The following is a 576,716-nucleotide window of genomic DNA, read 5'->3' on the forward strand; positions in this document are numbered from 1 at the left end:
TATGATGGCTTGCTCATGTTTGTATTTTATGTTCATTTTATCATCCACAGTCAGTTCTTGGTAGGTCTTATTCTTGTATGATAGGCCAAGACTATTCTTAATAATAAATGTTAGCTATATAATTATCTTATGTAGTCTTTACCTAGCAAGCATAAGCACTGAGTGGGGTAAAATGTAGTACATTGGCTCTGAGAAGTAGAATTTCTGATCATGTGACCCCATACATATTTTTTTTTTGAGCCACTTTCCTAGCAGGGACTCCCTTTGTAGATCTTCGTACCAGGCAAATATATTTTCATTTTTGAACATAAAAAGTGTCTAGTTCACATTTGGTTATTTCAAACTAGTGTCCTTTTGCATGTGTTCAGTTATAGAAAACCAACTTATGAGAATTATGAACTGCATGCCCGAAGCCACATGGGACAGAAAAGGCCTTCGGAAATCAGCGTTCATGTTGGAATAGATGACACCTCAAGAAATTCTCCTAAACTGGGTTTGCTGGACCGGATTGTTAATTACAGCAGAGCCTCCATAAATTCACTACTGTCTGATAAACGGTCCCTAAACAGCATTGGTACCAGTGAACCTGACAAGCATTCACTTCTGGTGGGAGACTGCAGGGAAGATGATGACACCACATTGTAACAGGCCACAGAGAGTGCTACTAGCCGATGTTGTTATGCACTGACACAGCATTAGTGATGTTACCTTAACTTTTCAAAATATTGTGGAAGGATTTTATATTGGTCTCATGCCCTGATGTTAAGGATTCTATTTGCATTGCATTTGTCTAATGGCAAAAATATATTTTTTCAGAGTGTTAGCTCTGAACCTAGCTTTATTTAAAATGAATCTCCAGCCCTTTTTGTTTTCACTAGTAACAGATAACAAGCCCTACAGTAACAGTAACAGTAACAGTAACAAGCCCTACAATTGAAGATTACTGAATTGCTGCTAAAGTGATAATTTTTTTTTATTTGACCAAAAAGAAAAGGCTCAAGAAAAAGGATAATTTAAAAGTTTCAAGATCTGAGAGCATGATCTTGAGGACATTCTTGAGTTCTCATCCCTGTCAGGTTGGGGAACAATGGCTTTTAAAACACTGTAAAGCATCTGGGTTTAGAAGGAAAACAGTTAGAAACTGTTTAAAAATAGATGTGCCTTATTTATTACAGGCTTTCTTCCCCCTTATTCTCCTTGCATCTTTGTCTTTGCAGTTGCCCTAGTTTGTTTTTTTGTTGTTCTTTCAGCTGAGCTAAGTGTAGGTGATTGATTGATAAAAATAACTGACAACTTTTCCAGTATCTTTTTCCTTTATCTTATAGCCCAAAAAGACCATAAGGATCCATAGGGTCCCTTGCTTCCTATCCTTTCCATTGTTGTAAAAAAATAGATCAGATTCTTCATTCAGTGACTCTCTAGCTCTGTACAGGCTTTTAATTCACTCCTGATGAGTTCCACTCTAAATTGTTCTTAGTCTATCAGCCTCAGTCAGAAGCCTAAAATGTTGAGCCTCTTCTACAATTAACTTTTTAAAAGATTAACACTACCATCTTTGACATATACGGGTCATGTGAAATTACCTAGATTCACTAAATTTGTCCTTTTTTGGGAGAGAATACAAGATGGTAGCTGGTATATATAATTTAATAGATTTTAAATATATTTTAGTATTTTAGATGACCTCTCAAAATGACTTTAAAATAATGCTATTACACAAAGCTGCATTTACCAAAAAAACATAATAAATTTGTAATATAGAAATGAGAATTTCCCTAGGTTGTGATACCTTTTAGCCAAGTCTATACTTTTCTCTAGTTTAAAACATTTGCACTTGCTAGTAAGTGTGGTTTGCAAATTCAGGGGCTGTTTTCAGTGCCATACACATTTAGAAATTCCACTTTGAGTGCCTAGGACTTAATACACTGATCAGAGATCTAGTACTTGTATCACTATTTAAATTCCTCATTTATTGCAAGATGGATTTCAGATGCAGATTATGGAAGTGAAAATAAATAAATAAGTTCCTAATACTTTGTTCCCATTGCCATACGTAAAGCTGTTGGAACAATGCCTAGCACATGGGATTTGTATTCAGTAAATGTTATTTCTTTTCTCCCCTTGAGGTCAGTAATAAATAATTAATAATAATTTTCTTAGGGCAGAATCTAAAATCAGGTGGGATTGGGGAATGGGTTTCTTCCTCTCCTACTTCCTTTCTCTCTTCTCCTTTCATACACACACAAAAAGTTTATAACATTATTCCACCCTGTCTTTTCAGATTTGGAAAAAATCTCATTTTTATCTCAACTATCTTTCTTTTTCTTTTCAAATTTTTATTTAAATTCCAGTTAGGTAACAACAATGCAATATTGGTTTCAGGAGTAGAATTCAGTGATTCATCCTTTAAATGCAACACCCAGTTATCTCAAGTATCTTAAAGAGAGAATTGAAACTATTGAGAAAGGTGCTATTAATCTAGAAAGGCAAACCCATTTTAATGAAATATGAATGAGTTTGTATATCTAGACTCTTTTTTAGACCAATGCCTATGCCATCTTCCATGCTTCCACTTTGAATTTTAATATTTGTTTTTTATTTTAATTCTAGTGGTCTGTGATACCACAATTTGTTTCTTCTAGAAGAAACAGCCAATATGATAAATGTAAAATAGACTTTTGGAAAAAGAAGCACCTTTCTCTCTTTCTCCCTTATTCTTTTCTGTGTCTCTGAAACACTGAAACATAGACAGTTACTACTTTTATTATTATGTGTGTTTTTGAGTTGTCCTTTTGTCCCCCGCTTACCAAAGGACCCACATGACCTAGGACAGCAAGAAGAGCAACCTATAGTCTGGGAAAAATCAAGAATTTAATTTCACCTCTTACTATCAGAACAGAAAACATGTTGTTTAGAAAGAATCCTGTTTTAAGTGTCTGTAGTATCTTTGAATTCCCTACCATAAGTCTCTTTTGTAATCCTGAACTCCTATTAGCTTCATAGAGCAGCTGTATTCACAGGAGAGATGATCTAGGGACAGGATCAAAAGCATTGCCTTCAGTTAGTAACTAGCTTTAAGTAACCAGTTACTTGTGAGAACAAATGTTATAAATGTAGATGTGTGTATGTGTTTCTCTGTTTATATACACACATACATATGTATGCACATATTTACCATATAGAGGAAAATGGATTTATATTTGAATTTGATGTTTGAATATTTGAAATTCCTTATATGTTGTTCCTTTATCACTCTTCTGTATTCACTCAGCACCCATGCCCTCAGTCTGAAGATAACAAGGATGTTTTGATATCCAGTGCTGGTTCTGATTCAACTATGGGGCACCTTTTATCTTAAATATCCAAAGATGCCTTTTGAATTTCAAAGGTTAAAAACACAGCTAGAATATTTAATGTTATAGTCTAAAGAAGTATGGTGGTCAGTGGTGAAAATAGAAATGATATTTTTCCTAGTTTAGTATCAGCATTTTAGAGTGTTAAATTTGATGCCTTGTGAACAAAAAATTTTATACTGTGCTTTAACTTTTTAAAAGCTTGTTTTTTCAGATGCATTCTTTGTTCAGAATGCTTAAAATAGCACTGTAGACAGGATGTTTCCAAAAATTTAAGTGTGCGTATCTTTTATGTACACAGCTTAAAATCAAGAATACATGTTTTTTGAGAATTTTTCTCCATTACTTGTGAATCTTGCTTTAAAATTATTTTTTCCTGATATTTATTTTACTCTATTTTGTTACTTTCTTTGGGTGAGGCATCTGGTTATTGGTTATTTTAATAAGAATAAAAACATTCCTGCAATCACTCCCTTTGGATTTTTGGTTTATTTCTTTTCTATATTTAAAATATTTAATCAAATATAAACAATATAGATTCATGCCAAATCATTAGCTGTTTTTAGACTGTTTCTGTAGTCCCTCTGAAAATTTATCTGGTATGAATAACCAGATAAAGCACAAAAGCATGAACTCTTGTTCTTCAGTTAAAGAGCTTCTATAATAGCATTGATAATAGATGCCTTTTGTAGCCAAAACCAGGCGTCTCAACCTTATGTTTTCAGTTAAATGTTTAACTGAACATTGTTAAACATTGTTTGGTACCCAAAACAGCAGTGGACAGTGTTGTGCAATAATCATCTGTCATCAAGATATTCAGTAGTTTGTTTTTCCATAAGCATGTAATTGATCATATTTCTGCCAAGGATGTGCCTTCAAATTTGTAATTATAGTATTGTAGAAAAATGTCTTTTTGTCAGTGTCTCTTTTGTTAAACCATCCAATCTTCTGCCAGCAGTTCCAAACTACCCTGTGTTTTTACTTAATTTTTTGACTCTTAATCAGTGATGGGGCAGGATTGGAGGCAAGACTACCCATTTGCTAAGAGAGGGAGGGAAGAAAAGTCTGTTTTCCTTTAGTGCCATTCCACCTGCTGTATCATTTCATGAGGATGAAAAACAAAGGAATGTAATTGTCCTCATTTCCTTTGTAGTCGTTAATACATTCTTGATAGATCGTCTACCCCAGATGAGCTTAATAGAGGCAAGAGGTTTCCTTGCATTTGGGTGGCCCTATACAGTGTTTGAGGATCCTACCCAAAATATATTCCCATACCAAACACTTTTGTGGGTTAAGGAAAGAGTTTTAAACTTATTGTAAGGAAAAACTCCTTTTTATTTCTCTCCCCCAATCTTGAGAGTATTCAGTTTGGTGAGATAAGATTGGAAATAGAAACATAAGATTAAAATCTCTGAACTGTCCCCTTAGCTGGTTGGCCTTCCTCTTCTATTGGTGTCTTAACACTAACCTCCAAGAAGGATGTATAGTTATAGCAGCATCAGAGGTGAGGTCTCAAAACTTTTCAGATAATAAAGCAAAGCAAAATACCAGAAAACCTTCCTGTTGGGGAATGCTTGTTATGTTAAGGCATTAAAGGCCCTCCTAAAATTCAGAGACAAGAGGGGTAGAGCTGTATCTGTCACAAATTTTACCTAAGGACAGCGAACCTTACTTGCTTAATAGCTTCCTCTTCGTAGATGTGACCACTACTTGTGGAGATGAATTACAAGTGAGGGATGAAAGGCAAGACGCAAGGACAAAGTTTAAGTGAAGATGCTGCTATAAATAGGATCTCATACAATTTAAGAAATCTGAGAGCCCTTTACAGTCTCCTCTCTAGAAAAATTTGAAATAGGCTGTGTAGTCTTTCACATAATGTACCTATTGCCCTCAAGTGGCCCCCAGCTTTTCATTGTTAGCACCCTGCCCCACGCTCTCAGACCTGTTGATAAACTGAAGGGCTGTCATTACTTCAACATTACTTGCTTCATTCACCTCACCCAATCAAAACTTTTTATTTCTTCATCGCAGTGTTTATCACCAAGTAATAGGGGAAAAACCGAGATTAACTCCATCCGTCCTGAAATGCCAATGACCTTTAAATATGGCCAGAAGTATTTGCAATTATTTGGAAAGAATATTTTTAATCCAAATAACTTAATTGAAAAACATCTGGCTTTGTGGAAGAGGTTGTTTTGGGGAAAGTAGATAGACCCCAGGATCAACTTTCCTCAGCTCTTCTTGCTTCTTGCAGCTTTTTACCTTACACTTTTCCATCCACCATTTATTTAACATCACATCCCCATTGTGATGGGAAGAGCACTGAATTTGGAGCCCACAGGACCTATTTGCAAAATCCCAGTTCTGCCACTTACCACCTGGGTGACTGTTAGTTTCCTCTTGTTGCTGTAACAAATTACAGCAAACTTGGTGTCTTTTTAAAAAATGTTTTAGATAACATTTACTCATTTTTGAGAGAGAGAGACAGAGTGCGAGCAGGTGAGGGCAGAGAGAGGGAGACAGAATCCAAAGCAGGCTCCAGGCTCTGAGCTGTCAGAGCCCGACACAGGGCTCGAACTCACGAACCATGAGACCTGACCTGAGCCGAAGTTGGCCACTCAACTGACTGAGCCACCCAGGCACCCCTAAAGTAATCTGATTTTCTCAGAAGTAATCACTTGGAGTCAGGAAATGTAATCATTTGAGACTAAGAAGAAAAGTTAAGGTACTTAAAAGCAGTTTCTATCTCCAAGAGCTCTATTTATCGAGTGTCTTTAACCAATGATTTTAAGTTGATGTTAGACCACTAAAAGATTTACTTGATGTTTATTTTTGCCTTTTCTGAAGCATATATGCTTCTCCTTATCTCTTAGGGTATGATACACTGATTCTCCACATTTACATGTTACTCAGTGAACAAATACATAAGAAAGTATGATACACTCCTATAATTTATACCAGTGTAGTATTTCCATGGGCTTTGAAGGTGCTGTAGTCCTTCCTTATATTTGCCCTTAAAATGAACCCTCAGGTTCCCCCAAGGTTTTGGCTTTATTTGTCTGTCTTTGAAACTACATTTTCTTTTGTTGCCGTCATATCTGCTTATGTTGTGTTTTTTATACCTTCCACCTCTCTAAAAGTCATTACCTGAGCCTTTGTTATCACTTTTGACTGTGCTGCATTTAGCTACATTTCTAAGTTTCTGATTCTTGCAAGTTTGTGGAAGCAAAGGATTCTTTAACCCGCATCAGCCTTGACCTAAGTGTACCACTTTAGGGGGGCCTGGATAGCTCTGTTGGTTAAGCATATAATCTTGATTTCAGCTCAGTTCATGCTCTCATGGTTCATGAGTTCGAGCCCTGTGTTAGGCTCTGCACGGGGATTCTCTGTCTCCCTCTGTCTGTGTCCCTCCCCTGCTTGCTCTCTCTCTCAAAAAAAAAAAAATTAAAAAAAATAAGTGTACCACTTTACTTAAAGTTCATGATCTGGAGCTCCTGGTCTAGCAAGCTATGAAAATGCCAATAAATGTTTTAAAATAAAGCTTATATTTATTTTTTAATGTTTTTTTTTTGAAGTTTATTTATTTTGAAAGAGAGAGAGCAGGTGGGGAGGAGCAGAGAGACAGGCAGAGAGATAATTCCAAGCAGGTTGTGCAACGTCAGTGCAGAGCCTGATGCAGGGCTCGAACTCATGAACCCATGAGGTCAGGACCTGAGCTGAAGCCAAGAGTCAGAGCGTAACTGATTGAGCCACCCAGGTGCTCCTGAAGCTTTTATTTAAACATCTATTTTGTTCAACCTTGAAGTTTTACTAATAAGCTAAAGAACAAATGGCCAATGCCAATGAATATTTGGGCTTCGATGTAGCAATGACAGCAGGTAGCCAGTGCCAGAAACAGAAGACTGGCCCAGCAGATGGAGAATAGCCCCTCTGCGCAGGCAGCATTAAAACTTAAGCAAAGGGGCGCCTGGGTGACTCAGTCTGCTAAGCGTCCAACTTCAGCTCAGGTCATGATCTTGCAGTTCATGAGTTTGAGCCCCTTGTCGGGCTCTGTGCTGACAGCTCAGAGCCTGGAGCCTGCTTTGGATTCTGTGTCTCTCTCTGTCTCTGCCCCTCTTCCACTCATGTGCTCTCGCTCTCTTTCCTCTCTCAAAAATAAATGAACATTTAAAAAGTTAAAAAAAAAAAAAACTTAAGCAGAAGACCTTAAACCAGCATCTGGATAAAAGTAATATCCAGGCATGGTTAGGTCGACATATAGGGGCCTTGGCCAGGGGAGGAATTGGAGAACAAAGCCTGCCCATAATCCAGAGAGGCATACCCAGAGGAGGACTAGGTGGGGGACTTGCCACAGAACCCTGCTTAGTGGGAGGGTGGGGGATGTCGCTCTGAGGTTAAGACCTGCTCCAGGTGGGTGAGCTGTAGCTCCCCAAATGGGTTTAAGAAGATGTGGTGTTCGAGGTCGTGGAAGTCCTGGGAGAGGAGGCCTAGGGCATGGAGCTATGGGTCATGGTGAAATTGGTTATAGAGGTCAGGGTATGATGGGTTGGGGAAGAGGGAGCTTTGAATGCTGAGGTGGAGGCTGTGGGCCAGGGAGAGGTACCCTCACTCACCCTGTACTGACCTAGGAGCAGCTGGACAACCAGTGGGATACATACATGTTGAAAATGAAAGGACACCTGGATGCCAAGTTGGATGCCTACATGGCACAAAAAGATCCCCAAACCAATGACTGAAACCTGCCCACCCTCCTGGGAGAGACTCTTGTTCAAAAGTCACCACATGTGTAAGTAACTTTGAGATAACAGATGGAGAAGAAACCTGATTGATGATAGAAGGACTTACTACAATAGGCTATGGACTTACTTTCTCCAATTTGTGCCTTTAGGGTGTTCCTTTTACTTTTTTGATACTGTGTTGTATGAAACCATTTTTTGCTCTGACTTAGGTTTTCTTGTGTTTGGTTTTTTTTTCCCTCATTGCTCTGACTTTTCTTTGAATGTGAATGTGGTATCCTTTTGGCTAGGACACCCTCTTCCCATCTCTGCCTGCCTTCACCTGTCATATGCTTTGATGTTCTAACATTTCCTCTCTTCATTTCTGTGTCCCCATGAAAATGCCCCAGAAGGAGCCGATCAGTGTTCTTTCTTAATGGCTAGGTTTCTGAGAAACGGTTCTGTTCTACATCATCTTTAATAACCTCTTAGAAATGTTTAGAAAATCTGGAGCTCAAAAATGAATTCTCCACATTGGTATTTTAGTGTAGTAAATTGGGAGCACTGACATAGCTGCAGGGCCACGTAACAAGTTATATGAGGTAGTACCTCTGATTTGATTAAAGCTACTTCCGTGTACATTGACACCATGTAATGATTGTGCTGGTTCGGGTATGTACATGTTCTACCCTGGAATGAGATGTATAAACTTTCCTCTTGGCTTTGTATCATGTCCAGAGAGTTACTGTTGAGATGGCTTACACCTACACTAGAGAGTAAATAGCCATTTGGTTTGGCAGATGCTTCAGAAGAGAAGGGGATAGAATGTTGGCAGGTATCTGATGGGAGTGGTCAGAAGATACCCATGCTGAAATGCTGTTATCCTTATGTTTATTCCAAACCAATCTTGGGATTCTCCATTCATTGGCTTTGTTTGACCCTCTTTTTTTTTTTCTTTTTTTTTTTTTTTTAATATATGAAATTTACTGTCAAATTGGTTTCCATACAACACCCAGTGCTCATCCCAAAAGGTGCCCTCCTCAATACCCATCACCCACCCTGCCCTCCCTCCCACCCCCCATCAACCCTCAGTTTGTTCTCAGTTTTTAACAGTCTCTTATGCTTTGGCTCTCTCCCACTCTAACCTCTTTTTTTTTTTTTTTTTTTTTCTTTCCTTCCCCTCCCCCATGGGTTTCTGTTATGTTTCTCAGGATCCACATAAGAGTGAAACCATATGGTATCTGTCTTTCTCTGTATGGCTTATTTCACTTAGCATCACACTCTCCAGTTCCATCCATGTTGCTACAAAAGGCCATATTTCATTTTTTCTCATTGCCACGTAGTATTCCATTGTGTATATAAACCACAATTTCTTTATCCATTCATCAGTTGATGGACATTTAGGCTCTTTCCATAATTTGGCTATTGTTGAGAGTGCCGCTATAAACATTGGGGTACAGGTGCCCCTATGCATCAGTACTCCTGTATCCCTTGGATAAATTCCTAGCAGTGCTATTGCTGGGTCATAGGGTAGGTCTATTTTTAATTTTCTGAGGAACCTCCACACTGCTTTCCAGAGCGGCTGCACCAATTTGCATTCCCACCAACAGTGCAAGAGGTTTGACCCTCTTTTTATTTCCCTTGAGGTTTAATTAAGTTCAACCATACTCTGTCAACTGTTCAGTTTTCAGTGGAATCTTGTATTTCTGGTTCATTATAATAAGAAATCATTCTCAAAACAACAACAAACCCCATACTTTGACCCTGTTCTTTAAAGACCATGTGGTGACACCTTCACTGTCTGTGAATTTTGTGGGAGAGAAGTCAAGACTTGGCCATCTGCTTTGCCCATCCCTGTTACTAGGAGAAGTTATCACAGTACCATAAGCAAATCAATCCTAAATCTGTTTCTCCTTCCTCCCTACCTCCTCCCTCCAGGTATTTCTCCAGTAGCACTGACTGGGAAATTGGATGGCTTCATGTCAGACTCAGAAGAAATGTGAGATAGTTGTGAATTGATTTAAGAAAAGAATCTGAAAAAAATATAATTCCTTTTTTAATTGTAGGGAGATGATAAAGTACATAAAAGTAAATGTTACTTCCTTGTAGAATTATATTTCATTGGTCTAGGCTGTGTTTGGTTGGAGGAGCTTGTGTAAATCAGAATGTCCAGATCAACATTATGGTATATTTGCTCACAAAAATAGCACTTAATGGCACCATGAATTTATCCCATAAATTACTTGTATGATGAGATAGAGTATGTCTTTGATCTTGTCCTTCTTGCTGCTCAGTTGGGAGAACTGATCACAAATGGTTACTGGAAAGAAATATGTAAAGAAGCCATCTCTGAATAGCAAGGAAGTGGAGGATGTCTTGCTGTTTTAGGAGTGGTGTCAATTGGTGTGACATTTCATTTAAAATTTTTTTGTGGTTTTCTAAATTGTCCCAGTTAAAAAGTTTTTCACAAAGGTATAGGCCTCAGAACATATGCAGTGTTCAGAAGAGCTGGCAGTGGCTTGAGCAAGACAGATCCAGGATCTCAAGGAGGAGGAGACACTAGTCCAACCCACCAGCAGAATTAGTTTGGATCAAGAGAAACCACTCAGGTGCCTAAGTGAACAGATATACCATCACAGCTCTGTTCTTTATTGGACGGGTGACCTTGGACTACTTATTTAATTATTCAGTGTCTTGGGTGCCTGGGTGGCACAGTCAGTTAAGCATCTGACTCTTGGTTTCGGCTCAGATCATAAACTCACAGTCATCAGATGGAGCCCCATGTCGGGCTCCATACTGTGCATGGAGCCTGCTTAAGACTCTCTCTCCCCAGGAGGAGTTAAGATGGCAGAGAAACAGGGGAACCTGGGGCTTTCCTCATCTTTTAAACACAGCTGTATTGAGGTCAGATTACTTGGAACACCCAGGAAATTGATCTGTGGAGTGACAGATCTCCACAGTTGGAGGGAGACAGCTTGGCAGGTGTGAGGTGCATGGTTGTGAATTGGGGGAGAGAAAAATGGCTGCACTGTGGAGGGGAGGGAACTCTTTCCATGGAGAGACAAAAGGGAGACAGAGAGGGGTTGAGATCGTGTGGCATTGAGTTAGCACAAGAGGAAAACCTTTCTGGACCACGGACTGGGGAGAGAGAAGTACTGAGTGTACCAGTTCTTTTTTTGCAAACAGCTTTTGGAGCTCGGACTCTGAGGTTTTGGAAGTGCATAACTTTTTCTGGAGTGGAGCTCTTCTGTGCACTCCTGGGGAGGAGGGAGCTGGCCCCAGAATGCATAATGTGGTTTAGCAATCTTCAGGGTGCACTGAGACAGAACAGTCCCCTTCCTTGAGTACTTGTGGAAGAGGGTTTATTGCCTCCCCAAGGACAAAAGACCCTGAAGGTGCCAGCCAAAGGCCTTTCATCAGCAGGGTGAAGTTCTACTCTAGAGGAGGGCAGTGGATCATGCAGTGCCAGGCCCTTTTAAGACTTTGGGTTTTGAGTCCCAGCTGTGGGCCAAAGAAAAACCACAAGAGAGTTTGGTGCAGGGCGAGCTGACTTCCCTTGCTATTCTATGGGGGCTTCTTGACAGCAGGGGTTGAGATCCCCATTCTGGGGATAAGAGATTGGGGTGGCTCCTTTCCCCTCCCTCCACACCAACAGTGTAGGACTTCAGAGTGCAACACAGCAGCCCCCAGTGGAGGTGGGACCTGCTTGCAACAAATTCTGCCCCACCATGCCTGGCAGCTGCTTATTTACTGGGCCAAGACTGATTCTGAGCCAACACAGCTGGCCTCTCTTCCATGAGGCCAGCACGGTCACCACCACCTAGGCACCAACAGACAAGTCTTTTTTTCTAACTCCTGCTTCTTTTTTCTTTTGGAATCAAGCTCATAGTTCCTTATTATTATTTATTTTTTATTTCCTTTTCTCTTTTTTGGGGATCAGACTTTTTTATTACTTTCTTTTTCCTTCTTTATTCTATTCTTCTGCTCCCCCCCATTTTCCTTTGTTTATCTTTGAAATCATATTTATAGTTTTTGATTCTCTGTTTGGTTTCCTTTGTTCTCTTTATTTATCTACTTTATTAGTATCAGGCTCCCCCTTTTTTTCCCCAGAGTTACATCAACAAAATAAATCAAATCACACCTAGTCAAAAGTCCAAACACTACACCACTGCAAGCAAAGAGGAGCTCTAGAGGACTGACCAGCGGGAAAGAGAAGCCACACACAACAGTAGAATGCATACAACATTCACCAGAGACGCTTCCTGAAGTGCCAAGCCCTGGACAGTGTATGACTCCTTTCTAATATAGTAGTACTGTCAGGTACAGGAAACATAACAACTTTTAAAACACACAAAAGACAGAAACTTAGCCAAAATTACAAGATGGAGGAATTCTCCCCAAGAGAAAGGTAAAGAAGAAATCACAGCCAGGAATTTGCTCAAAACAGATATAAGCAATATATCTGAATGAGAATTTAGAACAACAGCCATAAGACCATTAGCTGCACTTGAAAAAAGTGTAGGGGCACCTGGGTGGCTCAGTTGGTTAAGCATCCAACTTCAGTTCAGGTCATAATATCACAGTTCCTGGGTTTGAGCCCCATCTGTGCTGACAGCTCAGAGCCCAGAGCCTGCTTCAGATTCTGGGTCTCCCTCTCTCTCTGCCCCTCCCTGCTCATGCTCTTTCTCTCTCTCTCTCTCTCTCAAAAATAAATTAAAAAAAAAAGAAAAAAGCATAGAAAACATCAGAGAAACCCTTGCTGCAGAGATCAAAGACCTAAGAACTAGTCAGGATGAGTTAAAAAATGCTATAACTGAGATGCAAAATAAACTAGATATAGTGACAGTGAGGATTGAAGAAGCAGAGGAGAGAATAGGTGAAATAGAAGATAAAATTATGGAAAATAAAGCTGAAAAAAACAGGGAAAGGAAATTACTAGATCACACAGGGGATAATTAGAGAACTAAGTGATTTTACAAAATAAAACAATATCTATATCATTGGAGCCCCAAAAGATGAAGAGCAAGAAAAAGGGGCAGAAGGTTTATTTGAACAAACTATAGCTGAGAAATTCCCTAATCTGGGGAAGGAAACAGGCATCTAAGTCCAAGAATCACAGAGAATTCCCCTCAAAATCAACAAAAACAGACCAACACCATGACATATCATAGTGAAACTTGCAAAATACAAGGATAAAGAGAGAATTCTGAATGCAGCCAGGGACCAAAGGTCCTTAACCTACAAGTGTAGACACATAAGGTTAGTAGCAGACCTGTCCACTGAAACTTGGCAGGCCAGAAAGGAATGGCAGGAAATATTCAATGTGCTGAATAGGAAAAATATGCAGCCGAAAATCCTTTAACCAGTGAGACTGTCATCCAGAATAGGACAGGTAAAGAATTTCCCAAACAAGAACTAAAGGAGTTCATGACCACTAAACCAGCCTTGCAAGAAATTTTAAGGTGGCTCTCTGAGTGGAGGAAAAATAAGAAGACCAAAGCAGCAAAGACTACACAGGACCATCACCAGAAACACCAAATTTACAGATAACACAATGGCACTAAATTCATATCTTTGAATAATCACTCTTAATGTAAATGGACTAAATGCCCCAATTAAAAAAGATAGGATATTAGAATGGATAAAAAAAAGATCCATCCATATACTAGCTACAAGAGACTCATTTTAGACATGACATTTGTACATTGAAAGTGAGGGGATGGAGAACCATCTATCATGCTAGTGGAGGTCAAAAGAAAGCCAGAGTAGCCAAACTTAAATCAGACTAACTAGATTTTAAAACAAAGACTGTAACAAGAGATAAATAAGGGCATTATATAATACTTTACGGGTCTATCCAAGAAGAAGATCTAATAATTGTAAATATTTATTCCCCCAACTTGGAGGCACCCAAGTATATAAATCAATTAATCACAAACATAAAAAAAACTCATTGATAATAATACCAATATAGTAGCAGATTTTAATACCTCACTTACAACAATGGACAGATCATCTAAGCAGAAAATCAACAAGGAAACAATGGCTTTGAAAGACACACTGGACCAGATGGACTTAACAGATATATTCAGAAATTTTCATTCTAAAGCAGCAGAATACACATATTTGCAGATCACAACACTATGAAACTTGAAATCAATTATAGGAAAAAATTTGGAAATACCTCAAATACATGGAGGTTAAAGAAAAGCCTATAGAATGAAAAGGTTAACCAGGAAACTAAAGAAGAAATTTAAAAATACATGGAAGCAAATGAAAATGAAAACATGACAGTCCAAACCCTTTGGGATGCATCAAAAACAGTCCTAAGAGGAAAGTACATTGCAATTCAGGCCTATCTCAAGAGCAAGAAAGGTCCCAAATACACAACCTGACTTTACACCTAGAGAAGGATCAACAAATAAAGCCCAAAGCCAGCAGAAGAAGGGAAATTATAAAGATTAGAGCAGAAATAAATGATATAGAAACAAACAAAAAAACCCACAGTAGATCAATGAAAGTAAAAGCTGATTTTTGAAAGAATAAACAAAACTGGTAACCCCCTAGCCAGACCTCTGAAAAAGAAAAGAGAGAGGACCCAAATACATGAAATCATCAATGAAAGAGGTGAGATCACAACCAACATCACAGAAATACCACATGCTAGAAATGTTAGAACTGATCCATCCATTCAGCAAAGTCTCAGGATATAAAATCAATGTACAGAAATCTCTTGCATTTCTATACACCAATAATGGAACAGGAGATAGAGAATTCAAGGAATTGATCCCATTTACAATTGCACCAAAACCCATAAGATACCTAGGAATAAACCTAACCAAAGAGGTAAAAAATAAATGTATGCTGAAAACTATAGAAAGCTTATGAAAGAAATTGAAGAAGACACAACAATTGGGAAAACATTCTATGCTCATGGATTGGAAGAAAAAATATTGTTAAAATGTTGATACTACCCAAAGCAATCTACACATTCAATGCAATCCCTATCAAAATAACACCAGCATTCTTCACAGAGCTAGAACAAACAATCCTAAAATTTGTATGAATCCACAGAAGACTTCAAATAGCTGAAGAAATGTTGAGAAAGAAAACCAAAGCTGGAGGCATCAAAATTCCGGACTTTGAGCTGTATTACAAAGCTGTAATCATCAAGACAGTATAGTACTGGTAGAAAAACAGGCACATATATCAATGGAATAAAATAGAGAACCCAGAAATGGACTCACAAACATATGGCCAGCTAATCTTCAACAAAACAGGAAAGAATATCCTGTGGAAATATGACATTCTCTTCAGCAAATGTTGCTGGGAAAATTAGTGACATGCAGAAGAATGAACCTGGACCACTTTCTTACACCATACACAAAAATAAAGTCAACATGGGTGAAAGACCTAAATGTGAGACAGGAAACCATTAAAATCCTAGAGGAGAACACAGACAGAAACCTCTTTGACTTTGGCCTCAGCAACTTACTAGACATGCCTCTGGAGACAAGGGAAGTAAAAGCAAAAGTGAACTATTGGGACCTCATCAGGATAAAAAAGCTTCTGTGCAGTGAAGGAAACCATCAGCAAAACTAAAAGGCAACCGACAGAATGGGAGAAGATATTTGCAAATGATATATCAGATAAACGGTTAGTATCCAACATCTGTAAAGAATTTATCAAACTCAACACCCAAAAAACAATCCAATGAAGAAATGGGCAGAAGACATGAATAGGCACTTTTTCAAAGAAGACATCCAGATGGCTAACAGACACATGACAAGATTCTCAACATCACTCATCATAAGAGAAATACAAATCAAAACCACAATGAGATACCACCTTATGCCTGTCAGAATGGCTAAAGTTAACAACTCAGGGGCACCTGGGTGGCTCGTTTGGTTAAGCATTCGACTCTTGGTTTTGACTCAGGTCATGATCTCATGGCTTGTGATTTCAAGCCCTGTGTTGGGCTCTATACTCACAACATACAGCTTTCCTGGGATTCTCTCTCCCCTATCTCTCTGGCCCTCCTCTGCTTATTCTCTCTCTCAAATAAAATAAACTTTAAAAATTGTAAAATTAACAACTCAGGAAACAACAGATGTTGGCGAGGATGTGAAGAAAGAGAACTGTTGGTGGAAATGCAAACTGGTGCAGCCACCCTGGAAAACAGTATGGATGTTACTCAAAAAGTTAAAAATAGAACTACCCTATGCCCAGCAATTACACTACTAGGTATTTATCCAAAGGATACAAAAATGCTGATTCGAAGGGGCACATGCATCTCAATGTTTAGAGCAGTGCTATTAACAATAGCCATATTATGGAAGAAGCCCAAATGTCCACACACACACACACACACACACACACACTGGAATATTACTTGGCATACACACACACACACACACACACACACACACACACACACACTGGAATATTACTTGGCAATTAAAAAGAACTAAATCTTGCCATTTGCAACAACGTGGGTAGAGCTAGAGTGTATTATGCTAAGTGAAATAAGTCAGTCAGAGAAAGGGAAATTTATGATTTCACTCATATGATACATGGAATTTAGTAAACAAAACAGATGAACTTAGGAGAAGGGAAGCAAAAATAAAATAAAATAGAAACAGAGAGGGAGACAAGCCTTAAAGGACTCTTTTACTTAAAAAAAATTTAAAAATGTTTACTTTTGAGAGAGAGAGAGCATGCAAGCAGGGGAGGGGCAGAAAGAGGGAGACACAGAATCTGAAGCAGGCTCCAGTCTCTGAGCTGTCAGCACAGAGCCTGACGCAGTGCTCAAACCCGTGAACCACGAGATCACGACCTGAGTTGAGGTGAGACGCTCAACCGACTGAGCCACCCAGGTGCACCAAGAGACTCTTAAATATAGAGAACAAACTGAGGGTTGCTGGAGGGGAGGTGGGTGGGGGGATGGGTTAAATGGGTGATGGTCATTAAGGAGGGCACTTGTTTGGATGGGTGTTGTAAGTGATGAATCACTGAATTCTACTCCTGAAACCAATACTAACTACTCTATATGTTAACTAACTTGAATTTAAATTTAAAAAATACACAGAAAAAAATTATTTGGTGTCTCAGTATCCTCATCTAAAAACTGGGGCAATAATAGTATTTACCTCATAGTTATTTGTTATTGCATAAATATGTTTTAAGCACTTATTGCAGTGTTTGCCCCACAAATGCTCTTTATTTTTGCCATTAGCTATTGTTATTGTTATAAAACAAGTGAGGGTACACGGTATGAATGAGAGTATTAAAAAAGCCAAAAGACAGTCTCCATACCCCCCATCCCAGAAGGCATTGTCACAAACCTCAGGAATTCTGCTAGAGAATGTCTTCTCATCCACACACACATGCATAAACACTTTGTCCAGGGATATCCCAACCCCTCCCCATTATGAAGCTATTGAGAAATATATTATACTACTTTTATCTCTTTCTGAGATACAGCTCTACTGAAACCCTTAGTACTTAAAAGGAAAGTGCACTGGACTATCAAACAGGGTGGATCCCCAAGTTTCTGGAGAGCAACACATATAGTAGACGGCAATCTTGGCCCTGGATACTCTAGAGATGTGTGAAGGAGAGAGTACTAAGTTTAAACTACCAAGACCTCACTAGAAATTCCTCAGTTCTGCCAAAATCTGGCCCTATAAATGGGCTTTTGTGGTATTTCCTTTTCCCATCCTCTTGTAATCATTTTGAATCAGTTCTTAATAGTGTAGCAGCCTCATGATTCAATCTCTTCACAAGCTTCTCTTGGCCACCATTCGGGGAAAGAAACAAATTCTGCACCCCAAACCAAAGAAAATGCAAGACAACATGGAAATCCCTTCAAGCAGGCAACCAAGTTTTTGGTAGAAAGGAGTCACAGAGGAAGGAAGCAGGGTCAGACAGCCTGACCACAAGGCTCAAACACAACTGGGACCTAGATGAAGATGAAACATGCCAGTTCCAGGATGGAAAGAGGGGAAGAGAGACTTTGCCTTACCAAGCCACATGTACCATTCCAGGCATGTTGGCTGGAACTGCTCCCAACACAGGGCTTGAACCTTCTGAGTAACCCAAGAAGCTCCCAGGGAACAAGAAATCTGGAAGACCTTGTGATGGACAGAAGCTGAAATCTCACTAAAAACTTGCTTGTTTCACAACACACACCAGGCAATATTTGGGCACTTTTTTTTTTGATTTATTTATTTTTGAGTGACAGATCATGAACAGAGGATGGGCAGAGAGAGATGGATAACCAGATTCTGAAGCAGGCTCCAGGCTCTGAGCTGTCAGCACAGAGCCTGACATGGGGCTAGAACCCACAAACTGTGAGATCATGACCTGAGTCGAAGTCAGATGCTAACCAACTGAGCCACCCAGGAACCCCAAGATTTTGGCACTTCTGAGGAAACTTGATCAGTTCCCCACCCCCCACACACATACACACTAAAAAAGATGAGATTTGAAGAGAAAGAAAATGCATTTTGCTTTTCGTCACACGTCTTATGAGCTCAGAGCAATCATCTAGAGATTTTGAAGTTTCCCAAGACAGAAGTTTATAATTTTAAAGAAAATCTGTTACAGATAGGTGAGCAACAGGAACATGTACTAAGAGCTTCTCACAATTATTTTGGGGTTTTTTTGACCCTTGATTGCATCCCAGCAATAGACAAGGAATTATGGGAAGAAATAATTTCCCAGAATAATACCAAGAGATATATGGCTTTACTAGAGACTGAGGGATTAAATTTTTTTTCTTCAAAGTAACTCATGCAGAAATTCCACCGTAAATAGTGGTATTACATGGAGGAGGTATAGCATTTCTTTTCATATTATCCAACAAGCCTTGTTCCCTACTGCTTACACCTTTCCACCTATATATTCAATGACTTAAGCAGCTGTTAAGAATTTGGGATCCAAAGAGACATCTGTACCCTTATGTTCATTTCACAATTATTTACAGTATCTAAGACATGAAAACTTCTTAAGTGTCCATTGACAGATGAACAGATAAGGAAAACGTGGTATATATACAATGGAATATTATTCAGCCATAAAAACTAAGGAAATCCTGTCTGCCATTTGCAACAACATGGATGAACCTTGAGGGCATTATGCTAAGTGAAATAAGTCAGACAGAGAGACAAATACTGTATGATCTCACTTATATGTGGGATCTAAAAAAAATCAAACTCATAGAAACAGAAATCAGATTTGTGGTTGCTACAGGTCAGGGTGGGGAGGGGGACGTGGGTGTAGAGGTTCAAAAGGTACAAACTTCCAGTTGTAAGATAAATAAGTTCTGGGGATGCAGGGTACTACAGGATCACTATAGCTAACCATACTTTGTATATTGGTAAGTTGCTAAGAGAGAAATCTTAAAAGATTTCATCAAAAGGAAATAAGTTTTGTAACTATGTGAGGAGATGGATGTTAACTAAACTTTTTGTGGTAATCATTTCACAGTATATACATTACCAAATCATTGTGTTGTATACCTTAAACTTACATCATGTTATCTGTCAATTATCTCAATAAAACTGGGGGAAAAAGAATATGGGCTCCCTATGTATATCCTAAGCTAGGTGGTGCTGTAATATGCTGTGCAAATTATCACAGTGCCTTAAAAAATGTACTTCCTTTCTCAGTCTAGTAAACTCTCTAAAATATCAAAATAGCATATGCAAATTTACAGTTAATTTTCATTTTGACCACTGCAGTATTTCTTGATTATGTTTCACCACACCTAAGAAGTGCCAGGAATGAGCAGTAGGAAGGAAGGAGTAGAACTATATAGATAGAATTCTGGACCCGCATTACCCACAGTCCAAACAGTAGCCTTTGGGGAACAGGCCTCAAAGTCTGACTTATGCTGAGGTCGTAAGGGCACTGGATTTGAGATCAAGAGGCCTGGATTTTTTTGTTTTGTTTTGTTTTGTTTTGTTTTGTTTTGTTTTGTTTGTTTGTTTTAGAAATAGACAAGGATTTTATTTTTATTTTTTTTCAGTAAGTAAATATATTTATTTATTTATTTATTTACTTACTTATTTTTTTTCAATATATGAAATTTATTGTCAAGAGGCCTGGATTTCAATCTCAATTTTACATACCACTTACTAGCTGAGTGCAAAGTCATGCTACTTCTCTGGGCCTCCTTTCCACTTGTGTAAAACAGAGAGTTATGGAACAGGATGGTAAATTGTAATGTGCTAAACAATTTTTTTAATGTTTATTTATTTCTGAGAGAGAGACAGAGCACAAATGGGGAAGAGGCAGAGAGAAAGAGGGAGACACAGAATCTGAAGCAGGCTCCAGGCTCTGAGCTGTCTGCACAGAGCCAGACGCGGGGCTCAAGCTCACAAACCATGAGATCATGACCTGAGCCAAAGTCTGACAGTTAACCGACTGAGCCACCCAGGGGCCCCTAAACAATTATGAGGTATCTTTTCTGGACATCAAGTCCCAAAGACCCCTCAGACGAGAGCATACACTGTGAATCACCTTTTCTCTCCCTTCCCCAGCTGAATTTTCAAATAATAGCACTGTCAAGAAACTTCCACGGGTAGAAGTGGAAGCATCCATTCTTCCTGATTTCACAAAGAAAACTTAGAATAACAACAACAATAAGTTATGTACAGTTTGATCTGTGACAAGTTTTCAACTGAGACTGTTAGAGTGCCTTTTTGCAGAGGGTGTGGATGTCATTTGAAGGAGTGTCATACTCTCAGGTGTTATGTGAGTCATGAAACCCTGTTTTCTAAAAACCCTCCCCGGAACTTTCTCTCACATTTTTGGCGGTAAAGTCTTTTAGTCTATGCCCTTTTGTACAAGCTCAGGAATGCCTTTGAAGGACATGGGGGTAAAAGCAAAGGGTCATCAGCCTTGAAAAAAGAAGCTCAAAAATTCTCTTGAAGCACGATAACCCTTGTAAATATGGCTTCTGTTCTCAGAGCTAAGCTTATCTCCTGCTGGAAAATTGTTTTATTTGGGTGCTGACATATCTGCATGGAGACTGAAGTCCCACAGGTGCACTCTGGATTAGGTAGGCCCCAGCAAAATAGTGAGGTCACAGACTGCTGTTCCCTGCTGGGCCAGCCATGCCCTTCAGGAGCCAGGAATTGTTGAAAAAATTTATATTATGCTGGAGGTGGCTTGAGGTGTGTTTATGTCTGTCACCCTTGGTGACTTTGAGGGGACTGTGACTGATAGTTTTCTGTAGTGGTAAACAGGGTAAATATTGAATTGATAACTGAGAGTTTGGCCTAGTTCCCTCAGCAGTTATTCAGTGGAGGGGAAAACTGAGGAAGAGGTCATGGGAATTGTTGGACATCAAGGCCAAATTCAGACAGGCTATTACGGTTGTTCAGAGTGTGGTCCCTGGACCAGTAGCATCAACATCACCTGGGAGCTGAGGAAATTCAAATTCTTCGGCCCTTCTCCAGACCAAATGAATCTAAAATTCTGGAGGTGGGGCCCAGTAATCTGTTTTTAAAAGCCTTCTGGGTGATTCTAATTCATGCTTAAGCTTGAGAACTACTGAGTTAAGAGCTTCTCAACCCTACCTGTACACCTAAGGAATTTGTTTAAAACACAGAATCTTTAGAGGGGCCCAGGAAATCCCTGTTTTTAATCCATAGGTGATTCTATTGTTAATGAAGGACTGAGAACCACAAGTGCATTCTTTCCTTATGGAGAAGTTACTCACACTACACTGAGTTTTTGCCATGGGACTTCTAGCCCTTTGTCTGTATTACATATTGGAGTTTTAGGATTAGATGACAGTTCCTGGCTCAGGGACTGTCCCTGATGGAATTGAGGTCTAGGCAGAGAGTGATGCCTGTGTTTCTTGGTAGGTAAGCTAGAATGTCTCTGCCTATTAGTCCCTCTTTCTCTTCTCCCTTGAAGATATAGAAGAAGCAATTAGCTTCTTAGATAGAGGTATGGAAATAGAGGCTCTTGGAGAAAGAGTGAAGAGGGACAGTGGTTGCTAAAATGTGTCCATTAATAGATGACTGATATCTTCCACAAATGGATAAAGAAGTGATATCTATATCTATATATCTATATCTATTATATATTGTATATCTATATCTATAGCTATAGCTAGACCTATAGATATAGCTGTAGATATATAATATATATTTATATCTATATTATAGATATAAATAGATATATAGATAAATAGATATATAATATTATACATATCTATAGATATAGATATATAATATATAATTTATATAGATATAGATATATAGATATATAGACACTTAATGGACACTTGGCCTGCCTCCACAATTTGGCTATAGTAAATTATGCTGTAATAAACATGGGGGTGCATATATCCTTTTGAATTAGTGTTTGGATAAATACCCAGTAGTGTGATTGCTGGATCATTGGTTAGTTCTATTTTTAAGTTTTTGAGGAAATTCCATACTGTTTCCCAGAGTGGCTGTACCAGTTTGCATTTCAACTAATAGCGTAGAAGGGTTCCTATTTCCCCACATCCTCACCAACACCTGTTGTTTCTTGTGTTGTTGATTTTTAGCCATTCTGAGAGGTGTGAGGTGATATCTCATTATAGTTTTGATTTGCATGTCCCTGATGGTAAGTGATGATGAACATCTTTTCATGTGTCTGTTGTCCATCTGTATATTTTCTTTGGAAAAATGTTCCTGTCTTCTGCCCATTTTTTTAGCTGGATTATTCAGTTTTTGGGTGTTGAGGATTTTTTTGTACACATAACATTACAAACACCTGTAATTTAATTAAATAAGATATTAGTTCAAGAACACATAACATACAGTGTAGTTTCAATGAATTAAGCACAGAGCTACTCAAATATGCACCTACACTTATGTTTAGAAACACTTATATCTTAATGAAAGATGATGAAGAACACATTATACACATTGTAGTTTCAGTGAGTTAAGTATAAGGCTGTTTTGGGTGTTGAGTTTTTTTTATGTTTATTTATTTTTGAGAGAGAAGGAGAGTGCAAGTCAGGGAGGTGCAGAGAGAGAGGAAGACACAGAAGCTAAAACAGGCTCCAGGCTCTGAGCTGTCAGCACAGAGCCTGACGCAGGGCTCGAACTCATGAACCACAAGATCATGACCTGAGCCGAAGTTGGAGCTTAACCAACTGAGCCACCCAGGCACCTCTTGGGTGTTACATTTTCTAAGTTCTTTATATATTTTGGATACTAACCCTTTACTGGATATGTCATTTGAAAATCTTCTCCCATTCTGTAGGTTGTCGTATAGTTTTGTTGACTGTTTTCTTTCCCAAGCAGAAGACTTATTTTGATATAGTCCCCATAGTTTATTTTGCTTTTGTTTCCCTTGCCTCAGGAGACATATCTAGAAAAATAATGCTATGGCTAATGTCAGAGAGGTTACTGTCTGTGTTCTCTTCTAGGATTTTTATGGTTTCAGGTCTCACATTTAGGTCTTTCATCCATTTTGAATTTATTTTTTTGTATGGTATAAGAAAGTGGTCCAATTTCATTCTTTTGTATGTTGCTGTCCAGTTTTCCCAACACCATTTGTTGAAGAGACTGTCCTTTTCCTAATATATATTCTTTCCTGCTTTATTAAGGATTAATTGATCATATAGTTGTGGGTTTATTTCTGGATTTTCTATTCTGTTCCACTGATCTATGTGTCTATTTTTGTGCCAGTACCATACTATTTTGATTACTACAGCTTTGTAATACCTGGATGCCTGGGATTGTAATGCTTTTCTTTTCTTTTTCAAGATTGATTTGGCTATTTGGAGTCCTTGTGGTTCCATACAAATTTTAGGATTGTTTGTTCTAGCTCTGTGAAGAATGCTAGTGGTATTTCGATAAGTATTGCATTAAATCTGTAAATTGATTTGGGTAGTATAGACATTTTAACAATACTTGTTCTTCCATTCCATGATTATGGAATGTCTTTCCATTTCTTTGTATCTTCTTTCGTCAGTGTTTTTCAGTTTTCAGAGTATAGATCTTTTGTTGCCTCTTTAGTTAGGTTTATTCCTAGTTATCTTATTATTTTTGGTGCAATTGTAAATGGGATTGTTTTCTTAATTTCTCTTTCTCTGCTTCATTATTGGTGTATATAAATGCGATATATTTCTGTACATTGATTTAGTATCCTGAAACTTTACTGAATTTTTTTTATCAAGTCTAGCAGTTTTTTGGTGGAGTCTTTCAAGTTTTCAATATATAATCACATCATCTGCAAATAGTGAAAGTTTTACCTCTTCCTTGTTGATTTGGAGCCTTTTATTTCTTTTTTTGTCTCATTGCTGTGCCTATTCTAGTATTATGTTGAATAAAGTGGTGATAATGGACACCCTTGTCTTGTTCCTGATCTATGGGGAAATTTTTCAGTTTTATTCTATTGAGGATGCTAGCTGTGGGTTTTCCATATATGGCCTTTCTTATTTTGAGGTATATTCCCTCTAAACTTACTTTGTTGAGGTTTTTTTTTTTTTTATCATGAAAGGATGTTGTACTTTGTCAAATGCTTTTTCTGCATCCATTGAAATTATCTTATGGTATTTATCCTTTCTCTTACTGATGTGATGTATGATGTTGATTGATTTGTCAATACTGAACCACTCTTACAATACAGAAATAAATCCCACTTGATTGTGTGAATGATTTTTTTAAGTTATTGTTGAATTTGGCTTGCTGGTATTTTGTTGAGGATTTTTGCATCTATGTTCATCAGGGATATTGGCCTGTAGTTCTCTTTTTTCATGGTGTCTTATCCGGTTTTGGTATCGGGGTACTGCTGGTCTCATGGAATGAATTTGGAAGTTTTCCTTCCTTTTCTATTTTTTTGAATAGTTTGAGAAGAATAGGTATTAGCTCTTCTTTATGTTTGCTAAAATTTATCTGTGAATCTGTCTGATCCTGGACTTCTGTTTGTTGAGAGTTTTTGATTGCCAATTCAATTTCTGCTAATTGGTCTGTTCAAATTTTCTATTACTTCCTGTTTATTTTTAGTAGTTTATATGTTTCTAGGAATTTATCCATTTCTTATAGATTGTCCAATTTGTTGGCATATAGTTATTCATAATATTCTCTTACAATTGTTTATATTTCTGTGGTGTTGTTTGTTATTTCTTCTCTCTCATTTGTGATTTTATTTATTTGAGTCCTTTCTCTCTTTTTGATAAGTCTGGCCAGAGGCTTGTCAATTTTAATGAAGTTTTTCAAAGAACCCATTCCTGGTATCATTAATCTGTTCTCTTCTTTTAGTTTCTATATCATTTATTTCTACTTTAATATTTATTATTTCCTTCCTTCTGCTGTTTTTAGGATTTATTTGTTGTTCTTTTTCTAGATTCTTTAGGTATTAAGGTTAGGTTGTTTGAGATTTTTCTTGCTTCTTGAGGTAGACTGTAATGGTATAAACTTCCTTCTTATGACCACTTTTGCTGCATCCCAAAAGTTTTGGATGATTGTGTTTTCATTATCATTTGTTTCCATGTAATTTTTTATTTCTTCTTTTACTTCCCAGTTGACTCACTCATTATTTAGTAGCATGTGGTTTAACCTCCATGTATTTGTGTTCTTTCCAACTTTTTTCTTTTTAAAAAAATTTTTAACATTTATTCATTTTTGAGAGAAAGAGACAGCATGAGCGAGAGGGAGCAGAGAGAGAGAGAGAGGGGAGACACAGAATCAGAAGCATGCTCCAGGCCCTGAGCTGTCAGTCCCTATGCGGGGCTTGAACTCATGAGCCATGAGATCATTACCTAAGCCGAAGCTGGACCTGCTGGACCTGACCAAGCCACCTAGGCTCCCCTTTCCAACTTATTCCTTGTGGTAGACTTCTAGTTTCTTAGTGTTGTGGTAAGAAAAGATGCATGGTATGACTTCAATCTTCTTGAATTTGTTGAGGCTTGTTTTGTGGGCTAATATGTGATCTAGTCTTGAAAATATTCCATGTGCACTTGAAAAGAATGTGTATTCTGCTGTTTTAGGATGGAATGTTCTCAATACATTAGTTAAATCCATCTGTTCCAGTGTATCATTCAAAGCCATTGTTTCCTTGCTGTTTAGATGATCTGTCCATTGATGTACATGGGGTGTTACAGTCCCCACTATTATTGTATTATTATTGATTAGTTTTTTATGTTTGTTATTAACTGTTCTATGTATTTGGGTGCTCCTATGTTGAATGCATAAACATTCACAATTGTTGTATCTTCTTTTTTTTTTTTCAACGTTTTTTATTTATTTATTTATTTATTTTTTGGGACAGAGAGAGACAGAGCATGAACGGGGGAGGGGCAGAGAGAGAGGGAGACACAGAATCGGAAACAGACTCCAGGCTTCAAGCCATCAGCCCAGAGCCTGACGGGGGGCTCGAACTCACGGACCGCGAGATCGTGACCTGGCTGAAGTCGGACGCTTAACCGACTGCGCCACCCAGGCGCCCCACAATTGTTGTATCTTCTTCTTGGACTGTCTCCTTTAGGATTAGATAGTGTCTTTCTTTGTCGTTTGTTACAGTCTTTGTTCTAAAGTCTATTTTGTCCAGTATATGTATTGCTACTCTCCTTTCTTTTGACACCCAGTTGCATGATAGTTGTTTCTCCATCTAGTCACTTTCTTTTTTTAAAAAAAGTTTATTTTGTATTTTGAGACTGAGAGAGAGTGCGAGTGGGGGAGGGGCAGAGACAGAGGAAGAGAGAAGGAATCCAAAGCAGGCTCCACCACTCTCAGCACAGAGCCCAACACAGGGCTTTATCTCATGAACCATGCAAAATCATGACCTGAGCCAAAATAAAGATCCAGATGCTTAACTGACTGAGCCACCCAGGTGCCCCTCCATCTCATCACTTTAAATCTGCAGATGTCTTTATGTCTAAAATGAGTCTCTTGTAGGCATCATATAGATAAGTCTTCATTTTTAATCCATTCTGTCACCCTATGTCTTTTTTTATTACAGCATTTAGTCCATTTATCCCCAGAGTAATTATTGATAGATATGTAATTATTTTCTTTTTTTTAAATATGAAATTTATTGTCAAATTGGTTTCCATACAACACCCAGTGCTCATCCCAAAATGTGCCCTCCTCAATACCCATCACCCACCCTCCCCTCCCTCCCACCCCCCATCAACCCTCAGTTTATTCTCAGTTTTTAAGAGTCTCTTATGTTTTGGTTCCCTCCCTCTCTAACTTTTTTCCCCTTTCCCTCCCCCATGGCCTTCTGTTAAGTTTCTCAGGATCCACATAAGAGTGAAAACATATGGTGTCTATTTTTCTCTGTATGACTTATTTCACTTAGCATAACACTCTCTAGTTCCATCCACATTGCTATAAAAGGCCATATTTCATTCTTTCTCATTGCCATGTAGTATGACCCAGCAATAGCACTGCTGAGAATTTACCCAAGGGATACAGGAGTGCTGATGCATAGGGGCACTTGTACCACAATGGATATGTAATTATTTTCATTTTATTTTTTGTTTTGTGGTTGTTTCTGAAGATTTTCCTTGATCCTTTCTTGTCTTTCTCTCTTTCATGTTTTGCTAATTTTCATTAGTGATATATTTGGATTTTTTCTCTTTATTCTTCTCATGTTTATTAGTGGTTTTTGATGTATGGTTACCATTAAGTTTGTATATAAACTCTTCTGCATATAGCAGTCTATATTAAGTTGGTGTTCATTTAAGTTTGAGTCCATTCTTTACTCCACTCTTCCTCCTGTTTTACGAATATATTGTTATATTTTACATCCTTTTATTTTGTGAGTCCCTTCACTAACTTTTTACAGAAATATTTATTTTTACGGCTTTTGTGTTTCCTACCTTTATACTGTCACTTTTGGTCTCTCCTTTCCACTCAAACAGTCTTGTGTTTTCATTTTCATTGGCTTCCATGTATTTTTCAATTTCTTCTTTAATGTCTTGGTTAACCTATTCATTCTTCAGCAGTATATTCTTTAATCTTCATGTATTTGGGTGCTTTCCAAATTTTTTCTTGTGGTTGACTTCCAGTTTCATAGCATTGTGGTCGAAAAATATGCATGGTATGATCTCAGACTTTTTGTATTTGTTGAGGACTGATTTTAGATCCAGTATGTTATCTATTCTGGAGAATGTTCCGCGTGCACTCAAAAAGAATGTATATGAAGTTGCTTTAGGATGAAATGTTCTAAATATACCTGTTAAGTCTATCTGGTCCAGTGTGTCATTCAAAGTCATTGTTTCCTTGTTTGTTTTCTGCTTAAGTCAATTGTCCATTGTTGTAAGTGGGGGTCTTAAAGTCCCCTACTGTATTATTATCAATGAGTTTATGTTTGTTATTAATTGATTTTTATATTTGGGTGCTCCAACCTGGGGGCATAAACACTTAAAATTATAAGATCTTGATGGATAGACCCCTTAATTATGATATAATACCATTCTTCAAAATGTTACAGTCTGTTTTAAAATCTAGTTTGTCTGATATAAGTATGGCTACTCTGGCTTTCTTTTGACGCCCATTAGCATGATAGATGATTCTCCATCCCTTTACTTTTGATCTGCAGGTGTCTTTAGGTCTAAAATGAGTCTTGTGTAGGCAGCATATAGATGGATCTTTTTTTTTTTTATCCATTTTGATACCTTTTGTCTTTTGATTGGAGCATTTAGTCCATTTACATTCAGAGTGATTATTGAAAGATATGAATTTACTGACATTGTATTGCCTGTAGATTTGGTGTTTCTGGTGATGTTCTCTGGTCCTTTCTAGCCTTTGTTGCTTTGGGTCTTTTTTCCTCCATCAAAGAGTACCCCCTTAAAATTTCTTGTGGAGCTGGTTCTGTGGTCACAAACTTCTTTAGTTTTTGTTTGGCAAACTCTATCTCTCCTTCTATTTTGAATGACAGTCTTGCTGGATAGAGCATTCTTGGGTACGTATTTTTTTTCCCAATCAACACGTTGAATATATCTTGCCACTCATTTCTGGCTTGCCAAGTTCCTGTGGACAGCTCTGCTACCAATCTGATCTGTCTTCTCTTGTAGGTTAAGGACTTTTTTTCCCTTGCTACTTTCAGGATTCATTCCTTGTCTATGTATTTTGTGAATTGACTATGATATGTCTTAGCGATGGCCGACTTTTATTGAATTTAATTTCTCTTTGCTTCTTGGATTTTGATGTCTGTGTTCTTCTCCAGATTAGGGAAGTTTTCATCTATAATTTGTTCACATACACCTATGCCCCGTTTTCCCTCTCCTCATTTTCTGTGATTCCTATGATATGAATATTATTATGGTTTAATAAATCTCTGAATTCCCTAAGTCTGCTTTCATAATCCCTGACCTTTGTTTTCCTCTTTTTTTCAGCTTCATTATTTTCCATAATTTTATCTTCTATATTGCTAACTCATTCCTCTGACTCATCCACCCTCATTTCTATGACCTACATTTGGATTTACATCTCAGTTATAGCATTTTTAATTTTGGCCTGGCTAGATTTTAGTTCTTTTACCTCTGCAGAAAGGGATTCTCTGGTGTCTCATATGCTTTTTTCAAGCCCAGCTAGTATCCTTATAATCATTGTTTTAAATTCTCGTTCTGGGGCGCCTGGGTGGCTCAGTCAGTTAGGCGTCCAACTTCAGCTCAGGTCATGATCTCACAGTCCATGAGTTCAAACCCCACACCAGGCTCTGTGCTGTAAGTTCAGAGCCTGGATCTTGCTTCGGATTCTGTGTCTCCCTCTCTCTCTTCCCATCCCCCACTTATGCTCTGTTTCTATAAAAAATGAATAAATGTTAAAAAAATTAAATTCTAGTTATGACATCTTACTTATATCTGCATTTATGAAATCCCTGGCCATCATTTCTTCCTCTTCTTTCTTTTGAGCTAAATTCCTCCATGTTGTCATTCTGGAAGAAGCAAAAACAGTAATAATAATAGAATGAAATAAAAATTTTTTAAATTGAAAAATCAAATGAAGGAAGCTAGGTCCTATGTGTGTGTTGGTCTCCTTGTTAAGATAAGTTCAATAGAAAAAGGGAAAAGAGAAAAGGAGAAAAAATTAAAAATTAAGAAAATAAAAAAGTAATAAAATAAAATAAAATAAAATGAAATAAAATATTTTTCTCTTTCTGTATCCAAGAAACAAAAGAAAAACAACAACAATATCAACAACAAAAACAGAAGCAACAACATTAACACAATTGAGCAAACAAAAAGCCCCAAATGAAGCTAAATCCAGTTTCCTCTAGAGCTGAAAATTTGCAGTTGTATATGGTCAGTAGACTAAGTTTGTGGAAGGGATTGTGTTGGTCTTCTAGTTGAGGCGCCTGCTGCTCTGGTACTCAGGCTGAGTTGCCCTAGTGGAGATATGTTTGGAGGGCACAGGGAAGTAAAGCTTGATGTAATGGCTCTGTTCCCCACATGTTGGCTCTATTTGGCTCACTGGGGTCAATCAGTGTTGGTGGGCTAATGGTGAAAGTGACTTCACCCTGCTCTCTAGTCTCCAGAGCTGGAAGTTCTCAGCCTCACAGATGCACACTCAGTCACCTCTCCTGTGTCCCCTGCTTCCATCAGCTCTCTGCCTTCTGCCTGTGTTTGAGCTCTCTGCTTATCAGGCAGCACCTCACTCCAGAGTTTTATCTCAGGAACAGCTGTGTTTCAAACCCCACACTTCAGAGATCCCCATGGTTCAGACCCACAGTGATCTTCAGAGGGATGGTCTGACTGCACTGTGGCCAGCTTGTCCTAGGAAATGGTTGTGCCACCATGTAGTGGCAGTGGCTCAGAGTCTATGGTAAATCACAACACACAGCCAATGCCAGGTTTGCTGCCCTCAGTCAATGTCTTTTTTCCTATATGGGTGAATGTGCTTGATGCTGCCTGCTGGGTCTTTTGCCAATGGAAAAGCTGTATTGCCTCTACCAAACGCAATCCAAGCAGAGGAACCACTTCTCCCCAAGCAAAACAGGATCCTCACACCAGGCTGCCTGCTCCTGGGGCTCCCTACTTCCATTCCAGAACACCACCAGAGGCTAACCTCTGAAATTTCAGACTCTGTACTCCTCTGTTATTAAAAAAACTGGTGGAACACTCTACTGTCCCCTTCATGCATGGTTTTGGGGGACAGTTTTCTTATACAGTCCCCTGTGCATGTTTATACTCTTTCTCTCTAGCTGCTTTCAGGAGGAGTGCTTTCTTGTGCAAACCCATTGCACTGCTCCCTTTCCCCCTCTGCATTTCTCCTATCTGTAAAACAGTTCCCTCCCCTCTGCGACTCCACAGCTCTTTTGTCTCCCAGTTCACCACTCTGCACCATGTACCTCTGTGTTCTGTTAATCCTCAAATCAATTTCTTAGGTGATCAAAATGGTTTGATGTTGATCTAGCTGTGTTCCACTTTTTGTAATTATTAAACACATTTTTAAATATGAAATTTATTGTCAAATTGGTTTCCATACACTACCCAGTGCTCATCCCAACAGGTGCCCTCCTCAATACGCATGACCCACCCTTCCCTCCCTCACACCCCCCATCCACCCTCAGTTTGTTCTCAGTTTTTAAGTCTCTTATGTTTTAGATCCCTCCCTCTCTAACCGTTTTTTTTTTCCTGCCACTCCCCCATTGTCTTCAGTTAAGTTTCTCAGGATCCACATAAAAGTGAAAACATATGGGGTCTGTATTTCTCTGTATGACTTAATTCACTTACCATAACACTCTCCAGTTCCATCCACTTTGCTACAAAAGGCCATATTTCATTTTTTCTCATTGCCACGTAGTATTCCATTGTGTTTATAAACCACAATTTCTTTATCCATTCATCAGTTGATGAACATTTAGGATCTTTCCATAATTTGGCTATTGTTGAAAGTGCTGCTATAAACATTGGGGTGCAAGTGCCCCTATGCATCAGCACTCCTGAATTCCTTGGGTAAATTCCTAGCAGTGCTATTGCTGGGTCATAGGGTAGGTCTATCTTCAATTTTTTGAGGAACCTCCACACTGTTTTCCAGAGTGGCTGCACCAGTTTGCATTCCCACCAACAGTGCAAGAGGGTTACCGTTTCTCCACATCCTCGCCAGCATCTATCATCTCCTGATTTGTTCATTTTAGCCACTCTGGCTGGTGTGAGGTGGTATCTGAGTGTGGTTTTGATTTGTATTTCCCTGATTAGGAGCGATGTTGAGCCTCTTTTCATGTGCCTGTTGGCCATCTGGATATCTTCTTTAGAAAAGTGTCTATTCATGTCTTCTGCCCATTTCTTCACTGGATTATTTGTTTTTCGGGTGTGGAGTTTGGTGAGTTCCTTATAGATTTTGGATACTAGCCCTTTGTCTGATATGTCATTTGCAAATATCTTTTCCCATTCCGTTGGTTGTCTTTTAGTTTTGTTGATTGTTTCCTTTGCTGTGCAGAAGCTTTTTCTCTTCATGAGGTCCCAATAGTTCACTTTTGCTTTTTAATTTTTTTAATTTTTATTTATTTTTAACTTTCTTTTACATTTTTTAAAATTTACATCCAAATTAGTTAGCATATAGTGAAGCAATGATTTCAGGAGTAGATTCCCTAATGCCCCTTACCCATTTAGCCCATCCCCCCTCCTGAAAACCCTCCAGCAAAACTGTTTCATTTTTGCTTTTAATTCCCTTGCTTTCGAGATGTGTCAAGTAAGAAATTGCTGCTGCTGAGGTCAGAGAGGTTTTTTCCTGCTTTCTCCTCTAGGGTTTTGATGATTTGCTGTCTCACATTCAGGTCCTTTATCCATTTTGAGTATATTTTTGTGAATGGTGTAAGTGGTCTAGTTTCAGTCTTCTGCATGTTAGTGTCCAGTTCTCGCAGCACCATTTGTTAAAGAGACGGTCTTTTTTCCATTGGATATTCTTTCCTGCTTTGTCAAAGATTAGTTGGCCATACTTTTGTGGGTCTAGTTCTGGGGTTTCTATTCTATTCCATTGGTCTATGTGTCTGTTTTTGTGCCAATACCATGCTGTCTTGATGATGACAGCTTTGTAGTAGAGGCTAAAGTCTGGGATTGTGATGCCTCCTGCTTTGATCTTCTTCTTTAAAATTACTTTGGCTATTCAGGGTCTTCTGTGGTTCCATACAAATTTTAGGATTGCTTGTTCTAGTTTCAAGAAGAATGCTGATGCAATTTTGATTGAGATTGCATTGAATGTGTAGGTAGCTTTGGGTAGTATTGACATTTTAACAATATTGATTCTTCCAACCCATGAGCATGGAATGTTTTTCCATTTCTTTATGTTTTCTTCAATTTCCTTCATAAGCTTTCAATAGTTTTTAGCACACAGATCTTTTACATCTTTGGTTAGGTTTATTCCTAGGTATTTTATACTTCTTGTTCCAATTGTGAATGGGATCAGTTTTTTATTTGTCTTTCTGTTGCTTCATTGTTAGTGTATAAGAATGGAACTGATTTCTGTACATTGATTTTGTGTCCTGCGACGTTGCTGAATTCATGTATCAGTTCTAGCAGACTTTTGGTGGAGTCTATCGGGTTTTCCATGTATATCATGTCATCTGCAAAAAGTGAAAGCTTGACATCATCACTGAAAATTTTGATGCCTTTGATTTCCTTTTGTTGTCTTATTGCTGATGCTAGCACTTCCAACACTATGTTAAACAACAGCGGTGAGAGTAGACATCCCTGTCGTGTTCCTGATCTCAGGGGGAAAGCTCTCAGTTTTTCCCCGTTGAGGATGATGTTAGCTGTGGGCTTTTCATAAATGGCTTTGATGATGTTTAAGTATGTTCCTTCTATCCCAACTTTCCTGAGGGTTTTCATCAAGAAAGGATGCTGTGTTTTGTCAAATGCTTTTTCTGCACGGATTGACAGGACCATATGGTTCTTATCTTTTCTTTTATTAATGTGATGTATCACGTTGATTGATTTGTGAATGTTAAACCAGCCCTGCAGCCCAGGAATGAATCCCACTTGATCATGGTGAATAATTCTTTTTATATGCTGTTGAATTCTATTTGCTAGTATCTTATTGACAATTTTTGCATAGATATTCATCAGGGATATTGGCCTGTAGTTCTCTTTTTTTACTGGGTCTCTGGTTTAGGAATCAAAGTAATGCTGGCTTCATAGACTGAGTCTGGAAGTTTTCCTTCCCTTTCTATTTTTTGGAATCGCTTGAGAATGAAAGGTATTATCTCTGCTTTAAATGTCTGATAGAATTTCCCTGGGAAGCCATCTGGTCCTGGACTCTTATTTGTTGGGAGATTTTTGATAACTGATTCAATTTCTTTGCTAGTTATAGCTCTGTTCAAGCTTTCTATTTCTTCCTGTTTGATTTTGGAAGTGTGTGGGTGTTTAGGAATTTGTCCATTTCTTCCAGGTTGTCCAGTTTGTTGGCATATAATTTTTCATAGTATTCCCTGATAATTGCTTGTATTTCTTAGGGATTGGTTGTCATAATTCTATTTTCATTCATGATTTTATCTATTTGGGTCATCTCCCTTTTCTTTTTGAGAAGCCTGGCTAGAGGTTTATCAATTTTGTTTATTTTTTCAAAAAACCAACTCTTGGTTTCATTGATTTGCTCTACAGTTTTGTTAGATTCTGTATTGTTTATTTCTGCTCTGATCTTTGTCATTTCTTTTCTTCTGCTGGGTTTGGGGTGTCTTTGCTGTTCTGTTTCTATTTACTTTAGGTGTGCTGTTGGATTTTGTATTTGATTTTTTTCTTGTTTCTTTTGTAAGGCCTGGATTGCAATGTATTTTCCTCTCAGGACTGCCTTCGCTGCATCCCAAAGCATTTGGATTGTTGTCTTTTCATTTTCATTTGTTTCCATATATTTCTTAATTTCTTCTCTAATTGCCTGGTTGACCCATTCATTCTTTAGTAGGGTGTTCTTTAACCTCCATGCTTTTGGAGGTTTTTCCAGACTTTTTCTGTGGTTGATTTCAAGTCATAGCATTGTGGTCTGAAAGTGTGCAAGATAAGATCTCAACTCTTTTATACTTATGAAGGGCTGTTTTGTGACCCAGTATGTGACCTATCTTGGAGAATATTCCATGTGCACTCAAGAAGAAAGTATATTCTGTTGCTTTGGGATGCAGAGATGTAAATATATCTGTCAAGTCCATCTGATCCAATGTATCACTCAGGGCCCTTGTTTCTTTATTGATCCTGTGTCTAGATGATCTATCCATTGTTGTAAGTGGAGTATTAAAGTCCCCTGCAATTACCACTTTCTTATCAATAAGGTTGCTTGTGTTTGTGATTGTTGTATATATTTGGGGGCTCCCATATTCTGCGCATAGAAATTTATAATTGTTAGCTCTTCCTGATGGATAGACCCTGTAATTATTATATAATGCCTTTCTACATCTCTTGTTACAACCTTTAATTTAAAGTCTAGTTTGTCTGATATAAGTATGGCTACTCCAGCTTTCTTTTGACTTCCAGTAGCATGATAGGAAGTTCTCCATCCCCTCACTTTCAATCTGAAGGTGTCCTCAGGTCTAAAATGAGTCTCTTGTAGACAACAAATAGAGGGGTCTTGTTTTTTTATCTATTCTGACACCCTATGTCTTTTGGTTGGAGCATTTAGTCCATTTACATTCAGTGTTATTATTGAAAGATATGGGGTTTAGAGTCATTGTGATGTCTGTAGGTGTCATGCTTGTAGTGATGTCTCTGGTACTTTGTGGTCCTTGCAACATTTCACTCACAGAATCCCCCTTAGGATCTCTTTTTAGGGCTGGTTTAGTGGTGATGAATTCCTTCAGTTTTTGTTTTTTGGGAAAACCTTTATCTCTCCTTCTATTATGAATGACAGCCTTGCTGGATAAAGGATTCTTGGCTGCATATTTTTTCTGTTCATCACATTGAAGATTTCCTGCCACTCTTTTCTGGCCTGCCAAATTTCAGTAGGTAGGTCAGCTACTACCCTTATGTGTTTACCTTTGTAAGTTAGGGCCTGTTTATTCCCTAGCTGCTTTCAGAATTCTCTCTTTGTCCTTGTATTTTGCCAGTTTCACTATGATATGTCGTGCAGAAGATCAATTCAAGTTATGTCTGAAGGGAGTTCTGTGTGCCTCTTGGATTTCAATGCCTGTTTCCTTCCCCAGATCAGGGAAGTTCGCAGCTATAATTTTTTCAAGTACACCTTCAACCCCTTTCTCTCTCTCTTCTTCTTCTTCTTCTGGAATTACTATGATATGGATATTGCTCCGTTTGATTGCATCACTTAGTGCTCTAATTCTCCCCTCATACTCCTGGATTTTTAAAATCTTTTTCTCAGCTTCCTCTTCTTCCATATTTTATGTTCTAATTCACCTATTCTCTTCTGCCTCTTCAATCCATGCTATGGCTGCCTCCATTTTATTTTGCACCTCATTTATAGCATTTTTTAGTTTCTCATGACTATTTCTTAGTCCCTTGGTTTCTGTAGCAATAGATTCTCTGCTGTCCTCTATGCTTTATTCAAGCCCAGCGATTAATTTTATGACTATTATTCTAAATTCTTGTTCCATTATATTGCTTAAATTGGTTTTGATCAATTCATTAGCTGTCGCTATTTTCTGGAATTTCTTTTGAGAAGAATTCTTCCATTTTTTCATTTTGGATAGTTCCTGGGGGTGTAGCCAAACTTCAGAGCACTTCCCCTGTGCTGTCTGGAGTAACTTGCATTGGTGGGAGTGGCCACAGTCAGACCTGATGTCTGTTCCCAGCCCACCACTGGGGCCACAGCCAGACTTGTGTGTACCATATCTTCCCCTTTCCCAGGGGCAGGACTCTGTGGAGTGGTGTGGCCCCTGTCTGGGCTACTTGCACACTGCCAGGTTTGTGGTGCTCTTTTGATGGGATCTGGCATATTAGCCGGGGTGGATCCGCAAGGTGCACAGTGGTGGGAGCGGCAGGCCCAGCTCGCTTTGCCTTTGGTGGTCCGCTGCGGGTGGGGCCCTGTGGCACTGGGAGGGAGGCCGACCTGTTCGGAGCGATGGATACACAGAAGCACAGCGTTGGGCATTTGCACAGTGCAAGCAACTTCTGTGTTGGGAACTGGTTCCCTTTGGGATTTTGGCTGGAGGATGGGAGAGGGAGATGGCGCTTGCCATCGCCTTTTTTCCCCTGGAGCTGAGCTCTGTCTTCCAGAGCTCAACACCTCTCCCTCCCAGTGTCTTCTCACCCTCCTGCTCTCTGAGCAGAGCTGTTGACTTATAACATTCCAGATGTTAAGTCCCGCTGGCTGTCAGAACTCACATAGTCTGGCCCCTCCACTTTTGCAAGCCAGATTCGGGGATCTGCCTTGCCAGGTGGGCTGCCCCTCTGCCGCCCTGGCTCCCTCTCATCAGTCTGTGTAGCATGCACTGCCTCTCCGCCCTTCCTACCCTCTTCCGTGGGCCTTTTGTCTACACTTGCCTCCGGAGAGTCCATTCTGCTAGTCTTCTGGCAGTTTTCTGGGTTATTTAGGCAGATGTGGGTGGAATCTAAGTGATCAGAAGGACGAGGTGAGCCCAGCGTCCTCCTACGCTGCCATCTTCAGAACTTCCCTGCTAACCACATTTTTAAAAAATATTTTTGTCTGGTGTTCTCTAAACCATAAACCATAAGCTAGCAGTAGATTTTTACTGTAAATGTTTAATCCATAAATATACTGACATTTAATTAAAAAAAATGATTGTCTTCCCTTTTGGAAAAAGTTCCTAAACTCTTCGTCAATGTATATTTTGCTGAGAATATGATCAGAAACAGCATTAAATATCTGAAGTCACGAGGCAATGATATTGTTAAGAATTATCCCTTTGGTTCTTTTTATTGTTCTTATCCTCAAGTAATAACTATATTAAGACCTTTATATGGGATAGCCATAAATCTAGCAAAATAACATCATTACTAGTGGGATTTTCATTGCCTTTTTTACCAGGTATGGGACTAGAACATAAATGAACAACCGGCGAAAGGAGAAAGCAACTTGAAATCAGGAAACTTGGGTTCTTCTTATGGCTTTTCTTTTGAAAAGTTACGTCACCTCTCTAAGCATATTATTTCTTTTTAAAAAAATTTTTAACATTATTTTCGAGAGACAGAGAGAGGCAGAGCATGAGCAGGGGAGGGAGAGAGAGAAAGAGGGAGACACAGAATCTGAAGCAGTCTCCAGGCTCTGAGCTGTTTGTTAGCACAGAGTCCGACGTGGGGCTCAAACTCATGAACTGCAAGACCAAGACCTGAGCTGAAGTCAAACGCTCAACCGACTGAGCCACCCAGTCGCCCAAGTGTACCCTTTTATCCCCTCACTGGGATTCTTTTCCTCCCCCTCCCTCTCTACTGTCTAGTATCATCAAACTCTCTATGGACATTTTAGAGATTTTCTGTCTTGAAGGCTACAAGAGAAACTGGTAATAGAGGTTACCTCTGGTGAGGAGGACCAGAATACTGGGGTAAGAGGGAGACTTATGTTTTTACTCTGTATCTTTTTGTGCAGTTTCAATTTTTATTCATCTGCATGTACTACCTAATGGAAAAAAATTAAAACAAAACTTCAAAATATTTTTTTTCAGCAAAGAATTGTTATTCAGTCAGTCCCTGGCATATAACATTTTGGAGGAAAATGATCTAGGTTGAAGTGATGTAGATCAAACCTTATTTTCTTTTAAAAACAGTTTTAGAAATAATGGATTACATTCTAAAGTGAAAGCCTAATGCCAATTTTAAAAATTAGAATGACTGCAAACATAATATTTCATAAAATGTTAAATGCTATGCTTATAGACTAAACTTTATAAATATGGTAAAAATACATCTTGAATTTTTAAAGCTAGTTCCAATGAAAAATATTCTACTCCCTATGTAAGACAAATGTTTCCCAACATGTCCTTATTTTTGGTTCAGGAAATATGATCAGCATAGATAAAATTTTTCTAAAATGTATATAAATTAGGGTCACCTAGGTGGCTCAGTTGGTTAAGCATCTGACTCTTGATTTCAGCTCAGGTGATGATCTCATGGTTCATGGGACTTAGCCCCACGTCAGGCTCCATGCTTACAGGGAAGAGCCTGGTTGGGATTCTGTCTCTCCTCTCTCTCTGCCTCTCTGCCTGCTCACGCTGTCTCTCTCTCTCTCAAAATAAAATAAAAACTTAAAAAAAATAAAAAAAATAAAACGTATATAGATTAAGTAGAGCAGCACAGTAGTGATATTGAAAGAGTGGACCCGGCACAAAAACAGACACATAGACCAATGAAATAGAATAGAAACCCCAGAACTAGACCCACAAACGTATGGGCAACTAATCTTTGACAAAGCAGGAAAAAACATCCAATGGAGAAGAGACAGTCTCTTTCACAAATGGTGCTGGGAGAACTGGACAGCAACATGCAGAAGGTTGAAACTAGACCACTTTCTCACACCATTCACAAAAATAAACTCAAAATGGATAAAGGACCTGAATGTGAGACAGGAAACCATTAAAACCCTAGAGGAGAAAGCAGGAAAAGACCTCTCTGACCTCAGCCGTAGCAATTTCTTACTTGACACATCCACAAAGGCAAGGGAATTAAAAGCAAAAATGAATTACTGGGACCTTATGAAGATAAAAAGCTTCTGCACAGCAAAGGAAACAACCAACAAAACTAAAAGGCAACCAATGGAATGGGAAAAGATATTTGCAAATGACATATTGGACAAAGGGCTAGTTTCCAAAATCTATAAAGAGCTCACCAAACTCCACACCCAAAAAACAAATAACCCAGTGAAGAAATGGGCAGAAAACATGAATAGACACTTCTCTAAAGAAGACATCCAGATGGCCAACAGGCACATGAAAAGATGCTCAACGTCGCTCCTTATCAGGGAAATACAAATCAAAACCACACTCAGAGATCACCTCACGCCAGTCAGAGTGGTCAAAATGAACAAATCAGGAGACTATAGATGCTGGTGAGGATGTGGAGAAACGGGAACCCTCTTGCACTGTTGGTGGGAATGCAAATTGGTGCAGCCACTCTGGAAAGCAGTGTGGAGGTTCCTCAGAAAATTAAAAATAGACCTACCCTATGACCCAGCAATAGCACTGCTAGGAATTTACCCAAGGGATACAGGAGTACTGATGCATAGGAGCACTTGTACCCCAATGTTTATAGCAGCAATCTCAACAATATCCAAATTATGGAAAGAGCCTAAATATCCATCAACTGATGAATGGATAAAGAAATTGTGGTTTATATACACAATGGAGTGCTACAGGGCAGTGAGAAAGAACGAAATATGGCCCTTTGTAGCAACGTGGATCGAACTGGAGAGTGTGATGCTAAGTGAAATAAGCCATACAGAGAAAGACAGATACCATATGTTTTCACTCTTATGTGGATCCTGAGAAACTTAACAGAATCCCATGGGGGAGGGGAAGGAAAAAAAGAAAGAGGTTAGAGTGGGAGAGAGCCAAAGCATAAGAGACTGTTAAAAACTGAGAACAAACTGAGGGTTGATGGGGGGTGGGAGGGAGGGAGGGTAGGTGATGGGTATTGAGGAGGGCACCTTTTGGGATGAGCACTGGGTGTTGTATGGAAACCAATTTGACAATAAATTTCATATATTGAAAAAAATCAATAAATAAATAAATAAAAGAAAGAGCGGACCTACGCCAGCTGACTCCATCTTGTTCTGTGTCCTCCACCTTCAGTGACTATGTCCCCGACATGCCCCTTTCTGGGAAAATCGCAGAAACGTCAGACCACGCCTCCTCCCCTTGAGTAACCTCCCGCTCACCCGTTCAAACTTCCCGATCAAAACACGCCCGGCCACCTGCGTAATGGGACTCTGACCCTTCCCCAACCAATCGGCCGAGGCCACGACCCTTCCCTAGCCAATCGGCTGAGGCCACAGCCACTACCTCACCAACTGCCCCTAGACCCCTATAAAATGTTTCTGCTTTTGAAACTCGCTCTCTCTCCCTGGCATCTCACCGCTGCGTTGGTGCAGGTAGGGGATTGAGCTCGAGCTAGCTCTTTGCTTTTGCATCAGACTAGGCTCCCTGGTGGTCTTTGGGGATCATGAATTCTGGGCATAACAATATCATAACATCGCATTAAATAGGATGCAGATGTCTAGTCTGCTATAGAAAGTAATTTCCTCATAATCCTTGCCTTATTCTGAATGTCATAAGAGAAGAGTTTGGTTTTCTGACCTGTTCCAGCCCTTTTAAAAGCTTTTTATTGGGGGAGGGAGCCAAGATGGCAGAACAGCATGGAAGTTTTTGTGTGTCTGGCATCCATGAAATACAGCCAGACCAACACTAAACCATCCTGCACACCTAGAAAACTGATTTGATGATTAACACAACAATCTGCACAACCTGAACCACATAATTCAGCAGGTACACAGTGCAGAGAGGTGAACTTGGGGAGCGAGAAGCTGTGGTGGGCAGGGAGACACTTTTGTGGGTGGAGAGAGGATGGAGGGGGGGCTGGGGAGAATATGGGAAAAGCACCCCTCTCCAAATGCAGCTGGAGAGAAAATGGAAAATTGGAAACAGCCACAGGGACTAAACTCAAAAGGGAGAAAGGAGAAAGGACAGGGTTTAAATTCCATTAAGACTATAAACAAGGGGAGCACAGAGTCTGCAACTCCACAGCTCGATAACTGGCAGTGCTCTGGTGGAAAGAGAAAATCCCCAGGAATAGAGTGGGGTCCAAGAAGGTCTTTGGGCCACATGGGGAAAAGCGGTTCCACTGCTGGAGGGACATTTGGTAGAGACTGTTGAGGCCCCCTGGTCCCAGGATTCCCCAGAGTACACCCACATTCGGTGGTGCTAGAACAAGGTCATTAAGGGTGAAGCCTGGTGCCAGATGTGTGTTGTGATCTTCCATAATCCCTGAAACACTGCTGCTACACTATCTCACGAACTTTTTCTGGGGCAGGCTGGCACCTGGCCTAGTCTCGGGGCACTGACTGACCGCAGTGCAAGCGGTCCTGGGTGCAGCCATTTGGCCATTGCTTGATGAGACCCTTCTGCAGAGGGCAGGATGGGTCAAAGCCACGCTTATTCAGAAGTAAGGGGCTGGGGAAACAATCCCGAGACTAAATTCGGGAGCGAGGTACTTCCTGGGGCTTGGACACGGATAGTGAAAAAGTGGGGAGTGGATGAAAGCTGAAGACAGAGGATGGGTGCACAATTACTGATCGTGGAGAACAGAGTTCCAATACTAGAGACTGGGTAGCTGGCTGATGCCACTTTCACTGCTCCTGCACATGTGCATACCCACCAAGGAGCACCACAATACACGCCAGTAGGCTAGCAGCGCCATCTAGTGGAGAACAGAGCCATTACAGTAAGCGCCACCCAACTGGGCCAACCTTGCTCTTCAAGAACACAAGTCTCACCATCTGCTTAGTTTATGGACTATAACGTGCTTCATAGTCTGACTTCTAGGGGAAAATGAAGTCATTTCAGTCTTATTTCAATCCGTTAGGAGGTCCATCTATTCAATTTAGTTTTTTTTCTCTTTTTCACTTTTCTTTTTCTTCAATACAGAAAAGAAAAAAAATCATTTTTATTTTCAATTTTTATTAAAAAATATTTTTCTTTAATTTTTTACTATTTTTTTACTTTTATGTAATTTTTTTCAAATTCTCTTTTAATTCCATCATTTTATTTTAGTCTACTACAGTGTATTCACTTTTTCAAATTTTCAAACAATTCTTTTTTTTCTGTTTTCTATTTTTCATTTCATTTCTTTTCTTTGAATACAGAAAGAGAAAATTCATTTTTATTTTTAATTTTTATTAAAAATATTTTTCTTTAAGTTTTTCTACTATATTCTTTACTTTTGTGTAAAATTTTCATTCTATTTTAGTTCCATCATTTCATTTTAGTCTAGTTCAGTGTAGACACTTGAAAACGTAGACATTTTCAAATTCTCAAATGATTACCTTCCCCCCTCTTTTCTCTAATCTATAAAACCATGTTCAACACCCAGACCAAAACACACCTAGGATCTAGCATCATGTATTCTACTTTTTTGGGTGTGTGTTTTGATTTTTTAATTTTAATATGTTTTAATGTTAATTTTTGTAATTTTAATGTTTCTACCTCATTAGTTCATTTTCTCCCTTCAAAATGATGAAACAAAGGAATTCACGTCAAAAGAAAGAGCATGAAAAAACGACAGCCAGGGATTTAACCAACGCAGAATCAAGCAAGATGTCTGAACCAGAATTTAAAGTCACGATAATAAGAATACTGGTTGGAGTCGAAAATAGACTAGAATCCCTTTCTGTGGAGATAAAAGAAATAAAAACTACTCAGGATGAAATAAAAAATGCTATAACTGAGCTGCAATCATGTATGAATGACGTGGCGGCAAGGAAGGATGAGGCAGAACAGAGAATCAGTAATATTGAGGACGAACTTATGCAGAATAATGAAGCAGAAACAAAGAGGGAGATTAAGGCAAAAGAGCACGATTTAAGAATTACAGAAATCAGTGACTCATTAAAAAGGAACAACGTCAGAATCATAGGGATGCAAGAAGAGGAAGAGAGAGAAATAGGGGGAGAAGGGCTATGTGAACATACCATAGCAGAGAACTTTCCTAACCAGGGGAACATCAAAATCCAGGAAGCACAGAGGACTCCCATTAGATTCAACAAAACCGACCATCAAAAAGGCACATCATAGTCAAATTCACAAAATACTCAGACAAGGAGAGAATCATGAAAGCAGCAAGGGGAAAAAAAAGTCCCTAACCTACAAGGGAATACAGATCAGGTTTGCAGCAGACCTATCCACAGAAACTTGGCAGGCCGGAAAGGAGTGGTAGTATATATTCACTGTGCTGAATCAGAAAAATGTGCAGCCAAGAATTCTTTATCCAGCAAGGCTGTCATTCAAAATAGAAGGACAGATAAAAAGTTTCCCAGAAAAACAAATTTAAAGGAGTTTGTGACCACTAAACCAGCCCTGCAAGAAATTTTAAGGGGGGACTCTCTGAGGGGAGAAAAGACGAAAAAATATATCTATAAATAAATAAATATCATAAGCAACAAAAATTAGAAAGGACCAGAGAACACCACCAGAAACTCCAACCCTACAAGCAACTTAATGGCAATAAATTCATATCTTTCAGTACTCACTCTAAACGTCAATGGACTCAAAAGACATAGGGTAACAGAATGGATAGAAAACAAGACCCATCTATATACTGTTTACAAGAGACCCACTTTAGACCTAAAGAGACCTTCAGATTGAAAGTAAGGGGATGGAGAACCATCTATCATGCTAATGGTCAACAAAAGAAAGCCAGAGTAGCCATACTTATATCACACAATCTACACTTTAAAATAAAGACTGAATCAAGAGATGCAGAAGGGCATTATATCATAATCAAGGGGTCTTTCCACCAAGAAGACCTAACAATTGTAAACATTTATGTGCCAAATGTGGCAGCACCCAAATATATAAATCAATTAATCACAAACATAAAGAAACTCATCGATAGTAATACCATAATAGTAGGAGACTTCAACACCCCACTCACAGCAATGGACAGATCATCTAATCAAAAAATCAACAAGGAAACAATGGCTTTGAATGACACACTGGACCAGATGGGCTTAACAGATATATTCAGAACATTTCATCCTAAAGCAGCAGAATAAGCATTCTTCTCCAGTGCACATGGAACATTCTCCAGAATAGACCACATACTGGGACACAAATCAGCCCTCAACAAATACAAAAAGATTGAGATCATACCGTGCATATTTTCAGATCACAACACTATGAAACTCAAAATCAGCCACAAGAAAAAAATGTAGAAAGGTAACAAATACTTGGAGACTGAAGAACATCCTACTGAAGAATGAATGCGCTAGCCAAGAAGTTAAAGAGGAAATTAAAGAGTTCATGGAAGCCAATGAAAATGATAACACCACAACCCAAAACCTCCGGGATGCAGGAAAGGTGGTCATAAGAGGAAAGTGTATAGCAATCCAGGCCTTTCTAAAGAAGGAAGAAAGATCTCAGATACACAACCTAACCATACGCCTTAAAGAGCTGGAAAAAGGACAGCAAATAAAATCTAAAACCAGCAGAAGACAGGAAATAATAAACATTAGAGCAGAAATTAATGCCATTGAAACAAAAAAAACCCCACAAAAACAAAAACAAAACAAAAGAAAAACCCAGTACAACAGATATATGAAACCAGAAGCTGGTTATTTGAAAGATTAACAAAATTGATAAACCACTAGCCAGTTTGATCAAAAACTAACAGGAAACGACCCAAATATATAAAATCAAGAATGAAAGAGGAGAGATCACAACCAACACAGCAGAAACAAAAACGATAATAAGAGAATATTATAAGCAATTATATGCCAATAAGATGGGCAATCTGGAAGAAATGGACAAATTCCTAGAATCATATACACTACCAAAACTGAAACAGGAAGAAATAGAACATTTGAACAGACCCATAACCGGTAAGGAAATCGAATTAGTAATCAAAATCTGCCAAAAAAACAAGACTCCAGGGCCAGATGTCTTTCAAGGCAAATTGTACCAAACATTTAGGGAAGATTTAACACCTATTCTCTTGAAGCTGTTCCAAAAAAATAGAAATGGAAGGAAAACTTCCAAACACTTTCTATAAAGCCAGCATTCCCTTGATTCCAAAACCAGATAGAGATGCCACTAAAAAGGAGAACTATAGACCAATTCCCTGATGAAAATGGATGCAAAAATCCTCAACAAGATATTAGCCAACCAGATCCAACTAAAAATTAAAAAAAATTATTCACCACAACCAAGCGGGATTTATACCTGGGATGCAGGGCTGGTTCAATATCTGCAAAACAACCAATGTGATTCATCACATCAATAAAAGAAAGGACAAGAACCATATGATCCTCTCAATAGATGCAGAGAAAGTATTTGACAAAATACAGCATCCTTTCTTGATAAAAACCCTCAAGAAAGTAGGGATAGAAGGAGCATATCTCGAGATCATAAAAGCCATGTATGAACGCCCCAACACTAATATCATCCTCAATGGGGAAAAACTGAGAGCTTTCCCCCTAAGGTCAGGAACAAGACAGGGATGTCCACTCTCGCCACTGTTATTCAACATAGCATTGGAAGTCTTAGCTCTGCAATCAGACAACAAAAAGAAAAGGCATCCATATCAGCCAAGAGGAGGTCAAACTTTCACTCTTCGCAGATGGCATGATACTGTATATGGAAAACCTAAAGATTCCACCAAAAAACTGCTAGAACTGATCTAAGAATTCAGCAAAGTTGCAGGATATAAAATCAATGCACAGAAATCGTTTGAATTCCTATACACCAACAATGAAGCGACAGAAAGAGACATCAAGGAATCAATCCTATTTACAAGTGCACCAAAAACTATAAAATACTTAGTAATAAATCTAACCAAAGAGGTGAAAAATCTATACACTGTAAACTATAGAAAGCTTGTGAAAGAAATTGAGGAAGACACAAAAAATGGAAAAAGACTCCATGCTCCTCGATAGGAAGAACAAATATTGGTAAAATGTCAATACTATCCAAAACAATCTACATATTCAATGCAATCCCTATCAAAATAATACCAGCATTCTTTACAGAGGTAGAACAAATAATCCTAAAATTTGTATGGAACCAGAAAAGACCCCGAATAGCCAATGCAATCTTGAAAAAGAAAACCAAAGCAGGAGGCATCACAATCCCGGACCTCGAGCTATACTGCAAGGCTGTAATCATCAAAACAGCATGGTACTGGCACAAGAACCGACCCTCAGATCAACGGAACAGAAAAATGGGCCCACAAACGTATGGCCAACTAATCTTTGACAAAGCAGGAAAGAATAGGCAATGGAGTAAAGACAGTCTCTTGAGCAAGTGGTGCTGGGAAAAGTGGACAGCAACATGCAGAAGAATGAACCTGGGCCACTTTCTTACACCATACAAAAAAACAAACTGAAAATGGATGAAAGAACTCAACGTAAGGCAGGAAGCCATCAAAATCCTTGAGGAGAAAACAGGCAAAAACCTCTTTGATCTTGGCCGCAGCAACTTCTTACTCGACACGTCCCTCGAGGCAAGGGAAACAAAAGCATAAATGAGTTACTGGGACCTCATCAAAATAAAAAGCTTCTGCACAGTGAAGGAAACAATCAGCAACCCTAGGACACAACCTACAGAATGGGAGAAGATATTTGCAAACGACATATCGGACAAAGGGTTAGTATCAAAAATCTATAAAGAACTTATCAAACTCAACACCCAAAAAACAAAGAATCCAGTGAAGAAATGGGCAAAAGACATGAATAGACACTTCCCCAAAGAAGACATCCAGATGGCCAACCGACACATGAAAAAATGCTCCACATCACTCATCATCAGGGAAATACAAATCAAAACCACAATGAGATACCACCTCACACCTGTCAGAATGGCTAACATTAACAACTCAGGTAACAACAGATGTTGACGAGGATGTGGAGAAAGAGGATTTCTTTTGCATTGTTGGTGGGAATGCAAGCTGGTGTAGCCACTCTGGAAGACAGTATGGAGGTTCCTCAAAAATTAAAATTAGAACTACCCTATGACCTAGCAATTGCACTACTGTTATGTATCCAAGGGATACATGTGCGCTGTTTCAAAGGGACACATGCACCCCAATGTCTATAGCAGCAGTATTAATAATAGCCAAAGTATAGAAAAAGCCCCAATTTCCATCGATGGATGAATGGATAAAGAAAATGTGATATAGATATATACAATGGAGTGTTATTCGGCAATCAAAAAGAATGAAATCTTGCTATTTGAAACTACGTGGATGGAACTGAAGGGCATTATGCTAAGTGAAATTAGTCAGAGAAAGACAAAAATCATATGACTTTAGTCATATGAGGACTTTCAGAGATAAAACAGATGAACATAAAGGAAAGGAAACAAAAATAATGTAAAAACGGGGGGGGGAAACAAAAGAGACTCATACATATGGAGAACAAACTTAGAGTTACTGGACGGGTTGTGGGAGGGGGGATGGGCTAAATGGGTAAGGGGCATTAAGGAATCAACTCCTATAATCATTGTTGCACTATATGCTAACTAACTTGGATGTAAATTATAAAAAATATTCTTAAAGCCTTTTTTTAAAATGAAATTTATTGTCAAATTGGTTTCCATAAAACACCCAATGCTCATCCCAAAAGATGCCCTCTTCAATGCCCATCACCTACCCCCCCCTCCCACCCCCAATCAACCCCCAGTTTGTTCTCACTTTTTAAGAGTCTCTTATGCTTTGGCTCTCTCCCACTCTAACCTCTTTTTTTTTCCTCCCCCGCCCCCCCCGCCATGGGTTTCCGTTAAGTTTCTCAGGATCCACATAAGAGTGAAAACATATGGTATCTGTCTTTCTCTGTATGGCTTATTTCACTTAGCATCACACTCTCCAGTTCGATCCACGTTGCTACAAAGGGCCATATTTCATTCTTTCTCATTGCCACATAGTACTCCATTGTGTATATAAACCACAATTTCTTTATCCATTCATCAGTTGATGGACATTTAGGCTCTTTCCATAATTTGGATATTGTTGAGAGTGCCGCTATAAACATTGGGGTACAAGTGCCCCTATGCATCAGCACTCCTGTATCCCTTGGGTAAATTCCTAGCAGTGTTATTGCTGGGTCATAGGGTAGGTCTATTTTTAATTTTTTGAGGAACCTCCACACTGTTTTCCAGAGTGGCTGCACCAGTTTGCATTCCCACCAACAGTGCAAGAGGGTTCCCGTTTCTCCACATCCTCGCCAGCATCTATAGTCTCTTGATTTGTTCATTTTGGCCACTCTGACTGGCGTGAGGTGATCTCTGAGTGTGGTTTTGATTTGTATTTCCCTGATGAGGAGCGATGTTGAGCCTCTTTTCGTGTGCCTGTTGGCCATCTGGATGTCTTCTTTAGAGAAGTGTCTATTCATGTTTTCTGCCCATTTCTTCACTGGATTTTTTTTGGGGGGGTGTGCAGTTTGGTGAGCTCTTTATAGACTTTTGGATACTAGCCCTTTGTCCGATATGTCATTTGCAAATATCTTTTCCCATTCCGTTGGTTGCCTTTTAGTTTTGTTGATTGTTTCCTTTGCTGTGCAGAAGCTTTTTCTCTTCATGAGGTCCCAATAGTTCATTTTTGCTTTTAATTCCCTTGCCTTTGGTGATGTGTCAAGTAAGAAATTTCTGCTGCAGAGGTCAGAGAGGTTTTTTCCTGCTTTCTCCTCTAGGCTTTTCATGGTTTCCTGTCTCACATTCAGGTCCTTTATCCATTTTGAGTTTATTTTTGTGAATGGTGTGAGAAAGTGGTCTAGTTTCATTCTTCTGCATGTTGCTGTCCAGTTCTCTCAGCACCATTTGTTAAAGAAACTTTCTTTTTTCCATTGGATATTCTTTCCTGCTTTGTCAAAGATTAGTTGCCCATACGTTTGTGGGTCTAGTTCTGGGGTTTCTATTCTATTCCATTGGTCTATGTGTCTGTTTTTGTGCCAATACCATGCTGTCTTGATGATTACAGCTTTGTAGTAGAGGCTAAAGTCTGGGATGGTGATTCCTCCTGCTTTGGTCTTCTTCTTCAAAATTACTTTGGCTATTCAGGGCCTTTCGTGGTTCCATATGAATTTTAGGATTGCTTGTTCTAGCTTCGAGAAGAATGCTGGTGCAATTTTGCTTGGGATTGCATTGAATGTGTAGATAGCTTTGGGTAGTATTGACATTTTAACAATATTGATTCTTCCAACCCATGAGCACGGAATGTTTTTCCATTTCTTTATGTTTTCTTCAATTTCCTTCATAAGCTTTCTATAGTTTTCAGCATATAGATCTTGTACATCTTTGGTTAGATTTATTCCTAGGTATTTTATGCTTCTTGGTGCAATTGTGAATGGGATCAGTTTCTTTATTTGTCTTTCTGTTGCTTCATTGTTAGTGTATAAGAATGGAACTGATCTCTGTACATTGATTTTGTATCCTGCGACGTTGCTGAATTCATGTATCAGTTCTAGCAGACTTTTGGTGGAGTCTATCGGGTTTTCCATGTATATCATGTCATCTGCAAAAGGTGAAAGCTTGACTTCATCTTTGCCAATTTTGATGCCTTTGATTTCCTTTTGTTGTCCGATTGCTGATGCGAGCACTTCCAACAGTATGTTAAACAACAGCGGTGAGAGTAGACATCCCTGTCGTGTTCCTGATCTCAGGGAGAAAGCTCTCAGTTTTTCCCCATTGAGGATGATATTAGCTGTGGGCTTTTCAGAAATGGCTTTTATGATGTTTAACTATGTTCCTTCTATCCCGACTTTCTCGAGGGTTTTTATTAAGAAAGGATGCTGAATTTTGTCAAATGCTTTTTATGCATCGATTGACAGGATCATATGGTTCTTTTCTTTTATTAATGTGATGTATCACGTTGATTGATTTGTGAATGTTGAACCAGCCCTGCAGCCCAGGAATGAATCCCACTTGATCATGGTCAATAATTCTTTTTATAAGCTGTTGAATTCGATTTGCTAGTATCCTATTGAGAATTTTTGCATCCATATTCATCAGGGATATTGGCCTGTAGTTCTCTTTTTTTTTTTTACTGGGTCTCTGTCTGGTTTAGGAATCAAAGTAATACTGGCTTCATAGAATGAGTCTGGAAGTTTTCCCTCCCTTTCTATATTTTGGAATAGCTTGAGAAGGATAGGTATTATCTCTGCTTTAAATGTCTGATAGAATTCCCCTGGGAAGCCATCTGGTCCTGGACTCTTATTTTTTGGGAGATTTTTGATAACTGATTCAATTTCTTTGCTGGTTATGTGTCTGTTCAAGCTATTTCCTCCTGTTTGATTTTGGAAGTGTGTGGGTGTTTAGGAATGTGTCCATTTCTTCCAGGTTGTCCAGTTTGTTGGCATATAATTTTTCATAGTATTCCCTGATAATTGCTTGTATTTCTGAGGGATTGGTTGTAATCATTCCATTTTCATTCATGATTTGTATATTTGGGTCATCTCCCTTTTCTTTTTGAGAAGCCTGGCTAGAGGTTTATCAATTTTGTTTATTTTTTCAAAAAACCAAGTCTTGGTTTCATTGATCTGCTCTACAGTTTTTTTTAGATTCTATATTGTTTATTTCTGCTCTGATCTTTATTATTTCATTTTTTCTGCTGGGTTTGGGGTGTCATTGCTGTTCTGCTTCTATTTCCTTTAGGTGTGCTGTTAGATTTTGTATTTGGGATTTTTCTTGTTTCTTGAGATAGGCCTGGATTGCAATGTATTTTCCTCTCAGGCCTGCCTTCGCTGCATCCCAAAGCGTTTGGATAGTTGTCTTCTCATTTTGGTTTGTTTCCATATATTTTTTAATTTCTTCTCTAATTGCTTGGTTGACCCATGCATTCTTTAGTAGGGTATTCTTTAACCTCCATGCTTTTGGAGGTTTTCCAGACTTTTTCCTGGGGTTGATTTCAAGCTTCATAGCATTGTGGTCTGAAAGTGTGCATGGTATGATCTCAATTATTCTAAACTTATAAAGGGCTGTTTTGTGTCCCAATATGTGATCTATCTTGGAGAATGTTCCATGTGCACTTGAGAAGAAAGTATATTTTGTTGCTTTGGGATGCAGAGTTCTAAATATATCTGTCAAGTCCATCTGATCCAATGCATCATTCAGAGCCCTTGTTTCTTTATTGACCATGTGTCTAGATGCTCTATCCATTGTTGTAAGTGGGGTATTAAAGTCCCCTGCAATTACCACATTCTTATCAATAAGGTTGCTTATGTTTGTGAGTGATTGTTTTATATATTTGGGGGCTCCCGTATTCAGCACATAGACATTTATAATTGTTAGTTCTTTTTGATGGATAGACGCTGTAATTATTATATAATGCCCTTCTTCGTCTCTTGTTACAGCCTTTAATTTAAAGTCTAGTTCGTCTGATATAAATATGGCTACTCCAGCTTTCTTTTGACTTCCAGTAGCATGATAAATAGTTCTCCATCCCCTCAGTTTCAATCTGAAAGGGTCCTCAGGTCTAAAATGAGTCGCTTGTAGACAGCAAATAGATGGGTCTTGTTTTTTTTATCCATTCTGATACCCTGTGTCTTTTGGTTGGCGCATTTAGTCCATTTACATTCAGTGTTATTATAGAAAGATACGGGTTTAGAGTCATTGTGGTGTCTGTAGGTTTCACGCTTGTACCGATGTCTCTGGTACTTTGTCTGACAGGATCCCCCTTAGGATCTCTTGTAGGGCTGGTTTAGTGGTGATGAATTCCTTCAGTTTTTGTTTGTTTGGGAAGACCTTTATCTCTCCTATTCTAAATGACAGATTAGCTGGATAGAGGATTCTCAGCTGCATATTTTTTTTCTGTTCATCACATTGAAGATTTCCTGCCATTCCTTTCTGGCCTGCCAAGTTTCAGTTTAGAGATCTGTCACTAGTCTTATTGGTCTCACTTTATATGTTAGAGCACGTTTATCCCTAGCTGCTTTCAAGATTGTCTCTTCATCCTTGTATTTTGCCAGTTTCACTATGTTATGTCATGCAGAAGATCGATTCAAGTTACGTCTGAAGGGAGTTCTCTGTGCCTCTTAGATTTCAATGCCTTTTGCCTTCCCCAGATCAGGGAATTTCTAAGCTATTATTTCTTCAAGTACACATTCAGTACCTTTCCCTCTCTCTTCCTCCTCTGGAATACCAATTATGCGTAGATTATTTCTCTTTAGTGCATCACTGAGTTCTCTAATTTTCCCCTCATACTCCTGGATTTTTTTAATCTCTCTTTTTCTCAGCTTCTTCTTTTTCCATAATTTTATCTTCTAGTTCACCTATTTTCTACTCTGCCTCTTCAATCCGAGCTGTGGTCGTCTCCATTTTATTTTGTAGCTCATTAATAGCCTTTTTTTAGCTCCTCCTGGCTGTTCCTTAGTCCCTTGATTTGTGTAACAATAGATTCTCTGCTGTCCTTTATACTGTTTTCAAGCCCAGCGATTAGTTTTATGACTATTATTCTAAATTCACTTTCTGTTACATTGTTTAAATCCTTTTTGATCAGTTCGTTAGCTGTCGTTATTTCCTGGAGGTTTTTTTGAGGGGAATTCTTCAGTTTTGTCATTTTGGAGAGTCCCTTGAGTGGTGTGGAACTGCAGGGCACTTCCCCTGTGCTGTCTCGAATAACTTGCGTTGGTGGGCAGGGCCGCAGTCAGACCTGATGTCTGCCCCCAGCCGACCGCTGGGGCCACAGTCAGAGTGGTGTGTACCTTCTCTTCCCCTCTCCTAGGGGCGGGATTCACTGTGAGGTGGCGTGGCCCATCTGGGCTACTTGCACAGTGCCAGGCTTGTGGTGCTGGGGATCTGGCTAATGTCAGGCTAATGCCAAGACATATTGTAGTTAAATTAGCAATATATAGAGATAAGGAAAAAAATCCTAAAGCAGCAAGAAAAAAAAGCCCCTAACTGACAAGGAAAGAGAAATAAGGTTAGCAGCAGGCCTCTCTACAGAAAGTTGGCACACCAGAAGCGAGTAGAATGATTTTTCAATGGGCTGAATGAGAAAAATATGCAGCCAAGAATACTCTATCCGTCAAGGCTGTCATTGTCCTTAAGAATAGAAGGAGAGGGGCACCTGGGTGGCTCAGTAGGTGAAATGTCTGACTTTGGCTCAGGTCATGATCTCACGGTTCATGAGTTTGAGCCCTACGTTGGGCTCTGTGCTGACAGCTCAGAGCCAGGAGGCTGCTTTGGATTCTGTGACACCCTCTCTCTCTGCCCCACCCCCGCTTGTGCTCTCTCTCTCTGTCTCTCAAATGAATAAACGTTAAAAAAGTTAAAAAAGAATAGAAAGAGAGGTAAAGAGTTTCCCTGACAACAAACAAACAACTAAAAGAGTTCGTAACCACTAAACCAGCTCTGCAAGAAATATTAAAGGGGACTCTCTGAGTGGGAAAGAAAAACCAAAAGCAACCAAGACTAGAAAGGAACAGAGAAAATATCCAGAAACAATGGCAAAACAAGTAATAAAATGGCACTACATTTATATCTATCAATAATCACTCTGAATGTAAGTGAACTAAATGCTCCAATCAAAAGACATACAGTATCAGAGTGGATAAAAAAACAAGACCCATCTCTATGCTGCCTACAAGAGGTATATTTTAGACTTAAAGACAATGGTAGATTGAAAGCCAGGGTATGGAGAACTATTTTTCATGGACATCAAAAGAGCCAGAGTATCCATATGTATATCAGACAAACTAGATTTTAAACCAAAGACTGTAACAGGAGACAAAGAAGTGCACTATATCATAATAAAGGGAACTATCCAACTATCCCCCACAATTCTGTTACAACAATGAACAGATGATCTAAACAAAAATCAACAAGGAAACGGTGGCTTTGAATGACACGCTGAGCCAGATGACCTTAACAGATATATTCAGAACATTTCATCCTAAAGCAGCAGAATATATATTCTCTTTGAGTGCACATAGAACAGTCTTCAGAATAGATAAGATAGTGGGTCACAAATCAGGCCTTAATAAATACACAAAGATTGATATCCTACCATGATATTTTCCAGCCACAATGCTATGAAACTTGAAGTCAACCACAAGAAAAAAATTGGAAAGACCACAAATACATGGAGGTTAAAGAACATCCTGCTGAATAATGAATGGGTTAACCAGAAAATTAAGGAAGAAATAAAAAAATACCTGGAAACAAATGAAAATAAAAACACGATCATCCAATACCTCAGGATGTACCAAAGCGGTCATAAGAAGGAAGTATATAGCAGTTAAGCCTATCTCAAGAAGGAAGAAGAAAAATCTCAAATATACAGCCTAACCTTACACCTAAAGGAGTTAGAAAAAGAACAACAAATGAAGCCTAAAGCCAGTGAAAGAAGGGAAATAATAAAGTTTAGAGAAGAAACAGATGATATAGAAATGAACAAAGAAACAGAACAGATCAATGAAAGCAGCAGCTTGTTCTCTGAAAGAATTAACAAAATGATAAATCCCTAGCCATACTTATAAAAAAGGAAAAAGAAATTACCTAAATAAATAAAATCATGAATGAGAGTGTAGAGATCACAATCAACACCACAGAAATACAATTATAAGAGAATATTATGAAAAATTATATTCCAACAAGTTGGGCAATCTGGGAGAAATGGACAAATTCCTAGAAACATATAAATTATCAAAACTAAAACAAGAAGAAATAGAAAATTTGAACAGATCAATAACCAGCAAAGAAATTGAATCAGTAAACAAAAATCTCCCAATAAACAAATCCCAGGGCCAGAAGGCTTCACAGGCAAATTCGGCAAAATATTGGAAGAAGATTTAAAACCTATTCTTCTCAAGCTGATCTAAAAAATAGAAATGGAAGGAAACTCCCAACTCATTCTATGAGGCCAGCATTAACTTGATTCCAAAACCAGACAAAGACCCACTAAAGAGAATTACGGGCCAATATCCCTGGTGAACATGGATGCAAAAATCCTCAATAAGGTACTAGAAAATTGAATTCAACAGTATATTTAAAGAATCATTCACCATATTCAAATGGGATTTATTCCTGGGCTGCAAGGGTGGTTCGATATTCATAAATCAATCAATGTGATACACCACATTAATAAAAGAAAGGATAAGAACCCTATTATCCTCTCAATAAGATGCAGAAAAAGCATTTGACAACATACATCATTCATGATAAAGCCCTCAACAAAGTAGGGATAGACAGACCATCCCTCAACATCATAAAGGCCATATGTGAAAGGCGCACAACTAATATCATCCTCATTGGGGAAAAACTGAGAGGTTTTTCTCTATGCTCAGAAACAAGACAGGGATGTCCACTTCACCTTTTATTTAACACAGTACTGGAAGTCCTAGCTTCAGCAATCAGATATCACAAAGAAGTAAAAGGCATCCAAATCAGCAAGGAAGAAGTCAAAATTTCACTATTCGCAGATGACATGATACTCTATATAGAAAACTTAAAGACTCCACCAAAAAATTGCTAGAACTGATACATGAATTCAGTAAAATCACAAGATACAAAATCAATGTACAGAAATATGTTGCATTTCTATACACCAATAATGAAGCAGCAGAAAGAGAAATCAAGGAATAGGTCCCATTTACAATTGCATCAAATACCATGATACCTAGGAATAAACCTAACCAGGGAGGAAAAAATCTGTACTCTGAAATCTATAGAACATTTACAAAAGAAATTAAAGCTGGCACAAAGAAATGGAAAAGCATTCCATGTTTATGGATTGGAAGAATAAATATTGTTAAAATGTGTACACTACCCTAAGCAATCTATACACTTAATGCAATCTCTATAAAAATTCCACAAACATTTTTCACAGAGCTAGAACAAGCAATGCTAAAATTTGTATGGAGCCACAACAGACCCTGAAGAGCCAAAGGAATGTTGAAAAGGAAAAGCAAAGCTGGAGGCATCACAATTTTGGACATCAAGTTATATTACAAAGCTGTAATGAACAAGACAGTATGGTATTGGCATAGAGACATACATATAGATCAATAGAACAGAATAGAAAACCCATAAATAGACCCACCATTACATGGTCAACTAGTCTTTGACAAAGTATGAAGGGATATCCAATGGAAAAGAAGACCATCTCTTCAACAAATATTGTTGGGAAACCTGGAGAGCAACATGCACAAGAATGAAACTGGACCACTTTCTTATACCATACACAAAAATAAGTTCAAAATGGATGAAAGGCCTAAATGTGAAAGAGGAAACGATCGAAATCTAGAGGAGAACACAGGCAGCAACCTCATTGACATTGGCCATAGCAACTTCTTACTAAATACATCTCCTGAGGCAAGCAAAACAAAAGCAAAAATGAGCCATTGGGACTTCATCAAGATAAAAAGCTTCTGCACAGCAGAGGAAACAATCAACAAAACTAAAAGGCAACCTTCAGAATAGGAGAAGATATTTGGAAACGGCATATCTGATTAAGGATCAGTATCCAAATTCTATAAGGAGCTTATCAAACTCAACAACAAAAAATCAAACAATCCTGTAAAGAAATGGGCAAAAGATATGACTAGAAATTTTTCCAAAGAAGACGAAGAATACGTGCAGACTGCTAACAGACACATGAAAAGATGCTCAACATCACTTATCATCAGGCAAATACAAATTAAAACTACAATAAGACATCACCTCACACCTGTGAGAATGAGTAAAATTAAGAATGCAGGAAACAGATTTTGGCGAGGATGCAGAGATAGAGGAACCCTCTTACACTGTTGGTGGGAATGCAAACTGGTGCGTCCACTCCGGAAAACAGAGTAGAGGTTCCTCAAAAAGTTAAAAATAGAACTACCCTGTGATCCAGCAATTGCAGTACTAAGTAATTACCCAAAAGATATAAAAATACTAATATGAAGGGATACTAATACTAATACTAATATGCTCGTTGATGTTATAGCAGCATTGTAAACAATAGCTAAATTATGGAAAGAGCCCAAATGTCCATCAGTTGGTGAATGGCTGAAGAAGTGGTATATATACACAATGGAATATTATTCAGCCATAAAAAGTATGAAATCTTGCCATTTACAATGACGTGGATAGATCTAGAGTGTATTATGCTAAGTGAAATAAGTCAGTCAGAGAAAGACAAATACCATATGATTTCACTCATATGTGAAATTTAAGAAACAAAACAGATGAACTTAGGGGGGAAAAGAGAGAGGCAAACCATAAGAGAGACTCTTAACTATAAAGAACAAACACCGTTTTGAGGGGTAGGTGGGTGGGGTGGTGGGCTAAATGGGTGGCACTTGTGATGAATACTGGATGTTATAAATGATGAATCACTATATTCTACTCCTGAAACTAATATTACACTGTATGTTTACTAACTAGAATTTAAATAAAAACTTGAAAAAAATTAATAAAGTTGTAGATATATTACTTTAAAAAATTAAAAAATAAAGTTGTAGATTTGTTACCTTAAAAAAATTAAAAAAGTGAAAAAAAAGAAAAATGGAGAAAGGATATAAATATGCAGGTCACTGAAAGAAAATCCCAAATGGCTACCAAATGTACTAAAAGATTCTCAAAAGCACAAATAGTCAGAAATATGTCAATAAGAGACTATGAGTGATCACTTTAAAGTTTATTTAATTTGAAAAACGGAGTATGCATACAAGCAGGGGAGAGAGAGAGAGAGAGACAGAGACAGAGAGACACAGAGAGAGTATCCCAAGTAGGCTCAACGGTTTCAGTGCAGAGTCCAATGCAGGGTTTGATCTCATGAACTGTGAGATCATAACCTGAGCTGAAATCAAGAGTTGGTTGCTTAACAGACCAAGCCACCCAGGCACCCCAAGAGATCACTTTAATACCACTAGAATTGCAAAAATGACAAAAGTGGATAATAGGAAGGGTTACTAATGTTGTAACTAGATGGGCCTTCTTGTGTACTATTCTTGAGAGTCTTAATGTTATAGACTTCCATAAGTGGCTTACTTGTAAAAGTTTTTCAATGTCATATTTTGTGATTCTATTCACAGATCCCTAAATATATCTTTTTGTGTGAATATGACAACATACACAAAGGAAGGAAAACAACCTAAGAGAAACAACAAGAGAAAGAAACAACCTGTTTCTCTCCTTCTTCTGTGTCTGCCAGTGATCTTGAGACAAAAAGTATAAGACTCATATAAAGATGCTAATGTTGGCCTAGAGTTAAGGCAAAAAAGGGTGGGGGGAATAACATTTTATTGAGTTCCATCATATAGTAGGCACCAAGATGGGCACTTCAAGTTGTCTGACTGAATGTATTCTATGTTATGAAGAAGTAGGTATTATTATCCTATTGTATGGATAAGGAAATAGGTTCAGAAAGGTTAAATAACTTGTCAAAGGACACAGATTGAAGCCCAAGTCTGTCTGGGCTGGTGTTTTTTCACTATGTTACCATGGGTCACTGTGGGAACAGGTTGAAACTGGGAAGCAAGGCTGGAGAAACTTTGTGCAGCAAACATCAGAAAGTAGACTGACAGACCTGAGTTTTTTGTAGTTGTATTTTTTCTGTGTACCAGGAATGCCATACACTGATACGGGGTTTAATTGCCTAAGAGATGTAAATGCAAATTGTGGTGAAATGAGTTGCTTTAAAGCAAGGACTCTGTATTCATTTACGTTAAGGATGAGATGACCTGTAAACCTTGTTTTTTTTTTTTTTTTTTTTTTTGCCCCTACCATGTATCTTTTAACTGGACTAAGACCCTAGACCCCCCCCCCAATTCATTTCCAGTGGTGTAATTTCAGGAATCACCCCAAACAGCAAGAGAGGTACTTTATTGTGCAAGGATGAGAGGAAGGTTGGGGAGCTTCTTTATTTTAATTAAATCAAATTTGTATTTGCTGCTTCTGCTTCTATGTGCTAACATGGAAGAAACAACACTGGTCTTTGCTGATACACATAGAGGTTGCTTTGGAAATGGATTTGTTTTGAAAGTTAACTTTAGGACAAATTGTTTTTCGTTTTCTTGAAGTGGCTATGAAATATTTATTAAGACAAATTTAAACTAAACACCATTTTCTTTTTTCGTTGCAGCAAAGTCAAAATGGAAGGACCATTTCTTAAAAAATGAGCATCACACGTGTAAAGGAATTTTGTGTATAATAGTAACTCCGATGCCTGGTGCTGACAAGATGGACTTAGAGAACCTCCTCCCTTCTCAACAGCTCTGCCTCACTTTAATTGGGCTTTCCTGACTGTCTTTGGCAGAGACAAAGTGTTCAGTAAATGTACACAGTATGAATTGAACATTCAACATGTGTTCTACATTTTGAAGGAAATTACCACCTTAACAGATGCCATTTGTGATATCTCTGGGTACACTACTCACCTCAGCTGGACACAGAACCAAATTCAGGTTCTTCCTCCATATTGCTTCACTACTTTGTCTGCTCTGGTAGACTTGCAACTGGAATGGAATTCCATTTGGAAGATTGATGAGAAGGCCTTTTGAGGACTTGAAATCCTGACCCGTTGAGTTTAGTAGAAAATAAGATTCAAAGTGTGAACAACTCCTTTGAGGAACTCTCCAACTTGTAGACTTTGTTCCTAGGATACAATCAGATTACCCATATTTACAAAAATGCCTTTGTACCTTTTGTCAAATTAAGATATTTAAGCTTATCTCAAAACTTTATTACTGATTTTCTCAATATTCTTAAAGCAGTCCAGTATCTTCCACACCTGGAATACTACGATATTACTAACAACAGCATCATCTTTTTGGACCACAGTCCCAGGCCACTGGTGTCCCTGACCCATCTGAGCCTGTAGGGGAACAAGCTAAGGGAACTAAATTTCTTTTCTCTGTCACTGCCTAATATGACCACTATGGATGTCTCTCAGAATAGCCATCAAGTCATCTGGAATGTGGATGTGGAAAGTCTACCCCAAATGAAGATCTTGAATCTGAGTGGAACATTGGTGAAACTGGAGATGCTTCCGGCCAAACACCTACAGAATCTAAGGAAAATCACCTTAACCAGGAGTTTAGGGGTGGTCACTTAAACTTGAACACAGTGTATCACCTCATCTGAATCTTACCCATATTAGAGATTTTTTTTTCAGAAAAATGCTACCAACACAGTGTGCATAGAGTGTCTTGCCAACTGTACCAGGTTTTTGTCAATTGACCTGAGCCAAAGCAGTGATCTGGCTCACCCCAGTGACAGTGAGTTTGATGCTACGCCCAACCTCCAAAGGCTGAATCTAAACAAGTGCCAACCATCTTTTGTCAGTAACAGGACCTAGAGTACCCCTCAGAACTTGAAATCCATAGACTTGAGCCAAAGAAGTTTAAAAGATTTCCAGATTTTGCATTTTCACCCTTGAGGTACCTACAATCTCTCTTTTTCTCTAGAAATCCCATCACAGAACTCAATAAGGTGGTCTTCTATGGGCTATAGTCATTGAAGGAACTCAACTTGGCTGAATGCTGAATAGTGAAAATTGACAGATACTCCTTTGCTTAGTTTCCAAACTTAGAGAGTTTAGACCTTGGAGGCAACAATATTCATACTCTGGAGCACAGACCCTTCAGTTTCTGAAGAAACTCCACGTTCTTATTCTCTCCCTAAACTGCCTGAAAGCTATAGAGAAGAATGCATTTTCTGCCATCACTTACCTCTGTAAACTTGAAGGGGCATACAATGTCTTGTCAAGTTTTCAGGCAGGCCTTTTCTTGGGCCTTGAAAATCTAGAATTTTTGAATCCCAGTCTTAATAAAATTACATATGAAACCACTGTGACTGCCATTTCCTCATTTATCAACCTCAAGTCTTTGAAACAACTCAACTTAGAAAGACAAGTACATGGGATTCAGGTTGTTCCAACCAACTTTTTCCCAAGGGCTAAATGCCTTACAGGAGCTACTCCTAGGAAAAAAATTATGGTTATTTCTAGACTACCTCCAATTTGACTTCCTGACCAATTTCACAAAGGTGGATATCTCAGGAGCAAAAGCCAGAGACCAAAATCTCTGTTTACATAATTTTTTTTTATTCTTAATACTAAAAAAGACTGAAAATGCTGTGCCTGGAAAATAACTTAGAGTCATTTACTTCTGGCATGTTCTCTGGCTTGGAAAGCTTTCAAGTCTTCTCTTTAAGATTTAACAACCTTAAAGTCATTAATCAATGTCATCTGGAGAATCTGAAGTCTCTTGATGTGCTTTGATCTCTATGAGAACAAATTTCAGTGCAACTGTAACAATGTGTGGTTAAAGAACTGATCAATAAACACAGCAAATGTCCATATCCCATACTTCTGAAGTTACCCCTGTTAGCAGCCAAATACCCAGAATCTCTTGATAATTTTTGATAATGCTATGTCTAATTTTGACCGAGAAAGTGTTTACCTCTTCTGTTCCTTCAGTCTGGTCCTCACACCAGACTGGTCTTCTCTTGGTCCAGTGCCAATATGACTTCATGTCTATGGTATGGGGTCTACCTGTTTCAAGCCTGGCACCTGATCAAGTGGCATAGGACATTTGGGCTCTTTCCATACTTTGGCTATTGTCAATACTGCTGTTATAAACATTGGAGTGTATGTGCCCCTTTGAAACAACATACCTGTATCCCCTGGATAAATATGTAGTAGTGCAATTGCTGGCTTGTAGGATAGTTCTATTTTTTATTTTTGAGGAACCTTCATACTGTTTTCCAGAGTGGCTGCACCAGTTTGCATTCCCACCAGCAGTGCAAAAGAGATCCTCTTTCTCCACATCCCTGCCAACATCTGTTGTTACCCGAGTTGTTAATGTTAGCCATTCTGGCAGGTGTGAGGTGGTATCTCATTGTGGTTTTGATTTGTATTTCCCTGATGATGAGTGATGTTGAGTATTTTTTCAGGTGCCATTTGACCATCTGGAGGTCTTCTTTGGAGAAGTGTCTGTTCATGTCTTTTGCCCATTTCTACACTGGATTATTTGTTTTTTGGGGGTTGAGTTTGATAAGGTCTTTATAGATTTTGGATACTAACCCTTTATCTGTCCCATTCTGTCAGTTGCCTTTTAGTTTTTCTGATTGTTTTATTCTCTGTGCAGAAGCTTTTTATTTTGATGAGGTCTCAATAGTTCATTTTTGCTTTTATTTCCCTTGCCTCCAGGGATGTGTTGAGTAAGAAGTTGCTGCGGCCAAGATCAAAGCGGTTTTTGCTTGTGTTCTCCTCAAGGATTTTGATGGCCTCCTGTTTACATTGAGGCTTTTCATCCATTTTGCGTTTATTTTTGTGTATGGTGTAAGAAAGTGGTGCAGATTCATTCTTCTGCATGTCACTGTCTAGTTTTCCCAGCACCACTTGCTGAAGAGATTGTCTTTACTCCATTGGATATTCTTCCCTGCTTTGTCAAAGATTAGTTGGCCATATGTTTGTGGGTCCATTTCTGGGTTCTCTCTTCTGTTCCATTGATCTGAGAGTCTGTTCTTATGCCAGTACCATACTATCTTGATGGTTACTGCTTTGTAATACAGCTTGAAGTCCATCAGATCTTTTTAATAAATTTAGTTTAATCTATTTCTACCTTTACTGGCAAAGGAAAAGTACTCTTTTTCTCATATATTTTTTTTTCTGTTCCAATTTAAACCTCTTATTACTTTAGATTAGTTGACAGGGAAATTAGCTATGTAATCATTTCCAAATATATTTTTTATTTATTTTTATTTATTTTTTTATTTTATTATTATTTTTTTATTTTTTTATTTTTTAATATATGAAATTTACTGTCAAATTGGTTTCCATACAACACCCAGTGCTCATCCCAAAAGGTGCTCTCCTCAATACCCATCACCCACCCTGCCCTCCCTCCCACCCCCCATCAACCCTCAGTTTGTTCTCAGTTTTTAAGAGTCTCTTATGCTTTGGCTCTCTCCCACTCTAACCTCTTTTTTTTTTCTCCTTCCCCTCCCCCATGGGTTTCTGTTACGTTTCTCAGGATCCACATAAGAGTGAAACCATATGGTATCTGTCTTTCTCTGTATGGCTTATTTCACTTAGCATCACACTCTCCAGTTCCATCCACGTTGCTACAAAAGGCCATATTTCATTTTTTCTCATTGCCACGTAGTATTCCATTGTGTATATAAACCACAATTTCTTTATCCATTCATCAGTTGATGGACATTTCGGCTCTTTCCATAATTTAGCTATTGTTGAGAGTGCTGCTATAAACATTGGGGTACAAATGCCCCTATGCATCAGTACTCCTGTATCCCTTGGATAAATTCCTAGCAGTGCTATTGCTGGGTCATAGGGTAGGTCTATTTTTAATTTTCTGAGGAACCTCCACACTGCTTTCCAGAGCGGCTGCACCAATTTGCATTCCCACCAACAGTGCAAGAGGGTTCCTGTTTCTCCACATCCTCTCCAGCATCTATAGTCTCCTGATTTGTTCATTTTGGCCACTCTGACTGGCGTGAGGTGGTATCTGAGTGTGGTTTTGATTTGTATTTCCCTGATAAGGAGCGACGTTGAACATCTTTTCATGTGCCTGTTGGCCATCTGGATGTCTTCTTTAGAGAAGTGTCTATTCATGTTTTCTGCCCATTTCTTCACTGGGTTATCCAAATATATTTTTTAAAACATTACAGTCCCAAATGGCTTCATTTGAAAATTCCTATAATTCTAGCAATTTGTTATAGGAAATTAATTTCCCTATATCCCATCTAGGTAAGTATTTGACACATGTAAATACATAATGCAAACTTTTATATAATGTGTATGCTTTGAATTGCTTCTCTGATCCCTTCCAAAACTAAAACAACCGGATTGACAGAAACACCATTTTATCTGTGATGGTGCTGGTATTTGTTTTTAATACCAAGACAATACTATTTCTTTTATTAGATGACCACAGAGACTGCAAAAAGAATTTTGTTCAAAGAACTAATCATACTCTTAATTAATTAATATTCTGTGGGAAAATAACCACTGGTTTCCTATTTGGAGACTTAAGTTGTGAGAGTCAAAGCCCACTCACTTGGCTGGTAGTCACAATCAGGGCCAGCTTCATAGGTGTGTGACTAGTGCAGTCACACAGGGACTCACACTAAGAAGGTTCCTGTTCTTGGTTTAATGCTCTGCCACCTGAGCCTTGAAACGTTGAAGAATTTTTGGATAAGTGGCCCTGCATTTTCATTTTACATTGGGCCCTGAAATTTATGTTGCTGGTCCTAAATACACAGAAGAACACTGCTGTTCATCTGGTTTCCTAGAGAGGTGTATAAAATTTAGTCTGTTCCAGTATGACTGCCTCATTATTTCAAAAACAAAACCAGTTCAAATTATCACCTTTTGTGCCAAGAAACACTATACACATATGGATCTAAGTGCATTTTCCTACAAGGTCGCAGCTATCATACTCTTTGTGGAATTGTGCCCCTCACATTACACAATATAGTTTCAAGGAATCCTATACTTGCCATTGACTGGCATGCTGTCCAAAGATCTTAGTCTTCTATCATTTTCACTTATTAATTACATGGAAGGATAATTTATGGAGATGTTTTTGTTCTGTTTTTCCTGCTGTGAAAGAATCAGGAAGAATGAGAACTATAGGTCCCCCTATCCAAAGGGAACATGTTCCTATGCCTACTGAAATTATGTGGAAACAACCTTTCCACGTTTTAGTTTGTTTAGATCATGCCAGGTATGTAGGGGGAGAGTAAAGTGGGATGGAACAGGGAATAGAGTGGTGGCTGAAGCAGACAGAGAAGTGAATATTACCCAAGACCAGAAAAAGAACAAAGGTCCCACCTTGAGTGGTGGAATCCAAGACCCACTCCATCTCCGGGAAGGTGATAGGACTTCAAAAGGGAATGGCTGTGTCCAATTTCAGCAAAAACACAGTGCCAAGCATAGCCCGGAGGCCAAAGAGCCCTCAGACATCAGGGATACAGCTTTAATGAGTATAAAAGTGATAATTGATGTGGACCAAAGACTGGAGAAACTGCCCCAACATTTTTTTTCTCAGGATGCAAAAATGAGTCAGTTTTTTTAAAGAGTCAGTTTTATTTTTCACTCCTGAACACTTCTTTTCTACAAAAGTCCTCTACAATTTTTTTCTTTATGCAAGAATAGGAGGTGTTAGTGGGTGAGATTGAGGAGCCCATAATGCCTGTGATAGAATTTTCCACCAGTCTAGCATAAGAAGGCCTAGAAATCAGTTATCATTTGATTTAAAGAAAATTAAGTAATGTGATATTTCTTTCATGTCCCATGTGACAGTTGCAAATTATCTCCTACAACAATGTAATATTTAGTATACAAAAATACACCTGCTGACTCACAATTTCCCATAAAAATGTCCTTAGATTTTTTGCTAACAGTTTAACAAAAGTCCAATCCAAAACATTCCAACCTCTCCTCACACAGAGAGCCATTTATGTTGCAGAGAGGCCTGGCCCACTGAGGTAAACATTTGGTTACCTTAACTCCTAAAAATTCTTCCCTTTGGAGCCTTTTCTTTAACAAACTCTTCCTAGAGTTTTAGGGATAAGGGGAAGATTGGAGAAGGAAGCCAAGGGCAAAGGACCAAGCCCTTATGGAGAGGAGATCAAATAAGGACAATGTTGGTTCCCTACTATTCACACTACAGGATGATCTTTAGGTCACTATAGTTCCTCTTCTTCAAGGACTTTGTAGCACTTTTCCCTAATACCATAGCCATGGCCCCCATGCTGAGTTTCGCTTCTAATAGGCATTGCCTGCTACAGGACACTGGTGTGTCTGGTGCCTGTGTCTTGGGCTCTGACTTAGAGGAAAAAGTTGACTTTTGAATCTTATGCCCTAAAAAAGAATGCACCAGATTTTTAACATTTTTCTTCTGCTTTTATTGACCCTGTATGAGGTTTTTCTGTTCTTACAGGTTTTTAGAAGGAGTACAGTTCAATCTTGATAGGAACTGATTTGGATAAACTAGCTGAGCAATGTTCTCAGGCACATGTGAGGGCCCTCCTGTTCACCAGACTTTCAGGTGACTTGTCTCCCAAGCCTTCCTCTTTTTAAAAAATTCATTTATCTAGAGAGAGAGTGTATGAGCAGGGGAGGGTCAGAGAGAGGGGAAGAGAGAGAATCCCAATCAGGCTCCACATTATCAGTGCAGAGCCCAACAACAGGACTCAATCTCACAAACCATGAGATCATGAACCAAGCCAAAGTCAAGAGTCAGGTGCTTAATTGACTGAGCCACACAGGTGCTCCTCCCAAGCCTTCCTCTTAATAAAATAGATTAATAGTGGGGACACTAGTCCTGACATTTCCTCAAGTAGCTCCATTCACTCTTCAAGTTGCATGATGGACATTAACCAAATGATCCTGGGTCTCATGGTCATGAGTAGCCCATGCCTCTTTCCCTTCAGTCACTCTTTTAGCCTATACACACCTTGGGCAACATTGGAATTGTGGTCACAAAGACTTCTAGACGCTCAGCCACAGTTAGCTGCGTGTTGTATTTCTCCACAGATATTTTGTCTCTTGCATTTCTAATATGACCCCAGAAGAGTAGCCTCTCATGAGCACTGTCTTTCCAGGTAATAAATATCTGCCTCTTCACAAGTTTCCTGAGTTGGTGATAGATGAGTAACTTATAGTTTTGGATCTGTTCCAGGAAGATCAAGATGATAACATCCTCATGCTCATAAAACATCTCGATGTTGGCCAGTTATATTTCAAGTCGACACTATTCACTGTGCAGGTAATGGTCATTGACCACACACAAAGTCTTCCAGCTAGTGTTGATGGCATTGTGGATGTTCTCAAAGATTTCTATACCTGTTTCAAAGTGCCAGTGGTGAATACAGAGCTTAAAGGTGGGCTAGCTACCTCCTTCTAGGGCTAGAACAACTTCTTCATCTAGCCCTTCATATACCTACCAGTCAGCAGTGGCTATGAAAGAGACAAATCCATGATATATGAACTCGGTCCTATGCCACTTGATCAGGTGCCAGGCTTGAAACAGGTAGACCCCATACCATAGACATGAAGTCATATTGGCACTGGACCAAGAGAAGACCAGTCTGGTGTGAGGACCAGACTGAAGGAACAGAAGAGGTAAACACTTTCTCGGTCAAAATTAGACATAGCATTATCAAAAATTATCAAGAGATTCTGGGTATTTGGCTGCTAACAGGGGTAACTTCAGAAGTATGGGATATGGACATTTGCTGTGTTTATTGATCAGTTCTTTAACCACACATTGTTACAGTTGCACTGAAATTTGTTCTCATAGAGATCAAAGCACATCAAGAGACTTCAGATTCTCCAGATGACATTGATTAATGACTTTAAGGTTGTTAAATCTTAAAGAGAAGACTTGAAAGCTTTCCAAGCCAGAGAACATGCCAGAAGTAAATGACTCTAAGTTATTTTCCAGGCACAGCATTTTCAGTCTTTTTTAGTATTAAGAATAAAAAAAAATTATGTAAACAGAGATTTTGGTCTCTGGCTTTTGCTCCTGAGATATCCACCTTTGTGAAATTGGTCAGGAAGTCAAATTGGAGGTAGTCTAGAAATAACCATAATTTTTTTCCTAGGAGTAGCTCCTGTAAGGCATTTAGCCCTTGGGAAAAAGTTGGTTGGAACAACCTGAATCCCATGTACTTGTCTTTCTAAGTTGAGTTGTTTCAAAGACTTGAGGTTGATAAATGAGGAAATGGCAGTCACAGTGGTTTCATATGTAATTTTATTAAGACTGGGATTCAAAAATTCTAGATTTTCAAGGCCCAAGAAAAGGCCTGCCTGAAAACTTGACAAGACATTGTATGCCCCTTCAAGTTTACAGAGGTAAGTGATGGCAGAAAATGCATTCTTCTCTATAGCTTTCAGGCAGTTTAGGGAGAGAATAAGAACGTGGAGTTTCTTCAGAAACTGAAGGGTCTGTGCTCCAGAGTATGAATATTGTTGCCTCCAAGGTCTAAACTCTCTAAGTTTGGAAACTAAGCAAAGGAGTATCTGTCAATTTTCACTATTCAGCATTCAGCCAAGTTGAGTTCCTTCAATGACTATAGCCCATAGAAGACCACCTTATTGAGTTCTGTGATGGGATTTCTAGAGAAAAAGAGAGATTGTAGGTACCTCAAGGGTGAAAATGCAAAATCTGGAAATCTTTTAAACTTCTTTGGCTCAAGTCTATGGATTTCAAGTTCTGAGGGGTACTCTAGGTCCTGTTACTGACAAAAGATGGTTGGCACTTGTTTAGATTCAGCCTTTGGAGGTTGGGCGTAGCATCAAACTCACTGTCACTGGGGTGAGCCAGATCACTGCTTTGGCTCAGGTCAATTGACAAAAACCTGGTACAGTTGGCAAGACACTCTATGCACACTGTGTTGGTAGCATTTTTCTGAAAAAAAAATCTCTAATATGGGTAAGATTCAGATGAGGTGATACACTGTGTTCAAGTTTAAGTGACCACCCCTAAACTCCTGGTTAAGGTGATTTTCCTTAGATTCTGTAGGTGTTTGGCCGGAAGCATCTCCAGTTTCACCAATGTTCCACTCAGATTCAAGATCTTCATTTGGGGTAGACTTTCCACATCCACATTCCAGATGACTTGATGGCTATTCTGAGAGACATCCATAGTGGTCATATTAGGCAGTGACAGAGAAAAGAAATTTAGTTCCCTTAGCTTGTTCCCCTACAGGCTCAGATGGGTCAGGGACACCAGTGGCCTGGGACTGTGGTCCAAAAAGATGATGCTGTTGTTAGTAATATCGTAGTATTCCAGGTGTGGAAGATACTGGACTGCTTTAAGAATATTGAGAAAATCAGTAATAAAGTTTTGAGATAAGCTTAAATATCTTAATTTGACAAAAGGTACAAAGGCATTTTTGTAAATATGGGTAATCTGATTGTATCCTAGGAACAAAGTCTACAAGTTGGAGAGTTCCTCAAAGGAGTTGTTCACACTTTGAATCTTATTTTCTACTAAACTCAACGGGTCAGGATTTCAAGTCCTCAAAAGGCCTTCTCATCAATCTTCCAAATGGAATTCCATTCCAGTTGCAAGTCTACCAGAGCAGACAAAGTAGTGAAGCAATATGGAGGAAGAACCTGAATTTGGTTCTGTGTCCAGCTGAGGTGAGTAGTGTACCCAGAGATATCACAAATGGCATCTGTTAAGGTGGTAATTTCCTTCAAAATGTAGAACACATGTTGAATGTTCAATTCATACTGTGTACATTTACTGAACACTTTGTCTCTGCCAAAGACAGTCAGGAAAGCCCAATTAAAGTGAGGCAGAGCTGTTGAGAAGGGAGGAGGTTCTCTAAGTCCATCTTGTCAGCACCAGGCATCGGAGTTACTATTATACACAAAATTCCTTTACACGTGTGATGCTCATTTTTTAAGAAATGGTCCTTCCATTTTGACTTTGCTGCAACGAAAAAAGAAAATGGTGTTTAGTTTAAATTTGTCTTAATAAATATTTCATAGCCACTTCAAGAAAACGAAAAACAATTTGTCCTAAAGTTAACTTTCAAAACAAATCCATTTCCAAAGCAACCTCTATGTGTATCAGCAAAGACCAGTGTTGTTTCTTCCATGTTAGCACATAGAAGCAGAAGCAGCAAATACAAATTTGATTTAATTAAAATAAAGAAGCTCCCCAACCTTCCTCTCATCCTTGCACAATAAAGTACCTCTCTTGCTGTTTGGGGTGATTCCTGAAATTACACCACTGGAAATGAATTGGGGGGGGGGGTCTAGGGTCTTAGTCCAGTTAAAAGATACATGGTAGGGGCAAAAAAAAAAAAAAAAAAAAAAACAAGGTTTACAGGTCATCTCATCCTTAACGTAAATGAATACAGAGTCCTTGCTTTAAAGCAACTCATTTCACCACAATTTGCATTTACATCTCTTAGGCAATTAAACCCCGTATCAGTGTATGGCATTCCTGGTACACAGAAAAAATACAACTACAAAAAACTCAGGTCTGTCAGTCTACTTTCTGATGTTTGCTGCACAAAGTTTCTCCAGCCTTGCTTCCCAGTTTCAACCTGTTCCCACAGTGACCCATGGTAACATAGTGAAAAAACACCAGCCCAGACAGACTTGGGCTTCAATCTGTGTCCTTTGACAAGTTATTTAACCTTTCTGAACCTATTTCCTTATCCATACAATAGGATAATAATACCTACTTCTTCATAACATAGAATACATTCAGTCAGACAACTTGAAGTGCCCATCTTGGTGCCTACTATATGATGGAACTCAATAAAATGTTATTCCCCCCACCCTTTTTTGCCTTAACTCTAGGCCAACATTAGCATCTTTATATGAGTCTTATACTTTTTGTCTCAAGATCACTGGCAGACACAGAAGAAGGAGAGAAACAGGTTGTTTCTTTCTCTTGTTGTTTCTCTTAGGTTGTTTTCCTTCCTTTGTGTATGTTGTCATATTCACACAAAAAGATATATTTAGGGATCTGTGAATAGAATCACAAAATATGACATTGAAAAACTTTTACAAGTAAGCCACTTATGGAAGTCTATAACATTAAGACTCTCAAGAATAGTACACAAGAAGGCCCATCTAGTTACAACATTAGTAACCCTTCCTATTATCCACTTTTGTCATTTTTGCAATTCTAGTGGTATTAAAGTGATCTCTTGGGGTGCCTGGGTGGCTTGGTCTGTTAAGCAACCAACTCTTGATTTCAGCTCAGGTTATGATCTCACAGTTCATGAGATCAAACCCTGCATTGGACTCTGCACTGAAACCGTTGAGCCTACTTGGGATACTCTCTCTGTGTCTCTCTGTCTCTGTCTCTCTCTCTCTCTCTCCCCTGCTTGTATGCATACTCCGTTTTTCAAATTAAATAAACTTTAAAGTGATCACTCATAGTCTCTTATTGACATATTTCTGACTATTTGTGCTTTTGAGAATCTTTTAGTACATTTGGTAGCCATTTGGGATTTTCTTTCAGTGACCTGCATATTTATATCCTTTCTCCATTTTTCTTTTTTTTCACTTTTTTAATTTTTTTAAGGTAACAAATCTACAACTTTATTTTTTAATTTTTTAAAGTAATATATCTACAACTTTATTAATTTTTTTCAAGTTTTTATTTAAATTCTAGTTAGTAAACATACAGTGTAATATTAGTTTCAGGAGTAGAATATAGTGATTCATCATTTATAACATCCAGTATTCATCACAAGTGCCACCCATTTAGCCCACCACCCCACCCACCTACCCCTCAAAACGGTGTTTGTTCTTTATAGTTAAGAGTCTCTCTTATGGTTTGCCTCTCTCTTTTCCCCCCTAAGTTCATCTGTTTTGTTTCTTAAATTTCACATATGAGTGAAATCATATGGTATTTGTCTTTCTCTGACTGACTTATTTCACTTAGCATAATACACTCTAGATCTATCCACGTCATTGTAAATGGCAAGATTTCATACTTTTTATGGCTGAATAATATTCCATTGTGTATATATACCACTTCTTCAGCCATTCACCAACTGATGGACATTTGGGCTCTTTCCATAATTTAGCTATTGTTTACAATGCTGCTATAACATCAACGAGCATATTAGTATTAGTATTAGTATCCCTTCATATTAGTATTTTTATATCTTTTGGGTAATTACTTAGTACTGCAATTGCTGGATCACAGGGTAGTTCTATTTTTAACTTTTTGAGGAACCTCTACTCTGTTTTCCGGAGTGGACGCACCAGTTTGCATTCCCACCAACAGTGTAAGAGGGTTCCTCTATCTCTGCATCCTCGCCAAAATCTGTTTCCTGCATTCTTAATTTTACTCATTCTCACAGGTGTGAGGTGATGTCTTATTGTAGTTTTAATTTGTATTTGCCTGATGATAAGTGATGTTGAGCATCTTTTCATGTGTCTGTTAGCAGTCTGCACGTATTCTTCGTCTTCTTTGGAAAAATTTCTAGTCATATCTTTTGCCCATTTCTTTACAGGATTGTTTGATTTTTTGTTGTTGAGTTTGATAAGCTCCTTATAGAATTTGGATACTGATCCTTAATCAGATATGCCGTTTCCAAATATCTTCTCCTATTCTGAAGGTTGCCTTTTAGTTTTGTTGATTGTTTCCTCTGCTGTGCAGAAGCTTTTTATCTTGATGAAGTCCCAATGGCTCATTTTTGCTTTTGTTTTGCTTGCCTCAGGAGATGTATTTAGTAAGAAGTTGCTATGGCCAATGTCAATGAGGTTGCTGCCTGTGTTCTCCTCTAGATTTCGATCGTTTCCTCTTTCACATTTAGGCCTTTCATCCATTTTGAACTTATTTTTGTGTATGGTATAAGAAAGTGGTCCAGTTTCATTCTTGTGCATGTTGCTCTCCAGGTTTCCCAACAATATTTGTTGAAGAGATGGTCTTCTTTTCCATTGGATATCCCTTCATACTTTGTCAAAGACTAGTTGACCATGTAATGGTGGGTCTATTTATGGGTTTTCTATTCTGTTCTATTGATCTATATGTATGTCTCTATGCCAATACCATACTGTCTTGTTCATTACAGCTTTGTAATATAACTTGATGTCCAAAATTGTGATGCCTCCAGCTTTGCTTTTCCTTTTCAACATTCCTTTGGCTCTTCAGGGTCTGTTGTGGCTCCATACAAATTTTAGCATTGCTTGTTCTAGCTCTGTGAAAAATGTTTGTGGAATTTTTATAGAGATTGCATTAAGTGTATAGATTGCTTAGGGTAGTGTACACATTTTAACAATATTTATTCTTCCAATCCATAAACATGGAATGCTTTTCCATTTCTTTGTGCCAGCTTTAATTTCTTTTGTAAATGTTCTATAGATTTCAGAGTACAGATTTTTTCCTCCCTGGTTAGGTTTATTCCTAGGTATCATGGTATTTGATGCAATTGTAAATGGGACCTATTCCTTGATTTCTCTTTCTGCTGCTTCATTATTGGTGTATAGAAATGCAACATATTTCTGTACATTGATTTTGTATCTTGTGATTTTACTGAATTCATGTATCAGTTCTAGCAATTTTTTGGTGGAGTCTTTAAGTTTTCTATATAGAGTATCATGTCATCTGCGAATAGTGAAATTTTGACTTCTTCCTTGCTGATTTGGATGCCTTTTACTTCTTTGTGATATCTGATTGCTGAAGCTAGGACTTCCAGTACTGTGTTAAATAAAAGGTGAAGTGGACATCCCTGTCTTGTTTCTGAGCATAGAGAAAAACCTCTCAGTTTTTCCCCAATGAGGATGATATTAGTTGTGCGCCTTTCACATATGGCCTTTATGATGTTGAGGGATGGTCTGTCTATCCCTACTTTGTTGAGGGCTTTATCATGAATGATGTATGTTGTCAAATGCTTTTTCTGCATCTTATTGAGAGGATAATAGGGTTCTTATCCTTTCTTTTATTAATGTGGTGTATCACATTGATTGATTTATGAATATCGAACCACCCTTGCAGCCCAGGAATAAATCCCATTTGAATATGGTGAATGATTCTTTAAATATACTGTTGAATTCAATTTTCTAGTACCTTATTGAGGATTTTTGCATCCATGTTCACCAGGGATATTGGCCCGTAATTCTCTTTAGTGGGTCTTTGTCTGGTTTTGGAATCAAGTTAATGCTGGCCTCATAGAATGAGTTGGGAGTTTCCTTCCATTTCTATTTTTTAGATCAGCTTGAGAAGAATAGGTTTTAAATCTTCTTCCAATATTTTGCCGAATTTGCCTGTGAAGCCTTCTGGCCCTGGGATTTGTTTATTGGGAGATTTTTGTTTACTGATTCAATTTCTTTGCTGGTTATTGATCTGTTCAAATTTTCTATTTCTTCTTGTTTTAGTTTTGATAATTTATATGTTTCTAGGAATTTGTCCATTTCTCCCAGATTGCCCAACTTGTTGGAATATAATTTTTCATAATATTCTCTTATAATTGTATTTCTGTGGTGTTGATTGTGATCTCTACACTCTCATTCATGATTTTATTTATTTAGGTAATTTCTTTTTCCTTTTTTATAAGTATGGCTAGGGATTTATCATTTTGTTAATTCTTTCAGAGAACAAGCTGCTGCTTTCATTGATCTGTTCTGTTTCTTTGTTCATTTCTATATCATCTGTTTCTTCTCTAAACTTTATTATTTCCCTTCTTTCACTGGCTTTAGGCTTCATTTGTTGTTCTTTTTCTAACTCCTTTAGGTGTAAGGTTAGGCTGTATATTTGAGATTTTTCTTCTTCCTTCTTGAGATAGGCTTAACTGCTATATACTTCCTTCTTATGACCGCTTTGGTACATCCTGAGGTATTGGATGATCGTGTTTTTATTTTCATTTGTTTCCAGGTATTTTTTTATTTCTTCCTTAATTTTCTGGTTAACCCATTCATTATTCAGCAGGATGTTCTTTAACCTCCATGTATTTGTGGTCTTTCCAATTTTTTTCTTGTGGTTGACTTCAAGTTTCATAGCATTGTGGCTGGAAAATATCATGGTAGGATATCAATCTTTGTGTATTTATTAAGGCCTGATTTGTGACCCACTATCTTATCTATTCTGAAGACTGTTCTATGTGCACTCAAAGAGAATATATATTCTGCTGCTTTAGGATGAAATGTTCTGAATATATCTGTTAAGGTCATCTGGCTCAGCGTGTCATTCAAAGCCACCGTTTCCTTGTTGATTTTTGTTTAGATCATCTGTTCATTGTTGTAACAGAATTGTGGGGGATAGTTGGATAGTTCCCTTTATTATGATATAGTGCACTTCTTTGTCTCCTGTTACAGTCTTTGGTTTAAAATCTAGTTTGTCTGATATACATATGGATACTCTGGCTCTTTTGATGTCCATGAAAAATAGTTCTCCATACCCTGGCTTTCAATCTACCATTGTCTTTAAGTCTAAAATATACCTCTTGTAGGCAGCATAGAGATGGGTCTTGTTTTTTTATCCACTCTGATACTGTATGTCTTTTGATTGGAGCATTTAGTTCACTTACATTCAGAGTGATTATTGATAGATATAAATGTAGTGCCATTTTATTACTTGTTTTGCCATTGTTTCTGGATATTTTCTCTGTTCCTTTCTAGTCTTGGTTGCTTTTGGTTTTTCTTTCCCACTCAGAGAGTCCCCTTTAATATTTCTTGCAGAGCTGGTTTAGTGGTTACGAACTCTTTTAGTTGTTTGTTTGTTGTCAGGGAAACTCTTTACCTCTCTTTCTATTCTTTTTTAACTTTTTTAACGTTTATTCATTTGAGAGACAGAGAGAGAGAGCACAAGCGGGGGTGGGGCAGAGAGAGAGGGTGTCACAGAATCCAAAGCAGCCTCCTGGCTCTGAGCTGTCAGCACAGAGCCCAACGTAGGGCTCAAACTCATGAACCGTGAGATCATGACCTGAGCCAAAGTCAGACATTTCACCTACTGAGCCACCCAGGTGCCCCTCTCCTTCTATTCTTAAGGACAATGACAGCCTTGACGGATAGAGTATTCTTGGCTGCATATTTTTCTCATTCAGCCCATTGAAAAATCATTCTACTCGCTTCTGGTGTGCCAACTTTCTGTAGAGAGGCCTGCTGCTAACCTTATTTCTCTTTCCTTGTCAGTTAGGGGCTTTTTTTTCTTGCTGCTTTAGGATTTTTTTCCTTATCTCTATATATTGCTAATTTAACTACAATATGTCTTGGCATTAGCCTGACATTAGCCAGATCCCCAGCACCACAAGCCTGGCACTGTGCAAGTAGCCCAGATGGGCCACGCCACCTCACAGTGAATCCCGCCCCTAGGAGAGGGGAAGAGAAGGTACACACCACTCTGACTGTGGCCCCAGCGGTCGGCTGGGGGCAGACATCAGGTCTGACTGCGGCCCTGCCCACCAACGCAAGTTATTCGAGACAGCACAGGGGAAGTGCCCTGCAGTTCCACACCACTCAAGGGACTCTCCAAAATGACAAAACTGAAGAATTCCCCTCAAAAAAACCTCCAGGAAATAACGACAGCTAACGAACTGATCAAAAAGGATTTAAACAATGTAACAGAAAGTGAATTTAGAATAATAGTCATAAAACTAATCGCTGGGCTTGAAAACAGTATAAAGGACAGCAGAGAATCTATTGTTACACAAATCAAGGGACTAAGGAACAGCCAGGAGGAGCTAAAAAAAGGCTATTAATGAGCTACAAAATAAAATGGAGACGACCACAGCTCGGATTGAAGAGGCAGAGTAGAAAATAGGTGAACTAGAAGATAAAATTATGGAAAAAGAAGAAGCTGAGAAAAAGAGAGATTAAAAAAATCCAGGAGTATGAGGGGAAAATTAGAGAACTCAGTGATGCACTAAAGAGAAATAATCTACGCATAATTGGTATTCCAGAGGAGGAAGAGAGAGGGAAAGGTACTGAATGTGTACTTGAAGAAATAATAGCTTAGAAATTCCCTGATCTGGGGAAGGCAAAAGGCATTGAAATCTAAGAGGCACAGAGAACTCCCTTCAGACGTAACTTGAATCGATCTTCTGCATGACATAACATAGTGAAACTGGCAAAATACAAGGATGAAGAGACAATCTTGAAAGCAGCTAGGGATAAACGTGCTCTAACATATAAAGTGAGACCAATAAGACTAGTGACAGATCTCTAAACTGAAACTTGGCAGGCCAGAAAGGAATGGCAGGAAATCTTCAATGTGATGAACAGAAAAAAAATATGCAGCTGAGAATCCTCTATCCAGCTAATCTGTCATTTAGAATAGGAGAGATAAAGGTCTTCCCAAACAAACAAAAACTGAAGGAATTCATCACCACTAAACCAGCCCTACAAGAGATCCTAAGGGGGATCCTGTCAGACAAAGTACCAGAGACATCGGTACAAGCGTGAAACCTACAGACACCACAATGACTCTAAACCCGTATCTTTCTATAATAACACTGAATGTAAATGGACTAAATGCGCCAACCAAAAGACACAGGGTATCAGAATGGATAAAAAAAACAAGACCCATCTATTTGCTGTCTACAAGCGACTCATTTTAGACCTGAGGACCCTTTCAGATTGAAACTGAGGGGATGGAGAACTATTTATCATGCTACTGGAAGTCAAAAGAAAGCTGGAGTAGCCATATTTATATCAGACGAACTAGACTTTAAATTAAAGGCTGTAACAAGAGACGAAGAAGGGCATTATATAATAATTACAGCGTCTATCCATCAAAAAGAACTAACAATTATAAATGTCTATGTGCTGAATACGGGAGCCCCCAAATATATAAAACAATCACTCACAAACATAAGCAACCTTATTGATAAGAATGTGGTAATTGCAGGGGACTTTAATACCCCACTTACAACAATGGATAGAGCATCTAGACACATGGTCAATAAAGAAACAAGGGCTCTGAATGATGCATTGGATCAGATGGACTTGACAGATATATTTAGAACTCTGCATCCCAAAGCAACAAAATATACTTTCTTCTCAAGTGCACATGGAACATTCTCCAAGATAGATCACATATTGGGACACAAAACAGCCCTTTATAAGTTTAGAATAATTGAGATCATACCATGCACACTTTCAGACCACAATGCTATGAAGCTTGAAATCAACCCCAGGAAAAAGTCTGGAAAACCTCCAAAAGCATGGAGGTTAAAGAATACCCTACTAAAGAATGCATGGGTCAACCAAGCAATTAGAGAAGAAATTAAAAAATATATGGAAACAAACCAAAATGAGAAGACAACTATCCAAACGCTTTGGGATGCAGCGAAGGCAGGCCTGAGAGGAAAATACATTGCAATCCAGGCCTATCTCAAGAAACAAGAAAAATCCCAAATACAAAATCTAACAGCACACCTAAAGGAAATAGAAGCAGAACAGCAATGACACCCCAAACCCAGCAGAAAAAATGAAATAATAAAGATCAGAGCAGAAATAAACAATATAGAATCTAAAAAAAACTGTAGAGCAGATCAATGAAACCAAGACTTGGTTTTTTGAAAAAATAAACAAAATTGATAAACCTCTAGCCAGGCTTCTCAAAAAGAAAAGGGAGATGACCCAAATATACAAATCATGAATGAAAATGGAATGATTACAACCAATCCCTCAGAAATACAAGCAATTATCAGGGAATACTATGAAAAATTATATGCCAACAAACTGGACAACCTGGAAGAAATGGACACATTCCTAAACACCCACACACTTCCAAAATCAAACAGGAGGAAATAGCTTGAACAGACACATAACCAGCAAAGAAATTGAATCAGTTATCAAAAATCTCCCAAAAAATAAGAGTCCAGGACCAGATGGCTTCCCAGGGGAATTCTATCAGACATTTAAAGCAGAGATAATACCTATCCTTCTCAAGCTATTCCAAAATATAGAAAGGGAGGGAAAACTTCCAGACTCATTCTATGAAGCCAGTATTACTTTGATTCCTAAACCAGACAGAGACCCAGTAAAAAAAAAAAAGAGAACTACAGGCCAATATCCCTGATGAATATGGATGCAAAAATTCTCAATAGGATACTAGCAAATCGAATTCAACAGCTTATAAAAAGAATTATTGACCATGATCAAGTGGGATTCATTCCTGGGCTGCAGGGCTGGTTCAACATTCACAAATCAATCAACGTGATACATCACATTAATAAAAGAAAAGAACCATATGATCCTGTCAATCGATGCATAAAAAGCATTTGACAAAATTCAGCATCCTTTCTTAATAAAAACCCTCGAGAAAGTCGGGATAGAAGGAACATAGTTAAACATCATAAAAGCCATTTCTGAAAAGCCCACAGCTAATATCATCCTCAATGGGGAAAAACTGAGAGCTTTCTCCCTGAGATCAGGAACACGACAGGGATGTCTACTCTCACCGCTGTTGTTTAACATACTGTTGGAAGTGCTCGCATCAGCAATCGGACAACAAAAGGAAATCAAAGGCATCAAAATTGGCAAAGATGAAGTCAAGCTTTCACCTTTTGCAGATGACATGATATACATGGAAAACCCGATAGACTCCACCAAAAGTCTGCTAGAACTGATACATGAATTCAGCAACGTCGCAGGATACAAAATCAATGTACAGAGATCAGTTCCATTCTTATACACTAACAATGAAGCAACAGAAAGACAAATAAAGAAACTGATCCCATTCACAATTGCACCAAGAAGCATAAAATACCTAGGAATAAATCTAACCAAAGATGTACAAGATCTATATGCTGAAAACTATAGAAAGCTTATGAAGGAAATTGAAGAAAACATAAAGAAATGGAAAAACATTCCGTGCTCATGGGTTGGAAGAATCAATATTGTTAAAATGTCAATACTACCCAAAGCTATCTACACATTCAATGCAATCCCAAGCAAAATTGCACCAGCATTCTTCTCGAAGCTAGAACAAGCAATCCTAAAATTCATATGGAACCACGAAAGGCCCTGAATAGCCAAAGTAATTTTGAAGAAGAAGACCAAAGCAGGAGGAATCACCATCCCAGACTTTAGCCTCTACTACAAAGCTGTAATCATCAAGACAGCATGGTATTGGCACAAAAACAGACACATAGACCAATGGAATAGAATAGAAACCCCAGAACTAGACCCACAAACGTATGGGCAACTAATCTTTGACAAAGCAGGAAAGAATATCCAATGGAAAAAAGAAAGTTTCTTTAACAAATGGTGCTGAGAGAACTGGACAGCAACATGCAGAAGAATGAAACTAGACCACTTTCTCACACCATTCACAAAAATAAACTCAAAATGGATAAAGGACCTGAATGTGAGACAGGAAACCATGAAAAGCCTAGAGGAGAAAGCAGGAAAAAACCTCTCTGACCTCTGCAGCAGAAATTTCTTACTTGACACATCACCAAAGGCAAGGGAATTAAAAGCAAAAATGAACTATTGGGACCTCATGAAGAGAAAAAGCTTCTGCACAGCAAAGGAAACAATCAACAAAACTAAAAGGCAACCAACGGAATGGGAAAAGATATTTGCAAATGACATATCGGACAAAGGGCTAGTATCCAAAAGTCTATAAAGAGCTCACCAAACTGCACACCCCCCCAAAAAAAAATCCAGTGAAGAAATGGGCAGAAAACATGAATAGACACTTCTCTAAAGAAGACATCCAGATGGCCAACAGGCACACGAAAAGAGGCTCAACATCGCTCCTCATCAGGGAAATACAAATCAAAACCACACTCAGAGATCACCTCACGCCAGTCAGAGTGGCCAAAATGAACAAATCAAGAGACTATAGATGCTGGCGAGGATGTGGAGAAACGGGAACCCTCTTGCACTGTTGGTGGGAATGCAAACTGGTGCAGCCACTCTGGAAAACAGTGTGGAGGTTCCTCAAAAAATTAAAAATAGACCTACCCTATGACCCAGCAATAACACTGCTAGGAATTTACCCAAGGGATACAGGAGTGCTGATGCATAGGGGCACTTGTACCCCAATGTTTATAGCGGCACTCTCAACAATATCCAAATTATGGAAAGAGCCTAAATGTCCATCAACTGATGAATGGATAAAGAAATTGTGGTTTATATACACAATGGAGTACTATGTGGCAATGAGAAAGAATGAAATATGGCCCTTTGTAGCAACGTGGATCGAACTGGAGAGTGTGATGCTAAGTGAAATAAGCCATACAGAGAAAGACAGATACCATATGTTTTCACTCTTATGTGGATCCTGAGAAACTTAACGGAAACCCATGGCGGGGGGGGCGGGGGAGGAAAAAAAAAGAGGTTAGAGTGGGAGAGAGCCAAAGCATAAGAGACTCTTAAAAAGTGAGAACAAACTGGGGGTTGATTGGGGGTGGGAGGGGGGGGTAGGTGATGGGCATTGAAGAGGGCATCTTTTGGGATGAGCATTGGGTGTTTTATGGAAACCAATTTGACAATAAATTTCATTTTAAAAAAAGGCTTTAAGAATATTTTTTATAATTTACATCCAAGTTAGTTAGCATATAGTGCAACAATGATTATAGGAGTTGATTCCTTAATGCCCCTTACCCATTTAGCCCATCCCCCCTCCCACAACCCGTCCAGTAACTCTAAGTTTGTTCTCCATATGTATGAGTCTCTTTTGTTTCCCCCCCCCGTTTTTACATTATTTTTGTTTCCTTTCCTTTATGTTCATCTGTTTTATCTCTGAAAGTCCTCATATGACTAAAGTCATATGATTTTTGTCTTTCTCTGACTAATTTCACTTAGCATAATGCCCTTCAGTTCCATCCACGTAGTTTCAAATAGCAAGATTTCATTCTTTTTGATTGCCGAATAACACTCCATTGTATATATCTATATCACATTTTCTTTATCCATTCATCCATCGATGGAAATTGGGGCTTTTTCTATACTTTGGCTATTATTAATACTGCTGCTATAGACATTGGGGTGCATGTGTCCCTTTGAAACAGCGCACATGTATCCCTTGGATACATAACAGTAGTGCAATTGCTAGGTCATAGGGTAGTTCTAATTTTAATTTTTGAGGAACCTCCATACTGTCTTCCAGAGTGGCTACACCAGCTTGCATTCCCACCAACAATGCAAAAGAAATCCTCTTTCTCCACATCCTCGTCAACATCTGTTGTTACCTGAGTTGTTAATGTTAGCCATTCTGACAGGTGTGAGGTGGTATCTCATTGTGGTTTTGATTTGTATTTCCCTGATGATGAGTGATGTGGAGCATTTTTTCATGTGTCGGTTGGCCATCTGGATGTCTTCTTTGGGGAAGTGTCTATTCATGTCTTTTGCCCATTTCTTCACTGGATTCTTTGTTTTTTGGGTGTTGAGTTTGATAAGTTCTTTATAGATTTTTGATACTAACCCTTTGTCCGATATGTCGTTTGCAAATATCTTCTCCCATTCTGTAGGTTGTGTCCTAGGGTTGCTGATTGTTTCCTTCACTGTGCAGAAGCTTTTTATTTTGATGAGGTCCCAGTAACTCATTTATGCTTTTGTTTCCCTTGCCTCGAGGGACGTGTCGAGTAAGAAGTTGCTGCGGCCAAGATCAAAGAGGTTTTTGCCTGTTTTCTCCTCAAGGATTTTGATGGCTTCCTGCCTTACGTTGAGTTCTTTCATCCATTTTCAGTTTGTTTTTTTGTATGGTGTAAGAAAGTGGCCCAGGTTCATTCTTCTGCATGTTGCTGTCCACTTTTCCCAGCACCACTTGCTCAAGAGACTGTCTTTACTCCATTGCCTATTCTTTCCTGCTTTGTCAAAGATTAGTTGGCCATACGTTTGTGGGCCCATTTTTCTGTTCCGTTGATCTGAGGGTCGGTTCTTGTGCCAGTACCATGCTGTTTTGATGATTACAGCCTTGCAGTATAGCTCGAGGTCCGGGATTGTGATGCCTCCTGCTTTGGTTTTCTTTTTCAAGATTGCATTGGCTATTCGGGGTCTTTTCTGGTTCCATACAAATTTTAGGATTATTTGTTCTACCTCTGTAAAGAATGCTGGTATTATTTTGATAGGGATTGCATTGAATATGTAGATTGTTTTGGATAGTATTGACATTTTACCAATATTTGTTCTTCCTATCGAGGAGCATGGAGTCTTTTTCCATTTTTTGTGTCTTCCTCAATTTCTTTCACAAGCTTTCTATAGTTTACAGTGTATAGATTTTTCACCTCTTTGGTTAGATTTATTACTAAGTATTTTATAGTTTTTGGTGCACTTGTAAATAGGATTGATTCCTTGATGTCTCTTTCTGTCGCTTCATTGTTGGTGTATAGGAATTCAAACGATTTCTGTGCATTGATTTTATATCCTGCAACTTTGCTGAATTCTTAGATCAGTTCTAGCAGTTTTTTGGTGGAATCTTTAGGTTTTCCATATACAGTATCATGCCATCTGCGAAGAGTGAAAGTTTGACCTCCTCTTGGCTGATATGGATGCCTTTTCTTTTTGTTGTCTGATTGCAGAGCTAAGACTTCCAATGCTATGTTGAATAACAGTGGCGAGAGTGGACATCCCTGTCTTGTTCCTGACCTTAGGGGGAAAGCTCTCAGTTTTTCCCCATTGAGGATGATATTAGTGTTGGGGCGTTCATACATGGCTTTTATGATCTCGAGATATGCTCCTTCTATCCCTACTTTCTTGAGGGTTTTTATCAAGAAAGGATGCTGTATTTTGTCAAATACTTTCTCTGCATCTATTGAGAGGATCATATGGTTCTTGTCCTTTCTTTTATTGATGTGATGAATCACATTGGTTGTTTTGCAGATATTGAACCAGCCCTGCATCCCAGGTATAAATCCCGCTTGGTTGTGGTGAATAATTTTTTTTAATTTTTAGTTGGATCTGGTTGGCTAATATCTTGTTGAGGATTTTTGCATCCATTTTCATCAGGGAATTGGTCTATAGTTCTCCTTTTTAGTGGCATCTCTATCTGGTTTTGGAATCAAGGGAATGCTGGCTTTATAGAAAGTGTTTGGAAGTTTTCCTTCCATTTCTATTTTTTTGGAACAGCTTCAAGAGAATAGGTGTTAAATCTTCCCTAAATGTTTGGTACAATTTGCCTTGAAAGACATCTGGCCCTGGAGTCTTGTTTTTTTGGCAGATTTTGATTACTAATTCGATTTCCTTACCGGTTATGGGTCTGTTCAAATGTTCTATTTCTTCCTGTTTCAGTTTTGGTAGTGTATATGATTCTAGGAATTTGTCCATTTCTTCCAGATTGCCCATCTTATTGGCATATAATTGCTTATAATATTCTCTTATTATCGTTTTTGTTTCTGCTGTGTTGGTTGTGATCTCTCCTCTTTCATTCTTGATTTTATATATTTGGGTCGTTTCCTGTTAGTTTTTGATCAAACTGGCTAGTGGTTTATCAATTTTGTTAATCTTTCAAATAACCAGCTTCTGGTTTCATATATCTGTTGTACTGGGTTTTTCTTTTGTTTTGTTTTTGTTTTTGTGGGGTTTTTTTTGTTTCAATGGCATTAATTTCTGCTCTAATGTTTATTATTTCCTGTCTTCTGCTGGTTTTAGATTTTATTTGCTGTCCTTTTTCCAGCTCTTTAAGGCGTATGGTTAGGTTGTGTATCTGAGATCTTTCTTCCTTCTTTAGAAAGGCCTGGATTGCTATACACTTTCCTCTTATGACCACCTTTCCTGCATCCCGGAGGTTTTGGGTTGTGGTGTTATCATTTTCATTGGCTTCCATGAACTCTTTAATTTCCTCTTTAACTTCTTGGCTAGCGCATTCATTCTTCAGTAGGATGTTCTTCAGTCTCCAAGTATTTGTTACCTTTCTACATTTTTTTCTTGTGGCTGATTTTGAGTTTCATAGTGTTGTGATCTGAAAATATGCACGGTATGATCTCAATCTTTTTGTATTTGTTGAGGGCTGATTTGTGTCCCAGTATGTGGTCTATTCTGGAGAATGTTCCATGTGCACTGGAGAAGAATGCTTATTCTGCTGCTTTAGGATGAAATGTTCTGAATATATCTGTTAAGCCCATCTGGTCCAGTGTGTCATTCAAAGCCATTGTTTCCTTGTTGATTTTTTGATTAGATGATCTGTCCATTGCTGTGAGTGGGGTGTTGAAGTCTCCTACTATTATGGTATTACTATCGATGAGTTTCTTTATGTTTGTGATTAATTGATTTATATATTTGGGTGCTGCCACATTTGGCACATAAATGTTTACAATTGTTAGGTCTTCTTGGTGGAAAGACCCCTTGATTATGATATAATGCCCTTCTGCATCTCTTGATTCAGTCTTTATTTTAAAGTGTAGATTGTGTGATATAAGTATGGCTACTCTGGCTTTCTTTTGTTGACCATTAGCATGATAGATGGTTCTCCATCCCCTTACTTTCAATCTGAAGGTCTCTTTAGGTCTAAAGTGGGTCTCTTGTAAACAGTATATAGATGGGTCTTGTTTTCTATCCATTCTGTTACCCTATGTCTTTTGAGTCCATTGACGTTTAGAGTGAGTACTGAAAGATATGAATTTATTGCCATTAAGTTGCTTGTAGGGTTGGAGTTTCTGGTGGTGTTCTCTGGTCCTTTCTAATTTTTGTTGCTTATGATATTTATTTATTTATAGATATATTTTTTCGTCTTTTCTCCCCTCAGAGAGTCCCCCCTTAAAATTTCTTGCAGGGCTGGTTTAGTGGTCACAAACTCCTTTAAATTTGTTTTTCTGGGAAACTTTTTATCTGTCCTTCTATTTTGAATGACAGCCTTGCTGGATAAAGAATTCTTGGCTGCACATTTTTCTGATTCAGCACAGTGAATATATACTACCACTCCTTTCCGGCCTGCCAAGTTTCTGTGGATAGGTCTGCTGCAAACCTGATCTGTATTCCCTTGTAGGTTAGGGACTTTTTTTTCCCCTTGCTGCTTTCATGATTCTCTCCTTGCCTGAGTATTTTGTGAATTTGACTATGATGTGCCTTTTTGATGGTCGGTTTTGTTGAATCTAATGGGAGTCCTCTGTGCTTCCTGGATTTTGATGTCTGCATCTTTCCTCAGGTCAGGATAGTTTTTCATTATGATTTGCTCACATAACCCTTCTCCCCCTATTTCCCTGTCTTCCTCTTCTTGGACCCCTATGATTCTGACGTTATTCCTTTTTAATGAGTCACTGATTTCTGTAATTCTTAAATCGTGCTCTTTTGCCTTAATCTCCCTCTTTGTTTCTGTTTCATTATTTTCCATAAGTTTGTCCTCAATATCGCTGATTCTTTGTTCTGCTTCATTCATCCTTGCCACCATGGCATCCAGTGGAGATTGCAGCTCAGTTATAGCATTTTTTATTTCATCCCGACTAGCTTTTACTTCTTTTATCTCCACAGAGAGGAATTCTAATCTGTTTTCAACTCCAGCTTGTATTCTTATTATTGTGATTCTAAATTCTGGTTCAGACATCTTGCCTGTATCTGTGTTGGTTAAGTCCCTGGCTGTTGTGTTTTTGTGCTCTTTCTTTTGGGGTGAATTCCTTCATTTTGTCATTTAGAAAGGCGAAAAGGAATTAATGAGGTAAAAATGTTAAAATTTAAAAAAATGTTAAAATTAAAAAAAATTAAAGACAAATACACACACACAAAATCGAATAAATGATGCTAGATCCTAGGTGGGTTTTGGTCTGGATGTTGAATGGGTGTTGACAGATTAGCGAAAAAAAAGGGGAAAGAAAGAAAAAAAGGAAATTGTTTCAAAATTTGGAAAACAATGAATACACGGAATTAGACTAAAATGAAACGATGGAAAAAAATAGAATTTGAAAAAATTTACACAAAAGTAAAAAAATATAGTAGAAAAAATAAAGAAAAATATTTTGAATAAAAATTGAAAAGAAAAATGAATTTTTTCTCTTTCTGTATTCAAGAAAAAAAGAGACGAAGAGAAAAAAGAAAAAAAAGAAATTTGAATAGATGGACTGGCGAACAGACTGAAATATGACTGAAATTACTTTGTTTTCCCCTAGTAGTGAAACTATGAATCACTTTATAGTCCATAAAGTAAGCAGACGGAGAGACTTGTGTTCTTGAAGAGCCAGGTTCAGCCTAGTTGGGCGGAGCTTACTGTAATGGCTCCATTCTCCACTAGATGGCACTGCTTAGCTTACTGGGGTGGATTTTTGTGATGCTTGTAGGTGCATATGAACATGTGTGGGAGCGGTGAAAATCTACCAGCTACCCAGTCTCTAGTATCAGAACTCTGTTCTTCCCAATCAGCAATTGTGCACCCATCATTTGTCTTCGGCTTCTGTCCACTCCCCACTTTTAACACAGCTTGTGACCAAGCCCCAAGCAGCACCCCACTCCTGAGTTTTGTCTCAGATGTGGCTGTTTTTCCCAGCCCCTTATATCTGAGGGACTGCGGCTTTGTCCTGCTGTGCTCCTCTGCAGGAAGGTCTTACTGAGCAATGGCAGGGTGCTGACCACACCCAGGAATGTTTGTGGGACCGTGCTGCTGCTGATGCCCAGAGACTGTGGCTGGGTGCCAGCCCACCCCAGAAGAAGTTCTCGACATAGTGCAGCAGCAGCAGCAGCAGCAGCAGCAGCGTTTCAGGGATTATGGAAAATCACAACACACATCTGGCACCAGGCTTCACCCTTAATGACCTTGTTCTAGCACCAGCGAATGTGGTTGTTCTCTTGGGTCCACTGGGGTCTTGCCTTTGAGGGACCCACACAGCCTCTACCAGATGTCCTCCCAGCAGGGGAACTGGCTCTCCCTCTGTGGTGGTAAGACCTCCAGACTCCACTCTGCTCCTGGGGATTTGGCCTTCCCACCAGAGCACCACCAGGTATTGACCTCTGGAGTTTCAATCTCTGCACCCCCACTCTTTATAGAGTCTTAATAGAATTTAAACCATCTTCTTTCTCCTTTCTCCTTTCTCCCTTTTTAGTTCAGTCCCTGCAGGTGTTTCCACTTTTCCACTTTCTCTCGAGCTGCTTTTGGGGGCGGTGCTTTTCCCATACTCTCACCCCATCCCCGTCCTCTCTCCACACACAAAAGCAGCTCCCGGCCCTCCATGGCTTCTCTCTCCCTCATTTCACCTCTCCATGCCATGTACCTGCTTAGTTCTGTGGTTCAGGTTGTGCATATTGTTGTGTTAATCCTCAGATCAGTTTTCTAGGTGTACAGGATGGTTTAGTGTTGGTCTGGCTATATTTCATGGACGTGAGACACACAAAAAACTTCCATGCTGTTCTGCCATTTGGTTCCTCCCCCATTAAATTTTTTTTAAAGTTTATTTATCTTTGAGAGAGAGAGGAACAGAGCATGAGTGGGGGAGGGGCAGAGAGAGAGAGGGAGACACAGAATCTGAAGCAGGTTCCAGGCTCTGAGCTGTCAGCACAGAACCTGACACGGGGCTCAAACTCATGAACTGTGAGATCATGACCTGAGCTGAAGTCGGATGCTTAACCAACTGAACCACATAGGTGCCCAGATTAAAGTCATCTTTGATTTTTCTATACTGTACCTTCAGCAGGAATTTAAGCCTATGATAGATGGCCTATTGCATCCTAAAGTATTTAGAAAGAATGAAGATAAAGCTATTATGGATTATGGTACTTCTAAATCCAGTCCTAACATTTTTGTAGTTTTCAAATAAAGTTCTCAATAGAATCTTTCTAAATTGAAAATTATTAAATAAAATGACATGGACAGGATTGTAACTGTGGAAAACTGGGTAAAAGATGTTAAAAAGCATTTAGTGAAAAGTTACAACTCTTAGTCTCAGTGGCACAGCTGCTGTGTGGGCTATAATTATAGATAAGTTATGGCCCCTAGCTTAATGGAGTTTGCAATCTAATTAGGAGAAAACATATTTATGTAAAAAGATAATTAAAATGCTAGGCAATGTGTGGTTAAAGTGTCAAATGAGTGATACAAACAAGAAATGCTAAATTAATTAGAGAAGGCAAAGATGGCTAGAATCCAAGTAGTAGTAAAGTGGCAATTAATATCACATGACCAAGGTATGAGGTTTTACTCCACCTCTTAGGAACTGTAACCCTATTACTCAACCTATCTAAATCTCAGTTTTCCATTCTGTAAAATCAGGAAAATTGTAATAGCTTTTTCTAGGCTGGTTTAAGGGTTAAATGAAATAATGTATAGAAGGGCTTAGCAGGATGCTTCGCCCACAGATGTCAGCTAAGAAATTCACTTTCTTTATGATTGAAGGACCTGCGGTAGAAAGAGCAATGGGTGTCTGAGAATGGGCCTTTAGTGAAGAGAAGCAGCTAGAAATATAGAGGCCACCAGCTTTGACAACTTCACCATTTGATAAAAGGCATCCCTAAAGGGAGACCTGGGCTGTTTTTCCCAAAGGTTACAGCTTGGGTGGTACTTCAAGCTTTGTCGAGTTATGAAAGACAGATTTTCATTTCATTGCTTACCACCACCTGATATGCCAAACCTAATTTCCATAATCTAAACTACCTGTGGTTGTCCAAGGTCCAAGCCAGAAGCTTTTTAGGTCCAGAAAGATTTGGGGTTAGTGGGATGGAGTGATAAAAAGAAAGTTGATATCCAAGAAGGAGAGAGTAAAGTAAAAGAACCAGTTTCCTTGCTCTCTCCTGCACAGCATTGTCACTTGGTGATTATTTAATGAGTCACAATATCACCCCCTTCCCCACCCCACCACTCCCAAAGGTCCTGTCTTAATGTGCAGCCCAGTGCTGAGAGAACAGAATAACACACCTTATTCACTCCTGTGGCTGCTGTAACAAATTACTACAAAAATGGTGCCTTACACCAACAGAAATTTATTCTTTCACAGTTCTGGTAGTCAGAAGTCGAAAATAAGGTGTGGGCAGGGCATGACCACTCCAGAAGCTTTAGGGGAGAATCTGTTCCTTGCCTTCTCCAAATTCTGGTGGCTGATGGTCACTGTTTCTGAGTTTGTGGCCACATTGCCCCAATCTGTGCCTCCCTCTTTACATGACCTTCTCTTCCATGTGTCTGATCTTCTCCCTCTCTTTTACAGGGACACTCATAATGGCATTTAGGGCCCACTTGGAAAATTCAAGATTTTCTCTTCATTTTAAGATGTTTAATTCAATTGGAATTCAAAGATTCTTTTCCAAATAGGGTAACATGCATTGCTTCCAAGGATTTGATGTGGATATCTTTGAGGACCATTTTTTTTTGGCCTACCACTTACATCTCTTCTTTATTATCTTTTAGCTCACTGGTAATTAACATCTAAGATCTATTTGCTGGCTGGTGGTTAGAAAGCATCAAAGAGGACCTGGGCACACGGGTATAAAAGAGATAATATATAGCAAGGGCAAGAAAGGGCTGGTGAGCCAAGACTTAACTTTTGTTTGTTTTTAATAAACTGAATGTAAGTGGTTCTCACCCTCCAAATCTATATAAATAAGGAAATGGGAATTCTCGAACACTGCTGGTGAGACTGATAGAGATGGTAAAATATTTTTGGAGAACAATTCTACATATGTATCATATACTTCTACACATTAATTTTACCTCTAAGAATACATTTTTTTAAACCACTTTATTGACGAATGATTGACATATAAAAAGCTATACAGATTTAATGTGCATAACTTGGAGAGTTTAAGATGCAGTTTTTTTAAAATTTACATCCAAGTTAGTTAGCACATAGTGCAGCAATGATTTTAGGAGTAGATTCCTTAATGCCCCTTACCCATTCAGCCCATCCCCCCCACAACCCCTCCAGCATGGCACCCCTCTGTTCGTTCCCATATTTATGAGTCTCTTACGTTTTGTCTCCTTCCCTGTTTTTATATTATTTTTGCTTCCCTTCCCTTATGTTCATCTCTTTTGTATCTTAAAGTCCTCATATGAGTGAAGTCATATATTTGTCTTTCTCTGACTAATTTTGCTTAGCATAATACCCTCTAGTTCCATCCATGTAGTTGCAAATGGCAAGATTTCATTCTTTTTGATTGCCGAGTGATACTCCATTGTATATATATATCACATCCTCTTTATTCATTCATCCATCCATATACATTTGGGCTCTTTCCATACTTTGGCTATTGTTGATAGTGCTGCTATAAACATTGGGGTGCATGTGTGCATTTGAAACAACATGTCTGTATCCCTTGGATAAATACCTAGTAGTGCAATTGCTGGGTCATAGGGTAGTTCTATTTTTATTTTTTTGAGTAACCTCCATACTGTTTTCCAGAGTGGTTGCACCAGTTTGCATTCCCACCAGCAGTGCATAAGAGATCCTCTTTCTCCATGCTAGGAATCTATTTTAAGGAGACAATCAGAATATAGGAAGTTTTATGCACAAAGATATTCCTTACGTCCTTTTTTTATGGTACTCTTTAGTGTTGAAGACAACTCAAATGTTTGCTTTTATGGAACCCTCTTACTTTGTTGGTGGGAATGGAAACTGGTGCAGCCACTCTGGAAAGCAGTATGGAGTTTCCTCAGAAAGTTAAAAATAGGTGGCAACTGGGTGGTTCAGTCAGTTACGTGTCCAACTTTTGATTTTGGCTCAAGTCATGATCTCGTGGTTATGAGATTGAGACCCACCTTGGGCTCTGTACTAGGTGTGGAGCCTGCTTAAGATTCTCTCTCCCTCTTCCTCTGCCCCTGCCCTGTTCATGCTTGCTCTCTCACTCTCTCAAAAAAAAAGAGAAAAAAAATTAAAAATAGAAATATCCTATAACCCCGAAATTGCACAACTAGGTATTTACACGAAAGATACCAAAATATTGATTTGGAGGGGCACGTGCACCCTGATGTTTATAGTAGCATTATCAACAATAGCCAAATTATGGAAAAAGCTGAAATGTACATCAACTGACGAATGATGTTTGGGTTAAGAAGATGTGTTATACACACACACACAGACACACACACACACAGTGAAATATTACTCAGCCATCAAAAAGAATGAAATCTTCCCATTTGCAATGACATGGGTGGAGCTAGAGTGTCTTATCCTAAGTGAAATAAGTCAGCCAGAGAAAGACAAATACTATATGATTTCACTTATATGTGGAATTTAAGAAACAGAATAGATGAACATAGAGGAAGGGAAAAAAAGAAGAAAGCAAGCCATTAAAGGTTTTTAACTATAGAGAACATACTGAGAGGTGCTGGAGGGGAGATGGGTGGGGGATGGGCTAAATGGGTGATAGGTAATAAGGAAGACACTTGTGTTGAGCACTGGGTGTTATATATAAGTGATGAATCACTAAATTCTACTCCTGAAACCAATATTACACTATGTTAACTAACTAGAATTTATTTTAAAAAATGAAAAAAAAGAACCAAATGTTTACCTTTAAAGAGTAATAGTTGAGTGACTTATGGCTCATCTAGTTTGGAATATTTTATAGTCATGACAAAGCATGTTTATGAAGAGTAGGATTTATATATATACACATTGTGCAAATATTAATTATAGATTGTTTCAAGATTTAAAAAATACATATAAATCTAACTTATTTATACTCATTAATAATACTGAACTCCCAGAAATTTTGCATAAATATTTATAGGCATAACAACTTTTTAAAAAACATAAACATTATATCTTTTTTTTAATCTTTGTATTCACCTAGCTCAGTAAAAGCTTGCCTCTTGAAGCTAAATATTTTTCCTTCTACATTCAGTTCAACTTTTGTTCCCAAGAAGTTATGCTTAAAGATTTGTAGCTATACAATGAATCTATGATACATCCTGAAATACTATAGGAACTGCAGCTATAAACTGAGTAAATGTGGGTGAATGGCTTTGTCCCTAAAGGCTGTAAGGAACGTTGACAGAACCTAAGAGTGGCAACACTGCTATTGGTCCTGGAACTCATGGTACTTGGATTTTAGTGTGGATGCAGTTAAGACTTCTTTTTTTAAAAATTATTTTTATTTTTTAAAAATTTTACTTATTTAAAGTAAAATGCCTAACATGGGGCTCAATCTCCTGCCTGGCATGGGGCTCAAACTCATGACACCAAGATCAAGACTTGCTTGCTCTACCGACTGAGCCATCCAGGAACCCCCCAGATGATACTTCTTAATAGAACATTTTGTTCATTAGTCTAAAGTGCTTAAAGTCAATTCATGGTGGAAACGTCATTTAAAGGTCAATATAGAAAGCTGTTCTTATGTTGATATTTAAAACTATATGTGGGATTATTTATTTTGTCTTGATCCCAATGCAACATTGTGTTGCATAGTTGCTGGTTTTGTCTATGTATTTGTGATGTCCTCATGAATATAATTCCTGGAAAGCACTTTATTAAAGCTATTTAAAAATATTTGACATACTTTCAGAAATAACGCTATATAAATGGATTAAATATTTAAATGTAGGGTTAAATAGGTGGTGGGCATTAAGGAGTTCACTTGACATGATGAACACTGGGTGATGTATGGAAGTGAATCACTGTATTGTACACCTGAAAATAACATTACACTGCATGTTAATTGGAATTAAAATAAAAACTTAAAAATAAAGATTTAAATGTAAAACAAATAAAAGTACTAGAAGAAAAATAGCTAGATATTAATATTTTCTTGGAGAGGGTTGGTAAAGGCCTTTCTAAGCATAAGATAAATCAGAAATCATAAAAGAAAAGACATAAAATGTAAAATTTCTATATGTCAAAACAACAACCCACCATAAAACTAAATTAAAAGACAAAAATGCTATAAATGAGATGCAAAATAAACTAGATCCAGTGACAGTGAGGATGGAAGAAGCAGAGGAAAGAATAGTGGAAATAGAAGATTTTATGGAAAATGATGAAGCTGAAAAAAAAAGAAGAAAAGGAAATTACTAGATCAGAAGGGGAGAATTAGGGACCTAAGTGATTCAATGAAATTAAATAATATCTGTATCATAGAAGTTCCAGAAGAAGAATAGAGAGAGAAGGGGGGAAGAAGGTTTATTTGAACAAATTATAGCTGAGAACTTTCATAATCTGGGGAAGGAAAGAAGCATCCAAATCCAAGAGGTACAGAAAAGTCCCTTCAAAATCAACAAAAACAGGTCAACACCATGACATATCACAGTGAAACTGGAAAAATATAAACATAAGGAGAGAATTCTGAAAGCAGCTGGGGACAAACAGGCCTTAACCTACAAAGGTAGATACATAAGGGTAGTAGCAGACCTGTCCACTGAAACTTGGCAAGCCAGAAGGGAGTGGCAAGAAATATTCAATGTGCTGAATAGGAAAAATATGCAGCCAAGAATCCTTTATCCAGCAGGTCTGTCATTCAAAATAGGAGAGATAAAGGCTTTCCCAGACAAACAAAAACTAAAGGAGGTCATGACCACTAAACCAGCTTTGCATGAGATTCTAAGGGGAACTCTGTGAGTGGAAAACAGCAAAGACTACAGACCAGAGACATCACTACAAACATGAAATCTACAGATAACACAATAACATTAAATCCATATCTTTCAATAATCACTCTGAATGTAAAAGGACTAAATGTCCCAATCAAAAGACATAGGGTTCAGAATGGATAAAAGAAAGAAAACAAGATCCATCTATACTAGAGACTAATTTTAGACATGAGGACATTTGTACGCTGAAAGTAAGGGGAGGAGAACCATCTATCATGCTCCTGGAAGTCAAAAGAAAGCCAGAGTAACCATACTTATATCAGACAAAATAGATTTTAAAACAAAAGCTGTAACAAGAGATGAAGAAAGGCATTATATCATAAGTAAGGGGACTATCCATCAAGAATAGCTAATAATTATAAATGTTTATGTCCCCAACGTTAAACACCTAAATATATAAATCAACTAAACACAAACATAAGTAAATGTATAGATAATAATATCATGATTGTAGGGGACATTAATACTCTACTTACAAGAATGGACAGATCATCTAGGCAGAAAATTAATAACGAGAAAATGGTTCTGAAGGACACATTGGAGCAGATGGGCTTAGCTGTTATATTCAGAACGTTTCATCCAAAAGCAGCAGAATACACATTCTTCTAGAGTGCACATTGAACATTCTCTAAAATAGATCACATACTGAATCACAAAACAGCCATCAACAAATATAAAGGATTGAGATTATATCATGCATATTTTCAGATCACAGTGCTATGAAACTTGAAATCAACCACAAGAAAAAATTTGGGAAACCCACAAATAAATGGAGATGAAAGAACATCCTACTAAAGAATGAATGGGTCAATAAGGAAATTAAAGAAGAAATTAAAAAATATATGGAAGCAAACTAAAATGAAAACATGACAATCCAAACCATTTGGGATGCAGTAAAGGCAGTCCTAAGAGGAAAATACATTGCAAATTCAGGCCTATCTCAAGAAGCAAGAAACGTCCCAAATATATAACTTAACCTCACACCTAAAGGAACTATGAAAGCAGCAGCAAAGAAAGATGAAAGCCAGCAGAAGAGACATAATAAAGATTAAAGCAGAAATAAACAATATAGAATAAAAAAAATCCCAGTAGAACAGATGAATGAATCTAAGAACTGGTTCTTTGAAACAATAAACAAAATTGATAAACCCCTAGCCAGACTTCTCAAAAAGGAAAGAGAGAGGACCCAAATAGATAAAATCACAAATGAAAGAGGAGATATCACAAACAACACCACAGAAATACAAACAATTATTAGAGAATACTAAGAAAAACTATATGCCAACAAACTGGACAATCTGGAAGAAGTGGACAAATTTCTAAACACTCACACACTACCAAAACTCAAATGGGAAGAAATAGAAAATTTGAACAGATCCATAACCAGTGAAGAAATTGAATATGTTATCAAAAATATCCCAACAAATAAGAGTCCTGGACCAGATGGCTTCCCAGGGTAATTCTACCAGACGTTTAAAGCAAAGTTAATACCTATACTTCTCATGCTGTTAAAAAAAAAAAAAAGAGAGAGAAGGGAAAATTCCAGATGCATCCTATGAAGGCAACATTACCTTGATTCCAAAACCAGATAAAGATCCCACTAAAAATGAGAATTACAGGCCAATATCCCTGATGAACATGGATGCAAAAATTCTCAAGATACTAGAAAATCAAATTCAACAATATATTAGCATAATTATTCATCATGATCAAGTGGGATTCATTCCTGGGCTGCAGGGCTGGTTCAATATTTGCAAATCAATCAATGTGATACAACACATTAATAGAAGGAAGGATACCAACCATAGGATCCTGTCAATAGATGCAGAAAAAACATTTGACAAAATACTCAACTTTTCTTGATAAAAACCCTCAAGAAAGTCGAAATAGACAGAACATACCTTAACGTCATAAAAGCCATACATAAAAGGCTCACAGCTAATATAATCTTCAAAGGGGAAAAACTGAGAGCTTTCCCCTGTGAGATCAGGAACACAACAGGGATGTCCACTCTCACCACTGTTGTTTAACATAGTGTTGGAAGTCCTAGCCCCAGCAATCAGATAACAAAACGAAATAAAATGTATCCAAATTGGCAAAGAAGAAGTCAAACTCTCCCTCTTCGTGGATGACATGACATTGTACATAGAAAACCCGAAAGATTCCACCCAAAACTGCTAGAGCCGATACATGAGTTCAGCAAAGTCACAGGATATGAAATCAATGTACAGAAATCTGTTACATTACTTTTTTCTTAATATTTATTCATTTTTGACAGACAGAGAGCATCAGTGAGGGAGAGGTAGAGAGAGAGGGAGACACAGAATCTGAAGCAGGTTTCAGGTTCTGAGCTGTCAGCACAGAGCCTGACATGGGGCTCAAACTCACGGACTGTGAGATCATGACCTGAGCGAAAGTTGGATGCTTAACCAACTGAGCCACCAATGCGCCCCCTGTTGCATTTCTATAGACCAATAATGAAGCAACAGAAAGAGATAACAAGGAATTGATCCTATTTACAATTGCACCAAGAACCAAGAAGTACCTAGGAATAAACCTAACCAAAGAGTTAAAAGATCTGTATGCTACAAAGCTGTAATCATCAAGACAGTATGGTACTGGCACAAGAACAGAAACTCAGATCAATGGAACAGAATAGAGAACCCAGAAATGGACCCACAAACGTATGGCCAACTAATCTTTGACAAAGCAAGAAAGAATATCCAATTGGAATAAAGACAGTCTCTTCAGCAAGTGGTGCTGGGAAAACTGGACAAAGACATGCAGAAGAATGAACCTGGACCACTTTCTTACACCATACACAAAAATAAACGCAAAATGGATGAAAGACCTCAATGTAAGACAGGAAGCCATGAAAATCCTTGAGGAGAAAGTAGGCAAAAACTGCTTTGATTATGGCCGCAGCAACTTCTTACTCAACACATCTGGGGAGGCAAGGGAAACAAAAGCAAAAATGAACTCCTGGGACCTCATCAAAATAAAAACCTTCTGCACAGTGAGGGAAACAATCAGTAAAACTAAGAGGCAACTGACAGAATGGGAGAAGATATTTGCAAATAACATATCAGATAAAGGGTTAGTATCCAAAATCTATAAAGAACTTATCAAACTCAACACCCAAAAAACAAAGAATCCAGTGAAGAAATGGGCAAAAGAATAGACGCTTCTCCAAAGAAGACATCCATGTGGCCAACCGACACGTGAAAAAATGCTCCACATCACTCATCATCAGGGAAATACAAATCAAAACCACAATGAGATACCACCTCACACCTGTCAGAATGGCTAACATTAACAACTCAGGCAACAACAGATGTTGGCAAGGATGTGGAGAAAGAGGGTCTCTTTTGCATTGTAGGCGGGAATGCAAGCTGGTGCAGCCACTCTGGAAAACAGTATGGAGTTTCCTCAAAAAACTAAAAATAGAACTACCCTATGACCCAGCAATTGCATTACTAGGCATTTAACCACAGGGTAAAGGTGTGCTGTTTCAAAGGGACACATGCACCCCAATGTTTTTAGCAGCACTACCAACAGGAGCCAAAGTATGGAAAGAGCCCAAATCCATCCATCGATGGATGAATGGATAAAGAAGACGTGGTATATATATATATATATATATATATATATATATATATATATACACACAATGGAGTATTACTTGGCAATCAAAAAGAATGAAATCTTGCCATTTGCAACTACATGGATGGAACTAGAGGGTATTTTGCTAAGTAAAATTAGAGAAAGACAAATATCATATGACTTCACTAATATGAGGACTTTAAGATACAAAAGAGATGAACATAAGGGAAAGGAAGCAAAAATAACATAAAAACAGGGGAGGAGACAAAACAGAAGAGACTCATAAATATTGGGTTGTGTGAGGTGGGATGGGCTAAATGGGTAAGGGGCACTAAGGAATCTACTCCCGAAATCATTGTTGCACTATATGCTAACTAATTTGATGTAAATTAAAAAAAATAAAATTAAAAAAATATATATAGATTGGAAACAAATATAAAAAAAAGATCTGTACGCTGAAAACTATAGAAAGCTTATGAAAGAAATTGAAGATGACACAAAGAAATGGGAAAACATTCCATGCTCATGGATTGGAAGAACATATTTTGTTAAAATGTCGATAATACCTAAAGAATCTACACATTGAATGCAATCCCAGTCAAAATAGCAGCGGCATTCTTCACAAACAATCCTACAATTAGTATGGAACCACAAAAGACCCCAAATAGCCACAGGAATGTTGAAAAAGAAAACCAAAGCTGGAGGCATCACAATATCTGACTATAGCCTGTATTAAAAAGCTGTAATCATCAATACAGCATGGTATGGGCACAGAAACAGACACATAGATCAATGAAATAGAATAGAGAGCCCAGAAATGGACTCAGAAATGTATGGTCAACTAACCTTCGACCAAGCAGGGAAGAGTATCCAGTGGAAAAATGACAGTCTCCTCAGTGAATGGTGCTGGGAAAATTAGATAGCAACATGCAGAAGAATGAACCTGGACCCCTTTTTACACCATACATAAAAATAAACTCAAAATGGATGAAAGACATAAATGTGAGACAGGAAACCATCAAAATCCTAGAGGAGAACACAGGCAGCAACCTCTTTAACTTTGGCCTTAGCAACTTCCTACTAGACATGTCTCTGGAGGCAAGGGAAATAAAAGCAAAAGTGAACTATTGGAATCTCATCAGGATTAAAAAACTGCTTTGCAGTGAAGAAAACAATCAACAAAACTAAAAGGCAACTGACAGAATGGGAGAAGGTATTTGCAAATGACCTATCAGGTAAAAGGTTAGTATCCAAGATCTATAAAGAAATTATCAAACTCAACACCCAAAAACCAAATTCTCCAATGAAGAAATGGGCAGAAGACATGAATAGACATTTTTCCAAAGAAGACACCTAGATGGCAAATAGACAAATGAAAAGATGCTCAACATCACTCATCATCAGGGAAATACAAATAAAAACCACACTGAGATACCACCTCATACCGGTCAGAGTGGCTTAAATTAACAGAGGATGTGAGTTGGCAAGGATGCAAAGAAAGGGGAACCTTTTTGTACTGTTGGTGGGAATACAAACTGATACAGTCACTCTGGAAAACAGTGTGGAGTTTCCTCAAAATATTAAATTACCCTATGACCCATAGGGTTGTTTCACTATATGCTAACCCATAGAATATGCCCATATTCCAGACCCATAGAATTACCCTAAGACCCAGCAATTGCACTACTAGGAATTTATCCAAAGGATTCAGGAGTGCTGATTCGAAGGGGCACATATACTCCAATGTTTATAGCAGCACTATCAAAAATAGCTAAATTATGGAAAGAGCCCAAATGTCCCTCAACTAATGAATCGATAAAGAAAATGTGCTATATAAACGCAATGGAATATTATTCAGCAATGAAAACTAATGAAATCTTGCCATTTGCAACAATGTGGATGGAACTGGAGGGTATTATGCTAAGTGAAATAAGTCAGTCAGGGGAAGAATCTGTCTATGTTTTCAGTTATTTGTGGAATTTGAGAAACTTAACAGATGACCATAGGGGAAGGGAAGGAAAAATAAGATACAAACAGAGAAGGAAGCAAACCATAAGGGACTCTTAAATACAGAGAACAAACTGAGGGTTGTTGGGGATGGGAGGTTGGAGGGGTAGGGAAAATGGGTGATGGGCATTGAGGAGGACACTTGTTTGGATGAGCACTGGGTGCTGTATGTAAGTGATGAATTACGGGAATCTACTCCTGAAGCCAAGACTACAGTGTATGTAGTAAATAAAAAAAAAAAAAAAGAAAAAGAAAAAGAAAAAGAAAAAGAAAAAGAATCATATGTTCACAATTCCTTCAGCATACATTGTACTTTCTGAAAGACATGCTTTTGCTGCCTCTAGAATGGAGGCAGACTATAAGTAAACACATTTTGAAAAAAATTGGAAAGAAAAATACAAGTACCATAGTAGAAAAAATGGACAGAAAATGTGAAAAGGCTAGTGATAAATCCAAAAGTACAATTGGTTAATAAGCATATGAAAAGGTGTTGAAACTCTAACATTCATATAAATAGAAACTAAAATAATAATGAGATTCCATTTTTTGACTAAACATTGGCAAATATAAAAAGGTATAGTTACCAGTTATTGGTGAGGATTTGACAAAATTGTTACTCTTATACATTCTTCTTAGGGGTCCTAGTGATATATTTTCCCTTTATAGAAGGCAATTTTCAATCTCATTTCTAAGAGAGGTGCACATTAAAACTGCAAGAAGATATAATTTTTACATTGCTAATGAGCAAATATTTAGAAAAGCTTGATGATACATTGTTTGGGTGGGGAAATGGATATGTTGTGGATGACAGTGTAAATTGATAGAACTTATTTGGAGGGAAAATTGTTATATGTATTCATAGTTTAAACCTAAATATTTTGACCCAGAATAGGTAGGCATTTATTTATCCTGCAGATATACTCCCTCCCACTTCTTAAGACATTTATAGAAGGGTATTTATTGCAGCATTGTTTTTAGTAGCAGAAATTTGGAAACAAGGGTCCTTCAGTATGGGAGTGGTTGAATATATTTTATACATTTAAATAATTCAGTCACTGAGAAAAATGAAGCTTCAAACCTAACACAGCCTTGTGGATCCCCAAGCAAGCTCTTCTGTAGACTTCTGGTACTGACCCATAGTTTCCTTTCCTGACTTTCCTCTCAAATATGAAAGACAGCAGTTAATATTGTTCATCTTATACAAATAACTTCATTTACATATATATAATGTTGGGTAGTTTTTTGCATCACCTTTTGAAAATGCAAAATTATGACCCCTTGCAATTAACTGTGCTACCAAGTTGAAAGAGATATGCTCATAGTTTAAAATTTTTATTTTATTGTTTTATACATAATAGAAAAGATACCATTTAAACCATTTCTAAGTGCACTGCTCAGTGGCATTAAGTACATTCACACTGTTGTGCAAACATCATCACCATCCATCTTCAGAACTTTTAATTATCCCAAACTGAAACGTTGTACTCTTTAAACAATAATTCCCCATTCCTTCTCTCCCAGCTCATGGTAACCACTGTTCTGCTTTCAATCTTATGAATTTGACTACTCTATGTATTTCATGTAAGTAGAATCATATCATATTAGCTCTTTATGTCTGTTTCACTTAGCGCAATGTCTTCAATGTTCATTATTCATTTTTAATATAGAAAATTGAAGAAAAATACGACATGAAAATCTTTCCAAGACATTTTGAGTAAAAAATGAAAAACAAAAAAACAATGTATATGCTATCATTTATGTGATAAACAAAGAGGCATTTAGAAGGTATGGGGTGAGGGACACCTGGGTGGCTCATTCAGTTAAGTGCCTGACTCTTGATTTTGACTCAGATGATGATCTCACCATTGTGAGATGGAGCCCCGCATCAGGCTCCACTCTGGGTGTGGAGCCTGCTTGGGATTCTCCCTCTCCCTCTCCCTCTTCCCCTCCCCTGCTTGCCTGCAAACACTCTCTGTCTCTCAAACAAACAAAAAAAAGATTAAAGGAAAATATTCAAACTGCAAAATAGAGCAATAAAAAAAGAAGGTATGGGATGAAGGGAAAACTTATTTTTCATTGCATATCCTTTTTTTATGATCTGAATTTTGATCAATATATGTATGTATGTATGTATGTATTGCATGTATGTATGTATTTTCTATTAAATATTTCTTCAATGCCCATACTCTTTGACCTAGCATTTTGACTGCCAGGAATTTATAGTGAGGAAATAACTGGACAAATACTTAAAGATATAAAAGCTATTCGGGGGGATTTTTATAGTAATGGTTGAAAACAAGGAAACCATAATAATGTCTAGCAACAGGATACTGATAAATTATGATATGTACATAAAATGAAATGCTATGCAGGCCTCATAAATGACAGTATAAATTTATGTATTTGTTGAAATGGAAAAATGTCACAATGCATTGTAAAGTGAAGAAACTAAGTTATAAAACAGTATGCCTAGGATAATACTGTTTTTATACATATGCATTTGTATGTTTATATTTACATGGGAAAATACATTAAGATATATAACAGAATATTAACAGTGACTACCATTGGATTATGAAATTTGGAGTGGTTTAAAATTTTTTCTTAAGGGGCACCTGGGTGGCTCAGTCAGTAAAGCATTTGACTCTTGATTTTGGTTCAGGTCATGATCTTGCGGTTCATGGGCTGTGCTGACAGCACGGAGCCTACTTGGGATTCTCTCTCTCCCTTCTTTTGCCCTCCTCCGCTTGTGCTCTTTCTCTCAAAGTAAATGAATTAACTTTAATATTTTTTTCTTATAATATATCTGTATTTTCTAATTTTTCCTGAATTAGTATTGTTTGTATATATGCATGCATGTATGTGCATGTGAGTGCCTGTGTGTATGCATATATACAAGATGATCACAACTAAAAAAATTAAAATCCTAAGCACTGGAAATACACCAAAATGATAATGGTGGTGGTTATCTTTGTGAAGTGGGGCTGGTTTGCGGCAAGTTTATTCATTTTACTTTATGTGTTTTCTAACTTTTCTATAATGAATATGTATTATTTTGTGATATTTTACAAAAGAGATGTTGGAATATGGTGTTGAGGCTCAGTTTTCATTTCATTCACTCCTGTATTGCTTAAATTTGTTGAAGCAAGCACATATTATTTTTAATGAAAAACAAATATTAACAAATGTATTTCAGATAAATATTCATTTTATTTCATTTTTATATTTTCTAACGTTTTATTTTATTTTTTTAAATTTACATCCAAATTAGTTAGCATATAGTGCAACAATGATTTCATGAGTAGTTTCCTTAGTGCCCCTTACCCATTTAGCCCATTCCCCCTCCCACACCCCCTACAGCAAACCTCAGTTTGTTCTCCATATTTATGGGTCTCTTCTGTTTTGTCCCCCTCACTGTTTTTATATTATTTTTGTTTCTCTTCCCTTATGTTCATTTCTTTTGTCTTTTAAAAAAATTTTTTTTGCTTTAACTTTATTTTTTATTTTTTAAACTTTACATTCAAATTAGACAGTATATAGTGAAGCAATGATTTCGGTAGATTCCTTAATGCCCCCTACCCATTTAACCCATCCTCCCTCCCACAACCCCTCCAGCAACCCTCAGTTTTTTCTTCATATTTATGAGTCTCTCCTGTTTTGTCTCCTCCCCTGTTTTTATATTATTTTTGCTTCCCTTCCCTTATGTTCATCGGTTTTGTCTCTTAAAGTCCTCATATGAGTGAAGTCATATGATTTTTGTCTTTCTCTGACTGACTAATTTCACTTAGCATAATACCCTCCAGTTCCATCCACGTAGTTGCAAATGGCAAGATTTCATTCTTTTTGATTGCTGAGTAATACTCCATTGTATATATATACCACTTCTTCTTTATCCATTCATCCATCAATGGACATTTGGGCTCTTTCCATACTTTGGCTATTGTTGATAGTGCTGCTATCAACATGGAGGTGCATGTGTCCTTTCGAAATAGCATACCTGTATCCCTTGGATAAATGCCTAGTAGTACAATTGCTGGGTCGTAGGGTAGTTCTATTTTTAGTTTTTTGCGAAACCTCCTATGGTTTTCCAGAGTGGCTGCACAAGCTTGCATTCCCACCAAAGTGCAAAAGAGATCCTCTTTCTCCGCATCCTCACCAACATCTGTTGCCTGAGTTGTTAATGTTAGCCATTCTGACAGGTGTAAGGTGGTATCTCATTGTGGTTTTGATTTGCATTTCCCTGATGATGAGTGACATTGAGCACTTTTTCATGTGTCGGTTGGCCACATGGATGTCTTCTTTGGGGAAGTGTGTATTCATGTTTTTTGCCCATTTCTTCACTGGATTATTTGTTTTTTGGGTGTTGAGTTGGTAAGTTCTTTGTAGATTTTGGATACTAACCCTTTATCTGATATGTTGTGTGAAAATATCTTCTCCCATTCTGTCGGTTGCCTTTTAGTTTTGCTGATTGTTTCCTTCACTGTGCAGAAGCTTTTTATTTTGATGAGGTCCCAGGAGTTCATTTTTGCTTTTGTTTCCCTTGCCTCCAGAGACGTGTTGAGTAAGAAATTGCTTCGGGCAAGATCAAAGAGGTTTTTGCCTGCTTTCTCCTCGAGGATTTTGATGGCTTCCTGTCTTACATGTAGGTCTTTCATCAACTTTGAGTTTATTTTTGTGTATGTTGTAAGAAAGTGTTCCTGGTTCATTCTTCTGCATGTCGCTGTCCAGTTTTCCCAGCACTACTTGCTGAAGAGACTGTCTTTATTCCATTGGATATTCTTTCCCGCTTTGTCAAAGATTAATTGGCCATACGTTTGTGGGTCCATTGCTGGGTTCTTTATTCTGTTCCATTGATCTGAGTTTCTGTTCTTGTGCCAGTACCATACTGTCTTGATGATTATGGCTTTGTAGTATAGCTTGAAGTCTGGGATTGTGATGCCTCTTGCTTTGGTTTTCTTCTTCAAGATTGCTTTGGCTATTCGGGGTCTTTTCTGGTTCCATGCAAATTTTAGGATTATTTGTTCTAGCTCTGTGAAGAACGCTGGTGTTCCCTTGATAGGGATCGCATTGAATATGTAGATTGCTTTGGGTAGTATTGAAATTTTACCAGTATTTGCTCTTCCTATCAAGGAGACTGGAATCTTTTTCCATTTCTTTGCGTCTCCTTCAATTTATTTCATAAGCTTTCTATAGTTCTCAGTGTATAGATTTTTTACCTCTTTGGTTAGATTTATTCCTAGGTATTTTATGGTTTTTGGTGCAACTGTAAATGGGATCGATTCCTTGATTTCTCTTTCTGTCACTTAATTGTTGGTGTATAGGAATGCAACCGATTTCTGTGCATTGATATTACATCCTGCAACTTTGCTGAATTCATGGATCAGTTCTAGCAGTTTTTTGGTGGAATCTTTTGGGTTTTCCATATAGAGTATCATGTCATCTGCAAAGAGTGAAAGTTTGACCTCCTCCTGGCCGATATGGATGCCTTTTATTTCTTTGTGTTGTCTGATTGCAGAGGCTAAGACTTCCAATACTATGTTGAATAACAGTGGTTAGAGTGGACATCCCTGTCTTGTTCCTGACCTTAGGGGGAAAGTTTTCAGTTTTTCCCACTTGAGGATGATATTAGCGTTGGGTTGCTCATATATGGCTTTTATCATCTCGAGGTATGATCCTTCCATCCCTACTTTCTTGAGGGTTTTTATCAAGAAAGGATGCTGTATTTTGTCAAATGCTTTCTCTGCATCTATTGAGAGGATCATATGGTTCTTGTCCTTTCTTTTATTGATGTGATGAATCACGTTAATTGTTTTGTGAATATTGAACCAGCCCTGCATCCCATGTATAAATCCCACTTGGTCATGGTGAATAACTTTTTTAATGTATTGTTGAATCCTTTTGGCTAATATCTTGTTGAGGATTTTTGCATCCCTGTTCATCAGGGAAATTGGTCTATAGTTCTCCTTTTTAGTTGGCTCTCTGTCTGGTTTTGGAATCAGGGTATTGCTGGATTCATAGAAAGTGTTTGGAGGTTTTCCTTCCATTTCTATTTTTGGAACAGTTTCCAGAGAATAGGTGTTAACTCTTCCTTAAATTTTTGGTAGAATTCCCCTGGGAAGCCATCTGGCCCTGGACTCGGTTTTTGTCAGATTTTTGATTACTAATTCGATTTCCTTACTGGTTATGGGTCTGTTCAAATGTTCTATTTCTTCCTGTTTCAGTTTTGGTAGTGTGTATGTTTCTATGGATTTGTCCATTTCTTCCAGATTACCCATTTTATTGGCATATAATTACTCATAATATTCTCTTATTATGTTTTTATTTCTGTTGTGTTGGTTGTGATCTCTTCTCTGTCATTCTTGATTTTATTTATTTGGTCACTTCCTTTTTGTTTTTGATCAAACTGGCTAGTGGTTTATCAATTTTGTTAATTCTTTCAAAGAACCAGCTTCTGGTTTCATTGATTTGTTCTACTATTTTTTAGTTTCGATAGCATTAATTTATGCTCTAATCTTTATTATTTCCTGTCTTCTGCTGATTTTGGGTTTTATTTGCTGTTCTTTTTCCAGCTCCTTAAGGTGTAAGGTTAGGTTGTGTGGCCGAAATCTTTCTTCCTTCTTTAGGAAGGCCTGGATTGCTATATACTTTCCTCTTATGACTGCCTTTGCTGCGTTCCAGAGGTTTTGGGTTGTGGTGCTATCATTTTCATTGACTTCCATATACATTTTAATTTCTTCTTCAACTGCTTGGTTAGCCCATTCATTCTTTAGTAGGATGTTCTTCAGTTTCCAAGTATTTGTTACCTTTTCAAATTTTTTCTTGTGGTTGATTTCGCGTTTCATAGCATTGTGGTCTGAAAATACGCATGTTATGATCTTGATCTTTTTGTACTTACTTAGGGCTGATTTGTGTCCCAGTATATGGTCTATTCTGGAGAACGTTCCATGTGTACTGGAGAAAAATGTATATTCTACTTCTTTAGGATGACATGTTCTGAATATATCTGTTAAGTCCATCTGGTCCAGTGTGTCATTCAAAGCTGTTGTTTCCTTGTTGATTTTTTTATTACATGATCTGTCTATTGCTGTGAGTGGGGTGTTGAAGCCTCCTACTATTATGGTATTACTATCGATGAGTTTATGTTTGTGATTAATTGATTTATATATTTGGGTGCTATCACATTTGGCACATAAATGTTTACAATTGTTAGGTCTTCTTGGTGGATAGACCCCTTGATTATGATATAATGCCCTTCTGCATCTCTTGATACAGTCTTTATTTTAAAGTCTAGATTGTCTGATATAAGTATGGCTACTCTGGCTTTCTTTTGTTTACCATTAGCATGATAGATGGTTCTTCTTCCCCATATTTTCAATCTGAAGGTTTCCTTAGGTCTAAAGTGGGACTCTTGTAAACAGCATATAGATGGATCTCATTTTCTTATCCATTCTGTTACCCTATGTCTTTTGATTGGAGCATTGAGTCCATTGACGTTTAGAGTGAGTACTGAAAGATATGAAATTATTGCCATTATGATGATTGTAGAGTTGGAGTTTCTGGTGGTGTTCTCTGGTCCTTTCTAATCTTTGTGGCTTTTGGTATTTATATATATTTGGTATATATATATGTGTGTGTATATATATATATATATATATATATACATATTTATATTCATCTTTTCTCCCCTCAGAGAGTCCCCCTTAAAATTTCTTGCAGGGCTGGTTTAGTGGTCACAAACTCCTTTAATTTTTGTTTGTCTCAGAAACTTTTTATCTTTCATTCTATTTTGAATGATAACCTTGCTGGATAAAGAATTCTTGGCTGCATATTTTTCTGATTCAGCACAGTGAATATATCCTGCCACTCCTTTCTGGCCTGCCAAGTTTCTGTGGATAGGTCTGCTGCAAACGTAATTTGTCCCCCCTTGTAATTTAGGGACTTTTTTTCCTTTGCTGCTTTCATCATTCTCTCCTTGCTTGAGTTTTTTGTGAATTTGACTACGATATGCCTTGTTGATGGTCGGTTTTTGTTGAATGTAATGGGGGTCCTCTGTGCTTCCTGGGTTTTGATGTCTGTGTCTTTCCCCAGGTTAGGAAAGTTTTCTGTTATAATTTGCTCACATAACCCTTTTACCCCTATTTCTCTCTTCCTCTTCTGGGACCACTATGATTCTGATGTTCCATTTTAATGAATCACTGATTTCTCCAATTATTAAATCGTGGTCTTTTGCCTTAATCTCCCTGTTTTTCTCTGCTTCATTATTCTCTAAAATTTGTCCTCTATATTGCTGATTCTTTGTTCTGCCTTGTCCATCCTTGCCGCCACTGCATCCATCTGTGATTGCAGCTCAGTTATAGCATTTTTTAATTTCATTCTGGCTATTTTTTACTTCTTTTATCTTTTCAGAAAGGGATTCTAATCTATTTTCAACTCCAGCTAGAATTCTTATTATCGTGATTGTAAATTCTGGTTTGGACAGAATCTTGCTTGTGACTGTGTTGGTCAAATTCCTGGCTGTCATTTCTTCATGCTCTTTTTTTTGGGTGAATTCCTTCGTTTTGTCATTTTGAAAGGAGAAAAATAATTAATGAGGTAGAAAAATTGAAATTAAAAAAATTAAAGTTAAAACAATTAAAATTAAAAAATTAAAAACACACCCACACAAAAATCGAACAGATGATGCCAGATCCTAGGTGTCTTTTGGTCTGGGGGTTGAAAGTGTTTTGACAGATTAGATAAAAAAAGGGGGGAGAAAAAAAAGGAAATTGTTTGAGAATTTGAAAAAATGAATACACTGAAGTACACTAAAATGAGATGATGGGGGTAAAATAGAATTTGAAAAAATATACACAAAAGTAAAGAATATAGTAGAAAAAATTAAAGAAAAATATTTTGAATAAAAACTAAAAATAAATATGAATTTTTTCATTTTCTGAATTTAAGAAAAAAGAAAAGAAACAAAAAAGAGATAAAAGATTACAAAAGGAAAAGAGAAGAAAATAATCATTTGAAAATTTGAAAAAGTGAATACACTTTAGTAGACTAAAATAAAATAATGGAAGTAAAATTATTTTTGAACAAATTTACATAAAAGCCAAAAAATATAGTAATGAAAATCAAATAAGAATATTTTAAATAGAAACTGAAAGTAAAAATGAAGTTTTTCTCTTTCTGCATTCAAGAAAAGAAACGAAAAATTAAAAATGAAAAAGAAAGAAAAAAAGGAAATTGTTTGAAAATTAGTAAAGGTGAATACACTGAAGTAGACTAAAATAAAATGATGGAAGTAAAGTTGAATTTGAAAAAATTTACACAAAAGTAAAATACATAGTAATAAAAATTAAAGAAAGATACTTTAATAAAAATTGAAAATAAAAATGAAGTTTTCTCTTTCTGTAGTCAAGAAAAAGAAAAGAATTGTAAAAGAGAAAAAGAAAAAAAAAAAAAGAAAGAAAATTGAGTAGATGAACCTGCTAACAGATTGAAGTAGGACTGAAATTGCTCTATTCTCCTCTAGAAGTCAGTCTACCTAGTGCTTTTTTGTCCATAAACTAAGCCGGCGGTGAGACGTGTGTTCTTGAAGAGCAAGGTTGGCTCAGTTGGGCGGGACTCAGTGTAACGGCTCTGCTCTCCAGTAGATTGGGCTGCTAGCTTGCTGGAGTGTATTGTTGTGGTGCTTGTAGGTGTGTATGCACATGCGCAGGAGCAGTGAAAATGGTGGCACCCAGCTACCCAGTCTGTTGTCCTGGATCAGCAATCACGCACCCATCCCCTGTCTTCAGCTCTTGTCCACTGTCCGCTTTTTCACTCTCCATGAGCAGGCCCCAGGCAGTACCTCTCTCCTGAGTGTTGTTCCAGATGCGTCTGTTTTCCTGGCCCCTTATTTCTGAAGGTCCGTGGCCTTGACCCGTTCTTCCCCTCTACGGGAGCGTCTCACTGAGCAATGGCCGAATGAGCAATGGCTGAATACCGACTGCACACAGGAACTCCCGCTGGACCCTGGCGCTGCCAGTGCCCTGAGACTGTAGCCAGGTGCTAGCCCGCCCCAGAGAAAGTTCGCAAGACAGAGTGACAGCAGTGCCTCAGGGACCATGGAAAATCACAACACACATCTGGCACCAGGCTTCACCCTTAATGACCTTGTTCCAGCACCAGAGAATGTGGCCGCCTTGCAGAGTCTGCTGGGACCAGGTGGCTTCAGCAGTGTCTACCAAATGTCCTTCCGGCAGTGGAACCGCTTTTCCCTGTGTGGCCTGAGAACCTCCTGGACCCCACTCTGTTCCTGAGGATTCGCCCATCCCACCAGAGCACCACCAGGTATCGAGCTACATAGTTGAAGCCTTTGTGCTCCCCTTGTTTACAGTCTTAATGGAATTTAAACCCTCTCCTTTCTCCTTTCTCCTTTATCCCTTTTTAGTTCTGTCCCTGTGGCTATTTCCAACTTCCACTTTCTCTCCAGCTGCTTTTGGGGAGGGATATTTTTCCCATATTCTCCCCGCCTTCCCAGTCTCTGTCCTCTCTCCATCTGCAAAAGTGGTTTCCTAACTTTTGTGGCTTCTTGCTCCCCAAATTAATCTCTCCATGCCATGTACCTGCTGAATTCTGTGGTTCAGGTTGTGCAGATTGTTGTGTTAATCCTCCAATCAGTTTTCTAGGTGTGTAGGATGGTTTAGTGTTGGTCTGGCTGTATTTCATGGACGCTAGACACACAAAAAACTTCCATGCTGTTCCGCTATCTTGGCTCCTCCCCCCATCTCTTTTGTCTCTTAAAGTCCTCATATGAGTGAAGTCATATAATGTTTGTCTTTCTCTGACTAATTTCACTTAACATAATACTATCCACTTCCATTCACATATTTGCAAATGGCAAGATTTCATTCTTTTTGATTGCCGAGTAATACTCCATTGTGTGTGTGTGTGTATATATATATATATATATATATATACCACATTTTCTTTATCCACTCATCCATCAATGGACATTTGGGCTCTTTCCATACTTTGGCTATTGTTGATAGTGCTGCTATAAAATGGGGGTGCATGTGTCCCTTTGAAACAGTACACCTGTATCCATTGGATAAATGCCTAGTAGTGCAATTGCTGGGTCATAGGGTAGTTCTATTTTTAGTTTTTTGAGGAACCCCCATACTGTTTTCCAGAGTGGCTGCACCAGATTGCATTCCCACCAACAATGAAAAAGCACCAGCTTGCATTCCCACCAACAATACAAAAGAGATCCTCTTTCTCCACATCCTTTTCAACATCTGTTGTTGTCTGAGTTGTTAATGTTAGCAATTCTGACAGGTGTGAGGTGGTATCTTATTGTGGTTTTGATTTGTATTTCCCTGATGATGAGTGACGTTGAGCATTGTTCCATGTGTCTGTTGGCCATCTGGATGTCTTCTTTGGGGAAGTGTCTATTCATGTCTTTTGCCCCTTTCTTCACTGGATTATTTGTTTTTTGGGTGTTGAGTTTGATATGTTCTTTATAGCTTTTGGTAACTAACACTTTATCTGGTATGTCATTTGCAAATATCTTCTCCCATTCTGTCAGTTGCCTTTTAGTTTTACTGATTGTTTCCTTCACTGTGCAGAAGGTTTTTATTTTGATGAGGTCCCAGGAGTTCATTTTTGCTTTTGTTTCCCTTGTCTCCAGAGATAAGTTGAGTAAGAAGTTCTTGCGGCCAAGATCGAAGTGGTTTTCCCTTCTTTCTCCTTGAGGATTTTGATAGCTTCCTGTCTTATATTTAGGTCTTTCATCCATTTTGCGTTTATTTTTGTGTATGGTGTAAGAAAGTGGTCCAAGTTCATTCTTCTGCATGTCGCTGTCCAGTTTTCCCAGCACCATTGTTGAAGAGACTGTCTTTATTCCATTGGCTATTCTTTCCTGCTTTGTCAAAGATTAGTTGGCCATACTTTTGTGGGTTCATTTCCGAGTTCTCTATTCTGTTTCACTGATCTGAGTGTCTGTTCTGGTGCCAATACCATACTGTCTTGATGATTACAGCTTTGTAGTATAGTGTGAAGTCTGGGATTGTGATGCCTCCTGCTTTTGTTTTCTTTTTGAAGATTTCTTTGGGTATTTGGGGAAAACATTTATTGTAAATAAAAGGTAAATTATTCACACAAAACCCACACACAAATGTTTGTAGCAACCTTATTCACAGTTGCTAAAATTTGGAAGCACATAATTTTCTTTAATAAATGAATGAATAATTACACAGTTTTACATCTAGACATTGAAATATTATTCAGCGCCAAAAAGAATTGAGCTATCAAGCCATGAAGACTTATGGTAGAACCTTACTAAGTGAAGGAAGCCAGTGTGAACAGGCTACATATAGTCTGGTTCCAACCCTTTGACATTCTGGAAAAAGTAAAACTATGGTATGGTGACAGAAAATGATCAGTGATTGTCAGTAGTTAGAAGGGAGTGAGGGATGAATTGGCAGAGCACAGATTTTTAGGTTAGTAAGACTCTTTTGTACAATATTACAATTGAAGATACTTAGAGGTTTGTGAAAATCCATAGAATGTACAACCCCAGGGCTAACCTGTAATGTAAACTATAGACTTTTGTTAACAGTGACGTGGAAAGATATGGTTTTAGAGTCATTGTGATGTCTGTAGGTTTCATTCTTGTAGTGATGTCTCTGGTAGTTTGTGGTCCTTGCAACATTTCACTCACTGAATCCCCCTTAGGATCTCTTCTATGGTTGGTTTATTGGTGATGAATTCCTTCAGTTTTTGTTTGGGAAAACCTTTATCTCTCCTTCTATTCTGAATGACAGACTTGCTGGATAAAGGATTCTCAGCTGCATATTTTTTTCTGTTCATCACATTGAAGATTTCCTGCCATTCTTTTCTGGCCTGCCAAGTTTCAGTAGATAGGTCTGCCACTACTCTTATGTGTCTACCTTTGTAAGTTAGAGCCTGTTTATCCCTAGCTTCTTTCAGAATTTTCTCTTTATCCTTGTATTTTGCTAGTTTTACTATGATATGTCATGCATAAGGTTGATTCAAGTTACGTCTGAAGGTAGTTCTGTGTGCCTCTTGGATTTCAATGCCTTTTTCCTTCCCCAGATGAGGGAAATTCTCAGCTATGATTTGTTCAAGTATACCTTCAGCCCCTTTCTCTCTCTCTTCTTCTTCTGGAATTCCTATGATACGGATATTGTTCCCTTTGATTGCATCACTTAGTGCTATAATTCTTCCCTCATACTCCTGAATTTTTTTTATCTCTCTTTTTCTCAGCTTGCTCTTTTGCCATAATTTTATCTTCTAATTCACCTATTCTCTCCTCTGCCTCTTCAATATGTGCTATGGACGCCTCCATTGTATTTTGTAGCAACGTGGATGGAACTGGAGAGTGTTATGCTAAGTGAAATAAGTCATGCACAGAATGACAGATGCCATATGTTTTCACTTTTATGTGGATCCTGAGAAACTTAACAGAAGACCATGGGGGAGAGGAAGGGGAAAGAAAAGTTAGAGTGGGAGAGAGCCAAATCATAAGAGACTTTTAAAAACTGAGAATAAACTGAGGGTTGATGGGGAGTGGGAGGGAGGGGAGGGTGGGTAATGGGCATTGAGGAGGGCACCTGTTGGGATGAGCAATGGGTGTTGTATGGAAACCAATTTGACAATAAATTTCTTATTAAAAAATACCTTTTTAAATGGGGGAAAAAACCAGTGATGTATTCAATAATGGTTCACCAAATTTAACAAATGTACCATACTAATGCAAGATGGTAGTAATACAACATTTTATGCGGGGGTGGAGTTTGAAGAGGGAGTATATGGGAACTTTCTGTAATTACTGCTCAGTTTGCCAGTATACCTAAAAGTACTCTAGGGGTGACTGGGAGGCTCAGTTGGTTAAGCAACTGACTCTTGATTTTGGCTCAGGTCATGTGATGGAGCCCTACATTGGGCTCTGCAATGAGAGTGGAGCCTGCTTGAGATTCTCTCTCTCTCTTCCTCTACTATTTGTGCTCTTCCTCTCTTCCTAAAAACAAACAAACAAATAAATATATTCTAAAAAATAAAGTCTTTTCATTTTTTAAAGTGGTAAAGTATAATGAAGAAAATCATGGAGAAGTTCCCAAATGGCAGAACTGACCTTCCCTCCTATTTCTGTGGAGCTCCAGGTATAACACCCGTGTCCAGTGTCTTCCACAGGCATTTTTTTGTAGGGTGTGCTGTGCATGTCCTTTGCAATTTAGGAGACTGCCTCCTTTAAATTTCAGCGAGTTTCATACACAAGCAAAGGTGGAAATACCTCAGAATAAGCAAAAATGATAGAGTTTCCCAAGTGTTTCCTTTCATTAAACAAGTATAAACATATGAGATGAATAACTGTGACATTAACTTTAAAACAATTTTTAAGAGGGGGGCACCTGAGTGGCTCAGTTGGTTAAGCATCCAACTTTGAGTCAGGTCATGATCCAATTGTGGGCTCTCTCCCTCAAAAATTAATTTTTATTAATTTTATTTTATATTTTAAAAAAGAAAGGTTGGGGAATGGTGTTGAAGCTCAGCTTTCACTTTTTATTTCATTCTCTCCTGTAGTGTTTTAATTTGTTTAAACTTTCATTTTACATAAAAGGTTCACACAAATTCTGCACAAAAATGTTTGTAGCAAATTTAAATAATTTTTCTTTTCCTTTTAAAAAATTTTAAAAAATGTTTATTTATTTTTGACACAGAGAGAGACAGAGCATGAGAGGGGGAGGGGCAGACAGAGAGGGAGACACAGAATCCGAAGCAGGCTCCAGGCTCTGATTTGTTAGCACAGAGTCCGATGAGGGGCTCGAACTCACAACCACAAGATCATGACCTGAGTCGAAGTTGGAAGTTTAACCAACTGAGCCACCCAGGAGCTCCAATAATTTATATTTTCAAGGGAGAGAGAGCAAGCATGAGCAAGGGAGGTATGGAGAGAGAGGAGACAGAGAATTTGAATCACGCTCCAACCTGTCAACACAAAGCTTGATGTGGGGCTCAAACCCACAAACTGTGAGATCATGACCTGTGACAAAGTTGGACACTCAACTGACTGAGCCACCCAGGTGCCCCTGCCATTAATATTTTTATAAGTAGACTACTGTGGGACTATAACCAATGGGAATGTGATAGAGATGCTGTGAGGATTGTTCAAATGACAACAAAGGAATTAGAATATTGTACAAATTTATTTGATAAAGCAGTGATAGGGTGTGAGAGAACTGAAGGAAATTCTACTGTGGATAAAATATTACAAACAGCATTGCATTCTCTATAGAAATTATTCACTAAAAGAAGAGTTAATTAATGTGGAAACCTTCATCATTGCCTTGTATTTTTTAAATACGAAATTTATTGTCAAATTGGTTTCCATACAACACCCATTGCTCATCCCAACAGGTGCCCTCCTCAATACCCATCACCCACTCTCCTCTCCCTCCCACCCCCCATCAACCCTCAGTTTGTTCTCAGTTTTTAAGAGTCTCTTATGGTTTGGCTCCCTCCCTCTCTAACCTTATTTTCTCCCCTACCCCATGGTCTTCTGTTAAGTTTCTCAGGATCCACATAAAAGTGAAAACATATGGTATCTGTCTTTCTCTGTATGACTTATTTCACTCAGCATAACACTCTCCAGTTTCATCCACTTTGCTACAAAAGGCCATATTTCATTCTTTCTCATTGCCACATAGTATTCCATTGTGTATATAAACCACAATTTCTTTATCCATTCATCAATTGATGGACATTTAGGCTCTTTCCATAATTTGGCTATTGTTGAATATGCTGCTATAAACATTGGGGTACAAATGCCCCTGTGCATCAGCACTCCTGTATCCCTTGGGTAAATTGCTAGCAGTGCTATTGCTGGGTCATAGGGTAGATCTATTTTTAATTTTTTGAGGAACCTCCACACTGTTTTCCAGAGCAGATGCACCCGTTTGCATTCCCACCAACAGTGCAAGAGGGTTCCCGTTTCTCCACATCCTTGCCAGCATCTATAGTCTCCTGATTTGTTCATTTTAGCCACTCTGACTGGTGTGAGGTGGTATCTGAGTGTGGTTTTGATTTCTATTTGCCTGATGAGGAGCGACGTTTAGCATCTTTTCATGTGCGTGTTGGCCATCTGGATGTCTTCTTTAGAGATGTGCCTATTCATGTTTTCTGCCCATTTCTTCAGTGCATTATTTCTTTTTCGGGTGTGGAGTTTGGTGAGCTCTTTATAGATTTTGGATACTAGTCCATTGTCCAATATGTCATTTGCAAATATCTTTTCCCATTCCGTTGGTTGCCTTTTAGTTTTGTTGATTGTTTCCTTTGCTGTGCAGAAGCTTTTTATCTTCATGAGGTCCCAATAGTTCATTTTTGCTTTTAATTCCCTTGCCTTTGGGGATGTGTCAAGTAAGAAATTGCTGCTGCTGAGGTCAGAGAGGTTTTTCCCTGCTTTCTCCTCTAGGGTTTTGATGGTTTCCTGTCTCACATTAGGTTCTTTATCCATTTTGAGTTTATTTTCATGAATGGTGTAAGAAAGTGGTATAATTTCATCCTTCTGCATGTTGCTGTCCAGTTCTCCCAGCACCATTTGTTAAAGAGACTGTCTTTTTTCCATTGGATGTTCTTTCCTGCTTTGTCAAAGATGAGTTGGCCATACGTTTGTGGGTCTAGTTCTGGGGTTTCTATTCTATTCCTTTCGTCTATGTATCTGTTTTTGTGCCAATCCCATGCTGTCTTGATGATTACAGCTTTGTAGTGGAGGCTAAAGTCTGTGATTGTGATGCCTCCTGCTTTGGTCCTCTTCAAAATTACTTTGGCTATTCGGGGCCTTTTGTGGTTCCATATGAATTTTAGAATTGCTTGTTCAGGCTTCGAGAAGAATGCTGGTGCAATTTTGATTGGGATTGCATTGAATGTGTAGATAGCTTTGGGTAGTATTGACATTTTGACAATATTTATTCTTCCAATCCATGAGCACGGAATGTCTTTCCATTTCTTTGTGTATTCTTCAATTTCCTTCATAAGATTTCTATAGTTTTCAGCATACAGATCTTTTACATCTTTGGTTAGATTTATTCCTAGGTATTTTATGCTTCTTGGTGCAATTGTGAGTGGGATCAGTTTCTTTATTTGTCTTTCTGTTCCTTCATTATTAGTGTATAAGAATAGAACTGATTTCTGTACATTGATTTTGTATCCTGCGACTTTTCTGAATTCATGTATCAGTTCTAGCAGACTTTTGGTGGAGTCTATAGGGTTTTCCATGTATAATATCATGTCATCTGCAAAAAGTGGAAGTTTGACTTCATCTCTGCCAATTTTGATGCCTTTGATTTCCTTTTGATGTCTGCTGATGCTAGAACTTCCAACACTACGTTAAACAACAGCGGTGAGAGTGGATATTCCTGTCGTGTTCCTGATCTCAGGGAGAAAGCTCTCAGTTTTTCCCCATTGAGGATGATGTTAGCTGTGGGCTTTTCATAAATGGCTTTGATGATGTTTAAGTATGTTCCTTCTATCCTGACTTTCTCGAAGGTTTTTTTAAGAAAGGATGATGAATTTTGTCAAATGCTTTTTCTGCATCCATTGACAGGATCATATGGTTCTTTTCTTTTCTTTTATTAATGTCATGTATCACATTGGTTGATTTCCAAATGTTGAACCAGCCCTGGAGCCCAGGAATGTATCCCACTTGATCATGGTGAATAGTTCTTTTTATATGCCGTTGAATTAGATTTTCTAGTATCTTATTGAGAATTTTTGCATCCATATTCATCAGCGATGTTGGCCTGTAGTTCTCTTTTTTTTCTAGGTTTCTGTGTGGTTTGGGAATCAAAGTAATGCTGGCTTCATAGAATGAATCTGGATGTTTACCTTCCCTTTCTATTTTTTTGGAACAGCTTGGGAAGGATAGGTATTATCTCTGCTTTAAATGTCTGGTAGGATTCCACTGGGAAGCTATCTGGTCCTGGACTCTTAATTTGTTGGGAGATTTTTGATAACTGATTCAATTTCTTCGCTGGTTATGGGTCTGTTCAAGTTGTCTATTTCTTCCTGTTAGAGTCTTGGAAGTGTGTGGGTGCTGAAGAATTTGTCCATTTCTTCCAGGTTGTCCAGTTTGTTGGCATATAATTTTTCATAGTATTCCCTGATAATTGCTTGCATTTCTGAGGGATTGGCTGTAATAAGTCCATTTTCATTTATGATTTTATCTATTTGGGTCATCTACCCACTCCCCCCCTTTTTTTGAGAAGCCTGGCTAGATAGAGGTTTATCCATTTGGTTTATTTTTTCAAAAAAACAACTCTTGGTTTCATAGATCTGCTCTACAGTTTTTTTAGATTCTATATTGTTTATTTCTGTTCTGATCTTTATTATTTCTCTTTTTCTGCTGGGTTTGGGGTGTCTTTGCTGTTCCACTTCTATTTCCCTTAGGTGTGCTTTTAGATTTTGTATTTGGGATTGTATTTGGGATTTTTCTTCTTTCTTGAGATAGGCCTGGATTGAATGTATTTTCCTCTCAGGTCTGCCTTCGCTGCATCCCAAAGCATTTGGATTGTTGTCTTTTCATTTTCATTTGTTTCCATATATTTCTTAATTTCTTCTCTAATTGCCTGGTTGACCCATTCATTCTTTAGTAGGGTGTTCTTTAACCTCCATGCTTTTGGAGATTTTCCAGACTTTTTCTTGTGGTTGATTTCAAGTTTCATAGCATTGTGGTCTGAAAGTGTGCATGGTGTGATCTCAATTCTTTTATACTTATGAAGGGCTGTTTTGTGACCAGCTATGTGATCTATCTTGAAGAATGTTCCATGTGCATTTGAGAAGAATTATATTCTGTTGCTTTGGCATGCAGAGTTCTAAATATATCTGTCAAGTCCATGTGATCCAATGTATCATACAGGGACCTTGTTTCTTTATTGATCCTGTGTCTAGATGATCTATCCATTTGCTGTAAGTGGAGTATTAAAGTCCCCTGCAATTACCACCTTCTTATCAATAAAGTTGCTTGTGTTTGTGATTAATTTTTTTATATATTTGGAGGCTCCCGTATTCCATTGTTGCCTTATTTTAAGAAATTTCCACAGCTACCTCAACCTTCATCAACTACTACCCTGATCAGTCAGCTGCCATCAATATTGAGGCAAGACACTCCACCAGCAAAGTACAACTTTCTGAAAGCTCAGATGATGGTTTGCATTTTTTAGCAATAAAGTATTTTTAAATTAATGTATATACATTGTTTTTGGGCATAATGCTATTGTACACTTAACAGACTTCAGTGTAATATAAACAATTTTTATATGCAATGGAAAAACAAAATTTATATCACTCACTTTATTACAATATTTGCTTTATTGGCGGTGGTCTGAAAGTGAACTTGTAATCTCTCCGATTTATGCTTATAAATATTCTCATTTCCTCCCTTTCTTACACAATAGGTAGTATATTACTATATGCTAGTCTGCATCTTGCTTTCTTCACCTAAATGCATCCTTAAAGACATATAAGTGCTTACAGAGTTCCCTCATTCTTTCTTACAGCTTTATGTAGTACAATATTTAGTTACATAAATATACTATAATTTATCTAGTCCTTATTCATAGACACTTGGGAATTTTTCCTGTACTTCACTATTACAAACAATGAGAAAGTGTACACACATTAAACCATAAGTGCAGATATGTTTTTACTGTTTTTTAAAAAGAGACAACATGCCCAAAATAGAGTCACTTTTGCTAAACCCCACATAAGCAAATCAAGACTTAATACTTAACCTAAGTTCAGTTTCAGTCTCTCCAAATAATGTAACCTATAACCACTTAATCTGGAATTATCTGGTCAGCACTAGTGAGGTAATCTACTTGATAGACTCCTGTCCCCCATAGGAAAGTGACCTTGCCTGAATTAACCCACTCTTTTCCAGTAAATTCCCTTTTCTGTACTCTTCTGCATATAAAAGACTTTCATTCTGTACAGCTCTTCAGATCTCCTTTCTATATGCTACATGGGATGCTTCTTGATTCATGAATCATTAAATAAAGTCAGTATCTTTAAATTTACTCAGCTCAATTTTGTTTTTTATCACAGTGAATAAATTTGCAGGAGTGTTACTGTTGGGTCAAAGGGTAAATGCATTAAATTTTTATTCCACTTAGACTTTAACCTATCATATGGTGTATGGAAGAGATTGAACTTTATCTTTTGTTATATAGTTACTAAGTTGTCTCAACACCATTTAAAAAATAAAGTTCATCCTTACTCCACTGATTTGATTTTATATTGATTTTCTGTATGGATTTGTCTCTTTTATACACTTTCTCTTTTGTCCATTGGTGTGTCTACTCATGTTCCACTGACTCAGTGTGTACTTTTTAAAATTTTGTAAGTTTGGCTCAGCATTAGGGATGGTATAGGTACTGTAACAAAGAGACTCGGGATTGTACACAGGTAGTTTAAACAAGATATAAGTTGGTTTCTCTCTTGAATTAACACTGTAAAGGTAAGTGGTACAAAGCTGATAAGGAAGGTCTGCCATGTCTTAGTTCAAGGTAGCTGCTCCAGCTTTTGCTATTTCCTAGTTAGCAGGAGGGGCAAAAGGTCTAGAGGAAAACATAAACTTTCTGTTTTAGGGTCACATCAATTGTCCAAAACTTGGTCACTTGGCCACTCCAGGTTGCAAGGGAGAGGGAGAAATGTAGTTTTTTGCTGGATAGCAATCTGCCTGGTTAAAACTTAAGAGTTCTATTAGTAAAGAAGGGGCAAATGATTTCTGCTACAAAGGTGGCCTGATGCTAAGGACCCAAATGTAGAAGGTATTGGGCACTATAACCTAAAAATTGGCATAAACTCTTTCCTCCAGGATTTTATAATAGGAAGACTGGTACAAAGGTATCTAGAGTTCATCTAGGTGTTACCTTCTTGTTCTTATAATTTTGGGGTGTGTGTGTTTTTTTTCTCGGAATTTTATTTACTATTTGTTAGAAGTCTCTTTCTCTCCAACTGTCTCTCTCTGCATGTTGCCTTATGTATACTTTTGGCTTGTTCTTTTCTCATTGTTTTACTCATATTTCAGTGGAGATACCAATTTTTGAAGCAACTCTTGGGGCTTGTTAATGAATTAATTGGCAAAAAGAAGCCTCTAAGAAAACAAAAATCAGGGGCTTTTTATACCTTCTACATCTCTTCCCTAGTTATCCCACTTGAATGTGATAAAGAATAGTTTAATACTAATTCGAAGGGATACATGCACCCCAATGTTTACAGCAGCATTAGCAACAATAGCTGAATTATGGAAAGAGCCCAAATGTCTATTGACTGGCGAATGGATAAAGAAGTATTGGCGCTTCTGGGTGGGTCACTTGGTTAAGTGTCCAACTTAGGGTCAATTCATGATCTTGTAATTCGTAAGTTTGAGCCCCGCATCTGTGCTCTCAACACAGAGCCTACTTCCGATCCTCTGTCTTCCTCTCTCTCTGCCTCTCCCCCACTTGCTTGATCATTCTCTTTCAAAAATAAACAAACGCTAAAAGAAAAGAAGCTATGAGGAAGAGTTAAGATGGCGGAGTAGTAGGGGCACCCTATGCTTTCCTCCAACCCTGAACACAGCTAGATAAATATCAAATCATTCTGAACACCCAAGAAATCGATCTGAGGACTGAGAGAACAAACTGCACATCTAGAGGGAGAAAAACAGCCCACTGTGGAAGGTAGGAGCTGCGGAGATTTGATTTAAGGGAGGAAAGAATTGCGTGGGCTGAGGAGGGGAGGGAGCCCTGATCGCAGAGTAGAGGGAGAGTGAGAAAGAGAGATGAAGAGATAAAGCGAGAAAGCACTGGGCAGGGATTGCATGAGAAAAGCTCTTCTCCAAAACCATTGACTGGGAAAAGAAGAGGAGCTGATTATTGCAAGTTTTTACAAGCAGAGGAGCTCAAAGTCTGAAGTTTTAGAACTCAGCACCATTGCCAGGGTCATGCCTGGAGGGTTTAGCAGCGGGGAAGGAGGGTAGCAGTCCTGGAGCAGACAGCATGCTCTGAGGATTCTCTGGGTTGCACCAGGAGAAACAGTTCCCCTTGCAGTGCATTTGGGAGAGGTGGCACTGCCTCTCGGAGGACAAAAGAGACAGCAGGCGGTGCCATTGAGCAGCTCCGTTATTTAGCATAGCAGCAGAGACACCTGCTGAAAGCAGCTAGCCTGGAAGCCAGGTTTTGGCTCCACTTTGCCATAGGCTCTGAGCCCCTGCACAGTCATGCAACTCCTTTTCTGGGACAGAATGGCAACAGCCACAGCTGAGACCCTCCTGCAGAGGATTAGCAGGGGCCCAAGCCGCACCAGGCCCCTAAATTTGGAGGTTTTGAGACCCAGCCGTGCACCTGAGATAAAACGTGGGAGTGCTATGTCACCAGGCAGGCAGACCACCCCAACACAGACAGGGTGAGAGCAGGTTTCTGACAGAAGCCTGGAATACAAGCAGGGAGATTCGCTCCTCTGTGAGGGCTTCCTGAATGGTGGCAGGTGTGAATTCCACTCTCAGGGTGAGAGAGCCAGGTGACACTATTTCCCCCCCTGCCCATCAGCATGGACAGAATTCAGTGACCAGCACAGTGCCCCCTAGTGGAGGCTGGAGCCACTTACACCAAGCAACACCAAACCACACCCTGCAGGTGCATCTTTACTGGGGCAAGTCAGCCTGAGAACCAGCACAACAGGTCCCTCCCCAGAAGACCAGCACAAACTCCTGCAAGCACCCCTCCCCAGAAGACCAGCACAAACTCCTGCAAGCCCTAGTGGAAACAGGATCAGGCTTATTAACAAGAAGGCCAAAGCACACCTAGTTTAAAATGCCACACACTAGACAAGGTCTAAACACTCCTCACTTTAGGCAAGGAGAAACTCTACAGAGGACTGACCTGAGGGAAAGATCAGCCAAAATACAATAGCAAAACACACACTCTGAAACACTTCCTCAAGCACCAGACCCTGGCCAGTATAGGACCTTTTATTAATGTAGCCATTACTCTCAGGAGCAGGAAATATAACAAATTTTCATAACACACACAAAAAACAGTGACCTAGACAAAATGTCAAGATGGAGGAATTGAGCCCAAAAGAAAGAACATGGATAGGTCACACCCAGGGATCTAATCAAAACAGATATGAGTAATATGGCTGAACCAGAATTTAAAACAACAATCATAAGGATACTAGCTGGGTTTGAGAAAAGCATACAAGACACTAGAGAATCTCTTACTGCAGAGATAAAAGAGCTAAAAACTAGTCAGGCTGAAATAAAAATGGTATAACCGAGATGCAAATCCAACTGTATGTAAAGACAATGAGGATAGATGTAGTGGAGGAATGAATCAGTGATATTGAAGGCAAAATTATGGAAAATAGTGAAGCTGAAAAGAAGGGGCAAAGAAAAGTGCTGGATCACAAATGTAGACTTTGAGAACTCATTTACTTCATAAAGCATAATAATATTCATATCATAGGAGTCCCAGAAAAAGAAGAGGGGGGAGAAAGGGCAGAAGGTTTATTTGAAGAAATTTATAGCTGAAAACTTCCCTAATCTGAGGAAGGAAACAGACATCAAATTCCAGAAGGCACAAAGAGCTCTCATTAAATTCAATAAAACCCAGCCAAAACAAAGACATATTGCAGTAAAAATTTTAAAATATAGAGATAAGGAAAGAATCCTGAAAGTGGTAAGGGAAAAGAAATCCTTAACCTACAAGGGAAAACAAATCATGTTCACAGTAGATCTCTCCATAGTACCCTGGCAGCCCAGAAAGGAATGCCATGATAGATTCAATGTGCTGAATAGGAAAACTATGCAACCAAGAATACTCTACCCAGCAAGACTGTCGTTCAGAATAGAAAGAGAGATAAAATTTCCCAAACAAAAACTAAAGGAGTTAATGACCACTAAACCAGCCCTGCAAGAAATATTAAAGGGGATTCTTTGAGTGGGAAAGAAAAACCAAAAGCAACAAAGACTAGAAAGGAACAGAGAAAATCTCCAGAATCAGCGACTTTACAGGTGATACAATGGCACTAAATTCTTATCTATCAATAATTACAATGAATGTAAATTGACTAAATGCTCAAATCAAAAGGCATAGGGTATCAGAATCAATAAAAAAAAAAAACAAGACCCATCTATATGATGCTCACAGGACACTCATTTTAGACTTAAAGACACCTCCAGACCGAAAGTAAGGAGATGGAGAACAACCTGTTGTGCTAATGGGCATCAAAAGAAAGCTGGAGTAGCCTTACTTATATCAGACAATCTAGATATTAAACCAAAGACTAACAAGAGATGAAGTAGGGCACTATATCAGAATAAAGAAGATTATCCAACAAGAAGGTCTAACAATTGTAAATATATAGGTCCCCCATTTGAGAGAAGCCAACTATATAAATCAATTAATAAAAAAACATTGATAATAATGTAAAAATAGTATGGGATGTTAACACCCTGCTTACATCAATGGACAGATCACCTAAGCAAAATCAATAAGGAAAAAATGGCTTTGAATGACACACTGGACCAATGGACTTAACAGATATATTCAGAACATTTTATCCTAAAGTAGCAGAATACAGTCTTTTCTAGTGCACATGGAACATTCTCCTGAATAGATCACATACTAGGTCACAAATCAGTCCTGAAAAAGTACAGAAAGATCAAGACCATACCATGCATATCTTCAGACCACAATGGTATGATTCTTGAAGTCAACCACAAGAAAAAATTTGGGGATACCACAAACACATGGAGCTTAAAGAGCATCCTTCTAAAGAATGAATGGATTAACCAGTAAATTAAAGAAGAAATAAAAAAATACATGAAAGCAAATGGAAATGAATACATGACAGTCCAAAACTTTTGGGATGTAGCAAAGGAGGTCTTAAGAGGCAAGGATATAGCAATATAGGCTCAACTCAAGGAACAAGAAAATCTCAAAAACACCTCCTAACCTTACACCTAAAGAAGCTAGAAAGGGAGAGCTGGGAAGATGGCGGTGTAGGAGGACGCTGGGCTCACATCGTGCTGCTGATTGCTTAGATTCCACCCACATCTGCCTAAATAACCCAGAAAACTGTCCGAAGACTGGCAGAACAGACTCTCTGGAGCCAAGTGTAGACAAGAGGTCCATGGAAGAGGATAGGAAGGGCAGAGAGGTGGTGTGTACTACACAGACTGGCATGAGGGAGCCAGGGCGGTGGAGGGGCAGCCTGCCGGGCAAGGCAGAGCCCCTGAAGATTGGGTTGCAAAAGCAGAGGGGCTGGACTGCCTGAGTTCTGAAAACCAGTGGGACTTAACATCTGGAATGTTAAAAAGCCAACAGCTCTGCTCTCAGAGAGCGGGGAGGGTGTGAGGACGCTAGGAGGGAGAGTTGTTGAGCCCCAGAAGGACAGAGCTCGGCAGGGGAACAAAGGTGCTGGCAAGCGCCATTTACCTCTCCCACCCCCCGCCGAAATTCCAAAGGGAACCAGTTCCCATCACCAAACTTGCTTGCACCGAGCAAACACCCAATGCTGTGCTTCTGTAGATCCATCCCTCTGAGGGGCCTGCCTCCCTCCCAGTGCTGCAGGGCCCCTCCTGCAGGGGACCATCAATGGCAAAGCTAGCTAAGCCTGCCCCTCCCGCCCCTGTGCACCTTGCAGATCATCCCCGGCTAATACGCCCTGGGCGGCAGATCTCATCAAAGCAGCACCACAAGCCTGGCAGTGTGCAAGTAGCCCAGACAGGGGCCACACCACTCCACAGTGAGTCCTGACCCTGGGAGAGGGGAAGATAAGGTACACACCAGTCTGACTGTGGACCCAGCAGTGGGCTGGGGACAGACATCGGGTCTGACTGCAGCCCTGCCCACCAACACGTTTCTCCGGACAGCACAAGGGAAGTGCCCTGCAGTTTGGAGCTACCACAGGGACTAGCCAAAATGACAAAACGGAAGAATTCTCCTCAAAAGACACTCCAGGAAGTAGCGACAGCTAACGAATTGATCAAAACAGATTTAAACAATAAAATGGAACAAGAATTTAGAACAATAGCCATAAAATTAATTGCTGGGCTAGAAAAAAGCATAGAGGACAGCAGAGAATCTACTACAAAGATCAAGGGACTAAGAAACAGTCATGAGAAACTAAAAAATTCTATAAATGAGGTGCAAAATAAAATGGAGGCGGCCGTAGCACGGATTGAAGAGGCAGAGGAGAGAATAGGTGAATTAGAGGATCAAATTATGGAAAAAGAGGAACCTGAGAAAAAGAGAGATAAAAAAAAATCCAAGAGTATGAGGGGAGGATTAGAGCACTAAGTGATACAATCAAACGGAACAATATCCATATCGTAGGAATTCCAGAAGAAGAAGAAGAGAGAGAAAGGGGCTGAAGGTGTACTTGAACAAATCATAGCTGAGCACTTCCCTGATCTGGGGAAGGAAACAGGCATTGAAATCCAAGAGGCACACAGAACTCCCTTCAGACGTAGCTTGAATCGATGTTCTGCACGACATATCATAGTGAAACTGGCAAGATACAAGGGCAAAGAGAGAATTCTGAAAGCAGCTAGGGAATAAACAGGCCCTAACTTACAAAGGTAGACACATAAGGGTAGTAGCAGACCTGTCTACTGAAACTTGGCAGGCCAGAGAGGAATGGCAGGAAATCCTCAATGTGATGAACAGATAAAATATGCAGCCAAGAATCCTTTATCCAGCAAGTCTGTCATTCAGAATAGAAGGAGAGATAAAGGTTTTCCCAAACAAACAGAAACTGAAGGAATTCATCACCACTAAACCAGCCCTACAAGAGATCCTAAGGGGGATTCTGTGAGTGAAATGTTGCAAGGACCACAAAGTACCAGAGACATCACTACAAGCATGAAACCTACAGACATCACAAGGACTCTAAACCCATATCTTTCAAAAATAACACTGAATGTAAATGGACTAAATGCTCCAACCAAGAGACATAGGGTATCAGAATGGATAAAAACAAAGACCCATCTATTTGCTGTCTAAAAGAGACTCATTTTAGACCTGAAGACACCTTCAGATTGAAAGTGAGGGGATGGAGAACAATCTATCATGCTACTGGAAGTCAAAAGAAAGCTGGAGTAGCCATACTTATATCAGACAAACTAGACTTTAAGTTAAAGGCTGTAACAAGAGATGAAGAAGGGCATTATATAATAATTACAGGCACTATCCATCAGGAAGAGCTAACAATTATAAATGTCTATGCACCGAATATGAGAGCCCCCAAATATATAAAACAATTAATCACAAATACAAGCAACCTTATTGATAAGAATGTGGTAACTGCAGGGGACTTTAACACTCCACTTACAACGATGGATAGATCATCTAGACACAGGATCAATAAAGAAACAAGGGCCCTGAATGATACATTGGATCACATGGACTTGACAGATATTTTTACAACTCTGCATCCCAAAGCAACATAATATACTGTCTTCTCAAGTGCACATGGAACATTCTCCAAGATAGATAACATACTGGGTCACAAAACAGCCCTTCATAAGTATAAAAGAATTGAGATCATAGCATGCACACTTTCAGACCACAATGCTATGAAACTTGAAATAAACCACAGGAAAAAGTCTGGAAAACTTTCAAAAGCATGGAGGTTAAAGAACACCCTACTTGGGGCACCTGGGTGGCTCAGTTGGTTGAGCATCCGACTTGAGCTCAAGTGGTGATCTCACGGTCTGTGAGTTCGAGCCCTGTGTCTGGCTCTGTGCTGACAGCTCAGAGCCTGGAGCCTGCTTTGGATTGTGTGTCTCCCTCTCTCTCTGCCCCTCCACCACTCATGCTCTGTCTCTCTCTGTCTCAGCAATAAACATTTAAAAAATAAAAATAAAGAACCCCCTACTAAGAAATGAATGGGTCAACCAGGCAATTAGAGAAGAAATTAAAAAATATATGGAAACAAACGAAAATGAAAATACAACAATCCAGATGCTTTGGGATGCAGCGAAGGCAGTCCTGAGAGGAAAATACATTGTAATCCAGGCCTATCTCAAGAAACAAGAAAAATCCCAAATACAAAATCTAACAGCACACCTAAAGGAAATAGAAGCAGAACAGTAAAGACATTTTTCATGTATCTGTGATAATTCAGTCCCTGGCTGTTGTTTCTTCCTGCTCTTTCTCTTGGGGCGAATTACTTTGTTTCATCATTTTGAAGGAAGAAAAGGAATTAATAAGGTGAAAAAAAACAAAATTAAAGTTAAACAATTAAAAACAACACACATGCACACACATCAAATAAATGATGCTAGATCCTAGGTGTGTTTTGGTATGGTTATTGAAAGGAGTTTCAAAGATTAGAGGAAAAAGGAAAAAAGAAAAACAAAAAAAAAGGAAAAAAAGAAAGAAAAGAAAAAAAGGAAAACATTTGAAATTGGAGATAATATATTCTATGAATCAGAATAGAATGAAATGATGGAAGTAAAATAGAATTTGAAAAACTACAAAAATGTGAATAGTACAGTAAAAAATTAAAGAAAAATATTTTTAATAAAAATTGAAAATAAAAAATTTTTCTCTTTCTATATTCAACAAAAAGAAATGAAATGACAAAGAAAAAAGATAATTGAATAAGTGGAACAGAGAGCAGAGTGAAATACAACTGAAATTACATAATTTTCCTCTAGAAGTCAAACTATGAAGCACTTTATTGTCCGTAAAGTAAGCAAGCAGAGATATTTGTGGTGTTCCTGAAGGACGAGGTTTGCCCAGTTGGGCAGGGCTTAGTGTAACGGCTCCATTCTCCACTAGATGGCACTGCTTAGCTTACTGGGGTGGATTGTTGTGGTGCTTGTAGATGTGTATGCACATGTGCGAGAAGGGTGAAAATAGTATTACCCAGCTACCCAGTCTCTAGTATTGGAACTCTGCTCTCCTGGACCAGCAATCGTGCACCTGTCCTTTGTCTCTGGTTTCCATCCACTCCCTGCTTTTACAGTGTCTGTGACCAGGTTGTCAGGTTGTCAGGTGGCACCTCCCTCCTGAGTTTCATCTCAGATGCAGCTGTGTTTCCCGAACTCTCACTTCTGAGGGTTTGCAGCTTTGACCTACTCAGATCCTCTGGATGAGTATCTCACTGACAATGGCATGGTGCTGGCTACACCCAGGGATGTTTGCGAGACCATGCTGCTGTCGATGCCCAGAGACTGTGGCTGGACGCCAGCCTGCCCCGGATAAAGTTCACGTGATCATGTAGCAGCAGTGTTTCAGGTATTATGGAAAATCACAACGCACTTCTGGCACCAGGCTTCCCACTTAAAATCCTTGTTCCAGCAGCAGTGAATGTGATTGTTCTCTGGGGTCTGCTGGGACTGGATGGCCACACAGCCTCTACCAAATGTCCTTCTAGAAGAGGATCCACTTCTCCCCGTGTGGTCCGAGGATCTCCCAGACCCCACTCTGCTCCTAGGGATTCGGACTTCCTACCAGAGCACCGCCAGGTATCGAGCTGCTGAGTTGCAGCCTTTGCACTCCCCTTGTTTGCAGTCTTAATGGAATTTAAACCCTCTCCTTTATCCTTTCTCCCTTTTTAGTTTAGTCCCTGCGGTTGTTTCCAATTTTCCACTTTCTCTCCAGATGTTCTTGGGGGGTGCTTTTCCTGTACTCTCCCCCCATCTCTGTCCTGTCTCCACAAGCAAATACAGCTCCCTGCCCTCTGCAGCTTCTCTCTCCCCCAGTTCACCTCTCCACGCAGTGTACCTGCTGAGTTCTGTGGTTCAGTTTGTGCAGATTGTTGTTTTAATCTTCAAATCAGTTTTCTAGGTGTGCAGGATGGTTTAGTATTGATCTGGCTGTATTTCATGGATGTGAGACACAAAAAAACTTCCATGCTGTTCTGCCATCTTGGCTCCTGATCCTAATGTTTATTTATTTTTTGGGAGAAAGAGAGAGAGAGAGCGTGAGCATGAGCAGGGGAGGGGCAAAGAGGGAAACACAGAATCCAAAGCAGGTTCCAGGTTCTGAGCTGCCAGCACAGAGCCCAACGTGGAGCTTGAACTCACAAACTGCGAGATCGTGACCTGAGCTGAAGTTGGACACTTAACTGACTGAGCCACCCAGTCACCCTAATGGTTTTTTTTTGAAATGAACATGTATTTGCAGCAAATGTCAAGGGTGTTACAGGAAGTAATGGAGAATGTTTTTAAGTAAAACTTTTTTTTAATATAATTTATTGCCAAGTTAGCTAACATACAGTGTATACAGTGTACTCTTAGTTTTGGGGGTAGAGTCCCGTGATTCATTGCTTACATACAACCCCCAGTGCTCATCCCAACAAGTGCCCTCCTCAATACCCATCACCCATTTCCTCCTCTCCCCTACCCCCTCCATCAACCCTCAGTTTGTTCTCTGTATTTAAGAGTCTCTTATGGGTTTGCCTCCCTTTCTGTTTGAAACTATTTTTCCCCTTCCCTTCCCTCATGGTCTTCTGTTAAGTTTCACAAATTCTACATATGAGTGAAAACATATGATATCTGTCTTTCTCTGACTGACTTATTTCTCTTAGCATAATACCCTCCAGTTCCATCCATGTTGTTGGAAATGGCAGAATTTCATTCTTTCTCATTGCCAAGTAGTATCCCATTATGTATATAAACCACATCTTCTTTATTGATTCATCAGTTGATGGACATTTGGGCTCTTTCCATGATTTGGCTATTGTTGAAAGTTCTGCTATAAACATTGGGGTTAGTATCCATTATTTTTTTAATTTTTATTTATTTAGTTTGAGAGAGAGTTTGGGGGAGAGGGGAAGAGAGAGGGAGAGAGAGAATCCCAAGCAGTCTCTGCACTGTCAACACTGAGCCTGATGCAGGACTTGATCCCACGAACTGGGAGATCATGACTTGAGCTGAAATCAAGAGTCAGACACCCAACCAACTGAGTCACCCAGATGCCCCTTCATTATTGAATATTCAAATAGAAGCTAGATGTTAAAACTTTTTAAAATTCATTTTTGAGAGAGACAGAGACAGTGTGAGTGGGGGAGAGGCAGAGAAAGAATCCCAAGCAGGCTCCACACCGTCAGCACAGAGCGTGATGTAGGGCTCAAACTCATGAAGCCATGAGATCATGACCTGACCTGAAACCCAAGAGTTGGACGCTTAACTGACTGAGCCACCCTAGCACCCATCTAGCACCCATCTGAAGCTAGATGTTTAAAAGGCATTTTTATAGTATAGGAGGTAGGAGTTTGGACCTGTGGGACCTTCAAATTGCTATCAACTGTGAAATTTCTATAATTACATGAAAATGTAAGCATAGAAAAGGCATGGGTAGAAGTCTAGAAAGTGGCCATTGTGGCTGAAATCTGTCTTTAATATTCCTCAGAGTTGTTATGTTTATCTCTTCATGGGTTGAGGATTGTGTGCATGTCCTATCATTAGGTCTACGCCTCAGCAAAATTAAGACCCAAGTATAGTGTGTGTTGTGGTTTTAATATATGTCCACAAATTCCTCTATTTTTCTTCCTTCAAGAGGTTAAACCCATCTACCCTACCCCCAAGTATGGGCTGGACTTAGTGGTTACTTCTAATGAATAGAATATGGTTGAAATGATGGTGTGTGACTTCTGAGACTAGGTCACAAAAGGCATGATGGCTTCTTTCTTGTTCTCTCTTTAATCATTCATTCTGGGGGAAGCTAGTTGCCATGTCATTAGGATACTCAAACATCACTATGGAGAGGCACATGTGGTGAGAAGCTGAGGCTTCCTGCCAACAACCATGTGAGTGCACCATCTTAGAAGTGGATCCTCCAGTCCTAGTTAAGTGTTCAGATAACAGCAATGTCATGAGCGACCCAGAGTAAGGACCACCCAGCTAAGCTGTTCTTGAATTCATGACCCACGGAAACTGAGCTATTTTTTTGGTGTTGTTTTAAGTTTCTGAGTCTGGGGGCAAATAGCAATAGATAAATAATATACTTTGTAATTTATTTTTGTTTGACAGAGAGAGAGAGCATGAGCAGGGGAGAGGGTCAGAGGGAAAAAGCAGGCTCCATGCAGCACAGAGCCCAACATGGGGCTTGATCCCACAAGCCTGGGATCATGACCTGAGCTGAAGTCAAGAGTCGAATGCTCAATTGACTGAGCCACTCAAGCAACACTACTTTTAAATTTTTGATTGTGTATAAAAAATGTAGTAATAATTTGGGGCTCTTGATAAAGTTATCTTCAGAAAAGTGTTTTATATTTGTTTCTTCCTAGTAGATTACTAACCTAGAGGTATTACAAATTCCAGGTCACTTTATTCAATCATGGATTGGGATAATAAGAAGCTGGGCTTTATGTGAGAGCTGATCTATTTCTTATTCATCTTTATTCCTAAGGGGTTGTCCTTCAAGTTTGCAACCCAAAGTCTGTGGGTTTTATCAAAGCCTCCTTTCCTTGGTAGTCCTGGAAGTCTAATTTTTCCTCTTTAGCCCCCTGAATCTAACCAAAATTATGCTAGATCTTTCCTCTGCCTCTTCTGGAATTGGTAGATGTCCTTATGGGGAAAAGTATCCCCCAATATGGACTTAACTTCTCTGGGTTTCATTTTCCTCTTAAATCCTGGCTTCAAAATTCTTCCCTAAGCTTCAATGACCTTGGTAGTTCTCTAATACCTTCAATAGATGCTTTTGAAAAATTTCCAGCTTTTCTACTATTTCTCAATGGGAAGATTAGTTCCAATGAGCTCGTCCAAGATTACCCCAGTAGCATAGGTGAAAGTCTCCCAAGGATGAACTTTTAAATATTTAAATTTGGGGGCATCTAGGTGGCTCAGTTGGTTAAGTGTCTGGCTTTTGGTTTTAGCTCAGGTCATGATCTCACAGTTTGCTAGTTCAGGCCCTGCATCGAGCTCTGCACTGTCAGTGTGAATCTGCTTGGGATGCTCTGTCTCTCTCTCTCTCTCTCTCTCTCTGCCCTCCCCTTCTTGCTTGCACAAGTGCTCTCTCTCTTAAAATAAATTTAAAAAGTAAAATAGAAATGTAAACTTGATCATATCACTCTTGCTTGAATCCCTTCAATAGTGTAGAAAGGTATTTTCAGCTGCAAGCAACAGCATACTCGATGAAATGGGGCTTAAAATTTAGGGTTTGTTAATTTCAACAATAAGAAATTGTAATAGTGATGCAGGCAGGCTGGGTCCTCAGACCCAAAGAGGTCCCACAGGACCAGCCAAGAGGGTCCTTGGCTTTGCTCAGGATAGAAATCAAAAGTAAGCCAGCAGGAAGTGAGAGCAGAGTTCATTTAAGATAGAGCAGATACAGACAACGCATCTGGGAGACTTGGAAAGTAATGGAGCATGAGTCTCATCTTTGTTTGTGGTCTGGGGTTTTTAGTGGGGATGATGGTCTGGTGTAAGTGTCCTCCCAGGTATCCAGGAACTGGTCGAACAAGGATAAGTGCTCAGGTGTCCTCCACAAGTCACTTATACCCTGGAGTCTTGGTGTCAAGGTGTTTGGAGTCACTGGTCTTGGATAATGTTCATGAAGACCTCATCTGGTCACTCCTTAGATGTTATCCATTGTGCTGAAAGACTCCAAAGAAATCATTAACTCCTTGATCTTTACAAGGAGGACATACATCAAGGCATGCATGAGGCAGGGGTGTAGGTTCTAGCAAGACTAAAAGCAGGAGGGGTGCCTGAGTGGCTCAGTCAGTTGTGTCCAACTCTTGATTTTGGTTTGGGCCCTGATCCCAGGGTTTTGGGATCGAGGCCCACATCAGGTTCTGTGTTGAGCCTGGAGCCTGCTTGGGATTCTCTCTTTTTCTCCTTCTGACCCTCTCCCCTGTTTGCATGTTCTCTCTCTCTCTAAACAATAAAAAAATTAAAAATAATAAAAGAAGAAAAAAATAGCAAAGAAAAAATAGATTTTTTTATGGGGTCCCTTCCGTTTCCCTGTCTCATTAGGGCAGTGCCATGGTTGGTTAATTCAGTAGGTCATGGATGTCATCAAGGACTCAGTCTGAGTAATAAAATACCTCAAAATTTAGTACCTCAACACAACAAACATTATTTTACAATTTTGGTGTGTCATGAAATTGGAAACAGCTAAGCTGGGTGGTCCTGGTTCAAGGTCTTTCATGAGACTGCAGTAAGGATGTTGGCCAGAGCTGCAGGCATCTGAAGGCTTGAGTGGGCCTGCAAGATTCATTTCCAAGATGGCTTATTCACATTGCTACTGGAAGGAAGCCTTAGTTCTTTGTTGGTTATTGAGAAGAGGCATCAGTTCATAACCATGTGGGCCTCTCCATCAGGCTGTTTGAATGTCCCCGTGACATGGCAGCTGGTTTCCCCAGAGTGAATGATCTAGGAGAGAGTAAGAATAAATCCACAATGTCTTTTAAGACCTAGTCTTGGAAGTCACACAGTCATTTCTATCACATTTTGTTTATAACCAGGGTGCAGGAGTACAAGAGCACCTGGATCTGAGGGTCCTAAATATATGAGGTTCAGCCACTCACCGCTGACAAAATCCAAAGGTAGAGAGATGAGTAGTGGTGAAACAAGAAAGGGATTTACTTCAGTGAAACCAACACTGGGAAGACAGTGGACTAATGTCTCAAAGACTGTCTCTAAAGTACTGAAAATACTCCTTGGTTTATACAAGGAAATGAGGGACAAAGGTCAGTGGGTACATGCTAGTGGGCAGTAAAGGTCAGGTCAATCATTGCCTTTGGGTCAATTACATGGGGTCTTGCTGACTCAGGGCAGTCTTTATTGCTTGAGGGGGTATTTTCAGTTATCATCAGGGGATGCTTTGCCCACAGGATCTTTTGCCTAAATTAAGAGATAAACTGGAAGGAAGAACTTAATCAATTATAAAGCACACTGAGGTCAAAATGAAGGTACTTGAAGTCTTCTTTCATGTTCATCAGAAGTGAGTCAGTAAGTATAGCCCACATTCAGGGATAGGGAATCAGGCTCTGCCTTTTTAAAAGAAAAGTATCAAATAATTTGTGGACATATTTTAAAACCACCATGAATTGCAAACATAATGTTCTCATAGGACAGCATCCCAAGCAAGAATTTGGGAGTAGGGGGGAAAAAAAGGTTTGCTTCTCTAGGTGCTCTCTCTTTCATCAGAAAGCAAAGCCCTTCCCAGAAAGTGTCAGTTGACTTCTTAGATATCATTTGCCTAAATTCAATAAGTGCCCATTCCCAGACCAGTTCATGATAAAGGGGAATGGGATTACCACGCTTAGATTTATCCCCAGAGGCTGTGAGATAAACCTACCTTCCTTGAGTATTTGTCTTGAGCCCAATAATCAAATTAGGTTTCTATTAGCAAGGAAGATGGTAGCTATGGAATGGCTGCTGGGTAAGCAACAGTGACTTTGACAAATGGATTCTCATTACTCTTAGGATGAAAATTGCATGTTTATCATGGTTATAAGACCCAAAGGATCTGGTCCCTGCTTACTTGCCTAGTCAGTATAATTTTAGATCTTTTTTTCCAGAAACATTGGACTTTTTGTGTTTTCTCAGACTCCTTTCCACCTTAGAATCTTTGCATCTCTGATGGTGCTTCAGATATATAGTGGATAAAGCCTCCTGATCTTGTCACTGGCTAGACCCGGAGACCTGACCTTTACCGTTTACCTGCTTGTACCCACTGAACTTTGCCTTACACTTTTCCTTAAGCTCTTCTTTCTAGCTTATCTCATAACTCAGGCAAAAGACCCAACGGGCATAGCATCCTGTGATGAAAACCAAAACTACCCTTCAAGCAATAGCTACTGCTTGGACAATGAGTTCTGGCAAGCCCCTATCACCCAGACCATTTCAATCTTAACCCCCAACTCATGCCTTCTCAGAAGGACCATGGAATGACTGACAGTCCCCTTTACCTCCTTATTATACTAAAATCTCTACCCAAGATGGAGCAGAAGCTTCATTTACAAATAAAATTTACTTTGTGTGACAACTTCACCTGGTGTAGTTTCCATCTGTGACTCATCAAGGAGCGAACTCATGTTATTTTGGTTACAATCTTTACAAATTTCAATGTTCTCATCTGCAAAATACAGATGATAGTACCTACTTCACGAAGCTGTTGTGAGAAGTAATGAGTCATATATGTTCAGTCCTTAGCACATGACTGGAATACAGTAAGTACTCATTAATTGGGAAGTGTTGTTAAGTTCAGGCTGTCAGATTTTATGCTTGTTTTGCTTTCCTTGCTGACACCCTTGGTTACTATTCTATCTTATCCAGAAGGAATTGCTTCCCACTACCACAGTAACCCAGGGGGAATGAAGTAACTGCTAAATGTACACAGAGCTGATCATGGAGAGGCCAGGAGTTCCAACTGGGTGTCAAATGTAGGCTCATTTGGAAGCAATTCCACAGAGGTTTCCCAAATATACATTGATAGGATTGAAAGAAAGTAATATTATGTTTATTTTATGACTTTAAATTTGTATCTCAGTACCAATACATCATAAATTATTATTTCCTACTGTAGCCAAACCAATGTGAGTTCCTCCTTGGTGAGTCAGAAACTGTATCAGGTTGAGTTGTTGCACGGAGAAAACTTTATTTGCAGCAAATAAGAAGAACATGGGGAATAACTTCCAAAGCCATGACTCTGAGCAAGGGTGAGTTTATTTAGGGTTATTTATTTAGGGTTAGGATGACTATTTAGATAGGGAAGCCTTGTCATCATATGTAGAAATGGGCACAAGGTTGCCCATGTGTCTTAAGGAAACATGCCTATACACACATTGTATGTTATGTAAATGAGGCTTATGCTCCTCCTTGGATGGAGATTTTAGTACTATAATGAGGTAAAGGTAGTTGTCAGTCATCCATGGTCCATCTGTGTAGGTGTGAGTCAGAGGGGTGATGCTCAAATTTGTCTGGGTGGTCTAGGCCAGCTGGAGGTCTTGTCAAGGCAGTTGCTATTGCTGGAGGTTCAGTTTCACTTTCCATTTGCCAGAGTTAAGAGATAAGCTGGCAAGAAGAGCTTAAGGAAACATATGGGACAAAGGCCCATGAGTACAAGCAGGTGGGCAGCAAAGGTCAGGTCTTGGGGTCTAGCTGGTGACACTTCATTTTACCTCGACCTTGAGTACCATATGTGGAAAACTTATGTTTCTGACTCAGATTACTTCATTCTATGACCTGAAACTGGGTTTCCCTCTTGGAGGGTGTCAAGCCAAAAGACACAACCAAGCCAAAGAATAGGAAAAACAAGAGTTTCACTTGCAACAAGTAAAGGAGTACACTGGGGATATTTCCCAAAGCAGTGTCTCCGTAAGAACAAAACTGGGGAAGTTTTAAGCTAAGGGTTCATGCATATTCATGAAAGGGCTTATGCAATGGGGAATTCAGCAAGCAATTTGGGAGCAAAAGTCATGTCAAGGTGACAGAGTCCAGGTCAAAGTTATGAGGGCCAGCAAGGATCAGTATCATCAATTCTCTGGCTTTTCTTGGTCAGTATTTGACTGCTCAAAAAGGATTTAGATCATTTAAAGATAAGTCAAGAATGTTTGTCAGGTAGGGGTGCCTGGGTGGCTCAGTTGGTGAAGCATCCGACTTTGGCTCAGGTCATGATTTCACAGTGGGTTCCAGCCCCGCATGGGGCTCTGTGTTGACAGCTAGGACCCTGGAGCCTGGAGCCTGCTTCAGATTCTGTGTCCCCTGCTCTTCTTGCCCCTCCCTTGCTCACACTCTGTCTCTCTCTTCTTCAAAAATAAATAAATATTAAAAAAATAAAAAAAAGAATGTATGTCAGCAATCTTTACTTTTGAATCAGCACTGGGAGTTTTACCAGTGATTTATTGTCCTGGATATGATTAGGTTATCTCCTGGCCTGGTAGTGGCTTGTCTTTACGTTCTTTCACATAAAAGAAGGACAGGGGCCTAAAATGACTTTTCTTACGTCAAGAAAGCTATTAAGACAGGGAAACTGAAAGACTCCATAAAAATCTACTTTTGTTCCTTTTTCTGCATCTATTCTTGCAACCTCACCCCACTTTGCACAAACCTTGTAATGCAAATCATGTTTGTCCACCTTTAAAGGGACAGGAAATTAATGATTTCTCTAGAATAGGTAACATCTGAGGAAGGACCAGGTGAGAATGAAAGGAAGAAATTATTATATGCATAGTCCAAACCACTAGCGCTAGATATCTAGATACTAAGGCCCCTTGACTCCAAGGAATAACACCTGGACCCCGGTCTTTGTTCTAACCGGTTCTTGCTTCCTGGATGTCTGAGGGGGACACGTACAGCAGACAATCACCCTCAATGAAACCCCCCAGGAACCGAAAAAGAACAAAGATGAGAGTCACGCTACTTTCTTTTCCAAGTCTCCCAGATGCTTCGACTGTATCTGCTTTTTATCTTTAATGAACTCTGCTCTCACTTCCGGCTGGGCTGGTGGGCGTTTGATTTCCATCCTGCCCAAAGCTAAGGATTCTCATGGCTGGTCCTGCAGGAGTCCTTCTGGGTCCTCTGGCCCAGTCTGTAGGCATCACTACATCTGGTCTTTCTTTTCCCCAGGACCCCTAACTCTTTCTGCTTACAAATCCAGCCAATTCTGCAAGCATGTTGGACATGGAGTACCTATTTCCTAGCAATGGTGTCTGTATTACAGTATCATTATGTTACAGGAGGGTGGGAGAGACGCTAGTCCTTGTCTCACGGAGTCGAAGAATGAATCTCCAGAACAACAGTGAGCAAAACGATAAGGTTTACTGAGGGAAAGTATAAAGCTCTCCAGGGTGAGAAGGGTCACAATTGGGTAGCCGCTGAAGATTTTTGCCCCTGCCTTTTTAATCGGGACCTTATCATGAAGTTTGTCAGACTCCACGCATAGCACTTAGCCCAGGCAGGTCCTGAATACATTCATCTTACCCCTTTTTTTTTTTTTTTTTTTTTTTTTTTTTTTTTTTTTACCATTCTCTGCTGCTGCTTCTTCAGCCTCCCACTTGTGCTGCTTCCTACCTCCCTGAAGGTCCTTCATCTCTCCCTGCCTAATGTTAACCCTCTCCCTATTCAGATATATGGACTCTACATCTGGACTGCCTAGGTTTGAATCCACTATTTGCAAGATCTGAAACCCTAGGAAAGTTACTAAACCTCCTTCTGCATCATTTACTTCATCTGTAAAATGAGGAAGGCAATACCTACTTCCGAGTTTTGTAACCATTATTAGTTAATATATGAAAAATGCTATCTGTTTGCCATTAGCATCAATTGTGTCAAAACCGGAACAAAGACATTGCATTTTTAATTATAAAAAAGGGGAAGCTCGGGGCACCTAGGCCATTCCCGAATTCTGAGAGGTCTCAATTATTAAGGTCAATCAGCAGCCTTACTTAGAATTCCGTTTTAGGCAGCCAGGAAACCAGATTAGTTTTCCAAAAGGAAGTGCCCTTTGCATCTATACTGGTAGGGCTGCCAAGAATTCCGTGGGGTGGGGGGCGGCGCTTTTCCCCGGGCTGTCTGGGGTTTGCTGGGCGCTGCAGTTGCTCCGGGTGGGGCAGCTGCAGGGCCCGGGCGGAGGCCTTGAGCCTGTTACTTTCGCCACGTCCGCCTGGAGCACCACACAGTACCCTTTCCCTCCCGCTGCCGACCGCGCGGCACCGCCTCCTGCTCCCGCCCTCAAATCACGAAGGTCTCCAGCGGCCTGCTGCGTGCTGGACGTGACAAATTAAAACCGCACGTCCCACCAGTGTCCTCGCAGACGGACAGCGCCTCAGAGCAATGGCAGGGCGTCGGCGCCTTCTAGCCGCGGCCAATAGTGGCTGCTATGCGCAGCGCGCGGGAGGGGAAAGGGAGGACTGGTAGGCGGGGCGGTGTGGCCTGAACCGCTCTCTGCATTCCGCACGCTACTAGAACATACGTCGGCCGCTTTCTTCTCCGCTGTTTAAGCCTTCAGCCTTGCTGCCGTTGAATTGCCAAGATGTCGCTTTCTAATAAGCTGACTCTGGACAAGCTGAACGTGAAGGCGAAGCGGGTCATCATGAGGTAATTCTGCACATCTGCTCATGCTCCCTCAAGGGCTCTGCTGCCGCGTCTCTGGCCACAGCCAGCTTGCTTCCTTTTCTGCCCTTTTCTGCCTTTTCTTGCTTTAGTCCTTGGCCCGGCCCCGTGGGTTCTAGCCCTGCAGAGTGAGGCTGCCCACCATTGTGGCTGAGGCTTTGCTCCAGTTTTACGGTTTCTAATCACTTGCTCCACCCGAGAAAGGGAGCCGTTTTTGCCCTTTGGAGGTGGCTCCGCCGAGGAAGGGCTCATTTCCGGGACCCATTTTGCCCTCCTTCCTATTCCTGAGATGAGGTTCCATCGTCTCCAGCTCCCAGCCGGCGAGGTGAGATGTAATGCTTAGCCTGCAAATCCCTAGGCCCCAAGAAGGGGACCTTGAAAGGTCATTTGGTTAGTTTCCCTTCCCCCACCGCCCTAGACCATCCCAGATAAATAAGAAAAGGCCCACAATCCAAAGGTCACTGCACAAAAGGAAAAATTTCCCTGAAGAGGTTATTTAGATGTTCAGGAGTAACACCCCCTAAAGCATTGGGGATGGGAGGGTGGAGTGGGGTGGGGTTCACAGAAGGAGGCCCTACAGAGCTTATGTAACAGGCCTCTCTACATGCCACCGTTGGACTACAGGCCATGCATGGGGTTTACATCAGAATTGTGACACATGCTGGGTGATGGTAGAGCAGGGTGTGGTTGCTCATTCTTTTTTTCCAACCTCACCTCACAGGTGGCTAGAGAAACAGGATATTAGAAGTGACGATGACTACCCAGGCACTTAGGGGTCTTTTACTCTGCACATGTGGAACCCTGGTCACTTAACCAACATGGCTTCTCCCTTGTATGCCCAAATTGTATGGTGCATGGAACTTTTGCGTTTATCCTTTTTGTAACCTACGGTATATTTGCATGCCAGGAGCAAAGTGCAGGAGGACAGTTAGGTATGTAACTGCTGGACTTGACTGTTGATATACCTTGATAGGATCCAAGGATGGTGCATTTTGGGAGTCACAGGGCTTGCATTGATAGCGTTGTGCAGTCTTGTCCTTTTTGGGAAGTGGTTGATTGATGGACAGGCATGTGAATGGCGTGATCCCACCCCTTTCCCAATTTGGGCTGGTTCAGGTGAGGGCATCTTTTGGATATTAACAGACACATTAGGCAGTAGAGAATCTCCCTTTACCCTAGGCTTAAATATAGGAGGGCACTATGAATTTCATAACTCTGGGCACCATAAAACTTGATGCAGCTCTCCCTTTTTCTCTAATTTCATTATGGCCACTATTAGTTTGCAAGTGGCCTTCTCTGTCTTGTTGTGGAAATAGAAAAACAGTATCTTAGGGCCATGAAAAACAGCTGGCATCCACATTTTCCCAAATGATCTAGGCATTTGCACTCTGGACAAAGTAGGAATCAAAGCCATCCTGGTATTAAAAATGGGCCCTTTCTACCCTTCTGATGATCTTAAGGAAAGGGAATAGATTCTATAAAAATCGGCCAAGTGGATGTTGGCATGCAACCGGATCGTAGGTTTTAATTATTGCCTCTCATCTTCACTGGGCTCAAGGCTGACCTTTCGAGATAACATACACCAGCTGGAAGACAAGGGGTGGGGCGTCACGCTTGCTGGTCACCTTCCTGCAATTGCAGTCTTGGGCTTTATTTTCTCTCCTCAGGGAAACTGGTTTGAGGAATTAACTGGACTGTTGGAGAGTGAGACTTTAGGAGGTGCTTATCTTTTCTCCCTCCGGACCCAACATGAAATAACTTGCTGTTCAAGGACTCAAAGTTTCACTTAACACAGATTAACCCTGAGCCTTGAAATGATTGGCTAGTCCTGTTTTGCTGATGGAAAATTACCTGTCCAAGGTCACTGAACTAGCAAATTGGTGGCAGAGCTGGGACTAGAATTTGGGTCTCTTTGGCTGCCAGCCAGATCCTGTGAATACTCACCATTGTAAACAAGGACAGGTTAAAGACTGTCTGTGAAGGTTGCAATCCATATTCTTCCCCCCCCCCCCCACCCAGGATAAATTCTAATTATTTGGCCTGAGGACAAGAAGTTACTTTGTTCTCTATTAATGTATCTCTTTTGAATGGAGTCACATTTTGTAGGACTACTTTTTGGAAGAGCCTAGGCCAGCTATGCCTTGTCAGCTCAAATTTCTTCTTGTTTCGGTGCCTTTATGTGGTGGTTGCTGGCAGTGATTCAGAAATGGGGCCTCCTGAGTGTGGCTTCCCTTGCCTCCTCTCTTTGTCCTGCAAAAGAAAACTCTGATGTTTGCTGAGTCTTCTGGCTCCTGCTTTGAATTGCCCGGGGAAACTGACTGATTTGTTGGGGAACTTCAGATAGCCAGAAACCTGACTGGGTAATTACCAGGTTCCACCTCCATTTTTTTGGTCTCCAGTTGACTCTATAGCCTTTTGAGTAAACTTCCTGCTTGTTTTTGCAATGTCACTTCCTTTCTTCCTATCAAAGATTGCCAGTCTTACTCCTTTGCTGACTTGTGAAGCACTTCCCTTTTACCTGCTCCCTCCACCCCTGTTTTGTTTTAAACCTGTGTTTCTTGAACCTGTTGTAACTTGTTAAGCAACAGCTTTGATGTAGTGGAAAAAGAAATGGAGAGGAAAAACTGAGCAGAGAAAAAGTCTTCAAGATGCTCATAATACCCCAATTTTCCAGTCAGAGGGTATTTCCAGTGAAGCAAGAGTGGGCATGGTACTCTTGAGAGCTTTTAGTGGGCCTGGAGCCCTGAAATTGCAGGTGTTAGAGACTTGATATCTTACTTTAAATCAATATTTTTGACATTTTATTTTTAAATACTTACAGATTCACAGAAGGTTGCAAAAATAGTACAAAGAAGTCTTTGTTCACCCAATTTCCCCCAGTGGATACATCTTACAAAATTCTGGTACAATATCAAAAGTAGGAGGTTGACATTGGAATAAAGTGTATAGTTCTTTGCTGTGTTATCACACAAAGGTTGTGTGTAACTCCTACCACAGTCAAATTACAAAACTGTCTTGTTTGGTCACCACCAAGCCCTCCCTCATTCTACCCCTTCAGAGTCATGCACCTTCCCCCCACTCCCTCCATTCCAACGCCTGGTAACTACTGATCTGTTCCCTGTCCCTAAAATTTTATCATTTCAACAATGTTACATAAGTGGAATTACACAGTATATAACCTTTTGGTATTGGCTTTTTTTTTCACTCAGCTTAATACCCTCTATTTATCCAAGTTGTTGCATGTATCAGTAGTTCATTCTTTATATTGCTGAGTAGTATTTTATGGTATGGATGTTGCACAGTTTGTTTAGCCATTCACCCCTTGAAGGACATCTGGCTTTTTTTCAGTTTGGGGCTATTACAAATAAAGCTGCTGTGAACATTGAATATTCATGCACAAGTCTTGGTGTGGACATAGGCTGTCATTTCTCTTGGGTAAACACCTAGGAGTGGAATCACTGGGTCGTATGCCTAACCGTTTGAGGAGTTCCCAGGAAGGTTTCCAAAGCAAGCACACTATTTTACATTCCCATCAGCAGTGTATGAGCGATAAGTTTTTCTGCATCCTCACCAGCATTTGGTGTTACTGTTTTTTATTTCAACCATTCTGATAGTTGTGTAGTGATATCTGAGTTCACGCCTGAGGCTAAGTTCAGGAGTGTTTCAGGGAAGTGGAAATGGAAGGGCTGCCGATTTTACATAGAAGAAGTGGAATGTGTAGGTAAGAGTAATTTCTGTGGTGGAGTCCTCAGAAAGAAGCTAAAATCAGAGCTGTTGTTGAGATTCTAGGAGATGATGAAAGGAGGTAATCCACAGGCAATGAGAAGGGAGAAGTCCAGTTCTCATCAGTAAGGTGTGCCATGGCAGCTTGGATAGATGACACAGATTCTTGAGTTTTTCTGCCCAAAGAATTTCCTCCCTGTAAGGGAGGGAATAGGGAGCACTGCAAAGGTTGGCTTAGGGCTCAGCCTGTTGCCATTAGTGCTTTTGACCACAGGCCTTTCTGGGAGCCTGTAAGAAGGAAAATGACACAGGCAATGGGATACTCTGTCTTCTTTGGAATGTACTTTAAGGCTGGCAGGGGCCTTGTTCAGGATATTTAGAGAAGATGCTTGGAATCATAATCAAGTAGGCCGAAACTGAGTAGAGTGTATTTCTGAGCAGAGGCATACTGCTTTTATTTTTGAAGACTTTTAATTAAAATGTTTGAACATAGAATTATTCCTTCAACCCACCTTTGGAATGGCTGCTCTTCAGTGATGTAGATTGGAGTACTGTCCTAGGGGATATAGGAAATTGGTGGTCTTCTTAATAGGTCTAGGATTTTGTAATTGTCTGCCAGGCCTCAAGCATGGCAGCGGTCTTCTCCACTAGGTCATACCTTCCCTGCAGTGTGTGACTTGCTAGCTGTTTTTGTAATGGTTGAAGAAACATTAACATACATAATAATAGCTGCCATTTGTATGGCACTTACCATGTACCAGGTACTCTTCTAAGCCCTTTACAGATCACTAACTCATGTAATTCTCACAATAACCAAGAGGTAGATACTATCATTCCTCTTCTATAGATGAGAAAGAAAGAAATTTAAGGAAGATTTTGCAGGCAACACTTAGACCCTACAATCAGCTATACCATGTAGTTGTTTTCAGTCAGATTGAATTAGGCCTGACGTTCCAAGGAGTTCAGAAGAAGAGGGGAGGAATTATTGGTTCTTAAAAAATGAATAGTAAAGCAGTAATCTCTGTTGGGTGACAAAGGAGAGAAATTATTTGCTTGTGCCATCTTGATCACTTCTCTTCCAATTGCCTATTTGTCAGGTAGGCAGGGTCACATGTTCCACCCTCTCCTATCAGGTTTTTTGAAAGAAGGTATCTTATTTTTATTGTGTGTTTTGCTTGAAGAATCCTGTGAACTCGGTCTTCAACACTGAGTTTTTTCTGGTCGCAAGGCCCCAGGCTTTCTCCAAAAAGAATGATACTCAATTGATGTGTTTTATTTTTCCAGTTACTTTTTTCTTTTTAGTGATGTTAGTTACCTTCACTAGGACCCAGAAATAATACCAAAGGAATCAGAATCAAGATGTATTCCTTAATTACCCCTTACCTATCCAGCTGCCATTTATTATTAGCTACTATCATGCTAGGTCCACATAAAAATCTTTTTAGATGGAACTGGTTTTAGCTTCCCAGGACTTCAGGGCTAGTTCCTGTGATTTCAGTTAGGTTTGATTTTTATTTTTAAAAATTCCTTTTTTAGAGTATGAGATATATACCTAAAAGGACACAAATCATAAGCTCAAAGGCTTATCACAAAACGAACACATTTGTTTAATCACCCTGGTCAAGAAATACACTGTAACCCCAGAAGCACCCTCTGGTGTCTTATCACAGGCCCTACTCCCACCTTCCTCTCCATGGCTAACCACTGTCTTGACTTCTAATGGCACATTATTTTGAAGGTGGATTTTGAACTCCCACTTTATTTAACTGGTTCACTAAAAGTGCCTCTCCTAATCTTTGCGGGAACAACAAATCGAATGGATCATGGCTCTAAACCTGAAATTTTGTTTCTTTTTTAGAGTGGACTTCAATGTTCCAATGAAGAACAACCAGATAACAAACAACCAGAGGTAAGGTCTCTGCTAAACCTTGAGCTTGGTTTAAGATGTGTGTGTGTCCATGGCTAAATAAGATGAAATGGTTTTCTTTTCTTATTGTAGAACTATGGTAAGTTAAGCCATATATTCTTGGCTTTCCACAAACCCACTCTCTGGTCTGTTTTATTATAAAAATGTAAAAATTGGGATAAGTCATCTTAAGAAAGTGATTTTTTTAATCTCCCCATGTTTTGAAAATTTGAAGGATTTGGGGTTATGCATTTTTAAAAAATAACAAAAGTCGAAGGTTACTTGGCTTCCCTTGGAAAATAAAAACTGTGCAAGATGATTTTTTAACACTAGTAATATTTAAGCTTACGTGTATTTTTCCACATGGCCCAGATACAATCAGTTTTTGAGAATTTTGATGTAAAGGAAAAGACTTCCGAAGTAATATTTTCAGTTAGTTTAGGCTGTTCTAAATATCCTGGCTCCAAAATCAGGAGCAGAAATTTTATATGATAGTATTGCTCTTAATGTTTTTATTTATTTTGAGGGAGAGTGAGACCTTGTGAATGCAGGAGAGGCAGACAGAGAGAGAGAGAGGGAGGGAGGGAGGGAGGGGGAGAGAGAGAGAGAGAAAGAGAGAAAGAATCCTAAGCAGGCTCCATGCTGACAGCACAGAGCCCAACACTGGGCTTCATCCCGCAAACTGTGAGATCATGACCTGAGCAGAAATCAAGAGTTGGACGCTTGACCAACTGAGCCACCCAGGCATCCCCCCCTTTTTTTAAAGTAATTTTGGGGTGCCTGGGTGGCTCAGTCGGTTGAGTGTCCGACTTCAGCTCAGGTCACGATCTCGGGGTCTGTGAGTTCGAGCCCCACGTCGGGCTCTGGGCTGATGGCCCAGAGCCTGGAGCCTGCTTCCGATTCTGTGTCTCCCTCTCTCTCTGCTCCTCCCCCGTTCATGCTCTGTCTCTCTCTGTCTCAAAAATGAATAAACGTTAAAAAAAAAAATTTAAAGTAATTTTTAATTTTAAATGAAGGGTTTGAGCTGGAAAGGTGTTTTCCAATGATCTAGAGCAGTGTTGTCTAATAGAAATCTGAGCCAGATATAAAGTTTTCCAATTGCTCCATTAAAAATGTAAAAAGAAACCAGTGAACTTAATTTTAAATAACATATTTTATTTAATCCAGTAAGTCCAAAATAATGATCTCAATATGTAATCAATAAAAATTAAAGGGACATTGATCATTTTTGGTAGTAAGTCTCCAAGATGCAACATGTATTTTAATAGCACTTCTCAATCTGGACTAGTCGCATCTCTAGTATTTAAGAGGCACATGAGGCTAATGGTTACCTATTAGACAGTACAGGTCTAGACCCAAAACATTTTCAGATATTGGCCCCAGAGTAGAGTCTGGCATTCTACCAAGTACATCCCTGCTGCACCATAGTGGAAGGTCTTTGTTTTATACAAGGCAGCTCTGACCTTTCTTGATTTTCATTTTCTGCAGCACACAGAAAAGATAGGAAACAAGCTTATCAAGGTATTTCATGAATAAAAGGCAGATAAACATGTCTGCGTACATTTTTTCATTTTCAGAAAATGTGTTGAGTTCACAAACTGAAGCATTAGAAATAATAGAACTTGCCAATAAGGGATAGCCTTGAAGATTAATTTGTTTTTTTGGGCAAACTTTGTGCCTAATGAAGGTTTCTTCTTTATTTGGTATTAGTGAGTTTTTATATATGTCAAATAGCATAATACATTTTAGAAACATAACTTGGCTTTTTATTCCATTCTCTGCTGCAATGTCACCTTATCAGAGACTTTCCCTGGCCACCCTGTCTAAAATCCCCTCCACTACTATTCCCCAATCATTGTCTCCCTACCTTTATTTTTTATGCAGCTCTTATTACCACCTGATACACACACATGCACACACATACACATATTTATATATATACGCACACATATATATAATATATATATGTATATATTATATATATACATGTATATACATATATACACATATATACTTTATATATATACATATATTTATTGTCTCTCCATTAGAATTTCACTTCAGTGAGAGCAGAGACTGTTTTTATTCACTGTTATATTCTCATAATCTAGAAAGGTAACTGGTATAAGAAGAATTCAATAAATATTTGTTGAATAAATGAATGATTTTCTTCATTATTAATTTTAATTTCTGAAAGACTGGCAAAAATGTAAAGCTTGTATTAAATCTTTAAAAAAATTTGACATGTTTAAAGGGAGTTTAATAACTTTTTGGTTAAACTATAGATAATGTGATACATTATTTAAACTATGTTCTATGTAATGTATTTTTTCCTACAAAAAAAGTGCCTTAGGATCTGTAATGAGTGCAAAGAAGTTACTACATATTTTTATTTTTAATTGTTATTTATTTATTTATTTATTTACTTATTTTTTAATATGAAATTTATTGTCAAATTGGTTTCTGTACAACACCCAGTGCTCATCCCAACAGGTGCCCTCCTCAAGAAGTTACTACATATTTTAAAATTTTCCTCAAATTTCTTTTAATGGTGCTAAGATTTGGGAATTTTATTTTTTTTGTTTTTTTTTTAATTAAAAAAATGTTTATTTATTTTTGAAAGAGAGAGAGAGCGTGAGCGGTGGGGTGGGGGCAGAGAGAGAGGGAGACACAGCACAGAATCCAAAGCAGGCTCCCGGCTCCCAGCTGTCATCACAGAGTCTGATGCGAAGCTTGAACTCCCCAACTGCAAGATCATGACCTGAGCCAAAGTCAGACACTTAACCGACTGAGCCACCCAGGTGCCCCAAGATTTGGGAATTTTAGATTTCTTCCTCAGTCACATAAGAGGGATGTTTCAGGGGTCCCTAAGACCACCCCCATATTTGGTGACTCACTAAAAGGACTCACAAGCTTAGCATATAGTTCTCACTGCTAAGGTTTATTATTATAGTGAAAGGATGCATGACAATATCAGCAAGGGGAAAAGACAGATAAAATCTGGAGAAATCCATGCAGGGGCTTCCAGTGCTCTTTCCCTCCAGCAGTGGAAAATGCAGTAGTTGTATGTGTTGTTTCTGCCCAGAAAAGCCCATTAGAGACTCAGCCCCCAAGATTTTTATTGGGAGCTGGTCATATGAGTGCCCACTGCCTAACAACCAACAAAATTCCAGACTCTTAGAGGAAAGCAGGTGTTCAGCATAAATCACCTAGTTTGTACACTCTAGGAGCAGTGAACAGCCCATGTCAGAGAACCAAGGGACCACTTTGAAAGCCAGGTTCTCAGACACTGGCCAGGGGCCAACTTTGCAAGCAAGTCTTTCTAAAGATAGCAGCCTCAAGCCTGCTATATTAAATCTTTTCTGCCTAAGGGGCAAAACAGGATCAGATGGAACAATCCTAGTGGAAGGTTAGCATCATAATTGATTTCTTTCCCTGAACATGAACATGAGGACCATCACTGAGTTGCCAACAGATTTGAAGGAATTTAAGAGAAGAAAAAGGGCTTTATATTTTATGAGACCATAAATAAAATAGTTCCCACTAATTCCTAGGAGTAACCTTGCTCTACCGCCTGTCTGTTTTTGGTTACAGAATCAAGGCTGCCATCCCAAGCATCAAATTCTGCTTGGACAATGGAGCTAAGTCAGTTGTTCTTATGAGCCATCTGGGCCGGCCTGATGGTGTCCCCATGCCTGACAAGTACTCTTTGGAGCCAGTTGCGGTAGAACTCAAATCTCTGCTTGGCAGGTAAGTGCCAGGGTCTGGAGCTGGTGGACTCTGACAGGAGATGTTGTGAAGCATGTTGTTACTGTTTCTTTCAGACTGCTCAAGTGTCTCCATCTTGTGCTCTCCCCAGGGATGTTTTATTCATAAAGGACTGTGTGGGCCCAGAAGTGGAGAAAGCTTGTGCTGACCCAGCTGCTGGGTCTGTCATCCTGTTGGAGAACCTTCGCTTTCATGTGGAAGAAGAAGGGAAGGGAAAAGATGTTTCTGGGAATAAGGTAGGACCTGGGACTTTGACATTACTGGGGGTGAGGAGGGCTGAGTCTGTAGAAGACTGAAGAATAGAGGTAGTTCATGTTTATTTTTTCCTTACACACCTTTTTATTGAAGTTTAACACACACCTATATATATATATATATGTATATGTATATGTATGTATATATACACATATATACACACACATAAATGCATAGCTTGATGAATTACCACAGAGTACACACGCCTGTGTAACCACCACCTATGTCAAGGAATAGAATATCGGCTATACTTGGGTATGAGTATTCAGTGGACATGCTTTTGCAGTTGTTCCTTTGGTACCCACTTGGCCTATGATAACATGAGAAATCTGACATTATGTGATAATCCTACTTGGGCTATGATTCCCAAGTGCTGAGAGCAGACATTCACAGGCAGTTGAGGGGGTGGGTGTCTATGCTCTACCAGGTGTTCCTCCAACAGAGCCAGTATTAGATTCTTTTAAGACTGGGACAGTTTTTCTTTTAAGCAATAGGCCCTAATGTGTTATGGAAGGACAATGAATGTTCTTATTTAGAAGGGGAATTAACTTAATGGTTGAGCTTAGTACTCTTAAAACCATAAATTAAATGTGATATAATTGGGATTTTCTTATAAAAGAATTATGTGAGCAGAAAAAGTACTTTCCTAAGTCAAGTGGAAAGGGACTATTTGGGAAAATTTGTTGTAATTGGGTAAATGATGTTCATGATGACAGTGCCTTGGATTTAAGGCATTTTTTTTTATGCAGTGTAAACCATTTTTTTAAATTCTCTTTAAGATAAGTACAGGTATTATCATCATTTCATAAAGAAATTTAAGTCTCAGAAAGGCACTCATTTTACTAAAGTTAAAGGCAGTGGTGCTGTTGCTGGGCTTTATATCTAGCTTAGTCCTTTAGATCAGCAAACTTTTTCTATAAAGGGCCAGATGATAAGGCTTTGTAAGCTGTACAGTCATGACTGTATATGATCCTGTTGGAGTTACTCAACTCTGGTGTTGTGCAAAAACGACCATAGTTAAAAACCACCCAAAACAAACAAAAAAAGAGCAACTGTAGATAATCCACAAGATAGATTACTATGACCTGACAACCATAATTCAAATATTAAATGAAAAGCTGGTTCTTTGAGGATGATTTAGAATTTGCCTATTGGTAGAAGAGAAGCTGAAGTCATCCTTTAGAACTTTCCACTCTTAAGGTGTTTAGTGTCTTGGGGAACAAGATTCTTTGAGGCTAGTATCTCAATCTCCTGTTGTACTTCTGGTGTTTCTTTTTAAATTTTTTTAACATTTTATTTATTTTTATTTTTTGAGAGAGACAGAGTGCGAGCAGGGGAGGGACAGAGAGGGAGACACAGAATCCAAAGCAGGCTCCAGGCTTTGAGCTGTCTGCACAGAATCTGATGCAGGGCTGGAACCCATGAATGTGAGATCATGACCTGAGCCAAAGTTGGATGCTCAACTGACTGAGCCACCCAGACACCCCTCTGGTGTTTCTTAAGGTCATCGGAGTACCAGCTTTCAAGCAGTTTCTTTTCTTAGCAACTCAGGCCTTATCCTGCCTTTGGCATGGTCTTGGTACAGTAGTAGGAGTCAAATGCTGACCTCAAATTTTGTGCCCTTTTAGAGTGAGAATCACTTGCACAGACTCTAGGACTTCGAAGTGGTAGCAAATAGAGGGAAAACCTGTTATTCAGGGAGTGATGAACTAACTGTGCTAGACTATGACATTTTTAGTTAATTAACTTTGCATTTAAACACACATTAGTGTCAAGTGTCCAGTGGCTTTGATGCTCGAAATTTCAAGACCCAGTAGTAAGTTCAAAATAGATAAAAACAACAACAAAGCAGGGACATAAGAGTTTTCCTTCTTCCAGTGTACCCACATTGGTCTTTTAGGAACATTTTATTTATTGGCAGATAAAAAATGAGAAATGGGTTCTGAATATTGTTAATTTCTATAGTGCCTTTTTCATGAAGAGCTTCAATTTGCCCCCTTTTTCCTTAAACAGTTCTTAAAGGGGTTATCATGTCTTTAATAGATGAGAAGATGTCGGGGACAGAGATCAACTTGCCAAAGGTTTTCACAGTGAATTAGTGTTAGAGTTGGGCCTAGAACCCAGGTGTCCTGCCATTTGGGCAGTGTTTTCATTACTACACGAATAATCTTCCAGTCACCAAGGGCAGGTGATATTCCATTCTAGAAAGATTATGTGGGTTCTGCAGTCTTTAATTTTAGCATTTAGGGCCCCTGCATTCTTTGGGTCATTAGAGGAAAGCCCCTGTTCTTTGTGTAGCCTCCTTCACTTTGAAACACAGGGGAGTGGGATTGGCAATGGCTAAAATAAACATCTGTGCTGTATATTCTTCAGTGCCACGTTCCCCCATGCGTTTTTCTTGGTCTCTTTCTGGAGATCTTTGTCCATCCTTCCATCCTGCTTTAGGTCCCTTTTTTTTGGGTGGGGGGATCCCTGGATCCCCCTTTCTCTTAAAAATGTCTCTCTCAAAAGTGAGACTTTTTTTTGAGAGAGAGAGAGGGTGTAAGTGAGTGATGGGCAGAGAGGGAGAGGAAGGGAGGAAGGGAGAGAGAGAGAGAAAGAGAGAGAAGCAGGGCTCACCTGATACAGGGCTCGAACTCACAAATCATGAGATCATGACCTGAGCTGAAGTCAGATGCTTAACGACTGAGCCACCCATGATGCCGAGGTGACATTTCAAAGCCATGTTTTACTTCTAATTTTGCTTCTCTTTTTGGTAGAAGTATATTTCTTGTTTTCTTAGATGCCTAACTTCTAGGGAAGATTCTATAAAATACAGCCTTTTAATATATATAAAATATTTCTGAGGTCCTTTTCTGTTGCCATGTGTCCACCTGCCTTCTCTGTCCCAGGCTCATGAAGAATATGTGTGAGGGCCTCTCCCTTTGCAAAAAGGCCGTGGTATCTAGAAGCCTGCGTCAAGTATAATCCTGACTTTTACAAGGATATGTTAAAATGAGGATATGAGTCAAGCTAAGGAAAGGGAAAGATAATCAGAATCTTGTCCTAGGAGTTGGGGAGAGGTCAGTGGGATGTAATTAGCTTTGTGTGACTAGAAGTTAAGCCATGGTTCAGGAATCTTAAGTTTTCAATTTGAGGCAAGATGATGGAGAGCAGAATGTAGAAGTGACCAAAAGACCTGGAGTATTTGGAAAAAGAAATATATCCTATTGCTTGTTGTGAAAATTGCTGTCCCACCAACTCTGGGTCTTTAGAGATGTTCAAAAGGACTCTTGGTATGAAATGCTTTTACAGTTGTCTTAGGAGCAATCAACATTTTCTGTTTGTTTTTGTATTTTTGTTGTTGCAGGTTAAAGCTGAGCCAGCCAAAATAGAAGCCTTCCGAGCTTCACTTTCCAAGCTAGGAGATGTCTATGTCAATGATGCTTTCGGCACTGCTCACCGAGCCCACAGGTACTAAGAGTCTTATTTGATGTTGAACTGGGAACAGTAATCCTCTCTTTACTGGAATAGCCCAAGTTCTGGGTTGTTTTTGGAGATTTCTGTGAGTGATGTATTATATAGAACATGATCCTTTCACCCTCTGTTTCTAATTGGAGCTTCCAATTAGAGTGTGGTTCTTTTTTTAAAAAAATTTAAATGTTTATTTAATTTTGAGAGAGAGAGAAAGAGAGACAGCGCAAGTAGGGGACGGGCAGAGAGAAACGGAGACACAGAATCTGAAACAGGCTCCGGGCTCTGAACTAGTAGCACAGAGCCCGAAGCTGGGCTTGAACTCACAAACTGTGAGATCATGACCTGAGCCGAATTCAGATACCCAACTGACTGAACTACACAGGTGCCCCTAGACTGTGGTTCTTGTTGAATATCCTTGGTTATTATTTTATTGAGGAAATAAAAGTGAAACATGTTGAGAATTATGGAGCTTTTTGTCAAGCTTTAGGAAGAGGTTGCTCTTAGGATATTTCAGGTAGAGTCCTCCCTGTGTTAAAATTGTAAGATCAGAGTCTTTTAAAAGTTGTTTATTTATTTATTTTTGAGAGGGTGAGCACAAGTGGGGGAGGGGCAGAGAGAGAGAGAGGGAGATACAGAATCCGAAGCAGGCTCCAGGCTCTGAGCTGTCAACGCAGAGCCTGGCTTGAACCCATGAACTATGAGATCATGAGCTGAGCCGAAGTTGAACGCTTAACCAACTGAGCCACCCAAGTGCCCCTATAAGATCAGGGTCTTATGCTGTTATTAGGAAGCAATTGAAGAATTTTCTCCTGTTGTCACCAATTGGCTGATTTGCTTATTATGGTTAAACCCTTGACTTGAAGACTATTAATTGGGTATCTTAAATTCTACTTAAGGTCATTGCTTTTTACTTGCTCCCTTTGGCCCTGCTCTATTAATCAAAAACCTTATGTGTTTTAATTGCAGTTTAAGATTGAAAACTGTGAAAGTATTTCAACGATAAGGAGATGGCCTCTAGAATTGGGAGAATTGGTAAGGGATTGACCAAAATTTAAATATCTCTGTTCTTTTCTAGCTCCATGGTGGGAGTCAATCTGCCACAGAAGGCTGGAGGTTTCTTGATGAAGAAGGAGCTGAACTACTTTGCCAAGGCCTTGGAGAGCCCAGAGCGACCCTTCCTGGCCATTCTGGGCGGGTATCAAGAACCTTTCTGAGATCATGTTTTAAATAGTATATTTGCCTGATAGTAGGCCATGACTTGGGTGGTTTTTTGTCAGAAAGCACAATCAAAGTGGGTAACTGAGGAGAATTTAATAAAGGGACTATCTATCTACCACGGTGTAGGTAGGGTTCAGGGAAACCCCAAAAGGACAGTACAGTAATCTGGGGCTAGACACAGCCATCACAGTCCCTAGGCCTGAAGGGACAAAGAGAAGAAGTGGTTATCAGAATCCAGAGAGGGTAGTTGTGTGGAGAGGGCCCTCTGATGGAAACTGTAGCCTTGGTCAGGGGACATTGGGATAGCCAGGGAAATAAATACTTTCATCTCCCTTCAGTCTTCTGATGTTCCCTCTCCCACTTCCAATTGGCTGCAACCCAACTGGAAGCCAGAGAGCCCCTTGATGCAGTCCATGCAGGTCAGCCTCCTGGGACAAAACAGGGCCCAGAAGGAGAGCAAGTGGTTTTGGAGGGAAGAATGGGAAAAATTTACCATAGTTGCTCATCTTACTATTTTTGAAGCCTTTGAGCCTTTCACATACATATAGTATGGCAAGAATAACCATGAAAATCCCCTCATATGTATTTAATTTATCCTTTGGAACTCATTTCCCCTAATTATATACCTTTTCATATTTTCCCTTATGGGGAAAGGTACCACGTAGATAATGATATTCTAATGGCTTAGTTAGAAGTAGAAATTTCAGAATTGCAAAGGTTAAGAGGCTAGGAAGATAGATTTTAGGTGATAGAGTGGGCACAGGGACCTAGTGTACTGCTTGGATAAGATAACTTCCTGTCACTTGGCATGGCTATCTAGGTAGCACCCTTGTTATGGCTGGATGCCACTGACCCTTCTGTGAGCATGTTTTCTTTTTTCCATGGGATTGAACACACTCAGCATTTTCCTATGAAAGCTGACTCTGGAGTTCGGTGTCAATTTCAGGTAGCATAGTTGCTCTTCAGGCTTCATGAGCCCAGTTTCAGGGTCCTAAAAATAATTCAGGTGGGTACGGGTTGTCATCTGTGTCCTAGAAGTATTGCCCCTCTTGTGCACTGAGTTATAAAGGTCACACTCTTATCTTTGCTGCTCTGGAGATTAGGATTTGAGCTTCTCTTCTTCATCCTTCTGTAGTCCTGTAATATGGTAATGAGTGCCACCTAGTTGTTATGGTTAGGTTTTAGGCTGACCCTGAAATCGCTGTTTTGGGGAAAGTTGATGTGGAGGGTCTTTTTTCGCCACCTTTCTTCCAGTGTAGTCTTAGACCATTCGCAGTTTGGGGGAAATTTTACATTTTATTTAAAAAACATTGTGGAAGCACCAAACATGTACAGAAGTTGAGAGAACAGTGTAATCAGCCCCCAGGTACCTAATACCTTGCTTCAACAATTACTGACATTTTTGTCAGGAGTACAGCATTTTCAAGCAAATCTTAGACATATAATTTCACTTAATAGCTCAGTATGTATCTCATAACTGATCAGGAGATTTCTTTTTCAGTAACCACCATGTTATACTTAATACAATTTAACAGTTTTCTTGCTGTCATCTAATATCAAGTTTGTATTCAGAAGTTCTTTGTCATCTCAGAAATTATCTTTTTACAGTTGGTTTGGTTGAATAAGGATCCAGATGAAGTCCATGCCTTGAGTTTGGTTGTTAGGCATATTTTATTCTGTAGTAGTCTTCTTTTCCTTATTGTTTTCATTCCATTGATTTGTTGAAGAAGCTGGGCACTTGAGCTGTAGCATATCCATCCCACATTCTTCAGAAGAGATTGAGTCTCTTTCCTTTTCTCCCTCTTATTTATTTTCTCTCTCTTGTGCTCTTGCTCTGTGTGTGGGGATAGTAGTTAATCCATGTTTAACCCTTGGTGGTGACCAGTCTTTACAAGGGAGATAAACAGTCTCTTGCCATTCAGTACCCCATGTCACTGTTGTTTTGAACCTCCCTCTCACAAATCATAGCATAGGGCCTTTCACAGGGTAGGCATCATCTTGTTTATTGAATGAAGAGGGAAACAGGCCCAAGGGGATCTCTTGTTTGTTTCAATGGAATTTATATATATAGGAGTGTTTATGTTTAGTTTTTTTTTTCTCTCTCAGGGAGCTGAAAGGTAGGTCTGTATTTATTGTCTTATTTACTTATACTAGAAGCTCTGAAGGTGTAGAGGTCTTTGGTTTTTGCCCACTGATATTTCTCAAAGACCTAGAACACTGTTTGGCACAGAGAAGGTGCTTGATAGATGTGTTGAGTTAAGTGGTCCAGTAGAATCATAAATGCCATAAACCACATGTCCCACCAACTGAACATAGATCTAAGAGTGTGGATACCTGTTTTTGCTCGGTATATAGTTGTTTGGTATATGATCTGATCCCTTCTGTAGGGTTGGGACAGTTTTGAGTGGGCTCAGGGATCCCACAGTTAGCAGTCTTGCTGAAGTATAATTAATTAGCTGTCTTGACTTCTGGTTTTTGTGGGTAGAAGGCAAACTAGACCTGTTTGGGTCTCATGGTTTCTTTAGACAGTAGGTCTTTTTCTTTTTTCTTTTCTTTTCTTTTCTTTTCTTTTCTTTTCTTTTCTTTTCTTTTCTTTTCTTTTCTTTTCTTTTCTTTTCTTTTCTTTTCTTTTCTTTTCTCTTTTTGTTCTGCCAGAGTGTGAATGGGGGAGGGGCAGAGGGATAAAGAAGCTTAAGCAGGGTTCATGCCCAGGCCCAGCATAAAGCCTGATGTGGGGCTCGATCCCAAGACTGAGATCATGAACTGAGCCAAACTCAACTGTCAGATGCTCAACCGACTGAGCTACCCAGGCGCCCCAATAGTAGGTATTCTACATCCTTTATGTTGTAGAAGTTTTCTTAGAAATAGATTGGCCTTTTGGGTTGAAGAAACATAGGGCAAAGTTAGCTAATACTCTTTTTCTTCTTCCAAGTTTTTATTTAAATTCCAGTTAGTTAACATACACTGTAATATTAGTTTCAAGTGTAGAATTTAGTGGTTCATCACTTATATAGAACACCTAGAGCTCATCACAAGTGCCCTTCTTAATACCCATCACCCATTTAACCCATTCTCCCCACATACCTCCCCTTTCCAGCAACCCTCTGTTTCTTCTCTATAGTTAAGAGTCTGTTTTTTGGTTTGCCTCTCTTTTTTCTTCCCCCATGTTCATCTGTTTTGTTTCTTAAATTCCACACATGAGTGAAACTGTATGGTATTTGTCTTTCTCTGACTTACTTATTTTGCTTAGCATGATACTTTCTAGTTCCATCCACATCATTACAAATGGCAAGATTTCATTTTTTTATGGCTGAGTAATATTCCATTGTATGTATATACCACATCTTTATCCATTCATCAGTCCATGGACGTTGGGCTCTTTCCCTAATTTGGCTATTGTTGATAATGCTGCTATAAACATCGGGGTGAATGGATCCCTTCAAATTAGTACTTTTGTATCCTTTGGGTAAATACCTAGTAGTGCAATTGCTGCTGGGTTGTAGGGTAGTTGTATTTTTAACTTTTTGAGGAACCTCCATACTATTTTCCAGAGTAGTTAGCCAATAATTTTGTCACTTGGAGGATATTTCCTTGTTCCTATGCCTTGGTATAAAAACTCAGGCACTATTTAATACCACTTCCTTAGTCCATCTGTTCTTTTGGTGATGTTCTTGCTTTCCCTTCTAGAGCTAAAGTTGCAGACAAGATCCAGCTGATCAATAATATGCTGGACAAAGTCAATGAGATGATTATTGGTGGTGGAATGGCTTTTACCTTCCTTAAGGTGCTCAACAACATGGAGGTAGGAAACCAATGCTAAGTGGATGTGAAATCGCTCTCCATGAGAAATAGCAGGTTATGTAAATTTAAAAAGCAAACCAGCTTCTGACATGAGCCCTAACAAAACTTCCATTTTTATTTATTTTGAAAGTTGTTTTTCTTTTGTCCTGGAATTGTTTCTTTATATTGTATTGTACCTTATTCCTATGCTTTGTGAGGTAATCATGTTCTTAGTGCAGAGGCTGATCTTCATCTTGGCTCCTGTGTATAGATTGGCACTTCTCTGTTTGATGAAGAGGGAGCCAAGATCGTCAAAGATCTGATGTCCAAAGCTGAGAAGAATGGTGTGAAAATTACTTTGCCTGTTGACTTTGTCACTGCTGAAAAGTTTGATGAGAATGCCAAGACTGGGCAAGCCACTGTGGCCTCTGGCATACCTGCTGGCTGGATGGTGAGTCATTTGGGTGGTTGGTAATATGAGTGAACAAAAACATTTTGATTTCATTCATTCATTCATTCATTCATACATTCACTCACTTCTTCACTCATTTATTCAACCAACCAGCAAACATTTTAAAAGAAGCTCTACAGGAAATCTCTGTCAGAGAGGGCTCCAAGTGTAGCAGTGAGACCCTCCTCAAGAGAGAATCCATGGGGGGGAAAGCAATGGTATGATTGCTGCTGTCTTCATCAGTAATGTGGGGGCAAAACCATGTTTTGTTTCCTCGTTTATTTAAGGTTTATTAAGTACTTGACTATGTGCTGAGGATGGTGCTATGTACTATCATGATTTGGACTGTTCTGGATTATGTTGTTACCTAGAAACCTATATAAAAATCTTATATGAAAACATTAAGATAGAATTATACTGATTATAAAGAGGAAAAAAGGTGTGTGTACATTAAAGACTAAATAGTTGATTGTAGTGTTCTGTACATATCATTTTTTAGAGAGAATGTGAACAGGGGAGAGGGGCAGAGGGAGAGAAAAAGAGAATCTTACGCAGGCTCCACACAGCCCATGGCTGGACTTGGGGCTTGATCCCATAACCCGGGGATTTTAACTGCTGAGCCAGAATCAAGAGTTGGATGCTCAACCAACTGAGCCACCCAGGCACTCCTCCACATATTATCATTTTAATAGCTGTATAAAATCATATGTTGACAAACTAGTTTGCTTACTCATTTTCCTTTTGTTAAGCATGTGGATATTATTTATTTCATTGTTTCTCAAAGTGTGGTTCCAAGAATAGCAGCATCAGCAACATTTTGGAACTTGTTAAAAAAATGCAAGTTTCAGAGCCCTACCCCCGATTTACTGAATCAGAAACTCTGGGAGTTGGGCCCAGCAATTTTTGCTGGAACAAGCCCTCCTTGTGATTCCAATGCATGCCAAAGTTTGAGAACCACTGAATCTAGATAAGCATTTCTCAACCTTGGCACTATTGACATCTCAGGTAGTTTTCGTTGTGGGGGCTGTCCTGCACATTGCAGGATGTTGAGCAGCATCCCTGACTTTTACTCGCTAGATGTCAGTAGAATCTCCCCCTTCTTCCCAAGTTGTGACAACCAAATGTTTTCATACATTGCTACATGACCCCTGGGGATGGGCAGAATTGACCCTGGTTGAAAACTACTGATTTAGTTCTTCACAGTCATAAATAATGTGGTTAAGAATGTTTTTTTTTTAAATCAAATAACCTGAGGTTTTCCCTTGCATTTGATCTTCCATAAAGGGCATGAGCAGGTTTATAATTTTAAAGACTGAAGGGTATCTTTTGGTTCTACAAAAAACTCTTGTGTTCTGCCTTGAGTTCAGGTCTTGGTGGAGGTGGTATTTATTTCTGTAAGTAGCTTTTCTTGGTAGCTCATCTTCTTTAACTCTGCCTCCTAGGGCTTGGATTGTGGTCCTGAGAGCAGCAAGAAGTATGCTGAGGCAGTTGCTCGGGCTAAGCAGATTGTGTGGAATGGCCCTGTGGGCGTATTTGAATGGGAAGCTTTTGCCCAAGGAACCAAAGCCCTCATGGATGAGGTGGTGAAAGCCACTTCCAGGGGCTGCATCACCATCATAGGTAAAGGATCCTCTACAAAGTTAATGCCAGTGTGATCTGACTGGATTCTGATCAGCAGGAAGTAGAAGGGAAATGATTAACTTTTAGTGAGCTTCTTGCTGCCAGTTGAATCTTGAGAGCTGAACGGGTGTGTATAATCCATGGAGGAACATCTTAATGAGATGGAGTTGGGGGTTCGTCAGCTATCTTTGGGCTTATGAGCATACTGCCTTATAGTTTGGTGCCAATACTTTTAATTTTTTTTCTTTTCTCTCCTTTTAACTTGGCTTTCATTCAACAGGTGGTGGAGACACTGCCACTTGCTGTGCCAAATGGAACACAGAGGATAAAGTCAGCCATGTGAGCACTGGGGGTGGTGCCAGTTTAGAGCTCCTGGAAGGTGAGATTCTTCTGTTTCTAGGCTTGTTTGGGGGAAGGTGGGGGGTTATGTGGTGAGAGGTGGGTAGAATGGAGTGGAGCTAGTAGGTAGTGTTGTCATTACTGTTCATTATTAGCTGGACAGTACAAATGGAGGAACTTCAAATAAGGCTCCTAGCATCCATTTTGGGTTGGGAGGGGCAGAGAGGAAGACTTATTCCAGAGAGGTTACACTCTAGTAGACCTGGGATCCAAAATGTAAAAGTTAACCAACTCTTGGTCGTAGATCTATCCTAAGGAAGAGCAGACATGTTATTGGGACATGTTGGGAAGATAGGAAGCATATCTGGCTTCATGGTCCTATAGTAATGCTGTCTGTGTGTGTGTGCTTTCTCAAAAACAGGTAAAATCCTTCCTGGGGTGGATGCTCTCAGCAGTGTTTAGTACTTTCCTGCCTTTTGGTTCCTGTGCACAGCCCCTAAGTCAACTTAGCACTTGTTGCATCTCTACTTGGCATTAGCTAAAATCTTCCCCCATGTCAAGATTCAGCTAGTGGCCAAGAGATGTAACGCTAGGAACCCTTAAAACAGTTGCACGGCATCTCAGCTCTTCTTTACTGCACCCTGGATTTGCCTACATTCTTCAAGATACCATTTGAATTTCTTAGTGACTAAACCATTGTGCATTCTAGATTGCATATATTTATATTTTGCCTGTTAAAAGAAAATGAGCTGTGTTAGCTTCTTTTTGAAGTAGCTTATTCTGATTAACTTTGTCATTGTTTCACCGCTCAGAATGGAAATAAGATGATACTCTAATGGTAGGTAGGGAGACAAAGTTGGTGATCTATTCAATAAATAATAAAAGTATCCATTGAAATGGGATTATTTTTTTCCTGTCATACTTTGTTAGGTTGAGAACAGAATCTTGAGGGAAGAGATCAAATCAGCTACATTGTGAATGCAAGAGACGGGGCAGCAGTGGTGGGGGAGGGTAGGGGAGATTAGATAAATGTGTACTTTTAAAAAATGTTTATTTTTGGGAGAGTCGGGGAAGGGAAGAGTGAAAGGGGGAAAGAGGATCTGAAGCAGGCTCTGAGCTGACAGCAGAGAGCCTGATGTGGGTCTCAAACTCATGAACCATGAGATCATGACCTGAGCCAAAGTTGGCTGCTTAACTGAGTGAGCCACCTAGGTGCCCCATAAGTGTGTACTTATTTTATTGAATCCCTACTTTATGGCAGATAATGTGATAGGTGGTTTATTTTTTTGTTTGTGTTTTAAAGACAGTGAATGGGCAGGGGAGGGGCAAAGGGAGAGGGAGAGAATCTTAAGCAGGCTCCATGCCCAGTGCAGAGCCTGATGTGGGGTTTGATCTCAGTGAGATCATGACCTGAGCTGAAATCAGGAGTCAGACACCTAACTGACTGAGCTACCCAGGCACCCTGGTGCTTTATTTTAGATTTTATTTTTATCTGTTACACATGACCATAATTTAAAAACGTCAAGGCTTATGACAACAAAATAGGCTTCAGCCCATTCCTCCCATTTGTGATTTCCATCCCCCAGAGATGACTGCTTTCAACACTTAGCTTTTTTCTGGTACTTACCTCCATGTTTCTGTAACATACTTAATATTATTAATCTCTTGATTTTTATGAAACGATATGTATTAATGCCATGCATGGGAAGATTTAGCATTCTTATAGTCTCTGTTCCACATATACTTCCCTTCTTAATTTGCCCAGTATAGTTTTGTTATAATCCTAGATTACATCAGTAGTCTACATTGTGATTATAAATAGTATTCACAGCTGAGCTATGTCATATGGTATGATTATATAATGTACCTTTTTATTTTCTTTGGGGTTAATAAGTTTTGAAAGTTTACTTTTTTTCTATGTACCTATCGCTGATTCATACCCAGTGTATTCAAACATGTGAGACAAGTCTGTTCATTTTCATTAGCGATATGCCTCCTGGAGTCCTCTGCTTCCACTCCAGTTTACCCTGGCTGCCTTCTAGGTTTGCTATATAGCTGTTGTTCTGGGATTTCTTTTTCTAGAAGAAATCCCTTTGGGGTAACCCTGTTGGGGATTCCTTTTACCTCCTGTGTTGGGCCTCCCTTTTCCTGGGTTCCTTTTCCCCCTTTTTTCTTGCTTGACTCTTTTTGTGAAACACAGAACTCTACTAGCTTCCTGAGGAGTACCTGGGACTCAGAGTTTTTGAGACCTTTTATGTCTGAAAATGTCTTTATTCAACCCCTAATACTTGCCTGTTTGGCTATATGTAGAATCAGTGTACATATCAGTTTCCCAGATTTCAAGGCTTTGCTTCATTGTCATTGCTTAAAATCTAATGACATTCTGCACTTGATCTTAGCAAAAAGGCTGAGAAGTGATTCTAATGACATTCTGATTCATGTATTATCCTTGTAACTTTCCCTTCCTTTTTCTTTCCTGTCATTTTAATGGAGTTTTGGGAGTGAACAGAGGTAAACATGAGATTTCAAAAGTCTGCAGGGCATTTTACATTTTACATACTAGATGTGTATTTCACCTTTCTTAAGAAACAAGATCTTGGACAGGATCACAAAGCTAGTATGTAACAGCAGGGATTCAAGTCCAGGTTTGTTGGACTCCAAAGGCTGCTTTTTCATTGTGCCTTACTCCCTGAAATGATGCTTCTAGCCTAGGACTATTTAACTCTAGAGAGAAGAGCAAAAGAAAATTTTGGTGGTTGCTTTTAAACAAAACCATTTTGAAGGCTTGAATTTTTAAAAAATTCATTTGAATTTTAATTAATATTGTCCCCATAGTTGTAGTAAATTTTAAAATGCACCATGTTTCTGCATACCTCTAATGGTACACTATATCCTGGTGTGAGAAGCAGGAATTCTAAGCTGATCTTTTTGTAGAGGTGGCCCAGAGGTGCTATTCATAGATCCAGCAAATTAATGTTACAGCTGGGCTAGACTTCCCCCCGCTACTGATTACCTTCCTGCAACATTTTATTATTTCATATGTCCAGAGGAATTGCAACATTTTATTTCATATGTACAGAGGAATTAAAAGAATTGTATAAACACCTGTAAACCTAGCACTTGGATTCTACAACTGTCAATTCATCCATCCACCAACCTGGATTGTACCTTTTAAGTACTTTCTACTAGACTCTGCTTCCAGGATCATTCTCCATTTATTTGGTCATTAATCCAGAGAATGAATGGGGAAACACAAATAGCAAAATATTTGAGTACCTGCTATATGCTTAGGACATAATGGAGGGAATATAAGATAGCATTTATGTCCTGAAGAAATTCACCACCTAGTTGAGAAAGGTAATATGTAACAACTTGTGAGCACATAAACTACAATAGTAGTACAAGGATGTGCTTCCTGATTTAATACAGAATTATGAATTATTGATAAAATATTGCAAAGTTTTAGCATGTGTCACAAATTCAGTTTTAACCTCCATATGATAGATGTATATGCCTGTATAGAGATTATGATCTTTGTGTCATCAACTAATTCAGTCTCTTAAACTCCGTGTTTCCTACTTTCCTTGTTTTCTTTATGTCCAAAACCTCCCTCTAGCACATGATACAAAAGTCAAAAAGGGGTATACAATGAGAAGACACCTTCCTACCTCAGTCCCCCAGCTACCAGTTACCCTCTTTAGAAACAGCTACTGTCAGACTGGTTTCATTCATTCTAGAGCTACTTAATGTATATAAAAAGCATATCCCATGTATGTATACACATATAAATTAAAATATATATGGTAGCCTACTATACACACTGTTTTGAATGTGCTGTTCTGATTAGTGTTGTCTTTCCTAACTCTTGAGTACTTTCACTCTGGACTCCTTGGGACCAGTGTGCATTATGTTTTCTATTTTCCCCACATACTGGCTGTACTCCTATATTCATACTCAGATCAAAAACACTTGTTTCCCACTTGTAAAAGGAAGAACTTGGGACAACAATGTCCTCACCACATTTACCTTCAGTAACTCTTAAAAAATTCCACCTAGAAGCTGGAGGACAAGAGCTGCCTTAAGTCATTTTAGAAGCTATATTGGGTGGATGCAATTATAGGGAAGGGAGATCTGCAAGATAAAGCAGTCTGCATTTGAAAGAGCAATGCACCCCCTGGCTGACCTAGCAAGTGATGAACACTCCAACTGCAGCTTCAATTATATGTACAAATTCCTACCAAAGACAGCATGATATGTTTTTAACAGACTTAAGCCCATATTCATTTTTGTTTTGCTTCACTATGAGTCACATGCTGATTCCAAATAAAAGCAAGAAATTCCCTGATTTATAATTAAGTCACCCATTAAATCTTAATTGCTTCTTGGACCTCAGAATTACTGGGTCTTGTTCATCTTCCTTGAATCCCTTAAATCAAAAATGAAAGAAATGGTTAAGTTCAGTTTTTATTAATAATCTTGGAACAAATACATTAACAATTCCTTAGAGTTATAAACCATTTTACAATTTTCAAAGAACTTTCACATACACCAATTAAACCCTCACAACATCCCTGTGAGGTAGGCAGGGTCGGTGTTATTCTATTACAGGAATAATAATTCCTATTATCCTAGTTCAGTATACTAGCCTAGAGAACTAGGCTCAGAGGTGAAGTAAGATCACATAGTTAGTAAATGATGGAGCCAGGACTAGACCCTAGGCCTTCTGACATGCTGCCTCCCTGAGAACATTCAAGTAATGATATCCTATGCTATATAATGAACATTTCTCTCCTATGATGTTGATCAGATCTGTTTTTATAAATTTGATATCACCTTTTTCCTAATATCCAAAAACACGCAGACTGTGATGAGACATGTCTTCTCTGTTACTGGACTATTTCTCTTCAATTTATCTAGCACCATCCTAACATGAAACTTTCTTGTGTTTGAAGTTTTGAGGATCCTTGGCTACAAGTTCTAAATTATGATATGATATGAAAATTTATTTTAGAAAATTCTGCAAAAGTATTCCAATGTTGAATATGTCAAACTTAAAAACAACAAACCTATTTAATATTTTTGAAAGCTTTGCAATCTTTCCCACTAAGATGTTTAAATGTGTATAAATGGAAAATAAGAGAAAAGTGTTCAGCAACATTACAACATTACTGGGAAACCTACTGGTACACTTAGGTGCCAGTCACATTACACTGATTTGCTTTTATTGTTGGCCTTCTAGAGGAAGGAAAACCATTAGAGAATTTTCAGGTTTGATCCCATCTCATATATGATAACCTCAGCAACAAGCTAGAAAAATGAATTATACCAATAGAAGGGTTCAAGCAGTAGTAATTATAGCATATATGTATGTGATGAAAAGGAAGAAAACTTGCTCTTCAGTGGTTTTTGCCTAAGTCCAGTGTAAATATACTTCTCAAGGCAGATTTTAAAGCTACAGCATCTTCTATGTTAAATTTAGAATTGTGAAATATGGTGGAGTTATCGACTTGGAATATAAGATCGAAATTGTAGCTGACCCCAAAACTACCTGTTAAAAGCAGAATAAAGCTCAAGGAGCATAAAAGGCAAGGTGTAAAACTCAACCGTTCTGGTATGGAGAGTAAAACAGCAAGGCAAACCTTCGGGTTAAAGTGAACCACAGAATATCAGGCATGTAAAAGCAGGTTTTAAAAATAGGAAAATGACACTGAACTGTATTATCAGGAACTACACTTTTAAAATTCCAGTTTTGGCCTTCTAAGAGCACTGGGAGAAACTTAAGCCTATGGGGAAGAGGCAGTACAGAAAATGAATGGGATCTAGAAACGGGGTTGAGGTGGGAGGTTAGAGAACACCAAGAAACAAATACACTTAAAATGGATTTAGAATCCCTTTAAATCCATCTTTTCCAAAAAAATCTTCCTAAATTTAGAGATTTGGTTAAAAAAAGTTGGTGAAAACCAAAGTTGTGACTATTTTACCTTGAAAAGAAAGTAGTATTTAAATGTAGATAGAAATGATGCTGTTAAAGATTAGTCTACTGATCAGGCTGTAGCAATTGAAACTTAAGTGCTGCTGTCAGTGAAACATGGCAGAAAACTGCTTCCAAATAAAAAAGTCATGATAGAATTTAACATTAATGAATTAATGTATTAAGAAACAAATACTTTTTTACTTGGAGCCTAATGAAAAAACACTGGTATGCTTAAGACATCTAACAGTTTAAGCCAATGTGAAAAATACTGCAGCTACATTTAAGTTTTCTGAGATAAAACTTGAGAAGATAAAGAATGTTCTAGTTCAGTATACTGGGCTCCAAACCAACTACACGTTTGAAATACATCTTGATTGTATTCCTTACATAGTATCATTGTCATCATCTTCTTCATGTTTTCTCTTCAATGGGTTTGATTCGTTGGCCGTGTTCTGTGATGAAACCATGTTGGTGGTAATAAGAATATTTTTGGGCCCAATTATTGAAGGATTAATCAGAACATTTTGAACTGCAGTCGTTGCAGGAACTATAAACAGGAGAAAACACCTTCAAACTGAATTACCCCAAATCAGAAACATAGTAAAAAGTATTCAACAAATCTAAATTATAATTCTAACAACAATTTTAATAGCATGAATAGCAACTACATCATAGAAGAAACTAGGGTATTTATACTGCATTAGGAGTTGAATAAAATTTTTTAATACTTTACAGTATTTAAACTAGTATCTAGTACAACATTAAAGTTCTGGTTTTTTTTAAACTTAACTACCTAAAATTTTAGTTAATACTTAGCCATGGGAAGCAGTGTGCTGGATTCATCATGGAACATATTAAAGGCACATGTTCAAGGTCAGGAATCACATTCCCCTTATAAGCCAGTATTTTATATAAGTAGTTCACTATGTACATTTAGGTTTCAGAAGATGTTCAATTGAAATATATGCAGTAATAAATTAGGCTATAACAGAATTCTACTTATATATTATTCCAACTTTATATGGATCCTTCCATAAAGTGAGTAAAAGTACAATTTTTATTTGTTGTACACTGTTATATTATTTTTTTGAGCTTTAACCCTAAGTGCTTTTCCCTGAAGATGCGTTAGATTTGTGGACCCTAACTTATTTTAGTTGTGTTCTTTGAGAATTTGATGATCATGCTGAATACTCTCCATTCCCAAAACATTACATATTTGTAAAATTTCATACAATTTTAGTGGGGTCATAGACCCTTCTGAAGAACACTAATTTGCAGCATTACTGCCACCTTCCTGGTATGTTAAAACAACTTAACTCTTGCTATAAGAATACAAATTACTCTATAATCACAAATTATTCACAAATTTTAAGATTCAGAAAAAATAAAAGAACCACTTTCAATGCCACCCTCCCCATCATGTTACCTGGTTTGACAGGTGTGGACTGAGAAGGTGGAATCTGCACTGTAAATCTTTGGCTTGTCACTGACACTGGAGGTGCAACTTTACTTGGGACAGAAGCTGTTTGTGGGGTTGCTGTAGTTGTAATTAACAGACCATGTTAGTTAGGTGACTTCATTACACAGGTTCATATTCTGCACTCCTTAGCTTATAAGAAACTACCTTCAAAGCACAAGGAACTAATGAATGGTGAGAAAAAAATCAGAAATAAGCAAAGTACAAACTCAACGGTTTAAATGCTAAAAGTTCAGGACAGTATAGTAGTAAAGAATGTACTGTGGAGCCTACCTACTTGAGTTTGAATTCAGGCTTTATCACCTACTAGATGAGTGTCCTTGGGCAAGTTATTTAATCTTTTAATACTTTAGTTTTCTCACCTGTCAAATGGAGATAACTATCACTTACATAAGATTCTTGTGAAAGTTAAAATAATCCATGTATAGCTCTTCAAACCACCTGGCACTGAATTTTAGCTACGTGAGGTTGTGAAACTGAGTGTCCAAATAAACCAGCAGAATAGACCCAAGTTTTCTATTAATTACCTTAGGTAGCACTTTTAATCTGTCACTTACTGGGAATTAGAAGATGTCTACTATGCCTATGAAGGTAAATCAACATGCATCTAACAAAAGCCTATCAAATACACCTCTTAGGGTCCCCAGGTGGGTACAAAAGTCATATTCCTATTCTATATCCAAGTACTTTTTTTGAACAGAAAGGGATTGTGGAGATAACCTAGTCCAAACCCCCCTCAACTCTACCAGTTATTCCAAGGTACAACTCAAATACCACCCTATTTTATAAAATTTCCTTGATTTGCTCAGAAGTCAATGCCTGCCTCTGAAATTGCCTTGTCATAGGAACCTTTATTAGTATCTTCTCTTGTTCACTAAATTACAAGCCTGGCTAACACTTTTTATCTTTAAGAACATATGGTCTTTGTGCCTTACTCCTAATAGGCACTCAACAATTTTTGTTTAATGAATAAATTTTGCAAGACTCAAAGATGTATACTGACATCATAGCTCTCTTAAAAAATACATTTATGGAAACATGTGTGTTCCTAGTTTTTCCTTTGGGGATGCAGGTTTTCCATACATCCCTTTCTCCTGGAACCAGCAGTCTGCCCAGGGAAGAGTTGCTGAAAAAACTACAACTACCCTCTCCAGAAACAAAGGAGAAGAAAGCCTAAATGGGGGAAGAAAGCCTAAATAGGGGAAGAGAGTTCAAAGGTACACAGGAATCTGGCCCTAATGCTTTCTCTCCCAAACTGAGAAGGTGAGGCCTTACTCTAATGTATCTTCATTCCTAGGCAAGTTTTCTGTTGTATTAAGGATCAGTTCAAAGAATTTGGTGAAGCTTAATGAAACAGTATGTGTTTTATTTTGTCAAGAAATTCACAATAGGTAGATGTTTTCTTGGCCATTATCATAACGATTTAACATTTAAGGAAGTATGGAGTTTAGGTTTTAAAATTGAACAGAGTAGATGCTTAGATCTTGGATGCTTTATAGAATTCCATTTTTTCAAAGTTCAAAACCTGTATTTTAATACTAGATTTTAGCAGTTCCCTCATTTTAGATTTTCAAAATCTCTAAAACATGTATAATAAATGTCTAAAAATCACAACTGATAACTAAAATTGGTTAACTGGCCAACACGTGCAGTGGATTACCACAGCCCAGAGTTTTTAAAAAATTGGTATTCACTAAAGTAATATGAATCCACAGATACACAGTATATGACCTAAAAGTTACACAAATTATATATGCGAATTTCTGCCCACAAAGGTCACATGCAGGTAACTGGAAGTGTACAACTAATACTATACCCGGTTGATTTAAAAATGTTTAAATGAGAATATGAAGAGATTGTCTACACACTGCATAAATCAAATGCTGCTTACATTAGAGCTATATGACATCTATAGGACTCAAGTTATAAAACATAAGAGCCAAGAAATCAGTACTGGTCAAAGAGGATTATTTCTGAAAATACTTTGATTATGAAAGAAATCCAGCAGGAATGTAGGACCAAAAAAAAAATCAGGAACTCTAAATCTATTTATGTTTCTCTTATTACCTAAGCAACAACATTAAAAAGAAACCTAATGGTTTCTAAATACCATTCTCCACCAAAAGGAACTAGGGCTCTTTAGAGAAATGGCTGGTTGTAGAACTAGAGTAAGGGAAAATATAAGATGAACTTAGATCATCTTGTGCCAAAAAGCAATAAAGGCTCAAAGAATGATGGGGACCTGTCACGACACAGGAGACACCCTGAAGGGACAACACAGGACAATCAGTACTACTTCTGAAAAGATTAGTATTAAAAACAGTGAGTTTTTATTTGATATGCTTTTTGTACACTTTAAATTTCTTTGGGTTGCATTCTCTTGCCAGTTGGGTTGCATTCTCTTGCCAGTTCAGAACATACTCTGAAAGTTCTTTAATTTCTGAAAATAAGTAGGCTACTGCCATGAGTTGTGTTTGGCAACTTGATTTGTATAGAAGGCAGAGAACACAGCTTAAACTGTTTTTGGTATCCCAGTTTATTCCAACAACGCTGGGTAATGTCTAATTCTATACTCATTTGGGATCAGATACTCCTTGTGGCTTTCTCATTTTGAAATCTGATAAGATATATGTTTATAGTTTTACTAGAGGATAAGTAAATGTATCAATGGCAATACATATTGGGAATTTCTGACTCAGCTTTTGACTTGAATTATAATTTAAAATTAAGTGCCAAGGAACTTCTTTACCAGTCAGAAAAACCATTTCCCTCTCTCACTTACCTATAGTAGGAGTGGAAGGTCTGCTACTAACAGCACCAACACTTAACCGTGGAACTAGTCTTCCTTGGTTAGGTCCCTAGGGGATTTCAAAAACAAATTAGTTTTAATGTTGTTTAGATCTGACCCCTAAACTTACCAAGAATGAAATTAGGATTGCTGATGTGACTTATTAATGGATAAACCTATGGCAAGAATGTCGTTTTTGTTTCATCAGTGTTCTAAATCCAACATTGAAACTAGTCTTCACAAACATATATATAACATGAATATAATGCATATGCATATGGACATGGATATGAACACACACATAGAAAATTCTATATAGTGTTTAAGGTAGAGTCTTATTTGGGGATAACAGCTAACATCCTTATGACTTTTAATCTTAACTAGTCAATATCTTAACCTAAAAAGAAAGAAACTCTCTTCTAGCAGAATTTCAGACAACAAAGGCAGGTAGCTGAATGTGGGGAGAAGTTTCTCAGTAGTGGGAGAGCCTTAGGTCATATTTCAGAAAATAAGTCCAATTCCTGATGGTATATCATTTACTCTGTTATCAGGTATCACAAAAAACTGATAAACAGTGGAAATAAATGGAGGCATGAGACCTGGGAATAAGTCCCAGCTTTGCTACTAACTCCACAGATGAATCGAGGCTGTTTCCTGTTGTGAAAATTAAGTGTTTGGTTAGATGAACATTGAAGTTCTTTTTAGCTCTAAAAATTTTGTATTTTAATGTAGTAGTTAATTGCAGACATGGTATTTTCAATGCTATAAATTTTAAAAATCCTAGTAAATTATCTTAGTCTTTACTAATCTATCTATAGGAATGTGCTTTTTACAAATTGCCCTAACACATCTCATCTTTTTAAAAAACTAATTTGACTAAAAATTCTTACCTTTTTAATTAAGGACTTCAGCCTATAGTTTGGAGCTGTTAAGCAGTATCTGTCGGGTGGCAGTCTGGGTCCTGCATATGGCTTAATCAGTGGTAAAGGGGTTTGATTTTTCTGCCTTGCAATATCCAGTAAAAACTAAAAAAAAATCCTTATTAGAACTACAATTTAAAAATTTTTAAGTAAAATGAACTTCAAATAACTTTGCTCACATCTCTTGGAGGAGGAGAAGTAAAAGACTGATCAGCCCGACACTGGATTGCCAGTCTCACATCATCTGCATCAACATTAGGTTTCTTAGCATGGCTTGAATAAATTTTCGCATCATCCAGAATTGTAGTCACATATCCTTTAAGAACAAAACATTATTTTCTTAAACCTATGAAAACAGCCTAATATTTATGGCCATTTTTCTTAATGGAAGGTTCTACTAGTAGAAAATTTATGAATTTTGGTTCTAATATCTAATTGTCTGATCTACATGATCAACTAAAAATTTTTTTATTAAGCTTATTTGAGAGAGACAGCGAGGTGAGCAGGGGAGGGCAGAGAGGGGAGAGAGATAATCTCAAGCAGACTCTGTGCGGTCACAGCAGAACCCAACAAGGGGCTCAATCTCTCAAACCAGGAGGGAGATCATGACCTGAACTAAGATCAAGAGTCAGAAGCTTAATGACTGAATTACCCAGGCTCCCCCCTATATGATCAATTTTAAATAGATATCACAGTATAAATACTACTGTCCCCTAGCTTGAGCTCCTTTTTTCTGCTTTAGCCAAGTTCTATGATACTTATTAACTGTTAAAGCAATTTAGTTGAAAATGTTCTTACAATAAAACAATCTTTTCAGATTCACAAGTTAGGCAAATTTTTGGTGTTTTGTTAACTTACGGAATGCAAATTCCAACATTTGATTTATAACCCTTGGTTCATACTCCGTAATTCCCATATCCTTCAGGATTTGTGCCATCACCTGTAGATTCGAATAAAAACGCCAGATGTATGATGTAGGTACTAGAAATCAAGACTGGGCCGAAGGTAGTATTTGTATTTATGATACAAGGTCCCCCTTTCTCTGGGCTCCAAACTTGTACTCATATCCTTTTCTTCTCAAGTGTGTATCAGAATCACGCCCAAACCCGTTGAAACCTCTGCTGAAAACTTTTTTTTTTTTTTTTTTTTTTTGGCGGGGGTGGGGGCGGGGGCAAAGAGAAGAAAAAGACCCGGGATGCCTTTCACCCTAGGAAAGGCAGGGGTGGCTACAGCTGGTTGTCATTTTCTTCTGTGACGATGGGGGAAGAACGCTGGACGCGAGAATCCCGGCTGGCCAACCTGGCGAGACCACAAAGAGTCTGGGGCCCAAGGCCCAGTAGACAAAGCCGGGTGGTTGGACTGCGCACTTCGGCGGGCCGCAAGCCTCCCTCTAGCAGGGCCGCGGGGGTTGCGGGAGAAGCGCCCCAAGGTCCAGACGGGCAGCCCCTTATCCCACTCCTGGCTGCTCCGGCTGGGCTGAAGCCGCACGCGAGCCCAGCCTCAGGCCCTCCGCCGGGGCCTGCCTCCCTAGACGCTGGCCGCGCGGAGCTTCATGCCCCGCCTCTCATCCTTTGCACTTACCAAGGCATCTCTCGGAGCGTTCTTGGGAGGCGCCATCTTGCTCGACTCCATGTTATCCTGCCGCCTGTCATCCGAGGAGAGAGGGCTGATCGCAGACTCCTCGCTCAGACTCCACCCCTGCGGGGTGCGGAAGGCGGGGTTACAACTCCGGCCCAGCCGGCTGCGGCTTTTCTACTGCTACTCCACGCGGTGGAGGCTGAGGGCAGCTGGGCTAGCGGAGCCGGCAGGCCGCGGAGGATTGGCAGAGACGAGTAAGCCTTCCCCGGGGAACCCTCGGCCAACGCTTGGAAGAACCAAGACACTCGTCTTTCTAGAGCCGTTCTCCTGTAAAATGTACCAAACGGGTAACCCTTGTCTATGCTGGGACCCCCTCTTCACACTTTCCCTGCTGCCACTCTGGCCCTTCCATCTCCCTGTAATGCCTGCACAGGCCCTGCCTCCACGTGCCCTTATGGGGTGCCTGTGTAAATAACGCCCAGTTAAAATTTCAGATCAACAACAAATACGTTTTCAGCCAAAGTATATCCCAAACACTACATAGGCTATATTTATGTAAAAAATTATTTGTGGTTGATCTCACATTTAAATTTAGCTCGGCGTTCTGTATTTTCATTTGTTAAATCTGGCAACAGCAGGCCTTTGGCCAACTGTCGTCAAGCTCAACGCCTTGTCATCCTCACCCATTTCATACTGATGAAAAGCTAAAGCCTTTGTGGGCCTGCAAGATTCCCCACCCTGCTGAGCCTCTCCAGCCTTGTCCCTTGTCCTTGAGTAGTTTTCTCCCCTCTCCAGTCTCCACAGAATAACCTGACTTTCAAAAAAAACCCCATGCATCAGTTAACCATCTCTAGCTTAAAGTGTCCCTGAGAGAACTCTTTCCTATTGTCTACAATCCACCACCGTGTTCTTTATCCCACGAAAAGGCACTCTGAGCTACCGAGGCCAGTAACAGCAGTCAGCCATGTTACGCACCCTCCCCACAATCCACAATCTATAACAAGTCTTATCAGGGCCACTTCCCAAAGTCGGACCATGTCTGTGTCTCCACATCCTCATCCAGTGCTAACCACGCTAACAGTCCAAACCAACAGCTGTACTCACCAAGACTACAGAAAAAGGTCCTGAAAATAGGGCTACCCTACCTTCTTCACACAACCAAACAGATCTCTCAGTCATACATCACATAACTGTATTCCTTTCTTTAAAGCCCTCTAATGGCTTCCTTCACAAAACAAATTCTTACTGATTTCTGGGGGTTAGCAGGCCCTTCAGTTTTGGACACCAGCTCACCTCATCAGGCTCCTCTGAATCAGTCATCGACCAGTCAGCCATCTTGAATATGAGGCAGGTCCCCCAAGAATCACGTGTTTTTAACACACCGTTTCCAGGGGGAACACTGATCCCTGTGGTCCCACAAGCACCTTTCTCAGCTGACCATGGACGATCACTATATAAGACTAATAGTGATTTTCTCACTTTGGAATAGGTAGTAGATACACAAGGTGCAAAATTTTAAAAATACATTTACAAAAATAAGAAAAAGAAACTTTATGGTTTCTTCTAGCTACTAATTTATCTTTCACAGGAGGCACCACTGTTTACCAGTTTCTTGTCTATGTAATTTACAAACACCAACTTTTTAATTTTTTTGTTTCTCCATCGAATGGTACCATGAAGTTGGGGTGATGAAACTTCAGGGCGCCAACACAGGACACAGCCATACAAGATGAAAAGACTCATGAAAGGCCTATAATATATAATAAATAACTGTGCACATGTGTTATTGCTTTAATATAAAATATGAAAATAGATGTTTATTTAAAATTGCTTTTCTGTATTTTCTGTTACATACATGCTATTATTTAAACAAGACAATAGGACTAATTAAGAGTGGCAATTAGTATTAATAGTAGGACTAATTAAATACTTTGTGTGAGAAAATATAATATTTTTCATATTTCTGTCCCGTTACAGCAATTTATTTTAATTCTTGGATATTTAAATTTTATAAGTTGTAGTATATATTCTTAGTTTACATAAATATAAGACATTTAAAAAAGAGAATGTGAATACATTATGACAAGTTAAACATATCTTCTATTGCTTATATTTAGTAAAAATAACAATGAAATGTTTTTCTTGGCCCCATGTTACAGTGGGATAATTTTGCTCTTTCTGTTTCTTATCGAATAATACTTCTCTGAACTGCCTGCAGCCATCCTTCTTTTCTTTTATGTAGTGGTAAAACTGAAGATAGTCTAACATAATATTCACTTTTATATGAATTTTTGGTCTTATCAAGTCCACGTTAGACTGATTCTTGGTGTCAGTCCAGTGTGGTGACATCAACCTAAATGTCCTTTCAAAAAAAGTGTTTGAGTATGTAATATTCCTAAGTATTACTTGCTAGGAATATCAGGTTTTTATATTTGTAGGAATTAGTTCTAAGCTCTCTAGAAATGTCTATTCACTTAGTACTGGAGGTTTTGTCTTGGTAGGGCAGTTATTTGTCAGTTAGATAGGCACTTTGCATCTATACATTCATCCTTTTTTATTTCAACTTTTTATTTATTAATTTTTCTTTTTTTCTTTTTGCTTACTTTAAATTCAAGTTAGTTAACATACAGTGTAGTCTTGCCTTTAGGAGTGGAATGCAGTGATTCATCTCTTACATGCAACAACCAGTGCTCAATCCCAAAAAGTGTCCTCCTTAATGTCCACCCCCATTTAGCCCATCCCCCCACCCACCTCCCCTGCAGCAACCCTCAGCTTGTTCTCTGTGTTTACGAGTCTCTTATGGTTTGCTTCCCTCTGTTTTTATCGTATTTTTCCTTCCCTTCCCCTATGTTCATCTGTTGTGTTTCTCAAATTCCACATATGAGTGAAATCATATATTTGTCTTTCTCTGACTGACTTATTGTGCTTAGCATAATACACTCTAGTTCCATCTACGTTGTTGCAAATGGCAAGATTTTATTCTTTTTGACTGCCAAGTAATATTCCATTGTGTGTGTGTGTGTGTGTGTGTGTGTGTGTGTGTGTGTATACATACCACATCATCTTTATCCATTCATCAGTCGATGGACATTTGGGCTCTTTCCATAATTTGGCTATTGTTGATAGTGCTGTTATAAACATTGGGGTGCATATGCCCCTTTGAATCAGCACTCCTGTACTCCTGTATCCTTTGGATAAATTCTTAGTAGTGCTATTACTGGGTTGTAGGGTAGTTCTATTTTGAATTTTTTGAGGAACTTCCATACTGTTTTCCAGAGTGGCTGCACCAGTTTGCATTCCCACCAGCAGTGCAAAAGAGATCCTCTTTCTCCACATTGTTGCCAAAATCTGTTGTTTTCTGAGTTGTTCGTTTTAGCCATTGTGAAAGGTGTGAGGGTAGTATCTCATTGTGGTTTTGATTTGTATTTCCCTGATGATGAGTGATGAGCATCTTTTTTTGTGTCTATGAGCCATCTGGATGTCTTGTTTGGAAAAGTGTCTATTCATGTCTTCTGCCCATTTTTTCACTGGATTATTTTTCAGGTGTTGCGTTTGGTAAGTTCTTTATAGATTTTGAATACTAACCCTTTATCTGAAATGTCATTTGCAAATATCTTCTCCCATTCCATCAGTTGCCTTTTGGTTTTGCTGATTATTTCCTTTGCAGTACAGAAGCTTTTCATCTTGATGAATTGCAGTCGTTCATTTTTGCTTTTATTTCCCTTGCCTCTAGAGACATGTCAAGTAAGAAGTTGCTGTGGCCGAGGTCAAAGAGGTTTCTGCCTGTTTTCTCCTCTAGGAGTTTGATGGTTTCCTGTCTCACATTTAGGTTTTTCATCCACTTTGAATTTGTTTTTGTGTATGATGTAATAAAGGGGTCCAGTTTCATTCTTCTGTGTGTTGCTGTCCAGTTCTCCCAGCACCATTTGCTGAAGAGAGTGTCTTTTTTTCCATTGGATACTCTTTCCTGCTTTGTCAAAGATTAGTTGGTCATATATTTGTGGGCCCATTTCTGGGTTCTCTATTCTATTCCATTGATCTAGGTGTCTGTTTTTGTGTCAATACCGTACTGTCTTGATGATTACAGCTTTGTAATACACCTTGATGATTACAGCTTTGTAATACACCTTAATGTCCAGAACTTTGATGCCTCCAGCTTTGATTTTCTTTTTCAGGATTGCTTTGGCTATTCAGGGTCTTTTCTGGTTCCATATAAATTTTAGGATTGTTTGTTCTAGCTCTGTGGGGGATCCTGGTGTTATTTTGGTAGGGATTGCATTGAGTGTGTAGATTGCTTTGGGTATTATCGACATTTAACAATTTTTGTTCTTCCAATCATGAGCATGGAATGTTTTTCCATTTCTTTGTATCTTCTTCAATTGCTTTCATAAGATTTCTGTAGTTTTCAGCATACAGATCTTTTACGTCTTTGGTTAGGTTTATTCCTCGGTATCTTATTGATTTTGGTGCAATTGTAAATGGGACCAATCTGTGATATCTCTTTCTGCTGCTTCATTATTGGTGTATAGAAATGCAACTGCTTCATTAATGGTGTATAGAAATGCAACTGATTTCTGTACATTGATTTTGTATCCTGTGACTTTGCTGAATTCATGTATCAGCTCTAACAGTTTTTTTTTGTGGAGTCTTTCAGGTTTTCCATGAAGAGTGTCATGTCATCTGTGAAGAGTGAAAGTTTGAATTATTTCTTGCTGATCTGTATGCCTTTTATTTCTTTTTGTTTTATGATTGCTGAGGCTAGGACTTCCAGTATATGTTGAACAACAGTGGCGAGAGTGGACATCTCAGTTGTGTTCCTGACCTTAGGGGGAAAGCTCTCATTTTTTCCTCATTGAGGATGATATTAGCTGTGGGCCTTTCATATATGGCTTTTATAATGTTAAGATACATTCCTTATATTCCTCTTTCTTGAAGGTTTTTATCATGAAAGGATGCTGTATTCTGTCAAACACTTTTTATGCATCTCTTGAAATAATCATATGGTTCCTATCCTTTCTTTTATTAATGTGGTGTATCACATTGATTGTTTTGCAAATATTAAACCTGCCTTGCAGCTTAGGAATAAATCCCACTTGATCATGGTGAATAATTCTTTTAATGTACTGTTGGGTTTGATTTGCTAGTATCTTATTGAGAAATTTTGCATCCAGGTTCATCAGGGATATTGGCCTGTAATTCTCCTTTTTAGTGGGGTCTTTGGCTTTAGATGCATGGTCATGTTGGCTTTGTAGACTGAGTTTGGAAGCTTTCCTTCAATTTCTATTTTTTGGAACAGTTTGAGGAAAATAGGATTAACTCTTCTTGAAATGTCTGGTAGAATTCCCCTGGGAAGCCATTTGGCCCAGGACTCTTGTTTGCTGGGAGGTTTTGATAACCAACTCAATTCCTTTGCTGGTTATGGGTCTGTTCAAGTTTTCTATTTCTTCCTGTTTGAGTTTTGGTAGTGTGTGAGTGTCTAGGAATTTGACCATTCCTCCCAGATTGTCCAGTTTGTTGGCATATAATTTTTCATCGTATTCACTTATAATTGTATTTCTGTGGTGTTGGTTGTCATCTCTCCTCTTTCCTTCGTGATTTTATCCATTTGGGTTCTCTCTTCTTTTTGAGAAGTCTGGCTAAGGGTTTATCAATTTTGTTTATTCTTTCAAAAAACCAGCCCTTAGTTTCATTGATCTGTTCTACTGTTTTTTTTAATTTTTTTTTTTTTTACTTTTTTAGATTCTATATTGTTTCTGCTCTAATCTTTATAAATTTCCTTCTTCTGCTGGCTTTGTGCTTTATTTGCTGCTTCTTTCCAGATTTTTTAAGTATAAGGTTAGGTTTTGTATTAGGGACCTTTCTCATTTCTTGAGATAGGCCTGAATTACAATATATATTCCTCTTAGGACTGCCTTTGCTGCACACCAAAGGACTTGGACTCTTGTGTTTTCATTTTAATTTGTTTCCATGTATTTTTTTATTTCTTCTTTAATTTTTTGGTTGATCCATTCATTCTTTAGTAAGATGTTATTTAACTTTCACGTATCTGAGGGCTTTCCAAATTTTTTCTTGTGGTTCATTTCAAGATTCATAATGTTGTGATCTGAAAATATGCATGGTATGATCTCAATATTTTTTTACCTGTTGAGGGATGATCTGTGACCCAATATGTGATCTATTCTGGAGAATATTCCATGTGCACTTGAGAAGAATATGTATTCTGCTACTTTAGGATGAAATGTTGTGGGGTGCCTGGGTGGCGCAGTCGGTTAAGCGTCCGACTTCAGCCAGGTCACGATCTCGCGGTCCGTGAGTTCGAGCCCCGCGTCGGGCTCTGGGCTGATGGCTCAGAGTCTGGAGCCTGATTCCGATTCTGTGTCTCCCTCTCTCTCTGCCCCTCCCCCGTTCATGCTCTGTCTCTCTCTGTCCCAAAAATAAATAAAAAAAAAACGTTGAAAAAAAAAAATTAAAAAAAAAAAAAAAAAGAAATGTTGTGTGTGTGTGTGTGTGTGTGTGTGTGTGTGTGTGTGTGTGTATTAAGTCCACCTGGTCTAGCGTGTCATTTAGAGCCATTGTTTCTTTGTTGATTTTCTATGTAGATGATCTGTCCATTGCTATAAGTGGAGTATTTTTTAATATGAAATTTATTGTCAAATTGGTTTCCATATAACACCCAGTGCTCATCCCAACAGATGCCCTCTTCAACACCTATCACCCACCATCTACTTCCTCCCATCCCCCATCAACCCTCAGTTTGTTCTCAGTTTTTAAGAGTCTGTTTTGGCTCCCTCCCTTTCTAACCTTTTTTTTCCTTCCCCTCCCCCATGGTCTTCTGTTAAGTTTCTCAGGATCCACAACAGAGTGAAAACATATGGTATCTGTCTTACTCTGTATGACTTATTTCACTTAGCATAACACTCTCCAGTTCCATCCACGTTGCTACAAAAGGCCACATTTCATTCTTTCTCATTGCCACGTAGTATTCCATTGTGTATATAAACCACAATTTCTTTATCCATTCATCAATTGATGGACATTTAGACTCTTTCCATGATTTGGCTATTGTTGAGAGTGCTGCTCTAAACATTGGGGTACAAGTGCCCCTATGCATCAGCACTCCTGTATCCTTTGGATAAATTCCTAGTAGTGCTATTGCTAGGTTGTAGGGTAGTTCTATTTTGAATTTTTTGAGGAACCTCCACACTGTTTTCCAGAGTGGTTGCACCAGTTTGCATTCCATCTCACAGTGCAAGAAAGTTCACATTTCTCCACATCCTCACCAACATCTGTTGTTTCCTGAGTTGTTAATTTTAGCCACTCTGACCAGTGTGAGGTGGCATCTCAATGTGGTTTTGATTTGTATTTCCCTGAAGATGAGTGATGTTGAGCATCTTTTCATGTGTCTGTTGGCTATCTGGGTGTCTTCTTTGGGGAAGTGTCTATTCATGTCTTCTGCCCATTTCTTCACTGGAGTATTTGTTTTTTGGGTGTTGAACTTGGTAAGTTCTTTGTAGATTTTGGATACTAACCCTTTATATGAAATGTCATTTGCAGACATCTTTTCCCATTCTGTCGGTTGCTTTTAGTTTTGTTGATTGTTTCCTTTGCAGTGCAGAAGCTTTTTATCTTGATGAGGTCCCAATAGTTCATTTTTGCTTTTATTTCACTTGCTTTCAGAGATGTGTCAAGTAAGAAGTTGCTGTGGCTGAGGTCAAAGAGGTTGTTGCCTGTTTTCTCATCTAGGGTTTTGATGGTTTCCTGTCTCACATTTAGGTATTTCATCCATTTTGAATTTATTTTTGTGTATGGTGTAAGAAAGTGGTCCAGGTTTATACTTCTGCATGTTGCTGTCCAGTTCTCCCAGCACCATTTGCTAAAGAGACTTTTTCTCCATTGGATATTCTTTCCTGCTTTGTCAAAGATTATATGGCCATACATTTGTGGGTCCATTTCTGGGTTCTCTATTCTATTCCATTGGTCTATATGTCTGTTTTTTGTGCCAGTACCTACTGTCTTGATGATTACAACTTTGTAGTAGAGGCTAAAGTCTGGGATTGTGATGTTTCCCGCTTTGGTTTTCTTTTTCAACATTACTTAGGCTCTTTGGGGGTCTTTTGTGGTTCCATCTAAATTTTAGGATCATTTGCTCTAGCTTTGAGAACAATGTCGGTGCAATTTTGATTGGGATTGCATTGAATGTGTACATTGCTTTGGGTAGTATTGACATGTTAACGATATTTGTTCTTCCAATCCATAAGCATGGAATATTTTTCCATTTCTTTGTGTCTTCCTCAATTTTGTAAATTTTCTATAGTTTTCAGCATACAGAACTTTTACATCCTTGGTTAGGTTTTGTCCTAGGTATTTTATGTTTTTCGGTGCAATTGTAAATGGTATTGATTTCTTTATTTCTCTTCCTGTTGCTTCATTATTGGTGTATAGAAATGCAACCAAGTTCTGTACATTGATTTTTGTATCCTGCAACTTTGCTGAATTCATGTATCAGTTCTCATAGATTTTTGGTGGAGTTTTTCAGGTTTTCCATGTAGAGTATCATGTCATCTATGAAAAGTGAATGTTTGACTTCTCCTTTACCAATTTGGATGCCTTTTATATCATTTTGTTGTCTGATTGCTGATCACTGACTTCCAACACTATGTTAAACAACAGTGGTGAGAGTGGACATCCCTGTCATATTCCTGATCTCAGGGGGAAAGCTCTCAGTTTTCCCCCATTGAGGATGATATTAGCTGTGGGATTTTCATATATGGCTTTTATGATGTTAAGATATGTTTCTTCTATCCCGAGTTTCATGAGGGTTTTTATTAAGAAAGTATGCTGTATTTTGTCAAATGCTTTTTCTGCATCTTTGATGAGATCATATGGTTCTTATCATTTCTTCTATTAATGTAATGTATCACATTGATTGATTTGTGAATATCGAACCAGTCTTGCATCCCAGGAATGAATCCCACTTGATCATGGTGAACAATTCTTTTAACATACTATTCAATTTAATTTGCTAGCATCTTGTTGAGAATTCTTGCATCCATGTTTGTCAGGGGGGCCTGTACACTTTTTTAGTAGTGTCTTTATCTGGTTTTGATATCAGGGTAATGCTGGTCTCATAGAATGAATTTCAAAGTTTTCCTTCCCTTTTCATTTTTTGTAATAGTTTGAGAAGAATAGGCATTAACTATTCTTTAAATGTTTGGTAGAACTCCACTGGGAAGCCATCTGGCCTTAGACTTTTGTTTGTTGGGGGTTTTTGACTACTGATTCAATTTCTTTGCTGGGCATTAGTCTCTTAAAATTTTCCATTTCTTCATGTTTCAGTTTGGTAGTTTATGTTTCTAGGAATTTGTCCATTTCTTCCAGACTGCCCAATTTATTGGCATATAAGTTTTCATAATATTCTTTTATAATTGTTTGTATTTCTGTGGTGTTTATTGTTGTTTCTCCTCTTTAATTTGTGATTTTATTTAGTTGAGTCCTTTCTCTTTTTTTCTCTTTTCTTTTTTCAGAGAGAGAGAGAGAGCGAGAGCGAGCAAGCACAAGAGGGTAAGAGGGGCAGAGGGTGAGAGAGAATTTTAGGCATGATGTGGGGCTCGATCCCATGACCCTGGGATCATGACCTGAGCTGAAATCAAGAGTCGAATGCTCATCTTACTGAGCCACCCAGGTGCCCCTCTGTTTTTTTCTTGATACATCTGGCTAGAGCTTTATCAATTTTATTGTGTTTTTCAAAGAACCAACTCCTGGTTTCATTGATCTGTTGTATTTTTAGTTTCTGTATTCTGCTCTAATCTTTATTATTTCCTTCCTTTGCTGCTTTTAGGATTTCTTTCTTACTCTTTTTCTAGCTCCTTTCAGTGCAAGGTTAGGTTATTTATTTGATGTTTTTCTTGCTTCCTGAAGTAGGCCTGTAATGCTATAAACTTCTCTCTTATGGCCACTTTTCTACATCCCCCAAAGTTTTTGGACCATTGTGTTTTCATTTTCATTTGTTTCCATGTATTCTTTTACTTCTTTTATTTCCTTGTTGACCCATTCATTGTTTAGTAACATGTTATTTAACCTCTATGTATTTGTGGTCTTTCCAGACTTTTTTTCTTATGGTCAGCTTCTAGTTTCATAGCGTTGTGGTAGGAAAGGTGTATGGTACGACTTTAATCTTCTCGAATTTGTTGAGGCTTTTTTTGTGGCTAATATATGACTTATTCTGGTGAATGTTCCATGTATACTTGAAAAGAATGTGTATTCTGCTGTTTTAGGATGGAATGTTCTGAATTTTCTGTTAAGTCCATCTGGTCCAGTGTGTCATTGAAAGCCATTGTCCCCTTGTTGATTTTCTGTTTGGATGATCTGTCCATCGATGTAAGTGGGGTTTTAAAGTCCACTACTATTATGGTATTGCTGTTGTATAGTTCCTTTATGTTTGTTATTAACTATTGTATGTATTGGGGTGCTGCTGTATGTATGTATGTTGAGTGCATAAATATTTAAAATTGTTAGATCTTCTTGTTGGATTGTCCCCTTTATTATGATATAGTGCCCTTCTTTGTCTTCTTTAATAGTCTTTTTAAAAAATTCTATTTATTTGTATTTTTTATTCATTAATTTTTTTTGAGAGAGAGAGAACACACAATTGGGGGGACAGAGGCAGAGGGGGAGAGACTCTCTAGCAGGCTCCATGCTCAGTGTGGAACCTGATGTGGGGCTTGATCCCATGACCCTAGGATCTTGACCTGAGCCAAAACCAAGAGTTGTACACTCAATGGGCTGAGCCACCCAGGCGGTCCCAACAGTCTTTGTTTTAAAGTCTAGTTTGTCTGATATAAGTATGGCAACTCTGGCTTTCTTTTGACATCCATTTGTATGATAGATGTTTCTCCATCCCACTTTCAGTCTGCACTGAAGTTTCTCCACTTTCAGTCTGCAGATGACTTTAGTTCTAAAATGATTCCCTTGTAGGCAGCATGTAGATGGGTCTTGTTTTGTTTTGTCCATTTTGTCACCCTATGTCTTTTTTTTAAAACATTTTTTACTTGAAGTATATTTTAGAATACATAGTTCTAGAAGATATATGTAAAGCATCCCATCCAAGAAAAATAGAACATACATTTTCTTCAAGTACACACAGAAGATTCTCTTGGTTAAATCACATAAAATATATATATATATATATATATATATATATATATATATGACAAGTGTTGCAAATTTAAGAAGACCGAAATCATACCAAGTATATTTTCCAACCACAATGGTACAAAACTAAAGATCAACAATCAGACAATGCTGGAAAATCTATAATGTAAATATTAAATATTTAATATGTAAATATTGCACATCATACTACTGCAAAAGCAGTGGGCCAAATAAGAAATCAAACAGCAAATCAAAATATGTCTCAAAACAAACGAAAATCAATATTCCAAAATTTAAGGGATGCAGTTAGAGTGAAATTTATGCTTTTATAAATGCTTGTATTAAGAAAAATAGTTCCAGTAAACAACTTAACATTATACCAGAAGGAACTAGAAAAAGAAAAAAAGCTGAAATTTAGCAGAGGAAGGAAATAACAATGAAAAATCAGAAATAAGTAAAACAGAGACCAAAATAAACAATGTAACATTGAAAATAATGACTCGTTAAAAAAAAATACACAAAATTGGGGGTGCTTTAACGACATTCACTAGAAAGCAAAAGATGACTCAAAGACCAAAATAAGAAATGGAAGAGAAAACAATATAACAGATAACTACAGAAATACATAGTTATAATAGATTACTATAGTCATATACTAACAAGTCATGTAACTTAGAAAAAGCCAACAGATAATTCCTAGAAATGCACAAGTCACCAAGATTAGATCATGAATCTTGAGTCCAAGAAGTAGGAAATCTTTTTAGACCAATAGCAAGAATGAAGATTGAATTAGGAATCAAAAATCTGCCAGCACAGAAAAACCCAAGAACATATGGCTTCATTGAATAAATTATTCATGAATAAATTATTCATTTATTATTCATTTTGTGGTTGTTTTTGAAGATTAAAATTGTCTGAACCTTTTTATCTTTCATGGTTTGTTGATTTTCTTTTTTTTAATTTTTTTTTTTTTTTTAGCATTTATTCATTTTTGAGAGTGAGAGAGACAGAGCATGAGCGGGGGAGGGGCAGAGAGAGAGGGAGACATAGAATCTGAAGTAGGCTCCAGGCTCTGAGCTGTCAGCACAGGGCCCAACGCGGGGCTTGAACTCACAGACGGCGAGATCATGACCTGAGCCACCCAGGCACCCCTAGTTTGTTGATTTTCTTTGTGATATATTTGGATTTCTTTCTCTGGATTTATTTGCATATTCATTCATGGTTTTTGATATATGGTTACCACTATTAAGTTTGTATATAACCTCTTCTGCATATAGCAGTGTATGTGTTAAGTTGATGGTCATTTAAGTTTGAACTCGTTCTTTACTCCTCTCCTCACGATTTAGGTATATGTTGTTCTATTTTACATGCTTTTATTTTGTGAGTTCTTTGACTGATTTTTTAAAGAAATATTCATGGAGCACTTGGGTGGCCAAGTTGGTTAAGGGTCCTACTTCACTCAGGTCATGATCTTGCAGTTCGTGAGTTTGAGCCCTGTGTTGGGCTCTGTGCTGACAGCTCAGAGCCTAGAGCCTATTTCGGATTCTATGTCTCCCCCTCTCTCTCTCTGCCCCTCCCCCACTTGCACTCTGTCTCTGTCTCTCTCAAAAATAAATGATATTTTAAAAAATTAAAAAAAAAGAAAAAAAGAAATCTTCATTTTCACTGCCTTTGTGTTTGCTACCTTTATACTGTTAGTTTTGGTTTCTTCTTTCCAAAGAGTCCCCTTTAATATTTCCTGCAGGACTATTTGTGGTCATGAACTTTTTTAGTTTTTGTTTGTCTGAGAAACTATCTATTTTGAATGATAGCCTTTCTGGATATTCTTGGCTGCAGATTTGTCCCACTCAGAACTTTGAATATATCATATCACTCCCTTCTGATTTGGAAATTTTATTCTGAGAAATCCCTTTATAGCCTTTTAGGTTTTCTTCTGTACCTCACTGTCTTCTTTCTCTTCCTGCTTTTAAAATTTTTTCTTTATCACTATATTTTGCTACTTCATTACAATATGTCTTGCTGTGGATCTGCTTTTGTTCATTTTGATGAGAGTTCTCTGTGCCTCCTGGATCTGGATAACTGTTTCTTTTCCCAGATTAGGGAAGTTTTCAGTTATTATTTCTTCAAATAAATTTTCTTCCCCCTTTTTCTTTCTTCTTCTGGGACTCCTATAATACGAATGCTCTTATATTTCATGGAGTCATTGAGTTCCCTAAGTCATTTATTCATTCATTCATTCATTCATTCATTCAATCCGAGTTGGTTAGCATATAGTGCAATAATGATTCCAGGAGTAGATTCCAGTGACTCATCTCCTGTGTATAACATCCAGTGCTCATCCCAACAAGTGTCTTCCTGAATGCCCCTTATCCATTTAGCCTATTCCCTATCCACAATCCCTCCAGCAACTCTGTTTGTTCTCTGTATTTAAGATTCTTTTATGTTTTGCCACCCTCCTTGTTTTTATATTATTTTTGCTTCCCTTCCCTTATGTTCATCTGTTTTGTATCTTAAAGTCCTCATATGAGTGACATCATATGATATTTGTCTTCTCTAACTAATTTCACTTAGCATAATACCCTCTAGTTCCATCCACGTAGTTACAAATGTCAAGACTTCATTCTTTTTGATTGCCGAGTAATATTCCATTATATATATATATATATATATATATATATATATATATATATATACACACACACACACCACATATTCTTTATCCATTCATCTGTTGCTGGACATTTGGGCTCTTTCCGTACTTTGGCTATTGTTGATAGCACTGCTATAAACATTGGGGTGCATGTACCCCTTCAAAATAGCACACTTGTATCCCTTGGATATATACCTAGTGGTGCAATTGCTGGGTTGTGGGAGTAGTTCTATTTTTAACTTTTTGAAGAACCTACATACTGTTTTCCAGAGTGGCTACCATTTTGCATTCCTTCCCACCAGCAGTGCAAAATAGATACTCTTTTCCTCATCCTCGCCAACATCTGTTGTTTCCTGAGTTGTTAATTTTAGCTATCCTGACTGGTGTGAGGTGGTATCTCATTGTGGTTTTAATTTGTATTTCCCTGATGATGAGAGTGATGTTGAGTATTTTTTCATGTTTGTTAGCCATCTGGATGTCTTCTTTGGAAAAGTGTCTATTTATTTCTTTTGCCCATTTCTTCCCTGGATTGTTTTTTGGATGTTGAGTTTGATAAGTTTTTTATAGATTTTGGATACTAACCCTTTATCATGTATGTCGTTTACAATTATCTTTTCCTATTCCGTTGGTTGCCTTTTAGTTTTGCTGATCGTTTCCTTCGCTGTGCAGAAGCATCTTATCTTGATGAGGTCCCAATAGTTCATTTTTGCTTTTAATTCCCTTCCCTATGGAGATGTGTTGAGTAAGAAGTTGCTGTGTCCTAGGTAAAGGAAGTTTTTGTCTTCTAGGATTTTGATGACTTCCTGTCTTACATTTAGGTCTTTCATCCATTTTGAGTTTATTTTTGTGTATGGTGTAAGAAAGTGGTCCAGGTTCATTTTTCTGCATGTTGCTCTCCAGTTTTTCCAACACCATGTGCTGAAGAGACTGTCTTTATTCAATTGGATATTCTTTCCTACTTTGTCAAAGATTAGTTAGCCATAGATTTTTGGGTTCTCTATTCCTTAACAATTGAGGAAATAATTGTGTTTTTTTGTTCAGCTTGATTACTTTCCATTACTCTCCTAGATCACGAATTTCCTTACTGTTTCTTGCATCCTGCTGTTCATTCCATCAAGTGTATTTCTCGTTTTGCTTCTTTAGCCCTGTATCTCTGCTATGTTATTCTTTATCTCAGTATTAAGTGTCTCCCTCATGTTTTCCACTCTTTTCTCAAGTGCAGTGAGTATTCTTTTTTTAATATGAAATTTATTGTCAAATTGGTTTCCATACAACACCCAGTGCTCATCCCAAAAGGTGCCCTTCTCAGTACTCATCACCCACCCTCCCCTCCCTCCCACCCCCCATCAACCCTCAGTTTGTTCTCAGTTTTTAAGAGTCTCTTATGCTTTGGCTCTCTCCCTCTCTAACCTCTTTTGTTTTTCTTCCCCTCCCCTGTATACTTCTGTTAAGTTTCTTAGGATCCACATAAGAGTGAAAACATACGGCATCTGTCTTTCTCTGTATGACTTATTTCACTTAACATAACACTCTCCAGTTCCATTCACTTTGATACAAAAGGCCATATTTCATTCTTTCTCATTGCCATGTAATATTCCATTGAGTATATAAACCACAATTTCTTTATCCATTCATCAGTTGATGGACATTTAGGCTTTTTCCATAATTTGGCTGTTGTTGAGAGTGCTGCTATAAACATTGGGGTACAAGTGCCCCTATGCATCAGCACTCCTGTATCCCTTGGGTAACTTCCTAGCAGTGCTACTGTTGGGTCATAGGGTAGGTCTGTTTTTAATTTTTTGAGGAACCTCCACACTGTTTTCCAGAGCGGCTGCACCAGTCTGCATTCCCACCAATAGTGCAAGAGGGTTCCCGTTTCTCCACATCCTTGCCAGCATCTATAGTCTCCTGATTTGTTCATTTAGAATACATAGTCTCCTGATTAGAATACATAGTCTCTGAGTGTTGTTTTGATTTGTATTTCCCTGATGAGGAGCAATGTTGAGCATCTTTTCATGTGGCTGTTGGCCTACTGGATGTCTTCTTTAGAGAAGTGTCTATTCATGTTTTCTGCCCATTTCTTCACTGGATTGTTTGTTTTTTGGGTGTGTAGTTTGGTGAGCACTTTGTAGATTTTGGATACTAGCCCTTTGTCCGATATGTCATTTGCAAATATCTTTTCCCATTCCGTTGGTTGCCTTTTAGTTCTGTTGATTGTTTCCTTTGCTGTGCAGAAGCTTTTTCTCTTCATGAGGTCCCAATAGTTCAGTTTTGCTTTTAATTCCCTTGCCTTTGGGGATGTGTCAAGTAAGAAATTGCTGCAGCTGAGATCAGTGAGGTTTTTTTTTCCTGCTTTCTCCTCTAGGGTTTTGATGGTTTCCTGTCTCACATTCAGGTCCTTTATCCATTTTGAGTTTGTTTTTGAGAATGGTGTAAGAAAGTGGTCTAGTTTAAACCTTCTGCATGTTGCTGTCCAGTTTTCCCAGCACCATTTGTTAAAGAGACTTTTTTTTTCCATTGGATATTCTTTCCTGCTTTGTCAAAGATTAGTTGGCCATACTTTTGTGGGTCTACTTCTGGGGTTTCTATTCTACTCCACTGGTATATGTGTCTGTTTTTGTGCCAATACCATGCTGTCTTGATGATGACAGCTTTGTAGTAGAGGCTAAAGTCTGGGATTGTGATGCCTCCTGCTTTGGTCTTCTTCAATATTACTTTGGCTATTCGGGGCCTTTTGTGGTTCCATACAAATTTTAGGATTGCTTGTTCTAGCTTTGAGAAAAATGCTGGTGCAATTTTGCTTGGGATTGCATTGAATGTGTAGATTGCTTTGGGTAGTATTGGCATTTTAACAATATTGGTTCTTCCAACCCATGAGCACGGATTGTTTTTCCATTTCTTTATATCTTCTTCAATTTCCTTCATAAGCTTTCTATAGTTTTCAGCTTTTGTATCTTTTACATCTTTGGTTAGGTTTTTTCCTAGGTATTTTATGCTTGGTGCAATTGTGAATGGGATCAGTTTCTGTATTTGTCTTTCTGCTGCTTCATTGTTAGTGTATAAGAATGGAATTGATTTCTGTACATTGATTTTGTATCCTGCGATGTTGCTGAATTCATGTATCAGTTCTAGCAGACTTTTGGTGGAGTCTATCAGGTTTTCCATGTATAATATCATGTCATCTGCAAAAAGTGAAAGCTTGATTTCATCTCTGCCAATTTTGATGCCTTTGGTTTCCTTTTGTTGTCTGATTGCTGATGCTAGAACTTCCAACACTATGTTAAACAACAGCGGTGAGAGTGGACACCCCTGTCGTGTTCCTGATCTCAGGGGGAAAGCTCTCAGTTTTTCCCCATTGAGGATGATATTAGCTGTGGACTTTTCATAAATGGCTTTGATGATGTTTAAGTATGTTCCTTCTATCCCGACTTTCTCAAGGGTTTTTATTAAGAAAGGATGCTGAATTTTGTCAAATGCTTTTTCTGCATGGATTGACAGGATCATATGGTTCTTTTCTTTTCTTCTATTAATGTGATGTATCACATTGATTGATTTCCGAATGTTGAACCAGGCCTGCAGCCCAGGAATGAATCCCACTTGATCACGATGAACAATTCTTTTTATATGCTCCTGAATTCGATTTGCTAGTATGTGGTTGAGAATTTTTGCATCCATATTCATCAGGGATATTGGCCTGTAGTTCTCTGTTTTTTGCTGGTTTTCTGTCTGATTTGGGAATCAAAGTAATGCTGGCTTCATAGAATGAGTCTGGAAGTTTTCCTTCCCTTTCTATTTCTTGGAATAGCTTGAGAAGGATAGGAATTATTTCTGCTTTAAATGTCTGGTAGAATTCCCCTGGGAAGCCATCTGGTCCTGGACTCTTATTTGTTGGAAGATTTTTGATAACTGATTCAACTTCTTCCTCGTTTTGGGCTGTTCAAGTTTTCTATTTCTTCCTGTTTAAGTTTTGGGAGTGTGTGGGTGTTTAGGAATTTGTCCATTTCTTCCAGGTTGTCCAGTTTGTTGGCATATAATTTTTCATAGTATTCCCTGATAATTGCTTGTATTTCTAGGGATTGGTTGTAATCATTCCATTTTAATTCATGATTTTGTCTATTTGGGTCATGTCCCTTTTCTTTTTGAGAAGCCTGACTAGAGGTTTATCAATTTTGTTTATTTTTTCAAAAAACCAACTCTTGCTTTCATTGATCTGCTCTACAGTTTTTTTAGATTCTATATTGTTTATTTCTGCTCTGATCTTTATTATTTCTCTTCTGCTGGGTTTGAGGTGTCTTTGATGTTCTGCTTCTATTTCCTTTAGGTGTGCTGTTAGATTTTGTATTTGGGATTTTTCTTGTTTCTTGAGATAGGCCTGGATTGCAATGTATCTTCCTCTCAGGACTGCCTTTGCTGCATCCCAAAGCGTTTGGATTGTTGTCTTTTCATTTTCATTTGTGTCCATATATTTTTAAATTTCTTCTCTAGTTGCCTGGTTGACCCATGCATTCTTTAGTAGGGTGTTCTTTAACCCCCATGCTTTTGGAGGTTTTCCAGACTTTTTCCTGTGGTTGATTTCAAGCTTCACAGCATTGTGGTCTGAAAGTGTGCATGGTATGATCTCAATTCTTGTATACTTATGAAGGGCTGTTTTGTGACCCACTATGTGATCTATCTTGGAGAATGTTCCATATGCACTCGAGAAGAAAGTATATTCTGTTGCTTTGGGATGCAGAGTTCTAAATATATCTGTCAAGTCCATCTGATCCAATGTATCATTCAGGGCCCTTATTTCTTTATTCATCCTGTGTCTAAATGATCTATCCATTGTTGTAATTGGGGTATTAAAGTCCCCTGCAATTACCACTTTATTATCAATAAGGTTGCTTATGTTTGTGATTGTTTTATATATTTGAGGGCTCCCGTATTTGGCGCATAGACACTTATAATTGTTAACTCTTCCTGATGGATAGACCCTATAATTATTATATAATGCCCTTCTTCATGTCTCGTTACAGCCTTTAAAGTCTAGTTTGTCTGATATAAGTATGGCTACTCCAGCTTTCTTTTGACTTCCAGTAGCATGATAGATAGTTCTCCATCCCCTCACTTTCAATCTGAAGGTGTCCTCGGGTCTAACATGAGTCTCTCGTAGACAGCAAATAGATGGGTCTTGTTTTTTTTTTATCCATTCTGATACCCTATGTCTTTTGGTTGGAGCATTTAGTCCATTTACATTCAGTGTTATTTTTGAAAGATATGGATTTAGAGTCATTGTAATGTCTGTAGGTTTCATGCTTGTAGTGATGTCTCTGGTACCTTGTCTCACAGGATCCTCCTTAGGATCTCTTGTAGGGCTGGTTTAGTGGTGACAAATTCCTTCAGTTTTCGTTTGTTTGGGATGACTTTTATCTCTCCTTCTATTATGAATGACAGCCTTGCTGGATAAAGGATTCTCGCCTGCATATTTTTTCTGTTCATCACATTGAAGATTTCCTGCCATTCCTTTCTGGCCTGCCACATTTCAGCAGATAAATCCGTCACTAGTCTTATGGGTCTCCCTTTATAAGTCAGAGCCTGTTTATCCCTAGCTGCTTTCAGAATTTTCTCTTTATCCTTGTATTTTGCCAGTTTCACTATGATATGTCGTGCAGAAGATCGATTCAAGTTATGTCTGAAGGGAGTTCTCTGTGCCTCTTGGATTTCAATGCCTTTTTCCTTCCCCAGTTCAGGGAAGTTCTTAGCTATGATTTCTTCAAGTACACCTTCAGTACCTTCCCCTCTCTCTTCCTCCTATGGAATCCCAATTATGCGTATGTTATTACGTTTAATTGTGTCACTTAGTTCTCTAATTCTCCCCTCATACTCCTGGATTTTTTTTATCTCTCTTTTTCTCAGCTTCCTCTTTTTCCATAATTTTATCTTCTAGTTCACCTCTTCTCTCCTCTGCCTCTTCAATCCAAGGTGTGGTCGCCTCCATTTTATTTTGCAGCTTATTTATAGCATGTTTTATTTCCTCCTGACTGTTTCTTAGTCCCTTGATCTCTGTAGTAATACATTCTCTGCTGTCCTCTATACTTTTTTCAAGCCAAGTGATTAATTTTATGACTATTATTTAAATTCATTTTCTGTTACATTGCTTAAATCATTTTTGATAAGTTCGTTAGCTGTCGCTACTTCCTAGAGTTTGTTTTGAGGAGAATTCTTCCGTTTCCTCATTTTTGATAGTTCCTGGAGTGGTGCAGAACTGCAGGGCTCTTCCTCTGTGCTGTCTAGAGTAACTTGCATTGGTGGGTGGGGCCGCAGTCAGACCTGATGTCTGCCCCCAGCCCACCGCTGGGGCCACTGGTGTGTACCTTATCTTCCCCTCTCCCAGGGGCAGGACTCACTGTGGAGTGGTGTGGCCCGTGTCTGGGCTACTTGAACACTGCCAGGCTTGTGGTGCTGCTTTGATGGGGTCTGGCATATTAGCTGGGGTGGATCCACAGGGTGCACAGGGGTGGGAGGGGCAGACTCAGCTTGCTTTGCCTTTGGTGGTCCGCTTCAGGAGTGGCCCTGTGGCACCGGGAGGGAGGCACACCCATCAGAGGGATAGATCCACAGAAGCACAGCGTTGGATGTTTGTGTGGTGCAAACAAGTTTCGGTTCCCTTTGGGATTTTGGCTGGGTGATGGGCGAGGGAGATGGCACTGGCGAGCGCCTTTGTTCCCCGCTGAACTGAGCTCTGGCCTCCGGGGCTCAACAATTCTTCTTCCCGTTGTCCTCTCGCCCTCCTGCTCTGTGAGCAGAACTTTTGGCTTATAACATTCCAGATGTTAAGTCCTGCTGGCTGTCAGAACACACTCTGTCCAGCCCCTCCGCTTTTGTAAGCCAGACTAGGGGGCTCTGCCTTGCCCGGGGGGCTGCCCCTCCACTGCCCCGGCTCCCTCCCACCAGTCCATGTAGCACACACTTCCTCTACCCCCTTCCTACCCTCTTCTGTGGTCCTCTCGTCTACGCTTGGCTCCGGAGAGTCCGTTCTGCTAGTCTTCTGGTGGTTTTCTTGGTTATTTAGGCAGATGTGGGTGGATCTAAGTGGTCAGCAGGACGAGGTGAGCCCAGCGTCCTCCTATGCTGCCATCTTCCTCCAGTACCCAGTGAGTATTCTTAACATCATTACTTTACATTCTCTAGTCAGGCATGTGACTTATGTCTTTTTCATTCAGATCACTGACCGTGGTCTTTTCCTTTTCTTTCATTTGGGATACATTTCTCTGTCTTCTCATTTTGTCTAAGTCTCTGTGCCTGTTTCTCTGTGTTAGGAAAGTAAACTATATCTCTTGTTCTTGGAGGGTAATGGCCTTATGAATAGGTCCTGTGAGCCCTACTGTGTAGTATCCCCTAATCCCCAGGGCCTTCAGTGTTTGGGAGTGTCTCTAATGGGTACTGCATGCGCTCTGCTGTTTTGTCTTTTATACTTCAGGCCAGTCATCTGTAGAGGCTTTCTTTGCCTATTGTGGACAGTGTTTGGTCTCTGTCCTGCATGTGGCACATTTTAACTAGGTGAACTCTGGTCTGTTTATTAAATAAGATCTGTTGCCACTGCCACTGGTATTGAGGCTCTGCAAAACTCCCATGTTGGGAGATGTGGTGTGAGCAGTGGTTTAGGCTTGTCTTCCGGGGGATGTGGCCTACTGTGCTGGGACTGAGGGAAGTGTGACTGGATGGGGGTGTTCCATGTGAACGTGGAGGGTGGGGCTTGGTGTAAATTAGTGAGTGTTGGTGCTACCCTGGTTCCTGCAGGTGTCCCTATGCTTATGCTGAGGGCAGGTAAAGGGAAATGATGCCTATCAGTTTCCTAGAGGGGTCTCTCCATGAGAAGTGTCTGGGATGGGCTCTGAGATGAGTGAATAAACTCCCCACTGTGTGGCACAGGCACTCTTCAGATTGCTGTTTCCTCATTGTGTATCAGCAGGTTGTTTGCCTGCCTTTTTTTTTTTTTCCTTCCCAGAGCAGCACACTCCCCTCTGGGGTCTATTCTAGCCAAGCCCATCAACCTTTAACACTCCAGGCTTTAAGCCCTGTTGGTTGCAAGAAACCACAAAATTTAGTCCCTCTCACTTTCCAAGCCAATTGCTATGGGGATTCATTTTCCCCATGAGCTATCTTGTGTGCTAGTCTGTCCCTCACCAAAAGAAATCATTTTAATATGCTGTGTACAAGTGTGGGTCATTATATGTATGTTTAATCCTTCTGATTAGAGGGTAACCACCACTGCATGTATTTTAAAGAGTTTAGAATAGGTTTAGAATAGTATAAAATGGCTCCCCACTTTCCAACTTCTACTCCCAAAGTGCCCTAAGTTTACCTACTGTCAAAGTATTTATCAGGGCACAAGCGAAACAGCTAAATACATTACTTTGAAAAAATTACAGTACAGATCATTGGTAGATATGTTTTTATTATTTCATATGATTGTAAGTTGACATATAGAATTGATTTTCCCACTTTTTTCTAAATAAAATTCCAAAATGCTGTTATCCTCTCATAATTCTAAAAAAAATTGCAAAATATTAATTAGAAAAATTAAGGCTGGAAATGGTTTTCATGAGAAATTCTAGATAGTTTTACATAATAGTGGAACTGTTTTTATTGCTAACATTCTCAAGTTTAAAATAGACCCATTTCCTAATAAAATCTCTTATATTGTCACAATGAATTTCTTGAGTATAAAGCAGTTCTTTTGCTGTTAGGTGAATGTTCACAAGGATTTCTACCAAGTGAGATTTACTTTAAGTAAGAATTGAGATGTATCTAGAAATTTCTATATTTGATGTAATTTGTTTTAGAACTTCCTAAAAAGGTAAAGTGCATAAAAATTAGTTGATTAGAAAATATTGAATTACAACAGCACACAAAATAGCAACTAGTGCAAATCCTATCACAAGGATTAGAATAAATGTATCATCACTCATCTCCATTCTGGGCTTTTCTTCTTTCTCTTCACTAGGGCTGTTTCCCCCCTTTCCATCACTGCCTTTTCCAGGCCCTGGATGTTGCTTATGTGTGGAGAAAAGAGTGCTGGGGCTATATGGTCCCCAGAACTCTTGTATCCCATCAGAAGTGTGGTATTGGCGTCCAGCACAGACCTTGAAGCGATAATGTGAATTTGTGACAAATTTGGAAAAGGAGAATGAAGTGTTTGGTCCTTTGTAAATCTAAAGAAAATTGAGACAAAGTGAAAATTATATTGTTTTGCCAATAATATGGTATAGTTTTTGACAAGAAAAATATGAATTAAACCATTCATCTCATAAATATGTTCACAGCAAAAATAAAACAAAATTACTCTTACAGTCTATAATATCATGAGGACTCAGTACTGCTCACGCAATTTTGTCCAGTGTAAGAAATAACAAAGACTTATAATTGTTAAATTTTAATTTCATTTGGTTTCAAAGGAGTTGTGCATGTGGTCAGTGAAACCTAGAAATATCAAATCATTGTCTTGATATGTTAATTAAGTGAATAAGCAAATTGTTCCAAAATAAGTAATCTATAGATAAAACTTTAGGGAAAAGGTAGGTCTTTTGGATAAGATTTCATTACTTTAAATGTTCTAAAAGGATATCTTATTCCACAACAAGAGCTCAATCCCAAGTGGGATATAAAATTATAAAATTTTAAAGACTAAATTTGCAAGAATTTACCAGGTCAGTTCCTTTATCAGTGATGATTTGAAGGTTGTAAACAATTGGATCTCCTTTTATTGGCTCCAAAGGCTCCCATTTGACCTCACAGGTATTACTATTCACATGCTGTAGTTTAGGTGCTAGGAAAAGAGAATTTTAGTTTAGAGGTTTTAATTTTTCCTAGGTGACCTTGAAGATGTTGAAATCTGATACAATTTCCCATGATCATTAAAAGGCAGTCTGTATAGGCTTAATCTAAGAAATATATATAGTCCTTATTGTAAAGTCTTTTGCAGTACCATTAGAAATCTTAATGATTGTAATAAACATTTTAACTTAAAACTATCAATTAATAATCTGTGTTGTGACTGGAGTCCCAGGAAGGAATGGCTGTGAGTGGGGCTGGAAATCAGCTTTGCCTAAAATCAGAAGTGATTTTAAAAGAAGAAAATGAGACTTTTAGGGAAGATGGTGGCATAGGAGTATTCTGGGATCACCTCATCCTGCTGATCACTTAGATTCCACCCACATCTGCCTAAATAACCCAGAAAACCGCCAGAAGACTAGCAGAATGGATTCTCAGGAGTCAAGCATAGACAAGAGGCCTGCAGAAGAGGCTGAAATCCCAAAGAGAACCAGTTCCCGACAATGAACTTGCTTGCACCATGCAAACACCCAATGCTGTGCTTCTGTGGATCCATCCCTCCAACAAGTCTGCCTCCCTCCTGGTGCTGCAGGGCCCCTCCCACAGGGACCACCAACTGCAATGCGAGCTGAGCCTACCCCTCCTGTCCCTGTGCACCTTACAGATCCACCCCGGCTAATATACCAGATCCCATCAAAACAGCACCACAAGCCTGGCAATGTGCAAGTAGCCCAGACAGGGGCTACACCACTCCACAGTGAGTCCTGACCCTGGGAGAGGGGAAGATAAGATACATACCAGTCTGACTGTGGCCCCAGTGGTGAGCTGGGGATAGACATCAGGTCTGACTGCAGCCCCGCCCACCAACACAAGTTATTCCAGACAGCACAGGGAAGTGCCCTGCAGTTTGGCGTCACCCCAGGACTACCCAAAATGACAAAACAGAAGAATTCTCCTCAAAAGAAACTCCAGGAAGTAGCGACAGCTAACAAATTGATCAAAAACGAGTTAAACAATATAGTGGAACAAGAATTTATAATAATAGTCATAAAATTAATAGCTGGGCTTGAAAAAAGCATAGAGTACAGCAGAGAATCTATTACTACAGAGATCAAGGGACTAAGATATAGTCATGAGGAACTAAAAAAATGCTATAAATGAGGTATAAAATAAAATGGAGGCAGTCATAGCACGGATTCAAGAGGCAGAGGAAAGAATAGGCGAATTAGAAGAAAAATTGTGGTAAAAGAGGAACCTGAGAAAAAGAGAGATAAAAAAATCCAGGAGTATGAGGTGGAATTAGAGAACTAAGTAATGCAATCAAACAGAACAATATCCGTATAATAGGAATTCCAGAAAAGGAAGAGAGAGGGAAAGGGGTTGAAGGTGTACTTGAACAAATCATAGCTGAGAACGTCCCTGATCTGGAGAAGGAAACAGGCATTGATTTCCAAGAGGCACACAAGACTCCCTTCAGAAATAACTTGAATTGATCTTATGCACGATATATCATAGTGAAACTGGCAAAATACAAGCATAAAGAGAAAATTCTGAAAGCAGCTAGGGATAAACAGGCTCTGACTTATAAAGGGTGACCCATAAGACTACTGGCAGACCTATCTACTGAAACTTGGCAGGCCAGAAAGGAATGGCAGGAAATCTTCAATGTGATGAAAAGGAAAAATATGAGCCAAGAATCCTTTACCAGCAAGGCTGTCATTCATAATAGGAGAGATAAAGGTCATCCCAAACAACCAAAACTGAAGGAATTCATCACCACTAAACCAGCTCTACAAGAGATCCTAAGGGGGATTCTGTGAGTGAAATGTTGCAAGGACCACAAAGTACCAGAGACATCACTACAAGCATGAAAAATACAGACATCACAAGGACTCTAAACCCGTACCTTTCAAAAATAACACTGAATGTAAATGGACTAAATGCTCCAACCAAAAGACATAGGGTATCAGGATGGATAAAAAAAACAAGACCCATATATTTGCTGTCTACGAGACACTCATTTTAGACCTCAGGACACCTTCAGATTGAAAATGAGGGGATGGAGAACTATCTATCATGCTACTGGAAGTCAAAAGAAAGCTGGAGTAGCCATACTTATATCAGACAAACTAGACTTTAAATTAAAGGCTGTAACAAGTGATGAAGAAGGGCATTATATAATAATTACAGGCACTATCCATCAGGAAGAGCTAACAATTATAAGTGTCTATGCGCCAAATACTGGAGCCCTCAAATATATAAAACAATCGCAAACATAAGCAACCTTATTGACAAGAATGTGGTAACTGCAGGGGACTTTAATATCCCACTTACAACAATGGATAGATCATCTAGACACAGGATCAATAAAGAATCAAGGGCCCTGAATGATACATTGGATCACATGGACTTGACAGATATTTTTACAACTCTGCATCCCAAAGCAACAGAATATACGTTCTTCTCCAGTGCACGTGGAACATTCTCCAAGATAGATCACATAGTGGATCACAAAACAGCCCTTCATAAGTATAAAAGAATTGAGATCATACCATGCACACTTTCAGACCACAATGGTATGAAGCTTGAAATCAACCACAGGAAAAAGTCTGGAAAACCTCCAAAAGCATGGAGGTTAAAGAACACCTTACTAAAGCCCTTGTCTGAGCTATGAAGTTAAAGGTCTCATTCCTGCAACTACATATTTTTGCAGTGTTCAGGTAATCCTAACAGTTATTTCAATGTAAACAAGAGAACAGTTATTAACCTATGCTACCCACATCCATAATACTGGCACCATTTCCTGTGTAGTGAATAGAAGGGAGTCACAGAATTCCAAATGTTAAATATTCCTCATGTTCAGCAACATCATTCTGAGCTTCTTCATCTGGCATTTAAAGCCCCCCCATAATCTGGAACCTACTTTTATTCCAACTTGATCTGCCATTATGTTTTCTACAGTTCTGTTTCCCAAATTACCTTGAACTTAACAATCACCTGAAATGCTTGTTTAAAATAGATTCCTACACTTCCACTCAGACCTACTGAATCAAAATTTCTAATCCAGTGACTTGTTAATCCATAAAATTAAAAAGCACTGTAAGTGATAATTATCATTAATTAGGAAAAATGTCAGAAACCATTTCAAACAAACAAGTCTATTCTACCACCACCCCAAGTATGCCTTGTACATTTGCTCATACCTTGTTTTTTGCCTGTCTTGTCCCATAAAACCAAGCTTTTGCATGAATGCTTCCCTGAAAACCGTAGCTAGAAGTGATTTCTTTCTCCTGTGAATTACCATAATTGTAAGACTCATAACTTTAAGATTAGGGGAGACAATCCAAATTTATAATGATCTCATATATTGTCCCTATCAACTTAAGTCATCAAATCCTAGGAGCCCTAATACTAAGAATCTAAGCTCCATCTCCCAAATTGTCTTCAGCACTGGAAGTAATTTTAAAAATCCGTTGTTAACTTTTTGGGTGTCTATATTTTTTGTTGGAAAAATGCTCTTACAATATATATTTATTAGTGAGGAGGCCACTGTGGTTGTCCAAAGGATGGGTGAATTTATGAATATTAAGGATGCTACAATGGGAATTCCGGGACATTAATGGATTTGAAACATATTAGAGAGGTAAAAATCAACGGAATAGGATCCTGCCAAGACAGAGTGTCCCCATACCTCCCAGACCCTCCCTTTTGTAACTAAAAAAATCTGAACATAACACAACAAACAGCACAAGAAGACTCCGAATGGTGGAAAGAAAGAAAAATGTAGAAAGGCAAAGATCCTAAGACCTCATAACTTGAGAAAGAATACAGTAGTGAGCCCCCTGCTAGACTTATCACCTCACACATGTCCCAGAAAGGGTATGGGAGAAGCCTCCAACTCAAAATTGCAAACAGGAACAGACAGGAAAAAAACCTCCAGAAAAAGCCTGCTTTCCCTCAACAAAGTGACTAGGAAAATGCTAGCCTAATCACAGAAAATCTCTTAAGTAATTCCCACCTTACTCCAGCCAAAAATCAATTGAAAAAGCACACACACTCCTGTCCTTCTTCACCCTTGAAGTTTCAACAGGCATAGTGGGAAGCTGACCATCCAACCCACCCCAGAAACAACAAGGAACATGCTCCAATTTCCCTACCAAGTGGTTTCAGTTTCAGCAGGGCCAAGCATGGAATTGATCTTTCATTCCTTGCATATCAAAAGCAGGCAGTGCTCTGCTCCCATTCCCTTGTCAACTGGTGTCAGTAATGGCCAAGTAGGGATCTTAAGATCTTCCATACCTCTCTGATGGAAGCAGGAGGCAGCAATATAATCCCCTTGAAGGGTTAGTATTGGCAAACTGAACCTCCGCCACCCTCAACCAGCAGCAATAGACTGACCAAGACTGATATAATTCAGGCTAGTCAGCACTCTACTTTCTTCCTACTCCTGTGTCAATAAGGCCTAGTGAGAAGTTTAACCTAAATTTCCACCTACCAGCACTAAGACTGAATAACAATCTGGGAAATAGAGCTAGTCAACACTCATATTCCTCCTTCACCTGCTATCATCAGGGTGTGCTGGAGAGCTCGGCCTTTATCTCTACTCAGCATCAAAGATGCAAATCTAGGTGGTGAGAGGCTATATTACTTGGCACCCCACTCCCCCATTCCCTTCCCATGGTGTCATTTAGACCCTACTGGGAACTGAGACCCTACTGGGAACTGAGTTTCCACCTCCACCCTACAGGAACACAGAGATGTTAGTCAGATCTCCATTTCCCCCTTCGTGGTATCATCAGGAACCTGTGGGGGGGCTGAGCTTAGTCCACACTCAGAGACAGTAATACAGTGCAAATAGTTGCTCTACTTCTGTTAGAAAGGTGTCAAAAAGGTGTAGATAGGAGAGGAATTTCCACCTTACCCAACTTTGCACTATACTTCTAAGGGATACTGCTTACTATGATAATGATTAAATATAACCCAAACTCTTATAATATAATATTAAAAATGTCTAGAATAATCATTTGTTATAATGAGGACCAGGGAAATCAGAACCTGAATGATGAAAACAATCAAAAACAATTAATTCATCTGTGATGAATCAGTAATTTGAATTATCTGATAAGGATTTAAGTAACCATCAAAAAATGCTTCAACAAGCAATTATGAGATACCTTGTAATAAATTAAAAAAATATTAAAAATCTCAACAAAGAAATAAAATCTATAAAAGAGATAAAAAATTATACAAAAACCAAATGGAAATTATAGAACTGAAATATATAATAACAAAAATAAAAACCTTACTGTATGGGTTCAAAAGTAGAATGGAGATGACAGAAGATAGAATCTGTGAACTTGAAGGCAGATTAATAAAATCTTGAATACATAAAAGATTTTAAAGGAAAAAATTGAACAAGATTTCAGGGACATATGAAAAAATAACAAAAGAGATAATAGTCATATCATTAAACTCCCAGAAGGAGAGAAGAGAAAGAGTGTGAACTAAAAAATTGTCCAAAGAAATAATGAAAAATTCCCAATTTGGGGAAAAACATAAGCCAAAATATTAAAAAAAACAGAATATCTAAAATAGGATAAATGTGAAGAAATCCACACCACCAAAACAATTCATAATTAAACTTCTGAAAAAAAAAAAACAAAGAAAAAATCTTGAAAGCACACAGAAATGGTGCATTACTTATAGGTGAAAATCAATTCAAATGACAAATATATCTCTTTTGAAACCATTTTAATAAGTTGCATAACATTTTTCAAGTACTGAAAGAAAACTGTCAACTACACACTATATTTGGCAAAAAAATATCCTTCAGGAATGAAAAGAATGTAAAGACACTCTCAGATAAAGAAAAACTAAGAATTTGTTGCCAGTAACACTCCCAATTAAAATTGGTTACAAAAAGCACTCTTCAAAAAAAAAAGGAAATGATAACAAAAGAAGGCTTAGAACTTCAGAAAAGCAATGACATTGGGATTCTGGTCCAAGTTGGTGACACAAAGGGCTCCTGAAATCATCTCCTCCCACAGATACACTGAAACCACAGTTACATATACAATTTCCTCTGAAAGCAATCCAGAAAATAGCTGAGTGACTCATAAACACCAGGCAAATGAGAGAAAAACCACATCAAAATTGGTAAGAAAGGCTGAGATACACTCTCGGTATAAACTCCACACCCAGCACAGCAACATACAATGGGGGAGGAAACACAACTGCCAACATCTCCGTGAGGAATCAAGATTTTGGACCCAACATCTAGTATGCCAGGTTTGAAAACTTGCACCTAACAGACAGGGCTCTAAAACGACCTATCCTGAAAGCCAATGGGGGCATGCATCCATGAGACCCACAACACTAACCAAACAAAGAAGCAGTCTTAATTGGCTTGTTAGGACTCACACTGGCTATTCCCTCAGGTCTCAGTGCAGAGGTAGTAGAAACACCCATCTCCCAGCCTTTCCCTGAAAAAGGGCCTAATTGAATAGTTTTAAGGCTGTAACCTGAGGGTCAGGCTCCTAATTTAGCACACATCTAAGGGATGACTGAAATCTCCCTCTGCCACACTCCGGGTCACCAGTATCTCCTTGAAAGGAGCTTGTGCACATGTATGGCACCCCAGCATTTTGGTTGCAACCCAGAGGATGCAACTATTGATTTCCTGGCTTTCGTGACCAGTGAAACTTGCACCTGTAGGTTTCAGAATACTGTATCAAACAAAGAAACAGTTCTTGACTGGCTATAACCCAAGATCTCAGTACAGAGGCACAAGTTAGAAATACTCATCTCCCAGTCTTTCCCTGAAAGAGACTGTTTTGCCTATCATAGAAGCTATAGCTGAGGGTCCAGCTTCCAATAAGCTCAAATTAAGTGCCAACCGGTATCCATCCCTTTCGGACACTGACAGATATTGGCAACAACTTCAACTACTGGAACCACTAAGAACAAAGATGCTAGCTTGCAAAATCACTAAGGTTTGAGAGAAAACTAAGAGCTAGGACGAGGCCAAATGATAATGTTCATACCCTACACAAGGCTACTCCTTCAAGATTGTGGGAGAAGTAGATGTTTTATATAATGCACAGAAAGTCAGGTAAAATGAGGAAACAATATGTTCCAAACAAAATAATAAGACAAAACTCCAGAAACAGCTTTTAATTAAATGGAGACAAGAGATTTACCTGATAAAGAGTTCAAAACAGTGGTCATAAAGATGCCCTCTAGATCAGGAGAACAGTGCATGGATAAAGTGAAAATTTCAACAAAGAGATAGAAAGTTAAAAAGTACCAAGGAGATATCACATAGGTGAAGAATATAAAAACTGACATGAAAAATTCAATAAAAGTGCTGAACAGCAGACAAGATCAAGTGTTAGAAAGGATCAGCAAATCTGAAGACAGGGCAGTGGAACTCATCCACCATAGGAGCAAAAATATGAAAAAGACAGGACTTATGGGATACCATAAAGCAAATAAATATATGCATAATAGAGATCCCAAAAGGAAAACAGAAAGGAGAAGAAAGTTTAGTCAAAGAAACAGTAGCTAAAAACGCTATAAACTGGGGAGGAAACAGCCATCCAGATCCAAGAAGCCCAGAAAGTCCAACTAAGATAATCCAAAAAAGACCCATATCCAGACACATAATTAAATTGTAAAAAGTTAAAGACAAGGAAAAAATCTTAAAAAGAGCAAAAGAAAAACAACTTGTTACATGCAAGAGAACCCCCCCATAAAAGTATCAGCAGATTTTTCAGCAGAAACTTTGCAAGACAGAAGGGAGTGGCATGATATATTCATAGAGCTGAAAGAAAAAACTTCAAACCAGGAATACTCTACCCAGAAAAGTTGTTCTTCAGAATTAGAAAGATCAAGTATTTCCCAGACAATCAAACCTGAAGGAGTTCATTACCAACAGACTGGTCCTGCAAAAAATGTTAAAGGGACTTTTAAAACTGAATGAAAGGACACTAACTAGCAATAGGAAAACATGAAACTATAAATCTCACTGGTTAAGGTAATTATATAGTTAAATTCTGAATACTATAATGTAATGGTGGTGGGTAAGACATGTATAAATCTATTATGAATGTTAAAAGATGAAAGTACTAAAAACAGTTACAATAATTTAATGGATACATAAAATTAAAAGATTTAAATTGTGCCATCAAAGACATAAAATGGGGGGGGGGGTACAGCAAAAATACATATCTTTAGTACACATTTAAATTTAAGTTGCTGTCAGCTTAAAATAAACTGTTATAAATATGCTTTGTATAAGCCTGGAGGTAATCACAAAGTAAGAACCTATAATAGATACACAGGAGATAAAGAGAATAATCTAAGGATATGACTGTAGAAAATTATCAAATCACAAAGAAATCAAGAGAAGAAAAAAGAAACAAGAGAATTCTGGCAAAACAGCCAGAGAACAATGAACAAAATGGCAGTAGTAAGCCCAAACCTATAAATAATTACTTTAAATGTAAATGGATTCAATTCTACAATCAAAAGGCACAGAGTGTTTGATAAAATAAGGCCCAGCTATATAATGTCTATAAGTGATTTGCTTCAGCTTTAAAGACACACACAAACTGAAGGTGAAGGGATGGGAAAAGATATTCCATGCAAAAGGAAATCAAAAGAAGGCAGGGGTAGATATACATATATTAGACAAAATAGACTTTCAGCCAATTGTCGATAAGAGACAGATAAGGTTACTATACAGTGAAAAAATGGCTCAATCCATTACAATATCATTTGTAAATATTAATGAACCCAACACAAAGCATCTAAATATATAAGGCAAATACTAACGGACCTAAGGGAGAAATAAACAACAATGCAATAATAGTAGAAAACTTTAATATTCCATTTTCAACAATGGATAGATTGCCCAAACATAAAATTAGTAAGGAAACATGGGACTTAACCTGCATGTTAGACCAGATGGACTTAACAGACATTTATAAAACATTCTATATAACAGTGGCATACACATTCTTCTCAAGCACATATGGAATACTCTCAAGGATAGATCATATGTTATGTTGCAAAAAAAGCCTTAATAAATTTAAGAAGATTGAAATGATATCAAGTATCTTTTCCAACCACAGTGGTATGGAACTAGAAATTAATTACAAGAAGAAAATTGGAAAATTCACAAATATGTGGAGATTAAACCACATACCACTGAATAGCCAATAGGTCAAAGAAGAAATAAAAAGAGAAATAAAAAAATATCTTGAGACAAATGAAAATGTAAATACAACATACAAAAACTTAATAGGATGCAGCAAAAGCTCTAAGAGAGAACTTCATAGTGATAAATGCCTACAATAAAGAAAAAGAAAGAGCTCAAATAAACGAAATTTACACCTTAAAGAAAACAAACTAAACAAACTAAAAAAAGAAAACAAACTAAGCCTAGTATAATAATGAAATCACAAAAATGAACTAACAGTAAACTAGTAAAAGAAATGAAATAACAAATATCAGAGCGGAAATGAATAGAGACTAAAAAGAAAATAGAAATCAACAAAACTAAGACTTGGATGTTTTTCTTAAAGATAAACAAAATAGACAAACATTTATCTAAACTTACCAAGAAAATAAGAATAAGGATTCAAATAAACAAAACTAGAAATGAAAGAGGAGACTTTACAACAGATCCCATAGAAATACAAAGCATCATAAGAGTTTACTATGAATAATTATATGCCAAGTTGAAAAACGTAGAAGAAATAGATATGTTCCTGGAAACATACAATCTACTCCAACTGAATCATGAATAAATAGATAATATGAACAGATCAATAATGAATAAGGAAATTGAATCAATAATAAAAAAACCTCCCAATAAAGAAAAGTCCAGGACCTGACAGCATTACTAGTGAATTATACCAAACACTTAAAGAACTAATAGCAATTCTCAAACTCTTTCAAAAAATAGGAGAGAATACTTCAAAACTCATTTTATGAGGTCAGCAGTATGATACTATACCAGACAAAAACAGTACAAGAAAATTACAGGCCAATATCCCTGAGAAACATAGATGCAAAAAATCCTCAAAATAGTAGCAAACCAAATTCAACAATACATTAAATGTATAATGCACTATGACCAAGTAGAATTTATTCCAGGAATTCAAGGATGGTTCAACATCTGCAAATCAATCAATGTGATATACCACATTAATGAAATTAGGGATAAAGTCATATGATCAAAAAAATCATATGATCCTCTCAATAGATGTAGAAAAAGCATTTGACAAAATTATACATCCATTCAAAATAAAAAATACTTTCAACAAACTGCTTAGGGAGGAAATATACCCCAACGTAATAAGGCCAGATAAGACAACCTCACAGCTAACATTATTCTCAATGGTACAAAGCTGAAAATTTTTCCACCAAGATCAGTTACAAGACAAGGATGCCAACTCTTGTCACTTTTTAGTCAGCATAGTCCAAGGAGTACTAGCCAGAGAAATTGGGGAAGAAAAGGAAAAGGCATCCAAATCGTAAAGAAAGAAGTAAAACCATCCCTATTTTCAGATGATACATTATATGGAGAACACCAAAAAGGACTCCACCAAAAAATTGCTAGAAATCATAATTGAATCCAGTAAAGTTACAGCATACAAAATGAATATACAAAAATAGATTGTGTTTCTATACACTAATAACAAACAATATGAAAGAGGGAGTAAGAAGACAATCCCATTTATGATTGTATCAAAAAGAATAAAATACTTAGGAATAAATTTAGCCAACGTGAAAGATTTACTGAAACTATATAAGACATTGTTGAAAGAAACTGAAGAAGACACAATTAAATGGAGAGATATTCTGTACTCATGGATTAGAAGAGTTAACATTGTTAAAATATCCATAACTATCACAGAATCTATAGATTCAATGCAACCCCTATGAAAATTCTAGTGACATTTTTCACATCAATAAAGTGAACAATTCTAAAATTTCTATGGAACCACAAAAGACTCCAAATAGCCAAAGAAATCCTGACAAAGAACAAAGGAGAGGCATCATACTTCCTCCTATCAAACTATATTACAAAGCTATAGTAATCTAAACAGTATGGTTTTAGCATAGAAACAGATACATAAATCAATGGAACAGAATAAAGACCCGAGAAATAAACAGCATATGTGGCCAGTTAATTTATGTCAAAGGAGCCAGGAATATATAAGAGGAAATGGGTTATCTCCTCTAAATGGTAAATTGGGCAGCCATGTGCAAAAGAATGAAACTGAACCACTATCTTACATCATACACAAAAATCAGTAAAAAATGAGTTAATGGCTTCAACATAAGAAATGAAACTATAAAAATCCTAGGAGAAAACATAAGGGGTAGGCCTCTTGACATTAGTTGTGGCAATGATATTTTGGATTTGACACCAAAAGCAAAGGAACCAAAAACAAAAATAAATAAGTGGGACTACATCAAACTAAAATCCTTCAGCACAGAAAAGTAAACATCAAAAAAGTTAGAAGGCAACCTATAGAATGGGAGAAAATATTTGCAAATCATATATCTGATAAAGGGTTACTATCATAAACATATGAGGAACTCATACAATTCAATAGCAAAAAAACTAATAATTCAATTTAAAACTTAGTAGAGTAAAAGAATAGACATCTTTCCAAAGACAATATACAAATGCCCAACAGGTACATGAAAAGATGATCAACATGACTAAACATCAGAGAAATACAAACAAAAACTACATGCGATATTAACTCACACCTGTCAGAATGGCAGTCATCACCCTTTTTTTTTTATTTTAATTCCAATATACCTAACATACAGTGTTATATTAGTTTCAGCTGTACAATATAATAATTCAACAATTCCATACATCACCCAGTACTCATCACAACAAGTGTATTCTTTAATCCCCATCATCTATTTAACTCATCCTCCCACCCCCTTCCCATCTGGTAATGAAAAGTTTGCTCTCTATAGTTATAGTCTATTAGTTTCTCTCTCTCTCATTTTTTCCTCTCATTTTTTCCCTTAAATTCTACATATGCATGACATAAATCATGTCATATTTGTCTTTCTCTCACGGACTTATTTCACTTAGCATTATACTCTCTAGCTCCATCCATGTCACTGCAAATGGCAAGATTTCATTCTTTTTTTCCTGGCTGAATAATGAGCCTATACATATACATATATACCACATCTTTTTTTAATGTTTGTTTATTTTGAGAGAGATAGAGTGCAAGTGGGGGAGGGGCAGAGAGAGAGAGGGAAACAGAATCCCAAACAGGATCTGCACTGCCAGCTCAGAGGCCAATGTGGGGCTCCAACTCACAAACTACGAGATCATGACCTGAGCCAAAATCAAGAGTAGGACACTGAACCAACAGAGCCACCAAGGCACCCCATACATACCACATCTTTACCATTCATCTATTGGTGGATACATGGGCTGCTTACATAATTTGGCTATTTTAAATAATACCGCAGTACACAAAGGGGTGCATGTATCACTTTGAATTAGTGTTTTTGTCTTTTGGGGGTAAATACCCAGTAGTGTGATTACTGGACTGTAGGGAAGTTCTATTTTTAACATTATGAGGAACCTCCATACTACTTTTCACCGTGACTACACCAGTTTGCATTCCCACCAGCAGTGCTAGCAGGTTCCATTTTCTCCACATCCTAGCCAATGTTTGTTGTTTATGATTTTAATCATTCTGACAGGTGTGAGGTGATATCTCACTGTAGTTTTTTTCATCACTGAAGTTTTGACTTGCATTTCCCTGATGTCTAGTAATGTTGAACATCTTTTTGTGTGTCTGTAATACATTTGAACGTCTTTTTTGCAGAAATGTCTGTTCATATCTTCTTTCCATTTTTTACATGTTTATTTTGAGAGAGTGTGTGTGCAAGCAGGGAAAGAGCAAAGAGGGAGGGAGAGAGAGAAACCCAAGAAGACTCCACACTGCAGGGAGCCCAATGCAGGGCTCAATCTCACAAACCATGAGATCATGACCTGAGTTGAAATCAAGAGTTGGACACTTAGCCAACTGAGGCACCCAGGTGCCCCTCCACTTCCACTCTTAATTTGATTATTTGATTTTGGGGCATGGAGCTGTACCAGTTCTTTATATATTTTGGATACTAACCCTTTTCCAGATATATCATTTGAAAATATCTTCTCCTATTCAGTAGGTTGACTTTTAGTTTTATGGACTGTATCTTTCATATACAGAAGGGTGTTAGTTTGCTGTAGTTCCACGAATTTATTTTTGTATTTATTTCCCTTGCCTCAGGAGATATATCCAGAAAAATTATTTGATGGCCAATATTAAAGACATTTATGCCTATGCCTCCTTCTAGGATTTTTACGGTTTCAGGTCTCATATCTAGGTCTTTAATCCGTTTTTAGTTTATTTTTGTGTATGGTGTTAGAAAGTGGTCCAGTTTCACTGTTTTGTATGTAGCTGTTCAGTGTTCCCAACACCATTTGTTGAAGAGATTGTCTTTTTTCCCATTGAATATTCTTTCCTGCTTTGTTAAAGATGGATCATACAATTGTGGTTTCATTTCTGAGTTTTCCTTTCTGTTGCATTGGTCTGTGAGTCTATTTTTGTGCCAGTACCATACTGTTTTGATTACTATACCTTTGTAATATAACTTGAAGCCCGGAGTTGTGATGCCTCCAGCTATGCTTTTTTTTGTCTCTCCAAAATTGCTTTGGCTATTCGGGATCTTTTGTGATACCATAAAAATTTTAGGATAGTTTATTCTAGTTATGTGAAAAATGCCCTTGGTAGTTTGAAAGGGATTGCATTAAATCTGTAGATTGCTTTGGGTAGCATAGACATTATAATAATATTTGTTCTTCCAGTCCATGAGCATAGAATGTCTTTCCATTCCTTTGTGACATCCTCAAATTCTTTCAACAATTTTTTATAGTCTTCAGAGTTCAGCTCCCTCATACCTTTCATTAGGTTCATTTCTAGGTATCTTATTTTTTTGTTGTAATTGTAAATTGGATTGTTTGCTCCATCTTTTTCTACTGCTTTATTACTGGTGTATAGAATACAGCAGATTTCTGTACATTCATTTTGTATCCTACAAATGGGAGTCTTTTGGGTTTTCAATATATAGTATGATGTCATGTGCAAATGGTGAAATTTTTACTTCTTCCTTACCAATCTGTATGCCATTTATTTTTGTTGTTATTGTCTGATTGCTGTGCCTAGGACTTCCAGTAGTATGTTGAATTAAAGTGCTGAGAGTGGACATCCTTGTCTTTTTCCTGATCTTAGGGGAAAAGCTCTGAATTTTTCCCCAGTGAGTATGATGCTAGCTGTGTGTTTTTCATATATGACCTTTATTATGTTGAGGTATATTTCCTCTAAACCTACTTGCTTGAGGGTTTTTATCATTAATGAATGATGTACTTTGTGAAATGCTTTTTCTTCCTCCATTAAAATGATCATGTGTTTTTAATATTTTCTCTTATTGATGTGATGTATTACATTGATTAATTTGCGAATACCGAACCACCCTTGCATCCCGAGAATAAATCCCACTTGATTGTGGTGAATGATTTTTAAATGTATTGTTAGATTCAGTTTGCTAGTATTTTGTTGAGAATCTTTGCATCTATGTACATCAGAGATACTGGCCCGTAGCTCATTCTGTGCTGTCTTTATCTGGTTTTGGCAGGTGATAGTGGCCTCATAGAATGAATTTGGAAGCTTTCCTTCTTCTACTCTTTGGAATAGTTTGAGAAGAATAGGTATTAACTTTTCCCTAAATGTTTGCTATAATTCATTTATGAAGCCATCTCGTCTTGGACTTTTCTTTGTTGGGGTTTTTTTGATTATTGCTGTTAATTGTTCTGTGCAAATTTTCTATTTCTTCCTGCTTCAGTTTTTGTAGGTTATATATTTCTAGGAACTTATCCATTTCTTCTAGGTTGACCAAGTTGTTGACATATAGCTTTTCATCATATTCATTGGTGTTGGTTATTTCTCCTCTTTCATTTGTGATTTTAAGTTCTCTCTCTCTTCTCTCTCTCTCTCTCTCTCTCTCTCTCTCTCTCTCTCAATAAGTCTGACTAGAAATTTACTGATTTTGTTGATCATTTCAAAGAACCAGCTCCTGATTTTATTGATCTGTTCTATTTTTTTACTTTATATATCATTTATTTCTACATTGATCTTTATTATTTCCTTCCTTCTGCTGTTTTGAGTTTTGTTTGTTCTTCTTTTCTAGCTCCTTTAACAGTAAGTTTAGGTTGTTTGAGATTTTTCTTGATTTCTGAGTGGGAAGGAAAGACAAAAAGTGACAAACACTAGAAAAGAACAGAGAAAATCTCTAGAAACGATAAAACCAGTAATAAAATGGCACTAAATACGTATCTATCAATAATTATGCTAAATGTAAATGGACTGAACACTCTACTCAAAAGATATAGGGTGTCATAATGGATAAAAAACAAGACCCATCTATATGCTGCCTACAAGTGACTCAGTTTAGACCTACAGACACCTGCAGATTGAAAGTGAGGGGTGGAGAAACATTTATCATGCAAATGGACATCAAAAGAAAGCTAGAGCAGTAATACTTATATCAGACAAACTATACTTTAAACCAAAGATAGTAACAAGAGATAAGGAAGGGCACTATATCATAATAAAGGGGGTTATCCAATAAGAAGATCTAACATTTGTAAATATTTATGCCAACAGCTTGGGAGCACCCAAATATATAAAATAGCTAATAACAAACATGAAGGAACTCAGGAACTCATTGGTAACATACAATAATAGTAGGGGACATTAACACCCTACTTACATCATTGGACAGATTATCTAAACAGAAAATCAACAAGGAAACAATGGCTTTGAATGACACAGTGGACCAGATTGACTTAACAGATATATTCAGAACATTACATCCTAAAGCAGCAGAATACACATTGTTCTCAAGTGCACATGGAATATTTTCCAGAATAGAATACATACTAGGTCACAAATAAGGCTTCAACCATTACAAAACATTTGAGATCATACCATGCATATTTCCAACCACAACACTATGAAACTTGAAGTCAACAACAAGAAAAAATTTGGAAAGACCACAAATACATGGAGGTTAAAGAACATGCTACTAAAGAATGAAGGAGTCAACCAGTAAACCAAAGAAGAAATTTTAAAGATACATGGGAACAAATTAAAACGAAAACACAATGATCCAAAACCGTTGGGATGCGGCAAAAGTAGTCACAAGAGGGATATATAGCAATACAGGCCAACCTCAAGAACCAAGAAACATCTCAAATAAACAACCTAACCTTACACCCAAAGGTGCTAGAAAAATAACATAAACAAAGCCTAAAGCCAGATGAATAAGTGAAATAACAAATATTAGAGTAAAAATAAATGTTATAGAAACAAATAAAAAAAAAACAGAACAGATCAATGAAACCAGGAGCTGGTTCTTTGAAAAATTTAATAAAATTGATTAAGCCCTAGCCAACCGTATCAAAAAGAAAAAAGACCATGGGGCGCCTGGGTGGCTCAGTCGGTTAAGCGTCCGACTTCGGCTCAGGTCATGATCTCACGGTCCGTGAGTTCGAGCCCCGCATCGGGCTCTGTGCTGACAGCTCAGAGCCTGGAGCCTGCTTCAGATTCTGTGTCTCCCTCTGTCTCTCACCCTCCCCCGTTCATGCTCTGTCTCTCTCTGTCTCAAAAATAAATAAACATTAAAAAAAAAGTTTTAAAAAAAAGAAAAAAAGACCATAATCAATAAAATCACCAATGAGAAAGGAAAAATAACCAACACCACAGAACTACAAACAATTATAAGAGAATATAATGAAAAATTCTATGCCAACAAATTGGACAACCTGCACAAAATGGATAAATTCCTAGAAACACATAAGCTACCAAAACTGAAACAGAAATAAATAAAAAACTTGAACATATCAATACCCAGCAATGAAAGTGAATCAGTAATCAAAAAACTCCCAACAAACAAAACTCCAAGACCAGGTGTCTTCACAGGGGAATTCTACCAGACATTTAAAGAACAGTTCATATCTATTATTCGCAAACTATTCTAAAAATAATAGAAATTGAAGGAAAACCTCCAAACTCATACTATGAGGCCAGCATTATCCTGATGCCAAAACCCTACAGGGATTCCACTAAAAAAGCAAACTACAAGCCAATATCCCTTATGAACATGGATGTACAAATTCTTAACAAAATACTAGCATATTGAACCCAACAGTACATTAAAAGATCATTCACCATGATCAAGTGTGATTTATTGCTGACTTTGAAGGGTGGTTCAATATTCACAAATCACTTAACGTGATACACCACATTAATAAAAAAAACGGGATAAGAACCATATGAACAATTGATTCAGGAAAAGCATTTGACAAAGTACAGCATCAATTCTTCTTTTTTTTTTTTTAGTTTTTTTAAGTTTATTTATTTTGAGAGAGAGAGAGAGAGTGCAAACAGGGGAGGGGCAGAAAGAGAAGGGGATACAGAGTCTGAAGCAGGTTCCGGGCTCTGAGCTGTCAGCACAGAGCCCGATGCAGGGCTTGAACTCATGAACCATGAGATCATTACCTGAGCCAAAGTCAAACACTTAACCGACTAAGTCACTCAGGTGCCTCGTATCCATTCTTGCTTAAAAAAAAAAAAAAAAGGAAAAAAAAACTTCAACAAAGTAGGGATAGATGGAACATACCTCAACAAAATAAAGGCCATATATTAAAAAACTCATAGCTAGTATCATCTTCAATGGGGAACAACTGAGAGCTTTTCTTCCATGGTCAGGAACAAAACAGGGTGTCCACTCTCACCACTTTTATCTAACATAGTACTGGAAGTCCTAGCCTCAGCGATCAGACAACACAAAGAAACAAAAAGCATCTAAATTGGCAAGGAAGAAGTCAAACTTTCAGTATTTGCAGATGACATGATACTATATATAGAAAACTCAAAAGACTCCACAAAAATATTGCTAGAACTGATATAGGAAACTCAGCCAAAATGAAATGGACATCTGAATATCCCTATACCATTAAAGAAGTTGAATTCATAACTAAAAAGCCCCTGAAAGAGAAATCTGCAGGTCGAGATAGTTTCACTGGAGAATTCCACAAAGTCTTTAAAGAAAAAGTAACACCAATTTAAAATAATATTTTCCAGAAAATAAAAGATGAGAGAGTTACCAATTCCTTTTATGAGGAAAGTATCACCCTAAAACCAAAATCAAAGAGTGTAGAAAAAAACCCAAAAACCAATAACTCATTTAGATGCAAAAAACCCTCAACAAAATAATGGCATATCAAATCCAGCACTGTACAAAAAGAATTATACACCAAGACCAAGTGGGATTTATTTCAGGTATGCAACCCTAGTTTGAAATTGAAAAACCAATGTAACTTTTTATACAAACAGGGTGGAGATGAAAAATCATATGATCATATTAATTGACACAGAAAACACATTTAACAAAATCCAACACCCATTAGTGATGAAAAAATCTCATAAAGTTAGGAATAGATGGGGACTTCCTCAACTTATACAGAGCATCTACAAAAAAACCTACAGCTAACATCATATGTACCAGTGATTTCCTCCAAAAACAAAGCAAAGATGTCAGCTCTAATCAGTCTTAATCTTAATTCAGCCATTGCAATAAGGTGAGTAAAGGAAATAAAAGGCACCCATGTTAGAAAGGAAGAAATAAAACTACTTATTTTACAGATAATATGATTATCTACATAGACCACCACCCGGAATGTACAAAAATCTCCTAGAACTAATATGTGAGGTCAGCAAGGTTGCAGGACACAAGATCAACACCCCAAAATAACCCACATTTCTATTTACTAACAACAAACATGTATAAACAGACATTTAAAACACAATACCATTATACTCTTTAGCTCCATCCATGTCATTGCAAATTGCTAGAGAGTATAATGCTAAGTGAAACAAGTTAGTTAAAAAAATACCATATGTTTTCCTTCATATGTAGCATTTAAGAAATAAAATAAATGAGCAAAGGAAAAAAAAGAGAGAAAAACAAAGAAGCAGACTCTTAACTATGGAAAACAAAACTTATGCTTACCAGAGGGGAGGGGATGGGTTTATGGGTTAAATAGGTGATGAGGACTGAGGAGTGCACTTTTTGTGACGAGCACCAGGTGATGTATGGAATTGTTGAATCACTATATTGTGCACTTGAAACTATTATAACACTGTATGTTAACTGTACTGGAATTTGAAATAAGAATAAATAAATACATACATACATCATATATACATATATAAATACATAAATAAAGTATGTATTTAAAAACACAGTACCACTTACCATCACTTCTAAGAAAATATTTAGGTATAAATCCAACAAAACATATACTGTACATGTATGCTGAAAATTGCATAATGCTAATTAATCACGAAAGACCTAAATAACTAAAGAGACATACCATGTTCATAGATGGGAAGACTAAATATAGTAGAGATGTCAGTTTTCCCCAAGAAGATTTATAAGTTTAATGTAATTTCTATGGAAATCTCAGCAAGTTTATTTATAGATATATGCAATCTCATTCTAACTTTCATTTGGAAAGTCACCAGACCTAGAAAAATCAATCTTGAAAGAGAAAAAGAAGGCGGACAAAACCACTCTACTTAATGTTAAAGCTTACTATTTAACTACAGTAATCAAGACAGTGTAGTATTAGTGGAGGGAAAGATACGTAAGTCAATGAAACAGAATAGAGGACACAGAGAGAGGAAGTATGGAAGATGGCAGCGTAGGAGGACACTGGGCTCACCTCGTCCTGCTGACTGCTGAGATTCCACCCACATCGACCTAAATAACCCAGGAAACCACCGGCAGACTAGCAGAATGTACTCTCTGGAGCCAAGCATAAACAAGAGGCCCACGGAAGAGGGTAGGAAGGGTAGAGAGGCAGTGCGTGCTACACGGACTGGCGGGAGGGAGCCAGGGCAGTGGAGGGGCAGTGTGCCGGGCAAGGCAGGGCCCCCGAAGTCTGGCTTCCAAAAGCAGAGGGGCCGGACTTGTGTGAGTTCTGACAGCCAGCAGGACTTAACATCTGGAATGTTAAAAGTCGACAACTCTGTTCTCAGAGAGCAGTGAGGGTGAGAGGATGCTGGGAGGGAGAGTTGTTGAGCCCAGGAAGACAGAGTTCAGCTTGGCGGGGGAACAAAGGCGTTGGCAGGCGCCATTCCCTCTCCCATTCCCCAGCCGAAATTCCAAAGGGAACTAGTTCCTGTCACTGAACTTGCTTGCACCATGCACATGCCCAATGCTGTGCTTCTGTGGATCCACCCCTCCAACAGCCCTGCCTACTCCTGGTGCTGCAGGGCCCCTCCACAGGGGACCACCAATGGCAAAGCTAGCTAAGCCTACCCCTCCCGCCCCTGTGCACCTTGCAGATCATCCCCGGCTAATACGCCCTGGGCGGCAGATCTCACCAAAGCAGCACCACAAGCCTGGCAGTGTGCAAGTAGCCCAGACAGGGGCCACACCACTCCACAGTGAGTCCTGACCCTGGGAGAGGGGAAGATAAGGTACACACCAGTCTGACTGTGGACCCAGCAGTGGGCTGGGGACAGACATCGGGTCTGACTGCAGCCCTGCCCACCAACACGTTTCTCTGGACAGCACAAGGGAAGTGCCCTGCAGTTTGGAGCTACCACAGGGACTAGCCAAAATGACAAAACGGAAGAATTCTCCTCAAAAGACACTCCAGGAAGTAGCGACAGCTAACGAATTGATCAAAACAGATTTAAACAATAAAATGGAACAAGAATTTAGAACAATAGCCATAAAATTAATTGCTGGGCTAGAAAAAAGCATAGAGGACAGCAGAGAATCTACTACAAAGATCAAGGGACTAAGAAACAGTCATGAGAAACTAAAAAATTCTATAAATGAGGTGCAAAATAAAATGGAGGCGGCCGTAGCACGGATTGAAGAGGCAGAGGAGAGAATAGGTGAATTAGAGGATCAAATTATGGAAAAAGAGGAACCTGAGAAAAAGAGAGATAAAAAAAAATCCAAGAGTATGAGGGGAGAATTAGAGCACTAAGTGATACAATCAAACGGAACAATATCCATATCGTAGGAATTCCAGAAGAAGAAGAAGAGAGAGAAAGGGGCTGAAGGTGTACTTGAACAAATCATAGCTGAGAACTTCCCTGATCTGGGGAAGGAAACAGGCATTGAAATCCAAGAGGCACACAGAACTCCCTTCAGACGTAGCTTGAATCGATGTTCTGCACGACATATCATAGTGAAACTGGCAAGATACAAGGGCAAAGAGAGAATTCTGAAAGCAGCTAGGGAATAAACAGGCCCTAACTTACAAAGGTAGACACATAAGGGTAGTAGCAGACCTGTCTACTGAAACTTGGCAGGCCAGAGAGGAATGGCAGGAAATCCTCAATGTGATGAACAGATAAAATATGCAGCCAAGAATCCTTTATCCAGCAAGTCTGTCATTCAGAATAGAAGGAGAGATAAAGGTTTTCCCAAACAAACAGAAACTGAAGGAATTCATCACCACTAAACCAGCCCTACAAGAGATCCTAAGGGGGATTCTGTGAGTGAAATGTTGCAAGGACCACAAAGTACCAGAGACATCACTACAAGCATGAAACCTACAGACATCACAAGGACTCTAAACCCATATCTTTCAAAAATAACACTGAATGTAAATGGACTAAATGCTCCAACCAAGAGACATAGGGTATCAGAATGGATAAAAACAAAGACCCATCTATTTGCTGTCTACAAGAGACTCATTTTAGACCTCAGGACACCTTCAGATTGAAAGTGAGGGGATGGAGAACTGTCTATCATGCTACTGGAAGTCAAAGGAAAGCTGGAGTAGCCATACTTATATCAGACAAACTAAATTAAAGGCTGTAACAAGAGGTGAAGAAGGGCATTATATAATAATTACAGGCACTATCCATCAGGAAGAGCTAACAATTATAAGTGTCTATGTGCCAAATACTGGAGCCCTCAAATATATAAAACAATCGCAAACATAAGCAACCTTATTGATAAGAATGTGGTAACTGCAGGGGACTTTAATACCCCACTTACAACGATGGATAGATCATCTAGGCACAGGATCAATAAAGAAACAAGGGCCCTGAATGATACATTGGATCACATGGACTTGACAGATATATTTAGAATTCTGCATCTCAAGGCAACAGAATATACTTTCTTCTCGAGTGCATGTGGAACATTCTCCAAGATAGATCACATAGTGGGTCACAAAACAGCCCTTCATAAGTATAAAAGAATTGAGATCATACCATGCACACTTTCAGACCACAATGCTATGAAGCTTGAAAATCAACCACAGGAAAAAGTCTGGAAAACCTCCAAAAGCATGGAGGTTAAAGAACACCCTACTAAAGAATGCATGGGTCAACCAGGCAACTAGAGAAGAAATTTAAAAATATATGGACACAAATGAAAATGAAAAGACAACAATCCAAACGCTTTGGGATGCAGCGAAGGCAGGCCTGAGAGGAAAATACATTGCAATCCAGGCCTATCTCAAGAAACAAGAAAAATCCCAAATACAAAATCTAACAGCACACCTAGAGGAAAGAGAAGTGGAACAGCAAAGACACCCCAAACCCAGCAGAAGAAGAGAAATAATAAAGATCAGAGCAGAAATAAACAATATGGAATCTAAAAAAACTGTAGAGCAGATCAATGAAAGCAAGAGTTGGTTTTTTGAAAAAATAAACCAAATGGATAAACCTCTAGCCAGGCTACTCAAAAAGAAAAGGGAGATAACCGAAATAGATAAAATCATGAATGAAAATGGAATTATTACAACCAATCCCTCAGAAATACAAGCAATTATCAGGGAATACTATAGAAAATTATATGCCAACAAACTGGACAACCTGGAAGTAATGGACAAATTCCTCAGCACCCACACACTTCCAAAACTTAAACAGGAAGAAATAGAAAACTTGAACAGACCCATAACCAGCGAAGAAATTGAATCAGTCATCAAAAATCTCCCAACAAATGAGTCCAGGACCAGATGGCTTCCCAGGGGAATTCTACCAGACATTTAAAGCAGGGATAATACCTATCCTTCCCAAGCTGTTCCAAAAAATAGAAAGGGAAGGAAAACTTCCAGACTCATTCTATGAAGCCAGCATTACTTTGATTCCCAAACCAGACAGAAAACCAGCAAAAAACAGAGAACTACAGGCCAATATCCCTGATGAATATGGATGCAAAAATTCTCAACCACATACTAGCAAATCGAATTCAGGAGCATATAAAAAGAATTGTTCATCATGATCAAGTGGGATTCATTCCTGGGCTGCAGGCCTGGTTCAACATTTGGAAATCAATCAATGTGATACATCACATTAATAGAAGAAAAGAAAAGAACCATATGATCCTGTCAATCCATGCAGAAAAAGCATTTGACAAAATTCAGCATCCTTTCTTAATAAAAACCCTTGAGAAAGTCGGGATAGAAGGAACATACTTAAACATCATCAAAGCCATTTATGAAAAGTCCACAGCTAATATCATCCTCAATGGGGAAAAACTGAGAGCTTTCCCCCTGAGATCAGGAACACGACAGGGGTGTCCACTCTCACCGCTGTTGTTTAACATAGTGTTGGAAGTTCTAGCATCAGCAATCAGACAACAAAAGGAAACCAAAGGCATCAAAATTGGCAGAGATGAAATCAAGCTTTCACTTTTTGCAGATGACATGATATTATACATGGAAAACCCTATAGACTCCACCAAAAGTCTGCTAGAACTGATACATGAATTCAGCAACGTCGCAGGATACAAAATCAATGTACAGAGATCAGTTGCATTCTTATACACTAATAATGAAGCAGCAGAAAGACAAATAAAGAAACTGATCCCATTCACAATTGCACCAAGAAGCATAAAATACCTAGGAACAAACCTAACCAAAGATATAAAACATCTGTATGCTGAAAACTATAGAAAGCTTATGAAGGAAATTGAAGAATACACAAAGAAATGGAAAACCAATCCGTGCTCATGGATTGGAAGAATAAATATTGTCAAAATGTCAATACTACTCAAATCTATCTACACATTCAATGCAATCCCAAGCAAAAGTGCACCAGCATTCTTCTCGAAGCTAGAACAAGCAATCCTAAAATTTATATGGAACCACAAAAGACCCCGAATAGCCAAAGTAATATTGAAGAAGACCAAAGCAGGAGGCATCACAATCCCAGACTTTAGCCTCTACTACAAAGCTGTAATCATCAAGACAGCATGGTATTGGCACAAAAACAGACACATAGACCAATAGAACAGAATAGAGATTCCAGAATTGGACCCACAAACATATGGGCACCTAATCTTTGACAAAGCAGGAAAGAACATCCAATGGAAAAAAGACAGTCTTTTTAACACATGGTGCTGGGAGAACTCGACAGAAATATGCAGAAGAATGAAACTAGACCACTTTCTTACACCATTCCCCAAAATAAACTCAAAATGGATAAAGGACCTGAATGTGAGACAGGAAACCATCAAAACCCTAGAGGAGAAAGCAGGAAAAAACCTCTCTGACCTCAGCAGCAGCAGCAGCAGCAGCAGCAGCAGCAGCAGCAACTTCTTGCTTGATACATCTCCAAAGGCAAGGGAATTAAGAGCAAAAACGAACTATTGCAAACTCATGAAGATAAAAAGCTTCTGCACTACAATAGAAACAATCAACAAAACTAAAAGCAACCGACAGAATGGGAAAAGATATTTGCAAATGACATATCGTACAAAGGGCTGGTATCCAAAACCTATAAATAGCTCACCAAACTGCACACCCGAAAAACAAATAATCCAGTGAAGAAATGGGCAGAAAACATGAATAGACACTTCTCTAAAGAAGACATCCAGATGGCCAACACGCACATGAAAAGATGCTCAACGTCATTCCTCATCAGGGAACTATAAATCAAAACCACACTCAGATACCACCTCATGCCAGTCAGAGTGGCTAAAATGAACAAATCAGGAGGCTCTAGATGCTGGCCAGGATGTGGAGAAACGGGAACCCTCTTGCACTGTTGGTGGGAATGCAAACTGGTGCAGCTGCTCTGGAAAACAGTGTGGAGGTTCCTCAAAAATTAAAAATAGGCCTACCCTACGACCCAGCAACTGCACTGCTAGGAATTTGCCCAAGGGATACAGGAGTGCTGATGCATAGGGGCTCTTGTACCCCAATGTTTAGAGCAGCACTTTCAACAATAGCCAAAGTATGGAAAGAGCCTAAAGGTCCATCAACTGATGAATGGATAAAGAAATTGTGGTTTATATACACAATGGAACACTACGTGGCAATGAGAAAGAATGAAATATGGCCTTTTGTAGCAACGTGGATGGAACTGGAGAGTGTTATGCTAAGTGAAATCAGTCATACAGAGAAAGATACCATATGTTTTCACTCTGTTGTGGATCCTGAGAAACTTAACAGAAGACCATGGGGGAGGGGAAGGGAAAAAAAAAGGTTAGAGAGGGAGAGAGCCAAAGCATAAGAGACTCTTAAAAACTGAGAACAAACTGAGGGTTAATGGGCGGTGGTAGGGAGTGGAGGGTGGGTGATGGGTATTGAGAAGGGCACCGGTTGGGATGAGCACTGGGTGTTGTATGGAAAGCAATTTGACAATAAATTTCATATGAAAAAAATAAATGAAGAAAAAAAAATAATGCCTGTTTTGCTTTTTCGTAAGATCTTATTACAAATTTTATTGCTATTGTTTTATCCCTACTGCTATAATATTTTGTATTGTACTTATATCGTACATCATACATTTGGAAGCATTTCACATACGTTAAAAATTTTATTTCAGGTTCACAGTAACTGTGTGAAGAAAGGAGGGAAAGATCTTTATTTCATATTATTAGCCTCTCTACGTTTCAGGAAAATGGGGCTTAAATATGTCAGTAGAGAGCAAGGCAGTATTGTGATCTAAGTCATGTTTAATTCCAATATGTTCCAGTTAGCTTTTCACTGAGAACAAACTACTTCATAATAGTGATTTGACTCATGCGTGGAAAGATCGAAACAACTGAAATTTACATATGAGAAGGAAAAAACTCAAAGCTCGAGGTTTCATGAGTGTAAATTGGCCTTCTTATGTATTATAGAAAGCAGTTTATTTCATTGTTCAAACAAGGAGATTAAATTCAGAGTTTCAGAAATTACCAAATATATACTAATTATGACGTATGAAATTACAAATTTGTAATAAATATGTACAAATATGTACTATTTACTAAATCCATTGTTCAGCTTTACTTAGTATAATTATACCTATCAGGTGATTTTTTTATGTATTAATCCATATCAGAAAATGTGAGATATAGCAAGGAATGGATACCATGATAAAGTGGAAGGAGAACTGTGATGGGGATCAGGAGCCTACAGTTCCTATTTTGACTCTGTTACTGGCTCATAGTGTTCTTTAGTTAGGTTACTTACCATTTGGGGACTTTGCTTGTTTCTATTAAAAAATGGCTGTGGTGATAGATTGATTGCCTGGATTAGTTTATTTCAAAGATCGTTTAAAAAATATTTTCAAGGGCAGAGTAGTAGGACCTAGGCTTGTTTTGTCCAATGAAAACAACTGGATAACTATCAAATCATCCATAACCCAGAAATGAACCCGAAGACTGACAGAAAATACTCTACAGCTAAACGGAGGGAAAAGCCACAGCAAAGAATGTAGGATGTGTGGAGACATGGTTTAGGGGAGATATGGATCACTAGTACTACATCAGGGAGGGAACTGTGGTTGCAAAGGGTGACAAAGAGAGAAGCACACAAGGAGACACACAAAGAGAATGGTTCCCCAAAGCTGTTGGAGTGAAAAATGAGAGAGTTTGAATTTCTTGCAAGTAAGTGAGTTCCTTCAACCAGTGGTGCTTAAAGCCTGTAATTTTTGTTTTTTAAAAATTTTTAATATTTATTTTTGAGAGACAGAGCATTCAAGCAGGGGAGGGGCAGAGAGAGAGAGAGGGAGACACAAAATTTGAAGCAGGCTCCAGACTCTGAGCTGTCAGCACAGAGTCCAACGTGGGGCTCAAACCCACGAACTGTGAGATCATGACCTTGAGCCAAAGTTGGACGCTCACCCAACTGAGCCACCCAGGTGCCCCTTAAAGCCTAGAGTTTTTAGGGTCAGTGGGCTTGGCTGGGATAGAGCCCTGGGGGCACTGTCCTGGTCCTGGAGAGATGGCAGGCAAACAACCCAGGGGCATACAGCAAGGAAACAGGGATATGAAGAATGTCTAGGCACATGGAAGGGAGATTATTCACTCTTCTTGGAGTGCTTCCCTGAGAGGCAGTCATTTATGGAGATGCCTCTGTGAACAAAGCAGCTGGATGGCATGAAGTTTCCCTCCCTGTCACTAAGCATAAACACAGAGCCACCTGCAGGAAGCAGCCCAGCATCTACACTGGTTGCGTAACTTGCTTACACCAAGCCCCATGCCCTTGTGCTCTGCAGGTTCTTCCCTTTTCAGCCAAGCTTGTTTCAGTCCCAGTGTGATGGGCCCTTCCCTTATAAGACCAGCAGAAACCCTTGCCCACACCACATCATCCAATCAGAGAGTTCTGCAAGGCACTCAGTTTTAGTAGAAGTAGTATCAGGTCTCATTTTTCAAGCAGACCAGAGCACATCTAGCTAACTCTCACCATATTCAGGCTAGAGCCAAAAACTGCCCAGGCCAGGCAAGGGGGGACTGTGCAGATGACTTGTCTGAGGGATAAAGCAGCCAAAACACAAAAGCAGAGCACACACCAGAGACACTCCCTGACTTTCCAGATCTTGGACACCACATGAGCTCTTCTTCATAAAACCATTATATCCAGGAGCAGGAACATAACTGGCTTTTCTAACACAGAGAAGGCAGAGACTTAGACAAAATGCCAAGATAGAGGAGTTTATCCCAAATGAAAGAAAAAGATAAGGCCATGGGAGAGATTAAGTGAAGTAGATAAAAGTAATGTGCCTGATGGAGAATTTAATGCAATAATCATAAGGGCACTCACTGGGCTTGAGAAAACACTCGAAAACATCAGAGAGACCCTTACCACAGTGATAAAAGAGTTTAAAAAGAATCAGAAATGTAAAATCCAATAAATGAGATTGGAAATAGGTTAAAAGCAATGAACAGCAGGCTGTAAGAAGCATAGGAATGAATTAATGACATAGAGGAAAAAGTAATGGAAAATAATGAAACTGAACAAAAGAGAGAAAGAATTATGGAACATGAGAATAGGCTTAGGGAAATCACTTATTCCATCAAATGTAGTAACATTCATATTATAGGAGTCCCAGAAGAAGAAGAGAGAAAAAGGGGCAGAAAATTTATGTGAGGAAATAATAGATTGTTTATGTGAGGAAATAATAGATTACTTCCCTAATCTGGGGAAGGAAACAGATCGAGGAGGCACAGGGAACTCCCATCAAAAAGGAAAAAAAAAGCAAGTCAACAACAAGAGATATTGTAATTTGCAAAATATAGTGATAAAAAAATCTTAAAAGCAACAAGACAAAAGAAATCCTTAATGTACTATGGAAGATCCATATGGCTAGCTGGAGATTTATCAACAGAAACTTGACAAGCAAGAATGGAGTGGTATGGTATATTCAAAGTACTGAATGGGAAAAATCTGCAGGCAGGAATACTCCATCAAGAAAACCTATCATACAGAATAGAAGGAGAGAGAAAGAGTTTCCCAGACAAAACTAAAAGGGTTTGTGACCACTACACCAGTTCTGAAAGAAATATTGTAGGGGACTCTTTGGGTGGAAAGGAAAGACTAAAAGTAACAAAGACAGTAAAGGATCAGAGAAAATCTCTAGAAACAATGGCAAAACAAGTAATAAAATGGCAATAAATACATATCTATCGATAATTAATTTGAATGTGAATGAATTAAATACTCCAATCAAAAGACATGTGAGAATGGATAAAAAAAACAAGACCCATCTATATACCGCCTATAAGAGACTCACTTTAGACCTAAACTCACATGTAGATTGAAAGTGAGGGGATGGAAAAACATTTATCATGCAAATGGATGTCAAAGGAAAGCCAGAGTTGCAATAATTATATTGCACAAATTAGACATTAAAACGAAGACTGTAACAAGAGATAAAGAAGGACACTATATCATAATAAAGAAGACAATCCAACAAGAAGATCTAACAATTGTAAATATTTATGTCCCTAACTTTGAAAAACCCAAATATATACAACAATAACAAACAGGAAGGAACTCATTGATAATAATACAACAATAGTAGGGGGCTTAAACACTTACATCAGTGGACAGATCATCTATGCAGAAAATCAACAAGGAAACAATGGCTTTGAATGACACATTGGACCAGATGTTCTTAACAGATATATTCAGAACATTCCATCCTAAAGCAGCAAAATACACATTCTTTTCAAGTTCCCATGGGACATTAGTCAGAATAAATCAGATACCAGGTCACAAAAAAGGCTTCAACAGATACAAAAAGATTGATATCATACTATGTGTATTTTCTGACCACAACACTAAGAAACTTGAATTCAACCAGAAGAAAAGATTTGGAAAGGCCACAGATACACAGAGGTTAAACAACATGCTACAAAACAATGGATGGGTCAACCGGGAAATAAAAAAGGAGGTAAAAGAATAGATGGAAGAAAATTAAAATGAAAATGAAAACAAAATGGTCCAATACTTTTGGGATGCAGCAACAGTGGTCCTAAGAGGGAAGTATATAGAAATATATGCAGACCTTAAGAATCAAGAAAAATCTCAAATCAACAACCTAACTTTACACTTAAAGGAACTAGAAAAAGAACATCACACAAAGCCTAAACAGAAGGAATATTAGAGCAAAAATAAATGATATAGAAACTAAAAAAAACAACAACAACAACAAACACACAAAACACTATAGAACAGATCAATGAAACCAGGGGCTCGTTCTTTGAAAAGGTTAATAAAATCAACAAACTCATAGCCAGACTTATCAAAAAGAAAAGAGAAAAGACACAAACAAATAAAATCAGAAATGTGAGAAGAGAAATATCCAACACCACAAAAGTATAAACAATTGCAAGAGAATATTATGAAAAACTATATGGCAATACATTGGACAACCTGGAAGAAATGGATAATTTCCTAGAAACACATAAAGTACCACAACTGAAACAGGAAGAAATTAAAAAAAAACTTCAACAGACTAATAACCAGCAATGAAATTGAATCAGTAGTCAAAAAATAGCCTACAAATATATATCCAGGCCAGATGGCTTCACAGGCGAATTCTACCAAACATTTAGAGAAGAGTTAATACCTTTTATCAAACCATTCCAAAAAACAGAGAAGAAAGGAAAATTCCAAACTCATTCCATGAGGCCAGCAGTGCCCTGATACCAAAACCAGATAAAGACTCCATTAAAAAAAGAGAAATACAGGCCAATATCCCTGATGAACATGGATGAAAAAATTCTCAATAAAATACTAACAAACCAAGTGCAACAGCACATTAAAAGAGTCATTCACCCTGATCAAGTGGGATTTATTCCTGGGCTGCAAGGGTGGTTCAGTATTCACAAATCAATCATTGTGATACACCACATTAATGAAAGAAAGGATAAGAACCACATGTTTATTTCAAGAGATGTAGAAAAAGCATTTGGCAAAGTACAACATCCATTTATGATGAAATCCCTTAAGAATGATGGGTATTGAGGAGGGAACCTGTTGGAATGAGCACTGGGTGTTGTATGAAAACCAATTTGACAATAAATTTCATATTTAAAAAAAAGAATGTAGGATTAAAGGGAACATACCTCAACATAATAAAGACTATATATATATATATATATATATATATATATATATATATGTATATATCACAGCTAATATCATCCACAATGGGGAAAACCTGAGAGTTTTTTGTCTATGGTCAGGAATAAGACAGGGATATCCACTCTCACCGCTGTTATTTAACAGAGTACTGGAAGTCCCATCCTCAGCAATAAGAGAACAAAAAGAAACAAAATCAATCCATATCAGCAAGGAAGAAGTCAGACTTTCATTCTTTGCAGGTGACATGATATTGTATATAGAAAATCCAAAAGAATCCACCAAAAAATTGCTAGAACTGATACATGAATTCAGAGAAGTCACAGGGTACAAATTTGATGTACAGAGATCTTTTGTACTTCTATACACCAATAATGAAGCAGTGAAAAGAGAAAGTAAGTAATCAATCTGATTTACGATTGCACTGGAAACAATAAGATACCTAGGAATAAAACTAGCTAAAGAGATGAAAGACCTGTACTCTGAGAACTGTAAAATGGTGATGAAAGAAATTGAAGATGACACAAAGAAATGGAAAGACATTCAATGCTCATGGATTGGAAGAACAAATATTGTTAAAATGTGTATTCTACCCAAAGCAATCTACACATTTAATGCAATCCCTACAAAAATACCACCAGCATTTTTCACAGAGCTATAACAAACAATCCTAAAATTTGTATGGAGCCACAGAAGATGCCAAATAACCAAAGCAAACTTGAAAAGCAAAGCAAAGCCAGAGGCATCACAATTCCAGACTTAAAGTGATATTACAAAGTGTTAGTGATCAAAACAGTATGGTACTGGCACAAAAATAGACATGGATCAAGGGAACAGAATAGAAAACCATGAAATAACTCCACAACTGTATGGTCAATTAATCTTTGACAAAGCAGGAAAGAATATCTAGTGGGAAAAAGTCTCTTCAACAAATAGTGTTGGGAAATTGGACAGCAACATGTGAAATTTATGTTTGTGTATGGACCACTGTCTTACACCATACACAAACATAAATTCAAAATGGATGAAAGGCCTAAATGTGATACAGGAAACTATAAAAATCCTAGAAGATAACACAGGCAGTAACCTCTTTGACATCAGCTGCAGCAACTTATTTCTAGGTATGTCTCTTGAAGTAAGTGAAACAAAATTAAAAATAAACTATTGGGACTTCATCAAGATAAAAAGCTTGTGCACAGCAAAGGGAACAATCAATAAAACTAAAAGGAAACTTGCTGAAAAGGAGAAGATATCTGCAAATGACATATTTGACAAAGGGTTAGTATCAAAATATACAAATACCTTATAAAACTCAACATATAAGAAAAAGTATAATGGGCAGAAGACATGAATGGACATTTTTTCCAAAGAAGACAGTCATATGGCCAACAGGCACATGAAAAGATGCTCATCACTCATCATCAGTGAAATACAAATCAAAACTACAATGAGATACCACCTCACACCTGACACAATAGCTAAAATCAACAACACGAGCAACAACTGGTGTTGGCAAGAATGTGGAGAAAGGGGAACCCTCTTACACGGTAAGTGGGAATAAAAACTGGTGTAGCTACTTTGGAAAACAGTATTGAGGTTCTTCAAAAGTTAAAAATAGAACTGCCCTATGATTCAGCAATTGCACTACTAGGTATTTGTCCAAAGGATACAAAAATACAGGTTCTCAGGGGTGCATGCACCCCGATGTTTATAGCAGCATTATCAAGAATAGCCAAACTATTGAAGGAGCCCAAATTTCCATTAACTGGTGAATGAATAGCAAAGAAGTGGTATGTATTTACAATGGAATATTACTCAGCCACAAAATGGAATGAAATCTTGCCATTTGCAAGGATGTGGATGGAACTAGAGAGGATTATCCTAAGGGAAATAAGTTGCCAGAGAAAGACAAATACCATATGATTTCACTCATGTGGTGAATATTAGAAACAAAACATATGAGCAAAGGGGAGACAAGTGTGAGAATTAAATGACGAAAGAGACTCTTAACTATAGAGAACAAACTAATGGTTACCAGAGGGGTGGTGGGTGTGGATATGGGTTAAATAGGAGAGGGGATTAAGGAGTACACTTGTGATGAGCTCTGGGTGTTGAAATCACTATATTGTAGACCTGAAACTAGTAGTATACTATGCATTTACTAACAAATTTAAGTAAAATCCTCAAAAAGTAAAATAAGATTTTCAGTCTTATTAAATTCTGAATTGCCCCTTGAGCCCATAATTAAGTAGCACAGTCTTTTGCTATTTTTGAACATTTAAAATAAACCTTACTGCAGAATTTTATATATGAACTATTGGAGCTCCTATTAATACAACCTTCATTGTCTGGCTTATAATACTTACCTTTAAGTGTGGCTGGTGGAGTTTTGGTTGTAGTGAAAGTGTAGATACCAGACAGTGGTCCCTCACCAGCTTCATTGCATGTTTGTATTTTAAATTTGTATTGAGTATATTCACTCAGTCTGTTCACTTTGTGAGTCTGACAAGGTCCATGGTAAATGATAGAAAATCTGGGAGTGGGAAACAAGATGGGAGAAGCAATATTATTAATCAACAGTTATTCAAGTACACATAACTCTATTTATCTGACTTGAAACTGGTACCTCAGTAAGGCCTAAATAAATCAACTTGAAGCCAGGTATGTACAACATAAAAGGAAAAAAAAATCAGGTTGTACGTATCATAATGGCAAGGTGTTGGCTTTCATATTCCTTTGGTAACTTCTATTCCCCGGTATTAATGTATGTTTTATAAAGGAAGAAGTGTTTTGGAAGAGGCAAAAATAGAGAGCTAAATTATCAGTAGGAATTTAAGAAAGTATGCTTAACATAATAATATACTGATTTCACATCTATCAGTTCATTGAAACCACTTTGGATTATAGGTTTGATAGGAAATTTTAAAATTTTAGAAATCTTAAAACATTTTTATTGTAATACATGTTTAATAGTACAAATAGCTTACCTGCCAGATCGATCTCCTATTAACAAATTGTAGCTTATAAGGTTGGAAATTAATCCTTTGCTTGAAGAGTTACCCCATTTCAGTTTGAGGCTCTGGTGTCCATAGACCACACAATCAACATGTGGAGGATCAAGTGGTAGTGGCTTGGTTTTGGTTCTTATTGATTGGCTAAAAGGGCTTAGTCCATAATGATTGATGGCTTGAATTCTGATTCTAGTGGTAAGAAGAAAAAACATTAAACTTTATTAATTTGGGTTTAGAAAGGAAAATAAGTTTCTACATTTAAGCTATGCCTCTGGCAACCCCATGAAAGAACATTGACCATCATATTATACTAATAATTAGAGACAAATTTGTGAAGCCAAAATCTTGAATTTGCATAATCACTATTGACAATTTTTGATGAGGAGACACTGGATTTTAGTAACGTCAAATTTTTCTGAACCAGTAAAATTCTCTTTCAAAAAATATGTAGACTATATAAAACATAGAGATGTAGACTTGTTTAAAATTCTCAAAAAACTTTTTGTCCACCCAAAGTAAGATATAAGCAACTTACATGTATGTGGTATCAGGCTGTAGGTTTTTCAGAAGACATTCTGTTACTCTATCAACAGTCTGAATTTTTCTGTCTCCGTATTCAATGTTATATCCAGTGACTGGAGAGCCATGGCAATCTGGTTCCTCCCATTTAATAGCAATGCAAGATGATGCAAATTTGGCAGGAACTTTGTTTTCAACTTCATGTAGCATTGGTACTACTGCTGGTACAGTTGCTGGTGTGGTTACTCTGCCAGTTCCTCCAAACAGTCCAACTCCAGCTATGTTTACAGCCTGAAGAAGTATACTCTGTTAGAGCTTCATTGTTACATTGTTTTGTGCATAAAGACAAGGCAATTTTTTCATTTTTAATAAATTTTATTTTATTTTTTTAAATATACAAAGTAGTTTATTTTTAATTCTTTTCATATGAAATTTATTGTCAAATTGCTTTCCATACAACACCCAGTGCTCATCCCAACCGGTGCCCTTCTCAATACCCATCACCCACCCTCCACTCCCTACCACCGCCCATTAACCCTCAGTTTGTTCTCAGTTTTTAAGAGTCTCTTATGCTTTGGCTCTCTCCCTCTCTAACCTTTTTTTTTCCCTTCCCCTCCCCCATGGTCTTCTGTTAAGTTTCTCAGGATCCACAACAGAGTGAAAACATATGGTATCTTTCTCTGTATGACTGATTTCACTTAGCATAACACTCTCCAGTTCCATCCACGTTGCTACAAAAGGCCATATTTCATTCTTTCTCATTGCCACGTAGTGTTCCATTGTGTATATAAACCACAATTTCTTTATCCATTCATCAGTTGATGGACCTTTAGGCTCTTTCCATACTTTGGCTATTGTTGAAAGTGCTGCTCTAAACATTGGGGTACAAGAGCCCCTATGCATCAGCACTCCTGTATCCCTTGGGCAAATTCCTAGCAGTGCAGTTGCTGGGTCGTAGGGTAGGCCTATTTTTAATTTTTGAGGAACCTCCACACTGTTTTCCAGAGCAGCTGCACCAGTTTGCATTCCCACCAACAGTGCAAGAGGGTTCCCGTTTCTCCACATCCTGGCCAGCATCTAGAGCCTCCTGATTTGTTCATTTTAGCCACTCTGACTGGCATGAGGTGGTATCTGAGTGTGGTTTTGATTTATAGTTCCCTGATGAGGAATGACGTTGAGCATCTTTTCATGTGCGTGTTGGCCATCTGGATGTCTTCTTTAGAGAAGTGTCTATTCATGTTTTCTGCCCATTTCTTCACTGGATTATTTGTTTTTCGGGTGTGCAGTTTGGTGAGCTATTTATAGGTTTTGGATACCAGCCCTTTGTACGATATGTCATTTGCAAATATCTTTTCCCATTCTGTCGGTTGCTTTTAGTTTTGTTGATTGTTTCTATTGTAGTGCAGAAGCTTTTTATCTTCATGAGTTTGCAATAGTTCGTTTTTGCTCTTAATTCCCTTGCCTTTGGAGATGTATCAAGCAAGAAGTTGCTGCTGCTGCTGCTGCTGCTGCTGCTGCTGCTGCTGCTGAGGTCAGAGAGGTTTTTTCCTGCTTTCTCCTCTAGGGTTTTGATGGTTTCCTGTCTCACATTCAGGTCCTTTATCCATTTTGAGTTTATTTTGGGGAATGGTGTAAGAAAGTGGTCTAGTTTCATTCTTCTGCATATTTCTGTCGAGTTCTCCCAGCACCATGTGTTAAAAAGACTGTCTTTTTTCCATTGGATGTTCTTTCCTGCTTTGTCAAAGATTAGGTGCCCATATGTTTGTGGGTCCAATTCTGGAATCTCTATTCTGTTCTATTGGTCTATGTGTCTGTTTTTGTGCCAATACCATGCTGTCTTGATGATTACAGCTTTGTAGTAGAGGCTAAAGTCTGGGATTGTGATGCCTCCTGCTTTGGTCTTCTTCAATATTACTTTGGCTATTCGGGGTCTTTTGTGGTTCCATATAAATTTTAGGATTGCTTGTTCTAGCTTCGAGAAGAATGCTGGTGCACTTTTGCTTGGGATTGCATTGAATGTGTAGATAGATTTGAGTAGTATTGACATTTTGACAATATTTATTCTTCCAATCCATGAGCACGGATTGGTTTTCCATTTCTTTGTGTATTCTTCAATTTCCTTCATAAGCTTTCTATAGTTTTCAGCATACAGATGTTTTATATCTTTGGTTAGGTTTGTTCCTAGGTATTTTATGCTTCTTGGTGCAATTGTGAATGGGATCAGTTTCTTTATTTGTCTTTCTGCTGCTTCATTATTAGTGTATAAGAATGCAACTGATCTCTGTACATTGATTTTGTATCCTGCGACGTTGCTGAATTCATGTATCAGTTCTAGCAGACTTTTGGTGGAGTCTATAGGGTTTTCCATGTATAATATCATGTCATCTGCAAAAAGTGAAAGCTTGATTTCATCTCTGCCAATTTTGATGCCTTTGGTTTCCTTTTGTTGTCTGATTGCTGATGCTAGAACTTCCAACACTATGTTAAACAACAGCGGTGAGAGTGGACACCCCTGTCGTGTTCCTGATCTCAGGGGGAAAGCTCTCAGTTTTTCCCCATTGAGGATGATATTAGCTGTGGACTTTTCATAAATGGCTTTGATGATGTTTAAGTATGTTCCTTCTATCCCGACTTTCTCAAGGGTTTTTATTAAGAAAGGATGCTGAATTTTGTCAAATGCTTTTTCTGCATGGATTGACAGGATCATATGGTTCTTTTCTTTTCTTCTATTAATGTGATGTATCACATTGATTGATTTCCAAATGTTGAACCAGGCCTGCAGCCCAGGAATGAATCCCACTTGATCATGATGAACAATTCTTTTTATATGCTCCTGAATTCGATTTGCTAGTATGTGGTTGAGAATTTTTGCATCCATATTCATCAGGGATATTGGCCTGTAGTTCTCTGTTTTTTGCTGGTTTTCTGTCTGGTTTGGGAATCAAAGTAATGCTGGCTTCATAGAATGAGTCTGGAAGTTTTCCTTCCCTTTCTATTTTTTGGAACAGCTTGGGAAGGATAGGTATTATCCCTGCTTTAAATGTCTGGTAGAATTCCCCTGGGAAGCCATCTGGTCCTGGACTCATTTGTTGGGAGATTTTTGATGACTGATTCAATTTCTTCGCTGGTTATGGGTCTGTTCAAGTTTTCTATTTCTTCCTGTTTAAGTTTTGGAAGTGTGTGGGTGCTGAGGAATTTGTCCATTACTTCCAGGTTGTCCAGTTTGTTGGCATATAATTTTCTATAGTATTCCCTGATAATTGCTTGTATTTCTGAGGGATTGGTTGTAATAATTCCATTTTCATTCATGATTTTATCTATTTCGGTTATCTCCCTTTTCTTTTTGAGTAGCCTGGCTAGAGGTTTATCCATTTGGTTTATTTTTTCAAAAAACCAACTCTTGCTTTCATTGATCTGCTCTACAGTTTTTTTAGATTCCATATTGTTTATTTCTGCTCTGATCTTTATTATTTCTCTTCTTCTGCTGGGTTTGGGGTGTCTTTGCTGTTCCACTTCTCTTTCCTCTAGGTGTGCTGTTAGATTTTGTATTTGGGATTTTTCTTGTTTCTTGAGATAGGCCTGGATTGCAATGTATTTTCCTCTCAGGCCTGCCTTCGCTGCATCCCAAAGCGTTTGGATTGTTGTCTTTTCATTTTCATTTGTGTCCATATATTTTTAAATTTCTTCTCTAGTTGCCTGGTTGACCCATGCATTCTTTAGTAGGGTGTTCTTTAACCTCCATGCTTTTGGAGGTTTTCCAGACTTTTTCCTGTGGTTGATTTTCAAGCTTCATAGCATTGTGGTCTGAAAGTGTGCATGGTATGATCTCAATTCTTTTATACTTATGAAGGGCTGTTTTGTGACCCACTATGTGATCTATCTTGGAGAATGTTCCACATGCACTCGAGAAGAAAGTATATTCTGTTGCCTTGAGATGCAGAATTCTAAATATATCTGTCAAGTCCATGTGATCCAATGTATCATTCAGGGCCCTTGTTTCTTTATTGATCCTGTGCCTAGATGATCTATCCATCGTTGTAAGTGGGGTATTAAAGTCCCCTGCAGTTACCACATTCTTATCAATAAGGTTGCTTATGTTTGCGATTGTTTTATATATTTGAGGGCTCCAGTATTTGGCACATAGACACTTATAATTGTTAGCTCTTCCTGATGGATAGTGCCTGTAATTATTATATAATGCCCTTCTTCACCTCTTGTTACAGCCTTTAATTTAGTTTGTCTGATATAAGTATGGCTACTCCAGCTTTCCTTTGACTTCCAGTAGCATGATAGACAGTTCTCCATCCCCTCACTTTCAATCTGAAGGTGTCCTGAGGTCTAAAATGAGTCTCTTGTAGACAGCAAATAGATGGGTCTTTGTTTTTATCCATTCTGATACCCTATGTCTCTTGGTTGGAGCATTTAGTCCATTTACATTCAGTGTTATTTTTGAAAGATATGGGTTTAGAGTCCTTGTGATGTCTGTAGGTTTCATGCTTGTAGTGATGTCTCTGGTACTTTGTGGTCCTTGCAACATTTCACTCACAGAATCCCCCTTAGGATCTCTTGTAGGGCTGGTTTAGTGGTGATGAATTCCTTCAGTTTCTGTTTGTTTGGGAAAACCTTTATCTCTCCTTCTATTCTGAATGACAGACTTGCTGGATAAAGGATTCTTGGCTGCATATTTTATCTGTTCATCACATTGAGGATTTCCTGCCATTCCTCTCTGGCCTGCCAAGTTTCAGTAGACAGGTCTGCTACTACCCTTATGTGTCTACCTTTGTAAGTTAGGGCCTGTTTATTCCCTAGCTGCTTTCAGAATTCTCTCTTTGCCCTTGTATCTTGCCAGTTTCACTATGATATGTCGTGCAGAACATCGATTCAAGCTACGTCTGAAGGGAGTTCTGTGTGCCTCTTGGATTTCAATGCCTGTTTCCTTCCCCAGATCAGGGAAGTTCTCAGCTATGATTTGTTCAAGTACACCTTCAGCCCCTTTCTCTCTCTTCTTCTTCTTCTGGAATTCCTACGATATGGATATTGTTCCGTTTGATTGTATCACTTAGTGCTCTAATTCTCCCCTCATACTCTTGGATTTTTTTTTATCTCTCTTTTTCTCAGGTTCCTCTTTTTCCATAATTTGATCCTCTAATTCACCTATTCTCTCCTCTGCCTCTTCAATCCGTGCTACGGCCGCCTCCATTTTATTTTGCACCTCATTTATAGAATTTTTTAGTTTCTCATGACTGTTTCTTAGTCCCTTGATCTTTGTAGTAGATTCTCTGCTGTCCTCTATGCTTTTTTCTAGCCCAGCAATTAATTTTATGGCTATTGTTCTAAATTCTTGTTCCATTTTATTGTTTAAATCTGTTTTGATCAATTCGTTAGCTGTCGCTACTTCCTGGAGTGTCTTTTGAGGAGAATTCTTCCGTTTTGTCATTTTGGCTAGTCCCTGTGGTAGCTCCAAACTGCAGGGCACTTCCCTTGTGCTGTCCAGAGAAACGTGTTGGTGGGCAGGGCTGCAGTCAGACCCGATGTCTGTCCCCAGCCCACTGCTGGGTCCACAGTCAGACTGGTGTGTACCTTATCTTCCCCTCTCCCAGGGTCAGGACTCACTGTGGAGTGGTGTGGCCCCTGTCTGGGCTACTTGCACACTGCCAGGCTTGTGGTGCTGCTTTGGTGAGATCTGCCGCCCAGGGCGTATTAGCCGGGGATGATCTGCAAGGTGCACAGGGGCGGGAGGGGTAGGCTTAGCTAGCTTTGCCATTGGTGGTCCCCTGTGGAGGGGCCCTGCAGCACCAGGAGTAGGCAGGGCTGTTGGAGGGGTGGATCCACAGAAGCACAGCATTGGGCATGTGCATGGTGCAAGCAAGTTCAGTGACAGGAACTAGTTCCCTTTGGAATTTCGGCTGGGGAATGGGAGAGGGAATGGCGCCTGCCAACGCCTTTGTTCCCCCGCCAAGCTGAACTCTGTCTTCCTGGGCTCAACAACTCTCCCTCCCAGCATCCTCTCACCCTCACTGCTCTCTGAGAACAGAGTTGTCGACTTTTAACATTCCAGATGTTAAGTCCTGCTGGCTGTCAGAACTCACACAAGTCCGGCCCCTCTGCTTTTGGAAGCCAGACTTCGGGGGCCCTGCCTTGCCCGGCACACTGCCCCTCCACTGCCCTGGCTCCCTCCCGCCAGTCCGTGTAGCACGCACTGCCTCTCTACCCTTCCTACCCTCTTCCGTGGGCCTCTTGTTTATGCTTGGCTCCAGAGAGTACATTCTGCTAGTCTGCCGGTGGTTTCCTGGGTTATTTAGGTCGATGTGGGTGGAATCTCAGCAGTCAGCAGGACGAGGTGAGCCCAGTGTCCTCCTACGCTGCCATCTTCCATACTTCCTCTCTCTGTGTCCTCTATTCTGTTTCATTGACTTACGTATCTTTCCCTCCACTAATACTACACTGTCTTGATTACTGTAGTTAAATAGTAAGCTTTAACATTAAGTAGAGTGGTTTTGTCCGCCTTCTTTTTCTCTTTCAAGATTGATTTTTCTAGGTCTGGTGACTTTCCAAATGAAAGTTAGAATGAGATTGCATATATCTATAAATAAACTTGCTGAGATTTCCATAGAAATTACATTAAACTTATAAATCTTCTTGGGGAAAACTGACATCTCTACTATATTTAGTCTTCCCATCTATGAACATGGTATGTCTCTTTAGTTATTTAGGTCTTTCGTGATTAATTAGCATTATGCAATTTTCAGCATACATGTACAGTATATGTTTTGTTGGATTTATACCTAAATATTTTCTTAGAAGTGATGGTAAGTGGTACTGTGTTTTTAAATACATACTTTATTTATGTATTTATATATGTATATATGATGTATGTATGTATTTATTTATTCTTATTTCAAATTCCAGTACAGTTAACATACAGTGTTATAATAGTTTCAAGTGCACAATATAGTGATTCAACAATTCCATACATCACCTGGTGCTCGTCACAAAAAGTGCACTCCTCAGTCCTCATCACCTATTTAACCCATAAACCCATCCCCTCCCCTCTGGTAAGCATAAGTTTTGTTTTCCATAGTTAAGAGTCTGCTTCTTTGTTTTTCTCTCTTTTTTTTCCTTTGCTCATTTATTTTATTTCTTAAATGCTACATATGAAGGAAAACATATGGTATTTTTTTAACTAACTTGTTTCACTTAGCATTATACTCTCTAGCAATTTGCAATGACATGGATGGAGCTAAAGAGTATAATGGTATTGTGTTTTAAATGTCTGTTTATACATGTTTGTTGTTAGTAAATAGAAATGTGGGTTATTTTGGGGTGTTGATCTTGTGTCCTGCAACCTTGCTGACCTCACATATTAGTTCTAGGAGATTTTTGTACATTCCGGGTGGTGGTCTATGTAGATAATCATATTATCTGTAAAATAAGTAGTTTTATTTCTTCCTTTCTAACATGGGTGCCTTTTATTTCCTTTACTCACCTTATTGCAATGGCTGAATTAAGATTAAGACTGATTAGAGCTGACATCTTTGCTTTGTTTTTGGAGGAAATCACTGGTACATATGATGTTAGCTGTAGGTTTTTTTGTAGATGCTCTGTATAAGTTGAGGAAGTCCCCATCTATTCCTAACTTTATGAGATTTTTTCATCACTAATGGGTGTTGGATTTTGTTAAATGTGTTTTCTGTGTCAATTAATATGATCATATGATTTTTCATCTCCACCCTGTTTGTATAAAAAGTTACATTGGTTTTTCAATTTCAAACTAGGGTTGCATACCTGAAATAAATCCCACTTGGTCTTGGTGTATAATTCTTTTTGTACAGTGCTGGATTTGATATGCCATTATTTTGTTGAGGGTTTTTTGCATCTAAATGAGTTATTGGTTTTTGGGTTTTTTTCTACACTCTTTGATTTTGGTTTTAGGGTGATACTTTCCTCATAAAAGGAATTGGTAACTCTCTCATCTTTTATTTTCTGGAAAATATTATTTTAAATTGGTGTTACTTTTTCTTTAAAGACTTTGTGGAATTCTCCAGTGAAACTATCTCGACCTGCAGATTTCTCTTTCAGGGGCTTTTTAGTTATGAATTCAACTTCTTTAATGGTATAGGGATATTCAGATGTCCATTTCATTTTGGCTGAGTTTCCTATATCAGTTCTAGCAATATTTTTGTGGAGTCTTTTGAGTTTTCTATATATAGTATCATGTCATCTGCAAATACTGAAAGTTTGACTTCTTCCTTGCCAATTTAGATGCTTTTTGTTTCTTTGTGTTGTCTGATCGCTGAGGCTAGGACTTCCAGTACTATGTTAGATAAAAGTGGTGAGAGTGGACACCCTGTTTTGTTCCTGACCATGGAAGAAAAGCTCTCAGTTGTTCCCCATTGAAGATGATACTAGCTATGAGTTTTTTAATATATGGCCTTTATTTTGTTGAGGTATGTTCCATCTATCCCTACTTTGTTGAAGTTTTTTTTTCCTTTTTTTTTTTTTTTTAAGCAAGAATGGATACGAGGCACCTGAGTGACTTAGTCGGTTAAGTGTTTGACTTTGGCTCAGGTAATGATCTCATGGTTCATGAGTTCAAGCCCTGCATCGGGCTCTGTGCTGACAGCTCAGAGCCCGGAACCTGCTTCAGACTCTGTATCCCCTTCTCTTTCTGCCCCTCCCCTGTTTGCACTCTCTCTCTCTCTCTCAAAATAAATAAACTTAAAAAAACTAAAAAAAAAAAAAGAAGAATTGATGCTGTACTTTGTCAAATGCTTTTCCTGAATCAATTGTTCATATGGTTCTTATCCCGTTTTTTTTATTAATGTGGTGTATCACGTTAAGTGATTTGTGAATATTGAACCACCCTTCAAAGTCAGCAATAAATCACACTTGATCATGGTGAATGATCTTTTAATGTACTGTTGGGTTCAATATGCTAGTATTTTGTTAAGAATTTGTACATCCATGTTCATAAGGGATATTGGCTTGTAGTTTGCTTTTTTAGTGGAATCCCTGTAGGGTTTTGGCATCAGGATAATGCTGGCCTCATAGTATGAGTTTGGAGGTTTTCCTTCAATTTCTATTATTTTTAGAATAGTTTGCGAATAATAGATATGAACTGTTCTTTAAATGTCTGGTAGAATTCCCCTGTGAAGACACCTGGTCTTGGAGTTTTGTTTGTTGGGAGTTTTTTGATTACTGATTCACTTTCATTGCTGGGTATTGATATGTTCAAGTTTTTTATTTATTTCTGTTTCAGTTTTGGTAGCTTATGTGTTTCTAGGAATTTATCCATTTTGTGCAGGTTGTCCAATTTGTTGGCATAGAATTTTTCATTATATTCTCTTATAATTGTTTGTAGTTCTGTGGTGTTGGTTATTTTTCCTTTCTCATTGGTGATTTTATTGATTATGGTCTTTTTTTCTTTTTTTTAAAACTTTTTTTTTAATGTTTATTTATTTTTGAGACAGAGAGAGACAGAGCATGAACGGGGGAGGGTGAGAGACAGAGGGAGACACAGAATCTGAAGCAGGCTCCAGGCTCTGAGCTGTCAGCACAGAGCCCGATGCGGGGCTCGAACTCACGGACCGTGAGATCATGACCTGAGCCGAAGTCGGACGCTTAACCGACTGAGCCACCCAGGCGCCCCATGGTCTTTTTTCTTTTTGATACGGTTGGCTAGGGCTTAATCAATTTTATTAAATTTTTCAAAGAACCAGCTCCTGGTTTCATTGATCTGTTCTGTTTTTTTTTTATTTGTTTCTATAACATTTATTTTTACTCTAATATTTGTTATTTCACTTATTCATCTGGCTTTAGGCTTTGTTTATGTTATTTTTCTAGCACCTTTGGGTGTAAGGTTAGGTTGTTTATTTGAGATGTTTCTTGGTTCTTGAGGTTGGCCTGTATTGCTATATATCCCTCTTGTGACTACTTTTGCCGCATCCCAACGGTTTTGGATCATTGTGTTTTCGTTTTAATTTGTTCCCATGTATCTTTAAAATTTCTTCTTTGGTTTACTGGTTGACTCCTTCATTCTTTAGTAGCATGTTCTTTAACCTCCATGTATTTGTGGTCTTTCCAAATTTTTTCTTGTTGTTGACTTCAAGTTTCATAGTGTTGTGGTTGGAAATATGCATGGTATGATCTCAAATGTTTTGTAATGGTTGAAGCCTTATTTGTGACCTAGTATGTATTCTATTCTGGAAAATATTCCATGTGCACTTGAGAACAATGTGTATTCTGCTGCTTTAGGATGTAATGTTCTGAATATATCTGTTAAGTCAATCTGGTCCACTGTGTCATTCAAAGCCATTGTTTCCTTGTTGATTTTCTGTTTAGATAATCTGTCCAATGATGTAAGTAGGGTGTTAATGTCCCCTACTATTATTGTATGTTACCAATGAGTTCCTGAGTTCCTTCATGTTTGTTATTAGCTATTTTATATATTTGGGTGCTCCCAAGCTGTTGGCATAAATATTTACAAATGTTAGATCTTCTTATTGGATAACCCCCTTTATTATGATATAGTGCCCTTCCTTATCTCTTGTTACTATCTTTGGTTTAAAGTATAGTTTGTCTGATATAAGTATTACTGCTCTAGCTTTCTTTTGATGTCCATTTGCATGATAAATGTTTCTCCACCCCTCACTTTCAATCTGCAGGTGTCTGTAGGTCTAAACTGAGTCACTTGTAGGCAGCATATAGATGGGTCTTGTTTTTTATCCATTATGACACCCTATATCTTTTGAGTAGAGTGTTCAGTCCATTTACATTTAGCATAATTATTGATAGATACGTATTTAGTGCCATTTTATTACTGGTTTTATCGTTTCTAGAGATTTTCTCTGTTCTTTTCTAGTGTTTGTCACTTTTTGTCTTTCCTTCCCACTCAGAAATCAAGAAAAATCTCAAACAACCTAAACTTACTGTTAAAGGAGCTAGAAAAGAAGAACAAACAAAACTCAAAACAGCAGAAGGAAGGAAATAATAAAGATCAATGTAGAAATAAATGATATATAAAGTAAAAAAATAGAACAGATCAATAAAATCAGGAGCTGGTTCTTTGAAATGATCAACAAAATCAGTAAATTTCTAGTCAGACTTATTGAGAGAGAGAGAGAGAGAGAGAGAGAGAGAGAGAAGAGAGAGAGAACTTAAAATCACAAATGAAAGAGGAGAAATAACCAACACCAATGAATATGATGAAAAGCTATATGTCAACAACTTGGTCAACCTAGAAGAAATGGATAAGTTCCTAGAAATATATAACCTACAAAAACTGAAGCAGGAAGAAATAGAAAATTTGCACAGAACAATTAACAGCAATAATCAAAAAAACCCCAACAAAGAAAAGTCCAAGACGAGATGGCTTCATAAATGAATTATAGCAAACATTTAGGGAAAAGTTAATACCTATTCTTCTCAAACTATTCCAAAGAGTAGAAGAAGGAAAGCTTCCAAATTCATTCTATGAGGCCACTATCACCTGCCAAAACCAGATAAAGACAGCACAGAATGAGCTACGGGCCAGTATCTCTGATGTACATAGATGCAAAGATTCTCAACAAAATACTAGCAAACTGAATCTAACAATACATTTAAAAATCATTCACCACAATCAAGTGGGATTTATTCTCGGGATGCAAGGGTGGTTCGGTATTCGCAAATTAATCAATGTAATACATCACATCAATAAGAGAAAATATTAAAAACACATGATCATTTTAATGGAGGAAGAAAAAGCATTTCACAAAGTACATCATTCATTAATGATAAAAACCCTCAAGCAAGTAGGTTTAGAGGAAATATACCTCAACATAATAAAGGTCATATATGAAAAACACACAGCTAGCATCATACTCACTGGGGAAAAATTCAGAGCTTTTCCCCTAAGATCAGGAAAAAGACAAGGATGTCCACTCTCAGCACTTTAATTCAACATACTACTGGAAGTCCTAGGCACAGCAATCAGACAATAACAACAAAAATAAATGGCATACAGATTGGTAAGGAAGAAGTAAAAATTTCACCATTTGCACATGACATCATACTATATATTGAAAACCCAAAAGACTCCCATTTGTAGGATACAAAATGAATGTACAGAAATCTGCTGTATTCTATACACCAGTAATAAAGCAGTAGAAAAAGATGGAGCAAACAATCCAATTTACAATTACAACAAAAAAATAAGATACCTAGAAATGAACCTAATGAAAGGTATGAGGGAGCTGAACTCTGAAGACTATAAAAAATTGTTGAAAGAATTTGAGGATGTCACAAAGGAATGGAAAGACATTCTATGCTCATGGACTGGAAGAACAAATATTATTATAATGTCTATGCTACCCAAAGCAATCTACAGATTTAATGCAATCCCTTTCAAACTACCAAGGGCATTTTTCACATAACTAGAATAAACTATCCTAAAATTTTTATGGTATCACAAAAGATCCCGAATAGCCAAAGCAATTTTGGAGAGACAAAAAAAAGCATAGCTGGAGGCATCACAACTCCGGGCTTCAAGTTATATTACAAAGGTATAGTAATCAAAACAGTATGGTACTGGCACAAAAATAGACTCACAGACCAATGCAACAGAAAGGAAAACTCAGAAATGAAACCACAATTGTATGATCCATCTTTAACAAAGCAGGAAAGAATATTCAATGGGAAAAAAGACAATCTCTTCAACAAATGGTGTTGGGAACACTGAACAGCTACATACAAAACAGTGAAACTGGACCACTTTCTAACACCATACACAAAAATAAACTAAAAACGGATTAAAGACCTAGATATGAGACCTGAAACCGTAAAAATCCTAGAAGGAGGCATAGGCATAAATGTCTTTAATATTGGCCATCAAATAATTTTTCTGGATATATCTCCTGAGGCAAGGGAAATAAATACAAAAATAAATTCGTGGAACTACAGCAAACTAACACCCTTCTGTATATGAAAGATACAGTCCATAAAACTAAAAGTCAACCTACTGAATAGGAGAAGATATTTTCAAATGATATATCTGGAAAAGGGTTAGTATCCAAAATATATAAAGAACTGGTACAGCTCCATGCCCCAAAATCAAATAATCAAATTAAGAGTGGAAGTGGAGGGGCACCTGGGTGCCTCAGTTGGCTAAGTGTCCAACTCTTGATTTCAACTCAGGTCATGATCTCATGGTTTGTGAGATTGAGCCCTGCATTGGGCTCCCTGCAGTGTGGAGTCTTCTTGGGTTTCTCTCTCTCCCTCCCTCTTTGCTCTTTCCCTGCTTGCACACACACTCTCTCAAAATAAACATGTAAAAAATGGAAAGAAGATATGAACAGACATTTCTGCAAAAAAGACGTTCAAATGTATTACAGACACACAAAAAGATGTTCAACATTACTAGACATCAGGGAAATGCAAGTCAAAACTTCAGTGATGAAAAAAACTACAGTGAGATATCACCTCACACCTGTCAGAATGATTAAAATCATAAACAACAAACATTGGCTAGGATGTGGAGAAAATGGAACCTGCTAGCACTGCTGGTGGGAATGCAAACTGGTGTAGTCACGGTGAAAAGTAGTATGGAGGTTCCTCATAATGTTAAAAATAGAACTTCCCTACAGTCCAGTAATCACACTACTGGGTATTTACCCCCAAAAGACAAAAACACTAATTCAAAGTGATACATGCACCCCTTTGTGTACTGCGGTATTATTTAAAATAGCCAAATTATGTAAGCAGCCCATGTATCCACCAATAGATGAATGGTAAAGATGTGGTATGTATGGGGTGCCTTGGTGGCTCTGTTGGTTCAGTGTCCTACTCTTGATTTTGGCTCAGGTCATGATCTCGTAGTTTGTGAGTTGGAGCCCCACATTGGCCTCTGAGCTGGCAGTGCAGATCCTGTTTGGGATTCTGTTTCCCTCTCTCTCTCTGCCCCTCCCCCACTTGCACTCTATCTCTCTCAAAATAAACAAACATTAAAAAAAGATGTGGTATATATGTATATGTATAGGCTCATTATTCAGCCAGGAAAAAAAGAATGAAATCTTGCCATTTGCAGTGACATGGATGGAGCTAGAGAGTATAATGCTAAGTGAAATAAGTCCGTGAGAGAAAGACAAATATGACATGATTTATGTCATGCATATGTAGAATTTAAGGGAAAAAATGAGAGGAAAAAATGAGAGAGAGAGAAACTAATAGACTATAACTATAGAGAGCAAACTTTTCATTACCAGATGGGAAGGGGGTGGGAGGATGAGTTAAATAGATGATGGGGATTAAAGAATACACTTGTTGTGATGAGTACTGGGTGATGTATGGAATTGTTGAATTATTATATTGTACAGCTGAAACTAATATAACACTGTATGTTAGGTATATTGGAATTAAAATAAAAAAAAAAAGGGTGATGACTGCCATTCTGACAGGTGTGAGTTAATATCGCATGTAGTTTTTGTTTGTATTTCTCTGATGTTTAGTCATGTTGATCATCTTTTCATGTACCTGTTGGGCATTTGTATATTGTCTTTGGAAAGATGTCTATTCTTTTACTCTACTAAGTTTTAAATTGAATTATTAGTTTTTTTGCTATTGAATTGTATGAGTTCCTCATATGTTTATGATAGTAACCCTTTATCAGATATATGATTTGCAAATATTTTCTCCCATTCTATAGGTTGCCTTCTAACTTTTTTGATGTTTACTTTTCTGTGCTGAAGGATTTTAGTTTGATGTAGTCCCACTTATTTATTTTTGTTTTTGGTTCCTTTGCTTTTGGTGTCAAATCCAAAATATCATTGCCACAACTAATGTCAAGAGGCCTACCCCTTATGTTTTCTCCTAGGATTTTTATAGTTTCATTTCTTATGTTGAAGCCATTAACTCATTTTTTACTGATTTTTGTGTATGATGTAAGATAGTGGTTCAGTTTCATTCTTTTGCACATGGCTGCCCAATTTACCATTTAGAGGAGATAACCCATTTCCTCTTATATATTCCTGGCTCCTTTGACATAAATTAACTGGCCACATATGCTGTTTATTTCTCGGGTCTTTATTCTGTTCCATTGATTTATGTATCTGTTTCTATGCTAAAACCATACTGTTTAGATTACTATAGCTTTGTAATATAGTTTGATAGGAGGAAGTATGATGCCTCTCCTTTGTTCTTTGTCAGGATTTCTTTGGCTATTTGGAGTCTTTTGTGGTTCCATAGAAATTTTAGAATTGTTCACTTTATTGATGTGAAAAATGTCACTAGAATTTTCATAGGGGTTGCATTGAATCTATAGATTCTGTGATAGTTATGGATATTTTAACAATGTTAACTCTTCTAATCCATGAGTACAGAATATCTCTCCATTTAATTGTGTCTTCTTCAGTTTCTTTCAACAATGTCTTATATAGTTTCAGTAAATCTTTCACGTTGGCTAAATTTATTCCTAAGTATTTTATTCTTTTTGATACAATCATAAATGGGATTGTCTTCTTACTCCCTCTTTCATATTGTTTGTTATTAGTGTATAGAAACACAATCTATTTTTGTATATTCATTTTGTATGCTGTAACTTTACTGGATTCAATTATGATTTCTAGCAATTTTTTGGTGGAGTCCTTTTTGGTGTTCTCCATATAATGTATCATCTGAAAATAGGGATGGTTTTACTTCTTTCTTTACGATTTGGATGCCTTTTCCTTTTCTTCCCCAATTTCTCTGGCTAGTACTCCTTGGACTATGCTGACTAAAAAGTGACAAGAGTTGGCATCCTTGTCTTGTAACTGATCTTGGTGGAAAAATTTTCAGCTTTGTACCATTGAGAATAATGTTAGCTGTGAGGTTGTCTTATCTGGCCTTATTACGTTGGGGTATATTTCCTCCCTAAGCAGTTTGTTGAAAGTATTTTTTATTTTGAATGGATGTATAATTTTGTCAAATGCTTTTTCTACATCTATTGAGAGGATCATATGATTTTTTTGATCATATGACTTTATCCCTAATTTCATTAATGTGGTATATCACATTGATTGATTTGCAGATGTTGAACCATCCTTGAATTCCTGGAATAAATTCTACTTGGTCATAGTGCATTATACATTTAATGTATTGTTGAATTTGGTTTGCTACTATTTTGAGGATTTTTTGCATCTATGTTTCTCAGGGATATTGGCCTGTAATTTTCTTGTACTGTTTTTGTCTGGTATAGTATCATACTGCTGACCTCATAAAATGAGTTTTGAAGTATTCTCTCCTATTTTTTGAAAGAGTTTGAGAATTGCTATTAGTTCTTTAAGTGTTTGGTATAATTCACTAGTAATGCTGTCAGGTCCTGGACTTTTCTTTATTGGGAGGTTTTTTTATTATTGATTCAATTTCCTTATTCATTATTGATCTGTTCATATTATCTATTTATTCATGATTCAGTTGGAGTAGATTGTATGTTTCCAGGAACATATCTATTTCTTCTACGTTTTTCAACTTGGCATATAATTATTCATAGTAAACTCTTATGATGCTTTGTATTTCTATGGGATCTGTTGTAAAGTCTCCTCTTTCATTTCTAGTTTTGTTTATTTGAATCCTTATTCTTATTTTCTTGGTAAGTTTAGATAAATGTTTGTCTATTTTGTTTATCTTTAAGAAAAACATCCAAGTCTTAGTTTTGTTGATTTCTATTTTCTTTTTAGTCTCTATTCATTTCCGCTCTGATATTTGTTATTTCATTTCTTTTACTAGTTTACTGTTAGTTCATTTTTGTGATTTCATTATTATACTAGGCTTAGTTTGTTTTCTTTTTTTAGTTTGTTTAGTTTGTTTTCTTTAAGGTGTAAATTTCGTTTATTTGAGCTCTTTCTTTTTCTTTATTGTAGGCATTTATCACTATGAAGTTCTCTCTTAGAGCTTTTGCTGCATCCTATTAAGTTTTTGTATGTTGTATTTACATTTTCATTTGTCTCAAGATATTTTTTTATTTCTCTTTTTATTTCTTCTTTGACCTATTGGCTATTCAGTGGTATGTGGTTTAATCTCCACATATTTGTGAATTTTCCAATTTTCTTCTTGTAATTAATTTCTAGTTCCATACCACTGTGGTTGGAAAAGATACTTGATATCATTTCAATCTTCTTAAATTTATTAAGGCTTTTTTTGCAACATAACATATGATCTATCCTTGAGAGTATTCCATATGTGCTTGAGAAGAATGTGTATGCCACTGTTATATAGAATGTTTTATAAATGTCTGTTAAGTCCATCTGGTCTAACATGCAGGTTAAGTCCCATGTTTCCTTACTAATTTTATGTTTGGGCAATCTATCCATTGTTGAAAATGGAATATTAAAGTTTTCTACTATTATTGCATTGTTGTTTATTTCTCCCTTAGGTCCGTTAGTATTTGCCTTATATATTTAGATGCTTTGTGTTGGGTTCATTAATATTTACAAATGATATTGTAATGGATTGAGCCATTTTTTCACTGTATAGTAACCTTATCTGTCTCTTATCGACAATTGGCTGAAAGTCTATTTTGTCTAATATATGTATATCTACCCCTGCCTTCTTTTGATTTCCTTTTGCATGGAATATCTTTTCCCATCCCTTCACCTTCAGTTTGTGTGTGTCTTTAAAGCTGAAGCAAATCACTTATAGACATTATATAGCTGGGCCTTATTTTATCAAACACTCTGTGCCTTTTGATTGTAGAATTGAATCCATTTACATTTAAAGTAATTATTTATAGGTTTGGGCTTACTACTGCCATTTTGTTCATTGTTCTCTGGCTGTTTTGCCAGAATTCTCTTGTTTCTTTTTTCTTCTCTTGATTTCTTTGTGATTTGATAATTTTCTACAGTCATATCCTTAGATTATTCTCTTTATCTCCTGTGTATCTATTATAGGTTCTTACTTTGTGATTACCTCCAGGCTTATACAAAGCATATTTATAACAGTTTATTTTAAGCTGACAGCAACTTAAATTTAAATGTGTACTAAAGATATGTATTTTTGCTGTACCCCCCCCCCCATTTTATGTCTTTGATGGCACAATTTAAATCTTTTAATTTTATGTATCCATTAAATTATTGTAACTGTTTTTAGTACTTTCATCTTTTAACATTCATAATAGATTTATACATGTCTTACCCACCACCATTACATTATAGTATTCAGAATTTAACTATATAATTACCTTAACCAGTGAGATTTATAGTTTCATGTTTTCCTATTGCTAGTTAGTGTCCTTTCATTCAGTTTTAAAAGTCCCTTTAACATTTTTTGCAGGACCAGTCTGTTGGTAATGAACTCCTTCAGGTTTGATTGTCTGGGAAATACTTGATCTTTCTAATTCTGAAGAACAACTTTTCTGGGTAGAGTATTCCTGGTTTGAAGTTTTTTCTTTCAGCTCTATGAATATATCATGCCACTCCCTTCTGTCTTGCAAAGTTTCTGCTGAAAAATCTGCTGATACTTTTATGGGGGGGTTCTCTTGCATGTAACAAGTTGTTTTTCTTTTGCTCTTTTTAAGATTTTTTCCTTGTCTTTAACTTTTTACAATTTAATTATGTGTCTGGATATGGGTCTTTTTTGGATTATCTTAGTTGGACTTTCTGGGCTTCTTGGATCTGGATGGCTGTTTCCTCCCCAGTTTATAGCGTTTTTAGCTACTGTTTCTTTGACTAAACTTTCTTCTCCTTTCTGTTTTCCTTTTGGGATCTCTATTATGCATATATTTATTTGCTTTATGGTATCCCATAAGTCCTGTCTTTTTCATATTTTTGCTCCTATGGTGGATGAGTTCCACTGCCCTGTCTTCAGATTTGCTGATCCTTTCTAACACTTGATCTTGTCTGCTGTTCAGCACTTTTATTGAATTTTTCATGTCAGTTTTTATATTCTTCACCTATGTGATATCTCCTTGGTACTTTTTAACTTTCTATCTCTTTGTTGAAATTTTCACTTTATCCATGCACTGTTCTCCTGATCTAGAGGGCATCTTTATGACCACTGTTTTGAACTCTTTATCAGGTAAATCTCTTGTCTCCATTTAATTAAAAGCTGTTTCTGGAGTTTTGTCTTATTATTTTGTTTGGAACATATTGTTTCCTCATTTTACCTGACTTTCTGTGCATTATATAAAACATCTACTTCTCCCACAATCTTGAAGGAGTAGCCTTGTGTAGGGTATGAACATTATCATTTGGCCTCGTCCTAGCTCTTAGTTTTCTCTCAAACCTTAGTGATTTTGCAAGCTAGCATCTTTGTTCTTAGTGGTTCCAGTAGTTGAAGTTGTTGCCAATATCTGTCAGTGTCCGAAAGGGATGGATACCGGTTGGCACTTAATTTGAGCTTATTGGAAGCTGGACCCTCAGCTATAGCTTCTATGATAGGCAAAACAGTCTCTTTCAGGGAAAGACTGGGAGATGAGTATTTCTAACTTGTGCCTCTGTACTGAGATCTTGGGTTATAGCCAGTCAAGAACTGTTTCTTTGTTTGATACAGTATTCTGAAACCTACAGGTGCAAGTTTCACTGGTCACGAAAGCCAGGAAATCAATAGTTGCATCCTCTGGGTTGCAACCAAAATGCTGGGGTGCCATACATGTGCACAAGCTCCTTTCAAGGAGATACTGGTGACCCGGAGTGTGGCAGAGGGAGATTTCAGTCATCCCTTAGATGTGTGCTAAATTAGGAGCCTGACCCTCAGGTTACAGCCTTAAAACTATTCAATTAGGCCCTTTTTCAGGGAAAGGCTGGGAGATGGGTGTTTCTACTACCTCTGCACTGAGACCTGAGGGAATAGCCAGTGTGAGTCCTAACAAGCCAATTAAGACTGCTTCTTTGTTTGGTTAGTGTTGTGGGTCTCATGGATGCATGCCCCCATTGGCTTTCAGGATAGGTCGTTTTAGAGCCCTGTCTGTTAGGTGCAAGTTTTCAAACCTGGCATACTAGATGTTGGGTCCAAAATCTTGATTCCTCACGGAGATGTTGGCAGTTGTGTTTCCTCCCCCATTGTATGTTGCTGTGCTGGGTGTGGAGTTTATACCGAGAGTGTATCTCAGCCTTTCTTACCAATTTTGATGTGGTTTTTCTCTCATTTGCCTGGTGTTTATGAGTCACTCAGCTATTTTCTGGATTGCTTTCAGAGGAAATTGTATATGTAACTGTGGTTTCAGTGTATCTGTGGGAGGAGATGATTTCAGGAGCCCTTTGTGTCACCAACTTGGACCAGAATCCCAATGTCATTGCTTTTCTGAAGTTCTAAGCCTTCTTTTGTTATCATTTCCTTTTTTTTTTGAAGAGTGCTTTTTGTAACCAATTTTAATTGGGAGTGTTACTGGCAACAAATTCTTAGTTTTTCTTTATCTGAGAGTGTCTTTACATTCTTTTCATTCCTGAAGGATATTTTTTTGCCAAATATAGTGTGTAGTTGACAGTTTTCTTTCAGTACTTGAAAAATGTTATGCAACTTATTAAAATGGTTTCAAAAGAGATATATTTGTCATTTGAATTGATTTTCACCTATAAGTAATGCACCATTTCTGTGTGCTTTCAAGATTTTTTCTTTGTTTTTTTTTTTTCAGAAGTTTAATTATGAATTGTTTTGGTGGTGTGGATTTCTTCACATTTATCCTATTTTAGATATTCTGTTTTTTTTAATATTTTGGCTTATGTTTTTCCCCAAATTGGGAATTTTTCATTATTTCTTTGGACAATTTTTTAGTTCACACTCTTTCTCTTCTCTCCTTCTGGGAGTTTAATGATATGACTATTATCTCTTTTGTTATTTTTTCATATGTCCCTGAAATCTTGTTCAATTTTTTCCTTTAAAATCTTTTATGTATTCAAGATTTTATTAATCTGCCTTCAAGTTCACAGATTCTATCTTCTGTCATCTCCATTCTACTTTTGAACCCATACAGTAAGGTTTTTATTTTTGTTATTATATATTTCAGTTCTATAATTTCCATTTGGTTTTTGTATAATTTTTTATCTCTTTTATAGATTTTATTTCTTTGTTGAGATTTTTAATATTTTTTTAATTTATTACAAGGTATCTCATAATTGCTTGTTGAAGCATTTTTTGATGGTTACTTAAATCCTTATCAGATAATTCAAATTACTGATTCATCACAGATGAATTAATTGTTTTTGATTGTTTTCATCATTCAGGTTCTGATTTCCCTGGTCCTCATTATAACAAATGATTATTCTAGACATTTTTAATATTATATTATAAGAGTTTGGGTTATATTTAATCATTATCATAGTAAGCAGTATCCCTTAGAAGTATAGTGCAAAGTTGGGTAAGGTGGAAATTCCTCTCCTATCTACACCTTTTTGACACCTTTCTAACAGAAGTAGAGCAACTATTTGCACTGTATTACTGTCTCTGAGTGTGGACTAAGCTCAGCCCCCCCACAGGTTCCTGATGATACCACGAAGGGGGAAATGGAGATCTGACTAACATCTCTGTGTTCCTGTAGGGTGGAGGTGGAAACTCAGTTCCCAGTAGGGTCTCAGTTCCCAGTAGGGTCTAAATGACACCATGGGAAGGGAATGGGGGAGTGGGGTGCCAAGTAATATAGCCTCTCACCACCTAGATTTGCATCTTTGATGCTGAGTAGAGATAAAGGCCGAGCTCTCCAGCACACCCTGATGATAGCAGGTGAAGGAGGAATATGAGTGTTGACTAGCTCTATTTCCCAGATTGTTATTCAGTCTTAGTGCTGGTAGGTGGAAATTTAGGTTAAACTTCTCACTAGGCCTTATTGACACAGGAGTAGGAAGAAAGTAGAGTGCTGACTAGCCTGAATTATATCAGTCTTGGTCAGTCTATTGCTGCTGGTTGAGGGTGGCGGAGGTTCAGTTTGCCAATACTAACCCTTCAAGGGGATTATATTGCTGCCTCCTGCTTCCATCAGAGAGGTATGGAAGATCTTAAGATCCCTACTTGGCCATTACTGACACCAGTTGACAAGGGAATGGGAGCAGAGCACTGCCTGCTTTTGATATGCAAGGAATGAAAGATCAATTCCATGCTTGGCCCTGCTGAAACTGAAACCACTTGGTAGGGAAATTGGAGCATGTTCCTTGTTGTTTCTGGGGTGGGTTGGATGGTCAGCTTCCCACTATGCCTGTTGAAACTTCAAGGGTGAAGAAGGACAGGAGTGTGTGTGCTTTTTCAATTGATTTTTGGCTGGAGTAAGGTGGGAATTACTTAAGAGATTTTCTGTGATTAGGCTAGCATTTTCCTAGTCACTTTGTTGAGGGAAAGCAGGCTTTTTCTGGAGGTTTTTTTCCTGTCTGTTCCTGTTTGCAATTTTGAGTTGGAGGCTTCTCCCATACCCTTTCTGGGACATGTGTGAGGTGATAAGTCTAGCAGGGGGCTCACTACTGTATTCTTTCTCAAGTTATGAGGTCTTAGGATCTTTGCCTTTCTACATTTTTCTTTCTTTCCACCATTCGGAGTCTTCTTGTGCTGTTTGTTGTGTTATGTTCAGATTTTTTTAGTTACAAAAGGGAGGGTCTGGGAGGTATGGGGACACTCTGTCTTGGCAGGATCCTATTCCGTTGATTTTTACCTCTCTAATATGTTTCAAATCCATTAATGTCCCGGAATTCCCATTGTAGCATCCTTAATATTCATAAATTCACCCATCCTTTGGACAACCACAGTGGCCTCCTCACTAATAAATATATATTGTAAGAGCATTTTTCCAACAAAAAATATAGACACCCAAAAAGTTAACAACGGATTTTTAAAATTACTTCCAGTGCTGAAGACAATTTGGGAGATGGAGCTTAGATTCTTAGTATTAGGGCTCCTAGGATTTGATGACTTAAGTTGATAGGGACAATATATGAGATCATTATAAATTTGGATTGTCTCCCCTAATCTTAAAGTTATGAGTCTTACAATTATGGTAATTCACAGGAGAAAGAAATCACTTCTAGCTACGGTTTTCAGGGAAGCATTCATGCAAAAGCTTGGTTTTATGGGACAAGACAGGCAAAAAACAAGGTATGAGCAAATGTACAAGGCATACTTGGGGTGGTGGTAGAATAGACTTGTTTGTTTGAAATGGTTTCTGACATTTTTCCTAATTAATGATAATTATCACTTACAGTGCTTTTTAATTTTATGGATTAACAAGTCACTGGATTAGAAATTTTGATTCAGTAGGTCTGAGTGGAAGTGTAGGAATCTATTTTAAACAAGCATTTCAGGTGATTGTTAAGTTCAAGGTAATTTGGGAAACAGAACTGTAGAAAACATAATGGCAGATCAAGTTGGAATAAAAGTAGGTTCCAGATTATGGGGGGGCTTTAAATGCCAGATGAAGAAGCTCAGAATGATGTTGCTGAACATGAGGAATATTTAACATTTGGAATTCTGTGACTCCCTTCTATTCACTACACAGGAAATGGTGCCAGTATTATGGATGTGGGTAGCATAGGTTAATAACTGTTCTCTTGTTTACATTGAAATAACTGTTAGGATTACCTGAACTCTGCAAAAATATGTAGTTGCAGGAATGAGACCTTTAACTTCATAGCTCAGACAAGGGCCAGTATATATCAAGTGCATCGATTCTTCAGCTTTTCCCCACTCTAGTCTGTAATCTGTGATTTTGGCACCATTACATACAGGAATCTAAAAGATTCAACAAAAACAGAAATTGATTTTTTTCTATAAATTGTCACTATACTAGATACTGTGGAGAATTACAATATGATCTTTTGATGTCAAAACTCATAATATATTAAATGGTATGAGATATAGACAAGAATAGAAATAATTAAACATAAGACAGAGCACTGTAATTGACATTAAAAGTCTCAAAATTAAGAGAAAAGATTGGCTAATTGCACATATTTGATAAATTCCTGTTTGTAATTTTAATATTATTCTCAAATAGCTTACTTAAAAAAGAGCATTCTTAGATATATTAATGTTGCTTAACATTACTATTGATTATAGTGGGATAAAACACAAATTCCAGTAGTCTCTGGATTTTGTACAGTGCTGTAATTAGACCTATCATTTATTATTATCAGATTAAAAGCTTTTGTGTCAATACTAGAAACCCTCTCCTAGAGTCTGGGAAAAATGGAAGAAAAATTCAAAGTTGCCTAGGTGGCTTAATAATTAGGCCGACTTTTTTCAGCTTGCTTAAATGGGAATGTATTCACATGAATGCAAAACATTTTTAATTAATTATTTTTAATTTTCAAGTTAGTTAACATACAGTGTAGTCTTGGTTCTGGAGTAGAATCCAGCGATTCATCACTTACATATAACACCCAGTGCTCATTCCAACAAGTGCCCTCCTTAATGCCCATCACCCATTTTCCCCACCCCGCCACCCCCCACTCCCATCAACCCTTAGTTTGTTCTCTGTATTTAAGTGTCTCTTGGGGCGCCTGGGTGGCTCAGGTGGTTAAGTTTCCAACTTTGGCTCAGGTCATGATCTCGCAGTTTGTGAGTTTGAGCTATGCATCGGGCTCTGTAGCACAGAGCCTGGAGCCTGCTTCAGATTCTGTGTCTCCTCCTCTCTCTTCCCCTCCCATGCTCATGCTCTGTCTCTGTCTCTCAGTAATAAATAAAGATTTAAAAAATTTTTAAGAGTCTCTTATGGTGATGCAAAACATTTTTTTAAGCTTCATTATCTCATAGCCACATTTTAATGTGTCATATTGTAGAGTTACATGCAAACAAACATGACCAGAGATTTCCCAATGAAGTTAAAAAAAAATAATAGATTCTATAAATTTATTTATTTATTTTATTATAAATTCATTTAATTTTATTACCTCATATTTTGGTTTTAAGAATTAAATTAGTTTCCTATTAATAGTCTATTTGGTTTTCCAAATTAATAATCTCCATAAAAATAGGATCTGGAAAGCAAGATTACTATAATCTTAGCATTTCTAATAGTACTAGTATCAGGTTTTATGTGTGTTCTAGAATCATGATCCAAGCCTTATGGGACCTTAATCTAAACTCTGACTCCTTAGGGAGTTGTGTACTTTCAAAAACATACTAAAGCAATTGCTGCGCTCTTATGGAACAAAATTAAAAAAAATAAGTTGAGAACATACCTCCCAGCTAACAGCAATGCAGGTTGGACCCTTGCAGGTTACCATAGGTGTACCACATTGAGAAGGAGGGCTTGGGACTGGTGCACTTTCACACTTCATTGAATGAAATCCAGACTACAAATAAACACAAACAAATAAGAAAACACAAAAATGATTGTGCAGGTATAGTTACTCCCTATCTTGACAGGAAGTAGAAGCATATATTCATCCAGAGAGAAATGAACTATGAATGGGACAACTGAACAATATAATTTCCCCAGCACTATTCACTGCTTTTAACCAGAAACTGGATTCTTCAGAAATTAATTTACTCACTGTGCATCTCACTTTGGAGCCAGGGTGCCTTCGTTTGTCATCTTGGATACCTTCTGCCTTTTTGACATTTGCAAATGCTTCCAAGTTTCCATTAGTGGGAGGATTGTCTACAAAAATGTACAAAATAAACTTAAAAAATTGCAAATAATTTTAAGGGTGTTAAAATAACACAAAATAATTTTAGAAGACACAATGTCAAAGCACATAATAAAGTAACAGAAAATACAAATTATATTAGTTTGTGTCAATTAACTTTTAAATTTAATTTAAAGACACTTAAAAAGTTTAAAAATCCATTAAAAAATGGATTTACTTAGAGGGTATTATGCTAAGTGATGTGAGTCATACAGAGAGACCATATTATTTCATACCATATGATTTCACTTATATGTGGAATTTAAAAATGAACAAACAAAAAACCAGACTCTTAAATACAAAGGACAAACTGGTGATTACCAGAGGAGAGGTGGGTGGGGGGATGGGAAAATATATAAAAGGGATTAAGAGGTATAAACTAACAGTTATAACATAAGTAAGTAAGGGGCGCGTGGATGGCTCAGTTGGGTGAGTGTCTGACTTCGGCTCAGGTCATGATCTCATGGTCTGTGGGTTCGAGCCCCGCGTCAGGCTCTGTGCTGACAGCTCAGAGCCTGGAGCCTGGAGCCTGCTTCTGATCCTGTCTCCCTCTCTCTGCCCCTCTCCCACTCTCACTTTGTCTCACTCTGTCTCTCAAAAATAAATAAATATAAAAATAAAAATAAATAAAGTAAGTAATGGAGATGAAAAGTACAGCATAGGGAATATATATAATCAATAATATTGACACATGGTATGTATACTTATTGTGGTGAGCACTGATATATAGAATCTTTGAATCAATATGTTGTACACCTGAAACTAATATAACATTGAATATTAATTATACTCCAGAAATTTTTGTGATTTCAATTACAAAGAAACAGTTTTCTAAATATTCTAAATATTCAATTTTGTAGTTGAAAAACCTACTTGCTCTGCTTTAATAACATTAATTTTAATTTTTTAATGTTTATTTTTTAGAGAGAGAACAAGTGAGTCAGGGAGGGGCAGAGAGAGAGGGAGACAAAGAATCCAAAGCAGGCTTTAGGCTCTGAGCTGTCAGCACAGATCCCGACACTGGGCCCAAACTCATGGACCCTGAGATCATGACCTGAGCTGAAGTTGGATGCTTGACTGAGCCACCCAGTTGCCCCTTAATAACATTAATTAATTAAAATCAGAGGTTACAAAACAAGTAATTTAGGTAAAGTCATTCAAATCCTACAAGAAGACTCACCACATTTGATGTTGTTTTCTCTGGTCTTTGCCGCACCATTCAAGGGTGGAGGATGGCAAGATGCAGGAGAAAGATTAGGTGTTTGAATAGTCAATATATCTGAAGGCTAAGAGAGGTACAAAATACCTTATGATTATATTAAATTCAAGTTCAGTTTTTAAAACAATTTTTAAAACACAAATCCTTAATTTAAAAACTTCTCTCTCTGTTTCCTCACCTGGCTTTGACCTATAGGTGAAGTACAAAAGACTCTCAGTTTATATGTAGTACCAGGTTGCAGGTGATCATATAGAAATTCCTTTGTGGTTCCATTGTAGATTATCTTCCAGGAATTCACTGAAGGGATGAAAGCAAATTTATCCAATTTATTTATAGGTAGCTTATAAATCTATGGGCCCCATTATTATCTCATGTATATGCCAAGAAATAGGCATTTTGGAAATTAACTGTGGTCCAGTTCCTATTTACAATAGGTCCAGTTACCTACTTACAATAATTATATTCCTTATAGAACTAGACATAAAATAATAAAAGATCAGTAAGTAAACATAATTTGTCACTAAAAAATGGAGAAATCTAAGTAGGTCCTGGGGTTTAGTTAATAGCATTGTACCAATGCCAATTTCCTGGTTTTGATAATTGCACTATGGTTATGTAAGAAATTAATTTTAGGAGAAGCTGAATGAAGGTTATATATGGGAATTCTCTATACTATTTTGGCAACTTCTAGGTAAGTATAAACTATTTCAAAATAAAAACTTAAAAAAAATCATGATATGGGGTGCCTGGGTGGCTCAGTCAGTTAAACATCTGACTTCAGCTCAGGTCATGATCTCCCAGTCTCTGAGTTCGAACCCCGCGTTGGTCTCTGCACTGACAGCTCAGAACCTGGAGCCTGCTTCGGATTCTGTGTCTCGCTCTCTCTCTGCCCCTTCCCTGCTCACACTCTGTCTCTCTTTCAGGAAATTAATAAACATAAAAAAACTTAAAAAAAATCATGATGCATAGTTGTTGTGATGAGCACCCAGTGTTGTATGGAAGTATTGAATATTGTACACCTGAAACTAATATTACATTGGATGTTAACTGAGTGGAATTTAAATAAAAACTTAAAAAACCCCTGTAATTTAACTTTGAAAAAAATCATAATGTCTTACCATTTGAATTTTCACTAACTTCTAAACTGTAACTTGAAATGTATGTCCCACCATTATCTTGTGGTGGTTCTAGAAAGAGAAGTAAAATTAAAATTATTCTTGAATAAACTTAAAAGTCTTTCACTGGAAATTTATAAATTAATTTTTTATGGAGAAAAAATATAAACATGACACAATAGAATATTAATATTGGACATCAAACATTTAAAGTGAGATTTTAAAGTTCTTTGGAAAAGACTAAAATACTAAGTATTTGTACCTTGAATTTGATTTTTCCAGTTTAGAGGCAAAATAATTTATAAAAATATTTTTCTTGTCAAGTTGACATTTATCATTGATGTATTGTTTTAATTGTGGCCTCTAAATTAGATATACTCTTACTTGGAATAACTATAGTTGTTAAGGACTCATAAAAATTTAATGATTTGTTCATGTGTGAATTAATGAGATAGCAATAGAGAACTCAACAGAGAACTGGAAAAACATCACTTATAACTAATTTATATGGTGAAATACTTCCTATGTAAATAATTAAGAGAATATTTTATAAAGCTGAGGGCAATTAGGGAAGATTTCTTCTCAGTAGTTAATATTAAGACAGAGTACATTTTAAATACAAAAACATTACCCCATCCAATTTTTACTCTGTGTGCATAGATCTTTCCCTTTATATATGGTTTTTTAGGGGATCCAGGCTTATCTGGACAAGTAGTGTATTTTACTTCTCCACTGGGGTTACTCCTTCCTTCCAAAGTGTAGGCAAAAATCTGTTTGAGTAAAAGAGAATACCTTGGTTGACCACTGGAAATAAATGTCTGATTTGAAAGTGTGCATAATTTGCAAATAATATTATAAAGCAAGTTATTTGACGAAAAATTTCTGAGAACTAAATGCAAAATAACATTTAATTTCAACCAAAAAAGACATTTCTTTTTATCTCCAGTGATGAGTATAATTTAATATTAAAATACGATACAAATTTAGAAATTATAGCTACATACCCTAAATTTGTATGTAGTACTTCTCTGAAGATTTCTTATAGTGCATGAGAGGTCTTCTCCATTATATTTAGGTTTAAAACCCAAGCCCTGGAAATGAAAGACAATAAACTTAGGAATCAGGCAGGCCTGGGTTCAAGTTCCAGCTTCAACCTATTTTCCATCTGGGTGGTCCTGAGCAAGTCCCTTAGTCTCTCTGAACCTTAGTTTCTCTTAAAAAAAAGGAGATACTTTAACTTGTTTTTCATTTTATTTATTTTATATAGAGAGAGTTAGTGGGGGAGAGGGGCAGAGGGAGAGAGAGAGAGAGAGAATCTCAAGCAGGCTCCGCATGGAGCCGGATGCAGGGCTCGAACCCACATCATGACCTGAACCAAAGCCAAGTTGGATGCTCAACTGACTGAGCCACCTAGGCACCCTGATACTTTCTACTTTAAAGGGCTCATTTTCTTTTTTCAGGATATAATGAGATAATGTATATGAAGGCGCTTAGCATATTAATCATATAGAACTCTTCTTAATGTTAGTCTCTTCAAAATCAGGAGACTATAGATGCTGGAGAGGATGTGGAGAAACAGGAACCCTCTTGCACTGTTGGTGGGAATGCAAATTGGTGCAGCCGCTCTGGAAAGCAGTGTGGAGGTTCCTCAGAAAATTAAAAATAGACCTACCCTATGACCCAGCAATAGCACTGCTAGGAATTTATCCAAGGGATACAGGAGTACTGATGCATAGGGGCACCTGTACCCCAATGTTTATAGCGGCACTCTCAACAATAGCCAAATTATGGAAAGAGCCTAAATGTCCATCAACTGATGAATGGATAAAGAAATTGTGGTTTATATACACAATGGAATACTACGTGGCAATGAGAAAAAATGAAATATGGCCTTTTGTAGCAACATGGATGGACCTGGAGAGTGTGATGCTAAGTGAAATAAGCCATACAGAGAAAGACAGATACCATATGGTTTCACTCTTATGTGGATCCTGAGAAACATAACAGAAGCCCATGGGGGAGGGGAAGGAAAGAAAAAAAAAAAAAGAGGTTAGAGTGGGAGAGAGCCAAAGCATAAGAGACTGTTAAAAACTGAGAACAAACTGAGGGTTGATGGGGGGTGGGAGGGAGGGCAGGGTGGGAGGGAGGGCAGGGTGGGTGATGGGTATTGAGGAGGGCACCTTTTGGGATGAGCACTGGGTGTTGTATGGAAACCAATTTGACAGTAAATTTCATATATTAAAAAAAAAAAAAAGAATAAACTATATATTCATTAAAAAAAAATAAAATAAAAAAAAATGTTAGTCTCTTCATTTAAAATGTAAAATATATGTAATATAAAATTTACAGCTGCTTTTTAACTTGACTAGCTCATTTAGTATAGACTTGAAAGTTCAGAATGTAATGAAACAGTTTGCCCACCCACATCAGGAATCCAGGGCGATGAAGAAAAGGGTTTGCCCAGGTAGAAGTATGCAGAAGATCTCTGTGACCATGCAAGGTCATCTGGGATAGGCCCAAAATTGAAGAACTAACACATTTCACTGAGTATCTACTGTGTTGGTATGGGTGCTGCTGCTTTTAGCTAATTTTCAGGGAAAATCTCCCTGCGCTGGTTTGCCTAACCTTGGCTCTGCATTGGTCCCATCCAGAATACAGAGACTCAGGAATCATACAGTTTGATTGAGTAGAAATTAACTTAATCATAGGAGAAAAAAGGAGAGGAAAACCAAGAAACAGACTCTTAACTATAGAGAATAAACTGATTGTTAGTAGACATGGATGGAACTACAGAGTATAGTGCTAAGCAAAATAACTCAGAGAAAGACAAATACCATATGATTCACTCATATGTGATATTAAGAAACAAAACAAACCAAGGGAAAAAATAAGAGACAGAGACAAAGCAAGAAACAGACTCTTAATTACAAAGAACAAACTGATGATTACCAGAGGAGAGGTGGGTAGGAGGATGGTTTAAATAAGTGATAAGGATTAAGGAATGCACTTATTGTGATGAGTACTGGGAGTTGTATGTAAGTGTTGAGTCACTAAATTGTATACCTGAAACTAATATTTCACTGTATATTAACTAACTGGAGTTTAAATAAAAACTTAAAAAAATAAATTAGCTTAAATCTAAGGTTTTTTAGTATAAAATGCATATAAATTGTACCTAAAACTGAAGTTTAAGATTAAAACATGTGGAAAGAAAACTTACAGATCCTTCTTCCTCCATTTCTAGTACATAAGTAAGACTGTCATTTGGGTTTGTGTTAGATGGAGCACACCATTCTAGTGTCAAATTACAGATTCCTGCTTCTTTTAGCTTAGGAGGTAAAGGTGTTGGAGGCATAGTTCCTGATGTATGGAAAACTGCTATTTCACTGAAATCACTGAAAAATAAATTAATGTGGAAAAATTATTTTCAGGTTCTTATTGAAGTGCAGACTTTTAAATATTGCAATAATTCAATGTACCTCAAGCCAAAGTTATTTTTGGCAGCTATTCTGAATGAATATTTTGTAGAAGCATTTAGTTTAAGGATTTTGTACTGTTTCATGGTACCCGTATAGCAACTTTTGAAGTCTTCACCTTTGCCCTTAATCATAGACGCAAAATATTAGAATATTATAAAATGTTGCAAATATAAAAATTTACCATAACATTAATAACCATTTATAAAGAAGTGCTTTTCCAAAATAAAACAGTTTACCTCATCCCATTCCAAAAGGAAGCCATTTATTTTGGAACCATTATCATTGGAACCCTAAATATATCAAAAAGATAAAATTATGATGGGATGTTTTTACACAGTAGATATATATATACACATACACACACTATATAATTAAGGTGATTGAAATTACTGTAAAATTAAACTTGCTTACATTTTGTTTTTAAAGCAATCCAGATTTTAAAGTTAAAATGCACTTTTTTTTTACAGTCTATAAGGCATGCTCAAATTCTAGGTCTTGTGTTTTCTAAGTTTTATGTGACAAAGGAAGTTAGTATTTAAATAAGTTAAGAGGTAGATTTATTGGTAACTACAATTATAAGTAAGTTTAGGTTGTAGTGGAGCTCCATTGGCGCAATTGGTTAGCATGTGGTACTTATAAATAAATTTAGGTTGTCGAAATTGACACTTCAACTTTTACTAATTGAAATTCTGATTGACATTTCTCAATTTACTTGATGCTTGATATAGATTGAAGAGAAAGACGATTATGGAAAAGGGAAAGTGCTAGGGAAATAGATCAAGTGGGGCATGCATAATTTCATATTTAAAATTCAGGACAAAGTAGAAAGAATGTATTTAAATAAAAAGTGGAGGAGACTTTGGCGGTAGAATACTTACTTTCCACTGTAAATTCAGGCTGCTCTTGGATCGGTTAATTAGTTTGGGTGCAGGTGGAGGGTCTGGTTCACAACCTGGAGTTGTGAAGCTAACCAGTTCAGACACAGTTCTGTGTGCTGAGCCTCTTATGGTTGTGATTCTAAAAATGTAATGATAGTTGTAAGCTTTCAGATATTTATCCTAACGTAGTAAATTGGGTACTTCAGTTTCCAGATATACCTTAGGAGATAATTATAAAACATTTTCTAATAGAGCAAACTTGGATTGTTACAGATAATGGTTCCCAAATCACCCTCTCACCAGTTCTAAATGACAAAAAGTAAACTAATGTTGGATTTTCGGGGGGCTGTTCTGAAGCTTGAAGGAAAGGCCATTCTCCTGGCAGTAGCAAGCCTGACTGCAGAAATCATAAGTAGTAAATTGATACAGACTGGGGAGTCTTCCTGGCTACAGGGTGGGTGGAGATTGTGCAGGATGGAGTTCTTACCTTACAAAATAGGCCATGGATGGTTGTAGATCAAGTAGAGTAAATGTAACTCCATCACCACTGTGAACATAATCTTTGTTTATAAATGATCTCACACATATTTAATAGCTAATTAACAGTTGTAATCTTATATATTCAAGTGATAAAGAAGCACAATTTTTCTTGAAGTTTAGATAAATTTAGCCCATTTTATATGAATGCAAAAAAGTGATACTAATACTTCAAATTTTTCATTTGCATGCTAAATTAATATGGCTTTAAGAAATGAAATTTTATAATTTTACCACTACAACTTCTTCACACTGTAATAATATGGATTTATCTTTAATTAGCTTATTTTAAATAGTGTTGATATGAAAAGCCTCAAGGACACTGTGCATTGTGCAATTTATTCATTCAGTTACACAGGGAAATCTTTCTGGGGGGGGACCTATTTGCTACAGTGGATAAAGTGTCTGTGCTTTCACACCTATGTCTTTCTGAAACAGTCATAAGTACGTAGGTGTACTCTACCAACTCAAAGAGTTCCTTCAGGCTCTAACCCCAGAAGTAGCCTCTAAAAAGTGCTAAAAGATTATTATTTTTAAGCAAAGACTGATACTTCTAAGCAAAGGCCACTCAAGGTTGTAGGGTGATTAGAATATTTTTATAAAAAACAGACTTTTATGAAATACATAACACCGAAAAAGACCACCATGTAACCTCATGCAAAACTTAATTTCATAAATAGCTATTAATCACATTTTACATCTTCCCATCCCTCTACCCAATGTGGAAGACTGTGTATTATAATTCTTAAATTTAAAATTTCTACCTGATAATTATAAAGGAAGTAAAACTTTTCATTATAACTACACTTAAATTTTCACTTTGAGTCTCTGTGTAAAGATGACAAATTTTAGCAAATGAAGTTTAAGATGTGTTATGATTTTTAAAGTGCTGTACAGACAGCTCCAGATCTCTGACATATATTGCATGATTGTTTGGTGGGCAAGAGAATTTCTCCTTCTTCCTCACTTGTGATTCCCTTCTACTGTGTCTCTCAGTTTGTTCTTTTTCAGACTGCATGTCCTGATTCAGTTGAGAAGCTGTTTGTTAAGAGTGGTTGGGTATAATTTTGCTGTGTCCTCCACTCTATCCTCCCTAGTCCTGGTTCTATCTTCTGAGCACATTCCTAAGCTTATACTGCTACTGTCATAGCTCCACCTTATAACTAGCTTCTGTAATGAATATTTGAAGAAAGCCCAAGTCATAAATCCCATTGCAATGCAAATACCTCATTTGTGTCACCAAAGGCCAACCATAAAGTGAATTTTTTTCCTAAAATGACCTAAGTGAAAAAAGAGAAGGGAGAATTGGAGGGAACATTTTCTCCCTGGACTATAAACTTGTTAAATAGGAAAGTTGTAAAATGAAGAGAATTGACCAGTTGAAATTTAAGGTCCTTCTCAGCACTAACATGCTTACAATTCATTGAATTTCATGGATTTTGACCTGGCAACCTCCCACCACGTGTAAAACTATTTTAGTAGAAAATTGCTTTTAAAGCTTGGGAAAATGTTCAGAAAAAATCTTTAGAACTCAGTCTAGGTATAAGCTGAGGTCTATACATTTAGATAGAATATTTGAATTTAATTATGAGAAATGAGAGATGATTAAAAAGAAAGAGACTTACATATATAGATTTTTATAGTTTCCATTTTTACCACTGTTAGATATTGCCAGTTCAAATGTCACAGGAGATTTGGTGTGATTACACTTCTTAGAACCATGTAGTTTCCATGAAATAACAGCAGATCTTGTTTGAATATCAGAAACCTAAAATAAATAACAAAAATTCAAGTGGGACATTTAAAAAATATAATCTGTAACTTATGATATATCTTTCCTTACATCTTTTTGATGCTAAGAATATTGTTCTCCTCATATTAGGTGCTTAAATACTGTGATTAAACAATGCCATTAATATTATCTTTAATAATGCCATTCTGAATCTTTATGTATAGCTAAAGGAGATTATGAAATTTTAACCAGGTCAAGGCTTCAAATTAAAACTTTACTAGAGAAAAATATCAGTGAACTTGCACATTTTAGAGTGAAAAGGTAAATTAAAAGGAATGCTTAAAGTTTCAGTTTAGTTACTTACTATAGGTTTCTCAATGCTGAAACAGCATGACTTTCCACGTTCTGTTATGCATTCTAAAAGAAAACACCCCAAAATAAAATATTACATTGGCAAAAACAAGAGAAAGAAGTTAGATATCTATCATCCAACTACAAATACATCATCACCAGGGGAACCACTAAACACCTGGTAGCAATTTACATTAAAGTTTTAAAAGAAGAGAGCAGTGTAAAGTGTATATTATTAAACAAACTCCAACAAAAGACAGAGTTCCCAATTTAAATGAAATAATGTGAATTACAACTATAAAATAATCTGCAATGTTTCACTGGAAGGCAACTAGAAAAAAATTATGTGGTGTGCATATAAGATACATGACACATTTTGCATGAGGATAGTCATTTCTCCATGATTTAAAAAGGAATCTCAACTGTGGTTTCATTAAGAATTTAGATTTAGGGATACAAAGAAGACAAGAGGAAATGAAAATAGAGAATGGCACCTAAATATTTAAGACGTGCTGAGATTCCTAAACATTAGGATGTTTATTCATTGGCAACAAAATTAAACTCTTGACCTTACCTTTTTCTGCAGCATTTGATGATGCTTTGTTTTGTTTTCCATCTGGTTTCTGCTTGATGTCTCTACTTCTTGTAGCACTCCATTTCTTTCCATGGCTAGTCTCAACATGAGCACTGACGGTGTTGGAATTGCTGGCAGCATTGGAAGCAGTGAGATCACTGTCAATGGCCGAAGTGCTGGGAGCACTTTCAGAGTTGGGAGTGCTGGGAACACTTTTAGAGATGGGAGTGCTGGGAGCACTTTCAGAGATGGGAGTGTTAGAAGCATGGCCAGAAATGGAAGGGCTTGGAGTGCTGTCAATAGGTGATGGTTTGGGAGTGCTGTCAGAAGTGGAAGCCGTGGGGACATAATTAGTGCTGGAAGGGTTTGGAACACTATCAATTGTGGAAGGAAGAGCACTGTCTGTAGTGGGAGTACTAGGGACATGGTCAGTGGAAGAATTGCTAGGAGTATTATCAGCAATGTTAGTGCTTGGAGGGTTGTCAACAGTGTAAGCACTGAGAGTATTGTCAGCCGTGTAGGTGTTCTGAGCATTGTTTACAGTGTACATACTTGGACCATTGTCCACAGTGAAAGTGCTTGAAGTGTTGTCTACAGTGTAGGCACTTGATGTATTGTCAACAGTGTAGGTTTGTGTAGTATTTTCCACAGCGTAGGTGCTTAAGGTATTGTCAACAGTGTAGGTACTTGGAGCATAGTCCACAGTGTAAGTGCTTGGAGTAGGAGGAATACTGGAGAAATCATTGGTTTTGTTCACAAGCAAAGAGGTGTTGTTAACCATATAGCTATTGTGTACGCCACCTTGACATTCTCCCAGATTTTTCTTCATATGTTCTTCCATTTTAGCAGCCCTTTCATCAAACTGGTTATAATTTGCTCTTCCATGGGAATAAGTTTCTAAAAGAGACAATGGACTACTGCTTAATAATTATAATTACCTATCTCAGGGTCTTTTTAATATATTCCTCAAACCAGCAAAAAAACACTGATAAGCCATGTTTAGCTTTTCAAATTTTCCCTATTTTCCTGTAATACATATATTAGGTATGTGTGTGTGTGTTTCTATAATGTTTTGATATGTACAGAAAGAAAACATGAGCAAATACAGATAGTGTTTTCCCAGGGAATATCTCCACTTCCAAATTTTAAGGTTCTAAGATGATTGTAATGTTGACCCTTCAGTGTCTTTTTTATTCCCACTGCATGAAATTAATAATCAAAACATTCTTTTATAAATTTCCAGTATGATTATATTGACCCAATTAGTAAAAATAAATATCATAAATCACGTGTTATATCAAAGTACAAAAAATTTATAGAAAATTATGTTTATGAGCATTTTATCTAAGATAGAAACCAGTACTTATTTTTATCAATCTAATATACATGCATGAAATGCAATCATTCCCAAAACTTTCCCAAAGCTGTTAATTTTAACAAACTCAAAATATTTCCTGTTTAAGAAAATTATATACTACCTTGTTGCTCGTGGTATATAACTGTTGCTGGTGGTGGTAGCAGTGGTGGTGGCAGCTGCTGTGGCATAGGCTCTTTGATGTAAGGTGGTGGAAATTCCCCTTGAGTTGGGGGATGCATAAGTTGAGCACCTTGTGGATATATAGGAGAGGATGGTGTAATGAAGTGTGGTACTTGTTGTATAGGAGCAGGCATGGTTGTGTGATAGTCAGATGTCTGAGGCACAATGATAATTTTGCGAATACCATTTTCTTCCACCACCTAAGTTGGAAGACAGAACCATATAAACATATTGGAATTAATAAAAGTTGGCATTTTTCTACTAAGTGTTAGATTTATATCCTGTGGTCTTAATTTAGAAAACCTAAGGGATCAAAAAGTAATAATGAAGTGAAACTATATCAAGCAGAAGATAATTCTTTCTTGTCTCCACAACCATAGCTTTCAAAAAGGTAATTTTTTGACAATAGATAATATATTGACATGGTTTAAAACCGTAAAGTATAAAAAACTATATATGAATAAATTCCCTCCTAAACCTTATCTACTCCCCCAATAGATAATGATTGTTCTTAGTTTCTTATGAATCCTTCCAGAATTTGTCTATACAAGCAAGAATACAGGTTGTTATTTTCCTCCTTTTTATGGCATAAGAGGTAGCATAATTTGCACTATTACCATCTGTACATTGCTTTTTACACTTAGCAATATATTCTAAAGATCTTTTTATATCAGTACATTGCTTTTTACACTTAGCAATATATCTTAAAGATCTTTCTATATCAGTACATAGAACTTCTCCACATTTTTTCACAGCTACATAGTACTCCATTATGTGGATGTCCTCCATTATACACAGTTCTCCATTAACAAGCACGAGTTGTTTCCAACCTTCTGAGATTATAAAGAATATTGTAATGAATAGTCTTGTACATTTATTATTCCAAATTTATAAAAAAAAATCTGTAGGATAAATTCCTCAAAATGGAATTGCTAGGTGAAAAAGTATATGCATTTGTATTTTTGTTAGGTATTGTTGAAATAGATAATTCCATTTAGAATCAAACCATATTGGGGGGTTCCGGAAGATGGCGGCGTAGGAGGACGCTGGGCTCACCGCGCGTCCTGCTGATCACTTAGATTCCACCTACACCTGCCTAAAGAACCCAGAAAACTGCCAGAGGATTAGCAGAACGGAGTCTCTGGAGCCAAGAGCAGACGAGAGACCCACGGAAGAGGGTAGGAAGGGCAGCGAGGCGGAGCGCGCTCCAAGGACTGGCGGGAGGGAGCCGGGATGGAGGGGCGGCTCGCCGGCCAAGCAGAGCCCCCGAGTCTGGCTGGCAAAAGTGGGGGGGCCGGACGGACTGTGTTCCGACAGCAAGCGCGACTCAGCGTCTGGGAGGTCATAAGTTAACAGCTCTGCTCAGAAAGCGGGAAGGCTGGAGGACAAAGGGAGGGAGAGCTGCTGAGCCCCCGGACGGCAGAGCTCAGCTTGGCGGGGAACAAAGGCGCTCACCAGCGCCATCTCCCCTGCCCACCCCCCAGCCAAAATCCCAAAGGGAACCAGTTCCTGCCAGGGAACTTGCTCGCTCCGCGCAAACACCCAACTCTGTGCTTCTGCGGAGCCAAACCTCCGGCAGCGGATCTGACTCCCTCCCGCTGCCACAGGGCCCCTCCTGAAGTGGATCACCTAAGGAGAAGCGAGCTAAGCCTGCCCCTCCAGCCCCCGTGCACCTTGCCTGCCCACCCCAGCTAATACACCAGATCCCCAGCAACACAAGCCTGGCAGTGTGCAAGTATCCCAGACGGGCCCAGCCACCCCACAGTGAATCCCGCCCCTAGGAGAGGGGAAGAGAAGGCACACACCAGTCTGACTGTGGCCCCAGCAGTGGGCTGGGGGCAGACATCAGGTCGGACTGCGGCCCCGCCCACCAACTCCAGTTATACACCACAGCACAGGGGAAGTGCTCTGCAGGTCCTCACCACTCCAGGGACTATCCAAAATGACCAAACGGAAGAATTCCCCTCAGAAGAATCTCCAGGAAATAACAACAGCTAATGAACTGATCAAAAAGGATTTAAATAATATAACAGAAAGTGAATTTAGAATAATAGTCATAAAATTAATCGCTGGGCTTGAAAACAGTATACAGGACAGCAGAGAATCTCTTGCCACAGAGATCAAGGGACTAAGGAACAGTCACGAGGAGCTGAAAAACGCTTTAAACAAAATGCAAAACAAAATGGAAACCACGACGGCTCGGCTTGAAGAGGCAGAGGAGAGAATAGGTGAACTAGAAGATAAAGTTATGGAGAAAGAGGAAGCTGAAAGAAAGAGAGATAAAAAAATCCAGGAGTATGAGGGGAAAATTAGAGAACTAAGTGATACACTAAAAAGAAATAATATACGCATAATTGGTATCCCAGAGGAGGAAGAGAGAGGGAAAGGTGCTGAAGGGGTACTTGAAGAAATAATAACTGAGAACTTCCCTGAACTGGGGAAGGAAAAAGGCATTGAAATCCAAGAGGCACAGAGAACTCCCTTCAGACGTAACTTGAATCGATCTTCTGCACGACATATCATAGTGAAACTGGCAAAATACAAGGATAAAGAGAAAATTCTGAAAGCAGCAAGGGATAAACGTGCCCTCACATATAAAGGGAGACCTATAAGACTCGTGACTGATCTCTCCTTTGAAACTTGGAAGGCCAGAAAGGTTTGGCACGATATCTACAGTGTGCTAAACAGAAAAAATATGCAGCCGAGAATCCTTTATCCAGCAAGTCTGTCATTTAGAATAGAAGGAGAGATAAAGGTCTTCCCAAACAAACAAAAACTGAAGGAATTTGTCACCACGAAACCAGCCCTACAAGAGATCCTAAGGGGGATCCTGTGAGACAAAGTACCAGAGACATCACTGCAAGCATAAAACATACAGACATCACAATGACTCTAAACCCATATCTTTCTTTCTTTTTTTTTTATTTATTTTTTTTATTTTTATATTCGACTATTTTTTTTTCTTTTTATTTTTTTTATTTTTTTTTTATTTTTTATTTTTTAATATATGAAATTTACTGTCAAATTGGTTTCCATACAACACCCAGTGCTCATCCCAAAAGGTGCCCTCCTCAATACCCATCACCCACCCTGCCCTCCCTCCCACCCTGCCCTCCCTCCCACCCCCCATCAACCCTCAGTTTGTTCTCAGTTTTTAACAGTCTCTTATGCTTTGGCTCTCTCCCACTCTAACCTCTTTTTTTTTTTTTTCCCTCCCCCATGGGTTTCTGTTATGTTTCTCAGAATCCACATAAGAGTGAAACCATATGGTATCTGTCTTTCTCTGTATGGCTTATTTCACTTAGCATCACACTCTCCAGTTCCATCCATGTTGCTACAAAAGGCCATGTGTCATTTTTTCTCATTGCCACGTAGTACTCCATTGTGTATATAAACCACAATTTCTTTATCCATTCATCAGTTGATGGACATTTAGGCTCTTTCCATAATTTGGCTATTGTTGAGAGTGCTGCTATAAACATTGGGGTACAGGTGCCCCTATGCATCAGTACTCCTGTATCCCTTGGATAAATTCCTAGCAGTGCTATTGCTGGGTCATAGGGTAGGTCTATTTTTAATTTTCTGAGGAACCTCCACACTGCTTTCCAGAGCGGCTGCACCAATTTGCATTCCCACCAACAGTGCAAGAGGGTTCCTGTTTCTCCACATCCTCTCCAGCATCTATAGTCTCCTGATTTCTTCATTTTGGCCACTCTGACTGGCGTGAGGTGGTATCTGAGTGTGGTTTTGATTTGTATTTCCCTGATAAGGAGCGACGTTGAACATCTTTTCATGTGCCTGTTGGCCATCCGGATGTCTTCTTTAGAGAAGTGTCTATTCATGTTTTCTGCCCATTTCTTCACTGGGTTATTTGTTTTTCTGGTGTGGAGTTTGATGAGCTCTTTATAGATTTTGGATACTAGCCCTTTGTCCGATGTGTCATTTGCAAATATCTTTTCCCATTCCGTTGGTTGCCTTTTAGTTTTGTTGGTTGTTTCCTTTGCTGTGCAGAAGCTTTTTATCTTCATAAGGTCCCAGTAATTCACTTTTGCTTTTAATTCCCTTGCCTTTGGGGATGTGCCGAGTAAGAGATTGCTACGGCTGAGGTCAGAGAGGTCTTTTCTTGCTTTCTCCTCTAAGGTTTTGATGGTTTCCTGTCTCACATTCAGGTCCTTTATCCATTTTGAGTTTATTTTTGTGAATGGTGTGAGAAAGTGGTCTAGTTTCAACCTTCTGCATGTTGCTGTCCAATTCTCCCAGCACCATTTGTTAAAGAGACTGTCTTTTTTCCATTGGATGTTCTTTCCTGCTTTGTCAAAGATGAGTTGGCCATACGTTTGTGGGTCTAGTTCTGGGGTTTCTATTCTATTCCATTGGTCTATGTGTCTGTTTTTATGCCAATACCATGCTGTCTTGATGATGACAGCTTTGTAGTAGAGGCTAAAGTCTGGGATTGTGATGCCTCCTGCTTTGGTCTTCTTCTTCAAAATTACTTTGGCTATTCGGGGCCTTTTGTGGTTCCATATGAATTTTAGGATTGCTTGTTCTAGTTTTGAGAAGAATGCTGGTGCAATTTTGATTGGGATTGCATTGAATGTGTAGATAGCTTTGGGTAGTATTGACATTTTGACAATATTTATTCTTCCAATCCATGAGCAGGGAATGTCTTTCCATTTCTTTATATCTTCTTCAATTACCTGCATAAGCTTTCGATAGTTTTCAGCATACAGATCTTTTACATCTTTGGTTAGATTTATTCCTAGGTATTTTATGCTTCTTGGTGCAATTGTGAATGGGATCAGTTTCTTCATTTGTCTTTCTGTTGCTTCATTGTTAGTGTATAAGAATGCAACTGGTTTCTGCACATTGATTTTGTATCCTGCAACTTTGCTGAAAGAGAGATAAAAAAATCCAGGAGTATGAGGGGAAAATTAGAGAACTAAGTGATACACTAAAAAAAAATAATATACGCATAATTGGTATCCCAGAGGAGGAAGAGAGAGGGAAAGGTGCTGAAGGGGTACTTGAACAAATTATAGCTGAGAACTTCCCTGAACTGGGGAAGGAAAAAGGCATTGAAATCCAAGAGGCACAGAGAACTCCCTTCAGACGTAACTTGAATCGATCTTCTGCACGACATATCATAGTGAAACTGGCAAAATACAAGGATAAAGAGAGAATTCTGAAAGCAGCAAGGGATAAACGTGCCCTCACATATAAAGGGAGACCTATAAGACTCGTGACTGATCTCTCCTTTGAAACTTGGCAGGCCAGAAAGGCTTGGCACGATATCTACAGTGTGCTAAACAGAAAAAATATGCAGCCGAGAATCCTTTATCCAGCAAGTCTGTCATTTAGAATAGAAGGAGAGATAAAGGTCTTCCCAAACAAACAAAAACTGAAGGAATTTGTCACCACGAAACCAGCCCTACAAGAGATCCTAAGGGGGATCCTGTGAGACAAAGTACCAGAGACATCACTACAAGCATAAAACATACAGACATCACAATGACTCTAAACCCATATCTTTCTATAATAACACTGAATGTAAATGGATTAAATGCACCAACTAAAAGACATAGGGTATCAGAATGGATACAAAAACAAGACCCATCTATTTGCTGTCTACAAGAGACTCATTTTAGATCTGAGGACACCTTTAGATTGAGAGTGAGGGGATGGAGAACTATTTATCATGCTCCTGGAAGCCAAAAGAAAGCTGGAGTAGCCATACTTATATCAGACAAACTAGACTTTAAATTAAAGGCTGTAACAAGAGATGAAGAAGGGCATTATATAATAATCACAGGGTCTATCCACCAGGAAGAGCTAACTATTATAAATGTCTATGCGCCAAATACCCGAGCCCCAGATATATAAAACAATTACTCATAAACATAAGCAACCTTATGGATAAGAATGTGGTCATTGCAGGGGACTTTAACACCCCACTTACAGAAATGGATAGATCATCTAGACACACAGTCAATAAAGAAACAAGGGCCCTGAATGACACATTGGGTCAGATGGACTTGACAGATATATTTAGAACTCTGCACCCCAAAGCAACAGAATATACTTTCTTCTCGAGTGCACATGGAACATTCTCCAAGATAGATCATATACTGGGTCACAAAACAGCCCTTCATAAGTTTACAAGAATTGAAATTATACCATGCATACTTTCAGACCACAATGCTATGAAGCTTGAAATCAACCACAGGAAAAAGTCTGGAAAACCTCCAAAAGCATGGAGGTTAAAGAACACCCTACTAACGAATGAGTGGGTCAACCAGGCAATTAGAGAAGAAATTAAAATATATATGGAAACAAACGAAAATGAAAATACAACAATCCAAACGCTTTGGGATGCAGCGAAGGCAGTCCTGAGAGGAAAACACATTGCAATCCAGGCCTATCTCAAGAAACAAGAAAAATCCCAAATACAAAATCTAACAGCACACCTAAAGGAAATAGAAGCAGAACAGCAAAGGCAGCCTAAACCCAGCAGAAGAAGAGAAATCATAAAGATCAGAGCAGAAATAAACAATATAGAATCTAAAAAAACTGTAGAGCAGATCAACGAAACCAAGAGTTGGTTTTTTGAAAAAATAAACAAAATTGACAAACCTCTAGCCAGGCTTCTCAAAAAGAAAAGGGAGATGACCCAAATAGATAAAATCATGAATGAAAATGGAATGATTACAACCAATCCCTCAGAGATACAAACAATTATCAGGGAATACTATGAAAAATTATATGCCAACAAATTGGACAACCTGGAAGAAATGGACAAATTTCTAAACACCCACACTCTTCCAAAACTCAATCAGGAGGAAATAGAAAGCTTGAACAGACCCATAACCAGCGAAGAAATTGAATCGGTTATCAAAAATCTCCCAACAAATAAGAGTCCAGGACCAGATGGCTTCCCAGGGGAGTTCTACCAGACGTTTAAAGCAGAGATAATACCTATCCTTCTCAAGCTATTCCAAGAAATAGAAAGGGAAGGAAAACTTCCAGACTCATTCTATGAAGCCAGTATTACTTTGATTCCTAAACCAGACAGAGACCCAGTAAAAAAAGAGAACTACAGGCCAATATCCCTGATGAATATGGATGCAAAAATTCTTAATAAGATGCTAGCAAATCGAATTCAACAGCATATAAAAAGAATTATTCACCATGATCAAGTGGGATTCATTCCTGGGATGCAGGGCTGGTTCAACATTCGCAAATCAGTCAACGTGATACATCACATTAACAAAAAAAAAAGAGAAGAACCATATGATCCTGTCAATCGATGCAGAAAAGGCCTTTGACAAAATCCAGCACCCTTTCTTTATAAAATCCCTTGAGAAAGTCGGGATAGAAGGAACATACTTAAAGATCATAAAGGCCATTTATGAAAAGCCCACAGCTAACATCATCCTCAACGGGAAAAAACTGAGAGCTTTTTCCCTGAGATCAGGAACACGACAGGGATGCCCACTCTCACCGCTGTTGTTTAATATAGTGCTGGAAGTTCTAGCATCAGCAATCAGACAACAAAAGGAAATCAAAGGCATCAAAATTGGCAAAGATGAAGTCAAGCTTTCGCTTTTTGCAGATGACATGATATTATACATGGAAAATCCGATAGACTCCACCAAAAGTCTGCTAGAACTGATACATGAATTCAGCAAAGTTGCAGGATACAAAATCAATGTGCAGAAATCAGTTGCATTCTTATACACTAACAATGAAGCAACAGAAAGACAAATGAAGAAAATGATCCCATTCACAATTGCACCAAGAAGCATGAAATACCTAGGAATAAATCTAACCAAAGATGTAAAAGATCTGTATGCTGAAAACTATCGAAAGCTTATGCAGGTAATTGAAGAAGATATAAAGAAATGGAAAGACATTCCCTCCTCATGGATTGGAAGAATAAATATTGTCAAAATGTCAATACTACCCAAAGCTATCTACACATTCAATGCAATCCCAATCAAAATTGCACCAGCATTCTTCTCAAAACTAGAACAAGCAATCCTAAAATTCATATGGAACCACAAAAGGCCCCGAATAGCCAAAGTAATTTTGAAGAAGAAGACCAAAGCGGGAGGCATCACAATCCCAGACTTTAGCCTCTACTACAAAGCTGTAATCATCAAGACAGCATGGTATTGGCACAAAAACAGACACATAGACCAATGGAATAGAATAGAAAACCCAGAACTAGACCCACAAACGTATGGCCAACTCATCTTTGACAAAGCAGGAAAGAACATCCAATGGAAAAAAGACAGTCTCTTTAACAAATGGTGCTGGGAGAATTGGACAGCAACATGCAGAAGGTTGAAACTAGACCACTTTCTCACACCATTCACAAAAATAAACTCAAAATGGATAAAGGATCTGAATGTGAGACAGGAAACCATCAAAACCTTAGAGGAGAAAGCAGGAAAAGACCTCTCTGACCTCAGCCGTAGCAATCTCTTACTCGGCACATCCCCAAAGGCAAGGGAATTAAAAGCAAAAGTGAATTACTGGGACCTTATGAAGATAAAAAGCTTCTGCACAGCAAAGGAAACAACCAACAAAACTAAAAGGCAACCAACGGAATGGGAAAAGATATTTGCAAATGACACATCAGACAAAGGGCTAGTATCCAAAATCTATAAAGAGCTCATCAAACTCCACACCCGAAAAACAAATAACCCAGTGAAGAAATGGGCAGAAAACATGAATAGACACTTCTCTAAAGAAGACATCTGGATGGCCAACAGGCACATGAAAAGATGTTCAACGTCGCTCCTTATCAGGGAAATACAAATCAAAACCACACTCAGATACCACCTCACGCCAGTCAGAGTGGCCAAAATGAACAAATCAGGAGACTATAGATGCTGGAGAGGATGTGGAGAAATGGGAACCCTCTTGCACTGTTGGTGGGAATGCAAATTGGTGCAGCCGCTCTGGAAAGCAGTGTGGAGGTTCCTCAGAAAATTAAAAATAGACCTACCCTATGACCCAGCAATAGCACTGCTAGGAATTTATCCAAGGGATACAGGAGTACTGATGCATAGGGGCACTTGTACCCCAATGTTTATAGCAGCACTCTCAACAATAGCCAAATTATGGAAAGAGCCGAAATGTCCATCAACTGATGAATGGATAAAGAAATTGTGGTTTATATACACAATGGAATACTACGTGGCAATGAGAAAAAATGAAATATGGCCTTTTGTAGCAACGTGGATGGAACTGGAGAGTGTGATGCTAAGTGAAATAAGCCATACAGAGAAAGACAGATACCATGTGGTTTCACTCTTATGTGGATCCTGAGAAACTTAACAGAAACCTATGGGGGTGGGGAAGGAAAAAAAAAAAAAAGAGGTTAGAGTGGGAGAAAGCCAAAGCATAACAGACTGTTAAAAACTAAGAGCAAACCGAGGGTTGATCGGGGGTGGGAGGGAGGGCAGGGTGGGTGATGGGTATTGAGGAGGGCACCTTTTGGGATGAGCACTGGGTGTTGTATGGAAACCAATTTGACAGTAAATTTCATATATTAAAAAAAAAAGATGACTATTTAAATAACAAAAAAAAATAGAATCAAACCATATTGACTTAAGCATGTTTTTGATTTCCACAGCTGTGCAAAAGAAACAGACACATTCTCAATTATAAACTTCTGAGGCCATGGAGTATCTTGTTAATATCTATAGAAGCCAAACATCCTTTTCTATTTAAGTGTTTAGTAAATATTTGAGGAATTTACAGAAAGTGTCCTTTGTTGTCTAGCATCTGTGAATGAAATACTACTGAACTGAAAATACAGATTTTAGGGACTAAAGCCTACATACTATCAGAAGCCATTACTGCAGCAATTGTAATAGATAATTAAGATTGGTTAAGGTACTCAGAAACAAAAACCAATAGAGGATAAATAAATGTGAAAAGATATAAATTCGGTAGATGAATAAGGAATTATTTACAAGACAATCTAAGGGAGATTTGGTTAAGCATCACTGCAATTGCTTTTTAGCAACGATGATAACAATACAATGAACAACTAACTAGTATTCCAGAAGTTCTCTTATCATATAGTGACACAAAAATAACTGTTGAATGATGCCTTAGTACTAAATATTAAATTAAAACATACTAGTTTACCTGAGACATGTAACCAGGAGGAAGATATATTGGTGGCAAAGTGCCACTTGGTGACATTAGAGGTACATCAGCGGGTCCTAAAAGAGAATTATTATTAATAAATTCTTTAATAACTTTAAACAAAGTCCATTTAACTTTTCACAGTGAAAACCAGCTGCAAACTTTAACAACAGCCAGCCATTTTGAAAGTGCAATTTGTTTACTTGCAAATGAGACTAGGTATGAATGTAGATGAATCAATGCAAATTCATCCAAATGATGGAAAATAAAGCACATAATGTGGATTGGGTAAAATTTGAAATTATTATAATTAATGTTTAGTTTAAATAATATATGTGGCTTTCAAGTCATAGGATGGCAATTTATTTTTAATAATGGGGAAAATAATAAATATTAGTTTGCAATAAACTTTATATAGCAGCCATGTGGAATCCATTGCTAAATGAGAATGTTTAGAAAATTTTTTGAGACATAACTCTAAAGCACTTCAGGATACAAAATAATGGCATAAGAACAGAAACAGTCATCACAATTTGAAATAATACTAAATCTTGTAGTACATAAATATTAATTTCATATTGCTGTGGAATCAATTCTATATGTATATTTATACATATATAGCAAATTAATATGCATATATAAATAATTTACCCCCTTATTGTATATTGTTATATTTTGCATATCTAGTATAGTGCTGGAACATGATAGGCACTAAAGAAATATTTGAATGTATGAATGAATCAGCTCTCCGAAGGCCTCATAATCACCTCCAATAAGAGCATAGTCTAAAACTATCGGTGGCCATCAATATATTCCAAATGTGAAATTTTTCAAATGGAATTCTTGACTTAATCTTCAATTTAAAAAAGTATCTTACATGAAGATTTCTAGTAAGACTAGCTCTGTTTGTTCTATTGATACTATGCTCCTGTGAGGACTATATAAATTTAAGAGCATTCCAGGGTCCCTGGGTGGCTCAGTCGGTTAAGCATCCGACTTCAGCTCAGGTCATGATCTCATGGTCCATGAGTTAGAGCCCCACGTCGAGGTCTGTGCTGACAGCTTAGAGCCTGGAGCCTGCTTCAGATTCTGTGTCCCCCTCTCTCTGCACCTCCCCTGCTTGCACTCTGCCTCTCTCTCTCAAAAATAAATACACATTAAATTTAAGAGCATTCCATCTGGCTCCAACAGGAAAGGATGCTAATTACTAGTAATCTATTTGCTTTTAAGTAACACAAACCTGATTATACTTTTACTGACCTTGGATATTCTGAATATTCCCATCATCAGACTTGAGGGTGAGGGTTTCCCCAGGGTTAACTTGCACCAATATAATCTAGAAATAAACCATTCTTTGATGACATACTTTTCTGTTAATCTATGAAAAATCATTATTGTAATTCTTAAAAGTTTTTATCTAAATTGCAGTTAGTTAACATAAAGTGTAATATTAGTTTTAGCTGTACAATTTAGTTATTCAACACTTGCATACAACACCTAGTGCTAATCACAAGAGTGTACTCCTTAATCCTCATCACCTATTTAACCCATCTCCCCAGACTCCTCCCCTGTGCTAATCACTAGTTGGTTCTCTACAGTTAAGAGTCTATTTCTTGGTTTCTCTCTCTCTTTTTCTTTGCTCATTTGTTTTGTTTCTTAAATTCCATATATGAGTGAAATAATATGGTATTTGTCTTTCTCTGATTGACTTATTTCACCTTAGCATAATGCTCTCTAGCTCTACCCATGCCATTGCAAATGGAAAAACTTCATTATTTTTTATAGCTGAATAATATTCCATCATATAGATATACCACATCTTATTTATCCATTCATCAGTCAGTGGACATTTGGACTGTTTCCATGATTTGGGTATTGTAGATAATGCTGCTATAAACATCGGAATGCACATATATCTTCAAATTAGTATTTTTATATCCTTTGGATAAATACCTAGCAATGTAATTTGTGGATCATAATGTAGTTCTTTTTTTTTAACTTTTTGAGGAACAAGACAGGGATATCCATTCTCACCATTCTTTTTTAACCCTAGCCTTGGAAATCCTAGCCACAGCAATAAGACAACAGAAAGAAATAAAAGGCATCCAAATCAGCAAAGAAGAATTCAATTTCTTCTTTTTGTAGATGACATGATATTCTATGTAGAAAACCCCCCAAAAATCCATCAAAAAATTCCTAGAACTCATACGCAAATTTAGTAAAGTCACACAATACAAAATCACATCAAAATACAGAAATCTGTTGCACTTCTATACATCAGTAATGAAGCAACAGAAAGAGAAATCAAGGAATCAATCACATTACAATTGCACAAAAAAACCGGAAGATACCTAGGAATAAGCCTAACCAAAGAGGTAAATGACTTGTGGTCTGAACTCTATAAAACTCTGATGAAAGAAACTGAAGATGGCACAAAGAAATGGAAAAACATTCCATGTTCATGGATTGGAAGAACAAATTTGTGTAAATGACTATACTACCCAAAGCAATCTACACATTTAATTCAATCCCTATCAAAATACCAACAGCATTTTTCACAGAGCTAGAACAAACAATCCTAAATTTGTATGAAACCAGAAAAGACCCTGAGAAGCCAAAGCAACATTGAAAAAGAAAAGCAAAGCTGGAGGCATCACGATTCCAGACTTCAAGTTCTATTACAAAATTAGTGATCAGGACAGTATGGTACTGGCACAGAAACAGTCACATAGATCAATAGAACAGAATAGAAAGCCCAGAAAGAAACCTACATCTATATTGTCAATTAATCCTTGGTGAAGCAGGAAAGAATATCCAATGCAAAAATGGCTCTTCAACAAATGGTGTTGGGAAAACTAGACAGCAACGTGCAAAAGAATGAAACTGGACCACTTTCTTACACTGTACACACACATAAATTCAAAATGGATGAAAGACCTAAATGTGATGAAGCCATCAAAATCCTAGAGAGTAATATGGACAGCAATCTTTTTGACATTAGCCACGCAGCAACTTACTTGATATATCTCCTGAGGCAAGGGAAACAAAAGCAAAAATAAACTATTGGGGCCTCATGAAGATAAAAAGCTTCTGTACAGCAAAGGAAACAATCAACAGAACTAAAAGACAACCTATGGAATGGCAGAAGATATTTGCAAATGACGTATCTGATCAAGGGTTAGTATCCAAAATGTATAAAGAACTTATAAAACTCAACACTCAAAAAACAAATAATTCAGTTAAAAAATTGACAGGAAAAGACATATCATATGTTTTCACTCATATGTGGATCTTGAGAAACTTAACAGAAGACCATGGGGGAAGGGAAGGGGAAAAAATAGTTACAAACAGAGAGGGAGGGAGGCAAACCATAAAGAGACTCTTAAATACAGAGAACAAACTGAGGGTTCATGGGGGTGGGGAGAGGGGAAAGCAGGTGATGGGCACTGGGGAGGGCACTTGTTAGAATGAGCACTGGGTGTTGTATGTAAGCCAGTTTGACAATAAATTATATTTAAAAAATGGGCAGGAGACATGAATAGATATTTTTCCAAAGAAGACATCTAGATTGCCAACAGACACATGAAAAGATGCTCAACGTCATTCATCATCAGGGAAATACAAATCAAAACTGTAATGAGTTATCACCTCACACCTGTTAGAATGGCTAAAATTAACAACACACAAAAAAAACAGGTGTTGGTGAGGATGTGGAGAAAGTGTAACTCTCTTCCACTGTTGGTGGGAATGCAAACTGGTGCAGCCACTCTGGAAAACAGTATGGAGGTTCGTTATTTTCATTTTGAGAAATATTCAGACTCACTAATTATTGAAGTTTTGAAATGCTCAAGAAGAAGAGTACAATTGGATCAATGGGGACTTAGGAGAAATTCAATATCCCTAAGTAATGGGTCCTTTCCCACCCAAGTGAAACTTAATAAAGTCATAGAAAATAGGTGCATTGACATGGAAAGACCAACACCCACTCTCCAGTAAAAAACCCTGCAAAAAAAGAAAAACAGAAAACAAAATTTGTCTGATGGTAAAATTCAGACATACTTGTTGTATCCAGTATTGTGGACAAGAAGTCCATCTTGTATATCTCTTGGGATGAGTCATCATTTGTGAATAATTTGTAGTATACTGTGTTCCAACAGTCGTGTCCAGATGATAATTCTCCATCTAGTAAAAAAGGACTTTTAATTTCAATATGGTCATTTTTATCTCAGTTCCTTTTGATACGGTGATGTCAAGCCAATGTATAAGCCAGAAGTACAATTATTTACTTTTTTTGAACTCCAAAGAAAAGTTAAGTGATCTTTTCACATTGTGTATGTAGATAAGACTTTTCTTGAATAGATTTTAAAAAATTATTTTATATTTTATTTTAGAGGGAGGGAGAGAGTGAGTCCCAAGCAGGCGCCACACCCAGGGAGGAGCCCAGTGCAGGGTTTGATCCCACGACCTCAGGATTGTGACATGAGCTGAAATCAAGAGTCAGAAGCTCAAGTGACTCAGCCACCCACGTGCCCCTTGAATAGGTTGCTTTAAATGAATAAATGTTAGGGGCCCCTGGGTGGCTCAGTGGGCTAAGTGCCTGATTTCAGCTCATGATATTGCAGTTCATGGTTCTGAGCCCTATGTCGGGCTCTGTGCTGACAGCTCAGGGCCTGGAGCCTGCTTCAGATTCTTGTCTCCTTCTTTCTCTGCCCCTCTCCCACTCACGCTCTGTCTCTGTCTCTCTCTTTAAAAAATAAACATTAAAAAAATTTAAGTGAATAATTGTCAAATGTAAACCACACTCTTTCTTTCTTGAAACCAGTCCTGTAGGTAGAAGTCATTGCAGCTCAAAATATAACTTTTAAATATTAGAAAGTTGAACTCACAGCTGTGAATGAGTATGAAAAAAGTTTAGTCTGCTTGGGAGTCATGTTTTTAAATTTCTTAAAATATTTATTCATTTTGAGAGAGAGAGACACACAGACCGTGGGTGGGGGGAGTGGCAGAGAGAGAGGAAGACACAGAAACCAAAGCAGGCTCCAGGTTCTGAGCTGTCAGTACAGAGCCCGATGTGGGTCTCGAACCCGTGAACCGCAATATCATGACCTGAGCTGAAGTCGGATGCTTAACCGACTGAGCCACCCAGGTGCCCTAGAGTCATATTTTTAAACTATTCTTCAGAAGATACTGTCTGTGGATAGTATAAACTTTCAACACCAGGAGTTTTGAGCTGATCAAGGGAGACTGAAAAAACAGCTAAAGCAACCTAAAAAGAGGTTATATGTGGCCTAAGGTAATGTTAAATGTCTCTAAAAGGATTTTAAAGGGTCTACAAGTAAGATTAATCAATGTTGGTGAAAAGACTGGAAACTTGTGAACTAAATGACCAAACATAAAAATGACACACTTTTTCTAAATAAAAGCCAATACTGGATTCAAGAAAAAATTGTCCAGTTATAATGAAAAATTAAGCAAAACTATCCTGACCTGTTGCATGGAGTCTCCATTGATAACTGGAACTATAGGAGGTATTTCAGTAAGAGTAGGTGCAAGTCCATGTTCAGCCATGTCTAAAAAGATTGACTTTTACAGTAAGTGATGTTTCTAAAAGTGAAAGATTAAACAAATTAAGTCAAAGTAGTGATTTTAAATGACAAAACCTGATGAAATAGTCCTTGGCAAAGCCATTTTAGATAACTTTTCTCTCCGAAAATGTTTACTTAACTGATATTGTTTTATGGAAACATTTCAAAATAATCATTGATTTTCACAAATAAAAATATATGAAATATAGAGTGCACAGATTTGTTCACTCTTCACTCATGAAAACAAGTGAAGATAGCTCTATTTCACAGTGTGAAGAATGGTCTAGTTAAACAAGTCATTCGTCATTTGATCGACTCAGATCAAGTTTGGTTAATTTCCAATCTATGATGTTAACGGTCAAATAAGACTATATGGATTAGAAGACTGTAAGAATTAACTAGATCCTATTAAAAAGGATAGGAACATAGCTATTTACCTTAACTTAGATACTAAAACCAAATATCTTAAGCATAATGTAAAGCTTCAAACCCAAACCTTTAAACTTAAAATACTTTCCAGATTCAAATACTTCATGTGTAGATGGCTACAAGTGATAAAATATAGTAGATTAGTCCAGATTCTTGATTCCATAAACCCTTGGACAAAAATCAGAAAGAAAAATATGATTCTTTTGAAGGTGGAGAAAGAGGCTACTCAAGAGAGAACCTCTTGGAGCTAGGCAAGTCTTCCAAATGAAGTGTACTGTTGTGTTTCACAAATCCTTGGTAACACTGATGTAAAAGAATGTTCACTATGTCATAATTCTAGTCACTACTTACATCATTTCCTTACCAAGTTTTTTATACAGTATTAGGATACTTTTTGCTTGGAAATACAACTTTTTATAAATGAGAGACTCTTAATTTTTTTTGAAAGGAAAAGTGTTGGGATTCATAAAGAATCATGGGGCATATCCAGCAGGAAAATGTGTATGTCCTTCTAGGATATGGATGTAGGGAATAGCTATGGACTTAATGTTCTTTTGAAATTACTCAACAGTGGAAAGCACTTTAGGCTAACTTAAATCTCTCTTGTATTACCACAAAATTTGTTTCACTTATGGCAAAAGTCACTGTTCTCCAGCTCATTCTAATGACTTGACTGATCAAGATTTGAAACAACTCACAATGACATTTTTAAAATAGAGACTATGGCAACAAACTCTTTGCATGTGTATGTGTATATATACCCTCCCATCCCTTAACCTATTCATTTTCATCAGAATTTCCAATAATTGGTGCACATGATATGTCATATTAATAGAGTTTGCTGCTTCATCTCTTTATCTTTTCTATAGTTGGGCACCAAAAGATCTAGAATTAATTTAATCATTGATTCAATCTTGGGTGACATCCATACATCAACAGATTCAAAATGGACAGTCTGAGGTAGATAACTATACTTGAGTAAAAATTGAGAAGGAAGTTTTAATTGTTTTGAAACTAAAATTAGTTGGTATATTCCTTAACATATAAATGTTTTATAAATTCCTATTAACAAGTTAACATTATATATAATTAAGTGTCCAATTTAGAGAAATTGTTTTTAGTATTTAAGTTTTACAGGTTAAATGATGTTGGTTTAAAATCTTTTTAAAGTATATTATTTATTGTCAGAGAGATCAAGCTAGTGGGTGAGTGGCAGACAGAGAGGGAGAAAGAAAATCCCAAGCAGGCTCTGCCCTGACAGTGTGGAGCCTGTTGCCAGGCTCAAACTCATGAACTGTGAGATCATGGCCTGAGTTGAAACAAAGAGTCAGATGCTTAACCAACTGAGCCACCCAGGCACCCCAAATGATGTTTATTATATGAGGAATCAAATTTTGTTTTAACACTTGGATAACATTTTATTCCATCCCTTTATATTTTCATTACTTTATCATTTTAAGGGTTAAATGCTAAATTCATGTTTAGATCTTTAATTTCTACCAATGTTATAAAAAATTATTTTATAAGATCAAAATTTAAGGTAACAATGATATCACAATTAGTTTTTCATGAGGATACATTTATCCTTTTTAGTATATATAATATATTGAATAATCAAAATTCAGAACTATAGAACTTTGTCATTTTTATAGACATATCAGTATTATTAAAGAAAAAGTTGGGAGCTAAGATGGCAGAGTAGTAAGGAGACCCTAGGCATGTCTCATCCCTCAAACAAATTAGATCAACATGAAACCATTTTGAACACCTAGGAAATCAATCTGAGGATTAACAGAACAATCTGTATAATTTGAGGGAGAGAATGTAGCAGGTACGTTGTGTGGACAGGTGAATTGGGGGAGAGAAGAGCTGTGACTCCACAGAGGGAAGGGAGACCTTTTCATGGAGAGGAGAAAGAGAGAGCAGGGGAGAGAGCAACATATTGGGTTTGCACAAGAAAGCACCCTGAAAGCAAGTAGAGAGAAAATGAAAACACATGTAGGGGACTACACAAGAAAACTGTTCCCAAAAGACAGGGCTTCAATACTGCCAGTTTTTTATAAACAGCGGAGCACAGAGTCTGAAGTTTCAGAGATCAGTGCCTGGTGGTGTTCTGATGAGGATGTAGGGCAGAATCCTGGGAGCGAAGAGTGTGGTCTGAGGATTCCCTACGTCACATTTGGAGGTGGTTCCCCTGCGTGGAATGCATTTGGTAGAGGTGATATGGCCTCTCCATGGGCAAAAGACCCAGCAGGTAACATCAGGCTGCCCCATTCACCTGAATAGGAACAAGGACAGAGGCTAAGGGCAGAAAACACTGGCACCAGCTGTGTGTTGTGATTTACCATCAACTCTGAGCTGCTGTCACTGCACGGGTGCACAACCATTTCCTGTGACAAGCCAGCCTCAACCACAGTGCTGCGAGACTGCCTCGTCCCCAACAAGATCACTGAGTATCCAAACCTCAGAAGTCTCTGAAGGGTGGGGTTTTGAAACACTGCTGCACCTGAGATAAAACTCTAGAGGGAGACGCTGCCTGGTAGGTGGACAGCTCTGAGCTGATGGAAGTGGGAGACACAGGAGGGTTGACTGATCCTGTGTGAGTGTGAGAACATCCAGCTCTGGAGAATAGAGAGCAGGGCAAGGCCATTTTCACCATTAGCCCAACAAGGATTGACCCCAGTGATCTAAACAATGCCACCAAGTGTAGCCGTTACAACAAGTCCTGCTCCCTGCACCCTAAAGGCACATCTCCACTAGGGTAAATTGACTGGAAAACCAGAGCAGCAAGCTCTTACCCAGAAGACCAGCACAAATCCCTTCTACGTGCTTAGTCTACTATACATAGTGCTACAAAGTTTCAGCTCTAGGAAAAACTGGATCTAGGTTCATATGTGTTTTTTTCTTTGTTCATTTGTTAATTTTGTTGTTGCTTCTGTTTTTGTTTATGTTGTTGTCATTGTTGTTTTCGTTTGTTTCTTGGATACAGAAAGACCAAATTTTTAATTTAATTTTATTATTTTATGATATTTTTATTTTTAATTTTTTTAATTTTTAATTTTTCTCTCCTTTTCTCTTTCTCTTTTTTTCTATCAAGTTTCATTTAGCAAGTAGACCAAAACACATGTAGGATATAGCTTCCTTTATTTGATTTAAAAAATTGTTATTATTTTTTTTTATTTAAATCCAAGTTGGTTAACATATAGTGTAATGGTTTCAGGGATAGAATTTAGTGATTCACCACTTACATATAACACCCAGTGCTCTTCCCAACAAGTGGCCTCCTTAATGCCCATCACCTATTTAGCTCATCCCCTGACCAAACACCCTGCCAGCAACCCTCAGTTTATTTTCTGTATTTAGAGTGTTTTATGATTTCTATATCTCTCTCTGGTTTTATCTTATTTTTGCTTCTCTTCCCACATGTTCACCTGTTTTGTTTCTTAAATTCCATATATGAGTTAAATAATATGATATTTGTCTTTCTCTGGCTTATTTTGCCTACCATAATAAACTCTAGTTCCATCCAAGTTGTTGCAAATGTCAGCATTTCATTCTTTTTGATTGCCAAGTAATATTCTAATATATATATATTCTTCTTTATCCATTCATCAGTTGGACATTTGGGTTCTTTCCATACTTTGGCTATTGTTGATTGTGCTGCTACAAACATTGGGGTGGATGTGCCCCTTTGAATCAGCATATTTGTATCTGTGGATAAATACCTTGATAATACCCAGATAAATTTCTGGGTCATAGGGTAGTTGTATTTTTAATTTTTTGAGGAACCTCCACACTGTATTCCAGAGTGGCTGCACAAGTTTGCATTCCCACCATCACTGCAAAAGTGTACCTCTTTCTCCACATCCTTACCAACATCTGCCATTGCCTGAGTTGTTAATTTTAGCTATTCTGACAGGTGTGAGGTGGTATCTCATTGGGGTTTTGATTTGTATTTTCCTGATTATGCGTGATGTTGAGCATCTTTCCATGTGTTTGTTAGCCATCTGGATGTCTTCTTTAGAAAAGTGTCTACCAGGAGGAGCCAAGATGGCAGAACAGCATGGAAGTTTTTTGTGTGTCTTGCATCTGTGAAATACAGCCAGACCAACACTAAACCATCCTACATACCTAGAAAACCGATTGGAAGATTAGCACAACAATCTGCACAACCTGAACACAGAATTCAGCAGGTATGCGACACGAAGAGCTGAACTTGGGGAGCAAGAAGCCCTGAAAGGTAGGGAACTGCTTTTGTGGGCAGAGAGAGGATGGAGACTGGGGAGGGGCAGAACATACGGGAAAAGCACCCCTCCCCAAAAGCAGCTGGAGAGAAAGTGGAAAATTGGAAACAGCTGCAGGGACTAAACTAAAAAGGGAAAAAGGAGAAAGGAGAGGGTTTAAATTCCATTAAGACTGTAAACAAGGGGAGTGCAAAGGCTGCAACTCCGCAGCACGAGAACTGGTGGTGCTCTGGTTGGAAAGGTGAAGCCCCAGGAACAGAGTGGGGTCCGGGAGGTTCTCAGTCCACACGGGGAAAAGCGGTTCCACTGCTGGAAGGACATTTGGTAGAGACTGTTGAAGCCATCTGGTCCCAGCAGACCCCGGAAGGCAGCCACATTTGCTGGTGCTGAGGCAAGGTTGTTGAGGGTGAAGCCTGGTGTCAGATGTGTGTTGTGATTTTCCATGGTCCCTGAAACGCTGAGGCTACACTGTCTCGTGATTATTTTCGGAGGTGGGCTGGCACCTGGATGCAGTCTCAGGGCACCAACAAGAGCAGGATCCAGCAGGTGTTCCTGGGTGCAGCTGACATTTGGCCATTGCTCATTTGGCCATCGCTCGGTGAGACCCTCCTACAGAGGGGTGGAGCGGGTGAAAGCCGCAGTCCTTCGGAAGTAAGAGGCCAGGGAAAACAGCCGCATCTGAGACAAAACTTGGGAGAGAGGTGCTGCCTGGGATCTGGTCACGGATAGTGGAAAAGCGGGGAGTGGACGAGAGCTGAAGACAGAGGACAGGTGAGCGATTGCTGATCTGGGACAACAGACTGGGTGGCTGGGTGGCGCCATTTTCACTGCTCCCGTGCATACGCACTGATGAGCACCACAACAATCCACCCCAGTAGGCTAGCAGTGCCATCTAGGGGAGAGCGGAGCTGTTACACCGATCCCTGCCCAACTCAGCCAACTTCGCTCTTCAAGAACACAAACCTCACTGCCGGCTTAATTTATGCACTATAAAGAGCTACATGGACTGACCTCTAGGGGAAAACAAAGCAATTGCAGTCCTACTTCAATCTGTTAGCAGGTTCATCTATTCAATTTTTTTTTCTTTCTCCTTTTTCTCTTTTACAATTCTTTTCTTTTTCTTGAATACAGAAAGAGAAAAAACTCATTTTTATTTTCAATTTTTATTAAACATATCTGTCTTTAATTTTTATTACTATTTTTTTACTTTTGTGTAAATTTTTCAAATTCTACTTTACTTCCATCACTTTATTTTAGTCTACTTCAGTGTACTCACCTTTTCAAATTTTCAAACAATTTCCTTTTTTGTCTTTTTCTTTACCCTCTTTTTCATTTCTTTTCTTTTTCTTGAATGCAGAAAGAGAAAAACTTCATTTTACTTTCAATTTCTTTTAAAATATTTTTATTTAATTTTTATTACTATATTTTTTGCTTTTATGTAAATTTTTTCAAATTCTATCTTGCTCCCATCATTTTATTTCAGTCTACTACAGTGTATTCACTTTATCAAATTTTCAAACGATTTCTTTTCTTTTGTCTTTTTCTTTTATCTCTTTTTATCTTTTTTCTCTTTTTCATTTCTTTTCTTTTTTCTTAAATAAAAAAAATTAAAAATTCATATTTCTTTTTAATTTTTATTAAAAATATTTTTCTATAATTTTTCTACTATATTCTCTACTTTTGTGTATTTTAGTCTACGTTAGTGTATTCATTTTTTCAAATTCTCAAGCGATTTCTTTTTTTTGTTCTCTCTCCCCCCCTTTTTTTTGTTTGTTTCTCTAATCTGTCAAACCACTTTCTACACCCAGACCAAAACACACTTAATATCTAGCATCATCTATTCGACTTTGTGTGGGTGTGTTTTTAATTTTTAATTTTAATATTTTTTTAATTTTAATTTTTTTAATTTCAATTTTCCTACCTCATTAATTCCTTTTCCTCCTTCAAAATGACAAAACGAAGGAATTCACCCCAAAAGAAAGAGCACGAAGAAACGACAGCCAGGGATTTAACCAACACACACACGAGCAAGATGTCTGAACCAGAATTTAGAATCACGATAATAAGAGTACTAGCTGGAGTCAAAAATAGACTAGAATCCCTTTCTGCAGAGATAAAAGAAGTAAAAAATAGCCAGAATGAAATTAAAAATGCTATAACTGAGCTGCAATCATGGATGGATGCAGCGCTGGCAAGGATGGATGAGGGAGAACAGAGAATCAGTGATATAGAGGACAAACTTATAGAGAATAATGAAGCAGAAAAAAAGAGGAAGATTAAGGCAAAAGAGCATTATTTAAGAATCAGAGGAATCAGTGACTCATTAAAAAGGAACAATATCCGAATTATAGGGGTCCCAGAGGAGGAAGAGAGAGAAATAGGGGTAGAAGGGTTATGTGAGCAAATCATAATGGAAAACTTTCCTAACCTGAGGAAAGAGACAGACATCAAAATCCAGGAAGCACAGAGGACTCCCAGTAGATTCAACAAAAACTGACCATCAACAAGGCATATCATAGTCAAATTCACAAAAAACTCAGGCAAGGAGAGAATCAAGAAAGCAGCAAGGGAAAAAAGTCCCTAACCCAATGGTCTTCAAGGGAAGACAGATCAGGTTTGCAGCAGACCTAGCCACAGAAACCTGGCAGGCCAGAAAGGAGTGGCAGGATATATTCAGTGTGCTGAATCAGAAAAATATGCAGCCAAGAATTATTTATCCAGCAAGGCTGTCATTCAAAATAGAAGGAGAGATAAAAAGTTTCCCAGACAAACAAAAATTAAAGGAGATGTGACCACTAAACTAGCCCTGCAAGAAATATTAAGGGGGACTCTCTGAGGGGACAAAAGATGAAAAAAAAAATGTATGTAATAAATGCCAAAAGCAACAAAGATTAGAAAGGACCAGAGAACACCACCAGAAACTCCAACACTACAAGCATCATAATGGCAATAAATTGATATCTTTCAGTACTCACTCTAAATGTCAATGGACTCAATGCTCCAATCAAAAGACATAGGGTAACAGAATGGGTAAGAAAACAAGACCCATCTATATGCTGTTTACAAGAGACCCAAATTAGACCTTTATAAAGACACCTACAGATTGAAAATAAGGGGATGGAGAACCATCTATCATGCTAATGGTCAACAAAAGAAAGCCAGAGTAGCCATACTTATATCACACAATCTACATTTTAAAATAAAGACTGTATCAAGAGATGCAGAAGGGCATTATATCATAATCAAGGGATCTATAGACCAAGAAGACCTAACAATTGTAAACATTTATGCACCAAATGTGATAGAACCCAAATATATAAATCAAGTAATCACAAACATCAAGAAACCCATCGATAGTAATACCATAATAGTAGGAGACGTCAACACCCCACTCACAGCAATGGACAGATCATCTAATCAAAAAACCAACAAGGAAACAATGGCTTTGAAAGACACACTGGACCAGATGGACTTAACAGATATATTCAGAACATTTCATACTAAAGCAGCAGAATATACATTCTTCTCCAGTGCACATAGAACATTCTCCAAAATAGACCATATACTGGGACACAAATAAGCTCTAAGTAAGTACAAAAAGATCGAGATCATACTGTGTGCATTTTCAGACCACAATGCTATGAAACTCAAAACCAACCACAAGAAAAAATTTGGAAAGGTAACAAATACTTGGAAACTGAAGAACATCCTACTAAAGAGTGAATAGGCTAACCAAGCAGTTTAAGAAGAAATTAAAAAGTATATGGAAGTCAATGAAAATGATAGCACCACAACCCAAAACCTCTGGGACGCACCAAAGGCGGTCATAAGAAGAAAGTATCTAGAAATCCAGGACTTCCTAAAGAAGGAAGAAAGATCTCAGATACACAACCTAACCTTACACCTTAAGGAGCTGGTAAAAGAACAGCAAATAAAACCCAAAACCAGCAGAAGACAGGAAATAATAAAGTTTAGAGCAGAAATTAATGCTATCAAAATCAAAAGAAACAAACAAACAAAAAACAAACAAACAAAAAAACCAGTAGAACAGATCAATGAAACCAGAAGCTGGTTCTTCGAAAGAATTAACAAAATTGATAAACCACTAGCCAGTTTGATCAAAAGCAAAAAGGAAAGGACCCAAATAAATAAAATCAAGAATGAAGGAGGAGAGATCACAACAAACACAACAGAAATAAAAACAATAATAAGAGAATATTATGAGTAATTATATGCCAATAAAATGGGCAATCTGGAAGAAATGGACAAATCCATAGAAACGTATACACTACCAAAACTGAAATAGGAAGAAATAGAACATTTGAACGGCCCCATAACCAGAAAGGTAATCAAATTAGTAATCAAAAATCTACCAAAAAACAAGAGTCCAGGGCCAGATGGCTTTCTAGGGGAATTCTACCAAACATTTAAGGAAGAGTTAACACCTATTCTCTTGAAACTGTTCCAAAAAATAGAAATGGAAGGAAAACTTCCAAACTCTTTCTATGACGCCAGCATTACCTTGATTCCAAAACCAGACAGAGACCACACTAAAAAGGAGAACTATAGACCAATTTCCCTGATGTACATGAATGCAAAAATCGTCAACAAGATATTAGCCAACCGGATCCAACAATTCATTAAAAAAGTTATTCACCATGACCAAGCGGGATTTATACCTGGGATGGAGGGCTGGTTCAATTTCCGCAAAACAATTAACGTTATTCATCACATCAATAAAAGAAAGGATAAGAACCATATGATCCTCTCAATAGATGCAGAGGAAGCATTTGACAAAATAAATTGGGGGCATAAATATTTACAATTTTTAGATCTTGGTGGGTAGACCTCTTAATTATGATATAATGCCCTTCTTCACCTCTTGTTACAGTCTTTGTTTTAAAATCTAGTTTGTTTGATATAAGTATTGCTACTCCTGCTTTCTTTTGATGACCATTAGCATGACAGATGGTTCTCCATACCCTTACTTTCAATCTGCACATGTCTTTAGGTCTAAAATGAGTCTCTTGTAAGCAGCATATAGATGGGTCTTTTTATTCTTATCCATTCTGATACCTTATGTCTTTTGATTGGAGCATTTAGTCCATTTGTATTTAGAGTAATTATTGATAGATATGAATTTAGTGCCATTGTGTTGCCTGTAAGGTTGGTGTTTCTAGTGATGTTCTCTGGTTCTTTCTAGTATTTCTTGCTTTTGGTCTTTTTTATTTTGTTTTCTCTTTTCTGCACTCAAAGAGTCCCCCTTAAAATTTCTTGCAGGGGTGGTTTAGTGGTCACAGACTCCTTTAGTTTTTGTTTGTCTGGGAAACTCTTTATCTCTCCTTCTATTTTCAATGACAGCCTTGCTGGGTAAATAATTCTTAACTGTATATTTTTCCAACGCAGCATGTTGAATATATCCTGGCACTCCTTTATGGCCTGCCACGTTTCTGTGGACAGATATGCCGTGAACCTCATCTCTTTTCCTTTTTAGGTTAAGGACTATTTTTCCCTTGCTGCTTTCATAATTCTTTCCTTGACAGTGTATTTGGTGAATTTGATTATGATATGCCTTCGTGATGGTCAGATTTTGTTGAATCAAATGGGAGTTCTCTGTGTTTCTTGGATTTGATGTCTGTGTCCTTCCCCAGATTAGGAAAGTTTTCCACTATAATTTGCTCACATAATCCTTCTGTCCCTTTTCTCTCTCTTCATCTTCTGGGATTTCTATGATTTGGATGTTATTTCTTTTTAATAAGTCACTGAGTAATCTAAGTCTTTTGTCATGATCTTTTGCCTTTGTTTCCCTCTTTTTTTTCTGCTTTATAATTTTACATAATTTTATCTTGTATATTGCTGATTAGCTTCTCTAATCTGTTCATCCTTGCCATTGTGGCATCCATTTGAGATTGCTTCTTGGTTATAGCAATTTTAATTTTGGCCTGACTGGATTTTATTTATTTTATTTCCCAAGAAAGGAATTCTTGGTGACTTATATGATTTTTTCAACCCCAGCTAGTATTCTTATTATCATGGTTTTAAATTCTATTTAATATGTCTTACTTACATCTGTGTTGATTAAGGCTCTGGCTGTCATTTATTTCTGTTCTTTTAGGGTGAATTCTTTCATTTTGTTATTTTTGAAGAAGAAAAAATTAGTAAAATAAAAATTAAGAATTAAAAAAATTAAAAACAAAGCAGAAAATCAAATAAAGGGAGCTAGACCTCAGGTGTGTTTTGGTTTGCTTGTTGAATGAAGCTTGGCAGAATAGAGAAAAAGGAAAAGGAAAGAATAAAATGGTAGGGAATTTTTAAAAATTAAAAAATATATATAATAAAATAGAATAAAAGAAAGAAAGTAAAATCAAATAAAAATTTAAAAATAAAGTGAAAAACAGGGGTACCTTGGTGGCTCAGTCAGTTAAGTGCCCAACTTCAGCTCAGGTCATGATCTTACAGTCCGTGAATTCAAGCCCTGCATCGGGCTCTGTACTGACAACTCAGAGCCTGGAGCCTGCTTTGGATTCTGTGTTTTCCTGTGTCTCTGCCCCTCCCCTGCTCATGCTCTGTCTCACTCTGTCTCTCAAAAATGAATAAACTTAAAAAAAATTAAAAATAAAGTAAAAAAACATTTTACTCTTTCTGTAAATTTCTCTTTATGTAATAAAGAAAGAAAGAAAAGAAAGAAAAAAGAAAATAATTTAATGAAAAGCAGAAGCAAAGAAAATGAACAAACAAATGATCCAGAAAACAGAATGAAACCCGAATGAAGTTACATCCAGTTTCCCGAAGAACTGAAACTATGAAGCATTCTATAGTCCGTACACTAAGGAGGTGGAGTGACATGTACTGGTCTTCTGTGCATTGTACTTGGAGGGTGTAGTTGGGTAGGGCTTGGTGTATGGCTCTGTTCTCCACTATTTGGCGCTACTTAGCTTACGGGGGTGGATCAGTGTGTGTGCGCACATGGGAGAGGTGGAATTGCCTTCACCCAGCTTCCTTGTCTCTGGCGCAGGAACTTCCGTCTGTCAGAGACCCAGTGATCAAGCACTCCTCCTTTGTCTCAGGCCTCTGTCCACTCCCTGCCTTTACCTGGTTCATGTCCAAACTGCCTGTAAGGTGGCACCTCCCTCCCATTTTATCTCAGATGGGGTTATATTTCAAAACTGTACACTTCAGAGACCCCTGTGGCTTGGAGGCATGCCAACTCTCTGGGGGAGGGTCTCACTGAGCAATTGTGGGTGCTGGCTTGCCCCAGAAAATATTCATGTGATCATGCATGGCAGAGGTTCAGAGATTATGCCAAATCACAACACAGACGACACAAAGTTTTGCTGCACTCTAGCGTCTTTGTCCCAATACTAGCAAATGTGGCTGCTCTCTGGGGTCCAATGAGACCCTTGCCTGCTGGGAGTCTGTATTGCTTCTACCAAATGCACCCTAAGCAAGGAAATCTTTTCTCCTCATATGGCACAAGGACCCCTCCAACTGCACTGCCTGCTTCTGGGGATTCACCCTGCTTCCTCACCAAAGCACCTCCAGACACTGAGCTCTGAACCTTCAGACTCTGTGCTCCACTCTTTATACAATACAGATAGTATTGAAAGACTCTCTTTTCTACCTGTCAATGGTTTGGGGAACAAATTTCTTGTTCAGTCCCTTCCGAGGGTTTTCATTCTTTCTCCCTCTTTCTCTACAGCAACTTTCAAGAGGAGTGCTTTTCTTGCACAATCCCCTCCACCACTGTGCACCACATGCCTGCCAAGTTCTGTGGCTCAAGTTATGCAGATTGTTGCGTTAATCCTCAGATCAGTTTCCTAGGTGTTCAAAATGGTTTGGTGTTGGTCTAGCTGGAGTAATTCACCTCAGTAGAGAGAACAGGAAGAAGTGACGGCTGACATTTAATTAATGTAGATATAAGTAAGATGTCTGAACTTGAATTTAAAATAATGATTATAAGGATACTAGCTTGGCTAGAAAAAAAGATAGAAGACACCAGAGAACCCCTTTCTGCAGACCCAAATTAAAAATGCTATAACCACAATGCAAACCCAAATGGAGGCCATAAAAATGAGGATGGACGAGGCAGAGGAGTGAATTAGTGATATTGAAGATAAAATTATGGAAAATAATGCAGCTGAAAAGAAGAGGTAAACAAAGGTCAGGGATCATGAAGGCAGGCCTCGGGAACTCGACAACTTATTAAAACATAATAACATTCATATCATAATAGTCCTGGAAGATGAAGACAAAGAAAAGGGAGCAGAAGGATTATGTAAGCAAATTATAGTTGAAAAGTTTCCTAATCTGGGGAAGAACACAGACATCAAAATACACAAGCACAGAGAACTCCCATTAAATTTAACAAAAGCTGGCCATCACCAGAATTATAATAATCAGTTTCACAAAATATACAGACAAGGAAATAATCCTGAAAGCAGTAAGGGAAAAAGCCCTTTACTTACAATGGAAGACAGATAAATTTTGCAGCAGATTTGTCCGCAGGAACTTGGCAGGCCCAAAAGGAGTGGCAGGACATATTTAACAGGCTGAATGGGAAATATATGCAGCCAAGAATACTCTATCCAGCAAGGCTGTCATTCAATACAGAAGGAGAGGTAAAATTTTTCTCAAACAAAAACTAATGGAGTTTGTGACCACTAAGCCAACCCTGGAAGAAATTTTAAGGGGAACTCTTTGAGTGGAGAAAAAGAAGACTAAAAGAAATAAAGACTAGAAAGGACCAGAGAGCATCACCCAGGAACACCAACTCTACAGGTAACACAATGTCACTAAATTCATACCTTTCAAAATCACTCTGAATATAAATGGACTAAATGCTTCAGTTAAAAGACATAGGGTATCAGAAGGGATAAAAAAAGACAAGATCCATGTACATGCTGCCTATGAGACACATATTTTAGACCTAAAGATACCTACAGGTTGAATGTGGGGGGATGGAGAACCATCTATCATGCTAATGAACATAAAAAGAAAGCTGGAGTAGCAATACTTATCTCAGACAAACAGATTTTAAAACAAAGACTGTAACAAGAGATGAAGAAGGGCATTATATAATAATTAAGGCATCTATCCATCAAGATGACCTAACAATTTCAAGTATTTATGTCCCCAACTTGGAACACCTGAATATATAAATCAATAATCACAAACACAAACATATATAAATTATCATTGGTAATAATACAATAATTGTAGAGGACTTTAAAACCCTTATTACAACAATGGGTAGATCATCTACACAGAAAATCAACAAGAAAAAAAATGGCTTTGAATGGCACTGCACCAGATGGACTTAACATATATTCAGAACATGTCATCCAAAGCAGTGAAATACACATTCTTTTCGAATGCACATGGAACATTCTCCAAAACAGGTCACATACTGGGTCCCAAATCAGGCCTCACAAAATACAAAAAGACCAGGATTGTACCATGCATATTTTCCAAACACAATGCTTGGTTAACCACAAGAAAAAATGTGGAAAGCCATCAAATACATAGCTGTTAAAGAACATCCTACTAAAGAATGAATCAATAAACTACTAAATTGAAGCAATTTTTAAAAATACATGGAAGCAAATGAAAATGAAAATGTGACATGACCTTTGGGATGCAGTCCTAAGAGGCAAGTATATTGCAGGTCTGCCCTATCTTAAGAAGCCAGAAAGGTCCCAAATACACAACCTAACGTTACATCTAAAGAAGCTTTACAAGGAACAACAAATAAAGCCTAAAGTCATCAGAAGGGAAATAATAAGTATTAGACCAGAAATAAATGATATAGAAACAACAACACAAACCCTGTAGAACAGATCAACAAAACTAAGGGATGGTTCCCTGAAAGAATTAAAAAAATTGATAAACCTCTAGCCAGACTTATCAAAAAGAAAGGAGAAATGACCCAAATATATAAAATCATGAATGAGAGAGGAGAGATCACAACCAATAGCACAGAAATATAAACAATTATAAGGGAATACTATGAAAAAGTATATCCTAATAGACTGGGAAATCTGGAAGAAAGGGACAAATTCCTAGAAACTCACAATCTATCAAAACTGAAACAGGAAAAAATAGAAAATTTGAACAAACCTATAACTAGCAAAGAATTTGAAGTAGTAATGAAAAATCTCCCAACAAACAAGTGTCCTGGGCCCGATGGCTTTCCAGGGGAATTCTACCAGATACCTGAAGAAGAGTTAGTACCTACTCTTTTGAAACTGTTCCAAACATAGAAATGAAAGGAAAACTTTCAATTCCATTCAACAAAGCCAGAATGGCCTTGATTCCAAAACTAGACAAAAACCCCACTAAAAAGGAGAATTACAGGCCAATATTCCTGATTAACATGGATGCAAAAATTCTCAATAAGATACTAGTAAATCAAATTCAACAGTATATTTAAGGAATTATTTACCATGTTCAAATGGGTTTTATTCTGGGCTGCAGGGATGGTTGAATATTCACAAATCAATGTGATACATCACATTAAAAAAGAAAGGCTAAGAACCATACAATTCTCTCAATGGATGGAGAAAAAACATTTGAAAAATACAACATCCATTACTTTTTGAGGTTTATCTAGTTTGAGAGAGAGAGACAGAGAGCAATTGAGCATGAGTTGGGGAGGGGCAGAGGGAAAGGGAGAGAGAGAGAATCCCAAGCAGGCTCTGCACTTTCAGCTTGGAGACTGATGCAGGGCTTGAACCCACGAACTGTGAGATCATGACCTGAGCCAAAATCAAGACCTGGACACTCCAACACCCAGGTGCCCCTAAAATACAACATCCTTTCTTGGTAAAAATCCTCAACAAAATAGGGATAGATGGAACATATCTCAATGTCATAAAGACCATATACAAAAGACACAGAGCTAATATAATTCTCAATGGGGAAGAATGGAGAGAGTTTCCCCCATGGTCTGGGACAAGACAAGGATGTCCCCTCTCACCATTACTATTTAACATAGTACCAGAAGTCTTAGCCTCAACAATCCTGTAACAAAAAAATAAAAGGCATCCAAATCAGCAAGGAAGAAATCAAACTTTCACTATTAACAGACGACATGACACACTATGTAGAAAACCCGAAAGACTACACCAAAAATTTCTAGAACTCATACATGAATTCAGAAAAGTTGTAGGATATAAAATCAATGTACAGAAATATGTTGCATTTTTATACTCCAACAACAAAGCAGCAGAAAAAGAAATCAAGGAATAAATCCCAAATTGCACCAAAAACAATAAGATACTCAAGAATAAACCTAACTAAAGAGGTAAAAGACATTTTCTCTGAAAGCTATAAAATACTTATGAAAGAAATTGAGGAGGGCACAAAGAAATGAAAAACATTCTGTGCTCATGGATTGGAAGAACAAACATTGTTAAAATGTCTATGTTACCCAAATCAATCTACACATTTAATGCAATCCCTATCAAAATAACACCAGCAGTTTTTGCAATTCCTGTCAAAATAACACCAGCAATTTTTGCAGAGCTCAAACAAATAATGCCAAAATTTGTATGTGACCACAAAAGACCCCAAATAGTCAAAGCAATCCTGAAAAAGAAAACCAAAGCTGGAGACATCACGATTCATGCTTTCAAGCTATTGCAAAGCTGTAGCCATCAAGATAGTATGGTACTGGCACAAAAACAGACACATTGTTCAATGGAACAGAATAGAAAACTCAGAAATGGACCCACAGCTATATGGTTAACTCATCTTTGACAAAGCAGGAGAGAATATCCAATGGAAAAAAGACAGTCTCTTCAACAAATGGTGCTGGAAACCACAAAAATCCTAGGGGAGTACAGGCAACAACCTCTTTGACCTCATCAGTAACCACTGCTTATTAGACATGTCTCTGGTGGTAAGGGAAACAAAAGCAAAACTGAACTATTTGGATTTCATCAAGATAAAATCTTCTTCACAATGAAGGAACCAATCAACAAAACTAAAAGGTAGCCTAGGGATTGAGAGAAGATATTTGCAAATGACACATCTGATGAATGATTAATACCAAAAATCTATAAAGAACTTATCAAACTCAATACGTGAAAAACAAATAATTCATTTAAGAAATCAGCAGAACACATGAACAGACATTTTTTAAATAAAGACATCCAGATTGCTAACACACACATGAACATATGCTCAACATCACTCATCATCACTGAAATACAAATCAAAACCACGGTGAGATACCACCTGATAGCTGTCAGAATGGCTAAAATTAACAACACAAGAAACAATAGGTCGTGGTGAGGATGCATGAAGAAAAAGCGGAACACTTGCATTGTTGGTGAGAATGCAAACTGGTACAGCCCCTCGGGAGAATAGAATGGAGTTCCTCAAGAAACTAAAAATAGAACTACCCTATGTTCTAGCAATTGCACTATTAGATATTTTTCCAAAGTATACAAAAATACAGGTTCAAAGTGTACATGCTCCCCAGTGTTTATAGCAGCATTATCAGAATAGCTAAACTATAGAGAGAGCCCAAAGGTCCATCGACTGATGAATGGATAAAGAAGATGTGTTGTACATATACAATGGAATATTACTCAGCTGTTAAAAAGTATGAAATCTTGCCATTTATAATGACATGAATGGAGCTAAAAAGTATTATGATAAGCCAACTAAGTCAGTCAGAGAAAGACAAATACCATGTGATTTCACTCATATGTGGAATTTAAGAAACAAAACAGATGCACATATGGGAAGGTGGGGGAAGAGAAGAAAGGGAAGACAGTCTCTTCCCTTACAAGAGACATTTAATGATAGAGAACAAACTGGGTTGACAGGGGGAGGTGGGTGGGAGATAGTCTATATGGGTGATGGGTACTGAGGAGGGCACTTGTGATGAGCACTGGGTGTGGTATGTGAGTGATGAATTACTGAATCCTATTCCTGAAACTAATATTGCACTATATGCTAATTAAAATTTAAATAAAATTTAGAAAAGAAAAAAACAAAAGAAAAAGTGGTGTATATACACAATCAAATATTATTCAGCCATAAACATGAAGGAAATCTGCCATTTGGACCTTGAGGACATTATGTTAAGTGAAATATGTCAGACAGAAAAATATAAATACTATGTGATCTCAAAGGTGGAATCTAAAGAGCTGAATTCATAAAAACAGATTAGGGAGCACCTGGGTGGCTCAGTTGGTTAAACATCCAGCTCTTGATTTTGGCTCAGGTCATGATCTCATGGTTTGTGGGATTGAGCCCTGTGTAGAGCTTTGCACTGATAACACAGAGCCTGCTTGGGATTCTCTCTCCCTCTCTCTCTGGACCTCCCCTGCTCATGCTGTCTTTCTTTTTTTCTCAGAATAAATAAACTTTAAAATAAAAACAGAGAGTAGATTGGTGGTTGCCAGGTGCTGCTAGGTGGGGGAACTGGGGACATGTTGGTCAAAGAGTAAAAGTCCCACCTATTAAATGAATAAATTATGGGGATCTAATGTATAGCATTGCAACTATAGTTAATAATACTGTATTATATACATGAAAGTTGCTAAGAAAGTAAACCTTAAATGTTCTTACCACACAAAAAAGTAATTATGTGAGTAGATGAATATATTAACCTTATTATGGTAATCATTCCACAATATATGTGTATCAAGTTATGCTGTACACCATTAACCTATACACTGTTATGGGCCAGTTATATCTCAATAAAGCCAAAATGATAAATTTTGAATAAATGATGAAACTTTTATTGAAAAATGTCCTATTCTAGTAGTCAATCATTTAAAAATATTCCTATTTACACACTGTTTGTGGGGGAGCTGTGTGGGTCAGTTGGTTAAGTGTCTGACTCTTGACTTCAGCTCAGGTCATGATCTCATGGATTCATGAGATGGAGCCCTGAGTTGGTCTCTGTGCTGACAGTGCAGAGCTTGCGTGGGATTCTCTCCTTCTCTCTCTGCCCCTCCCCCACTTTCACTCTTTCTCTCTCTCTCTCTCTCTCAAAATAAATAAATAAACTTAAAAAATTCCTTAAACTTTCGATAGCAAATATTTAATTTTCAAAGAATGGAGGACAATAATAAAGAATCATTTCTAAAGCCTCTGATTTATTGATATCTAAGATACACAGGTGTGTGTTTCAGAGTTAAAAATTAAAAATTGCCACTCTGGAGATAAAAGTATGTCCAAAAAGCCATTTAGCATATGTATTATGCTTTTTAAAAATTTGTAGGTGATTCATTTCAGAAGAGTCTATTTTATTTAAATAAAGAAGTAAAAAGTAAAATTTGGAACTATTATCTATCAGAATTACATTCTAAATAAAATTTCTCATGAATAAAATGATTGGATCAAGATCCTGGAAATGGGCTGTGAAGGATGGGAATGATGCAAAATTATCAATATTTCTAGCTTTTCACTAAGATAGCACAAAGAGGCCAGTCAACATCAGAGATGGTAATGATTCAAAATTATCAGTATTTCTAGCTTTTCAGTAAATAAAGGAGCACAAAGAGGTCACTCAATGTCAGATGATGTAGTCAGAGTTTACCTCCATGCTCCTTCCAACCTAATCCCTCTTTCAAAAGACCAGTTTAATTCTGAGGCTAAGGCTAGAGTCTACATCTACTGTAAGGTAACTTCTAATTACGTTGGACAGTCAAATTTAATCATCTTTAAACTCACAGGGATATAGGCAAAAGATTTTTTTTCAATATATGAAGTTTATTGTCAAATTGGTTTCCATACAACACCCAGTGCTCATCCCAAAAGGTGCCCTCCTCATTACCCATCACCCACCCCGCCCTCCCTCCCATCCCCCCATCAACCCTCAGTTTGTTCTCAGTTTTTAAGAGTCTCTTATGCTTTGGCTCTCTTCCACTCTAACCTCTTTTTTTTTCCCTTCCCCTCCCCCATGGGTTTCTGTTAAGTTTCTCAGGATCCACATAAGAGTGAAACCATATGGTATCTTTCTCTTTATGGCTTATTTCACTTAGCATCACACTCTCCAGTTCCATCCACGTTGCTACAAAAGGCCATATTTCATTTTTTCTCATTGCCACGTAGTATTCCATTGTGTATATAAACCACAATTTCTTTATCCATTCATCAGTTGATGGACATTTCGGCTCTTTCCATAATTTGGCTATTGTTGAGAGTGCTGCTATAAACATTGGGATACAAGTGCCCCTATGCATCAGCACTCCTGTATCCCTTGGGTAAATTCCTAGCAGTGCTATTGCTGGGTCATAGGGTAGATCTATTTTTAATTTTTTGAGGAATCTCCACACTGTTTTCCAGAGCAGCTGCACCAGTTTGTATTTCCACCAACAGTGCAAGAGGATTCCCGTTTCTCCACATCCTTGCCAGCATCTATAGTCTCCTGATTTGTTCATTTTAGCCACTCTGACGCCACCTCATTTTGGCGTGAGGTGATATCTGAGTATGGTTTTGATTTGTATTTCCCTGATGAGGAGCGACGTTGAACATCTTTTCATGTGCCTGTTGGCCATCTGGATGTCTTCTTTAGAGAAGTGTCTATTCATGTTTTCTGCCCATTTCTTCACTGGGTTATTTGTTTTTCGGATGTGGAGTTTGGTGAGCTCTTTATAGATTTTGGATACTAGCCCTTTGTCTGATATGTCATTTGCAAATATCTTTTCCCATTTTGTTGGTTGCCTTTTAGTTTTGTTGGTTGTTTCCTTTGCTGTGCAGAAGCTTTTTATCTTCATAAGGTCCCAGTAGTTCATTTTTGCTTTTAATTCCCTTGCCTTTGGGGATGTGTCAAGTAAGAAATTGCTACGGCTGAGGTCAGAGAGGTCTTTTCCTGCTTTCTCCTCTAGGGTTTTGATGGTTTCCTGTCTCACATTCAGGTCCTTTATCCATTTTGAGTTTATTTTTGTGAATGGTGTGAGAAAGTGGTCTAGTTTCAATCTTCTGCATGTTGCTGTCCAGGTGTCCCAGCACGATTTGTGAAAGAGACTGTCTTTTTTCCATTGGATATTCTTTCCTTGCTTTGTCAAAGATTAGTTGGCCATACGTTTGTGGGTCTAGTTCTGGGGTTTCTGTTCTATTCCATTGGTCTATGTGTCTGTTTTTGTGCCAATACCATGCTGTCTTGATGATGACAGCTTTGTAGTAGAGGCTAAAGTCTGGGATTGTGATGCCTCCTGCTTTGGTCTTCTTCAAAATTACTTTGGCTACTCGGGGCGTTTTGTGGTTCCATATGAATTTTAGGATTGCTTGTTCTAGTTTCGAGAAGAATGCTGGTGCAATTTTGATTGGGATTGCAATGAATGTGTAGATAGCTTTGGGTAGTATTGACATTTTGACAATATTTATTCTTCCATAGGCAAAGGATTTAATCAAAGAAAGCTAACAATAGTAGTATTAGTAATAATAATAATAATGATGTTAATGATAATAATAAACACATTGCTCTCTTACCATGTGCCAGGCACCATTCTAAGCATTATGCATGCATTAGCTCATTTAATCCTCACAATAAGCCTATGAGGTAGGCATATTATTATTTTGTTATTATATATTGAGCATCTATTATGTGATTGGTTTGTGTTTTGTATTGTGTGGGATACAAAAGAAAGATACTGTGCATTTCCTTACCTCAAAAGTAAGTTTTTCTTTTGTGAAAGGGCATTCAGAAATAAAAAAAAATTAAGACAATACAGTGTAGTCATTTCCTGAGTTCTCTTTCCTGTCCTGTGTATATCCCTCCAGCTTAACTCTGGGCCTCATATCGTCTGGTGACCAAAATAGATAATTGACTTAAGGTCATTTTCTTTCCAATTCATCCCCTAACCTAATTCACCCTTTAGCTTATAGTTTTGCTACTTAGTTAATTCTATGCAGACAAGATTTTTCTCAAATAATGTCTTATTTCTTTTATGCTACAAATCTTGCACAGTTCCCATAGAAAATTCCTCTATAATTTGTGAGCCTGAGGGGGTAAAAAGCCTTATTATAATCAATTAGTATAAAGTAGTTTTGGTAATAAATCTAAAATAAAGTGTTAAGTTCAGAAGTGAAATTATATATGGCCAATAAATGCTATCCACCCACCTCCCCAAAAGGTTCTTAAGCATTCCCAGGTCTCCAGCTACTACTTTTTACTGTCCTTTATTCTCTTTCCCCTCTCAAGTATCAGTATCCAATTTTAAATAAGAAAAGATTTTAATGTACTTTGTGGTTTCTGTGTTTTAGTTACTAACACTGTAAGACTACTATGTTACTATTTCTTGTCATTGATATATAGCATTTCAGCTACATGATGTGTTGAATAAGATTTGCAGTGCTGGTCTTGAACTCTAACGACCATTTTATAACATTATTTGGCAAAATGCATAAAGGATCCAGATTAATAAGCCTACACATTTTAAAAATGAAATTGTTTATAAAACGAGAGTCATGTGTATAAAACAACATGCTCAACCAAATATAATAAAAAAATTAAAATACATGATATAGACAGTCAGTTCCAGAATTAGCCAGGAAAGGGAGAGATCAATGTTGTTTGAAATTATCACAGACAAATAGGACTTAGAGTGATCTGAGAAATATATATTTATAATAACTAATCTAAAAGGCCTTTGTTACCTTATAAATGTTTGATCACATTTAGATATAAAATTTATATATAATAATATATAAATAATATGGAAAACATAAATAAAAAATAATATATATAATTTGGATAGAAAAACTATATACAGGGCACCTGGGTAGCTGAGTCGGTTCACTGTCTGACTTTGGCTCAGGTCATGATCAAGCCCCACATCGGGGTCACTGCTGTCAGCCTGTTCAGTGCAGAGCCTGCTTCAGATCCTCTGTCCCCATCTCTCGGCCCCTCCCTCACTTGTGCTGTTCCAAAAAATAAATATTTCTTTTAAAAAGAAAAAATATATACATATATAGACTATACAAGGCAAAATAAATGATGATATATAGAAATATAAAACAGAATAATCTTTTATGTATTGAAGTCAGGGAATGCACGTAAGAGCTCTTCAAATTTTCAACTCTCTTTGTTATATAGAATAATTGCTATAGTATTTAACTTTGAAATTTCCTTTTATAAAGTTGGGGGCCTATTAATAACTGTGTTTCTGCTTCAATAGTGCTGCTCTCCTTTATTTTTAAAAAATTATTTATTATTATTTTAATGTTTATTTACTTTTGAGAGAGAGAGAGAGAGAGAGAGTGAGCGGGTGAGGGGCAGAGAGAGGGAAACAAAGAATCCAAAGCAGACTGCAGACTCTGAGCTGTCAACACAGAGCTGGACGTGGGCTTGAACCCCCAAACCATGAGATAATGACCTGAGCCAAAATTGGATGCCCAACTGACTGAGCCACCCAGGCACTCCATGCTGCTCTCCTTTAAATAAGGACCTCTGAGAGAATGAACTTATTCTTACTTAAGTACCCACCACAGCCTTCACTGGAATTTAGAGTAGTCCTGGAAGAATGTGGAAGATCAATGGCATAGTACCTAACCAGATACAGGCCAACATATACACATAGACACACTATGCATATATATACATATATATCACTTATTATGAACCAATGCATTTTTGAAACTACTAAGTTTTAGAAATATTTAGATTGGGATTTGACTGATAAACTCAAAATTTTGAAGGAAAAATAATCATCTCTTAGAAAAAAATTACATATAAATGTTCTTATTTCTTGTGCCATCTTCTCACTCTAAAGCCATAGAATAGGCAGGTTGAATAAAATATATCCTAAGAAAAATTAATATAGATAATTAAGATGAAAATTATAAAAGGTCAATATCTTTGAGATGTTTTCCTGAAAATTGACACAGGAAGTATTATTGGAGAGTAAAATGTAAAAGAATTCACACAATCAATAGTAGTTTAACTTTTCAGTGGCTACATGCAATAATAAAGAATGTATTTTTTGGACTCTGAGCACACTATGCTAAGTGAGATAACCATAAGTCAGAGATAAGAATGACAAATACTGTATGATATTACTCATATGTATAGTATAAATAAGACAAGCTCATAAAAACAGAGTAAAATGATGGAGGGACAGTACAAATGATGTTTAAGGTACAAACTTACAAAATAAGTAAATAAGTCCTAGAGATCTAGTGCACAGCATGGTGAATATAGACAACAATACTCTATAATAATCAAACTTGCTAGAAGACAGAGGATCTGAAGTGGGCTCCACTCTGACAGCAAAGAGCCTGATGCAGGGCTTGAACTCACTGTGAGATCATGACCTGAACTGACGTTGGATGCTCCACCAACTGAGCCACCCAGGCGCCCCAAGTATAATTTTTTTAAAAATGCTATATAAAATTTAAGTATTTTTGGAGGACTTCTATAAATCAGGCAATGTTAAACCAAAACAGACAAAGAGCTCTTTTTTTTTTTTACATTTTTAAATATTTTTGACAGAGAGACAGAGTGTGAGCAGGGGAGGAACAGAGAGAGAGGGAGACACAGAATCCCAAGCAGACTCCAGCCCCTGAGCTGTCAGCACAGAGCCCGACATGGGGCTCGAACTCACGAACCGTGAGATCATGACCTGATCCGAATTCGGACGCTTAACTGACTGAGCCACCCAGGCACCCCACAAAGAGCTCTTGACCAAACTGTATTACACATCAATGAAATATGCAGAGAAATAACACATTGTTTGAGATTCAAAAATGATTCCAAGTTTCAATAAAACAAGCATACTTAAAGATTAATTTCAAAAGTTAGAACTTCATTGTATAGTTCTCTTTCACTTTTTGAGGACACTAAAGTTGGCTGTCAGAAACCTGAAATCTAGAAGAGGGTTTTCACCACAACTCTATGGTGCTAGCACCCTAATTTTGGACTTCCCATCCTCCAAAACTTTGGATGAGATATTTCAGGAGAACCAGATGTGTTATGTTGATAGCAAGATACAGAAGACAGCTGTTGGAGATGATAATCATAAAAGCATCTCTGAGAAGGATTTAAACATGTGTTTTCAAGGGTTACTATTCCACATAGCTCAGACACCAGCAGCCATGATATCCTTGAAAATATGCTGCTGAGAAAGGAGCTAAGATGGTGGAGTAGGAGGAGGCCCCTAGGCTTGTTTTGCCTCTCAAACACAACTAGGTAAATATCAGATCATTCTGAATACCCAAGAAATTAACCTCAGGACTGACAGAATAAACTGCACAACTAGAAGGTGAGAAGAGGTCACATTGTGGAAGGTAGGAGGTGCAGAGACATCATTTGGGGGAGAAAAAGATCACAGGTGCTGTAGAAGGGAGGGATCCCTGGTCATGGGGAGAGAGACAGAGAGAGAGAGAGAGAGCATAGGAGATCAGACAAGGAAAACACTTCCCGAGAGCCATTGATGGGGAAAACAAGAGGGTCTGATTTTTGTGAGTTTTTGCAAACAGTGGGGCTCAAAGACTGGAGCTTTAGAGGTCCCTGGAATGGTTGGTGTGGAGCCCTGAGGGTGGTGCAGTGTTCCTGTGATGAAGAAGGATAGATATCCAAGGGGCAGAAGGCACCATCTGAGGATCCTCTGGGGTGCGCTGGGAGAGAAAATTCCTTCTTGGAGTGAATCTGTGAGAGTTGGCATTGCCACTCAGGGGACAAAAGAGCATGTGGATGTTATTATCTCCCCCTGCTCCTCAGCATAGGTGAATAGACACCTACAGGGTGTGGCTAATGTGGACACTGACTCTTTGCTGTGTTTTGCTCTAAACACCAGCCCCCACCCCCCTGCGCTTTGATGTGACTGCTCTTCTGGGACATATCTGCATCAGTCCCAGCACAGCGAGACCCTCCTCCAGAAGGCCAGCGTGGGTCTGCACCATTCCAGGTCCCTAAAATTTGGAGTTTTAAAACTCAGCTGGCCTGCCTGGGATAGAACACAGGTGCACTGCACTGCCAGACAGACAGATGTCCTGGACAGAGACAGGGTGAAGGCAGGATTCTGAGGGACACCTGAGACATATGAGGTGAGATTTTTCACTCTTTTGTGAGGGCTTTCTGGTCAGCAGCAGGTGCAAAATACCCTTTCTGGGGATGAGGGACGGGGCTGGCATCATTTCCCTCCCCCCACTCCTTAGCATAAAATAACTTCAGTAAGCAGCATAGCACCAAAAGTAGCTACATAAATTGCTTACACCAAGCAGGTGCTGCTTTTCTTGAGCAACTGTGCCTGAGAACCAGAGCAGTGGTCACCTCCCACAGAAAACCAGCACAAATCCCCACACATACCATATCTACTGACCATAGAGTGATGTAAAGCTTAAGTTCTAGTGAAAATATCAGGTCTCTTTTCATAAGTAGATCAGAACACACCTAGCTGAAGCCCACCATATTCTGTACAAAGTCCAAACACTACCCACTGCAGGCAAGGAGAAATTGAGGGAAAAAGCAGCCAAAAGTGCACACAACATACACCAGAGTGCATGCAGCAGCAGAGTGCACACAACATACACCAGAAACCCTTCTTAAAGTCCAGGTTCTGCACAGTATATGACCTCCTCTACATAAAGCCATTGCTCTCAGGAACAGGAAACATAACAGGCTTTCCTAACACACAGAAGACAGAGACCTACACATAATGTCAAGAAGGAGGAATTCATCCCAAAAGAAAGAACAAGAAAAGGTCACTGCCAGGGATCTAATCCAAACAGATATAAGTAATATACCTGATCCAGAATTTAAAACAACAATCATAAAGATACAATCTGGGCTTGAGAAAAGCATAGAAGACACCAGGGAGTCCCTTACCACAGAGATAAAAGACCTAAAAACTACTCAGGCAGAAATGAAAAAAAAATGCAATAACCAAAATTCAAAACCAACTGGATGTAATGACAGGGATAAGAAGCAGATGAAAGAATAAATGATATATATTGAGAATAATGGAAAATAATGAAGCTTAGAATAAAGAATATGCAACACAAGAATAGACTTGGAAACTCATTGACTCCATAAAGTGTAATAACATTCGTGATATAGGAGTCCCAGAAAAAAAAAGAGAGGGAAAAGGGAGCAGAAGGTTTATTTGAGGAAATAACAACTGAAACCTTTCCTAATCTGTAGAAGGAAACACACATCAAGATCCAGGAGGCACAGAGAACTTGAATAAAAATTAACAAAACCCAGACAACACCAAGACATGCTGTAGTTAAACTTGCAAAATATAGACACAAAAACTTTTAAAAGCAGCAAGACAAAAAATGTCCCTAACCTACAAGGGAAGATCAAGAAGGTTAGCAGCATATATCTTCACAGAAACTTGGCAGGCAAGAAGGTAGTGGTATAATATATTCAAAGTGCTGAATAGGAAAAAAATGCAGCCAAGAATACTCTATCCAGCAAGGCTGTCATTCAGAATAGAAGGAGAGATAGAGTTTCTCAGACAAACAAAAACTAAATGAGTTTGTGACCACTAAACCTGCCTTGAAAGAAATACTAAAGGGGTGTCTTTGAGCGGGAAATAAAAATCAAAAGCAACAAAGACTAGAAAGGAACAGAGAAAATCTCCAGAAACAATGACTTTACAGGTAATACAATGACACAAAATTCATACCTATCAATAATCACTCTGAATAGAAATGGACTAAATGCTCCAATCAGAAGACATAGGGTGTCAGAATAGAATAAAAAAGACACAAACATGTGCTGCCTACAAGAGACTCATTCCAGACCTAAAGACAACTGTATATTGAAAGTGAGGGGATGAAAAACCATTTATCATGCTAACAGATGTAAAAAGAAAGCTGGAGTAGCAAAGCTTTTATCAGACAACCAAGATTTTAAACCAAGACTGTAACAAGAGATGAAGGGCACTATATCATAATAAGGGGTGTATCTAACCAAAAGTTCTCACACGTATAAATATTTATGTCCCCAACTTGGAACAATCCAAACATAGAAATCAATCAATAACAAACATATAAAGAAACTCATTTTAATAATACAATAAATAGGGGACTTTAACACCCCACTTACACCAATGGACAGATAATCTAAGCAGAAAATCAACAAGGAAATGATGGCTTTGAATAACACACTGGACCAGATGGACTTAACAGATATATTCAGAACATTTCGTCCTAAAGCAGCGGAATAGACATTCTTTTCAAGTGCATATGGGACATTCTCCAGGATTGATCACATACTGGGTCACAAATCAGGCCTCAAGAAGTACAAAATATTTGAGATCATACCATACATATTTTCTGAGCACAAAGCTATGAAACTTGAAGTCAACCACAAGAAAAAAATTGGAAAACCCTCGAATACATAGAAGTTAAAGAACATCCTACTAAACAATGAATTGGTAAATTTTGAAATCAAAGAAGAAATTTTAAAAAATACATGGAAAGAAGTGATAATGAAAACATGATGGTCCAAAACATTTGGAATTCAGCAAAAGTGGTCATGCATGGGAAGTATATAGTCCACCTCAAGAAGCAAAAAAAAACCCTCGAATACGCAACCCAAAATTACACCTAGAGAAGCTAGAAAAAGAACAAAAAATGAAGCCTAAATCCAGCACAAGAAGGGAAATAATAAAGACTAGATCAGAAATAAATCGTATAGAAACAACAACAACAACAACAACAAAAACAAAACAGTAGAATAGATCAATGAAACTAGGAGCTTGTTCTTTGAAAGAATCAATAAAATTGATAAACTTTAGCCAAACTTATCAAAAAGAAAACAGAAAGGAATGGAATAAATAAAATCACAAATGGGAGAGCAGAAACAAGAAGGAACACCACAGAAATACAATTATAAGAGAATATTATGAAAAATTATATGCCAACAAATTGGACAACCTGGAAGAAATGGATAAATTCCTATAAACATATAAACTACCAAAACTGAAACAGGAAGAAATAGAAAACTTGAACAGATCAATAACCAGCAAAGGAATTGAATAACTAATAAAAAATCTCCCATCAAACAAAAGTCCTGGACCAGATGGCTTCACAGGCAAATTCTACCAAACATTTAAAGAAGAGTAAAATACGTATTATTCTCAAACTATTCCAAAAAATAGAAATGGAAGGAAAGTTTCCAAACTCATTCTATGAAGCCAGCATTACCTTGATTCCAAAACCAGAAAAGTACCCCACTGAAAAGGAGAATTATAAGTCAATATCCCTGATGAACAGGGATGCAAAAATTCTCAGTAAGATACCAGCAAATCAAATCCAACAGTATATTGAAATAATCATTCACCACAATCAAATGTGATTTATTCCTCTGTTGCAAGGGTGGCTCAATATTCACAAATCACTCAACGTGATAACCACATTAGTAAAAGAAAGGAAAAGAATAATAGGATTGTGTCAATAGATGAAGAAAAAGTATTTGACAAAGTACAGCCTCCATTCTTGGTAAAAGCCCTCAACAAAGTAGGGATAAAGGGAATATACTTCAACATAATAAAGGCCATATATAAAAGACCCATAGCTCATATAATTATCAATAGGGACAAACTGAGACCTTTTCCTCTATGGTCAGGAACAAGAGAGGGATGTCTGCTCTCAACATTGCTATGTCACATAGTACTGGAAGACTTAGCCTCAGCATTCAGACAACAAAAGGAAATAAAAGGCATCTAAATCAGCAAGGAGGATATCAAAATTTCACTATTCGTAGATGACATGATATTCTATGTTCAAAACCCAAAGGAATCCACAAAAAATTGCTAGAATTGATACATGAATTCAGTAAAGTTTCAGGATATAAAATCAATGTACAGAAATCTGTTGCATTTCTATACACCAGTAATGAAGGAGCAGAAAGAGAAATAAAGGAATAAATCTCATTCACAATTGCACCAAAAATGATAAGACACCTAGGAATAAGCCTAACCAAAGAGGTAAAAGATTTGTGCACTGAAAGCTATACACAAATATAAAATAAACTGAAGATGACACAAAAAAATGAACAAACATTCTATGCTCATGGATTTGAAGAATACTGTTAAAATGTCTATACTACCCAAAGAAATCTACAGATTTAATGCAATCCCTATCAAAATACTACCAGAATTTATCACAGAGTTATAACAAACAATCCTAAGACTTGTATGGAACCACAAAAGACACCAAATAGCCAATGCAATCTTGAAAAAGAAAAGCAAAGCTGGAAGCATCATAATTCCAGACATCAAGTTATACTACAATGCTGGGCTGATCAAAACAGTAGGGTACCAGCACAAAAACAAATAGATCAATGGAACAGAGTATAAAACCCAGAAATGAACCTACAACTATAAGGCCAACTAATTTTTGATAAAGTAGGAATGAATATCCAATGCAAAAAAGTCTCTTCAACAAATGGTGTTGGGAGAACTGGACAACTACATGAAGAAGAATGAAACTGGACCACTTTATTACACACAAAAATAAATTCAAAATGGATGAGAGATCTAAATTTCAGACAGGAAACCATCAAAATACTAGAGGAGAACACAGGCAGTAACCTCTTTGACATTGGCCATAGCAACTTCTTACTAGATACATCTCCAGAGGCAAGGGAAGCAAAAGCAAAAATGAACTATTGGGACTTTATCAAGATAAAAAGCTTCTGCACACAGAAGGAAACAATCAACAAAACCTTTGAAATGGGTTATTTCAAAATATATATCAGATAATCAGATATCAGATAATATATAAGATTGCAAAAAATATATCAGATAAAGGGTTATTATCAAAAAATCTATAAGGAACTTACCAAACTCAACACCCAAAAAGAAATAATCCTGTGAAAAAGTGGCAGAAGACATGAATAGACACTTATCCAAAGAAGACATCCAGATAGCAAAGAGACACATGAAAAATGCTCAACATCTCTCATCATCAGGGAAACACAAATAAAAACTACAATGAGTTATCACTCCACACCTTTCAGAATGGCTACAATTAACATCAGAGGAAAAACAGATGTTGGGAAGAATGCAGAGATAGGGGAATCCTCTTCCACTGTTGGTGGGAATGCAAACTGGTGCAGCCACTCTGGAGAACAGTTTAGAGGTTCTTCAAAAGGTTAAAAATAGAACTACCCTACAATCTAGCTATTGCACCAATAGGTATTTACCTAAAGTTTACAAAAATACTGATTCAAACGGGACACCTACTCCTAGACGTTTATACCAGCCTTATCAACAATAGTGAAAATATAGAAGGAGTCCAAATGTCCATGGACTGATGAATGGATAAAGAAGATGTGGTACACACACACACACACACACACACACACACACACAGTGGACTATTACTCAGCCATCAAAGAGAATGAAACGTTGCATTTTCAATGACATGGATGGAGTTAGAATGTACTAAGTGAAATAACTCACTCAGAGAAAGACAAATACCATATGATTTCACTCATACGTGGAATTTAAAAATGAAACAGATGAACATAGGAGGAAAAAGAGATAGTCAAACCATAAAACAGGCTGTTAATTATAGAGAACAAAATGAGGGCTGCTGGAGGGGAGGTGGGCCGAAGGATGGGTTAAATGGGTGCTGGGTGTTAAGGTGGCCATCTGTTGTGATGAGCACTAGGTATTACATGTAAGTGATGAATCACTAAATTCTACTCCTGAAACTAATATTACAGTATATATTAACTAAGTGGCATTTAAATAAAAAGTTGAAACAACCCAAAAATACAATAAATGAACTTCACTATAGAAAGACAAAGATGAGAAGGAATGAATACCTTTGGAGCTTAAAATCATGAAGACATGGGAAAATACACAAGATACACTATTACATAACATGATGAAATATAAAACTATATATAGCATACATATAAGTATGGCCAATATGTTTATGCACATATATACATATATGCATAGAGAATAGATTATGCAGAAATATAGTAGGATTTTACCATTGATTATTTCTGATTGGGTAGGATTACAGGTGGCATGAATTTTTTAATGTTTATTTATTTATTTTTGTGTGTAAGAGAAAGAGCACGTGCATGAGTGGGGGAGGGGCAGAGAGATAGGGAGAGAGAATCCCAAGCAGGCTCTGGGCTGTGATGTCAATGGAAAGACCAATGTAGGGCTCGATCCCATGAACCATGAGATCATGGCCTGAGCCAAAATCAAGTGTTGGGCACTTAACCAATTGAACGACCCAGGATCCCCAACAGGTTGCATATTTTTAAAAATGAACTTTCTGTTTTTAAAATTTTCTAAATTAGTCTATTTATCTTTAAATTTAAAACACAAGTTATTTCACATAAGAGGAAATTAGAAGGTAAACCTAGGACAAATTTGCGTCTGTACACCTAATACTGGAATAACATAGTCAAGATCCTCCTCTCCTGAACTTGAAGCCTGAAGAAATTGTTTTAAAGAAAAATAAAAAAGAACTACAAGGGCACATCATCTAAATAATGTTTTCAGCTGATATTATGCATAGAATTTATAATAGCATGTATGTATTGTATATAAATATATTTGAAAAGGGACTAGATAAAATTCCAAAATGATCAATTAATATTGGGTTATTAGCAGAAATTGAGGATGTATCAGATACATACCCACTCTTCTGGGGCTATCATATAAGGTAGTTAGTATCACCTCTTCCTTTTGTTGATCCAAACTACCTCATGAGGGATAGAGCATATTTGAGTAAAATTATCATAAATAGTACTGCTTTTCCAAAACAGGCACTGACAATTAATCCTTCTATGGTTGCAAATGAAGGACATGGCCTTACAGCTGCAGCTTCTGGCACAAACACCTCTTCTAGTAGCCCAAAAGATCATCTTCCTAGATCAGCATAATTTTTGAAAAAAATTTTTTTAATAAAAAATGTTGGTTTGGCCACACAGTTAACTGGTGTATATTAGTTATACATCACCAAAGGGTCAACCAACTAGGTATGGAGAAAATGAAAAAACCACCAGAATACATCAAACAGAAATTACAGTGTGTTTTCCCCATAATTTTGATGTTTTCTAATCCAGCTCCTAGTTTTGAATGATTAAAAATCCATGGGGCGCCTGGGTGGCGCAGTCGGTTAAGCGTCCGACTTCAGCCAGGTCACGATCTCGTGGTCCGTGCGTTCGAGCCCCGCGTCAGGCTCTGGGCTGATGGCTCGGAGCCTGGAGCCTGTTTCCGATTCTGTGTCTCCCTCTCTCTCTGCCCCTCCCCCGTTCATGCTCTGTCTCTCTCTGTCCCAAAAATAAATAAAAAACGTTGAAAAAAAAATTAAAAAAAAATCCATTTAGATATACAAGTCTTTTAAACAACTTTTAGATATACAAGTCTACTAAATAAGTTTTTGTTGGCTTTCACAAAAAAAAGAAGAAGGTAGTTAAGTTCCTCATGACGTGTTTTTTGGTGTTACCACAAGTCATGGACTATAGGAATGGAAGGATTCATTTGAACTAATGTGGCATTTCTCCATAAAGAAATACTTAAAAGTTTTTCTTTTTTAACAAATTCCCCCAAGAAAAGCCAGAGCTACAAATATCAGTCATAATTTAAAAGTTATGTTTAGTTCTGGCAAAGGCATGTGGGATTGTATGTTGTATATGTTATTATTCATAGACAGAATATTGAGTTTCTATTTAAATACTCTGGTCTTTTACCTTGTTATGAAATCAATGATATTTTTGGTGAAATAATTTTAAATTTTTTAACGTTTATTTTTGAGACAGAGATACAGAGAATGAACAGGGGGAGGGTCAGAGAGAGAGAGGGAGACACAGACTCTGAAATAGGCTCCAGGCTCTGAGCTGTCAGCACAGAGCCCGACATGGGGCTCGAATTCATGGACCACGAAATCATGACCTGAGCCCAAGTCAGATGCTTAACAGACTGAGCCACCCAGGTGCTCCTTGGTGAAATAATTTTAAAGATTGAAGATGTTACAAGCTATTATGTCAGATTAATATATCAGCATTCTTTATGCTTGTGCCATACAATCCTATTTAAAACTATTTTAATCTCCCAGAAATTATATCTTAATAAAATGAGCAATCTGGAAGAAATGGACAAATTCCTAGAAACGTATACACTACCAAAACTGAAACAGGAAGAAATAGAAAATTTGAACAGACCCATAACCAGCAAGGAAATCAAATTAGTAATAAAAAATCTGCCAAAACACAACAGTCCAGGGCCAGATGGCTTTCCAGGGGAATTCTACCAAACATTTAAGGAAGAGTTAACACCTATTCTCTTGAAACTGTTCCAAAAAAATAGAAATGAAAGGAAAACTTCCAAACTCTTTCTATGAAGCTAGCATTACCTTGATTCCAAAACCAGAGACACCACTAAAAAGGAGAACTATAGACCAATTTCCCTGATGAACATGGATGCAAAAATCCTCAACAAGATATTAGCCAACTGGATTCCACAATACATTAAAAAAATTATTCACCACGACCAAGCAGGATTTATACCTGGGATACAGGGCTGGTTCAATATCTGCAAAACAATTAACGTGATTCATCACATCAATAAAAGAAAGGACAAGAACCATATGATCCTCTCAATAGATGCAGAGAAAGCATTTGACAAAATAGAGCTTCCTTTCTTGATAAAAACCCTCAACAAAGTAGGGATAGAAGGAGCATACCTCGAGATATAAAAGCCATGTAAGAACGACCCAACGCTAATATCATCCTCAATGGGGAAAAACTGAGAGCTTTCCCCCTAAGGTCAGGAACAAGACAGGGAAGTCCACTCTCACCACTGTTTTTCAACACAATATTGGAAGTCTTAGCATCTGCAATCAGACAACACAAAGGAATAAAAGGCATCCAAATTGGCCAGGAGGAGATCAAACTTTCACTCTTCCCAGATGACATGATACTCTATATAGAACACCAAAAATATTCCACCAAAAAACTGTAAGAATTGATTCACGAATTCAGCAAAGTTGCAGGATATAATATTAATGCACAGAAATCGGTTGCATTCCTATACACCAACAATGAAGCGACAGAAAGAGAAATCAAGGAATTGATCCCATTTACAGTTGCACCAAAAACCATAAAATCCCTAGGAATAAATCTAACCAAAGAGGTGAAAAATCTATACACTGAAAACTATAGAAAGCTTATGGAAGAAATTGAAGAAGACACAAAGAAATGGAAAAAGATTCCATGCTCCTGGATAGGAAGAAAAATATTGTTAAAATATCGATACTACCCAAAGCAATCTTACTATTCAATGCAATCCCTATCAAAGTAACACCAGCATTCTTTACAGAGCTAGAACAAATAATCCTAAAATTTGTATGGAACCAGAAAAGACCCCGAATAGCCAAAGCAATATTGAAGAAGAAAACCAAAGCAGGAGGCATCACAATCCCAGACTTCAAGCTATACTACAAAGCTGTAATCATCAAGACAGTATGGTACTATCTTGGAACAAGAACAGACACTCAGATCAATGGAACAGAATAGAGAACCCAGAAATGGATGCAAAAACGTATGGGCAACTAATCTTCGACAAAGCAGGAAAGAATAGCCAATGGAATAAAGACAGTCTCTTCAGCAAGTGGTGCTGGGAAAAGTGAACAGCGACATGCAGAAGAATGAACCTGGACCACTTTTTTTACAACATACACAAAAATAAACTCAAAATAGATGAAAGACCTCAATGTAAGGAAGCCATCAAAATCCTCGGGGAGGAAGCAGGCAAAAACCTCTTTGATGTTGGTTGCAGCAACTTCTTACTCAACACATCTCTGGAGGCAAGGGAAACAAAAACAAAAATGAACTCCTGGGACCTCATCAAAATAAAAATCTTCTGCACAGCGAAGGAAACAATCAGCAACACTAAAAAGGCAACGGACAGAATGGGAGAAGATATTTGCAAATGACATATCAGATAAAGGGTTAGTATCCAAAATCTATAAAGAACTCACCAAACTCAACACTCAAAAAACAAAGAATCCAGTGAAGAAATGGGCAAAAGACATGAACAGACACTTCTCCAAAGAAGACATCCAGATGGCCAACCGACACATGAAAAAATGCTCCACATCACTCATCATCAGGGAAATACAAATCAAAACCACAATGAGATACCACCTCATACCTGTCAGATGGCTAACATTAACAACTCAGGCAACAACAGATGTTGGCAAGGATGCAGAGAAAGAGGGTCTCTTTTGCATTGTTGGTGGGAATGTAAGCTGGTGCAGCCACTCTGGAAAACAGTATGGAGGTTCTTCAAAAAACTAAAAATGGAGCTACCCTATGACCTAGCAATTGCACCACTAGGCATTTATCCACGAGATACAGGTGTGCTGTTTCAAGGAACACATGCACCCTCATGTTTATAGCAGCACTATTGACAATAGCCAAAGTATGGAAAGAGCCCAAATGTCCATCAATGGATGAATGGATAAAGTAGATGTGGTATATATATACAATGGAGTATTAGTCAACAATCAAAAAGAATGAAATCTTGCCATTTGCAACTACATGGATGGAACTGGAGGGTATTATGCTAAGTGAAATTAGTCAGAGAAAGACAAAAATCATATGACTTCACTCATATGAGGACTTTAAGAGACAAAACCGATGAACATAAGGGAAGGGAAACAAAAATAATATAAAAACAGGGAGGGGGACAAAACAAAGGAGACTCATAAATATGGAGAAAAAACTGAGGATTACTGGAGGGGTTGTGGGAGGGGGGATGGGCTAAATGGGTAAGGGGCACTAAGGAATCTACTCCTGAAATCCTTGTTGAACTATATGCTAACTCATTTGGATGTAAATTTAAAAAAATTAAAAACAAAATTAAAAAAATAAATTTATTTTACTCTCCCAAAACAATTAATTTTCTGTGTTGAATGGAATACAATTTCTGTAATAGAGAAATAAGATATTATATAAAAGGTTTGTTTTATTTTATATTTATATTTATATTTATTTTTAAAAATATAATTTATTTTCAAATTGACTAACATACAGGGTGTAAAGTATGCTCTTGGGTTTTGGGGTAGATTCCTGTGGTTCATCACTTACATGCAGCACACAGTGCTCATCCCAACAAGTGCCCTCCTCAGTGCGCATCATCCATTTCCCCCTCTGCAACACCTCCCCATCAGCCCTCAGCTTGTTCTCTGTATTTAAGAGTCTTTTTATGGTTTGCCTCACTCTCTCTCTGTAAGTATTTTTCCCCCTCTCCTCCTCCATGGTTTTATGTTAAGTTTCTCATAATCTACATATGCATGAAAAAACATATGATATCTGTCTTTCTCTGATTGACTTATTTCACTTAGCATAATACCTTCAAGTTCCATAGATGTCCCTGCAAATGGCATGATTTCATTCTTTCTCATTGTCAAGTACTATTCCATTGTATATATAAACCACATCTGATTTATCCATTCGTCAGTTGATGAACATGTAGGCTCTTTCCATAATTTGGCTATTGTTGAATTTGTCCATGCTAAAATTTAAGTTTGTGAAATGAGTGAAATATACATTTTTTTTGCTTAATATATTTCTGTCTTACTCTTTAATGTTCAGCACAATTTGATTTGTAATGATAACTTGAGAACATAAACTTAATAGCCTTTCTAAAATGAAAGCATAAGTGATATTTAAAATAAATCTTATAGTGAAAGCACTGCTATAAGCATTGAGGTACATGTGCCCCTTTAATTTGAGAAAGGCTGTTAACAGAAATATATCATATATATTATATCAAGCAAAAATTTTTATATTTCAGTCATTTCAAAAATTTAAATTTTAGCATGGGAAAATTATTTTTAATTGTTGAAAGATGTAAGCAAAAAAAAAGCTTACCTTCCTTTAGAAAAAAGCAAGTCAAGAAATTAACCAAGTGAGTATGATGGGATTGTGGGGTGATGGTGGGTTTCAGTGCTAATGGGTAAGAAAGAATTCTTGAAGATGTCTTTGGTGCAAAAGAGTGATTTTATTAAAGCACAGGGACAGGACCCATAGGCAGAAATAGCTGAACTGGGTTTGTGGCGAGTAACTGATTATATACCTTCAGGTTGGGAGGGAGTTAGGGATACAGTAAGTCTCTAAGGAATTTTGGAAACAAGGTTTCTAGGACCTTGAGGGCATAGGTATTGTTATGAAAACACCACTTACTACCTGTTAGTAAAACCTCAGTCATGAGAAACTTCAGGTGTATATCAGGTGGCCCTAAGCTTTGAGTCTGATTGCCAGCATATACCTTGGGGGAGTTGAGATAAAGGAAGTTTCTAAAGGAATTTTTATATGTTAAAGTAGACTTACAGGATCCTGAGGGGTCAGGATAATGTTAAGCCAAGATTTCCTTTTGCTCCTCACAAAATGTTATCATTGAAGCAGCTGAGCTGCTAGAGGGAGATCACTCTGCCTGTTTCAAGGACTTGTCAATGGGCTTTAGGCGGTAAGGGAATTTAATTTTTCATTTTTCTTAGTTTCACACATCACCATGGCAAGCATTTAAACCTCTTGTTCTTGGGTAGCTAAGAGTGTCTGAGGAATATCACACATATTCCACTTGGCTAGGGGGTGCTAGCTTGTACTTTGCCCTCAACTTCCATTATGCTCCTTCTTCAAGTATATTTGATAAGTTTAAACTTACTGTTATTTTCTTTTTAGAGTATTTAATTCACTAAGTAACATAATTAAAACAGAATGAGAATTTACGAAAATTTTTATTTTCAGTTAGAGATGAAAATATTGGTATTAGTGCCAAACTCTAAAACTAAGTCATAGAAAAACAAAAAGAAGTAAAACCCAACACAACAGACACGTTGTGTTAAGATTTTAGAGACTTTGAAAGCTGGCAAGTTCAAGTGACTATTATAAACCTTCTTTTCTTCAAACATTTCGTATTGCATTAGGAACGGCTACTTCAATTTATAGCAAAGTTGAAATAATAGAAAGGAGGTTGAAAGTCAAATTTCTTTGCTAATTTAATTCCACTAGAAGAAAGCACAAGGAATTTTGCCTAGAGCTTAAAACTGGATTTGGAGACCTAGAATGTCAGGTTTGTACTAATGAGCAGAGAAACTTAAATTTCGACCTGGAAGTGATTTTACAAAAAGCACTTCAAGGGTTTAATGAAAGTAGTGCTGCAGAAACATAATTACTCTTCTAAAATCTGGCACTCAGCAGTGATGAGGTACATTGACCCACCTTGATCTGGCAAGATTTCACCACAGACTTGCTCTATGATAGACACAAAAACAGATGGAAAATACATGCTTTGCTACTTCTGTTATTCAGTTTCTATTTAGTGTTGAATGAAAAATTATTAAGAACTTTTCAAATATGTCACTTATTTTTGAGCTTGAAAAGCAGTAAAAAAGCCTTAAATTTTGTTAATGAGAATTATTTAAAAGTATTCTTCGTATATAAACTAGCTGTATCTTTAATCTGACTCCCTCCCTGAATATTTTATTTCTTTATCTTTCATTAAAACAATTTATATTATCATTTCTGGAGAAAAATATTTTTTAAAAGTTTCCAAGAATTAGAGTTTAGTTTTCTTTTCTTTGCAAAAAAAATTTTTTTAAGTAACAAAATACATTAAATAATTGTGGTCATCACTTACAAAAATAAAACATGAAAGCTCTTTAGTATTTTTGTTACCCACTCCTTAGGACACAGATGACACTTCAAAAATTGTATTTCACTTTATTCATTATGCTTTCAACCTTTTGATAAAGCAGGGAAGGTCAAAAGAGGAGCAATGTGTTCAAAAGTGGGTCAGGGCCTGGTGAGGGCAGGTGGTGTGGGGTTGGTAGTGGTGCATGGCGACTGGAAGTGGGAAAGAGTTGATTTCTCCCTGAAAAGTGCTGTAAATTATGAATGAATGCTGCTTATGGTCCTTGATTCCTTTGAATATTTGTGAAAATAATGATAAAATAATTTCTTTCCTAAATGAATTCAGCATCAGCAAAACTCCCTGAAAACAGTTAATTTGTCCTATTGCCAGGAATTGCTTACTTAGGGACAAATTTAGGAAAGAAAAAACTTGCAAGTATACTACCAAGTGAAACCCATACGATTTGATTCAAAGGATTTCACAAGGCACCCATTCAAGTAAGTCTTTAATAATAATAATAATAATAATAATAGAAAAGCAAGGGAATTATCGCCTAGTTTTCTTTTTAGCTTTAGAAAAGTCAACAATTCGGGGAAGATGGCGGTGTAGGAGGACACTGGGCCCACCTCAACCTGCGGATCATTTAGATTCCACCCACACCTGCCTAAATAACCCAGAAAACCACCAGAAGACAAGCAGAACAGATTATCCGGAGCCAAGTGTAGACGAGAGGCCCACAGAAGAGGGTAGGAAGGGCAGAGAGGTGGTGCGTGCTACACGGACTGGCGGGAGGGAGCCTGGGTGGAGGGGCAGCCAGTCGGCAAAGCAGAGCCCCCCGAGTCTTGTTTGCAAAAGTGGAGGGGCCGGACAGAGTGCGTTCTGACAGCAAGTGGGATTTAACATCTGGAAGGTTATAAGTTAACAGCTCTGCTTGGAGAGCAGGAGGGCTGGAGGACAACGGGAGGGAGAGTTGTTGAGCTCCGGACAACAGAGCACAGCTTGGCAGGGAACAAAGACGCTCGCCAGTGCCATCTCCCTCACCCATCCCCCAGCCAAAATCCCAAAGGGAACCAGTTCCTGTCAGGGAACTTGCTTGCACCGCACAAACACCCAACGTTGTGCTTCTGCGGAGCCAAACCTCTGGTGGCAGGTCTGACTCCCTCCCGGTGCCACAGGGCCCCTTTGAAGTGGATCACCAAAGGAAAAGCGAGCTGAGCCTGCCCCTCCTGCCCCTGTGAACGTTGCCGATCCACCCCACCTAATACACCAGATCCCCAGCACCACAAGCCTGGCAGTGTGCAAGTAGCCCAGACGGGCCATGCCACCCCACAGTGAATCCCGCCCCTAGGAGAGGGGAAGAGAAGGCACACACCAGTCTGACTCTGGCCCCAGCGGTGGGCTGGGGGCAGACATCAGGTCTGAATGCGGCCCCGCCCACCAATGCAAGTTATTCAAGACAGCACAGGGGAAGTGCCCCACAATTCAGCACCACTCCAGGGACTATCCAAAATGACCAAACGGAAGAATTCCCATCAAAAAAACCTCCAGGAAATAACGACAGCTAACGAACTGATCAAAAAGGATTTAAACAATATAACAGAAAGTGAATTTAGAATAACAGTCATAAAATTAATCGCTGGGCTTGAAAACAATATAAAGGACAGCAGAGAATCTCTTGCTACAGAGATCAAGGGACTAAGAAACAGCCAGGAGGAGCTAAAAAATGCTACCAATGAGCTGCAAAATAAAATGGAGACGACCACAGCTCAGATTGAAGAGGCAGAGGAGAGAATAGGTGAACTACAAGATAAAATTATGGAAAACAAGAAGCTGAGAAAAAGAGAGATAAAAAAATCCAGGAGTATGAGGGGAAAATTAGAGAACTAAATGATGCACTAAAGAGAAATAATGTACACATAATTGGTATCCCAGAAGAGGAAGAGAGAGGGAAAGGTGCTGAAGGGGTACTTGAAGAAATAATAGCTGAGAACTTCCCTGAACTGGGGAAGGAAAAAGCATTGAAATCCAAGAGGCACAGAGAACTCCATTCAGACGTAACTTGAATCAATCTTCTGAACAACATATCATAGTGAAACTGGCAAAATTCAAGGATAAAGAGAAAATTCTGAAAGCAACTAGGTATAAACGTGCTCTAACATATAAAGGAGACTGATAAGACTCGTGACAGATCTCTCTACTGAAACTTGGCAGGCCAGAAAGGAATGGCAGGAAATCTTCAGTGTGATGAACAGAAAAAAATATGCAGCAGAGAATCCTCTATCCAGCAAATCTGTCATTTAGAATAGAAGGAGAGATAAATGTCTTCCTAAACAAACAAAAACTGAAGGAATTCATCACCACTAAACCAGCCCTACAAGAGACCCTAAGGGGGATCCTGTGAGACAAAGTACCAGAGACATCGCTACAAGCATGAAACCTACAGACATCACAATGACTCTAAACCCATATTTTTCTATAATAACATTGAATGTAAATGGCCTAAATGGACCAACCAAAAGACACAGGGCATCAGAATGGATAAAAAAACAAGACCCATCTATTTGCTGTCTACAAGAGACTCATTTTAGACCTGAGGACACTTTCAGTTTGAAAGTGAAGGGATGGAGATCTATCATGCTACTGGAAGTCAAAAGAAACCTGGAGCAGCCATACTTATATCAGACAAACTAGACTTTAAATTAAATGCTGTAACAAGAGATGAAGAAGGGCATTATATAATAATTACAGGGTCTTTCCATCAAGAAGAACTAACAATTATAACTGTCTATGTGACGAATACGGGAGCCCCCAAATATATAAAACAATTACTCACAAACATAAGCAACCTTATTGACAAGAATGTGGTAAATGCGGGGGACTTTAATACCCCACTAACAACAATGGATAGATCATCTAGACACATGGTCAATAAAGAAACAAGGGCCGTGAATAATACATTGGATCAGATGGACTTGACAGATATATTTAGAACTCTGCATCCCAAAGCAACAGAATATACTTTCTTTTCGAGTGCACATGGAACATTCTCCAAGATAGATCACATACTGGGACACAAAACAGCCCTTCGTAAGTATAAAAGAATTGAGATCATACCATGCATACTTTCGGACCACAATGATCTGAAGCTTGAAATCAACCACAGGAAAAAGTCTGGAAAACCTCCAAAAGCATGGAGGTTAAAGAACACCCTACTAAAGAATGAATGGATCAACCAGGAAATTAGAGAAGAAATAAAAAAATATATGGAAACAAACGAAAATGAGAAGACAACAATCCAAATGCTTTGGAATGCAGCGAAGGCAGTCCTGAGAGGAAAACACATTGCAATCCAGGCCTATGTGAAGAAACAGGAAAAATCCCAAATACAAAATCTAACAGCACACCTAAAGGAAATAGAAGCAGAACAGCAAAGGCAGCCTAATCCCAGCAGAAAAAAAGAAATAATGAAGATCAGAGCAGAAATAAACAATATAGAATCTAAAAAAAACTCTAGAGCAGTTCAATGAAACCAAGAGTAGGTTTTCTGAAAAAATAAACAAAATTGATAAACCTCTAGCCAGGCTTCTCAAAAAGAAAAGGGAGATGACCCAAATAGATAAAATCATGAATGAAAATAGAATTATTACAACCAATCCCTCAGAAATACAAGCAATTATCAGGGAATACTATGAAAAATTGTATGCCAACAAACTGGACAACCTGGAAGAAATGGACAAATTCCTCAGCATTCACACACTTCCAAAACTCAAACTGGAAGAAATAGACAGCTTGAACAGACCCATAACCAGCAATGAAATTGAATCAGTTATCAAAAATCTCCCAACAAATAAGAGTCCAGGACCAGATGGCTTCCCAGGGGAATTCTACCAGACATTTAAAGCAGAGATAATACCTATCCTTCTCAAGGTATTCCAAAAAATAGAAAGGGAAGGAAAACTTCCAGACTCATTCTATGAAGCCAGTATTACTTTGATTCCTAAACGAGACAGAGATCAAGTAAAAAAAAAGAGTACTACAGGCCAATATCCCTGATGAATATGGATGCAAAAATTCTCAATAAGATACTAGCAAATCGAATTCAACTGCTTATAAAAAGAATTATTCACCATGATCAAGTGGGACTCATTCCTGGGATGCAGGGCTGGTTGAAACAATCAACGTGATACATCCCATTAATAAAAGAAAAGGTAAGAACCACATGATCTTGTCAATCGATGCAGAAAAAGCATTTGACAAAATTCATCATCCTTTATAAAAACCGTCAAGAGAGTGGGGATAGAAGGAACATACTTAAACATCATCAAAGCCATTTATGAAAAGCCCACAGCTAATATCATCCTCAATGGGAAAAAACTGAGAGCTTTCCCCCGAGATCAGGAACACAACAGGGGTGTCCACTCTCACCGCTGTTGTTGAACATAGTGTTGGAAGTGCTAGCATCAACAATCAGACAACAAAAGGAAATCAAAGGCATCAAAATTGGCAAACATGAAGTTAAGCTTTCACTTTTTGCAGATGACATGATATTATACATGGAAAATCCGATAGACTCCACCAAAAGTCTACTAGAACAGATACATGAATTCAGCAAGGTTGCAGGACACAAAATCAATGTACAGAAATCAGTTGCATTCTTATACACTAACAATGAAGCGACAGAAAGACAAATAAAGAAATTGATCCCATGCACAACTGCACCAAGAAGCATAAAATACCTAGGAATAAATCTAACCAAAGATGTAAAAGATCTGTATGCTGAAAACTATAGAAAGCTTATGAAGGAAATTGAAGAAGATATAAAGAAATGGGAAAACATTCCATGCTCATGGGTTGGAAGAATAAATATTGTCAAAATCTCAATACTACCAAAGCTATCTACACATTCATTGCAATCCCAATAAAAAGTGCACCAGCATTCTTCTCGAAACTAGAACAAGCAATCCTAAAATTCATATGGAACCACAAAAGGCCCCGAATAGCCAAAGTAATTTTGAAGAAGAAGACCAAAGCAGGAGGCATCACAATCACAGACTTTAGCCTCTACTACAAAGCTGTCATCATCAAGACAGCATGGTATTGGCACAAAAACAGACACATAGACCAATGGAATAGAATAGAAACGCCAGAACTAGACCCACAAAAGTATGGCCAACTAATCTTTGACAAAGTAGGAAAGAATATAGAATGGAAAAAGTCTCTTTAACAAATCGTGCTGGGAAAACTGGACAGCATGCAGAAAAATGAAACTAAACCACTTTCTTACACCATTCACAAAAACAAACTCAAAATGGATGAAGGACCTGAATGTGAGACAGGAAACCATCCAAACCCTAGAGAAGAAAGCAGGAAAAGACCTCTCTGACCTCAGCTGCAGCAATTTCTTACTTGACACATCCCCAAAGGCAAGGGAATTAAAAGCAAAAATGAACTATTGGGACCTCATGAAGATAAAAACCTTCTGCACTGCAAAGGAAACAATCAACAGAACTAAAAGGCAACCAACGGAATGTGAAAAGATATTTGCAAATGACATATTGGACAAAGGGCTAGTATCCAAAATGTATAAAGAGCTCACCAAACTCCACACCTGAAAAAACAAATAACCCAGTAAAGAAATGGGCAGAAAACATGAATAGACACTTCTCTAAAGAAGACATCCACATGGCCAACAGGCACATGAAAAGATGCTCAACATTGCTCCTCATCAGGGAAATACAAATCAAAACCACACTCAGATATCACCTCATGCCAGTCAGAGTAGCTAAAAGGAACAAATCAGGAGACTATAGATGCTGGAGAGGATGTGGAGAAACAGGAACCCTCTTGCACTGTTGGTGGGAATGCAGACTGGTGCAGCCACTCTGGAAAACAGTGTGGAGGTACCTCAAAAAATTAAAAATAGACCTATTCTATGACCCAGCAGTAGCACTGCTAGGAATTTACCCAAGGGATAGAGGAGTGCTGATGCATAGGGGCAGTTGTACCCCAATGTTTAGAGCAGCACTCTCAACAATAGCCAAATTGTGGAAAGAGCCTAAATGTCCATCAACTGATGAATGGATAAAGAAATTGTGGTTTATATACACAATGGAGTACTACATGGCAATGAGAAAGAATGAAATATGGCCCTTTGTAGCAACGTGGATGGAACTGGAGCATGTGATGCTAAGTGAAGTAATCTATACAGAGTAAGACAGATACCGTATATTTTCATTCTTGTGTGGATCCTGAGAAACTTAACAGAAACCCATGGGAGAGGGGAAGGAAAAAAAAGAGGTTAGAGTGGGAGAGAGCCAAAGCATAAGAGACTTTTAAAAACTGAGAACAAACTGAGGGTTGATTGGGGGTGGGGGTGGGGTAGGTGATGGGCATTGAAAAGGGCATCTTTTGGGATGAGCATTGGTGCTGTATGGAAACCAATTTAACAATAAATTTCATATATTAAAAAATAATAATAAAAAGATAGAATCCCACAATACATTAAAGAATCATTCACTGTGGAAAATCAGGATTTATTTCAGAAATGCAATCATGATTTAATATCGCAAATTAATCCATGTGATATATCAAAATAAAGGGAAGATTATAAGCTATATGATCATCTCAATAGAGGCAGAATAAAACATTAACAAAACACAGCATTTATTCATTAAAAACTCTTAAAATTAATTCAAAGGAACATGTCTCAATAAAATATAGGCCACATAACAAAAAAGAAAAAAGAAAAGTCAACAATTCACAGAAACGACAGGTATGCTGAAGGTGCAATGCAAAGATAAAAAAAAAAGCCCAATAATTTCCAAACAAATCAACGTTTCCACCCTAAGCCACAAGTACTGATTAAGTAGTTAAATGGGGAAAAAAAAAAAACAAACAACCTGTTCTGGGCAATGCTTCAGTCTACATTCCTCATGTAGACTTTTGTCCCTTCAGTGCAATAAGCACCTGGTTCACTTACCAGTCAATATCTATAGTAAAGGGGAAAAAGCAAGATTGAAATCAACACTGGACAGAAATAGACAAGACTTGCCTGAAAACTGTCCTCCTACCTTAGAAGCTCTGTAAGTAACTGTACAAAAAACTATAGTTGTTGCAAAGTCCAAGAATATAGAGGGGGAAAAAATAACTCTTCAAAAGCAGGTCACTGTCCAGGTATTTCCTAGTCAGGACAGTGTGTTCCAAATAGGAAAAGACACCAAACTACGTTGACTTGTTCAAGATTAGGAAAGATAAAAGACCGGGCTGGAAAAATCGGTCACAAATACAAAGAACAGGGGTGAAGTGAAGCTGAAAGAAGAAAGAGAGGAGTGGACAAGACTTACGTAGCCCCAGCGCTGGACCCGCGGCGTTGGCTTGGGGCTAGGGGGTGAGGGGGCGGATTAAAGGTCCTTCCAAGTGGCACCCAATGGCTAGCGAGGAAATGCACCTTTTATACGGTCCCAGTCTAAATGAGGCTCCAGATGTAAAAGGAGGCCTAGGTCTCTGGTCGCACTTCCCCCACCTTGGACTCTCTTCCTTCCAAAAATATCCCCTCACCTCCTCCAGCTGTCTCTAGCAGCCTTGTACTATAATTCTATTGATCAGCATCCCAGCAACAAGCAAACTCAGCTTCAGGTCTGGTGGTGGCCCCGCCTGCCTCATGCTACTTGGCGTGTTCCATCTGGTCACTACATCGTCCGTGCCATTTCCCAATGCACAAGTCCCTGTGCAGAAGTACATGCAGAAGGCTGTTCACGCCCCCTTGCCATTTCTGAGCACGCCAACAGCTCTTGGGGGCAGAAGAAAAGCAGAAGGAGCTACAGCAGCGGCTGTTAGCCCAAATACTGGAAGAGGAGGGGCAAGAAAGAAAAAGCAAGAGGAAGGGAAAAAGAACAGTGGATGCCATTGCCTCACGCCTGGCCCAGCCCTGAGTGAACATGGGCTAGTCACTTGGTCCCGGGTGGTGGGGGTGGGGGTGGAGAAGGATGTGGTGGTGGCTCCTCTCCTGCCTCCCCTCCCAGGGTGCTGAAAGTGATCCCATTCTTTCCCATGTTTCCAGTCTCTGTGCTTTAAACATTTAAGTGTTCCCCAAACTCCTGGACATCACCTTTATGATGTGCATGCAACAAGTTACCTCTGGAAGAACTGGGGAGATGGATGGAGCTGCTCCAAGACCTTAAACTCTGGGGTCAGCGATGGGCAGGGAACAACCTCAGCATGGCACACCCCTGCTTCTGAGCTCTGGGAAGGGCAAAATAAGGCCACACAGGTATGAGGTTGAATGACAGGGGATCCTTGAAAAGCATTGCCCACAGGGGAAGGTTATATAACTGATGGAACTTTTTCTGTGGGCCCCTTTAGCCTTTTCACCTTCTTCTCTAGTCCTCTTAGCCAAGGAATTAGGAATGATGTGGAGAGGCCCCTTTTCGTATGTGTTAGAGTTCTGAGTCTACTGGGATGTGGCAGGTCCTCCCAGGTCCTTTTAAGATATGTCCTGCACAACTGCCAGTCACTGCGCCCTCGTCCTTTGAAAGAAAGACATCAGAGGACATTGACTCAAAGTGTGCTTCCCCAAGCCTGAGAAGGGAGAGCTACTGTTCCGAAGTTCTTTTACAGGAGGACCTTTACCTCATTGTATTCTAGGCTATTCTATTCACTCGTTTGCACAATCATGGACTCACCAAACTTTTCTTCTGTTCTTTTGAGAGTAGCACTCCCAATCTGCACCCTGGCAGATTTATTGTGTGAATTCTGCTTCTTAAGAGTCTGTAGCAGCTGTAGCCTGGCATGAAAGAAGAAATTGCTGAATGATAGGATTGGACACAAATGTTGGCTAACAAAAGGATTTGTGAGACCACAGGACAGGGACACTTAAAAAAATACTACAACTCACAATGAACAGTGTGGCCAAGCTCCCTTTTCCCTCCCAATCCTCCATCCTCTCCAATAAGTTGATTTGAAATACTTCCCAGCCTGGTTGAGGCCTGACTTTAAGAGTTGTAGGGTTGCTAATTGAATGCTCTTATTAATTTAATAGTTTTTTTGGAAGATTTTTTTCTAGGTGAAGAGTTTTCTAGGTGAAGAAATCTATCGTTCCCAAATATTTATAGTTTTGTACCTTTCTTTCTTTCTGATATATTTATATAATTAATTTCTCATCTTATTGAAATGCTTAGAAGAGAATTTCTAGGAAAAAGTATTAAATAATGAGGGAAGCAATAGGGTTTCTCTTTTTTTCCCCTGAATTTTTCAGGGAATACCTTTAGGATTAGGGGAAGCACTATATGTTGATCTGAAATCAGATCATATTACTTATAATGGGAAGAAAATAAAATTATTCTTTAAATTTTTGTTTTTATGATTTTCTTCTTTTTTATACTGATTGATGTTTAATTTGACCAAATGCCTTCTTGTTTACTATTGAATTGTTTGCCTGATTTACCTTAGAAAGCTATCTATTAATATATTTTCAAATATTGAAAAAAAAAGTTGTAGAGTTGTTAATGTTTGACAAGAGACAAATGCCCATAGCTGAGTTTGGGGAATGGTGATTCTCAAAGGGGAATTTCAGTCAATTCAATTAAATCCAACTGCTTTTATTGAGAATTTACTGCTGCTGGCATGAGAGAGATAGATAGAGATAGAGATAGAGATAGAGATAGAGATAGAGATAGAGATAGAGATAGAGATAGAGATAGAGATAGATAGAGAGATGTTTGTAGGGGAGGTTAGATGCTTCCCAACTGCCTAAACAGAGGCAACCTCATGAAAAAGTTTGGGAGGTTGAATCTGAAGACATCAACCAAGCAGGAATGGCTGTGGTGAATGAAGCTGGGGGCTGCCTGTCCCAAACAGACAAAGGTGAAAGTAGTGTGAAGAGACACTGCAGGCAGAGCCAAGCACAAAGTGAGCTCACAGGTAGAGTCCCTGGCTAGAGTTGTGGGAATTGGGAAGAGGGAGCAAACAAGCAAATTCAGGAAACCCCAAGACATTTTGCTGAAGGAGCCATCCTATCTCATCCAGAGAAGAAACAAAGAAGGTCTGGAAGAGACTTGAGAAGGAGAACAAATTAAAAAAGGAAGAATATTGACAGATCTAGTTATAACTTATGGGATAATAAAACATATAAAACTTTGAACCAGGGGCTGTCCAAACATTTTATTTAAAGGGGAAAATGAAGTCCAGTGAGGTCAAGAAACTTGATATTTAGTGGCAAGATTGATCTCCTGTCTCTCAAACCTCTGCTCTTGACCATGGGTAAAAGAGGTCTGCACATCACTTGGCAGCACTGCAGTTTGATTATTTTAACAGAGATTCTTTTTTTTTTTAATTTTCAAAGTTTATTTATTTTGAGAGAGTGGGGGAGGGATGGAGGGAGAGAGAGAGAGAGAGACAGAGAGACAGAGAGACAGAGAGAATCCCAAGCAGGCTCCATGCCATCAGCACGGAACCAAACGTGGGGCTTGAACGCACGAACCAACGAGATCATGACCTGAGCCGAAATCAAGAGTCAGACGCTCAACTGACTGAGCCACCCAGGCGCCCCAAGAGAGATTCTATACTTGAGGGGGGCTGTCACAATTGAAAGAAGGGAAAGGTTGTTGATTTTTCAAACCATGTATTCTAATGTATTACTTATGTTTCTTTTTTTTTAATATGAAATTTATTGTCAAATTGGTTTCCATACAACACACAGTGCTCATCCCAAAAGGTGCCCTCCTCAATACCCATCACCCACCCTCCCCTCCCTCCCACCCCCCATCAACCCTCAGTTTTTTTCTCAGTTTTTAAGAGTCTCTTATGCTTTGGCTCTCTCCCACTCTAACCTCTTTTTTTTTTCCTTCCCCTCTCCCATGGGTTTCTGTTAAGTTTCTCAGGATCCACATAAGAGTGAAAACATACGGTATCTGTCTTACTCTGTATAGATTACTTCACTTAGCATCACATGCTCCAGTTCCATCCACGTTGCTACAAAGGGCCATATTTCATTCTTTCTCATTGCCATGTAGTACTCCATTGTGTATATAAACCACAATTTCTTTATCCATTCATCAGTTGATGGACATTTAGGCTCTTTCCACAATTTGGCTATTGTTGAGAGTGCTGCTCTAAACATTGGGGTACAACTGCCCCTATGCATCAGCACTCCTCTATCCCTTGGGTAAATTCCTAGCAGTGCTACTGCTGGGTCATAGGATAGGTCTATTTTTAATTTTTTGAGGTACCTCCACACTGTTTTCCAGAGTGGCTGCACCAGTTTGCATTCCCACCAACAGTGCAAGAGGGTTCCTGTTTCTCCAAATCCTCTCCAGCATCTATAGTCTCCTGATTTGTTCATTTTGGCCACTCTGACTGGCATGAGGTGATATCTGAGTGTGGTTTTGATTTGTATTTCCCTGATGAGGAGCGACGTTGAGCATCTTTTCATGTGCCTGTTGGCAATCTGGATGTCTTCTTTAGAGAAGTGTCTATTCATGTTTTCTGCCCATTTCTTCACTGGATTATTTGTTTTTTCAGGTGTGGAGTTTGGTGAGCTCTTTATAGATTTTGGATACTAGCCCTTTGTCCGATATGTCATTTGAAAATATCTTTTCCCATTCCGTTAACTGCCTTTTAGTTCTGTTGATTGTTTCCTTTGCAGTGCAGAAGGTTTTTATCTTCATGAGGTCCCAATAGTTCATTTTTGCTTTTAATTCCCTTGTCCTTGGGGATGTGTCAAGTAAGAAATTGCTGTGGCTTAGGTCAGAGAGATTTTTCCTGCTTTCTCCTCTAGGGGTTTGATGGTTTCCTGTCTCACATTCAGGTCCTTTATCCATTTTGAGTTTGTTTTTGTGAATGGTGTAAGAAAGTGGTTTAGTTTCATTCTTCTGCAAGTTGCTGTCCAGTTCTCCCAGCACCATTTGTTAAAAAGACTGTCTTTTTTCCATTGGATATTCTTTCCTTGCTTTGTCAAAGATTAGTTGGCCATACTTTTGTGGCTTTAGTTCTGGGGTTTCTATTATATTCCATTGGTCTATGTGTCTGTTTTTGTGCTACTTACGTTTCTACTCCTCTTTCATGATCTCCTGGGTGGTAGCTTCCAAATGACCCAAGGAATAGTAAGATCAAACCAGGTAGTATGCTTAGGGGCTCCCTGTAAGCTCTTTTTGTCACTGAGGGTATGTTTATATGTGACTTTGGACTATGTTTTTTGGTGGAGACATTTGAAAGTACACTACCCACGGATAACTTATTTGCCAGGCAAATGACAAGAAGATCATAGGGATTTAGCACTAAAAGAATTTAGTCTAGTTCTGGGTAACAAGGAAACCAGAGAAAATTTGGAAAAGTGGAATGAGGAGATGGATACTGAAGTCACCCTCTGTGAGGCTTAGTGGCCAGGTTGGGCATGAATAACTCAATAGCCAAGAAATTTTAGAAGCTTGAAGCATAGTCCTAGTAAATAGTGATAGCATACAAATAGACAGATGCACATACTTTCATTTAATAGGACTTGTGTTAAGATCGTGGAAATATGAGTCTTATTCAACACAATTTTATAAAGTGACATCAATAGGAATTGCATTATAAAGAGGGATTATTTCTAAAGAAATGATCTAATTCTAAAGGAGCCCCAAATCACCTATCAAGCACAAAGAGAAGACCAAGTAAAAATAATTCTTGGTACTAAAAAAAGTGCATCAAAAAAGCAAATCAGTCGTTTTTTATTTTGGTAAAAATCATGTAACATAAAATTAATTTTTATTTATCTTTAAAAATGATGTTAAAATACATGTAACACGAACTTAACCATTTTAACCACTTATTTTTTTATTTGACTATAGTTGACACACAATGTTACATTAGTTTCAGTACAACATAGTGATTCACCTTCTCTATATGTTATGCTATGCTCACAACAAGTGTAGCTACCATCTGTCACCTAGAGGTTATTATACTAAGTGAAATAAGTCAGACTGAGAAAGACAAAGAGCATCTTAACCACTTTTAGGAGTCAGTTCAGCAGTGTTAAGTACATTCACACTGGGTGGAAACAATCTCCAAAACTCTTTTTATCTTGCAAAATTGAAATTATATACCAATAAAGCAATTCCTCATTCATCTTTCCCTCCATTCCCCAAATTCTATATCTATATTTTGACTACTCTCATTGCCTCATATAAGTAAATCACACAGTATTTGTATTTTTTTTGTTTTTTTTTAAGTTTAAAAAAATTTGTTTATTTAAATTCAAGTTAGTTAACTTATAGTGTAGTATTGGTTTCAGGAGTAGAACTCAGTGATTCATCACTTACATATAACACACAGTGCTTATCCCAACAAGTGCCCTCCTTTATGCACATTACCCATGTGGAATGGGTTAACCCAAGTTAAATGGGTTAACCATTACCCACCCACCTCCCCTCCAGCAACCCTGTTTGTTCTCTATATTATAGAGTGTCTTATGGTTTGCCTTATTCTCTGTTTTTATCTTATATTTCCTTCACTTCCCCTATGTTCATCTGTTTTGTTTCTTAAATACCACATATGAGTGAAATCATATATTTGTCTTTCTCGGACTAATTTCTCTTAGCATAATACACTCTAGTTCTAGCCAGGTTGTTGCAAATGGCAAGATTTCATTCTTTTTGAAGGCTGAGTAATATTCCGTTGTATATGTATACCACAACTTCTTTATCCATCCATCAGTCTGTGGACATTTTGGCTCTCTCCACAGTTTGGCTATTGTTGATAGTGCTGCTATAAACATGGGGGTGCACGTGCCCCTTCAAATCAGTATTTTTATATTATTTGGATAAATACCTAGTAGTACAATTGCTGGGTGTAGGGTAGTTGTATTTTTTACTTTTTAAGTAAACCTCCATACTGTTTTCCAAGTGTCTGCACCAGTTTGCATTCCCACCAACAGTGCAAGATTTTCCCCCTTTCTCCACATCCTCACCAACATCTTTTGTTGATCGAGTTGTTAATTTTAGTCATTCTGACAGGTGTGAGGTGGTATGTCACTGTGGTTTTGATTTGTATTTCCCTGATGATGAGTGATGTTGGTCATTTTCTCATGTTGGTTGGCCATCTGGATGTCTTCTTCGGAGAAGTGTCTACTCATGCCTTCTTCTTATTTCTTCACTGGATTATTGACTTTTTGGATGCTGAGTTTGATAAATTCTTTATAGATTTTGGATACTGTCCCTTTATCTGATATGTCACTTGAAAATATCTTCTCCCATTCCATTGGTTGTCTTTTAGTTTTGTTGTTTGTTTTCTTCGCTGTGCAAAAGGTTTTTACCTTGATTAGGTCCCAACAGCTTATATTTTTGCTTTTACTTATATCCCTTGCTTCCGGAGACATGTCTAGTAAGAAGTTGCTGTGGTCAAAGTCAAAGAGGTTGCTGCCTGTTTTCTCCTGTAGGATTTTGATTGCTTCCTTTATCATATTTAGGTCTTTCATCCATTCTAATTTTATTTTTGTGTATGGTAAAAGAAAGAGATCCTGTTTCATTCTTCTGCATGCCCCTGTCCAGTTTTCCCAGCACCACTTGCTGAAGAGACATTTTTCCATTGGATACTCTTTCCTGATTTGTCAGGGATTAGTTGGCCCTACATTTGTGGGTCCATTTCTGGGTGCTCCATTCAGTTTCGTTGATCTATGTATCTGTTTTTGTGCCAGTACCGTGTTGTGTTGATGATTACAGCTTTGTAATACAACTTAAAGTCTGGAATTGTGATGCCTCCAGCTTTGGTTTTCCTTTTCAACATTACTTTGGCTATTCAGGGTCTTTTCTGGTTCCATACAATTAGGATTATTTGTTCTATCTCTGTGAAGAATGCTGGTGTTATTTTGATAGGGATTGCATTGAATGTGTAGATTGCTTTGGATAGTATAGACATTTTACCTATATGTATTCTTCCAATCCATGAGTATGGAATGTTTAGCCATTTCCTTGTGTCTTCTTCAATTTCTTTCATAAGCTTTCTATAATTTTCAGGGTACAGACTTCTATCCTTTTGGTTAGGTTTATTCCTAGGTATCTTATGGTATTTGGTGCAATTGCAAATGGGCTCAATTCCTTGATTTCTCTATCTGCTGTTTCATTATTGGTGTATAGAAATGCAACTGATTTCTGTACATTGATTTTATATCCTGCAGCTTCGCTGCATTCATGTATCAGTTCTAGCAGGTTTTTTTTTTTTTTTGGTGGAGTCGTTTGGGTTTTCCATGTAGAGTACCATGTCATCTGTGAAAAGTGAAAGTTTGACTTCTTCCTTGACAATGTCTTTGACTTTCATTTCTTTTTTTTTTGCTTGATTACTGAGGCTCGGACTTCCAACACTATGTTGAACAACAGTGGTGACTGTGGGCATCTCTTTCATGTTCCTGACCTTATAGGGAAAGCTCTCAGTTTTTCCCCGTTGAGGATAATATTAGGTATGGGCCTTTCATATATGGCCTTTATGATGTTGAGGCATATTCCTTCTATCCCTACTTTCTTGTGGGTTTTTATCAAGAAAGAATGCGGTGTTTTGTCAAATGCTTTTTCTGCATCGAGAGGATGGTATGGATTTATCCTTTTTTTTTTTTATTAATGTGGCATATCACGTTGATTAATTTGTGGATATTGAACCAGCCCTGCAGCCCAGGAATAAATCTCACTTGATCATGGTGAATAATTCTTTTAATAAATTGATTGATGCATTCAATTTGCTAGTATCTTGCTGAGATTTTTTTGCATCCATGTTCATTGGGTATATTAGCCTGTATTTCTCCTTTTTAGAGGGGTCTATGCCTGGTTTTGGAATCAAGGTAATACTGGTTAAATAGAATGAGTTTGGAAGCTTTCCTTCTATTTCTATTTTTTTGGAACAGTTTGAGAAGAATAGGTATTAACTCTTTTTTAAATGTCTGGTAGAATTCCTGTGTGATACCATCTGGCTCAGGACTCTTGTTTGCTGGGAGATTTTTGATAACTGATACAATTTATTTCCTGGTTCTGTGTTTGTTCAAAAATTCTATTTATTCTTATTTCAGTTTTGGTAGTTTGTGAGTTTCTAGGAATTTGTCCGTTTTTTCCAGATTGCCCAGTTTGTTGGCATATATTTTTTCATAGTATTCTCATAATTGTTTATATTTCTGTGGTGGTGTTGTAATCTGTCCTCTTTCATTCGTGATTTTATTTACTTGGGTCCTCTCTTTTATTTTTTGATAAGTCTGGTTAGGGGTTTATCAATTTTGTTTATTCTTAAAAAAACAAGCATTTAGTTTCATTGATCTTTCTACTTTTTTTTGTTGTTTCTATATCACTTATTTATGCTCTAATCTTTATTATTTCCCTTCTTCTGTTGGCTTTAGGCTTTATTTGCTACTTCTTTTCTAGCTCCTTTAGGTATAAGTTTAGGTTATGTATTTGGGACCTTTTTGCTTCTTGAGATGGGCCTAAGTTGCCATGTACTTTCCTTTTAGTACTGCCTTTGCTGCATCCCAAAGGCTTTGGACTGTTGTGTTTTCATTTTCATTTGCTTCCATGTATTTTTTAATTTCTTCTTTAATTTCCTGGTAACCTATTCTTTCTTTAGTGAGATGTTCTATTTTTTCTTTATTCTTTTTTAAAATTTATATCCAAATTATCTAGTATATAGTGCAGCAATGATTTCAGGAGTAGATTTCTTAGTGCCCCTTACCCATTTAGCCCATCCCCCCTCCCACAACCCCTCCAGCAACCCTCAGTTTGTTCTCCATATTTATGAGGCTCTTCTGTTTTGTCCCTCTCCCTGTTTTTATATTATTTTTGTTTCCCTTCCCTTATGTTCTTTAACTTCCATGTATTTTAGGGCTTTCCATTTTTTTCCCCTGTGGTTGATTTCAAGTTTGATAGTGTTGTGATCTGAAAATATGTGTGGTATGATCTCATTCTTTTTGTACCTATTGAGGGCTAATTTGCGACCTTGTAGGTGATCTATTCTGGTGAATGTTGCATGTGTACTTGAGAAGAATGTGTATTCTGCTACTTTAGGATGATAAGTTTTGAATATATTTGTGAAGTCCATTTGGTCCAGTGTATCATTCAAAGCCATTATTTCCTTGTTGATTTCCTGCTTAGATGATCCTTCCATTGGTGTAAGTGGGGTATTAAAGTCTCTTACTATTATGATATTATTATCAATGAGTTTCTTTATGTTCGTGATTAATTGATTCATATATTTGGATGTTTCAAGTTGGGGGCATAAATATTTAAATTGCTAGATCTTCTTGATGGACAGACTCCTTAATTATGACATAATGCCCTTCTTTGTCTCTTGTTACAGTCTTTGTTTAAAATCTATTTTTTTCTGATATAAGTATGGATACTCTGGCTTTCATTTCATGTCCATTAGCATGATAGATGGTTCTCCATCCCCTAAATTTCAATCTGCAGGTCTCAGTCCTCAGGTCTAAAATGAGTCTCTTGTTGGCAGCATATAGATGGATCTTGTTGTTTTATCCATTCTGATACCCTATGTCATTTAGTTGGAGCATTTAGTCCATTTACATTCAGAGTGATTATTGAAAGATATGAATTTATTGCCATTGTGTTACCTGTAGAGTTGGTGTTTTGGTGTTGTTCTCTGGTCCATTCTAGTCTTTGTTGCTTTGGTCTTCTCTTTTCTTATCCACTCAGAAAGTCCTCCTTAAAATTTTTTCAGGGCTGGTTTAGTGGTCACAAACTCCTTTGGTTTTTGTTTGTCTGGGAAACTCTTTATCTCTTTTTCAATCTGAATGACACTCTTGCTGGATAAAGAATTCTTGGCTGCATATTTTTTCGCATTCAGCACATTGAATATTTCTTACCACTCCTTTCCAGCCTGCCAAATTTCAGTGTACATGTCTGCTACTAAACTTATGTGTCTACCCCTGTATGTTAATGGCCTTTTGTCCCTAGACGCTTTCAGAGTTCTCTCTTTATCTTTGTATTTTATAAGTTTCACTATGATATGTCATGGTGTTGACCTGTTTTTGTTGAGTTTTGAGGGGATTTCTCTGTGCCTCTTGGATTTGAATGCCTGTTTCATTCCCAGATTAGGGAAGTTGTCAGCTATAATTTGTACAAAGAAACCTTCTTCGCCCTTTTTCTGCTCTTATTCTTCTGGGATAACTATGATAGGGATAGTGTTTTGTTTCATGGAATCAGTTCTCTAATATCCCCTCATGATCTAATAATTTTATTTACCTCTTTTTTTTAGCTTCACTATTTTCCATAATTTTATCTTCTATTTCCCTATTTTCTCCTCTGCTTTCTCAATCTTTACTGTCACTGTATCCAGTTTGTTTTGTGTCTCACATATAGAATTTTTTAAATTTCATTCTGATGAGTTCTTAGGTCTTTGATGCCTGCAGCAAAGGTTTCTCTGGTGTCTTCCTTGCTTTTTTAGAGCCAAGCTGATAGTCTGATGAATGTAGTTCTAATTTCTTGTTCAGATATAGTGTTTATATTATAGGAAAAAAGGGGAGAGGAAACTTGATCCGCCAAAAAAGAGAAAAGAGAAGAAAAAAACTCCAGAGAATCAAAAAACTGTAAGGCTGATTCCAAAGAAAACGAATGTAAAAAAGGAAAAAAAAGAAAACAGAAAAAAAGAAAAAGAAAGGAACAAAAAAGTCTGATCTAAAGAAAAGAGAAAAGAAAGTAAAAAAAAAAACAAGTAAGAAACTATTAGCCTGAGTTCAAGAGAAAAAAAGAAGGAAGAAGAAATGAAGAAAGAACTGTAGGTGTCATTGTTGAGCAATTGGTTTTTAGTTCACTTGGTGCATGGGAGGTACTGGCTGTGCTGGTCTTCTGAGAAGAAGCCAGATGCATTGGCTCAGAGTCGATCTTGCCCCACTAAATAAGCAGTTGCCAGGCACAGTGGGTGGTGGGTTTTGGTGTAAGTGGATCCCACCTCCACTGATGGTTGTTGTGATGCTCTCTGAAGTCCCACTGTGTTGGGAGGAAAATTGCACAACCCCAATTTCTTCTTCCTGGGCCAGGGATCTTACCTCCATACTGTTCAGGCAGCCCTTACAGAATAGTGAGGGCAGTCAGCTCACCCTGTGTCACAACTCCCCTGCATTTTTTTCTTTGGCCTGTTGCTAGGATTCAAAACCAAAAGTCTTAAAGGACCCTGCACTGTGCAGATCTGCTTCCCTCCTCTGGAGTAGAGCGTCTCCACTCTATGGATGAAGGGTCTTTGGCTGGCACCTGCAGGGTCTTTTCTTCTTGGGGTGACAATAAACCCTCTCCAAAAAGTACTCCAAATGGGGAATGTTCTCTCCTAGTATGACCCAACGATCTCTTCAACACCCTATGCACTCTGGGGCCAGCTCCCTCCTCCCCAGGGCCGCATGACACTGCTCCACTCTGGATAAAGTCACACACTTCCAAATCCTCAGAGTTTGAGCTCCAAACTCTGTTTGGAAAAAAAAATAACACTAAGATACTCAGTACTTCTCACTCCCCAGTCCAGGCTCCAGAGAGGTTTTTGTCTTATGCTAACTCTATGCCATACTTTCCCAACCCCTCTCTCTTTCTCTCTCTCGTGTCTCTCCACGGAAATTTTCTCTTCCTTCTGCAACACCGCCGTTTTTCTCTTTTCCAATTCACTTCCACACACTTCGCACCTGCTAAGCTGTCTCCCTGCAACTGTGGAGATCTTTGTGCCACTCCACAGATCACTTTCCTGGGTGTTCTAAGTGATCTGACTTCAATACAGCTGTATTTGAGGGATGAGGAAAGCCCAGGGTACCCCTAATTCTCAGCCATCTTAACTCCTCATATTTGTTCTTTAGTAACTGGTTTATTTCACTTAGCATAATATTTTGAAGTTTCATCCATGTTGTAGCATGTGTCAGAATTTCTTTCCTTTTTAAGGGTTTATAATATTTCATTGCATGTGCACACCAATTTTGTTTACCCATTCATCCATTGATGAATCTACTTGGGTAGATTACAACTTTCAGCTATTGTGAATACTGCTGCTATGACATAAATGTGCAAATATCCCTTCCAGACCTTGCTTTATGTCCTTTTGGGTATATAGCCAGAAGTGGGATTGCTGCATGAAGGTAATTTTGTTTTTAATTTTTGTAGGAAATACCATATTGTTTTCCATAGTGGTTGCATAATTTTTCATTCCTACACATAATGCAAAAGAGATCCAATTTCTCCACATTCTCATCAAAACTTATTTTCTCTCTCTCTTTTTTTTGATAGTAGCCACCTTAATGGGTATGAGGTTGTATCTCATTCTGATTTTGATTTGCATTTTCCTAATGATTAGTGATTTTTCAGCATCTTTTCATGTACATAGTAATTTGTATATCTTCTTTGGAGAAATATCTGTTAAAGTCTCTTGTCCATTTATAAAATCAAGTTTTTGTTGTTGTTGTTGTGTTGTAAGGGTTCTTAAGTTTTTATTTAAATTCAGTTAGTTAACATAAGGTACAATATCATTTTTCAGGTATACAATGTAGTGATTTTTTTGTGCTTTTTAAAATATTTTAAATGTTTATTTATTTTTGAGAGAGAGAGAGACAGAGCATGAGTGGGGGAGGATCAGAGAGAGAGGAAGACACAGAATCCAAAGCAGGCTCCAGGCTCTGAACTGTCAGCACAGAGCCTGATGTGGGGCTCAACCTCATGAACAGTGAGATCATGAACTGAGCCGAAGTTGGACACTTAACTGACTGAGCCACCCAGGTGCCCTGATTTTTTTGTGCTTTTTAAAGAAAATTTATTTAGTTACTTATTTTTAAGTTTTATTTGAATTCCAGTCAATATACAGTGTTATATTACTTTCAGGTGTACAATATAGTGAATCAACAGAATCAACATTTCTATAGAATTCCTGGTGCTCATCACAAGTGCACCATATCACCTATTTAACCTATCCCCACAACCACCTACCTTCATGTAACCATCAGTTTGTTCTCGATAGTAAGAGTGTCTTTTTTGGTTTGCCTCTCTTTTTGTAGTCTTTGCTCATTTTTTCCTTAAATTACACATATGAGTAAAATCATGTGGTATTTATTTTTCTCTGGCTGACTTATTTCGCTTAGCATAATACTCTCTAGCTCCATCAAATTGTGGCAAACATCAAGATTACATTGGTTTTTATGGGTGGATAATATTCCATTGTATGTATGCACCACATCGTCTTTATCCATTCATCAGTAGATGGACACTTGGGCTCTTCCCCTAATTCAGCTATTGTAGATTATGCTGCTATAAACATCAGGGTGCATGCATCCCTCATTATTAGTATTTTTGTATACTTTGGGTAAATACCTAGGAGTGCAATTACTGGATTCTAGGGTATTTCTGTTTTTAACTTTTTGAGGAATCTCCATACTGTTTTCTGTTATACAGAAAACTGGTGGCCGCACCAGTTTGCATTCCCACTAACAATAGAGCATGAGGGTTCACCTTTCTTCACATCCTCACCAACACTTGTTTCTTGTGTTTTTGATTTAGTCATTCTGACAGGTGTGAGATGATATCTCATTGTAATTTTGATTTGCATTTCCCTGATGATGAGTGATATTGAGCATCATTTCATGGATCTGTTGGCCATCTGGATGTCTTCTTTGGAAAAATGTCTATTCATGTCTTTTGCCCATGTTTAATTAGATTATTCATTTTTCGGGGCTCCTGGGTGGCTCAGTCAGTTAAGCGTTCAACTTCAGTTCAGGTCATGATCTCATGGTTCATGAGTTCAAGACTCACATTGGGATGTGTGCTGACAGCTCAGAGCCTGGTCACTGCTTTGGATTCTGTGTCTCCCTCTGTCTCTCTGTCCCTCCCCTGCTCGCTCTCTCTCTCTCTCAAAAATAAATAAACATTAAAAATTTTTTAAAAAAGATTATTCACTTTTCGGGTATTAAGTTCTTTATATATTTTGGATACTATCCTTTTCTCAGATATGTCACCTACAAAACTCTTCTCCCATTCTCTAGGTTGCCTTTTAGTTTTCTTGATTGTTTCCTTCACTGTGCAGAAGTTTTTTTTTTATTATGATGTAGTCTCAACAGTTTATTTTTTCTTTTGTTTTCCTTGCCTCAGGAGACATATCTAGAAAGACATTGCTATGGCTGATGTCAAAGAACTGCCTGTGTTTTTTTCTAGGATTTTTCTAGGATTTAGGTATTTTATCCATTTTGAATTTATTTTTGTGTATGGTGTAAAAAAGTGGTCGAGTTTTGTTGTTTTGCATGTTACTGTCCAGTTTTCCCAACACTGTTTGTTGATGAGATGTCTTTTTTAGGTATTTTATCCATTTTGAATTTATTTTTGTGTATGGTATAAAAAAGTGGTAGAGTTTTGTTCTTTTGCATGTTGCTGTCCAGTTTTCCCAACACTGTTTGTTGATGAGATGTCTTTTTTTCCATTGGAAATTCTTTCCTGCTTTCTCGCAGATTAGTTGACCACACTGTTGTGGGTCCATTTCTGGGTTTTCTATTCTGTTCCATTGATCTATGTGTCTGTTTTTGTGCCAGTACCATACTGTTTTGATCAGTATAGCTTTGTAATATAATTTGAAGTCCAGAATTGTAATGCCTCCAGCTTTGCTTTTCCTTTTCAACATGACTTTGGTTACACACTGTCTTTTGTGGTTGCATACAAATTTAGGATTGTTTGCTCTAGCTCTGTGAAAAATGTTATTGGTATTTTGACAAGGATTGCAATAAATGTGTAGATGGCTTCGGTTAGTAAAGATATTTTAACAATATTTGTTCTTCCAAGCATTAGCGTGGACTTTCTTTCCATTTCTTTGTGCCATCCTCAATTTCCTTTACCAGTGTTTACAATTTTCAGAGTACAGGTCTTTCATGTCTTTGGTTTGGTTTATTCCTGGTATGTTATTATTTTTAAATAAGATTGTTTTCTTAATTTCCTTTTTTGCTGCTTAATCACTGATGTATAGAAATTGAACAGATTTTGGCACACTTATTTTGTATCCTCTGACTTTACTAAATTCCTGTATCAGTTCTAGCACTTTTTGGTGGAGTCTTTCTAGTTTTTATCTATACTATCATTTAATCTGCAAATATCAAAATTTACTTCATCTTTGCTGATTTGATTCCTTTTATTTCTTTTTGTTGTATGATTGCTGAAGCTAGGACTTCCAGCAGTATGTTAAATAACAGTGGTGACAGCTGTTGTTTAACATAGTGCTGGAAGTTCTAGCATCAGCAGACAACAAAAGGAAATCAAAGGCATCAAAATTGGCAAAGATGAAGTGAAGCTTTCGCTTTTTGCAGATGACGTGATATTATACATGGAAAATCCGATAGACTCCACCAAAAGTCTGCTAGAACTGATACATGAATTCAGCAAAGTTGCAGGATACAAAATCAATGTACAGAAATCAGTTGCATTCTTATACACTAACAATGAAGCAACAGAAAGACAAATAAAGAAACTGATCCCATTCACAATTGCACCAAGAAGCATAAAATACCTAGGAATAAATCTAACCAAAGATGTAAAAGATCTGTATGCTGAAAACTATAGAAAGCTTATGCAGGTAATTGAAGAAGATATAAAGAAATGGAAAGACATTCCCTGCTCATGGATTGGAAGAATAAATATTGTCAAAATGTCAATACTACCCAAAGCTATCTACACATTCAATGCAATCCCAATCAAAATTGCACCAGCATTCTTCTCGAAACTAGAACAAGCAATCCTAAAGTTCATATGGAACCACAAAAGGCCCCGAATAGCCAAAGTAATTTTGAAGAAGAAGACCAAAGCAGGAGGCATCACAATCCCAGACTTTAGTCTCTACTACAAAGCTGTCATCATCAAGACAGCATGGTATTGGCATAAAAACAGACACATAGACCAATGGAATAGAATAGAAACCCCAGAACTAGACCCACAAACGTATGGCCAACTCATCTTTGACAAAGCAGGAAAGAACATCCAATGGAAAAAAGACAGTCTCTTTAACAAATGGTGCTGGGAGAACTGGACAGCAACATGCAGAAGGTTGAAACTAGACCACTTTCTCACACCATTCACAAAAACAAACTCAAAATGGATAAAGGACCTGAATGTGAGACAGGAAACCATCAAAACCTTAGAGGAGAAAGCAGGAAAAGACCTCTCTGACCTCAGCCGTAACAATCTCTTACTCGACACATCCCCAAAGGCAAGGGAATTAAAAGCAAAAGTGAATTACTGGGACCTTATGAAGATAAAAAGCTTCTGCACAGCAAAGGAAACAACCAACAAAACTAAAAGGCAACCAACTGAATGAGAAAAGATATTTGCAAATGACATATTGGACAAAGGGCTAGTATCCAAAATGTATAAAGAGCTCACCAAACTCCACACCCGAAAAACAAATAACCCAGTGAAGAAATGGGCAGAAAACATGAATAGACACTTCTCTAAAGAAGACATCCGGATTGCCAACAGGCACATGAAAAGATGTTCAACGTCGCTCCTTATCAGGGAAATACAAATCAAAACCACACTCAGATATCACCTCAGGCCAGTCAGAGTGGCCAAAATGAACAAATCAGGAGACTATAGACGCTGGTGAGGATGTGGAGAAACGGGAACCCTCTTGCACTGTTGGTGGGAATGCAAATTGGTGCAGCCGCTCTGGAAAGCAGTGTGGAGGTTCCTCAGAAAATTAAAAATAGACCTACCCTATGACCCAGCAATAGCACTGCTAGGAATTTATCCAAGTACAGGAGTACTGATGCATAGGGGCACTTGTACCCCAATGTTTATAGCAGCACTCTCAGCAATAGCCAAATTATGGAAAGTGCCTAAATGCCCATCAACTGATGAATGGATAAAGAAATTGTGGTTTATATACACAATGGAATACTACATGACAATGAGAAAAAATGAAATATGGCCTTTTGTAGCAACGTGGATGGAACTGGAGAGTGTGATGCTAAGTGAAATTAGCCATACAGAGAAAGACAGATACCATATGGTTTCACTCTTATGTGGATCCTGAGAAACGTAACAGAAACCCATGGGGGAGGGGAAGGAAAAAAAAAAGAGGTTAGAGTGGGAGAGAGCCAAAGCATAAGAGACAGTTAAAAACTGAGAACAAACTGAGGGTTGATGGGGGTGGGAGGGAGGGGAGGGTGGGTGATGGGTATTGAGGAGGGCACCTTTTGGGATGAGCACTGGGTGTTGTATGGAAACCAATTTGACAGTAAATTTCATATATTAAATAAATAAATAAATAAACATTAAAAAAAATAAAATTTTTCTGTAATTTATTTATGCTCTAATTTTTATTATTTTCTTCCTTCTGTTAGCTCTAGTTTTTGTTTATGTAAAGTTGTTTATTTGAGATTTTTTTGTGTCTCGAGGTAGACCTCTATTGCTATATACATCCATCTGATGAGTACTTTTGGTTCATCCCCAAAATTTTTAGCCATTAAGTTTTTATTTTCATTCGTTTCCATGTACTTTTAAATTTCTTCTTTGATTTCCTGGTTGACCCATTCATTGTTTAGTAGCAGGTCATTTAGCCTCCATGTGTTTGTGGTTTTGCCAGATTTTTTCTTGTGGTTGACTTCTACTTTTCTAGCTTTGTGTTCAGAAAAGGTGCACAGTATGATTTCAATGTTTTTGCATTTGGTGAGGCCTGATTTGTGACCTAATATGTGATCTAATCTGGAGAATGTTCTATGTGCACTTGCAAAGATGTATATTCTGCTGTTTTAGAATCAAATGTTCTGAATATATCTGTTAAATAGATCTGGTCTACTCATGAAGATAAAAAGCTTCTGTAATTCAAAGGAAATAATCAACAAAACTAAAAGGCAATCGACGGAATGGGAAAAGATATTTGCAAATGACATGTCGGACAAAGGGCTAGTATCCAAAATCTATAAAGAGCTCACCAAACTCCACACCCAAAAAACAAATAATCCAGTGAAGAAATGGGCAGAAGAAATGAACAGACACTTCTCTAAAGAAGACATCCAGATGGCCAACAGGCACATGAAAAATTGCTCAATGTTCACTCCTCATCAGGGAAATACAAATCAAAACCACACTCAGATATCACCTCAGGCCAGTCAGAGTGGCCAAAATGAACAAATCAGGAGACTATAGATGCTGGAGAGGATTTGGAGAAACAGGAACCCTCTTGCACTGTTGGTGGGAATGCAAACTGGTGCAGCCGCTCTGGAAAACAGTGTGGAGGTACCTCAAAAAATTAAAAATAGACCTATCCTATGACCCAGCAGTAGCACTGCTAGGAATTTACCCAAGGGATAGAGGAGTGCTGATGCATAGGGGCACTTGTACCCCAATGTTTAGAGCAGCACTTTCAACAAGAACCAAATTATGGAAAGAGCCTAAATGTCTATCAACTGATGAATGGATAAGGAAATTGTGGTTTATATACACAATGGGATACTTCTTGGCAATGAGAAAGAATGAAATGTTGCCTTTTGTAGCAACATGGATGGAACTGGAGAGTGTTATGCTAAGTGAAATAAGTTATACAGAGAAAGACAGATACCATATGTTTTCACTCTTATGTGGATCCTGAGAAAATTAACAGAAGACCATGGAGGAGGGGAAGGAAAAAAAAAGAGGTTCGAGAGGGAGGGAGCCAAAACATAAGAGACTCTTAACTTGGATTTAAATAAAATAAAATGAAGTAACCATGAACAATTATATAAAGGAATATGGGTTCCAATAAAACTTTACATAAACAAGCTGAGTCTGATTTGGCTTGTGGGCCATTGTTTCCCGAAATTTGGTGAACAAGGGACTATGGAACTTTTAAAGGAGAAAAAGTTCAAGTAGTCAATAATTGCGTTATTTCAAAAGAAGTAAAAATTCCTTTACATATTATGAGGAAAAGAGGCCTTGTCTAAACTTCCCTTAAAATATTTTGAAGAAATTTTTCCAAAGGATCAATTTTAACCTGTAAATCTCCATTAATTATCATTTCCTTCTAATTAAGCATGATTTTCTTCAATCATTTAAGATATTGTATTGGAGTTCTCCAGAGTAATAAGAGAGAAAAAGAGAGAGAGAGAGAGAGAGAGAGAGAGAGAGAGAGAGAGAGAGAGAGAGAGGAATTGGCTTACTTGATTTGGGATAGAGGAGATTGGCAAATTGAGTATGGCAAACCTGTAGAGCAGACCTCAGGAAGGGTTTCTATTTTGCAATTTTGAGGAGAATTCCTTCTTCCTCAGGAAACCTCAACCTTTGCCTCTCTGGGGCATGCTCCAAGAAGAGCGAATAATCTCCATCCTGTGTGCCCCCAGCATTCTTCAGAATAATCTCCATCTTGTGTGCCCCCAGCATTCTTCAAATCGCTGTTTACATGCTTTCTCCCGTGTTGTTTGCCTGCCTATTCTCCAGGAGTAGGGCAGTGCCCTCAGGGCTCCGTCCCAGCCAAGCCTGCTGATCTTTAAAACTCCCATCTTTAAGCCTCACTGGTTGCAAAAGCACAGGAAAATCAGCCTCTCTCATTTTCACAGCCAATGGCTTTGGAATTCTTATGTGTCCCCTATGTGCTCCACTCTTGCCTTTCTCTGTTTACCACTCTGCAGCACCTGTGATCCATTTTGCCCTCAAACCACATTATCACACTTCCTACCTTCTTTGAGGTGGCTTCTTTACCTTTGGTTTTGAAGTTTGTTCTGTTGATCTTCAGGTTGATTTCTGTGGTTTTTAGAATGTTTTCATAGTTATCTAGCTCTTTCTAGGGATGAGAGGAGCCTAGAGTTCTCCTCTTCTACCACCATTTTCTGGAAACACTACCCTATGTATTTAAATTGGGGCGTTTAGTACATTTACATTCAAAGTAATTATTGATAGATATGTATTTATTGACATTCTGTTACTTGTTTTATGTTTGTTCTTGTAGTTTTTCTTTGTTCCATCGTTTCCTTGCTGTCTTCTCTCATGATTAATTGGCTTTCTTTAGTGATATATTTTGACCTTTTCCTTATTTTTTCCCAGATATATTACTGGATTTTGATATTTGGTTAACATTAGGTCTGTATGTAACATCTTATGAATGTAGCAGTGAATGTTACGCTGATAGTTGCTTAAGTTTGAACACATTCTTTACTCATCTCTCCCCTACATTTTCCGTATACAGTGTTATTCTTTGCATCCTTTTATTTTGTGAATCCCCTGACATTGTTATAGGTATACTTATTTTTACTGATTTTGTGTTTCCTATTGTTCTTACTGATACCTACGGTCTTTCCTTTCAACTCAGAGTTCTCTTTAACATTTTTGGTATGGTTGGTTTTGTGGCCATTAATTCCTTCAACTTTTGTTTATCTGGGAAACTTTTTATCTCTCCTTCTACTCTGAATGATAACTTTGATGGATAGAATATTATTGGCTGTAGATTTTTTCTTTTATCTCTTTGAATATATTATTCATCCCTTGTGGAATGCAAGGTTTCTGCTGTGAAATGCTGATGGCTTTATGTGGTTTTCCTTGTGTGTAACTGTTTTCTTTCCTTCCTTTTAAAATTGTCATTTTAATTACTATGTGTCTTGGAGTGGACCTATTTAGGTTGGTATTGTTGGACTTTTTGTTGTTCTGCCTTCTGGATATGAATTTCTGTTTCCTTCCCTAGATTCATGACATTTTCAGACATATTTCTTTAAATATATGTTCTCCTTTTGGAGATCCCTATAGTGCAAATGTTATTACTCTTGGTGGAGTCACTGAGTACCCTAAGTATGTTCTCATTTTGCATCATGCTTCTTTTTTCTCTCTCACCTGCTCAGCCTGATTACTTCCCATTATTCTGCCCTCCTGATCGCTGATCCATTATTCTGTTTCGTCTTGTGTGCTATTTTATTTATTGTGTTCTTCATCTCTGATTGGTTATTTTTATCTCTTTGTTAAGGATCTCAGTGATGTTCTTCATTCTTTCTTCTGTCTAGTGGGTATCTTTATGATCAACACATTAAATTCTCTAACTAGGGGCGCTTGGGTGCCTCAGTCAGTTAAGCAACCAACTCTTGATTTTGGCTCAGGCCATGGTCTCACGGTTTTTGGGTTTGAGCCCTGTATCGCGCTCTGCACTGACATGCGGAACCTTCTTGGGATTCTCTCTCTTCCTCTCTCTCTGCCTCCCCCCCACCCCCCACTTGCTCTCTCTTTCTCTCTCTCATCAAACTTCAGGGTGCTTTCCCTGTGCTGTCCTCTAAGAAGCTTTCATTTGTGGGAGGGGCCTTCAGTCAGACCAGCTGTCTGCCCCCCACCCCCAGCCCACTGCTGGGCCACTCTCTGACTGCTATGTGTAGTTATCTTTCCCTGTCCCAAAAGCAGGAGTCAGTTTGCAGTGGTGCTGGCTCCTGTTAGGGCTGCTTGCACACTGCCAGGCTTGTGGCCCCAGTTTGTGTTGTAGACTCTAAGTCTAAATTTCATTCTTACCTAGCAAGAAAGCAGATACAGGATTAAAATGTGAGAGATGGCTAACATCTGGGAAAAGACAAAACCCCTGAATAAGGGTCCTTGCTCTGTATTTATTAAGATCAGAAGGCTTACAAATGTGATGGGCATGAACAAAGAGACAACGAGCCTGTGAACATTAACTCATGGACATGAGGGAAAGAGGGTTTTGAAGATATATGGTATTTGGTGTTCGGGCCAATATAAAACAAAATCCTGGCACTGGGCAGATGGGCAGATGGGCAGATGGTTGTTAATGGCAGACAGGAGGCACTATGTCTGTTTATCTTAGCTAGCCTAGGGGATAAGACAGATAGAGCATGTAACCCCAGTGCTAACAAGGCACCTTTCTTTTGTTAATCAGCTCTGCTCTGGGCAGCATCACCCACAGTGCAGTGGTCTATAGCCCTATTTACCTGTTTACCTAATTTGGTCCTTCTTTCCTATGAAAGTAGCTTTCTGCTATAGTACTAAATTGGGGGGCACTTTTGCCCTGAAATCCTAATATTTCTTACCTCATATAAGTTTATATTGGGGGCCTTTACCCCCCCTTATTCTGGGGGCCTTATCTCCCCATCTCTATCCTCATTCACCTAATCTTGTTTACCCAAACTTGGGTGTGAGCATCCTATAGCTTTGTAATTCTTTATGCCTTGTTAACCCATTGGTGCAGCCCAGGGAATTTCTAAGCTTATTCCCTGCAAGTTTGATTGGGCCAAGAGGATATTGGAGGGGGCACACATGTATGGAGGCAGCAGCATGGCAACAGTGTTAGCAACGGTGTGAAAACACACCCCAGGTCCTTTGCAAGAAGGGCTTTGTAGCACCAGGACTGAAGTGGGCCTGTCTGGAAGGGGAAGATCTTCCAAATCACAGCACAGTGTGCATGACATGGTGTAAGCAAGTTAGGTAGTATATTTCCATGTTGCACTGGTTCCCACAGGTGGCCATGTGTTTATGCTGGGGAAGGAAATGGCCCCTACCAGCTCCTTTGTTCTTGGAGAAGCCCTCCCCCACGATTCTCTTCCCCTTAGGGACATGCTCTGAATTTAGTAAATAAGTTTCTCTCCCCTATGCCCCAGGAGTTTTTCAAACTGCTGTTTCTATGTTGTATTTGTGGAGGCTGTTTGTTGTGTTGTCTCTTTAAGGGTAGGGACTCAGTTTCTGTTCCACCCTCCTGGCTCTCTCAGAGCTGAGCCCACTGACTTTTAAAATTCCAGGCTTTACATCTTGCTGGTTATAAGAACTCACAAATTTAGCCTCTCTTGTTTTCACAGCCAAATTTCATAGGAATTCATCTGCCCTATGCAAGCTTCCTTGTGTGATAGTCTGCTTCTCTTCCTTCTCCACCTCCATAGGTCCTTTCCTTCTGGGGAGAGTCCTGTGGTCTCTTTAGCTCTCTAATACTTCTCTGCCCTTATATTCTTTGATGTTGCCTCTTTTCATGTTTAGTTGTGGAGTTTGTTATGCCAGTCTTCAGCACATTTTCTGGGTTATTTACACTGGTGTCAGTTTTATCTAGTTGTATCCATGGAAGGAGGTGAGAATAGGGTCCTTCTACTATTCCATCTTTCCATACTTGATATTTTTACAATTTATAAAAATATTATACATATAAGTGAGGTTATATGGTATTTGTCTTTCTCTGACTTAATTCACATAGCATAAGGCCCTTAAAGTCCATTCATGTTGGTGCAAATTCTTAGATTTTCTTCTTTTTTTAATGGATGAATAATATTTCATTATATATGTCACATTTTCTTTATCTACTTATGGATGGACATTTGGGCTGCTTGCATATCTTGGTTATTATAAATAATGCTGCAATGAATATGGAGTGCATATATGTTTTTCAGTTAGCATTTTTATTTTCATCACATAAATACCCAGAATTTGAATTTCTGGTTCTCATGTAGTTATATTTTCAATTATTTGAGGAAACTCCATACTGTCTTTCATAGGGGCTGCACCAATTTACATTTTTACCAACAGTATACAAGGGCTCCCTTTTTTCCACATCCTCACCAACACTTGTTATTTCTTGTCATTTTGATAAAAATCTTTCTAGCTTATGTACATTGATATCTCATTGTGGTTTTATTTGCATTTCTCTGATGTTTAGTGATATTGTACACATTTTCACGTACCTGTTGGTCACCTGTACGTCTTTTTTGGAAAATATCTATTCAAATTCTCTGCTCATTTTTTAGTTACATTTTTTCTGTTGGGTTGAATAATTTCTTTTTATAAATTATATATTATCACCTTATCAAATATGATTTCCATATATTTTCTCTTATTCAGTGAGATGCTTTTACAATTTGTTGAATGTTTTCATTGCTGCACAGCTTTCTAGTTTGATGAGGTTTCACTTGTTTAGTTTTGCTTTTGTTATCTTTGATTTTGGTGTCAAATCTAAAAAAACCATCAAGATTGATATCAAGGAGCTTACCATGTATGTTTTCTTCTAAGAGATTTATGGTTTCAAGCTTTACATTCAAATTTTTAAAGCTATTTTGAGTTAATTGCTTTGTATGCTATAAGATACTGGTTCACTTTTATTCTGTCACATGTGCCTCTCCATTCTTTGAATACTATCTGTTAAAGAGTCTTTTCATTCCCCATTATATATTATGGGTTCTTTTGCCATAAGGTAATTGACCATATGCGTGTGGGTTTATTTCCGAGCCATCTATTCTGTTCTATTGATTTATTTGTTTTTGTGCCAATACCATACTGTTTTAATTGCTATAGCTTAGTAATACAGTTTTATTTATTTATTTATTTATTTATTTATTTATTTATTTATATGAAATTTATTGTCAAATTGGTTTCCATACAACACCCAGTGTTTACCCCAACAGGTGCCCTCCTCAATGCCCATCACCCACTTTAACCTCACTCCCATCCCCATCAACCCTCAGTTTATTCTCAGTTTTTAAGAGTCTTTTATGTTTTGGCTCCCTCCCTATCTAACCTTTTCCTTTTCCTTCCCCTCCCCCATGGTCTTCTGTTAATTTTCTCAGGATCCACATAAGACTGAAAACGAATGATATCTGCCTTTCTCTGTATGACTTATTTCACTTAGCATAACACTCTCCAGTTCCACCGATGTTGCTACAAAAGGCCGTATTTTATTGCTTCTCATTGCCAGGTAGTATTCCATTGTGTATATAAACCACAACTTTATCCATTCATCAGTTGATAGACATTTAGTCTCTTTCCATAATTTGGCTTTTGTTGAAAGGGCTGCTATAAATGTTGGGGTACAAGTGCCCCTATACGTCAGCACTCCTGTATCCCTTGGGTAAATTCTTAGCAGTGCTATTACTGGGTCATAGGATAGATCTATTTTTAATTTTTTGAGGAACCTCCACACTGTCTTCCAGAGTGGCTGCACCAGTTTGCATTCCCACCAACAGTGCAAGAGGGTTCTCGTTTCTCCACATCCTCTCCAGCATCTATAGTCTCCTGATTTGTTCATTTTAGCCACTCTGACAGGTGTGAGGTGATATATCAGTGTGGTTTTGATTTATATTTCCCTGATGAGGAGTGATGTTGAGCAACTTCTCACGTGCCTATTGGCCATCTGGAAGTCTTCTTTAGAGAGGTGTCTATTCATGTCTTCTGCCCATTTCTTCACTGAATTATGTGTTTTTTGGGTGTGGAGTTTGGTGAGTTCTCTATAGATTTTGGATACTAGCCCATTGTCTGGTATGTCATTTGCAAATATCTTTTCCCATTCCATTATCTGCCTTTTAGTTTTGTTGATTATTTCCTTTGCAGTGCAGAAGCTTTTATCTTCATGAGGTCCCAATAGTTCATTTTTGCTTTTATTCCCTTGCCTTTGGGGATGTGTCAAGTAAGAAATTGCTGCTGCTGAGGTCAGAGATGTTTTTTCCTGCTTTCTCCTCTAGGGTTTTGATGGTTTCCTGTCTCACATTCAGGTCTTTCATCCATTTTCAGTTTATTTTTGTGAATGTTGTAAGGAAGTGGTCTAGTTTCACTCTTCTGCATGTTGCTGTCCAATTCACCCGGCACCATTTGTTAAAGACACTGTCTTTTTTCCATTGGATATTCTTTCCTGCTTTGTCAAAGATTAGTTGGCCATACTTTTGTGGGTCCAATTCTGGCGTCTCTATTCTATTCCCTTGGTCTCTGTGTCTGTTTTTGTGCCAATACCATGCTGTCTTGATGATTACAGCTTTGTAGTAGAGGCTAAAGTCTGGGATTGTGATGCCTCCTGCTTTTGTCTTCTTCAATATTATTCTGGTTCTTCGGGGTCTTTTGTGGTTCCATAAAAATTTTAGGATTGCTTGTTCTAGCTTTGAGAAGAATTCTGGTGCAATTTTGATTGGGATTGCATTGAATGTGTAGATAGCTTTGAGTAGTATTGACATGTTAACAATACTGATTCTTCCAATCCATGAGCATGGAATATTTTTCCATTTCTTTGTATCTTCTTCAATTTCCTTATAAGCTTTCTATAGTTTTTCAGCATACAGATCTTTTTTATCTTTGGTTAGGTTTATTCCTAGGTATTTTATGATTCTTGATGCAATTGTGAATGGGATCAGTTTCTTTATTTGTCTTTCTGTTACTTCATTGTTAGTGTATCAGAATGCAACTGATTTCTGTACATTAATTTTGTATCCTGCGACTTTCCTGAATTCATGTATCAGTTCTAGCAGACTTTTGGTGGAATCTATCAGGTTTTCCATGTATAGTATCACGTCATATGCAAAAAGTGAAAGCTTGACTTCATCTTTGCCAATTTTGATGCCTTTGATTTCCTTTTGTTGTATGATTGCTGATGCTAGCACTTCCAACACTATGTTGAACAACAGCAGTGAGAATGGACATCCCTGTCGTGCTCCTGATCTCAGGGGGAAAGCTCTCAGTTTTTCCCCATTGAGGATGATATTAGCTGTGGGCTTTTCATAAATGACTTTGATGATAGTTAAGTATTTTCTTCTATCCTGACTTTCTCGAAGGTTTTTATTAAGAAAGGATGCTGAATTTTGTCAAATGATTTTTCTGCATTGATTGACAGGATCATATGGTTCTTTTCTTTTCATTTATTAATGTGATGTATCACGTTGATTGATTTGCGAATGTTGAACCAGCCTTGGAGCCCAGGAATGAGTCCCACCTGATCATGGTGAATAACACTTTTTATATGCTGTTGAATTCGATTTGCTAGTATCTTGGTGAGAATATTTGCATCCATATTCATCAGGGATATTGGCCTGTAGTTCTCTTTTTTTGCTGGGTCTCTGTCTGGTTTGGGAATCAAAGTAATACTGGCCTCATAGAATGAGTCTGGAAATTTTCCTTCCCTTTCTATTTTTGGAACAGCTTGGGAAGGATAGGTATTATCTCTGCTTTAAATGTCTGGTAGAATTCCTCTGGGAAGCCATCTGGTCCTGGACTCTTATTTGTTGGGAGATTTTTGATAAGTGATTCGATTTCTTTGCTCATTATGTAACTGTTCAAATTTTCTATATATTCCTGTTTGAGTTTTTGACGTGTGTGGGTGTTTAGTAATTTGTCCATTTCTTCCAGGTTGTCCAGTTTGTTGGCATATAATTTTTTATAATATTCCATGATAATTGCTTGTATTTCTGAGGGATTGGATGTAATAATTCCATTTTCATTCATGATTTTATCTATTTGGGTCATCTCCCTTTTCTTTTTGAGAAGCCTGGCTAGAGGTTTATCAATTTTGTTTGTTTTTTCAAAAAACCAACCCTTGGTTTCATTGATCTGTGCTACAGGTTTTTTTAGATTCTATAATGTTTATTTCTGCTCATATCTGTATTATTTCTCATCTGCTGCTTTGTTTGGGGTGTGTTTGCTGTTCTGCTTCTATTTGATTTAGGCATGCTGTTGGATTTTGTATTTGGGATTTTTCTTGTTTCTTGAGATAGGCCTGGATTGCAATGTATTTTCTTCTTATGACTGCCTTTACTGCATCCCAATGGGTTTGGATTGTTTTATTTTCATTTTCATTTGTTTATATATATATATACATATATATATATATTTAATTTTTTTAATGTTTTGTTTTATTTTTGTGACAGAGAGAGACAGAGCATGAGTGGGGAGGGGCAGAGAGAGAGGGAGACACAGAATCTGAAGCAGGCTCCAGGCTCTGAGCCGTTAGCACAGAGCCCGATGTGGGGCTCAAAGTCACAGACTGTGAGATCATGACCTGAGCTGAAGTCAGATGCTTAACCGAGTGAGCTACCCAGGTGCCCCATCCATATATTTTTAAATTTCTTCTCTAATTGCCTGGTTGACCCATTCATTCTTTAGTAGGGTGTTCTTTAACCTCCATGCTTTTGGAGGTTTTCCACACTTTTTCCTGTGGTTGATTTCAAGTTTCATAACATTGTGGTCTGAAAGTGTGCATGGTATGATCTCAATTCTTTTATACTTATGAAGGGCTGTTTTGTGACCCAGTATATGAGAATGTTCTATGTTTACTCGAGAAGAAAGTATATTCAGTTGCTCTGTGATGCAGAGTTCTAAATATATCTGTCAAGTCCATCTGATCCAATGTATCATTCAGGGCCCTTGTTTCTTTATTGATCCTGTGTCTAGATGATCTATCCATTGTTGTGAGTGGAGTGTTAAAGTCCCCTGAAATTACCACATTCTTATCAATAAGGTTGCTTTTGTTTGTGATTAATTGTGTTATATATTTGGGGACTTCCATATTCGGTGCATAGACTTTTATAATTGTTAGTTCTTCCTGATGGCTAGACCCTATAATTACTATATAATGCCTTTCTTCCTCTCTTGTTACAGCCTTTAATTTAAAGTCTAGTTTGTCTGATATAAGTATGGTACTCCAGCATTCTTTTGACCTCCCGTAGCATGATACATAGTTCTTAGTCCCCTCACTTTTAATCTGAAGATGTCCTCAGGTCTAAAATGAGTGTCTTGTAGACAGCAAATTGATGGGTCTTGTTTTTTTTTTTTTTTTAATCTGTTTTGATACCCTATGTCTTTTGGTTGGGGCATTTAGTCCATTTACATTCGGTGTTATTTTTGAAAGATATGGGCTTAGAGTCATTGTGATGTCTGTAGTGATGTCTCTGGTACTTTGTGGTCCTTGCAACATTTCACTCACCGTGTCCCCCTTAGGATCTCTTGTAGGGCTGGTTTAGTGGTGATGAATTCTTTCAGTTTTTGTTTATTTGGGAAAACCTTTATCTCTCCTTCTATTCTGAATGACAGACTTGCTAGATAAAGGATTTTTGGATGTGTATTTTTCCTGTTCATCACATTTAAGATTTCCTGCCATTCCTTTCTGGCCTGCCATGTTTCAGTAGATAGGTCTGCCACTACTCTTATGGGTCTACCTTTGTACGTTAGAGCCTGTTCATCCCTAGCTCCTTTCAGAATTTTATCTTTATCCTTGTATTTTGCCAGTTTCACTATGATACGTCATGCAGAGGATTGATTCAAGTTACGTCTGAAGCGAGTTCTCTGTGCCTTTTGGATTTCAATGCCTGTTTCCTTCCCCAGATCAGGGAAGCTCCCAGCTATGATTTGTTTAAGTCCACCTTCAGCCCCTTTCTCTCTCTCTTCTTCTGGAATTCCTATGATACGGATATTGTTCTGTTTGACTGAATCACTTAGTGCTCTAATTCTCCCTTCATAATCCTGGATTTTTTTTATCTCTCTTTTTCTCAGCTTCCTCCTTTTCCATAATTTTATCCTCTAATTCACCTCTTCTCTCCTCTGCCTCTTCAACCCATGCTATGGCCGCCTCCATTTTAATCTGCACCTCATTTATAGCATTTTTTAGTTCCTCATTACTATTTTTTAGTCCCTTGATCTCTGTATCAATAGATTCTCTGCTGTCCTCTATGCTTTTTTTTCTAGCCCAGCAATTAATTTTATGGCTGTTGTTCTAAATTCTTGTTCTGTTGTATTGCTTCAATCGGTTTTGATCAATTCGTTAGCTCTCAGTACTTCCTGGAGTTTCTTTTGAGGAGAATTCTTCCATTTCGTCATTTTGGGTAGTCCCTGTGGTAGCTCCAAACTGCAGGGAACTTCCCCTGTGATGTCCAGAGAAACTTGTGCTGGTGGGCCGGGCCACAGTCAGACCTGATGTCTGCCCCAGCTCACTGCTGGGGCCACAGTCTGACTGGTGTGTACCTTATCTTCTCCTCTCCCAGGGTCAGGGCTCATTGTGGAGTGGTGTGGCCCCTGTCTGGGCTGCTTGCCCACTGCCAGGCTTGTGGTGCTGCTTTGATGGGATCTGTCCAAGGGTGTATTAGCCAGGGTAGATCTGCAAGGTGCACAGGGGTGGGAGGGGTAGGCTCACCTAGCTTTACCATTGGTGGTCCCCTGAGAAAGGGGCCCTACAGCACTGGGAGGAAGACAGGCTCATAGGAGGGATAGATCCACAGAAGCACAGTGTTTGGCATTTGTGCAGTGCTAGCAAGTTTGGTGACGGGAACTGGTTCCCCCTGGAATTTCAGCTGTGGGATGGGAGAGGGAATTGGTGCTTTCCAGAGCCTTTGTTTCTCCGCCGAGCTCTGTGCTTCTGGGGCTCAATAACTCTCCCTCCCGGTGTCCTCTTGCCCTCCCCTCTGAGGGTGGAGTTGAATTTAGCATTCCAGATGTTAATCCCACTGGAGGTCAGAAGTCACACAGTCCAGCCCCTCTATTTTTCCAAGCCAGACTTCAGGGGCTCTGCCTTGCTGGGCGGGCTGCCCCTCCACCACCCCGGCTCCCTCACACCAGTCCATGTAGCATGCACTGCCTCTCTGCCCTCCTACCCTCTTCCATGGGTCTCTTGTCTACGCTTGGCTCTGGAAAGCCTGTTCTGGTAGTCTTCCAGCAGTTTTCTGGGTTATTTTGGCTGATGTGGGTGGAATCTAAGTGATCAGCAGGACGAGGTGAGCCCAGCATCCTCCTAAGCCATAATCTTCCCTTATTTCCCACAATTTACACATTTTTATCTTGTGTAACCTTATGAAATTTTTGTAGATATATTTATTTTAAATACTTTTGTATTTTAGCCTTCATTGTAGCTTTATAAGTTGTTAATATACCACATTTACAATACTGTAGTATTGTGAATTTTATTATATATTTTCATTTAGCAGTGAGATTTATGCTTTCGCATGTTTTCATGTTACTAATAAGCAACCTTTCATTCCATTTTAAAAAATTCCTCTTAACATTTTCTGTAAAGCAGGTCTAGTGGTGATGAACTACTTTGGCTTTTGCTCATCTGAAAAACTACACCTCTTCTTCAATTATGAATGACAACTTTGTAAGGTAGAATATTCTTGTTGGAAATTTTCTTTCAACATTTTGAATATATTATGCCTCTCCCTTCCAGCCTGCAAATTTTCTGATGAGAAATCTACTAATATTATTATGGAGGTTTTCTTGAATGATAGAAGTATTTTTTTAATGTCTTCCTGCCTTAAATATTTTTTCTTTTTAAATTATTTAATTAAATTTTGTTAGTTCTTTCAAGAAACCACTTCTGGTTTCATTGATTTGTTCTACTTTTTTTTTTTTTTAAATATCGATAGCATTGATTTCTGCTCTAATCTTTATTATTTCCTGTTTTCTCCTGGTTTGGGGCTTTATTTGCCATTCTTTTTCCAGCTCTTTAAGGTGTTAGGTTATGTTGTGTATCTGAGACCTTTCTTCCTTCTTTAGGAAGGCCTGGATTGCTATATACTTCCCTCTTATGACCAACTTTGCTGTGTCCCAGAGGTTTTGGGCTGTGGTGTTATCATTTTCATTGTCTTCCATGTACTTTTTAATTTCCTTTTAACGTCTTTGTTAGCCCTATCATTCTTTAGTAACATGTTCTTTAGTCTCCAAGTGTTTGTTATCTTTCCAAATTTTTTCTTGTGGGTGATTTTGTGTTTCATTGTGTTGTAGTCTGAAAATATTCATGGTATGATCTCGATCTTTTTGTACTTGTTGATGGCCGATTTGTTTCCCACTATGTGATCTATTCTGGAAAATGTTCCATGTGTACCAGAGAAGAATATGTACTCCACCTCTTTAGGATACAATGATCTGAATATATCTGTTAAGTCCATCTCGTCCAGTGTGTCATTCAAGGTCATTGTTTTCTTGTTTTTCTGTTTAGATGATCTGTCCATTGTTGTAAGTGGGGTGTTGAAGTCCCCTACTATGATGGTATTATTATAAATGAGTTTCTTCATTAAAAAATTTTAAATACTTATTCTTGACAGAGAGAGAGAGAGACAGAGTGGGAGAGGTGGGAGAGGGGCAGAGAGAGAGGGAGACACAGAATCTGAAGTAAGCTCCAGGCTCTGCACTATCAGCAGAGAGCATGATGTGGGGCTTGAACTGACGAACCACAAGATCATGACCTGAGCTGATGTCGGATGCTTAACTGACTAAGCCACCCATATGTCCCTCAATGAGTTTATGTTTGTGATTAATTGATTTATATATTTGGGTGCCACCACATTTAGAGCATAAATGCTTACAATTGTTAGATCTTCTTGGTGGATAGACACCTTAATTACGATATAATGCCCTTTTTCATAATTTGTTACACTCTACTTTAAAATCTAGATTTTCTGATAGAAGCATGGCTACTCTGGCTTTCTTTTGTCAACCATTGGCATGGTAGATGGTTCTTCAGCCCCTTAATTTCAATCTGAAGTTCTCTTTAGGTCTAAAATGGGTCTCTTGTAAAGAGCATATAGATGGATCTGGTTTTTTATCCATTCTGTTACCCTATATCTGTTGATTGAAACATTTAGTCCATTGAAATTTACAGTGAGTACTGAAAGATATGAATTTATTTCCATTTTGTTGCCTGTATTGTTGGAGTTTCTGGTGGTGTTCTCTCGCTCTTTCTGGTCTTTGTTGCTTTTGGTCTTTTTTTCCCCATCTTTTCTCCCCTCAGAGGGTCTCCGTGAAAATTTCTTGCAGGGCTGGTTTAGTGGTCACAAACTCCTTTAATTTTTGTTTGGGAAACTTTTTATCTCTACTTCTATTTTCAATGACAGTCTTGCTGGATAAAGAATTCTTGGCTGCAATTTTTCTGATCCAGCACATTGAATATATCCTGCCACTCCTTTCTGGCTTGCCAAGTTTCTGTGGATAAGTCTGCTGTGAACCCTAACTGTCTATCCTTGTAGGTTAAGGACTTTTTTCCCCTTGCTGCTTTCATGATTCTTTCCTTGCCTGAGTATTTTGTGAACTTGATTATGATATGCCTTGTTGATGGTCAGTTTTTGTTGAATCTAATGGGAGTCCTCTGTGCTTCCTGGATTTTGATGTCTGTGTCTTTCCTTAGGTTAGGAAATTTTTCTGCTAGGATTTGCTTGCCTAACCCTTCTACCCCTTTTTCTCTCTCTTCGTCTTCTGGGACTCCTATGATTATGATGTTATTCCTTTTTAATGAGTCACTGAGTTCTCTACTTCTTAGATCATCCTCTTTTGCCTTAGTCTCCCTCTTGTTTTTCCTGGTTCATTATTCTCCATAAGTTTGTCCTCTATATCACTGATTCGCTGCTCTGCTTCATCCATCTTTGCTGCCATGGTATCTATATGAGATTGCAGCTCAGCTATATAGCATTTTTTATTTCATCCTTAATAGTTTTTACTTCTTTTATTTCTGCAGAAAGGGATTCTAATATATTTTTGACTCCAGCTAGTATTCTTATTATCGTGATTTTAAATTCTGGTTCAGACATCTTTCTTGTATCTGTGTTGATTAAGTCTCTGGCTGTAATTTCTTCCTGTTCTTTCCTTTAGGGTGAATTCCTTAATTTTGTTATTTTGAAGGAAGAAAGGGGAATTAATTAAGTAAAAAAAATAAAGATTAAAAAATTAAAAACAACACTAAAAAAATCAAGTAAAGAATGCTAGTTCCTAGGTGTGTTTTGGTCTGGTTGTTGAAAGAAGCTTGATAGATTAGAAAAAAAAAGGAAAGATAAGAAAAGAAAAAAAGGGGGGGAAGGGAAAACGTTTGAAAATGTGAAAAAATGAATATAATAAAATAGAATAAGAAGAAATGATGAAATTAAAAGAATTTCAAACATTTACAAAAAAGTAGAAAATATAGTAGAAAATATTCAAGAAAAATATTTTTAATAAAAATGGAAAATAAGTGCATTACTGGGGTGGATTGTTGTGGCGCATTTAAGCATTTATATGCATGCACTGGAGGGGTGAAAATGGCATCACTCAGTTACCCTGTCTCTAGTATCAGAACTCTGTGTTCTCCCCTACTGGCTATCAAGCACCCCTCCTTTGTCTCTGGCTTCCATCCACCACCCGCTTCTACACTGTCCGTGACAAAGCCATCAGGCTGCCAGGCAGCACCTCCCTGCTGAGTTTTATCTCAGATGGGTCTGTTTCCCAACCCCTCATTTCCGAGGGACTGCAGCTCTGACCCGTCCTGACACTCTATTCTCACTGAGTAATGGCTGGGTGCTGGCTAGGGGTGGAAATTTTAAAATAGAACAGAGTGCTGTGGGAATATTTCACACTAGCTCATTTTTCTTTCCACTACTCAGAATTAAGAATTCATTTTTCTCTGATGTTTAATGTGATAATGTTGTGGGGGCTTCTGGAGTTCATCCTCACAAAAGTGTGGCATTCCCAGCAGAACTAATACCCCGGTTTTTTCAGCTCTCAAACTAGTTCTCACCAAGCCTCCAGCAATGTTTGAAATATAGTTTAAGTGTTCCTACCAGTACTGTCTCCAGTGTCATATTTTTGCTCCTGATAATCTGTGATTCTCTGTATTCACTTTTCTCTCCAATTTTTGGGATTATAGCTTGCTCTGTGATCTCAGATTTCTGATGGGTCTAAGCAGTGTTGTTGATTTTTAATTTGTTTGGTTTTCTTTCTTGTTGTGGTATTGGGAATGTCAACTTTTGAATTCTTTACGTATTAGATCAGAAATAATAAGTTAAGTGTTTTTCTGTATATTCTTCCTGATATCAGCAAATGTTCTCTAATTTACTGGACTAATTCTTTTATTTGCTATCTCGAGAGGTAGTGTGTCATCTAAGGAGGGATTTAAATAATGACTTGGCATTATGCTCTAGAGAGGGAACTCAAATAACATACAGGAACGTGGGCTGTGAGACCTCTAAAATTTTTCCAATTCCTAGACTAAAATTTTTAATTAGAAAATATTTAAAAAGTTGCTTGCAGACACTGTCATGGTGATTGTAATAGGTTTCTATTTTTAAAGTATCACTTGTGATATTTATAAATAGCTTGATAAGCAAGAACTTTTGGTTACATTTTTTTCTCTATTCCAGAGTTGGGGCTTTCAAAGCTTTAATTCTAGAAACCTCCATTCTTAGTCAACTTCTTTTGCTCAGGGTTGAGTTGGGACTGAGAGAAGAAGCTATAAAGACAAGGCTCTAAGGAAACTGGCTCATGTTGCCCAAACTTACCAAAAGAGACTTTCTGCCATAAAGTTAATTGAATAATTTACAGTCAAAATAGAATAGGCAAACAGATGGATACCCCTACTGGCCAGTCAATATGGGTTTTTTTTTTTGTTGAAAGGAACTAGGAAAAAAATGAATATCCAGAGTTTAAGAATACAGTTGATCAGGGAGGAGACAGCACAAACTAATCAAAATCTACTATCATCCATATGGGTGTTTCCTTGAGTATGCCTGAGTATATACTGTCCCAATATTGCCTCAGTTTGTTCTTTTCTAGCATTTCAAGGTGTTTTCTGAGGTTTTCTGGCATTATGAACACCCACATTAAGAGTCCCTAGTTATTCTAGATATGAGAAAAGTGCAATTTTTGTTAATACACTAGCTTCTAATTCTATTGAATTAAGGATTTTTTTTTTCTTCCAACACTCAGGCAAAATTATATTATAGCTTGTTGATGGAATCTTTCAAACATAGAAGAATAAAGGGTAATAGTCAACGTTTGAGCTCTGCTGAATATTAAGTTTGGCATGACAGGAAAGGCACACAGTCAGAAATCAAGCCCAACAGTGCTATAGGATCTACTTTGGAATGCTCTTATATTTTAATATATTAGATTTAATAATTGGTTGAAATAATCAATATACATGAATAATTATAAAGGTGATACTTTAGCAATAAAAATTAGGGATAAGTTTTTTTTGTAAGGTTTTTTTTCTAGAAAGTGGGAGTTGGTCTTTCCATGTTAATGCACCTATTTTCTAAGGCCTTATTATGTTAAGTTTCACTTGGGTTGGGGAGGACCCATTACTTAGGGATATTGAATTTCTCCTATGTGCCCATTGATCCAACTGTACTCCTCTTCTTGAGCATTCCAAGACCTCAATAATTGGTGAGTCTGAATATTTTTCAAAATGACAAACATGAAACTCCATACTTTTTTCCATAGTAGCTGCATCAGTGTGAATTCCCACCAACAGTGGAAGGTGATAACTCATTGTAGTTTTGATTTGTATTTCCCTGATGATGAATGATGTTGAGCATCTTTTCATGTGTCTGTTGGCCATCTGGATGTCTTCTTTGGAAAAATGTCTATTCATGTCTCCTGCCCATTTTTTAATAGGATTATTTGGTTTTTGGCTATGCAGTTTTACAAATTCTTTATATATATAATATATGTTTATATTGTATAATATATGTTATTATACATATAATATATTATAAATATAATATGTTTATATAATGTATATATGTATTGATACTAACCTTTGATCCTATATGTCATTTGCAAATATCTTCTCCCATTCCATAGGTTGCCTTTTAATTCTTTTGATTGTTTCCTTTGCTGTGCAGCTTTTTATTTGGTGAAGTCCCAATAGTTAATTTTGCTTTTGTTTCCCTTGCCTCAGGAAACATATCTAGACCTATCTAGTAAGTTGTTATGGCTGATAACAAAGAGGTTGCTGCCTGTGTTCCTCTCTAAGATTTTGATTGTTTCCTGTCTCACATTTAGGCCTTTCATCCATATTGAATTTATGTTTGTGTTTGATGTAAGAAAGTGGTCCAGTTTCATTCTTTTGCATGTTCCTGTTTCCATGAAACATGTCTTCCCAACACAGTTTGTTAAAGAAACATTGTTTTTCCCATTTGATATTCTTTCCTGCTTTATCAAAGATTAGCTGAGCATATAATTGTGGGTTTATTTCTGGATTTTCTATTCTGTTACATTGATCTATGTGTGTATTTTTATGTCAATACTATATTATTTTGATTACCATAGTTTGTAAAATAACTTGAAGTCCAAAATTATAATACCTCCAGCTTTTTTTTCTTTTTTTTCAAGATTGCTTTGGAAATTTGGGGTTTCTTGTGGTTGCATACAAATTTTAGATTGTTTGTTCTAGTTCCATGAAAAATCCAGTTGATATTTTGATAGGAATTGCATTAAATGTGTAGATGGCTTTCAGTAGTAGAGACATTTTGGCAATTTTTGTTCTTCTAATCCATGAGCGTGGAATGTTTTTCCACTTCTTTGTGTCATTTTTCTTTCATCAGTGTTTTATAATTTTCAAAATACAGGTCTTTTATTTCTTTAAGTTTATTTTATGTATTTTATTATTTTTTCAACTTGTTAAAGGCACTGTTTTCTTAACATAATACCTTCCAGTTCCATCCACGTTGCTACAAATGGCCAGATTTCATTCCTTCTCATTGCCAAGTAGTATTCCATTGTATATATAAACCACAACTTCTTTATCCATTCATCAGTTGATGGACATTTAGGCTCCTTCCATAATTTGGCTACTGTTGAAAGTGCTGCTATAAACATTGGGGTTTATATCCTTTGCATCAGCACTCCTGTATCCCTTGGGTAAATTCCTAGCAGTACTATTGCTGGTCATAGGGTAGTTCTATTTTTAATTTTTTGAGGAACTTCCACACAGTTTTCCAGAGTGGCTGCACTGGTTTGCATTTCCACCAACAGGGGTTGTTGAGCAAGAGGGTAGCCATTTCTCCACATCCTTGCCAGCATCTATAGTCACCTTATGTGTTCATTTTAGCCATTCTGACTGGCATGAGGTTGTATCTCAGTGTGGCTTTGATTTGTATTTCCCTGATGATGAGTGACATTGAGCATCATTTCATGTGTCTGCTGTCCATCTGGATATCTTCTTTGAAAAGTGTCTATTAATGTTTCTGCCCATTTCTTCACTGGATTATGTGTTTTTTATGTGTGGAATTTGGTGAGTTCTTTATAGATTTTGGATACTAGCCCTTTATCAGATATGTCATTTGCAAATATCTTTTCCCACTCCATTGGTTGTATTTTAGTTTTGTTGATTGCTTCCTTTGCAGTGCAGAAACTTTTTATGTTGGTGAGGTCCAAATAGTTCATTTTTGCTCTTAATTTCCTTGCCTTGAGAGATGTGTTGAGTAAGAAATAGCTGTGGCTGAGGTCAAAGAGGTTGTTGCCTGCTTTCTCCTCTAGGGTTTTGATGGTTTTCTGTCTCACATTCAGGTCTTTAATCCATTTTGAGTTTATCTTTGTGTATAGTGTAAGAAAGTGGTCTAGTTTCATTCTTCTGCATGTTGCTGTCCAGTGTTCCCAGCAACATTTGTTAAAAAGACTGTCTTTTTTCCATTGGATACTCTTTCCTTGCTTTGTCTAAGATTAGTTGGCCATACCTTTGTTGGTCCAATTCTGGAGTCTCTATTCTATTCCATTGGTCTATGTGTCTGTTTTTGTGCCAATACCATACTTCCTTGATGATTACAGCTTTGTAGTAGAGGCTAAAGTCTGGGATTGTGATGCCTCCCACTTTGGTTTTCTTCTTCAATATTACTTTGGCTATTCGGAGTCTTTTGTAGTTCCATACACGTTTTAGGGTTGTTTGTTGTAGCTTTGAGAAGAATGCTGGTGCAATTTTGAATGGGATTGCATTGAATGTGTAGATTGCTTTGGGTAGTGTTGACATTTTAACAATATTCTTCCAATCCATGAGCATGGAATGGTTTTCCGTTTCTTTGTATCTTCTTCAATTTCCTTCATAAGCTTTCTATAGTTTTCAGCATACAGATCTTTTACATATTTGGTTAGATTTATTCCTAGGTATTTTATGGTTATTGGTGCAATTGTGAATGGGATCAGTTTATTTGTCTTTCTGTTGCTTCATTATTGGTGTATAAAAATGCAACCGATTTCTGTACATGGATTTTGCACCCTGCGACTTTCCTAAATTCATGTATCAGTTATAGCAGAATTTTGGTGGATCTGTCAGGTTTTCCATGTAGAGTTTCATGTTGTCTGTGAAAAATGAAAGTTTGACTTCATCTTTGCCAATTTTGATGACTTTGACTTTATTTTGTTGTCTGATTGCTGATGCTAGGACTTCAAACACTATGTTAAACAACAGTAGTGAGAGTGGACATCATCCCTGTCATGTTCTTGATCTCAGGGGGAAAGCTCTGAGTTTTTCCCCATTGAGGATGATATTAGCTGTGGGCTCTTCATAAATGGCTTTTATAATGTTCAAGTATATTTTTTATATCCAGACTCTCTTGAGAGATTTTATTAAGAAATGATGCTGAATTTTGTCAAATGCTTTTTCTGCACCTATTGACAGAATCATATGGTTCTTATCCTTTTTTTTAATTAATATGATATATTACATTGATTGATTTGTAAATATTGAACCAGGCTTGTAGCCCTGGAATGAATCCTATTTAATCATGGTGAATAATTCTTTTTATATGATATTTAATTTGATTTGCTAGTATCTTGTTGAGAATTATTGCATTTATGTTCATCAGGGATATTGGCCTGTAGTTCTCCTTTTTTGTTGGGTCTCTGTCTGGTTTGGGAATCAAAGTAATGCTGGCCTCATTGAATGAGTCTGGAAGTTTTCCTTCCCTTTCTATTTTTTGGAACAGCTTGGGAAGGATAGGTATTATCTCTGCTTTAAATGTCTGGTAGAATTCCCCAAGGAAGCCATCTGTTCTTGGACTCTTATTTGTTGGGAGATTTTTGATGACTGATTCAATTTCTACACTAGTTGTGGATGTATTCAAATTTTCTATTTTTTCCCATTTGAGTTATGGAAGTTTGTGGGTGTTTAGGAATTTGTCCATTTCTTCCAGGTTGTCCAGTTTGTTGGCATATAGTTTTTCATAGTATACCCTGATAATTGCATGTATTTCTGAGGGATTGGTTGTAAAAGTCCATTTTCATTTTTGATTTTGTCTATTTGGGTCCTCTCTATTTTCTTTTTTAGAAGCCTGGCTGCAGGTTTATCAATTTTGTTTATTTTTTCAAAAAAGCAATTTTTAGTTTTATTGATATGTTCTACTGTGTTTTTTTATTCTAATTGTTTATTTCTGCCCTGATCTTTATTATTTCTCTTATTCTGCTGGGTTTGGGGTTTATTTGATGTTCTGCTCCTATTTACTTTAGGTGTGCTGTTAGATTTTATATTTGGGATTTTTCTTGTTTCTTGAGATAGGCCTGGATTGCAATGTATTTTCCTCTTAGGACTACCTTTGCTACATCCCAAAGGGTTAGGATTGTTGTTTTTGTTTTCAGTTGTTTCCATATATTTTTTAATTTCTTATTTAATTGCCTGGTTGACTTATTCATTCTTTATTAGTATGTTCTTTAACCTCCATGCATTTGGAGGTTTTCCAAACTTTTTCCTGTGGGTGATTGCAAGTTTCATACCATTGTGATCTGAAAGTGTGCATGGTATGATCTCAATTCTTTTATATTTATTGAGGGCTGTTTTGTGACCCAGTATGTGATATATCTTGGAGAATGTTCCATGTGCACTTGAGAAGACAGTATATTCTGCTGCTTTAGGATGAAAAGTTCTAAACCTGTTTGTCAAGTCCATCTGGTCCAGTGTATCATTAAGGGTCGTTGTTTATTTGTTGGTTTTCTGTCTAGATGATTTGTCCATTGTTGTAAGTGGAGTATTATTGTCCGTTGCAATTACCACATTCTTACTAATAGGATTGCTTATGTTTGTGATTAGTTGTTTTATATATTTGTTTCCTCCCAAATTCAGTGCATAGACATTTATAACTGTTAGCTCTTCCTGATGGATAAACCTTACCATCCTTTCACTTTCAATCTGCATGTATCTTTAGGTCTGATATTTGTCTCTTGTAGGCTGCATATGGATTGGTCTTTTTTTTTTAAATCAATTCCGTCACCCTACATGGTAGACGTTATTGTTTAATCTTTAATTTAAATGTTGTCTGTGTCTGCAAGAGACCATTAATCTTTCAAGTTAGGATGGGAAAATTACCCACCACACAAAATAAAAGTATTGTGAGTATTCAGGACATATTAAAATGGTTATTTTTGTCTACCAATAGTGTAATGATGCAGGCAATTGTAAATGTTTATTTCTCTGTTTTGGATAGATAATAATATACCTTTCTTTGCCCAAAAGACAATTTTCCATTGGAAAATTTAGTTGTGTTAAATTTCAAAGATAGTGCTAGTGATGTGTAAAACATTTCTTAGATCAAGTGACTAGCTTTATAAGAGAAACAGTAAATGCCAGATGCTTGGAGGTCCAAATTTAAATGTCAATTGAGTAAGTGTTTTATGTAAATCTGTTTGATAAAATGTAATTGTGCTTTTGTAATTTAGGCTAGAAGTATGTAATTGTAATTTTGTAAAGTTATCATGGAAGGGATTTCTATGGTTCAGAGAAAAGAGAAGAAATAAACAGATGAATAAAGAGTTAGAATTTGTCTTCTGTGGTAGCAGAGCTCTAGGATGGACCAAAGAAAATATTTTGTATTTGACCTTCCAGAAACATTTTTCTATTTTTTAAAACTTAAAAAATAAAAATTTTTAAGTTTAATTTTTTATTCACGCATAATTAACACACTGTGTTAAATTACTATTGGTGTACTATGTAATGATTCAACAATTCTATATGTTACTTAGTGCTCATCACCATAAGTGTACTCTAGGTCCCATCCTATTTCATTCATCTTTCCACCCTACTCCTTTATATATTTAAGAGTATTTTTTGTCACTTTTGTTTGTTAATTTGTTTTATTTCTTTAATTCCACAAATGAGTGGCATCATATGGTATTTGTCTTTCTATGACTGGCTTATTTCACTTAATATTATAACCTCTAGATCCATCCATGTTGTTGCAAATGGCAAGATTTTATCATTTATTATGGTTGATTAATATTCCATTGTATAAAATATGAGACTTGAGACCATAACAATCCTAGAAGATAGTACAGGGAGTGATTTATCTGACATTGGGTGTACCAACAAGTTTTAGATATGTCTTCTGAGGCAAGGGAAACAAAAACAAAAATAAACTATTGGGGATACATCAAAATAAAAGAAAACAATCAACAAAAGTAAAAAACAACCTACTGAATGGGAGAAATTATTTTCAAATACTAGGTATTTACCCAAATAATACAAAACATTAATTCAAACATATATATACTCCTCTGTATTTGCTACAGCATTAGTTACAATAGCCAAATTATGCAAGCAGCCCATGTCCATCTATATATGAGTGGATAAAGAAGATATTTTGTGTATTTACAATGCAATATCAGTCATCTACAAAAAAGAATGAAATCTTTCCACTTGCAACAACATGGATGGAGCTAGAGAGTATAATGCTAAGTGAAATCAGTCCATCAGAAAGAAAAATACCATATGATTGCACCCATATATGGAATTTAAGAAACAAAACAAATGAACAAGAGAGGAAAGGATAAATCAAGAAACAGACTCTTAACTATAGAGAACAAACAGATGATTACCAGGGAGGAGTTGGGTGGGAGGGATGGGTGAAATAGCTGAGGGGGCTTAAGAGTACACTTATCTTGATGAGCACTGAGTAATGTATACAGTTGTTGAATCACCATAATGCACACCTGAAACTAATATACACTGTATGTTCACTACACTGGAATTAAAATTAATTAATTAATCAATTAATTAATTATTTAAAAATATTCCATTATTTGAAGGAAAACTTCCAAACTCTTTCTATGAAGCCAGCATTACCTTGATTCCAAAACCAGACAGAGATGCCACTAAAAAGGAGAACTATAGACCAATTTTCCTGATAAACATGGATGCAAAAATCCTCAACAAGATATTAGCCAAATGGATCCCACAATGCATTAAAAAAATTATTCACCACTACCTAGTGGAATTTATACCTGGGATGCAGGGCTGGTTCAATATCTGCAAAACAATTAACGTGATTCATCACATCAATAAAAGAAAGGACAAGAACCATAGGATCCTTTCAATAGATGCAGAGAAAGCATTTGACAAAATACAGCATCCTTTCTTGATAAAAACCCTCAAGAAAGTAGGGATAGAAGGAGCATACCTCAAGATCATAAAGGCCATATATGAACAACCCAACGCTAATATCATCCTCAATGGGGAAAAACTGAGAGCATTCCTCCTAAGGTCAGGAACAAGACAGGGATGTCCACTCTCGGCACTGTTATTCAACATAGTATTGGAAGTCTTAGACTCTGCAATCAGACAACACAAAGAAATAAAAGGCATCCAAATCGGCCAAGAGGAGGTCAAACTTTCACTGTTTGCAGATGACATGATACTCTATATGGAAAACCCTAATGATTCCACCAAAAAACTGCTAGAATTGGTTCATGAATTCAGCAAAGTTGCAGGATATAAAGTCAAGCACAGAAATTGGTTGAATTCCTATACACCAACAATGAAGTGACAGAAAGAGAAATCAAGGAATCTATCCCACATACAGTTGCACAAAACCCATAAAATACCTAGGAATAAATCTAACCAAAGAGGTGAAAAATCTATACACTGAAAACTATAGAAAGTTGATGAAATAAATTGAAGAAGACACAAATAAATGGAAAAAGATTCCATGCCCCTGGATAGGAAGAACAAATATTGTTAAAATGTTGATACTACACAAAGAAATCTACATATTCAATGAAATTCCTATCAAAGTAACACCAGTATTCTTCACAGAGCTAGAAGAAATAATCCTAAAATTTGTATGGAACCAGAAAAGACCCTGAATAGCCAAAGAATCTTGAAAAAGAAAACCAAAGCAGGAGGCATCACAATCCCAGACTTCAAGCTATACTACAAAGCTGTAATCATCCAGACAGTATGGTACTGGCACAAGAACAGACACTCAGACCAATGAAACAGAATAGAGAACCCATAAATGGACCCACAAATGTATGGCCAACTAATCTTTGACAAAGCAGGAAAGAATATCCAATGGAATAAAGACAGTCTCTTCAGTAAGTGGTGCTGGGAAAACTGGACAGCGACATGCAGAAGAATGAACCTGGACCACTTTCTTACACCATACACAAAAATAAACTCAAAATGAATGAAAGACCTCCATGTAAGACAGGAAGCCATCAAAATCCTTGAGGAGAAAGCAGGCAAAAACCTCTTTGATCTTACCCGCAACAACTTCTTTCTCAACACGCCTCTGGAGGCAAGGGAAACAAAAGCAAAAATGAACTCCTGGGACCTCATCAAAACTTCTGCAAAGCAAAGGAAACAATCAGAAAAACTAAAAAGAAACTGACAGAATGGGAAAAGATATTTGCAAATGACATATCAGATAAAGGGTTAGAATCCAAAATCTATAAAGAATTTATCAAACTCAACACCTAAAAAACAAATAATCCAGTGAAGAAATGGGCAAAAGACATGAATAGACACTTGTCCAAAGAAGACATCCAGATGGCCAACCGACACATGAGAAAATGCTCCACATCTCTCATCATCAGGGAAATACAAATCAAAACCACAATGAGATACCACCTCACACCTGTCAGAATGTCCAACATTAACAACTCAGGCAACAACAGATGTTGGCGAGGATGTGGAGAAAGAGGGTCTCTTTTGCATTGTTGGCAGGAATGCAAGCTGGTGCAGCCACTCTGGAAAACAATATGGAGGTTCCTCAAAAAACTAAAAATAGAACTACCTTACAACCCCACAATTGCACTACTAGGCATTTATCCATGGGATACAGGTGTGCTGTTTTGAAGGGACACATGCACCCCAATGTTTATATCAGCACTATCAAGAATAGCCAAAGTATGGAAAGAGCCCAAATGTCCATCGATGAATGAATGAATAAGTGGTATATATATATATATATATATATATACACAATGGAGTATTACTCAGCAATCAAAAAGAATGAAATCTTGCCAATTGCCACTACTTGGATGGAACTGGAGGGTATTTTGCTAAGTGAAATTAGTCAGAGAAAGACAAAAATCATATGACTTCACTCATATGAGGGCTTTAAGAGGCAAAACAGATGAACATAAGGGAAGGGAAACAAATAAAAACAGGGAAGGGGACAAAACAGAAGAGACTCATAAATATGGAGAACAAACTGAGGGTTACTGGAGGGGTTGTAGGGGGGGGATGGGCTAAATGGGTAAGGGGCACTAAGGAATCTACTCCTGAAATCATTGTTGCACTATATGCTAATTTGGATGTAAATTTTAAAAAAATAAAAAATAAAATTAAAAAAAAATTAAACAAACACAAAATATTGCATTTGTGTGTGTGTGTACACACACATTTGTGTATATACATATGTATATACATATGTATATATATACATATATACATATACATTCCTTTTTAAAATGTTTATTTATTTTGAGAGAGAGAAAGAGAATGAGCAAGTGGAGGAGGAGCAGAGAGAAGAGGGAGAGGGAGGGAAAGAATCCCAAGCAGGCTCTGCTTGGCTCCGCACTTTCAACGCAGAGCCTGTTGCAGGGCTTGATCTCATGACCATGAGATCATGACTTGAGCTGAAATCAAGAGTGGGATGCTTAATCCCCCAAGCCATCCAGGTGCCCCTATTTACACATTCTTTATCCATTCATTTACATATGGACACTTGGATTTCTTCTGTATCTTGGTAACAGTAAATAATTTTTCAATAAGTGTGCTGCATACAACTTTTTGAATAAGTGTTTTTGTTTTCTTTGGGTAAATTCCCAGTAGAATTACTGAAATATATGATAATTCTATTTTTAATTTTTTAAGTAACCTCCATACTATTTTCCATGGTGACTGCACTAGTTTGCATTTCCACCAACATTGCATGAGGGTTCCTTTCTCTCCACATTCTAGCCAACACTTGTTATTTATTTTGGTTTTGATTTTATCCATTCTGACTGGTATTAGTTGATATCTTATTGTGGTTTTGATTTACATTTTCCTGATGGTTAGTGATGTTTAGAATCTTTTCATTTGTCTGTTGGCCACTTGTAAGTCCTCTTTAGAAAAATGTCTTTCTCAGTTCTTCTGCCCATTTTTAAATTGTATTATTTGCTTTTATTTGGTGTTGAGTCCTATAAGTTCTTTCTATATTTTGGATTGTAATCTGTTATTGGGTACATCATTTGCATATATCATTTTCTATTCAGCAGATCGCCTATTTGTTTTATTGATGGTTTCATTCACTAAGGAAAATATTTTTATTTTGGTGTAGTCTCAATAGTTTATTTTTTACTTTGTTTCCATTGCCAGAGGAGACTTATATAGAAAAATGTTTCTATGGCTGGTGCCAAAGTGATTATTGACTTTGTTTTCTTTTATTCATTCAGTGGCCTTATGAGTTTTGATTGGAACATTAGGCCATTGAAATTCAAAGTAATTATTCATAGGTATGTACTTATTATCATTTTTAAACTTGTTTTATGATTGTTTTTTAGTTCTTGTCTGTTCCTCTTTTTTCTTGCTCTCTTCCCTTGTGGTTGATGGCTTATTTACTGATATGCTTTATTTGCCTTCTCTTATTTTTTGCATATCTATTATATGTTTTTGATTTGTGGTATCATTATATGTATGTATAACATCCCATACATATATCAGTCTATTGGTTTGATGGTCAGTTAAGTTTGAACTCATTCTAAAAAGACTATTTTTTACTGCCCCCACCATGTTTTATGTATATGATGTCCTACTTTACATCCTTTTATTTTGTGAATACCTTGAGAATTTTTTATAGATATAATTTACTTTACTGCTTTTATGCTTTAGCCTCCACTCTGCTTTTATAATTGATTAATCTACTATTTTTCTTTTTTTGGAAAATGAATGTTTTTATTTTACCCTGGTTCATATATTTTTTCCTTAACAGAACTATGCATTTCTGCCTGTTTCAACTCTAGAAGTGCAAAAAAATCATTTTGAAATAGTTTGTTTTACATTTAAGGATGTAGATAGAGATGTGGTAAAGACAAAAATCAAATTAGTGAGAGGAAACACCATTTTAATACGGACCACCCATTGATACCAAAACCGGGTGGGAAAGTTCAGCCTTCTGGGGAAAGGAAAACATGGACCTAGGAGAACATTCCTCAGTTCCTGAAAACTTGGGCACTTAGAAGTATATTTAGAAGTTACACTAAGTAGTATTCAGGGCCAACAGCATCCCACATCCACACAATGAACTTTTCTTTTTTCTTTTCTTTTCTTCTTTTCTTTTCTTTTCTTTTTTTCCTAATTCAACTTTTATTCACAAAACCAGGAAGTAGGCCCACAGGCTGTGGTTTACAGACGCTTATTATAAGCTATGGAGAATGTCACATAATTTGTTATTACGCAATAGTTAAATATTTGGAAGGCTGTATACCAGATTGTTTAATGTTGATTATATTTTAGGAATGGGAAAATGGTGTGATTTTACCTGCACTTGATATCTTCAAATAAGCAATAATTGCCCTTACAATCAGCAGAAGCAACGAAGATGCTTCCATTTTGAAGAAAAAAAATTCAGACTTTGCACTCATTCTGCATAGTTCAGCCCAAATAAATAATGTTTATATTCTTACTATGGTGTTAGAGCAATTGTGGGTATTTTATTCATTGGTGACAGCAACCAGAAGTATAAAATTAAACTAATTAAATTTACACAAGAACAGAGTATAATTATGCTCAATCATGAACAAGTTTTCTGTCTTGAAGAGTGTTTGGATATCAAGTGAAATTCTGGTTTTAGTTATAGTTTTAATCTCTATTGTAGAAAAAGATAAACCTTGATGCAAATCCTTAGGGAATGCAAATTTTAAAATATAACAAAACCTGAGGAGTATACCCAGTCTGGTATTTCTCTGCAACCTGCATTTTGCATTATCAGAGCATTGGCCATATTTTGCCTATTGCACTAGATTAGAAGGTGCCCGTACTTTCTTTTATCAAATGACATTAATAAACACAACTGAAAGAGAAAGCAGGCTGTCTAATCATCTGTTCTGCATGGTTATCTCCCTTGCTTGATGGCAATGTTGAAGATGGGATTTGAGCACTGGATCAGTGCTTGGATAGGACTCACTCTGTAGGTCTCTTGTGATCTTGAGGTTCTCTGATTTCATTATTCAACAAGTAATGAAACAGACTAAGTACTTTGTAAGGTTCAAGTCCTTGACTGTTATAAAGATGAAATGAATGGATGCAATTTACATTTGAGATACATCATCCAAGTGCAGCTGATAGAACAGGAAGATTAACATGTAGTCTAGGTTAGAGCTTATTTTTATGAAAATGGAACCAAAACTCAACTTGTAGGGATTGAATGGCCTATGCTATGCTTGACTCTGGATTCCCAAGGCAAACACTACCCCCATATTGAAATGTTCCTTCCTTCCTTCCTTCCTTCCTTCCTTCCTTCCTTCCTTCCTTCCTTCTTTCCTCCTCACTCCCTTCCTTCCTTCCAGGCAAACACTACCCCAATATTGAAATGTTCCTTCCTTCCTTCCTTCCTTCCTTCCTTCCTTCCTTCCTTCCTTTCTCCTTCCTTCCTTCCTTCCTTCCTTCCTTCCTTCCTTCCAGGCAAACACTACCCCCATATTGAAATGTTCCTTCCTTCCTTTTTCTCTTTTTCTCTTTTTTAAATTTTTTCAAAATTTACATCCAAGTTAGTTAGCATATAGTGCAATAATAATTTTAGGAGTAGAATCCAGTGATTCACCCCTCTATGTATAACACCAAGTGCTCATCCCAACAAGTGTCCTCCTTAATGCCCCTTACCCATTTAGCACATCCCTCCACCCACAATCTCTCCAGCAACCCCCAGTTTGTTCTCTATATTTAGGAGTCTTTTATATTTTGTCCCCCTCCCTAATCTTATATTATTTTTGCTTCCCTTTACTTCCCTTCTCTTCATCTGTTTTGTACTTAAATTCCACATATGAGTGAAGTCATATGATATTTGTCTTTGTCTGACTGACTAATTTCCATTATCATAATACACTCTAGTTCCATCCATGTTGGTGCAAATGGCAAGATTTCATTCTTTTTGACTGCCAAGTAGTATTACGTTGTATATATAAACCACATCTTAACCATTCATCCATCGATGGACATTTGGGCTCTTTCCATTCTTTGACTATTGTCAATAGCACTGCTATAAATATTGGGGTGCATGTGCCTCTTTGAAACAGCACACTTGTATCCTTTGAATAAATATCTAGTAGTGCAATTGCTGGTCATAGGGAAGTTCTATTTTTAATTTTTTGAGGAACCTCCATACTGTTTTCCAGAGTGGCTGCATGAGTTTCCATTCCCAGCAGCAATGGAAAAGTGTTCCTCTTTCTCCACATCCGCACCAGCATTTGTCATTGCCTGAGCTATTAATTTTAGCCATTCTGATTAGTGTGAGGTGGTATCTCATCATGGTTTTGATTTGTATTTCTCTGATGAAGAGTGATATTGAGTATTTTTTCATGTGTCTGTTAGCCATCTGGATGTCTTCTTTAGAAAAGTGTCTATTCATGTCCTTTGCCCATTTCTTCACTTGGATTATTTGTTTTTAGGTTTTGAGTTTGATAAATTCTTTATAGGTTTTAGATACTAGCCCTTTATCTTATATGTCATTTGCAAATATATTTTCCCATTCCATTTGTTGCCGTTTAGTTTTGCTGATTGCTTCCTTTGCTGTGCAGAAGGTTTTTATCTTGATGAGGTCCCAATAGTTTATTTGTGCTTTTGTTTCCCTTGCCTCTGGAAATGCGTTGAGTAAGAAGTTACTGTGGGCGAGGTCAGAGAGCTTTTTGCCCTCTTTCTCCTCAAGGATTTTGATGACTTCCTGTATTATATTTATATCTTTCATCCATTTTGAGTTCACTTTTTGTGTATGGTGTAAGAAAGTGGTCCAGGTTCATTCTTCTGCATGTCACTGTCCAGTTTTCCCAACACCATTTACTGAAGAGACTGTCCTTATTCCATTGGGTATTCTTTCCAGTTTTGTGAAAGATTAGTTGGCCATAAATTTGTGGGTCCATTTCTAGGTTCACCTAAATGTCTGTTTTTGTGCCAGTACCATACTGTCTTGATGATTACAGCTTTGTATTACATCTTGAAGTCCAGGATTGTGATGCCTCCAGCTTTGGTTTTCTTTTTCAGGATTGTTTTGGCTATTTGGGGTCTTTTCTGGTTCCATACAAATTTTAGGATAGTTTGTTCTAGCTCTGTGAAGAATGCTGGTGTTATTTTTGATGGGGAATGCACTGAACATGTAGATTTCTTTTGGTAGTATCGACATTTTAACAATATTTGTTCTTCCGATCTATGAGCATGGAATCTTTTTCCATTTTTTCGTGTCTTCTTCAATTTCTTTCATAAGCTTTCTATAGTTTTCAGTGTATAGGTTTTTCACCTCTTTGGTTAGATTTATTCCTAGGTATTTTATCATTTTCGGTGCAATTGTAAATGGGATCGATTCCTTGATTTCTCTTCTGCTGCTTCATTATTGGTGTATAGGAATTCAACCAATTTCTGTGCATTGATTTTATATCATGAAATTTGCTGAATTCATGGATCAGTTCTAGCAGTTTTTGGTGGAATCTTTTGGGTTTTCTGTACAGAGTATCATGTCATCTGAAAAGTGTGAAAGCTTGACTTCCTCCTTGCCGATTTGGAGGGCTTTTATTTCTTTGTCTTGCCTGAGTGCTGAGGCTAGGACTTCCAATACTATGTTTAATAACAGTGGTGAGAGTGGACATCCCTGTCATGTTCCAGACATCCTGGTCAAGCTTTCAGTTTTTTCCCATTGAGGATGATATTAACATTGGGTCTTTCATATATGGCTTTTATGATCGATTAATCTACTATTTTTATTTACCTGTGAAATTTTTTCCTTTCCCAATTTTCTTCCTCCTGATTATGGCTTTTCTATTACACTCAAAGAATTCTCTTTAAAGTTTTTTTGTAAGGCTGGTTTAGTGGTAATAAATTCCTTTAACTTTTGTTTGTCTGGGAAACACTTTATCTCTCCTATTCTGAATGATAGCTTTGCTGTATTCTTGGCTGCACGCTTTTTTCTTTTTAGTGCTTTGAATATGTAATGCTAATCACTTCTGTCCTGCAATTTTTTTTTTTTTTGCTAAAGAATATCAGCTGATAGCTCAGTAGAGTTTCCTTTTTATGTATGTAACTGTTTTCTCTTGCTGCTTTTAAAGTTCTCTCTTGGAGCACCTGGGTGGCTCAGTTGGTTAAGCGTCCAACTTCAGCTCAGGACATGGTCTCATGGTTTGTGGGTTCGAGCCCCATGTGGGGCTCTATGCTGACAGCTTAGAGCCTGGAGCCTGCTTCAGATTCAGTGTCTTTCTCTTTCTGCCCCTCCCCGACTTGCACTCTCTCTCTCTCTTTCTCTCTCAAAAATAAATGGATATTTAAAAAGTTAAAAAAATAAACTTCTATCTTTATCACTACCTTTTGCCATTTTGATTACTGTTATGTCTTCGTGTGGATCTCCTTCAGTTGATTTTGTTGGCGGTCTCTCTGTGCCTCCCAGATCTGGATATCTGTTTTCTTTCCCAGATTAAAGAATTTTTCAACTATTGTTTCTTCAAGTAAATTATTTGCCCCTTTTTCTTTCTCTTCCCCTTTTGGTATCTCTATAATGCAAATGTTTTTCTTAATGTTCATTTATTTATTTTCAGAGAAAGAGAGAGCATGTGAGACAGAGACAGAGAGAGAGAGGAGAGATAATCTCAAGCAGGCCCCATTCTGTCAGTGCAGAGCCTGACATGGGGCATGATCTCACAAAGTGTGAGATCATGACCTGAGCCAAAATCAATAGCTGTCCACTTAACTGACCCATCTAAATGGGTGACCCATCTAAAATGCACATGTTATTACACTTGATGTCACCAAGTTCCTTTAACACATTTTCATTTATTATTTTTTGTTCAGTTTGATTGCTTTCTATTATTGTCATCCTTCTTGCTGATCCATTCTTGTGCATTTTCTAGTCTATTATTTATTCCCTTTAGTATATTGTTAATTTATGTTATTCTTCATCTCTGATTGTTTATTTTTTTACATTTTCAATCTCTTTTGAATGTCTCACTGAGATCCTCCACTCCTTTCTCAAGTTCAGTGAGTATCTTTATCACCATTACTTTGAATTCTCTATCAGGTATATAGCTTATCTCTGATTCATTTTGCTTTTTGATGGTGTTTTTTTCCCCTTTTCTTTCATTTAGGACATATTCTTCTATCTAACTCTCTGTTTGTTTCTATGTATTTGGAAAGTCAGCCATGTCTCCTGATCTTGAAAATACTGGTCTTAGGAAGAGGTCTTGCAATGCCTTGTAGTGCCATGTACCCTTGTGCACCAGAACAAGGTGCTTCAGTGGTGTCTCTTATGTGTGTTGCATGTACCCTACTGTTTGGTTGAGTTGTGTTTGTCTTCAGTCCAGTCAGCTGCGAAAACCTCTTTGTTTTGCAAGAATGGTTCGATCCTTGTGCTTTTAATGGGTCAGGCTGGGACACTTTTGGGTTGTAGTTGGGTCAGACCAAAAGTATGCCCTCAGCCCATTTGCTGAGGTTTGGGTCACATTGAACTGCAGGGTGCTATTGCTGTGTTGTCCCCTGAGAGGCTTCTCTTGGTGGGCAGGTCTTGCCGTCAGACCACATGTCTGCCTACAGTACATCTGTGGAGTTTTCAGTGACTTTAAACTACAGGGCTTTATTTTTATGCTTCTTTTTGTGAGGTTTTTGTTGGTGGGCAGGTCCTGAAGTCAGTTCAGTGATCTGCTTCTAGGCCACTAATGGGGATAAAGTTGAACTCATGTGGGTGTTTATCTTCCCATTTTTTTTCAGGGCAAGCATCACTTTGGAGGGGTACTAGTCACTGTTGGGGTATATAGAATGAGAACTGGTCAGAGCCACTTTGGAGGAACTCCTACAAGTGGGTTGGGTTTGGTGGGGCAAGTCTGTGGGAGACCACGGGTATGGTGAGCTCAGTGTTAGCAAGCTATGTGGCAAGTGTTCATGCTGGTTCATGCAGGTATCTGGGTATCTAGGTTGGAGGGTGGGTTGCAGAAATGGTGCCTACCCACTCTTTTGTTCTTGGATAAATCTTCTAAAGATTCTTGTCCCTCAAGTGCAAGTTCTCAGATTAGTAAATAAATCTCCATTCCATATAACCAGGTATTTTTCAGTTTCCTGCTTCTATGCTGTATCTTGCCAGAATTGTTTATTGTACTGTTTTTTTAAGGGTGGGGATTCATTTTCCTATCATCCTCCAGCTTTCCCAGAGCTAAGCCTGCTGATTTTTAAAATACCTAAAGTTAAGCCTCACTGATTGTAACAACTCATGAAGTTAAGCTCCACTGGTTTACAAAACCAAGTTTTATATGGACTTGTCTTCCCATTGCAGGTCCTCATGTCTGGGGTGCCTGTTTTGAGGTCTGTTCCTCTTCTTTCTTTGTGTTTGTGGTATCCCTCTCATTTGTGGTTAGTCTCACCAGAAGTTTGGTTTCCAAGTGGGTGTCCGACTTTCCTACCATTTTTGATGTTGCCTGCTCTCTACAATTAACTGTGGACTGTTTATTCTCCCAGTCTTTGGGTAATTTTCTGGGTTAGTTGCACTTAGGTGGCTGTTATTTAGGTGTCTCCATGGGATGGGGTAAGCTTACTCTGCAATTTTCCCAAACTTTCCTCCATGTTGCTATTTTAGTATTGGACCGAGGCAATCTAACCCAGGATGTACACATGAAGATGAATAGAATAAGTGAGCTTCTTTTCCTACCTCCAGTACAGTACTTACTAAAAAGGGCCAACAAATTTACATTGCTCTAAAATCTAATCTCATCTTTCAAGTTCCTAAAAAAATTTCACTGTTGGAGTTACTAAAGGATTAGTAAAAGTTAGATATTGAGGTATATATTTAATTATCTCAAAAGGCCATTTAAAAGTCAATTAAAAACGAAAAATCTTTAGAGTGAAAGCCAGGTGATTTTGAGAACCCAAAATCCCAAAGTTTAGAGTCTGAGATGAGTATACAAAGCCATTTATGTTTATTCTGGAGAACAAAATACAAAACATTGCTTTAACATTTGAAATCATTTTTTTTGAGATACAGACCTATATTAGCTGAACAAAATAAAAAAAAGTCAAGTGTATAATGAAAATGAACTTGAATAGCTGATGGGATTTCAAAAAACTGTTAGAGACCAAATGTATGTGAAGACTGTGTCATGGTAATGCCACAGGGTATTATATAGTCATTAGAAATTATAAACATTAGAGTCCTTCTAATGTCAATATTCTAGGATAGTATACAATATTCTTAAGATTTTGTTTCCAAATAAAATCATAGGCTTTAGTTCATGGTTCATGTGTTCATGTAAACAATTTAAGACTGTAGGTTATTTAAATGTATTTTGTAAAATAAACAAATAAATCATTGAAAAAAACCCTTGCTTCTACTCTTTATTTTGAAGATAGAACATGGTCCAGCAGGATAGCATAGAAAATTAAGGAATTGAGCTCTGGAGTCAGACTACCTAGATTTGAATCTTAGTTCTGATCCTTACTAGCTGCCTGACAATGGACATTTACTTAATTTCTTTGTGCCTTGGTTCTTAAGTCAGCAAAACAGGGATAAGAATGTTATATATATCACAGGGCAATTGTAAGCATTAAATGAATTGATATAGATAAAGCACTTAAAACAGAATAAAAGCTCAATAATTATTAGGTACCATGGTTAAAAGGCATATTTTTCAACCTCAAGGAATTTATAATCCCATAAAATGATGATTCCACTTTGGGAGAAAATACATACACATATGAAAAAAAAGGAAAATAATTAAGTACTAAACAGTTTCATATAAGATACAAAAATAAATGACATTAAAGAATAACAAATCATGGTTAGATTGTAGGTGATTGAATTATGGTATGTTTCTGTGTGGGAGAAAGTGGGACTGCTAGTGGAAGTGAAAACATAGGAAAACACCTAGAGGTGGGCATAAGACACAAGTTTCTTTTATGTGCATTAGAATTTCACTATGACTATATTTTGTTCTAATTCTTTCAAAATTTAGAATCCATGTAATAAATATGAATCATTATTTTTAACAAAACCATCTATATACTTTAAAATTATTTAAAAGTAAAGCTTTAACATCTGTATAACATCTGTATGTATGTTATGATCACATTTGAGTTTCAAAAATGCCCTGTAATAAGGCAGAAGTATTATTATTCTTATTTTATAAATGAGGAAGCTGAATATCAGAACTCATGTCACTTGCTTAAAGTTACACCACTTGTAAGTAATAGAGACAATATTAGCAACCAGGTGTTCTAGCTTCCAATTTAGTGCTCTTCTACCACACTATACTTACTGAATAACAGAAAGCTTAGTACATGATAAATGAGGACTGATTTTTTTGATAAATAGTATGTTTGATCTTTGTCTCAACCAAGGAAAAATGGTATAGGATAAAAGTGTAGATACTGCTAAATCTCAGGTATGTTAAAAATAAAAATAAGTGGGCACCAGTTATTACTATGCCTTAGAAGTCCTCTTTCTTTCTGTTTTGAGTGTTTTCCTAAAGGGCTGCAACATTAGAAGTGAAATAGAAATAACATACACATGGAAGATTCAGATAGAACTTCTCCTTTCATAACTTTCTTTTTTTCTTCACCATTATCATTTATTTCCTCTGAGGTAATGTGCCTTTTGAAACACAGAATAAAGGAACAGACCACACTTCAGCAAAACCTTGCCATGAATATTATATTTCAGCTATAATCAAGTTGTGTCTTAAGAACAAAGATTCCACTGTAATATAAAACCCACTGTAAATATATCCTTGATACTCCTGTCAATATGCCAATAAAGAAGTAAAAAGTATAAAATAATAATAAAACATAACTTCTACTCATAAATGTATATCATAGAGCAAAATCTCTGACATAGTTGTATAAATATAAGTACTTCTTAAAACAATTTGTAATATCGGGGCGCCTGGGTGGCGCAGTCGGTTAAGCGTCCGACTTCAGCCAGGTCACGATCTCACGGTCCGTGAGTTTGAGTCCCGCGTCAGGCTCTGGGCTGATGGCTCGGAGCCTGGAGCCTGTTTCCGATTCTGTGTCTCCCTCTCTCTCTGCCCCTCCCCCGTTCATGCTCTGTCTCTCTCTGTCCCAAAAAATAAATTAAAAAAAAGTTGAAAAAAAAATTAAAAAAAAAAAACAATTTGTAATATCAACATTCAAATTTTTATTCAGAAACCTATTGGAGCTAGTTTTGATACCAGTAATAAGCATGTAGAAGAAAAGTAGAATCCCTTCTCTCTTCTTTAGATAAATTTTAAATTACTTTTGTTCATATATGGGGGTGCCAGTTGTCTAGTTTCTTAAGGAAGGATTGTATGTCATATAGGGAGAGAATTACCTATAATAATGTCAATAAGCCACAAAAACTCCACTATTCTCTTTTGAGAGCCTGGGGTTAGGAGCAGAAGAAAACTGGACACAAACTGGTTTTTGACCAGGCTTATATTCTTCAGTTTCCAGATTGCACATTGCATGGGGCCTTTAGGACTATTTGGTTGGATATTACTGTTCTATCACTTGCATATTCTATTTTGGAGAAAAAATGGCCCTACTTTGCCTAGTCAGTCAATATTACAAAGAAAGAGGGTGATGGGACATTTTATGTAGGTCCTCGGTTATTCCAGTTCTCATCTGATGACATGTCTGCAAAGGGATATGTTAAGATGACTGGGGACTAATTGCTAATTTTGTATCTTAAAAAGCTATTTCTTATCCTTTGTAAAGTTTTTATTTGAGGAGAAAAACTTTGATCTCAGATCCATTTTTTTACAATGCCAAGACAAAAATATTCTTCACCTTTTGGTGAATGATCAAACCACTTATAATTTAGTTCATAGTTGTGGACCGAATTTTTAACACTTAAAATATCTTTACGACCCCTAACAGTGTGGATTCATAAATGAGATATATTTATAGGCACACATTCATTTAAGTATTTGTAAATTATTAATGGAAATTCTTATTTTTATTACAAATAGTTTGAGATAATACTTGTTTGGGAAACGCTTTTCATTGATTTGCATTAGAAATAGGCTTAAATTATTCTTTACATATTTCTTCTTTCTCTGGCAAAGAGGCTTTTTTCTTGGGTACATAAGTCACACTGGACAAAGAATGCTTTCTAATTGTAGACAGCCTTCTCCTAAAGTTCCCCCCTGAAAAGAAATATAGGAGAGGGTCAAAGCAACAATTTGATGCAGCCAGAGACAAGGTTATGACTACTGACTTTTGCATTCTAAGAACAGAATCACAGGGTTTAGTTTCATTGTGCAAAAAATGAAGGTGGATGGTGCGTTGAATATGATATGGCATGAAGCTGATCAGAAAGGCAGCTGTCACAACTATGATCATTCCTATAGCTTTTTTACGGCTTGACAGATTTTTGTTCATTGAATTTTTCAGTAAGGTTAAAATGATCATTGTGTAACAGACAATTATAATAACAAAAGGAATAATAAATCCGACAAACAATGACACATAATGCAAGACCAAAACATGATTTTTAGCCTGATTGTCCTGTGGAGGCTCAAAGCACTTGGTATTGTTTTTCTCATCTTTGTAAGATGTGGACATTAAAAATGGAGAACTGGTCAAAATTACAAAAATCCAAATGCCAACACACACAAATTTGGCTTTCTTCTGTTTAACCAAATTAATGTTCTGGACTGGGAAAACAATTGCAATGCACCGGAAAAAACTCATGGCTGTCATAAAGAAGATACTACAATAGAGGTTGACATACAAGGCATAGGTGCTGAGGCGGCACAAAAAGTCACCAAAGAGCCAAATGCCTTTGTGAACATAATAGACCACACGGAGAGGCAGTGTACACACGCACAGTAGATCTGCTACTGCTAAATTAATCATGTATACTTGGAAAGCTGACTTCTCATGATATGTTTTTATGAGGACATAGAGCACAAAGCTATTGCCAAAGAAGCCCACAACGGAGATCATAGAGTACAGGGTGGAATACACTTGATTGCGGAAGTCATCAATGGTATCATTGCACGTGTTATTACTGCCAGAAGAAACTGTCAGATTTCCAACTCCATCCATATTTCTCTAGGAATGTCTGCTTGGTGCCTAAAATACATACATACATATATATATATATATATATATATATATATATATATTTCTTGCCATTTTTTACCAGACAATAAATTACAGGAAGTACTAAGATTTCACTTTGTAGTGTCATTATATATACTTTTTGACCATGGTAGGAAGCACAGGTGCTGGGGAAATGAAGAGATATTCAGCTGCATCTTGCCTCCAAGAGAAGGGTTTGGGACCTACAGGCTCAGAGAAAACTCTTTTTCCCCTCTTTTTTCCATCCAAGCTTGCCTAATGGACTTACTCTTAATCTTCAAGACCTAGCTAAAACATCTCTGCTTTTCTTTAATTCATATTACTCTAGTACTATTCTGTAAATCTTCCTTTTAATTGAGTTTGTTTCTCTATTAGATAAAATCTTTAAAGATAGTAGTTTCATAAATATAAATTTCATCTATCTTCTATCTACCTATAGTTATATATCTATCATCATCTACCTATTGGAAGAGCATTGAATTCACTTGGAGAATACGACCTAGGTGAAAATGCTTGTTTTCTTCAAGAAAGCTTCCTAGGTAACATCTGCTGGTTGATGCTCATCCAGTTGCTTTAATTAGAGAAAAAAGTTCCAGAGGTAAAACACGTTTCTAAAATCTGCACCATAAGTTAAGGCTCTGAGGAAAGATGTAGCATAATTAGTTGAAATATACTTTCTGGGTAAGTGTATTGTTGTAACTGTTTATCCTTGTTCTCTTCCTAGACTCACTCTCAAAGTCATACTATTCAACAATACATGATCATTTCTCTTTATACCAAGGGGTTGTTACTTGGTCTAATTTAGTTAAGTTATATCAAGACAGTCAATTAGGGCAGTAAACAAGCTCTGATTAGATAGAGCTAGGGATGAGACAATGTAGAAGTAATGATTTCTAGTGTTCCTCCAGATTCTTTTATTCTTTAAGAAAGTGGGAGCACCTCATCAATGTATAATATAGTGGATAATTTTTTACTGAAGTCTTATTTCTTGGACTTTTACACGGTTTCTGCTCCCTAGTAAGAAAGAGTTGGTTGGGGTTTGTAAGGTGGAAAGACTGACTGAATATAAAGAAGCCCCAACAATAGAAGGGACTGATCTTGTCTCTGAATTATAAATACAGAAACAGACAGCTATGGTAGTGGTTGTAGGTGGGATATAACTTCCCGGGTTTACTACTGCTAACGACTTGGCCAGTTCCATTTTTTCTTTGATTAAAAAATTTCATTATTTTTCACCAAGAACTGTTGGTATATGACAAAAACAATGAGGGTGGATATCTAAGATCAAAGAAAAAAACGAGGTGACTATTCCCAACTTCTGATTTATTTCTCAGGTTTTTTTCCAGCTACCCACCTCTTTCACCATTGGCTCCCTGAACTCAGGTGCAATTATGGGAAAAAGGGAAACCACCTAAGCTTAATCTAGTCTTTTTTTGTTAGCTCTATTACTAGGTTTTCCACAAACTGGGCAGTGTTATGCTGAGGCACTAGATGGTGCTGTTGAGATTTTTGTTTTAAGAACTACACTTGAAAGATATTAGATAATTGCCATCTGTCTTTCCTACCACCACCTTTACTCACTACATAATTTCCAGAATAATTTCCCTATATTGGAGCTTTCAACTATGTCATACTCTGTTCTAAAACCTTCAATGGTCATTGAGTGCCTTCAGAATAAAATCCAAACTTCTTGGCCTGATATTTAAGGATCTCTAACACTCTAGTTGCAACTGAATTTTCATAGCTTCTCTTTCACTTTTCTCTTTTACACACCCTATATTTCTTTTTTAAAAAATGTTTATTTATTTATTTTGAGATAGAGCATGAGCAGGGGAGGGGCAGAGAGAGGGAGAGAAAAAATCTCAAGCAGGCTCTGTGATGTTAGCCCAGAGCCCTATCCGGGGCTTGATCTCACAGAGAGATCATGGCCTGAGCCAATATCAAGAGTTGGATACTTAACCGACTGAGACACCCAGGCACCCCTGCACACACTGTACTTCAATGAAACAACTATTTTATTATGCTAGGGACATGTGTTACATGTTTTCCCATCTGCTATCTTTTTTCATGGTATTTCTTTTTCCCTAAATGCTTTTTGTTTCATCTATGTGTATGCAAAATCTACCCACCCTTTAGCTCAAATTACACCCTCCTTGACTAAGAATTTCCTTATCCTCCTTCCACAGTAATTTCTATCATATTCTCTTCTGGGGAACTTTAAATTTATCTTTCAGATCAGCAATTTGTACATATATTTGTCTTCCCTTACAGACTATCTTGTTGATATATAAGAAAGCATGTCACACAGGGCTAATACATATGTACCTTGACCATAATTGCTCAATAAATTTTGGTTGAATGAATGAATACATGAACGATGAACAAGTTTGTTATCTTAAAGTATTTTTTTAAGTTTATTTACTTATTTTAAGAGAGAGAATGAGCAGGGGATGGGCAGAGAGAGAGGGAATCCCAAGTAGGCTCTACACTGTCAGAGTGGAGCTTGATGCAGGGCTCAAAACCCATGAACCTTGAGATCATGACCTAAGTCAAAACCGAGAGTTGGACACTTAACTGACTGAGCCACCCAGGTGCCCCTTAAAGTATTATTTATAATTTAAAACCACTTAGAGTTATCTTTGCATTCCAATATCATTTAAAATTTTTCCACCCTCAGAGCCTAAAGCAAAGTTGCTTCCTAAAGTATTAAGGAAAGCACTAAATAATAAAGCTAACTGTAAGATTAAAAAACATTCATATCTTGGGGCGCCTGGGTGGCTCAGTCGGTTAAGCCACCGACTTCAGCTCAGGTCATGATCTCGCGGTCCGTGAGTTCGAGCCCCGTGTCGGGCTCTGTGCTGACCGCTCAGAGCCTGGAGCCTGTTTCAGATTCTGTGTCTCCCTCTCTCTGACCCTCCCCCATTCATGCTCTGTCTCTCTCTGTCTCAAAAATAAATAAACGTTAAAAAAAATTAAAAAAAAACATTCATATCTTGACACAGAATACCCATTTATTTTTCTGTTAAATATTAGAAATTTGAAATTCCCAGATCTTTGAATAAAAGATGCCAAATAAAACTGATAAATAAATTAATGAAAAACGGATGGTCATTTGTCCCATTAATAAACTTTCCAGCCCTTACAGACCAAATTAAGTTTTCCTAGTAATGTTTGTATTTAGTTTCAATTGTTTATAATTAAGTCACATCCATGACTTATATTAGGTTATAAAAATAAAATTATAAAACTTTCAAACAAGTAATGAATCCTAGAGGGGTAGAGATCACTTAGTCTAAGGCACTCATTTCACAAATGATGGCTTTGCTTATCTTAAACAGCATTTAATTCATTTTTATAGAACTTACTATGTATGATCCCCCAATAATGAGATCTATGCTGTAAGGATACATAGATACCTAAGATCCCATCCATGCCTTCAAGCAGCTCATAATCTGTTCATGGAGAGGAGTGATGACTCAGAAGTATGGAGAGGTTACAACACAGTATGATAAGAACTATCTTAGAACAAAGCAAATGGGCTATTAATTGGTTAATATAAACAAGCAATAAACATAAATAAAATTAATTTTTGGTGAAGATGACAAAAAAAGTTACTTTGTTAAGATAATTTGCAAGTTGAAGAAACAAGATTGATTTAGAAAATGGAGCCATACCTCTTTCTGACACTGCAGTGCCTTTCACAAATGTTCCTAGTTAGTGGTCAGTGCTTCTTATAATGTAATTTCAGATGAAGCCTAAGCTGAAATCATAAGATTGAAAAAGAAGTTAATGACATTAGAAGTATTCTGGAAGGGTCATGGGAGCTTAGTGGCCTTAAGTACAGATCCAGAGTGTGTCATGGGACATCACAGCTTTAGGACAGATTTAGGGCTAGTTATTGGATTCCATGCTTCCTTCTTTCCTTCCATTCATTTTTACATCCCCAGGGAAGAAACTTGGAATACAGGCCAAGGCTGATCACAGATATTTGTTTCTGTGTGCAGAAAGCTTCCATATCTAAAGATGAACACAGTATCATAAAAATACTCCTCTCTCTATGAAACCATGATATTTTCCCTATTTTCTTTTCTAAACCATTTGGTATTAAGTTCAAAGGGGAAATAATTTGGAAGTTCATATCTGAAGATATAGTTTGCTAGAAAGAAGACTTAGAACATTAAAAATTTCAAATATATCTGTCTGGAATGGTTTAGGGACAATTTTCCTTTAAGGAATAATAGATTAGAGGACCTTGGACTCTTCTCCCTAAAAATCTCATAATAGTAGTTATTGTTTATATCACTAATTTGGCATATATTATATACCTGCAGAAACCAACTGTTTTGTAGTTTGTACAGTTAACTTTTCATGAGTATATGCTTCTTCTCTTCAATTAAGCTATATCAGAAAATCTAACAAAGTATAACAAATCTCCAAGAAATGAACAAAGAAGGGTTTTCATGAAACATTAGCAACCTGGACACTTCCCCCTAAATTTGTATTTCCCTATGGCAATTTTCATCCCTGTCTGCAAGGACTACGGAGACTGGCCACTTTTTTATTTATCTATGGTCTAAGTACCAACAAAATAAACACCTTCCTCCAGTTTATTCTTAGCAAGTATAAACACACTGGGCCTTTGTAAAGAACTCTGCTGAAAAAAAAGGAAATCACAAGGAAAATAAAGGAAATTCAGAAATATAAAATATAGATATATTTTAAAAGTAGGAATCTCAACCTACAGCTATAATATTGCTTTTTGAATCCACCCTGTGTTCAGATAATCATTTTTAAGATCTTCTCCAACTTCTTTTCCCTTTATGAATTTCCCTCCTTCTCCAGGTAAGGAGTTGACATAGGTAATGTACTACTAGCAGTCTGGATGAAGTATGGACTGAAGGTGGGGAATTAGTCAAATTAGTCAAACTGCGTTGGCTTTTATTCAGTAAACTTTTTTTTTTACTTAGCTTGTCCTAGGTCTCTGTAATCAATAATGGTATACTGACAGAATATCGAATGAAAAAAGTCTTCTCTGAACCTTAAATTATATAATCCCATTTATTTATAGAGAAAATTAACTTTGGCTCTGTCACAATTTTGTATTTAGACAAAACATATTTTTTCCTAGTGTGGAAAGAGAAAGAAAGTTTATGAATTTCTAAGACCTATCTGTGAGAAGTATAATATTACCAGACTAATGTACTAGTTATCCATTTCCATGGTAGCTGTGCAATTATAACTTAATTCACACTACATGTACAAATAAGTAAATGTCACATTGTCCGGGCAACAGGGTAGTGTTTCCTCAAGTTTGGGATTCTGAGGTGTCTTCTATTATTTCCTAAGAAATCCTGATCTTTGCACATAGTGGGCATTTAAAACTTGGCTCCTTACCTTTTTTTTTTTCAGTTTCCTAGAGGATTCCTGTCTCTGACAGCAGCTTCTGCCAAAATTAGATTCTACCATTCTTATCTGGGTGATTGGGTGGGTAGGCATCAGACAAAAAAGTAAGAGTATGAGTATGTGATTTTTTAATTTTAATTATTTAATTCAGGAGTTGCTAAGATCTTTTATTTGGGTCATTTGAAGTCCATGAACATGTGTGTGTGTGTGTGTGTGTGTGTGTGTGTGTGTGTGTGTAAATTTCTTTCCTTCAGCCCTTAGTTTCCATTGAACCTGTAACATGGTCAAGCTCCAGTGAATGAGGGAAATAAGAAATACAGAGATAATCTGAGAATACAAGGTCCCAATTCATGTACCATAGTCTTTATTGTTGCTGCATTAGAACTACCTACAAACAAGAATGACTTATACACTTTGTGTTCTCTAAGCGTGGTCTGGGTAGAGCTGATGATCTACAAGTGTCCCTAGGCTTGTGTCTTCTATCAAATGAAGATAGTAATAGTGATTCTTTTTTATTTTTAATCAAAAAAAGTCATTCCTGTTCTTCTCAATCTAATTTAGTATCTTTCTCCATTAAAGTTCTGCAGTATTTTGTTTTTACTGTTCTTGATCATTTTCATTTCTTGTTTTGTGTCATAGTCATCTCCTGGTTTTTCAATTTAAACTTCTTCATAATTCCCACTCCAGTTCTACTAGAATTAAATAACAAAAAACAAGTCTTATTCTTTTTGTATTTCATGCTATGTACAGTTCAATGTGTTTTAAATATTGGGTGATTTGAATTAATTTTTATATACTTTCATTAATGTCTTATCAAAATAAGAGAGAATCTTTGCATGGAGAAAGACAATGAACATGGTACAAAGTTTGTAGAACTGATAGGCATAAGACCTGGACCATCCTCAGACTATGGTGGGTGATTAATTGTGTGATCTTGAATAAATCACTTCCACCCTGTGATCTTTTCACTTATTTGCAATTCAATAGGTTTATATTATATGATCTCTGAATTTCCTTTCAGTTTCCCATTGTATAAAACTATGAAGGCCAGGGTACTTTTTTTCCTTGGTTTACTTTAATCCTAGGGAAAAAGAGCAAGTAGGATGAGAGATCTATGGCTTTACTGAAGAGAAATATGGACAAAAGTTGTTTGAAAGCTTGATTTAAGACTATTAAGATATTCCCTGAGTTTTAGGTTAACGTCTGAGAGATATACTCAATTCTTCTTTGAATGTATTAGCTGCTCTCAGGATATGAACTTGGTCAGAACCTCTAAAGGCAACACAAGCATTTTTAGTGTTTTCTAAACTAGTGCTAATCTTATGATGTAAAGCTGTCCCACTTTCTTTTGTTTTTTAATTTTTAATTTTTTAAAATTTACATCCAAATTAGTTAGCATATAGTGCAACAATGATGAAAGGAGTAGATTCCTTAGTGCCCCTTACCCATTTAGCCTATCCCCCCTCCCACAACCCCTCCAGGAACCCTCTGTTCTCCATATTCACGAGTCTATTCTGTTTTGTCCACCGCCCTCTTTTTATATTATTTTTGCTTCCCTTCCCTTATGTTCATATGTTTTGCCTCGGAAAGTACTCATATGAGTGAAGTCATATGATTTTTGTCTTTCTCTGACTGACTAATTTCACTTAGCATAATACCCTCCAGTTCCATCCACATAGTTGCAAATGGCAAGATTTCATTCTTTTGGTTTCCAAGTAATACTTCATTGTATATATATACCACATCTTCTTTATCCATTCATCCATCGAGGGACATTTGGGCTCTTTTCATACTTTGGCTATTGTTGATAGTGCTGCTATAAACATGGGGGTGCATGTGTCCCTTCGAAACAGCACACCTGTATTCCGTAGATAAATGCCTAGTAGTGAAATTGCTGGGTTGTAGGGTAGTTTTATTTTTAGTTTTTTGAGGAACCTCCATACTGTTTTCCAGAGTGGCTGCACCAGCTTGCATTCCCGCCAACAATACAAAAGAGACCCTCTTTCTCCACATCCTTGCCAACATCTGTTGTTGCCTGAGTTGTTAATGTTAGCCATGCTGACAGGTGTAAGGTGGTATCTCATTGTGGTTTTGATTTGTATTTCCCCGATGATGAGTGATGTTGAACATTTATTCATGTGTCGATTGGCCATCTGGATGTCTTCTTTGGACAAGTGTCTATTCATGTCTTTTGCCCATTTCTTCACTGGATTCTTTGTTTTTTGGGTGTTGAGTTTGATAAGTTCTTTATAGAATTTGGATACTAACCCTTTATCTCATATGTCATTTGCAAATATCTTCTCCCATTCTGTCGGTTGCCTTTTAGTTTTGCTGATTGTTTCCTTCGCTGTGCAGAAGCTTTTTATTTTGATAAGGTCCCAGTAGTTCATTTTCGCTGTTTCCCTTGCCTCCAGAGACGTGTTGAGAAAGAAGTTGCTGCGGCCAAAATCAAAGAGGTATTTGCCTGCTCTCTTCTCAAGGATTTTGATAGCTTCCTGTATTACATTGAGGTCTTTCATCCATTTTGAGTTTATTTTTGTGTATGGTGTAAGAAAGTGGTCCAGGTTCATTCTTCTGCATGTCGCTGTCCAGTTTTCCCAGCACCACTTGCTGAAGAGACTGTCTTTATTCCATTGGCTATTCTTTCCTGCTTTGTCAAAGATTAGTTGGCCATACATTTGTGGGTCCATTTCTGGGTTCTCTATTCTGTTCCATTGTTCTGAGTGTCTGTTCTTGTGCCAGTACCATACTGTCTTGATGATTACAGCTTTGTAGTGTAGCTTGAAGTCTGGGATCGTGATGTCTCCTGCTTTGGTTTTCTTCTTCAATATTGCTTTGGCTATTCGGGGCCTTTTCTGGTTCCATATAAATTTTAGGATTATTTGTTCTAGTTCTGTGAAGAATGTTGCTGTTACTTTGATAGAGATTGCATTCAATATGACGATTGCTTTGGGTAGTATCGACATTTTAACAATATTTGTTCTTCCTATCCAGAAGCATGGAATCTTTTTCCATTTCTTTGTGTCTTCTTCAATTTCTTTCATAAGCTTTGTATAGTTTTCAGTGTATAGATTTTTCACCTCTTTGGTTAGATTTATTCCTAGGTGTTTTATGGGTTTTGTGCAACTGTAAATGGGATCTATTCCTTGATTTCTCTTTCTGTCACTTCATTGTTGGTGTATAGGAATGCAACCTATTTCTGTGCATTGATTTTATATCCTGCAACTTTGATGAATTCATGGATCAGTTCTAGCAGGTTTTTGGTGGAATCTTTCGGGTTTTCCATATAGAGTATCATGTCATCTGCGAAGAGTGACAGTTTGACCTCCTCCTGGCTGATTTGGATGCCTTTTATTTCTTTGTGTTGTCTGATTGCAGAGGCTAGGACTTCCAATAGTATGTTGAATAACAGTGGCAAGAGTGGACATCCCTGTCTTGTTCCTGACCTTAGGGGGAAAGCTCTCAGTTTTTCCCCATTGAGGATGATATTAGCATTGGGTTGTTCATATATGGCCTTTATGATCTTGAGGTATGCTCCTTCTATCCCTACTTTCTTGAGGGTTTTTATCAAGAAAGGATGCTGTATTTTGTCAAATGTTTTCTCTGCATCTATTGAGAGGATCATGTATTTCTTGTCCTTTCTTTTATTGATGTGATGAATCATGTTAATTGTTTTGCGGATATTGAACCAGCCTTGCATCCCAGGTATAAATCCCACTTGGTCGTGGTAATATTTTTTAAAAATTTTTTGTTGGGTCCGGTGGGCTAATATCTTGTTGAGGATTTTTGCATCCATGTTCTTCAGGGAAATCGCTCTATACTTCTTTTTAGTGGGGTCTCTGTCTAGTTTTGGAATCAAGGTAATGCTAGCTTCATAGAAAGAGTTTGGAAGTTTTCCTTCCATTTCTATTTTTTGGAACAGCTTCAAGAGAATAGGTGTTAACTCTTTCTTAAATGTTGGCTAGAATTCCTCTGGAAAGCCATCTGGCCCTGGACTCTTGTTTTTTGGCAGATTTTTGATTGCTAATTCGATTTCCTTATTGGTTATGGGTCTGTACAAATTTTCTATTTCCTCCTGTTTCAGTTTTGGTAGTGTATATATTTCTAGGAATTCTTCCATTTCTTCCAGATTACCCATTTTATTGGCATATAATTACTTATAATATTCTCTTATTATTGTTTTTATTTCTGTTGTGTTGGTTGTGATATCTCCTTTTTCATTCTTGATTTTATTTATTCGTGCCCTTTCCTTTTTCTTTTTGGTCAAACTGGCTAGTGGTTTATCAATTTTGTTAATTCTTTCGAAGAACCAGCTTCTGGTTTCATTGATCTGTTCTACTGCTTTTTAGGTTTCGATAGCATTAATTTCTGCTCTGATCTTTATTATTTCCTGTCTTCTGCTGGTTCTGGGTTTTATTTGCTGTTCTTTTTCCAGCTCCTTAAGGTGTAAGGTTAGGTTGTGTATCAGAGATCTTTCTTCTTTCTTTAGGAAGGCCTGGATTGCTATATACTTTCCTCTTATGACCACCTTTGCTGTATCTGAGAGATTTTGGCTTCTGGTATTATCATTTTCATTGACTTCCATATACTTTTTAATTTACTCTTTAACTGCTTAGTTAGCCCATTCATTCTTTAGTAGGATGTTCTTAAGTCTCCAAGTATTTGTTACCTTTCCAAATTTTTTCTCGTGGTTGATTTTGAGTTTCATAGCATTGTGGTATGAAAAGACACACGGTATGATCTCAATCTTTTTGTACTTACTTAGGGATGATTTGTGTCCCAGTATATGGTCTATTCTGGAGAACGTTCCATGTGCACTGGAGAAGAATATATATACTGCTTCTTTAGGATGAAATGTTCTGAATATATCTGTTAAGTCCATCTGGTCCAGTGTGTCATTCAAAGCCATTTTTTCCTTGTTGATTTTTTGACTGGATGATCTGTCCATTGCTGTGAATGGGGAGATGAAGTCTCCTACTATTATGGTATTACTAAAGATGAGTTTCTTGATGTTTGTGATCAATTGATTTATATATTTGGGTGGTACCACATTTGGTGCATAAATGTTTATAATTGTTAGGTCTTCTTGGTGGATAGACCCTTTTATTATGATATAATGTCCTTCTGCATCCCTTGATACAGTCTTTATTTTAAAGTTTAGATTATCTGATATAAGTATGGCTACTCCAGCTTTCTTGTTGACCATTAGGATGATAGATGGTTCTCTATTGCCTTATTTTCAATCTGAAGGTGTCTTTAAGTCTAAAGTGGGTCTCTTGTAAACAGCATATAGAAGGATCTTTTTTCTTATCCATTCTGTTACCCTATGTTTTTTGATTGGAACATTGAGTCCATTCATGTTTAGAGTGAGTACTGAAAGATATGAATTTATTGCCATTATGATGCTTGTAGTGTTGGAGTTTCTGGTGGTGTTCTCTGGACCTTTCTAATCTTTGTTGCTTTTGGTATATATATATACCATATATATATGTGTGTGTGTGTATATATATATATATATATATATATATATATTTCTTCATCTTTTCTTCCCTCAGAGAGTCCCCCTTAAAATTTATTGGTTTAGTGGTCACAAACGGCTTTAATTTTTGTTTGTCTGGGAAACTTTTATCTTTCCTTCTATTTTGAATGACAGCCTTGCTGGGTAAAGAATTCTTGGCTGCATATTTTTCTAATTCAGTACACTGAATATATCCTGCCCCTCCTTTCTGGCCTGCCATGTTTCTCTGGATAGGTCTGCTGCAAACCTGGTCCGTCTTCTCTTGTAGGTTAGGGACTTTTTTTCCCTTGCTGGTTTCATGATTCTCTCCTTGTCTGAGTATTTTGTGAATTTGACTATGATATGCCTTGTTGATGGTCGGTTTTTGTTGAATGTAATGGAGGTCCTCTTTGCTTCCTGGATTTTGATGTCTGTGTCTTTCCCTAGGTTAGGAAAGTTTTCTGCTATGATTTGCTTACATAACACTTCTACCCCTATTTCTCTCTCTTCCTCTCTGCGACCCCTATGATTCTGATGTTGTTCTTTTTTAATGAGTCACTGATCTCTCTAATTCTTAAATCGTTCTCTTTTGCCTTAATCTTCCTCTTTTTTTCTGCTTCATTATTCTGCATAAGTTTGTCCTGGATATTGCTGATTTTCTGTTCTGCCTCATCAATCCTTGCCACCGCTGCATCCATCTGTGATTGCAGCTCACAATCTGCAATCTAGAGTCTATTTTTGACTCCAGCTAGTATTCTTATTATTGTGATTCTAAATTATGGTTCAGACATCTTGCTTGTGTCTATGTTAGTTAAATCCCTGGCTGTCGTTTCTTTGTGCTCTTTCTTTTGGAGTGAATTCCTTCCTTTTGTCATTTTGAATGGAGAAAAGGAATTAATGAGGTAGATAATTTGAAATTACGAAAAAATTAAAATTAAAAAAATGTTAATATTAAAAATTAAAAACACATCCACAGAATAAAATCGAATAAATGATGCTAGATCCTAGGTGTGTTTTGGTCTGGGTGTTGAAAGTTCTTTGACAGATTAGAGAAAAAAAAGTGTGAAAAAGAAAAAAAATGAAGTTGTTTGAGAATTTGAAAAAACAAATACATTGAAGTAGACTAAAATGAGATGATGGGGTAAAATAGAATTTGAAAAAATATACACAAAAGTAAACAATACAATAGAAAAAAATTAAAGAATATTTTTAATAAAAATGAAAATAAATATGAAGTTTTTCTTTTTCAGTATTCAAGAAAAAGAAAAGAAATTAAAAAAAGAAAATATTTAAAAAAGAAAGAAAAGGAAAGGAAATCATTTGAAAATTTAAAAAAGTGAATACACTGTAGTAGACTACAAAAAATGATGAAAATAAAATAGAATTTGAAAAAAATTTCATAAAACTAAAAAATATAGTAAAAAATTAAAGATATTTTTAATAGAAATTGAAAGTAAAATGAAGTTTTTCTCTTTCTGCATTCAAGAAACAAAATGAAAAGCAGAAAAAAGAGAAAGAAAAAAGTAAAAAGGAAATTGCTTGAAAATTTGAAAAGTTGAATACACTGAAGTAGACTAAAATAAAATGATGGAAGTAAAATAGAATTTGAAAAAAAATTACACAAAACTAAAAAGTATAGTAATAAAAATTAAAAAAATATTTTTAATAAAAATTGAAAATAAAAATGAAATTTTTCTTTCTCTATTCAAGAAAAAGAAAAGAAGTGTAAAAGAGAAAAAGAAAAAAAAGAAAAAAGAAAATTGAATAGATGAACCTGCTAACAGATTGAAGTAGGACTGAAATTATTTCATTTGCCCCTAGAAGTCAGTCTATGTAGCAGTTTGTAGTCCATAATCTAAGCCGGCTGTGAGACTTGTGTTCTTGAAGAGTGAAGTTGGCCCTGTTGGGAGGGGCTCAGTGTAACAGCTCCGCTTTAGTCTTTAGATGGCGCTGCTAGCCTACTGTGGTGGATTGTTGCAGTGCTTGTAGGTGCTTATGCGCCTGCGCGGGAGCGGTATGTCGCCACCCAGCTACCCAGTCTCTTCTGGATCAGCAATTGTGCACCTGTCCTCTGTCTTCAGCTCTCGTCCACTCCCCGCCTTTTCACTCTCCGTGACCAGGTCCCAAGCAGTACCTCTCTCCCAAGTTTTGTCTCAGATGCAGCTGTTTTCCCTGGCGTCTTACTTCTGAAGGACTTTGGCTTTGACCCGTTCTGCCCCTCTGCAGGAGGGTCTCACTGAGCAATGGCCGAATGTTGGCTGCACCCAGGATTGCTTGCTGGACCCTGTTGCTGCTGGTGCTCCGAGACTGCGGCCAGGTGCCAACCTGCCCCAGAAAAAGTTTTCGAGATAGTGTAGCAGCAGCGTTTCAGGGATTACAGAAAATCGCAACACACATCTGGCACCAGGCTTCACCCTTAATGACCTTGTTCAAGCACCAGTGAATGTGGCCATTTTCCGAGGTCTGCTGGGACCGGGTGGTTTCAACAGTCTCCACCAAATGTCCTTCCAGCAGTGGAACCGCTTTTTCCTGTGTGGCCCGAGAACCTCCTGGACCCCACTCTGTGCCTGGGGATTCACCCTTCCCACCAGAGCTCCTCCAGGTATTGAGCTGTGGAGTTGCAGACTGCACTCCCCTTATTTACAGTCTTAATGGAACTTAAACCCTCTCCTTTCTCCTTTCTCCTTTTTTAGTTTAGTCCCTGCGGCTGTTTCCAGTTTTTCACTTTCTCTCCAGCTGCTTTTGGGGAGGGGTGCTTTTCCCGTATGCTCCCCCCCAGTCTCCATCCTCTCTCCACCCACAAAAGGGGTTCCCTACCTTTTGCGGCTTCTCACTCCCCAAATTCACCTCTCCACGCCACGTACCTGCTGTATTCTGTGGTTCAGGTTGTGCAGATTGCTGTGTTAATCCTCTAATCAGTTTTCAATGTGTCTGACTGTATTTCATGGACGCCAGACACACAAAAACCTTCCATGCTGTTCTGCCATCTTGGCTCCTCCCCCAAGGTGTCCCACTTTATAAGGCTCAGAAGTCTTTCTAGCCAGGCTTACCCTTTTTGTTTTACAATAACAAGTCACACCATCTCTTGTTCTGGTATTATGAACACCATTCTTCTTGTTCTGGTAGTATGAACAGCATTCTTCAGATCTAACAGAGAAGCCCCTAAAGTCATCTTTGTTGTTTCCTTTTTGTCATCTCCTGTATGAGATGCCCATCCTACTTGATCATATGGTATTAGGGTGCCAGGATGAACAACACATCCATTCATATCTTAGCTAATATGTGAAATTTATCCTGCAGAGTATATAACAAGCCTTAATTTCTGTTAAAATGACATTGTCTTTAGGTCATTCAATCCCCAAATTTATCAGACTCTGTCATTGCCGTTAGATGGAAAGAGTCTGGAAGAGTTTTGTTAAAGCTGATAGTGGCAAGAGGAAAATAGCAAAAAGGCACTGGAAATCTGAGACTTGAAAACACTGAAGTTAAAATTACAGATAGGGAAAACACCATAGATGCTGGGGGTGGGGGAAGGGAGGAGGAATCTGACTCCTTCCCAATTTTGCTCCAGTTCCAGCTAACTTTTATATAGTCTGATACTAAGTCTTAATCTTTCCCTCTTCATTTATCTTCATTCCTACTGTTACTTCTTCACTTCTGGCTCTCATTACCTCATACATAGATGACATTATTACGTACTTTTTACATGCACTTTGTATTTTAGCCATGCTGAACTTTTGTAATTCCTGGAGATGTTTCTCATGCCCCATTAATTTCAAGCTCTTTTCTCTCAAAATCATCTTACACACCACTGCCACACTGGTCATTCTTTTTATTCATTTATTTATTTTTTACAGTGGTCATTCTTTAACCTTTGGATACACCAATCTTTTTGCTGCTCAAGAGCCTACAATGACTATAATAAAATGCCAACCTTATATTTCAGGCAACCCCCTCCACAATCTAGCCTTAGTCTCCTACCCAACCTTCTGTCTTACAGAGAAAGAAAATAATGGAAGAGGCCAAAGAACTACCAGCTGGAGAAAGGAAAAATCCACTAGTAAGTATGAAAGACTGCTTAGAGTTCTCAGAAAGAGAACCCTGAAATAATATGTGGCATCTTTTTGGATGTACAGTTTTCTCAAACTAAGATATTCTGTATAATGAAAATGACAGTTCAATTATTGTAATAGTGACTCTTGACAAAACTTTCGTCAGGGACAAGGTTACTCTGACATGCTAGTTTAAAATTCTGATTGTTGATACAGTCTTGTGTCTTGTGTGTAGTATAGGAATGCACCAAAGTAAGCTAATATCCTTGCTCTTCAGATAAGTGATTTTTTTTTCCTGAGACTATGTGTTATAATACCATTGTTTAATTTATCTTTAATGTTATCTTGTCATCATTTACAAGTATCCATTGTTTTTACCCAACCCCTTCCCCCCAGGTCCACTTCCAGCCTTGCCCCACTTGAATCATCTTTTGAGAAATGAAACATCTATTTTGAAGTTGTTATTTATCCAATATAAACAAATCAGAAACATTTTTGTTTACTTATAGGTAACATCTTGAGAGGTAGTCAAGTGTACGTGATGTCTCTAATAACCCTAATTAGGGGAGATGCCAGAGCCAACTTTAATCAACAGAATGACAGGTGGGAGTTTGTGTTCTGGCATTTGGACTCTAAAATGATCTTAGGAGAACTTAATTCTGAAATTTACTCCCTAAAGACTGTGAAAAAAATTTGAAAACACAAAAATAAGAGCAGCTGTATTAATCTGAATTTGGGGACTTTATACTACTGATCACATTTTGTTGGAATAAAGCAAATTACAAATCTTTTTACGTGGGAAAAATGACTCACTCATTTGGATTATTAAGTGCCCAAGGAAAAAAGTTAGTCTGCATTAGGGGAGAAATATACTTTCTATAAGGGACAAGGAGATGATGTGAACATTTACACTGAGCCCACTTTGTTTTCCAAAATATAGGAAACCAGTGAAATATTTCAAAATTAGAGGTAAAGGAACATGGTTGATTTTAAGATAAGTTTGTTGGCTTTAAAAATGTATGTTTTTGAAAGGTAGATATTGGTTATGGTGGTGAGGGGATAGCAGAAAATTTCTTCAGTTTACATCATGAACAAGCAAGAGGACTACTGTTGTTTAAAATACCCAAAACTCACAGTTAGGTTATAAACTGTAGTTATTTTAAAGTTTACAATTTGAAAGAAACATCCAAATAGAAAATATTTAGATTTAAGAACAATCTTAAGGAAAAATATGGCCATTGATTTTAAATGTTTCCAAAAGAACAAAGAGAATGAAGTTCATAAAATAGTGATTGGATTAAGAGGTCAGTGGTGACCTTAGAGAATACATTTACAATATAAAAATATTGGTAAAAATACAAGACCAGTATGTAGTAAATACTAAAAGAGGAGCAGGAAGATGGCAGCAGAGTAGGACCCTGGGCTTACTTCGTCCCACAAACACAACTAGATAACTATCACATCATCCAAAATACTCCAGAAATTGACCTAAAGTTGGACAGAACAAACTCCACAACTAAAGGTAGAGAAGACTGTACACTTAAGAAAGCAGGAAGTGTCAAGACATGGTATAGCGGACAAATGGATTTCACGTGCTTTGGAAAAAAGTGTTCTATGGTCCTTGGAGAAGGGCAAGAGAGAGATAAGAACACAAGGAAATTCACAAGGAGAACATTTCCCCAAAGCCATTGGTGTGGAAAACAAGAGGGGCTGAATTTCGTGAGTTCTTGCAACCAGCAGGGATTACAATCTAGAGTTTAAAAGGTCAGCAGGATTGGCTGGGATAGAGCCCAGAAGGCACTGAGCTGCTCCTATAGAGAAGACAGGCAAACAACCCCGGAGGAGGACAGCATGAAAGCAATCATTTGAAGAACACTTGGGGCACACAGTGGGGAGATTATTTGCTCTTATCAGAGAACATCACTGAGAGCATTTATGGACACACCTGTCAGGGAAAGGAACTGGTTGGCCATCATTTCCTTTCCCTACCCCTCAGCATAAACACAGAGCCACCTACAGGAAGCAGTACAGCACAGACACTGGCTGCCTAACTTGCTTATACCAAGCTCCAATCCTTTGGCTCTGGTGGAACTTCCCTTCTCAGTCATGCTTTCCTTAGTCTGGCAGGATTTTCCACTGGAAAACCAGTAAAATCCCTACACATGCCATGTCTCCCAACCAGAGAGTTTTACAAGGCCTCAGTTCCAGTAGGGGTTGTGACAGGTCTCATTTCACAAGCAGACCAGAGCACACCTAGCTAAAACTCATCACATTCAGATCAGAGACCAAACATTGCCCACAGTAGGCAAGGAGAGCCTCTGTAGATGACTGGGATGAAGGACACAGGAGCCAGAATATAACAGCAGAGCACACACAATACACAATGGAGGCACTTACTGAAAGCCGACCTGGGCATTACATGATATCTTCTTCATAAGACCATTGCTTTCAGGAGAAGGAGATATAAATGGCTTTTCTAACACAGAGAAAGTAGAGACTTAGACAAAATACGAAGACAGAGGAATTTGTCCCAAATGAAAGAACAAGATAAGGTCACAGCCAGAGATCTAAGTGAAACAGATATAAGTAACATATCTGATGGAGAACTTAAACAGTGATCATAAGGATACTCAGTGGGCTTGAGGAAAGAATGGAAGACATATGGGAGGCCTTTACCACAGAGATAAAAAAGTTAAAAAAGAATCAGAGATGAAGAGTGCAGTGAACGAGATCAGAAACATGCTTGATGGAATGAATAGCTGACTAGAAGAATCTGAGAAACAAATTAATGACCTAGAAGACAAAATAATGGAAAGCATAAAGCTGAACAAAAGAGAGAAAGAAGAATTATATAGCACAAAAACAAACTTAAGGAACTCAGTGACTCCATCAAACATAGTAATATTCATATTATATGAGTCCTAGAAGAGAGAGAAAAAGGGCAGAAAATTTATGTGAAGAAATAATAGCTTTGCATAACACTCTCCAGTTCCATCCACGCTGGAGAGTGTTATGCTAACTGAAATAAGTCATACAGAGAAAGACAGATACCATATGTTTTCACTCTTATGTGGATTCTGAGAAACTTAACAGAAGACCATGGAAGAGGGGAAGGAAAGAAAAAAAAGTTAGAGAGGGAGGGAGCCAAACCATAAGAGACTCTTAAAAACTAAGAATAAACTGAGGGTTGATTGGGGGTGGGAGGGAGGGGAAAGTGGGTGATGGGTATTGAGGAGGTCACCTGTTGTGATGAGCACTGGGTGTTGTATGGAAACCAATTTGACAACAAATTTCATATTAAAAAAAAGAAATAATAACTGAAAACTTCCATAAACTGGGAAAACAACATCATTTTGAAAAGGTCCCATCAAAATCGACAAAAGCAAGTCAACACTGAGGCATAATTGTTATTAACTTTGAAAAATAATAAAGAAAAATCGTAAGAGGAGCAAGACAAAATAAGTCCTTAACTTACAAGGAAAGCCCCATAAGGCTAGCTGGAGATTTATCAACAGAAACTTGGCAAACCAGATGGGAGTGGCATGACATATTCAAAGTGCTGAATGGGAAAAATCCACAGCCAAGAATACTCTATCCAGCAAGGCTATCATTCAGAATAGAAAGAGAGATAAACGGTTTCCGAAACAAAACCTAAAAGAGTTTGTGACCACTAAACCAGCCTTGCAAGAAATATTAAAGGGGACTCTTTGAGTAAAAAGAAGAGACCAAAGGAAACAATATAAATTCAGGAAACACAAAAGCAGTAAAAATAAATATTTCTAAAAAAAAATAAGTCAAAGAATTCACACACACAAAAAGGGATATAAAATATAATAACATACATCAAAAATGTGACAAGGAGAGGAGAAAGGAATGAGTTCAAACTTGAACAACCATCAACCTAATATACACTGCTATTTTCAGAAGAGGTTATATGCAAACCTAAGGTTAACCATCAAAAGCCACTAATAAATATGCAAAGAATAAGGAGAAAGAAATCCAAATATATCACTAAAAATCAGCAAAACATGAGAGAAAGAAAAGATCAGAGTAAATGTCTAGGAACAAGCACAAAAAAAGTAATGAAATGGCAATAAATACATATAAAAAATAATTTTGATGTAAATGGACTAAACACTCCAATGAAAATACATAGGGTGTCATAATGGATAAAAAATCAAGACCCATCTGAGGCGCCTGGGTGGCTCAGTTGGTTGAGCATCCGACTTTGGCTCAGGTCATGATCTCACAGTTCATGGGTTCGAGCCCCACATCGGGCTCTGTGATGACAGCTCAGAGCCTGGAGCTTTCTTCAGATTCTGTGTTATCCCTCTTTCTCTGCCCCTCCCCTGTTTATACTGTGTCTTTTTCTGTCTCTCAAATATTAAAAAAAATCAAGACCCATCTGTATCCTGCCTCCAAGACTCATTTTAGACTTAAAGACACCTGCAGATTGAAAGTGAGGAAATGGAGAAACTATCATGCAAATGGATGTCAAAAAGAAAGCTGGACTAGCAATACTCATAATCAGAAAAAATAAACTTCAAAACAAAGACTGTAACAAGAGACAAAGAAGGACACTATATAATAATAAAGGGGACAATCCAACAAGAAGATAAAACAATTATAAATATGCACACAATGTGTGAGCATCCAAATATATAAAACAATAATAAACATAAAGGAATTGATAATAACATAATAATAGTAAGGGACATTAACACCCTAACTTACATCAATGGACAGCTCATCTAAGCAGGAAATCAACAAGAAAACAATTTCTTTGAATGAAACACTGGACCAGATGGACTAAACAGCTATATTCAGAACATTCCATCATAGAACAGCAGAATGCACATTCTTCTCCAGTGCACATGAAACATTTTCCACAATATATCACATATTAGCTCAAAAACAAGCCTCAACAAATTAAAAAATATTAACCTCATATCATGCATCTTTTCTGACAACTATGCTATGAAGCTAGAAGTCAACCACAAGAAAAGATGTGGAAAGACCACAAATACATGGAGATTAAATAACATGCTACTAAACAATGAATAGATCAACCAGGAAATCAAAGAAGAAATTAAAAAAAACCTAAATAGAAACAAAAGAAAATTGAAACACAATGATCCAAAAACGCTTCAATTTTTTAAATGTTTATTTTTGAGAGAGGGAGAGAGAGAGAGAGAGAGAGAGAGAATGAATCAGAAGCAGGCTCCAGGCTGTCAGCACAGAACCTGACACAGGGTTCGAACTCACAAGCTGTGAAATCATGACCTGAGCTGAAGTTGGATGTTTAACCGATTGAGCCACCCAGGTGCCCCTGATCCAAGACATTTCAGATGCAACAAAAGCAGTTCTACAAGGGAAGTTTATAGGAATATAGGCTTACTGACAGAAGCAAGATAAATCTCAAATAAACGATATAAACTTACACATAAATGAGCTAGAAAAAAACAACAAACAAAACATAAACCAGCAGAAGAAAGAAAAAATAAAGATTAGAGCAGAAATAAATGATACAGAAACTAAAAAAAACCCCAAACTAAAAACCCCCCAAAAATAATACAGCAGATCAATGTAACCAGGAGCTGATTTTTTGAAAAAATTAATAAAATTGAAAAAGCTCTACCCAGACTTATCAAGAAAAAAAGAAAGGACTCAAATAAGTAAAATCAGAAATTAGGAGAAATAACAATGAGCACCACAGAAATACAGATAATTAGAATATTATGAAAAACTATATGTCAATAAATTGGACAACCTGGAAGAAATGAATAAATTTCTAGAAGCATAAAAACTACCAAAACTGAAATAGGAAAAAATAGAAAACTTGGAGAGACCAATGATAAGGATAGAAATTGAATCGATAATCAACTCCCAAGAAACAAAACTGAAGGGAGCAGATAGCTTCACAAGCTAATTCTACCAAACATTTAAAGAAGAGTTAATATCTATTCTTCTCAAACTATTCCAAAAGATGGAAAAGAAAAGAAAATTTCTAAATCCATTCTATGAGTCCAGCATTACCCTGATACCAAAACCAGAAAAAGACACCACTAAAAAAAGAACTACAGACACTAATTCTGCCTCAAAAAAATACTAGTAAACTGAATCCAATATTACATTAAATAAGTCATTCAACATGATCAAGTGGGATTTATCCCTGGGATGGAAGTGTTGTTTAATATTTGTATATCTATCAACATGATACATCACCTTAGAAAAAGAAATAAGAATCATATGATCACTTCAGTGGATGCAGAGAAAGCATTGGACAAAATACAGCATCCATTCATGATAAAAAAAAAACTCTCAACAAAGTAGGTTTAGAGGGAACATGCATCAGTATAATAAAGGACATATAGGAAAAACTTCCAGCTTATATCATCCTCAATGGGGAGAAACTGAGAGTTTTCCCTCTAAGGTCAAGAACAAGACAGGGATGTCCTGTCTCATCACTTTTATTCAACACAGTACTGGAAGTCCTAGCTAAAGCAATCAGACAGAAGAAAGAAATAAAAGGCATCCAAATTGGCAAAGAAGTAAAACTTTATTTGCAGATGACATGTTACTCTATATAGAAAACATGAAAGACTCAACCAAAGAAGCTGCTAGATATGATAAATGAATTAAGTAAAGAAATGTATGGAAATATGTTTCATTTCTATACAGCAATAACAAAGCAGCAAGAGAAATCAAGTAATTGATCCAATTTACAATTGCACACAAAACCATAAGACACTTAGGAATATACTTAACCAAAGAGGTTAAAGAACTGTACTCTGAAAACTGTAGAACAATGGTGAAAGAAAATGGAGATAACACAAAGAAACAGAAGACATTCCATGCTAATGGATTGGAAGTACAAATATTTTTAAAATGTCTATATTACCCAAAGCAATCTACACATTTAATGCAATTGTTGTCAAAATGCCAACAGCATTTTTCACAGAACTAGAAAAAACAATTTCAAAATTCGTATTGAACCACAAAAGACCTCCAAAAAAAAAGCAACCTTGAAAAAGAAAATCAAAGCCACAGGCATGGCAATTCCAAACTTCAATTTATACTACAAAGCTGTAGCGATCAAAACCACATGGTGCTGACAGAAAAAGAAACACATAGACCAATGGAACAGAACAGAAAACCCAGAAATGAACCCGCAACTATATGGTCAATTAATCTTCCACAAAGCAGTAAAGAATATCTAGTGAGAAAAGTCTCTTTAACAAACAATGCTGGGAAAACTGGACAGCAACATGCAAAAGAATGAAACTGGTCTACTTTCTTGCATCATACACAAAAACAAATGCAAAATTGATGAAAGACCTAAACGCAAGACAAGAAACCATCAAAATCCTAGAAGAGAACATAGGCAGTAGCTTCTTTGACATAGATCATAGCAACTTCTTTCTAGATATGTCTCCTGAGGCAAGGGAAACAAAATAAAAAATAAACTATTGAGACTACATCAAAATAAAAATCTTCTGCACATCGAAGGAAAAAAATCAACAAAACTAAAAGGCAACCTGAGGAATGGGAGAAGATATTTGCAAATGACATATCCAATAAAGGGTTAGTATTCAAAATATATAAAGAACTTATAAAACAACACTCCAGAAATGAATAATCCAATTAACAAGTGGGCAGTGGGCATGAATAGACATCACATGAAAAGATGCTCAATATCACTTACCATCAAGGAAATGCAAATCAGAATTACAATGAAATATCATCTCTGTCAGAATGCCTAAAATGAAGAACGCAAGAAACAACAGGTGTTGGTGAGGATGGGGAAAGTGGGCAACCCACTTGCACTGCTGGTGGGAATGCAAACTTGTTCAGTCACTGTGGAGACCAGTGCAGAGGTTCCTCAAAAAGCTAAAAATAGAACTGCCCAGGGGCCCCTGGGTGGCTCAGTCCCTTAAGCATCAGATGTCAGCTCAGGTCATGATCTCACTGTTCATGAGTTCGAGCCCTTCGTCAGGCTCTGTGATGACAGTCCAGAGCCAGGAGCCTGCTTCAGATTCTGTGTCTTGCTTTCTCTATGCCCCTCCCCAGTTTTCTCTCTCTCTCTCTCTCTTAAAAATAAACATTAAAAAATAGAACTACCCTATGATCCAGCAATCTTACTACTAGGTATTTACTCAAAGGATGCAAAAATACTAATTCAAAGGAAAACATGCACCCCAATGTTTATAGCAGCATTATTTATAATAGCCAAAGTATGGAAACAAAAAACAATTATGGAAAGAGCTCGAATGTCCACTGATTCATGAATGGATGAAAGAGATGTAACATATATACTCAATGGAATATTAGTCATAAAAGAGAATTAAATCTTGCCATTTGCAACAATATGGATAGAGCTAGAAAGTATTATGCTAAGCAAAATAAGTCAGTCAGAGAAGGGCAAATGACAAATGATTGTACTCATATGTGGAATTTAAGAAATGAAACAAATGAGCAAAGGTAAAAAAAAAGTGAGAGAAATGCAAACCAAGAAATAGACTCTTAACTATTGAGAACAAACTGATGGTTACCAGAGGGGATTTGGGTGGGGAATGCATTAAATATGTTCTGGAGATTAAGAAGTGCACTTGTGTTATCATTGGGTGATGTATGGAGGTGTTGAATCACTATATGGTACACCTAAAACTAATATTATACTGTATGTTAACTAACTGGAACTTAAATAAAAGCTTAAAAAATAAATAAGAAAATATAGTAAGAGTGCTAGTTGTATTAAGAAGAAATTAAGGGGTGCCTGGGCGGCTCAGTTAGTTGAGCATCTGACTTTGGCTCAGGTCATGATCTCATGGTTCATGAGTTCAAGCCCCATGTCAGGCTCTGTGCTGACAGCTCAGAGCCTGAAGCTTGCTTTGGATTCTGTGTCTCACTCTCTCTCTGCCTCTCCCCCACTTGCACTATGTCTCTTTCTGTCTCTCAAAAATGAATAAACATTTAAAAATTTTTAAAAAAGAAGTTAAGCTGACTTTGTAAACAGAAGAGCCAATTAGCCTGTTTTAAAATTTACTTTTATTCTTCATAATACACTCAATAATAAAGCAAAAAATGTGGTATAACTATAGAACTTATTTCTTTATGCCTAATATTATATCAATTTATTAAAAGTATTTTCTAAGCCTCTGTTATTTATATTTATGTACCTGGCTTATCTCTTCTCACCTGAAGCTTTTGGGGCAGGTACCATGTCTTTCTCATCTTTGTGTTGTCAACAATCTTAGTCCAGGCTTGGGACATGGTAAGTCCTCAATGCTGTTACTGATTGGTATTGAATTGGCAGGAATATTCTTGAGAATGATAACTGATCTGCATTGGTCTGAGACTGGAAGAAGCCATATTACACAGTGTGGGCCTTGGCCAAGAACTCTTTACTGATATCCTTAATAACAGGCAAGGAAACAGAATCATTACTTTATGCAGATGTAACCAGTTGGTAGCTACAGGTTAAAACTCTGAATAATTTTGAAAAATGAGTTAGGAGATGTAACTAGGGTGAACGCCTAGTAAGTTTGTGTAGTTTCCTTTTTGTTGTTATTGTTTCAAGTTTTCTTTTTATTCCAGTTATTTGACATATAGTGTAATATTAGTTTCAGGAGTAGAATTTAGTGATTCATCACTTGCATATAATACTCAGTGCTCATCACAACAAGTACCTTCCTTAATAACCATCACATATTTAACCCTTCCTGCCATCAACCTCCATCCAGCAAACTTGTTTGTTCTCTACAGTTAAGAGTCTGTTTTATGGTTAGTCTCTCTCTTATTTCCCCCCTTTTTTTCATCTCTTTCATTTCTTAAATTCCACATATGAGTGGAATCAATATGGTATTTGTTTTATTTCACTCAGTGAATTTCACTTAACTTATTGTTTATTTCACATAGCATGATGCACTAGCTCCATCCATGTCATTGGTAATGGCAGTATTTCATTCTTTCTGATGGCTGGGTAATACTCCATTTTATGAAATATATGTATCCATATTCTTTATCTGTTCATCAGTTGATGGACATTTGGCTCTTGATAATTTGGCTATTGTTGGTAATGCTGCTATAAATATTGGAGTGCATGTGTCATTTTGAATCAGTATTTTTGTATCTTTTGAGTGAATACCCTAGTATGCAATTGCTGGGTCATAGGATAGTTCTATTTTTAACTTTTTAAGGAAACTCCATACTGTTCTCCAGAATGGTTACACCAGTTTTCATTCCCACCAACAGTGTAGGAGGGTTCCCCTTTCTCTGTGTCCTCATCAACATCTGTTTTTTCCTGTGTTAATTTTAGCCATTCTGACAGGTCTGAAGTGATATCTCATGGCAGTTTTGATTTGTATTTCCCTGATGATGAGTAATGAGCATCTTTTCATGTGTCTGTTGGCTGTCTGGATGTCTTCTTTGGAAAAGTGTCTATTCATGTCTTTTGCCTTTCTTCACTGGATTATTTGTTTTTTCGGGTGCTGAGTTTGATAAGTTCTTTATAGATTTTGGATACTAACCCTTTATCAGATATGTCACTTGCAAATATCTTTTCCCATTCTGAAGGTTGCCTTTTAGTTTTGTTGATTGTTTCCTTAACTGTACAGAAGCTTTTTATTTTAATGAAGTCCCAATAGCTCATTTTTGCTTTTGTTTCCCTTGTCTCAGGAGACATATCTAGTAAGAAGTTGCTATGACAGATGTCAAAGAGGTTTCTGCCCGTGTCTTTCTCTAGGATTTTGATAGTTTCCTGTTCCACCTTTAGGTCTTTCATCGATTTTGCATTTATGTTTGTGTATGGTGTAAGACAGTGGTCTAGTTTCATTTTTTGTATGTTTGTCTCCAGTTTTCCCATTTGTTGAGAAACTGCCTTTATCCATTGTGTATTCTTTCCTGCTTTGTTGAAGATTAGTTGACCATATAGTTGTGGGTCCACTTCTGGGTTTTCCATTCTGTTCCATTGATCTATGGATCTGTTTTTGTGTCAGTACCATACAGTCTTAATGACTACATACGGCTTTGTATTACAAACTTGATGTCCAGAATTATGATGCCTCCAGCTTTGCTTTTCCTTTTTAAAATTGTTTTGGCTATTCATTTTTGTTTTTTTGTGGTTTCATACAAATTTTAGGATTGCTTGTTCTAGCTCTGTGAAAAATTCTGGTGGTGTTTTGGTGCAGATTGCATTAAATATGTAGATTGATTTGGGTAGTTATAGACATTTCAACAATATTTGTTCTTCCAATACATGAGCATGTAGCATTTTTCCATTTTTTTTGCATTATCTTCAATTTCTTTCATAAGTGTTCTATAGTTTTCAGGGTACAGAACTTTTGCCTCTTTGGTTAGGTTTATTCCTAGGTATCTTATAGTTTTTTGGTGGAATTGTAAATGGGATAGATTCCTTGATTTCTCTCTCTGCTGCTTCATTTTTGGTGTATAGAAATGCAACAGATTTCTGTACATTGATTTTGTATCCTGCGACTTACCTGAATTCATATATCAATTCTAGCCAAATTTTTTTGTGGAGTGTTTCTGGTTTTCTACGTAGAGTATCATGTCATCTGCAAATAGTAAAAGTTTGACTTTTTCATTCCCAATTTGGGGGTCTTTCATTTCTTTTTGTTGTCTGATTTCTGAGGCCACGACTTTCAGTACTATGTTGAATAACAACGTTGAGAGTGGACATCCCTGTCTTCTTCCTGATCACAGTAGAAAAGCTCTCATTTTTCCCCCATTAAGGATGATATTAGCTGTGTGTCTTTCATATATGGCCTGTATGATGTTGAGGTATGTTGTCTCTATCTCTACTTTATTGAGGGATTTTATCATGAATGGATGCTCTACTTTGTCAAATGCTTTTTCTGTCTGAATCAATTGAGAGTAGCATAGGGTTCTTAACCTTTAAAAAAAAACGTGGTACTGCATGTTGATTGATTTGCAAATATTGAACTATTCTTGCAGCCCAGGATTAAATCGCACATGATAGCAGCGAATGATTCTTTAATGTACTGTTGGATTCGATTTGCTAGTATATTGCTGAGAATTTTTGCATCCACGTTCATCAGGGATATTGGCCTGTAATACTCATTATTAGTAAGGTCTTTGTCTAGTTTTAGAATCAAGGTAATGTTGGCCTCATAGAATGTGTTTGGAAGATTTCCTTCCATTTCTATTTTTTGCACACTTTGAGAAGAATGGGTACGAATAGGTTCAAATGTTTGGTAGAATTCCCCTGGGAAGCCATCTGGCCCTTTACTTTTGTTTGTTGGGAGATTTTTTGATTAGTTATTGGATTTTTTTTTGCTGGTTCTCAGTCTGTTCTAGTTTTCTATTTCTTTCTGTTTCACTTTTGGTAGTTTATATGTTTCTAGGAATTGCTCCATTTCTTCCAGATTGCCCAATTTGTTACCATGTAATTTTTCATAATATTCTCATAATTGTTTGTATTTCTCTGGTGCTGGTTGTGATCCCTCATTTCTTATTAATGATTTTATTTATTTGGGTCCTTTCTCTTTTCTTTTTGGTAAGTCTTGGTAGAGGTTTATCATTTTTTAAAAATTCTTTCAAAGAATCAGCTTCTGGTATCATTGATCTGTTCTATTTTTTTTGTTTCTGTATCATTTACTTCTATGCTAATATTTATTATTTTCCCTTTTCTGCTTGCTTTAGGCTTCATTTGTTATTTTTTTTCTAGCTCTTTTAGGTGTAAAGTTAGTTTGTGTATTTGAGATTTTTCTTGCTTCTTAAGGTAGGTGTATATTGCTATATACTTCCCTCTTATGACTGCTTTTCCTGCATCCCAAAATTTTGTACTTTAGTGGTTTCACTTTCATAGTTTCCATGTATTTTTTAAATTTCTTCTTTAACTTTATGATTGACCCATTTATTCTTTAGTAGGGTGTTCTTTAACCTCCATGTATTTATGGTCTTTCCAAACTTTTTCTTGTGGTTGACTTCAAGTTTCATAGCATTGTGGTTGGAAAATATGCATGGTATAATCTCAATCGTTTTTTACTGATTGAGGCCTGATTCGTGACTAGTATGTTATCATTTCTGATGAATGTCCCACGAGCACTTGTAAAGAATATGTATTCTGCTGCTTTATGATGAAATGTTCCAAATAAATCTGTTAAGTTCATCTGGCCCAGTGTGTCATTCAAAGTCCTAATTTCCTTATTGATTTTCTGTTTAGATTATCTGTCTATTGCTGTAAGTAGGTGGGTTGTTAAAGTCCCCTACTATTATTTTATTATTATCATTGAATTCCTTTATGTTTGCTAGTAATTGTTTTACATGTTTGGGTGCTCAGGTTGGGGGGCATAAATATTTACAATTATTAGATCTTGTTGGATAGACCCCTTTATTAGGATATAATACCTTCTTCATCTCTTGTTAAAGTCTTTTGTTTAAAATCTAGTTTGTCTTCTATAATATAGCTACTCTAGCTTTCTTCTGACATCCATTTGCAAGATAAATATTTCCCCATCCCTTCAATTTCAATCTGCAGGTGTCTACAGGTTTAACATTAGTCTCTTGTAGGCAGCATATAGATTTGGTCTTGTGTTTTTAATCATTTTGGCACTTTACGTTTTTTGATTAGAACATTTAGTCCATTTACAGTCATATTGATAGATATTAATTTAGTGCTATTTTATGATTATTTTTGTTGTTTCTGGAGGTTTTCTCTTTTCCTTTATAGTCTTCTTAACTTTTAGTCTTAATTTCCTATTCAAGAGTCCCGTTTAATATTTCTTATAGGGTTGGTTTAGTAGTCATGAATCCCTGTAGTTTTTGTTTGTTTGGGAAACTCTTTATCTCTTTTTCTATTCTGAATGACAGCCTTGTTGGATAGAGTATTCTTGTCTGCATATGTTTCCCATTCAGCATGTTGAATATATTATGCCACTCCTTTCTGGCCTGCCAAGTTTCTGTGGACAGATCTGTTGCTGACCTTATGTATCTTCCCTTGTAAGTTAGGGACTTATTTTTTCTTGCTGCTGTTAGGATTTTTTTTATTTATCTCTATATTTTGCACAATTAACTACGATATGTCTTGGTGTTGGCCTGCTTTTGTTGATTTTGATGGGAGTTCTCTGTGCTTCCTGGATGTGGATGTCTGTTTCTATCCCTAGATTAGGGAAATTTACAGCTATTATTTCCTCAGATAAACCTTCTGCCTCCTTTACCATCTCTTCTTCTTCTGGGACTCCTATGATATGAATGTTAGTACATTTGATGGAGTCACTGAGTTCCCTACATCTACAATAATGGTCCAATATTTTTCTTTGTGTCTTTTCAGCTTCATTATTTTCCATAATTTTATCTTCTATATCACTTATTCATTCTTGGCTTCTTTCATCCGTGTGGTCATTACACCAGTTGATTTTACATCTTGGTTATAACATTTTTGTTTCAGCCTGATTAGTTTTTAGATCGTTTATCTTATGGTTACAAACTCCCTGGTGTCTTCTATGTTTTTCTCAAGCTGAGCTGGTACCCTTGTGGTTGTTGCTTTAAATTCTGGATCTGGCATATTACTGATATCTGTTTTGATTAGATCCCTGGTGAGAACCTTTTTTGTTCTTTCTTTTGGGATGAATTCCTCCATCTTGGCATTTTGTCTAGGTCTCTGTCTTCCTCTGTGTTTAGGTTTGGGAAAACCTGTTATGTTTCCTGCTCCTGAGAGTAATGACTTTATATAAAAGAGGTCATATATTGTCCAGGGCCTGGCACTGCAAGAAGTAAGTATCTGTGGTGTTTCCTGTGTGCACTCTGTTGCTGTGTTTTGGCTGCTCTTTTCCCCATGTCTGTCTTGTGCAATGTTTCTCCTTGACTGCAGTGGGGAGTGTTTGGACCTTGGCCAGAGTGTGGTCGGTTTCTTCTAGACGAGCTCTTGTCTGCTTGTTAAAAGAGATCTGATGTGATTTCCACTAGAGCTGAAGCCTTGTGGCACTCTATGATCAGTAGACATGGTGTGTGTGTGGGTGTGTGTGTGTGTGCTGGTCTTCTGTGTGAAGGGCCTGCTGCTCTGGTTCTCAGGCACACTTGCCCAGAAAAACAGCACCTGCAGAGTGCAGGGGGCAGACCTTATTGTAAGCGGTTTTGGCCGCTAGTGTTGGTGCTGTCTGTTCTGCTTACAGAAGTTAGTTTATGCTGAAGGGTGGAGGACAGAAATGGCACCAGACCCTTCCCTCATTCTGTAGAGGGGATTTTACACCCACCACTGTCCAGGAAACCCTCCAAGATGAACAAATAATCTCCATTCTTGTGTCTTGGCATCCCTTAGATCCCTGCATTCATCCTGTTTGTGTCTGAGCTGTGTGTCTTCCTAGTAGTGCATTGCACATGTGTTTTATTCCAGGCAGGCAGGCAGGCTGTTTTAAGACTCTCCCAAACTTTAAGGACTTGGCATTGTGGGGATTCATGCTTGTCTGAGGGAGGGTCTTGCTGCACTGGGACTGATATAGGTTTGTCCCAGAAGGGCAGTTGCATCAAAGTGCAAGAGCCTGGAGTTTGTAATAAAGCACAGCAAAGAGTCAGTGCCTAGGTTAACTGCCCTCAGCAGGTACCTCTGCACCTATGCTGAGGAGTGGGGGCTCCTGATGGTTCTTGTCCCCAGAGAGGCAATGACACCTTTACCTTCTGTGCTCCAAGAAGGGGGAACCATCTCTCCCAGTGTGTCACAGGAGATCCTCAGACCATGCCATCTGTTACTGGGCTATCTGCACCCTTTCTCCACAGGAACACTGCAGCACCTGCCAGGCTCCATACTGGACATGTTATGGACCTCTAAAACTCTAGTCTTTGAACCTCACTTGTTGTAAATCTCAGGAAAATCAGCCCCTCTAATTTTACCAGCCAATGGCTTTGAGGTAGTGTTTTCTTTGTGTGATCTCCTGTGCATTCCTCTCTCTGTCTCTGTCTCTGTCTCATCTCTCCCTGTGGCCAGAGATGCCTCCCCACCACAACACCTGTGTTCCATTTCTCCTCCAAATCACATATCCACACCTCCTACCTTCCACAATGTGGCCTCTTCTCTCCCTCTAGTTGTGAAGTTTGTTCTGTACATCCTCAGATTAATTTCTTGCATATTCACAATGGTTTGATATTTATCTACCTGTGTTGGAGTGAGGAGGCAAGCCTAGGGTCCTCCTACTCCTCTGCCATCTTAGCTCCTCCCCACCCCCAAGTTTGTGTAGTTTCTTAAATACCAGTCAGGAAATGTAGTGTTTTGTTGCAAGTAGAACTAGGAAGGAAGGAAGGAAGGAAGGAAGGAAGGAAGGAAGGAAGGAAGGAAGGAAGGAATGACGAACAAGCTAGGTATACATGTGAAAAGCAAGCTTTAACTTGTTCATAAATCAGCAGTGAGGAGGTAGTTCTCACTGAACACCATCTTGATCATACATTTTTAATTTTTTTAATGTTTATTTATTTTTGAGAAAGAGAGAGAGAGAGGGGGAAAGAGAGAGAGAGAGAGAGAGAGAGAGAGAGATAGCCAGCAGGGAAGGGGCAGAGAGAGAGGGAGGCAGAGAGTCCAAAGCAGGTTTCAGGCTCTCAGCTGTCAGCAAAAAGCCCAATATGGGCTCAAACTTCCCAGCTGTGAGATCATCACCTGAGGTGAAGTTGGACGCTTAACTGACTGAGTCACCCAGGCACCCCCTCCTCAGAATCTTCTAATTGCCTATAAAAGCAAATATAAATTTTTTCCCACTAATTTATACTAAGTTGCTTCTTCGAGTCCCTTTTGTTACTGTAAATCTGTTAGCATAATATCAGATTTGTTTCTCTAAGACATATCCAATTATTTGAAAAATTTTACCTGTGATACCTGGGCACTCTTTACAATAAGAAATGGCAGGAAAAAAAACGTAACTTAGCAGTGTCCTAGTGTTCAGGCTTTCCTGAGGATTTGAGACCAAACGTGATCACAGATTGAGTCATATGAGAAGGGGTAATAGTTATGTTCCCACACAAATGTTAGGTGAAACCAGGTCACTGTAAACAAGTCAATAAAAAAGGAAGTACATGTCAGGATACTGAAAACAATTCTTAAACAGAAATACTCCATTGACTAAAGCTTCCCTAAAGGGAAATAAAAATCTCTGATTAGGATTCAATGATGTAGTTTTATAGAATTTTAGAAGTAGAACAAAACTTAGAATGCATTTAATTCAACTCTCTTTATGACCCAGAAAGATAAAATGATTGCAAAAGTAACACACAGAATTAGTGGCAGAGTCAGGATGCTTGACTCACTGTCCATTGCTATTTTTACCACACAACACTGTTACGTTACAGATAATACAAGCTCTAGCACTAAACACTGACATAAGACAAATTCAAATACTGGTACAAATCATGGCAGTTGAACAAACTGTTGTGAAGACAACTGCACATAAGCCAAGGATCGATCTATTTCTTGATCCCCTTTTTGGTTATAATATGGGACTATTTTTAATGAATATTAGAAATTACAATTTTCATTTTAACTTTCTTGCTTCTCTTCTATTCAGTCTATCCTTATCACTTATGCCAGATTATTCATTTTAAAGCACAGTTTTAATCATATCACTTCCCTTTCAAAGGTCTCCAGTGACTTAAGTTAAGCTTGATGCAGCATTTAAGACACAATAATATTCTATCTTAACATTATAGTGTCATTCTTCATCATTTATTATATGTATATTATATAAATGTGAACTTACGACAAGCTCCATCCTTATTTGGTCTCTTTTCCTTTGCTCAGGCCATTTTGTCATCTGATATGTTCCTTTTCCTCATTGCTATCATATGTAATTCTAATCATCTTTATGACTATCTCTTACATCATATCCTTTTTAAAAAATTTCCTTGTCTTCTGTACCATTGTGATATGTTAGTCATATCAAAAAGGATGTATTAGCTGCTCACTATATGTCAATTCTATCCTAGACCCTTTGGAAAATAAGACACAAGCCCTGCCCATCAAAAGTTTACACTCCACTAAAGGGAGACACAGATGTGTTAACAAATTAATTCACTGCACCATCACAGCTGTAGCAATAGAAGAATATAAAGGACACAGAATGGAAATACAAATTGTTCAGGTATGTTAGTAAAGGCTTCATAAAATATAGAAGAGTAGGGCAGGTGGGGAAGAGCATTTTAGGCAGGGTTAGAAAGTAGAATGAACAAAGGCTTGGAGATAAGAAATAACCTGATATGTGTAGGGAAAAGTAACAATGTGATAAGGATGAAATATAAGATAAAGGTGTGTGCAGCTGTGCATATTTGGGTGTATGTATCTGTATGTCATTGGACTATGGGGTTTGAAATTCTAGAGAATTTGGGTTTATCCTCTAGGGATTAGGGAGCTATTAGAGGGTGAAGAGTGAGAGAAAATACTGACATGTAAATGAAAGTGGAAGTGGAGCAGAAAAAAATAGAGGTTGGTCATCCCTGAGGTTTAATTTTCTTGGTAAAATAAGAAATGATGGTGTCTGGTGAGAAAAAGATGGCTTCACTTGGGTTCAGGTCTTCTGACAATTGGTAAATTTTTGAATGGTAGCTCTGGGAAATGGAAGAGAATTATGACCAAGACTCTGAAGGCCCAAGAGAAATTGGATAGTGTAGATTTTTAGTGGCCCCAGTCTACACAATTATGTGATTTATCCCAGTGGTGTTCAATAGCCTGCATGTAGGAAAGAAAAAATACAAATGGTTAAATTGATATAAGATTGGGAGTAACAGAGAAAACTTACGGAAGAACAATAGGTAAGGAGACTGATTGAGAATGCTACCAAAAGGGTGGTTAACAATGAAACTATGAAGAAGTTTTAACAGATTGGGAGAAAAGGGAGGGGCCAAGGGACTGGAAGATTCACTGAGATTTAAGAAGTGGTGTAGTAGCAATAAGCGTGTGAGAAAACTGAAAGTCTAGGAGTTTGTGGTGAGAGTGTGGTACAATGGAGTTTTAGATTTCAGTTGTGTGATAATAAATTGAGGTTCCAAGTATGGCCATGGAATGAGTAGGTAAGGTAGAATGTGAATGCGTATTGTTCTAAATAAGGAGGTCAAATAAGTTAAAATCAGTTTCCTAGGTTGGTTGTTTATATGGAATATGAAGTTACAAAGGTGATAGCAGGATTTGGGGTAAAGAGGAAAACCACAAGCCAAATGCTAAATTATTCAGTGAATTAGGGAAAAATAACTAGGAGGTCAATAGATGGTGATATTAATAAGGAAGATTAAAGGGTGGCAGAAGTGAATGGCTGTTTGCATTATAGTAGAAAAGTAATGATTTAAAATGGCACTAGGAAGCCAGGAGACATTGAACAGACTCTCTAGGTTTCACAGTAGATGAGATGTAGAAAAATAAGCAGCTTACTTTTGATGGGGAGCACCAAGTTTTACATAAGGCAATGAAGCGGTGGGAGAATTATTTGAAGCGATTTAGGATGTAGGAGAACTTATAATGAAAATGGTGTTGTAGAGGGCACAGTGAAGAGAGAGTTTGTAGAAAGGTTAAATGTGGAAGGAAGAATCAGGAAGTACAGGGTATTCTCAGGACAACAGAACCTTGGAGAGCAGTTGACCACAGTGGCCAATGGTTCAACTACAGAATTCAATTTTGTATTTCTACCTGTTTTTATTTTTTCTTATAGTAATTTGTATATTTACATAATGTCCACTACTAACTTTTAGACATTTTTGAGGATAAAGATAAGATATAATTTATAATAAAATAGTTTCTGTAGAACCTAGTAAGGAACATTACACTTGTTGCTCAGTAAATATGTTGAATCAGACCAACTCATTTCAGAATTGTTTTACTGAGTCACCCTAGATGTATAGTTCTTTTATTATATTACTTCTTATTTTTCCTTTGTTGTAACTTTTGAAACAGAAGCAGGGATTTTTTTCCAGAGCATTTTATCAAAGCAAAAAATAGGTACAACTTTGTATAAGAGATAAATTTAAGCTGCTTGTTTCTCATCAAACTACAGTGATACACAAGTCTGGGGACACCTTGGTGACTCATTCGGCTAAGTGTCTGATGCTTGATTTGGGCTCAGGTCATGATCTCATGGTTTGTGAGTTCAAGCCCTATGCAGTGCAGAGCTTGCTTTGGATTCTTTGTCTCCCTCCCTCTCTACCTTTCCCCTGCTCTCTCTCTCTCTCTCTTTCAAAATAAACAAATAAACATTTAAACAAAACAATATAAAAAATGATACACAAGTCTGGCAGCAGAATTATGACTTACTGTGCATAAGCTGAATGTGAGGCCAGTAATTTCAACTAGATTTCAAGTTCCTTGGAAACAGGGATATCTTCATGTTTTCTTTTCCCACTTTACTTCCTTTTATACTTCCCCAGTTTTCTTCTAGAGTGGTTACCATAGTAATTTGCATACACAGCAGGAACACAATGAATGGCTAATGAAATTCTATGCCATTATTTTTTTAAAGTTTATTTATTTTGGGAGAGAGAGAGAGAGAGAGAATCCCAAGCAGGCTCTGTGCTGTCAGCACAGAGCTCCATGTGGGGCTCCATCTCACAAACCGTGAGATCATGACCTGAGCTGAGTTCAAGAGTTGGATGCTCAATGGACTGAGTCACCCAGGCACCCCTCTATACCATTCTTTTAAAAGAAAATTATATTACTGAGCTATGTCAGTAGAATGTGCTTTTTGCTATTCAAAGAACAGGTGCCAGAGTGAGTCGAAGTGATTTTAGAGATCCTGTTCCAATGGACTTTTACATGTTTAAAAATGAAACCTATGAATGGGACTGAAGTAGTGATGACTTGCTCAAGAGTGTATTGATAATGACAGGGCTGGGACTAGAACCCAGGGATTACAACCTTCAGTCCAAATCTGCTACTACCACACTGATACCCCAATACCCACTCTTCCCTTTGGTCTCCTTTCATCAATGACAGTTTTTTTCAGATAGCCAATTGAGGTTGTTAGCATATCTAAGATCTGTGAAATGCTAATGTTTGGTGTTTATCTCTTTGGTTCTATCTTTCCCTTGGATAACTTAACTCTCATGTTTTAAAATGATCACTTTCATGTGGATGACTCAAATCTCTGTCTCAGCCACAAACTATTCACCTGAACTTTAGTCTTTCATTTTCAACTGCCTAGAATATTGCTCTTCTTGAATCTTATGTTTTTCCCCCTCAATTTACACATGCTTAAATACAAATATATTATCTTCCCTCCCAAATCAACTCTTCCAAAGGACTTTTTTTTTCATTGACATTAAACATCTTCCAGTCACTCTGGCACAGAAGCTGGTAGTCAGAGTTGATCTTTACTGACCTCATTTCTCATGTGTAAATTCAAAGTTCTGTTGAGGCTTATCTTGCAGTTCTCCTGACCTTCTCTCACCAACTTAGATCAGGATCCTTACATCAACATATCTTGTCTAATTGAAGATACTCAAACTATGTACCCTCTTTCACTAGACAAAGAGGTGAACTTTGAAACTGTATACTTATACTTCAAGATTTAAGTTGAAGTTTTTATTCTTTGTAAATGTTCCCTTGTTTGTGGTACTATTACCATATTTATTAGAGTGCTGTAATCACTCTTTTTGATTACATATCTGTCATATCCATTTAGACAGTGAGCCTATTAATGACAGTGAGTCTGCTTTATTCAGTTTTGCTCTCTTCCTCTCCTAATTGAGCAACTTTGGAAGAATAACTGTGCAGTATTAGGCGCTTTTGAGTAATACAGTATTTAATTCCTCAGGATGGGGGTCTGGGGTGGAGGAAGGAGCAAGTTTTTAGTGTGGAAACACAGATGCTATTGTTCAGGAATCTAAATAATGGCATAAAGTGGAAGTAAAATATGGACTTCGCTAGCAGGGTAGAGTCTATTAAAAAAGAAACCTGAAAAAAAAAGTGTAGGGGACCATGACCTGTGGATGAACACTACAAATCACTGGAGAAGAAAGCAAAGGGGGTGGGGCAGAAGAATCCACATATTTAGGAAGGAACAGAAGGCAAAGAACATAAAACCAAAAAATCAAAAGTAGTTTAGTGGGACTGAAGGAGAAATCAGAAGTGGTATAGGTGAGAGATTAATGAGAATCCCAAGACCCAAGGATGTGTCTGGCTATACAAGGTTTGGGGTTTGGGGGTTTATGAGTATTTTTTAATTCAGCCTCCAGGAGAGACTTAAAGATTAAATCAATATTTGGGGGTAGTTTATGATTACATTAAGCATAATGCCTCACTCAAGGCTTCCTTTACCTTTCTAATAAATGCTAGCATGCACCGGATGGTGTATGCATGTGTTGGACGACTGCCAACAGGGATAGGGTAAGGAGGGCAGGGCCAAGGCAGAAGAGGAAGTGGGGGAGGTTAGGACATAGGGTTCAGTCTTCTAAGGCAAATACTTCTGCTGAGCAGCGGCAAGATGCAGGAAGCTTAATTTTCATGAAAGTACAGCTCAGTGGGGCCCTACTTTTATTTGGCCAATGCCGCAGTGCCCTTTTGGCTTTCTTTATGATCCTATTATTGCCAAATGATAAAAGTTAGTTGTGCTGTTCACCCTATAAAGATAAGCTCAAGGAGGTGAGGTACAATTTTTCCCCAGCTTTATTAAAGTATAATAGACAAATAAAATTGTAATATATTTAAAGTGTACATATACATTATGAAGGGATTCTCCCAATCAACTTAATAAATGGGGACAAAGTTTAGTTAATCTTTTAATACAGCAGGTGTTTGTTGAATGATGCATAATAAATAGGAGAATCAGCAAATATAAATGTTTTGTTAACTGTAGAACACTACACAAATGTAAATTTTTATGACTCTTTTTCATACTCATACTAGGCTCAGCTCAGGTTCTATTTCCTGACACCTACTTTGACCACCCCATTCTACACTAATATCTCTCTTCTTTCAACTTGTATTATGTTTATTGTCTTTACCAATAATATGGCAGTCATTATTCTATTATCTTGTATCTTTTAATGAGAATAAATCTTGTCTCCATAGGTAGATTGTGAACTCCCATAGGGTGTGAGAAAAAAAGTCCAGCCTTTTTATTCTTAAGCTCTGTGAACCCCAAACCTAGCCTGTCACAATGTTTTGCAAATAGAAAAAATGTGCAATAGAGGCACCTGGGTGGCTCAGTCGGATAAGCATCTGATTTCTGCTCAGGTCATGACGTGGTTCCTGAGTTCAAGACCTACATTGGACTTTCTGCTGTTAGTGCAGAGCCTGTTTTGGATCCTATCTCCCTCTTTCTCTACCCCTCCCCCACTGGTGTGTTTTCTCTCTCTAAAAAATAGAATTAAAAAAAAGAAAAATGTGCAATAAGTGCTTATTGAGTGATTGGTCATTAATTGGAGCAAAGCTACACATCCTCCATAAGGTTTTAATCTATAAACAACAAGGCTTGTATTAATGATTTCAATGGCTTTCCCCATGGCAATAAATAATTTTGGTGAGGGGAACAGAAAGACCCTCCTGTCATCACTATAGCTTTATTATCACAATAAGTAGCTTTTTAAGTTGGCATTTCCATGGAAATGCTTAGCGGCATTCTCACTGGTATTAGAAACTACATGGGAGTCACTACATTGTTGACATTTCTAAGAAGTTTTTCCCTCCAATAGCTTATTTACCATTAAGTGGAGAACATTACATTAATAACACTGGGCCACTCTGTTGTCAGACAGCTGGATTCCAAACCCAGGACAGTGTTAAGCCCCAAACGAACTTGGAATGTGGTATTCAGAGCTAAAGACACAGTGTGTCCCTTTACATAGTACTGTGACACAAATGTTTTATCCTGTATAATCAGAATAAAGTGATCAGGAACATACCTGAAGGGATACACAAGTCACAAAATAGCAATAGAGATATTGAGGAGTGCATGGGTATGGTGGGAGTGCATAGTGTGAAGACAGTTCTAACTTTAGTCTGGGTGATAGAGATATGTTACAGACAGCTTACATACTTTTGGACTTTTTATAAAGCACTAACTAGAGGGCCTACTTTCTTCCAGGGATACCTGTTAAGTCTTTACCTAATTACCAGCAACTTGGAATCCCCCTACGTTCTGAAACCATTGATCACAGATGACTCTGAATTCTGCCTCTAACTTCTTGGAATTTAGATGCCTGAATCTTAGAAGCAGGATAACTGTTTTCTAGGAGACTGTTTTTTATTGAAGGCCCAAATAAGGCCTTCAAATAATTTAAATTCAGATTAAACCAATAGGTAACCAATTTATGATGAAAAGAAACTTTTTATATTTTCTGAGGCCTGAATTTCCTATGAACTTTGGAATATTTATATAAGGTGTGTCAGAGAGGTTTGAGCGTTGTTATTGTTAGCTTAATTCCACTTATTTTAAATCCATGACAACACAAATACAGCCATATGTAAAAACAGACTGTTAATCTCAAATAGATGAGAAATTTTAGGATTCTTACATGTTATAGATCTTAAAATGTGATACCAAATTGGATTTTTCTTTCCTTTTTAAGGGGGGAATTAAAAAAATAATAAAAGAAAGCCTGAATGTTCTAGGGGACTCTAGGTCTAGATATCAGCTCTTTTTCTTTTTCCATTAGCTACATTTAAGTAGGATCTCAAATGTCTGGGTTGTATTGATTCTACAAACACTGTAAATATGATAATGACATTTTAGTCATCAAAAGGAAAACCACCTCTGTGTTTAAGTGCTCAGGGGTCTATGTTTACTTTTCTGTTTTGTGTCTTTCCCCCTATTTCTACCAGAGCCCCTCTCTAAGTAACTTGCCCCAAATATTTAAAGATTTTTGTTTCTGTTTTCTCTCCTAAATCCAGAAGAAAAACTGGTGGGGCACAAAGAAAAGAGAAGTTATGATAGGATGTAGTAAAATGGGATGGAATGAGGAAGCAAGATAGAAGAGTTTTGCTGTGCACAACTTGTTTAAACAGTGGTCTTTTCTACCAACCTATGAAGAATTATCAGTTGAAAGCAAAAGTAATTATAACTAACACCAGTACTGTAACATGAATTAATGGATCTGAGATGTCTGGATTTATCAAATCAAGTTAAATGGCTTACTTTGTTGCCTTTTCTGTAAGGAAGAGAATGTGCCACCACCTGCTATGAGTACAGCAGACCTCTTAGCAGTTGTATTTCCTCAATGCAAATCAACAAATTGGCATGCACATTGAGGACTGCATAGGTATGGTAGAATTAAAAGTAACCAGAGAGTTGGCTCCTACTGGCATCCTAAAAATAGGATGCTTACTTAGAATTGCTGATCGCAGTTGCTGATGCTTACTTAGAATGAGGCCCCTGTTTGGAGGTACAGTATTGGGAGCAGAAAGTATCTGGTCCTACTCAGTCCACATGCAGTCTTGTTATGTGTCTTATTCTCCTAGAATGGAATTTAAACAAAATCCTTTTGGATTATGGTTTGTATTTTCAAGTCCCTTTCACTTTATCATTTTAGCAGATCTGAAAAATATCTTTATAAGCTCATTATTACATTGGATATGTGAGGTAACCAAGAAATACTGATGTTCAACAATTTGCTAGAGGACACACAGCTGATTAAAAGGCAAATCTAGGATAAACTTCCAGTTACCCAGGCCAAGTTTCCTTCCCATTGAAATACATGCAGCAAGGTAGTTTAAAGATACCATTGTTAGGTTGCAGAGTTTATGACAGAGTCCAGTTTGAAAGATAACTTGAAACAAAATATCTCCATGCTTGTTTATAGTAGAATAACAATATTTTTTGGGTGCTCATGGTATGTATAAGGCACTATGCTAGTTATACTTGGGGAGAGGAAGTTTAAAAGAATATATAACCTGACACCTTTTGTCAAGACTCTTGGTGTATTTTGAGAACTATATTTCTGTGGCTTTTATTTCTCAGGACTCTCTTCTTTCTCTTGACCAAAAATGTATGCACTGCACAAGTTTCAGTCTTTGGTCATCTCTTAGATTTGCTTTCTCTAAGATGGGCCAATCTTATGGCCTTGGTTGTTACATGCCCCAGATTTAATTTTGGCTTCCACCACTTAACCATCACTCACAGTCAGGGTCATTATTTCCAACTATCCATAAGACGCTGCTTCTTGGAATTTTTGCCATCTCCTCAAACTTGACAGGTTAAAAACAGAACTCATCACGTCTTACATTCCCAATTTCCATCCCCAAATTACCTATTGCTGTGTATAATGTAGCACCACTTCCTAGATCCCACAGGTTCAAAATTTTAGGGACAGCTCTGACTTTCTTATGCTGCCTATATCTAATCACTCACCAATTTCCATCTATTATTCCTCTTAAATGTCTCCTTGAGTGTTTCTCCATTCCATTTCCACTGGCATCCACCTATCCTATAGTCTAATTAATTTCTACTCTTTAAGTGGCTTCTCCATCTCCAGTTTTCTCAAATGTACTTAAGCCTATGAAACTCTGCTAGATTCATCAACTAAAAATGTTTTTCCGTCATATACTCATTTATTCAAAGCTCGCTGATATGATTTCCCATTAAAAAGTGCCTGGAATTCAAAGTCTAATAATCTGGGCTTACATTTCTATCCAAATTTATTTACTGTTACTCCTCAACTCAGTCCCTTTACTCTAGCCAAATCAGGTTCTTTGGTGTACACTACAGGTACCAAATTCACTTTTGATACAATGTATTTCTGTCATCATTTCTATGACTAGAATTGAATGCAAACAACATACATTGAACACTTACTATGTGCACAGGAGGTTTGTTTAGCATGGTCCCATATTGTAGACGTTCATTTAAGCCTATCTCATTTTATCTCCTCTATGAAGCCATCTCGATTCAGCCAAACCCACTGCTATCTTTCTTCTCCAAACCCCTTTGCCATTAAAAATATAACATTGGTTTACTGTCTCATATTTTTATGTTCTGTAGGTCTTATATCCCCACCAGCATTGTAAGGTCCCCAAGAGCAGGAACTTCATCTTACCTTTGTGTCACATACTGTATTGAGGTTAATTGACATTTGTTTAACTGGATTACAATAGATTCTAGATATTTTAATAAGAACATAAGAAATAACAAAATGGATCAAAGTAGATCAATGCAGAGCCATGTTATTTAAGAGATTATGATAGTTACCTTTCATGGCATCAAATCCACAATATTAGATATGTCCCTTAAGATCAGTGCCATCCTTTAATGCCTTATTATCAGTCAGTGATTCACAAAGGCAAATTTATAATTTCCTGCACCATGGTAGAATCTTGCTTTTTCCCAAATAAGTACTTCCTAAACACATCAAAAGTTTGATTAAGAGTAAGAAAGAAAAAGTAGTAGAAAATGAAATTGATGATTTTGGGCTAGGAAGACACAAAAATGCTGGATTCAGATTGGACTCAATCTGGAAACTTTCTTTCACCTATTCTGTTCGGGTTCACTGTCATTTATAGGAACTGATTAGCTAGTGCAGACATTTAAATATTTTGGGGACCAGGGAAACAGTTTTTATTAAGGTTGTATTAAGGATGTAAATGTAGTACCTGAGGTCATTAATTTGATATATAAACAGAGACCACCTTTAGTTCTAATTGGGAAATTAATAGCAAAACAACAACAGAAAATATTTTTGAGTGATTGCAATAGATACCAAAACTTAAAATTATCTAGAAGCAAATTTCACTAATGTATTTGAAACATAGTATAGTCTGAAGTCCTGGCTTACTTACATTTTATTTTAGAATAATCAGCTGATAATTATATGTTGTGGCTTCTCTCTAGTCTTCAAAACAATCAGAGTACTGAAAGGCAGAACCACTAAATTCAAGGATTTTTTTCTTTTTATCTAGGGGTGGAACTCATCAACTCATTTGTTTACCCTTGAAAACAGCTTCTTTGCTGCTAAGTAGAGTTATGCTCCTGGTCAAAAATTTTCACTGAAATGTATACAGTGTTGGCTCTGTGGAAACCTGGTGTATGTCAGATATGTCTAAATTACTAAACAGATCATGTAATTTCCTTATATTGATTTATAGTTGTGAGAGCTTTCTGTTTGCAGTTGCTAGTTAGAATCTGTTAGAAAATTTATTAATGCCTCTGAGTCTATTTCCTTATTTGCAAAACAGGGATAGTAACACTTACCCTATCTAAAATGCATGATGATGAGAGGTTCAAGTGGGATAATGAATCTGAAACTACTTTGTGAATAAGCTAGGTCATTCTTCATTATTTGTTTTACTTTTATCAGGAATGTGGAAACTTGTCTGCTTGGCCAAACTTGAGAGTTTGCATGTATACTCAGGATAACCCTTTATAGTTTTTTTTTCCATAATGAAAGAAACTGCCACTACAGATTAGAGAAACTCCTCTGAGCCCTTGAAATAAGATTCTAAAGTATGCCTTATATTTCTTTTTCTTTTTAAAAATTATTATGAGGTACTTTATTTATTTGTTTTATTTTATTTTATTTTTTATTTTTTAAAATTTACATCCAAATTAGTTAGCATATAGTGCAACAGTGATTTCAGGAGTACATTCCTTAGTGCCCCTTACCCATTTATCCCATCCCCCTCCCACAACCCCTCCCATAACCCTCAGTTTGTTCTCCATATTTATGAGTCTCTTCTGTTTTGTCCCCCTCCCTGTTTTTGTATTATTTTTGTTTCCCTTCCCTCGGCAATCAAAAAGAATTAAATCTTGCCATTTGCAACTACGTGGATGGGACTGGAGGGTATTATGCTAAGTGAAATTAGTCAGAGAAAGACAAAAATCATATGACTTCACTCATGTATTTCTAACTTAATTGCAAATGTGCTGGAGACTTGGGTAGTGTCCCCTCTGTATTTTGCCATATTGAGCCCCAACGGAAGCACTGAGCAACACTTGTTGACAGACTGATTAGATTATCAAATCTCTGGCCAATAAGTAAAGTATAAAGAATTCATAGTAGCAGCCTAATTTAAAACAGGCAAGGCAGATTAGCTACCCTCAAACTCCTGGGAATTTGCTAAAATCCCAAAAAGCCAAAAGCCAAAAAGCCAAAAGAAGAATTTTACTACAAACTATTTTAGTCACAGCATTGAAACATCAATTCTTACCTGCTACCTTCAAGACTGACAGTTTAGAGTCCTTTTGCATTCATTCTCAGACGCAAGCTCCAAGTCTTCTGTAAATCGTCCCTTGGAGAGCTAACTTTCTTAGTGAGCTCCACAATGAATTTGAATACCCTAGAGGGTTCTAAAAGCAAACTCCATTCACAGGGTGCCTGTTCTTTAGGCAGACTTCTTTGAAAAGATGAGTTGCGATTTTCAAGAAGAGAGAGGGCAGGGCACATATGCTAGCCAATGTATACAGATTCTTCTTCCTCTTTCAGATTAGTCCTCATACTGTAGAGCACGCCTAAATTTGGCTCCTCTGGTGCAAAGTGGGGGAGGGGAAAGCAGAGGGAAGGAGGAGGAATAGAAACTGGAGACACGCAGGTTGTTGTGTATATAAATGAGATTTTATGCCTAGCTCTAGCAACAGAATCCTCGGGAAATCTTGTAGCTGCTCTGAGATGGGAAGCAGGAAGGCATATACTCTGTGAGGCTTAGTTCTAATTTTTACGAGTTAAGGGTGGTTAGAGTATTTGTAGGCGGAGAAAGATAGTACTACCAGGATATGCTAATCTAACTGCCATTATGTGAAACTTGATTTTAGGCAAGATAAATTTCACCTTTCTCTCTTTTTTTCTCTGTCTCCCTCACCCTCCTTGTATCTCTCTCTTTCTCTGTCTCTTTCTCTGTGTCTGTCTCTCTTTCCTTAATTGTATTTGTGGCTCTATCCATACTCTAAAAAATTCTTTTTCTTTTTGGTGACTTATGTTCTGGAAAATAATTGTCTTAGTTTGAGTCTGATTTCCAAAAATCTCCATGACAGACATTGCCTCCATTGGATTAAAGGTAGTTTTGTTTCCATCACGCTGAGAATGACCTGGAATGACTAGACTTGCCATCAGTAGTCCTGTATTAGGAATCTGGAAGGCAGGTAGATACTCTTAGATTTTGGTTAGGCTCTGGAGTGTTGGAACAATGGGATGCTCTGTCTGTCTTCTGGAGAATAGGGATATGGCAGTCTGCTATGCCTTGATTGGAGCTTGGGGTGGCACCTTGATATTATAAACAAAATGGATGAGAACAACAAGGTGTGAGTTGTTTACATCAATTATATTGAGCTACATTAGAGTGGTATATATGGGGATGGGTACAAGTATGTTCATTTTAACACTTTTTAAACATGTTCCCATAACTAATAATTAATTAATTTGGTACTCAGTAAAACATGAGCCCAGCAACAGCCCTCTGTTTACTACTTGCTGTAGATGCAAAGCCATTTACTCAAACTTTGCATATGTAGGTACCTGAATTATATGACAGGAAACTTGAGGCAAGGGCACTAAAAATTCTGAAATCTACTTTTTCTTTCATAGAATTCTTAGTTATGGTAGTGGATGAGAGAGAAAGCTGTCCAAGCAAATTAAAGGGAGAGATAACATTTGGATCCAAGACCAGACTCTTCAATCTTCCCCTGGGGCATTTACTAGCTAAAGTGACATTATAACTAGAATTTTTTCAGCTGAGTTTGCATCCCCAGAGGCCTAGGGGAAAGTTAATAAGGGAGGCAGAATATGAGTTATCACTTCCTCTCTAGTCTGGACTATTACAGTCATCTTGAGCTATGGTGGAAAAGTAGTTTATACTCAGGTAATGAAGAAAAGAGAAAGGTTTTAACATATTTGAGCTTCAAGATGTCACCACAATAGCTATGACAGAGAGGGGATGCCATGTGATGCTCATGTGTGCTCCCCTACTTATTTCCTTCCTTAGCTGCTTCTCTGCTTCCTGAGTGATGGGAAGGGCAGTGCTCCATCCATCCACAATTGGGTCTTTTCCCTGTATAGCTGCATCAATTTATATCATGTTTGATATAATAACTAACATTTTTTTACCATTCCAGGAAATGATGAAATGCCAAAACTGATACCTCTTTGCTGCCTTCTCTCTACTCTTTCTCATTTTTCCAGATTATTTCAGTTCTTATTTTATTACTGAGTTGGAGAGGACCAAGTAGGGAATGGTGAAGAAGAGGGGGAATAACATATAGTTGGATGGAGACACTGTCTTAATTAACTAGGACTTTGGTACAAGGTTAAAGGATTTTCAGTCATAGAATGTTTACTCATTAATTATGAGCTACAGGATTCATAGATTACATGAGCTTATAGAGCTGAAAAAGGAGCCTTAAAATCATTTTGCTTACACTTTTTTATTCAATTGAGTCCCTGAGGGTCTAATTGATCACAGGTCTAATTTATCATGTGTCACCAGCTGTTAGCTTTCTGCCTTGTTTGTTTTGTCAACTAAATAAATCTAGTCCAACTCTCTCATATTAGAGATGAGGAAACTGAAACCAGAGAGAGACTTTCTTAAGATGTATTCATTTTACCATAAAATCAAGAGGAGTCATTTTTTTCCCTCCAAGAACTGAAATTGTTCCACAATAAACACTAATGGCACTTTGGAAAGGAAGATAAAGAGTATTACTATACTCATAGCACAGTGATATACACACATGTACATTCATTCACAGAGACCGAGATAGCTGTGATTCATCCTTTTATTTCAATTCATGGAAACTCAGAGACAATAAAAATATATCAGTCTAAGCTGTGGAAATATGGCTTTCAACACTTTCTTCCTGCCTCAGGGTCCACTGCATGAGTGTAAAGCAACCCCGGATTTTCACTTCTGGTGAGGTCAGGGTACACTAACAGAATTTTAGATGAGTTTGAATAAAACTTGTACAGAATAGCATAGATAACCTAGGAAAGATTGTACAGATCATTAAAGTCAACATCCTTATGTTATTCTGTGCTGTCCAATGTGGTAGCCACTAGTCAAAGTGATTATTTAAACTAAAATGTAGAATAATAAAATAAAATAAAATAAAATAAAATAAAATAAAATAAAATCCTTCAAGAAAACTAGCCATCTTCCAGATGCTCATAGGCACATGTAATGTGGATAATGGCAACTGCATTGAAAACCACAGATTTAAAATAGATTTTAGTGATGATCAATGGTGAAAAACTGGGAGCTTCTCCCATAAAGTCAGGAACAAGATAAGGATGTCCACTTTCACCACTCTTATTCAGCATAGTATTGGAAATCCTAGCCACAGCAATCATACAACAAAAAGAAATAAAAAGCATCCAAATTAGTAAGGAAGAAGCAAAAAATTTCACTATTTTCAGATACATGATATTATATGTAGAAAACTTTAAAGACTCCACCAAAAAATTACCAGAAGTGATAAATGAATTCAGTAAAGTTGCAGGATACTAAATCAATTTACAGAAATCTGTTTTGTTTCTATACCCTAATAATGCAGCAACAGAAAAAGAAATTAAGAAAATAATCAAATTTATAATTGCACCCAAAATAATAACATACCTAGGAAGAAAGATCTGTACTCTGAAAACTAAAACATTGATGAAAGAAATTGAAGATGATATAAACAAATGGAAAGATATTCCATATTCATGGATTGGAAGAAGAAATATTGATAAAATTCCCATGCACCCTAAAGCAATATACAGATTTAACTCAATCCTTATCAAAATTCCAACAGCATTTTCACAGAACTAGAAAAAACAATCTTGAAAATTTTTATGGAACCACAAAAAACCCAAAATAGCCAAAGCAATCTTGAAAAATAAAAACAAGGCTGGATGTATCACAATTCCAGATTTCAAGTTATACTAGAAAGCTGTAGTAATCAAAACAGTATGCTACTGGCATGAAAAAAAAACTACATAGGTCAATGGAATATGGCAGAAAGCCCAGAAATAAACCCACAATTATATGGTCAACTAATCTCTGACAAAGGAGGCAAGAATATGCAACGTAAAAGAAAAATCTCTTCAGCAAATGGTATTGGGAAAACTGGCCAGCCACCTGCAAAAGAATGAAAGTGGACCACTTTCTTTCATCATATACAAAAATAAACTCAAAATGGAGACCTGAAACCATAAAAATCCTAGAACACAGGCAGTAACTTCTCTGACATATGCTATAGCAACATTTTTCTAGATATGTCTCCTCAGACAAGAGAAAAAAAAAACAAAAATAAACTGGTGTGTCTGGTTAGCTCAGTTGGTAGAGTGTCCAACTTTTGATTTTGGCTCAGGTCATCGTCTCATGGTCGTGAGATCAAGCCTCACATCAGGCTCCTTGCTGGACGTGTAGCCTACTTAAGATTCTCTCTCTCCCTCTCCTTCTGCCCCTCCCCTGCTCAAACATACTCTCTCTCTCTCTCTCTCTTTCTCTCTCAAAAAACAAAAACAAAACAACTATTGGGACTACATCAAAATAAAAAGCTTCTGCACAGCAAATGAAACAACCAACAAAACTAAGAGACAACCTATGGAATGGGAGAAGATATTTTCAAATGACATATCTGATAAAGGGTTAGTATGCAAAGTATAACTTATCGAACTCAACACTCAAAAATTAATAATCCAGTTAAAAAATGGGCAGAAGATATGAATAGACATTTTTGCAAAGAAGACATTCAGAATGGCCAACAGACATATGAAAAGATGCTCAACATCACTCATAATCAGGGAGATATAAATCAAAACTACAATGAGATATAACCTCACACCTGTCAAAATGGCTGAAATCAACAACACAAGGAATAACAAGTGTTGGCAAGTATGTGGAAAAAGGGGAACCCTCTTGCACTGTTGGTGAGAGAATGTAAACTGGTGTAACCACTGTGGAAAACAGTATGGAAGTTCCTCAAAAGGTTAAAAATAGAAATATCCTATGATCCAGGAATCACACTACTTGGTATTTACTCAAAAAGTACAAAAACACTAATTCAAAGGGATACTTGCACCCCTATATTTATTGCAATATTATTTACAGTAGCCAAATTATGGAAGCAACCCATGTTGTCGACTGGCAGATGAATGGATAAAGAAGGTGCTATATAATTAGCCAGAAAAAAAGAGTGAAATCTTGCCATTTGTGACAACATGGATAGAGCTAGACAGTATAATTCTAAGTGAAAGAAGTCAGTCAGAGAAAGAGAAATACTACATGATTTTAGTCATATGTGGAATTTAAGAAACAAATGAACAAAGAAAGAAAAAGAGAGACAAACCAAAAAACTCTTCACTGTAGAGAAGAAAGTGATGGTTACTAGAGGGGAGGTGGTTGGGGGAATGGTGAAATAAGTGAACGGGAGTGAGAGTACATTTATCTTGTACACTTGAAACTAACATAACACTGTATGTTAACTGTACTTGAATTAAAATAAAAAAATAGAATAGATTTTATTAAAATTTTTTTTTATTTCTTGAAGTCCTCATATGAGTGATATGATTTTGCTCATATGAAGACTTCAAGAGACAAAACAGATGAACATAAGGGAAGGGAAACAAAAATAATATAAAAACAGGGAGTGGAACAAAACATAAGAGACTCACAAATATGGAGAACAGAGGGAGGGGGGTGGGCTAAATGGGTAAGGGGAACTAAGGAACCTACTCCTGAAATCATTGTTGCACTATATGCTAACTAATTTGAATCTAAATTAAAAAAAAATGTTGCTTCCAACAGTATATGACATTTTCCAAAAGCACTGTAAGTAAAACTTTACAGCTTTCATTAAAATAATTGACAAGTTAGAACTTAAAAAAATTAATTTTTATTTATTTCTGAGAGAGAGACAAACAGCATGAGCAGGGGAGGGGCAGAGAGAGAGAGAATGGGATCCATCCATGCTCTGAGCTGCTAGCACAGAGTCCAATGCGGGGCTGAAACTCATGAACTGTGAGATCATGACCTGAGCTGAAGTCGGATGCCCAAACGACTGTGCCACTCAGGCGCCCCAAAAATAGAACAGATTTTAAAATAAATATCTAGATTGGAGTAAGAAATATCACAAGTGCAAGGTCATATAATTAACTGCCAAAATTGGAAAAAAGAATCAGGTTTCGGAATTCCCAATCTAAAATGAGCAATTTGGGGCATCTGGGTGGCTCAGTCAGTTAAACATCTGACTTAAGTTCAGGTCATGATATCATGGCTCCTGGGTTCGAGTCCCCTGTCAGGCTCTGTGCTGACAGTTCAGAGCCTGGAGCCTGCTTCAGATTCTGTGTGTGTGTCGGTCTCTCTCTGAACTCCTCCACTCATGCTCTGTCTCTCTCTCCCTCAAAAATAAATAAACATTAAAAAAAAGAGTAAACAGATTTATTTCCACACCCTGCAGTTATTTCTATCTCATTGTAGATCTATGGGCATAACTGAGGTACACTGATTGTATGTGACTTTATTTGTAGGTTTGAGGTTTCGGGAGGAAAGCATCTAGTTAGAATGAATGAGGGCCCTCCTTTACATGGATTTGTACAGTTCTTATCTGTCTTCCCTGACAGGACAAAAAGCGATAGTATACATAAAAGTGGAGTGACACCACCTCAGCTTTTGATCCAGGAGATGACCAGTAATGGAGTGATTAGACAAAATCTTTAGTGAGAAGTAGGTCTTTCCTTAATTGGAGTGATTATCTACAACAACTTAAAAGTGTATTAGTTCAGGTTTCTTCAGGGAAACAAAATTTTCTATGAAATCACAGTAGTATAAATTCCTGTTGAGACTGGCAACTACTAAGAGTTATTTTAGGAGTATTTAAGAAATCCACAGTTCCTCAAAGCTCTTGCTACTCCATACTTGCTAGCATAAGCCTGAAATACTATTAAATGCAGTGCACACTGAGAGTCCTCTCTTAGATGACTTTAAAATCAAGTTCACTAAGGAGAAGTGAACCAAGAACTGATTCTCATAGGAGAGGTCATCCACTATGGATGCGGAATCTAAGTGTTCTTATTAGAAAAAAATATCAACAATCCCTATTTTGTGACATTTAAAAATTAAATAAAATGAGAGCCATAAAAATGCTTTATAAGCTATAGGGAAATATTCAGATATAATTATTTCATTAACTATTTCTCCATTCTCTTCTACACAGTGCTACTTCTCACCTAAAATATTGCATGAGTTCTCATGCAAATTTTTTTGAGGGAAATTTAGGTAACTTTGAGATAATTTGGGACCCTGTAGGGTGTTATAATCCAAGAGCAGAGAATTGATGCCATTGAGGATCTAGTTGCAAAAGGCTATTTTTATACCTGGAGGTAAGTTTGCACAGAGACAATATCTGACAGGCCTACTTGTATGTGTTTTCTGTGTGTATGGGATACTGAAGTGCAATTTGTAAAACTGCCTTAGCTACCTGAGATTTCTGAAGGTAAAGTGAAAACATTCATTTGACTTGAAAATGAAATCCCAAAACCTGGTTTCATTGTGGCTACATCACGTTTGGTGTGACCTGGAAGAGAGAAAGTCACTTGAATTTTCTGAGTGTCAGTTCTCCCATTTGTAATTAATAACAGTAAAGGGTTAATAATTGCCACTATGTCACTTCACTAGAAATAAGAGTGAGCTAATGCATGTGAAAATGCTTGTGAACTGTCAGTAGCTATACAAACAACGTAATTGTTATTTCCTAGTATCTTGGGAAATGTCCCAGGGACGTGTTTAGAAGCTGTCTTTGATATATTTCCTTTATTTAGGCAGGGACCAATCAATTCTCTGGCCAAGAAGGGAAAGTGCTTCAATGGAAGTGTTTTCAATGACTCCCCTTTTTCATTTTTCCTTTCAGAACCCCTCCTTTAGATGGAGTAGTTGGTAGCAGAAGTAACTATATTCTGAGACATTGTATGCACTAGTAGTTAATAGTGTAAGCTCTGGAGACAGACAGATCTGGGCTCAATCTTGGTTCCACCATTTACTATTTGTGATCTTGGGTAAGTTATTCAACCTCTTAGCTCCTTAAATTCCTGGTCTGTAAAATAGAACCAATAATTACACTACCTCATGGGGTTGTTACAAGGCTTAAATGCAATAGTGCCTGGCATAATGTTTCCAATAAATATAGCTTTATTTTTATTCACACTATGGTTTTGCTCACTCAGAGTTATTATATTTTAAAATTACCAACCAGGAATTAGACACTGTCCTGAAGAATGACTTCTGGTTTGGAGTGTTAAGAACTTTCCCACATTGTAGCCTTGCTGGTTTGGTGATTTGGTGATTTGTACAAGTGAGCCAACCCTCAGGAAATATTAGGCACAAATTTGAATACAATGTAGTATCTTTACTTTTTGTTTTCATTTCTATTTCCACAGTTTTTCCAATTTACACTTTTTGGTAATTTTTTTTTTACTTTTGCTTTCAGGTGATCAAAGTGTTTTACTTGATATTGATTATATCCTAATAAATACGTGCATCACAATTTAGCCCAGAAGGCTCCTCACTACTAAATATCTAGTACCTAGTACCTGGTACCTAGATTGGCTGCTTGAAGCTTTGAACTTGACTAAAACAAACTAACAAAAGTGAAGATTTTGTTTACTGTTCTAAAAAAAACCACACAGAATATAGTATTTGTCTCATGGGACTAAGCTGAATCCCTAGAAGTATAATAGATATGGTTATGGAAAAAAGGGATTCGTTTGTTTAATTTCATGATTTTTGATTTTGAACATACTTCTATGGATCAACCTCAAGTTCATTTTGTTAGTTTAGAGATTACCTTTTCTTCCATGAAGTTGTACATGGCAATTTATTTCTCACCCATAGAGAAGAAATATGGGAAAGGAAGGAGACAAATGTGTGGTTACTGGTTGGTTGAACATTTTCCTTATGGCAGGAAAATACACTTAATAGGATGAGGAGTAAAGGTTTATCTGGTGTTCAGGCACATAAACTGATCACTTTTGTTACATCTATTTTCTTTCTTTTATTCTTTTTGAGAGAGAGAGAGAGAGAGAGAGAGAGAGAGAGAGAGAATGTGATCCAGGGAGAGGGGCAGAGGGAGAGAGAGAGAATCTCAAGCAGGCTCCATGCTCAGCACAAAGTTGGACATAGGCTCACTCCCACAACCCTGGGATCATGACCTGAGCCAAAATCAAGAGTTGGATGCTCATCCGACTGAACCATCCAGGCGCCCCTATTACATCTCTTAGCATGAAATGTGAATTGTTATCTTCCAATTCTTCACTGTTGATCAAATGAAGTTTATGAAAGCACTTTAAAAAATAGGAATTCACTGTAAAATTCTGAGATCATTATTTGTTATTAGCTTAATGTTGATGGAGAAATGCTCTTGTTAGAGAATATTGAAATTTCTCATTTGCATAAAGATATTATTGGTATGCTCCCTGCTCTGAAATGGTTCTAATGTCCACTTTATTTCTAAATGAAGCACTTTTTTTCTCTTTGGAATTTGCACATATATTATTTGTTTATTCTTACTGCCAATAAAATTTCCACATACAGAACATAATCAGATGGTAACTATATTTAGGTCAAACTCAATTTATAAATAGCTTAAAAATTACTGACTTATTTTTAAGATTTTTCTTAAAATTTTCTTTTTATTTGAATATAGTTGATACAAATGTTGCATTAGTTTCAAGAGTACAACAGACTGATTCAAATTCTCAATGTTATGCTATGCTCACCACAAGCATAGCTACCATCTGTCACCATACAATGTTATTATAATATCACTGTCCATATTCCTTATGATGTGCCTTTTATTCCTGGGACTTTTTCATTCCATAACTGGAAACCTGTATCTCTCACTCTCCTTCACCCATTTTGCCCATCCCCTCACAACACTTCCCTCTGGTAAACATCAGCTTGTTTTCTGTATTTATAGGTCTGATTCTACTTTTTGTTTTTGAATATGATGACTATTCAATCTCTAGGCTGCCTTGAGTCCAATATCATTTAAACAAATGAGGAGTCATCAGGATTAGTCAAGATGGTACCTGTAAAAGTCTGTCTCTTTGTTCCTGAGATAAAGAGGACTCATAATTTACTCATTTTTATTTTATAACTGTCAGTCCTTCTCTTCCTTCCTGTTTTAAGCAGGAAGTGCTGGTAGCATTATATATAAATAAGCACTCCATGTTGCATAACTGTGCCTCCTTTCAGACTTTTAAGAGTGTATCAGATAGTTTAGTTGTACTTAATAGGTTCTCAGGGCAGCAAGTCAGAAGAACATTTTAAACACAGAAGAAAGAGGCTAGAAACCTAAAAATCTCTTCATACTACATTTTTCTTGGGGCCATGTTTTGTCTACTGCACATGTGAAATTAAGTCAGAACTTGTCAGTCCAATAGGATAACCCCTGAAGAAAATTAGGAATAAGTGAAGTGAGCACTTCTTGACTTCTGTTTTATTTAAAAAACTATTTCCCTTTTTAAATTTTAGTATTTTATTAAAGTATATTTTTAACTTTTTTGAGGAACCTCCATACTGTTTTCCAGAGTGGCTGCACCAGTTTGCATTCACACCAACAGTGTAAGATGGTTCCCCTTTCTCTGAATATGGGCCAACATCTGTTGTTTAGTGTGTTGTTAATTTTAGCCATTCTGACAGGTATGAGGTGGTATTTCTTCACAGTTTAGATTTATATTTCCCTGATGATTAGTGATATTGAGCATCTTTCATGTGTCTGTTGGCTATCCGTATGTCAATTTTGGGAAAATGTTGATTCATGTCTTCTTCCCATTTCTTAACTGTATTATTTGTTTTTTGGGTGTTGAGTTTGATAAGTTCTTTATATATTTTGGATACTAACCCTTTATAAGATATGTCATTTGAAAATATCTTCCTCCATTTTGTATTCTGTCTTGTAGCTTTGTTGCTTGTTTACTTTGCTGTGCAGAAGCTTTTGATCTTGATGAGGTCCCAATAGTTCATTTTTGCTTTTGTTTCCCATGCTTCTGGTGATGTGTATAGTAAGAAGTTGCTTAGGCCAAGGTCAAAGAGATTGCTGTCTGTTTTCTCCTCTAGGGTTTTGATGGTTTCCTTTCTCACATTTAGATCTTTCGTCCATTTTCAATTTATTTTTTGGGTATGGTGTAAGAAAGTGATCCAATTTCATTCTTTTGCATGTTTCTCTCCAGTTTTCCGAACACCATTTGTTGAACAGAGTGTTTTTATACCATTGGATATTCTTTCCTGCTTTGTTGAAGATTAGTTAACAATATAATTGTGGGTTCATTTCTGGGTTTTCTATTCTGTTTCATTGATCTATGTGTCTGCTTTTGTACCAGTACCGTACTGTCTCGATGACTACAGCTTTGTAATATAATTTGAAGTCTGGAATTATGATGTCCCCACTTTGCTTTCTTTTTTCATGATTGCATTGGTTATTTGGGGGTCTGTTGTGGTTTCATACAAATCTTAGGATTGTTTGTTCTAGCTCGGTGAAAAATGGTGTTATTTTGATAGGGATATTATTAAATCTATAGATTGCTTTGGATACTGTAGACATTTTAAAAATATTTGTTCTTCTAGCCTATGAATATTCCAAACATGGAATGATTCTTTGTGTTTTTTCAATTTCTTTCATAAGTGTTCTTTAGTTTTCAGAGTGCAGATCTTTTACTTCTGTGGTTAGGTTTATTCCTAGTTATCTAATGTTTTTGCTGAAAGTGTAAATGGGATTGATTCTTTGATTTTTCTGCTGTTTCATTATTGGTGTATAGAAATGCAACAGATTTCTGTACATTGGCTTTATATCCTGCAACTTTGCTGAACTCATGTATTAGTTTTAGCAATTTTTTTCATGGAGTCTTTCAGGTTTTATACATATAGCATCATGTCATCAGCAAATAGTGAAAGTTTAACTTCTTCTCTGCCTATTTGGATGCTTTTTATTTCTTTTTGTTGTTGGTTGCTGAGGCTAAGACCTCCACTACTATGTTAAATAGTAATGGTGAGAGTGGATATCCTTGTCTTGTTCTTGACCATAGAGGAAAAGCTCTCACGTTTTCCCCATTGAGGATGATACTAGCTGTGGGTCTTTCATATATGGACTTTATGATGTTGAAGTATGTTTCATTAATAACTACTCAACTGAGAGTTTTTGTCAAGAATGGATGCTGTATTTTGTCAAATAATTTTTCTGCACCTATTGAGAAGATCATATGGTTCTTATCTTTTCTTTTACTAATGTGATGTGTCACGTTGATTGATTTGTGAATATTGAACCACTCTTACAGTCCCAGAACAAATCCCACTTGTTCATGGTGAATAATTCTTTTAATGTACTGTTGAATCCGATTTGGTAATATCTTGTTGAGAATTTTTGCATCCAGGTTCAAGCGATATCGGCTTGTAATTCTCCTTTTTATTGGGATCTTTGGTTTTGGAATCAATGTAATGTCTCATAGAATGAGTTTGGAAATTTTCTTTCCCTTTCTATTTTTTGGAACAGTTTGAGAAGAATAAGTATTAACTCTTTACATGTCTGGTATAATTCCACTGGGAAGCCATCTGGCCTTGGATTTTTCTGTTTTGGGAGATTTTTGATTACTGATTCAATTTCTTTGCTGGTTATGGGTCTGTTCAAATTTTCTATTTCTTCCTGCTTCCATTTTGGTAGTTTGTATGATTTCAGGAATTTATTCACTTCTTCCAGATTGCTGAGTTTGTTGGTGTGTGTGTGTGTGTGTGTGTGTGTGTATGTAATATGCTCTTATAATTGCTTATAATTATGTGATGTTGGTTGTGTTCTCTCCTCTGTCATGTATTAGAGTTTTTTCTCTTTTCTTTTTGATAATTCTGGCTAGGAGTTTATCACTTTTATTAATTCTTTCAAAGAACCAGCTCTTAGTTTTGTTGATCTGTTCTACCTGTTTTTTTATTTCCATATTATTTATTTCTGCACTAATCTTTATTATTTCTCTTCTTCCACTGGCTTTAGTCTTTATTTGCTGTTCCTTTCTGTAGCTCCTTTAGCATAAAGTTATGTTGTATATTTGAGACTAGTTTTACTTCTTTAGGTAGTCCTGTATTGCAAGCAATATACTTCCCTCTTAGGACCACCTTAGTTGCATCCCACAGGTTTTGGACTGTCATGTTTTCATTTTCATTTGCTTCCATATATTTTGTAATTTCTTCTTAAATGTCCTGGTTGTTAGCAATGGACAGATCAGCTAAGTGGAAAATCAATAAACAAACAATGACTTTGAATTACACACTGGAACAGATGGGTAACAGATATATTCAGAACATTTCATCTGAAAACAGCAGAATACACATTTTTTTTCAATTGCATATGGAATGTTCTCCAGAATAGATCACATACTGGGTTACAAATCAGCCCTCAAGAAGTCAAAAAAGATTGAGATCATACCATGCATATTTTTAGACAACAACTCTTGTTAAATTTGATGTCAACCACAAGAAAAAAAATTGGAAGGAACATCCTACTAAAAAATGAATGTAGGCTGGCAAAGCAGTGGCAGGGTCCCAACATGGCAGGGCAGCATGGAAGTTCTCTGCTTCTCTCCTCCCTGAAATGCAGCTAGATCAGAATCAAACCATTTTGCACACCTAGAAAACTGGTCTTAGGATTAACACAACAATCTGCATAACTAGAGCTGCAGAACTTGGCAGACACATGGTGCAGAGAGATGAATTGGGGGATAAAGAAGTTGTGGGAGGTAGTGAGCAGTATTTGTGGAGAGAAGACAAAGTGGGGAGAGTACAGGAAAAGCACTCACCCCGAAAGTAGCTGGGAGAAAGAGTGGAAACATCCACAAGTGACTGAACAAGAAAGGGAGAAAGGAGAGGCTTCCAATACCATTAGGACTCTATAAAAAAGGCAGAGCAGTGTTGGAATTCCACTGCCCAATGGCTGGAAACACTCTGTTTGGAAGGGCAAATCCTCAGGAGCTGGTAGCCAGGCCCGAGGGGTCTGTGGGCCACACTGGGATAAGGGGGTACCCTACTAGGAGAGCATTTGGTAGAGGCTGTACAGCCTCCCCACAGGCAAAGGTCTTAGGGGACCCTAAGGAACACAGTTGCTGGTATTGGAACAAAGTGTCTAGGGTGCAGTAAAACCTGGAGCTGGTTGTGTGTTGTGATTTACCATAATCCCTGAACCACTGTCTCTTTGTGATCTCATGAACTTATTCTGGGGCAAGCCAACACCTGGCCACAACTTCTGAGCCTCTGCAACATTGTGATCACAAGTATGTTCCCAGGGGCATTCTGGCACTTGGCCATTCCTTGGTGAGACCCTCCCCCAGAAGGTCAGATTGGGTCCAAGCAGCAGGGCCCTCAGAAGTGAGGGGTTTGGAAACACAGACCCATCTGAGATAAAATTCAGGGGGGAGGTGCTGCCTGACAGGCCAATGGTTTGGAGGCAGACAGTAGAGAAGCAGGGAGTGCATGGAAGCCAGAGATAAAGGGGGGGTGCTTGATTGCCAGTTGGTGAGAGCACAGAGTTCTGGTACTAGAGACTGGGAAGTTGGGTGATGCCATTTTCACCTCTTCTACACATGTACACACACAGGCTGGAGCACCACACTGATCCACCCCAGTAAACTAAGAAGCACCACCTAGTGGAGAATGGAGCCATTACACCAAGCCCCATCCAACTTCACCAACCAAGCCCTAGAAGACCACCACAAGTCTGTCTACCTGTTTAATGTATGGACAATAAAGTGCTTCATAGTTTGACTTCTAGGGGAAAGTGGATGTAATTTCATTCAGATATCATTCTGTTTGCTGGTCCATCTATTTTTTTCTTATTCTTATTTCTTATACAGAAAAAGATTTATTTTTATTTTCTGTTTTTATATAAAATTAAAAATTTTTTACTATATTTTTATTTTTATAAATTTATTTTTTATTCTATTTTACCTTCTTCAATTAATTTTTTCTATTTTATTGTATACAATTTTTATTATTTAAGAAAATTTTAATGTTTTATTATTTTATTATTTTTGAGAAAGAGACAGAGTGCAAGGGGTAGAGGGGCAGAGAGAGGGGAAACACAGAATACAAAACAGCTCCAGGCTCTGAGCCATCAGCACAGAGCCCGATGCAGGGCCTGAACCCACAAGCTGTGAGGTCATGACCTGAGCTGAAGTCGGACACTCAACCAATTGAGCCACCCAGACACCCCTGTAAACATTTTTTTTAATTTTAGATGTTTTCTTATTTTTTCTTTTCTTTTTCCCTTTCTTCTCTATTCAGTCAAGCTTATTCCAACAATCAGACCAAAACATACATAGGATATAGCTTCTTTTATTTGATTTTATTGTTTTGTTTTTGCTCTTTTTAATTTTTAGTTTTTAGTTTATTAATTGTTTTTCTTCCTCCAAAATGACAAAACAAAGGAATTCACCCCAAAAGAAAGAACAGGAAGAAGTACAGCCAGGGACTTAACACAGATATAAGCAAGATGTCTGAATTAGAATTTAGAATCACGATAATAAGAGTACTAGCTGGGATTGAAAAAAGCATAGAATCCCTTTCTGTGGAGATAAAATAAGTAAAATTTAGTTTGGACTAAATTAAAAATGCTATAACTGACATGCAATCTTGAATGGATGCCACAGTGGCAAGGATGGATGAATCAGAGCAGTGAATAAGAGATATAGAAGACAAAATTATGGAGAGTAATGAAGCAGAAAAAAAGACGGAAACTAAGGCAAAAGAGCATGATATAAGAATTAGAGAAGTCAGTGACTCACTGAAAAGGAAGAACATCCAAATCCTAAGAGTCCCAGAAGATGAAAAATGAGGAAAAGGTGTAGAGGGTTTCTGCAAGCAAATCATAGTGGAAAAGTTTCCTAACCTGGATAAAGACACAGACATCAAAATCCAAGAATCACAGAGAACCTCCATTAAATTAAACAAAAACTGACCATTAACAAGGCATATAACAGTCAAATTCACAAAATACACAGACAAGGAAAGAATCATGAAAGCAGCAAGGGAAAAAAGTCCTTAACCTATAAAGGAAGACAGATCAGGTTTACAGCAGACCTACCCACAGAAACTTGGCAGGCAAGAAAGGAGTGGCAGGGTATATTCAACGTGCTGAATTGGAAAAATATGCAGCCAAGAATTCTTTATCCAACAAGGCTGTCATTCAAAATAGAAGGAGAGATAGTTTCCCAGACCAAAACAAACAAACAAACAAACAAACAAAAACCTAAGCGAGTATGGTGATCACTAAACCAGCCCTGCAAGAAATTTTAAGAGGGACTCTCTGATGGGAGAAAAGACAAAGCAAAAAAGACCAAAAACAACATAGACTAAAAAGGACCAGAAAACACCATCAGAAGCTCGAACTCTACAGAAAACACAATCGAATTAAGTTCATATCTTTTAGTATTAATTCTAAATGTCAATGGACTAAATGCTCCAATCAAAAGACATAGGGTAGCAGAATGGATAAGAAAACCAAATCCATCTATATGCTGTTTACAAGAGACCCATTTTAGACCTAAACACACCTTCAGATTGAAAGTAAGGAGATAGAGAACCATCTCTCATATTAATGGTCACCAAAAGAAAGCTGGAGTAGCCATACTTATCTCAGATAATCTAGATTTTAAAATAAAGTCTGTAACAAGAGATGAAGAAGGACATTATATCATAATCAAGGGGTCTATCCACCAAGAAGATCTAACAATTGTAAACATTTATGCCCCATTAATTAATCACAAACATAAAGAAACTCATTGATAATAATATAATAGTAAGGGACTTCAACACTCCACTTACAACAATGGACAAATTATCTAAATAGAAAATTGACAAGGAAACAATGGCTTTGAATGACACATTGGACCAGATGGACTTAACAGATTTATTCAGAACATTTCATCCTAAAGCAGTAAAATAAGCATTCTTCTCAAACGCACATGGAATATTTCCAGAATAAATCACATACTGGGACACAAATCAGCACTCAACAAGTTTAAAAATATTGAGATCATACCGTGCATGTTTTCAGACCACAATGCTAAGAAACTTGAAATCAACCACAAGAAAAAATTTGGAATGACAACAAATACTTGGAGATTAAAGAACATCCTAACATGGGGTGCCTGAGTGGCTCAGTTGGTTGAGTGTCCAACTTAAGCTCAGATCATGATCTCACTGTTTGTGGTTTTGAGCCCCACGTTGAACTCTGTGCTGACAGCTCAGAGCCTGGAGCCTGTTTAAGATTCTGTGTTTCCCTATGTCTCTGCCCCTCTCTGGCTCATTCCTCTCTCTCTAAAATAAATAAACATTAGAAAAAAAAGAACATCATACTCAAGAATAAATGGGTTAAGCAATAAATTAAAGAGGAAATTAAAAAGTACATGGAAGCCAATTAAAATGATAACACGACAGCCCAAAACCTCTGGGATGCAGCAGAGGCCATCATAAGTGGGAAGTATTATAGCAATCCAGACTTTCCTAAAGAAAGAAGAAAGTTCTCAGATACACAACCTAAACTTACACCTAGAGTAGCAAATAAGGCCCCAAACCAGAAGAAGGCAGGGAATAATAAAGATTAGAGCAGAAATCAATGCTATCAAAATAAATTTTAAAAAAGTAGAACAGATAAATGAAACTAGGAGCTAGTTCTTTGAAAGAATAAACAGAATTGATAAACTTTTAGCCAGATTGATCAAAAAGAAAAAGGAAAGGAACCAAGTAAATAAAATGAATTGAAGAGGAGAGATCACAACCAACACTGAAGAAATACAAATAATAATAAGAGAATATTATGAGCAATTATATGCCAATAAATTGGGCAATCTGGAAGAAATGAACAAATTCCTAGAAACGTATAAACTATGAAAAACTGAAACAGGAAGATAAAGACAATTTAAACAGACCCATAACCAGTAAAGAAATTGAGTTAGTAACCAAAAATCTCCCAACAAACAAGAGTCCAAAACTGGATAGTTTTCCAGGGGAATTCTATCAAAAATTTAAATAAGAGTTATTAAATAAGCTTATTTTTTTGAAGCTGATCAAAAAATAGAAATATAAGGAAAACTTCCAAATGCATTCTATGAGGTCATCATTACCTTGATTCCAAAACCAGAGACCCCACTACAAAGGAGAACTATAGACCATTATTTCCTGATGAATATGGATGCAAAGATTCTCAACGATACTAGCCAACCGGATCCAACAATACATTAAAATAATTATTCACCATGATCAAATGGGATTTATACCTGAGATGCAAGGCTGGTACAATATCCACAAATCAATCAATGTGATCCACCACATCCATAGAAGAAAGGACAAGAACCACATGATCCTCTTAATAGGTGCAGAGAAACCATTTGACAAAATACAGTATCTTTTCTTGATAAAAACACTCAAGAACGTAGGGACAGAAGGATCATACCTCAAGATCATAAAAGCCATATACAAAAGACCCATCGCTAAAATCATCCTCAATGGGGAAAAACTGAGATCTTGCCCCCTAAGGTCAGGAAACTACAGGGATGCCCCCTCTCACCACTGTTATTCAACATAGTACTGGAAGTACTAGCCTCAGTAATCAGACAACACGAAGAAATAAAAATCATCCAAATTGGCAAAGAGGAAGTGCAACTTTAACTCTTTGCAGGTGACATGATAGTCTATATGGAAAACACAAAATATTCCACAAAAAACTGCTAGAACTGATCCATGAATTCAGCAAAGTTGCAGGATATAAAATCAACGCACAGAAATCAGTTGCATTTCTATACACCAATAATGAAGCAGTAGAAAGAGAAATCAAGGAATCAATCCTGTTTACAATTGCACCAAAACCCATAAAAACCTAGGAATAAACTAGCTTAAGAGATGAAAAATCTATACACTTAAAACTATAGAAAGCTTATGAAAGAAATTGAAGAAGACACACAAAAAATGGAAACATTTTCCATGCTCCTGGATTGAAAGAACAAATATATTTAAAATGTTGATACTATCCAAAGAAATCTACATAATCGATAGGGGGTTCCGGAAGATGGCGGCATAGGAGGACGCGGGGCTCACAGCGCGTCCTGCCGATCACTTAGATTCCACCTACACCTGCCTAAAGAACCCAGAAAACCGCCAGAGGATTAGCAGAAGGGAGTCTCCGGAGTCAAGCGCAGACCAGAGGCCCACGGAAGAGGGTAGGAAGGGCGGCGAGGCGGTGCGCGCTCCACGGATTGGCGGGAGGGAGCCGGGGCGGAGGGGCGGCTCGCCGGCCAAGCAGAGCCCCCGAGTCGGGCTGGCAAAAGCGGAGGGGCCGGACACACTGTGTTCCGACAGCAAGCGCGACTTAGCGTCTGGGAGGTCATAAGTTAACAGCTCTGCGCGGAAAGCGGGAAGGCTGGAGGACAAAGGGAGGGAGAGCTGCTGAGCCCCCGGACGGCAGAGCTCAGCTTGGCGGGGAACAAAGGCGCCAGCGCCATCTCCCCCGCCCATCCCCCAGCCAAAATCCCAAAGGGAACCAGTTCCTGCCAGGGAACTTGCTCGCTCCGCACAAACACCCAACTCTGTGCTTCTGCAGAGCCAAACCTCAGGCAGCGGATCTGACTCCCTCCCGCTGCCACAGGGCCCCTCCTGAAGTGGATCACCTAAGGAGAAGCGAGCTAAGCCTGCCCCTCCAGCCCCCGTGCACCTTGCCTACCCACCCCAGCTAATACGCCAGATCCCCAGCAACACAAGCCTGGCAGTGTGCAAGTAGCCCAGACGGGACACGCCACCCCACAGTGAATCCCGCCCCTAGGAGAGGGGAAGAGAAGGCACACACCAGTCTGACTGTGGCCCCAGCGGTGGGCTGGGGGCAGACATCGGGTCGGACTGCGGCCCCGCCCACTAACTCCAGTTATACACCACAGCACAGGGGAAGTGCACTGCAGGTCCTCACCACGCCAGGGACTCTCCAAAATGACCAAACGGAAGAATTCCCCTCAGAAGAATCTCCAGGAAATAACAACAGCTAATGAACTGATCAAAAAGGATTTAAATAATATAACAGAAAGTGAATTTAGAATAATAGTCATAAAATTAATCGCTGGGCTTGAAAACAGTATACAGGACAACAGAGAATCTCTTGCCACAAAGATCGAGGGACTAAGGAACAGTCACGAGGAGTTGAAAAACGCTTTAAACGAATTGCAAAACAAAATGGAATCCACGATGGCTCGGCTTGAAGAGGCAGAGGAGAGAATAGGTGAACTAGAAGATAAAGTTATGGAGAAAGAGGAAGCTGAAAGAAAGAGAGATAAAAAAATCCAGGAGTATGAGGGGAAAATTAGAGAACTAAGTGATACACTAAAAAAAAATAATATACGCATAATTGGTATCCCAGAGGAGGAAGAGAGAGGGAAGGGTGCTGAAGGGGTACTTGAACAAATTATAGCTGAGAACTTCCCTGAACTGGGGAAGGAAAAAGGCATTGAAATCCAAGAGGCACAGAGAACTCCCTTCAGACGTAACTTGAATCGATCTTCTGCACGACATATCATAGTGAAACTGGCAAAATACAAGGATAAAGAGAAAATTCTGAAAGCAGCAAGGGATAAACGTGCCCTCACATATAAAGGGAGACCTATAAGACTCGTGACTGATCTCTCCTTTGAACTTGGCAGGCCAGAAAGGCTTGGCACGATATCTACAGTGTGCTAAACAGAAAAAATATGCAGCCGAGAATCCTTTATCCAGCAAGTCTGTCATTTAGAATAGAAGGAGAGATAAAGGTCTTCCCAAACAAACAAAAACTGAAGGAATTTGTCACCACGAAACCAGCCCTACAAGAGATCCTAAGGGGGATCCTGTGAGACAAAGTACCAGAGACATCACTACAAGCATAAAACATACAGACATCACAATGAGTCTAAACCCGTATCTTTCTATAATAACACTGAATGTAAATGGATTAAATGCGCCAACCAAAAGACATAGGGTATCAGAATGGATAAAAAAACAAGACCCATCTATTTGCTGTCTACAAGAGACTCATTTTAGATCTGAGGACACCTTTAGATTGAGAGTGAGGGGATGGAGAACTATTTATCATGCTCCTGGAAGCCAAAAGAAAGCTGGAGTAGCCATACTTATATCAGACAAACTAGACTTTAAATTAAAGGCTGTAACAAGAGATGAAGAAGGGCATTATATAATAATCACAGGGTCTATCCACCAGGAAGAGCTAACTATTATAAATGTCTATGCGCCAAATACCCGAGCCCCCAGATATATAAAACAATTACTCATAAACATAAGCAACCTTATTGATAAGAATGTGGTCATTGCAGGGGACTTTAACACCCCACTTACAGAAATGGATAGATCATCTAGACACACAGTCAATAAAGAAACAAGGGCCCTGAATGATACATTGGATCAGATGGACTTGACAGATATATTTAGAACTCTGCATCCCAAAGCAACAGAATATACTTTCTTCTCGAGTGCACATGGAACATTCTCCAAGATAGATCATATACTGGGTCACAAAACAGCCCTTCATAAGTTTACAAGAATTGAAATTATACCATGCATACTTTCAGACCACAATGCTATGAAGCTTGAAATCAACCACAGGAAAAAGTCTGGAAAACCTCCAAAAGCATGGAGGTTAAAGAACACCCTACTAACGAATGAGTGGGTCAACCAGGCAATTAGAGAAGAAATTAAAACATATATGGAAACAAACGAAAATGAAAATACAACAATCCAAACGCTTTGGGACGCAGCGAAGGCAGTCCTGAGAGGAAAATACATTGCAATCCAGGCCTATCTCAAGAAACAAGAAAAATCCCAAATACAAAATCTAACAGCACACCTAAAGGAAATAGAAGCAGAACAGCAAAGGCAGCCTAAACCCAGCAGAAGAAGAGAAATCATAAAGATCAGAGCAGAAATAAACAATATAGAATCTAAAAAAACTGTAGAGCAGATCAACGAAACCAAGAGTTGGTTTTTTGAAAAAATAAACAAAATTGACAAACCTCTAGCCAGGCTTCTCAAAAAGAAAAGGGAGATGACCCAAATAGATAAAATCATGAATGAAAATGGAATGATTACAACCAATCCCTCAGAGATACAAACAATTATCAGGGAATACTATGAAAAATTATATGCCAGCAAATTGGACAACCTGGAAGAAATGGACAAATTTCTAAACACCCACACTCTTCCAAAACTCAATCAGGAGGAAATAGAAAGCTTGAACAGACCCATAACCAGCGAAGAAATTGAATCGGTTATCAAAAATCTCCCAACAAATAAGAGTCCAGGACCAGATGGCTTCCCAGGGGAGTTCTACCAGACATTTAAAGCAGAGATAATACCTATCCTTCTCAAGCTATTCCAAGAAATAGAAAGGGAAGGAAAACTTCCAGACTCATTCTACGAAGCCAGTATTGCTTTGATTCCTAAACCAGACAGAGACCCAGTAAAAAAAGAGAACTACAGGCCAATATCCCTGATGAATATGGATGCAAAAATTCTCAATAAGATACTAGCAAATCGAATTCAAAGGCATATAAAAAGAATTATTCACCATGATCAAGTGGGATTCATTCCTGGGATGCAGGGCTGGTTCAACATTCGCAAATCGATCAACGTGATACATCACATTAACAAAAAAAAAGAGAAGAACCATATGATCCTGTCAATCGATGCAGAAAAGGCCTTTGACAAAATCCAGCACCCTTTCTTAATAAAAACTCTTGAGAAAGTCGGGATAGAAGGAACATACTTAAAGATCATAAAGGCCATTTATGAAAAGCCCACAGCTAACATCATCCTCAACGGGGAAAAACTGAGAGCTTTTTCCCTGAGATCAGGAACACGACAGGGATGCCCACTGTCACCGCTGCTGTTTAATATAGTGCTGGAAGTTCTAGCATCAGCAATCAGACAACAAAAGGAAATCAAAGGCATCAAAATTGGCAAAGATGAAGTCAAGCTTTCGCTTTTTGCAGATGACATGATATTATACATGGAAAATCCGATAGACTCCACCAAAAGTCTGCTAGAACTGATACATGAATTCAGCAAAGTTGCAGGATACAAAATCAACGTGCAGAAATCAGTTGCATTCTTATACACTAACAATGAAGCAACAGAAAGACAAATGAAGAAACTGATCCCATTCACAATTGCACCAAGAAGCATAAAATACCTAGGAATAAATCTAACCAAAGATGTAAAAGATCTGTATGCTGAAAACTATAGAAAGCTTATGCAGGTAATTGAAGAAGATATAAAGAAATGGAAAGACATTCCCTGCTCATGGACTGGAAGAATAAATATTGTCAAAATGTCAATACTACCCAAAGCTATCTACACATTCAATGCAATCCCAATCAAAATTGCACCAGCATTCTTCTCGAAACTAGAACAAGAAATCCTGAAATTCATATGGAACCACAAAAGGCCCCGAATAGCCAAAGTAATTTTGAAGAAGAAGACCAAAGCAGGAGGCATCACAATCCCAGACTTTAGCCTCTACTACAAAGCTGTCATCATCAAGACAGCATGGTATTGGCATAAAAACAGACACATAGACCAATGGAATAGAATAGAAACCCCAGAACTAGACCCACAAACGTATGGCCAACTCATCTTTGACAAAGCAGGAAAGAACATCCAATGGAAAAAAGACAGTCTCTTTAACAAATGGTGCTGGGAGAACTGGACAGCAACATGCAGAAGGTTGAAACTAGACCACTTTCTCACACCATTCACAAAAATAAACTCAAAATGGATAAAGGACCTGAATGTGAGACAGGAAACCATCAAAACCTTAGAGGAGAAAGCAGGAAAAGACCTCTCTGACCTCAGCCGTAGCAATCTCTTACTCGGCACATCCCCAAAGGCAAGGGAATTAAAAGGAAAAGTGAATTACTGGGACCTTATGAAGATAAAAAGCTTCTGCACAGCAAAGGAAACAACCAACAAAAGTAAAAGGCAACCAACGGAATGGGAAAAGATATTTGCAAATGACACATCGGACAAAGGGCTAGTATCCAAAATCTATAAAGAGCTCATCAAACTCCACACCAGAAAAACAAATAACCCAGTGAAGAAATGGGCAGAAAACATGAATAGACACTTCTCTAAAGAAGACATCCGGATGGCCAACAGGCACATGAAAAGATGTTCAACGTCGCTCCTTATCAGGGAAATACAAATCAAAACCACACTCAGATACCACCTCACGCCAGTCAGAGTGGCCAAAATGAAGAAATCAGGAGACTATAGATGCTGGAGAGGATGTGGAGAAACAGGAACCCTCTTGCACTGTTGGTGGGAATGCAAATTGGTGCAGCCGCTCTGGAAAACAGTATGGAGGTTCCTCAGAAAATTAAAAATAGACCTACCCTATGACCCAGCAATAGCACTGCTAGGAATTTATCCAAGGGATACAGGAGTACTGATGCATAGGGGCACCTGTACCCCAATGTTTATAGCGGCACTCTCAACAATAGCCAAATTATGGAAAGAGCCTCAATGTCCATCAACTGATGAATGGATAAAGAAATTGTGGTTTATATACACAATGGAATACTACGTGGCAATGAGAAAAAACGAAATATGGCCTTTTGTAGCAACATGGATGGAACTGTAGAGTGTGATGCTAAGTGAAATAAGCCATACAGAGAAAGACAGATACCATATGGTTTCACTCTTATGTGGATCCTGAGAAACATAACAGAAACCCATGGGGGAGGGGAAGGAAAAAAAAAAAAAGAGGTTAGAGTGGGAGAGAGCCAAAGCATTAGAGACTGTTAAAAACTGAGAACAAACTGAGGGTTGATGGGGGGTGGGAGGGAGGGCAGGGTGGGAGGGAGGGCAGGGTGGGTGATGGGTATTGAGGAGGGCACCTTTTGGGATGAGCACTGGGTGTTGTATGGAAACCAATTTGACAGTAAATTTCATATATTAAAAAAAAAAAAAGAAATCTACATAATCAATGCAATCCTGTCAAAATAACACCAGCATTCTTCACGGAGCTGGAAAAAACAGTCCTAAAACTTGTATAGAACCAGAAAACTCCTCAAATAGCCAAAGTAAAGTTGAAAAAAGGAAACCAAAGCTGGAGACATAATAATTCCTGACTTCTAGAGGTATTACAAAACTGTAATCATCAAGACAGTATGGTGCTGGCACAAAGAGACAAATCAGTGGAACAGAATAGAGAACCGAGAAATGTACCCACAAACTTATGGACAACTAATCTTTGACAAACCAGGAAAGAATATCCAATGGATTAAAGACAGTCTTTTCAGCAAATGGTGTTGGGAAAACTGGACAGTGACATGCAGAAGAATAAACCTGGATCACTTTCTTATACCACACACAAAAATAAACTCAAAATGGATGAAAAACCTAAACATAAGACAGGAAGTAATCAAAATCCTAGAGGAGAAAGCGGATAAAAACCTCTTTGATCTCAGCCGAAGCAAGTTCTTACTCAACATGTCCCTGAAGGCAAGCGAAACAAAAGCAAAAATTAACCATTAGGACCTCATCAAGATAAGAAGCTTCTGCACAGCAAAGGAAACAATCAGCACAACTAAAAGGCAACTGATGGAATGGGAGAAGATATTTGTGGATGATATATCAGATGAAGCATTAGTATCCAAAATCTTCAAAGAACTTATCAAACTCAACACTTAAAAAACAAATAATCCAGTGAAGAAATGAGCAAAAGACATGAATGTCCACTTTTCCAAAGAAGACATCCAGATGGCTAGAAGACATATGAAAAAATGCTCAACATCACTCATCATAATGGAAATACAAATCAAAACCTCAATGAGATATCACCTCACACGAGTCAGAATGGCTGAAATTAACAATTTAGGCAAAGAAAAATGTTGGAAAGGATGTGGAGAAAGAGGAACCCTTTTCACTGTTGGTGGGCATGCAAACTGGTGTATCTACTCTGGAAAACAGTATGGAGGTTCCTCAAAAAACTAAAAATAGAACTACCCCACAACCCATCAATTGCACTACTAGGTATATATCCAAGGGATATAAGTGTGCTGTTTTGAAGGGGCACATGCACCCCAATGTTTATAGCAGTGCTATTGGCAATAGTCAAAATAAGGAAAAAACAGAAATGTCCACTGATAGATTACTGGATAAAGAAGATGTAATATGTATGCATGTACCCATATATATATATATATATATGAATATTACTCAGCAATCAAAAGGAACGAAATCTTGCCATTTGCCACAATGTGCTTGGAACTAGAGGGTATTACGCTAAGTGAAATTAGTCAGTCAGAGAAAGACAAATATCATATGATTTCACTTTTATGTGGAATTTAAGATACAAAACAGATGAACATAAGGGAAGGGAAGCAAAACTAATATAAAAACAGGGAGGGGGACAAAACATAAGAGACTATTTAATATAGAGAAAAAAGAGGGTTTGGAGGGGTTGTTGGTGCGGGGATGGGCTGAATTGGCAAGGGGCATTAAGAAAGACACTTGTTGGGATAATCACTGGGTGTTATATAGGGGATGACTCATTGGAATCTACTCCTGAAATCATTGTTGCACTATATGCTAACTAATTTGGGTGTAAATTAAAAAACAAAGAATGAATGGATTAACCAGGAAATCTTATACATTCCTAAATGCTCACCACAAATGTAATTACTATCTGTCACCATGCAAAGTTATTACTATATGATTAACTCATTCTCTATGGAATATTTTTCATCCTTGTGAATTATTCTTTTATAACTCAAAGTTGTGCCTTTTAATCCTTTTCATGTTTTCCAATTTTTATCTCTTCAGCTTTCCAGGCATCCAGTCCTTCTCTTCTTATGCTGAGTTCCAAAGTTTTGAAGGAAAGTGGATCTGAGATATTGCTAACATCTCTGCGTAAATAACTTCAAATTGTTCTTTTTTTCCTGAAGTGACTTTATTTTGTTTTAGCTATATGAAATTACAAATATCATGAAGCAAAATTAAAGAAATCAATTAAGGAAATCATCCACAATCTCACCTTTCTGAATTAACCCACTCTTAATATTGATGTGTATAGCCTTTTATACTCTTTTTTTTACATATATACATAGATCTATTAATCAAAATGGATTCAAATTAAACATATTGTTTTCAAACTCTTTTTTCCAGCTATTTATGTATTTAAAACATTTTTTTATTTGAGTATAGTTGACATAAAATGTTACATTTGTTTTAGGTGTACTGCATAGTGATTCAATTTCTCTATACATTATGCCATGCTCGCCACATGTATAGCTACTGTGAGTCACCATACAATGCTATTATGATATTATGGACTATATTCCCTATGGTATGCCTTTTATTCCATGACTTACTCATTACATAACTGGAAATCTATATCTCTCACGCTGCTTCATCCATTTTGCCCATTCTACAATCTTCTATTTTCTGGCAACCATAAGTTTTGTTCTCTGCATTTACATGTCCGATTCCATTTTTTGTTTGCTTGTTTATTCATTTGTTTTGTTTTTTAGATTTCACATATGAATGAAGTCATATGGTATTTCTCTTTCTCTGTCTGACTTATTTCACTTAGCATAACACCCTCTAGGTACATCCATGTTGTTGCAAATGGCATAATCTCATCTTTTTAGTGGCTACATAACATTCCATTGTGTATATATACCATATCTTCCTTATCCATTTGTCTATCAATGGACATCCTCAAACCACTATTTTTATTTAGAAATTATTATTGATTTTTTCTGTAACATTAAATATAATCTCTCTTTTCTCTATATATGGGTTTCTTTTCATTATTTTCTTTCTTGGTGTTAAAACATTTGTATGCAGCCTTATTCTAAGTCATCTCCAGGGCATCTTTCTTGCTGTGATCTATTGAAAGTCATCACTCCATACAAAGTTTTGTAAAAAAAAAAAATAATGCAAAAAAAATGTAATGTATGTGCTTCACTGGGGAACCAATGGGGCAAAGACACCATTTGTTGGATTATGCCTGAATGCTTCTAAGTCAAAATCCCACCCAGGAGGAATTATATGGCAGTGCTACTACACAGCTTGGGTTGGCCTTAGCTGGACCCTCCACCCCAATGTTGCTCAGTGTACCCAATTGTGCACCATAACATGATCTGGTGAAGAAAGCTGCTTTTCCCTGAATGAATGTAGCTCGGAAAGTGGGGCTACCCTCCACCAGTCACACAGCATATGTTGGTGGGGAAACATGCTAAAATTTGTAAAATTATAATTATATGTTGGGAAGGACTAACGGGAAGAAGGCAGGATAGGAGGACCCTAAGTTGACTTTGTCCCATGGACGCAGCTGGGTAACACTCACATCTGTATAAATAACCCAGAAAATGACCTGAAGACTGGCAGAACAAACTCCACAACCTAATGTAGAAAAGAGGCCACATTGATGAAGGTAGGAAGGGTGGACTCACTGGATTGTCTGTGTGAGGGAGTGACCTAAAAGGGGCAGAGATGGGAGATAAATAGACTATCATACTGGGGAGCCCACATGGGGCAAAAGAATCCCCATAACATTTGTCTTTGAAAACCAGAAGAGCTGAATTTTGTGAGTTCTTACAACCAGCCAGTCTGAAAACTTGAAATTTTGAAAATCAGCTGGTTTGGTTCTGGGAAAGCTGGGAACGCAAGAAGAAACTGAGTCTCCACACTTCAAGAGGTAACACAGCAAAGAGCCCCAAGAGATACAACATAGAAGCAGCAATTTGAAAAATACCTAAGGCATACAGGAGGAAGAGTTGTTTACTAATCTCAAATCGTGTCCTGCAGGGACAGAGATCTTTGGGAGACTCCTCTAGAAACAAAGGAGCTGGCACGTGCCATTTCCCTCACCCAACCTCCAGCATAAAAACTTGGCCACATATGGGAAGGAGCATGGTGTCCACACTCACTATATATCTTGTTAACACCATGCATCCTGCACCCCTTCAGTGAATCCATCCCCATCCCCAGGCAGACCTGACTCAGTACTGGAACTGCAGGTCCCTAGACCCAGAAGGCTGGAGCAAACTGTTAACACCACATCTCCTGGCTTCATGAGCTTTGTGGATCCATCCCCTCCACCTGACCAGCCCTGGTTCCAGCCATGGCAGGTTTCCACTCACAGAGGGCTGGCACCTTATTTTTGCTAATACTGCAACTCTGAACCCTGGGAACATTGCAGTTCTGCCTCCTCCAATACTCTTGTGGCCAGAGCACATCTAAAGCAGTGCCACAAGCCTGGCTGTGTGAAAATAGTCCTGACAGGGGCCAGCACCACTCCAAAGTGACTTTTACCGGAGAGAGAAAGGTCCTTTTACAGGGAGAGAAAGATAACCACATACAGCAGTAAGAATGTGGCCCCAGCAGTGGGCTGGGTGTAGACACATGGTCTGACTGCAGGGCCTGCCCACCAAAAAGAAAATCTCAGGGGACAACAGAGGGAAAATACCTTGCAGTTTGGCGCTACTGCATCTCTGATAAATGTCTGGTATGATTCAAATCAACCCAAGGAAGCCCCAGAGTGGCCCACTACCACCACAGCGACCAAACAGTGCTCACAAGAGTCAAAAAGAGTCATTGAAAGTGCCTGGACTGAAGCAAAATGTGGCTCAGCCACAACAGAAGGGCACACACAACATACTTAGTAGACATTCCTGAGCACGAGGTTCTGGTGGAGAGGGGCCACTACTTTCAAGAACAGGATATGTAGCTGACTTTCCTAACATAAGAAAAAAAAGAAGAGAGTTAAATAAACAAAATGAGTAAACAGGAATATGTCCTAGATGAAAGAACAGGACAAAATCACAGCAAGAGACCTAAGCAAAATGGAGGTAAGAAATATTCCTGATAGAGAATTTAAATTAATGATCATAAAGATATTAACTGGACTTGAAAAAGGAGTGCAGGACATCAGTGAGACCCTTGACAAAGAGATGCAAAAGAACCAATCAGAGATGAAGAACAGAATAAATGAAATGGAAAGTACACTAGATGGAATATATACTAGGCTACAGGAAGCAGAAAAACGAATCAGTGACCTGCAAAACAGAGTAATGGCAAATAAACAAGCTGAACACATGTGAGAAAAAAATAATGCAAAATGAGAATAGGCTTAGGGAATTTAGCAACACCATTGAGTATAGTATAATTCACACTATAGGGATTCTAGAAGAAGGAGAGAGAGAGAAAGGGGGTCATAAAATTTATTTGAAGAGATAATAGCTGAAAACTTACTGAATATGTGAAAGGTAAAGAAATCTAGATCCGGGAAGCAAATATAACCCCCACTCCAAATCAACCAAAGTAGGTCCATATCAAAACACACAGTAATACAAATGAAAAAAAAAAGTAGTGATAGAGACAAAATTTCAAAAGCAGCAAGAGAAAAGAAAACACATACAAGGGACACACAATAAGACTATCAGCACATTTTTCAGCAGAAATCTTGCACAAGGGAGTGGCATGATATATTCAAAGTGAAAAAGGAAAAAAATCTGCAGCCAAAAATACTCTATCCAGCAAGGCTATGATTCAAAATAGAAGGAGAGATAAAGAGTTTCTTAGACAAACAAAAGTTAAAGGAATTCATGACCACTAAACAACTCCTACAAGAAATGTTAAAGAGGACTCTATGAGTGGAAAGGCCAAATGTAAGAGTAAGAATAGTAGGAAGCACAAAAAGAGAAAAATAAGTATATCTGTAAAAATCAGTCAATGGAGTCACAAAACAAAATAATATAAAGCATTACATCAACAACCTAAAATGTGTGGGGGAGAGTAGATAATGGGTTAAAACTTAAGTGACCATCATAAGACCATGGGGGAGGGGAAGGGAAAAAAAAGGTTAGAGAGGGAGGGAGCCAAAACATAAGAGACTGTTAAAAACTGAGAACAAACTGAGGGTTGATGGGGGGTGGGAGGGAGGGAGGGTGGGTGATGGGTATTGAGGGCACCTGTTGGGATGAGCACTGGGTGTTTATGGAAACCAATTTGACAATAAATTTTATATTAAAAAAACAAACTTAAGCGACCATCAACTTAATATTCATTGCTATATGCCTTAGATAATTATATGCAAAATTAATGGTAATGTGACATCAAATATCTATAATAGATATGCAAAAAATAAAGACAAAGGGATGTAATTTTATCACTGAAGAAAGCCAACTAATGATGAGAGAAGAGAGCAAGGGAAGAAAGGAACAGAGAAGAACTACCAAAACAACCATAAACAAGTAACAAAATGGCAATAAACATATCTATCAATAATTACTTTCAATTTAAATACACTAAACGCTCTAATCAAAAGACTTAGGCCAACAAAAAGGATTTAAAAAGTAAGACTCATCCATATGCTCTCTATAACAGACTCATTTCAGACTCATTTCAGACCTAAAGTCACAGGCAAATTAAAAGTGAAGGGATAGAGAAGCATTTATCATGCAAGTGGATGTTAAAAAACCCAGGATAGCAATAATTATATCAGGCAAAATAGATTGTAAAATATTTATCAAGCAAGTGGATGTGTAAAGAAAGCCAGGGCAGCAATACTTAGATAAGACAAAATAGACTTTAAACAAAGACCGTAACAAGAGACAAAGAAGGACACATATAATCATAAAATGAATAACCCAACAGGAAGATATAATAATTGAAAATATTTATACCCCCAACACAGAAGAACCCAAATACATAACCAGTTAACAACAAACAAAGGAACAAACCTGTAGTAATACAATAATAGTGGGGGATATTAGCACCCACTTACATCAATGGACAAATCATCTAAACAGAAAATTAATGTAGAAACGCTTGCTTTGGATTAGACTAGGTGGATTTAATACATATATTCAGAACATTCCATCCTGAAAGAGCAAAATATATATCCTTTTTAAATGTATATGGAACATTCTCTAGAACAGATCACATATTAGGCCACAAAAGAAATCTCAACAATTTCAAAAAGATTGAAGTCATATCATGCATCTTTTTTGACCACAATGCTATGAAATTAGAAATCAATCAAGGAAAAAATATGGAAAGACCACAAATATATGGAGGTTAAATAACATGCTTCTAAACAATAAATGGGTCAACCAAGAAATCAGAGAGAAAATAAAAAAAATACATGGAGACCTGTCTGGCTTAGTCTGTAGAGCATGTGACTCTGAATCTCAGGGCTGTGGGTTTGAGCCTCATGTTGGGCATAGAGATCATTTTAAAATAAAATATTAAAAAATACATGGATGGTCGCCTGGGTGACTCAGTCAGTTAAGCATCTGACTCTTGATTTCAGTTCAGGTCATGATCTCAGGGTTGTGAGATCAAGCCCCAAGTTGGGCTCCATGCTGGACATGGAGCCTGCTTAAGATTCTCTCTCTCCCTTTCCCTCTGCCCTCCCCTGCTCATGCTCTCACTTTTTCTGTCTCAAAAAATGCATGGAGACAAATGAACATGAAAACACAATGGCCCAAAATCTTTAGAATGCAGAAAAAGTTGTCCTAAGATGTTAGTTTATAGCAATACATACCTACCTCAATAAGCAAGAAAAATCTCAAATAATAAATCTAACCTTACACCTGAGTTAGAAAAAGAAAAAACAAAACCTAAAGCCAGTAGAAAGAAGAAAATAATATAATAAAGATAGATCACAAATAAATTATATAGAAAATTAAAATAAATAAAACAAACAAACAAAAACCCCAGTAGAACATATCAATGAAACCAGGGACTGTTTCCCTGAAAAGATAAAAAAATTGATAAATGTCAAGCCAGAGGCATGGAGAGGGAGAGAGAGAGAGAGAGAGAGATGATTTATATAAACAAATTTAAAAATGAAAGAGGAGAAATAACAACCCACACCACAGAAATACAAATGATTGTAAGAGAATATTAAAAAAGTTATATGCCAAAATTTGGACAACCTACAAGAAATGGATAAATTTCTAGAAACATATTACCTGCCAAAACTAAATCAGGAAGAAATAGAAAATTTGAACAGACTGACTACCAGCAATAATATTGAATCAGTAATGAAAAAACTCCCCCCAAAAACAAAAGTCCAGGGCCAGATGGATTCACAGGTGATTTATACCAAATATTTAAAGAGGAGTTAATACCTACTCTTTTCAAACTATTCCAAAAAGTAGAAGACGAAGGAAAACTTCCAAGTTCATTCTATGAGGCCTGCAGTACCCTGATACAAAAGCAGATAGACACCAGCCCCCAAGATAGAGAACTACAGGCCAATATATATGATGCAGAAAGATGCAAAAATCCTCAAGAAATATTAGCAGGGGGAACCAAACAATATACTTAAAAAAATCATTCATCATGATTAGTGGTATTTATTCCTGGGATTGAAGGGTGTTTTAATATTTGTAAATTAATCTATGTGATAGATCATATGAAGAAAATAAAGGATAAACGTGGTCGTTTCAGCAGATGCAGAAAAGGCTTTTGGAAGAGTACAACATCAATTCATGATAAAAGCCCACAACAAAGAATGGCCACAGGGAACCACCTCCACATAATAAAGACCATATATGAAAACCCCACAGGTAACATCACACTCAAAGGGAAAAACTAAAAGCTTTTCCACTAAGGTCAGAAATAATACTAGGATGTCTACATTCACAAATTTTTGGGTGGAATTAATTTTCAATGAGATTATAGTCTACACTTGATCTTAGCCAAAAGGCTGAGAAGCGACAAATGAGATTATAGTTTAAATAAAACTATTAAATTTAAATTTATTTTAGTTTAAGATAAATGGAATTCCTAGGATATTATATTCTAGAAGATTTCTCTAAGCATAAAAGAGAAAATAAGACACATTAATAAGTCATAATTATTATTATTATTTTTTTTAGGTGTAGAATTTAGGGATTCATCACTTACATACAATGCATACATACAACACATAGTGCTTATCTCAATAAGTTCCCTCCTTAATACCCATCACCAATTTAACCCATTCCCCGCCCATCAACCCTCCATCAACCCTCACTTTGCTCTCTATAGTTAAGAGTCTGTTTTCTGGTATGCCTCTCTTCTCCCTTCTTTTTTAATCTATTTTGTTTCTTAGATTCCATATATGAGTGAAATAATGTGGTATTTATCCTTCTCTGACCGACTTACTTAGCTTAGAATAATACATTCTAGCTCCATCCATGTCATTGCAAATGGCAAGATTTCTTTTTTTTTTTAATTTTTTTTAACGTTTATTTATTTTTGAGACAGAGAGAGACAGAACATGAACGGGGGAGGGGCAGAGAGAGAGGGAGACACAGAATCAGAAGCAGACTCCAGGCTCTGAGCCTCAGCGCAGAGCCCCATGCGGGGCTCAGACTCACGGACCGCGAGATGGTGACCTGAGCTGAAGTCGGACACTTAACCGACTGAGCCACCCAGGCGCCCCAGCAAATGGCAAGATTTCATTCGTTTCATGGCTGTATAATATTCCACTGTTTGTGTGCATGTGTGCGTGTGTGTGTGTGTGTGTGTGTGTGTGCATGTGTGTGTGTGCATATGTCACACCTTTATCCATTCTTCAGTAAATGGACATTTGGGTTCTTTTGATAATTTTGCTATAGACAATGCTGCTATAAATATCGGGGTGTGTGTGCCCCTTTGAATTAGTATTTTTGTATCATTTGGATAAATACCTAGTAGTGCAATTGCTGGATTGTAGGGTAGTTCTATTTTTATCTTTTTAAGGAACCTCCATACTGTTTTCCAGTGTGGCTGCACCAGTTTGTATTGACACCAACAGTGTAAGAGGGTTTCCCTTATTCTGCATCCTCACCTACCTCTGTTGTTTCCCGTGTTGTTAGTTTTAGCCATTTTTACAAGTGTGAGGTGGTATCTCATTGTTGCTTTATTTGTATTTCTCTGGTGATGAGTGATGTTGAGCACATTTTCATGTGTGTTAGTCATCTGTATGTCTTCTTTGGAAAAATGTTTATTCATCTTTTCTCCCATTTTTTAGCAGGATTATTTGTTTTTTGGGTGTTGAGTTTGCTAAGTTCTTTGTAGACTTTGGATGCTAACCCATTATCAAACATCCCATTTGCAAATATCTTCTCCCGTTCTGTCAGTTGCCTTTTAGTTTTGTTTATTGTTTCCTTTACTGTGCAGAAGCTTATCTTGCTAAAGTCCCAATAATTCACTTTTGCTTTTGTTTCCCTTGCATCCAGTGATGCGTCTCTAGGAAGAAGTTGTACTGGCTGAGGTCAAAGAGGTTGGTGCCTGTGTTCTCTAGGATTTTGATGGTTTCCTGTCTCACATTTTGGTCTTTCATCAGTTTTGAATTCATGTTTGTATATGGTGTAAGAAAGTGGTCCAGTTTCACTCTTTTGCATGTAGCTGTCTAGCTTTACCAACACCATTTGTTGAACAGACTGTCTTTTTACCCATTGGATATTCTTTCCTGCTATGTCAAAGATAAGTTTACCATATGGTTTTGGGTTCATTTCTGGGTTTTCTATTCTGATACATTGATTTATGTGCCTATTTTTGTGCCAGTACCATATTATCTTGATGACTACAGCTTTGTAATATAACTTGAAGTCCGGAATTATGCCCCCAGATTTGCTTTTCTTTTTCAAGATTGCTTTGGCTATTCTGGGTCTTTTGTGGTTCCATATAAATTTTAGGGTTGTTTTTTCTTCTCTTCTCTCCTCTCCTATTCTCTCTTCTCCTCTCCTCTTCTCTTCTCTTCTCTTCTCTTCTCTTCTCTTCTCTTCTCCTCTTCTCTTCTTTCTCCTCTCCTCTCCTCTCCTCTCCTCTCCTCTCCTCTCCTCTTCTCTTCTCTTCTCTTCTTTCCCTTCCTTTCCCTTCCCTTCCCTTCCCTTCCCTTCCCTTCCCTTCCCTTCCCTTCCCTTCCCTTCCCTTCCCTTCCCTTCCCTTCCCTTTCCTCTTTTTTAATGTTTATATATTTTTGAGAGAGAGATAGAGAAACAGAATGTGAGTGAGGTAGGGGCAGAGATAGGAGGAGACACAAAAGCATAAGCAGGGCCCAGGCTCTGAGATGTCAGTACAGAGCCCAATGCGGGACTTGAACTCATGAACCATGAGATCACGACCTGAGCCAAAGTCAGATGCTTAACCGACTGAACCACCCACGGGCCCCAGGATTGCTTTTTTAGGTCTGAGAAAAATGTTGATGTTATTTTTATAGGGATTGTATTAAATGTGTAGATTGCTTTGGGTAGTATAAACATTTTAAAAATATTGGTTCTGGAGGGTGGGTGATGGGTATTGAGGAGGACACCTTTTGGGATGTGCACTGGGTGTTGTATGGAAACCAATTTGACAATAAATTTCATATATTGAAAAAAAATATTGGTTCTTCCAATCCATGAGCATGGTGTGTGTTTTCATTTCTTTGCATCTTCAATTTTTTTTGTCAGTGTTTTATCGTTTTCAGAGTACAGATCTTTTACCTCTTTGGTTAGGTTTATGCCTATGTATCTAATTGTTTTTGTTGCAAGTGTAAATGGGATTGATTCCTTGATTTCTCTTTCTGCTTTTTCATTATTGGTGTATAGAAATGCAACAGATTCTTGCACATTAATTTTGTATCTTGTGACTTTGTTGAAGTCATGCATCAATCAGTTCTAGCAATTTTCTTGTGGAGTCTTTTGGGTTTTCTATATAGAATTTCATGTCATCTGCAAATAGTGAAAGTTTTATTTCTTCCTTGCCAATTTGGATGCCTTTTTTTGTGTTGTCTGATTGCTAAGGTTAGGAGTTCCAGTACTATGTTCAATAATAATGGTGAGAATGGACATCTCGGTCTTCTCTTGACCACAGAGGAAAAGCTCTCAGTATTTCCCCATTGATGATGATATTCGCTGTGGCTTTTTCAGATATGGCCTTTATGATGTTGCGTTTACATTCCCTCTATCCCTATTTTGTTAAGGGTTGTTATTATGGATGGATGTTGTATTTTGTCAAATGCTTTTTCTGCATCTATTGAGAGGTCATATGGTTCATATTTTCTTTTATTAATGTGGTGAATTACATTGATTGATTTGTGAATATGAAACTATCCTTGCAGCCCAGGCATAAATCCCACTTGACTGTAGTGAATGATTCTTTTAAGGTATTGTTAAATTTGATTGGCTAGTGTTATGTTGAGAATTTTACATCAATGTTTATCAGGGATATTGGCCTGTAGTTGTCTTTTTTAGTAGGGTCTTTGTCTGGTTTTGGAATCAGGGTAATGCTGGGCTCATAGAATGAGTTTGGAAGTTTTTCTTTCATTTCTATTTTTTAGAATAGATTGAAAAGGATAGGTATTAACTCTTCTTTAAATGCTTGGTAGAATTGCCCTATTAAACCATCTGGTCTTGGTCTTTTGTTTGTTGGGAGATTTTTGATTACTGATTTAATTTCTTTTCTTGGTATTGGTCTGTTCAAGTTTTCTATTTCTTCTAGATTCAGTTTTGGTAGTTTATATGTTTCTTAGAATTTATACATTTTTCTCAGACTGCCCAATTTGTTGGCATATAATTTTTCATAATATTCTCTTATAATTGTTTGAATTACTGTGGTGTTTATTTCTTTTCTTTCTGTTGTGATTTTTTTTTGCTTTAGCTCTTTTTATTTAGAAAAAAAATTTTTTAACATTTATTTGTTTTTCAGAGACAGAGAGAGACAAGACACGAGTGGAGAGGGAGGATGCATAGAGAAGGAGACACAGCACCTGAAACAGACTCTGGGCTCTGAGCTGTCAGTGCAGAGCCTGATGTGGGGCTTGAGCACACAAACCATGAGATCATGACCTGAGCTGATGTCATATGCTTAACCGACTAAGCCGCCAAGGAACCCCATCTTATCTTTTTAATTTTGGATAAATCTGGCTAGATATTTACCAATTTTATTAATTTTTTCAAAGAATCACCTCCTGGTTTCATTCTTCTGCTCTATTGTACTTTTCATTTCTATAGTATTTACTTCTGTTATAATCTTTAGTTTTTCCCTTCTTCTGCTGGCTTTAGGCTTTGTTTGTTGTTTGTTTGTTGTTGTTGCTCCTTTAGATGTAAGTTTAGGTTTTTTAATTTGAAATTTTTCTTGTTTCTTGATGTAGGCCTGTATTGCTATATACTTCCCTCTTGGGACCGCCTTCCTGCATCCCAAAGGTTTTGTACTGTCATGTCTTCATTTTCAGATGTTTCCATGTACTTTTTAAATTTCTTCCTTAATTTCCTCGTTGACCCATTCATTCTTTAGTAGGATATCCTTTAACTTCCATGTATTTGTGGTCTTTCCAAATTTATTATTGCGGTTGACTTCAAGGTTCATAATGTTGTACAAAAAGATGCATGGTGTAATCTTAATTTTTTTTATACTCTTGAGACCTGATTTGTGACCTAATATGTGTTCCATTTTGGAAAATGTCCCATGTCCACATGAAAAGAATGTGTATTTTGCTGCTTTAGAATAGATTGTTATGAATACATGTCAAGTTAATCTTATCCAATGTGTCATTCACAGCCATTTTTTCCTTGTTGATTTTCTGCTTAGATGATCTGTCTATTGCTGTAAGTGGGGTGTTCAAGTGTCCTACTATTATTGTATTATCAATAAGTTCCTTTATGTTTGGTATTGTTTTATATATTTGGATGTTCTCATGTTGTGGGCATATTTACAGTTGTTAAATCTTGTTGGATAGTCTCCCTTATTATCATATAGTACCTCTCTTTTGCTTCAGTCTTTGGTTTAAACTCTAATTCGTCTGAGATAAATATTGTTACTCTCGCTTTCTTTTGATATTAATTTTAATGATAAATATTTCTCGATTCCCTCACTTCAACATGCAGGTGTCATTAGGTCTAAAATGAATATCTTGTAGGCAGCATGTACATGGGTCTCATTTTTAAATCCATTCTCATTCTTCATGTCTTTTAAGTGCAGTGTTTAGTCTATTTACATTCAGAGTAATTATTGATAGATATGAATTTAGTGCCATTTTGGTACTTGTTTTGTCATGTTTTTCTGGAGAATTTCTCTATTCCTTTCTAGTCTTTGTCACTTTTGGTCTTTTATTTCCACTCAGAGTCCCCTTTAACATTTTTTGCAGGGCTGGCTTAGTGGTCATGAATTCCTTTAGTTTTTGTTTGTCTGGTAAATTCTTTATGTATCCTATTCTGTTTTTTTTTTCAATAGCTTATTTATTTATTTATTTATTTATTTATTTATTTTTATTATGAAATTTATTGTAAAATTGGTTTCCATACAACACCCAGTGCTCATCCCAACAGGTGCCCTCCTCAATACCCATCACCCACCCACCCCACCCTCCCACCCCCCATAAACCCTCGGTTTGTTCTCAGTTTTTAGGAGTCTCTTATGTTTTGGTTCCCTCCCTCTCTAACCATTTTTTTTCTTCCCCTCACCCATGGTCTTCTGTTCTGTTAAGTTTCTCAGGATCCACATAGGCGTGAAAACATATGGAATCTGTCCTTCTCTGTATGACTTATTATGTCTCCTATTCTGAATGACAGCCTTGCTCAATAGAATATTCATGGTGGCATATTTTTCCCATTCAGCATATTGAATATATCATGCCACCCTCTTATGGCTTGCCATGTTTCTGTGGAGAGATCTTCTGTTAGACTTATGTGTCTTCCCTTGTAAGCTAGTCACTTTTGTCTTGCTGCTTTTAGGATTTTTCTTTATCACTATATTTTGAAAATTTAACTACAATATGTCTTGGTGTTTGCCTTTTTCATTGATTTTGATGGGATTTCTCTTTGCCTCTTTTATTTGGATGTCTGTATCTTTCCCCAAATTAGGGAAGTTTTCAGCTATTATTTCCCTCAATTAAACCTATGCGTCCTTTTTTCTCTCCTCTTCTGGGACTCTTATAATACAAATATTGTGTTTCATGGAGTCACTGAGTTTCCTAAATCTCTTCTCATCCATCATTCTTCTTTCTCTCTTTTGATTAGCTTCATTTTTTCCCATAATTCTATCTTCTATGTCACTTATTCATTCCTCTGCTTCTTCCATAGAGTGGTTATTGTGTTCAGTTGGTTTTGAATGTCATTTATTGCATTTTTATTTCTGATTGTTTTCAAGCTCTTTTGTCTACGAGGTAAGGGTCTCTCTGATGTCTTCCATGCTTTACTCAAGCCTAGAGAGTATCCTTATGATTGTTGCCTTAAATTGTGCATCATGCCTCTTACTTTTATTTGTTTCAATTAGATCTCTGGCCTTGACCTTTTCTTGTTCTTTCTTTTTAGATGGATTCTTCCATCTTAGCATTTGTCTAAGTCTATTTTCTTTTTTGTGTTAGAAAATCCTATTATGTTTTCTGCTCCTGAGAGTAATGGCTTTATGAAAAAGAAGTCATATAATGCCCAGGGCCTGGTGCTTCAGGAAGAGTCTCTGGTGTGGGCTGCATGCACTGTGCTGCTGTATTTTGGTTCCTCTATCCCTTAGTTCAGTCATCTGAAGTGGCCTTTCTTGCCTGCAGTGGGCAGGGTTTGGACCTTGAACAGAGTGTGTCGAGTTTTAGCTAGGTGTGCTTTGGTGTGCTTGTTAAAATTGACCTGATGCTATCTCCATTGGAACCGAAACTTTGTAGAACTCTATGATCAGTAGACACAGTGTGTGTGGGTGTTTGTGCTGGTCTTCTATGGGAGGGGTCAGCTGTGCTGGTCTTTAGGCACACTTTCTGGAGAAAATCAGTAGCAGCAGAGTTCTGGGGGGCAAGACTCGGTGCACGCAGATTAGGTAGCTTGTGTTGGTACTCTGCTGTTTATTGAAATTGGTTAATGCTGCATCATGGGGGAGGAAAATGGTGCAAGCCTGTTCCTTTTCTCCCAGAGCAGGGAGTCCATGCTCGTTTCTCTCAAGGAAGCACTTTCAGAAGAGTGAATAATTACCTTTCATGCATCCTAGGCATTTTTCATATTGCTGTTTTCACACTGTCTGTCTCTGGGTTGCTTGGGCGCCTGGAGCAGTGCGGTACACTTTTAGCTTTACCACAGCCAAGCCTGCTTTCTTTAAAACTCCAAACTTTCGGGGTCTGTTTGGATCCTTTCAGGCAGGGACCATGCTGATCTTCTGGAAAAGGGATTCTCCACATTGGGATGGATGCAGGTTTGACCCAGAAACGTAGTCACACCAGAGCACTGGGTCATGGGATTTGGAGAAAAGCAAGCTAAACAACTAGTGTCCTGGTCAGCCACCACAGCAGGTATTTCTGTGCCTATGCTGAAGGGTGGGGAGGGAAGTTGCACCTTCCAGCTGTTTTGTACTTGGAAAGGTAATACCTCCTCTAACAGATGTGCTCCAAGAAGAAGTACAAGCAGTCTCTCCCTGTGTGACTTAGGACATCCTCAGATTGTACATTCTTCTCTGGGGTTGCTTGCCTGCCTTCTCTACAGGACTAGGGCAGCACTCTCAGAACTCTATCCCATCCAAGCCCATGGACCTCTAAAACTCCAGTCTTTGAGCCCCACTGGTTGTAAAAACAGAAAAATCATCCCTTCTCACTTTCCCAGCCAATGGGTTTGGGGGAAGTAGTCTTGTGCATACCCCTGTGCACTCCACAGTCTCTCACCTTTTTCTATGAAGAGGGCTCCTTTCCTTCTGCAACACCCCTGATCCATTTCTCCCCCAAACCGCATCTCTGCACTTACTACCTTCTTCAATGTGACCTCTTCTCTCTTTCTAGTTTTGAAATTTGTTCCATCAGTTCTCAGGAAAAAATTCTTGGGTATTCAGAATTATTCGATAGTTATTTAGCTGTGTTCAAGGAAGTAAGCATGCCATCTTAGATTCTCTTCCATTTTCACCACTTTCATTCAAGATAGTTCTGAAAGTCCATGCCACAGCAATAATACAAGAAAAAGAAATAAATGGCATGTAAATTGTTTAAATTAAATTGTTTAAAAAATCAAAACTTTCAGTAATTGAAGATGACTTGATACTATATATAAAAACCTTAAACACTCCAATAAAAAGCTACCAGAACTGCTGAATTAATTCGGTAAAGTTGTAGGATACAAAAATCAATGTACAGAAATATGTTGCTTTTCTAATACTAATAAGAAAGCACCAGAAGGAAAAATCAAATAAAGATCTCACTTGCAATTGCACCAAAAATAATAAAGTACCTAGGAATAAACTTAGCAAAGAGGTAAAAGACCTGTACTCTAAAAACTATAAAACACTGATGAAATAAATTGAGGATGACGCAAACAAAAGAAATGACATGTTCATGGAATGGAAGAACAAATATTGTTAAAATGCCTAAACTCTCCAAAGTAATATACAGATTTAATGCAATCCTTATCGAAACATTAAGGGCATTTTCCACAGAACTGGAACAAGCAATCCTAAAATTTGTATAGAACCAGAAAAGACCCTGAAGAGCTAAAGCAATCTTAAAAAAAAAAATAGATGTATCACAAGTTCAGACTTCAAGTTATGTCATAAAGCTGTCATAATCAAAACAGTATGGTACTGGTACAAAAATAGACACATAGATCAATGGAACAGAATAGAAAATACAGAAATAAAACCACTATTATATAATCAATCTTTGACAAAGATTTGTCTTCAACAAATGCTGTTAGGAGAACTGGAGCACAACATACAAATGAATAAAATTTTTCCACTTTCTTTCACCATACACAAGAATAAATTCAACATGGATGAAAGACCTATGCTCGAGACTTGAAACCATAAAAATCCTAGAAGAATGTGTAGGCAATAATTTCTCTGACATAAGCCATAACATCTTGATATGTCTCCTGAGGCAAGGAAATGAAAAGCTAAAATAAACTATTAGGACTGCATCAAAGTTAAAAACCTTCTGCACAGTGAAGGACACTATCAACAAAAGTAAAAGGTAACCTACTGAATGGGGGAAGATATTTGGAAAGGACCTATCTTATAAAGGCTTAGTATACAAGATACACCAGAATATATAAAATCAAACATCTAAAAACTGAATAATCCAATTAAAAATGGGCAGAAGACATAAGCAGACATTTCTCCAAGGAAGACATATACATGGCAAAACAGAGACATGGAAAGATATTCAACATCACTAATAATCAGGGAAATACAAATGAAAACTGCAATGAAATATAACCTTACACCTGTCAGAATGGCTAAAATCAACAACACAAGAAACAATAGATATTGGTAAGGATGGGGAGAAAGGGAAATACCCTTGCACTCTTGGTGGGAATGCAGACTTGTGCAGCCACTCTGGAAAACAGTTTGAAGGTTCTTCAAAATGTTAAAAATAGAACTACCCTATGATCCAGCAATTGCATTTCAGGTATTTACTGAAAGAATACAAAAATATTAATTCAAAGGGAAGCATGCTCCACAATGTTTATAGTGGCATTATCTACAATAGCCAAATTATAGAAACAAGCTAAGTGTCCACCAACTGATGAATGGGTAAGGAAGATATGGTGTATAACTCAGCCATAAAAAAGAAAAAAATTCTTGCCATTTTCACTGATGTGAATGGAGGTAGAGTGTATTATGCTAAATAAAATAAGTCAGCCAGAGGAGAAATGTTATATGATTTCACTCCTATGTGGAATTTAAGAAGCAAGACAAATGAACAAAAGGGAAAAAAAGGGAAAGAGAGACGCAAACCAAGCAAGGGACTCTTAACTATAAAGAACAAACTGATGGTTATCAGAGGGGAGGTGAATGGGGAGATTGGTTAAATAAGTGGTGAAGGGAGAACCTGGGTGTCTCAGTTGGTTAAGCGTCCGACTTCGCTTAGGTCACGATCTCACAGTTCCTGAGTTTGAGCCCTGCATTGGGCTCTGTGCTGAGAGCTTGGAGCCTGGAGCCTGCTTCAGATTCTGTGTCTCCCTCTCTCTCTGCCTCTCACCTGCTCACTCTCTGTCTCTCAAACATAAATAAACATTAAAAAATGTTTAAAAAATAAGTGGTGAGGATTAAGGTGTGCACTTGCTATGAGCACTAGGTTTGTGTGGAAGTGTGAACCACTGTAATTTGCATCTCAAACTCATATTACACTGTATGTTAGCTAATTGGAATTTGAATACAAACTTACAAAATGTCTACACTACCCAAAGCAATGTATCATTTAATGTGATCCTTATAAAAATACTAACAGCATTTTTCATTGAACTAGAACAAACAATTGTAAAAATTTATATGGAACCACAAAACACCCCAAAGAGCCAAAACAACCCTGAGTAAACAAAATAATGCTTGAAGCATCACATTTCTGGGCTTTAAGTTATATTACAAAGATGTAGTCCTCAAAACAGTATGGTTCTGGCACACTAATAGACATATAGATCAATGGAACAGAATAGACAAACCAGAAATAAACCTACAACTATATGGTCAATTAATCTTTGACAAATCAGGAAAGAATATCTAGTGGGAAAAAAATCTCTTTAACAAATGTTGTTGTGAAAATTGAATGGCAACATGCAAAAGAAAGAAATTGGACCACTTTCTTACACAATACACAAAAAGAAATTCAAAATGTTTGAAGACCTACATGTGAAACGTGAAACCATAAAAAATCCTAGAATAGAATGTAGGCAGTAGTCTATTTGACATAGGCTGGAGCAACTGTTTCCTAGATGCGTCTCCAAGGTAAGGAAAACAAAACAAAAATAAGCTATTGGGAGCTCATCACAATGAAAACAAAAGCAAAAATAAGCTATTGGGAGCTCATCAAAATAAAAATGCTTCTGCATAGTGCAGGAAATAATCAAGAAAACTAAAAAGCAGCCTATGGAATGTGAAAACATTTTTACAAGTGACATATCTGATAAAGGGTTAGTATCTGACATATATAAAGACCTTAACAAACTCAACACCCAAAACACAAATAATCCAATTAAAAGTGAGTAGATGTCATGAGCAGATAATACTCCAAAGAAGACAATCTGTATGGCCAACAAACACTTGAAAAGATATCCATCATCGGTTACCATCAAGAAAATGCAAATCAAAACTACAATGATACATCACCTCATACATGTCAGAATAGCTAAAATCAGAAACACAAGAAATAACAGGCGTTGGTGAGAAATTGCTGCAGCTGAAGTCAAAGAGGATTTTCCCTGCTGTCTCCTTGAGGGTTTTGATGGTTTCCTGTCTCACATTCAGGTCATTTATCCATTTTGAGTTTATTTGTGTGAATGGTGTAAGAAAGTGGTCTAGTTTCATTCTTCTGCATGTTGCTGTCCAATTCACCCGGCACCATTTGTTAAACAGACTGTCTTTTTTCCATTGGATATTCTTTCCTGATTGTCAAAGATTAGTTGGACATATGTTTGTGGGTCAATTTTACTTCATTGGTCTATGTGTCTGCTTATGTGCCAATACCATACCGTCTTGATGATTACAGCTTTGTAGTAGAGGCTAAAGTCTGGGATTGTGATCCCTCCTGCTTTGGTTTTCTTCTTCAATATTACTTTGGCTATTCGGGGTCTTTTGTGGTTCCATACAAATTTTAGGATTGCTTGTTCTAGCTTCGAGAAGAATGCTGATGCAATTTTGATTGGGATTGCATTGAATGTGTAGATTGCTTTAGGTAGTGTTGACATTTTAACAATATTTATTCTTCCAATACATGAGCATGGAATGTTTTTCCATTTGTTTGTGTCTTCTTCAATTTCCTTCATAAACTCTCTATAGTTTTCAGCATAAAGATCTTTTACATCTTTGGTTAGATTTATTCCTAGGTATTTTATGGTTCTTGGTGCAATTGTGAATGGGATCAGTTTCTTTATTTGCTTTTCTGTTGCTTCATTATTAGTGTATAAAAATGCAACTGATTTCTGTACATTGATTTTGTACCCTGAGACTTTGCCAAATTCATGTATCAGTTCTAACAGACTTTTGGTGGAGTCTGTCAGGTTTTCCATGTAGAGTTTCATGTCGTCTGTGAAAAGTGACAGTTTGACTTCATCTTGCCAATTTTGATGCCTTTGACTTCATTTTGTTGTCTGATTGCTGATGCTAAGAATTCCAATACTATATTAAACAACAGTGGTGAGAGTGGACACCCTGTCGTGTTCCTGATCTCAGGGGGAAAGCTCTCAGTTTTTCCCCGTTGAGGATGATATTAGCTGTGGGCTTTTCATAAGTGGCTTTTATGATGTTTAAGCATGTTTCTTCTATCCCGACTTTCTCGAGGGTTTTTATTAAGAAAGGATGCTGAATTTTGTCAAATGCTTTTTCTGCATCGATTGATAAGATCATATGGTTCTTTTCTTTTATTAATGTGATGTATCACATCAATTGATTTGAGAATATTCAACCAGCCCTGCAGCCCAGGAATGAATCCCACTTGGTCATGGTGAATAAGTCTTTTTATATGGTGTTGAATTCGATTTGCTAGTATCTTGGTGAGAATTTTTGCATCCATATTCATCAGGGATACTGGTCTGTAGTTCTGTTTTTTTGCTGGGTCTCTGTCTGGTTTGGGAATGAAAGTAATGCTGGATTCATAGAATGAGTTCAGTTTTCCTTCCATTTGTATCTTTTGGGACATCTTGAGAGGGATAGGTATTAACTCTCCTTTAAGTGTCTGGTAGAATTCCCCAGGGAAGCCATCTGGTCTAGGATTCTTATTTGTTGGGAGATTTTTTTTATAACTGATTCAATGTCTTCACTAGTTATGGGTCTGTTCAAATTTTCTATTTATTCCTGTTTGAGGTTTGTAGTGTGTGGGTGTTTAGGAATTTGTCCATTTCTTCCAGGTTTTCCAGTTTGTTGGCATATAGTTTTTCATAGAATTCCCTGATAATTGCTTGTATTTCTGAGGGATTGATTGTAATAATTCCATTTCCAATCATGATTTTATCCATTTGAGTCCTCTCTCTTTTCTTTTTGAGAAGCCTGGCTAGAGGTTTATCAATTTTGTATATTTTCAAAAAACCAACTCTGGATTTCATTCATTTGTTCTACTGTGTTTTTTTTTTGTGGATTCTATATTGTTTATTTCTGATCTGATCTTTATTATTTCTCTTCTTCTGCTGGGTTTGGGGTGTCTTTGCTGTTCTGCTACTAGTTCCTTTAGGTACAATGTTAGATTTTCAGATTTTTCTCATTTCTTGAGATAGGCCTGGATTGCGATGCATTTTCCTCTTAGGACTGCCTTTCATGCAATCCAAAGGGTTTGGATTGTTGCCTTTTCGTTTTCATTTGCTTCCATATATCTTTTAACTTCTTTTCTAATTGTCTGGTTGACCCATTCCTTCTTTAGTAGGATGTTCTTTAACCTCCATGCTTTTGGAGGTTTTCCATATGTTTTCCTGTGGTTGATTTCAAGTTTCATTGCATTGTTATCTGAAAGTGTCCATGGTACTATTTCAATTCTTTTACATTTATTGAGGGCTGTTTTGTGACACAGCATGTGATCTATCTTGGGGAATTTCCATGTGCACTCGAGAAGAAAGTATATTCTTTTGCTTTGGGATCCAGAGTTCTAAATATATCTGTCAAGTCCATCTTGTTCAATGTATCATTCAGGGCAATTGTTTTCTTACTGATTCTGTGTATAGATCATCTGTCCATTGTTGTCAGGGGGTATTAAAGTCCCCTGCAGGGGCGCCTGGGTGGCTCAGTCGGTTAAGCGTCCGACTTTGGCTCAGGTCATGATCTCACGGTCAGTGAGTTCAAGCCCCACGTCGGGCTCTGTGCTGACAGCTCAGAGCCTAGAGCCTGCTTCAGATTCTGTGTCTCCCTCTCTCTCTGACCCTCCGCCGTTCATGCTCTGTCTCTCTCTGTCTCAAAAGTAAACATTAAAAAAAATTAAAAAAAAAAAAAAGTCCCCTGCAATTACCACATTCTTATCAATAAGGTTGCTTATGTTAGTGATTGATTGTTTTATATATTTGGGGGCTCCCATATTTGGCGCATAGACATTTATAATTGTTAGCTCTTCCTGATGGATAAATTATTGTAATTATTATACAATGCCCTTCCTTCTTCATCTCTTGTTACAGCCTTTAATTTAAAGTCCAGTTTGTCTGATATAAGTATGGCTACTCCAGTTTTCTTTTGATTTCCAGTAGCATGATAAATAGTTTTCCATCTCCTCACTTTCAATCTGAAGGTGTCCCATGGTCTAAAACGAGTCTCGTGTAGACAGCAAATAGATGGGTCTTGTTTTCTTTATCCATTTCGATACCTTATGTCTTTTGATTGGAGCATTTAGTCCATTTATATTCCGTGTTATTATTGAAAGATATGGGCTTAGAGTCGTTGGGTTATCTGTAGGTTTCATGCTTGTAGTTATGTCTCTGGTACTTTGTGGTCCTTGCATCATTTCACTCACAGAGTCCCCCTTAGGATCTCTTGTAGGGTGGTTCAGTGGTGATGAATTCCTTCACTGTTTGTCTGGGAAAACCTTTATATCTCCTATTCTGAATGACAGACTTGCTGGATAAAGGATTCTTGGCTGCATATATTTCCTGTTGATAACATTGAAGATTTCCTCCCATTCCTTTCTGTCGGCCAAGTTTTGGTAGATAGGTCTGCTACCACCCTTATGTGTCTACCTTTGTATGTTAAGGCCCATTTATCCCTAGTTGCTTTCAGAATTCTCTCTTTATCTTTGTATTTTGCCAGTTTTACTATGATATGTTGTGCAGAAGATCGATTCATGTTATGTCTTAAGGGAGTTCACTGTGCCTCTGGGATTTCAATGCCTGTTTCCTTTCCAGATTGGGAAGTTCTCAGCTGTGATTTGTTCAAGTACACCTTCATCCCCTTTCTCTCTTTCTCTTCTGGAATTCCTATGATACGGATATTTTCCGTTTGATTGCATCACTTAGTTTTATAATTCTCCCCTCATACTTCTGAATTTTTTTTATCTCTCTTTTTCTCAGCTTCCTCTTTTTCCATAATTTTATCTTCTAATTCACCTATTCTCTCCTCTGCCTCTTCAATCCATGCTGTGGCCGCCTCCATTTAATTTTTCACTTCATTTATATCATTTTTTAATTCATCATGGCTAGTTTTTAGTTCCTTTATCTCTGCAGCAGTAGATACTCTGCTGTCTTCTATGCCTTTTTCAAGCCTAGAGATTAATCTTATGACTATTATTCTAAATTCTTGTTCAGTTATATTGCTTATATGTGTTTTGATCAATTCTTTAGATGTCAATTCTTCCTGGAATTTCTTTTGAGAATTCTTCCATTTCGTCATTTAGCTAGTTTCCTGTCCTTTATGAGTTTAAAAAGCTTGTTATGTGCTCTGCACCTGTAAGCACTTCTATATTAAAAGAGGGGTTTTACACTGTCCAGGGCCTGGCCCTTCAGGAGGTGTTTTGTGGATAGTGTTACTTGTTCTCTGTTGTTGTGATTTTGGTTATTTTATTTCTCTACTTACAGTGATGTTTTGGACTCTCCACGAGGTGTACTTTGATTTGTTTCTTGAAGTAGCCCTGTTAAGGAAAACAAACATACAAACAGGGACCAAAGACATGCAAGCACATAGACAAATAAAACAAACAAACAAACAAACAAACATAAAAAGCACACAAACACACAATAGTCACCCTTTTTTAATAGCTGCTGAATCTGTAGCGATATCCTATTTTATTTGTTTTCATGATGGAGTTTCATCAATTTTATTCATTTCATCTAAAGGTTCAAACTTTGTATTCATTAATGTTCTCTGTTGTTTTTTCATATTCATTGCTTTCTGCTTTTATTTATATTCTTTCCTTCCTTCTCCTTGCTTTAGGTTCATTTTTTTTTTTTTTTTTACTTTCTGCTGTTGGAATTTTGATTGCTAATATGAGGACTTTTTTTCTTTTTATTTCAAGTTTGTATTTAAATTTTAGTTAGTTAACATATAGGACAATATTGGTTTTAGGATTAGAATTTAGTGATTCATCACTTATATAACACCCGGTGCTCATCACAAGTGCCCTCCTTAATACCCATCACCCATTTAGCCTATGTCCCTGTCCACCCCATTCTATCAACCCTCAGTTTATTCTCTACAGTTAAGAGTCTCTTATGGTGTGCTTCTCTCATTTTCCTTCTCCCCCTATGTTCATCTGTTTCATTTCTTAAATTTCACATGAGTGAAATCATATGGTATTTGTCTTTCTCTGGCTGACTTATTTCGCTTAGCATAATACACTCTAGCCCCACCCACGTTGTTGCAAAAGGCAAGATTTCACTCTTTTTGATGGCTAAGTAATATTCCGTTGTATGTATATACTACTTATTCTTTATTCATTCATTAGTCGATGGACATTTGAGTTCTTTCCATAATTTGGCTATTTTTGATAATGCTACTATAAATATCAGGTGCATGTGCCCCTTAAATTCAGTATTTTTGTATCCTTTGGGTAAATATCTTGTAGTGAAATTTATGGGTCATATGGTAATTTTATTTTTAACCTTTTGAGAAATTCCATACTGTTTTCCAGAGTGGGTATACCAGTTTGCTTTCCCACCAACAGTGTAAGAGAGTTCCCCTTTCTCTGCATCATTGCCAAAATCTTTTGTTTCCTGTGTTGTTATTTTTGCCATTCTGATGGGTGTGAGGTGGTATCTCATCATTGTTTTGATTTGATTTGCATTTCCCTGATGACTGATGTGTTAGCCATCTGGAAGTCTTCTTTGAAAAAGTGTGTATTCATGTCTTCTGCCCATTTTTTAACTGGGTTTTTTCTTTTTTGGGTTTTGAGTTTGATAATTTTTTTTATAGATTTTGGATATCAACCCTTTATCAGATATGTCATTTGCAAATATCTTCTCCAATTCTGTTGGCTGCCTTTTAGTTTTGTTGATTGTTTCCTTTGTTGTGCAGAAGCTTTTTGTCTTGATGAAGTTCCAATATTTCACTTTTGCTTGTATTTCCCTTGCCTCCAGTGATGTGTCTAGTGAGAAGTTGCTGTGGCTGATGTCAAAGAGGTTGCAGCCTGTGTTATCCTCAAGGATTATTATTTTTCCTGTCTCACATTTAGGTCTTTCATACATTTTGAATTTAATTTTGTGTATGGTGTCAAAAAGAGGTTCAGTTTCATTCTTCTGCATGGATGTCCAATTTTCACAATACCATTTGTTGAAGACAGTGTCTTTTCTGTATTAGATATTCTTTCCTGCTTTGTCAAAAGTAAGTTGACCATAGAGTTGTGGTCCATTTAAATGGACCTGTTAATCCTCTTCACGTATTTTACTATCCCCTTAATCCATTCCTTCTTTGTTAACCAAGAATTTTCTTCCCATGTCTATGAGTTTCTTTCCATTTTATTTTGTTTTTAGATGTTGCTGATAAGTGAAACCATAGAGTATTTCTTTGTCTTACTTATCACTTAACATAATACACTATAGGTCTATTCATATTACCCCAAATAGAAAGATTTCACTCTTTCATATTGCTGATTAATATTCCATTACATATATAACATCTTTTTTATCCATTCATCTACATATGGACACTTAGGTTGCTTCCTTATCTTGGCCATTCTGAATGCTGCATTGAACATAAGGGTGCATTTATCTTTTCAAATTGATACTTTCATTTTCTTCAGATAAATGCCCAGAAGTGGAAATGCTGAATCATATGGTACTTCTATTTTTTTTTAAATTTATTTTATTTTATTTTATTTTTGTTCATTTTAATATGATTTTTTTTCAATATATGAAGTTTAGTGCTCATCCTAAAAGGTGCCCTCCTCAATACCCATGACTCACCCTCCCCTCACTCCCGCCCCCAATTCTCAGTTTTTAAGAGTCTCTTATGCTTTGGCTCTCTTCCACTCTAACCTCTTTTTTTTCCTTCCCCTCCCCCATGGGTTTCTGTTAAGTTTCTCAGGATCCACATAAGAGTGAAAACATATGGAATCTGTCTCTCTCTGTATGGCTTATTTCACTTAGCATAACACTCTCCAGTTCCATCCATGTTGCTACAAAAGGCCATATTTCATTCTTTCTCATTGCCACATAGCACTCCATTGTGTATATAAACCACAATTTTTTTATCCATTCATCAGTTGATGGACATTTAGGCTCTTTCCATAATTTGGCTATTGTTGAGAGTGCTTCTATAAACATTGGGGTACAAGTGCCCCTCTGCATCAGTACTCCTGTATCCCTTGGGTAAATTCCTAGCAGTGCTATTGCTGGGTCAAAGGGTAGGTCTATTTTTAATTTTTTGAGGAACCTCCACACTGTTTTCCAGAGTGTCTGCACCAGTTTGCATTCCCACCAACAGTGCAAGAGGGTTCCCATTTCTCCACATCCTCTCCAGCATCTATAGTCTCCTGATTTGTTCATTTTGGCCAATCTGACTGGCGTGAGGTGATATCCGAGTGTGGTTTTGATTTGTATTTCCCTGATGAGGAGCGACATTGAGCATCATTTCATGTGCCTGTTGGCCATCTGGATGTCTTCTTTAGAGAAGTGTCTATTCATGTTTTCTGCCCATTTCTTCACTGGGTTATTTGTTTTTCGGGTGTGGAGTTTGGTGAGCTCTTTATAGATTTTGGATACTAGCCCTTTGTCCGATATGTCATTTGCAAGTATCTTTTCACATTCCGTTGGTTGCCTTTTAGTTTTGTTGGTTGTTTCCTTTGCTGTGCAGAAACTTTTTATCTTCATAAGGTCCCAGTAGTTCATTTTTGCTTTTAATTCCCTTGCCTTTGGGGATGTGTCATGTAAGAAATTGCTGCGGCTGAAGTCAGAGAGGTCTTTTCCTGCTTTCTCCTCTAGGGTTTTGATGGTTTCTTATCTCACATTCAGGTCCTTTATCCATTTTGAATTTATTTTTGTGAATGGTGTGAGAAAGTGGTCTAGTTTCAACCTTCTGCATGCTGTTGTCCAGTTCTCCCAGCACCATTTGTTAAAGAGACTGTCTTTTTTCCATTGGATGTTCTTTCCTGCTTTGTCAAAGATGAGTTGGCCATACATTTGTGGGTATAGTTCTGGGGTTTCTATTCTATTCCATTGGTCTATGTGTCTGTTTTTATGCCAATACCATGCTGTCTTGATGATGACAGCTTTGTAGTAGAGGCTAAAGTCTGGGATTGTGATGCCTCCTGCTTTGGTCTTCTTCTTCAAAATTACTTTGGCTATTCGGGGCCTTTTGTGGTTCCATATGAATTCTAGGATTGCTTGTTCTAGTTTCGAGAAGAATGCTGGTGCAATTTTGATTGGGATTGCATTGAATGCATAGATAGCTTTGGGTACTATTGACATTTTTACAATATTTATTCTTCCAATCCATGAGCAAGGAATGTTTTTCCATTTCTTTATATCTTCTTCAATTTCCTTCATAAGCTTTCTACAGTTTTCAGCATACAGATCTTTTACATCTTTGTTTAGAGTTATTCCTAGGTATTTTATGGTTCTTGGTGCAATTGTAATGGGATCAGTTTCTTCATTTGTCTTTCTGTTGCTTCATTGTTAGTGTATAAGAATGCAACAGATTTCTGTACATTGATTTTGTATCCTGCAACTTTGCTAAATTCATGTATCAGTTCTAGCAGACTTCTGGTGGAGTCTATCAGATTTTCCATGTATAATATCATGTCATCTGCCAAAAGTGAAAGCTTAACTTAATCTTTGCCAATTTTGATGCCTTTGATTTCCTTTTGTTGTCTGATTGCTGATGCTAGAACTTGCAACACTATGTTAAACAACCGCGGTGAGAGTGGACATCCCTATCGTGTTCCTGATCTTGGGGGAAAGCGCTCAGTTTTTCCCCATTGAGGATGATGTTAGCTGTGGGCTTTTCATAAATGGCTTTTATGATGTTTAAGTACGTTCCTTCTATCCCAACTTTCTCAAGGGTTTTTATTAAGAAACGTTGCTGGATTTTGTCAAAGGCCTTTTCTGCATCGATTGACAGGATCATATGGTTCTTCTCTTTTCTTTTATTAATGTGATGTATCACATTGATTGATTTGTGAATGTTGAACCAGCCCTGCATCCCAGGAATGAATCCCACTTGATCATGGTGAATAATTCTTTTTATATGCTGTTGAGTTCGAGTTGCTAGTATCTTATTGAGAATTTTTGCATCCATATTCATCAGGGATTTTGGCCTGTAGTTCTCTTTTTTTTTTTTTTTTTTTTTTTTTACTGGGTCTCTGTCTGGTTTAGGAATCAAAGTAATACTGGCTTCCTAGAATGAGTCTGGAAGTTTTCCTTCCCTTTCTATTTCTTGGAATGGTTTGAGAAGGATAAGTATTATCTCTGCTTTAAACGTCTTCTAGAACTCCCCTGGGAAGCCATCTGGTCCTGGACTCTTATTTGTTGGGAGATTTTTGATGACTGATTCAATTTCTTCGCTGGTTATGGGTCTGTTCAAGCTTTCTATTTCCTCCTGATTGAGTTTTGGAAGAGTGTGGGTGTTTAGAAATTTGTCCATTTCTTCCAGGTTGTCCAGGTTGTTGGCATAAAATTTTTCATAGTATTCCCTGATAATTGCTTGTATTTCTGAGGGATTGGTTGTAATAATTCCATTTTCATTCATGATTTTATCTATTTGGGTCCTCTCCCTTTTCTTTTTGAGAAGCCTGGCTAGAGGTTTGTCAATTTGGTTTATTTTTTCAAAAAAACACCTCTGGGTTTCATTGATCTGCTCTACAGTTTTTTTAGTTTCTATAGTGTTTATTTCTGCTCTGATCTTTAATATTTCTCTTCTGCTGGGTTTGGGGTGTCTTTGCTGTTCTGCTTCTAGTTGCTTTAGGTGTGCTGTCAGATTTTGTATTTGCGATTTTTCTTGTTTCTTGAGATAGGCTTGGATTGCAATGTATTTTCCTCTCAGGCCTGACTTCTTGCATCCCAAAGGGGTTGGATTGTTGTATTTTCATTTTCATTTGTTTCCATATATATTTTTTTTTTCATTTCTTCCTTAATTGCCTGGTTGGCCCATTCATTTGTTAGTAGGGTCTTCTTTAACCTCCATGCTTTTGGAGGTTTTCCACACTTTTTCCTGTGGTTGATTTCAAGTTTCATAGCATTGTGGTCTGAAAGTGTGCATGGTATGATCTCAATTCTTGTATACTTATGAAGGGCTGTTTTGTGACCCAGTATGTGATGTATCTTGGAGAATGTTCCATGTGCCCTCGAGAAGAAAGTATATTCTGTTGCTTTGGGATGCAGAATTCTAAATAGATCTGTCAAGTCCATCTGATCCAATGTATCATTCAGGGCCCTTCTTTCTTTATTGACCGTGTGTCTAGATGATCTATCCATTTCTGTAAGTGGAGTGTTAAAGTCCCCTGCAATTAGCACATTCTTATCATTAAGGTTGCTTATGTTTATGAGTAATTGTTTTATATACTTGGAGGCTCCTGTATTCGGTGCATAGACATTTATAATTGTTAGCTCTTCCTGATGGATAGACCCTGTGATTATTATATAATGCCCTTCTTCATCTCTTGTTACAGCCTTTAATTTAAAATCTAGTTTGTCGAGCCTGGAGACTGTTTCAGATTCTGTGTCTCCCTCTCTCTGCCCCTCCCCCATTCATGCTCTCTCTCTGTCTCAAAAATAAACGTTAAAAAATTAAAAAAAAATAAAGTCTAGTTTGTCTGATATAAGTATGGCTACTGCAGCTTTCTTTTCACTTCCAATGGCATGATACATAGTTCTCCATCACCTCACTCTCAATCTTAAGGTGTCCTCAGGTCTAAAATGAGTCTCTTGTAGACAGCAAGTAGATGGGTCTTGTTTTTTTATCCATTCTGATACCCTATGTCTTTTGGTTGGCGCATTTATTCCATTTACATTCAGTGTTATTATAGAAAGATATGGGTTTAGGGTCATTGTGATGTCTGTAGGTTTCATGCTTGTAGTGATGTCTCTGGTACTTTGTCTCACAGGATCCCCTTTAGGATCTCTTGTAGGGCTGGTTTAGTGGTGACGAATTCTTTCAGTTTTTGTTTGTTTGGGAAGACCTTTATCTCTCCTATTCTAAATGACAGACTTGCTGGATAAAGGATTCTCGGCTGCATATTTTTTCTGTCATCACATTGAAGATCTCCTGCTATTCCTTTATGGCCTGCCAAGTTTCAGTAGAAAAATCTGTCACGAGTCTTATCGTCTCCCTTTATATGTTAGAGCACATTTATCTCTAGCTGCTTTCAGAATTTTCTCTTTATCTTTGTATTTTGCCAGTTTCACTATGATATTTCATGCAGAAGATCGATTCAAGTTACGTCTGAAGGGAGTTCTCTGTGCCTCTTGGATTTCAATGCCTTTTTCCTTCCCCAGATCTGGGAATTTCTCAGCTATTATTTCTTCAAGTACACCTTCAGCACCTATCCCTCTCTCTTCCTCCTCTGGATACCAATTATGCGTAGATTATTTCTCTTTAGTGCATCACTTAGTTCTCTAGTTTTCCCCTCATACTCCTGGATTTTTGTTATCTCTCTTTTTCTCAGCTTCTTCTTTTTCTATAATTTTATCTTCTCTTTCACCTATTCTCTCCTCTGCCTCTTCAATCCGAGCCATAGTTGTCTCCATTTTATTTTGGAACTCGTTGATATCATTTTTTAGCTCCTCCTGGTTGTTCCTTAGTCCCTTGATCTCTGTAGCAAGAGATTCTCTGGTGTCCTGTATACTGTTTTCAATCCCAGCGATTAATTTTATGACTATTATTCTAAATTCACTTTCTGTTATATTGTTTAAATCATTTTTGACCAGTTCGTTAGCTGTTGTTATTTCCTGAACGTTTTTCTGAGGGTAATTCTTCCGTTTGGTCATTTTGGATAGTCCCTGGAGTGGTGCGGAACTGCGGGGCACTTCCCCTGTGCTGTCTTGAATAACTTGCATTGGTGGGCAGGCCGCAGTCAGACCTGATGTCTGCCCCCAGCCCACCGCTGGGGCTACAGTCAGACTGGTGTGTGCCTTCTCTTCCCCTCTCCTAGGGGCGGGATTCACTGTGGGTTGGTGTGGCCCGTCTGGGCTACTTGCACACTGCCAGGCTTGTGGTGCTGCGGATCTGGTGTATTAGCTGGGGTGGATTGGCAAGGTGCACAGGGGCGGGAAGGGCAGGCTCAGCTCGTTTTCCTTCGGAGATCCGCTTCGGGAGGGGCCCTGTGGCACCAGGAAGGAGTCAGACCCACTGGAGGGATGGATCCGCAGAAGCACACTGTTGGGTGTTTGCGTGGTGCAAGCAAGTTCCCTGGCAGGAACTGGTTCCCTTTGGGATTTTGGCTGGGGGATGGGCGAGGGAGATGGCGCTGGCGAGCGCCTTTGATCCCCGCCAAGCTGAGCTCTGTCCTCCGGGGCTCAACAACTCTCCCCTCCCACCCCTCCCCCCCCCCGCTGTCCTCCAGCCCTCATGTTCTCCAAGCAGAGCTGTTAGCTTATAACCTTCCAGATGTCAAGTCCTGCTTGCTGTTAGAACACACTCCATCAGGCCCCTCTGCTTTTGCATGCCAGACTCAGGGCTCCGCTTGGCCTTAGGGCCGACCTTCCGCCCGGCTCCCTCCCGCCAGTCCATGGAGCGTGCAAGGCCTTGCCGCCCTTTCTACCCTCTTCCATGGGCCTCTCGTCTGCGCTTGGCTCTGGAGACTCCATTCTGCTAGTCTTCTGGCAGTTTTCTGAGTTATTTAGGCAGGTGTAGGTGGAATCTAAGTGATCAGCAGGACACGCAGTGAGCCCAGAGTCCTCCTATGCCACCATCTTTCCAGGATCCTGGTACTTCTATTTTTATTTTTTTGAGGAATATCAATACTGTTTCTCATAGTGACAGCACAGTTTACATTTCCAGAAATGGTGTACAAAATTCCTTTTTCTCTACATTATCACCAACTCATTACTTTTTGTCTTCAATAGTAGTCCACCTGAATGGTGTGAGGTGATATTTCATTGTAACTTTGATTTTTGTTTCCCTGATGATTAGTGATGTTGAGGATCTTTTCAGTGGTTGTTAGTCATCAGTATGTCTCTTTAAAAAAAAAGAGTCTATTCATGGGGCACTTGGGTGGCTCAGTCAGTTGGGCGTCTGGCTTCTGCTCAGGTCATGATCTCACGGCTCATGAGTTCAAGCCCTGTGTTGGGCTCTGTGTTGACAGCTCAGAGCGTGGAGTTGGCTTTGGATTCTGTGTCCCTCTCTCTGCCCCTCCCTCACTCTCTCTCTCACTATCAAGAATAAAGAAAATATTAAGAAAATTAAAAAAAAACTATTCATATCCTCTGTCCATTTTTTAATTGGGTTGTTTGGTTTTTTTCTATTAAGTTGTGTAAATTCTTTATGTATTTTGGATATTAATCCCTTATTGAATATATGATTTGGAAATATCTTCTCCCATTCATCTGGTTGCCTGTTTACTTTGTTGATGGTTTTCTTCATTATGCAAAACTTTTTAGTTTGAAGTATATTGTCTATATTTTTAGTTTTATTCATTTATTTTTCTTTCTTATTGTAAAAGTTTATTATTTATTTTTTAGTAATCTGTACACCCAACATGGTGTTTGGATTCATGACCCTTAGCTCAAGAGCCTCATGTTCTTCTGACCGAGACATCCAGGAACCCTCACTTATTTATTTTTCTTTTTTATTTGATGTATGGATGATATGCAGAATGTTACATTAGTTTCAGGTATACAACCTAGTAATTGTACAACTATACATGATGCTATGCTCACCACAAGTTTAGCTCTCATCTGTTACCATACAATGCGATTACAATACCATTGACTGTATTTCTTATGTATCTTTCATCCCTAGTGATTTATTCATTCCATAACTGGAAGCCTGTACCTCCACTCCCTTACACCGCTTTTTGCTCACCCTCTACCTCCCTGAACTCTGGTTGCTATTATTTATTGGTCTGTTTCTGTTTCTGTTTGTTTGTTCTGTTTTTAAAATTCCATGTATAAGTGAAATACTATATGTATTTCTCTTTCTCTGTCTGACTTATTTCATTTAGCATAATATCCTCTAGGTCCATCCATGTTGTTACAAATGGTAAGGTCTCATTCTTTTTTTATGGTTGAGAAATATTCCATTGTGTGTGTATGTGAGACTGAGACAGACAGAGACAGAGACAGAGACAGAGATCACATCTTCTTTATCCATTCATCTACTTATGGACACTTAGGTTGCTTCTATATTTCTATAACTTGGCTGCAATAAAGAATGCTGCAATAAATGTAGTGGTACACATATATTTTAAATTCTGATTAAAGCACATAACTTATATCTGTTTTTATTTGATCCTTGGCCATGACGTCTTCTTGTTCTTTCTTTTATGATGAATTTCTCTATCTTGGCATTTCATCTAGATATCTCTCTTCTAAGTGTTAAGAAAACTTGTTATGTTTCCTGCTCCTGACAGTAATGGCTATATTTTTAAAATGTTTTATTTTATTTTATTTCTGAGAGAGAAAACGAGAGAGCGAGATGGGGAGGGGAAGAGAGAGAAGAAGACAGAGGATCTGAAGGAGGATCCATGCTATCAGTGCAGAGCCCAATGTGGGACTGGAACTAACAAAGCATGAGACCATGATCTGAGCTGAAACCAAGAATTAGATGCTTAACCGATTGAGCCTCCCAGGCACCCCAGTAATGGCTATATTAAGAGGTCATATACTGTCCAGGCCCTAGTGCTTCAGGAAGTGTTTTTGGTGTGTGCTGTGTGCACTCTGCAGTTGTGTTTTGGCTGCTCTTTCCCTCAGATCAGTCTTCTGCAGAGTTCTTCCTTGCCTGTATTGGGGAGTGTTTGGACCTTGTCCAGTGTGTGGTGAGTTTTAACTAGGTGTGTTTTGGTATGCTTGTTAGAAAAAGCTAGATACTAATTCTCCTAGAGGTGAAGCTTTGCAGTAATCTCAGTAAACTTGGTGCATGTGAGGTGTTGGTGCTGGTCTTCTTGGGGAGGAGCATGCTGTGCTGGTTCTCAAAAAACCTTACCCTAGTAAAGATACACCTGCAGGGTGCAGTGGGGCAAGGTTTTGTGTAAGTGGCTCTGGAATCCACAGGGGGTGCTGTATTGCTCGCTGAATTCAGTCTGTGCTGACGGGTAAGGGGGAAAATGGTATCACCTGATCTCTTGTCCCTGGAGAGGTGAGTTCTCATGCCACTGTCCAGAAAGCCCTCACAGAAGAGTGACCAATCTCCCTTCTTGTGTCTCAGGGTTCCCTCAAAACCCTGCCTTCACTCTGTGTCTGTGTCATCTGCCTGCCTGGCCACACAGTGCTCCTGTTTTATCTTAGGTGCATGGCTAGATTTCAAAACTTCAAATTTTATGGATATGGTGTGGCATGGACCTGCTCTTATCCTCTGGGGTAGGATCTCACTGTGTTGTGGTTGGTGCAATTTTGTCTCAGAAAAGCAGTCACACAACTGCATAGGGACTCATAGTTTATGGTAAAGGGTAACCAAAATCTGGGTTCCAGGTTAGCTGCCTTCAGCAGGTTCTTCTGCTGCTATGCTAATTTACGAGGCCACTAAATGTTGCCTGCCCTCTCTTTTGTCCTCTGAGAAGCAGTACTGTCTCTCCTAAATGCACTCCAGGAAGGAGAGTTGTCTCTCCTAGTGTGACACAGGGGATCCTTAGACCATGCTTTCTGCTCCCAAGCCTCTGCCCTCCTTCCCCACAGTATCACCACTAAGCCTGCCAAACATTCACGTGGGATGATGTGGACTTCTAAAACTTCAGACTTTGAGCTCTGCTGCTTGGAAAAACTTGTGATAATCAGCCCCTCTCTTTTTCCCAGGCAATGGTTTTGGGTGTTTTTTCCTGTGAAATCCCCCATGTGCTTCTCTTTCTGTCTCTGTCTCTGTCTCTGTCTCTGTCTCTCTCTCTCCTCTCTCTGTAATCAGGGCTCCTTTGCTTCCACAACACTTGAAATTCTTTGCTCCTTCAAATCAACTCTCCACAGCTCCTACCTTCCATGATGTGGATGTTTTTGTCCCTTTAGGTATGTAGTTTTTTCTCTCAGTCCCCAGATCGATTTGTTGGGTGTTCAGAATGATTTTATATTTATCTGGCTGTGTTTGAGGGATGAAGCAAGGATAGATTCCTCCTACTACTCAGTCATCTTAATTCCTCAGGTCTTTTCCGTGCATGTGTCCTATCTTGGCCGTGTATATGGCTTTCTGAAATCTCTAGTATACAAGGGCCATTTTTGAATGCTCTAATTTCCCAAAGAGATTGTCTACCTAGCTTTTCCTCTTACGCTTTATCTGTCTTAACTATAATTTTTGGCTCAGGCATTTGTTGGTTTTTCATTTATCTTACACTGTTTGTTTGTTTTAGAAATGTCTAATCCCTTTCTGCCATGAGTAAATTTAGAATTAGGTGAAACAGACATGATTGCCTCATATCATTACTTTAGCTGCTCACAGACAGGTTAGTAGAGACAAACATAATTAACTGTGAATGAGGTGTCCTCTGTTCCTTCTGTAACCAGGGACAAGGTCCCCACACTGGGAACACAACTACTGCCTTCAGGACTATTGCTCAGCTGGGATAGGGTGGGGCAAGGGCAAGTAACAACGTCACAAAGTTTTTAAAAATTGTCTTTATTTTTTGATTCAACATTCACTTGGCTGCTATAAACATTTAAATGTTTTTCAGAGTCCTGACAAAGTTGTTTCTGACTTTCTGCTTTTTTTTTTTTTTTTTTCTATGTTTCTGTGGAGATACTGACTTTTGGAGCTGGCTACTCTGCCAATTTTTTTTTTTATTTTACTCTGAGTCTTTTTTGGAACTTCATATTTTCCTTTACTGATCTGTTTATTCTGCACATGCTTTTTTGATTACCGTTGTTTGATTCTACGTTATAACATCCAAAGTGTCCCTTCTAGTTATGCTGTGTCATTATTCTATATTTCTTTCATAGAACATATCACAATCTCAAATATTCTTTTAAATTTCTTTACTCACTACTTATCTCTCTCCCAATATTGGAATCTAAGCCCCAGGAGGCTTACATGGCTTAAAATATCGATGTCTGTCTTCTTTATCACATCCCAGCACCTTGCACAGATCCGGGAGCGATGTAGGCAGTTCATAAAACTTGATAAATATGCTGTGTGTCTTCATTTATTTAACACTTCTTCTGTTTTTTAGTAAAGCTTTAGAGTTTTTTTTTTCCTATGAATCTTTCAAATCTCTCCTTTTCCCTAGGTAGTCATTTCTTACTTGTTTTGTAAAAGGTAATTGGTTATTGTTGGCATATAGGAAAAAAATTATTTTTTCTATATTATTAGGTAATGAGCTATTTTACTGAATTTAAAAATTAATTCTAATAAGCTTACAGTTATTTTCTGTGGGTTGATAAATAAGCAATCATAACTATAATCAGATCTATATTTGTATCCTTTTAAGGATAGTTATTCTTATTTGATAATGAAGCAAACACTTTATTCCAATGGATAAAACTTCTAGAAAAATGTTAAGTTGTAGTGATGATAAGCATTTTTTGATTGTCTATGATTTAATGGGATCACTACAATATTTCATCATTAAATAGGATATCATTGTGAGTCCTTATATTTTTGAAGTAATTGTTGTTTGGTCGTTGTCTTTGGAGTTTTTATTTTATAAGAGACTCACAGAGGAAAGCACACCAAAAGAATGAATTTCCAATTATAGAATTTTAGAGATGGTGACATCTAATGTGGGTAGCTATTTTGGGGCAAGATTTTTATTCCTTTCTGTCATTTTCCAACTAGCATATTTCACCTTTGTTGAAGGTTCTTTTAGAAGGACTGGAGTACATAGGTGGTACCAACACACTGGTGTTTAGGATTATTAGACCCATAGCCATTGCAGAAAGGATGCAAATTCTTTATGGTCAGGCAGAGCCTGTATAATTAACAGGTTGAGATACTCATAACATTCATGGACTGATTTAGGAAAGAGTATGTTATTGTATATATTATAGAAATAAAAAAGTCTCTAGTATAGTCTTATTTGTGTCATTTAATGGCAGTAGCTACCAAAATGAATATAAAGAAATTTGAAACGTGTAATGAGCTAAGGCTAGTCTTTTTTGTTTTATTTTGATTAAATAGCAGTTTTGGCTATTTTCCATTGTGCTTAATAATTCTACATTAAGTGATAATGACTTGGCACTCTGAGGACAGTGCTGTATTTATATTTTAGATTAGATAGGGAAGAGCTTATGATTCATACACCTTTGGTTGGAGAGGGGGCAAGAAAAAGACTTATTTATTTAGAAAGTTTCTCTAACCAACTGTGTGATATATTGATTTATTCAACAAGATAAGGTAAAAAAAGATAAGACACAATAAGATAAATAATATGATTTCAAAGTTCACATTGACTTGATAGTTTATGGTTTTCTGTTTCTAAAAATTCAAAACTAAAATTTAAGACTGAAGTTTTCAATATTTGAGAATGACAAAACTGATGTAGAAGTCCAATTCTTTCCTCATAATTGGTATCAGAGTATTGTCAAACATTTTACTTAATGATGTCTATCAATCTTTTTAAATTTTTAAAAATTTTATTTATTTTTGAGAGAGAGACAGAGACAGAGAGAGAGAGAGAGCAGGGGAGGGGTAGAGAAAGAATCCCAAGCAGGCTCTGCACTGTCAGTGTAAAGCCTGATGCAGGACTCAAACTCACGAACTGAGAGATCGTGACCCAATCTGACACCAAGAGCTGGTCGCTTAACTGACTGAGTCACCCAGGTGCCCCATGTGTATCAGTCTTAAAGAACTAACAGTAAAGCAACGTTAGAGGTATAAAGGACTTTACAGATTTTTATTCCAGCTTTGTTTACATATGATAAAAGTTAGTTACAGAGATAGATATAGTAACTTGATTAAGTTCATACAGTTAGAAATTGGAAGTTTAGGGCAAGAGGAATTAAGATGGTGGAGTAGTAGGGACACCCAAAGCTTGCCTCATCCCTCAAACATAGCTAGATAAATATCAAATCATTCTGAGTACCCAAGATGTTGATATTAAGGCTGAGAGAACAAACTGCACAACTACAGGGAGAAAATAAGTCACATTGTGGAAGCACAAACTTCAGAGGGAGGCACAATTCCCACAGTGGAAGCTTGAGACTCTTACAGTAGCCACACCCCCTGAGTTCTGCAGGGTTTTTTTTTCTAAAGACAAGTGTGCCTAAGGACCAAAGCATCAACAGACCCCTCTGCCAGAAGATCAGCACAAACACCCCACATGCACTAAGTCTAATGCCCAAAGAATAGTGCAAAAATTCAGCTATAGGGGAAATAGGATCTAACTTTTTCTAACAAGCAGACCAAATCACACTTAGTTAAAACTCACTACACACTGGACAAGGTCTAAACACTCCCCACTACAGGCAAGGAAGAACTCTGCAGCAGACTTATCTGAGGGAATGAGCAGCCAAAACACAATAAATAGCAGAGTGCACACAGCATACACCAAAAACACTTCCTAGAGCACATAGGACCTGGAAAGTATATAACCTCCTCTCAAAAAATTGTTTTCAATGTTTATTTATTTTTGAGAGAGATAGAGAGAAAAAGAGAGAGAGTGGGAAAGGACAAAGAGAGGGAGACACAGAATCTGAAGCATGCTTCAGGCTTGGAGCTGTCAGCACAGAAGCTGACATGGGGCTTGCACTCAAGGACCGTGAGATCGTGACCTGAGCTGAAGTTGGACACTTAACTGACTGAGCGACTCTGAGTCATGGCCAGGGATCTAATCAAAACAGATATAAGTAAGGTGCCTGAACCAGATTTTAAAGTAACAATCATAAGGATACTAGTTGGGATTGAGAAAAACATAGAAGAAACTAGGAAGTCCATTACTGTAGATATTGAAGACCTAAAAACTAGTCAGGCTGAAATAAAAAGAATGCTATAATGAAGACACAAAACCAACTGTATGAATCAAAAACAAAGATGGAAGAGGAGAGGAATGAATAAGTGATATGAAAGATAAAATTATAGAAAATCATGAAGTTGAAAAAAAGAGGGAAAGAAAAATAGTGCATCATAAATGTAGACTTAAGGAACTCAGGGACTCCATAAACCATAATAACATTCGTATCATAGGAATCCTGGAAGAAAAGGGGAAAAAGGGCAGAAAATTTATCTGAGAAAGTTATAGCTGTAAACTTCCCTAATCAGGGGAATGAAACAGATATAGAAATCCAGGAGGCACAGAGAACTCCCATCAAAATCAACAAAAGCAGCTCAACACCAAGACATATCATAACATTTGTAAAATACAGAGATAACAGCAAGGGAAAATAATTCCTTAACCTACATGGGAAGACAAATCAGGTTATCAGCAGATCTCTCCATAGAAACTTGGCAGGGCAGAAGGGAGTGGCATGATAGATTCAACGTGCTAAAAGGGAAAAATATGTAACCAAGAATACTTTATCCAGCATGGCTGTCATTTAGAATAGAAGGAAAGATAAAGAGTTTCCCAGACAAAACCTACAGGAGTTTGAGACCACTAAACTAGTCCTGCAACACATATTAAAGGCGACTCTTTGAGTGGGCAAAAAAACCAAAAGCAACAAAGTTACAGAGAAAATCTCCAAAAACATAGACTTTATAAGTAATAAAATGACAGTAAATTCATATGCATCAATAATCATTCTGAATATAAATGGTCTAAATGCTCCCAAGTATATGAATACTTGGGAGCACCCAAGTATATGAATCGATTGCTAACAGACATAAAGAGACTCAATGATAATAATACAATAATAGTAGGTGAATTTATCACTCTTTTTACAGCAATGGACTAATCATCTAAGCAGAAAATCAACAGAGAAACAATGTCTTTGAATGATACACAGGAGTAGATGGACTTAACAGACATATCCAGAACATTTCTTTCTAAAACAGTGAATAAACATTTTTTTTGAGTGTACATGGAATATTCACCAGATTAGATCAAATACTTGGTCACAAATCAGACCTCAATGAGTACAAAAAGATTGAGATCATACCATGCATATTTTTAGAATACAATGTTATGAAACATGAAGTCAATCACAAGAAAAAATTTGGAAAGACCACAAATACCTGGAGGTTAAAGAACATCCTACTAAAGAATGACTGGTTTAACCAGGAAAGTAAAGAATAAATAAAAACAAATTAAATGGAAACAAATGAAAATGAAAACACTTTGAGATTCAGCAAAGGAAGAAGCAGACCTCAAAACATTTGAGATTCAGTAAAGGAAACCATAAGAGGAAAGTATATAGCAATACAGGCTTATATCAAGAAGCAAGAAAAATCTCAAATACACAACCTAGTCTTACACCTAAAGCAGCTATTAAAAGAATAGCAAATAATGCCTAAAGCCAGCCAAAGAAAGGAAATGATAAAGATTAGAGCAGAAAAAAATAGAAACAAATAAACCCCAGCAGAAGAGATAAAAATCCATGTGACAGTTCTTTCAAATAATTGATAAACACATAGGCAGACTTATAAAAAAGAAAATAGAAAGGACTCTAATAAATAAAATCACGAATGAAAGAGGAGATATCACAACCAACATCACAGAAATACAAAAATAGTAAGAGAATATTATGAAAAATTATGTGCTAAACACTGGGAAATCTGAAAGAAATGAATAAATTCCTAGAAACATAAATTACCAAAACTGAAAAAGGAATAAATATAAAGTTTAAATAGACTCATAACTAGCAAAGAAATTGAATCAGCAAACAAAAATCTCTCAACAAACAAAAGTCCAGGGCTAGATGGCTTCCCTGGGGAATTCTACTAGACATGTAAAGAAGAGTTAAAAAATATTCTTCTAAAACTGCTTCAAAAAAATAGAAAAGGTAGGACAACTCCCAATCTCATTATACAAAGCAAACATTACCTTGATTCCAAAACCGGAAAAAGACCCCTTAAAAAGGGAAATTACAGGTCAATATCCCTGATGAACATGGATGCAAAACTTCTCAACAAGATACTAGCAAATAGAATCCATCAGTACCTTAATAATTATACACCACTAATAACTTGGATTTATTCCTCAGCTGCAAGGGTGGCTCAATATTCACAAATTAATCAATGTGATACACCACATTAATAATAGAAGGGATAATAACCATATGATCCTCTCAATAGATGCAAAGAAAGCATTTGATGAAGTACAGCAACCATTCTTCATAAAACCTTCAAAAAAGTAGGGATAGATGGAAAAATACCTCAACATCATAAAGCTCATATATGAAAGACTCACAACTAATATCACTTTCAATGGGGAAAAACTGAGAGCTTTTCCTCTATGGTCAGGAACAAGTCAGGGATGTCTACTCTCACCATTGTTATTTAAGATAGTACTGGAAGTCCTAGTCTCAGTAATAAGACAACAAAAGGAAATAAAACACATCCAAATTGGCAAAGAAGAAGTCAAAATTTCATTATTTACTGATGACATGATACTTTATGTAGAAAAGCCAAAAGACTCTATCAAAAAATTGAAGACTCTATCAAAAAATTGCTAAAAACTGGTGTAGCCACTCTGGAAAACAGTTTGGAGGTTCATCAAAAAATTAAAAATAGGCCTACCCTATGACCCAGCAGTAGCACTGTTAGGAATTTACCCAAGGGATACAAGAGTACTGATGCAGAGGGGCACTTGTACCCCAATGTTTATAGCAGCACTCTCAACAATAGCCAAATTGTGGAAAGAGCCTAAATGTCCATCAACTGATGAATGGATAAAGAAATTGTGGTTTATATACACAATGGAGTACTACGTGGCAATGAGAAAGAATGAAATATGGCCCTTTGTAGCAACGTGGATGGAACTGGAGAGTGTGATGCTAAGTGAAATAAGCCATACAGAGAAAGACAGATACTGTATGTTTTCACTCTTATGTGGATCCTGAGAAACTTAACAGAAACCCATGGGGGAGGGGAAGGAAAAAAAATAAGAGTGGGAGAGAGCCAAAGCATAAGAGACTCTTAAAGACTGAGAACAAACAGGGTTGATCGTGGTGGGAGGGAGGGAAGGGGAGGTGATGGGTATTGAAGAGAGCATCTTTTGGGATGAGCACTGGGTGTTGTATGGAAACCAATTTGACAATAAATTTCATATATTAAAAATATTGCTAAAACTGATACACGAATTCAGTAAAGTTGCAGGATATAAAATCAATTTACATAAATCTGTTGCATTTTTATACACCAATAATGAAGTAACAGAGAGAGAGATATCAAGGAATTGATCCCATTTACAATGGGATCAAAAACCATAAGATACCTAGGGATAAACCTAACCAAAGAGGTAAAAGATCTGTACCCTGAAATCTATAGAACACAATTATGAAAGAAATTGAAGATGACACAAAGAAATGAAAACACATTCCATGCTCGTGTATTGGAAGAACAAATATTGTGCAAATGTCAATACTACCCAAAGAAATCTACACATTTGATGCAATCTGTACCAAAATACCACCAGCATTCTTCACAGAACTAGAACAAACAATCCAAAAATTTCTATAGATCCAGAAAAGACACCGAAAGCAATCTTGAAAAGGAAAAGCAAAGCTGGAGGCATCAAATTCCAGACATCATGTTTTATTACAAAGCTGTAGTGCTCATGACAGTATGGTGCCAGCACAAAAACAGACACATATACCAATGAAACAGAATAGAAAACCCAGAAATAAACCCACAATTATATGGTCAACTCCTCTTCGACAAAGCAAGAAAGAATATCCAATGGAAAAAAAAAGACAGTGTCTTCAACAAAGGGTGTTGGGAAAATTAGTAACACACAAAAGAATTAAACTGGATCACTTACACCATACACAAAATAAATTCAAACTGTATTAAATACTTAATGTGAGGCAGGAAGCAATCAAAATCCTAGAAGAGAACAGAGGCTGCAAACTCTTTGATCTCGGCTGGAGCAACCTCTTACTATACACGTCGTGGGAGATAAGGGAAAAAAAAGCAAAACTGAACTGTTGGGACTTCATCGAAGGAAAAATCTTCTGCACAGAAAAGGAAACAATCAACAAAAATTAAAGACAACCTAGTGAATGGAATAATATATTTGCAAATGATATATCTGATAAAGTGTTAGTATCCAAAATCTCTAAAGAACTTATCAAACTCAACATCCAAAACACAAATAATCCAGTTAAGAAATTGGCAGAATACATGAATAGACATTTTTCCAAAGAAGACATACAGATGGCCATGAGACACATGCAAAGTTTCCAACACCACTCATCATCAGGGAAATGCAAATCAAAATCACAATGAGATACCACCTCACACCCGTGAAAATGGCTAAAATTAACAGAAGAAGCAATATATATTGGCAAGAACATGGAAAAAGGGAAATCCTTTTACACTGTTGGTGTGAATGCAAACTGGTATAACCACTCTGGAAAATAGTATGGAGGTTCCTCAAAAACTAAAAACAGAACTACCCTATGACCCAGTAATATCAGTACTCAGTATTTACCTAATGGATACAAAAATACTAATTCAAAGGGGCACACGCACCTGATATTTATGGCAGCACTATCAACAATAGCCACCTATGGAAAGAGCCCAAATGTCCATTGACTGATGACTCGTTAAAGAAGAAATGCTATTTATATACAACAGAATATTACTCAGCCATAAAAAAGAATGAAATCTTGCCATCTGCAACGACATAGATGGAGCTAGAGTGTTTATGCTAAGCAAAATAAGTCGGTGCAAGAAAAACAAATACCATGTAATTTCATTCGTATGTGGAATTTATCAAACAATATGGATGAAAAAATAGGGGAAGAGGAAAAAAGACAGTTAAACAGATCATAGGAGACTTTTAACCATAGAGAAAATACTGAGATTTGATTGAGGGAGATGGGTGGGGGAATGGGATAAATGGGTGATGAGTATATAGGAGGGCACTTGTGATGAGCACTACTTCATGTATGTAATTGATGAATCACTAAATTTTCCACCTGAAAACAGTACTACACTATATATTAACTACCTAGAATTTAAATACACACTTTAATCTACAAAATTAAAAATAAAAAAAAAATTAGTTTAGGGCAGTCACATGAGTTTATTCATTAGTTCTTCAAATAAATTTTTTCTGCTACAGAAAGGGAAAAGTATGAAAGTAATACAAATTATGTTTAATTCATGGCCCTACAGTTTCCTGGCACAGGAACACACAATTTTGAGGGGGCAAAAATATGTAAATTTTACTTTTCCTATTTCCAGGTAGTTTTCCCCTGTCCCCATCCATCCTCCAGAGTTGAAATTAATTACTCATTTTAGAATTTCCTAATGCATTTTGTTTACTTCTCACTGTCGAAATTATTATATCTCATTATCATAATACTTTTTGTACATAATTAGCTTTCTAAAAATTGTTGATGAAAGAAATTTATCTCTGTTTTTATCTGTCATGTCACTTAACATCTTGTTCTATAATTTTTGGTTTGTTGTTCATTCCCATAAGGAGGCATTGGAGGCAAGAATAGGTAATGTTTGTCTTTGTATTTCTTGCGCAGTGCCTAGCAAACAGTAAATAAACCTATAATTTGAGTTGAGATCAGGAGATAGAGCTCAATTTTAAGTATTAGTTAGCAGATGGAAGAGGACTTGGGAGGATTTGGGATTCCATTTAGTAGGTTCACTCTCTTTTCTCTAGACCTGTGTTGGAAGTTAACATTTTGAGTGATGAAATCTGAATTTAGCTAAAAGAAGAAAGAATATGATAGAATTTAATACTAATTAACCTCCAAGAGCCTAAAATTTAAGAGCAGCATTATATGACAGCACTTGGAACTATTGTGCAAAAAATTCTTTGAAAATTGAATAGGACTCTGATGACTACTTCAGTCCACAGTGATATTTTTTTAAGTTTATTTATTAAATGTGAGAGACAGAGAGACAGAGAGAGTGGGGAAGAAGCAGAGAGAGGGGTAGAGAGGGAATCCCAAGCAGGCTCTGCACTGTCAGCACAGAGCCCAATGTGGGGCTCAAACCCACGAACTGTGAGATCATGACCTGAGCTGAAATCAAGAGTCAAACACTCAACTCAAGTCAAGCCACCTGGCAGCCTCCACTGTGACAAATCTTAATTCTCATCACATTTCAGTTGACATGTGCTATTTATATTACTGACTTATGGTATATTTTAGACTATAGAATTTTTCACTACTGAACCAGATTATAGGCTTCATGAAAGCTGGGTCCATGCTTTGATCTTCACTGTGTAATTCTTGTGCCTATCAAAGGGCAGAGTATTAAGTAAACATCCAATAAGGACCTGTTGAATAAATGAATAGAAAGAATGGCCAGATAATTGTCACCTGGACCAGTTCTAGTCAGGCCCAGGGGAACCAGAGCTAGATTTCTATCTTTGCTAGACTGAAATACATATGTTGCATTTTTATGTTTCTTATTTTTCAAATATTCAGGGTGCACAATTTCCCATAAATCTTCCCAACTGTCCCCCTTTCACTCCTGTCATCAAATAGCTATAAGTAATCAGATTTCTGAAATACACTGTTGGTGGCCTATTATCAAATGTCTTTTTAAAAAATCTTCCAGTGATGGAGTTGGGAGAAAACTCACCTTACTTTTTTCTTCCAAAGATGGCATGATTGGTCATGATGTAAACAGATTACATTTTTCTTGCCAGTAACTTCTTCAGGCATGGGTAAATGATATATTCTGGGTAATAAGACGTATTGTGAAACTTGCCAGGATTTGGTAAATTTTTCCTTGTTCTTAAGGGAGAACTACAAGAAAAAATAGCCCTCCTTGTTTCTCTTAATATACTCATATCTTGACATGACACCTGGATCTGCTGTGGCCACTCTGCTCCCTGAGGATGGAAGAATTGACACTAGAATAAACCTTAATTCTTAATAACATTAATGAGCCTCTCGTTCAACAAATCCTAACCATTTCTTCACCTTTGAACTCTTTGTAATGTAAGATAGTTTCCTTATTATTTAAGACAATTTGAGGGAGAGGAAGATAGTGGCAGAGTAGGAGGACCCTAGGCATGTCTCCTCCAACAAACACAGATAGGTAACCAGCAAGTCATCCTAAATACCCAAGAAATCAACCTGAAGACTGAAAGAACAGTCTCCAGAACTAAAGTGAGAGAAGAGGCCACATTAAATGTAGGAACTGCAGGTGCTGTGGATGGGAGGGAGCCATGGTTGCAAAAAAGGGCAAGAGAAAGGAGTATATAAGGAAATACTCAAGGAGAACTTTCCCCCCAAATAAAATGTCTTTGAAAATGTAAGGGGCTGAATTTAATAAATTATTGCAACCAGCAGGACCTAAAGCCTGGAGTTTTTATGTTCAGCAGGCTTGGCAGGGATAGAATTCAGAGGGCACTGCCCTGCTCCTGGAGACAAGGCAGGCAAAGAACCTAGGGGCAGACAGCATGGATGCAGTGATCTGAAGAATGCCTGGAGGACACAGTGGGGAGATTATTCATACTTCTATTTAAGAGTACATCTCTGAGAGGTAGTATCCACAGAGACACCTCTCCAGGGACAAAGGAGATGGTTGATGCCATTTACCTCCCTTCCCTCTCAGCATAAACACAGAGACATATGCAGGAAGTGGCACAGCACCAAAACTGGCTGCCTAACTTATTTACACCCCCATGCACTCTGGAATGACTGCCATTCTCAGTCAAACTTGCCTCAGTCTCTGCATGTCAGGCCTCTCCCCCAGAAGAGCTGCACAAACTCTTGCCAACAATGTCTCTAAAGCCTGAAGTTTTAAAGGTCAGTAGGCTTGGCTTTTATAGAGCCAGGAGTGGCCCTGTGTTGTCCCTGGGGAAAAGGCAGGGAAACAAGGTGGGCATAGAGCATGGAAACAGGGATCTGAGAAGTACATGGGGCACAGAGGGGGGAGATTATTCACTCTTCTTAGAGTACATCTCAAAGAGGTAGCATTCATAGAGACACTTCTCTGGAAACAAAGGATCTGGCTGTGCCATTTCCCTCTCCCGCTCCTCAACATAAACACAGAGCCACCTGAGGAAACCAGCTCAGCATGGACACTGGCTGCCTAACTTGCATACACCAAGCCCCACACCTCTATGCTATGGCTTGAATTCCCTTCTCAGTTAAGCTTGCCTCAGTTCCAGTGCAGTAGGCCCCTCCCCTGGAAGGCCAGCACAAACCCCTGCCCACACTATGTCTCCCAACCAGAGTTCTGCTGGACCTCAGTTCTGGTGGAAGCAGTATCAGGACTCATTTCACGAGCAGACCTAGTTAAAACACACCACATTCAGGCCAGGGACCAAACACTGCCCACAGAAGGCAAGGAAAGCTTCTGCAGATGATTGGCTGAAAGAATAGAGCAGCCAGAGAAGAACAGAGCACATGCAGCATACACTGGAGATGCTCCCTGAAGCACCAGTCCCTGCACACTCTTCTTCATAAGGCCATCACTCTCAGGAACAGGAAACATACCCGGCTTTTCTAACACAGATAAGAAGGCAGAGACTTAGACAAAATGAGAAGAAAATTGAATTTATCATAAATGAAAGAACAAGATAAGGCCATGGCCAGAGATCTAAGCAAAACAGATATAAGTAACCTACCTGATGGATAATTTAAAACAACAATCATGAAGATACTTATTGGACTTGAAAAAGAATAGAAGACATCAGTGGGATCCTTACCACAGAGATAAAAGAGTTAAAAAATCAATCAGAGATGACAATTGCAATAAACGAGATTAGAATCATGTTTAATGCAATAAACAGCAGGATGGAGGAAACAGAGGAACAAATTAATGACCTAGAAGAAAAAGTAATGGAAGATAATGAAGCTGAACAAAAGAGAGACAGAAGAATTATGCAACATGAGAATAGATTTAGGTAACTCAGTGACTCCATCAAGTACAATAACATTCTTATCATAGGAGTACCAGAAGAAGAAGAGAGAAAAAGTGGAAGAAAATTTATTTCAGGAAAGAATAGAAATAAACTTTCCTAATCTGGGGAAGGAAACAGACATCCAGATCCAGGAAGCATAGGGAACTCCTGTAAAAATCAACAAAAGCAGGCAAACACCAAGAGATATTGTAATTAGAAATTTCAGAATATAGTGATAAGAAACATATCTTAAAAACAGCAAGATGAAAGAAGTCCTTAACTTACAAGGAAAAACCCATAATGCTAAGGTACAGATTTCTTTACAAAAACTTGACAATATAGAAGGGAGTGGAATGGCATACTTGATGTTCTGAATGGGAAAAGTCTGTAGCCAAGAATACTCTATCCAGGGGGTGCCTAGGTGGCTCAGCCTGTTGAGTTTCTGACTCTTGAAATCAGCTTAGGTTATGATCCCAGGGCTGTGGGATTGAACCTGCATAAGGATCTGTGCTGAGTGTGAAGCCTGTTTAAGATTCTCTTATTCTCTCTCCCTCTTCCCCTATGCTCTGATTTCTCTCTTTCTCTCTCTCTTTCTCTCTCAAATAATAAAAAAGAGAATACTCTATCCAGCAAGTCTGTCTTTCAGAATAGAAGGAAAGATAGTTTCACAGACAAAGAAAAACTGAAAGAGTTTGTGACTACCAGCACTGCCAGAAATACTAATGGGGACTCTTTGAGTGCAAAGGAGAGACCAAAAGTGACAGAGACAAAAAAAAAATCAGAGAACATCTCCAGAAACACGACAAAACAAGAAATAAAGTTAAAAATATGTATTATAACCTAAAAAAATCATGCTCCCTAAGTTAAAAATACATATTATAACCTAGAAGTGAGTTAACAGTTTCTGGGGAACCTTGACTTTCATTTGATCTTACAGTCATATACTTTGAAGTGACAACAGGGTCTAACTATGAGCATATTGAATTATGCTCTAGAGAGAAAATCAGGGAAATTCTGGGTAAAAGAATATGGTTCTAACACTTGAATGATGAGTTGAGAATCAATAGCCAGAAAAAGAATAAGAAATTTGTGTAACCTTATTGGATACTTGCTTTGCTAATAATATTCTTCAATGCCAAGATTCAACCTAAATGTTGATTAATCACATATGATATTGCATTACTCTGACAAATCTCCTTTCTTCCAATGGATTAATAATTTCTTTTAGATATTATTAGCTACTACCTCATTCATCTTTACTCCATTATTATGATCATTCTTATTGTATTGATTGGCCAACTGATTTTTGTGTGGTCCCTAGTAGTATCTCATCTAAAATTATTCTTTGGCAGCAAAGAAAAATATGCAAGTAAAGTTGTCTATTGCAGAGTGAAGGCAATTATTTTAGCTACCTGGAATGGACTTAGAACCAACAAGTAAAAAGTAATAGGATCTAGTTTCAAGTCACAATAGAAAAGCTTTCTTAACAAGTAAATGTTCAACAATGGAGTTGGTTGCCCCAAGCGTTCTTGAATTGAACTTTTCATCATTACAAATTTGAGAGCACATCTGTCAGGAATGCAATAGAAAGGATTCTTCCATTGTAATTTCTAAAATTCCATCAAATATTATATTATTCTAGTGTTAAATATTGCAAGTGAAAGAAGGGACACTCCAGTGAATACTAGGCATACAATAAATAGAGTAAAACTATTAGAACAGTTGGACATTCAAGAAAAGAAATGCTGAAAAAAAATTGGAGGAAGATGGTGGCGTAGGAGGACGCTGGGCTCACTGCATCCTGCGGATCACTTAGATTCCACCCACACCTGCCTAAATAACCCAGAAAACCACCAGAAGGCTAGCAGAATGGATTCTCCAGAGCCAAGCATAGATGAGAGGCCCACGGAAGAGGGTAGGAAGGGCAGAGAGGTGGTGCCCGCTACATGGACTGGTGGGAGGGAGCCGGGGCGGAGGGGCAGCCTGGCAGCAAAGCAGAGCCGCCAAGTCTGGCTTACAAAAGCAGAGGGGCTGGATGGAGTGTGTTCTGACAGCAAGCAGGACTTAATATCTGGAAGGTTATAAGTTAACAGCTCTGCTCAGAGAGCAGGAGGGCTGGAGGACAACGGGAGGGAGAGTTGTTGAGCCCCAGACAACAGAGCACAGCTTGGCAGGGAACAAAGGCCCTCACCAGCGCCATCTCCGTCACCCATCCCCCAGCCAAAATCCCAAAGGGAACCAGTTCCTGTCAGGGAACTTGCTTGCACTGCGCAAACACCCAATGCTGTGCCTCTGTGGACCCATCTCTCCGGCAGGTCGGACTCCCTCCAGGTGCCACAGGGCCCCTCCCAAAGCAGATCTCTGCAGGAAAAGTGAGCTGAGCCTGCCCCTCCCACCCCTGTGCACCTTGCCGATCCACCCCAGCTAATATGCCAGATCCCCAGCACCACAATCCTGGCAGCATGCAAGTAGCCCAGAAGGGCCACACAACCCCACAGTGAATCCCGCCCCTAGGAGAGGGGAAGGGAAGCTACACACCAGTCTGACTATGGCTTCAGTGGTGGGCTGGGGGCAGACATCAGGTCTGACTGCGGCCCCGCCCACCAACCCAAGTTATTCAAGACATCACAGGGGAAGTGACCTGCAGTTCTGCACTACTCCAGGGACTATCCAAAATGACTAAACGGAAGAATTACCCTCAAAAAAACCTCCAGGAAATAACAACAGCGAACGAACTGATCAAAAATGATTTAAACAATATAACAGAAAGTGAATTTAGAATAACAGTCATAAAATTAATCGCTGGGCTTGAAAAGAGTATACAGGAAAGCAGAGAATCTCTTGCTACAGAGATCAAGGGACTAAGGAACAGCCAGGAGGAGCTAAAAATGCTATTAATGGCTATTAATGAGCTCCAAAATAAAATGGAGACAACCAAAGCTCAGACTGAGGAGGCAGAGGAGAGAATAGGTGAACTAGAAGATAAAATTAAGGAAAAAGAAGAAGTTGAGAAAAAGGGAGACAAAAAAATCCAGGAGTTTGAGGGGAAAATTAGAGAACTAAGTGATGCACTAAAGAGAAATAACCTACACATAATTGGTATTCCGGAGGAGGAAGAGAGAGGGATAAGTGCTGGAAGTGTACTTGAAGAAATAATAGCTGAGAAATTACCGGACCTGGGGAAGGAAAAAGGCATTGAAATCCAAGAGGCACAGAGAAATCCCTTCAGAGGTAACTTGAATGGATCTTCTGCAAGACATATCATAGTGAAACTGGCAAAATACAAGGATAAAGAGAAAATCCTGAAAGCATCTAGGGATAAACGTGCTCTAACATATAAAAGGAGACTTATAAGACTCGTGACCGATCTCTCTACTGAAACTTGGCAGGCCAGAAAGGAATGACAGGAGATCTTCAATGTGATGAACAGAAAAAAATATGCAGCCAAGAAGCCTCTGTCCAGCAAATCTGACATTTAGAAAAGAAGGAGAGATAAAGGTCTTCCCAAACAAACAAAAACTGAAGGAATTCATCACCACTAAACCAGCCCTACAAGAGATCCTAAGGGGGATCCTATGAGACAAAGTACTAGAGACATCACTACAAGCATGAAACCTACAGACATCACAATGTCTTTAAACCCATGTCTTTCTATGATAACACTGAATGTAAATGGACTAAATACGCCAACCAAAAGACATAGGGTATCAGAATGGATAAAAAAAGAAGACCCATCTATTTGCTGTCTACAAGAGACTCATTTTAGATCTGAGGACACTTTCAGATTGAAAGTGAGGGGATGGAGAACTATCTATCATGCTACTGGAAGTCAAAAGAAAGCTGAAGTAGCCATACTTATATGAGACAAGCTAGACTTTAAATTAAAGGCTGTAACAAGAGATGAAGAAGGGCATTATATAATAATTACAGGGTCTATCCATCAAGAAGAACTAACAATTATAACTGTCTATGTGCCGAATACGGGAGCCCCCAAATATATAAAACAATTACTCACAAACATAAGCAACCTTATTGACAAGAATGTGGTAGTTGCAGGGGACTTTAATACCCCACTTACAACAATGGATAGATCATCTAGACACATGGTCAATAAAGAAACAAGGGCCCTGAATGATACATTGGATCAGATGGACTTGACAGATATATTTAGAACTCTGCATCCCATAGCAACAGAATACACTTTCTTCTCGAGTGCACATGGAACCTTCTCCAAGATAGATCACATACTGGGACACAAAACAGCCCTTCATAAGTGTACAAGAATTGAGATCATACGATGCATACTTTCGGGCCACAATGCTATGAAGCCTGAAATCAACCACAGGAAAAAGTCTGGAAAACCTCCAAAAACATGGAGGTTAAAGAACACCCTACTAAAGAATGAGTGGGTCAACCAGGCAATTAGAGAAGAAATTAAAAACTATATGGAAACAAACAAAAATGAAAAGACAACAATCCAAACGCTTTGGGATGCAATGAAGGCAGTCCTGAAAAGAAAATACATTGTAATCCAGGCCTATGTCAAGAAACATGAAAAATCCCAAATACAAAATCTAACAGCACACCTAAAAGAAATAGAAGCAGAGAAGCAAAGCCACCCAAAACCCAGCAGCAGAAGAAGAGAAATAATAAAGATCAGGGCAGAAATAAAAAAATATAGAATCTAAAAAAACTGTAGAGCAGATCAATGAAACCAAGAGTTGGTTTTTTGAAAAAAATAAACAAAATTGATAAACCTCTAGCCAGGCTTCTCAAAAAGAAAAGGGAGATGACCCAAATAGATAAAATCATGAATGAAAATGGAATTATTACAACCAATCCCTCAGAAATAGAAGCAATTATCAGGGAATACTATAAAATTATATACCAACAAACTGGACAACCTGGAAGAAATGGACAAATTCCTAAACACCCACACACTTCCAAAACTCATACAGGAAGAAATAGAAAACTTGAATAGACCCATAACCAGCGAAGAAATTGAATCAGTTATCAAAAATCTCCCAACAAATAAGAGTCCAGGATCAGATGGCTTTCCTGGGGAACTCTACCAGACATTTAAAGCAGAGATAATACCTATCCTTCTCAAGCTATTCCAAGAAATAGAAAGGGAAGGAAAACTTCCAGACTCATTCTATGAAGCCAGTATTACTTTGATTCCTAAACCAGAAAGAGATGTAGTAAAAAAAGAGAACTACAGGTCAATATCCCTGATGCATATGGATGCAAAAATTCTCAATAAGATACTAGCAAATCCAATTCAACAGCTTATAAAAAGACTTATTCACCATGATCAAGTGGGATTCATTCCTGGGATGCAGGGCTGGTTCAACATTTGCAAATCAATCAACGTGATACATCACATTAATAAAAGAAAAGATAAGAACCATATGATCCTGTCAATCGATGCAGAAAAAGCATTTGACAAAATTCAGGATCGTTTCTTAATAAAAACCCTCGAGAAAGTCGGGATAGAAGGAACATAAACATCAAAAAAGCCATTTATGAAAAGCCCACAGCTAACATCATTCTCAATGGGGAAAAACTGACAGCTTTCCCCCTGAGATCAGGAACATGACAGAGATGTCCACTCTCACCGCTGTTGTTTAACATAGTGCTGGAAGTGCTAGCATCAGCAATCAGAGAACAAAAGGAAATCAAAGGCATCAAAATTGGCATAGATGAAGTCAAGCTTTCGCTTTTTGCAGGTGACATGATATTATACATGGAAAACCCGATAGACGCCACCAAAAGTCTGCTAGAACTGATACATGAATTCAGCAAAGTTGCAGGATACAAAATCAATGTACAGAAATCAGTTGCATTCTTATACACTAATAATGAGGCAACAGAAAGACAAATAAAGAAACTGATCCCATTCACAATTGCACCAAGAACCATAAAATACCTAGGAATAAACCTAACCAAAGATGTAAAATATCTGAATGCTGAAAACTATAGAAAGGTTATGAAGGAAATTGAAGAAGACACAAAGAAATGGAAAAACATTCCGTGCTCATGGATTGGAAGAATAAATATTGTTAAAATGTGAATACTACCCAAAGCTATCTACACATTCAAGGCAATCCCAATCAAAATTGCACCAGCATTCTTCTCAAAGCTAGAACAAGCAATCCTAAAATTTGTATGGAACCACAAAAGACCCCGAATAGCCAAAGCAATTTTGAAGAAGACCAAAGCAGGAGGCATCACAATTCCAGACTTTGGCCTCTACTACAAACTGTAATCATCAAGACAGCATAGTACTGGCACATAAAAGACACATAGACCAATGGAATAGAATAGAAACCCCAGAATTGGACCCACAAAAGTATGTCAACTAATGTTTGACAAAGCAGGAAAGAGAATCCAATGGAAAAAAGACAGTCTCTTTAACAAATGGTGCTGGGAGAACTGGACAGCAACATGCAGAAGGTTGAAACTAGACCACTTTCTTACACCATTCACAAAAAGAAATTCAAAATGGATAAATGACCTGAATGTGAGACAGGAAACCATCAAAACCCTAGAGGAGAAAGCAGGAAAAGTCCTCTCTGACCTCAGCCGCAGCAATTTCTTACTTGACACATCCCCAAAGGGAAGAGAATTAAAAGCAAAAATGAACTATTGGGACCTCATAAAGATAAAAAGCTTCTGCACAGCAAAGGAAACAATCAACAAAAGTAAAAGGCAACCAACGGAATGGGAAAAGATATTTGCAAATGACATATTGGACAAAGGGCTAGTATCCAAAATCTATAAAGAACTCACCAAACTCCACATCCGTAAAACAAATAATCCAGTGAAGAAATGGGCTGAAAACATGAGTAGACACTTGTCTATAGAAGACATCCAGGTGGCCAACAGGCACATGAAAAGATGCTCAACATCGCTCCTCATCAGGGAAATACAAATCAAAACCACACTCAGATATCACCTCACGCCAGTCAGAGTGGCCAAAATGAACAAATCAGGAGACTATAGATGCTGGAGAGGATGTGGAGAAACAGGAACCCTCTTGCACTCTTGGGGGGAATGCACACTGGTGCAGGTACTCTGGAAAACAGTGTGGATGTTCCTCAAAAAATTAGAAATAGACCTACCCTATGACCCAGCAATAGCACTGCTAGGAATTTACCCAAGGGTTACAGGAGTACTGATGCATAGGGCACTTGTACCCCAATGTTTATAGCAGCACTCTCAACAATAGCCAAATTATGGAAAGAGCCGAAATTTCCATCAACTGATGAATGGATATAGAAATTGCAGTTTATATACACTATAGAGTACTACGTGGCAATGAGAAAGAATGAAATATGGCCCTTTGTAGCAACGTGGATGGAACTGGAGAGTGTGATGCTAAGTGAAATAAGCCATACAGAGAAAGATAGATTCCATATATTTTCACTCTTATGTGGATCCTGAGAAACTTAACAGAAATCCATGGGGGAGGGGAAGGAAAAAAAAAAGAGGTTAGAGTGGGAGAGAGCCAAAGCATAAGAGACTCTTAAAGACTGAGAACAAAGTGAGGGTTGATGCGGGTGGGAGCGAGGGGAGTTAAAGTGATGGGTATTGAAGAGAGCACCTTTTGGGATGAGCACTGGGTGTTGTATGGAAACCAATTTGACAATAAATTTCATATATTTAAAAAAAAGAAAAGAAATGCTTATTTCTTTAATCATGACTGTAGGCTCACGAGGGTAGTATGAGCAAGAGTCCTTCCACATATTATTTTTTGTTCTAAGCTAACAACAGCATGAAATGATCAGAGACGACCCTCCTCCTTTCTTGGAAAAATGAGGAGATAGAAAGTTTTAGCACACCACTTATAAGTGCTGTTAACTGAGGAGATAAATGTAGAGGAATTTAATTATTTTTGAGAGTTTGAAATCAATATTGATTCATTTTATTACTGGAGCCCCATTACATTCATCTCTCTGGGCTGCTCACTCATCCTATCTCTCTCCTTCTCTGGCTTCTCTGCCAATCTTCTCAATATTTAGTGTTTACTCACTGTGTTTCATGATTGCATCACTGTTTGGCTGGACAGCAGATGAAATCAAACTTGTGTGGCCTGAATCCGAAAACAGTACTCATTAGTCCAATGGTTCCTTCTCTATTTCATTTTGTGGACCTGTTGTGGTGAGGGAGGTTTTTCAGGGCTCATATTTATTCACTCATCACTCCCAGAAGAAATTTTTTCATTATGTTTGTTATATATCCTATCCTACTTTTGTTGTTCTATATTTGTCTACATTTTATTTCCAATCGTGCACTCTTCTAATCAAAAGATATTAAAAGGCAGTGAGGGAGATCTTAACATGTTGACCTGCCAAAGAACTCCTTGCATTATCCATTACAGCACTTATCACATTGTGTTTTAATTGCTAGTATTCTTGTCTGATTTTCCCATTAAACTGTGAACTTCAGGGAAAGAACTGTAACTTCATTTTCATATACTCACTGTCTCATTCAGTGTTTGGCACAGAGTAATTTTTTAATGTGTAACTTAAATGAACAAAACTACTAAAATGTTCAATATCAACGTTCATACTTAATATACAAAAATCTAGACAATACAATTTTATATTTGATTAAAAGTAATTTGATGAACATAATATGCCTAGAAAAGCACAACGCATTTTTAAAAAAGAAGGATAAACCATGGCTCAGTTCTGTTTTACAAACTTTCTTAGATATTTAATTTTGCTTGGTCATACTGTAAGACTGAGTTTGTTCAAAAATTTGCTAAGTCACACTGATTTATTTAACTGCAAAAAATACTCATAAAGGTTAAGAATTATATAACTATTTATTGTTATGAAATATATGTAATCAGTTAAGTGTGTAAAATTCAAAGTTCTAAATAACTTTAAACTTCCAAAGAAGAATTTTTATTGGGCATGGTCTAGAGATAAATTAGGAGTCTCAGCAAACTTGCATGAAGGCTCAAAACAAAAAGTTCCCCAAATAATAAAATAGATACAATAAGTAACATAAAGTTATTCTATGCCTTTTTATTTTTATTTTTTTATGATTATAATGGCATTGCAGTCTCTTGTTATATAAGGAATATGTGTTTATATGAAATATTTAAATGTACCAATACTAAAAACATAAAAATCACTTTTAGAATTATTAGTGTAAAAATAATTATAATTAGCAATTTGGTGATGACTTTCAGTAAAAGATACTGAATAATATGAATAATTATACAAGTAAAGGTATACATAATTTAATTAAATAGCTGTGTTAAGGTAAGAAGTTAAGATGGTGGCATAGTAAGAGGACCCTAAGCTCATCTCATCCCTTGAACACAGTTAGATAGCTGCCCATTCATTATAAATATCTCGGAAATCAACCTGAAGACTGACAGAAGAAGTCACACTGAAGAAGGTAAGAAGTGTTGAGATGTGGTTTGGGGAGGAAGTGTATCACAGGTGCTGTGGAGGGGAGGGAGTAACAGTCATGGAGAAAGGCAAGAGAGATAAGGGCACACAGGATAACACATAAAGATAACACTTCCCCAAAATCATTGGCTGGAAAAATGAGAGTGGCTAAATTTCATGAATTCTTGCAAACACCAGAGCTAAAAGTCTAGAGTTTTAAATGACAGTGGGCTTGGCATGGATAAGGCCTTATGGGTATTGCTAAGTAATAAATACGGCTTCAAAAAGTACAAAAACATTAAGATCATAGCATACATATTTTCTGACCACAACATTATGTTACTTGAAGTCAAACACAAGAAAAACTCTGGAAAGACCACAAATACATGGAGGTTAGAGAACAATGAAATGAAATCAAGAAATCAAAGAAGAAATAAAAAAAATATATGAAAACAAACAAAAATAAAAATACAATGGTCCAAAACCTTTGGGGCATGGCAAAAGTGTTCCTAAGAGGGAAATAAATGGCAATACAGGTCTACCTCAAAAAGTAAGAAAAACTCAATTAAGCTCCCTAATCTAACACCTAATGGAGTTAGAAAAAGAATAACAAAAGTAGACTAAGTTCAGCAGAAGAAAGGAAATAATAAAGATTAGAGTAGAAATAAATGGTATAGAAACTAAAACATATCAATGAAACGAGGAGATGGTTCTTTGAAAAAATTGAGGCACCTGGGTGGCTCAGTTGGTTGAGCGTCCGACTTCAGCTCAGGTCACGATCTCACGGTTTGTGAGTTCGAGCCCCGCATCGGGCTCTGGGCTGATGGCTCAGAGCCTGGAGCCTGCTTCCGATTCTGTGTCTCCCTCTCTCTCTGCCCCTCCCCCATTCATGCTCTGTCTCTCTCTGTCTCAAAAATAAATAAAAAAAAACAGTAAAAAAAATTGATAAACCCTTAGCCAGATTTATCAAAAATACAAATAGAAATAAAAGTTCAGAATTCATTGTATGAGGTCAACATTACCCTGATACCAAGGCCAGATAAAGACTCCAAAAAAAAAAAAGAACTCTATGACAATGTCTGTGATGAACATGTATGCAAAAATTCTCAACAAAGTATTAGCCAATCAAATCCAACAATACATTAAAAAATCATTCACATTGATCAAATGGGGTTTATTCCTGTGCTGCAGGACTGGTTAAATATTTGTAAATCAATCCATGTGATATACACATTAATAAAATAAAATATAAGAACCATATGATCTTTTCAATAGATACAGAAAAAAAAACCCAAAGTACAACATCCATTCATGATAAAACCCTCAACAAAGTAGGGTTAGAGGGAACATGCCTCAATGTAATAAAGGGCATATATTGTGGGGAATAAGTTTATGAATTCCCTGAGCTTGCACCAGTGGGTTAACAAGGTTTAGGACTAAAGCATCCAAGATTAGGTAAACAGGTTGAAATCATCCCCAGCACAGAACAAAAGCATAGAAGTGGGAAGCCATAAGATGAAAGCATCTGAGATTAGGTAAACAGGGTGAAAGCACCCCCAGCATAGTACAAAAGCAGAAAGCTGCTTTCACAGGACTGAAGTCTCCAGAATAGGTAAACAGGTAAACAGGCTATTGACCACAGTGGCAGGGTGAAATTGCCCGGAGCAGAGCTAATTAGCAAAAGAAAGGTGTCTTGTTGACCCTGAAGTAGCCTGTTCTAGCTGTCTTATCCCCTAGGCAAGTTAAGAAACAGACATGACCCCTGTGCCTGCCTTAAACAGCCATCTGCTCAGTGCCAGGGTTTTGTTTTTTATTGATCCAAACCCTTAACACTGCATATCTTCTAAACCCCCTTTCTTTCACACACATGAGTTAATGTTCATTGTTTCATTGTCTCTTTCTGCATGTCCACCACATTTGTAAGCCTTCTGATCCTAATAAAAACGAAGCAAGGACCCTTACTTGGGGCTCTTGTCTCCTCCCAGACCTTAGTCTCTCTCATATTCAATTATGTATCTGGTATCTTGCTGGACAAGAGAGAACTCCAGACTCAAAGTCTGCAACAATATATAAAAAACTCACAGCTAATATAATCCTTAATGGGCAAAAACTTAGAGCTTTTCCTCTGATGTCAGGAACAAGACAGAAATATCCACTCATCAAGACAGAGATATCCACTCATCACTATTATTTAACATAATACTGGATGTCCTAGACACAGCAATCACAAAGAAATAAAAGACATCCAAATTGTTAAGGAAGAATTAAGTTTTGCTATTTGCAGATGACATGATACTCTATACAGAAAACCCAAAAGACTCCACCAAAAAATTGCTAGAACAAAAACACAAATTCAGTGAAGTCTCAGGATACAAAATCAACATACAGGAATATGTTGCATTTCTATACACCAATAATGAAACAGCAGTAGGAGAAATCAAGGCAGCAATCCTACTTACAAGGTACCAAAACCCATAAGATACCTAGGAATAAACCTAATCAAAGAGGTAAAAATCTGTACTCTGAAAAGTATAAAAATGCTATGAAAGAGGGGCGCCTGGGTGGCTCAGTCGGTTAAGCGGCCGACTTTGGCCCAGGTCATGATCTCGCAGTCCGTGAGTTCGAGCCCCGCGTCAGGCTCTGTGCTGACAGCTCAGAGCCTGGAGCCTGTTTCGGATTCTGTGTCTCCCTCTCTCTGACCCTCCCCCGTTCATGCTTTGTCTCTCTCTGTCTCAAAAATAAATAAAGGTTAAAAAAAATGCTATGAAAGAAATTTAAGATGACACAAAGAAATGGAAAAACACTCGATGCTCATGGATTGTAAGAACAAATATTGTTAAAATGTCATACTACCCAAAGCAATCTATGTAGATGATGCAATCTCTGTCAAAATACCACCAGCATTCTTCACAGAACTAGAACAAATAATCCTAAAATTTGTATGAAACCACAAAAGGCCCCAGATAGCCAAAGCAATCTTGAAGATGAAAAGCAAAGGTGGAGACATCACAATTCCAGACTTCAAGTTATATTACAAAGCTGTATTGATAAAAACAGTATGATACATTCTCAAAGACAGACACATAGATCTAAAGAACAGAATACAAAACCCAGAAATGAACCCACAGTTATATGGTCAATTAATCTTCAACAAAACAGTAAAGAATATCCAATGGGGAAAACACAATGTCTTCAACAAATAGTGTTGGGAATACTTGACAGCAACCTGTAAAGGAATGAACCTGGATCATTGTCTTACACCATACATGAAAGTAAATTAAAAGTGAATTAAAGACCTAAATGTGAGACAGGAAACCATAAAAATCCTAGAGGGGAGCACAGGCAGTATCCTCTTTGACATCAGCCATTGCAACTTTTAACTAGATATGTCTCCTGAGGACAGAGAGACACAAGCAAAAGTAAACTATTGGGACTTCATCAAAATAAAATGTTTCTGAACAGAAAAGGAAACCGTCAACAAAACTAAATGGCAATGTAGGGAATGGGAGAATATATTTGCAAATGAAATATCTGATAAATGATTACTATCCAAAATAAAGAACTTGTCAAACTGAACATTAAAAGATAAAACAATTAAAACATGGGCAGAAGACATGAGTAGACATTTTTTCATAGAAGACATACAGATGAACAACAAACACATGAAAAGGTGTTCAATATCACTCATCATCAGGGAAATACAAATCAAAACTACAATGAGATATCACCTCATACCTGTCAGAATGACTAAAATTAACAATACAGAAAACAACAGATGTTGGTGAGGATTTAGAGGAAGGGTAATCCTCTTCCACTGTTAGTGGGCATGAAAACTAGTCACTCTGGAAGACAGTATGGAGGGTCCTCAAAAACTTAAAAATAGAACTACCCTATGATCTGGCAGCCACACTACTGAGTCAAGGGGCACATGCACTCCATTGTTTATAGCAGCATTATCAACAATAGCCAATTTATGGGAGAGTCCAAATATCCATTGACTGATGAGATTGATGAATGGATAAAGATGTTATATATATATATATATATATATATATATATATATATATATATATGCTAGAGAGTATTATACTAAGATAAATAAGTTGGCCAATGAAAGAGGAGTACCATATGATCTCACTGATATGTGGAATTTAAGAAACAAAACAAATGAGCATGGGAGCATAGAGAGAAAAGCCATGAAACAGACTCTTAACTGTAGAAAAAAATTGATGGTTGTCAGAGGGGATGTAAGTGGGGGATGGGTTCAATAGGTGACTGGGATTATGGAGGGCACTTTTATTGAGCACTTGGTATTGTATGTAGGTGATGAATCACTAAATTCTACTACTAATTCTATTCTAAATTTAAATAAAAACTTGAAGAAAATAAATAGCTGCATTAAGTATGGTGTAAGAAGAAAATTTTATTTTTTTACAGTATTTATTAAATTCCTTTTGTGGAGTAGCTCTTGTTCCTGCATGAATTCACAGGTAGATACTCACACATCATTATTATATGTACAATAGTACATCTACATTAGATACACATTAGTACATACACATAGTACATTAGATAGTACAATATAATAATAACTCAATTCTAAACTGTCATAGAATTTAAAGCTTCTTTCTTTCTTTCTTTCTTTCTTTCTTTCTTTCTTTCTTTCTTTCCTTCTTTCTTTCTTTCTTTCTTTCTTTCTCTTTCTCCAGAAGTAACCTATTTCAGATGGTACTGGGGAAGGCAAGGTCAACCTCTTGGACAGGAGCCATACAAACATTCTCTAGATATATCTTCTCTGCCAAGGGAAACAAAAGCAAAATTAAACTATTGAGATTACACCAAAATAAGAAGTTTTGCACAACAAAGGGAAACAGACAACAGAAAAAGACAACCTACTGAATGGGGGATGTTTTCAAAAATTATAGCTGATTTAAGTTATGATACAAACCTATAGTAATCAAATCAGTATGATATTGGCACAAAAATATATGCATGCATTAATGAAACAAGATAGAAATACAAGAAATTAACCCAAATCTATATGGTAAACTAATCTTTGACAAAGGAGTAAAGAATATACAATGGGAAAAAGAAGTATCTTCAACAAAAGGTGTTGGGAAAACTGGCCAGAAACATGCAGAAAACAAAACTGGACTACTTTCTGACACCAAACACAAAAATAAATTCAAAGTGGTTTAAAGATCTAAATGTGAGACCTGAAACCATAAAAATCCTAGAGGAGAATACAGGTAGTAACTTCTTTGATATCAGCCATAGCAACTTCTTTCTTGATATGTCTCCTGAGGCAAGGGAACAAAAACAAAAACAAAAAAAAAACTATTGGGACTTCATCGAGATAAACAGCTTCTTACAGTGAAGGAAACAATCAACAAAGGTAAAAGGAAATCTACAGAATGGGAGAAGATATCTCCAAACGACAAACTACACAAAATATATAAAAAACGTATGAAACTCAATTCCCCAAAAAGGAATAATCCAATTAAAAATGGGCAGAATACATGAATAAGTATATTCCCAAAGAAGACATCATATGGCCAACAGACATGTGAAAAGTTGTTCATCATTACTTGCCATCAGGGAAATGCAAATCGAAACCACAATTAGATGTCAAAATGGGTAAAACCAAAAGCACAAAAAATAACAAATGCTGGCAAGGATATTGAGAAAAAGGAGCCCTCAGGCACTATTTGTGGGAATGCAATTTGATTCAGCTGCTGTGGAAAACAATATGGAGGCTCTTCAAAACATTAAAAATAGAATTACCATATGATCCAGTTATTCCTGTGTGTGTGTGTGTGTGTGTGTGTGTGAATGTATGTATGTGTGTATATATATATATATATATATATATATATATATATATACACACATTACTTAGTGATTATCATAAGTACTCTTAATTCCCTTCACCTGTTTCACCCATCCTCCCACCCACTTCTTTGCTGGCTACTTCCAATTTTTTCTCTACAATGAAGATTCTGGTTTACTATGTGTATGTGATATATGTGTATATATGTTTACTATGTGTATGTGAAGGGAATTAAGAGTACTTATGATAATCACTAAATAATGTATGGAATTGTTGAATCATTATATTCTATGCTTGAAACTAATATAACACTGTGTTTTAATTATACTCCAATCAAAAAACTCCAGCCTCTATATTTTCCCATATTGCTGTTGTATTCCTTCTTATACACTCGCTAGGCCACTTCTAGCTTCTTCAAGGTTGGAGTTTGAGGTAGGCTCTGTGTGTATGGAGTAGGGGGAAGGTAAAGGGAAGAAAGACATACTTGACTGATACATTTGTAGATATTATGTTGCTATGATTCTGGTTTGACAGATTTCAAAGGTTGTGCATTATAGGACAATTATTCATCATTGCATTTTATCTACAATTCTCTCGGTATGGACAGCTCTTACTTTTGCTGGACACTTATAATGTCTCTTTCGGTCCTCTGGTTACTAGCTGTCCTTTCCCATATTCAGTTCACCTTGTTACTCTACATAGACCTTTATGTAGAGTCTTCAAAAAGAAATATCAGGTCAAAATATATTCCCTGGCATCATTTCTGGTCCCCAGGAAATATACATGAATTTTTGTCCACTAAAATATAAAAGTTAAGACCCTTTCCTAAAACAATTTGATTTATTACTTGACAGAGAAAACTCAAGGCTCCTTATCTTCTAATCTTTAGATTTCACCAGGCATAATAAGCTGCCTCTCCGTAGGCCCCACATTCTATGGGATACATTTAATTTTTTAAACTTATTTCCTTAAAGCTTCTTTCACTTAGCTTGAGTTAAAAGGGAAGTTAAAGGGGACCACACCTTGGGTTTAGAGGGCATATGCAAAGCACATTGAAAACTTTATCCAGGGTTCAAGGAAGATGGTGGCGTAGGAGGACCTGGGCACACCGTGTGTCCTGCTGATCACTTAGATTCCACCTACACCCACCTAAATAACCCAGGAAACCACCAGAAGACTATCAGAACAGAGTCTCTGGAGCCAAGTGCAGATGAGAGGCCCACGGAAGAGGGTAGTAAGGGCGGAGAGGCAGTGCTCGCTGCACGGACTGGCGGGAGAGAGCCGGGGTGGAGGGGCAGCCTGCCGGCAAAGCAGAGCCCCCGAGTCTGGCTTGCAAAAGAGGAGGGGCCAGATGGAGTGTGTTCCAACAGCAAGCGGGACTTAGCATCTGGGAGGTCATAAGTTAACAGCTCTGCTCAGAAAGCGGGAAGGCTAGAGGACAAAGGGAGGGAGAGTTGCTGAGCCCCCGGATGACAGAGCTCAGTTTGGTGGGGAACAAAGGCGCTCGCCAGCGCCATCTCCCTCACCCAACCCCCAGCCAAAATCCCAAAGGGAACCAGTTCCTGCCAGGGAACTTGCTCGCTCCGTGCAAACACCCAACGCTGTGCTTCTGCGGAGCCACCCCTCCGGCAGCGGGTCTGACTCCCTCCCGCTGCCACAGGGCCCCTCCTGAAGTGGATCACCTAAGGAGAAGCGAGCTAAGCCTGCCCCTCCTGCCCCCGTGCACCTTGCCTACCCACCCCAGCTAATATGCCAGATCCCCAGCACCACAAGCCTGGCAGTGTGCAAGTAGCCCAGATGGGCCATGCCACCCCACAGTGAATCTCGCCCCTAGGAGAGGGGAAGAGAAGGCACACACCAGTCTGACTGTGGCCCCAGCAGTGGGCTGGGGGCAGACATCAGGTCTGACTGCAGCCCCGCCCACCAACTCTAGTTATACACCACAGCACAGGGGAAGTGCCCTGCAGGTCCTCACCACTCCAGGGACTATCCAAAATGACAAAGCGGAAGAATTCCCCTCAGAAGAATCTCCAGGAAATAACAACAGCTAATGAACTGATCAAAAAGGATTTAAATAATATAACAGAAAGTGAATTTAGAATAATAGTCATAAAAGTAATCACTGGGCTTGAAAACAGTATAGAGGACAGCAGAGAATCTCTTGCTACAGAGATCAAGGGACTAAGGAACAGTCAGGAGGAGTTGAAAAACACTTTAAACGAGATGCAGAATAAAATGGAAACGTCCACGGCTCGGATTGAAGAAGCAGAGGAGAGAATAGGTGAACTAGAAGATAAAATTATGGAAAAAGAGGAAGCTGAGAAAAAGAGAGATAAAAAAATCCAGGAGTAAGAGGGGAAAATTAGAGAACTAAGTGATACACTAAAAAGAAATAATATACGCATAATTGGTATCCCAGAGGAGGAAGAGAGAGGGAAAGGTGCTGAAGGGGTACTTGAAGAAATAATAGCTGAGAACTTCCCTGAACTGGGGAAGGAAAAAGGCATTGAAATCCAAGAGGCATAGAGAACTCCCTTCAGACGTAACTTGAATCGATCTTCTGCACGACATATCATAGTGAAACTGGCAAAATACAAGGATAAAGAGAAAATTCTGAAAGCAGCAAGGGATAAACGTGCCCTCACATATAAAGGGAGACCTATAAGAAAGTAGTGTAAGAAAGTAGTCCAGTATCATTCTTTGCATATAATTGACCAGTTTCCCTAGCATCATTTTTTGATGACACCTTGTTTTTCCATTGTATATTCTTTCCTGCTTTATCCAAGATTAATTGACCATGTAATTGTGGGCTTATTTCTGGGTTTTCTATTCTGTCCCATTGATATATGTGTCTATTTTTATGTCAATACCATACTGTTTTTTTTTAATTATATTTTCTATTATTAAAATTTACATCGAAATTATTTAGCATATAGTGCAACAATGATTTCAGGAGTAGAATCCATACTGCCTCTTATCCATTTAGCCCATCCCCCCTCCCACACCCCCTCCAGTAACCCTCAGTTTGTTCTCCAAATTTATGAGTCTCTTCTGTTTTGTCCTCCTCCCTGTTTTTATATTATGTTTGTTTCCCTTCCCTTATGTTCATCTGTTTTGCCTCTTAAAGTCCTCATATGAGTGAAGTCATATGATTTTTATCTTTCTCTGACTAATTTCACTTAGCATAATACCCTCCAGTTTCATCCACGCAGTTGCAAATGGCAAGATTTCATTCTTTTTGATTGCCGAGTAATACTCCAGTGTGTGTGTGTGTGTGTGTGTGTGTGTGTGTGTATACCACATCTTCTTTATCCATTCATCCATAGATGGACATTTGGGCTCTTACCATACTTTGGCTATTGTTGATAGTGCTGCTATAAACATGGGGGTGTATGTGTCCCTTCGAAACAGCACACCTGTATCCTGTGGATAAATGCCTAGTGCAATTGCTTGGTCGTAGGGTAGTTCTATTTTTAGTTTTCTGAAGAACCTCCATACTGTTTTCCAGAGTGGCTTCACCAGCTTGCATTCCACCACCAATGCATTCCACCACCACTTTCTCCTCATCTTTACCAACATCTGTTTTTGCTTGAGTTGTTAATGTTAGCTATTCTGACAGTTGTAAGGTGGTATTCTCATTGTGGTTTTGATTTGCATTTCCCTGATGATGAGTGAAGTTGAGCATTTTTTCATGTGTCCATTGGCCATCTGGATTTCTTCTTTGGAGAAGTGTCTATCATGTCTTTTGCCCATTTCTTCACTGGATTGTTTGTTTTTTGGGTGTTGAGTTTGATAAGTTCTTTATAGATTTTGGATACTAACCCTTTATCTCATATGTCGTTTGAAAATATCTTCTCCCACTCTGTCGGTTGCCTTTTAGTTTTGCTGATTGTCTCCTTCACTGTGCAGAAGATTTTATTTTGATGAGGTCCCAGTAGTTCATTTCTGCTTTTGTTTCCCTCCCCTCCGGAGATGTGTTGAGTAAGAAGTTGCTGCAACCAAGGTCAAGGAGGTTTTTGACTGCTTTCTTCTCATGGATTTTGATGGCTTCCTGTCTTACATTGAGGTCTTTCATCCATTTTGAGTTTATTTTTGTGTATGGTGTAAGAAAGTGGTCCAGGTTCATTCTTCTGCATGTCGCTGTCCAGTTTTCCCAGCACCACTTACTGAAGAGACTGTCTTTATTACATTAGCTATTCTTTCCTGTTTTGTCAAAGATTAGTTGCCCATACGTTTGTGGGTCCATTTCTGGGTTCTCTATTCTGTTCCATTGGTCTGAGTGTCTGTTCTTGTGCCAGTACCATACTGTCTTGATGATTACAGCTTTGTAGTAAAGCTTGAATCTGGGATTGTGATGTCTCCTGCTTTGGTTTTCTTCTTCAAGATGGCTTTGGCTATTCGGGGTCTTTTCTGGTTCCATCCAAATTTTAGGATTATTTGTTCTAGTTCTGTGAAGAATGTTGCTGTTACTTTGATGGGGATTGCATTCAATATGAATATTGCTTTGGGTAGTATCAACATTTTAACAATATTTGTTCTTCCTATCCAGAAGCATGGAATCTTTTTCCATTTCTTTGTGTCTTCTTCAATTTCTTTCATAAGCTTTGTATAGTTTTCAGTGTATAGATTTTTCACCTCTTTGGTTAGATTTATTCCTAGGTGTTTTATGTTTTTTTGTGCAACTGTAAATGGGATAGATTCCTTGATTTCCCTTTCTGTTACTTCGTTGCTGGTGTGTAGGACTGCAACTGATTTCTGTGCATTGATTTTATATCCTGCAACTTTGCTGAATTCATGGATCAGTTCTAGCAGGTTTTAGGTGGAATCTTTCGGGTTTTCCACATAGAGTATCATGTCATCTGCGAAGAGAGAAAGTTTGACCTCCTCTTGGCTGATTTGGATGCCTTTTATTTCTTTGTGTTGTCTGATTGCAGAGGCTAAGACTTCCAATAGTATGTTGAATAACAGTGGCAAGAGTGGACACTCCTGTCTTGTTCCTGACCTTAGGGGGAAAGATCTTAGTTTTTCCCCATTCAGGATATTAGCGTTGCATTGTTCATATATGGCCTTTATGATCTCGAGGTATGCTCCTTCTATCACTACTTTCTTGAGGGTTTTTATCAAGAAAGGATGCTGCATTTTGTCAAATACTTTCTCTGCATCTATTGAGAGGATCATATGGTTCTTGTCCTTTCGTTTATTGATGTGATAAATCATGTTAATTGTTTTGCGGATATTGAATCAACCTTGCATCCCAGGTGTAAATCCCGCTTGGTCGTCGTGAATAATTTTTTTAATGTATTATTGGATCCAGTTGGCTAACATATTGTTGAGAATTTTTGCATCCATGTTCATCAGGGAAATTGGTCTATACTTCTTTTTAGTGGGGCCTCTGGTTTTGGAATCAGGGAAATGCTGGCTTCATAGAAAGAGATTGTAAGTTTTCCTTCCATTTCTATTTTTTGGAACAGCTTCAAGAGGATAGGTGTTAACTCTTTCCTTACTGGTTGTGGGTATGTCCAAATTTTCTATTTCTTCCTGTTTTGATTTTGGTAGTGTATATGTTTCTAAGAATTTGTCCATTTCTTCCAGATTACCCATTTTATTGACATGTAATTACTCATAGTATTCTCTCATTGTTTTTATTTGTGTTGTGTTGGTTGTGATATCTCCTCTTTCATTCTTGATTTTATTTATTTGTGTCCTTTCCTTTTTCTTTTTGAACAAACTGGCTAGTGGTTTATCAATTTTGTTAATTCTTTCAAAGGACCAGCTTCTGGTTTCATTGATCTGTTCTACTGTTTTTTTGTTGTTGTTGTTGTTTTGATAGCATTAATTTCTGCTCTAATCTTTATTATTTCATGTCTTCTGCTGGTTTTGGGTTTTATTTGCTCTTATTTTTCAAGCTTCTTAAGGAGTAAGGTTAGGTTGTGTATCTGAGAGCTTTCTTCCTTCTTTAGGAAGGCCTGGATTGCTGTATACTTTCCTCTTATGACTGCCTTTGCTGCATCCCAGAGGTCTTGGGTTGTGGTGTTATCATTTTCATTGACTTCCATATACTTTTTAAATTCTTCTTTAACTGTTTGGTTAGCCCATTCATTCTTTAGTAGGACGTTCTTCAGTCTCTAAGTATTTGTTACCATTACAAATTTTTTTCTTGTGGTTGATTTCGAGCTTCATAGCGTTGTGGTCTGAAAATAGGCATGGTATGATCTTGATCTTTTTGTCCTTACTTAGGGCTGATTTGTGTCCCAGTATATGGTCTATTCTGGAGAACGTCCCATGTGCGCCGGCGAAGAATGTATATTTTGCTGCTTTAGAATGAAATGTTCTGAATATATCTGTTAGGTCCATCTGGTCCAGTGTGTCATTCAAAGCCATTGTTTCCTTGTTCATTTTTTGATTAGATGATCTGTCCATTGCTGTGAATGGGGAGATGAAGTCTCTTACTATTATGGTATTACTAAAGATGAGTTTCTTGATGTTTGTGATTAATTGATTTATATATTTGGGTGCTGCCACATTTGGTGCATGAATGTTTACAATTGTTAGGTCTTCCTGTTGGATAGACCCCTTGATTATTATATAATGCCTTTCTGCATCTCTTGATACAGTCTTTATTTTAAAGTCTAGATTGTCTGATATAAGTATGGCTAGTCTGGCTTTCTTTTGTTAACCATTAGCATGATAGATGTTTCTCCATCCCCTTATTTTCAATCTGAAGGTGTCTTTAGGTCTAAAGTGGGTCTCTTGTAAATGGCATATAGATGGATCTTTTTTTCTTATCCATTCTGTTACCTTATGTTTTCTTATTTGAGCATTTAGTCCATTGACGTTTAGAGTGAGAACTGACAGATATGAATTTATTGCCATTATGATGCTTGTAGAGTTGGAGTTTCTGGTGATGTTCTCTGGTCCTTTCCAATCTTTGTTGCTTTGGTATTTATTTATTTACATATATATTTTTCCATCTTTTCTCTCCTCAGATTCCCCCTTAAAATTTCTTGCAGGGCTGGTTTAGTGGTCACAAACTCCTTTAATTTTTGTTTGTCTGGGAAACTTTTTATGTCTCCTTCTATTTTGAATTACAGCCTTGCTTGGTAAAGAATTCTTGGCTGCATGTTTTACTGATTCAGCACATTGAATATATCTTGCCACTTCTTTTTGGCCTGCTGAGTTTCTGTGGATAGGTCTGCTGTAAACCTGATCTATCTTCCCTTGTATGTTAAGGACTTTTCTCCCTTGCTGCTTTCATGTTCTCTCCTTGCCTGAGTATTTTGTGAATTTGACTATGATATGCCTTGTTGATTGTCGGTTTTTGTTGAATGTCATGGGGGTCCTCTGTGATTCCTGGATTTTGATGTCTGTGTCTTTCCCCAGGTTAGGAAAGTTTTCAACTATGATTTGCTCACATAACCTTTCTACCCCTATTTTTCTCTCCTCCTTTTCTGGGACAGCTATGATTCTGATGTTGTTCCTTTTTAATGAGTCACTGATTTCTCTAATTCTTAAGTCATGATCTTTTGCCCTAATCTCCCTCTGTTTTTCTGTTTCATTATTCTCTATAAGTTTGTCCTCTATATGGCTGATTTTCTGTTCTTCCTCATCCATCCTTGCTGGTGCTGAACCTGCTAACAGAGTGAAATAGGACCGAAATTATTTCATTTTCCCATAGAAGTCAGTCTATGTAGTGCTTTGTAGTCCATAAACTAAGCTGGTGGTGAGACTTGTGTTCTTGAAGAGTGAGGTTGGCCCAGTTGGGTGGGGCTCAGTGCAACCGCTCCTGTCTCCACTAGATAGCACTGCTAGCCTACTGGGGTGGATTGTTGCGGTGGTTGTAGGTGCGTATGCACATGCGTGGGAGCAGTGAAAAGGGCGCCACCCAGTTACCCAGTCTATTCTCCTGGATTAGCAATCACACACCTGTTCTCTGTCTTCAGCTTTAATCCACTCCCCGCTGTTTTACTCTTTGTGACCAGGCACCAGGCAGTACCTGTCTCCCGAGTTTTGTCTCAGATGTGACTGTTTTCCCTGCCCCCTTACTTCTGAAGGACTGTGGCTTTGATCTGTTCTGCCCCTCTGCTGGAGGTTCTCACTGAGCAATGACCAAATGAGCAATGGTGAATGTCGGGTGCACCCAGGATCACTTGCTGGACCCTGTTGCTGCCAGTTCCCCGAGATTACAGCCAGGTGCCAGCCTGCCCCAGAAAAAGTTCATGAGATAGTGTAGCAGCAGCATTTCGGGGATTATGAAAAATCACAACACACATCTGGCACCAGGCTTCACCCTTAATGACTTTGTTCCAGCACCAGCGAATGTGGCTGTTTTCTGGGGTCTGCTGGGACAAGGTGGATTCAACAGTCTCTACCAAATGTTCTTCCAGCAGTGGAACTGCTTTTACCTGTGTGCCCTGAGAATCTCCCAGACCCCACTCTGTTCCTGGGGATTTGCCCTTCCCACCAGATCACCACCAGGTATCGAGCTGCAGAATTGCAGCCTTTGCGCTCCCCTTGTTTACAGTCTTAATGGAATTTAAACCCTCTCCTTTCTCCTTTCTCCCTTTTTATTTTAGTCCCTGCAGCTGTTTCAAATTTTCCACTTTCTCTCAGCTGCTTTTGGGGAGGGGTGACTTTCCCATATTCCCTCCCTCTCCCCAGTCTCCATCCTTGCTCCACCCTCAAACACAGTTCCCTACCTTTCCAGGCTTCTTGCTTCCCAAATTCATCTCTCTGCACCGTGTACTTGTTCAATTCTGTGTTTCAGGTTGTGCAGATTGTTGTGTTAATCCTCCAGTCAGTTTTCTAGGTGTGTAGGATGGTTTAGTGCTGGTCTGGCTGTATTTCATGGACACAAGACATAGAAAAAGCTTCCATGCTGTTCTGCCATCTTGGCTCTTCTCTAGTACCATACTGTTTTAATGACTATGGCTTTTTAGTATGACTTGGCCTCAGGTATGGTAATATATCAAATTTGTTTTTCTTTCTCAGGATTGCTTTGTTCTTTGGGGTCTTGTGTGATTTCATGAAAATTTTAGGATTGATCTAGTTTTGTGAAAAATGCTGTTGGTATTTTGATAGGGATTCCATTTAATATGTATATTGCTTTGGCTAGTGTAAACATTTTAACAATATTTGTTCTTATAACCCATGAGCATGGAATGTTTTTCCATTTTTTGTGTCATCTTCAATTTCTTTCATCAGTGTTGTATAGTTTTCAGGGTAGATGTCTCACATTTTGCTTATGTTTATTCCTATGTATTTTATTATTTTTGGTGCATTGTAAATGGGATGTTTTTTTTTTTGACGTTCGTTTTTTAACTTCCTTTTAAGTAATGTCTACACCCAATAATGGGCTCAAACTCACAACCCTGAGATCAAGAGTCCCATGTTCTTCTGACTGAGCCAGCAAGGCACCCTGGGATTGTTTTAATAATTTCGCTTTCTTCTTCTTCATTATTAGCATACAGAAATGCAACATATTTTTGTATGATAATTTTTTATTTTGCGACTTTACTGATTTCAATTATTAGTTCTAGCAATGTTTTTGGTGGATTAATTTGGGTTTCCTATATATAGAGAGATGTCATCTTTAAATAGTGAAAATTTTACTTCTTCCTTACACATTTGGATGCCTTTTATTTTTTGTTATTGTTTGATTGCTGTGGCTAGAAGTTTCAGCACTACATTGAATATAAGTGGTGAGTGCTGTGTTTTGTTCCTGACCTCAGGGGTATAGCTCTCAGTTTTTCCCTTTTGAGTATGATGTTATCTGCTGGTTTTTCATATAATGCCTTTATCTTGTGGTATGTTCCCTCTATACCTACTTAGTTGAGGATTTATATTATAAATGGATGTTGTACTTTGTAAAATTCTTTTCTGCATCCATTGAAATGATCATATCAGTTTCATCCTTTCTCTTATTGATGTATTTTATCACATCAATTGATTTACAAATACTGAATCACCCTTGCAACCCAGGGAAAAGTTCTCTCTTGATCATGGTGAATGATATTTTTAAAGTATTGTTAGATTCAGTTTGCTAATATTTTGTCTAAAATGTTTGCATCTATGTTCTTCAGAGATATTGGCCTGTAGGTTTCTTTGTTTGTATTGCTATTATCTGGTTTTGGCTTCAGGATAATGCTGGCCACATCAAATGAACTTAGAAATTGTCATTCTCATATTTTTTTGGAATAGTCTGAGAAGATATTAACTCTTCTTTAAATGTTTGGTAGAAATTGCCTGGGAAGCCACCTGGTCCTGGTCCTGGACTTTGGTTTGGTGTTTTTTTTTTTTATTGAAGATTCAATTTCATTGTGGGTAATTGGCCTGTTCAAGTTTTCTATTTCTTTCTGCTTTAGTTTTAGTATGTTATATGTTTTTAGGAACTTATGCATTTTTTCTAGGTTGTCCAAGTTGTTGACATATAATTTTTCATAATATTCTTACAGTTTTTTTGTATTTCTTTGATGTTGGTTTCTATTTCTCCTCTTTCATTTGTGATTTTGTTTATGTGAGTACTTTCTCTTATTTTTGTCATTTTTTATATGTCTGGATAGATGTTTATCAACCTTGTTGATGTTTTCAAAGAACCAGCTCTTGGTTTCATGGATCTGTTCTATAGTTGTTTGTATATTGTTTATGTTTGTTGTAATCTTAATTATTTCCTTATTTCTCCTGGTTTGGAGAAACCTGGTATGGTTTTTGTAGGTTTTTTCTTACTTCTAGAAAGAAGTGGCTTCTGATGCAGCCACTCTGGAAAATAGTATGGAGATTCCTCAAAAAGTTAATAATAGAACTATTCTATGATCCAAGAATTTCACTACCAGGATTTTATACAAATAACACGAAACCACTAATTCGAAATGATGTATGCAACCTTATGTTCATTTATTTATAATAGTAATACTAAAAAAAGGAAGCAGGAGTAAGCCATACTTAGAAAAAACTAGATTTTAAAATCAAGACTATAACAGATAAAAAAGGAATTATGTCGCAATTTAAGTCTATCCACCAAGAAGTTCTAACAATTGTAAACATTTATGACCCCAAATTGAAAGAACCCAAATATATAAATCAATTAATTACAAACATAAAGAAACTGATTGATAATAATAGTAGGGGACTGTAACACCCCACTTACACCAATGGACAGATCATTTAAGCAGAAAATCAACAAAGCAACAATGGTTTTGAATGACACACTGGACCAGGTGGACTTAACAGATATATTCAGAACATTTCATCCTAAAGCAGTAGAATATACATTCTTCTTGAGTGCACATGGAACATCCTCCAGAATAGATCACATACTGCTCACAAATCAGCCCTCAACAAGTACAAAAAGATTGAGATCATACCATGCATATTTTCAGACCACCACACTATGAAACTCGAAATCAAACAGAAAAAGAAAATTGGAAAGGTCATGAATACTTGGAGGTTAAAGAACAACCTACTAAAGAATGAATGGGTTAAACAAGAATTTAAAGAGGAAATTAAAAAATACATAGAAGCCAATGAAAATGAAAACACGACATTCCAAAACCTCTGGGATGCAGCAAAGGCAGTCATAAGAGAGAAGTATATAGCAATCAAGACCTTCCTAAAGAAGGAAGAAATGTCTCAAATACACAACCTAAACTTACCACTGATGGGGCTAGAAAAAGAATAGCAAATACAGTCTAAAACCAGCAGTATGGAAATAATAAAGATGAGAGTAGAAATCAATGATATATATAAAAAAAAAGAATAGAACAAATCAACGGAAGAAAGATGTGGTTTTTTTTTAAATTAACAAAATTGATACCCCCCAGCCAGGTTTATCAAAAAGAAAAAAGCAAGGACCTAAACAAATAAAATCACAAATGAAAATGAGAGATCACAACTGACACCACAGAAATACAAAAAATAATAAAAGAATATTATGAGCAATTATATGCCAACAAATTGGGCAATCTGGAAAAAATGGACAAATTCCTGGACATATAAACTACCAAAATTGAAACAGAAAGAAATAGAAAATTTGAACAGACCCATAACCAGTAAAGAAATTGAATCAGTAATCAAAAATCTCCCAACAAATAAGAGTCCAGGGCCAGATGGGGTTCTGGGGAATTCTGCCAAACATTTAAAGAAGAATTAACACTTTTGAAGCTGTTCCAAAAAGATAGAAATGTAAAGTAAATTACAAACTCCTTCTCTGAGGCCAGCACTACCTTAATTTCAAAGTCAGACAGACTCCACTAAAAAGGAGAATTACTGACCAATATCCGTGATTAACATGGATGCAAAAATTCTCAAGAAGATACTTGCAAACCGAATCCAACAATACATTAAAAGAATTATTCACTGATATGATATCATGTGCGATTTATTCATGGGCTGCAAGGGTAGTTTAATATGTGCAAATCAACATGTTGAATCATATTTTAAAAAGGATAAAAAACATATGGTCCTCTCAATTGATTCAGAAAAACTATTTGACAAAGTAAAACATCCATTCATGATAAAATCCCTCAAGAAAGCAGGGATAGAAGAAACATACATCAAGATCATAAAGCTCATATACAAAAGACCCAGAGCTAATACATCCTCAATGGGGAAAAACTGAGAGCTTTTCCTCTAAGGTCAGGAACATGACAGTGATGTCCACTTTCACCACTGCTGTTGAATATAGTGTTGGAAATCCTAGCCTCAACAATCAGACAACAACAACAACAAATAAATAAAAATAAAAGGCATCCAAATTGGCAACGAAGAAGTCAAACTTTCACTCTTCACAGATGACATTATACTCTACGTGGAAAACCCAAAAGACTCCACCAAAAAGCTGCTAGAATGGATGCGTGAATTCAGCAAAGTTGCAGAATATGAAATCAATGTACATAAATTATTTACATTTCTATATACCCATAATGAAGCAGCAGAAAGAGATTACAATTGAACCAAAATCATACAATACATAGGAATAAACCTAACCAAAGAGGTAAAATCTGTATGATGAAAACTCCAGAAAGTTTATGAAAAAATTGAAGAAGTCACAAAGAAATGGAAAAACATTCCATGCTCATTGATTAGAAAAACAAATATTGTTAAAATGTTGATACTACTCAAAGCAATCTACACATTCAATGCAATCTCTATCAAAATAAGAGCAGCATTCTTCACAGAGGTAGAACAAACAATCCAAAAATTGATATGGAACCAGAAAAGACCACAAATAGCCAAAGTAATGTTGTAAAAGAAAAGCAAAAATGGAGGCATCACAATTCTGGACTTCAAGATGTATTACAATGCTGTAATGATCAATCAGTATGGTACTGGCACAAAAACAAACACACAGATCAATGGAACAGAATCAAGAACCCAGAAATGGACCCACAAATGCACGGCCATCTAATCTTTGACAGAGCAGGAAAGACTCTCCAATAGAAAAAAAAAGTCTCTTCAACAAATGGAGTTGTGGAAAATGGACAGTGGCATGCAGTAGAATGAACCTGGAACATTTTCTTACACCATACACAAAAATAAACTCAAAGTGGATGAAAGATTTAAATGTGGGGCAGGAAACCATCAAAATCCTAGAGGAGAAAACAGGCAGCAGCCTCTTTGACATGGGTCCTGGCAACACTTACTAGACATGTCTCCAGAGGCAAGGAAAAGCAAAGCAAAATGAACTATTGGGATCTCATCAAGATAAAAAGCTCTTTCACAGTGAAGCAATCAAAAAAACTAACAGGCAACCAGGACACCTGAGTGGGTCAGTCGGTTAAGCGTCCTCTGACTTCAATTCAGGTCATGATCTCACAGTTTGTGAGTCCAAGCCCTGCATCGAGCTCTTGTGTTGACAGCTCAGAGCCTGGAGCCTTCTTTGGATTCTGTATCTCCCTCTCTGCCCCTCCCCCACTTGTGCTCTGTCTCTGTCTTTTTCTCAAAAGTAAATGAACATTAAAAAAAAAATAGCCAAACTCTGGAAAAAGCCTAAACAGCCATCTACTGACAAATGGATAAAGAAGTGGTGTGTGTATGTGTGTGTGTCTGTGTGTGTGTGTGTGTATAGTGGAATATTATCTATAACGGAATACTATATGTATAATTATATAATGGAATATGACTCGGTGATCAAAAAGAATGAAATCTTGCCATTTGCAACAATGTGGATGGAACTAGAGTGTATTATGCTAAGCGAAATAAGTCAGTCATAGAAAGATAAATACCGTATGATTTCACTCACATGTGGAATTTAAGAAACAAAAGGGTAAGGGAAGGAAAAATAAGATAAAAACAGAGAGTGAGACAAATCATAATAGACTTTTAAATACAGAGAACAAACTGAGGGTTGCTGGAGTGGTGTTTGGTGTGGGGATGGACTAAATGGGTGATGGGCATTAAGGAGGGCACTTGTGGGGATGAGCACTGGGTGTTATATGTAAGTGATGAATCACTAAATTCTACTCCTGAAACCATTATCACACTATATATTAAGTAACTTGGATAAAATAAAATTAAAAATGTATCTTTATTTATCTATCTATGTCTGTATATATGCATATATATATGCAAAACTATGTAAGCAGCCCAAGTTCCTATTGATAGATGAATGGATAAATAAAATGTAATATTTATATGTACACACACAATGGAATATTATTCAGCCATAATATGAATGAAATCTTACCATTTGCAACAGCATCGATTGATCTAGAGAGTATAATGCTAAGCAAAATAAGCCAGAGAAAGAGAAATATCATATGATTGCACTCATATGTGGATGTTAAGAAACAAAACAGCAAAGAAAAAAAAGATATACCAAAAACCAGACTCTTAACTATAGAGAACAAACAGATGGTTACCAGAAGGGAGGTGGGTAGGGGAATTAACTATGCTGGAAATAATGAAATAAAATAAAATTGCTTCTAAATCCAAGAAAAGAAAAGAAAAGAAAAGAAAAGAAAAGAAAAGAAAAGAAAAGGAAATTGGACAATTGGGTAAAAACTTAATGTCTGTTTTAGATTGGGTGGTGAGGACGTGAAGAGATGACATTTAAGATGATTCAAGGATAATGAACAATACAGGACTATCACAGAAAAAAGAAAGGAATGCATTCAGACTGATAAATGGATTAAAAAGAATTAAAAGTTTAAATGGATTAAAAGTTCAACATTAGTGATACTAGAGAGAGAAATTTTGGTAAATGAGCAAAAGATAAAAAAAGATAAACAAAGAGGGAAAGAAGCCTAAGAAAAAAGAGAGCACAAATTGGAAATGCAATAGATTAGGATTGAGGAAATGAAAAACAGTGAAGCCATTTTGGCAAGCAGTTTTTTATAAAGTTAAACATACACTATTGTCATGACCCAGCAATTCCATTCCTAGGTGTACCCAACAGAAATGTAAGCATATGCTCACACAAAGAGTTGTACATAGATGTTCATAGTGTTATGCCCAGAATTCATGGTCCCCAAAGACCACCAAGGAGCCGAGTCCGATGCAAAAGCAAAGAGTCTTTATTTGAGCTAGTTCAAGCTCAATCCCCTACCTGCACTGACGCAGCAGTGAGATACCGGAGAGACAGAGAGAGTTTCATAAGCACAAAGGCTTTATAGGGATCTAGGGGCAGTTGGTGGTGTAATGGTCATGGCCTTAGCTGATTGGCTGAGGAAGGGTCGTGGCCTCAGCCGATTGGCTGGGGAAGGGTCAGAGTCCCGTCACGCAGGTTGCCAGGCGTGGTTTGATTGGGAAGTTTGAACGGGTGAGTGGGAAGTTACTCAAGGGGAGGAGGCGTGGTCTGAGGTTTGAGTGGGAACTTCTTTCTGTGGCCATGTGGCGGACATAGTCACTCAGGATGGAGGATACAGAACAAGATGGAGGACACAGAACAATATGGAGGACACAGAACAAAATGGAGTTGGCCCTAGGTCTGCTCTTTCAATAGCAGCCTCATTCAAAGTAGCTAGAAAGTGGAAACAATCCAGTTTGAAAAACCAGTGAATGAATGAACAAATGATAGTTCAGACAATAGAGTACTATTCAGCAACAAAAGGAACAAACTATTTATGCAATCTGGATAAACTGTAAATGTATACTCCTTAATGAAAGAAGCTAAATTCAAAGGTTACATATCATATTATTTCATTTTTGACATTCTAGAAAAGGAACACTTATAGAGCAGAAAAAAGGAGTTGTCAGGGACTGGCATAAGAAGTAGTTTTGACTTCAAAGGAGTAGCACACAAGAATTTAGGGAGTAATTATGCATTTATCCATACCACATAGAGTGTTTTTTGCTAAATATACCCTGGAGTTTCTAGAATCTTATTCTTTAGAAAAATTAGATAACCTCAGAAGAAAAACCTTTGTTGCCAGTTGGCATATTTCAAATTAATTTGATTAATCCATTTTCCCTGAGCAAAAAAGCAAGTCTGAATATATTGAAAATGTGACAGATAAATTAATGGAGGTGAGAAGATAAAATGGTGGATTAAAGTATCTCCAGGGAAAAATGCACTCTGGGAAGCCTATGGAAAATATCAACTATCCTAATCCATCACATTTCTCAGGCCAAACAACAGAAACCATGAATTTAGGCCACTAAGGAGCTATGTTTGCTCAATATCAAATAGTAAGAGATGTTGCCTAGGAGTTTCTAAAGAATTGATCATTGAACAGTTTGAGAGTAGCCCAGGACATGACTAGAATTTAACTGTGCTGACATAAAAGCAAATATGAGAGAAAGATCGTGAAAATACACAGCTCAAAAAAGCACAGTGACCTCTAAGTAAATTAAACTATTTGCATTGATCATGACCATGTAGGCCTTACTACCTTCATTTATAAAATTAGGATAAAACCTTACCTGCTAAGAATAGGAGGCTAGATTAGATAATCTCAAGATTACCTTCTTGCTTCAAGTTTCTTAAATCCTTTGCTTTGTGGAGAGAAAATTGTCTTCTGAGTATCAAATACTGAACTGATTATATAGGAAAAATAAAAACCAATGAACATGATAAAAGACTTACAGAAAAAAAAACATGTTTCAAAACTTCTCTTTAGGAACTACAGATAGAGGTTAATTTTGCCAAAGAAGATTTACAGAAAAAAAAATTGTTTTCTTTGAAAAAAACTCTTGATGAATGGTGTTTGAAGTTTTGAAAACCAAGGGAAGATCAATTTTATCTTTATCCTATTGTTATTGACAATGGGATCTCAGGGCAACAGAATGATCTGTGCTATCATTGCAGACAATAACATTTAGTGCATATTGGATTAGGGCAGGAGACACAATTATCTAGCCAACAGTAACCTGATAGACGGTTAGGAATACCAAAGCAGAAGAAATACAATTTATAAAAATATGAAGCTATTTTGAAAAATGTAAGAAACACCATCATATTTTTAAATTATTATTTTATTTTAATTTCTGTATATTGTGTGTATATGTATGTGTGCATATATACATATACACATATTATGTACATATACATTCATTTTCATTTAAGGTGTACAATATAGTGATTGAACAATTCCATACATCACCCAGTTCTCATCACAAGTGCACTCCTTAATGCCCATCACCTATTTCACGCATCCCCTGCACCCACCTTACCTCTGGTAACCATCCGTTCGTTCTCTATAGTTAAGAGTCTGTTTCTTGGTTTGTCTCTCTCTCTCTTTTTTTCCCTTGCTCATTTGTTTTGTTTCTTAAATTCCACAGATGAGTGAAATCATATGTTATGTGTCTTTGATTTATTTCACTTCACATTGTACTCTCTAGGTCCATCAGCATCATTGGAAACGGCAAGATTTCATTCTTTTTCTTATGGCTGAATATTATTCCATTGTATATTTTATCAGACTTGCTTGGGGTGGTTGACAAAGATTTTATTTGTTAAATTTCAAAACTAAAATCTAGACCTCTACAATATTCTTCATTCAAAGGAAATATCTGGATAGTGAGGAATTATACATTATTTATGCAGAATTGTGCTTATCTGGGAATGAAGGTCAGGCTTTTAACAACCTCACCCACTAAGAAAGCAGCCACAAAACTGGAGTTAAGAGGGAAAACTTTGAAATATCCAGAGATAGAGATATTGCCAATTCTGCAAAATTTGCTCAAAAACTGACTTAGGGTTAGGTGAAAAATATTGTTTCTAGCTAAATAAGTTTCCTCATTATCTGGTTTCTCCTAGCAACTCTGATCTTGGCCCTTATTTGATTGTGGATAAACCCAATGAAAAAAGACATCTGGCAATAAGGAAAAAGAGATATCATCAAGTTGAGAACTGTAATCAGGGAGTCATTTAACCTCGAGACCCAGTTAGGCAAACCACAAAGCTATCTAGGGGATCACAACATGATGGCATGGCACAACTTACATAGCGATTAAGGACTCTGCATCAAACAGAAGAAAAAAGGGGTTAGATTAATTTTACTATAATTCATTTACCTGTTTATTAAAGCTGTAAGGCAAATGTGATACATCTTAACATCCTACCTAAACTGGTCAAATGTTCTAATATTTTGATACTTAAAGGGAAAAATGTAATCATTCATGACACCACTAGATCAATAAAGCTTTCCTCTTCATTGGAAGTCCTCTATTTGCGAGGCTTATTTAGGGAATAATTTAATTCAACAATGTGTTACCACACACATTATATAGTATATATAGTATATATAGTATAACACAGTATAGTTATACACATCATATACAAAAAAAAAAAATGAGCTAGAGGCTGAGGAGGGAGGTATTCCAGATGAAAAAGTCAGACTCTGGTCTCTAGTAGGGGATACAGACATGGAAACATGTAACTAGTTCAACAAAGATGGTGAGAAATGTTGACAGAAATTTAATGTGCTGGGCAGTAGGGAGATGAAGAGATAAGTTTTGCATTCTCTCTAGAGAAGATATGGGAAGGCCTCCTGGACTAGCTAAGATTTGAGCAAGGTCTAAAAGACTGAGCAGATGCAATGTATAGCAATTTAATAGAATTACATGGTAAATTTAAACAAAGGCAAACATTCTGGTGTAGCTAGGATAAAACAGAGACATGGTCAGATAAGACAGGAAAGGTAATTGAAGATGGCCTTGATTTCCAAGATGAGATTTAATTTTGTTTTACAGGCAATTGAGAGCCATTAAAAGTTTTTGAGCAAGAGAATAATGGAAGGGAAGCTTTTCTTGAGAAAAAATGATCTGGGATGGGAATCTGTCATAGTTATTCAGAAGAAAAAGGAAAACATATAGGCTTAAATTAGGACAGTGGTAGTGGTAGAAGAGTGGATGGACCTGTATACAGTATCATTTTTTTAATGTCCAGGAACAACAAATTATGAATTCTATCTTCTAAAAATAATTTATCTGGATTTTAAAAACCTGAATCCTGTAATTTATAGGTTGCAAGTCCTCTTAGAAATTATAGCCCAACCACATTCATGGGATAAACCTGAGATCTAAATGGGGAAAGGGAGTTATCCGAGTCACATGGCTAGTTAGTGGCTTTTGAATTGTCAAAGGTAAGGTAACAGGTGATCATCATGAAAATAACCCAAGAATGGCTCTGTATGGCCAAACCCAGATGTACAAAATGCCAAACATTGTAGTGCATCAAAAATGAAAAATACACGTAGTCATCTTAGTTTTGTGTCTAAATTAGACAGCATTTTAAATGTTTAAGGATCAATGGAGAGCCTGTGGCTCATGTTTGAATCTTGAAAAACATCTCAGGCAACTTGGTCAACTGAGATTTATATCTAACAGCATACTTTATTGCAGAAATATTTGACAAAGAATGTGGTGACTTTTCTTGGTGTCATTTGTTATCTTACCTATTATAACATTAGACAACTCATTCAAAATTTTAAGTTTTTGTGGCCTACTGTAAATGAGGACCTGCGACACTTCTCTGCAGCAACTGAGTCTTTTTTATGGGGTTATAGGTGCATCACATCCAAATTCATATATACATATAAGAATATTTTTTAGCCATAAAAAGAAGGCTTATTATCTCATTGAAAATACATAACAGGTTATCCAACCTAATGGCTACTTCTTTTTTGTATGATGTTGCAGCTCTTTTATACACATAGTTTAAGTGTCCAAAAGATATTTTTAATAGTGAGAAAAAAAAAAAGAAAACCCTGCCATTTGTGACAATATGGACAGACCTTGAGGGCATTATATTAAGTGAAATAAGTCAGGCAGAGAAAGAAAAATACCATATGATCTCACTTATGTGTGGAATCTCAACGTTTTTTTTTTTTTTTATTTTTGGGACAGAGAGAGACAGAACATGAATGGGGGAGGGGCAGAGAGAGAGGGAGACACAGAATCGGAAACAGGCTCCAGGCTCCAAGCCATCAGCCCAGAGCCTGACGCGGGGCTCGAACTCACGGACCGCGAGATCGTGACCTGGCTGAAGTCGGACGCTTAACCGACTGCGCCACCCAGGCGCCCCTGGAATCTCAAACAAAGCAACAACAAAAGAGAAGAGATTGGTGGTTGACAAAGGCAGAGGTTGGAAGGTGGGCAAAATAGCTGAAGGGGATGCAAAAGCATGGTAACTACACTTAATAATGCTATATTGTATATTTCAAAGTTGCTGAGAGTAAATCTTAAAAGTTCTCATGAGAAGAAAAATTTTGTAACTATGTGTGGTAATGGATGTTAACTAGACTTATTCTGATGATTATTTCACAATATATACATATGTGGAATTATTATGTTGTACACCTAAAACTAATATGTCAATTACATCTCAAAACAATATTAAAAAATATCTAACTCCTAGTGCTTCTGCTTTATGCCCAAAGACCCTTTTCATAAGAGACAAAAACTACCAGATAATTAAAAATTAGGAATCCAGACTGTATGAGTCACTTGGGTCTCATATTTTTTCATCTATGAAATAAGACCTAATATCTTTTTCACCATGCCTTGCTTCCTTCTATTTTTAAGATTTTTCACTCAAATCAAAGTTCACTTTCTGAATTAAGTTATCCTGTCTGAAATTTAAATTCACTCCTCCCTCAATATTATATATTTCCTCTTTCTACTCTATTTGTTTTACTGTAAGACTTATCACTACCTTACATATTATATATCTTATTTGTGTCATTACTTTCCATTTCATCCACTAGAATATAAGCTTTACTAAGGAAAGCAGTTTTGTACATTTTGTTTCATGAGATGAACCTAGAAAACTCTCTTACATTGTAGGTAATAAATATTTGTTGAGTGGAAGAATAAATAAGTTTTGTTCTATTTCAAATACCAGTGAACTTCTAAAATTATACAACCTTCTCTTAAGTAACATTTCTGGAAATGATTACATTTTTGGAACTAGGTATATATGTCTTTGAACATTATGACATTTTATAGTCAATGTGTGCACTATACTTATACTCATTTATACATACTATTTGTATTTTGAAAGTCAGGAATGTTTCTAGTATCAATTTTTCCAACATATTGATAATAAAATATAACCTTTATCCAATACCAATTGTTTGGTCAGAAATGCAACCATTGAAAATGGCGGAGTAGTATGGAGATCCTGGGATTGCCTTGTTGTTCGAACATAAAAAGATAAATATCAAACCATTTTGAACAACTAGGAAATCAGTCTGAGGATTAACAGAACAATTTGCATAATTTGAGGGAGAGAACACAGCAGTTACATGGTGCAGAGAGGTGAATTGGGGGAGAGAAGAGCCTGGTGCTGCAAAGGGGAAGGAGCCCTTTTCATGGAGAGGAGAAAGAGAGAGCAGTGCATCAGGTTTGCACAAGAAAGCACTCCCCCTGAAAGCAGCTAGAGATAGAGTGAAAACAGGCATAGGAGCAGAGGGAACTGCACAAGAAAACTGTTCCCCAAAACCATCGGTGGGGGGAAAAGGAGAGGGTTTCAACACTGCCAGGTTTTTATAAACATCTGAGCACAGAGTCTGAAGTTTTAGAGGTCAGTACCAGGTGGTGTTTTGGCAAAGAAGCTGGGGGGGTAGGGCCAGGAGTGGGCAGTGCAGTCTGAGGATTCCCTGGGTCACAAGGGGAGAAGCACTTCCTCCCCTTGGAGTGCATTTGGTAGAAGTGATAAAGCCTGTCTGCAGACCAAAGACCAGGCAAGCACCATTAAGCTGCCATATTCACCCATATAGGAACAAAGATGCATGATGAAGACAGCAAACCCTGGCGCTGGCTGTGTGTTGCAATTTACCATAAACTCTGAGTTGCTGCCACTTTGTGGTCATGTGACTATTTCCTGGGAGAGGTTTTCATCAGCCACACTGCAGAAAGACCTTCCCCCAGAGGATCACTGCCAGTCTGAACCACAGGGGTCTCTTAAGTGTGATGTTTTGAAACACAGCCATGCCTGAGATAAAACTCTGGAGGGAAGCACTGCCTGGTAAGTGGACAGCTTGGACACAGGGGGAAGGTGGGAAGATGACAGAATCTGGAGACACAGGAAGGGTTATTGATCACACATCGGTGAGGGCACAAACTTCCTGCTCTGGAGAGTAGTGAGCTGGGTAAAGCCATTTCGAACAGTAGCCTAACATGGATCAACCCCAATGAGCTAAACAGCACCACCAAGTGGAGAACAAAAATTGTTACACCAAGCCCCCCTCCAAACCTCCATCCTTCAGGCATATCTCTACTAGGGAAAGTTGGCTTGAGAATCAGTCTCAAAAGACCAACACAAATTCATTCTATGAGCTTAGTCTACTGACCACAGACTGCTGCCAGATTTCAGCTCTGGGGGAAAATGGACCTAGTTTCATTTTTTTTTTCTTTGTTTATTCTCTTTAGTTGTTGTGGCTGCTTCTGTTTTTGTTTTTTATGGTAGTGGATATTTTTCTTTTCTTTTGTTTCTTGGATACAGAAAGAGGAAAATTGCTAACTTTTAAGTTTAATTTTATCATATATATTTTCTCTTCTTTCCTCTTTTCCATCAAGCTTCTCTTAACAAGCAGACCAAAACACATTTAGGATCTAGCTTCCTTTATTTTGTATTTTTAATTTGTATTCTATTCTATTATTAATATTATTATTTATTCTTCCTCCAAAATAACAAGACAGAGGAATTCACCTCAAAAAAAAAAAAAAAGAATGAAAAGAAATGACAGCCAGGGATTTGATCAATGGAGATATAAGTAAGATGTCAAACTAGAATTTAGAACAATGATTTTAAGGATACTAGCTGGGCTTGAAAAAAGCATAGAAGACACTAGTGAATCCATTTCTGCAGAGTTCAAAGACTTAGGGATCTCAGTGACTTATTAAAACATAATAACATTTGTATCATAGGAGTCCCAGAAGATGAAGAGAGAGAAAAAGGGGAAGAAGGTTTATTTGAGAAAATTATAGCTGAAAACTTCCCTAATCTGGACCAGGACACAGACATAAAAATCCAAGAAGCACAGAGAACTCTCATTAAACTCAACAAAAGTTGTTGATCATCAAGACTTATCACAGTCAAATTCACAAAATAGACAAGAAAAGAATCATGAAAGCAGCAAGGGAAAAACAGTCTTTACACTACAAGGGAAGACAGATCAGATTCATAGCATACCTGTCCACAGAAACTTGCCAGACCATAAAGGAGTGGCAAGATGTATTCAAAATGATGAATGGTAAAAAATATACAGCAAAGGATATTCTATCCAGCAAGGCTGACATTAAGAAGAGAAGAAGATATATAGAGTTTCCCAAACAAAACTAAAGGAGTTTGTGACCAATAAGCAAGTCCTACAACAAATTGTAAGGGTCCTCTTTGAGTGGAGGAAGAAAAAGGACCAAAAGCAACAAAGACCAGAAAAGACAAGAGAGCATTACCAGAAACACCAACTCTACAGATAACACAGTGGTACTAAATTCATAACGTTCAATAATCACTCTGAATTTAAAAGGACTAAAGTCTCCAAGCAAAAGATGTAGGGTATCAGAATGGAAAAAAATACCCATCTATAAGCTGCCTACAAGAGACTCATTTTATTTTATTTTATTTTTATTTTTTTTTATTTTTTAATATATGAAATTTACTGTCAAATTGGTTTCCATACAACACCCAGTGCTCATCCCAAAAGGTACCCTCCTCAATACCCATCACCCACCCTGCCCTCCCTCCCACCCCCCATCAACCCTCAGTTTGTTCTCAGTTTTTAACAGTCTCTTATGCTTTGGCTCTCTCCCACTCTAACCTCTTTTTTTTTTTTTTTTTCCTTCCCCTCCCCCATGGGTTTCTGTTACGTTTCTCAGGATCCACATAAGAGTGAAACCATATGGTATCTGTCTTTCTCTGTATGGCTAATTTCACTTAGCATCACACTCTCCAGTTCCATCCATGTTGCTACAAAAGGCCATATTTCATTTTTTCTCATTGCCACGTAGTATTCCATTGTGTATATAAACCACAATTTCTTTATCCATTCATCAGTTGATGGACATTTAGGCTCTTTCCATAATTTGGCTATTGTTGAGAGTGCTGCTATAAACATTGGGGTACAAGTGCCCCTATGCATCAGTACTCCTGTATCCCTTGGATAAATTCCTAGCAGTGCTATTGCTGGGTCATAGGGTAGGTCTATTTTTAATTTTCTAGGGAACCTCCACACTGTTTTCCAGAGCGGCTGCACCAATTTGCATTCCCACCAACAGTGCAAGAGGGTGCCCGTTTCTCCACATCCTCGCCAGCATCTATAGTCTCCTGATTTGTTCATTTTGGCCACTCTGACTGGCGTGAGGTGATATCTGAGTGTGGTTTTGATTTGTATTTCCCTGATAAGGAGCGACGTTGAGCATCTTTTCATGTGCCTGTTGGCCATCCGGATGTCTTCTTTAGAGAAGTGTCTATTCATGTTTTCTGCCCATTTCTTCACTGGGTTATTTGTTTTTCGGGTGTGGAGTCTGATGAGCTCTTTATAGATTTTGGATACTAGCCCTTTGTCCGATGTGTCATTTGCAAATATCTTTTCCCATTCCGTTGGTTGCCTTTTAGTTTTGTTGGTTGTTTCCTTTGCTGTGCAGAAGCTTTTTATCTTCATAAGGTCCCAGTAATTCACTTTTGCTTTTAATTCCCTTGCCTTTGGGGATGTGCCGAGTAAGAGATTGCTACGGCTGAGGTCAGAGAGGTCTTTTCCTGCTTTCTCCTTTAAGGTTTTGATGGTTTCCTGTCTCACATTCAGGTCCTTTATCCATTTTGAGTTTGTTTTTGTGAATGGTGTGAGAAAGTGGTCTAGTTTCAACCTTCTGCATGTTGCTGTCCAGATCTCCCAGCACCATTTGTTAAAGAGACTGTCTTTTTTCCATTGGATGTTCTTTCCTGCTTTGTCAAAGATGAGTTGGCCATACGTTTGTGGGTCTAGTTCTGGGGTTTCTATTCTATTCCATTGGTCTATGTGTCTGTTTTTATGCCAATACCATGCTGTCTTGATGATGACAGCTTTGTAGTAGAGGCTAAAGTCTGGGATTGTGATGCCTCCTGCTTTGGTCTTCTTCTTCAAAATTACTTTGGCTATTCGGGGCCTTTTGTGGTTCCATATGAATTTCAGGATTTCTTGTTCTAGTTTCGAGAAGAATGCTGGTGCAATTTTGATTGGGATTGCATTGAATGTGTAGATAGCTTTGGGTAGTATTGACATTTTGACAATATTTATTCTTCCAGTCCATGAGCAGGGAATGTCTTTCCATTTCTTTATATCTTCTTCAATTACCTGTATAAGCTTTCTATAGTTTTCAGCATACAGATCTTTTACATCTTTGGTTAGATTTATTCCTAGGTATTTTATGCTTCTTGGTGCAATTGTGAATAGGATCAGTTTCTTCATTTGTCTTTCTGTTGCTTCATTGTTAGTGTATAAGAATGCAACTGATTTCCGCACATTGATTTTGTATCCTGCAACTTTGCTGAATTCATGTATCAGTTCTAGCAGACTTTTGGTGGAGTCTATCGGATTTTCCATGTATAATATCATGTCATCTGCAAAAAGCGAAAGCTTGACCTCATCTTTGCCAATTTTGATGCCTTTGATTTCCTTTTGTTGTCTGATTGCTGATGCTAGAACTTCCAGCACTATGTTAAACAACAGCGGTGAGAGTGGGCATCCCTGTCGTGTTCCTGATCTCAGGGAAAAATTCTCAGTTTTTCCCCGTTGAGGATGATGTTAGCTGTGGGCTTTTCATAAATGGCTTTTATGATCTTTAAGTATGTTCCTTCTATCCCGACTTTCTCAAGGGTTTTTATTAAGAAAGGGTGCTGGATTTTGTCAAAGGCTTTTTCTGCATCGATTGACAAGATCATATGGTTCTTCTCTTTTTTTTTGTTAATGTGATGTATCACGTTGATCGATTTGCGAATGTTGAACCAGCCCTGCATCCCAGGAATGAATCCCACTTGATCATGGTGAATAATTCTTTTTATATGCTGTTGAATTCGATTTGCTAGTATCTTATTGAGAATTTTTGCATCCATATTCATCAGAGATATTGGCCTGTAGTTCTATTTTTTTACTGGGTCTCTGTCTGGTTTAGGAATCAAAGTAATACTGGCTTCATAGAATGAGTCTGGAAGTTTTCCTTCCCTTTCTATTTCTTGGAATAGCTTGAGGAGGATAGGTATTATCTCTGCTTTAAACGTCTGGTAGAACTCCCCTGGGAAGCCATCTGGTCCTGGACTCTTATTTGTTGGGAGATTTTTGATAACCGATTCAATTTCTTCGCTGGTTATGGGTCTGTTCAAGCTTTCTATTTCCTCCTGATTGAGTTTTGGAAGAGTGTGGGTGTTTAGAAATTTGTCCATTTCTTCCAGGTTGTCCAGTTTGTTGGCATATAATTTTTCATAGTATTCCCTGATAATTGTTTGTATCTCTGAGGGATTGGTTGTAATAATTCCATTTTCATTCATGATTTTATCTATTTGGGTCATCTCCCTTTTCTTTTTGAGAAGCCTGGCTAGAGGTTTGTCAATTTTGTTTATTTTTTCAAAAAACCAACTCTTGGTTTCGTTGATCTGCTCTACAGTTTTTTTAGATTCTATATTGTTTATTTCTGCTCTGATCTTTATTATTTCTCTTCTTCTGCTGGGTTTAGGCTGCCTTTGCTGTTCTGCTTCTAGTTCCTTTAGGTGTGCTGTTAGATTTTGTATTTGGGATTTTTCTTGGTTCTTGAGATAGGCCTGGATTGCAATGTATTTTCCTCTCAGGACTGCCTTCGCTGCGTCCCAAAGCGTTTGGATTGTTGTATTTTCATTTTCGTTTGTTTCCATATATTTTTTAATTTCTTCTCTAATTGCCTGGTTGACCCACTCATTCGTTAGTAGGGTGTTCTTTAACCTCCATGCTTTTGGAGGTTTTCCAGACTTTTTCCTGGGGTTGATTTCAAGCTTCATAGCATTGTGGTCTGAAAGTATGCATGGTATAATTTCAATTCTTGTAAACTTATGAAGGGCTGTTTTGTGACCCAGTATATGATCTATCTTGGAGAATGTTCCATGTGCACTCGAGAAGAAAGTATATTCTGTTGCTTTGGGATGCAGAGTTCTAAATATATCTGTCAAGTCCATCTGATCCAATGTATCATTCAGGGCCCTTGTTTCTTTATTGACTGTGTGTCTAGATGATCTATCCATTTCTGTAAGTGGGGTGTTAAAGTCCCCTGCAATGACCACATTCTTATCAATAGGGTTGCTTATGTTTATGAGTAATTGTTTTATATATCTGGGGGCTCCGGTATTTGGCGCATAGACATTTATAATAGTTAGCTCTTCCTGATGGATAGACCCTCTGATTATTATATAATGCCCTTCTTCATCTCTTGTTACAGCCTTTAATTTAAAGTCTAGTTTGTCTGATATAAGTATGGCTACTCCAGCTTTCTTTTGGCTTCCAGGAGCATGATAAATAGTTCTCCATCCCCTCACTCTCAATCTAAAGGTGTCCTCAGATCTAAAATGAGTCTCTTGTAGACAGCAAATAGATGGGTCTTGGTTTTTTATCCATTCTGATACCCTATGTCTTTTAGTTGGTGCATTTAATCCATTTACATTCAGTGTTATTATAGAAAGATACGGGTTTAGAGTCATTGTGATGTCTGTATGTTTTATGCTTGTAGTGATGTCTCTGGTACTTTGTCTCACAGGATCCCCCTTAGGATCTCTTGTAGGACTGGTTTCATGGTGACAAATTCCTTCAGTTTTTGTTTGTTTGGAAGACCTTTATCTCTCCTTCTATTCTAAATGACAGACTTGCTGGATAAAGGATCTCGGCTGCATATTTTTTCTGTTTAGCACACTGTAGATATCGTGCCAAGCCTTTCTGGCCTGCCAAGTTTCAAAGGAGAGATCAGTCACGAGTCTTATAGGTCTCCCTTTATATGTGAGGGCACGTTTATCCCTTGCTGCTTTCAGAATTTTCTCTTTATCCTTGTATTTTGCCAGTTTCACTATGATATGTCGTGCAGAAGATCGATTCAAGTTACGTCTGAAGGGAGTTCTCTGTGCCTCTTGGATTTCAATGCCTTTTTCCTTCCCCAGTTCAGGGAAGTTCTCAGCTATAATTTCTTCAAGTACCCCTTCAGCACCTTTCCCTCTCTCTTCCTCCTCTGGGATACCAATTATGCGTATATTATTTCTTTTTAGTGTATCACTTAGTTCTCTAATTTTCCCCTCATACTCCTGGATTTTTTTATCTCTCTTTCTCTCAGCTTCCTCTTTCTCCATAACTTTATCTTCTAGTTCACCTATTCTCTCCTCTGCCTCTTCAAGCCGAGCCGTTGTGGTTTCCATTTTGTTTTGCATTTCGTTTAAAGCGTTTTTCAACTCCTTGTGACTGTTCCTTAGTCCCTTGATCTCTGTGGCAAGAGATTCTCTGCTGTCCTGTATACTGTTTTCAAGCCCAGCGATTAATTTTATGACTATTATTCTTTTTTTTTCTTTTTTTTTTTTTTTAATTTTTTTTTCAACGTTTTTTATTTATTTTTGGCACAGAGAGAGACAGAGCATGAACGGGGGAGGGGCAGAGAGAGAGGGAGACACAGAATCGGAAACAGGCTCCAGGCTCTGAGCCATCAGCCCAGAGCCTGACGCGGGGCTCGAACTCACGGACCGCGAGATCGTGACCTGGGTGAAGTCGGACGCTTAGCCGACTGCGCCACCCAGGCGCCCCTTATGACTATTATTCTAAATTCACTTTCTGTTATATTATTTAAATCCTTTTTGATCAGTTCATTAGCTGTTGTTATTTCCTGGAGATTCTTCTGAGGGGAATTCTTCCGTTTGGTCATTTTGGATAGTTCCTGGAGTGGTGAGGACCTGCAGGCACTTCCCCTGTGCTGTGGTGTATAATTGGAGTTGGTGGGCGGGGCCGCAGTCCGACCTGATGTCTGCCCCCAGCCCACCGCTGGGGACACAGTCAGACTGGTGTGTGCCTTCTCTTCCACTCTCCTAGGGGCAGGATTCACTGTGGGGTGGCGTGGCCCGTTTGGGCTACTTGCACACTGCCAGGCTTGTGGTGCTGGGGATCTGGCGTATTAGCTGGGGTGGGTAGGCAAGGTGCACGGGGGCTGGAGGGGCAGGCTTAGCTCACTTCTCCTTAGGTGATCCACTTCAGGAGGGGCCCTGTGGCAGCGGGAGGGAGTCAGATCCGCTGCCAGAGGTTTGGCTCCGCAGAAGCACAGAGTTGGGTGTTTGCGCGGAGCGAGCAAGTTCCCTGGCAGGAACTGGTTCCCTTTGGGATTTTGGCTGGGGGATGGGCGGGGGAGATGGCGCTGGCGAGCGCCTTTGTTCCCCTCCAAACTGAGCTCTGTCGTCAGGGGGCTCAGCAGCTCTCCCTCCCTTTGTCCTCCAGCCTTCCCACTTTCTGAGCAGAGCTGTTAACTTATGACCTCCCAGACGCTAAGTCGCGCTTGCTGTCGGAACACAGTCCGTCAGGCCCCTCCGCTTTTGCCAGCCAGACTCGGGGGCTCCGCTTGGCCGGCGAGCCGCCCCTCCGCCCCGGCTCCCTCCCGCCAGTCCGTGGAGCGCGCACCGCCTCGCCGCCCTTCCTACCCTCTTCCGTGGGCCTCTCGTCTGCGCTTGGCTCCGGAGACTCCGTTCTGCTAATCCTCTGGCGGTTTTCTGGGTTCTTTAGGCAGGTGTAGGTGGAATCTAAGTGATCAGCAGGACGCGCGGTGAGCCCAGCGTCCTCCTACGCCGCCATCTTCCTCGTCCTCCAAGAGACTCATTTTAGACTGAAAGATAACTGCAGATTGAAAGGGAGGGGATGGAGAACCATCTATCATGCTAATGGACATCAAAAGAAAGCCTAGTAGCATTACTTATATCAAACAAACTAGCAAATAAAGACTAAAGCCAGCAGGCAAGGGAAATAAAGATTAGAAGAGAAATAAATGATATAGAAACAAACAAACAAACAAAACCCACAGTAGAACAGATCAATGAAACTAAGAAATGGTTCTTTGAAGGAATTAACAAAATTGATAAATTCCTAGCCAGACTTATGAAAAAGAGAAAGGACCCAAATAAATAAAATCAGAAATTAAAGAGGAGAGGTCACAATTACACCACAGAAATACAAACAATTATAAAAGAGTACTATGAAAAATTATATGCCAACAAACTGGGCAATCTAGAAGAAAGGGACAAATTCCTAGAATCTCACAAACTACCAAAAGGGAAACAGGAAGAATTAGAACATTTGAATAGACACATAACCAGCAAAGAATTTAAATCAGTAATCAAAAAACTTCCAACAAACAAGAGTCCCAGGCAAGATGACTTCCTTTGGGGAATTCTACTAGACATTTAAAGAAAAGTTATCACCTATTCTTCTCAAACTGTTCCAAAAAGTAGAAATTGAAGGAAAACTTCTGGTCTCATTCTATGAGGCCAGCATTACCTGATTCCAAAACCAGGTAAAAATCCCACTAAAAAGAATTACAGACCAATTTCCTTGATGAATATGGATGCAAAAATTCTCAATAAGATACTAGCAAATCAAATTCAACAGTATTTTAAAAGAATTATTCACCACGATCAAGTGAGATTTATTCCTGTGCTGCCGGGCTGGTCAACATTTGGAAATCAATCAACATGATACACCACATTAATAAAAGAAAGGATAAGAAAGATATGATTCTCTCAATAGAGGCAGATAAAGAATTTGGGACAAAATAAAGCATCTATTCTTGATAAAAACCCTGAATGAAATATGGATAAATGGAACATAGCTCAACATCATAAAGGCCATATATGAAAGACTTGCAGCTAATATCATGCCCAATGGGGAAAAACTGAGAGCCTTTCCCCTACAGTCAGGAAGAAACTAAGGATGTCCACCCTCACTCTTCCTATTCATAAAAGTATTGGAAGTCTTAGCCTCAGCACTCAGAGAAGAAAAAGATATAAAAGGCATCCAAATTGCCAGGAAGAAGTCAAACTTTCATTATTTGCAGATGACATGATTCTGTATGTAGAAAACCCAAAAGACTCAACCAAAAATAATTGCTAGAAGTGATACACGATGTAAGAAAATTGGCAGGATACAAAATCAACATAAAGAAATCTATTGCATTTCTATACACTAGTAATGAAGCAACTGAAAGAGAAATCAAGGAATCAATCCCACTTGCAATTGCACCAAAAACCATAAAATACCTAGGAATAAACTTAACCAAAGAGGTAAAAGATCTGTGCTATGAAAACTATACAGCATTGGTGAAAGAAATTGAAGATGACTCACAAAAAAGGAAAGACATTCCATGCGCATTGATCAGAAGAAGACATACTGTCAGGGTGCCTGAGTGGCTCAGGCTAAGTGTCTGACTTTGGCTCAGGTCATGATCTCACAGTTCATGGGTTTGAGCCCTGCGTCGTGCTCTGTGCCCACAGCTCGGAGCCTGGAACCTGCTTTGGATTCTGTATCTACCTCTTTCTCTGCCTCCCTTGCTCACATTTTCTCTCTCTCTCTGTCTCAAAAAATAAACATTAAGAAACTAAAAAAGAACAAATAGTGTCAAAATGTCTATCCGACCAAAGCAATCGACACATTTAATGCAATCCCTATCAACATACCAATAGCATTTTCTACAGAGATAGAAGAGGCAATCCTAAATTTTCTTTTAAAATTGTTATTTAAATTCTGGTTGACAGGTTGGAGGGAAGATGGCGGCGTAGGAGGACGCTGGGCTCACTGCGCGTCCTGCTCATCACTTAGATTCCACCTACACCTGCCTAAATAACCCAGAAAACCACCAGAGGATTAGCAGAACGGAGTCTCCAGAGCCAAGCGCAGACGAGAGGCCCACAGAAGAGGGTAGGAAGGGCTGCGAGGCGGTGCGCGCTCCACGGACTGGCGGGAGGGAGCCGGGGCGGAGGGGCGGCTTGCCGGCCAAGCAGAGACCCCGAGTCTGGCTGGCAAAAGCGGAGGGGCCGGACGGACTGTGTTCCGACAGCAAGCACGACTCAGCGTCTGGGAGGTCATAAGCTAACAGCTCTGCTCAGAAAGCGGGAAGGCTGGAGGACAAAGGGAGGGAGAGCTGCTGAGCTCCCAGAGGGCAGAGCTCAGCTTGGTGGGGAACAAAGGCGCTCGCCAGCGCCATCTCCCCCGCCCATCCCCCAGCCAAAATCCCAAAGAGAACCAGTTCCTGCCAGGGAACTTGCTCGCTCCGCGCAAACACCCAACTCTGTGCTTCTGCGGAGCCAAACCTCTGGCAGCGGATCTGACTCCCTCCCGCTGCCACAGGGCCCCTCCTGAAGTGGATCACCTAAGGAGAAGCCAGCTAAACCTGCCCCTCCTGCCCCCGTGCACCTTGCCTACCCACCCCAGCTAATACGCCAGATCCCCAGCACCACAAGCCTGGCAGTGTGCAAGCAGCCCAGACGGGCCATGCCGCCCCACAGTGAATCCTGCCCCTAGGAGAGGGGAAGAGAAGGCACAGACCAGTCTGACTGTGTCCCCAGCGGTGGGCTGGGGGCAGACATCAGGTCGGACTGCGGCCCCGCCCACCAACTCCAATTATACACCACAGCACAGGGGAAGTGCCCTGCAGGTCCCCACCACTCCAAGGACTATCCAAAATGACAAAGCGGAAGAATTCCCCTCAGAAGAATCTCCAGGAAATAACAACAGCTAATGAACTGATCAAAAAGGCTTTAAATAATATAACAGAAAGTGAATTTAGAATAATAGTCATAAAATTAATCACTGGGCTTGAAAACAGTATACAGGACAGCAGAGAATCTCTTGCCACAGAGATCAAGGGACTAAGGGACAGTCACGAGGAGCTGAAAAGCGCTTTAAACGAAATGCAAAACAAAATGGAAACGACGACAGCTGGGATTGAAGAGGCAGAGGAGAGAATAGGTGAACTAGAAGATAAAGTTATGGAAAAAGAGGAAGCTGAGAGAAAGAGAGATAAAAAAATCCAGGAGTATGAGGGGAAAATTTAGAGAACTAAGTGATACACTAAAAAGAAATAATATACGCATAATTGGTATCCCAGAGGAGGAAGAGAGAGGGAAAGGTGCTGAAGGGGTACTTGAAGAAATTATAGCTGAGAACTTCCCTGAACTGGGGAAGGAAAAAGGCATTGAAATCCAAGAGGCACAGAGAACTCCCTTCAGACGTAACTTGAATCGATCTTCTGCACGACATATCATAGTGAAACTGGCAAAATACAAGGATAAAGAGAAAATTCTGAAAGCAGCAAGGGATAAACGTGCCCTCACATATAAAGGGAGACCTATAAGACTCGTGACTGATCTCTCCTTTGAAACTTGGCAGGCCAGAAAGGCTTGGCACGATATCTACAGTGTGCTAAACAGAAAAAATATGCAGCCGAGATCCTTTATCCAGCAAGTCTGTCATTTAGAATAGAAGGAGAGATAAAGGTCTTCCAAACAAACAAAAACTGAAGGAATTTGTCACCATGAAACCAGTCCTACAAGAGATCCTAAGGGGGATCCTGTGAGACAAAGTACCAGAGACATCACTACAAGCATAAAACATACAGACATCACAATGACTCTAAACCCGTATCTTTCTATAATAACACTGAATGTAAATGGATTAAATGCACCAACTAAAAGACATAGGGTATCAGAATGGATAAAAAACCAAGACCCATCTATGTGCTGTCTACAAGAGACTCATTTTAGATCTGAGGACACCTTTAGATTGAGAGTGAGGGGATGGAGAACTATTTATCATGCTCCTGGAAGCCAAAAGAAAGCTGGAGTAGCCATACTTATATCAGACAAACTAGACTTTAAATTAAAGGCTGTAACAAGAGATGAAGAAGGGCATTATATAATAATCAGAGGGTCTATCCATCAGGAAGAGCTAACTATTATAAATGTCTATGCGCCAAATACCGGAGCCCCCAGATATATAAAACAATTACTCATAAACATAAGCAACCCTATTGATAAGAATGTGGTCATTGCAGGGGACTTTAACACCCCACTTACAGAAATGGATAGATCATCTAGACACACAGTCAATAAAGAAACAAGGGCCCTGAATGATACATTGGATCAGATGGACTTGACAGATATATTTAGAACTCTGCATCCCAAAGCAACAGAATATACTTTCTTCTCGAGTGCACATGGAACATTCTCCAAGATAGATCATATACTGGGTCACAAAACAGCCCTTCATAAGTTTACAAGAATTGAAATTATACCATGCATACTTTCAGACCACAATGCTATGAAGCTTGAAATCAACCCCAGGAAAAAGTCTGGAAAACCTCCAAAAGCATGGAGGTTAAAGAACACCCTACTAACGAATGAGTGGGTCAACCAGGCAATTAGAGAAGAAATTAAAAAATATATGGAAACAAACGAAAATGAAAATACAACAATCCAAACGCTTTGGGACGCAGCGAAGGCAGTCCTGAGAGGAAAATACATTGCAATCCAGGCCTATCTCAAGAAACAAGAAAAATCCCAAATACAAAATCTAACAGCACACCTAAAGGAAATAGAAGCAGAACAGCAAAGGCAGCCTAAACCCAGCAGAAGAAGAGAAATAATAAAGATCAGAGCAGAAATAAACAATATAGAATCTAAAAAAAACTGTAGAGCAGATCAACGAATCCAAGAGTTGGTTTTTTGAAAAAATAAACAAAATTGACAAACCTCTAGCCAGGCTTCTCAAAAAGAAAAGGGAGATGACCCAAATAGATAAAATCATGAATGAAAATGGAATTATTACAACCAATCCCTCAGAGATACAAACAATTATCAGGGAATACTATGAAAAATTATATGCCAACAAACTGGACAACCTGGAAGAAATGGACAAATTTCTAAACACCCACACTCTTCCAAAACTCAATCAGGAGGAAATAGAAAGCTTGAACAGACCCATAACCAGCGAAGAAATTGAATCGGTTATCAAAAATCTCCCAACAAATAAGAGTCCAGGACCAGATGGCTTCCCAGGGGAGTTCTACCAGACGTTTAAAGCAGAGATAATACCTATCCTTCTCAAGCTATTCCAAGAAATGGAAAGGGAAGGAAAACTTCCAGACTCATTCTATGAAGCCAGTATTACTTTGATTCCTAAACCAGACAGAGACCCAGTAAAAAAAGAGAACTACAGACCAATATCCCTGATGAATATGGATGCAAAAATTCTCACCAAGATACTAGCATTTCGAATTCAACAGCATATAAAAAGAATTATTCACCATGATCAAGTGGGATTCATTCCTGGGATGCAGGGCTGGTTCAACATTCACAAATCGATCAACGTGATACATCACATTAACAAAAAAAAAAGAGAAGAACCATATGATCCTGTCAATCGATGCAGAAAAGGCCTTTGACAAAATCCAGCACCCTTTCTTAATAAAAACCCTTGAGAAAGTCGGGATAGAAGGAACATACTTAAAGATCATAAAAGCTATTTATGAAAAGCCCACAGCTAACATCATCCTCAATGGGGAAAAACTGAGAATTTTTCCCTGAGATCAGGAACACGACAGGGATGCCCACTGTCACCGCTGTTGTTTAACATAGTGCTGGAAGTTCTAGCATCAGCAATCAGACAACAAAAGGAAATCAAAGGCATCAAAATTGGAAAGATGAAGTCAAGCTTGCGCTTTTTGCAGATGACATGATATTATACATGGAAAATCCGATAGACTCCACCAAAAGTCTGCTAGAACTGATACATGAATTCAGCAAAGTTGCAGGATACAAAATCAATGTACAGAAATCAGTTGCATTCTTATACACTAACAATGAAGCAACAGAAAGACAAATAAAGAAACTGATCCCATTACAATTGCACCAACAACCATAAAATACCTAGGAATAAATCTAACCAAAGATGTAAAAGATCTGTATGCTGAAAACTATAGAAAGCTTATACAGGTAATTGAAGAAGATATAAAGAAATGGAAAGACATTCCCTGCTCATGGACTGGAAGAATAAATATTGTCAAAATGTCAATACTACCCAAAGCTATCTACACATTCAATGCAATCCCAATCAAAATTGCACCAGCATTCTTCTCGAAACTAGAACAAGAAATCCTAAAATTCATATGGAACCAAAAAGGGCCCCGAATAGGCAAAGTAATTTTGAAGAAGAAGACCAAAGCAGGAGGCATCACAATCCCAGACTTTAGCCTCTACTACAAAGCTGTCATCATCAAGACAGCATGGTATTGGCATAAAAACAGACACATAGACCAATGGAATAGAATAGAAACCCCAGAACTAGACCCACAAACGTATGGCCAACTCATCTTTGACAAAGCAGGAAAGAACATCCAATGGAAAAAAGACAGTCTCTTTAACAAATGGTGCTGGGAGAACTGGACAGCAACATGCAGAAGGTTGAAACTAGACCACTTTCTCACACCATTCACAAAAATAAACTCAAAATGGATAAAGGACCTGAATGTGAGACAGGAAACCATCAAAACCTTAAAGGAGAAAGCAGGAAAAGACCTCTCTGACCTCAGCCGTAGCAATCTCTTACTCGGCACATCCCCAAAGGCAAGGGAATTAAAAGCAAAAGTGAATTACTGGGACCTTATGAAGATAAAAAGCTTCTGCACAGCAAAGGAAACAGCCAACAAAACTAAAAGGCAACCAATGGAATGGGAAAAGATATTTGCAAATGACATATCGGACAAAGGGCTAGTATCCAAAATCTATAAAGAGCTCATCAAACTTCACACCCGAAAAACAAATAACCCAGTGAAGAAATGGGCAGAAAACATGAATAGACACTTCTCTAAAGAAGACATCCGGATGGCCAACAGGCACATGAAAAGATGCTCAACGTCGCTCCTTATCAGGGAAATACAAATCAAAACCACACTCAGATATCACCTCACGCCAGTCAGAGTGGCCAAAATGAAGAAATCAGGAGACTACAGATGCTGGAGAGGATGTGGAGAAACGGGCACCCTCTTGCACTGTTGGTGGGAATGCAAATTGGTGCAGCTGCTCTGGAGAGCAGTGTGGAGGTTCCTCAGAAAATTAAAAATAGACCTACCCTATGACCCAGCAATAGCACTACTAAGAATTTATCCAAGGGATACAGGAGTACTGATGCTTAGGGGCACTTGTACCCCAATGTTTACAGCAGCACTCTCAACAATAGCCAAATTATGGAAAGAGCCTAAATGTCCATCAACTGATGAATGGATAAAGAAATTGTGGTTTATATACACAATGGAATACTACGTGGCAATGAGAAAGAATGAAATATGGCCTTTTATAGCAACGTGGATGGAACTGGAGAGTGTGATGCTAAGTGAAATAAGCCATACAGAGAAAGACAGATACCATATGGTTTCACTCTTATGTGGATCCTGAGAAACATAACAGAAACCCATGGGGGAGGGGAAGGAAAAAAAAAGAAAGAGGTTAGAGTGGGAGAGAGCCAAAGCATAAGAGACTGTTAAAAACTGAGAACAAACTGAGGGTTGATGGAGGGTGGGAGGGAGGGCAGGGTGGGTGATGGGTATTGAGGAGGGCACCTTTTGGGATGAGCACTGGGTGTTGTATGGAAACCAATTTGACAGTAAATTTCATATATTAAAAAAAAATAAAAAAATAAAAAAAAGAAATTCTGGTTAGTTAGCATATAGTGCAATATTGGTCTCAAGCATAGAATTTAGTGATTTATCACTTATATAACACCCAGTGCTCATCACAACAAGTGCCTTCCTTAATACACATCACCCATTTACCCCATTCCCCTGCCCACTTCCTATCAATCCTGTTTGTTATCTTTTTTTATCTATAGTTAAAAGTCTTTTATGCTTTGCTTCCCACTCTCTTTCCTTCCCATATGTTCATCTCTTTTGTTTCTTAAATTCTGCATATAAGTGAAATTACATTCTATTTGTCTTTCTCTGACTGATTGATTTAGCTTAGCATAATACACTCTAGCTCCATCCATGATGTTGCAAATGGCAAGACTTCATTCTTTTTGATGGCTGAGTAATATTCCATCATATATATATATATATATATATATATATATATATATATATATATATCTTCTTTATCCATTCATCAGTATATGGACATTGCGGCTCTTTTCATAGTTGTTATGTTGCTATAAACATCGGGGTGCATCCATCCCTTCAAATCTATATTTTGGTATCCTTTGTGCAAATACCTAGTTGTGCAATACTGGGTTATAGGGTAGTTTTGTTTTTAAATTTTTAAGAATCTCCATACTGTTTTCCAGAGTGGCTGCACCAGTCTGAATTCCCACCAGCAGTGCAAAAAAGGTTCCCTTTTGTTTGCATCCTTGCCAAAATCTGTTTTTCCTGAGTTGTTAATTTTAGCCAATCTGACGGGTGTGAGGTAGTATCTTCTCGTGGTTTTGATTTGTATTTTCCTGATGATGAATGAAGTTGAGCATCTTTTCAAGGGCCTATTTGGCATCTGGATGTCTTCTTTGGAAAAGTGTCTACTCATGTATTCTCTCCATTTCTTCACTGGGTTACTTGTTATTAATTCATTCATTCATTCATTTAAGTTTATTCATTTATATATATTTGAGAGAGAGAGAGAGAGAGAGAGAGAGGAAGTGGGGGAAGAGCAAAGTGAGAGGGAGAGAGAGAATCCCAGGCAGACTCAGCACTGTCAGTGCAGAGCCTGATGTGGGGCTTAAGTGCATGAACTGTGAGACCACGACCTGAGCCAAAATCAAGAGTCTGATGCTTAACCGACTGACCCACCCAGGTGCCCCTGGGTTACTTGTTTTTTAGATGTTGAGTTTGATAAGTTCTTTATAGATTTTGGATACTAACCCTTCATCAGATATGTTGTTTGCAAATACTTTTCCCCATTACATAGGCTGTATTTTACTTTTGTGAGTGTTTGCTTTGCTGTGCAGAAGTTTTTTATCTTGATGAAGTTCCAACGGATCATATTTGTTTTTGTCTCCGTTGTCCTCGGCAACATGTCCAGCAAGAAGTTAACCTGGCTGAGGTCAAAGTGTTTGTTGACTGTTTTCTCCTCTAGGATTTTGATAGTTTCCTGTCTCACTTTTACGTCTTTTTTTTCATTTTGAATAATTTATTTTTGTGTATGGTTGAAGAAAGTGGTCCAGTTTCGTTCTTCTTCATATAATAGTCCAGTTTTCTGAACACCATTTGGTGAAGAGATTGTCTTTTTTCCCATCAGATATTCTTTCATGTTTTGGTGAAGATTAGTTGACCATAGAATTGGGGGTCCATTTCTGGGTTTTCTGTTCTGTTCCATTGATCTATGTGTCTGTTTTTGTGCCAGTACCATGCTGTCTTGATGACTACACCTTTTTAGTATAGCTTGACATCTGGAATCGTTATGTCTTCAGTTTTGCTTTTCTTTTTCAGGATTTCTTTGGCTATTCAGGATCTTTAGTGATTCCATACAAATGTTAGGATTGTTCAAGCTCTGTGAAAAATTCTGTTGTTATTTTGATAGGGATTGCATTAAATGTGTAGATTGCTTTAGCTAGTATAGACATTTTAACAATGTTTGTTCTTCTAATCCATGGGCATGGAATACTTATCCATTCCTTTGTTTCCTCTTCAATTTCTTCAATTTCATCAATGTTCTATAGTTTTCAAAGTATATGTTTGGGTTTTCTATATACAATATCATGTCATCTGCAAATAGTCAAAGTGAATTCTTCCTTGCCAATTTGGATGCCTTTTATTTCTTTTTGTTGCCTAATTGTTATAGCTAGGATTTCTAATACTATGCTAAATAACAATGGTGAGAGTTGTCATCCCTGTCACACCTGTCAGAATCGCTAAAATCAACAACAGAAGATACAAATGTTGGTGAGGATGTGGAAAAATGAGAAATCTTTTGCAATGTTGGTAGGAATGCAAACTGGTGCAGCCACTGTGGAAAACTGTATGGTATTTCTTAAAATTAAAAATAGAAACATCCTAAGATCCAGCAATTGCACTAGTAACTATTTGCCCCCCCAATACAAAAATACTATGGGAAAGGAATACATGCACCTTCATGTTTATAGCAGCATTATCTACAATATCCAAATTATGGAAACAGCCCAAATGTCCATCAAATGATGAATGGACAAAGAAGATGTGGCATACATATATATATATATATAGTAATATTACTCAGTCTTTAAAAAGAATGATGTGAATGGAGCTAGAGACTATAATGTGAAGCAAAATAAGTCAGTCAGAGAAATAAAAAGAACATATTATTTTGCTTATATGTGGAATTTAATAAATAAAACAGATGAGCAGAGGGAAAAAAATGAGAGAGAAGGGCAAACCAAGAAACAGACTGTTAACTATAGAGAACAAACTGATGGCTACCAGAAAGGAGGTGGGGGGGTGGGTTAAATACATGATTCAGATTAAGGAGTGCACTTGTTATGATGAGCACTGAGTGTTTAATGGAAGTGCTGAATCACTAAATTGTACACATTAAAGTATATTACACTGTATGATAACTAACTGGAATTTAAATAAAATCTTTAAAGAAAATATATGTCTCTGTAAATGTATATGTAGAATTACATGGAAATAACTGTATGTGAAACTCATTGGAATTATATCATGTATAAACCATGGTTTGAATAACATCTTTCATTAAGATGTAAGTTTTTCTAAAGTATATGTAGAATCATATGGGAATAGCCATATGCTTAAGTCATTGAAAATACACTGTGTATAATATGTCCTACAAGTAACATGTTTCATTAAGATGCAAAAACAAGAGCTAGAAAATATCAAGTCAAGAAGCTAATAGAAGAAAAGAATTAATAAAGATTAGAGAAAAATATAAATTAGAGACTAAAACAACAGAAATGTTCAACAAAACTAAGAGATGATTCTTTTAAAAGACTAAAAAATTAATAAACCTTTAGCAAGACTCATCAAGAATAATAGAGAGAAGACTCAAATAAGTAAAATCAAAGATGATGGAAGAGAAATAACAACTAAAACCACAGAAAAAAAACGATTAAAAGGGAATACTATGAGAACTTACATGCCAAAAATTGGACAACCTCAAATAAATGGATACATTTCTAGAAACATATAATCTTCCAAAACTAAATAAGGATGAAATACAAAATTTTAACAGACCAGTTACTGATAATGAAATTGAATCAATAATCAAAAATTCCCCACAAACAAAAGTCCACAACCAGATATAGTCACAGATTAATTCTACAAAACATTTAAAGGATTAATACTTATTGTACTCAAACTATTCCAAAAAAAACAGAAAAGGAAAGAAAGTTTCCATACATTCTATGAGAACAACATTATCTTAATATAAAAACCAGACAAACACCACACACACACACACACACACACACACACACACACAATTACCAGCTAATATCCCTGATGAACATAGATGCAAAAATTCTCAACAAAATATTAGAAAACCACATTCAACAATATATTAAAATAATTGTTCGCCAGGATCAAGTGGGGTTTTCTGAAGATGCAAGATATTTCAATATCCATGAATCATCAATGTGATGACACATTAATAAAATGAAGGATAAAAATCATGTGATCATTTCAACAAATGCAGAAAAAAGATTTGTCAAAATTCAGCTTCCGTTTATGATAAAACTCTCAACAAAGGGGGTTTAGAGGGTACATATGTCATCATAATACAAGCCATATATGACAAATCTACAGTTAACATCATACTTAATAATTAAAAACTGAGAGCTTTTCTCTAAGATCAGGAATAAGTAAACGATGTCTACTCTCACCACTTTTTAAAGTTTATTTATTTATTTTGAGATAGAGAGAGGGCAAGCGGTGTAGGGGCAGAGAGGACAGAGAGAATCCCATGCAGGCTCTACACCATTGGCAGAGCCTGATGCAAGGCTCAAACTCACAAACCATGAGATCATGACCTGAGCCAAAATCAAGAATCGAATGCCTATCTGACTGAGCCACCCGGGCACCCCATAGTCTCACCACTTTTATTCAACATAGTACTAGAAAATCCACCCACAACAATAAGACAAGAAAAATAAATAGAGGAATTCAAAATAGTAAGAAAGAAGTAACATTGTCACTATTTGCATATAACATAATACTATACAGAAAAAAACTAAAGATTTTAACAAAAAACTATTTAAACTAATAAATAAATTCAGTAAGTTGCAGAATACAAAATTAATACACAGAAATTGGTTACATATTTATATACAAATATAGAGGAAGCAGAAAGAGAAATTAAGAAAACAATGCAACTTATAATTTCACCAAAAAGTATAAATACCTACGAATAAAACTAACCAAGGAGGTGAAAGACCCATATTCTGAAAGTTATAACTCTATATTGAAAGAAGTTGAAGTCAACACAAACAAATGGAAAGAAATATTAGAAGATTTAATATTGTTAACATGACCATACTACCCAAATTAATCTACAGATTCAAAGCAATCCCTATCAAAATGACACATTTTTCACAGAACTAGAACAAATAATAGTAAAATTTGTATGGAACCACAAAAGACCTGGAATAGCCAAAGCAATCTTGAAAAAGAAGAAAAAAGCTAAAGGTATCACAAGATACCAGATTTAAAGATATACTACAAAGCTATAATAATCAAAACAGTATGGTACTGACACAAAAATAGATCCATGGATCAATAGAACAAATACACAATCCAGAAAACAAATCCATATTTATATGGTCAATTAATCTATGACATAGGAGGCAAGAAAATACCATGGGAAAAAGAGTCTTTTCAACAGATGGTGTTGGGAAAACTGGAGAAACATAGAAAAGAATGAAACTGGACCACTTTCTTATGCCATACACATAAACTTAAATTGGATTAAAGACATAATTGTGAGACTTGAAACCATAAAACTCCTAAAAGAAAACATAGGCAACAATCTCTTTGACATTGGCTCTAGCTACATTGTTCTCAATATGTCTCCTCAGGCAAGGGGGAAAAAAACAAAACTAAACTATTAGGACTGCACCAAAATAAAAATCTTTTGACAACAAAGGACACCATCAACAAAACAAAAGGAGTCTACAGAATGGGAGAGGATATTTAGAAACGATAAGTGTTAATATCCAAAATACAGAAAAAAAAAAAAAAACAACTCAGCACACACAGACACACACACACACACAAATCCCAAGTAATCCAACTTAAAAATGGATAGAGGACCTGAGTAGAAGTTTTTTAAAAAAGTATAGATGGTTTACAGGCACATGAATGGATGCTCATGATCACTAATCATTAAGGAAACAAAAATTAAAAGCACAATGAAATATCACATTAAACCTGTCAGAATTCTAGTGCCCAAAAGAAAAGAAATAACAAGTGTTGGTGAGGATATGGAAGAAGGGGAACCCTCATGCAATGCTGGTTGGAATATAAATTGGTGCAACCACTTTGGAAAACAGTATGGCGGCTACTTAAAAAATTAAAGATAGAAATACTTTATGATCTAGTCATTCCACTATTGGGCATATACCCAAAGAAAATGAAAACATTAATTTGAAAAGATATATGCATCCTGATATTTACTGCAGCATTATTTGCAATTCAAGATATATAAGCAACCTAAGTATCCATCAAGAGATGAAGGAAGAATGACAAAAGAAGATACAGTGTTTAGATAGATAGATAGATAGATATACATACATACATACATACATACATACATACATACATAAATACATAATGGAGGATTAGCCATGAAAAAGAATGAGATCTTGCCATTTGCAATTTGCAACAACTTGGATGGACCTAGAGGGTATTATACGAAGTGAAATAAGACAGACAGAGAAAGACAAATGCCATGTGTTTTCACTTATATGTAGAGTCTAAAAAACAAAACAAAAAAAGTAGAAACAGACCCATAAATGCAAAGTACAAACTGGTGGTTTCATGGGGGAGGGTGTGTGGGAGTATGGGAAAAATGAGAGGTACAGCCTTCCAGTTATGGAATGAATAAGTCACAGGGATAAAAGGTACAGTATAAAGAATATAGTTAATAGTAATGTAATAGCATTTTATGGTGACAGATGAAGCTACACTTATGGTGAGCATAGAATAACATATACACTAGTCCAATCACTATGTTGTACAGCAGAAACTATTGTAACATTTGGGGTCAACTAATTTCAATGAAAAAATTACATAAAAAACCCCAGAAACAAAAAACAAACAAGACAACTTTGGGCAGATCATGTCTGTGATACTTTCCAACAACCACAGTTCTATTTCCTTTTCTTCTTTCAGTCTCTTGTTTAGTTTTGAGGCAAAGTCAGATTTCTTGTTCCCATGATCTCTTGCTGCCCCTAGCCAAAAATTCAACAGAGATCATCTTGCTCAACTCGTGACATTTTATGCCTTTGTAAAACAGAAAGGGTATTCCTCTGTTAATAACACTGACAGTGAACTGGTTTAAAATAGGAACTGAATAAGAAAACTGCTGTTTAGAGTCATGTAAACAGGAGTCTCCCCTAATTTGATCCATAAACACTATTTCAAAGACCTTTGCCTGAGGGAATGTGTGCAAATGTCAAGTCACACATCACCTCGGAAAGATGGAGAACAAAGTCACTCTCAAACACACTAAAGCAAAAATATGCAAATTTAACTTTTATCAAAAGCAACCTGAAATCTGATCAGCTGAATTAAAGATGGTGCATCTATGCTGTTTTCAGTTGTCAAGTTGAATCATGGGAACCCTTATACAAAAATAAGAAATGCTTATGATTTTTCTCATGGTAAGACCAAGTTAATATTTTTAAAAAGTTAGACTATCCAAACAAAACAGAAAATGTACCACATCAACTTTAAATCATAGCTAGAAATAGTAGGACTGGATATACAATTTAGTTTTCAAATAGGAGAACACAGTCTTTAGTCAGCATTAATCATAGTACAAATAATAGGGGTATGCAGGGTAGAGAAATGATATCCTACCTTCAATCAGTTTAGAGTCCAGTCAGAACACACGCACATGCACTTGCACATGCATGAAAATCTGCTAACAAGCAATGGTAAGTAACAAGAGGTAAGTGCTAAATGAGTACAATGAGGTACAATTTAAGGCAAAAGTCATGTTCCCATCTGTTGGGAATTTGATTACATTTTTTTTCTTCCCAACTAGCACTGTATGCTTGCTTATAGGTATGAGTTACAGACATGCTCAATTCTTCTAATTCAGACATTAAAAAAATAGATGTAATACTTACCTGATGGTAGTTTCCAAATGGAGACTCTCCCACTGTGGTCTGTGTAAAAGAATGGCACCAGGGAAAAATTCTGTTTATATGCCAATTCCTGTCAAATATTTAGCTGTAAGCCATGGGTAAACTGCTCAAGCTACATGGGTCTGTAATGAATTTGCTCACAGCATATTTCACAGTAAATATCTGAGTCACTGCTATTAATAACTTTTTGAGTAATCTGGAAAAAATGACACTTCTATTTTTGCTGCATAATTTATCAACTTCTTGTTTTCCCTTTGAAGACTTGAGGAATGCATTTTTCATTGGTTTGAACACCACCTAAGGTTTTGAACCTGTTACAGTTTGCCTGCCTCAAGTATTCTGTGAAAGGAGGTGATTTATATATAAATAAATGTATACATGGAATTACAATAGACTAAAATTGATGTTCAAGGTGGGGGGGGTGCCTGGGTGGCTCAGCTGATTAAGCATCTGACTTCAGCTCAGGTCATGATCTCATGGCCTGTGGGTTTGAGATCTGCATGGGGCTCTGTGCTGATGGTTCAGAGCCTGGAGCCTGCTTTGGATTCTGTCTCCCTCTCTTCCTGCCCCTCCCCCACTTTCACTCTGTCTCTCTGTCTCAAAAATAAACACTAAAAAGTTTTTAAAAATTGATGTTCAAGGTAGAATAGGAGTCTCAAGGGTATAATACAATGAAATTTAAATGTTTCTTGTGTCCATATAAATGTCCATGCCAAGAGATGTGGCTTTTTTTTTCTTTTTCAGTACTTTCTTTTACTTTGTGTGTGTAAGAGAGACGAAGGAGAGGGAAACAAGGAGGGAAGAAGAGAAAGCAAAAAACAGACACTGAACAAGAGTTTGCCTTTCCCTAGGGCGAACACTTTCAATCTGAAATCAAGTGTTTTTTCAGACAGACCATTCAAATAAAAGTGATTTCCAAATGTTCTTACCCTCCACAATAGAGTTAAAGTAATATTTCCACCTTGCATCTGTTCATCCCATTAACTTCCATATGCAGTGTTCTCAAAAAACAACTGCACACTGTGAGGCAGGCATTTGTATTTCAGATGGGAAAACTGAAAACCAGTGAGAAAGCCAGAACTACCCACAATTATGGACTCTTGGATCTAGACTATTTATACTAGGGCATAGGAGGGGGTTATGTATGAAATTGGGGAGTTGGGGATAAAGGAGTTGGGGATAAAGGCCAGTCTGAGGTGGTGAGCAGAAGAGAGCATAAAAGCCTGAAATTCTTAAAAAGAATGCTATCACAGGTTTGAAAACACATTGCCATGATTTTCTAGAAATACTTCCCTCGTTAGAACATACTTAGTAGTTGGTTTCTTAAACTGAACTAACTACTTATTTTAGGGCTCATTAACATATTTGGAAGACATAATTTTTACTGAAGTGAAAGTTTGGCAGGCATTGAAGTCTTGTCCTGAGAATATAATACCTGGAGTATAGCAAGCTCACACTCAGCTAGGACTGTTTTCAAAACGCTGGGGAAGATACTGTTGGAAGCTATTGGCTCACAGTTGACTTGTTTATCTGAGGATTTGCCATTGGAGCATGGCTGACTGGTGAACAGACCACTGGTCTATTTCAATACCTAAGCTCTGGCACCTGTTCTTTTTTCCCTCTCCCAGAGATAAAGGGTATTCTCAGATTTATTCCACGATTAGTAGAAAAGAACAGCTGGTGATACAGAAGAATAGAGGGTTCCCATTTCTACAGAAAAGGAACAAACTGGAAAAAATGCTCTAAAATTAACCTTCACATTAGGCCTGGTAAGCCCACAAATAGTTCAAGTCTATAACTTTTCCTATCTCCATCTCCCTATGCCTTCTTGTGTAAGCATTTAAAGGTTCTACAAAGCTCTAAGTTCCCCCAAAGTGAAAGGCTACATATAGCAGACTTCCTTAGTAATTTTCCAGAAATGTTATCAAGAGCCCACTTCCTCCATAAGGCCTTCTCTGACCATCCAAGATTACATATCATCACCAGCTTTTGCTCTCCCTTTCCAGAATTTCTTCTATATTTTCAGTGCCTCTCATTTGGCCCTTATCATGCATCACCAGGTAGCATTTATGCAATATTTATAAATGTTTGATTTTTCCCTACACACATGCCCTAAAGGTCCTAGAGAGAAGAACTTTTTCTTTTCCGTAGCTCTCAACACAGTGTTTTGGCCATAATATGCTCTCATCTTAAGGAACTGATTAAACAGAAACAATGATTGTCAGAATTTTATTGTTGATAGACAGTGCCACTATCTCACACTGAAAAATATTTTTAACAAATTAGTAATCAGCAATGAGCAATTCCCTGCCAAGAAATTCAATGAAAAAGTCTAATGACTTATGTTAACTCTACATAACTCTATCTTGTTAGCAATTTCTACCTGGTGAAGTAAGCAAAACTAAATAAGACACACACACACACGCACACACACACACACACACACACAGGTTTTGTTGTCAAGAGACTATATGATTTAACTATCCAGGAGGTAAAATACAAACAGACAATGTTGATAATGGATAAAGAACCTCTGACTCAGTTGCCTCCCTATCCCACCATGCATATGGTCAAACACAATAAACGTCCATATCAAAGGTGATTTATTAGATCCTGTTTCTGTATTAATTATATTAACTCTTCCTTTTAGCTATGCATCATCTGTCTCTCTCTGTATGTGTGATCATCTGTATGTGTGATCTCATCTGTATGTGTGATCAGCATATTGTCTATGCCCACATTTAAGTCAGCAAAGAAAATGTTAAACTAAGACAAAGCCAAAGACAGATTCTCTTGATAAACCACCCTAGAGGTCTGTCTCAGTGGACATAGATCCATTAAAATCAACTACTTAGATCCAATTACTTAGTCAGGAACAAGTCCAACCCTATCTGCACTCTCTTTTAGTCTAAAATTCATCAGTTTTCCCAACAATACTAACATAAGATGTTTTATAAGATGTCCTTCTGAACTTCAAATAGGGTCTACGTTATTTTTCTGCTCTTGTTATACATAAAGGCAATCCCCTGAACACCCCCCACCCCCGCAAAAATACCAGAAATGCTGTGAGCACTGACTGGCTGTGGAGTTGAGGAACAGAGAGATAGAGATTAGAGATCTGCCATAATTCTTTGGAGTACAGATTAGCATGACTCAGGTAGCAGAATTTTTGCCACTTTAATTGGAAGACTGAATTACCATCTAATATTTTGCAATTTTTAAAAAATTGCCTAGAAACATATAAACAACCAAAACTGAAACAGGAAGAAATAGAAAATTTGAACAGACCCCGTTGCCAGTAAAGAAATTGAATCAGAAATCAAAAATATCCCAACAAAAAAGAGTCCAGGGCCAGATGGCTTCCCAGGGGAATTCCCCAAACACTTAAAGAAGAATTAATACCTATTCTTTTGAAACTGTTCCAAAAGATAGAAATGGAAGGAAAACTTCCAAACTATGAGGCTGGCATTAAGTTGATTTGAAAACCAAAGACCCCACTATAAAGAAGAATTACAGACCACTTTCCTTGATAAACATGGATTTAAAAATTATTAACAAGATACTAGAAAATAGAATCCAAAAATATGTTAAAGGAATTATTCACCACAATCAAGTGGGATTTATTTCTGAGCTTCAGGAGTGGTTTAATGTACACAAATCAATCAACATGATACACCACATTAATACAAAGATAAGAATCATATGATCCTTTAAATAGATTCAGAAAAGGATTTGACAAAATACAGCATCTTTTCTTGATAAAAACCCTTAAGAAATTAGCAATAAGAGGAACATACCTCAGCTTCATAAAGGTCATATACAAAAGACCCTCTACTATTATCATCCTCAATGGGGAAAAACTGAGAGCTTTTCCCCTAAGGTCAAGAAGACGATAGGGATGTCCACTCTCACCACCGTTTTTCAACATACTACTGGAAGTTTTGGTATCAGCAATCAGTCAATAAAAAGAAATAAAAGGCATCAAATCATCAAGGAAGAAGACAAACTTTCACTCTTCACAGATGACATGATACTCTACGTGGAAAACCCAAAAGATTCCACAAAAAATAATTGCTAGAACTGATACATGAATTCAGCAAAGTTGAAAGATATAAAATATGATGAGGAAAACAAAGGCAAGATAAATGTAGCTTAAATTAACTATCCTTACAGCCCACTGTAAGGAGCCCACAGTGCAGTCCACTGATAAACACCTGAAGAATGTAGAGTGTGACCTTGCTCAAGGAGTTCATAGCTGCCTTACTTCTTTAATGTTTTTGTTTTATTAGAAATGACTAAAAGTAACCTTATCTCAACAGTAGCTAGCCCCTCAAGGTCCTGAAAGCCTTGTTTTCAAATTCCTTAGAGACTTATGCTATCTCCCTCCCTCCACAAACCTGAAAATATATAATCAGTCACTCCTCACAACCCCAGGACAGCTCTTTCTGCCCACTGATGCTGTCCCTGTGCTTTAATAAAATCACCTTTTTGCACTAGAGATGTCTCAAGAATTCTTTCTTAGCCGTTTGCTCAAGAACCTCATCATTTTTGGTACTATTACATGGGGCTTTGAGTCTTTTCATCTGGACTCTGAGCCTTGGTGCAAACTTGGTGAGTATTTCCTCTTTTCTTCCTTTGCTCTAATTTCAGGGGCTTTTCAGGTAGCATGGTTTTATTGGAACACTTTCATGTCAATTGCTCAGACTGTAATCCTCTAGCCTGTGGCTACTCTAGGGGAGGAGAAAGTCTGCCTTTTGGCTGGAAGTTAGTACCCTGTCTGGAATAGTAATAAAAATCAGAAACTTGATGCCCTCTCTTTATTCCTGTCCTTATACAAAGTTGTCTGTCTTGGGCATGGGACAGCCACCTAACTGACTAGCACAGCTGCTAATCGTAAGACTCCCATGTAAGATTTCCTCCTCATTGGTCTAATGTGATCCCCTCCACATTCCTGGTCTAGCCGCTTCTGGCCAGGAGATCTCCACTGGGAGCCAGCTGAAACTAGTGCCCGATTTAAGTAAAACCCAACTGGGGACTGTTTCCTAGGGAAGTTGGCTATAAAGATTATATGTGTTGGAATGTCACTTAGATCATGATGGATTTCTATCTTTACTGTCTTCTGTCAATGTCCTCTACCTACTACTTAAATTACAGAATTGGGTAAATACTACTTGTAAAAATTTTCTAGTGTTTTCCATTGGTTAAAAATATCACAGCCTTAAAGGAAACTAAGGCATGGCCTTCATGGCATGCTTCTCAAGACAAGGTAAACTAAGGCATGGCCTTTTACAGCACGGCCTTTTATGGTATGGATTTTAAGGCACAACATGGCACGGTATTCCTGTCCATATGCCAGGCACCCATTTGTTGCCTAGGATGCAATGGGGAAGAAAAGGGACACAAGCAGCCCTTCTCCAAGGGCCCTTAGTGGCTGTCTGGTGATCACAGAGATTTTGTTCCAGGGACACCTCCAGTTGCTTTGACAGCAGAAACCTCTGATATATCCTGTGTGGGACATCACCTGGGAGTCAGGGGAGCATTTTTGGTAATTGATCTTCTCTGATTTTCTAGGAACATGGGATCTTCTTCTTCAGTCTCCAAGGACTCTCCTTTGGGATTCCTTTTAACCCACTGGAATCAATTCAGATTGCAAGATATAAGAAAGAAAAAAAACTGATCTTCTTTTGTAATACTGCCTGGCCTCAATACTCCTTATGAGATGAAGAAAAATGTCCCATTAATGGGGCATTAGATTTTAATACAGTCTATCAGTTGGACCTCTTCTGCAAGAAACAAAGGAAATGTACTGAGGTACCCTAAATTAGGATCCAGCTTTGAGGGCCTCTTGCAGAATGCATCTAACCATCAGCCAGGTTAATTAACTCCCTCTGGATATATTGGCTAATGACTGTCTAAATAAGCCCATTCCTCCTAATAAACCTGAGCCATGGGAAGAATCACCAGTCAGTCCAAAGAGGACACTGGTTCTACTACTATCCCTTCCCCTTATGAGCCCCAATATCCTTCTGCTCCCAGCCCAACTGGACATACCAGGAGTGGAACTACTTATCTCCCAAGAGTTCCACCTAAATTTGGAGTGAATCCTCTTAGGGAGGTTGTTAATGGAGAAATGGGCACAATTAGGATCCATGTCCCATTCTCCATGGCATACCTGGCTCAAATACAACAACAATTAGGATGATATTCTGAACCCCCCTCCTCCAAATTACTTAGGGCTTTAAACAAATATCTATTGTGTTTGATCTGACCTGGAAAGATATATATATCATATTAACCCATTGTTGCACCCCTGAGCGGGGGGGAAGTATTTGGGCAAGGGCCCAAGAGTTCACTGATGAACTGGCAGTGAGGGATAGGGAATGTTATCTGATAGTGGGTACTGCTCTCCCAACTACTGAGCCACATTGGAATTACCAAGAAGGTAGACAGGGAAGGGAGAGATAAGATCATATGATCACTTGTTTAATAGAAGGAATGAACAATAGGATTCTCTAAACTTGTAAACTTTGATAAAATTCAGGAAGTTACTCCAGGGGCTGGTGAAATCCAGCTTTATTTCAGGGCTGCTTAATAGAAGCCATCCACAAATATACAAATCTGGACCAAAATTCACCTGAGGGAATAACTATACTAAACATGCATTTTATAAGTCAATTGGCACCTGACATTCACTGAAAAGTAAAATGGCTCTAGGCCCTCAAACCCCCCATCCAGTGCCTACTAGAGGTGGCCACTGGAGTCTTTAATAATAAAGATGTAGTTTTAAAACAAGAAAAAGACTGGAGAGCTAAATTGCAGGGTAAGATACAGGCTCAAATATTGGCTGCTGCTTTTGTGATTTCCCCACAACACTAGACTAACCTGGGGCAGAAGACAAAGCCAGAATGAGACAAAGAATCAGGTAAGTCCCGATGCTACAAGTGTGGCCAGACTAGACATTGGAGTAAAGGATGTCCAAATAAAGGCTCTCCTCCAAGGCCATGTCCCATCTGTGGAAAGGTGGGGGGGACTCTTGAAGATAGACTGTCCTCATCTGCAGAGAGAGAGGAGGGCAGGAACTCATCTCTCCACCCGAGAGCAGAAACCAGAGGATCTGGCATGATGGTCCTGAGGCTTGCCTGGCTCACTTTTACATCAAGATGACTGAGCCCCAGGTTACCTTGGACGTGGAGGATAAGTTTATCAATTTTCCTATTAATACTGGAGCCACTTACTCTGTTCTTATTTGGCACTCTGGCCCTACTCTTCTTTCTGGTCATAAAATTGTTGGCATAGAGGGGGAAACTAAAACTTGCCGCCAGAAAATGCTTCTAACTTGGATATATAAAGGTCAATTAGTTACTCATATTTTTCTAGCCCTTCCATCTTGTCCCACGCCATTACTTGGACCAGACTTACTGTGTAAACTAGGAAGAAGGTTTGCTCTCATTAAAGAAGAAGACAGCTTGTTCTCGTCAACATCTGGGGAATTAAAACTTTACCCTGGTATTCCTTCTAACATCTGGAAGGAAGTAAATCCACAGATCTGGGATTGCGATGTCCCAGGGTGGGCTCTTAAAGCCCAGCCAGTTAAAGTGACATTAAAGGACCCTGCCACTATACCTCATAAAAAACAATACCCCTTAAAACCTGAGGCAAAATCTGGGTTACAACCATTTATTGCCATTATATGCCATTATGGCATTTTAAAACATTCTCAGTCTTCTTATAACATTCCATTTTTACCAATAAAAAAGCCAAATGGAGAATATCGAGTGGTACAAGATTTAAAAGCTATAAATGAGGCAGTGATGCCTGTTCATCCCATAGTGCCAAATTCATATACCATTCTCTCCCAGGTCCCTGGTGATGCCAACTGGTTTACAGTACTTGATTTAAAGGACGTCTTCATCTACATCCCTCTAAGGAAACACAGCCACTATTTGCTTTTGTATGGGCCTCATCTTCAAGCCCACAGGATGATCAATTAACTTAGACATTCTTACCACAGGGATTTAGAGATAGTTCTCACTTGTTCGGGGCTGCACTTAGCAAAGACCTCTGTGATATCTCCTTGCCTCAAGGGACTATAATTCAGTATGTAGATGCAATTTTAATCTGTAGTCCCACAAAAGAAATATCTCATAGTAATTCCATAATCTTACTTAACTTCTTGGCAGATAGAGGGTATCATGTCTCCCCTAAAAAGGCACAAATATCTAAAAAAAAAAGTACAGTATTTGGGATATGAACTAATACCAGGACACCATATCCTGTTTACTGACAGTTTAAAAAAAAGGCTATATTGGATCTTGGATCGCCAGCTACAAAAACAAAACAAAACAAAACAAAACAAAACAAAACAAAACAAAACAAAAACAACCAAAAAAACCCCAAAAAACAAAAAACAAAAAACAAAACCTTCGTACTTTCCTAGTATGGCAGGCTTTTGTTGCCTATGGATTTGTTGCCGATGGATTCCTGGATTTGGGCTCTTAGCCAAACCATTATATGATTCAATTAAAGGCCTTGAATAAAGAAACTTCACTGTGGACTAAAGTGCAGGAGACAGCCTTTCAAACAGTAAAAACCAAACTTTTGTCAGCCCCAGCTTTGGCCTTACCAAATTTAGAAAAACCTTTCACTTTATATGTAGCAGGGGCAAGCTTTGGGAATTTTCACCCCAAAATTTGGGAAATAAAACAAGACCAGTGGGCTATTTTTCAAAACCACTTGATAATGTAGCTCAGGG

General features: G+C 37.8%; 5 protein-coding genes and 3 pseudogenes across 8 annotated transcripts in view; 4 read left to right on the top strand and 4 right to left on the bottom strand.

Annotated features, from left to right (window-relative positions):
* The window catches only part of ATP7A (ATPase copper transporting alpha), a 158,725-nt gene extending 154,902 nt beyond the window's left edge, over window positions 1–3,823 (top strand). Inside the window, 1 exon segment of the mRNA XM_042975315.1 lies at window positions 369–3,823. Within this exon segment, the coding sequence (XP_042831249.1) occupies window positions 369–645 (277 nt within the window). The 3' untranslated portion in view covers window positions 646–3,823.
* A 3,718-nt stretch (window positions 3,824–7,541) lies between these two features.
* LOC102954108 lies at window positions 7,542–8,148 on the top strand (annotated as a pseudogene).
* A 22,444-nt stretch (window positions 8,149–30,592) lies between these two features.
* On the top strand, window positions 30,593–66,553 carry LOC122235272 (annotated as a pseudogene).
* Window positions 66,554–67,014: 461 nt separating this feature from the next.
* On the bottom strand, window positions 67,015–138,579 carry LOC102965471 (annotated as a pseudogene).
* Window positions 138,580–139,791: 1,212 nt separating this feature from the next.
* PGK1 (phosphoglycerate kinase 1) lies at window positions 139,792–161,510 on the top strand. Its single transcript, XM_007095346.2, has 11 exons — window positions 139,792–140,077; window positions 145,674–145,724; window positions 149,316–149,471; window positions 149,581–149,725; window positions 153,094–153,197; window positions 154,276–154,395; window positions 158,106–158,220; window positions 158,470–158,649; window positions 160,092–160,269; window positions 160,550–160,648; window positions 161,030–161,510. Exons 1-11 carry the CDS (start codon window positions 140,013–140,015, stop codon window positions 161,068–161,070), a joined length of 1,254 nt encoding a protein of 417 aa, XP_007095408.1. The 5' UTR covers window positions 139,792–140,012; the 3' UTR covers window positions 161,071–161,510.
* A 3,549-nt stretch (window positions 161,511–165,059) lies between these two features.
* Window positions 165,060–174,803, bottom strand: TAF9B (TATA-box binding protein associated factor 9b). Its single transcript, XM_007095347.3, has 7 exons — window positions 173,349–174,803; window positions 172,626–172,707; window positions 171,947–172,083; window positions 171,738–171,872; window positions 170,842–170,917; window positions 168,009–168,119; window positions 165,060–167,129 (listed from the first exon to the last, which is right to left on the bottom strand). Exons 1-7 carry the CDS (start codon window positions 173,397–173,399, stop codon window positions 166,966–166,968), a joined length of 756 nt encoding a protein of 251 aa, XP_007095409.1. The 5' UTR covers window positions 173,400–174,803; the 3' UTR covers window positions 165,060–166,965.
* A 20,859-nt stretch (window positions 174,804–195,662) lies between these two features.
* LOC102958878 (fibronectin type III domain containing protein 3C1-like) lies at window positions 195,663–284,888 on the bottom strand. 2 transcript variants are annotated; one of them, XM_042975074.1, is made up of 27 exons: window positions 284,728–284,888; window positions 284,113–284,229; window positions 282,685–282,807; window positions 279,886–279,961; window positions 278,626–278,702; window positions 268,406–268,664; window positions 266,928–267,824; window positions 266,367–266,419; window positions 265,896–266,038; window positions 264,221–264,280; window positions 263,734–263,872; window positions 263,092–263,145; window positions 262,856–262,977; window positions 262,597–262,771; window positions 260,381–260,467; window positions 260,008–260,146; window positions 259,380–259,448; window positions 258,440–258,558; window positions 258,223–258,328; window positions 256,908–257,014; window positions 256,593–256,706; window positions 254,992–255,141; window positions 231,506–231,780; window positions 230,947–231,159; window positions 230,326–230,492; window positions 196,833–196,954; window positions 195,663–196,340 (listed from the first exon to the last, which is right to left on the bottom strand). In XM_042975074.1, the coding sequence occupies exons 2-27, from the start codon at window positions 284,191–284,193 to the stop codon at window positions 196,002–196,004; spliced, it is 4,266 nt and encodes a 1,421-aa protein (XP_042831008.1). In that variant the 5' UTR covers window positions 284,194–284,229; window positions 284,728–284,888; the 3' UTR covers window positions 195,663–196,001. The 2 variants fall into 2 exon arrangements, with proteins under 2 accessions (XP_042831008.1, XP_042831009.1); XM_042975075.1 differs by lacking the exon at window positions 282,685–282,807.
* Window positions 284,889–387,383: 102,495 nt separating this feature from the next.
* Window positions 387,384–433,599, bottom strand: CYSLTR1 (cysteinyl leukotriene receptor 1). Of its 3 annotated transcripts, none has more exons than XM_015538268.2 (3): window positions 433,361–433,599; window positions 393,006–393,091; window positions 387,384–389,322 (listed from the first exon to the last, which is right to left on the bottom strand). In XM_015538268.2, the coding sequence occupies exon 3, from the start codon at window positions 389,293–389,295 to the stop codon at window positions 388,276–388,278; it is 1,020 nt and encodes a 339-aa protein (XP_015393754.1). In that variant the 5' UTR covers window positions 389,296–389,322; window positions 393,006–393,091; window positions 433,361–433,599; the 3' UTR covers window positions 387,384–388,275. The 3 variants fall into 3 exon arrangements, with proteins under 3 accessions (XP_015393754.1, XP_042830261.1, XP_042830260.1); XM_042974327.1 differs by lacking the exon at window positions 433,361–433,599 and adding an exon at window positions 411,989–412,027; XM_042974326.1 differs by lacking the exon at window positions 433,361–433,599 and adding an exon at window positions 394,726–395,456.
* Window positions 433,600–576,716: the final 143,117 nt, after the last annotated feature.

This window comes from Panthera tigris, chromosome X (assembly GCF_018350195.1).
Source record: "Panthera tigris isolate Pti1 chromosome X, P.tigris_Pti1_mat1.1, whole genome shotgun sequence".
NCBI lineage: Eukaryota > Metazoa > Chordata > Mammalia > Carnivora > Felidae > Panthera > Panthera tigris.

What these genes read in the sequence shown, in the direction of transcription:
- PGK1 (XM_007095346.2), top strand. Translation starts at nt 140,013, where the DNA reads ATGTCGCTTTCTAATAAGCTGACTCTGGACAAGCTGAACGTGAAGGCG. An exon ending in CAGATAACAAACAACCAGAG is followed by an intron (nt 145,725 to 149,315) that starts GTAAGGTCTCTG and finishes TTTTGGTTACAG; the next exon opens with AATCAAGGCTGCCATCCCAA. An exon ending in AAGATGTTTCTGGGAATAAG is followed by an intron (nt 149,726 to 153,093) that starts GTAGGACCTGGG and finishes TTGTTGTTGCAG; the next exon opens with GTTAAAGCTGAGCCAGCCAA.
- TAF9B (XM_007095347.3), bottom strand. Translation starts at nt 173,399, where the DNA reads ATGGAGTCGAGCAAGATGGCGCCTCCCAAGAACGCTCCGAGAGATGCC. An exon ending in CTTCTCCTCCTCCAAGAGAT is followed by an intron (nt 171,873 to 171,946) that starts GTGAGCAAAGTT and finishes ATTTTTTTTTAG; the next exon opens with TTTTTACTGGATATTGCAAG. An exon ending in ACCTTCCACTCCTACTATAG is followed by an intron (nt 168,120 to 170,841) that starts GTAAGTGAGAGA and finishes TTACAACTACAG; the next exon opens with CAACCCCACAAACAGCTTCT.
- LOC102958878 (XM_042975074.1), bottom strand. Translation starts at nt 284,193, where the DNA reads ATGGCTGAACATGGACTTGCACCTACTCTTACTGAAATACCTCCTATA. An exon ending in ATCAAATGCTGCAGAAAAAG is followed by an intron (nt 266,420 to 266,927) that starts GTAAGGTCAAGA and finishes GTTTTCTTTTAG; the next exon opens with AATGCATAACAGAACGTGGA. An exon ending in AAAAATAACTTTGGCTTGAG is followed by an intron (nt 262,772 to 262,855) that starts GTACATTGAATT and finishes TTTATTTTTCAG; the next exon opens with TGATTTCAGTGAAATAGCAG.
- CYSLTR1 (XM_015538268.2), bottom strand. Translation starts at nt 389,295, where the DNA reads ATGGATGGAGTTGGAAATCTGACAGTTTCTTCTGGCAGTAATAACACG.